The 491,744-nt window shown below is 52.2% G+C and overlaps 21 protein-coding genes and 2 long non-coding RNA genes across 42 annotated transcripts; 14 read left to right on the top strand and 9 right to left on the bottom strand.

The window, feature by feature from the left end:
- Positions 1-6,820: 6,820 nt before the first annotated feature.
- On the bottom strand, positions 6,821-164,268 carry EBF2 (EBF transcription factor 2). 2 transcript variants are annotated; one of them, XM_054089002.1, is made up of 16 exons: positions 163,680-164,268; positions 161,413-161,569; positions 159,477-159,540; positions 159,145-159,200; positions 158,707-158,780; positions 151,263-151,331; positions 53,351-53,432; positions 39,790-39,907; positions 37,818-37,948; positions 37,310-37,436; positions 26,896-26,984; positions 24,973-25,038; positions 24,690-24,867; positions 23,671-23,856; positions 22,469-22,636; positions 6,821-11,143 (listed from the first exon to the last, which is right to left on the bottom strand). In XM_054089002.1, exons 1-16 carry the CDS (start codon positions 163,808-163,810, stop codon positions 11,124-11,126), a joined length of 1,716 nt encoding a protein of 571 aa, XP_053944977.1. In that variant the 5' UTR covers positions 163,811-164,268; the 3' UTR covers positions 6,821-11,123. The 2 variants fall into 2 exon arrangements, with proteins under 2 accessions (XP_053944977.1, XP_053944976.1); XM_054089001.1 differs by having other exon boundaries at positions 6,821-11,243.
- Positions 164,269-191,513: 27,245 nt separating this feature from the next.
- On the top strand, positions 191,514-232,003 carry PPP2R2A (protein phosphatase 2 regulatory subunit Balpha). Of its 3 annotated transcripts, none has more exons than XM_054088938.1 (10): positions 191,514-191,716; positions 195,738-195,812; positions 221,238-221,335; positions 225,530-225,695; positions 226,111-226,223; positions 226,449-226,626; positions 227,044-227,208; positions 227,789-227,958; positions 228,399-228,490; positions 229,556-232,003. In XM_054088938.1, exons 1-10 carry the CDS (start codon positions 191,710-191,712, stop codon positions 229,833-229,835), a joined length of 1,344 nt encoding a protein of 447 aa, XP_053944913.1. In that variant the 5' UTR covers positions 191,514-191,709; the 3' UTR covers positions 229,836-232,003. The 3 variants fall into 3 exon arrangements, with proteins under 3 accessions (XP_053944913.1, XP_009566443.1, XP_053944912.1); XM_009568148.2 differs by lacking the exon at positions 191,514-191,716 and adding an exon at positions 195,071-195,122 and having other exon boundaries at positions 229,556-232,002; XM_054088937.1 differs by lacking the exons at positions 191,514-191,716; positions 195,738-195,812 and adding an exon at positions 218,012-218,189.
- A 4,183-nt stretch (positions 232,004-236,186) lies between these two features.
- On the bottom strand, positions 236,187-240,693 carry LOC104065647 (interleukin-36 receptor antagonist protein-like). Of its 2 annotated transcripts, none has more exons than XM_054049677.1 (5): positions 240,602-240,693; positions 240,215-240,442; positions 239,135-239,293; positions 238,942-239,066; positions 236,187-236,459 (listed from the first exon to the last, which is right to left on the bottom strand). In XM_054049677.1, exons 2-5 carry the CDS (start codon positions 240,291-240,293, stop codon positions 236,259-236,261), a joined length of 564 nt encoding a protein of 187 aa, XP_053905652.1. In that variant the 5' UTR covers positions 240,294-240,442; positions 240,602-240,693; the 3' UTR covers positions 236,187-236,258. The 2 variants fall into 2 exon arrangements, with proteins under 2 accessions (XP_053905652.1, XP_053905653.1); XM_054049678.1 differs by having other exon boundaries at positions 240,215-240,420; positions 240,602-240,655.
- Positions 240,694-243,455: 2,762 nt separating this feature from the next.
- On the bottom strand, positions 243,456-249,483 carry LOC104065648 (uncharacterized). Of its 5 annotated transcripts, XR_008447202.1 has the most exons (7): positions 248,925-249,483; positions 248,751-248,811; positions 247,343-247,431; positions 247,128-247,252; positions 244,538-244,850; positions 244,358-244,397; positions 243,458-244,317 (listed from the first exon to the last, which is right to left on the bottom strand). XR_008447202.1 is itself a non-coding variant. In XM_054049673.1 (5 exons), exons 1-5 carry the CDS (start codon positions 249,463-249,465, stop codon positions 244,644-244,646), a joined length of 1,023 nt encoding a protein of 340 aa, XP_053905648.1. In that variant the 5' UTR covers positions 249,466-249,483; the 3' UTR covers positions 243,456-244,643. The 5 variants fall into 5 exon arrangements, 1 of the variants encoding a protein (XP_053905648.1); XR_008447204.1 differs by lacking the exon at positions 244,358-244,397 and having other exon boundaries at positions 243,457-244,337; XR_008447203.1 differs by lacking the exon at positions 244,358-244,397 and having other exon boundaries at positions 243,457-244,317; positions 244,418-244,850.
- Positions 249,484-250,629: 1,146 nt separating this feature from the next.
- Positions 250,630-255,793, top strand: TMED4 (transmembrane p24 trafficking protein 4). 3 transcript variants are annotated; one of them, XM_054049675.1, is made up of 6 exons: positions 250,630-250,807; positions 251,871-251,971; positions 253,736-253,861; positions 254,786-254,932; positions 255,028-255,173; positions 255,414-255,793. In XM_054049675.1, the coding sequence occupies exons 1-6, from the start codon at positions 250,672-250,674 to the stop codon at positions 255,670-255,672; spliced, it is 915 nt and encodes a 304-aa protein (XP_053905650.1). In that variant the 5' UTR covers positions 250,630-250,671; the 3' UTR covers positions 255,673-255,793. The 3 variants fall into 3 exon arrangements, with proteins under 3 accessions (XP_053905650.1, XP_053905649.1, XP_053905651.1); XM_054049674.1 differs by having other exon boundaries at positions 250,631-250,807; positions 255,393-255,793; XM_054049676.1 differs by having other exon boundaries at positions 250,632-250,807; positions 255,028-255,535.
- A 590-nt stretch (positions 255,794-256,383) lies between these two features.
- DDX56 (DEAD-box helicase 56) lies at positions 256,384-273,796 on the top strand. Its single transcript, XM_054088902.1, has 14 exons — positions 256,384-256,530; positions 257,853-258,014; positions 260,068-260,231; positions 261,657-261,827; positions 263,422-263,512; positions 265,587-265,831; positions 267,369-267,491; positions 269,513-269,623; positions 270,702-270,796; positions 270,878-270,951; positions 271,052-271,141; positions 271,236-271,341; positions 273,254-273,366; positions 273,441-273,796. Exons 1-14 carry the CDS (start codon positions 256,486-256,488, stop codon positions 273,531-273,533), a joined length of 1,683 nt encoding a protein of 560 aa, XP_053944877.1. The 5' UTR covers positions 256,384-256,485; the 3' UTR covers positions 273,534-273,796.
- A 217-nt stretch (positions 273,797-274,013) lies between these two features.
- On the top strand, positions 274,014-308,117 carry NPC1L1 (NPC1 like intracellular cholesterol transporter 1). Its single transcript, XM_054088773.1, has 19 exons — positions 274,014-274,322; positions 280,314-281,848; positions 282,968-283,068; positions 286,529-286,701; positions 286,785-286,913; positions 288,513-288,695; positions 291,429-291,543; positions 293,066-293,193; positions 294,463-294,600; positions 295,829-295,918; positions 298,169-298,359; positions 298,438-298,565; positions 301,575-301,695; positions 301,804-301,859; positions 301,933-302,083; positions 304,917-305,148; positions 305,383-305,496; positions 306,596-306,758; positions 307,843-308,117. Exons 1-19 carry the CDS (start codon positions 274,269-274,271, stop codon positions 308,115-308,117), a joined length of 4,077 nt encoding a protein of 1,358 aa, XP_053944748.1. The 5' UTR covers positions 274,014-274,268.
- Positions 308,118-309,668: 1,551 nt separating this feature from the next.
- GPAT2 (glycerol-3-phosphate acyltransferase 2, mitochondrial) lies at positions 309,669-334,870 on the top strand. 7 transcript variants are annotated; one of them, XM_054049577.1, is made up of 21 exons: positions 309,669-309,754; positions 312,344-312,457; positions 313,264-313,337; positions 316,580-316,690; positions 316,840-316,968; positions 318,734-318,833; positions 318,913-319,049; positions 319,136-319,235; positions 321,087-321,296; positions 321,377-321,475; positions 323,457-323,530; positions 323,595-323,689; positions 324,568-324,638; positions 327,338-327,602; positions 328,891-329,042; positions 329,122-329,199; positions 330,603-330,722; positions 332,332-332,452; positions 332,600-332,653; positions 334,518-334,573; positions 334,657-334,870. In XM_054049577.1, the coding sequence occupies exons 1-21, from the start codon at positions 309,683-309,685 to the stop codon at positions 334,768-334,770; spliced, it is 2,346 nt and encodes a 781-aa protein (XP_053905552.1). In that variant the 5' UTR covers positions 309,669-309,682; the 3' UTR covers positions 334,771-334,870. The 7 variants fall into 7 exon arrangements, 5 of the variants coding, with proteins under 5 accessions (XP_053905552.1, XP_053905556.1, XP_053905553.1 ...); XR_008447182.1 differs by lacking the exon at positions 332,332-332,452 and having other exon boundaries at positions 334,657-334,740; XM_054049581.1 differs by lacking the exon at positions 332,332-332,452 and having other exon boundaries at positions 334,556-334,573; positions 334,657-334,733.
- Positions 334,789-345,457, bottom strand: FAHD2A (fumarylacetoacetate hydrolase domain containing 2A). 2 transcript variants are annotated; one of them, XM_054049583.1, is made up of 8 exons: positions 345,396-345,457; positions 343,313-343,505; positions 343,022-343,238; positions 341,544-341,603; positions 341,294-341,453; positions 339,813-339,921; positions 339,627-339,714; positions 334,789-334,939 (listed from the first exon to the last, which is right to left on the bottom strand). In XM_054049583.1, exons 2-8 carry the CDS (start codon positions 343,495-343,497, stop codon positions 334,877-334,879), a joined length of 882 nt encoding a protein of 293 aa, XP_053905558.1. In that variant the 5' UTR covers positions 343,498-343,505; positions 345,396-345,457; the 3' UTR covers positions 334,789-334,876. The 2 variants fall into 2 exon arrangements, with proteins under 2 accessions (XP_053905558.1, XP_053905559.1); XM_054049584.1 differs by having other exon boundaries at positions 334,804-334,967.
- Positions 345,458-345,811: 354 nt separating this feature from the next.
- On the top strand, positions 345,812-349,665 carry LOC128849213 (uncharacterized). Of its 2 annotated transcripts, XR_008447209.1 has the most exons (5): positions 345,819-345,936; positions 346,064-346,161; positions 348,477-348,581; positions 348,669-348,984; positions 349,119-349,665. It is a non-coding gene; the product is annotated as an uncharacterized LOC128849213 (long non-coding RNA). The 2 variants fall into 2 exon arrangements; XR_008447208.1 differs by having other exon boundaries at positions 345,812-346,161.
- KCNIP3 (potassium voltage-gated channel interacting protein 3) lies at positions 348,110-352,702 on the bottom strand. Its single transcript, XM_054049729.1, has 8 exons — positions 352,600-352,702; positions 349,883-350,007; positions 349,695-349,764; positions 349,525-349,595; positions 349,082-349,189; positions 348,860-348,964; positions 348,709-348,771; positions 348,110-348,559 (listed from the first exon to the last, which is right to left on the bottom strand). The coding sequence occupies exons 1-8, from the start codon at positions 352,700-352,702 to the stop codon at positions 348,512-348,514; spliced, it is 693 nt and encodes a 230-aa protein (XP_053905704.1). The 3' UTR covers positions 348,110-348,511.
- A 1,952-nt stretch (positions 352,703-354,654) lies between these two features.
- Positions 354,655-357,505, top strand: LOC104063197 (cytochrome c oxidase subunit 5B, mitochondrial). The gene is made up of 4 exons (XM_054088993.1): positions 354,655-354,813; positions 356,040-356,113; positions 357,120-357,219; positions 357,313-357,505. Exons 1-4 carry the CDS (start codon positions 354,729-354,731, stop codon positions 357,423-357,425), a joined length of 372 nt encoding a protein of 123 aa, XP_053944968.1. The 5' UTR covers positions 354,655-354,728; the 3' UTR covers positions 357,426-357,505.
- Positions 357,506-358,596: 1,091 nt separating this feature from the next.
- Positions 358,597-359,650, top strand: PURB (purine rich element binding protein B). Its single transcript, XM_009565352.2, has one exon. It carries the CDS (start codon positions 358,649-358,651, stop codon positions 359,648-359,650), a length of 1,002 nt encoding a protein of 333 aa, XP_009563647.2. The 5' UTR covers positions 358,597-358,648.
- A 9,778-nt stretch (positions 359,651-369,428) lies between these two features.
- On the top strand, positions 369,429-374,882 carry LOC104063195 (histone H2A.V). Its single transcript, XM_054088861.1, has 5 exons — positions 369,429-369,581; positions 373,611-373,688; positions 374,037-374,150; positions 374,249-374,378; positions 374,618-374,882. The coding sequence occupies exons 1-5, from the start codon at positions 369,444-369,446 to the stop codon at positions 374,677-374,679; spliced, it is 522 nt and encodes a 173-aa protein (XP_053944836.1). The 5' UTR covers positions 369,429-369,443; the 3' UTR covers positions 374,680-374,882.
- LOC128854658 (uncharacterized) lies at positions 374,208-376,805 on the bottom strand. The gene is made up of 2 exons (XR_008453612.1): positions 376,711-376,805; positions 374,208-374,409 (listed from the first exon to the last, which is right to left on the bottom strand). It is a non-coding gene; the product is annotated as an uncharacterized LOC128854658 (long non-coding RNA).
- A 100-nt stretch (positions 376,806-376,905) lies between these two features.
- MAT2A (methionine adenosyltransferase 2A) lies at positions 376,906-385,074 on the top strand. Its single transcript, XM_054088860.1, has 9 exons — positions 376,906-377,094; positions 379,265-379,342; positions 379,426-379,548; positions 379,643-379,755; positions 380,262-380,405; positions 380,493-380,711; positions 380,784-380,966; positions 381,685-381,818; positions 384,332-385,074. The coding sequence occupies exons 1-9, from the start codon at positions 377,004-377,006 to the stop codon at positions 384,432-384,434; spliced, it is 1,188 nt and encodes a 395-aa protein (XP_053944835.1). The 5' UTR covers positions 376,906-377,003; the 3' UTR covers positions 384,435-385,074.
- Positions 385,075-387,273: 2,199 nt separating this feature from the next.
- Positions 387,274-404,450, bottom strand: GGCX (gamma-glutamyl carboxylase; the record flags this gene model as incomplete). The annotated part of the gene is made up of 14 exons (XM_054088774.1): positions 387,274-387,491; positions 390,211-390,406; positions 391,351-391,498; positions 392,917-393,047; positions 393,741-393,910; positions 394,936-395,087; positions 395,175-395,306; positions 396,772-397,034; positions 397,735-397,898; positions 399,489-399,595; positions 399,714-399,792; positions 400,878-401,043; positions 402,596-402,754; positions 404,174-404,450. Coding segments are annotated over 14 exons (2,289 nt in total), but the record flags the coding sequence as incomplete, so codon positions are not given.
- A 2,794-nt stretch (positions 404,451-407,244) lies between these two features.
- VAMP8 (vesicle associated membrane protein 8) lies at positions 407,245-408,702 on the top strand. Its single transcript, XM_054088775.1, has 3 exons — positions 407,245-407,262; positions 407,422-407,613; positions 408,535-408,702. Exons 1-3 carry the CDS (start codon positions 407,245-407,247, stop codon positions 408,676-408,678), a joined length of 354 nt encoding a protein of 117 aa, XP_053944750.1. The 3' UTR covers positions 408,679-408,702.
- Positions 408,703-411,017: 2,315 nt separating this feature from the next.
- On the top strand, positions 411,018-413,268 carry LOC104064021 (vesicle-associated membrane protein 5-like). The gene is made up of 3 exons (XM_054089004.1): positions 411,018-411,146; positions 412,365-412,496; positions 412,728-413,268. The coding sequence occupies exons 1-3, from the start codon at positions 411,144-411,146 to the stop codon at positions 412,944-412,946; spliced, it is 354 nt and encodes a 117-aa protein (XP_053944979.1). The 5' UTR covers positions 411,018-411,143; the 3' UTR covers positions 412,947-413,268.
- An 801-nt stretch (positions 413,269-414,069) lies between these two features.
- On the bottom strand, positions 414,070-417,549 carry C26H2orf68 (chromosome 26 C2orf68 homolog). The gene is made up of 4 exons (XM_054088904.1): positions 417,405-417,549; positions 416,385-416,500; positions 415,138-415,253; positions 414,070-414,334 (listed from the first exon to the last, which is right to left on the bottom strand). The coding sequence occupies exons 1-4, from the start codon at positions 417,497-417,499 to the stop codon at positions 414,212-414,214; spliced, it is 450 nt and encodes a 149-aa protein (XP_053944879.1). The 5' UTR covers positions 417,500-417,549; the 3' UTR covers positions 414,070-414,211.
- Positions 417,550-418,340: 791 nt separating this feature from the next.
- Positions 418,341-424,811, top strand: USP39 (ubiquitin specific peptidase 39). The gene is made up of 12 exons (XM_054088903.1): positions 418,341-418,631; positions 419,952-420,021; positions 420,136-420,230; positions 421,257-421,393; positions 421,482-421,634; positions 421,726-421,951; positions 422,026-422,103; positions 422,187-422,254; positions 422,329-422,660; positions 423,464-423,599; positions 423,712-423,798; positions 423,924-424,811. Exons 1-12 carry the CDS (start codon positions 418,376-418,378, stop codon positions 423,969-423,971), a joined length of 1,686 nt encoding a protein of 561 aa, XP_053944878.1. The 5' UTR covers positions 418,341-418,375; the 3' UTR covers positions 423,972-424,811.
- Positions 424,812-425,431: 620 nt separating this feature from the next.
- Positions 425,432-433,812, bottom strand: SFTPB (surfactant protein B). The gene is made up of 8 exons (XM_054089003.1): positions 433,655-433,812; positions 432,558-432,676; positions 430,740-430,808; positions 430,520-430,645; positions 429,340-429,438; positions 427,867-428,160; positions 425,664-425,753; positions 425,432-425,569 (listed from the first exon to the last, which is right to left on the bottom strand). The coding sequence occupies exons 1-8, from the start codon at positions 433,707-433,709 to the stop codon at positions 425,534-425,536; spliced, it is 888 nt and encodes a 295-aa protein (XP_053944978.1). The 5' UTR covers positions 433,710-433,812; the 3' UTR covers positions 425,432-425,533.
- Positions 433,813-440,328: 6,516 nt separating this feature from the next.
- Positions 440,329-457,133, top strand: BNIP3L (BCL2 interacting protein 3 like). Of its 2 annotated transcripts, none has more exons than XM_054088906.1 (6): positions 440,329-440,538; positions 448,394-448,580; positions 449,689-449,761; positions 451,356-451,459; positions 452,238-452,387; positions 454,363-457,133. In XM_054088906.1, exons 1-6 carry the CDS (start codon positions 440,334-440,336, stop codon positions 454,409-454,411), a joined length of 768 nt encoding a protein of 255 aa, XP_053944881.1. In that variant the 5' UTR covers positions 440,329-440,333; the 3' UTR covers positions 454,412-457,133. The 2 variants fall into 2 exon arrangements, with proteins under 2 accessions (XP_053944881.1, XP_053944882.1); XM_054088907.1 differs by lacking the exon at positions 440,329-440,538 and adding an exon at positions 445,321-445,443.
- Positions 457,134-491,744: the final 34,611 nt, after the last annotated feature.

Below are 491,744 nucleotides of genomic sequence, written 5' to 3' on the forward strand. Positions count from 1 at the left end.
TAGCCTCCTCTGGACCCATTCCAACAGCTCCATCTCCTTCTGATGTTGAGGATTCCAGAACTGGACACCATATTCCAGGTGAGGTCTCCCAAGAGAGGAATAGAGGGGCAGAATCACCTCTCTTGATCCCCAGTCCCCAGGGAATGGACTGCGAAGCTCCCTGGTGTTGGTTTAGGGTCTGTATCATCAACATGTGCTTCCGTCACTCCCTTTAAAAATCAGAAATATTGCTGCTGAACGGAGCTTACTCGAAAAGAGAACCTCTAAATGGTATGGCCAGATATCTTGGTGGCAACGGCTGCAAAACTTGGCATATGGCTGCAAATTGTGCGGCGCCTTGTGCACGAGTTGTGTGTAAATACCAACTGCTGTTTGAACCACATTCGGTGACACCACGTGTGTCGGCATACTGACATCTGGAGATGCCAGAAAGATGGCAAGTGTGACAGGCAGTTTCATTTATTTGGTCTAGGAGGGCATCGTTTGGTTGCATGAATCTCATTTTTATCCATGTTCCTTTTATAAAGCTTTCCTTCATCAAGTAAAATGAAAGGAGGAAAAAACCCCTCATACTTACCCTTCTTTATTTATTTGCATTCCTCAATGGCAAACTAAACTGAATGTTTAAGCAACTGACATCAAAGATTTGATTTCTCTGAAGCTAAAAAGCCTATTAATCACAATTTTAAAGTGTTCTTTAATTACCCTATAATAAAATGACACGCTCAGAGCGGGACGAAAAATTGTATACTTTTAGAGTTCCTCATGCTTGTTTGTGTTTCAAATCTCACCGGAAATCCTTGTGGATCCCTCTTGCTTCTGCTGCTTAATTCTCTTCTACCACAGCTATTGTTTATCGTTTAGCTCTGTTAACCGTACGCAGTGCAATTCGGAGGCAGGGGAAAAGCGTGTTGGACGAACAGGTTTCTAAGCTGGTTTCTGGAGGATAATAGCAATGGAAACTTCATCCTCTGAGAGAATTAGGAAGGTATGGAGTACAGCGCTTGTTTAAGGGTTAAAGGCAGTGATGGTATGTCCCAGTTTAGCCCCGGTCCAACCCAATTTGGCAGCTAAAACATAAGCAGTTGTGGTCCCAGTTCCCTGTGGGTTGGAAACTAAAACAAAAACAGCTTTAATGAAATAATAATAATGTAGAAAATGCTGGTTGACGAGAAGCTCGACATGAGCCGGCAATGTGTGCTCGCAGCCCAGAAACCAACCGTGTCCTGGGCTACATCAAAAGCAGCGTGGCCAGCAGGGAGGGAGGGGATTCTGCCCCTCTGTTCCTCTCTTGGGAGACCTCACCTGGAGTCTTGTGTCCAGTTCTGGAATCTTCCACATAAGGAGATGGAGCTGTTGGAATGGGTCCAGAGGAGGCTACAAGGATGATGTGAGGGCTGGAGCACCTCCCATATGAGGACAGGCTGAGAGAGTTGGGGTTCAGCCTGGAGAAGAGAAGGCTCTGAGGAGATCTTATAGCGACCTTCCAGTACCTGAAGGGGCTACAGGAAAGCTGTGGAGGGACTGATTCCAAAGGCTTGGAGTGATAGGACGAGGGATAAAAGGTATAAGCTGGAGAGGAACAGATTTAGACTGGACATAAGGGGGGAATTTCTTCACCATGAGAGTGGTGAGGCACTGGAACAGGTTTCCCAGGGAAGCTGTGGCTGCCCCATCCCTGGAGGGGTTCAAGGCCAGGTTGGATGGGCCTTGGGCAGCCTGATCCAGTGGGAGGTGTCCCTGCCCATGGCAGAGGGGTTGGAAATGAGTGGGCTTTAAGGCCCCTTCCAACCCAAATGAATTTTTCTATCATTCAAAATACTATTAATAAGGAAATGATAAAATAGATACATACGTACTAACTTTTGCTCATCCCTTCCCCTGATGACTGTATCAACCAGCTCATGGATGGCCTTGGTTTCTATAGGAATAAGGCTAAGCAAATCCAAGTGACAACAAAATCTGAAGCCTTACAATGTTTAATAAGACTTTCCAGGCACTCAAAGCCATCTGCAAGTTTTTAATACTTGAGATTATTAGTAAAACCGGGAACATCAGTTGCCATCCTGGAAGCAGACTGCACAGATGGGAACCCTTTGTCTTTGAGATGTACCGATGACTCCTCCTCTTACAGGAAGGAGAACTGATGGGCAGCTGTAGATGGAGGATGCTCTGAGCCCAACTTCTTCGCACAGTTGATCCAGACTGGTATGTTTTAGGTTTGAATTCATTGCTAGTGCCAAACTCAGCCGAGTGGGTAATGTTTGGAGTTGATCTGTTTTCAGCCCCAGACAGTTGTTAATGAAACAGTTGCCGTTTTGTTGACAGAACATTAATTACTTGATCTTAGGACTTGGTAATTGCGCGGGCCCCCTCTGTATACATCACTAATTACATTAGCAATTATATGGCATTTTAAAGACAAAGAAATGACTATGGCAATTGCAGTGTCAGAGGGACCCTGCTGCTAAATTTCAATCAAGTTCCTGCAATCTCACTGAAGTGTTGAGGCAAATCCTTCGCCAGGCGGATCCCGCGGCAGGATCAGTCCGTTAGGGTACGTTCCTGCAGGAGCTTAAACCAAAGGCTCTTGAGAAAAGTCAGGGTGCTTGAGTTTCTCATCAAGGTTCGTTGCATTCTCAAAACTGACTTTAAGCATTCTCAAAAGACGTGCTCTTGGAAATATTTCTTTCTCTTGTCGGCTCTAGCAATCCTACAAATTTGGAACTAGGTGATCTTTAAGGTGCCTTCGAACCCAAACTATTCTATGATTCTATATAACTTAGATTGAAAATAATCGCAGTTGTAAACACACTCATTAATGACCGTCTGAAAAGCTGCTTTGTATTTTTAAGGATCTTCTTTAGCAAATTCATGCGTCACAAAGTCACTTAAGAAGCTAAAATTCCTGTGCCTCCAGAAGTTGGAGGATTGCAAAAGACCTTCAAAATTGGATTAACTGTAATCATGAGAATTGGCAATGCTTACAACCGCCTTCCAATACTTAAAGGAGCTCCAGGAAAGCTGGAGAGGGGCTCTTGATCAGGGAGGGAAGGGACAGGATGAGGGGGAAAGGTTTTGAGTTGAAAGAGGGGGAGATTGAGACGGGATCTTAGGAAGAAATATTTTGCTGTGAGGGTGGGGAGGCCCTGGCCCAGGTTGCCCAGAGCAGTGGTGGCTGCCCCATCCCTGGAGGGGTTCAAGGCCAGGATGGAGCCCCTGATCCAGTGGGAGGTGTCCCTGCCCATGGCAGGGGGTGGAACTGGATGAGTTTTAAGTTCCTTTCCAGTCCAAACTATTCTGTGGTAATACAGTGTATTTGTAAAGTCACTGTTAATAGGACAGTAGAGGCTGCTTTGTTCTGATAAAGAGCTGTAAACCCTCTTCATTTAAATAAGGGAGGGAGATTTTAAGGAAGATCCTTGAAACTATATTTCAGTAGGTCATTCATGAGTGTGTTTACAAAAGCACGTTCTTCAGTTACTGCTGCCAGTGTCTTCTCCTGTCCCACCTCCCTGCGCTTTCTGACATCCTTTACCACCAGAGCGTGTTTGTTAACTTGAAAAACGACTCTAACCTCTTTGGCTCAGAAGGTGTTTCCATTTCTTGTTTACACGTTGTCCTCTGTGGTGGGTTTGGATTTGGAAGCCTTCACACGCCATTGTGGTAAAGGCATCCAAGGGTGTTCGGCTGCTGCGTGAGGATAACGTGAACAGAAAAGAAATCCAATACTTGTATTGCTGGGGTTTTTTTTCACTTATTGTGTAGCTGCGCTGCTGGTTTGCAGGCCAGAGGGGAAAGTAATTATATGGCCAGATCTATAGATGGCATAAACTGGTACAACTCCACTGCCTTCAGTTTATGACAGCTGAGGATCCGGCCCTTGTCTTGTCAAGTTTAGAGCTTGTAAACAGAGTGAGATGGTATTATTACCTATAGACACTCTCTTGCGCTTGTGCTACTCTTTATTCCCCCGCTCCGATCTCCCCTCCCTCTTCACTCTTCCTGAAGTGCTATTGCTGTGTGCAATTTCTGACCAATTCTACCCGGAACTGCATTCATTAAACCTTGATTCAGTATTAACCAAGGTAGGTTTGAAGCTGATTTCAATGATGGCAAGATTATAGCTAACATTTTGGTGCAGGGACTGTTCTTAACTTGTATTCAAGACTGAGTAGCAATGTCCACACTGGGTTGAGCTTGAGAACCCAGAAATGAACTGGGATCCATTTCCCTGAGTACATGTGCTATAAACCTTGCAGAAGGCTAACAAGAAAGTAGGGTGCTCCATCCTTTTCCTCCTCCAGGAAAAGCAGCTGGCAATGGGCAGTTGTGTGTGTTGTCATTCCCGTGTCTTCTTCTGCTATTGCTGTAACTTTGCACAAATCCAGAGGATGCAGGACAGCAGATCTGGTCTTCCCTGCCTCACTCCTCTTTGTAGCGCTTCCCCCAACCTTCTTGTAGCGCTTCCCCCAACCTTCTTGTAGCGCTTCCCCCAACCTTCTTGTAGCGCTTCCCCCAACCTTCTTGTAGCGCTTCCCCCAACCTTCTTGTAGTGCCTTCATGGGCTGTGTTTTCGTGCCTTTTCCTTTGGCAGTGGGAAATGTTGGGTTTTCTGCTTCTCCTTCTCCACCCTAAGGTTTCCTCACCACTGTCGCTGTCATGGCCACTCTGTCTGCACCCTCTGCTATGTCCACCAGCTGTCTGTTTAATCCAGTCCTGCAAGTGGAGTTAATGAGACATTCCTACTTAAATAACCTGGTGCGATTAAAGCTTCAGATCTTTGCACCTCAACAGCTGTGTGTTGTCACCGAGATAAATATTTTAACTGGTCTGGCAATTCCCTAGCTGCACCGTGTAAGTGCTTGAATGAGTGGCTATTGTTTCACCACTTATTAAAGTGAAATTCAAGTTCTTTCGTACAAAACAACCATCAAGAAAAGACCTCTAAAGGAAAAAAAAAGGAAGGTGGGTGAGAATCTGCTTTTCTGGTTGGTCTTTCTTAGCCAGGGTACTGTGCACCTGCCAGTGTGGCCATGCTTGATGGTCATCATCTGCTCCTGAAGTGAAGAATAACTGGGCTTTCTCTGACCCCTTATAGGAGAGTGTGCATTTATAACTACTGTTCAGATACACGTTCCTTCAGGGTTCTTGATACGGTGCAAGTTAACAGCCATCCAAATATTTTGCCTTTGGAAAATGACTGCTTACCTGGAGAACTGTATTCAGTTCTGGAGTCCTTAACAGAGGAAGGACGTGGAGCTGTTGGAGTGAATTTGGAGGAGGCCACGGAGAAGATCCGAGGGCTGGAGAACATCTCATATGAGGACAGGCTGAGAGAGTTGAGGTTGTTCAGCCTGGAGAGGAGACGGCTTCAGGGAGATATTAGAGCAGCTTCCAGTACGGAAAGCTGGGGAGAGGCTCTTGATCAGGGAGTGCAGGGATAGGACGAGGGGAACAGTTTGAAGCCAAAAGAGGGGAGATTGAGATGAGATCTTGGGAAGAAATGTTTTCCTGTGAGGGTGGTGAGACCTGGGCTGAATCAGATTTTAAGTAGAATGGGCCTCTCTTCAAGAGGACATGAAGGATATTTCACTAGAACAGTGGACAACTTGGTTTTCACTGTTGGGAGGAATTTCGCCTATTGTCCCTGAATGAGTAATTGAAGCAGATGACAGAAAAAAACCTATTTTCTTAGCTTTTGTTTGACGGTGCCTGATGTTTTCAGATGCTTCCACTGATACTTGGCAGTCGGTTAAACATTGACTCATATTCTGTCTTCTCTTAGTCAAAAAATGTCAGTAAAAGTGGCTCTCATTGTCAAAGAAAATTTTGTTTTGTTTGAAACTTTCCAGTGATTTCTCACCAAGAAAACGTTCTCGGTTTAGATAGCAAATCACCATGTTCCAAAACACTTTTCAGCACTTGGGTTTATTTTTGTGTGATCACAGCCATCCAATTTACTTTTTTTGATCAATGCTCTACCAAAGGGAATGGAAATTCCCCATCTTACCAGTGCACGACCTGGGCATTGGCAGCCGGTGTACCTTACTTTGATGCTCGGACTTGACGATCTTAGAAGTCTTTTCAAACCTCACTGATTCATCTACCACTGATTGTGGTATGTGTCCCTGCCCCCGGCAGAGGGGTTGGAACTGGGGAATCTTTGAGGTCCCTTCCAACCCAGACTATTCTGTGGTTCTATTATTCTACTCTTTCTGAAGAGCAGGCAGAAGAGTGTGAGTAGAGCAACGTCTTTGCCCCTGGGCCTCATTTACAGCTCAGAGCACTAGAGCTGCAAAGTGTATTTTTGCATCCTGGTAACTAAAGCTCTGCTGCAAGAGGGAGTCGTGCATGAGCTTTTGAGGTGTGGCTGAGGGACCTGGGGTCCTTTAACCTGGAGAAGAGGTGGCTGAGCGTAGACCTCATCACTCTCTGCAACTACCTAATAGGAGGTTGTAATGAGGTGGGTGTTGGTCTCTTCTCCTACGTGACAGGCTATAAGATGAGAGGAAATGGCCTTAAGTCAAGCTAGGGGAGGTTTAGATTGGAAATTAGGAAAGATTTCTTTACTGACAGAGTGGTGAAGTGTTGGACCAAGCTTCCCAGGGCAATGATGGAGTCTCCATCCCTGGAGGGGTTCAAAATCCATGTAGACATGCCACTTCGGGACACGGTTTAGCAGGCACGGTGGGGTTGGGTTGATGGTTGGACTGGATGATCTTAGAGGTTTGTTCCAACTGTAACGATTCTATGACATTTAAATAATTCCCCTCCTTGTTTACAGTACAAAAATTTTATTTTTTTTTCGTTAGGATAATTTAAAGTTTAAAACTGAAGTAGACATATTCATTTTACAAACAAGATATTCTTCCATAAGTAGGACCATTAAAAACAGTAAACAAAAAAAAAAAAGCTATCTTTACAAAAGCTCTGTGCATAGCAACTTCATACTGTATATAACTGACAAAGCAAAGAACCAAAGAAACGACCAGCCAACCCCAAACAAACCCCAAAACTATACAGGAGGGAGAAATGAGGCTTTAATTTACAGAAGGGAGAAAAAACAGTCTTTAAAAACCATGCATATTGGAAGTGTGCAAAGAAATAGGGAGAGTAAGATGCTATACCAAGATAAATAATGAAATAAAATGTACTCTTCCAAAGTTATGATAAGATTTGTAGTTACCTAGCGCAACACTCTCATCTTTCTAGTGGCAAAAAGGAAAGCTGTTAGGGAATATTGAACAGCAATAACTAAAAGAGGACAGGTTTGCTTATTACATTGAAAAAAATCCTTACATATAAATTTTTACATCACTTTTCCTTTTCGTTGGGTGTTTTGCCGCTGCCAAAGTCCTCCTTTCGTGGTCAGGGATTTCTGATTGTATTTATTTACACACATTTTTCTTTGCAAAGCTGCCAGTAAGTTCTACGCTCAGTTTGAGTACAATGAGTTCCATGCATGAGCAAAATTCATGTTCTAAATCATTCCTATATTTCATTTTTTTTTCATTTATTTGGCTCAAATCAAACGAGAAATAAACTTATTTTCCATGTTTACATCGACACAGGCAGCTACACTTGTTTCTCATCCTAAAGTAGCTTTCTAGGGTGATTTTTCTTTTGGACTCACGGCTTTCCCACATGAGCAACTGGATGGAGCTAATAAAAATAACTGAAGTGTGAAAGGAATGTTGAGCATTTTGGAACCTTTTCTCTTTATTTTAGCCAGTAATTTTTTCCCCTGAATCTTCCCAAGACTTCAGAGATCTTTTTATGTGCCTATGCTGACTAAACAGTAATAAAAAAGAAGGGTGGGCAATTAACAGAATGGCTTTTTCCAGGAAATGCCTTAATCTTTTAAATTGGAAACCTTTCTTACTGAGAGTTTCTAATGAAAATCGTATTTGTTAGAAAATGTGAGAGGAGTTAAGCGAGAGAGCTTCTCTTCGGCACATGGTCTATAAGTTCCTATTTATCTGGAATATTTGCTGGACATGGAATTTTTAGTTGAAGCAGAGGTGATATAATTTCAAATGTAGTCTGTATAGAGAAGGGTGGAGGGGGAAAAAAATCCCACATTTTTATGATTTGAGCTGTTTGGGTTTTTTTAGTAGCTCAGAATGGGGGAATGTAGATGATAGATCAGAAAAGAGCCTGGTCCATCAAAGCATTGTTTTGAAATCTAGGACTCGATGTAGGTAGTCACTGGAATTTATGGGAATCTTAATGCCGATTCTAATAATCCTCAGTCTATTTTTTTCCCCATGCAGAATTCCAAAAGAGAATTTGGACCTCCCAAGCTTGGCCTGCTGGGATACCTGACCCAAGAGCGCATGAAATGTGTTTGTTTGGTTGTTGTCGTTCTGAATAGCAATCCTCAGCTGCCCTGCTGTGTTATTGAAGATGAGCAGTACAGTTATAGCTCCAGACTTAACACCTGTGGTTCTTTCCTATTTCAGAGAGGCTGGATGCAATCGCTGACCTCCAGTGGTTGCTCCTTCCTTGTGGCATGAAGGACGTGCAAAGAACCCGCGGTGTTGATGAACTTAGAATCATAGAATAGTTTGGGTTGGAAGAGACCTTAAAGATCATCCAGTTCCAACTCCTCTGCCACGGGTAGGGACACCTCCCACTGGATCAAGCTGCCCAAGGCCCCATCCAGCCTGGCCATCAAATTATGATTAATGGTGAGTTATTTTATTTCATCTTTTCTAGAATGTAGACACTTTCAACAGCCTGTAAGACCCTGACTAACTATATTCATGCTTCTTAAAAACATATTTTTCCTACCAAATCTTTAAAGTTGCATCCTGATCCAGTGGGAGATGTCCTTGTCCGTGGCAGGGGGTGGAACTGGATGGGCTTTGAGATCCCTTCCAACCCAAACCCTTCCATGATTCTAATTGCCGTTTTTGCTGATGTGATAAATTTTATCTTGAATTTTAGAAGACAGTAAACCCCCTCTGCTTTTTAAAAACTGAATCTGATAGCGTTGAAAAGGCACCTAATGAAGCTGCTAACCAGACCTCGCGGCATAGTCAGGAGCAGTGTAGATCTGCTTCCCAACAAGTGTGTCATCTACAGATGATGGGAGAAGCCCAACTGCATTGTCTATGGCTGCTCTGCTGTGCTGTTAAGAAACTCATCCTAAGAATCTTCATGGATATTAAACACTTTCCTCTTCTAAAATGAACCATACTCTACACTATGAAAAAGAAGCTTCAGGGAGCACCAGCTGTTCCACGCCAGCAGCAGGGTCTCGGGCAGTCACCGTTCCTGCTCTGGGCTGTTCCAGGGATTGGTTTTATGTGTTTGTGAAACGCAGTCTTACGCCAAACACCTGTCCGTTAGGCGAGGGTCTGTCCAGTCCTATCCACACACACCACCAAGCCTCTGAGTCACTAATCCCCGAACCAATGATCTAGAGAGAGGCTTTCTACTCTATTACTAATCCGAGTTTGCTCCAGGTGAGCTCCAAATTAGCTCAGCCGTGCAAGTCATCGCAGTTGTTCACCATCCTGAGTCCAGGACTGAACGTCTTCTACCATAGATAAGGATCACCAAGGACACTATTTTACTCACCCATCAACAAAACTACTGGGCACATGGACAAATACAGTTCCAGGGGCTGTAGACGAAGGGTTTATTTATTAACATAGAGATGTTATCATGGGAAAAGCTATTCATGCAGCTATGAATCGTGTGGTTTTTAGTTGGGGGTAAGTAACATAGCTGATTTTTTTTTCTCTAAAAATGCTTTTTCCAGCAATCAAATTCCTTTGAGTCTCTGATTTAGTCATAACTAGTGATTTTTTTTTATCAGACTTGTTCTCACCTTTCAGTTTCAGGAGAGAAGATGCAAAGGAGAACATTTTTTTTTTTCTTTTTACACTAAAATGCAAAAAAATTCAAAGCAATCAATTACTTCTATGAACTTCAGCAGATAAATGGTGAATACTTATCATTTTTAATGACTCAGGATAAAAGTGCATAAATTATTCAAACACATATTTACCCCTTTATAAATGCACCTTTAATATGGTGTATAACTGAACTTAAGGTGTTCTAACTACATGGAAAAGCAATATCTTAGAGAACCCTTTCCCTCCGTTGAATCTATAAAATAAAATCAGTACCGCGTGAAAAATCTGATTCATTTAAATCCCTCATTTGCCGGTCTCGTCTTTGACACTTCCCGGTTCATCTTAGTACCTGAATATTATTGATATTAATATTAATTAAATCAAAAAAAAAAAAATGGAAGGGGGAAAGATGAGGAGGATGAAAATTCATACACGAATGAGCGACCTGGAAACCACAACGTACATAAAAGCTTTTGATGTTTTCTGTTAATCAGAAAGAATCCTATACATCCTTGCACATGACTTCAGTAAGAGGGAAGAAGTGAGGAGCAATTGCAGCAGTAATAATATATCTCAAACTTATCACTACATTTTTGCATCATTTTTTTTTCATTGTACAACAGGAGGAAAAAAAAATCCAAAAAAAGGGTTTGGTTTCTACCTCTACATACAATAAGTTACAAGTTTATTTATTTAAATAATTGTAAAACATCTTACATTTTTTAAAGAGGTTAAACTATAAGCAAATACACACATACACCAAAGTTCCATCATTCATGTCAGTTTGTCCTAGAAATTCTTTCATGCTGGTACCCTGTTTTGTTGAATTTTATTTCTGCATAAACTAAATCGATATCTGAAAGGCTCCATAGAAAATAGAAACTTCAACTTTTTTTTTTTCCCCTACAAAGTAAAACAAATTGTATCCAAAATATCAAGCTTGAATCATTTTGCCAATTTCTTTCTCCTTTTTTAATATTTTACAAAGCTTAGGAAGGCTTCGTGTCTTTCAAGAAAGACTTTGCGTTTCCGATCCCGCTCTGCCAACCGTTGTTCATCCTCATTCTCGGCTGATTCTTCGTTCACAATGTTTTAGGAGTTGACATGGTTGTGTCAGAAATATGAAACAGGTAAAAGACGCAGACTTCTATCTTGTCCGATCCATAAAAAATGTTCCTTTTTTTTTTTTCCTGGGCCTGGCTTTCCCCCAAAAAAGAGCTTGTAGTGCTATTTTTTTTTCTTTTTAGTGGTCCATCACAATAAGTAGTTTTGTGCTGTAAAAGAAAAATGAAAAAAAAAGAGGAAAAAAGGGAAGAGGGAGAGGAGCAAAGCTGCCTCTTCCTTACATCGGGGGAACGACAAGACCAGTCATGGCTGTAAAAGAAAATTGACAAAGATGAAATTCTGGCAAATTCTTGTGGAACAAAAGATATTTGAGCCCTTCACCCTTCTGTGTGTGGTCAGGTATTGCAGCAAGGGCTTATTTGCCTTATTAATCTACTACTAAAAGACCTTCACTTTCTTTTAATGTTTTCACGCTTTAATGAGAACAAACAGGGTGAGGCTGACGATGACCGCGGACAATGGACAACACACTATTTATTATAAAGCTACCAAAAGTCAAGACTCTTTGTGGTTTTGAAATAGATAAAAGAGATGAAGGATTAATTCTAGTCTTAATGCATGAAGATTCTGAGTGCTGATGTCCTTGGAGATGGACATGTCTCAAAACTCTGAAAAATTCAAGCTTCTCATGCTTCCTCAAGTTGGGCATTCAAAAGCTGGACACTTTCTCTAGAGAAAAGGAGGCCTTAGCGCCATCTGCAACTGCCTGAATGGAGGGTGTAGCGAGGTGGGTGCTGGTCTCTTCCCCCAGGTAACAAGGGAGGATGAGAGGAAATGGTGTCAAGCTGCACCAGGAGAGATTTAGACTGGATGTTAGGAAAAAAGTCTTCACTGAAAGGGTTCTCAGGCACTGGAATGGGCTGCCCAGAGAGGTGGTGGAGTCAGCATCCATGCAAGGGCTGAAAAGACAGGTAGATGAGGTGCTCAGGGACATGGTTCAGTAGTGGGCAGGTACCGTTGGACCTCTAGTGGTCCACCCATTCCAGTGGTGAGGCACTAGAACAGGTTGCTGTGGCTGCCCCATCCCTGAAGGTGTTCAAGGCCAGGTAGGATGGGGCTTTGGAGCCCCCGATCCAGTGGGAGGTGTCCCTGCCCATGGCAGGGGGGTTGGAACTGGATGGGCTTTAAGGTCCCTTCCAACCCAAACTATTCGCGATCTCAAATGTCATTTCCAATGAAACGATTCTTTGATTATGTAAGAATTGTTCTCGAAAACCAGACTCAAGAAGGTTCAGCCTGCTCATTTGCTTGCAGAAAGGGTTGTGTTGAGAGTGAGGAAAGATCTGAAAGCAAGAGGGAATTGGCCATGCACTACTTAGGGGACCCAGCCAGAGAATTACAAGTCCCGATTCATTGGACAACGACCAGAGCTAAGGTTTGCTAATTTAGTTTCAGTGGAAATAATGGACCAGCCTCTCTTTCTCGCTTGGTTTACCCCATATGTCTGAATTGCTGTAGTCTTACCTGGCACATTCCCAGAATGCTGGGCTTATGTAAATTATTTATTAGTCACTCTCTCTGCCTTTAATTGCAGCTGGATCCTTCATAACTGACAACAGCAACATTTGAAGCTGCTTCGAATTGGTGCTGTTCCCAAAGGTTCCGAGGGGTAAGTGAAGTTTATATGTATTTATATAACAAATGAGTGAGTCATATTTTCACAGGGGCCTTAGAGCAGCGCAAGGCCCTAATCTTGCAAAGATTTATGTTCACTGAAATTTGTGGGATTATTCATGTGTTTAAAGCCCTGTCCCTCTGAGAATTAATTTCACCCTTACATTCATAGTGTTTAAAAAAATGCTTAGGGCAAGATCCTCAGCTAACACGACCCTTTTATTGGGGCTGTGTTGATTTTAAACAACTGTGGGTATGGCCGAGGATTTAATACAATAGGAAAATAAATACTTTCATAGTTTGTAAATGATGGGGCCTGGAAGGCGCTGCCAATTTTGGCAGAGAGCTGAAAGAGAAAGTGAAACCAAGCAGTCTTAAGTCAAATACCTATTTTATTTTTAATTGCTCAGGAATTTGCTATTATTTTTTTAAACAGGCAATTTACATAACCCTAAATAAAGTAAGTAAATATTTGTATTCCTGTTTTGGGTTTGTTTTTTTTTTTCAGTGGGGTATATGTGCATTAGAAGAGGAGATATTTTCTTCACGATGAGGGTAGGGAGGCCCTGGCCCAGGTTGCCCAGGGAAATTGTGGCTGCCCCATCCCTGGAGGTGTTCCAGGCCAGGTTGGATGGGGCTTGGAGTAACCTGATCCAGTGGGAGGTGTCCCTGCCCATGGCAGGGGGTGGAACTGGATGATGTTTAAGGTCCCTTCCAACCCAAACTATTCTATGATTTTCTGAAGGCTGCTCTTTTCCTTCTCCTCACCCCAAACCCAGACAACGATCCCAACAGCAGTGTCCCAGACGAACACTGGAGAGCTTTCTCTGTGTATGTTATCCACATGCCTGCCTTTCTGCCCTCTGGAAAAGAAAACTTGATTTCAGTCTTGGATCGATGCCCTCCTCTGGATTCTGCTGGGCTGGGAGAAGAGGTAAGCACATGCCCTCGCTGCTCGCTGCCATCCCACGTGTATCCCAGCGGAGCCGATTGTGTGAGCTCTTCCCAATCTGCTGCAGGCAAAATCAGCCAGGTTAGCTCAAAGAATTTAAATTGTTTGTCTAAGGGAACCCGGCTGGGTCTTTTGCCTGAAGCAAAGAAAGGAGCGCTCACACAGAGGGTGCCTCGCCAGTCGGTACCTGCTGTAAGCTTGGCTCTCGCTGTAGCCAGGGTCGGACGCTGTCCGGATTGTCTGGGCAGAGAGACATCCAGAGGCTGGATGGTTCAGTTTGACACACGCAGTCTGTTGCCAGGGTAGTTTACACTCTGTTCCCAAGGGCATAGGCCATAAATGCTATTTCTGATATTATTGATATCAAAAAGCAGCGTGGCCAGCAGGTTGAGGGAGGGGATTCTGCCCCTCTATTCCTCTCTTGGGAGACCTCATCTGGAGTCCCGTGTCCAGTTCTGGAATCCTCGACATAAGAAGGAGATAGAGCTGTTGGAACAGGTCCAGAGGAGGCTACAAAGATGGTCTGAGGGCTGGAGCACCTCCCATCTGAGGACAGGCTGAGAGAGTTGGGGTTGTGTTCAGCCTGGAGAAGAGAAGGTTCCGAGAAGGCCCTAGAGCGACCTTCCACTACCTGGAGGGGCTACAGGAAAGCTAAGGAGGGGCTGTTCACAAAGGCTTGTGGTGATAGGATGAGGGGCAATGGGTGTAAACTGGAGAGGGGCAGATTTAAACTGAACAGAAAGAAGAATTTCTTTATGATGAGGGTGGTGAGACACTGGCCCAGGCTGCCCAGGGAAGCTGTGGCTGCCCCATCCCTAGAGGTGTTGAAGGCCAGGTTGGATGGGGCTTGGCAAGGCTGATGTAGTGGCATGTCCCTGCCCAAGGCGGGGGGTTGGAACTGGGTTATCCTTAAGGTCCCTTCCAACCCCAACTATTCTAAGATTCTATATCAATACGATTTTCCTTTTTTTTCAATCAAGGAAATTTTCTTTCAGCAGATCAAAGCAATGACCAAGCCCGAGTTTCTTTCCTGTCTCTTCCAAAACATATTAAGAATACTTGTAGGTGCAGTATTATGGAAAGCTCTTTTAATTGAAGGGAAAGTTTATTTTTTAATTGAAGATATTGTGTTATCCAGCAGTTCAGGACTCAAATTAGCGATGGCAACAGCAACTGCTCTCTGCAGTCAGGAGGAGGATGTTATTTACCCCAGACTTCTGGGGGGTGATATACCTCTTTTTCTGCCTGAAAGTTCCTGCTCCTCTCCCCTTCTTTCACCCTCCCCAAGTCCCAGTCTGTTTTGCCATTCCAGGTTGAAAGTGCTCCGGAGCAGAGATGCTCCTCAGAAGTTACCAGGATGGAATCTGCCCATGGACCAATTCAGGTACAACTATAACCTAATACAGAAAGCACAAGCAAAGCCTCATTGTTTCACTGGCATTTCATCCTAATATTGCAAGTTACCCTCTTTCTGCAACAAAAACCAAGCAGGTAGAGGAATATTGGCTGGGATTCTCACCCATTTTCTCACCTCCCCGCTCATCCGAACGGTTTCGCTCTGTGGTTCTCTCTCTTTTTACATACCCTCATCTGCCCATTTCCACCCCACCTCCACTCCCCTGTGGGGCTGCGCTGTCAAAAGCCTATTCCCAGCCTGGATCGCTTTTTATTGAATGTTTGTGAGGTTTGGATTAAGGTCTTACACTGCTAGCAAAGCTGTAATTATTTTTGCCTGTATTACTATATATTGAATCGATGTAACTTTTCAATAAAGGTGGTTCAATGCAGGACACTCCCTGATGAGTTGGGAATATAGAAACCACAGTCATTATCCCAGAGGGTCTTTTTTTTTTTTTTCTTGGAGGGAAATGGAAAAAGAATTAGAGATGAGCCTTATTGTATTAACCTTGACAGCTTGCAATTATCAACTGAAACACTTGATTAAAATTGTCACAAGGTTGGAGAATTTTTTTATAAATAAATAATCAAACATGGGTAGTACCCAGATGCTGCGGTGATGGGCACCTTTAATGGGTGTAATTAATAATGATGATAAGCCCAGGGTACGCAAGTGGCCCCTGAAAACACTGCCTTGCTTTGTAGTGGAAAAGAATTCTACGATTCCAGCAGCCGTTTGGTAAGAGCAAGAAAAAAGGGGCTTCGTGCTGCATAAATACACGTGCGGGTACACACGCTGATCTAGTTTTCAGTATCACAGATGCTTTTGTGGTGACTAAATGACAACCTGCTTTAAAAACCGAGTTCTATAATTCAGTTTTGAGCATTTTCAATCATTGTAATGTGAAATATATTATTCTTTCAATTGGTTTTCCTCTTTTGTGTCTAAGTTTCCAGCAAATTGTATTCTGGTTATTCTACAGCTCTTTGAAGAGAGGAGTGCAGTCCTCCAGTAGAGCTACTCTAGCATCTTCATCATTCCAGTACTTAAAGGGGACTCCAGGAAAGCTGGGATGGGGCTTTTCATCAGCGAGTGCAGAGGCAGGACAAGAGGGAATGGTTTTAAGCTGAAATTGAGATGAGATCTCAGGCAGAAATGTTTTGCTGTGAGGGTGGGGAGGCCCTGGCCCAGGTTGCCCACAGCAGTGGTGGCTGCCCCATCCCTGGAGGGGCTCAAGGCCAGGTTGGATGGGATTGGAGCAGCCTGATCTAGTGAGAGGTCTCCCCACCCATGGCAGGAGGCTGGAACATGGTGATATTTAAGTTCCCTTCCAGCCCAACCCATCCTATGATTTTTATGAGATGATTCTGTAATCCTAAATGATCTCTGCAATGACAGACAAATCTCTGCGCGTTATCTGTCCTGCAGATAAGAGCACGTTTGCACGCTGTGAGCCACCGAGCTGGTGGTAGCAGAGCTATCTGCTCTATAACTTGGGTGCCACTTAAATAATATAATATTTATATATTATATAAATATTATATTATTATTATTATGCACTATAATAAAAGGTGCAACGTAAACCCGCAGGTTTCACCTTACTGATATCTCTGGCTCCCACCATGGCTAGAGCTAAAAATGCAGTTTTATTCTCCCTATTGAGACCATGGAGATGTTTGTAGACCATCACATCCCTTTATTATTTATCATTTACTATGATGTAACTAATCAACTGCAAATGATAGGGGAAAGAAAGGATCTGCAGAGGAAAACACAGCTGGCTTTCATTTAGCAGGAAACATCTCTGGTTTGGATGAAGGGCATGGTCATTCTTTATACTAGAGGATAAGTGAACCAAATTACAGCTTCCGTGGAGGATGATTCCAAGTAAGACACTAAAAAGTAACCAAAAGCTTAAAGTTTTTCCTAAAGAATTCATTTCTATTTTTCCTCCATAGGAAACGAACCTTTATTTGCCTAAATCCTTCTGTGTTTGGATGAAAGAATTTCATTCACCCATGCGTGATCATCGAGCCATGGACAGGTAAGATATTTATAAACAAGCAGTGTTTCTGTCTCTTGTAGATGATAACCAGGTTAAACTATATTTTATATAATGTTTTTAAAGATCCAAACAAAACCCTTGGTAGCTCAGAGGCGGAGACGCTAACTGCGCCTCATTTATAGAGTTACACAGATGTCACAACCATGTTAAACCATGGTGCTGAGTTTTATATTCACAAAAACCTGCCTGAACAATTATTTTGATTGAGTTCACGATAATTATGAACATCCTAAAAATTAAAATATTCCTGCAAAATCATATATGCGTTAGTTTACATTCTTAAATTCTAATAATTACAGCTACTCTACAGCTATTTTTCCAGTTATACTAGAAAAATGGAAGGTTTTTACCTGCAAAGGAGAAATCACTTTTAAATCCTACCCAGTATACTCTATTTTGGGGTGTGACACAACAGTGAATATATTCTTCCATTAAGAAAAGGCAGATTTGGGGTTTCTTCCATTAAAAACTGAGGTTTCCTGTAGCCTAAGTTTGTAATATACAATGAGCTACTAAAATTAACATCCCATCAAATGAAAGATAAGTGAGTAATAGTAACAGGAGATATTTTTAGAGACTTAAGTGTTAGCAAGAAGTTTTAAATATCTCTTAAGGTTTTCTTGATTTTGAAGCAGTCTGTGCCGTCTTTCTCTGCCAAGAAACCGGGGGCAAAAATGTGCTTGTTCCTTCTGCTGTATCAAATATAAGCCGACGATGGATACATGGGGTTTTTTTGTATAAATTGACATCGTGTATATATCATTTGCAGCCTTTTGTGTGCTTAAGTCTCTGTCTAGGCGCTGGGATCATTCTGGTTCAGGCAGAAGCATATTGCTGAACATTGATAGAATAGTTTGGGTTGGAAGGGACCTTACAGATCATTCATTTCCTTACAGATCATTCCACCTCCCACTGGATCAGGCTGCCTAAGGCCCATCCAACCTGGCCTTGGACACCTCCAGGATTCCCTGGGCAACCTGTTCCAGGGCCTCACCACTCTCATCGTGAAGAAATTCCCCCGTATGTCTAGCCTAAATCTGCCCCTCTCCAGTTTATCCCCATTCCCCCTCGTCCTATCACTACAAGTCTTGGTGAACAGCCCCTCTCCAGCTTTCTTGTAGCCCTTTCAGGTACTAGAAGGTGTCTCTAAGGTCTCCTCAGAGCCTTCTCTTCTCCAGGCTGAGCAACCCCAACTCTCTCAGCCTGTCCTATCGTGGAAATGGCCTGGTTAGTACCTCAGTTAAGAGTTATTGTGAAATGCTGTGTCTTGAGTGTTGATGGGAGCTGGGCTTCACGTGGAACAGCAGGTCAGGCACTGGGCTGGAACTACTGTGAGCCAGACACTTCCTTACAATCCCACCTCTTACAAACTTCTCAGAGCAACTATTTTTGTCTTTGCCTGTTTGCAGAGCCTTTTAATGTGAGGAGACTGGAATCCCCAGGGCTGCTGACAACCCCGACTTCATCAAGACAAGATACACATAATGAGGGTCTTCAACTCAAACATTCATCTTCCTTTAGGGAATAGTGCAGATGTCCCCTTAGCTAAACTGGGGCTGTTCCTATGAGTATCAGACTTCAATACCTTTTGGATTGGCTAGGATCCTGATGCTTAATGGAACATCTGACCTTCTGGGGCTTGCTTGCTATTCCTTGTAACTGAGCTTGCATTTTTATGTCGAGATGTGCTGAGCTGGCCAAAGGTAATCTGGGCAGTCAGCGGTCCATGCTGTTCCAGCAGTTTCCAATTTGCTTGCTTTTCCCATCAGCTGCCTTCCATCTGAGATGAGTTGATTAGGCATTTGTGTACTTATCATGCTGTGTTGCGTCACGTCACATTACATCTTCCCGGTGCCTTTTTTAAACTGCCTTGACACATGACATGAACGGAGCACGCAATTGTTCCGATCGGGATCACCTGCTCTCAATTTGGAGAGCATATAGAAATGAGTGGTATCCAGTATGGATTTGCTGCTTGTTCCATACTTATCATGTCCTGTTACCTTCTAAGAATGCATAGCAGATGGCAGGTGAAAGAGGTAAGCAAGAACACATGGCACCGGGGGTTATCTGAGGGTATTTCACATGTCTTGTCTGTGTTGTGCAGCCTACAGTTGAAAGCCAGACAATACGCGAGGGTCATGCTTATCTCCTGCTCCCGAGTCACAATATGTGTTCTACCAGACGTCCTACTGTCTCCAGCAGCTTTTAAACATTACCAAGACTTTCCCGTAATATACATTTTTGGAATAAAATGGGAATGCTAAGCTGAGGATGAGGCTTGTACAGCTCCTTCTGTTTAGACTTGGTTTAATCCAGGCTTAAAAACTGCTGTGCTTAACCTACATTTCAGCTGTATTCTAGTTTTTCAAGTAGAAGAGTGTGTCCTGCAGTGCTGGTAGTATTTCTAATATTCTCATTGCAACAGGATCATAGAATCATAGAATAGGTTGGGTTGGAAGGGACCTTAAAGATCATCTAATTCCAACCCTCCTGCAATGGGCAGGGACATCCCACTAGATCAGAGTGTTGCAAGCAGGATGGAGACTGCATCACCAGTAAATTTTTGCCTTTGAACAAAAGATGTAGCCAAAGTATAGTCCAAACTTTGTATTAAAGCTCAAAATACCTCATCGGGGAGACTCTCCCCCCACCCATATGATGGGTAGGAAAATTGAGAGGTGATATAAAAACACTTGCCAGATGTGCTTTGGGAAGGAGCCTGCGTGTATTTACTGGTTGCTCAGTGCTCTTCCATCTCTATCAATATTTATTGATGCCTAAGTTTGATAGATAAGTAAATAAATAGATAGGTGTTCAAGGCCAGGTTGGACAGGACCTAGGGCAGCCTGATCTAGTGGGATGTCCCTTCCCGTGGCAGGGGGGGTTGGAACTGGATGATCTTTAAGGTCTCTTCCAACCCAAACTATTCTATGATTATATGATAAATTGATTGCTTACCCATCTCTTATTTTATAGTACTGGCATTGACGTACCAGAGGAAATTAGTACTCTCCCACTGCTCCAGCACAGTAAGTCCATTCAGGGAGCCTCTTTGGGACCCTCCTGTTGACTTTCTGGCCACATCTGTCTGTCAACACTGAGGGAACGTTAATTTGGATATCAGACAGCGTGTAGCTGGATCCTTTCCAAAGCATGTGCTCCCCAGCTTGCATCAATTTAAACCTTTCAGTTGGAAAGACGAAGTTGCATCTAAGGGCTGAAGTAGTTACAAAGACCTGGCGTAACAACCTCAGGCAGACGTATCTGATTCTGTGAAGCAACTGCTGCCACTGCTACGAGTTTGTCGTTTCTTGTTGTTGCAGTCTGACTGATAAGTCCCATCGTACTGTAGATGTGTGCTGAAAACTTATTTCAATAACAACTGTAGCATAGGACTCTGTTGATGTATCAGCGTCTTGATGTACAAGGAGATACCACCTAACTGAGAGATTAAACCTCAGCGCCTCAGGAGTGGACTTTTGTCAGTAAAACCACGTGGATGTGAGGACTGCCTCATCCCTGGAGGTATTCAAGACCTCCCAAGGGAGCGTTGAACACCTGCTCCAGTGGGAGGTGTCCCTGCCCATGGCAGCGGGGTTGGAACTGGATGGGCTTTAAGGTCCCTTCAAGCCCAAACCATTCTGTGATTCTATGACTGGGGTTTTAGTTTTGAGATTTTATGTTATTCGTAATATTAAAGGTCCATTTTTAGGATCTCTCATTTATTACTAATATATAGATTAGATAAAATGTTGTAACTGCTAAACTGCATGAATGGTATCAAATGCTCCCTAGTCCTTCACCTGTTAACATAAGGATTAAACTCATGCTAAGCAGAGGCTTGAGCAGATGGGACAGACAGAGTAGGTTAAGGAAAAGTATTAACTTACACAAAAAATCAGGTTTTTTTTTTAAAACTCTCCTTTTTCTGTCTCTCGGAAACCACCTGAGTGGTTTTCTCACTGAACTGATTTATGGTTAGCACTACCTTAGGTGACTTCTTAATAATTAGGCCTCCTCAACACAGCAGTTTAACATTAAAGCAGACTTAAACCTATCCCGAATGCAGTGATTTGTCTTTAGATTATAACACTGTCCAAGTGGCTTAAGCTAAACAAGCAAACTCCTCCGAAGCTGATAGGCCTTCCTAGTTAAATGTTTAAATCGGTTTAAAATGGGGAATAAGTCTTATGGAGAGTGGCTGAGGGACCTGGGACTGCTTAGCCTGGAGAAGAGGAGGCTGAGGGGAGACCTCATTGCTCTCTGCAGTGAAAGGAGGTTGTGGTGAGGTGGGTGCTGGGCTCTTCTCCCAAGTAACAAGGGATGAGATGAGAGGAAATGGCCTCAAGTTGCACCAGGGGGAGGTTTAGAGTGGATATTAGGAAAAAATTCTTTACTGAAAGAGTGGTGAAGCATTGGACCAGGCTGCCCAGGGCAGTGGTGGCGTCTCCGTCCCTGGAGGGATTAAAAAAGCTTGTAGATGTGGCACTTCAGGACATGATTTAGTAGGTACAGTGGGGTTGGGCTGACAGTTGGACTCAATGAGCTTAGAGGTCTTTTCCACCTTAAAAACCCTGTGATTCTATGATCTTGGAGAAGCACAGTTCCATGTAATTGGGGCAGGGGAAGAAGCTGTTTCAAATATTTAGCAGAATTCTGTGAGTTAGCTTTTAAAAATGTAATTGTTTTTGTTCAATGCACTTAGAATTTCCTTATTGTATAAAATAATCGCAGTTTATGTAAGTCCCTGTGGTCCAGCTGAGGATTTATTACACGCCCAAATCTACAGGTGCGGTTTGTAGGGCTCATTTCAGAATTACCGCTGGCTCTTGGCATGGCTAAATTCCCAGAGTTGGGTTTTCTTTGGTATCTCTAGTGAAATCTAAAGGAGCCAGATGACTTCTCAGGCCCTATAAAGGCTTTTTTTTATGGAGACTTGGAGCATATTTATGTGCCGCGTGCCCCCCCCGCAGCCTGTTAAAAGAAAGAATTTAGTACGGCTTTCCATTCTTATCTTAATACTCACATTTGTTTTGCAGATCACCTTTAAAAAGGCTGTAAATGTACTATAGGGCTCAATTCCTGACATGAGCTTAAACCCTGCAGCAGGTTCCAAGACATGGGCTGTTACGTACAGAGCTGTGTATTAACTGCAGGGCAGACGTTTGGTTTACGAGTCCTTGAAGCCTAAAGAGAGGTTGTTCCTCACAAAAGGGCTGGTATTGAAACGCAGCATGGGTCAAATCTTTCTTGGGATAAATGAATGTGTGTCTCCTGTTTGGTTTTAAATGGACAAAGCTTGGAGCATTGCTTCAACCTGGTTGGATCAGGTCAGATTTTCACTACTGAGTCCTGTATTAATTAATGGCAGATTACTGCGTTTACCCAAAACACGATGTTCTTTACCTGTGCAAGCTGAATATTAATTATACTTCTCTTACCTCTAAACCCATTTCCATTTCCACTAGAGCAGGCAGGAGAAGGAGACCCTTGGGGTCTGATGACAGGAGCAAAGGCACTCTTCTGTTTGACAGCAGGAAAGACGGAAGAGGAGAATGGAAGGATGGAAGAAGTGCTGGAGGAACCAACTGTTGGACTTGAAGACATTACTGTAAAAGAAAAACAGTGAATCCTCATCAGAGATTTGGCAAAACTGCTTAAAATGTCTGCCTTCTGACTACTCATTTTCCTTCTTAAAGGAGATCTCATTCTCCCATTGACTTGGCTCTAAAGTAGAGAAGTAGTTACACTGAATAATTCAGAAAAGAGAGCACTTAATTCCTTTAAAATGAAGGGTGAGGAGATCAGAAAATGTTGTCCTCATGGGGGAGAGAAAGTCAATATGAATGAACAGGAGACAATAATAGCCTGTCCGCTAACAGTCTGTGCTTTAGAAATGGGGAAGGGCGATAACTCCTGTCTTCTCTCCCCACCTGTTTAAAAATGAAGATCTCCTTGCCTGGAGGTGAGGGTAGACGGTTTACTCTGTTGCTTAGATTTGAATCTAAATCAGTTTCTTTTTAAAGAAGAATCTTGCAAGAAAAGGTCCCATTTTATATATATAAATACACATATCAAAAGATGTTTCTCATGTATTTTTGATCCTTCTGCTGTTCTGGGGCCTCACCAGTGATTTCAGTAAGGAAAGCAATGGGTCTGCAACATATTGTTGTTCTGCTTTCAAACTAATCATAGAATTATGGAATAGTTTGGGTTGGAAGGGACCTTAAAGCCTACCCAGTTCCAACCCCCTGCTGTGGGCAGGGACGTCCCACTGGATCAGGCTGCCAGGCCCCATCCAACCTGGCCTTGAACACCTCCAGGGATGGGGCAGCCACCACTTCCCTGGGCAAACTGTTCCAGGGTCTCACCACTCTCATTGTGAAGAAATTCCTCCTTCTGTCTAGCCTAAATCTGCCCCTCTCCAGTTTTTTGCCCCTCATCGTATCTCTACAAGCCTTTGTAAACAGTCCCTCCCCAATGCTTTCTAGTTCATAACTAAAGAAGTACCAGGAAACTTGACAAAAATATTCTCTATATCTTAAGAACTGCTCTTGAAAGACATCACTCGCTGGATTTTCGGATGTAGTAAATTAAATGAAGCAGAAGCAAGAATCAACTAGAAAAGAAGCAAAGCACTTACATCCATAGGGGGATCCTGTTGGAGAGCCGTTGATGAATCCAGGTGAGCCTGGGACTCCCAGGTTTGACATGGGGACGTTGCTGTAGCCGTTCATACTATTGCTGGAAGTGCTGTAATTGGACTGTTGAGGGGTGGAACTGGATGAGTAACCTCGAGGTGAGATGCTGCTTGTATTGCGAATGTAACCTAAATAAAAACACATTGCAAAGCACGTCAATGGATTTGGCCTAAAACTTTCTCCTGTATATTCCCTGCTTAAATAAATTACTCATTTAAATCCAAAATATTCACTATGAGAGTGGGGAGGCCCTGGCCCAGGTTGCCCAGAGAGTGGTGGCTGCCCCATCCCTGGAGGGGTTCCAGGCCAGGTTGGATGGGTCTTGGAGCCCCTGAGCCAGTGGGAGGTGTCCCTGCCCATGGCAGGGGGTGAACTGGATGGGCTTTGAGGTCCCTCCCAACCCAACTATTCTATGATTTAATACATTTTAACAAGTACCGTAAAATCAGTGGTTTTTGTGCGTGTGCTTTCAAGTGAAGCAATATTAAGTTTTAAAACAATGTGGAAACCTATTTTTTTTTTTATGGCAACTGATGAGAAAAGTTGAAATTTGTTCTAAGACCTGGGGGAAAAAAAAAAGAAAATTCCCCACCTCTTTAACTGTAAGAGGTTTTTTTTTCCACTTGCTTTCCTTGTCTTTTATGAAAACAGAAATACAACAACAAATATCTATTTAACATACATAGCATCTACATTGAGGGGAGCAGGGAGAAAATTCTAAGTTGGTATTAAAAAAGTACTCAAAAATTCTTTCGGCCATAACTAATCTGGTGAGTGGAACGTGGTGCAGATGTAGTTTCATCTCAACTGGCAGCACACATCCAGTTCGAAAGCTGACAGCTTCACGCCATCTTTCTGTTCGTAAGCTGGGCACGTCAAGAAGTAGAGAAACTACTACTTAAGCAACAGTGATTCAGATTTTCATTGTTTAAATTAACACTTTACGACTCGCAGTGCTTACCTTGGTTGTTCCCCTGTGTTGACTCTGAAATGCTGACTCCTAACTGGCTGCCATAGGAGTTAATTCCCATCATACTGCTGTGAGCAGGAGAGCTAGAGAGGGCAGGGATCTGTGCGGGGTTTCTCGGTACGCTGTAGAGAGCTTCTGCAATGTCTGCAGCTCGTTTCAGAATGATATCCTGCAGAACAGAAGGAACAGAAGTTCAGAAACATGCACCGAACAATTTTCTAGATCTTTCTACTAAACCTGAACAGGTAACCAGGTTGAGAGCAGTCATTCTGACCTGGTTGTTATGCGGCGTTCCATACAGTGCTTCGACTAGGTCAGCAGCCCGTTTCAACAGCATTTCCTAGAGGATGAGCGGATGCATAAAATTGATATTTGAACAGAGCACAAATAAATAAAGCCATGAACTAGTGTTTTCTGCTGGTAGGTGTTTGTGTGGTCATTCTGAAAACTTAAAGAGCTTTTCTTTGCCACTTAGCTGAAAAACTGAACCAAGTTTCAGATACAGTGTCTCAACCTAGCCATGCAAAGCCATCAGTGACTTGGGAAAGCGTTGACTTGAGTGCGATAGAAACGCCCTTCGGCACCGAGTGCCGCGTGTCCATGGTTCTCCTGGAGCTCTCCATTGTCCTGAAGCAGCTCCGAGCACACCTGCTTCCAACTCAGAGGCCAAGTTCAGATATAACCATTCAAATCGAAACTCGGCCCCCTACTAAATTTCATAGAATTATAGAATCACCAGGTTGGAAAAGACCTCTTGGATCATTGAGTCCAATTATTCCTATCTGCCACTAAACCTGCCCTGAGCACCTCATCTACTCGTCTTTTAAACCCCTCCAGGGATGGGGGACTCCACCACCTCCCTGGGCAGCCTGTTCCAGTGTCTGATGACCCTGTCGGTGAAAAATTTCTTCCTGATATCCAGTCTGAACCTCCCCTGGTGCAGCCTGAAGCCATTCCCCCTTGTCCTGTTCCCTGCCACTTTGGAGAAGAGCCCAGCTCCCTCCTCTCCACAACCTCCTTTCAGGTAGTTGTAGAGAGCAATAAGGTCTCCCCTCAGCCTCCTCTTCTCCAGGCTAAACAACCCCAGGTCCCTCAGCGGCTCCTCATAACACTTGTTCTCCAGCCCCTCACCAGCTTCGTTGCTCTTCTCTGGACACACTCCAGAGCCTCAACATCCTTCTTGTAGTGAGAGGCCCAGAACTGAACCCAGGATTTGAGGTGTGGTCTCTCCAGTGCTGAGTCCAGGGTCAGAATCCCCTCCCTGGACCTGCTGATATATATTCTTTTGCATAGAAGTGTAAAAAATCTGATTAATCTCTGCATCCATTTGTATCTTCTCAGTAATGGTGACCAAAGAAAGAAAACACTTTGGCCATTTTACATTACCTCTGTTGGTAGGAAAAAAATGACACTGTCTACTCTCTGAATGCAGTAGTCTTTCGTCATGCAAAGATGATAACAAGTACTTTTAGTACTGCACTAAAATCTAAGAATCTTGTCGTTAATGGCACTCTCTTTGTATGAAGTGCCACATCAACACAGCATGCACTATTACAGACACGTAAAATTCCGAGCCATTCCAACACATGCGTAGGGCACTTGTTGCTACTGAAAAAGTTGAGCTTTCAGGTTTGTTTTTTTACTAAAAGAGACTCTTAAGATCAGACCTCTTCAACAAATCCTTGTATCTATCGTAGAATCACCAGGTTGGAAAAGACCTCTGAAATCACTGAGTCCAACCATACCTATCTGCCACTAAACCACATCCTTAGGAACCTCACCTACCTATCTCTTAAATACCTCTAGAGATGGTGACTCCACCGCCTCCCTGGGCAGTCGTTCCAGTGCCCAATGACCCTTTTGGTGAAAAATCTCTTCCTAATGTCCAACCTGAACTTGTATCACTTGGGTTCAGAGATATGCCAACATAGATAAACAAAGGACCGTGAATATGAACTGGGATGATACCCGCACTGAACTCTTATTTTAGAAGCACAAGAAGTTCACAGGCAGTGTTTGAGCTCTAACAAACAGATAAAAGTTACTGGTAGCTGTGGGTTCTATGCAATCAAATTCTTGTTTGGGCCTACAAATGATTGGTGAGCGTGTCATTTAAGATAGAATTTTGTCTCTTTTGTGAGTTAAAAGTGAAAGAACATGTTTAGTGGGCTCAATGAAATGCTTAAAAGTACTTTACCTTAGCTAGTCTTTCAGGGTCACCAGGATGCCTTGGGATGACCTTCTGCAGTCTTTGGAAACCATAATCTATGGTAGGTTCATTTAAAGCTGAAAGAAAATGAGAAAAGCTCAGTCATATCATATGAGTGTATGTCTTTACGCGACTCATTTCCTAAGAAAGAACGATTTCGGAGCTTTGCCACAAAAAAAAATCCCTCTCCTTGCCTGCGTTTCTAGACCTACATTGCCTCCTGCTCAGGTGACCCCTCATCGCTGTGTGTAGGACAGTCTGAAGAGTAAGCCAAGCTTTACAAGAACATCTGCTTGAGGAGTTCTAATCTTTTACAGGTAGAATTTACTTTACTGCTAAAAAAGCACGGACACGCAAGCTATTAATGTTGGACCATGATCTACAGACCAGACCCCTGGGTCCCAGAACCCAAACTCTACACATTTAATTCATAGAATCAGAGAATCTGGGAATGATACAACGGTTTGGGTTGGAAGGGACTTTAAAAATTATCCAGTTCCAACCCCCCTGTCATGTGCAGGGACAATTTCCACTGTGTTGGGTTGCTCAAAGCCTCGTCCAACCTGGTCTTGAACACCTCCAGGGATGGGGCATCCACTGTACGAGTGCTTCTGCCATTATCTGTGTAATGAAACACATGGTATTCATGCCTCATCATGTCCTTAAATTGTTAAATAAAGGATCAGTGATATATTTCTTCTTCCAGCTAAGCCTTGAGAGCGTTCAGTGCGTTCATGTGTAGACACGTGCCTACACACAGCCCATACCTGCTCATTCTGGTGGGCCCAGTTGATCTGAGTGTACAAGCTCATTTCATGCCAGTATTCTAGAAGATGCCTCCAGAGGTGGACACGTTGAAGGAAATGACAAAATTTACAGGAGTGCTGCTTGCTATTTGCAAAACTTTAAGCTGAAAGTACTCCGAGGGGTTACTAGTGACTCTGGTTTCCTCAACAATGGAACAAAACACAGCCTGACTTCTGCCCTTGAAAGTGCTCCAGTTTCCAATGCTGACTTCTCTCCATCTATCAAAGGCTCAGTGAATAATTAGAAAGAAACAGCAAGGAAGCATTGCCACAAAATACTCCTTTAAGGATGAATGTATTTACTCTGGACAAAAGTGATCTTGGCAGTAATATAGCAAGTTATGATAAAAACGCAAATTAGTACAGGTCTACGTTGTTCGTTATGCAGTCAGAAATCAAGAGAACCGTATTTGCTCATCCAATAAACACATTGCGCACACACCCCCCAACATTTTGCCATCACAAACTAGGCCACAGCTATTCATTAGACACATTAACTTCTCCAATTGTGCGTGGCTATTATGCATACAGAGCCACTTTGCTGTAATAATGCTAATCTCTAGTGGATAAACCAAGATATTTTGACCCAGATCCTCAGTTAGTAATAGCTGGTAGAGCCCTGCTGGCATCGCTGATGACTCCACAAAACTTCAGACACTTTAGTAGTCTCTACTATGAAATCATGGCTATAATAAGCTAATTTCTGATTATTCAAAATTAAACTCCAATTCAATGTAACACATAACCCAAAAGTCAGCTCTGTCTGCTCATTGGCTCTGACTGCCTCCAATATACTAGGATCACTAGTACTTCCTAACAGTTACAGGTATGTTTGTTTAGAATTTCCTGATGCTTCAGGGTGTGCATTACAGCTCAAAAGCAGTCACATGCTGAGAATCTTGCTAAGAATTCCACGATGTATTTAATAAGTGACATAATTCATAGACTCGTGGAATAGTTTGAGTTGGAAGGGACCTTAAAGCCCACTCAATTCCAACCCCCTGCCATGGGCAGGGACACCTCCCACTGGATCAGGCTGCCCAAGGCCCATCCAACCTGGCCTTGAACATCTCCAGGGATGGGGCAGCCACCGCTTCCCTGGGCAACCTGGGCCAGGGCCTCACCACTCTCATGCTGAAGAAGTTCCTCCTCATGTCTAGTCTGAATCTGCCCCTCTCCAGTTCATACCCACTGCCCCTCGTCCTATCACCAGAAGCCTTGGTGAACAGTCCCTCCCCACCTTTCTTGCAGCCCCTTCAGGTACTGGAAGATCTCCTCGGAGCCTTCTCTTCCCCAGGCTGAACAACCCCAACTCTCTCAGCCTGTCCTCATATGGGAGGTGCTCCAGCCCTCGCATCATCTTTGTAGCCTCCTCTGGACCCGTTCCAACAGCTCCATCTCCTTCTTATGTTGAGGATTCCAGAACTGGACACAATACTCCAGGTGAGGTCTCACAACAGAGGAACAGAGGGGCAGAATCCCCTCCCTCAGCCTGCTGGCCATGCTGCTTTGGATGCAGCCGAGGACATGGTTGGCCTTCTGGGCTGTGAGTGCACATTGCCCTCTCATGTCGAGATTGCCATCCATTAGCACTTTTATCTTCTTATATCATCCGTCGTTCCCTTGAAAACACGTTGTTTTTTAACAGCTAGTGACATCAGCATGGCTGAAGACACCTGATCGCAAGAGACACTGATGGCACTTATTGAATCTTCCAAAATATACTCAGCACCTTACAGGAAAACCATCGGCAACACCAGAAGAATGAAACTATCAAGTGAGACAGACTATTATCCTGATCCAGATCCTCTGTTTATCTGTGTCTGTCTCTGGTACAACAACATGAAGGTAAAAGGTCATATTCCCCACTGAGATACATTTTATATTTACTTTTTATTAAATAATTATGGCATGGCATGAAGTTTAAATATTACAGGAGATAATCAAGTGGGAATTGAGTAGAGAAAACCCAGACCTGAGAATTTAGTCTTGGCTATACTTAGAATGTCTTTGCTCTCCACTGGGAGCCATTCTGGTTTGCTTAAGGAGTTTAATAATACACATTTCAGCGGCCACAGAATCTACATCCCATTTGGGAAGAGGGGGGCTTTTTAGAGGGTGGGTTTTTTTGCCAATAATCCTGAGAATTATAGGCCAGTTCTCTCCAGAGCCTATACATCATTGTGTGCCATTTCAGTTCTTGATTAAGAGTCTAATCAGTTCAGTTATACATCTTAGGCTAAGCAAAAGCAATGTAAGATAGATATGACTTCAACTATGTATCTATACATAGTTCACTAAAAATAGCTAATGGGAATATACAAAATGCTAACTCAGGAAAAAGAAGTTGGCTGTCATTCAACAAACATTTTTCATTCAATCATGGAACGGTTTGGGTTGGAAGGGACCTCAAAGCCCATCCAGTTCTAACACTCTGCCATGGGTAGGGACACCTCCCACTGGATCAGGGTGCTCAAAGCTCCATCCAACCTGGCCTTGAACACCTCCAATGGATTGACATGGACGTTTTAATCCTGATAGATAAATAACTTCAACAATGTTGAATTGTTCCAAGAACTCAGCCTTTTGAATCTATGTATAATATAATATTAATAATATGTCTTTCAGCACAAAAAGTTTTCTGTACAGCTTGCAACAGAGTTATCTACTACTAGTTTTACTCACCAATGAAACAAAAATCTCTCTGTGAAATCATTGAATGACCTGAGTTGGAAGGGACCCACAAGTCCAACTCCCAACATTTGGATAAGTACTTTTTCAGCTGCAGGGCAAGGTGTAGAATCCACCAGCAAGTTTAAGTAACTTCAGCACTTCCACTGACTAAAGAGCTACTGTATTGGTGGGGATTTATCTATGTGTTACATAGAAGCACGCCCAAATTACATCCGAATATGTTGATGGATTCAGAGACCATAAAGGGATCTGAGAGAGAAGCAGCCTGCTCATTATTTCCTACAAATCATAGAATCATAGAATAGTTTGTGTTGGAAGAGTCCTCAAAGCCCATCCAGTTCCAACCCCCTGCCATGGGCAGGGACACCTCCCACTAGATCAAGCTGCCCAAGGCCCATCCAACCTCGCCTGGAACAAATCAGCTATCTGAAATGAACCCCCCAAAAAGGTGGTTCAGATACAGCAAAAATCCCTTTGGCAACGAATCCGGTGTTTCAGGCATGAGGGGGCTCTTAAATTTCCCTAAAACATGGTTTAAAAAATTGCACAAGACTTGATATAATGTATGCAAAAAAAAGAGCAACTATTTACTGAATAAACTAAATGGTTGGTTAGTCCTTAAACCTCATTCTGGCATAACTTTTAACCCCAGGATTGTCACAGACAGCAGTAGGGAGAGGTCTAAAAACCCTACAGCCCGCCTGACATCATTTACGACAAGGCTCAAACAGGGGATGGTGCGGGGCTTCCTCTTTTATATTGTTCCTTACCCTCCAAAATCCCTGCTTTCATTTGAAATACGAGTCTCCAGCTCCACTGGAATAGAAGAAAAAGGGATTCTCACACTTGAGCAACTGTTGCCGAGGCATCTGTGGGCATTCGCAAACCCTGAAACTACAGCTCAGCCCCACTCATCTCAATGGGGACTAACTCAGATATCCGACGATAACAGTGCTGACATTTAAAGTATTAATTATTTCTCCACACATCAAAGCACATTAGACCGCTGAAGGAAGATGTTGTTATGAAGATTCACCCTGAGTGACAGCTCATTAAGATATTGCCAGTGTACACATTGGGAGATGCACATTCTCCCTCTCCACCAATCAAAAGGGCCACATTCAAGGACCTTAGCAAAGTTCTGCAGCTCATCTTTGCTTTAGAATCACAGAATCATTTAGGTTGGAAAAGACCTGGAAGATCATCATGTCCAACCCTTAACCTAAGCTTGCCAAGCCCTTTACTCCACGAAGCAGACCAAAGGGCAACAAGTCCAGTGAGGCGATTGCTGGTCTCTTCTCCCGAGTAACAGGTGATAGAATGAGAGGAAATGGCCTAAAGTTGTGCCAGGAGAGGTTTAGATTGGATATTAGAAAAAAAAATCTAATTATTCTAGAGTGGTGAAGTACTGGACCAGGCTGCCCAGGACAGTGGTAAAGTCTCCATCCCTGGAGGGGTTCAAAAACCATGTAGATGTAGCACTTCAGGACGGTTGGTACTGGATAACCAGTAGGTACGGTTGGACTGGATAACCTTAGAGGTCTTTTCCAACCTTAATGATTCTATGATTCCGTAAATCTTTTTTCCAAAGTATGAATGAGAAGAAGCAAAGTATGCATACATCTAGAAATATCTGGAACACAATAACCTCAGCCAGAGGGTCTAGTTAGTATTTGGAGTGCATTGCCTAATCTTCTTAAAGAGGTTAACAGAGAGAAAAAGTCACCAGTGGCCTTAAAACTTGAATTCCAACTTTGCATTCAGGACTGCCTTCACTCAAGCCAATAGTAAAGAGATGTTTGATGTCCACCCTACAGAATAAAACCTTTCTATGTTGCTGGCTACAGAAGCTCACTTGCTATGATCATGCGAACTCAGGGCTTGGGAGGTACATACGCACTGGTCAGTCTGCTCTGAGGGGCACTTTGTGGTCCAGAGTTGGAAGGATGCTGCTAGAATAGCACTGCCGGTGGTCCTATGTTTGTGGATCGCTGCTCCAAACAACCAGCTTCCAACACAGCATCGCCTGCCGTCGCACGTCTCTCCTAGGCTATAGAATTGGCAGAAGCTGTTCTTTGCAAACACTATCACAACAGTTGTCTCCTGGCCAAGTGAACTCACTCCAATTTGTAGAGCTCCCTGCATCCTTCTAAGTGTTGTTTCCCACAAGCGGATAACGAGATCTTAAATCTACTTACAGTACCTCCTACCCTTGGTACCTGGCAGAGAGCGATCCAGCACAAACCGGCAGTCCAACATATCCACCAGATTATTTTATATTGCACTGCTCTGACAAGGTAACCCCGGGAGGATTTCTGCTCAGCAAGGAAAATGATGTTCAAAATCTCTCCGATACACACATTTCCAGGTTAGCATCTCAGTGACAAAGCAGATGCAGAGCTCTGATCAAACTTAAGATATGAAAGCCTACAAGACATATCCTCAGCTGGCATAAACTGATGTAAGCATTATTAAAGTCAAGGGAACTATAGTGGAACTACTCCCAGCGACAGAGGATTTGAATTTGTGTGGTATTAAAAGCAGAACATGAGGCTACCGCTAGATTAGCAACAGAGAACAAATGTCTGGTTATTCTAAGACCGGCTGATGAAAGAAAAAGTAATTGAGAACTTGGAGATGTATGTGGATCATCAAATGGGGACTAAATGTTTCGCTGTGGTGATTTAAAAATAGAATTTATCTCTCACTTTAAGTAGAACCTTAACGACTCAAGCACCTAAGTTGGCTCAGCAACAGCCGTTAACATACACTGAGCCGGTTCTCTAGGTCTTTGCTGCACTCTGTAGTGCACTGAGCCCATAGAATCTTGTCGGCTTCACTCTTATCAAAGTTTCCCATCTGGGAACCTGATGTAAAAGTCCACACATCACATTTTGGCGATGAGAGGAATTTGATGGCTGAGTTGCAGCACCCTGAATGATCGCACTTAAGAATGGAAACGCTGACAGAACCATAACTACAGCAATGCCAGCACAGCACACTTTGCAAAGAGCCCATTATAAATACACATTACAGGACGCATATGAGCTCCCATAACAGCTCCGCTGTGCCATTTAGATTTACCCTTGAAATTTATATCTAATTTTTATATTCATCTTTTTAACAGTTTATCATTTTCTTCTTCAAACAATCTGTCTTATTGCGACGCTTTAAAAAAAAAAAGAGAGAAAAACGCTTAAGTATAATGAGGTCAAACATTAATATTTGATTGTATATTAAATACCGAGGGCTTCAGCAGATACACACGATATTAAGATCATTGTTTTTCTGTTTCCATGTTTTAGAAGAGTGTTCTGGTGGTTAAAGGATATAAATAGAAGCCAACAGCTCTATTTCCCTCTCTACCTTCAAGCTTTCCTTTGTAACCACAAGCAAGTGGGTCATATTTCTTCACCTTTCTGTGGCATCTTCTCATGCATAACATGGAAGCCCCTGTCCTCCTGGTTGCCCAAGTCTGATGCAGGCATTAATGAACCCTCTGAGATCTGGTTTTCAGTGAATAATTATCCTTCTTGATCCTGCCCCTCTATTTGTTTCTTGTGAGACCTCATGTGGAGTATTGTGTCCAGTTCTGGAATCCTCAACATAAGGAGGAGATGGAGCTGTTGGAACGGGTCCAGAGGAGGCTACAAAGATGATCCAAGGGCTGGAGCACCTCCGATACGAGGACAGGCTGAGAGAGTTGAGGTTCAGACTGGAGAAGAGAAGGCTTTGAGAAGATCTTCTAGTGACCTTCCAGTACCTGAAGGGGCTACAAGAAAGCTGGAGAGGGACTGTTCATAAAGGTTTGGAGATGATAGGATAGGACAGGGAAGCAATGGGTATAAACTGGAGAGGGGCAGACTTAGACTAGATATAAGGAGGAATTTCTTAGCGATGAGAGTGCTGAGGCCCTGGAACAGGTTGCCCAGGGAAGTTGTGGCTGTCCCATTCCTGGAGATGCTCAAGGCCAGGTTGGATGGGCCTTGAGCAGCCTGATCCAGTGGGAGGTGTCCCTGCCCACCACCAGGTTGTTGGAACTAGATAACCTTAAAGATCCCTTCCAACCCAAACTATTCTATGATTCTATGATTCTTATACCTATGGAGTACTGATAGCCACCTACTCAGTATTTTTCATACGGCTTGACCCCTCATGCTTTTTATCTGAGGTTATATCTCAGCACTTAATAATTACGAAGGACTTAATACAACATAACTCTGACAGTATGGGAGGCTGCCAGTTGGTGCTGCTGTTATTAGTTCTGACAGAGCTACATCTTCCCATGCTTTTAGTTTGCAGGAATGCACAATTTTCTGTCTCCTGGGCTTGATGTTAAGGTCTCTGCATTTCACAGAATCGCAGAATAGTTTGGATTGGGAGGGAACTTAAAGACTATGCAGTTCCGCCCTCTGCCACGGGCAGGGACTCCTCCCAGTTAGGTTTTCACCAAAAGCAGCTGAATGGAGGGGAGGTATTGAAAGGAGAAATTCTTATTTATAAAGGCAACTACAATTCAAGAGGGAAGTGGGTTTGTTTGTGTATTCCAGGTTGCTGCATTTTCTGATACGTTATCTGTCAACTTTGAGGAATAGATTACAATATGAAATATTAAAAGTATCAGGATAACAATAAACCTCAATTACCATGAGCTGCCCGAGATGTTCAATACGATGCACTGGACAGCCTTACCGATCATAATAAAATCTATTGAACTTCAGTATTTAACATGATGTCGGCCTGGTTCACCCTGCCCAGAAATAGCTGCACTTCTGAGGTGCTACTGAGTAGTGCGATGGGTAGTGGTGTGTGGGCAGTGGTATTCAAACAACCTGGTTTCCTAAAGCTGTTTTCTCGTAGCCTCTCTGCCGCCTAACGACGTGGTTGAATTCTTCTCCCCCTCTTTCAGTGGAGGATTAATTCAGATCATAGAATCATGGAATGGTCTGGGTTGGAAGGGACCCCAAAACCCATCAAGTCCCACCCTCTGCCATGGGCAGGGACACCTCCCACTGGATCAGGGGCTCCAAACCCATCCAACCAGGCCTTGAACACCTCCAGGGATGGGGCAGCCACCACTGCTCTGGGCAACCTGGGCCAGGGCCTCCCCACCCTCACAGGAGAACATTTCTTCCTGAGATCTCATCTCAGTCTCCCCTCTTTCAGCTGAGAAATGTTCCGTCTTGTCCTGCTCCTGCACTCCCTGATCAAGAGTCCCTCCTGAGCTTTCCTGGAGCCCCTTTCAGCACTGGAAGCTGCTCTAAGTTCTCCCCACAGCCATCTCTTCTCCAGGCTGAACAACCTCAACTTTCTCAGTCTGTCATCCAGGAGGTGCTCCAGCCCTTGGATCCTCTCCGTGGCTTTCTCTGGACTCATTCCAACAGTTCCACGTGCTTCCTGTGCCGAGGACTCCAGACCTGAACTCCACCTGGACACAGGGCTCCAGGTGAGCTCTCACAAGAGAAGGGTAGAGGGGCAGACTCCTCTCCCTCATCCTGCTGACCACATCCTGGCAAGATCTCTCTCACCATTTTTCCACTTTCACCACACTATTGCTGCTATGACCTTCCTTATAAAATCTAACAGAAATTGCTCTAGGGGTTCAGAAGTTGTTGTGGAAGTTTTGAAGTAGACTTACAGGCAGAAGGACCTGGATTGTCTGAATACGCCCTGCCTAGGTTAAAAATAAATGCATTTTTTTGCAGCAGGATCACAGCAGTTTTCTGATAGCAGAGCCACGGAAAGGAAAAAAAAAACCCCACCACCGAGTTATTTTCATAGCTAAGAAAGTTGTTTTTGCTCCTATTAGCAGCAACAGCCTGGGGGAATTGATTACACAGGTAAGCCTCTACCTAATAGCCATGTTTATCATTTTGCCTGCCATGGTAGGAGAACGGCAGCTTCTTGAACAGACAGATTGAAAATTGCCTGTTCTACACCAGCTCGGCATCTTCTGTGAGGTGCTGTCTTGTAGCATATGGCAGCAAGCACCCACTCACTCCTCGGAGAACGCTAACAGATATCCCAATGCCATTAACAGCAGTAAAACAGGGGTGGTATATTTAACTTTCTTCACTTCTGGTGGCTCCTACCTATATCTCCATGTCCTTTTTTTTGTGGAAGCACACTAATTAAGGTGTCAAAGAACTGCTCTTCAGTCTGACTCACATCCCCTCTAGCTGGCACAAGTAAGTCTTGTGTTTAAACCAGCTTTACAATAATAAGACTTTTATTCAATGAGGAATCATAGAACCATTTGGGTTGGAAAGGACCAGTTCCAAAGCCCTGCCATGGGCAGAGACGCCTCCCACTGGATTAGGGGCTCCAAGCCCCATCCAGCCTGGCCTGGAACACCTCCAGGGATAGGGCAACCACAACTTCCCTAGGCAACCTGTTCCAGGGCCTCCCCAGCCTCATCGCAAAGAATTTCTTCCTAATGTCTAATCTAAATCTCCCCTTTTTAAGATTAACACCATTACCCCTCAGCTCAGGTACCAACAGTACACAGATGGTGGCCCTCAGCAACTCTTGTGCTGAAAACACCTTAAGATCGTGGCATCAAGAAGGAGAAAATGAAGAACTCTACATATAAATCTGCAATAATAACTAAAATATTATCAGAGAACAATGCTATCCTGTTCCTGGACACTCGAGAGATCTATAGGCAGATCCATATCACAACAGCATGAGGTCTAATCTGGAAAAAACATTAACATGTGCCTTAACACCTCTGCACAGCGATGAAGCAACCTCCTTACATGTCCAAGTGTCACAGCAGAGTGGCCTTCAAACAGCAAGAGACTAAATAAATAAAGAAAGAATGTGGGGAGTTGTCAGTCCTGGTTACCAAAACAAAGAGTCTCTGAGCTCGAGCTCCTCTAGCGTTGCTCACAGTCACCTACCTGTGTAAATAAACCTGCCTGGTGCGCCTTTGCAAAACTGTTTGGATTTGTACGATAATGTCACTTCAACCACTCCGGGAATGTGACGTGGAGGTGTCTGGACTCGGATGGCATGAGGCGTGATGAGCTGGGAAATTAAAGGAGAGGCACGATTATGACACATCTGCATTATTCCCCCTGCTTTCCCTTTTCACCTTCCAAACAAACTTTATGAGTAAATACATCGCTTGTCCCTGTAGAGAATACACTTCAGAGCAGGCAAGTGATACATCTGGCCTAGCTTCTTGCCTCCAGGAGAAGATGAAACCTCTTAGGACAAATTTTCATTGGGAATATTATACTCTCTGTGCCCATTGATTGATTGGTGACTTATTTCATAGGTTTATAGGACCTGCCGTACACACCACCATTTCTGTACCATTAGAATGGGAATGAACAGTTACCCTTCTCCCTTCCTCAGAAAAGAAGCTTTTCTTCCCTTTAGTGATCGTGGGGCACCTCTACCCACCTCGCTCCATACAAGCATGGTTCCAAACACAACTTGCAGCCCGTCAAAGAAGTTGTCTCCAATAATGATCACCATCGCTCCCCCTGTAGTCCACCCTTCGCTTGGGCTGATTGCTTTGATGCACGGTGTGGCTGAACAAAACAAAAAGGATGTCAAGGCATCAGGTTATGGCCTTTTTTTTGCCTCACGTAGAGCCTATTTGCAATCCTGGGTGTAAGCCCTTGCAGCAGATGGGTGCAAGGAACTTCTGTGAGCATCTGAGCAGTCTTAAGTCACGTTGATGTAAACTGTAGCTTAGATTCACCTGCCCACTCCGGGGAGCTCCTGGAGATTCATGGCTGGCAGGAATTCCCTAGGACAAGTCCCCTGCAGTCATTCACCTGTGGACAAGTCCTCTAGGACAAGTCCCCTGCAGTCATTCACCTGTGGCCAAGTCCTCTAGGACACGTCCCCTCCAGCCATTCACCCCTGAAGGCTGCTTCACCATTCCACGAAGTCAAACAAATAACAAATAAATAAATAAATAAATATAGGTGCGTTTTCTGCCTTGCTAGTGTTAATTACTCGTCTATTCATTACTGGCATTTAACATTGCGTCACTGAAGACTAATAGGCCAACTGTAGTGGGTGTAAAAGTGAAACACTTAAATGATTGTGCAGAGGCTGTTAACCCTCCCCCCACACACTTATTAGCATATGATCACACAAAAGCTAAACCTCATCGGAAGAGCAGTAGATGAAGATTTATTAAGTTTATCAATGGGTAAAAAAAGATATGGAAATATCAACTGTTTCCTCCAATTCCTATCAGTAGACAATGTCTAATAATTTTCTTGATTTTACAAAGTACATTTTTTTCCCCCTCTCTCTTCCATATGTTCAAGGCCTCTGGACTATACATCCCATCAGGAACCCAATATGGTTTCCAGGCCATAACCAAAGTCAATCCATCACTCCATTCCCAATGTTGACAGGGTCAGAGGTGAAGGGGAACTTTGGCAGCACTCCAAAAACATGAGACTCCTTTGAACAGCCAGTCAATCACATCCAATCAGTCAAGGAAAAACTGGATGGCTTCCTAGGCTAAGAATCCTGGGATTTTCCTTCTACCATTTCACTGCCCGCTGGGGGAGAATTAACACCACTCTGAATTCTTTACTGATTCAATCATTTTCTTCCAGCTCATTAATTCTTCTTTTAGGCTGATATAGGGCACAGTTAAGAAGTGGGGCAGCAAAACATTATAATGAAATAATATCCTCGCTTGTCTTTTCTACTAACATCACCAGCTCTTCTCACTTTCACTGGCTGCAGGGGAGGGAAAAGTATGCACAGATAGCATTTTCGGGTAATTTTGAGTACTGCCTGGATGAGAGAGGAGGAACACATCAGTAATGAATGGAGGGGAAAAGGGGCAGGAGGGGCTGACCGATTTGAAGCTTAGCAGATACAAGTATCTATAATTGCTTTAATACAGTCCCAAACCCATCCCGTAGACAGCCCTGAGTCTTGCTTAGCCAAACAAACTAAAATCAATTAGTGTCGGGTTCCTTCTGCGCATTGTTATGCTCGGCGCACGGTTTGTTTAAGGGAACCGGTGACACTTTTTCATACACATCTCGTGCTGCAACAGCTCTGTTTAACTAAGATGTCATGTTGCCTCGTTTGCCTGAAATCAAATCCATCGCAGCTGAATGAGAAGCCGGAAAATTCAGATAATACTTAGTGTTTCGATGTTTTTCATCTTTGCCGTACAAACTAATTAATAAATTGAGGGGGGGGGGGGGTGGAGGGGAGCCAGTCTCTTGGCTGTAAAGAGGATCATATTTTGCATGCAGTAGGCACTGTTTTCTTGCCTCTTCCTTCTCTAAACCCCCTGAGGTTCTGTAGTTCCCCCTTAGCTCTAAAAACAAACAGAAACTGAAGGATGGATAATATGCGTTCGCATTCGTTTGCGTACTGTTCTTCCTACCTTCTGAGGGGTCGAGTCTCCTCGCTCGCCGTCCATGCTTGGAGTTGTTGTGGACAAACATGTTGTCAGACACTGCCAGGACATGCCCGTCAACATTCACTGTCGTTGATAGCACAACCTAAATGTTTACAAATGGAAGGAAAAGGAGGCAGGTAAATGATTTACTTTGAAATTCAACTTGTTAAGTATTAATTATTCAGTTCCGCTAAACCCCTGTTTTGTTTCTAAAATGGCATCGTGCCCTGCAGGGTTTAATCCCTAACAAGAAGGGGAGAAAATATTTTCCGCCTTCATTCTATGTATTAATTCCATTTAACGGAGCATCCTAAGGGTCGTATAAAGTCCTTACTGTATAATGAACCTGCAGATGGCCCTAAATTTAGTCTCCGACTAGCTGATGGCAAAGAGGTCTCTATCTACCAGCCAGGAGGGCGGGCTGCAGAGCACCACAGCAATTTGCCCTCTGATACGTACATGCAGATTCCGAGCCATCTGCTGTATCGTGCACACATGCAAATGGATCTGCATCTGCTTTGAAAATACAAGTCTCCATTGACCGAGCAAAATAGAACCCCCTGCTGCATGAAAACAGTACCTAAGATCATGACTGGGTTTTGACATATGCGTGCTTAGTGCCTCTTGAAAATCGTCTGAGCCTCAGGACCCCAAATCAAGCAGCAGTTCTCAAACCTGAGCCTCCATGACTTATGTTACTGGGCTCCAAGAGCATATGAATTCTTAGAGGGAGTATAATAACTGTATATGTTAATTAATCCCACTTAGTTTTCCCCTTTACAATACAATATCTAGGCATAAAGAGGAATTTCTTCACGATGAGAGTGGTGAGGCCCTGGAACAGGTTGTCCAGGAAAGTGGTGGCTCCCCCATCCCTAGAGGTGTTCCAGGCCAGGTTGGATGGGCGTTGGAGCCCCTGATCCAGTGGGAGGTGTCCCTGCCCACGGCAGGAGTTGGAACTGGATGATCTTTAAGGTCCCTTCCAACCCAAACTATTCTATGATTCTATGAATATCCAAAGCTCTAAGTCCTATAAACCCAGAAATATCTGTGCCTTTAAACCACGAACTGCAAAAATGAACAAACTTCATTTTAACTGTGGAAAGAAGATGCTTCTTATTGAAACTCTCAGGTTTTGACCATTATTTGGTGTAAATCAACTTAACCTCATTCAGCTGCCATTCACAGCTATTGAGAATCTGACCCTGGATGCACCTGAATTTCCATAGATAGAGCTGTCTCATCCTAGGTAAGAGAACATTAAGCTCTGTTGATAAAACCTATAGCAGGAGAAACCTTGCCTTCTGACAGGATTATGCAAGCTTAACAAATTCTTTCTTGAGACAAGCTTAATTCATTCCAAAGGGCTTTTGTCATGCTATACTCTTCTACTCCTCAAGCATTCTTGTCACAAAATGTGTTGCTCATGGGCGCCAACTGATTTCATCATTGCACATCTGGGTGGAGTGAGACTCCTCTCCAACGTGAACATTTCCCGCATGACATAGTCGAACCCACTCAGATGCACTTCATTATTTTCCATTAAACAATGGAAATAAATTTTAATCTCTCACTGGCCAGCACAGAGCACACTATGGCAGCAGGGGAATAGACCTGAATTATTCCAGCGTCTGAAATATTTACGACAAGTGTTTAAATTGTAACCAAATGTAAATAAAGAGAATATCATACATATAAAGTTACGCTTTATGATATATACATATCTGACCTCACATACACAAGGTAGGTGTATGATAAACACACACCCACATGCTCTCAGTATGAGATCTTTATAATCTCTGCAGACTTCAAGTACACCCACAGCCCCTTTTTGAATGACTCCATGAGTGTAAATGTTGGGCACAATGCAAGAGCCACATTTCAGTAAGAGTTGGAGAGATCCCTGTATGCTACATAGAATGGGTCTGGTCAGAAGGACCTCAAAGCCCATGCAGTTCCACCCTCTGCCATGGGCAGGGACATCTCCCACTGGATCAGGGGCTCCAAGCCCCATCCAACCTGGCCTCAAACACCTCCAGGGTTGGGGTAGCCACAATTTCCCTGGGCAACCTGCTCACAGCAAAATATTTCTCCCCAAGATCTCATCTCAATCTCCCTCTTTCAGCAAGAGTTATTACTCAAGGAATAGCCCTCTCTTTAGAAGATAAGTCCTGAGCATCTTCTGTTCCCTGAGCCAGCAGGAATGGAAGATGCACTCTCAGACCTATCTCCACGAGCAGCTCCATTTTTAGTCACCTTTCCCATTCCTCACAAGAAGGTCAAAGCCACCTGGCATTTGACAGGCTGGGACTTAAGGTTGATAAATACACTGTTCTCAGGGATGGGACAAAATGCAAAGTTCTGATCTGGACCAGGACCTTCTCAACGAGTTGGACCTTATTTGCAGTAATCTCTAAGATCCTGCTGAAATTCAGCACAACCATTGTTGTCTTCACTAAAAAACTGCCAACAATGTGGAGTGAGATCATGTGAGATTACGGAGATACGAGTTACTGGGCTTCTTCACTTTGCTCCAGTCATTCCCTCTTGACTTGATGAAGATGACAATCCAATTGTTTTATACCAAAGATTAAAAAACAACGTTGTATGGATAAAAGGAAGAGGAATGCGCATTCCACTATGGTCTCTAACTCCCAGGCCCTTCCCTTTCACAAGCCAACTTCTTTCCCCCAGTGAGTATTTCCTGGGTCATGAAGGGTGACCCTTTCCATCTGGAATCAATCAGTCAACTCCTGACAACTTCCTGAAACACCTCACTCCATTTCCTGTTCTCTCCCCCTTCTCTCTTTCCCCCTGGTTTGCTTCACTCTTCAAAACTGCAGGCCACAGCAGCTTAATGTTAGAGGGTCAGACACAGTTAGACTCCAAAACACTACACAAGAACACCTTTGACCTTCAAAAATCTTTACATCTTAGCTAAACAAATCAAGGTCAACGTTTTTTACCATTACCTTGTTAACCATTTATATGCATTTTTGCCAATACCCTTCAGAACGAGTATTTATCAATAACACTTGTTCTCCTAACGTCGTAAACCGCGGCAGGCCTTCTTATAAAGCCTGATTTTAGTGCCGATGAAAGGTGATGCACAAACTCCTGCTGAGATTTAAATTCTCAGATTTGTCCCCAGCGCTGGCAAATTACTGGCAAATGGGTTTGGTGCAGTTTTCCTGATCTGATGGGACTTCTTGTGTACGATAATTCAGCACTTTTCCAACTAGGGGCAATAGGTATAAACTGGAGAGGGGCAAATTTAGACTAGACAGAAGGAGGAATTTCTTCACACTGAGGGGGGTGAGGCCCTGGCCCAGGTTGCCCAGAGCAGTGGTGGCTGCCCCATCCCTGGAGGTGTTCAAGGCCAAGTTGGATGGGGCTTGGAGCAACCTGATCCAATGGGAGGTGTCCCCACCCATGGCAGGGGGTGGAATTGGAAGATCCCTTCCAACTGCTCTACAATTCCACGATTCTATGCCTATTTGGCTGATGGTCTTTTACCTAAAATCAGTACTTAATAGAAAATATAATCCTAAGAGAACGATGTGTGAACATCAAAATATGTCAGGCCACGGATTCTGGCAATTGTAGCTGAGGGCCAAATTTGACACAAATGGAATAAAGACTAAAGATTCGGTGCTGCCCAACAGCTGGATCAACCCATCACCTCTATTGGAGCTTCAGAAGAAAACTGACCAAGAAAGAAATAGGTCAATGTGTTATTCCTTCATCCATCAAAAGTAGGTTCCATCTCTAGGAATGGTGGTGGGGTTACAAGCTGCCAAGTGGTGGTTTTGGTGGTTCTTAAGATTCCCCCTGCAGATCTGCAAGGGTCTCATTTCTAGCTACGAAGCCGTAAAGCAATGACTCCCCAGCAGTACTGGAGAAGTGCACGTGCCGCATCTCCACAATATTTTTCTTTCCCAGGTGAATTTCTGTAATGTAATCCCTGCTCTAAAACCACAACGAGGGTTCACCGACCAGGACATTGAGTCAAACTGTCTTTAGCACTTTAAACTCGCATTCTCCGAGCCGCACTGCCCCCATTTCCCTTCCATGCACAGCTCAAAGCATTGTATTTCTTTACAAACCTTTACCCGAGTACTACGCTCTTTCCTCCCTCATCTCTACATTATATCAGTATTTCTATACTCTAAAGTATGCTCCTCTTCAAATCGCATATAGGCAAGCGAATACACTCCATCATGTGTATAAAAGCTGTATCACTCACAGACACCTATTTAGACATATGGTACAAACATTCCAGGCATACAGGCATTTACTTACATGTAACATATCTCATCACTGTGTAAATGATCTCTCTCAAAAAAATTCCTGTTACCATTCCAAGTGTGGAAAAAATTCTTTATGACATCGTACATCTGGAAACAATATTACATTCCTGATGCACTTTCCCTTATAACTCTCTAGTCACAGCACCGTGTTATTTTAACTTTGGAGAAGAATAACTACTATGAGGGTTTAAAAAATTATCATCCTTCTTATTATTTTCCAGCTGGGTGGAAGGAAAGATGTCAGGGCTCATCCTGCTGTCTGCACTTGGACAGGGCTCCCGTTGATGTCAATAGGCGTTTCGGTTGAGAGAGTAATACAGGAGTAGATCCTAGAATATGATGTGTTTGCTTCATAGTTGGATTAGGAATAAGATAAACAACGTGAAAAATACAACCAGCCCCTCTCTCCACGCAAAACTTCCATTAGATTCTTTGGGAAAGCCTCCCCGAGGCTCTGAGCCCGCTGCAGAATCTCAGCTAACAGAAAAGATGATGCACGTGACCTTCATTGCAGAAATTATAGGATAGTAATTATAGAATGATTTGGGTTAGAAGGGACCTCAAGGATCATCCAGTTCCAACCCCCCTGCCATGGGCCTCCTAAGATCGTGGTGGACCAAGGGTAGGGGATAACACCTGGGTCACTGCTACCTCATCTCATAGAATAGTTCGGGTTGGAAAGGACCTTAAAGATCATCCAGTTCCAACCCGCAGTCTCCTGCTATTGCAGACAACCAAACCATGCAGCTGCTTTTATGAAGTTCACCCTTTTCAAGCTTTGGCCTTTGGTTCTCCTCTTGCTTTAAAGCCTACTTGTCCTGATGGTTAGAGGATTTACAGCCTAAATTTATTCCTAGTCAGTTCATACTTAAAACCAGCTCTAAAAGCGTTATTTCCCAATTGTATGTAGCTTAGGATAATTTTAGCTGTTATGTCCCTTCTCAGTGCATGCCACTAAAGAACTAGAGCCAAGCTCTCAGCTACTCCCCAGTCACCTTAGTGGCCCATTCCAACTTCATTTTCCTCTCTTTTGAAGACGTTTAAACCAGTAGATCACATTCCAAACAAGAATTCATAGGATACAATTGTACAAATGCATCCTTCTTTCTACCAGCAAAGCTTATGTGAGACATAGCCAAATCTCATCTATGGTTTGTCTTTAATAGATGATACACAACTCTGACAACTCACTCTCACTATGGCTATTTGGGCTTCACATCTCAGCACATCAAGCTCCTTGAGGGTATTTTTTTCTTCCTTTGTGGTTGCAGTCAGTCCCTCCCTTAATTATACAGAATCTAAAATAACATCCACTTTTGTTGGGTCAGTCACTATCGAATGAAGAGATCTACCACCCAGTAACAGCTCTGGACTCTGCTGATACTGATACCCCAAATCTGACCATGGGGTCTCTGGCACATCTTTCACACACTTCTTTCACCATCAGTCTGAAAAGTGTTTCGATTTAGAACCACAGAATCATTAAACGGTTTAGATTGGAAGGAACCCTAAAGCCCATCCAATTCTAAACCGGTGCCATGGGCAGGGACACCTCCCACTGGATCAGGGGCTCCAAGCGCCATCCAACCTGGCCTTGAACACCTCCACCGATGGGGCAGACACAACATCCCTGGGCAACCTGTGCCAGGGCCTCCCCACCCCCACAGGAAAATATTTCTTCCCAAGATCTCATCTCAATCGTCCCTCTTGCAGCTTAAACACATTCCCCCTCACCCTATCCCTGCACTCCCTGATCAAGACCGCCTTCCCAGGATCCCGGAGCCCCTTTCCATACTGGCTGTTAAGCTACTTCTGTTTTGTTCTTGCTCTCCCTTTTTGTTTCTTTACAGCCTACGATGTTCCTACCCCACCGTTCCGATCCATCTTTCTCTTTCCTGAATGACACAGACCCTTCAGTCCTTCGCATCAAAGCTGGCTGGGTGAATTCTCAAGTACAGCCAGCTTTGCTCACGAGCCTGATGAACACATTCAACCCGTCTGAGATCAGAAAGGAAACCTCCCCAGGGATACACCTTGTTATTCTCCCTTTCTCTTTCTCCCTAGAGCACCCTGGAGGTGGTACCTGCCAGGAAGCATTCCGTGTCATGATTTCTGCTCAAAACAGAGGGCAAATGCTGACCTTTCTCTTTATGTTTGTAAAAAAAGCGTGTTGGTTCAAGGATGACCATTGTTAGTATCAATGTTCTGTTGTCTTGTACCATTCTCTCGACCGCAGCGCTGGACGATCCGTTTAATCACTTCGTTACCGAATGAAGCAGAATTCCCAATCAACAGAAGTCTAATGCCTTAGCACCAGGTCTCAGCTGAAGCATTTTAGCTGAAGTGCCTCATCTTAATTCCACAGAATTATTGTCCCCCATTGCACACTGGTCGTTACCGTTAAGTATCACTGGGCTTCAATCAAGTTCTCTAGGAGAAGTCCTCATTAAATGGAGGGCATCATATTTTTCCTTTATTCTCTTCCTAGGAGAATCACTCGCTGAGAGCACAGCAATGACAGTAATGGCAATACCTACAAAAACTCTGATTTGCACATTACCTCAACTCAAACAGTGTTCGAATAGGTGATTATAGTGTGGTTTTTGTTCCAGTTCTCCACCACCGATCTTTATTCAGAAATATATTAATTGATAAATAATCAATATCTGCCTCAGTTAAATTCACCAGGAGCGAGTCCAGAGGGGGCCACAAAGATGACCTGAGAACTGGAGCATCTCCCCTATGAGGACAGGCTGAGAGAGTTGGGATTGTTAGGCCAGGAAAAGGCTCCATGGAGACCTTAAAGCAGCTTCCAGTGCTGAAAAGGACTCCACGAAAGCTGGGAAGGGGCTCTGGATCAGGAAGGGCAGGGATAGAGTAAGAAGGAATGATTTTCAGATGAAAGAAGGGAGACTGAGTTGAGATCTTAAGAAGAAATATTTTGCTGTGAGGGTGGGGAGGCCCTGGCCCAGGTTGCCCAGAGCAGTGGTGGCTGCCCCATCCCTGGAGGTGTTCAAGGCCAGGTTGGATGGGGCTTGGAGCAACCGGATCCAGTGGGAGGTGTCCCTGCCCATGGAAGGGGGTGGAACTGGGTGGGCTTTGAGGTCCCTTCCAACTCTAAATCACTCTATGATTCTATAATATTATTATTTCTACATATGTGTTCAGGCAGCCATCAAGTAACCATCGAAATATCCATTAGAAAGATCCTCTTTCCCTGCTTTAACCACTGACAGATATTGAAGTAGTGAGTGATTCCCCAAAAAAACCTGATATTACTGAAAACAAAAGAAAAAACGCTAAAATAAGCATCACTTATCCTTTAACTTCTGAGCTATAACATTCAACAGTAGAAAAAACTTTGTATTCGGTTTAAAAAATTGCAGAGTAAGAGGTTGTCATCGCATCCTCAAAGACTCGCTTAATATCAAAGCAAATTTCAAATAGTTAATGTGATCACAAAGCAGCTGGTGTTGCTCTCCAACTGAAGGATTATACTAAAAAAAAAATAACCCACCTTTTCAGGCATCTGGAGCTGTATTAAATTTACAATGCAGTGTTAATGTAACCTTTCCACCCCTGCTTCTCCCCACCCCCCCTTTTTTTTTTTCAATGAGAATGATATAAGTGAAATCTATCATTTAATTTAGGTTAATACGTCCTGACTGTACTGTACAAGATCTAAATCTTGTATCTAGAAGTGAGGCTGAGTTCAGGCTTCAAGACTTGATCCTAACGCCCTGGAACGTTGGTTACCAGCCAAACCAAGCCCAAACGGCTCAGCTTCACACCCATTTCTAATCAGAAGCATTAACTTGACACTTTTCCAGACATGAGTAACCATTCTTCCATGCTGGAAGAACTCAATCAGATGCACTGTACAGCACTATTTCCATGCCTTGTATTTATATTCATGTTTCAACAACAAACCCTGAGTCTGGGGCTTTCATTCAATCTCCACTAAAGAGAAAAATGCTTTTTGATGAGAGCCTTTCAGTTTCAACGATTTAAACAGAACTTTGATATAAATATAATCTCTTCTGTTTTGGTTTGTCTTTTTTTTTTTTTTCTCCTTTTAAATAACTGGAAAAAAAAGGATTTTAATGTCTCCTGGAGATCTGACAAGCATTACTCCATTGAAAATTAATGAATTTGGTTCTGCAGAAATACACAGGTACAAACTAAAAGCTGCTCAGCTGAGCATCACTGTAGAAGTCTGCTGCATCAGGAAAGGTAAATCATATAATAGTTTGGGTTGGAAGAGACTTTAAAGATCACCTAGTTCCATGGGCAGGGGCACCTCCCACTGGCTCAGGCTGCCCAAGGCCCATCTGACCTAGCCTTGAACATCCAGGGATGGGGCAGCCACAACTTCCCTGGGCAACCTGTTCCAGGGTCTCACCACTGTCACAGTGAAGAAATTCTTCCTTATGTCCAGTCTAAATCTGCCCCTCTCCAGTTTATACCCATTGCCCCTCGTTCTATCCCCACAAGCCTTTGTGAACAGTCCCTCTCCAGCTTTTTTGCAGCCCCTTCAGGTACTTGAAGGTCACTCTAAGGTCTCCTCAGAGCCTTCTCTTCTCCAGGCTGAACAACCCCAACTCTCTCAGCCTGTCCTCTTATCGGAGGTCCTCCAGCCCTTGGATCATCTTTGTAGCCTCCTCTGGACCCGTTCCAACAGCTCCATCTCCTTCTTATATTGAGGATTCCAGAACTGGACACAGCCCTCTGGATGAGGTCTCCCAAGAGAGGAACAGAGGGGCACAATTCCCTCCCTCCCTGCTGGCCACACTGCTTTGGATGCAGCCCAGGACATGGTTGGTTTCTGTGCTGTGAGAGCTTGTTGCCCACTTATGTTGAGCTTCTCATCCCCCAGCACTCCAAGTCCTTCTCCTCAGAGCAGCTCTTCATCACATCATCCTGTCCTGAAAGTGGGGATTGCCCCAGCCCAGGTGTAGGACCTTGCATTTGGCCTTGTTGACCCTCATGAGGTTCTCCAGCCCCACTTCTCCAGCCTGTCCAGGTCCCTCTGGATGACATCCCATCCTTAAATGCATGGAAATGTTTGAAAAAGGAGGGCCTGAATAACAAGGGCTGTACAAATTATTCAGAGTAACAACGAAGTTTTTAGATTTTGTAGAGTAAAACATAATGATTTAAATAATAAAATACATAAAAGTATCCTACCGCACGCTGTTATTTAACCCTGTTTTTCCTTTGCTTACATGTTCCAGCGCTGGTAGGACTACTGCCCTTTCAAGCCTAATAAACAATTCTGCTCATTAGTTACTTTGCCTGATGTAAATCTTAGTAATGAAAATGAACATATTTGGAGTGTGCAAGCACACTGGGAATGTTTTGTTTGGAGTCATCTGCCTTTTTGTCCCCACGTCTGACTTCAAGGGGAGCTGACAGTGCTCAACAAGCAGCAGGCAAAAAAGTGTTTGCCTAAATTTAAAAGAAGAAAACACAAAACAAACTAAAATCAACCAAAAAAAAAATAAAAAGAGGATGCGGAAGACAGACAGAGGATTATTCATCTTCACTTTCATTACCTTCAGGGAAGTCGTGCTTCTGCCCTTACAAATAACGAGGCAGACAGAAAACAAGCTGCCTTTGCTTATCTTTACTGTTCACCATGGTTAATTTCCTCTGGAACACAGAGCTTTTTTACTCCCAATGTGAGAAATTTTAGCTATTGAACTGCTTTTTGTGTCTTTTCTCATACATCCTGACCTCTGCAGCCCAGAACAAAGCTCACCAACCAATGCGTCCAGTTCTGAGCAAGCCTGAGTGAAGATCCTGCTCTCACTCAAAACCTCAAGCATTGAACAATTCGTCTCAAAGCGTTCGTTTTTGAAACAAAGTCTGGGCAATATTTTTGGTTTTGAGAAAAAACTAAGATAAACCTAGTGGTTTTGCCTGATCTTGATTAATTTGGAGGTTTGAACTCAAATCTCGACATGAAGCTCACATGGTATGAACTCACACGGACTCCAAGTGCAAAAAGAGTTTAAGCAAGTTCTGCAAAACGGAACCAGAGAGTTTCACTTGGCTCTTCTTTTCCAGCTTGGCATGTTGGAAGGCAGAAAACCCAGAGGAAGATCCTATCCCAGCTCATTTTCTTCTCCAATAAACCGCTGGGTTTGGTACAAAGACTAAAATCATGGCCATAGTTTTTCATATGCCAGTTTGGATGAGGCTTTGAACACCCTGATCCAGTGGGAGGTGTTCCTGCCCATGGCAGGGGTGGAACCGGATGGGCTTTAAGGTTGCTTCCAACCCAAACCATTCTATGATGGGATGAAGGGATGAAGGCATTCCTCCAGCAACCACGTGGGTGCTGTAAGACTCATCTCCGTTTCCCTGTTCAATGCTTCACTGGAAATTTGAATCCATTTAGGCTCTATAACATCACCATTTTGGGTGTGGAGCTACAGAGGTGAAACAAAGAATAAAGCTGACAGTAGAGAAAGCTTTCTGCCAAAAAAATTAGATCCTAAATCCTCCTGCAGTTCAGCACCTGATGGAAATCTAGGATTTGAGTTTCATTCGCTAGAGCGAAGGGGCAGCTGGCATGGGATTGAAATCCAATCTGGATTTCTTCTGTCTTCACGTGTGGTTGGACGCAGAGTTTATATTTTGGCTGTTACCGTTATTTGCAGTATGGCAGTGCCTCAAATCCCCAGGCGCTAATCAGGATACCCTGGTGCAAGATTCCTTACAACCTCATAACAACACGACTCTTTTTCTGTTTATGTACTTTACAATTGCATTCTAAAATCATAGAATCATAGTTTGGGTTGGAAGAGACCTTAAAGCCCATCCAGTTCCACTCCCCCTGCCATGGGCAGGGACACCTCCCACGGGATCAGGTAACTCCAAGCCCCATCCAACCTGGCCTTGAGCACCTCCAGGAATGGAGCAGCCACCGCTTCCCTGGGTGACCTGTCCCAGGGCCTCAACACTGTCATCATGAAGAAATTCCTCCTTCTGTCCAGTTTAAATCTGTCCCTCTCCAGTTTATCCCCATTGCCCCTCGTCCTATCACTCCAAGCCTTTGTGAACATTCCCTCCCCGGATTTCTTGTAGCCCCTTCAGGTACTGGAAGGTCTCTTTTCTCATATCAGGTATTCTAGCTGGCTCCAAGACCTATCAAGGTCTATTTACCATTCTACACATTGAATTTTCCTTTACTCTTGGAGTTTTTTGCATTCTTGGCAGATAATATCTAATTGGTGCTTTTCCTTTATGGGAATTGCCACTTGAAAAAAAAAAAAGAAAATCTATGTACATTTCCTAACAATCTGCACTACTTTTTTGTCATGTCTTAGCATTTTGAAAAACACAGAATGAAGTCACTGCAGTCTCTCAAAAAAAAATAAAGTTGGACAGAAATTCTTCTTTAATTTTTTTTCTGCTCTAAAATAAAAAATTTAATAACCCTTTTGTACTTTTTGTCTTCATTAATTTAAAAGTTTTGAAGCTTTTGTTTTGCAATATTTCTCTTAAAAACTGAACTTTTGGTCTCGTGGGATAAAACTATACATTGTGTGAATTGTTTCATTGCTAGTAAAAGTTAAAAATAGAAAAAAATCCACTTGTCTGTGAAAACATGTTTTGGTAGAAAGTTTTCAACCACTCTGTAAACACGTAAAGAGATATAATTGCATTTATGGATGAGGAAACTGATACAGATGCCCAAACAACGGAACATGAGTTGCCAAAACCAAGGATGTCACCTTCCCACAAGTGGGTCTACAGGAAAATCACACATCTCCCAGCAAACTAAAATCTTTATAGCAAGGATGGCACACAGTGGTAGTACAATTATAATAATAAGGATAGTCTGGATATTGATCTGCGGATCTCGAAGGCTCTGGTTGGCAAAGCACACATGCGTTTTCTTAAACACCTTCATGGATCAAGACCATAAAGTTTTATCAAGGCGAGGAAGCTCGTTTGAAGTGGAAAGATATAATGAAAGAAAGGAAGACCAGATCATGAAAGAGTCATAGAATCGTTAAATGGTTTGGGTTGGAAGGGACCTCAAAGCCCATCCAGTTCCACCCCCTGCCATGGGCAGGGACACCTCCCACTGGATCAGGGGCTCCGAGCTCCATCCAACCTGGCCTGGAACACCTCCAGGGATGGGGCAGCCACCACTGCTCTGGGAAACCTGGGCCAGGGCCTCTCCACCCTCATCGTGAATAATTTCTTCCTAACGTCTAGTCTAAATCTTCCCCCCTCCAGTTATAAGCTATCAAAAAGGTCATGGAATCACAGAATGTCCTCGGTTGGAAGGGACCCACAAGGACCAAATCTACAGTACAATCCAACCACCAGATTTTCCACCCTGTATCGCTGTCGCTGGACCACGCTGGCTCACTCAATCCCATGAGAGTCACTGTAGCATCACTCTTCTCCAGCGTTCTCTGCTGTGGCACCTTTCACACCACACAGAGAGGTGACACCGCATCCAGCACAGAAAGATTTGAGCGTTCATTTTTGTAAGGGCTAAGTGACAGGTCAAACATTTATTAAACCGAGTTGCTTAAAAGGCTGGGGGATGAAAGACGGGGGACTGCATCTGCCTTTCTCTTCGCCACTGACACACTTCACCTCCTTCTGTGTTTTTATTAGCTGGTATTCACAATACATCAGCGACAGCTATGATGAAACTGGGGGCAGATTTCACTGCAAAGCAGCTGGGTCATCGTCCCATGGGCCTTGTTGCTTTGCTGCGCGAGAGCTTAAAGTGACCATCACTATTTTGGCTTCTTTTTTTTTTTGGTAAAGAAGCTGCGAGGGAGGACATGAGAGAGTTAAAAGGCAAAAAAGATGGGAAGAGATAGGGAGCAGAGGGAAATGAGGAGACTGCTTGTGTACCACGTACAGAGCTACTTTGAAAGATTCCGAGGCATCTAAGTATCACAAACACGATCCCTGCTGTGGGCAGCTGTATGTGCGAGTGCTTTGCCCGAGGGTGTCAAATCAAATATCCACTGCTGGTTGGTACCGTACAGCACTTCCCCTTGGGGATTCAGAGTGGGAAAAGAGGAAAAAAACAGGGGGAAAAGGGTTTAAACACAACAAATAGTGAAAAACTTTAGCAATATCTGATACTGCTTATCATACACTGTCATCATATTTATTATGAACGAGGTAGGAGAGAGGAAAGAGGGAATGGAAAAGGAAAAGAAGAAAAAAGCAGACAAGTTAAAGCTCAGCCTTACCTGGAACCGCCTCATATCTCTTGGGTTTCCTGCTGTTTTCAAACAATTCTGATTGCACTTGAGAAAAAATTTGAGGAAGAATCTGGAAAGATAAAGAACCAGGTCACTTCTATGAGCCGTAACAAAACATGCGTTGTTACATTCTGTTTTAAAATACAGATCATAGTCATTGACATGACGGCGTTTCAGTGGAGCAGGACTGTAAGAATTTACTGAACCAGAAACAAAACAAACAAACCCAAACCCTAACAAATTGAAGTTTGAAAAGAATCAGGTAAATACAACCAACGTGACCGTAATCCCCTCCAAGTGGGGCTGCTAGCTGTATAGGTTAACCTAGCTACTCCTATTTCTGCCCGTTTCCTCCCCGTATGTTTGACCACACCATTTTCAGCCTCTTTCTTTATCTCCCTCTTGCACACAAGGTCTTTCTTCCGCTGTCTGAAGGGATTTGCCGTGAAACAATATAGGAGGAGAAGGTTATTGTACCAACTACCAACACTGACAGGGCAACTCTGCGGCAGATAAGCCTCAAAACTACTCAGAACATATTCAAAACCACGACTCCTGGAAGAAGCCGGTGAGATTTCATCCCGATGATGTTTTCCATGCGGAGGATTTCAGTACCTAAAGCAGAACTGCCAGGACTCGGGATTATAATCTCATACCGATTTGGAGGGAGGATAAAAACCCAACCTGAAGGAATACATGACAGCTCATGCTGTCTGAGCAGATAAACCCATTAACACGGTACAAAGTTCTCGTGCCAATTATTTTTGCCCTGTCACACATGCCTATGTCTACGCGTTATTGTTCTGTAGAGTTTAGCTTGTCACGTACACGAGTTTAACAGTCAGCTCGGTTGCCTCACCCAACTCTATCCACATTTTACAGTTCATAAATACCAGGCAGGTGGGTTGTTCTAAGCTTCTCCACAAAATATTGTGTCTAATCCAAGGAGGGAAGGATTCATCCCTTTGTTACTTGACTCGTCTGTTTAAATTCGTGACTTTCGGAGGTAAAGAAACTCCATGAAAAATCACAGTTGTTGGATTAAAAACCAAACAACGCCTTCAAAATTCAGGCAGAAGAAGCAAGAACATTTTTTGGTTTCCCTTATCACAAGTGAAAATATTTTCTGCAATTGTTTTTCTTTCCATTCGTTGGACAAAATGGGTTTAAGTGTAATAATTAGAACTAAATAAAAAAACGGGGGCTTTAGGATGGATTTAGAAGGAAAAAAAAGATGTGGATATAAAAAAAATAAAGAGTTGAAGAATTGATTTAGAATACAAAGAAGAATTTATTTATTTATTTCTCTTGCTGAGTGCTTTCCTTAAAAAAAAAAGCGGCTTTTGCAGTAAGTTAAAGTCCCAGGTGAGCCAGGCCTATTTCCCTTTCTGTTACTATGACAACGATTTTTTACCGCAGTCCCTAAGTCCCTTCAGAACTCACACATTCATGCCTTGAATTAGAACTTTAAAGGAGAAAGATGTATATTTCCCAAGGTTTACCAACAACCACCACCAAAATAGTCCTAATGCAAGACAATAAAGCAGAAATCCGCTCTCCCTCGTTATCTCCGCTCCCTTCGCATCGCCTTCGCCGTGGTGTTTCTCTTCCATCTGCCCCAAACATACAAAGAAATATCACAGGATCTGATCCATTTATGTGCGGCTCGAACAAACAAACCCCTTTGAAAACCTCATGGCAACTGAACCCACGAAAAAGAGACCCAGATAATGTCATATAAAATGACTCTCACAAAATACCTCCTTTTTTAAATGTAAATGTTCCTTTTTTCCCCCCCTTAAATCTCACACAAACAAGCGATACCTAAAATATTTATTGCCTCTGTGTGGGTTTTCATTATTATTTTGCTCTCCTTCCTTCTCATTTACGACTCGGAGAGGACGAGTTCTTCCCATTGCATAGATTCAGGGGAGAATAGAGTATCCTGCATCCCGGTTCCGCGGGAGAGATGGGTCGAGCTCGGCTGTCAAAGGGCAACTTCTGTCAGCAAAGCCCCCCCGTCACCTCCTTATACCCTCAACTAAAAATCCTCCCCAACTTCTCGCCTCAGGAGCGGCACAGAGAGAATATTTTCTATCAAATAAATCTTATTGACTCCTTACGCCAAAACCTGCGACCTCTTTATTCGAATGATTCTGGAAGCAAGATTTTATCGGTAAGAATGTTTTCAGAAGGAAAAATGCACGTTTAAAGATTCACAGGAGAGTTTGAGGCAGAGGTGTTACTCACAAACACTTCTTTTTATCCTGCCCTTCTCTTATAGAGACAAAAACTTATTTGCAGATCCATAAACTGCTGAGCTAGAGAAGGAAAAACTGCAGAACGTAAACAAACTGTGGATTGCAAACGAGGCAAACCACTTTTTAGATGAAAATCAGATTGTTTTGGAGGATAACTGCAAATAAAAAGCCACAAGAAGTTACTTTGAAGGAAAAAAAGAAAAGAGCAAATTTATCGATCTGAGCAAATTTATCAAATTCATGTATTTCATTTTTTTTAAATGCTTTGCAGCCCTGTTAATCAAGATGAGAAAAATGCTCGGCACGAACTCGCAACGAAGCAAATCAGAGCAAAGAGAGGTATCCGTTAGAGAAGTCGCTGTGTCAGCTGAGTCGACTTTGGGAAGAGCTCAGACACTGCGGTTCTGCCTTACACAAAACCCCAAAAGGCAGGTACTAAAGGTAAAAAAGGAGTATCCATGGCTTAAACGCTGCGTGGCTACAAACGAAATTCATTATTTCTGCTAAATATCTCCAGAAATTTGGGTTCAGGTCCCCAGCAGCACAAATCAGCAGCATAAATACGTGAAAATTAACTTGGATTTCAGTTTAAACTGAGTTCATCCCTACCAATGGATGTTTTGTCCATTGAAAATATATAGGAAACAAAACTCTCCTTCTCTCCTGGCCGTCTGCCTTTTACCAGAGCATTCCGAGTGTATTTTTTTATCTTTCCTTTAACTGAACCACGTCTCTCTCTCTCTCCTTTCAGATCTTCTCCGGTCAAATTTTAGCTGCAATTGGGCATCTGCATGAAGTAGTGGGTAGGTTGGTGTATATATACAATTATTTTTTAAGTCGTCACAACTGGGAAAAGTATTAATATTTATTGCAGCATTAGAATTAAAATGACTTGGGGGGTGCAAAGAGAAGGGAAGGGTTAGTACTAAGTGAAGCTGATTTAAGGGTAACAGGAGAATTGCAGAAAAGCTTTATTAAGTTTTTTAAATGAGAACCTTTAGCCATTTTTTTGCCTTAACCTACATTAAAAAAAAAGACAAAAAGAAATTGAAAAAAATATCTCATTTTCATGTTTCTTAGACGGTCTTTGTTCCTTCCTCAGGACAGCGTTAGCTGGGAGTTCAACAGATAACTCCGATTCCAGTCAAGCAGAGATAATACAGCCCAGTCATCTCGCAGATCAACATCTGAGGGCACTGAGGGAAATCCTAAATACTTTTGAATGACTACCACTAAAAATTCTGGCATTCCTAGAGAAAACCTGATTAACTTAACGCATGGACATAAAATTAAGGTGTAACTAGAGACATATCCCCTTTTCCTTATTTCTCTCATATAGCCAAGCTTTCTACCTACACTCGCAGAGGTCTCCAAAATGCTGTCTTAAATACAGCTCCCTTTTGTGGGATTTAGAGAGAGCTATTTATCCTCAACGTAAGAAGGATATGGAACTATTGGAAGGAGATGGAGCTGTTGGAACAGGTCCAGAGCAGGCTACAAAGATGATCCAAGGGCTGGAGCACCTCCCATATGAGGACAGGCTGAGAGAGTTGGGGTTGTTCAGCCTGGAGAAGAGAAGGCTCCAAGGAGACCTTATAGCGACCTTCCAGTATCTGAAGGGGCTACAAGAAAGCTGCAGAGGGGCTGTTCACAAAGGCTTGGAGTGATAGGATGAGGGGCAATGGGGATAAACTGGAGAGGGGCAGATTTAGACTGGACATAAAGAGGAATTTCTTCACGGTGAGAGTGGTGAGGGACTGGCCCAGGTTGCCCAGGGAAGCTGTGGCTGCCCCATCTCCGGAGGTGTTCAAGGCCAGGTTGGATGGGCCTTGGGCAGCCTGATCCAGTGGGAGGTGTCCCTGCCCATGGCAGGGGAGTTAGAACTGGATGATCTTTGATATCCCTTCCAACCCAAACTATTCTATGATTTTATTTCAAAAGTTACTGCTCCTTCTACTGGGAGTTACCATCATGCCAAGGAGTTGGGTCGATGAATCATTTAAGTGCCCCTTTTTCACTTCAGTACAGAGGCAGCTGGGTTATCTCAACTATTTGTCAGCAATGCTATGAGCTATCTGACTTGGTGGGAATGCAGGTTGGTTGTGCTCATACAATCCAGAAAGCGGTTGAGAGGTGGCAAAACAAATCCCCCTACAGAGACTGTCAGTGGACAGTGAAAGTTGGGCAAAGTAAGGTGTGGGGCTTGATGATCCCAAAGGTTTTTTTTCCAACCTAATGATGCTGTGAATGAAATCATGAAATCATAGAATGATTTGGGTTGGAGAGGACCTTAAAGCCCAACCAGTTCCAACCCCTCTGCCTCAGGCAGGGACACTTCCCACTGGGTCACGTTGCTCAACGCCCCATCCAACCTGTCTTGAAGCTATGAGAAACCTGATAGTGAGAAAACCCCGTCTTGATTGAGTCACTATAGAATTTGGATTCATAGCCTCAGCCACTTTTTGAGTGTGAGAACAATGCCTACCAGCTAGTACGATGGTGCTCTTCAGGAAATCTTATGATGCTACAACCTAAAAGACGTGGTAGCATTTTACTTAAACAATTCAAGTGCTTCCAAAAAGTCACAAAGTTAACAATGAAAAAGCCAGAAGCTCTTATTGTGAATATCCTTGCTCCAGCTCAACAATATAAGGATTAAATATACTATGAAGTGCAAAGCCATCATTACAGTGAAGGTCTGATTCCAGCTCCATCACAGCTAGGAAATTCTCAGCTCGGGGTCTTGACTCACCCGTGTGAGTCTTGGCATTGCAAACTCTGAGATAAGTGTGATGAGTAACCCTACCCGATGCCCCAACACAACAAAGTAGAAGGCTTCACTTGAAATTTCTTCCTTTCAAAGGGACTAGGTCAGATTCTGCACGTAAATTTGAAGGTCGGTATTTCAAATCAATTAATTGCATTTATTTGACATCATCATCTTGATTTTAATGAATTTCACAGTAGAAGACTCCTTTATAATCTGAATATTTATCTCTGGAGTAATTTCGTTCCCTTATGTTACTGTGTATTATTAGGGATGTGATTTCCTACTCTTTTCCTGCAGTTATAGTCAAAGTGGGATCAGGCTTTGCACAAAGGCATTCTAAATGAACATACACCTTATATTGTGAGAGAAAACGAATGAGGTTATTATAATAATCCAGAGTATTTATGTGATATCCACAAACAGCAGCTAATTAATCTTCCCCAAACTCCCATGCATAAAGTGCGAACCCAGTTTCACAAATGTGAAAGCCAACATGTGTAGGTCAGGAGACTTCTTTGGGTTTGTCAGAGATTTACTGTGAAATGAGGGAACAGGAGTGAAATAACACAAGGTTCCAAGCCTAGGCCAGGAGAAGAGCCAGGTTGTCCAGAGTGGTGGTGGCTGCCCCAACCCTGGAGGGGTTCAAGGCCAGGTTGGATGGGGCTTGGAGCCCCTGATCCAGTGGGAGGTATCCCTGCCCATGGCAGGGGGTTAGAACTTGGATAGGCTTTGAGGTCCCTTCCAACCCAAACCATTCTATCACTTTTCTCCAGCTCCACAACTTCAGTGTGCACAAAATGACCAGACTGGAAGAGAACTCCTCAACCTCATATGTGAGATGAGATAAATGTATGCAAACCTAAGGGAGACGGAGTAAGTGATCCTTTGAGGTCATAAATGTCTATTATGTTTACTCTTCCACCTATAGTTTCGGCCACATACAGCCCTTTACGTTGCCATTACATCCTTCTCCTCATCTCACCTGTCTCTCAGCTTTGAGGCACTGATCCTCACACTTTTTATACCAACTTTTTGCTGTGCTCTACATTTCTTTTCCAACTATGAAATAGATGCTTGCCAAGGTAAAGTCTGCTCCTGCAGAGGTATAAAGAGAATGGCTCAGGAGTAACGGCAAAAGTGATGCTGGCTTCAAGATGTGAAGCTTTTGTGGGGTTTGCATTATTAAATCGAGGTTGTTTGGACCAGAATCTACAGGACACAAAGATCCTTTGCACTGAGGAAAGTCTAGATCAGAAGTTTTCTGTTTAGGCTCATCTTTATTATTAAATTAATATTTAATCCATCAAAACCAGCATCCTTATTCCAAGATGCTCACAATGCAAAGCACATGAAGACGTGCAGATCAGATAAGTGTAATAGAGAACAGGTGGAATTAGTGCTTTTATTTTAAAAGAAAGAAAAGCTCTAAAAGGACTTTAAAATGCCACAAGGCATTGTCTCCCTCAGATAAACTGGAAACATCAGATAATTTTAAATATCAAAACAATTTTGTTTTCCAAGGTTAACAGTCCAAAGCCATTTACCAACAACTACCGTTTAACATCCTGCTTGCTCTCTCCCACACAAAGTCAATTGCTCTGATTTAGAATTCAAGTTTAAAGGTTGAGATTTGCTGTAGGACCGTTATTTCAGGTCTCTTTTTCTACTCCTATTATTCAAACCTGAAAAACCACCTGGAAACACAATTGGAAGGCAGAAGACTTAGCACTAAGTGTCTGATTTGTACCGCCTCTGGTCTCTCGCAACAGCAAGCTCAAAAAGATGATAGTAGAGATGGATGTGAAACTGGGTTAAACCAGGTTAGTGATTCCGCTAGAGGTTGGCCAACAGATCAGACTACCTTAAAAGCCAACCTTAAAATTACAGGATGGCAATAGCAAACTTAAAACTGCTTCTAATTATGATCTATACATCATGCCGAGAGGTTCTATTCACACTTGGGTATGCAACACTCCATGCAACGTGTTAAGGGAGATGGAATCTTGTGTTTCACATGCACCGAGAGTCAACATTGCACCCAACCATTCCATGATTCCAGTTCATGTCTGATACCCAGGCTCATACCTTAACTAAAGAACAATTCCTCTTCAAATATTCCATCTCTCTGCTGCCTAGAATACTGTATTTCTCTCTGCCTTTTTTTTTTTAAGATCTGTTTCCAAACTAATAGTAACTGAACGTAAACCTGCAATATGTCATCCAAACCCAAAACATGTCAAGTAAACTTGATATGTATATTCTGTACTATTTCCACTTTCTGCACCATTTTCAACCCTAAAGTAGGTTCTTTTCCCATCTTTCTCAGCAGCAGGCATACTCATCCACAACTGCTATTCACACTCATTTGGCAAACTCTCATTCTCTCTTGCAAAATGATACCATTTTCAAGAACCAAGGGATGGGGAATAGCACATTGCTGGTTACAGAGACAGTCATTTTTCAGTGCTGAATGTAGTTATTTGGCATGGCCACATTTGCTAGGAAAAAAAAATCTCCAAGGAAAACCTCCTTGTTTGTGCACTCTGATGAAAACCTGACACCATTAATGAAAATAATAATTGAACTCTATGGGTTCGAATTGAAAATGAAACACAACACTAACAACGTGTTTGTAATTGCAATTGTTCTCTAAAAAGTCTTTGGAGGACTCTTTGCAATCTGAGCCGTTTCCCTTTCCCTTTGGGTTTTCCTCCTTCCTCCCACACCAAAACTTTCCAGTAACTTAGGAGACAATGGCTAAAAGCTTATTTATACTGTAAGATCCATATTATTCATGCCATTTGGCACACGACCAAACGCCATAGCATAATCAAAAGTCAATAGGCAGGGAGGTAATAGAGTAGAGGATTGGGCTGACGGGCTGTTGAAAGGGACGTTCAGATAATATTCCCTGGTTTATTACAGTATCTACAGGCTCCAACTGCGCTGGGCATTGCACAGCCACGTCGTGAAATTGTTGTTGGAGAGAAGATACACAAAGGACAGGAGGAAAGAAAGGCTTTTATACTCATTTCACTGATGGGCAAGTCAAGGCACCTAGAAATTAAGTGACTTACCCCACAGCACAGATAAAGTTGCTCTTCCAGCCAAGAACTAGATAACATTCTGGCAAGTCCAGGTCCTTTTCAGTAGTGATGAAAGTTCATAAAGCTCATTGCCTCAGAACATAACATGCAGCAGGATCTGAAACCTTACAGCCACCTTCCAGTATGGAAAGAGGTCTGCAGGAAAGCTGGGGAGGAGCACTTGATTAGAGAATGAAGAGATCAGATGAGGAGTAATTGTTTTCAGCTGAAAGAGGGGAGATTGAGATGAGCTCTTAGGAAAAAAAATTTCCTTGTGAAGGTGGGGAGGCTCTGGCCCAGTAGTGGCTGCTCCATCCCTGGAGGTGTTCCAGGCCAGGTTGGATGGGGCTTGGAGCAACTGGATCCAGTGGGAGGTGTTCCAGGGGGTGGAACTGGATGGGCTTTATGGTCCCTTCCAACCCAAACCATTCCATAATTCTATGATTTTGAAAGCGTGGCCTAATTCTTTGTCAATACACTTGTGTCGGCCTCAGCAGTGCACGCGTGGTTTGGTGCTGGACTGAATCATACAAACACAAGCCCGATGAGGGTCTGCAACGCTGGTTCTATCTATTCATTCTTTGACGTCACTTTGCTCTTACTGCTCCATACAGGTGCAAATTTAACTCAAGTTAAACCCTACGGACCCCAGAAAAGGCTCACGTAGATGTTAAATGAGCACAGAATCTGATCCTCATTTTTTCCATCCTAGGGAAACCTTCATCTTTTGACTCTTCCATCCTCTTAACCCATCGCTCTCGGAAAACGTCTGTCTGTTGAGCCATGCTAGGCTGAACAGTGATCACCAATTACCCCGATAGCCTTTTCGCTGCTGATGGGTCTGCTGGTTTTTACTATTCCTGCCAGATGGCCGAGGCCAGCACATCAAAACTCTCTACCCTGCAGTTAACGCAGGACTTGGTAATAACTTTGCGATGACTCCAAGAGCTCAGAAAGTTGCATTGATGCGAATGTTCGAGACGGAGCCAAGGTTAGGCACCTATTTTACACCTGCCAGAGTGGATATTGCTCAGCTGAAAGCTCTCACTCATTTATGAGGCGCGAGGATTGCCTGTCCCTAAACTGGTTTTTGTAGAGAATAAACATGCATTCGCTTGCTAAAGAGGCGAATTTACATCCCAGCAACTTGGGTCCAGGCGCGTTTTTGCCTCCGCCCTTTCCTGAGGTCTGTTCAGTTGGTGGATTTGCACCTATTGTACTGCTGGGTCTACTCACAGATGACCTTGAATCGGAACATTGGTGTAACATTATATTCCTATGACAGATTTATAGATTGGCAGATAAGGGTGCATTCAGCGCATTCCTTCCCTAAGACAGGACAGCATCCAATGTTTGTTAGCATCATTAAACTAAAACTGACTTTTCACCTGCTCCCATACCATATGCAGCTGCAAATTTTTAAATTAAACTATGAAGCCATGCATAAATTTACATATATTACAGACTAGCCTCTCCATTTAACATGCAAATGTACTCCAATGTTTCAGAACACCTTCTGTCGCTAATTAATTTGCTGAATTATAATTAGACTAATCCTGCATAATTAATAAGCACAGATTTTTTTTTAATTTCTAAGCAGCTTGATGAGATCATTCACTTCCTTCTATAAACTGCTAAGTAACTGTTAAAAAAAATCTGGAAAGAACATATGTGAAAAGGTATGTTTGATGTCGCATACAAATTCAAACTAGCGGGCAAGCTTCAAGAAAGTCAAGATTAATATAGGTATATGGTTGAAGCAACGAGAGCGTCGGTGCATCATTTTCAGGGGCGAGGACCAAGATTTGCTGTGTCTATTTTATTCCTTTCGCTTTTACCCATCGGACTTTCCAAGATCACAGACTGAGACAGAAAAGGATTACAGACCCGTCTGTAGTAGTAGGAGACGTTATGATATTAACACACCGTTGTATATCAAAACACTCTCCCGGAACATGCTGAGTGTGGATAAGCTCCTTTGATGGTATTTGGAATTGTTTTCATTTCGGCTGCCAAAAACAACGGAGATCATTCTAGGGAAACAATTAAGTGCTATTAGCACTGGATTCATTCTCTAATGATTAAAATGAAGGGTCTTGCTTTCATGTTGAAGAGCTTGGGTTCAGAGAAATATGCATGCCAATAGGGTTTTAAAATGCGTGTTACGGGGAGTCTACGAAGCAACCCTTGAACCTCAACCAGCCAAGTCCTAAGAACCCATCCAGCGATTTAATCGTGCGGAGAAAGAAAGACTACCCTAAATACCATATTTTGCAAATACAATAATATGAGTGCATTATATTTATCAACATAAACACACATTACCTGTAATCTCATTTACTAATTACTGTATTTATTTGTATAGTATTTGATGTGTATTTCAGCTCTACTGCTAACAACCTGGTTTTGTCTTCACGTCAATCTTTCTCAAATCCAGCAGTCACCACCATCGATGGGGCTCTGTTTCAATTGCGAGTACGTAAAATCTGAAGCAAAACCTCACAGTTCAACGCAAACAAAGGAAGCAAGAAGAAAAAAAAAATGAATTCCTATGCTAGGAGTCTGCTGAACCACTCAAAGCCTTCAAGAGTGGCTTGTCTGCTACAAACGATACACATAAAATACTTATCAGACACTTCTGCCTGAAGACTCTGTTGGCTTTTTATTAATTTGGACAAGGTCTCTTCTTCAAATCAATATCTCTTTTAAATTGACTTGGGCTTTGCATATCCATGCAGAACGGAAAGCATAAAAGGGACCCAGTTGACACAGGGCAAGTTCTTGGCACTGGGTGCAAGCCAAGCCACATTCTACTATTTAATACTGGATTGTCAATGGGAAAAATCACTTTTTTTGTTGTATTATATAAAAGCAAAATAACTTTTTTTTTCCCAAAGGAAGACTGGAAACCATTTTGCTGTGTTTTAACTCATTGTAGATCGCCTCGAAAAACTAGGTGTCTGTTAACAGCACGTGTTTAACCAAGATCTTTCCTTAGGAGAAGAAACACTATCTTGAAATTAAAAACACAGAAGAATGACACACTTGGAATCTCAGAAACTCACGAAGCACAGCAATACCATGAGATCTATTTATTGTGGCAGATTAAGATGGGACTAAAGGACTCCAAACATGGAATAACTTCACTTATGGTTCTCTGTTACATATTTATTATTTATTATATATTTAGACTGGACATAAAGAGGAATTTCTTCACGATGAGAGTGGTGAGGGACTGGAATAGGTTGCCTGGGGAAGTGGTGGCTGCCCCATCCCTGGAGGTGTTCAAGGCCAGGTTGGATGGGCCTTGGACAGCCTGATCCAGTGGGAGGTGTCCCTGCCCATGGCAGGCGGATTGGAACTGGATGGGCTTTAAGGTCCCTTCCAACCCAAACTATTCTATGTTCATAGACAGCTCCAATGTATGTTGTTTTCCTAACACTGAACATGTCACCAGCTGACACGGGAAGCTAAAGAGAAACCAAATAAGTCATATAAGCAGAAAACATCTTTCTGCCTCTCCATCTCTTATCTTCCCCAGCAGAAAAAAAAAGAAGTAATAAGTTAAAAAAAAACACCCAACCAGGATTAAGCCTATATTTTTCACTTCTCATTTCTGCCTGCCTTTCGTTTTATTCCGTGGATGAATTGGCCCAAAGATATATAGGTCACATGGCTGAGGCAGAAATAGAATCTGTATCTCCAGAGCCACAGCACATGAGCAAGTCACTGAAATTCTTTAAAGCTACTCTTGTTAAGATACTTCGCATCACAGCATATGGCCAAAATCAAGCGTCAGCATCCGTATCTTTTAGAAGATTTCTAATATCCAGGGCTTCCTACCATTCCCCAATTTTTTGACCATGGAATTTGCCGCAGCTGATAGGCTTTTGCAGTGCGTTATTGTTTCAACTCCTGAAAAAAGGCTGTGTGTTAGTGTGTGCACGTACGTAGAGACATAATTTTGCTTTAAAGAGAAAAAAAATCTGTAATCGGAGCACCACCTTTTTCTACGGTTTAGCAGAAATCAACTAATTTTCCCAATGAAAATTTAACATCGTAGACATATGCACTGTCTTGTATTTATGAGAAATATGAACATTTGTAGTGTGCAGTAAATCAATTAAAACATTTAAAGCTATTCCACCTTTCCCTTTCATTCCTCTGTTTACTAGCCTCCAAATTTAATTAACCTTTTCAGTACCCTTTGATGTAGTACGTCTGTGCCAGAGGCCAAAAGAGAAGCACCATTTTGGGGTAAGACCTCGTATCAAATGAGAGAATATTGGTGTGAACTTGCTTAATCGGCAATGGGTGAGCCTCAAATGAGACATCAGCTTAATTTGAAGCAACATCCCACAGTCAATATGCTTTTCAAGACCTTAATTTGGGGCTTCAGGGAATGGCAGTGGTGGGTGGTGGGCAGAACAAGGGCAAAGCCACTTTCCTCCACTTGAGTTGACCTTCAATGGGACTTGGCTTTGCCCGGTTTGACAACTCACTTATTTCAGTCCAACCCTAAGAAGCTGTGAAGATTATGAAGATACACACCAAGATAAGCTATGTTTTTTGTACACCCACTCTGAGGCCCTTTGGAAACAACACTGCACTAAGTCACCTTCCCCGAAGATGCACGTATCCAGAATCCAATGGGTCAAAACCATTCCCCTGGGCGCATGATTCAAAGCCATGACTGTTCACCCGCACTCAAGCTCAAAGCACAGGTTTCGTGCAAGAAGAGCCACTTGGTGCAACTGTACACGGCGCCAAGTCTCGGTGTTCAAAAAATAGCCTGGATTTTCATGAAATACATCGCAAAAGCGATGCTCCTTTAAAGTGTCTGAGATTGAGCACCTAGAAATCAAGACAAGGTAAATTCAAACACTTGGACAAACAGGCTGCTATAAACTCATGTCTGCAGCAAGTTATTTTGCCTCTGGCGAATACTTTATGCTACAGGAGAAATTGCTTCTCTTCACTCCATCCCTCCCTCTCTCGTACACGCACCCCAAGTTGACTGTGCAGTGATGTTAACAGGAGAGGAAAATTGCTTCCTGACCTTTCCAGTGATCAATTTACACCCTGAAGCATGAGATTGGTTTCATTTTAGTCTGTATATGTAATACCTATTCCCACACCACTTTAGACAATGCAAAACTCGCCGTTCACCTGAATGGGTGCACATGTTCAGGTCTGGTTTCAGCAGTGACCTCCTTCAAGACACTTATCTGGTACGCAAACTGCTCCTTCAGCACAACGATCGGAGCTTGGTGGTGAATGACAGAGTTTTGATCACTACAGCATTTCCATGTGTATGTTCGTAAAGTTGTTGTAGAGCTTTGTGTTCAGCTACACGGTCTTGCCCTCTGGCTACAACAAAACACATTCCTGGGGTTTCTGTGAGAGATCCTAAGTTAACGCTTCATAATTCCCACTCCTGACAGCAAATGAGGCCTGTAAAATATATCAGAGAGCAAATATCTGATTACTCAGCCTCTTCACGTGGCAGATACAGACCTGGCTTTGGACTGCATGCCCTTGAGGGGACAGGAGGCTGCAGGACATGGACAGTCTGGGAATAGGTCTTGATTGACCAAGCTTATCATGGAATCACAGAATGGTTTGAGCCAGAAGGGATAGGGCAGGGACACCTTCCGCTGGATCAGGTTGCTCAAAGCCCCATCCAACCTGACCTTCAACACCTCCAGGGATTGGGCAGCCACTGCTCTGGGCAACCGCTCCCTCACAGGAAAATATTTCTTCCTAAGATCTCACCTCAATCTCCCCTCTTTCAGCTGAAAACAGTTCCCCCTTATCCTGTCCCTGCATTCCCTGATCAAGAGCCCCTCCCCAGCTTTCCTGGAGCCTCTTTCCATACTGGAAGCTGCTCTAAGGTCTCCCTGGAGCCTTCTCTTCTCCAGGCTGAACAACCCCAACTTTCTATTCCTCCCTCGCCAGCTTCTGATCACACTACAGAACCTAATACCTTGCATAACCAACAGCTCCCTATACCCGACTGGAGTGGTCATTCTCACACTCTGTTGTTTGTACTTGGTTTTAATCTCATTAAGGTAAGATTTCTGCAGCGCTCCGCTTTGTGACTGGACTAATGAGCCTGTGTGAGGGCTCCAGCTGCTTCCAACAGCAGCAGCTATGATCTGCATTCTTCATCCACTTGCGATCCTAATATTCTTCCTTGATTTCTGGAGATCATCGAGGCAGATTCAACTTGATGCTTAAGTAGGTGTTGCAAAAGCCAGAGAGGAGATTCTTTCAAGAGCCTGGCAGTGTTAAGTCTGGATACAAACCCTATACTTAACAGACTTTGAAAGATTTCACAGGGAGAAAATCCAATCCACTTTATCTCTTGGAGGTGCACGACATATTTTTATGCATACGTACTAGATGTTTGATAGACTCCAACTGCAGGCACACACACATTCATGCAGAGCAGAGATTGTAAGCCAACAACAGTTGGCTTATTGATTGGAAAATATTCATGTTTGGATGCTTTAAATAACAAGGTATCATTCCAGATGCATCATCATAATGTACTCCCAACTGAAAAAGCTCTCTCTTGGCACTTCCCAACTTCAGGACTTGCTGCCCATATCTCTGGTGCCCCGAGAAGCTGATGCATGCAGTGAATTCTGAATTTGTTCCTTCTCAAGTTCTTACCGCAGTCATAATTTCTGGCAAAAAGTTTGCGAGTGCATGCAGCATTTGCTGAATGTTTTCTTCATTTATTTAATCCAGATGTTTGCGTTTTAAATAATTGAAAAGCTGCTATGGTAAATAGACATCAAGGGAGGCTAACGGGAGCTGCACTGTCGTTAGAAAGAACTTGTACGATGAGACAGTAGACGAAGGAGTCGGTCCCTACAATGTCAGGACAAGTTATAGGAACGAAGGCATGGAGCTTGATGAAAAACACTGCACATCATTGCAAAAGCATCCACAACGCTTAAAGAAAGCTGATCACGGTTTAACCCAAACTGCACAGAACTCGTAATGAAAAGCGCATTGTGAGCTTTTCTATTATAAAAGTATATATTTCTTAGAATCAGAGAATCATAGAGTCATTTGGGTTGGAAGCTACCTGAAAGCCCATCCAGTTCCACCCCCTGCCATGGGCAGGGACACCTCCCACCGGATCAGACTGCCCAAGCCCCATCCAACCTGGCCTTGAACACCTCCAGGGATGGGGCAGCCATGTAGTTGCACACAACAATTAATTCATTAAAGGAATTATTTCCATTTCTCCGCCTTGCAGACCTGTTCACTGAGCTCATTGAACAGCAAAAGTGGTTTCTGATCCTTACAAATGAAATATTTTGGAACATCACTTAAGTAGTGCTATTTTGATATCAGATGCTGAGATCAAAAGTGCGATTTTCAGTCTGAAGGTACCTGGACTCTATTCAAAACACTCACTTTGCAGCTTGACTCTGTCCTAATTTTTATCTAAATTTTTAAGCTCTTCTGTTTTAATTTGAACCTCCCAAAAATCAGCCTTAACCTCCTTGAAATGAAGTCAGCTTAAACTGAAGTAAGACTACACGCAGGTTTGCAGTAGTTTGGTTGCACTGATTTGTAAAAATCATTTCTTCAAATGACACTGCTGGAACTGAGGAGGGTGACTAAAAGCCTTCAAAAATCATGTAAAGGTGGCACTTGGGGACGTGGTTTAGTAGGCGCAGTGGGTTGGGGTGATGGTAGAACTGGGTGAGATTACAGGTCTTTTCCAACCTTAATGATTCTCTGATACTATGACTGTATCCTCTGATCCTTAGACTAGATATAAGGAGGAACTTCACTCTGAGAACGTTGAGGCCTTGGCCGAGGTTGCCCAGAGCAGTGGTGGCTGCCCCATCCCTGGAGGGGTTCAAGGCCAGGTGGGATGGGGTTTGGAGCCCCTGATCCAGTGGGAGGTGTCCCTGCCCATGGCAGAGGGTGGAAGTGGCTGGGCTTGGAGGTCCCTTCCAACCCAAATTATTCTATGATTCTATGATCCTATGATTCCCTGACCATCCTTGTGATCACTCTAGGATTTCTTCCAGTTATTTTTCCTGCATATTTGTTTTAAATGCTTGCTGCCATATTCCAACTGGGTAAAACAACACAGAAGCCATTATGGTTATGATGATTTAGACCAAGTAAAGACTTGCTCCATGGAAGCCAGCTACTGTGTATTCCCTCTTCACTCCGTGGCACAACACTTTTTTCCCCCCAATATGCAAAAAAAGATCTTAATGGCTCCACTTCATGATGCAATCCCTTGTAAAGGCTCCTTTGGAGCTGTTAAGAAGTATCTACTGAAATATCTATGGAACAGCTATTTTACAGGAGTTATGCTCCACTGGGCCCCAAATCCATCTTTTATAAGAAGTCAGCAGGAGAGAAGAAAGTGCTCCATAAAAGACCAGGAGATTTCCAAAGATGCTTTTCTCTACCAAGAAAATTAACTCTGCGAAGTTTCTTCATGCATAGACGTATAATTACATCTCTGATGAATGCTGTGATGTTGAACAGCATCCGAGAAACCGTTCTGACTTGATTTCCGCTGTGACTGCCAGCAGATGCTTTTTAAGGGCCCTTGTTTGAAACTGTACATCATTGTTTCAATAAGACAATTACAGTAACATTCACTGTGTGAATTCTTACAGCCAAAAATTAAGTTTAATACTGAAATTTAAGGTTAAGTGTCTTTACACAGACACTAATTTCAGCAAAATGTATTTTCTTAGGGACCCAGCATCTCCTTCTAGAAGATCAGCATTGACTGTAGAGATCAGCTAGAAGACTTGCACGTCTTAATATACGTGCCACAAAGATGTGCCATGGCTTTGAAGCTCCTGGGATTTAAATTTACTCATCACACACATAAGTAATCATCAAACCAAGGAATGTCAAGGCAGAAACTCTGATCTCTGCTAGAACACTTAGAGATTTACGGAAGATCTATCAGTTTAATAATAGAATCATAGAATCATAGAATCATAGAATAGTTTGGGTTGGAAGGGATCTCAAAGATCATCCAGTTCCAACTTCCCTGTCATGGGCAGTGACAACTTCCAATGGATCAGGCTGCCCAAGGCCCATCTAACCTGGCCTTGAACACCTCCAGCGATGGGGCAGCCACAGCTTCCCTGGGCAACCTGTTCTAGGGCCTCACCACTCTCATGGTAAAGAAATTCCTCCTTCTCAATCTTCCCCTCTCCAGTTTATCCCCATTGCCCCTCGTCCTATCACAACAAGCCGTTATGAGCAGCCCCTCTCCAGCTTTCTTGTAGCCCCTTCAGGTACTGGAAGGTCACTAGAAGGTCTTGTCAGAGCCTTTTCTTCTCCAGGCTGAACAACCTCAACTCTCTCAGCCTGTCCTCGGATGGGAGGTTCTCCAGAACTCAGATCATACTTGTAGCCTCCTCTGGGCCTGCTCCAGCAGTTCCATCTCCTTCTGTTGAGGATTCCAGAACTGGACAAAGTCCTCCAGATGAGATCTCCCAAGAGAGGAACAGAGGGGCAGAATCCCCTCCCTCCCTGCTGGCGACGTTGCTTTTGATGCAGCCCAGGACACGGTTGGTTTCTGGGCTGTGAGCTCATGTTGTGGCTCATGTCGAGCTTCTCGTCAACCAGCACCCCAAGTCCTTCTCCTCAGGGCTACTCTCAATCACATCATCCCTCATCTTGCATTGAAACCACAGATTGCCCTCCCTTCTCTATTCCCTCTTTCTGTCTCTGCCTTCCAAGAAAAGAAATTTAGTCAACAGTTTCAGTCTAAATTCTATGTTTGCAATAATTCAGTGAATGCCAACATAATTTTTTGCTGCTTAATTAGACTACTAATTTGGAGGACAGCTTAGGAAAACATTCACTATAACTCTCAAAGTGAAGCATTAGAAAGCATTTAATCTGTCTTATGTAATTATTTTGTACTTGTCTATTAACGAGTGAAATATTAGGGGAAAATGATCTTTTTTACAGACAACACAGGGTTTCTTTCTAAGGAAAAAAAATCCTCATTTATAAGCTCATATTCCTGACTACCTGGGCAAAAATAATAGTGCAGCTATTATGCTTGGCAATGATTTTCCTTTAGCTTAGAAAAATGATAAAACTTTGCAAAAAGTGGAATTGTTTTTCTAAAGGGCTTTTCCACTGCATTCACAGCCGGGTTTGGTTTGGCTCGCTGTGAAGGCGAAAACCGCTGCAAGAGGCAGGACTGGCACACCAAGCTGGCAAACCGCTGGGACTCGTGAACATCCTTCCCTCTTAATGACAGTCTCCTACTAAAATAATTTCTATCCAAACCCTTTAAATAGGGATCAGGGCCCCGCAGTCCCAGCAGTTATAAAAGACAAGGAGCGAGAACAGTCTCTTTCCTGAGCCTCTAAGGATCTAACAACGAGGGGAAATGGGATCCAACACTTTGCTTAGATCCAACAATGCTTTTTGGTTTAGAAATGAACGTTCCCATCCCGGACCACATGCAGTTGTTAGAGAATAAGCTGAAATCAGAAGTGAAAAATGATGCTGACTAGAAGCCGCTATTCAAAACCATACCTGCTGCTCAATGAGCTCTTCTGGTTTCTTAGAACCAATCCTCTCAACACAGAATCATAGAATCATACAATAGTTTGGATTGGAAGGGACCTCAAAGCCCATCCAGTTCCATCCCTGACATAGGCAGGGACACCTCCCACTGGATCAGGGGCTCCAAGCTCCATCCAACCTGGCCTTGAACCCCTCCAGGGATGGGGCAGCCACCACTGCTCTGGGCAACCTGGGCCAGGACCTCCCCCAACCTCACAGCAAAACATTTCTTGCTAAGATTTCATCTTAATCCCCCTTCTTTCAGTTTAATTGTTCTTAAACATCCTAAAAATCATCACAGTGCAGTACAACACTGTGTGCACTCCCCAGACTGACACGGTCCAGCAATCCTCTACTTCCTTGGAGATAGCCAAGATATATCCAGTCATTCATCCTTCTATATGTGCTGCTATGGTCAAACAGGTCCTATCCATGAATATGCCCCAAAATTTGCCACCATTGGCTGAATTGAGCTTCTCAACAGGCAGGAAATGGCCATACGATAGGGGAAGCCTGAGACAAAACTCATCGAGAGGTGCTTGAAAAGAGAAAAGTAAGAACGATGACTTCCAGTAGAGACTGAGAATTGAAAGAGTGAACTGTTCCAGTTTGGAGAATACTCTTGATCATATAACATCAATACACGCATAAGAGCACCTATTTTTAAGTTATATGACAGAATTATAGAATCATAGAATCACCAGGTTGGAAAAGACCTCTTGGATCATCCAATCCAACCATTCCTATCTGCCACTAATCCATGTCCCTGAGCACCTCGTCTACCTGTCTTCTAAACACCTCCAGGGATGGTGACTTCACCCCTTCTCTGGGCAGTCGTTCCAGTTCCCGATGACCCTTTCAGTGATAAATTTTTTCCTGATGTCCAGCCTGACCCTCCCCTGGTTGAGCTTGAGGCCATTCCCCCTTGTCCTGTCCTCTGTCCCTTGGGAGAAGAGCCCAGCTCCCTCCTCTCCACAACCTCCTTTCAGGCAGTTGTAGAGAGAGCAATAAGGTCTCCCCTCAGCCTCCTCTTCTCAAGGCTAAACACCCCCAGAATCCTATATACACATGTGAGCAAGAATGTGGTGACTGCTCAAGCAAGCACTGAGCCACACTCCACTTCTAAATGTTTATCATGGGTGGAATGAGCTCTGAACTTCCCTCTAACCCACAGTTCAAGCTCAAGGCCTGAGGAAGTTGTGCTTCCAGGATTCCTCATCCTTGAAATCCCCAAACTAAATAACGGCAAGGATTTCTTCCAAGAAGTACTCCCACTGCCATTAACACACAGACATAAAAAAGCTGCCGGACCACTTGGCCCCAACCAACATCTCACACATCCTCCAGAGCTGAGCACGGTCTGGCCAAGGTTGGCAGAACTGCCCAGTGATTCTGTATCAGGTGCTCAGTTCAAGACATTTTCAGATGAGCCTGATTTTTTTCTGCTGATCACCAACCCTTTCCATATCTTAAATTCAATATCCAACAGTTCCAGACCATTTTACCCCATGTTTTTGCAGCTGTTAACAGGAGAGCTGATGTTATTACTCAAAGACATCGAATTTTTGCATGTATGCCGGCGCATGCGCAAAGAGAGAGGCTTAGAGGGGTAGGAGGCATAAATCACTTCGAATTGCTACTGTAATAACTGTGGACAAAAGAATAAAACTTGTCACCAGCCTAATATTACCATCTATGTTTTGTCTAGCTACATTCCTTCCAATTTAAAAACAGTTCAATACCCCTTTTACCTTCAAGTAGCAGCACTTAATAAACAGTGATGGATGCTTTTTATTCCCTTTCCCCCCTTCCTCCTGTTCCAGGCTTCCCTATTCTGTTACAAGGGGATTGTTTAGCTTGGGGGAAATGTAGATCCTCCATCTCTCTTGCATTGACATGCATCCCTCAAGGAATGACGACCATATTTAATTCATAACCCCCGTTGGCTACACAAACATACAACTTCCCATCAATTAGGCAACACAGAGATGCTGTTAAAAATCAATGAGCTTATTATTAAATATATTTTCTTTTCATGTAACAATGATAGTTATTGCTGCTCCATTGTTAGAGCTGGAACATCAACTGGTTAAGCAGCTCTGAAAAAAATAAAGGGGCTGATTGGGTTTTTTTTTGATCAGCCGGGGTGATATCAGAGGGTTTCGGCACAACATTGTCCTCGCTGCGCTGCTTGACACAGATGCCAAAGGATAAAGGTGATAAAAAGTGACCAAATAGATGCTCCTTGAATAAAATTATTCAGTATGAGCGGAACAGTGATTATTTACCTGATTTTCATTGGGATACACAGCGATTTGAAGGAGCACAAGGCACTCAACACCCATCACCCCCCATCAAAAAGCAGATCGGCTCTTATTTGTGTTCTCACTGTGGTGTGTTTATCAGGAATTATTTGGATATTTTGACACATGCCACTACTGAGGGAGCTCCCTGCCTACAACAGAGACGTAAAGTCTGTGCCAGCTCATGCAAAGGTTAACAAAAATTCCACACACACACACACACACAAACACACACAAACCCACAGCGCAGAGATTTTGGCAAGTACATCATCTGCTGTCTGGCCACAGCTGATCTGAAGCGAGTCCCCTGTAATTATGGGAGAAGGTGGAACAGGTTTCCTGCTAATTGGAAAATTCTGCAAATGGCACCACTGAAGTAAATTGACAGTCGTTAGAATATTAGCAAAATGAGGGAACTGATTAGGAAAAAGCTCAGATGTGGACTTTGGTTTTTTTAAACAGTGCCTGAATCTACCAACAAGTTGACAATAAAAGTTGAAATTAATAATAACAGCTGCTATATGTAAGTTATATATGTTCTATGTGATACATAGGTTATATAGGTTATATATGTGATATATATGTTATAGGTTATATAGGTCATATGTGTTATATAGATTATATAGGTTATATACTATATATAGGTTATATACATTATATGTTATATAGATTATATATGTGATAAATATGTTATAGGTTACATAAGTTATGTGTTATAGATCTTATATAGGTTATACAGGTTATGGGTTGTATAAGTTATATGTGTTACATAGGTTATATAGGTTACATAGGTTGTAGGGTTTATAGGTTATATATGTTATATAGGTTATAAATTAGATAGGTTATATATGTTACATAGGTTATATAGGCTATACGTTCCATGGCAGGTGACTTGGAACTAAATGGTCTTTGAGGTCCCTTCCAACCCAAACTATTCTATGATTCTTGTGTTATATTTGACCTGGATGCAAATATATTTTCGTCCACATACACACCGAGATACTATATACGTATACCCACATGCCCATTTAAATATATTAAGTGCAGAAGCAAATCCATGTACATAATAATCTCCTGCCACTCTCCTCACATTAAGAAATACTCAGAATTATGGAATGGTTTGCATTGGAAGGGACCTCGAAGCCCATCCAGTTCCACCCCTGCCATGGGCAGGGACATCTCCCACTGGATCAGGGGCTCCAAGACCCATCCAACCTGGCCTGGAACACCTCCAGGGATGGGGCAGCCACTACTGTTCTGAGCAACGTAAGCCAGGGCCTTCCCAGCCTCACAGCAAAACATTTCTCCCCAAGATCTCATCCCAATCTCCCCTATTTCAGCTTTAAACCGTTCGAATGGTTGCTGAATTTGTAGAAAATACCTATTTTCCCAAAATATTTGCATACAGTAAGAAAGAAAATCTGCATTAAACAACACCAGCAATAGGCACGTTCTAACGAAAGTGCACTCACTTTATGATTCAAACAAATCCTTCCTTATATCCTTAAACCTTCAACTGATTTATTCCTAGAGGAAGCTGGATTTCTATTGAAAGTTTGCTCGATTGACTGCTGTTGAGTATTCCAGTAGCCACTTCTCTTTGTGTTTGAGTTTAAACCCTACAGGAAGCACAAAGCGGGATTTGGCCATGACTTGGGCCGTCCATCAACACTTCGGGATTTAGATTCGTTATTTTTCTGCTACTAGGAGCAAGGCAAGAGCAGATGTGAGGGGAAAAATACGACATTCTAATTACGGCCACTCCTGTAAATACCATCAAATCACCTCTCCGTAACTTCATTATGAGCCTCTCGTCTCTTTTCCTACAATCCTCTGCTTAGTTTCAAAATAATCTCCGAGGGCCCGATCCTAGTTTATCGGGAGCTTTAACTCTCATAATGCTAACTTGTCTTGACATGGAATGATCTCCCTCTGCTCACCAAGACCTCTCATTTCCTACCAACTCCACTAGTGCTAAAAGATGCTCAGTTGGCCATTGGCTTTGGGGTGGAGGAATGTTTCTTAGTTCATTTTTTGCTTGTAAGCAAGCTTAGATATTTACTCCCTTGCTCAGATAGGCATCCAAAAGATACTAATATAATCTAGCCAAGATTCCTAACAGAAATTCCTCCAAATCGCTGTAAAATTTAGTAAAACTGAGATTCTAGCACTAGGTTATCGATATTTTATTAAACAATCCAATGGAATTATAGAATAAACATACAACTGGATATGAAATCCTATAGACAGTCCTATAAAACTTCAAGTTATTGCTTCAATAAGACCTTTCCTCCTAATAGCCCCCATAGAAAGGTTTATTACATCTAAACCAGTGCAGACTATGCAAGTTCACTGTGAATTTGAGATTACTTTACTCATCCCAGTTATACCATAAACCAAATAAAAACTCTAGACTGGATGATTATATCACACTAAAATAACTACATAGTGTTCTCCGTGCCTAACGCAGTCTAACCTCAAATTGATTTTAAGTATACTGTCTTCAAACTTAAGAGATTTCTGTGTAATGTAGCACTTGTTTCTCTTATTTGTACACTTAGGACACTTTATTTCCCTCTGTGTAATTTTTATTGTAGATTTGGAGTCTTTTTCATTGAACTTCACTATTTGGGGAGATGTTCTTATACCTCTATCTCAACCGATAACAGAAATATTTATATCTAACGTAATTTTACTTAATATAATGAACACAGATGAAACTTTAACGAAGAATGTGGGTTTATAGGCTAGGTTTTTAGTTAATTCAAATAATCACGTGTTTGTGGAGATGGGGGAACCTCAGGTGTACCTGCAGCATCAGACTTGACGGTATTCTAGAGCAACTTCAGCAGAACAATATTAGAATCATGGAATAGTTTGGGTTGGAAGGGACCTTAAAGATCATCCAGTTCTAACCCTCTGCCATGGGCAGGGACACCTCCCACTGGATCAGGGGCTCCAAGGCCCATCCAACACGGCCTTGAACACCTCCAGGGATGAGGCAGACACAACTTCCCTGGGCAACCTGTTCCAGAGTCTCACCACTCACATAGTGAAGAAATTCCTCCTAATGTCCAGTCTAAATCTTCCCCTCTCCAGTTTATACCCATTGCCCTTTGTCCTATCACCACAAACCTTTGTAAACAGTCCCTCTCCACTGTTCTTGTAGCCCCTTCAGGTATTGGAAGGTCACTAATATCCTGTTAAAATTCTACAGGACTGCTATAACATGATTTTTCCTCTATATTTGTGGTTGATCTGATCAGCAGACAGTCCCCTGTTTGCATTTCAAGTATCCACATTTATTTTCACATATTTATTTAAACAAATCAGGGATTCAAAATTATGCCAGCTCGAGTCTCTTCATAGTGGTCCCCAGATGACAAGAATACACAGCAATTCCCAGTCCTCATGCTATTTTGGCCACTTCAGCATCTAATATCCTGCCCCAAAGCCAATTCAAATCAATGGACTGATTCTCATCAGCTGCTATGGATTTGGGATCAGGACTTTTGGTGCCAAAACGCAGCTGAATATGTTCTCCAAGAACAGAGCTGCGTCCTCGCTGAGGTAGCTTGAAAAGCCACATGGAACAGGATGAAAAACAGAAGTGGAATAGAATTCCCTTTTAAATAATATTAAGAAATAAAGGTGTTATGGTTCGATACATTATTTTCCTCTTTGTAACTATAGATATTCGATGTGTCCCAGATTTCAGCCCCCTCAGGAGGAATTCTCCCCAGGTTCAAGAGATACAAATGTCTTCAAGACATTTACTGCCAGTCCTAAGAGTAGGTGGGCTTGGACAGCTTTTAGAGGAGTAACCAGACTTCACCACACACAAAACAGTTTGGTTTTTTTTTTTTCTCCCACATTTTCAGGCTTTTTTCCCCCCAAGTTTTTGCTTCATTTTTCCGTTTTTGGTGTGTTCCTCGTTTTCATTCATCCTGACAATTCTGCTTCATGAAAACAAAAGGAAGGAGGAGAGGGAGAAAGGAAAAGGAGGAGGAGAAATCCTACCCAAAATTTAGAACCAACAAACAAAAATAAGTCCAACCCAGGCAGTTTGTGCCAAATACAGTTAAGGGTGGTTACAGAGAGGGGGAGGGAAGGAAAAAAAAATCAAGTCACTTTCAATCAAGTGTCACACCTTTAAATAGTGGTTAAATCTTTGCATTATGCAGCTCATCCCTTTTACAACATGGGGTTCCCGTAGAGAATTCCCTGTTTACACTGGGAATTCCTCCAGGAGAGCATCAATAAAGCTGAACAGATGTCAGGGTGGAATGCCAGCGGCAGTGACTGTTGTCAGGGGTGGTGGGGAGAGAGTCAGGAAACAATAAGAGGCGGCATCTGCTGCACAAAGCCCTTGCGTGTGGGTCAGGTTTTGCCAGTGTGTTGAGATTCCACCCTCTCCTTTGTCTGGGCACATTGCCTCTCTTGTTCCTGGATGACAGGGGTTGACACATGTCACCCAACCCTATCAGAAAGGCTATTTGTTTGGCTCTTGCATATGCACCAGTGTTTTTGACCTCCTCTGCTTGGAATACATTGAACAACCCTTGGAAGGGGGAGGCGGGGGAATCTGGAGGGGAGGGAGAAAGGGAAACACAACAAAAAAAAACCCCAACCTCACAGGTCCTCCCCAATACACCAAATTTCATCCGGTGGCCAAAGTGAGGATGGAGGTGCCCTTCGTTTAATTAAAAGTGTGATTGACGAAACTTAATGAACAGGAAAGCACGGGATTTGAAATACTTCTCTAAGTCCGCATAAATATTTGGATCAAATTGAGTTTTACAACGAACGCGTGACACGATGAAAGTTATCAGCCTGGAAAGTAAAATAAAAAAAAAAATCAAGCTAAGCTTCAGGAGTAAAGGACAGAATTCAACTAAAGGACCTGAGCTCCAGTTTGACTGCACATTTCATCACAGCCTTAACTAAATGCTTGCAATAATACAGACTTTTGAAACTCTATGCCGAAGCTTATACAGGATTTGAACCTCGGCGAGACTTTGTCTTTGGCTCTTGTGATGGTTTGCACGATAAAAAAAAAGAGAGAATTAAACAAGAGCGCAAAGTGAAAAATATTATGTAAGTAAGGAGAGCTAAAAATAAGAAAATAGGAGGGGGTTGCATGGTAGACAAACCTTTTCCATACTGGGGTTCTGCCCCCAAAAGTGGCCAATTGAAAAATCCATATTCTACCAATTCTGTACTCACTCTGCAGAAAAAACAATAGGAGAAGAAGGACAATTTGGTTAACTTTACGCCCCTACTATGTGGCTGGACTGTCCTTCCCCCCAACTGAGGTTTAAACTGATGTTTTCCTTGAAAATAATCTCCGTTCAAAATTAAACTGATGTTTAATGTTTCGATTGCCTTCAAAACTGCAGTTTTGCTTAAAATAAACACAATTCAGAAGTAAAAAAAAATATTCTTTTTAAGAAGGGGGAAAAGTAACTCCTAAGCAGTAATACTTGGTTTTAATTGTAAATTATCAGGTTAGGAGCCGCAAACAAAGCCTGAAGGCTCAGCTGACAGAACCTACTCCGTTCCTGCTATCAAGATCTGCCACTTCTGCCCCAAAAGGGAACGCCGCAGGTTGGGAAATTGGTTGTGATGAGGTCCAGTGCGACAGCGAGTGTCGGAGAGTCAAGGTTTTAAGCTAAAATGAAGTGGTTTGAGCTGAGCTTTTCACATCTTTTGTCTCCTCCTAATATCCCAGCTGTGAAAGGGAGAATTTTTAGAGCACAGAATCTCGAGTTACAGGGAAGGAAAGCCCAATCTTTCATGCGAAGGGACTTAGAGACACATTACAGGCCGGCACTCAGCGACTGTGCAGCCAAACCTTTGAACTTTCCTCTGTCCCAATTTCTTCCTGACTTTCAGATGTCCAAAAAAAAATACACGCTCGTGGAGTTTAGAATTTCTCCGATGAAATGTTCACAAAACAAAAAGGAAAACCTACTTTTTTTTTTTATCGTTATATGCTTCAGAGGTTCAGTGGTTGGGGTGGGTTTTTTTTTTCCTTTCCCCATTTGACAATTAGAAATTATTTTTGGCTGCTATGTAGCCAGCAAAGGTTAATTGGTCTTGCTGCTGTAAAATACTGAATTCTGATCACTTGATTAATGAGGTGTCAGAAGCCACAAGTAACCAAGGCTTTTTTTGAAGGAAAAACATCGAAACAAAATGTACTTTTAAAGATTTCGTGTTTCTCCCACTCTCCTTCCCACCAGAGAAAAAGCAGCTCTTTCAAAGGCAGTTTTGGTTTTCAGCGGGGTTAGAAAAGATATAGTAGTAGAAGTAAAAATAATGATAGTAATAATGATAATAATACTGATAATAATCGTAATGATGATCATGATTGTGATGATGATGATGAGAATAAGAATAGGAAAGAGAAAAAGAATAGGAAAGAGAAAAAGAAAAAGAAAAAGAAAAAAAGAAAAAGAAAAAGAAAAAGAAAAAGAAAAAGAAAAAGAAAAAGAAAAAGAAAAAGAAAAAGAAAAGGAAAAGGAAAAGAAAAAGAAAAAGAAAAAGAAAAAGAAAAAGAAAATTATTATTATAATATATAATCACTACTCCAAATCAATTAAAGAGAATCCGCAAAATAGTTTTGTGGGTTATAACCTCTTTAGTCTGTGAGAATAGGAAATGAGAATGACTTGGGTCCAGGTCTCTGGCTGGCAGAAAAGCATAAAGCAACGCGGTCTCGCCTGGGCTGGGAGTCGGACCAGCCGAGCGTGCAGCGCACACTTCCCAAATTCCTTGCCTGCATCCTTCACTTCTATTTCCATCCTCAATAGCAGCATAGAATGCATATATCGGGATGAATCCTCCGCTAAAAAATATCTTTCTTTGGGGAATTTCGATCAACCCGTGCAATTTTAAGGAACATAAGCTTTGTGTATATTTGTCTCCTATCTGCAATGGAACAAAAAAAAGGACGTGGTAAACAGAATTACTCTCCCATTTGACTCCACTCAAGAGCAAACCGATCTTTCCCTATTTGCGGTATAGATGCACTTTGTCACAATAAACCACCGTATATTATGTTTATATATGTCCTTCAGGCATGTCACAACAGTTTGGCATTCCGAGTCGCTCTACCACTGTGTACATTAAATAGTCATGTAGTTACATTAAACAGTGGGGAGTTCACACTTCACAACCACTCAGTGTTTTAAAACAGATGTGGGCTGTCTGCTGTCAGGCTGTAATAGAAAGACTTAGGAGGATCTTGGTGGGAATTTAATCTCCAGATGATTGAACGCTCCCCAGTCTCTTTTCCCTCCCTCCTGGAACCCCGATTCGGAAGGAGGAGGATGTAAATAAATAAATAACTGGGACCTACAACTTTGGTACCACCGAGAACAGAGCTGGGAAAGGAGGAGGGAGAGGGGGCGATTCGGAATTCGGAGGACTTTGTGGCTCAGAATATTTGTGAGTGGGGTGGGCTGGAAAGAGTACCCAGGGATTTACTGACAGGAGAATTTTTGACAGTTGATGGACAGATGAATTCCATCATGGAAGCTTTAGTCGAAAGCGGCAAGGCCAGATGGAAACTCACAGCTTGTCTTTAATATTAATTTTCTCCCCCCCCTCCTTTTTTTTTTTTTTTCTTTTGCGGGAGATCAGAATTCCCTAATTCCCTAAAATGTTTCAATGCATCTTGAGGTATTATTTTTCCAATGCCTTTACCCACCTACTCTTAATAAGAAATGCTCCTTTGTGTTAATGTTATTTTTTTCGCTTTCCTCTCGGCTTATTCCCCTGCCCCTCCAGGAGTCAAAAGAAATCAAGGAGAAAGAAAAAAAAATAAATCAGTATAGCTACACAGCTGTTAAGAAGTCTGCCTGGGTTAAAATACACATAGATGAGAAATAACTTAGCCTTGTATGTATATTTTAAAGATACAGATGAATCTGGTCTACTTAGCGAGTTTTAGCTGAAAAGAATGAGAAGCAAATAAACACCTGAAAAAAAAAAAGGAACCATTGGGAAGGAAGCCCTAATGATATCACCTATTTTTTTTAATAGAGAAAGAGGGAGTGCAACTGTTTGTTGCCATCCAGAGAAGGTTTTTCAGCAGTTGCAGAGGGGTCTCTTGATTAAAAACAATTTGATATGAGAGAGAATCAAATATCAGCTAAAAGGCATGCATTGCTAGATTTTCCTTCTATATTTGTTGACAAGCTGGACTGTCAGAACGTCCCTCAAAATCAAAACTGACTCCCAATTGCCCACAGTGGCCCTTCAAAAGAAAAAAGAACAAGAAAAAAGAACCATTTAACAGCTTCATTTCCCTATTAAATCCTGGTGCGAGTGATGTACATCGACGATCGTGGTTATGCAGAAAAAATTTATACCACCATTCTCGTTTTCCAAAGTCCTATATTCAGTTGGGAATAAACCATATGGTTCTATCCTAATTTAGCCTGTAGGATCCTATGGATATTTACTCAGTAGAATTCCAAGAGGGAAACAATAAATATTTTTTCCAGCTACTCTAGTGAACTGAATCACAGAGATATGAAATGAAAAGATCTGCACACGGAAGTGCCAAAATACTTGTGGAAAAGCCTCATTTTCCAGAAAACTCACTGGACTGATCTCAAATGTTCCTAACAAAAGGATGCTCATTCCAGCTTTGCAATCTCAGCGTGCAAGTTCAGAGATATTCTCTGATAACAACGTTAAACCAACCGAGCTCCGTATTAACGGGCTTGACATAAGAAGGATACGGAACTGTTGGAATGAGTCCAGAGGAGGCTACAAGGATGATCTGAGGGCTGGAGCACCTCCCGTTACAAGGACAGGCTGAGAGAGTTGGAGTTGTTCAGCCTGGAGAAGAGAAGGCTCCGAGGAGACCTTCTAGCGACCTTCCAGTACCTGAAGGGGCTCCAAGAAAGCTGGAGAGGGGCTGTTCACAAAAGCTTGTGGGGATAGGATGAAGGGCAATGAGTATAAACTGGAGAGGGGCAGATTTAGATTAGACATAAGGATGAGATCTCATCTTCAGGATGAAAGTGTTGAGGCCCTGGAACAGGTTGCCCAGGGAAGTTGTGGTTGCCCCATCCCTGGAGGTGTTCAAGGCCAGGTTGGATGGAGCTTTGGGCAGCCTGAGCCAGTGGGAGGTGTCCCTGCCCACAGCAGGGGATGGAACTGGATGATCTTTAAGGTCCCTTCCAGCCCAAACTATTCTATGATTCTATAATTATTTCACAGCATGCAGTTCCAATCCTTATACTGTTTCAGGTTGCTCCAAGCCCCATCCAACCTGGCCTTGAACCTCCAGGGATGGGGCAGCCACCACTGCTCTGGGCAACCTGGGCCAGGGCCTCCCCACCCTCACAGCAGAACATTTGTTCTTCAGAGCTCGTCTCAATCTCGCCTCTTTCAGCTGAAAACCATTCCCCTTCATCCTATTCCTGCATTCCCTGATCCAGAGCCCCTCCTCAGCTTTCCTGGAGCCCCTTTCAGTACTGGAAGCTGCTCTAAGGTCTCCCCAGAACCTTCTCTTCTCCAGGCTGAACAACCCCAACTCTCTCAGCCTGGCCTCATATGGGAGATGCTCCAGCCCTTGGATCATCCTCATGGTCCTCATAAACATAAGCACCAAGATGAGTTAAAATTTCTTGCACGCTTGACCTATGTTTGTTTCATCATAGATGCAATATTTTTGCATTTTTGATAGAGTGAGACTCCTTCTCATCAGCAGAGTTACACTTACATTGCTTCACTCGAGAGTGATTCTGCCCTCACTTAAAACAGATTCCAAATCCAAGAGTTTTGCAAACTTTCACGCACTTATGCTGTGAATTTGAGTTTAAGGGAACAAAACAAGCTAGAAAAGAAAACACAACAATCTAAACTGGATCTGAACCAAGGAGCAGCTCAGACTAATATCACATCCCAACGCCCATGACTGTGAATCTGGAAATGCATCCAAATCTGGCGGCTCAGACACATCCTTATTTGCAGCTGCAGTTTTCACATAGTTTCGGCACAAAACCAGCCACATTAGCCACCCCCGCAGGTCAGGAAGTCCTCTCAACCTTATTAGCAAATCTAGTCCTATTTCTGAGACTGGAAACAGACTATCTTCCTTCTCCAGTCATCACCCTATCAATCTCCCCAATTTATACCAACTTAAAGAGTAAGATTGTAAGATTTTTGCATGTACCTTAATGCGAAAGTTGTGAATTTTGAGCTTTGTCCATTGTTAATAGAATAGAACTGCCAAGAACCTTAATTAGAGATGAGTCCCACTGTGTTACAACACTTATCCTGTGGGCAACAACAATCTCACAGCTGTATTTAGATCAGTAAACTGAAATATCTGCAGAAACGAGGTACCCACCCAACCAATGAATACATAGTTAAGTGGGAATCACTTCCCATAGTGTCTTTCAACAAGAGACATCTCAGACCGACAACTGCCCAAACTCAGTCCGCTCATTTTAAGCATGCAAATACCATAGACTCATAGAGTAGTTTGGGTTGGAAGGGACCTTGAAGATCACCCAGTTCCAACCCCCCTGCCATAAGCAGGGACACCTCCCACTGGATCCGGTTCCTCCAAGCCCCATCCAACATGGCCTTGAACACCTCCAGGGATGGAGCAGCCACAAGTCCCCTGGGCAACATGTTCCAGGGTCTCACCACTCTAGTAGTGAAGAAATTCTTCTTTATGCCCAGTCTAAATCTGCCCCTCTGCGATTTATTCCCATTGCCCCTCGTCCTGTCACCACAAGCCTTTGTGAACACCCCCTCCCCAACTTTCCTGTAGCCCCTTCAGGTACCAGAAGGTCACTATCAGGTCTCCCCACAGCCTTCTCTTCTCCAGGCTGAACAACCCCAACTCTCTCAGCCTGTCCTCGTAACGGGAGGTGCTCCATCCCCTTTTACATAAAGGAAAACCAAACACAAAATAAAGACAACTGCACTCCCTTCCCTCACCAAAGGCTTCAGCATCACCTTTCCTGCTCTAGGAAAAACAGCCAAACCTTGGTGCAGAGTTTTCCTTTACTCTCCCCCCTCAGTAAGGGAAGAAGGTGAAGGGTCCAGGCCTCCAGCGTGGTGATAGTGCTGTCTGTACACATATCTCACCGCCGTGCATCTGGTTGGCATTTACAGCGGGTTTGCACTGGTAGTTTTACAGCTGTTTAGGCATGTAAGTAGCATCTATACTTAAAAGACTCCATAAAGGGAAGGGTGAAGAGATGTGAAGCAGAAACAGAGAAAGAGAAAAAGGAAGGTGGCCAGATGCTGCTTTAAAAGCAGGGATAACAACCCTGTTAACGATAGGTGTCCCTTAAAAATGCATTTGATTTTGCAGGTTTGTTTCCTTATTTATTGACATCATCCACCAACCAACATCGGAAAAAGCAAGCATTCTCATATTTAGGCTACTTAATGATTTCACAAAGGAGTTTAGAGGGTTCAGCTGTGAAATCCTTTGCATTGACCATCCCTTTTTGCTTGAGCAGCAGGGTTCTAAGCTGGCCAGGTTTGGTGACTCCAGACCTTCTGAGCTGCTCAGGTACCCCGGATGGGCATTCAACTCCCCCAAGGACCAGGCATTTCGTGACCTGTGTGTTTTATTCCTTTAGAAAACCCTTTAAAACGTGGGAATAAGGGTAGAGAATACATGGTACTTCACCAGAATGGCTGTGTGCAAGGGAATCTGACTAATACAATTCCTATTCTAAATCAGGGAATTTAGAGTGTAATATTTTGCAGGTTGTAACTGTAATTATTACATATAAGAACAGGCAGAAGAGACTTTTGAATGTGTTAACACTAAGTTCACTTTGGATGATCAGAGACTGATCCTGCAAACTTAAATTAGGCAGCACTACCAAGGAAGGCTGTTGGAACAATAAATGAAATATTAGATCTCTGCACCTCAATGAGGCAAAGGCCATCGGGTTTGCACAGGAGTCTGGGGTACAAAAGTCACAAGGTAGCCTCGTGGTAAATTCCATAATATCCATTAATTCGGCATCAAAATCTCTAAATGTTAAGGGCTGAAAAGCGATTGTTATTGCAGGATGGAGAAGACTTCCCCACCTGCCAGCTCTTAGTTTTAGAGTTCTCTAGGGTTTGAGACTGATGGTTCTGGCAGAGCAGAGTGGCAAAATTCATCATAGATAATAATACAAGACAAATATTTGGATTAATTTCTTTTTAACAATACCCTGATATATAAAGGAAATGTTGTGCAACAGCTACTCATAGTTAAGAGCAAAACAACAGCTGTGGAAAAGCACTACAAATTCCTTCTAGAGCTCAAAGAACCATAAAGACTCTATGGAGTTAAGAGATTTTATATTTGAGCAAATTATTAAATGCTTAGACATCAAAATATCCCTATTTTCTTAATGGGAAAAGAGTCAGAGTCAGATTGCCAAGTCCTAAACCGCAGCAATGTGAAATAAAATAGCAAATAAACCTACAGTGATTTAGTTAATAGCTAATATTTAATTTCTTATAAGTAATCATAGAATCACAGAATAGTTTGGGTTGGAAGGCACCTTAAAGCCCATCCAGTTCCACCCCCTGCCATGGACAGGGACACCTCCCACTGGATCAGGGGCTCCAAGGCCCATCCAACCTGGCCTTGAACACCTCCAGGGATGGAGCAGCCACCACTTCACTGGGCAACCTGGGCCAGGGCCTCGCTACCCTCATCATGAAGAAATTCCTCCTTATGTTCAGTCTAAATCTGCCTCTCTCCAGTTTATCCCCATTGCCCCTCATCCTATCACTCCAAGCCTTTGTAAACAGCCCCTCCCCAGCTTTCTTGTAGCCCCTTCACGTACTGGAATATCGTCCTGATATCTCCTCGGAGCCTTCTCCTCTTCTGTCAGTATAAAGTTTTGATTTATTATTGTCACTTTAGATTGCTTAAAGTCTTACTTCCTTTAAAAACAGCCTCCTTGGTGATCTTAGAAGTCTTTTCCAACCTCAACGATTCTGTGATTACATAAGATCTAAGCTCTCTCAAAGTCTCAGCTCAAAATATCTGCTAGAATATCGCACACAAACTGATATCATGAAGCATAAAGATCCAGTAAAGAACTCAGAGACAATCAAATTGTCCATTATTTGGCTTCAGTTCACCTGATCAAAGCTTTTGAGGCTCAGAGCAGCTGCCACAGTTTTCATTAGTGTCATTAGCACAACCAAGCCATAGATAGTCAACTGCCAATCCAAAACAACCTGGAAAGGCTGGACTGATTTCCTTCTATACTAGCAAAACACCAGTTTTTTAGATCAGAAAATCATCTGGTGGTTACATAAAACCACAGGTAACCAGAAAGCACAAGGACTGGCCCACCAAATCAAATCTTACAGGGTTCCATCACAACGGTTGGTTCCCAGTGCCTCCAAAAGGAAGTAGGAAGACAGACGGTTATGGTAAAACTTGCTCAAAGAGAATTTCTGCTTATTCTGGAGGTTATTAGTAGTTAGTTTGTGCATGAACACACTTGGATTTCTTTCTCTTAAAATCTCTTCTTCTATCCTAGCTCTGACCAGTCCCCTCATCCACAGCGTTGCCAGCTTTTATCACAACATCGGGCCATTTCACCTGGTGCCTGGTCTCTGGCTTGAGCCAGCATCAGGCACCACCTCAGCCAGAAGCAAGAAAGCCAGCAGCAGACAATGAGAAGTGCATCATAAAGACATGTGGAAGTTGGCTTTAGTCCACAAATGGGACCTTCAATGCTTCTTCATTGCTTTTCTTTTAATATTCAGTATAACTGATGAGTTGCATCTTGAAGGTTGCTGGTGAAGGGCTGGTAAAGAGATTTAAATCCATAGTATCTCTCTTATTAAATCCCTAATTTGGCCATTAAACTCACTGTCACCTTTGTCGAGGTGGTTGTTCAAGCTCTCCATGTCTTGATCCCCTCATTTGCGTTGCAAGTATTGCAGTAATACACAAAGTTCAGTTTGCGAGCTTTAAACTGAACTTAAAAGTCGAATAACAAGGCCTTTGTAGGCCAAAAGCGTTGCCCACCTTTACACACACGAATGTCTAATGCATTATAGAATCATAGAATGGTTTGGGTTGGAAGAGACCTTAAAGATCATCCAGTTCCAAACCCCTGTGATGGGCAGGGACATCAGGCATGGTTCTTTGCAGCTGCCTTGGGTTAAGTCCCACCGTAGTGAAACAACTTTCCTGGACAGGGTCTTAAAAACTCAACAGGACACAGACCAGATTAAGTTAAACAATGAGGGTCTGACACCATGAATCCGTAAACCACAGTATAATTTGGTCAAACACAACTCAAAGATTGCCACTCATTTTTGTTGCTGATTTCAGAACTGTGGCCTCGTGCAGCACTGCACTTCATTTATTGAGATCAACTGTAAAGCAGACAAGCTAACCTTCCTACTTAGCAAATGACACACAGGACAGGTCAATAGAGAATCATAACCTTCAGGAACCCACCGTGACATTTATAACCTGTAATTAAATACATATATTAAAGATACAAGATATGAAATAAGAGTAATTAAGTTTGTAGAAACTCTAAGGTGAAAGATGTTACACTGCTAGGACACTTCTTAATCCCTGGACTGTTTATTCCCTAAGCTATAGCTCTGACCACAGTATTGGAAGGGCATAGTTCAATAGTTGAAGTCCTAGCCTAGAGAGAGAAGGTCCAGGTCACAGAAACATAGAATCATGGAGTGCTTTCTGTTGGAAGGAACCTCAAAGCCCATCCAGTCCTGGACATCTCCCACTGGATCAGGCTGCCCAAGGCCCATCCAACCTGGCCTTGAACACCTCCAGGGATGGAGCAGCCACAGCTTCCCTGGGCAACCTGTTCCAGGGTCTCACCACTTTCATAGTGAAGAAATTCTTCCCAATATCTAGTCTAAATTTGCCCCTCTCCATTTTATACCCGTTCCCCCTCATCCGATCACCACAAGCCTTTACGAATATCCCCTCTCCATCTTTCCTGTTGGCCCCGTGGCCTCTTCTAGACAGGCTTTAACAGCTCCATGTCCTTCCTGTGCTGAGGACTCCAGATCGGAACACAGGGCTCCAGATGCTACTCTGACGTCTGCCACAAGCTACGTGATTATTTGGCAAGGCGCTGAGACCATATTTCTTATTTTATGTTGTCAAATCAATAGGAGACAAATGGCTGAGAGCCTTCGAAGCTCACACGGTTTGGGTTTACCCAAAGTATACAATGGGACAGCAGGAATGACAGGACTTCCCTCTGTCACCGGGGTAATCTGAAGCCAGATATATAGAGAAGCACTCGGAAGCAACTGTAATGTGGACCATAAAAGGACTTTAGGGAAAGACTACAACAGCATTACTCATCAGATGAACTGCAGAAACGGAAACAAAACTGTAATTAGGCTGCCCAACTGCAGGGGAAAATGGGTTCATATTCACAACAGTTTAAGCAAATAAGCCTACTTTGTAATTAGGAGGAACATAGCCACCGCCAATTGCCACAGTGTGGGCTCGTTTAAATAATACATGATAAATTTTGATTGTGCAACCATATGCCTAGAATTAGGAGTGAATACTCCACGCTCTAAAGAGGTAGAAAGGAACAGAAACAGTTGAGAAAATGATAACGACAAAAAAAAAAAGACCCCATAAACAAGTCTTTTACATCCCAGTCTCTTTATAAGGAGCAAAAAGCCTGTAGTCCCTGAAATGACATCACCTCCGCTTCCCAAAGAGATACAGTCAGATGATAAATGAGCAAAGCCCCGGCCCCACCTCACACCTAGATGCTGGATCCTGCGTGATCCAAAAGAAAGCGAAGCCAGCACAAGTTTTATGCAAAACCACACTCCCTTGTCGAATGCAACAATTCAAACTGAGCCTAAACCTGTCGTTCTCTACAGCCTCACAGAGAAAAATGCTTTCAAAAAACCATTAAAGATGAATGCACCGACTTTCAGTATTATTTCCCCTCAATTTTTTTCTTCTTTTTTTTTCCCCCTTTCCTTTATTCCTCTCCCCCCCTTCTCCCCCCACCCCTTCCACTTTCTACATCTGTACTTTATTCAATGAACACATCTGCATTCTTTCTTTCTGTTTTTTGGCCAGAAACTCTATCCAACCTTTATCACTGACACCTCTCTGCAGTTTCAAATTCCAACCTTGTGCCAAATCCCCATTTCCTGCTGCTTAATTTCCATTCATTTACTCTTGTTTTTGCTTCTTCTGCCATTCCCAGCATGGACCAACTCCAACCCAGCTTCTTCTAATTTTTTAAGGAAGGCTCCCTATTGAGTGCTATTGGAACCTGATCCTCTGCTCCAAGCCAATGGCTGGCTATTGTTTATACTACCTAACAACAGTTGCCAATATTACTTCTTTTTTCCTTTTCTTTATTTCACTCTTTAAGTGTATATCCTAAGACCCAAGAGAACTCCTCTCCACATATGGTGACCCATTAGGTCTGGTTTTATTATTACTTCTGCAGAATCTGAAGTAGCCTCTTTATATATAGAAAAAAAAAGGTTAAAAAAGGGGGGGGAAAAAGTCAAGAAGAATGACTGTCGTGTCTTGTTTACACAGGTCTGTTGATCTGGCTCGGTTCCTGCATGTGGAATAAACTGGTATTAGGATTGCGGTCTTTAAAGAAAAATCATCCTCTTAGTGGTTCGATCAATGATCTGTTTCAGGCAGGTGAAACTCAAAATTGAGCTGCAGCAGAACTTAAGTCTTCGCCATCACTGTCAAGAGTGCAGGAACTTTCCAAGTTCTAAATTACACAGAACTGTTCTGGTGGGGTTGCAAAATGCCTCTCCCCTTTTCACACGTAAAGGAATCACTTTAATAAATGGGAACCAGAGGCTCGGTGCTCTCATTCACCCCGAGCAGATGTCGTCTACCAGTGGATAAACAGGATCAGGTAACAAACTAAGACACTGAGACAAAAGGAGCCCTAAACAAACATTGGGGTTACATGAGAAAGGATGTTTCCCTCAAGCTGCAAATTGAAAGGACCACATCTTTCCTTCATAACTACTGAGTTTTGTGCCTTTCTTCCATGCTCATTGGCTCTTCTTCTAGCTTCTCCTTTTCCTACCTCTAGGTCAGCTTGTTCCAGTAATCCCTATACATTTTCTTGGACTCCCACTTCAAAGTATCCTGTCTCATCTGCTGGGAAAATCCACGAACTTCTCCAGCTCTCCCAAAGCATTGTTTTCCCTTCCTGTAGGAGCTGACTGCTCCATAAATATTTTTATTCAAGTACTTTTAAAACGTCAATAAATATTCCTGGCATCACAAACATAGCACCCATGCCTATTCCCTCTCCAAAATAAGTCCCACAAAAAAATGAGTAACAATAGCATTGAGGACTTCTGCGCTTCCCCCTCTGGTGTAATTTACAGCCACAACTTTCCTCTTTGCTTTCAGTACCTTCACACTTCTTGGATTTGGGCCCTTCTCCTTTAACCTTAAGGATCATAGAATCACAGAATGATTTGGTCAGAAGGGATCTCAAAGCCCATCCAGTTCCAACCCCCTGCCATTAGCAGGGACATCTCCCACTGGATCAGGGGCTCCAAGCCCCATCCAACCTGGCCTGGAACCCCTCCAGGGATGGGGCAGCCACCACTGCTCTGGGCAACCTGGGCCAGGGAATCCCCACCCTCACAGCAAAAAATTATCAGCGTGTCAAAGACATTGCAACTTAGTGCCTCAAACTCTACATTCCAGACGTAGTCAGCCAAGCTCAACGAAAGGCTTCCATGACATCAGTAGCCTTTGGCCTGCGCCTTTCAAAACAGAGGTGAAGTGCCACACTTTGGAATCAAGGACTACACGGTCACAATAAACCAATGCTAAGCAGTCAACAAAGTGGAAATGATACCTCAAGATTTCATCGTCTTTCAGCTTTAACCATCTGAAGAATGTTGTATTAGAAGAAGAAAAATTGCCCACTCGGAACACAAAGGCACTAATGGAGCATACTGTGAGGTCCCAGGGTCCAGCAGGCTCAGATTAAACTGTTCCTTCTCCTGCAGATGACGGGGTTCAGCTTTCTTCTTTGGAGAAGTACCAAACCCAGCTAAGCACTTTCTTACCCCGTATTAATTAAGGCGCAGGTAGCAATCAAAAGTCAAGAACCAAGCAAAGACATCGCAGTTTTGCTATGAATGAGTTTTAGCAAGTCTAAACAAAGCTTCATCTTTCTCTAGCGTCGTATTGACCTGCTAACATGTGTGAACATTAAAACCGAGTTCTCTCTTCGCTCAGAATTTATCTTGCCACTTGAAATTCATGCATCTGTCTCCCATTTATTTTTATGAAGATATTCTTCTCAGTTGAGAACATTCCTCTTACATGAGGGATTTTCTCTAAACCCATGGTTATGATTTCTTTACGCATGCTTCATTTGTTACACAGGATGGCCTGATTCTGACCGAACCCCACCCCTGAAGCTGATGCATTTCCCCGGTGTGGACTATGCACGCTTGTGAGATGGGAACGCAAACATAAATATTGTTTTATTGCCTTCTCTCATTGACTGCCAACATTTTAATGGCACAGAAAGCAGGTAGCGCTAACGACTGCTGTCAGGCTATAACAGCAGCAAGGCGGCGACAACAAGAGTGTGCACGCGCATCCATGTGACTGAAGCTGCGATGATCTCCTAGTGATCAAGATCAGGCGTAAATTGGTGTCTACACCAACAATCAGCAACCTTACCAAAAAAAATAAGGTTATTAATCTGAACCAGTTTCATTATACCAGTATTATAACAGGTTTTCATCATCAGAGGATTCTAGCCGACGAGAAGTAGGGCTCACAATCGTGATACCTATTTATTCTCCAATATTTTGTCGTTCTAACCTTTGTTGCGGTCCAAATGGCTTAGAAAAAATTTAAAACGTCATCATAATGATGGATAGCAGCTTAACAAATACAGAAATGGATACAAAGCTTTAACGTGCAAAACAAAATGCAAAAATAGAGGTAGCCTAAAGATATTTATGATTTGTTACATTTTTCCTAGTGGTCAGAGGTATCAAATGTTCAAAAATATTTCATCATCACTTCCTTTTTTACGTAAAGGCTTTGATTTTGAAAGAGATTTCTGTTTACCAAACGAAAACTTCTAGTCTAAATCAAGAAATTTCCTATTTTTAGTTTTCCGTCTCGTTGAAAATCATTCATTTTGGATCTCTCAGCTATTTCAACCCTTAAACTGAAAAGTCAATTAACCTCACAGCTCTATTCAAAACACTTGAGCGCTGCTCAATGTAACCAGAATCAGAAAACTTCGCTGTCAGATAGGAAACAGCCTGAGAAGGACGAGAGAATCTGTAGCAGATTGAACTAATGACTCAGATCTCCCACACCCTTTTGTTGAGAGGCTTTACCCACAAAACCAGCTTCGAAACCTCCAACAGGATGACATATGAAGACCAAAACAGCAGGTATCAAGATTCTGGCATGGATTCCGCAAGTTTAATGCTTGCCAGCTCTAGAAACCGTCATTGTTGGCTACAGAGCAGCGTAATTACAAATGTAAGATTATTCACTTGGAGACAGATAGCTGAGACATCCTGAAGTTAACATCGAACCCAAATACAAGCCGGGGGACTGGTTTTTGTCCTCAACACAGAACTGCTGTAAAAGAGCCAGCGGAGCGCTTCATACCTCAGTTTCCCCATCAAAATAAAGAGCAAATACAGCCATGGAGCCATGCTATCATAACCGAGGCTGGGATTTGGGGAGTATGTTCTAATCCTAGCGCTGCCACTACCCCGCTGTGAAATCCTAAGGAAGTTGTTTCACATGCCGATGTGGTTTCGGAGCTCAACACCCTGTGTTTATCCAATCTGGTTTGAATGCAAGTTCTCTTTGGCTGGGACTGTCCTCTGCTGATGGTGATCAGTACCTCATGCAGACCTGCTCCCAGCTTACTCTGAGTGCTGTTCTGCCCCCAAATCCAGAAGTTATGTAAATGTTGATGGAAAATACATTTAAATGGAATTTTGTGGATCGTGGGGATGTGGGGGGAGAAGCGAGGACAGGCTGAGAGAGTTGGGGTTGTTCAGCCTGGAGAAGAGAAACCTACGAGGAGCTCTTATAGTAATCTTCCAGTACCTGAAGGGGCTGCAAGAAAGCTGGGGAGGGGCTGTTCACAAAGGCTTGTGGGGACAGGGCGAGGGGGAATGGGGGTAAACTGGAGAGGGGCAGATTTAGACTGAACAGAAGGAAGAATTTCTTCACTATGAGAGTGGTGATGTCTTGGAACAAGTTGCCCAGGGACGTGGTGGCTGCCCCATCCCTGGAGGGGTTCCAGGCCAGGTTGGATGGGCCTTGGAGCCCCTGATCCAGTGGGAGGTATCCCTGCCCATGGCAGAGGATTGGAACTGGATGGGCTTTACGGTCCCTTCCAACCCAAACTATTCCATGATTCTAAGGTACAATCCAAACACCGAGTATAATGGCATTAATAAACACAAATAGATGCCACATACTTTGTTGATGACTTCTGTGTCTGTACAAATCCCATTTTGCAAGAACCCTCTCACTGATGACATCGTTCTAAAAGTATTTCAGCATTTCTCCCCCCCTCCCAGACCCTACGGCAGGGCTGCTACTCTCTTGGTAGCTTCGCACCCCTGGTGGCCTGTAAATCTTGCTCAGGATAAAAAATAAGGGTGTCAGTACAAGGCATATATTCCCCCCTGTGCATTTAAGCCCTTCTTAAACCTCCGAAAGGAAACAGCTTTCAGCTCACCCCAGCGCGCGACTGCAACACAGGATATTTTTCCAGCTCACTGATATTTCATAAATACCATTTGTTGTCATGTGGTTAAATTAAAAACTCAGGATATCAAACATCAAACAGTATGTTAATGTCAAGTATGCTTGAATAAATACTAAAGAGTTCAACTGACTGAAATATGTGGACTACCAGCTAATTAAGAAAGAAGCAGGTGTGAAAAAAACCTAATTTAAGCAATTTTTTTTATATAATTAATAATGTTTACTTGTAGTTCCCCTTATAATAAGGCTCCAGTTTAACCTCCAGAGAATTCATAGCTGTAATCCAGCGTTTTAAAAATAATAATTGAACACGGAGGTTTTAAAAGGAGATCAGTTTTCAAACCTGGATAATCTGCCTGGCAGAGAGAATTTTCACTTCAAATAACGATAATGCTTTGTATCAATTGGATCAGTTACCAAATTATTCCAGCAAATTGAAAACCCAACCCAGTCCAATGTCCATCATCCTAGTATCATAGAATCATGGAATAGTTTGGGTTGGAAAGGAACTTAAAGCCCATCCAGTTCCAACCCCCTGCCATGGGCAGGGACACCTCCCACTGGATCAGGGGCTCCAAGTCCCATCCAACCTGGCCTTGAGACCACCAGCAAATTAAGGAACGGATATATTCTGTAATATCATGGAATCATGGAATGGTTTGGGTTGGAAGGGATCTCGAAGCACATCCAGTTCCACCCTCTGTCATGGGCAGGGGCAAATCCCACTGGATCAGGCTGCCCAAGGCCCATCCAACCTGGCCTTGAACCCCTCCAGGGATGGGGCAGTCACCACTGCTCTGGGCAAACTGTTCCAGGGCCTCATCACTCTTATAGTGAAGGAGTTCTTCCTTACATCCAGTCTAAATCTGCCCCTCTCCAGTTTACACCCATTGCCCCTCGTCCCATCACCACAAGCCTTTGAGAACAGTCCCTCCCCAGCTTTCTTGGAGCCCCTTCAAGCACTGGAAGGTCGCTAGAAGGTCTCCTCACTGGTGGTGAGGCACTGCAACAGGTTGCCCAGAGCAGTGGTGGCTGCCCCGTCCCTGGAGGGGTTCCAGGCCAGGTTGGATGGGGTTTGGAACCCCTGATCCAGTGAGAGACGTCCCTGCCCCTGGCAGGGGGTGGAACTGGATGGGATTTCAGGTCCCTTCCAACACAAACCATTCCATGACTCTATGATTCTAATATCTGTAGGGACTTCAGGAGCAACAAGGAGACAAATGATTGCTGCAAAAACCATCCACTAAACAAAACAAACAAAAGCCGGCAGGTAATTTGGAGGCTGAGTTTTCTGGTGGGGCTGAAAGTTCTCAGAGGAGCAGTGTCTCTATTGTAGTCTAGTTTTACATGGGCAAAAAAAAAAAATCAATAACATTAAGATTTTTATTTCAACTGTTTTCGGAGTGTAGACGCAGCCAATCAACTAATCCAACACTGTATTTAATGTAGAATTTCTGTCCAAGAAGGCAAATGGAAGTAAAGGAGGAGAAAACGGCTACAGATGTAAAAACAGACCTGGAATATTTCATTGACATGACATATCTACTGCATTTAATTAAAAGAAGAATGTATGGGAACAATGCATCCTACTCAATCCGGGTCGGGGGAACAAAATAGGACTGGATTAGATAGGACAACTCTAATCCCCAGAGAGATTCCCATATTTAATGGGAGCGCCACATGTTTGATATGTAGGGAAGCAAGTGGGTGTTCCTGGACTTGATCCACTATTCATCATAATACCCCGGCCTTGTTCATTCCCAGTGAGGAGGCTTAAAACCATGAAACCATATGTAGAATATTAAAAATCATTTAAAGTTAAAACGAACATTATGAAACCATCCACAGCAGTGGAGGCTTCACTCCAAGAGCCCTCCGAGAGCTCCCTGTTCCTGTTGATAGTGGTTAGGGGAGTAAACGAAATCACACGTACGCACACATACGCACACATACATATATATACACACATATATTTACATACATATATACACACATATATATGCGTACACCCATGTATACACACATATATACAGGTTTATATACACATACAGGTTTATATACACAAACACATACATATATATACATACATATATATATATATATACACACATACATATATATATGTGGTAGGAATTGTTGGACTGGATGATCCAAGAGGTCTTTTCCAACCCAGTGGTTCTGTGGTTCTATATATACACACACATACACATATATACACACACATAATCACCAGGTTGGAAAAGACCTCTTGGATCATCCAGTCCAATCGTTCCTGTCTGCCACTAAACCACGTCCCCGAGCACCTCGTCTACTCATCTTTTAAACACCTCCAGGGATGGGGACTCCACCCCATCCTTGGGCAGCCTCTGCAGGGCCTGATGACTCTTTCAGTGATAAATTTCTTCTTGATATCCAGTCTTGCCCTGGTGGAGCTTGAGGCCATTCCCCCTTGTCCTGTCCCCTGTCACTTGGAGAAGAGCCCAGCTCCCTCCTCTCCACAACCTCCTTTCAGGCAGTTGTAGAGAGCAATAAGGTCTCCCCTCAGCCTCCTCTTCTCCAGGCTGAACAACTGCAGGTCCCTCAGCCACTCCTCGTCAGACGTTCTCCAGCCCCTTCTCCAGCTTCGTTGCTCTTCTCTGGACACGTTCCAGAGCCTCAACATCCTTCTTGGAGTGAGGGGCCAAGAACTGAACCCAGGATTCAAGGCTTGGCTTCACCAGTGCTGAGTCCAGGGGCAGAATCCCCTCCCTGGACCTGCTGGTGACCCCATTTCTGATACAAGCCAAGATGCCGTTGGCCTTCTTGGCCCCCTGGGCACACTGCTGGCTCATGTTCAGTCACTGTCAACCAACACCCCCAGGTCCTTCTCCTCTGTGCAGCTCTCCAGCCACTCTTCCCCCAGTCTGCAGCTGCACAGGGTTGTTGTATATACATATATATACACACACACATATATACAGATATATACACACATATATCTGCATATATACAGATCTAGACACACACATGTACATATATATGGATATATACACACACAGATACACTGACACACACATATATGCATATATACACAGATATATACACACACACACAGAGATATACATATATACACATATATATATACGCACACAGAGCCCCTTCGTAGCTGCAATGATGGTTCCTCACTAATACTGTAGCCAGCTCATTATCAATAATTGATGCGCCTTTAATACCTACAGCATCAACGCTTTAATTTATAATTAAAGATCAGAAAACTTCAGTTCTGCTTTTCCACTCCTACTATCTGGTGTTTAAACTTTTTTTTTTTTCCCTGACAGTAAATTGTTTCTCAGACACAGTCAATAACTTTACTATATTCTCATTGCCTTTGAATTAATCATAGCTCTGCCTTAACCACATGGAATTTAATTTCCCATAAGAGAAATGTTTACTTTGGTTTACTTTGTTGGAACTCAGCGTACTTATACAGTCTATAAAGATTTACTGTAACATATTTTGTTAGGCAACATTAAAGCCTGTGCTGACAGATCTTGTCTTACGTTACTTCACTTATGTTCAAATCCTTAATGTGTTTGCTATACACCATCGCACCTACGAGGCATCAGGACTAGCTTAGATACTCATGTCTCAAAAGTACATGAAACGCAAGGATCTCGGGGCCGTATTCTGACTCGATTTATTTGTCACCAACTGCTCCTTACTTTGCTTTAATTTTATTCCATTCGTTATAACCATTGGGATGAATGAAGAGAAGAACAGAACTTTGCTGTTTAATTCCTCGTTACAGATTAATTGGATCTAAATTGATTGCATCTGAGAAGATAAAGGAAGTTTAAACTAAAGATAAGATAACAGCAGACAAAATAGTCCAGGGAGGGGGGGGTCAGAAGGTTTGAGAATCACAGCCTAATGGTGTGGGAAGACAGTTCATCCCTCCAAGCCTCTCTTTCCCTGTCCTCCCATTTGGCCCATTTATGCTGAAGCATCTCCTTATGTGAGTGGTCTCAAGAGGAGTTTTAGCATGGAGCTGACAGCATCCCACCATCACCAAATGCCCACCAGCACCAAATGCCCACCAGAACCAAATGCCCACCACCACCTAACGCCCACCACCACCTAACGCCCACCAGCACCAAACGCCCACCAGCACCAAACGCCAACCAACCCTGAACGATGGAAGAGCCTCATCATGGCTCACATCACACCAGCAGAGCTTAACACGGCATAAACCTGCCCTCTCACGCTCAAGGAAATCAGAGACGAGTGCCTTGGAAGAGAAAGATCTTGGAAGCAGAAAGTACCCCTAAATACCCACGCACTGGAAAGCAGAGCTACAAGTACCAACCAGGCGATCCCATCGCACAGACTGCACGCAAACATCACACTTTTGAATGTCAAGGAACAAGAATTGAAATATTTACTGTAACATTGAGCAAATTGGGTTGGGGAATTTTATTTGGTACTGACAGGCTTTGTCAAAAGCTTCAGCATCGGTGGTAACTGGGACTTGGTCATTGAGTTCATAGAATCACAGAATCATGGAATGGTTTGGGTTGGAAGGGACCTTAAAGATCAACTAGTTCCAACCCCCTGCCATGGGCAGGGGCACCTCCCACTGGATCAGGGGCTCCAAGGCCCATCCAACCTGGCCTGGAACCCCTCCAGGCATGGGGCAGCCACCATGTCCCTGGGCAACCTGTTCCAAGACATCACCACTCTCATAGTGAAGAAATTCTTCCTTCTGTTCAGTCTAAATCTGCCCCTCTCCAGTTTATCCCCGTTCCCCCTCATCCTATCCCCACAAGCCTTTATGAACAGCCCCTCTCCAGCTTTCCTGGAGCCCCTTCAGGTACTGGAAGGTCGCTAGAAGGTCTCCTCAGAGCCTTCTCTTCTCCAGGCTGAACAACCCCAACTCTCTCAGCCTGTCCTTGGATAGCAGGTTCTCCAGCCCTCGCATCATCCTTGTAGCCTCCTCTGGACTCATTCCAACAGCTCCATCTCCTTCTTATGTTGAGGATATCCTTCTTATGTTGAGATCTCGTCTTTCCCAGCTGATGGACTATCTCTGTAGGATATATTTAGTTCACATCCTCACTGTGTGATGGACTTTTAACCCAGGATCCAAAAAGGTCATAGGCAGTGGGAAAAGAAAAAAAAAAATACCAAAAAAACCCCAAAGGAACTAGTTAAAAAAAAAATGTCATGATTGTATTAAGTCCTGGTGAAATCAGAGCTATCATTGACTGCGGATGTGAATTCAGTTCACATGCATGCATGCGCGCACGCACATTATGGGGGTGGGAGTTGGCAGCTGGGTGGAGGAGAAAGGAAAAAGTGATTTTTAAATATAATTATTAAATCACTGCGGAGAACAGAGAGGAAAAGAGGAGCCTGGGGATCTGCAGCTGAGGCTCAGCTGGTGAGAAGACAAAGGGAGGCCAGAGTGTATGAGCTATAGGGATGTCATTTAAAACAAAAACAAAAAAAAAGAAGAAATGGCCCCAAATTTTCACACTCACCCAGAAGAAATAGCAACATTTGCTTTAAAGAGACAGAAGTCAGCTACACAACTTCATATCAGGACGCTGTTGTGCGAGTGTTTTGCACAAAGCTCACATTTAGTACTTCCCCACCAGTTTTTGATGGAACTACTCCCGTTAATAAGCTTTTATATTAATTAAATGTTTATCGTGGGCCACGCTAATGCGACGACTTGCTACAGATAAGGGGACTTGATCAAAGTCAGCGTGGCTTCTCCCTGGGAGCTGCTATGGCAGGTTCCCAACCCACTCACTCAAGTTAGTGGGATTGAATCATGTTTTAAAGATGATCCCAGACAAATTTCTCCTCACCTGCAGGTCCTCTGGGAAACCCAGTGGTTCTAATCCTTTTCATGACAATATTTTCCTTCCTTGTGTCAACCAAGACCCTCGGGAGAAAAACTAAAACCTTATTTCTCATCCCACCCAGGTACCGACACAAACAAGGAACAGGAAGAGCAACCCAACAGCAGTCCTTTCCTCCAGCCCTCAACGGTATTTTGGTTGAAAAAGCATGTTTTCAGGAACAGGAATTGGACTTTATAATCCTTGTGGGTCCCTTCCAACTCAGGAAAGTCTGTAATCGGATCATATTGGTGCAATACCTCATCGACACACTAGGTGGCTTTATTCATCTCTACAACTACCTAAAAGGAGGTCGCAGAGAGGTGGGTCTTGGTCTCTTCTCCCAAGTGATAGGATAAGATGGAATGGCCTCAAGCTGCACCAGGGGAGGTTTAGATTGGCCATTAGGAAAAATCTCTTCACATAAAGGGTTCTCAAGCACTCAACAGCTGCCCAGGGAGGTGGTGGAGCCTCCATCCCTGGAGGTGTTTCAAAAGCAGGTAGACGAGGTGCTTCGGCACATGATTTAGTAGTAGACAGATAAAGTTGGAGTTGATGATCTCTAAGGTCTTTCCCAATCTAATGATTCTATGATCTGCTTCAAATACTCACCAGATCTGATCCAACCCTGTTTTGGGCCTTCCTAATATTTAGTTTCTATCTCAAGAACACCAGAGCTCAAAAATTAGAGGAGTTTTGGTTCTGCCTGCCTGGAACTCTCACCAGATAAGTACAGTAAAGAGAAGTTGAGTATCAAATCCTCTGCCTCTTCCACTGCCTCCTGCATAAAGCTGACTAGAAACAAGAACCCTGCAAAAAAAAAAACCCTTTTCATCCAAAATGCAGCATTTCAGGACAATGATTAATTTTAAGGATAATATTTCAACATTCCAATTGGTCATTGCATTAATTTTATTACAGGTGGAATGTAAACATAACATGTAATCAGGCATCGTGCACAATTTATGTATTATTCAATGCTAATTATGTTGCAACACGATGGTGAAATTCGGCCAAAAGATTGGGCTGCACATAGAATAAATTCTTGTAAAACCAAAGCTGATTATTTTTTTAAACTACTTGCTTAAATAAAGAACATCCTTGATGAGAATTTTCATTAAGTGCGTTTTCTCTCACAGATTTTTCCCATGTCTGGGCAAGAGTGAGAAATTTTGTTCCTTTTTTCATTCCTTTTCCTGTCTTCTTTAACTTTTCTATCGAAAAAAAATCCAGAATAGGAAAAATAGGATGCCAAAAGTAAGGAGTATTTTAAAGAGCTGTGAATAAGCAAATTATAAACACTATATTTTGAAAAATTCTGAAGATTATTTGAAGAAAAAAAATATATATATTTGTAAACATATGCAGAACTTGCAGCTATTTAGGATTTTTCCCCCTCGAAAAGTCACCTCAATTCCATTTTCCTTACACCATTTGAATCCAAACATCCAAGGCTCACAAGCCTGGCTGAAAAAAACAAATTGCAATCTGACTCTCCTCTCGTTTCCCCCATCTGCCCCAGCCTTCTGGGAACAGGAGCCTCTCAAAGCACCACAGAAGCAGGTGTAGGCGTATTTTAAGTAACAGAAAATCAGTTTAATTAAGCTCTCCTCAGGCTTGCAAACTGAGAGAGTTGCTTTGCCTTCCCTAATAAAGCAGCCCACAACAAACAGAGCTGCTCGTGGGTCAGTTCTCCCGCAGCTTCACACCTCTGGTAGGAAGGACACCGCGCTTAAATAACGAGCGCTTTTCAAGCACTTCTATTCTTGATCGAGATCGTGGAGGGAAATTTTTTTGGCCCATCTGAGTTTGTGGCTTGAAAAAAAAAAATCCCCAGATTCCTTATCACGGGCTGGGATCCCCGTGCGCCAAGCATCCCGCAAACTCAGGAGAAAACACAGTCCCCACTGACACAAGCCTTCCAAAGAGAACTGAGCATTGCTGGTACTGCACTGCAGAGAATAGCATTAATTCTTTCCCAAAAAAATCTCATTTATCCGTTTCTTTTCAGTGTTTAACTGCAGCAGTCCTTGAATTTCTCCATTATAAGCAGAGAAGTGCTCTCATTTCTCTTATCCGTGCATGGGAAACTGAGCTGCAAAGGCGTGGCTTCTCTACCCGGCTTATTTAGATGTTTTTAACTTTCTGGACTCTACATGCATGCTTAGATATCGCAGATATCCGCAGTCACAAAAATAGCGTAGGACAAAATGCAACTGAACCCAGAATTGTTCCCTTATTTCATGCTTCCAGTATGGAAAGGGGCTCCAGGAAAGCTGGGGAGGGGCTCTTGGTCAGGGAGAGCAGGGGTGGGATGAGGGAGGACGGTTTTAAGTTGAAAGAGGGGAGATTGAGATGAGATCTTAGGAAGAAACGTTTTGCTGTGAGGGTGATGAGGCCCTGGAAGAGGTTGCCCAGAGCAGTGGTGGCTGCCCCATCCCTGGAGGTGTTCAAGGCCAGGTTGGATGGGGCTCGGAGCCCCTGATCCAGTGGGAGGTGTCCCTGCCCATGGCAGGTGGTGGAACTGGATGGGCTTTGAGGTCCCTTCCAACCCAACCCATTCCATGATTCTGTGATTACCGGTGACCTAATGGATGGCCTTCCTTTATTCAGAGAGCTGCTAATAGTTGCAGCGCGGGCATTCCATTCACCCGCAGATACTGACCTTCATCGCAAGAGCCTGCTCAAGTGGTTTAAAAACTCTTCCATGCCCACAACTGATTCAACCTATGGTACCTCTGAGGGCGAACCACTTGGATATCTTGAACAATACCTGCTAGGAAGCTCTCCTTAAACACTGCAGCCGAACTACACTCACAATGATGATCTATAAAGGTTCACAACCAGTGACTCAGTGGTCACATCCACTTGGGGTGTTCGTAAAGCAGGAAGGGCCAGAGTAGGATTGGGAAATCTCACTCACATACACACGATTACCAGGTTCCTGACAGAAAAGCTCTGGGAACTTCCAAGGGCAAGATGGGAGCAACACACAAGTTCTGGATGCTGATTTATGAACCCTAAATGATGTTGCAGGAAAGTCCAGAAGGAGCAGTCTAGAAGAAAACATATTGCAGGCAAATGCTAGTTGGCTTTTTAAATCCCTAAAATTGATGAGTTAATGTATGTCCCACTTGCTGAAGGTTCACGAACCAAAACCCTCCTCATCTTCTATTTGTTACTGCCTCTAAGCCAAGAGATCTCCACGCTCGAGGCGGTGAAGCCTGCTCTAATCTTTACAGTTTTCTGAGTCACTGACTTTAATTATACATCTGGATTTCAGAATTCTGTTTGCAAAGTCATAAACACAGGCGAGCCGTTTTCCTTCCCCAACCTCCCCTTGTTCTCTGGGGTACTCGTGGTAAAAATTCAGCATTTTTTACCTTCCCTTTGTTTCAAGAAACTGGAAAAAAATAACTTTGGTTTTTAATATTGTTTGAGCCAAGCCTTTTTTTTTTTTTTTCTTTCCAATTTTTCATAATTTTTCTGCCTCAACAAAGCCTGGAAAAAAAAAGTTAAATAAAGAAGAACGGTTTTGAATAAGGTTAAGTGCCTGGCTTAAGCCGACAGACCCCAGGAAATTGAGAGCTAAGGCTGATACACACAAATTCGGCTTCGTATGAAAAAGAAAAGGCAAAGACAACATGGTATGAGCTATAAATAACGCCTGCCAGAATATTTCATCTCGAGGATCAAGCCCACTTGTACACAGATGGAAGTGCAAGTCCATACATATAACCCTACTTATAGCATTTAAATGTTGGTTTGTGTACTTAATCCTTCGCAGCTTCATAAACCACCTCATTTACGCCAGGGACCGACCCTGTATCCAGGGTGAGCGTCTTAACTAAGCAGTTCTCCTAAGGGTTCATTATTTACCTAGAAGACCAGAAAACCACCGATGGAGATGTTTGGTCTCTCAGGTAAACAAGGATTTAGTCTGCAGGAATGAAAAATTCAAATACCTTATTTTAAGGCTCCTTTGGTAAAATACTGAATAGATCCGGTGTTGTTTTTATAATAGAACATTCAATGTCCGATTTCTCTTTATGTTAACACACTTATTACATTGTTTTGACAACACTGAAGCGGCTGAAAACCAGGAGTAGTTGTAATTTAAACTTTAAAGGAACCACGGTAAAGAAAGAAGCCCTTTGCCCTCCCTGTATACCTTGGAAAAGGTGTTTCTCCTCTCATCCTTCTGCTATTTTTATTTGCGAGTAGCAGACTTTATATAATAAGAATTGTTCCTGTCTCCAGAGTCCAACAACAGGATCGTGTGTTTACAGTGCATATTTTTTCCTAACTATATTAGTTATGTCTGTTGGTTTCTTCGGCTTAATTAAGAAATTTTTTTGCATGTCTGAGTGATGACACATCATTAAGAACAGCATCTTTAAAAAACAAACGAACAAATGAAGAAGAACATTATCCATGTTAAAAATCATTCAAATTAAAAAACTATCGCACCTCCTCTGTAAGATGCTCTGAGATCCCTTAAATCACATCACAAACTACGCAACGCTAATGATACTTTAGCACATCCACTACAATGACTACATTACGGTGCTATCTCAGCATCTATGAAGTCCTCCTTTGCCACAGCAAAACATTTAGACTTATTAAAAATCCAGCCTCGGTTCATCTGAAAAGTCTGGATTTCTTCCTTCAGGACACAGAAATCAAAGCATATGTAATGATAAAATGACTTATTGAAGACAGCCTAAGAGGAACTTTTGTTATCACCCCCTAAGTCCATACACACCATGATCGAAAACAGGAGAGAACACACATGCAAAGCACTAAAAAACTGGGGAGGAGCATTGGGAGTATGAATGGTTATTAGAAAAAAGGCATAGAATTATGGAATGGTTTGGAAGGGACCTCCAAGCCCATCCAGTTCCACCCCCTGCCATGGGCAGGGACACCTCCCACTGGATCAGGGGCTCCGAGCCCCATCCAACCTGGCCTGGAACCCCTCCAGGGATGGGGCAGCCACCACTGCTCTGGGCAACCTGGGCTTCCGCACCCTCACAGCAAAATATTTCTTCCCAAAATCTCATCTGAACCTCATGTCTTTCAGCCGAAAACCATTCCCCTTTGTCCTGTCAGAAATGCCCAAACTAAACTCCGAAGAGGCGCTCTGTATAAACCTTCAATCGAATACACCCTTCTGTCCACACAAGAGGAAGGGGGGAAAAAAAACCCACCCAAACTTGGCTCCCTACCTGAAATCTTAGCCTGTTGACTAAACTCTCTGTGAGCTGTGTGCTCACCGTACACATTTCTGGCTATTGGCAACCAATCTGGAAACGCTTATAAACCCAAAATTGCAACATCAGTCACAACCAGCGAGGCTGCAATCAGATTTGTTATTAAACAGTCTCTACTACACGGAACAATACTTGGGAATTCAGAGAAGCAAGTGTATGATCCATAACCTTCTATGCGTCCAAATGAAAAAATACTGTTGCCAAGACGACGCCCAAATATCAAAATTGAAATATAGCTCAGCCCGTAATGAGTCCAAAAGGAGCTGTAGGAAGTTTACTTAAGTTCAGCAGAGATTTTGGCTAAACGTGGGGAAGGCGTTATTAAAAGCTCCCAGCTCTGTGATGGAGGCGGAAGGAGAAACAGAATGTAATTTTGCAATGTAACTGCGTTTAAAATCCTCTATTCCATTTTTCTGCTCTCGGGACAATCGCGAACACCTTAAAAGCAATAAAACCGTGAATTACGGAAGGGATGGGGGGAAAGGGAAACATGCATTTGGGGACAAAACAAAACAAAAAGGAGGAAAACTTGTAATGTTAGCACAGCGATGCAACCTTAAAATGAAGGGAAAAAAAAAGTACAGTTTTCCAAGAACTGCATTTTTCTGACATCTTGCGCATATTGAGGTCCATGGAGACTTCCCATTTTCCACACTCAGCACTTTGAGGGTCAGAGAGGTCAAGGTACCAGGATTCCCAACGGAGGGCTGATAGTTCATCCAGAACAATCAAGCTACTGGCTGTGCCTCCCCCCTCGTTACCGAGCTGACACTGGGGTAGAGAAATCGCCACCACCGCTGCCACCAGGAATGAGAAATCCAGAGGCAAAAAGATTAATTGGAGATAGGCTGCTGCTTTGAGATTTTAGGGGGTTCATTCTTTTAAGTCATGACTCACATCTACACAAAATAACCCCATACAAATAAAGTTTCGAACAGTCTCCAGCTGAAAATTACTCCATCCCAAACTGCTCCGATGGAAGCTGAGTGTGAGAAGACTTTCTAAGTTTCTTACAGCTTTATATCATATAAAATTAGAAACTCTTGGAAGGGCTTTGGGACAGGAATCACCTTTTTTTCTGGACCGCTCAGAACAAAGCAGCTGATGTTTTGAAACTTCAGTCATAGCAAAATTAGTCTGTGATTCTAGGAAAAACGCATACCGTCAAAACCAACACCATTATTTGTGTTGAGTCTCCTCTTTCCAGCGAAAACTAACAGCGTTTGCTTGATAAATTAGGCAGAAAATTATTCACTCCAAAAGAAATAATGATTTAAGTAAATAGATATAAGAGCACTATTTCCTCCTTTTTTTTTTCCACAAGGAATTGTTTACACACTCTACCTAAGAATCCGTTCTTAGTGGAATTACTGTTTTCATTCTCTGTATTTGTGTGTTCATTCAATATATTCACTAATTAATTCATGCATTCTAAATATTCCATCCAACCCATCTCTGTCTGAAAGAACTTTAAACTCCTCACGCCAAAGAACTGAGAAGGGGCACCCAATGCACACGTGTCTTTTTATAGTCACTTAAATTGGACTTCTCAGCATTAAGAAGAACCCTGAGCACTTGCTTAGCGTCAATGTCATTTTCAAAATAAAGAATTAGGCGCCGTACAAAAATATATGTATATTATTTATATATGTATATTATTTATCCAATGCCAGAAAGTCAGGGATTTGTATTAAATAACAATGGTTCCTCACCAACGTTTCTCAGAGTTGATATTGCTACCAAAAATAAAAACTAAAATCCATAAAAGAATTGAAGCTTCTGGTTTCACTCTTTACAAGATGCTTAAATAAGTTTTAAACCACTATCCAATTAAAGAGTGGACGACGCGTATATAAAATATGTATTATGCACATATATATAAACGTACTATGAGTCGGCTCTGACCTGTTCTTTCAGATTCTAACGAATAAATTCTTTATAAGATAAATCGCATTGCTTAACATGCCGTAAAAAATGAATTAATTTTTCAAAGAGGATGTGGTTAAAATCGTTAAATCATTATTGAATATAGTTCTGAAAAAACCACAGGCAGTTTTTCCATGTTATTTCCCCGTTTCAGAATCAAAACCCCGTAGAATTTAGCCCATTTGGCAATCGCCCATCACACACCGCTATTAAACACTACGCGAGCGCTAAAGCTTTCTGACTTCCATCAAGGTTTGTAGGGCCCTGTAGGTGCCGAACGGCTGTTTGACATCTTTAGGAGCGCTCATAATATTCTGGGCAAGAGACTTAGGAAAATGACATAAAGTGGGAGTTAGCTGCAAAAATATACGGTCTGCTGCAGCTGAACAGGGCTGAGATTTGGGTACGACTGCCTGAGTTTACGTGTATTTATTAGTTATTCTTATATAGTTTCCAGTGTTCGAAATGTCCAGGTGTTGTAGATAAGAAAAAGAAAAAGTAGAGAAAGGGAGAGAAGGAAGAGAAAAAGAAGAGAAAAAGAAGAGGAGAGAAAAGGAGAAAAGGAAGAGAAAAGGAGAAAAGGAAGAGAATAGGAGAAAAGGAAGAGAATAGGAGAAAAGAAGAGGAGAGAGAAGGAAGAGAAGGAGAAAAGGAAGAGAAAAAGAGGAAGAGAAGAGGAGAGAAAAGGGAGAGGAGAGGAGAGAAAAGAGAGAGGAGAGGAGAGAAAAGGGAGAAGAGAGGGGAGAGGAGAGAAAAGGGAGAGGAGAAGAGAGAAAAGGGAGAGGAGAGAAGAGAAAAGAGAGAGGAGAGGAGAGGAGAGGAGAGGAGAGGAGAGGAGAGGAGAGGAGAGGAGAGGAGAGGAGAGGAGAGGAGAGGAGAGGAGAGGAGAGGAGAGGAGAGGACCAGAAAAAGAAGAAAGGAGGAAAAGGAGGAAAAGGAGAGAAAAAGGAGAAAAGGAAAAAGGAAAATCAAAAAATAAAAATAAAATAAAATAAAATAAAATAAAATAAAATAAAATAAAATAAAATAAAATAAAATAAAATAAAATAAAACTTTGCACCTTGGAAGTGTATTTGCTAAAAGCGTAAAGCCTGATTTTTATTCTTACAACCCCACAGTGATAAGAATCACATTTCTAAGAAGAGCGAATAAAAGGAAGGAGAAAAAAAAAAACCAAAGCCAAAGTGGCCCTTGCATCCTCTGCAGCTACTGTAAATATTTTATGAATGGCTACCTCAGAGCGAAGTATCAAGATAAAACTTCTCGATAATTATTTGTCTAACATTCTGGGTAAGGATTTGGACTTTGCCATAAGTCCTTAAACCCAAAGACCTTGTCAGCATCAGCTTGTTGAGCCATTAAGAGGATTTCTTTGGGTGCCACCTTTTAAACTCCAGTATTAAGCCACGGCTTCCAGTAAATTTACCCTGTGGTAAGCAGTTCCAGATGAGTCCTAGCGACAGGCTTCAGTCTCAAGGTACTTATTCACTGCACATTAAAATCTCATGTTCCCAGGACCGGGTTGTTTTCTGCCTGATATCCAATTAGGGAATAGAGAAGAGAGGCATTTCCATAGCTGAAACCACACAAAATAACCCAGAGCAACGACTCCGATAAACACCGGCAGCAGTTGGTATTCGCTGTTCACTAACAACGAGGTGAGCTGGAACAAGATTTGATCAAAACCAGTAGTAACGCTACTGAAATAAGTGCGTAACTGAGTAGGGTCAGGATTTCAGCCATGTAATCATCTTTAAAAGAGAAAATAGTTGTGCATACTAAATATTCAACTTTCAACCCGTTTAAGACCTCTCTTGCCAATCCCTGCATGAAATCACATAACCTCAAGTAACCGAGGAAGCTCGGGACAAAGGACAGAATTGCAAGCACGTCACTTCAGCGCTAAATTTTAACTTCAGATGATCGCTCTTCTCTTCCACGCCAGGTAAAATTATCAATCCCACCAGAACAAGTACATGGACATTGGGCATGGTTTAGCGGCAGATAGGGATGATTGGGCTCGATGATCTAAGAGGTCTTTTCCAACCTAGTGATTCTATGATAAGCATTGGCTGCTGTCAAACACTGGATTCCAATGAATTAATAGAATGATAGAATTGTTAAGGTTGGAAAAGAGCCCTAAGATCATCCAGTCCAACCATCAACACGACTTCCACTGCGCCAACAAAATACGACGCATAGATACCAGTATATCAATGCATGAGGTGCTTCCCTGTCTTCCCACCAGCATTTTTAACAGCAAAGAACTTCTCAGCTTCAGTAGATATAGCAGATTATTATTCATATAGAACAAAAGGCTGTAGATGCTCCAGTATCAACAACCGGGTAACGAGGGGCTTTGTTGTGGTGATACCCACGGTGCTTCCTTGCCACCAAATCAAACAGGAGCTACAACTGGGTAGCAAAGATCAGAGCCTGGCATCAAAAACTTAAAGATTAGCTGTCTTGCTACTAAATTTGCTGAGTATTTAGTGAATTTGCTATCAGCTCTGCTAAGGGTACAAAGGGTTTCCTAAGGAAAGGATAGGAGCGAGACATTTTAGTTCTCACCTTACTTAAAAACTGACTGCCACGTCCATTTGGGAGTTGTTGAGGACCAAACCTCAGTGAACACCTCTGCCTGAGAAACACTTGGGGCACTTCACCCCTGTGAGATCCTTGGTAGGTTCAGGGGAATGTTGGTTGGAACTAAATGATCTTTAAGGTCCCTTCCAACCCTAACTGTTCTATCATTCTGTGTTTCAGAAGAGAGCAATACTGGTAGGATGACCAGAAGAGAAGAACCAAGATTTCGTCTGCCTCTCTCCTCTCATCCTGTCCTTTTCCCGGTCACTTCAGAAACATGACTCTGACCCGTTGTCACTTCGAAGCAGTAGGTAAAGCACAACGAACCCCAGCCAGCAGAAAAGTCTGTTGTCACACGCTCATGCCCAGGTCACCCCAAAGCCATCAGAGATGTCTGTCATTGAACTCTTGTCACACCAAACCAGAACGAATACCATGCACGAACCTTCGCTCTCTGTGAAGGGAACGCTCGGTAGAGAGACAGACAACCATGCCAGAAAAACAGAGACAGGTTTGCCTGAAGCTAAACACGACTCCTGCTGCAGGAGCATGGAAATAAACCCTACAAAGCAGCGATCTTTTCCAGCAGCAGCAGCAGGCAGCTTTCCCTTTTACAACTGCTAAATGCCTGGCTTTTTCCCTAAACAATTTACAGTGCAGCCGCACGTCGCGATGGCTGGTGGGAACCAAGATGCTCCAAGTTACTCAAAATAGAACAGGGATTCTACTGGCAGATGCCAGTGGTATTTGCCTGGCTAATTTGCTTTTATTGTGGCGCACGAGGCTTCTGTTCAATGTTTGCTGTCTACTCTATGTTTATTATGATGGGAAGGTTTCTTTAGGTGCTTGTAGAACTACTTTAGCAACGGTGTGGGTTTTGTCAATGTTTGTATTTCCTTGCTTTTGTCGTGATGGGAATGTATGTCTTTAACAGTCTGCTTCACTTTAACTCTATTGGACGCTTTATTTAAGAGGTCCTAACAGCCTCCTTTTAACACATTTGTGTGAAGGCTTTTATATTCTTCTGGTTTTATTAGGTAGGATGGTTGTCGTCCTTATCTCGCTCATACTAAAAGCTTTTGACGTCCATGAAACATTCCCAACAAGATTTCAATGTAAAGCAACCCTTCACCAATACCTGCAAGAAACTGGGAGGTATTTAAGCACACTTGGCAATAGGTTGCACAAACACTGCTTGTCTGTAAGGTTTACTGTGCGACTCATAGGCTAAAATGCCGAAGAAGAAAGAATGGAGATGAAGTCAACCAGTTCAGTATCATAATGTCGCAAAAGTTATTGTGTGAAGGGTTATTTCGATAGAAAAGGCTGGGAGATCTTTTCGAAGTTGCTAAAGGTGTTTAACAACTTGGGAACAGGAAAGGAGGGGGGAAAAAACCCACACATGAAGATTGCTGGAGTGGACAGCAACAGGGAAGAGGTAAGAAATAGGTTTTGGTGGAGGAAAAGGGCATGGTGAAATGGGAAAGGAACTGCACGAGGGTCTTATAAAACCAGGAAAGGAAAGACTTTCAAAGCCAGAAGGATGCAGAGTAAAGGTCTAAAGCTGGGAATGGTTTACACTCGTGGGGAGGACAGGAAGCTGTAGTAAACCATGTGTGAAATGGCCAAGCCTCAGCCTGGAGAAGGAGGTCTGTTTTAAAGAGGGACCCACGAAGACAGAGAGACAGAAGTGGGAAAAAAAAAACCAAAGTAAAAAATGAAGAGAGATGAAAGGAGAAATGTGGAATCTGATATCAAGGGCACGGGTACAAATTATCAGGTGAAGGATGCTGCCTACAGGCATCAAAACACAAGACGTTAAGCTTGACCTTGAGCCTGTGATTCTTTAAGGTAATAGAGCTTTAAAACTTCTTGTAAAAGAATCTGACGTTGTTGTCAGAATAGAAGTCCAACAGTCAAATCCACCTTGCGAGGCTGTGAGAACGAGTGTTGACCATACAGGGAAACGGTGAGCAGAGGTAAGAGATGGGACAAAGGAGCAATGCTTGAGGAAATATAAAAAAAGGACTGGGTATGGGAATGCAAACGTTGGAATAAAGTCAAATTCTGGAGGATCAGTCCGGGAAGAGAAAATGAACTAAAAATAAAAAAGTCTGACTTACTTTGCAAAAAGCGATGAGGGTAAAGATTATACGGAAAGGAGCTGTTGGAGACATAGCATCTAACAAGCCTGAGAGCGTAGCACCTAGCATGTGGAATCAAAAAGCAACCACTCCAATCCCTCCAGTTTTAAACCCTAGTGGGAGGCAGAGAAAGTATCTTAATCCTTATTGAGCCAATGGGAATATCTAAGGCAAAGATCCAGACCTCTTTTCTTGCCCTCAGCTCCTTTCAAGTCACAAACTGAGCAGACCTCGTCTATCTACCCGATGCCCTTTTCTTCCTCTCCTTACTGGACAAGACACACCCCTCAGGGCAATGCAGGACATTGAGAGACCCCATTTCCAGTGTCCTGATCTCCCAGTTCAGCGGTAAGACCCCCATACTGGCTTACTTCCCAGGACTACTCATGAGAGCAGAGTTCAACATGCTTTAAGCACCTCTAAGATCAAGGCTAAGTTAGTAATTGCCTCTGTTTTCACAAGTATTGTTTTACGAGCCAATCAATAGGAAAAGCACGACGCATTACAGATGTTAGATTTATTACCTTCCCCCATCCAAAGTAAAAAGCCCGTAATAAGTATCAAAATCTCAATTCCCTACTGGCATTTGGAGGTATCCGACAAATCACCGCGATGCCTGCATCGCTTCGCGCTGGGAAGGAGGCTCAGCTCATCGTGCTGTGCAAAGCTTTTGACAGAGGGCTTTGCAGCGTCATTTTACATCATCTCAGAGACTTCACGGCTCATAGAGAGCAAATCTTATTCTCATTAAAGGAGGAAGTAGGTGGATGAGGCTTCTGGTGACAGATCCAGATGAGAACGTTCAAATAGGACTTTAAAGCAAGCACAGAATTCCTACCTCAAGGTAAGAAGATGTGGGAAAACGAGTGAAAGTAAACCAGTAATTAAATCAGAATGACCAGCCAGCTATATCATGGAATCATGGAAAGATCTGTGTTGGAAAAGACCTTAAAGCCCATCCAGTTCCAACCCCTTGCCATAGGAAGGGACACTTCCCACTGTATCGTTGCTCAAAGTTTCATCCAACCTGGCCTTGAATGCCTCCAGGGTGCAAAAATAAAACCAGAAAAGGGCACAACAAATCCGATTTACTTCTACAAATCTCTGTCTGAATTACTTTAAAAAGAAAATACACGCCAAAAAGAAACCCACAAACCCACATCGACAGGACCTGCCTGATGAAAACTGTGGTTAAAGTCACACTGATGAACATTTCACCTGCAAAAAAAAAAAAAAAGAAGTCGAGGGTGCATAATTTTTTGTGTGTATGATGGGAAAAAGAAAAACTACAGCGCTGAGTAATGTGCAGTCACACAGCAACCTCCTCATTTCCTCCCCTGCACTGAAATACAGACCCTCCCAGTCCCAGGAGTGCCACCCCCACGGACCACCTAAATAAAGCAGAACAAAGGAGGCTCGTTTAGATCATATTCAAGGAAAACATCTTGTTTACTGATCCTCTTTGGTTTTGGAGGAGGGCAGCAGCTGAAAAATCTGTGCGTTACTGAGTGGGAGATGTTCATTTCTGTTTTCTTGCTTTGCAGGCGAGAACGGGGCCAGGGAGAAGGAAAATTCAGACAAGTTTATCCCAGCAAACACAATCAACGGGGCTGTTCGTAACGTCGCTAAAAAGAAAAAAATATTAACATTTCACAAGTTCCCCTTGCGGCCTCCCTCGCTCCTCCTCCCCCATCAAAAATTCATAAAGGGAATCAGCATTCTTTACTGAATGGGTCCCTGTGGTGCCATATACCTTGTTGGAGAGAAAGGCTATAAATATCGAATTATACACCTCATGGGAAGAAAGGGTTGAAGATTCAGCTTCAAACCCACTGGGCTGTCCCTGGGGGAACTCACTCCAGACTCAAGGTCCGGCGTGGCAAGGAAATGGGTCAAGTGTGTCAATTTTGAGATCACCGACCTCTGACACCTTTAATGATGCTCGGAGTCCATCTCTTTGCTGTCCTCCTGCTCCCCCCTCATGTACCACAAACTTTGGACAAAGTCCCTCCAAGTGAGAAAAATAAATAACTGAGCCAAAGCAGCATTGAGAAGCTGTGCTAAAGGTGACTTCACAGATGGTTCTGCCTCATTCAGAGGGCTGGAGCACCTCACACACAAGGACAGGCTGAGAGAGTTGGGATTGTCCAGCCTGGAGAAGAGAAGGCTCCAAGGAGACCTTAGAGCAGCTTCCAGTGCCTGAAGGGGCTACAAGAAGGGACTGCCTAAAAAGGCGTGTGGTGATAGGATGAGGGGCAATGGGTATAAACTGGAGAGGGGCAGATTTAGACTAGAAATAAGAAGGAATTTCTTCATGATGAGAGTGGTGAGACCCTGGAACAGGTTGCCCAGGGAAGCTGTGGCTGCCCCATCCCTGGAAGGGTTCAAGGCCAGGTTGGATGGGCCCTGGCAGCCTGATCCAGTGGGAGGTGTCCCTGCCCATGGCAGAGGGGTTGGAATTGGGTGATCTTTAAGGTCCCATCCAACCCAAACTATTCTACGATTCTACGATACATTAAGGCAAGTGCAGTGCTGAGATTTTCAGCCCTCCTTTGCTTCTCTCCATACAACTGCCATGCGGTGGGGTTAGGGGCAACGGCATTTTTACTGTCAAGGTAAGTAGGTTTGGTCCTAACTCCACGTTATTAAACCGTACAAGGGCTCAAAACCAGCAGCTGATCTTTTTCCGTTCTTTTAAAAGTATTTCCAATTCAAGTTGTGATGAAAGATAAGAGGTGTCGAGCAGTTAAAAAGCTGAGCGAGCACCTTAAAAAAAATAAAAATCAATAAAAACCCTATCCGTAGGCACAATGCAGCAAATGTTTACTAGTGAGACAAAGGAGGTCAGAATAGCAGCCTACAGTTCAGCAATAAGCATCTCTTTATTAGAGTGCAGGGTGAGGTAAAGCTTTTAAGCTGAAAGAGGGGAGATTGAGATGAGGTTTTAGGAAGAAATGTTTTCCTGGGAGGGTGGAATTGGCCCAGGTTGCCCAGAGCAGTGGTGGCTGCCCCATCCCTGGAGGTGTTCAAGGCCAGGTTGGATGGGGCTTGGAACCCCTGATCCAGTAGGAAGTGTCCCTGCCCATGGCAGGGGTGGGACTGGATGGGTTTTGAGGTCCCTTCCAACCTAGTCTTTGCATGGCCAAGTGAATCAAACCCATAACTCTGCTACAAATCCTTAAAAGCCTAATCCTAATCACAGCTGACTTTCTCAATGCTTAAGTAACTCAAGTCATTAAGAGTAACAAGTTATATTTTTTTTGTTGTAATACATAAATATATGCATATGTATTTTTTTCAAGTGAATAAAAGCCTGTGCTCAATTTCTTTATCTTCTTCCATGATCCATCTCTCATCTGAATTGATCTGTTCATTATGCAAAGTACTTCTGTGTGTCAGGGTGGATACTCACCTTTCCACTGGGTGATGATGGGTGGTAGGATGACAGACTTGACTCTCTAAGATAGATTACAATTGTAAAGGTAAAAATAATTTTAAATCCTAAGAAATAACAGTGAGCTAGAAAGGGTTTCTTCCTCACAGCGCCCTCCATCCCCATCTTAGAATCACAGAATAGTTTGGATTGGAAGGGATCTTAGAGATCATCCAGTTCCAATCCCCTGCCATGGGCAGGGACGTCCCACTGGATCTGCCCAAGGCCCATCCAACCTGGCCTTGAACACCTCCAGGGATGGGGCAGCCACTACTTCCCTGGGCAACCTGTTCCAGGGTCTCACCACTCTCATAGTGAAGAAATTCCTCCTTATGTCCAGTCCAAATCTGCCTCTCTCCAGTTTATACCCATTCCTCCTCTTCCAATCACTCCAAGCCTTTTTGAACAGCCCCTCTCCAGCTTTCTTGTTGCCCCTTCAGGTACTGGAAGGTCCCTGACTTGGACAGACTCTCTCAATATATATATATAGAATACTCTTTACCAGCTCAGCTCATATAAAAGTATAAATCCCACGTATTCACCCTCTCAGGGGAAAGCAGATTCCTTTGGATAAGCAGAGTTAGGGATGATGGGAAGTGCGAGCCTCGCAGCACAGAAAAGATCATGCTCCAGGTCCCCACCCCTGAGCTGCAAGAAGAGAAGACCAAAAGGCTTCGCTGACTGGCCGGATTTTTCAGGGATCGTGCTCCAAACAAACCAAAAAGACTTCAGCGGGTGTACAGACACACACGCTCACTCTCGATACGGAGCTAAATGCCTGTTAACCCTCTTGCTGCCAACCTTAGCGAACAGGATTTAATGCTGAGGGAAATCAAATGATCGCTGGTCCTCGTCTGTTCCTGAGTCGGGTACAAGAGAGGCCGCAGCCAGACAAATATACTGTCTCGCATCAAGGCTACCGCTATTGACCTCGTGTCACTCTGAGACTACCAGCAATATGTTACCGAGTTCTAATGCAACTGTTACTGCATTTATGCATATCAATTAACGTTTGATATGCAGGTTCTGTGGTCTCTTACCGTTATTTCTTTGCAGGGTAAGAGGGTAGAGGAAAAGGGGAATGCGTGCAGTTGCGGGCATCGAATTATTAGCACGTCTGAGAGGGACATCAGAGGGGAAGTGCCTTCTAAGCTCATCACCATAATTTCTCCTGCCATCTTCAAGTCCGAAAGCGCTGAAATTTTCAGCCCACATCCAATACTGACTTCATAGAATCGTAGATGATCTTTAAGGTCTCTTCCAACCCGAATTCTATGATTCTATAGACATCCCAGAGATCTTCCCGTACCTGAAGAGGCTACAAGGAAGCTGGGGAGGGGCTGTTCGCAAGGGCTTGTGGGGATAGGATGAGGGGCAATGGGTATAAACTGGAGAGGGGCAGATTTAGACTGGACAGAAGGAGGAGTTTCTTGACTATGAGAGTGGTGAGGTCCTGAAAGAGGTTGCCCAGCGAAGCTGTGGCTGCCCCATCCCTGGAGGGGTTCCAGGCCAGGTTGGATGGGACAGCCTGATCTCATGTCCCTGCCCATGGCAGTGGGGGATTTGGAAGTGGATGATCTTTAAGATCCCCTCCAACTCCAACTATTCTATGATTCCATGATGTATGTAACAGGCAGTTTTGGAGCCAAAGCTTCACCTTTGGAAAACAGAGGCCGGCTGTATCAAACCAAAAGTGCAGGTAGGAGAGAAGAATAAATATTCGTCGTAGAGTATCGAACAAAATTTCAACTCCCTCATGTCAAAACAATTTCTCCCATGCTGATGTTATGTGCAGAACACAGATTTGTTGAAATTCTTACTATATGCCTTCAATTGTGCCTACCCACAGCAATTTAGAGCATTGGAACCATGTTATTTGCCTGCAATTTGGTAAGAAAAGCTCTCCGCTTTGATCGGAGAAATATTTTAAGAATATTCTTATTTATGTTAACTCTTCTTTCCATGGACAATTCATAACTGCCCTGTTTTCTCCTCTTTTGCTTATAACGCTTCCCACGTTGCGCTTCAGTGTCATTAAATGCCCTTTTATTGCTCCCTCGTTGTTAGTACCTGAGTATTAACCAGAGCTTCAAGATTTACAGCCGATTTTAAACTCAGATAATGGTGTTTAATTTGTTATTGGCTGTGTAAAGGTTAACAAAGAAATAACTCAAACTATTAGCAAAGGAATAATGCATTACGACAGGGCAATTAAGAGCTATATCTGGCACGGCATGAAAAGACTGATCTCATTTCAAAAGGAGCTCAACGATCCACATTCGCAACCCATGAAGCGCAAGGGTAGCACACAAGTTCATCCTTTATGTACTTTATTTATCTCGAGTTGGTTTTCATCACGAGTAACGTGCTGACAGACAAGCTCTCACAAATCTACCTGTGAGGTCTCAAAGACATTTCTGCCTTTAACAGTTCACACCGCCCCTTCTCTAGGGCTTACCACTCAGGGAGCAGAGTCTGTAGAATCATAGAATGGTTTGGGTTGGAAGGGACCTTAAAGATCATCCACTTCCAACCATCTGCCATGGGCAGGGTCATCTTGCACTGGATCGGGCTGCAACAAGCAGCATTAATTGCAATGTAAAAATCAGCTAAGCTCAGCTCAACCACACCTTCAGTGGTAGTGGACTCCACTGAACACATATTTTGCTGGAGACTGAGATTATGATAGAATTATAGAATGAGTTGGGTTGGAAGGGACCTCAAAGCCCATCCAGTTCCACCCCCTGCCACAATCAGGGACACCTCCCACTGGATCAGGGTCTCCAAGCCCCATCCAACCTGGCCTGGAACCCCTCCAGGGATGGGGCAGTCACCACTGCTCTGGGCAACCTGGGCCAGTTCCACCTTCCCAGGAAAACGTTTCTTCCTAAGATCCCATCTCAATCTCCCCACTTTCAGCTGAAAACCATTCCCCCTCATCCTATCCCTGCCCTCCCCGATCAAGAGTCCCTCCTCAGCTTTCTTGCAGCCCCTTTCAGTACTGGAATGCTTATTTTGTGCAAATTCATCGCACTGTTACAATTGCTCTCATGCAGATACATTACTCTCTTTTTTTCATCCTTATTCAAGCTGTTGGGCAATTGCAGGAAACACTTTTTGGAAGAGTTGGGGAGAGGTTATTGGATGAAGGCCCAATGTCTTTTGGAAAAACAGAGTAGAAAATATGCAGAATTCATGGAAGAAAGACAAGCAGATGCTGCTTGAAAAGATGGTTATATTCTTATGTCAACAAATTAGTACACAAGCAGCCAAAAAGCCCACACAGAGGTAACACAAGCAAATGTGTCCTTAAGATATCTAAGGGAAAACACAAACCCTCCCTGTAGGATCTACACTCGCGAGCCCACCGCTTCGACCCTGCTCAGCAATGCACTCGAGACCAATTCCCATAAACTTTGGATCAAGGCAGTGGAAAAGCTGGACACAAAGTAAACCCAAGCTAAGCTATATATTTTTGAACTAATCCTTGCATCGAGAAACAATTCCAAACCATCTTCCACGGGGCTGAAAAATACGGATAGGATTGAAAAAAAAAGCATGGATTCTGCAACTTTGGCTTGAACAACAGCTATTTTATTTCCTTAAACACTCACCCAACGTTGCGGCCAAACGTTAGTTCAATCTGCCTTCCCAACCACTGCTTGGAAGAGGAGCAGACCTCCAGCTGGTATGAAATAAAATGTGACTTCAACAGCTTTAAGACCATTTCCACCCAGCCCAGAGTTTTTTATTCTTTTTTAACTCATTTTTGCTACCTGCAAGCTCTGCCTCCATATCTTTTCTGACACCTCCAACCCTGATTTTACATTTCTTGGCTCTAAACTTGCAAAAACATCAGAAGTAGAAGAGGGGAGGGAGTGGAAGGGAGTACACGTTCCCTATAGAATTTTAGCATAAATTCTAAGCAGTCTTATTAAATTCTGGGGAAACTTCTCATCCTACCCTTCCCCCACCTATTTTTTTCCCCCTCTTCTAACTCTTACCACATGTTGTAAAGGCCAGACAGAGTCAGACCAAGCTTCTTAAGCAGGAGGAAGGGGCAGGGAGGCGGTAAGCAGAGCGAGGGGTCCTTATATCAGCTAAGAGAGTGGTTATTTCCCAACCTGCCCATTCCACACTCCGGAGCTACCTCCTGGCAGCAACACGGATAGACCCATTAAAAACAGAGGCTGAAAGCTGAGGGTCAACCAGAAATTCAGAAAAGCAGGAAGAAAATTGTGGATTTCGTCTTTATATTGACCAGTCAATGTCTACTGGGTCAACATGTTCTAAACGACAATCAAATGACAGTGAGGTGCATAAGTTCCTACTGCTCTCACATTAAGGCTGTAAATGGAGATTGAGGATGAAATAAAATCTTAAGGACTATCATACTCAAACAAGGGGTTGTCTTAGCTATTCTCTCCTATAGCATTTGTGCTTTATTTGTTCAACTTGGTCTTAGAATCATAGAATCATTAAGTTTGGAGAAGACCTCCAAGGTCATCCAGTCCAACCATCCTGCAATCTGTTGCCCAGAGGACTTTTCCAGCAGCTCTGCCAAATACACAGGTTGTGATCATGGGTATTGCCACATCAGCCACGACATTTGACCCACCTTTCAAACTGTGCAATGACCCCTTTCTAGCCAAATCTGCACTCCATGATTACAGAGTTATCGATGACTATCAGAACTCGTCAAACAGTTGGCTACGTCCTTCCTAAAGGAAAATTCTCTATCTCAATATCACATCCATACAGAATATTTATAAACTTGGATAATCATGAATTCTGTAATATTGATTGGGAATGAATGCCAGAGGACAACGATACTTCAAAATAATACTACTTTTCTTTCTTCGTCTACAGCCTTTCCACTTCATTGCTTAACTTACAATGAACTATCCTCTTGGTCCATGCCGCGTACTATTTTATATTCTTTCATATTACTTTTTTATCCATTTCCATTCTTACAGTGTTCCTCCAGGACAAAACTTGCAGCCCATTGTGCCGTAGAAGGGACATCTCAGCAGAAGTTTTGGGCCAGACAGAATTTTACCCAACACTGCCCTATTTCTCCCTATATTAAACTGTTCCAGCTTCCAACAACATTTTCCAGTTACATCTGCTTTTGTTGTTGTTACTTTTAAGTTATCAGCCTTTAAGTTCAACAAATTTCTAATCCATTCCCTTCAGTTCCACTGATGCAAAAGGGCAGCTTAAAGCTCGACATGAGCCGCCAATGTGTGCTCGCAGCCCGGTAGGCCAACTGTGTCCTGTTCTGCATCCAAACCAGCATGGCCAGCAGGGCAAGGGAGGGGATTCTGTCCCTCTGTTCCTCTTTTGGGAGACCTCAGAGGTCTCACAACAGGTTGTGAGAACAGGTTGCCCAGAGCAGTGGTGGCCGCCCCATCCCTGGAGGGGTTCAAGGCCAGGTTGGATGGGGCTTGGAGCCCTTAATCCAGTGGGAGGTGTCCCTGCCCATGGCAGTGGTTGGAACTGGATGGGCTTTGAGGTCCCTTCCAACCCAAACTATTCTATGATTCTATAAGTGCAAGCGATGATTTTTGGATGATAAAGTGCGGTTCAGTTGGCATTAGATATTGCAGTGGTAGGAAAATCCCCAGGGAAATAGAATCATCCAGATGGATTTCCTGCAGAGCCGGCTCAAATATCTCTGCATCGTATTTGCAAGTGCTTCTGGATCCAGGAGGACAGACAGTCACAGGCACCGAATACAGAGAACCGGCTTAGACCTGAAAGCTGCCCTGCCACCTCCACACAGCCTTACATCCAAGCCCTCCATTCCCAATCTAGAAGAGCTGGAAAATATGGTGCAGAAGTACAAGTGGCTCTGCCTGGGACTCATATAGACACCTATGAAACAAATTTAATACCCCAGCACAACACAACCCGTAGCCCAGCAGGATTTCAAAGCTCTGTGCTGATGGAATATCACAGAATCATAGAATGGTTTGGGTTGGAAGGGACCTCAAAGCCCATCCAATTCCAACCCCTGCCATGGGAAGAGACACCTCCCACTGGATCAGGTTGCTCGAAACACCATCCAATCTGGCCTTGAACCCCTCCAGGGATGGGGCAGCCACACCTCACCTGGGCAACCTGTTCCAGTATGTCACCATTCTCTTGGTGAAAAAATTCCTCCTTCTGTCCAGTCTAAATCTGCCTCTCTCCAGTTTATACCCATTGCCCCTCGTCCTATCACCACAAACCCTTATGAACAGCCCCTCTCCAGCTTTCTTTTAGCCCCTTCAGGTACTGAAAGGTCGCTATAAGGTCTCCGTGGAGCCTTCTCTTCTCCGGGATGAACAACCCCAACTCTCTCAACCTGTCCTCGTACGGGAGGTCCTCCAGCCCTCAGATCATCCTTGTAGGCTGCTCTGGACCCATTCCAACAGCTCTATCTCCTTCTCATGTTGAAGATTCCAGAACTATATATGCAACAGATTTAATACTCCAGAACAGCACAGTCCTTCACTCAGCAGGATTTCCAAGCTCTGTGCTAACAGAATAACTCACCAGTCCAGATTGTCTCACTCATAGATATAAGAACGACCCACAGACAGCGCCATATTAAAAGACGAACTTCCATTTTCTTGATTAAAGGAGATTTACAGGGATTTTGGTATCCAGCTCTGTTACCTACTGCGTTTCTCCCTGGGGCTACACAAGGGAAGAGCACATGGGAACAACGCACAAGATTTCTGCTGCTTCTAGGATATTGGTGCTAAAAAAAGAGAAATATATTGATGAACTACTTTGTCATTGTTAACAGCACTGCTGACAAACTCACAGCAGGCCCACTGAGAGGAAGACAGCGGCGTGTCTCCTCTATGCCTGTTGGAGCTGAGACATGTGCTCTGAATTAGGCAAGGTGTGTAAATTATGACAGCCGGAGCTCTTTAGAGAATGCCCGGGTCTGAAGGATTCTGGTGCACTTTTGTTTTTGCTGCTGCATTTCCCCGTAGTTCTTCTCTCAAAAGAAACCTTGCTCCTTGGAGAGAGCGTTAACAGGCTCCAGCTCCTCAAGTGTCACTTGACAGAAAGAAAATTGAAATGCTAAAAAGAATCTCCACTTTCCTTTCCTCATTGCATTCATTATTTTATTCTCTCTAGCTGTAGCTTACCCTCAGAGGAGAAAAAAACCATTACACCAGGCTGGGGGAGGAGAAAGGATGAGAAACAACCAAAAAACCCCATGGTTTTCTTTACAAAAAATAATGCATGAAACTAGCACCCTGGTAACATCTGGGAATTGAGGGATCATGGAACGGTTTGGGTCAAAAGGGATCTCAAAGCCCATCCAGTTCCAACTCGCTGCCATGGGCAGGGACACCTCCCACTGGATCAGGTTGCTTAAAGCCCCATCCAACCTGGCCTGGAACACCTCCAGAGATGGGGCATCTTGTGTCCGAACGAGACCTTGAATAGTCTCAGTTCATTCTCCTCCCTTCAGACCTGTAGTCAGAGAAGGATAATATCCAGGATTTATAATACTGGTCCATCGAGAACAGAAGCAGCAGCAGCAAAGGATGCAGCAAAGTCATGGATGCTGCATCCTTGGAGGTATTCAAGGCCAGGTTGGATGGGGCTTGGAGCCCCTGATCCAGTGGGAGGTGTCCCTGCCCATAGCAGGGAGTTGGAACTGGATAGGCTTTGAGATCCCTTTTGACCTAAACCATTCCATAATTGGACTGGATGATCTTTAAGGAACCTTCCAATCCAAAATGTTCCATGATTCTATCAAGATACGGAACTTGTAGGCTGGCGAGCGTCTGCGTACAATGAAATAGAAAGGAAGAGTTACAGCTTTCTGCTGACAATGCAGAACAGACAAACAAAGTGAATAAGTAAGCAGGCTAATTGTTATAAGAAAAGTAGTTTTTTCACCCGGTGACCCTGCAGGCATTAGTTTGTTGGCCTGGTTCAGGCCCTGGGTTTCACACATTTTCTGTCAAGATGAGAATATTGCCAGTCTAGAAAAGCAACGCAAACCAAAACACATCTGTAAAGGACCAGGATTAAAACCATACTTCCTATCAAGATGAGATTATCGACCTTGCTTGAGTGTCAACCCTGCATGCCATCTCATAGTCTACAAACACACATTCCAAACACACGATCACAGAATCATAGAATCATTTGGGTTGGAAGGGAACTTAAAGATCATCCAGTTCCAACCACCCTGCCATGGGCAGGGACACCTCCCACTGGATCAGGGGCTCCAAGCCCCATCCAACCTGGCCTTGAACACCTCCAGGGATGGGGCAGCCACAACTTCCCTGGACAACCTGGGCCAGTGTCTCCTCATGCTCATCATAAAGAAATTCCTCCTTATGTCTGGTCTAAATCTGCCCCTCTCCAGTTTATACCCATCGCCCCTCGTCCTATCACTCCAAGCCCATGTGAACAGTCCCTCCACATCTTTCTCGCAGCTCCTTCAGGTATTGGTATAAGTGAAATTCCGAATGACAGAAGAATTTTGCCACTGCGAATCCGGCCATTTCACACTTTCAAAACCAACACCCATTAACCCAATTCAAAAGTTGTAATAAAAGGGGAGGAGGTGGTCTTAATTAAGAAAGACGCCCTGAAATTAGCACACAGCCATCAAAATGGTAATGAAACAAATTAACTGAAAAGTATTTTTAATACTGCAAAAGGTACTAATTAAACTCATAGGAGAAACACTGCTAATCAATCCTACTCCTTCATGTCCTGCAATTTTTATCTTTGTTTTTGTCTCCAGATCCCCAAACCCTTTTTAAATTCTCCACCAAAAAACACTGCAACAGTCATAACCGTTATCTCCATTATTAGTTATGCTCCTTCCAGGAAATATTTTGACCTCAAGAAGTATTGCAGTGCGACTGTTCATCTTCTAAGCAATTATTGGCAAGGAAAAAATGTTGGGTTATTTCCTTCCAGTAATTGAAAATACACTTCCAAGTTTCAAGAGCTTCTTGCTAAGCGAGGAAAGAAGTCTAGAAGTCTAAAAATTAATAGTTACGAACACAAAGCACTGAGAAACTCCCAATTATTTCTGGTTACCACCATTATCAGGCACTTGAAGTGAAGTTTCCTTACACCACCCCACGTATAGAGATGCTGTATAGTGGAAAGAAAAAGGTTCACTGAAAGATTTACCCATCGCCAAACACCACTTTCTCTTTGTGTTGAACTCGACTTCATATTTTGGCTCTGAAAACGTGGTTCAGCGAAGCAGTGGGAGAGAGGACTGGGCGGTTCTGTGCTCAGTGCAATCCCAGCCATTTCAATCCCACTCCGCTGCGAAGCTCATTTTGACACAATTAGTGTTTTATTGCAGGGAAAATTAACCAAATGAAACTTTATCAGCTGTTTAATTAATACTCAGTTTGCCAGTGCTTTTTTTGCCAGAGAACACTGTGTTGGACTTGTTCATTCAACTCTTCCTACACGGAAGGGGCTCCAAATGCCAATTCACCACTGGTGCCTCCCATGAAGCACCCGTGAAGGGTGAACGCCAGCCAAGATGTCCCTTACGGAAGAGTAGAGGACACAAAACTAGAGAAGCTGTCATAATAACTGAATGATACGAATGATTTCTGGTGTGAGTTCTACAGCGTTCCAGGAGTGATGGCTACAACATCGGATACAAACCCTCATCCCCTTAGGACCTAAACAAGAGCAAATAAGAGTTCTTCCAGGACTCAAAGCTGCCCTATAGGAAAGCTGGAGAGGGGCTTTAGATAAAGGACCGCAGGGAGAGCATGAGGGGGAATGGTTTTCAGCTGAAAGAGAGGAGATAGAAATGAGATCTTAGGAAGAAATATTTTCCTGTGAGGGTGGGGAGGCCCTGGCCCAGGTTGCCAAGAGCAGTGGCTGCCCCATCCCTGGAGGTGTTCAAGGCCAGGTTGGATGGGGCTTGGAGCAACCTGATCCAGTGGGAGGTGTCTCTGCCCACGAGTTGGAACTGGATGATCTTTAAAGTCCCTTCCAATCCAAACCATTCTGTGATTCCTTGAAATAAGAAGGCAGAGGGACAAGAAGAGAAGCTGTATCTGCTCTTTGGTAAGGAACAGCCACCACTACCCTATGTTCTTAACCAGCTTCACATTGTAGTTTTTTAATTATTATTACTTTTTTAGAGTTATGGTAAAAGAAATTTAGACTTTGGTTGCCTTTAAGCCCTATTTGGAGTATTTCCCACATAGAGATATACCAGATGGACAACTTTTACGCTGAGATCCAAGCTGGTTGATTATTTTGATCAAGAAAAAATAAGATTCATATTAGGTCACTTCAGGGGTGTTCTCTGTGCAGGATTTTCCTTAGTACTCGAAGGACATGAAAAGTACCATTGAATTCCCAACACGAAAGCCTTTCGTCTAAATAGAAGTCTACCTCAACTTCCCTTCTCGGTTCTCTTTAATACTTCAGTATCTAAACATCTTCCAGACGTAAGTGAATAAGTTATTCGAGTGTAACCATTCTCCGTTTTACCCATGAGGCCCAAACCACCTAAAACAGAAAGAAAAGGTCCAGGCTTAGTGTGCAGCAGCCGGTGGAGACACAGAATCAATAGCTTCCATTGGAAAAGACCTTTAAGAACATCAGATCCAACCATTATCATAACACTGTGAAGCCCATCACTCAACCATGTCTCTAAGCACCTCATCCACATGGCTTTTAAACCCCTCCAGGGATGGTGACTTCAGGATTTCCCTGGGCTCGACAGCCTTTCTGGGGAAGGAATATTCCCTAATATCCAATCTAAACCTCCCCTGGCATAGGCTTCATTTAGGAGCTACCTAAACGAGTTGAAAGGTTCTCATCTACCACAAGTCAGTGGTTTTGAACACCACCTTAGCAACAGGGACCTGAATGACGTCTCCCAAGCTCCAGACTTGAGACTCATAACAGGATCCTCCTTCCGATGTAGGATCTTGTTATTTCCATCTATTCCAGGCCTAAACACATCAGGCGTCCCTATCTGAGAACAATAGGTAGATTGAGTCATTTCTCCTTTGGAATGGAACCGTAGAGCACCAAGGTCTGACAGCAGACACTGCTGAGGTCCGTGATCCGAGCCACCCCTGACAAACATCCCCTGCTTCCCAGTCACAGCGTAGTGTTGGGTGATGACATTTTACAGTGGGAGGTCACCGTCCATTCATATCCTTCCTTCTAAAATCACATCCTGCCTCCTCTGTCACAACAGATGGGCTGCAGCGTTCCTACCTGCTCACCAAAGCAGCCGGCGAGTCCAAAATAAGATCACGCAACGCGTTCCTACAGGTTTCCTTTACTGCACATTCCAACTTTAAGCCCTGATATTCCTGTTCTGGTTTGACAATCTGAAATGTCAGCTGACAGGCTAAGGTGGGTCTGCTCATTAGCCCCTAAATCGGGCTAAAAAGCTGAAAGTCACGTTTTTCATCAAAGTTATAATTGGAAGAGGTGGAATTATTGCAGTATTTTTCTTTCTCGATTTTCCCCCTCTTAGCTGGTTATGGGAGCAAAGGGAAGGCTTCAAATTGGAAATAGTCAAACCTGACTACTGAAACAGAAGCAAAGACCTTAAATTACTTGGTTAAGGCCAGAAAGGGAAAAAGCAGCAGATATTAAGATTACAACTCCAGACTTATTTTCCTCTGGTTATTCTAAGTCTTCTCCTGCTTTGGGGTTACCAGGACTGTCTCACCTCTTCAGAGAGCATGGCCATATCCTACAGAATGGATCTCACTACTGGAAATGATTTCACTACTGGAAATGATTTCACTACTGGATATGATTTCACTACTGGAGTGACGGCATAACATTTCCACTCAATGATCCCTATTAAATACCTCTATCTTTGCAGCCACCTTTGCTCCGGGAGCAAAAGCCAGACACTAGAAACGTCTTAAACCAGAAGAACTGGTCAAGTCAACTTGAAAGAACAGCAGCTTCACAAGGGGAATGAGGAAAGAGCTCAGCTCAGCAGTTCTTCCTGCTCACAAATCACCAAGAGGCTGCTGAAAACCCACGTGGTGTGTGATGGGGACAGAACAACTGGATGGGAGAGGAGCAGAGAGGAAGGTTGGGAAGAGAAATGCAAATGAGACAACCCCTTGGCCATCATCAGGTGTCAGTGCAAAGAAAGAGGAGGAAAGAACATCAGAGAGGACTTCTTTGAGCCCACAGCTCAGGAGGCCAACTGCATCCTGGGCTGCATCAAAAGAATCGTGGCCATCAGGGCGAGGGAGGAGATTCTGTCCCTCTAATCCTCCCTTCTGAGACCTCATCTGGAGGATTGTGTCCAGTTCTGGAATCCTCAACATAAGAAGAAGATGGAGCTGTTGGAATGGGTCCAGAGGAGGCTACAAGGATGATGCGAGGGCTGGAGCAGCTCCCGTACGAGGACAGGCTGAGAGAGTTGGGGTTGTTCATCCTGGAGAAGAGAAGGCTCTGAGGAGACCTTATAGCAACCTTCAGTACCTGAAGGGGCTCCAAGAAAGCTGGAGAGGGGCTGTTCACAAAGGCTTGTGGGGATAGGATGAGGGGGAATGGGTATAAACTGGAGAGGGGCAGATTTAGACTGGACATAAGGATGAACTTCTTCACCAAGAGAGCGGCGAGGCCCTGGCCAGAGCTGCCCAGGGAGGTGATGGCTGCCCCCCATCCCTGGAGGGGTTCCAGGCCAGGTTGGATGGGGCTTGGAGCCCCTGATCCAGTGGGAGGTGTCCCTGCCCATGGCAGAGGGGGTGGAAGTGGATGATCTTTAAAGTCCCTTCCCACTCAAACTATTCTACGATTCTTTACGAGTGTTCAAAATGTGCCCTCATTCTGAGAGACAAAGAATTCAGCAATCCTACGCAAACTCCTCATAGGAGGAGAGCGAGCACCACAGGAAGATGCTGGGCACCGCATGCAGGAATCATAACCAAACAGGAAATCTAGTTTCTGTGAAGAGCTGTGTACCATCCAACTCACAGACCATCACAGCTGCTGAAGGGAGACGCAATATTATTATTTTCTAGCTGTAACTCTCTAAGTACAGTCCGACTTGACAAATTCTTGAAGAGGAAAAAAAAAAACCCAGTGAGTGTCTGCTGTTATTGGTCTAATGAGCTAACTCTGAAATATGAGCTAAAGACAGCTCCCTAGTGGCTGCTGACTACTCCTCGAGCGGAGAGGAAACCTCTTTCAGAGCCCATCAGCGCAAACCGTTGCTGACAGCTTGGGACTACACAACACACGGATTTATTTCACAGACAGCCACAGACAGGAATTTAGCACCCTAAGCTGGCCTCCTGCTTAGCAGAGAAGGTGTTAAAATGCACCCACGCCGAGCCTTCCTCCCTCCCCGCACACATTTTCTTCCCCGACCCCTCCTTGAACAAAACACAGTAGCAACTCATCAATTCGGTCACCTGCTCTGGGAAGGAAAACACTCACCGGGTTCCCCTTTTTCCATCTCAAGCCCCTCTATATACCCCCAAAATCATGCAGCAATCACCTAATGGAGAGAATCCAACGGCTGCGCCCGGTGCCAAGAAAGTCCAGCTGCGGCACCTCAAGAATTCCCAAATATTTGACACGACCTTTCATCTTACAAATTAATTTATTTCCAAACAGCAGCCAACTCCTTTTGTACCTGACAGCTTGCAATTGCCGAACCCATCCAAAAAGATTTAAAGGAGGAGGAATTAAGAAGTTATATCTGATATTACCTAACCCAAAGGATTTCTATGTTTTTTTAAACTTTGGTTTCGACTTTTCAAATTCGATTTTTTCCCCCAAAACTGGCTTTTAAAGGTTAAAAAAAAAAAAGGTTTGCAGAGTTGTTTCGATTTAATAATGTGTTCATAAATCGGGAGTTGAAAAAAAGAGGTCAAACTGATCACTGCAGGTTCTCATACACAAATACTTACACATATATAGAGAAAAACTTCATTTCTATTAACACAACTGCAAAATCTCTGAGAGATTCGCCAAAACTAGAGGAAATTTGATACAGTTGGCAGCATAGTCAGTACTGATTAGATACACAAATCTTGCCTGCTCACACATCATGCTCCTATTTTTAGGTTTTTAGGAAACAAAGAGCCCTTATTAACAGCGATTTTCTTGTTTGGGGGAAAGGGAGGGGAAGAATTCTGTTTATATTTCTCGATCAGCCTGCTGGCTTTCACACAAAGCACTGGAGCAATTACAGAGGCTCGTACACGAGATTTAGCAAACATCATTAATATTATTATTCATTTGCTCAACTCGTTTCTTTCTTCTGCCGTTCCTCGATAGGGCACACCGAGGTTCTAATGCATCCTTCACGTTGGACACCTGCCTTCGGAGAAGCCGCGCACCAAGCCACGGCAGGGGTATAGATTAATGACATACAGCAAAAGATCCCTTAGCAGAGCCACATCGGGGAGAGCACTGCATGACCACGTCGAGATGGAAAAGGCCTAAATTTCATAAGTCTGATTCTGACAAAGCAGCCCAAAAATGAGGGATTCAAAGAGAAATATGCCGTAAGCACAATCTGGATGCTATAGGTTAAATTTTCTCTTTGGGCACTGACAAAAGGTTCTTCCAACTGACTTTATTCATAGAATCATAGAAATATAGAAACATAGAATAGTTGGGATTGGAAGGAACCTTAAAGACCTTCTAAACATCTAAAAGAAGAAGATCTAAAGATCTTCTAAACAAGATCTTCTAAAGAGAAGCCTGTTCTTCTTGGACCAGGCTGCCCAGGGAGGTGGTTGAGTCCCCATCCCTGGAGGTATTTAAAAGACAGGTAGACGAGGTGCTCAGGGACATGGTTTAGTGAAAGATAGGAATGGTTGGACTCAATGATCTAAGAGGTCTTTTCCAACCTGGTGATTCTATGATTCTATGAAACAAGATCTTCTAAACATGACCATCTAAACACGATCTTTAAGGTCCCTTCCAACCAAAACTATTCTATGATCATCCAGTTCCAACCCCCCTGCCATAGGCAGAGACATCTCCCACTACACCAAGCTGCTCGTGGCCCCATCAAACCTGGCCTTGAACACCTCCAGGCATGGAGCATCTCCCTCTTGAAAAGAGACCACTTCTGTTATGTACCGTTAGATGAGATTATTTAGAGCAGAATTCTTAAATCCAAAAGCAACAGGCTAGAAACAGAAACTTCATTTTCAGGAGTTCTTAAGAGGCAGCAATTTCTGTAACGTCAGCTGCTGCCTTTAGGTTAGTTTTTCCAAGCCAGCTATTAGCTTTGGATTAAAATTTCCATTATAAACCCTTCGGCAACACAGATCTCAGTCTAAATAGTGACAAGGGAGCTAAAGCTTAAGTTTCTAAAGCTCAAGCCTTTGGTGCCTAAGCGGGACAGATTCAGAGCAAGGTTTCATTTGCTGGTTAAAAACCAACCAGTAACGGTGAGGTTCAGCCCTTCACGCTGCTGTCACACGCAGACAGATCAAACTCTTGTCGCTAGGAACAGCTTGAGATGATCTCCATGCCATTCAATTAGAAGCCGCTAGCCTTTTAGCACTCCAAGTGATTTCTGATGCACGTTAAGAAACTCTCCTTCTGGCCCCCAGTAACCAGGCACTGGGTGAACCAGATTGCTCAGCAGTGACAAAGTGTATTTGCGTTCCAAGGTGAAATCTATTAAGAGGAAATGATGAAGTGTGAGATTTTGGTGCAGACAAGGTGATCAGATAATAACGTTATCCTACATGATATGGGATATGGCGACCATTTTCAACAGAACAATTGGTTTACTCTCTCCTCCACCCACCTACCAAGTATGGGACACTCCAGATTTTAACAGACATGAACAGGGAATTGTTAAGGTTGGAAAAGACCTCTAAGATCATCAAGTCCAACCCTCAGCCCAACCCCACTGTTCCTGCTGAACCACGTCCTGAAGTGCCACATCTACACGCTTTTTGAACACCTCCAGGGATGGAGAATCCACCACTGCCCTGGGCAACACAAGGGGTGAAGATTCACGCGGAAGATTTATCTTAGATGAGCATCCAGCTGCAGCCTGGGAGTTTGAAAAATTGGATAGGAAATCTCAATATAGACTCTTCCCTCTTTTTAAACAGGCTTAGATGAATTGTCCTCTCCCATTTCTCTGAGCACATTTACAGGTGTAGGACATGATTTATGGAGAGGCTCATCCTCACCGAGATCGCTGGCTTGAAGAACCAGGTTACCAGCTGAGACAAAGCTTGACATTCAGACACTCAGAGCCTCTGCCACCACAGCCGAGCGCTTGCTTTGCCTGCTCACAGCAGAAGACAGTAAAGTCTGCTGGGCAAAGCGCTTCACCACAATGCCTTCTGTTGCTTCCAACCTCCCCAAGGTGAATTTGAACCCCCACAAAACTCCATTCCTTTTAATTTCTACTCTCCTCCTTTGTAGCTCCAGTGGTTTGGGGAGGTAAAATCTACTCGGTCAGAGCAATAAATGGGAATACGTTACTACCTTAACTTTTGGATCGGACTCTGCTCTCACGTGTAGACCGAGAAAAGCAATGAACTAAGTCAACCGGCATCGGCTGGTTCCGTCACACCAGTAGAGGGAGTGAATTCCTGAACCTCGATGCTCTGCTTTGCCTTCCTCAAATCTAACCCTTCCCTCCCACTCCATAAACCAAACTCCCAGGATTTCCACCCCCCACACTCTCCAGCAAATCCTAACACAGACAAGGAAATGTAACCGAAGCCCACTGCAGGCTTCAGGAAAGGGGAAAGGTTCACAAGCCTGAGGCTCAGCTTTCCTCCTTCCTGTTGTCTCATGTCACCAAAGTGAAAACAAGCACCGATGCTTTGAATCCTGCACAGTTGGGATCTCTGCTCGGTCCTTCCCCCAGGGTCGGGGTGAGAACTTCAGTCGGAGAACCCTTATTTGATTGATATATTTACTCCTTCTCCCTGTATTTCAGGCCTTTCCTTCTTATCTATGGAATAGATTAATTATATATATTACATGTATATTAGATTAACAATTATATAATTATTACATATATTATTATTATTATTGTACGGAATAGATAATGATAATTTCAAATCAGGATTCCTGAGTGCAATTATTCTGACTCCTCATTGACCTCATTTTCTCACATTCTGGTTCAGAAACGTCACAGTAAACAAAAAAAACAAAGGCCGAAATTTTTGAGTTCAAATCAAGTACTACCAGGTTTAATTTTTTTTTCCTAGCAGGAGAGGTTGATTTAATCGTGTATTTTGCACACCTGTACACAACACCCAAGGAAAGCAGACACTCTTATCCTTCTTTGCAAGGGGGTGTGGAATTAAATCAAAAGCCCTTCTATATAATTTTAGAGGGGGATCAACAGCCCTATGCAAACACTCTTAGGAGTTTAATTTCTTACCAATAGGTCACAGAAACTCATTCCTAAGGCTTTGATATCATGAAAAGCCGTAAGGGATACAACTTTAAAAATAGGCTGGAGAAAACCACAAAGATTGAGATCCCACCCACACAATTGAGATTTTATGTTCAAAACTCTCGCTTGTCGGATCGCTGCCCTTGTTTTCTTACTCTGCATCTGATGGCTCCCATCAATCAATCTCATCTCCCCGAGTTCCTTTTCCATCCCCAGTCTCCTTTCCCATTCCGCTTCTCCCTCGTTGCCTCCATTACCCAAGACATTTCCACCCTGTGTTTTTCTAAGCCTGTTCTGCTTCCCAAGGAAAGCAACTGGAGATCAAAAACCAGACACAACGGGGAGAGGTGAAGCTCATTAAGCTCTTTAAAATATATAATATTCAATTGAGTAAGGCCAATTCTATGATTCTCAATCTATCGTATACTTGAAAACATTAGAACTGCTTTTAGCTCTGGTTGTACCGATACAGCACACGAGATCTGTGCTTCTCTCCAGCTTTTCCAGGTTGGGGAATTGGAGTGGGCTGATTCCTCCTTTGGGCTCCCAGTATCCCTCCCCACCAAGGTCTAGAGAGCATCGTTAAGATATATTGCAGAAAGGCTCAGAATAACAACCGAATTCAGAAGCAACACATCAGACATCAAGCGTGGTGGATATTTTTCTCTCCACCTCTTCGCTTTACCCAGCAAGTTGTGATCTTCCTACAATCACGTACTTTTCTTCCCTGCAATCTCGCCAGGGGCTATTATCGCCTCTTGATAATACAGTCTTTGTATGCACCTCTAGAATTAAGAGAGGCATAGGGGAATTGAGGGGTTGGAGAGAGATAATTTCAAACCAAGTGGAAGAAAGAAGTACCATGCAGAGCCGAGTGGAAAAAAACTGCTCTCTAATCCATCTTATAGATTTCATCTCCTGGTACCGTACTTCCCCTGTATACCTGAAAGTCTCCCTCGTGTCAGCGCTGTACACTGATGGGAGGGGGGAAAATAACACAAAAAGAAGTAAATATCTACAGTAGCAGCAAGAATTCACCTTTTTTACTGTTGGCAGTGGGGTTTGGAAGGTCCACTGAGCTACACAACCTCTATACATTGGGCGCAAGACAATGTTTGGCTCGAAGTTCTACATCTTTGTCAATCAGTTTTGGGCCACTCACTGCAAGAAGGACATTGAGGGGCTGGAGTGCATCCGGAGAAGGGAACGGAGCTGGGGAAGAGGTGGAGAACAAGTCATAAGACTGTTCTGGGATTGTTTAGCCTGGAGAAGAGGAGGCTGAGGGGAAACCTTAACACTATCTGCAACTCCCTGAAAGGAGAGGTGTGTAGAGAGGTGGGTGTTGGTCTCTTCTCCCAAGTAACAAGTGAGAGGATGAGAGGAAAAGGGCTCAAGTTGTACCAGGGAAGGTTTAGATTGGATATTGGGGAAAAAATCCTTCTCCAAAAGGGTTCTCAGACACTCAAACCGCAGCCCAGGGAGGTGGTGAGGTCTCCATCCCTGGTGTTTAGAAGACAGGTCGATGAGGTGCTCAGGGATCTGGTTTAGTAGTGGACAGATACGGTTAGACTCGTTGATCACAAAGGTGTTTTCCAACCAAACAATTGTATGATTCTCTGAAAGTCCCCACCATCCAAACCAGTCCCAGCTGAACAGCAAGACCTTCCTCCTGTGAAATTTAAATTAAAAGGTGTTGAGAGCAGTCATTTCGCTCCCATAGTCTTTATCAATTAAATGTACAACACGGCCAGGTTCCCCTCTAATTTTAATTTGTTCCCCACCCACATGTTAACACCAAAAAGTGATTTTAAAAATTAAAATCATTGTTGCAATTTGCTGAGCTTAATATAAAGCCAGAGCATCGCGTCCCCTCATGACTGCTACTGCAAGTGGCTACATAGCCTGACCCCTACTTCTAATCTCCTGTAAATTCACCCAAAAAGTCATGAACTACATAATATTAGTTCTTACAGACTGACATATTTCCCTGATCTTTCATGAGCCACATGGGGAAACAGTTTTCGCCTGATCTGAATGAAGAAGAAAAACAGTGATCCTAATCAACCGTTTACCCTTAGTGGCTTCCCTAAACAAATCTGGGAAAGAGCTTAAAGGCTTGGGAATATCCTCGACCCTGCTTGATGCACTGTAATAACCCTACCTAATTATACTGATATAAAAACTAATTGGAAAGATAGCAAATGTCAGGGTAAGATGCAAATTGTAGGGTGTTAATTGCTGAACAGGTGCTGGAATAGAATTAAATGAGCATCTTGATTAGGAGAGTGGAAAAAACAAATGTGGACCCCGAAATCAAGTTAGCCACGTGAATTATTTAGCAGCCTCCTCGTACCAGCGAAAAGTCATGTTGATGTGACCTCTGCTTTGTGATGGGTGGGCTGACAAAACAATAGTGAACTCCAGGAGAAAACACAGCTTAGGAGAGACTATAGAACATAGGAGGTTTTTAAATGGGATAAGGGAGGACCTCTTTCATACTGGTGGTCTTCCAGGTGGAGAACGTGCTAGTAGGAAGTTTTCCATATAGATCCTTGCAGGAATACAGAGGCACCAGCCCTAAAGCCAAGGGAGCTCCTCATGGTAGGAGAGCGTACAGGTAGACCTCTGGTCCTTTGCTGACCTTGCCAGCACGGAAACAAAGCCACTGCCTATTACAGCGAATATTTGGGGTTATGGATGTTGGTCCAAAGGAAAATGGACTAAAAGCCGGGTTTGGGGTTTAGCAGGTTCCATTCATTTTTCAAGTTCAGATCTACATCTGGGAGAGGAAGGGCTGCAACTCAAATCAAATTAGGGCAACAAAGCTGGGGAAGGGTCTAGAGAACAAGTCTTATGAGGAGTGGCTGAGGAACCTGGGGATGTTTAGCCTGGAGGAGGCTGAGGGGAGATCTTATCACTCTGTGCAGCTCCTCGAAAGGAGGTTGTGTTGTGTTGGTCCCTTCTCTCAAGTAACAAGTGATAGGATGAGAGGGAATGGCCTCAAGTTGCACCAGGGGAGGTTTAAACTGGATGTTAGGAAAAATTTCTTTACTGAAAGAGTGGTGAAGCATAGGACCAGGCTGCCCAGGGCAGTGGGGGAGTCACCATCCCTGGAGGGTTTCAAAGAACGTGCAGATGTGGCACTTTGGAACACGCTTTAGTGGGCACACTAGCGGGTGTTGAACTGACTGTTGGACTGGATGAGCTTATTGGTTCTACTCTTCCAACTCAGACTCCTATTCCACTATGGAATTGCTCACCAAACCTTAAAGGACGGTTCTCTTGACCAGAAGTACCATTTGCCCACATTGCAATTGAGCCAGCAAGAGAATGCTCCCAAACTACACACGATATACATCCATGAGTGTTACAGGCAAGACTTGGCTGATCTAAATCTTAGCTGCATGACCATTCCCATTAACCAGGGAATCTGAACCCCAAACCAGCTTTGTTCTGTGCAAACAGAGAGTGTTTATGTGTTGTCTACTTTCCTCTTGCTAAACGAAGTCAAGTGGAGCAAACCATCCATCCAACGTACGAGTGCAGGAAGAGACAGAACTGTACATATCAAAGACATTTACATTTATCAAAGGCAAATCTTGCCTATAAAAAGAAACCTACACAAGAAAATCGTAGATTCATAGAATAGTTTGGGTTGGAAGGGACCTTAAAGATCATCCAGTTCCAATCGCCATGTGATGGGCAGGGACACCTCCCACTGGCTCAGGCTGCCCAAGGCCCATCCAACCTGGCCTTGAACACCCCCAGGGTTGGGGCATATAAATAAATACAAAATAAAGGGGAACACGGTCACATTACCCGTCGCAAAAATGGTTAAGGTCACTGCTTCTGAAGGGCAACTGTATTTCAGGCAAGTCATCAGGCAGGGCTACTTTCCTGCTTGTGTTGCTTGGATAAATAGAAAGGAACTGACAGGGATACTTTTTGAAGGCACCAAAGTTAAGCCAGAAAATGAGAGAACCAGATGTCCCTGAAGGAATGTTGGGAAATGCTTGAGATAAAGGGGAAGGAGCGGGTAAAGAAAAAAAACCCTTTAACAAAAACATCCCAGAGGGTATTTTTTTTTTTTTGAGGTTCTATATCAACAAGCGACACCGACACTGTCTATTCCTTCTCCCCTCTTTAGCCGAGGAATTTCCACTGACCAGATATTTTGTCAACATCACGCTGAACGATTTACACTGGCACGGATTCAGCCTTAGAAGTTGGCATTATTTTTCTTCAAGGTACCGAGCATCCATGTTCCTAATGAGAGTAGGGAGCTGGAAAAAACATCGCTATTCAAGTCCTCACTCACGCTCCGAATTAGTATCTCGTATGAAGACCCACTGAAATTTCAAATTCATGGATCGTTTAAAGCTGTTCCGAATAAAAACATAAGATGGATCCCTAAGATAAATGGTAGGAATGAGGGAGAAAGACCTCTTCAGCTTTATGGATCATCCAAACCAGCACTTTTGGGTTTAGATCCATACAAACACAAGAATCCCAAGTTTCAAAGAAGGAAAGTTCAAGAACTGGAGTTTCTTACAGGAAGTTTGCAAATGTGAACCCAATTGGCAGGGCCAGATGGAAATCTTGGCAGTTTGATTTTTCTTTGCAGGACTTAGTTGCCACAAAATATTTACATACATGCTTCTTGATGATGCCAAATAAAATCAAGTGCTAATTGCTTTGCTGAATCGGGACCTGTTCGCTGAAATAGCATTTTTACCAATGTTGCGTAAGAAAACCTATCCACATCGCTTCAAAAATAATTAAATCAAATTTGTACTGGCATCAACATTCTCAGTTTCAACTCTAAATTCTTTATGTCATCAGCTAATTTCATCTGTTCAGTGCATACCGGCTTTCAACTGCTTTAAACACCTCTGTAATTACCCTCCCTATGCCACCTCTCTTCAAATCCTCGATGATCTTCCTCTAAAGGTTTAGTGCTTGGAAAAAAGGATGCGTGTGCATCTGGCCGATGCAAACGTACCTCGTGTGGTCGTGGGTTTGCAACACAGCTCTTGGCAACAGAGTCATAGAATGGGTTGGGTTGGAAGGAACCTCCAAGCCCATCCAGTTCCACCCCCTGCCATGGGCAGAGACACCTCCCACTGGATCAGGGGCTCCAAGCCCCATCCAACCTGGCCTTGAACCCCTCCAGGGATGGGGCAGCCACCACTGCTCTGGGTGATCTGTTGGATTCATGGAATCATGGAATGGTTTGGGTTGGAAGGAACCTTCAAGACAACCCAGTTCCACCTCATCCATGGGCAGGAACACCTCCCACTGGATCAGGGGCTCCAAACCCCATCCAACCTGGCCTTGAACACCTCCAGGGATGGGGCAGCCACCACTGCTCTGGGCAACCTGGGCCAGGGCCTCCCCGCCCTCACATCGTCTTCTTCCTAAGATCTCATCTCAATCTTGCAGAAGTGCAAGGCAATTATTTCTTTCCTTTCTGGTACAAGCCTCTTGCACAGAGCAGCAAAGATCAAGACAAAGACCCAATGGGAAAAGACGGCAGTGGAAAACTTTTCCCCTGGAGCAAAGGAACAGCCCTAAGTAGAGCAAGCAAAGACCTGCAATAATCAGGCTGCAAAAGCAGGTGGTGGTGCAGTCAACAGCAACAATGGGAAGCAGGAGAAGCGTGTAGAGCTGCTGGTACATCCTGTGGAGAAAGCTGACAGGTGCTTTGAGGGAAGCAATGGGAATAAAAGAGAAAGACTCTCAGAGGAGCAACTACAGAGCCCGAATCCTGAAAGGATTTGTAGTAACCGACAATGTCGTTTTAGTTTCCTTGGGATTCACATTTCCAACAAGAACAGTTACTCCACTCTTTTTTTGTCTTTAGAGGGAAGAAAAATCCACGGAGCAGAATTTTTCACCTTCGTGCCAAAAATTGAGTGGAGGGAAAAGGATTCAACATTCCACAGGCTGAAGAGCTGGAGTCGTTTCACGCACTGATCACCCCAACCACGTGGGTATGAAGTTAGGGTGCTTTAAGCTGCAAAGCTTCTCCAAACCAGGCTCTTCCACTTTCCCTGCCCATGGCAGGGCATTTGGAACTGGATGATCTTTAAGGCCCCTTCCAATCCAAACGATTCTATGATTCACTGGGCTGCTTTGTCCAAGATCAATAAATAGGTACTTAACTGTGTGTATTCAACTGACAGTATGGTGTCTAAGCACGTGAGCAAGAAAGGTCAGCCTGTGTGGACTGACTGCTCCATCTCAAGAGGCTGTCAGGATACTCCAAACATCTTCTGTTGTTGACAAACACCATCAATGTCATTCAATTGCCAACACAAGCAGTACTACAGAACCACCTAGAGCCCCTAGCCAAGATGAAACTCTGCTTCTCCTCCCGTATCCCATCTTGCTTGCCTAAGAGTCCCCATTTCAAAGGAGCTGCAAATTAATGAGGTACATCAAGGTAGGTTAAGGGAGAAGCGATTTGTCCACAGCAAAGGGCGTGTTGGAAACAGACTTCATACATCCTTATTTCAAAGAGTCACAGAATGTTTTGGGTTGGAAAGGACCTCAAAGCCCATCCAGTTCCAGCCATGGGCAGGGACACCTCCCACTGGATCAGGGGCTCCGAGCCTCATCCAACCTGGCCTGGAACCCCTCCAGGGATGGGGCAGCCACCACTGCTCTGGGCAACCTGGGCCAGGGTCTCACCACCCTCACAGCAAAACATTTCTCCCTAAGATTTCACCTCAATCTCCCCACTTTCAGCTGAAAACCGTTCCCCCCCATCCTATCCCTGCCCTCCCTAATTAAGAGCCCCTCCTCAGCTTTCTTTTTGAGGTGGATTTGCACAAGATAAATCCCCAAGCCCGTAACACACCATACAAATTAGAGCCCTGGTGGTTGCTCCCTGCTGGAACATACAAAATATGCCTTCAGCATGAGAAATGCCATCGTCTGGTGAAATAAGCTCCATGCCATCTGCTGTCAGGTGTGACAGCGCTTGGGAGTCCAGGAGAGGGCAAGCGATTAAATATCACCGTGGGGCAATCAGTTGCCATTTCATTTTACTTTATTTTCTTCAAATAGCCTTTGTAGGAATCATCCGACCCCGATTAGGGAAGAGCGACTCCTTTTGCCTAATGGGTTCGCAGTCACCGCGACTCAAACGAGCTGACGGCTTAAAACAACTCGGGAGCCACAGTAAAAGATAGAAAATTATTGCTTCCTGTCATGACCAAATATTAAACACAGCACACACCTAATGGTTCTATCACTCCCCAGGGAAGGAGCTTTATGAACAATAAAATCCCAGCAGACTCGCACTGTTTGGACTTGGAAGCCTCATTATAGGCTCAGTGATCCAATACAATTTACAAGCTCAATGGACTCCACTTGAAGGGAAAGTCACCAAATATGGGGTTATAAATGGGACGCCCATGGAGCAATAAGTGGTTATTTGTGAAGGAAATCAGCAAAGAGGAGATGGAGAGGAAAGGGGGGGAGGGAAGGAAATAAAAATAAAAGAAAGATGGATTGGATGACAGCAGCATATCAAAGATCCAGATCAGAGAGAAAGGAGGGAATATGAATTGCACTCGCAGAAAGGAAATGCTGTTCCAGGATGTGCTTACACCATCCAGCTTGGAACACATCGGATGTCTCATCCCTGGAAAGAGTCATAGAATCATAGAAGAGTTTGGGTTGGAAGGGACCTTAAAGATCATCCACTTCCACCCCCTGCCATGGGCAGGGACACCTCCCACTGGATCAGGCTGCCCATGGCCCATCCAACCTGGCCTTGAACCCCTCCAGGATGGGGCAGCCACAACTTCCCTGGACAACCTGTTCCAGGGCCTCACCACTCTCATGGTGAAGAAATTCTTCCTTACATCCAGTTTTTTTTTCAGTTAAGGTTAGGTTGGATGGGGCTCTGAGCAACCTGATCTGGTGAAAGATGCCCTGGTTCCTTCAGGGGGGTTTGACTGGATGACCTTCATGGTCCCTTCCAAACCAAACCATTCTATGACTCCATGACTTGGATTCCACTCATAGAGTCATAGAATCACTAAGTTGAAAAAGACCTCTGAGATTATTAAGTCCAACCATACTCCTCACTGTGTCACAAAGCATCTCTCCTATGTGATCTTGGGCAAACTCATAACACCTTTAGACTTATGAGCCCACCTCCAATTGACTTCAGAAATACATTATACTCTTTTGATCTCAACATTGCCTTCATTTCGCAAGGACCTGGGGTGACGTTCTGAGCAGGACAGATTGTTTCATACCCTATCAGAAAGCAGCAGACACCACACATTAATTGGGAGCCTCCTTTAGATGTGAAGCGCTTGGTTCCGAGAGGCTGGGATTTTTAAGGGTAGAAAATCCTAATCCTGAGATTTTTACACGGTAGAAAATATATGAGATCCCACCAGAAACAGATGGTGAAAGAAACACACAGGGAAGGGGTGGACATAAACAAAAAGTTCAAAAGGAAAGCAAGAGGTGGTAACAAGAGTAGATGAAGTGACAAGTCCATAAAACCAGGTCTAGACAGAGGCTGAGAGGAGGGGGAAAGTGATAAGGAAGAGGTTTTTAAGTCATAAATGCACAGAGGATATTTTCATTAGGATGCAAATAGGCAGAAATACTGGAATTGTCAATGGATGGATCCAGGTAAACACAGACCCGTCTTCAAAACATTGGGTTGGGAAGATTCCATGTCACACATGACAGCTCCACATGCCTAAAACTTTTTTTGCATAGTCAATACACCCTCAGCTTCTGTTCCCAGAGGTGCTTTAGTTCACAGGAAACTTTGATTCCATTCCCTTCTCCACTCCTACCAAACTCATTGACTCTACCGCCTCCCATCTCCCCTTCTAAGACCCCTTATTATCATCTGTCCGTGCAGCCGCTTAACCTCCTCATTTGAGAACCCAACACAAACTGGACCACATTCTTCTTATCGCAGGAACAAAACTCCAATTTGAAAAGGGACAAGGATTTTTCCACACCAAGTTTGCACTTTGCATTTCTCAGCCGGGATTGGGCCAGCCAATATCAAAGCTCTTTATCTCTGCTAAAGCACAACTAACCGAGCAAGATTGGAATCCATCCACGCTTGCTGCAAACGGCACTGTAGCATCATGGAAGCTGAACCGGCTTATACAAAACTGCTAAAATCCTTTGAGTCTTGTCTTTATTGGACTTATTTTCTTTAAGGCTTCCAGGCAGTAGTAGCAATAGGCAGATTTTAGTTCTTTAAGTGAGATAAGATGTCCTTGCTCCGACTTAACCATGTCCCCTTTGCAGTTCTGGGACCAGAACATATGCTAACTCTTCCAGTTACACACTGAGTGGAACTAAAGGAATCGACGTTGGCTAACACTCCCAAAATCATTACATTTTTCCCTCGAACACAGAGCCGTAGAATGGTTTGGGTTGGAAGGGACCTCAAAACCCATCCAGTCCCACCTCCTGCCATGGGCAGGGACACCTCCCACTGGATCAGGGGCTCCAAGCCCCATCCAACCTGGCCTGGAACCCCTCCAGGGATGGGGCAGCCACCACTGCTCTGGGAAACCTCTTCCAGGGCCTCCCCACCCTCACAGCAAAACATTTCTCCCTAAGATCTCATCACAATCTCCCCCTCTTTCAGCTTAAAACCTTTCCCCGTTGTCCTGTCCATGCACTCTCTGATCAAGAGCCCCTCCGCAGCTTTCCTGGAGCCCCTTTCCTCACTGGAAGCTGCTCCAAGGTCTCCCTGGAGCCTTCTCTTCTCCAGGCTGAACAACCTCAGTCTCTCAGCCTGTCCTCAAGCGGGAGGTTCTCCATCCCTAGGATCATCTCCATGGCCTCCTCTGGCCTCGCTCCAACAGCTCCGAGTCCTTCCTGTGCTGAGGACTCCAGAACTGGACGCAGGGCTCCAGGTAGGGTCTCATGAGAGTGGTGTAGAGGGGCAGAACCCCCTCCCTCACCCTCTGGTCCCACTGCTTTAGATGCAGCCCTGGACACCTTTGGCTTTCCAAGCTTCAGGCACACATTTCCAGCTCACGCTGAGCTTCTCATCCACCACCATCCCTAAGTCCTTTCCTCAGCGCTGCTCTCAATCCATTCTCCACCCAGCCAGAAGGCGAGAACTCCCTTTGGAGGGCTCAGGGACAGGACGGCTGCCCAGCTACCCAACAACCGCTCTTGGCCAAGAGCTCACAGGTACAAACACCTCCGGATAATGAGGTTCCCTTTGATTGGCTTACAAGTAAATCTGTGCTTGAAACCAGCAGCGATTTAAACTCATCTATTTGGTGCGTAGTTTCGGCAGCAGAAACACCCTCAGCCCAGACAGCAGCAATTAATGATCTGGGAGGGGGTGAGAATAACTTTTGAAATCACTCTGAAACAACCCATTTTCAGCACGCGTATCTTTGTGTTGTCGCTGAAAGCCAGAAAAGCACACATGTATTCTGTTTGCTCCTAAACAGAGACTGTGTGAATGGCGAGAAAAAACACAGGGATTCTGCAACAGCGGGAAAAGAGCAGAACCCAAAGCTTCCACAGCCCAAACTGATTCCTTAGCCACACATCCATCCTTCATTTTTCTAACACGCTCAAAGAGATCTTTATGCTTCTTTCCATTCACCCGCTTGCTGGAAAAATCTGTTGTCGACGTTAAAAGAAAGATTAAGTGACCCAGGTCTGCAGTTTACGCCGTTTACATGTGACTGCGTATCAGAGATTTCAAGAGGCTTTGGAGAGCAAACTAGTAAGGAAATATTCTTTTGGCCTAAAAGGGTGGAGAAGAAAGAAATAGATTATGCACCGGCAGAACCACTTGTCAAATGGCTGGGATGGTGCACTTTAAGTTACTGACTCCCCACAACCATCCAGTCTACTAAAAAATTCATAAAGAGACAGATGGCACAACAGCAGCTCTTTGCAGGAGAGCAGGGTTTAGCGGTGAACAAAGGACTTTGGCTCCCTAGGACGAGAGAAGGGATCGTTGTGGGGTTTGGGAGGCTTGGAAGGGGGGATTGGAGCACGCGGGGAGCTGAGGAGGGCTGCGGTATCCGCGGCTCCCGGTTTCACCCCACATCTCAAATAGATTTGAGACGTTTATTCTGCCTCGGCGAGCTCGCAAGGAGAGGGTGGGACGGAGTTAAACAAGAAACAATCCGACTCCACTATGTATAGATAGAAAAATGAAAAGATAAACCCCAAAACTCCTATTTGAGGATCAAAACCAACTTCCCACAGCTAGGAAATTGCTAACAGTTTGTTTTATGGGGGGGAAACTGAGGCACGGAGTTCTGTGACTTGTTTAAAGAGCCAGAGCAACTCAGTATCAGTAGGAATTTCATCCAGGGCTCTTCATTCATGCTGTTCTGCTTTCTGTTAGAAAATATCCTTATGTTACCCAGCGGTTTTGGAGATCAGCCTGAAAGGGAGATAGGAGGGATACAGTCCTTTATGGATGGCCAAGGTGACAAAAAGAAGCCCAGACCAGGCTAGCGCGAAGTCTACATTTATTTCAAGCCATATCCTTCAAGTGAAAGCTAATCTTTATGTCCTTTTGCCTCTTTTAGGGAGAGGGGCTGGTGGGAGGAGAACACAAGGAAACATAAAGCCCACGTCTATTAATGCGGACACCTCACACAGAGCATTTTAACACAGAGCGCAGACCCTACGGGGGCACCGTCAGAACGGTTCAGCCCGGCAACAGCTGTCTTTTCCCTAAAGTGAGTTTTAGGGCTTATGAAACGTGCCAGACAGGCAGCGTGGGTGAGGTCACTCGGGTGTTTATCTGTACAGCAGGTAGGGCACCAGCAGGGAAGGAAACCTCTACTCACGCTGCCCCATTTCGGCCTCGGAGGGAAGGACCCCTCTGGCACCGGGATGTAATCCAATCCCTTCTTCTTCTTTATAGAGATGCTAACAAGTGTGCCAGCTGTGTTCATGCTTTGGGATTTTTCTTTAGAAAGCAATAATACTCACGAAAACTAAATGTTTACAGCAGGTGTCGGCAGACCGAGAGCGTAGTTCGGCATCTGTAGTACCAAGCGCGCAGTTGGGGCAAGTCAACGCTGACCCCGTGTCTCCACCCACTGGTTAGTGCATGTCTCAACCCAAGGGAGTATTCCACACGCCCAACAGTTCCCTCAAATCCCATCCATCCCCTCCAGCCACTGCCCCAGGAACAATAAATAAAATGTGGTAAGAAAACCTTCTATTGGGGGTCGGAACTGGATGATCTTCAAGGTTCCTTCCAACCCAAACTATTCTGTGATTCTATGAAAACCTATCAGATTCCTTACAGGACAGTTGGGAAGAGTTTAGGTGAACAGAAGAAGGGATCAAACCCAGGATTCTCAGATCTTAAAGCATCTGAGATAAATGACCTCGTTCCATCAGCTCAAAGAGGGCAAAGGACTCAAGAGCTCCCACATAGCAAAAAAGGTTCCTTCCAACCCAAACTATTCTGTGATTCTATGAAAACCTATCAGATTCCTTACAAGACAATTGGGAAGAGTTTAGGTGAACAGAAGGAAGGATCAAACCCAGGATTCTCATAGCCTTAAAGCATCTGAGATAAATGACCTCGTTCCATCAGCTCAAAGAGGGCAAAGGACTCAAGAGCTCCCACATAGCAAAAGCATCAGGACACAAAGCACAGAGCTCACGCTCCTGTTTCGCAGCGGTGTTCCAAGTCATTTCCCCCTGTAATGACAAAAAAAAAGTCTGTCCCATCCCAGTTGCGTCGCATTGTTTAATTGAATTAAGATGTTTCATTTGATTTACATAGAAATTTCGTTCGACTGTTTATCTCTTATTAGGAAGGAGAAAAAAAAAAAGGCAAATAAACTATTCAACTGGAAAAGTCACCCAGGTCTGCTCGGTGCCCTGGAGGCTTCAGTCAGACGACAGCTTTAGTAAACTAGGTGAAGCACTAAGAGTAACCCTAAGCACACAAAATAAACAGCTCTAAACAGCTTCAAGAATTAAAAAAAAAACATAAAGAAAAAGAGAATAAAATAAAAAGATCATTCCCACTTAGTCGATGTGAAATTTATATTCAAAACTATACAACTCACCCGAAGTAAGTGAGAAAATCGGCAGTAAAAATGAAGCATGAAACTAATTTGCAGTATCCACAACCATAAGAATCTACAATCGTAAGACCGAGGTTCTTTCTATCTGCATAACCAGGGTGGGAAAGGCAGGAAACCAAGTGATTATAATATAGTCGTGACAAAATACAGTGCTCATTTGGGAAATATCCTCTTCAAAAGAGCCAAGTTCCGCGCTTCCATCTGAAAGCCACCCTAAGCCATCCACTTCATCCCTCCCTACGATATCAACCAAGAAGGAAACATCGGTATGCAAAGTTCACACTGGTTTCCAGTAACTACAGGGAACGTTAAACACCACCACTTCAGCCACGAGGAAAACAAACGAAAGCGTTTACATTCACCTATCTGAAGTCTCAAACCTACCAAGTCATAAAATCAGACTCGCCAGGTTGGAAAAGACCTCTCGGATCATCCAGTCCAACCATCCCTATCTGCCACTAAACCACGTCCCCAAACACCTCATCTACCCCTCTTTTCAACACCTCCAGGATGGGGACTCCACCACCTCCCTGGGCAGCTGTTCCAGTACAAACTTCAACAACGAAGCAGGAGGACAGGATAAATAGAACTTAAGATGACCAGGAACCCACCAGAGATGTGATCCACCACGGGAACACACACAGACCGATTTAGAGCTGACAAATTGTGATCTCGCATGCAATGCTGAAAGTGGCTCTAACATTTTGAGAAGTCAACGTGGCTTGTGCTGTCTAAAACACTCGGAGAGTGTGTTTTGCAAATGCTTCTGGACTAAACATAGAATCTTGGAATGCTTTGGGTTGGAAGGGACATGAAAGATCACCCCGTTCCAACCGCTGCCATGGGCAGGGACACCTCCCACCGCATCAGGGTCGCTCCAAGCCCCGTCTGACCTGGCCTTGAACACCAACATTGAGGGATCTGAGCCGTACGTTGGTGTCAAAAGAGAGGCAGCATTCTGAAGTCGGATCCCGATCCGAGTTACACTGGAATTCTGACTCAGGAACCTAAAACTCCTACAGGTCTCACAGATCTTTGTCTGTGGGAGAGGGTACACAGTAAATTTCAGTGAGGAAGCTCCCTTTCGTTTAGCAAAGCTCCAGTTTCCAAGAGTAAATGGAAAAATAGTCTTTCGGATCTAAATCTAGTCCCCAGAGCAAAGGTCACAGCAGAAATGTTTTATTCAGCATAAGAACTTTTGGAATTCATTCAAGGAGAAGAAAAAAACCAAGAACAACAATGTGGCTGACTCTTTTTTTTTCCCTCCCCACTGAACTATTTCTTCCTTTTCAAACAGGGATATGAGTTTCCATGATTGGGCAAACACCGATGAATTCTGCCTCCATACAGCAATGAACAGGTAAGCCAAGAAACAGCCTAAGCATTCAGCCTCTAGAAGCACAAAAGACAAGAGAGAGGAGAAACAAATAAATGGGAAAACACGGTTCTGCTGGTGGAGTTGTGCTCACCTGCGGCAGCTCAGAATGGAGTCCCTCTGCTCAGCTGAATGTGGCGTGTGCTCGGTTCAGTGTAAAGTTGGATCACAGAATCACAGCTTCATTTGGGTTGGAAAAGACCTTTACGATCACTGAGTTTGACACTTCCCACTGGCTCAGGCTGCCCAAGGCCCATCCAACCTGGCCTTGAACACCTCCAGGGATGGGGCAGCCACAACTTCCCTGGGCAACCTGTTCCAGGGCCTCAACACCCTCATGGTGAAGAAATTCTTCCTAATGTCCAGTCTAAATCTGCCCCTCTCCAGTTTATACCCATTGCCCCTCGTCCTATCCCACAGCCTTTACAAACAGCCCCTCCCCACCTTTCCTGTAGCCCCCTCAGGTACTGGAAGGTCACTATAAGATCTCCTCAGAGCCTTCTCTTCTCCAGGCTGAACAACCCCAACTCTCTCATATGAGAGGTGCTCCAACTCTCCGATCATCTTTGTAGCCTCCTCTGGACCTGTTCCAACAGCTCCATCTCCTTCTTATGTTGAGGATTCCAGAACTGGACACAGTACATGTGTTGATTAAGTAGCAAACGGGATTATCCCTCCCTCCTCAAGCCTCCTTTAACCGAGTGAAGTGGTGCAACAGAAGTAGCTGTACAGAAGAGGGAGTCATTTGCTGGATACTGCGTCCCTCATTAGTGGTAGAACAAGGAAAATGTTTGAGCTAAGATTCTATTTGCCAAAGCACAGCACCTCCAGACTGCAGAACAGATCTGGAACCATGTCTTTCGTCTTTGGCTTGAGTGACATAGTGACTGCCTTTAAATCCAAGTGGAAACAGCTTTACGGAGCTGTATCCCTTATTTCTCTTCTCTCCCTTATTTTTACCCCTACCGAACTCCAGATCTCACTTCCAATTTTGAGTCTCACGCAGAGATGAAAGGGAAGAACTGGTGCTCAAGAAAGAACTGCCAGATAGAATCGACAGGATGCTTCCACGGGCGAGGAATGCCTGCAGGGGGAATGCCCATCGCTGTTAGCAGGAGAGTTGTGAGCAGAAGTTCTAGGCTTAGGGCAAAATCATAGAATCATAGAATAGTTTGGGTTGGAAGGGACCTTAAAGCCCATCCAGTTTCACACCCCGCCATGGGCAGGAATACCTCCCACTGGATCAGGGGCTCCAAGCCCCATCCAACCTGGCCTTGAACCCTTCCAGGGATGGGGCAGCCACCACTGCTCTGGGCAACCTGGACCCACCCTCATGGTGAAGAGGTTCAGAAGGGTTAGGACTCATTGCCTACACAGATGCCTCATGACTCGTGTTTTACATGTAGTTATTGATAAGAATAGTCTTGTTCTTTCCAATAGTTTCACTTCCACCGCATTTTACATCGATAGAACTCAAATCCCCAGAGGAAGCAGCAGAATCTTCATTTTGCATGAGAATGGACAGCTTACTCGAGATGACAATTTCAGTTAGTGGTAGGAATTACCCCTTCATGGGCTTAAATCCCAGGCTAACACTCCGCTTTACATCATGCGGCTTCTCCAGCTGTAAGACGAGTTTCAGAAAACTCAGGCTTTGGACTGGAAAGTTCCCAAATGCAGATTCATACCAAACATCAGCACAGCCAAAAATAAGCCAGGCATCTCCTCGAAAAGGTCAAGATGGCAGAGCTAGGACTTCTGCTTCCAGCCAGGAAACAGCCCCGTTTACTGCAATTTCCAACGTTGCCCCCTCAACCACAACTTGTAAGTACAAAATCAAAAGGAAAAACAGTGGGGTGAAGGGAGTGGAAGAACCCCATCGCATCCTCAAAGCTCCCAAATCCTTTAGATTATCTCCGTGATGAAAAACTGAAGGAAATAATCGTAGGCCTTTATTCAAACCAACTCGACCGTTCTGGATGCCAAAACAAATTCACAAGGAATACTATGACGAATAATGCTCATTAAAACATAGATAAACCATGCCAGACATAGGCAGACGTAACAACTCAATCCACAATCAATCCACTCGAGCATCAGCTCTCCTCTGGCCCCTCGTCCCAATGGCTTCAGGGGAATAGACTCTAAATAGTATAAACAGAATAAACTCTTTAAACAGTATAAACAGAATAAGCTCTTTAAACAGTTTCCCAGTTCCAACCTGGGGGTGAGGCTTCTTTCCAGCTTTCCTTATTCACTGTTCTCCTTCAGGAGATCCTGGTTGTCCCTTTTACCCCAACAGTTCTGTCTAATCGTATTTCTCTTTGAGGAATCTCGCTCAACTCAGATCTCAGACAACACCGTGAGTCAGTGGGTTGCACAGACCGGATTTCCAAGCCTCCAAACTCACCATTTTTCACGTGCCAGCTCATGATTTAACGAACTGCCGCTCTCCCTTATTTATGTTTTTGACCAAGAAATCATCAAGCAGAGCCTAGACCTGGATCTGGAACCGAGTAACACATGAAGTTGCTGTTCTACATTAAAATTACTCATAATCCCCAAGCTATCAGTTTTAATCCTGCCTAATAAGTTGCGTTTTTGCCTTTACCCCTTCCTCCCTCTCCATATTTCTATGAAAATCTTGTTCTTTTTCTAAAGAAGAAAGGCTGCTCCAAGCTTTATCTGTCTCAATAATCCACTTGGATCATATCCCCGGTGGATGGAAAATATTCCAGATCTACACATGGACTATTTGGTCACAAAGAAAATGAGACTCAGAGAACTTAATATACAACAATATCATTAAGGTAAGCCGTGATGGAATGAAGTTGAGCAACTTTTAGGTTGGCGTTCTAAGGAGTCACGAAACGCAGACATTCCCGAACGGCAAAGACCATCCAGAAAGACCCTCAGCCACCTCCAAGCACACACGATTTCAGGTTTAACGGAAAAACAAGGCTTGGATCCTACCTGTCAATGATCACGGGGTCAGATGGGGTCTCGTTTCTGTTGCCGCAACTTTTTTTCTCACAGCACCGACTGGAGAGAAGAGGGAAAGCAAAATGAAAAAGTGACTGTGAGAGCAGGGAGGAAAGCAGCCGGCTAAAAGGCTTGTCTGCAGACCTTCAGGGGGTTGGAACGGGATGGGCTTTGAGGCCCCTTCCAACCCAAACCGGTCCGAGTCAAACTGGGAAGCAATTCCAAGCAGAGAAATTTAAAATAAATAAATAAACAAAAGGCTTAAATTCACTGAAGGCCGCACAAAATACGAAAGAGGAGCTTTTTTTTCCCTGTGAAACGCCTAATATTCAATTATAAATACCTATAATAAGCATTTAGTCAAAAAAAAAAAAAACCTCGATCAGATATTAAAATTCCAAACGCTTGCATTTTCTCCTTAAGACACAAATGCGTGCCGGGAACTTTCCGTTTGCAAGTGGAAATTGCCCAGGCAGATGAGATCCAACCAGCAAATCTATTTGAATAGCAGCTCTAACCGTTTCAACATTTCTACATTCCCTTTGCCTCAAACCTGCACTTATTCATCGATGCTGGTCCTTTTAAAATAAAAGGATACACTAAATATTTAAAAATCCCTGGGGCAGCCCCTGGAGCTGCTGTAAATTGTCATAGCTCCATCGACTTCAGTGAAGCTATGGTAATTCACACAAGCCAAGAATATCCCTCTCTCTCCTCCTCCCGACTTCGGTTCGAGCGCGTCTCTTATGCCTTTCGCTGCCTAATGAGTGTTTATAAAGAATTAGAGTTTTTGAGACTGAAAGCCAAGATGTGAGATGTTTCCTAAAGGGGAAAAAAAAACACTCAAAAAAAAGCAGAAAAACGTTCACTCAGAAGGATATAAACTTAGCGGGTACGTCTGACATAGAATCATGGAATGGGTTGGGTTGGAAGGGAGCTCCAAACCCAGCCAGTTCCCATGGGCAGGGACACCTCCCACTGGATCAGGGGCTCCAAGCCCCATCCAACCTGGCCTGGAACCCCTCCAGGGATGGGGCAGCCACCACTGCTCTGGGGAACCTCTTCCAGGGCCTCCCCACCCTCACAGCAAAACATTTCTGCCTAAGATCTCATCTCAATCTCCTCTCTTTCAGCTTAAAACCATTCCTCTCATTCTATCCCCACACTCCGTGACACTGGAATGTGATGTTGTCCAGAGCAGTGGTGGCTGCCCCATCCCTGGAGGGGTTCCAGGCCAGGTTGGATGGGGCTTGGAGCCCCTGATCCAGTGGGAGGTGTTCCTGCCCATGGATGAGGTGGAACTGGGTTGTCTTGAAGGTTCCTTCCAACCCAAACCATTCCATGATTCCATGAATCCAACAGATCACCCAGAGCAGTGGTGGCTGCCCCATCCCTGGAGGGGTTCCAGGCCAGGTTGGATGGGGCTTGGAGCCCCTGATCCAGTGGGAGGTGTCCCTGCCCATGGCACGGGGTGGGACTGGATGGGCTTCAAGGTCCTTTCCGACCCATTCCATGATTCGAGGAATATAACATCCCATATAACAATGCATTGGGAACAACACCGGGAATCGATTCCTTGCTGGTTTGTGTGTCACTATAATAAAACAACAAAAAGAACCCATTTTTAGATTATTTTATAGTGTGTTTGGTTGGGTTTTTTATGGTTCACTGAAACACCAGTCCTGGCCTCTCTTTGCTATAACACTGAGATCTCCTTTAGTCGTGTAATTTATGCAGATGGCCGTTAAAAATATTTCTGATTGCGCATCCTCATCACACTCTGGTAACAGGTTTTTCTGTTACCAGATCTTTTTTTTTCCCCCCTTTGGATATATGAATATTTGAGTCCAAATATATGTAAAAATGTCTTCCTTCGTGAGAAGTCCCTCACTTCCAACAAATGACGCGGTCACGGTGTTTTCAAAGGATATTTCATCCCGGTGTTTTTTCAAAGTACCTCTCGAATATTTAAATCTTTGTTTCCAAGTATTTTCGTGACGGTATCCAAGCGCATTTCCAGTGGGTGTGTTTGATCATTGCTGCCTTTAACAGAACTGACTTCTTCCGACTGAAGTCGGTGGCCAAACTCCCAAACTCTGATGGTCCAGGATCAAAGCCTTAAAGTACACTCTTGGCATGACTTCACCAATATTTACGTTTCTGCTACAACGTTGTGCTGGAAATCGCCCTTTAAAGATGTTCGTTTGCTTAAAACGAGAGTATCGAGGCCTAAGACTCCTATTTTCTACATCTTTTCTTATTATACTTTCCCTTCTAACCAGATCCACGCACGTTTGGGAAATAATGAGAAACTGGATCTCTATATATAGGGAAATAATGGGAAACTGGGACTATGTATGTGGGGAAATAATGGGAAATTGGATCTCTATATATAGGGAAATAATGGGAAATTGGACTATGTATGTGGGGAAATAATGGGAAACTGGATCTCTATATATAGGGAAAATAATGGGAAATTGGACTATGTATGTGGGGAAATAATGGGAAACTGGATCTCTATATATAGGGAAAATAATGGGAAATTGGACTATGTATGTGGGGAAATAATGGGAAATTGGATCTCTATATATAGGGAAATAATGGGAAATTGGACTATGTATGTGGGGAAATAATGGGAAATTGGATCAATGCATATAGGGAAAATAATGGGAAACTGGGAGTACGTACATGGGGAAACAACAGGAAACTGGGTCTATGTACATGGGAAAATAAGGGGAAACAGAGTCTACATATATAGGGAAATAATGGGAAACTGGGACTATGTAGATGGGAAAATAATGGGAAACTGGATCTCTATATATAGGGAAATAATGGGAAATTGGACTATGTATGTGGGGAAATAATGGGAAATTGGATCAATGTATATAGGGAAAACAATGGGAAACTGGGACTATGTACATGGGGAAATAATGGGAAACTGGGAGTACATAGATGGGGAAACAACGGGAAACTGGGTCTATGTACATGGGAAAATAAGGGGAAACGGAGTCTACGTATATAGGAAAAATGATGAGAAACTGGGACTACGTACATGGGGAAATAACAGAAAAACAAGTTTACATATATAGGGAAAATAATGGGAAACTGAAACTACGTGCATGGGAAAATAATGGGAAACTGGGTCTATGTACATGGGGAAAATAGGGGAAAACTGGATCTACATATATAGGAAAAATAAGGGGAAATTGGGACTACATACATGTGGAAATACCAGGAAATGAAATTTACGTATCTAGGGAAATAGTGGGAAAATGGATCTACATATGTAGGGAAAAAACGGGAAACTGTGTCTATGTATATAGGGAAAATAATGGGAAATTGGGACTATGTACATGGGGAAAATAATGGGAAATTGGGATTACAGACATGGGGGAAAGAATGGGAAACTGGATTGAGGTACAGGGGGAAAATAACGCTTTGCGTCATGAACAGTCTTGAAAAAAAAAGTCAAAAATGAACCCATAAACCCCAAAGCTGCCACAGCCCCACACCCCGAACGCCCCAGAAGGCCACCAAAGGCAACCCCACCTCCTTGCACTTGACTAAGACGGCTTTAAAATCCACCCCTCCGCTCGCCTCTCCCCACCAGAAAATTAAAAAAAAAAAAAAAAAGGGGGGTGGGGGGAGGAAAAAAAAAAAATCTGTCTCTAATTTCAAACTCAAATAAGCTCACAGCATGGTGGCCTTTGTTTTGTTTTCTTCTCCCCAACTCCTCCCTGCAATTGCATAACAAAAGTGTCTAAATTCACACCATCTGGCCGAGCAAGACGAGGGCCCCAGCGGCCGCCTGGCCCAGCTGATTAGAGCTCCTGTCTAGTCTGAGCCTTGTGGCGAAAGTCACAGCTGTGGGGCTCGCTGGCGCTCAATACAGCTCTGTTATTAGCCAGCTGTAAGCCCTGAGACTACTTCTGTTCAAATTATAATACCTTTTAACCCTCTGAGCATTGAGAGCATAGGGGGTTGGCTGGCGGCAGCGTTAACAACCGGTTCCCTCTTCGTCCGTAATTGGGAGAAAAAGAAGAGGAGGAAAAAAAGTTATTCCGGGAAAGAAGAGTGGTTTACCTTGATTTCCAACGATTTGGCGGGGGAAAAGATGTGTCATTTAGACTTGTCTAATAGGAGCGGTTCCTATCAGTTCCTATTAGAACCCAAGTGGAAGGTTTCCAATCGGAAAATAAATAGCACGAATCATAGAATCATTGAATCATAGAATCATTGACTCATTGAATAATAGAATCATTGAATCGTAGACTCATAGAATCGTAGAATCATAGATTTGTAGACTCATAGAATCATAGATTTGTAGACTCATAGAATCATAAACTCATAGGATCGTAGAATCATAGATTTGTAGAATCATAGATTCATAGAATCATCGATTCACGGAATCGTAGATTAATAGAATCATCGATTCACGGAATCGTAGATTAATAGAATCATCGATTCACGGAATCGTAGAAGCATAGATTAATAGAATCGTAGATTCATAGAATCAGAGAATTGCAGATTAGTAGAACAGTAGAATCGTAGATTAATAGAATAGTAGATCCATAGAATCATAGATTAATAGAATCATTGATTCATAGAATCGTAGAAGCGTAGATTAATAGAATCATAGAATCCGAGAATTGTAGATTAATAGAATAGTGTGATCGTAGATTAATAGAATAATGTGATCGTAGATTAATAGAATAGTAGATTCATAGAATCATAGATTAATAGTATCATTGATTCATACAATCATAGAAGCATAGATTAATAAAATCATCGATTCATAGAATCGTAGATTAAGAGAATCATAGAATCCGAGAATTGTAGATTAATAGAATAGTGTGATCGTAGATTAATAGAATAATGTGATCGTAGATTAATAGAATAGTAGATTCGTAGAATCATAGATGAATAGGATCATAGATTCATAGAATCATAGGAGCGTAGATTAATAAAATCACAGATTCATAGAATGGTTTAGGTCGGAAGGGACCTTAAAGATCATTCAGTTCCAACCCTCCTGCCACGGATAAATAAATAGAGTCTCTTGCCGCCTGTTTGCTGTAAATAGAGCCTCTTGCTGTAAGCACTAATTATTGGGAGTTGGGAGTTGAACTTTCAATTGGTACGACAGATTGGAGCAGCCGTATCAATATTTAGACAACTTTCCCACTAAGCGTGCATCTGTCACCGGCGGAGCGGAGGATGCGGAGTTTTGGACGCGCTTGTCTCTATACAGCAAGAATACGCGCGCGTGCGACTGTGCACAAAAAAAATACCTCCTTAAAAAAAGCCTACCTTCAACTTGTTGGGAGAAGAGGAGCAGAAAGACAGGCAGACCCTTCTGTTTAAACTCAATAGGCATCAATTTGGACAGCAGAGTGGGTGCAGGGCATTAAATTTTTATACGCCGTTCCTAATGCAAACTAAACTAGGGGCTTTAAAAATTGATGCCGTCACTTAAGCAGCACACAATGAGGAGGATTGGATTATTGTACTTAAAAGAAATAAAATCAAATGTCAAGTTTAACTAGAGTTGGATCCGTTCCCTCGGCGTTACTCAAAGCGATGGGTGCAGCGCCTCTCCGGCATCCTGCGCGGGGCCACTTCAGGGCAAGGCGACGTTTCAAATCAAATGTCTTGATTAGGTTACAGAGCCCTTTTGATTCCATTCACTAATCTGTGTTTTACATGGGAAGGATGTCCCCGAGTTGTAATTCATCCTCGGTTAATCTATCAAGCGGGAGAGCTCAGTGTCATCGGAATAATGGTTTACATTGGTAAAACACCACCTTAAATCAAGCACGGAGCATGTTTAGGGGCATCGGCAGAGGCAGGTATAGAAAAGTTCAATGGATACTATAAAGGCGTGGAAAGGAGTCGGGGAAAAAGCCAAATTAATTTGATTTTAAAGTATATTTGGATGGGAAGGTGCCGGTGTTAAGTATTTTAACTTCTAAACCAGCACGACGCTCTGTGGAGGAGGAGAGGAGAGCGATGAAGCACACCAAGCGCTGTTCTGTTCTCACAAACCAGGACTCAGCTGCACAGCAATTAAAAGATTTTTCTCCTCTCCTGTTCCCCCAGTTATGGTGAAGCCTTTCAACAGTGCAGGTAACACAGATATTTAATACCCAGAAACACCGAAACCTTTGCTGCTACGTCTACAAGCTCCAAAAGCCCACCCTGTGCCTCCTCCTACCCGGCACGCTCTGGGTTTACACACACGTCTGTGGACAAAAAGCGACAAAGCTCGTGGTCTTAATTATAACTACAACTTAATTACCGTTCTATATTTATAACCAATAAATATGAGGCATTTGATGGACTTTTACAATTAAAAAGCAACGCCATAGTTGACAAAGTTGTTCCATCCCGGGATTAAGACTTTCCCTCGACAAGAAGCCTGTCCAAATAAGCTGCTTTTCCTACTAAATTCACTTAAAAACCTGCTTTTAAAGTAATAACCAAGCAGCAAACTGCAACATTTAAAGCGGCAACGCTCAGTCCGACAGCTTAAAACCCCCTAATATAATAAATCACAAACTGAGTTTAATAAAGGCCAAGAGTCAGTTTGCCTTTCGTTTTAGGAAAGAACACTCTCTGCACAATTCAGCACGTTTTAATACAAGAGCACCGACTGTTCGCATCGTTATATGGACTGAAAAATACTTAATTACACAAGAACAGGGGAAGTAATAAGTTACCATGGAAGCACAATGAAGATCCGTACGGTACGAGTAACTTCAGACTCATACAGATGTTCGTAAAAACATCCTCAACTCACGTTACCCCCTCATTTAGAACTTTACATGCTAAAAATTGTGCCTTTTTTTTAATTCAAAAGTGGAAATCTAAATATTGTTTACACGGTATAAAGCAAGAATTTGTGTTTTAAGGGGTTTCTTTTTCAGTTGGGGTAGAACTATGCAAAATTAAAGAATATTACTGATGGTTTAATTAAAGAATTAAAGAAGAAAAACGACATGGAAAAAAAAATGCCTTTTAGGTTCCAGGTAAAATCTGCTCATTCTCAAAAGGTGAACAGGGATTTTGGAAGAAATAAGGATAGGAAAAAGTCTTGATTTAAACAACACACACCAAGGCCGGGTTTAAACAAAAATAGCGCAGCTCCGAATGCGGAACTGGGGCTGCAGTGAAAGAACAACATAAATCACACCAAAAGAAACCCCAAATATCTGTATTAAACCCAATCATCTGTATTAAACCCAAATATCTGTATTGAAACCAAATCAAATATTACCCACACGTAAAAAGAAAGTCTTCCTACACAAAGAATCTCTCTGACTCAACAACAAAACAAACAAATCGGACTCTTTCTGCCCAGAAATCCATCAGAAAAGGGCATTTCGGCATCTCTGCTAACGAACTTAACCGCTCCCCGTCGATCAAGTGCTCTTACCTGCACATGACTTCGTGGGTGAGCAAAACTCTGCACATTTCGGGGTTCTTGTTCTGTCCTTCGTAAGTTATGGGCTAAAAAAACGAAATGAAGAGAAGGGGTGAGCGTCAGAGGGTTAATCATTGTCACCATATTCAGCTCCTCGGTGAAGGCTTTTTGCCATCGCGCGCAAATAAACACCTTTGCCCAAAGGCTTTATGAGCAGGGAAAGGAGCTGATACATAAATATTGCTATAAAGTAGATAAAAACCCCCACGATCTGTCCATAAAAGAGAGGCTTCAGAGCGTTACTTTTTAATTGCCTTCAAAAATAAAGTTTGCGATACAGATGAACAAGAGACAAAAATGAAGCGGAGAGGAAAACCCAGTGTGATGTTAAGAAAAAAAAGGAAGGGTGAGGTGGGACGGGGTAGCACGGCAGAGACGAGCTGTGCTCACCTGCTTAGTGACTGAATCGATGAGTCGAACGTACAGATCCTGTTCAGTCCTGACACCTACAGCGAGAGCGAAGAGGAATAAATCACTCTCTTACATCCATCTCTCGGAACACCAGCACGAAACCATTCGGTTCCACCTATAATTCCACCTTATTAAACCCCCCCTGAAAAACACGTTTTGTTTCCCCGAGTCCATCCAGACCAGGGAAAGGTCGGAGCCCATCACGGACATCGTGCAAGGGGATCTCGGTGTGGTTTGGAAGTCGGAGGGACAACACCTACAACCCTTGCCCCACTCTACAACCTACGCAAGGGGACTGGAAGGAGACTCACCGTTGCTATAAAGGAGCTGGAGTTTGTAATGCGTGCCGTTATTCGTCTTTTCATTCCCTTGCTCCTGAAAGAGAGCACGAAAATATGCCTATATTCTCTCTCCCCAACTTACACTTGAAAACGCAAAAGCCGATCGTCACGACAACAAAGTCCATTAAAATTCCAAGAGGTGAATCCGCTGATTGGGAGATATTAACCTTCCAAATGACCCGGGACAAACTACAAAACACTGCTGACATCTCCTCCTGGAGGAGTTCAAGAACTTCTTTCCCTTTCTTATTTGCTATTATGCGCTGAACTTTTTCAAGGCGACCCACTGAGACGAATTTGTGCGCTCGGAGTCGGTTAATGTAAAGCAGATTAATAGCGGGAACGCTCAGTGGGTTTTGGTTTTAATGCCTTCGTTGCTTTGCAATCATGTTATTTCGAGTCATTATTGATATTTATTTCCTGGAGACTGCGTTACGAGGATGTTTCTGGCATGGCTTTTACTGTAATTTCCTAGAAGATAATTATTTACGAGCATCCTTCATAATTAAAACAATCTTGCCCACGACTGAGAAAACGATTGTAAAAATGACATGAACCGGTCAAAAAAAAAATATGGGGATTTAAAATGCAAAAGCAAATGCTTTTCAAGTCCTGCCACTGACTTCAGAGCCTCAAGAAATACAGATAATCAGGCTCAACGGATATTACGACAGATTCCACCTCTGTTGGGGCGCAAATAAAACCTGACAGATCCGGTAGGTACCATAAAAACAATTATAATAAAGCATATTTATCCTCCCCTTATTTTTTTGGTTCTGTTTTTAGTAGGTGTGTGAAATTCCCATTGTATTCCCGATAAGTAGAGGCTTGAAAGCCTTTTTATTTAACTACACCAACATGCAGAGAGCAAAAGTCTGAACCCTTGGTTGTATTTTGTGAGGGACAACAGGTACTGAAAGTTTAGCAGCTCAAAGGAAGGGGGAGGAAAAGATCGGATTTGGGGGGGAATGAACGGATTTGGGGGGGAATGAACGGATTTGGGGGGGAATGAACGGATTTGGGGGGGAAAAGAACCAATTGGGGGGAGGAAAAGAACCAATTGGGGGGGGAGAACCAATTTACGGGGGGAAAAACTCATCTAGGGATGGGGAAAGATCAAATTCGAGGAGGAAAAGAACCAATTTAGGGGAGGGGAGAACCAGTTTAGAGGGGGAGAGAACCAATTTGGGGACGAGGAAAGATCAAATTTGAGGAGGAAAACAATCAGTTCGGAGAGAGGGGGAAGAACCAATTTGGGGGAGGAAAAGAACCAATTTGGGGGAGGAAAAGAACCAATTTGGGGGAGGAAAAGAACCAATTTGGGGAGGAAAAAACCAGTTTGGGGAGAAAAAAACAGTTTGGGGAGGAAAAGAACCAATTTGGGGAGGAAAAAACCAATTTGGGGAGGAAAAAACCAATTTGGGGAGGAAAAGAACCAATTTGGGGGAGGAAAAGAACCAATTTGGGGGAGGAAAAAACCAGTTTGGGGAGGAAAAAACCAATTTGGGGAGGAAAAGAACCAATTTGGGGAGGAAAAGAACCAATTTGGGGGAGGGGGAGAGATCAAATTTGGGGACTGGGAAAGATCAAATTTGGGGAGGAAAAAAGAGCAGTTCGGGGTGTGTGGGGGGAAGAACCAATTTGAGGGACGGAAAGAACCAATTTGGGGAGGAAAAGGACTAATTGGGGGGAGGAAAAGTACCGATTTGGGGAGGAAAGGAACTAATTGGGGGGAGGAAAAGAACCAATTTCGGGAGGAAAAGAACTAATTGGGGGGAGGAAAAGAACCAATTTCGGGAGGAAAAGAAGTAATCGGGGGGAGGAAAAGAAGTAATTGGGGGTGGGAGTGAGAACCAATTTAGGGAGGGGAAAGAGGAAGGAGGGAGAGAGAGATAAGAAGCCTTACTTTATCATTTTCTACAAAGTCCACAAAAGCTGTCCTCTCTATTTCCACGGGCTGCCCCTGTCTGTCGTAGAGAGCCAGAACAAAGTGAAAGAAATTGGATTTCCTCAAGTTGGAGGGTGGCTGCTTTTCGAAGTGAGCTCTGGACAAAGCCACTCCGCTGTGGAGGAAACACACGGGATGGGGGGGAAAGGAGGGGAGAGAGACAAAGACATTACCAAGGTGGTGCAGCAGTCACAGGAAAAAAAAAATACCCCAAACAAACAGAGAAGGAGAGAAAAGTCGGGATCTGGATCCACCGGTAGCTCCATCCTCACCGCTCCCGTCTCAGAGCATCCAGAGGGATGCAGGAAAGGATGGAGCCGTGGGAGAAAAAAGGGGTGCTTGGGTTTCTGGCTGTCATTATCACGATGTTTTGCCCCATATCTTTATAATTCAGCTCCGAAAACAGCAAAACTGTTCAAATCTGAGCGTTAAAAGAGCCGTATTGCTGAACGCAGCAAGTGTTTTCCTCCCTCCTCTCCCTCTTTGCTTTCTGGAATGCACCCCGCAGGGTGGGAAATAGATATTAACACACCAGAAATAGATATTAACACACCAGAAATAGATATTAACACACCAGAAATAAAGTCTGGATGCGATGTACACCTCCCAAAACTGCTCATTTTTCCCCTCTAGGAAAAGAAAAGCCACCTCAAAGCTTTTCCCGAAAAGCCGCCTTGAGGGCGCCTCAATTTTAGGTGGAAAACAACAAGTTTGGAGCAATGCAACCGCTTTCCTTAGTATTTAATTACTTGAATCTTCATTTTTCGGGTTTGAACCGAAAGAATTAGGAGCCGAGTTAATCAGCCCTTGCTGTTACACTCTGCCTAAAGAAAATATAGTGGTGTTTCCCACGCGTTTCCCCACTTGGAATAATTGCGTATCCACAAAATCCCTAATTACAGCTGCATTTCTTGGTGGAATTGGTTGTGGCTCTTTCTCCCCGATGCCGAATTCTACCTACCGCCAGGAAAAAAAAGGTGCAGGTGAGCTCCTCCGCTTTCCTGGAGAGATTAAATCTATCCAACCTACTTAATAGAGGAGTTCGGAGGAAGAGCAGCTTCGCTTTTCTGTCCCCCCAAAAAAAAGAGCTTCGCTGCCTTGGCAAAACTGTTTTGACTTTTTGGGAGAATTATAGATGTTTCCCTCTGTTTTCACCGATTTTCTTTGCCAAATCGGTGCGGTTTGAACCTATCCCACCCGTCGGGGATAATCCTGATTTTGGGGCTCCCTCCCTGCCGGTAAGAACTGGGGTTTATTCGTTTGTTCCCCTTCTTTGATAAGAATATTGATAAGCACCACGCGGCTGCATCTGAGGAGCTTTTTCCTTTCGCTTTTCCTCGGGAATAAACCTTCCCCTCTATCTATAACCCTTAAACCCTCTATCGAGAGTGAGAAAAGCCTGATAACTCCTCCCAGGATGCTTGGAAAACCCTTGCTGTCGGCCAGGCTGGGAGTTGAGGTGAGGATGTGCTTTCTCTCACCTTTCATTTAGAATAAATAAAGCCCAAGTTATTCTCGGCACCGATTTCGCTTTTTTTTTTTTCAATTTCCTGGAATTGCTGCTTGGTTTGGGGTTATTTTTTTGGGTTTTTTTTTCTGGTTGGTTGGGGTTATCTTTTGTTTTGTTTTAAGGCATCCAGAAAGCAAGGAGAAAACTTCAATATTTCACCTAAAAGAGTTTTTTTTTCTCATGGTTTTACCCCTAAAAGTAATTAACGGGGCTGCGCCCGCAGGGCTGGGAAGAGAAAATAAAAAGGAGAAGGGAAGCTAACCCGGCTAAATAAGTGAAAATGAAGCAGAGAGACCCCAAGTTGGGTGGGTTTTAGGGCACTCGGGCAGGTGCCACCCGCGAGGTGCGAAGGCGACTGCGTGGGAACAGAGGGAAATCCACCTTTCAATTCATTCTAACTTGATCCCAACTCCTCTTGGGGTGCGGGAAGGAGCTGTTTGTGTCTCTAGGAATGAGCGATCCACTTCCCACCCCACTCTTTGGGCAGGCAAATGATCCCATCCCTCTATCATCCCATTCCCAAACGGGATTTTGGGGATTCGGGAGATTTTGGAGAGCTTTTGCTTTGATTTTTCTCTGCTTAAAGGAGAGCGGAAAGGGGACAGAAAGGGAGGAAATAAATGTAATAGCAACACGAACGATAATAGGGAGTAAAGAAGGCTCTCTTAAACACAAAAAAAAAGGGGGAAAGAGGGGGGGAAAGAGTCACGGTTACCTTTGTGCCGCTACGTTTGCATCCACAACCCCAACGTTCCTGACCCAAGACCTGACGGAATCCATTTCGGAACCTAAAGATTTGTCTTTGAGAATGGGTCCTCTTCCTAAAGTATCTTGAATCCCAAACATTTAAAAAGTCTATTCCGACTAGCAACAGTTTCCTTTAGGAAAGGGGGTGGCTTAAGGGAGGAGAAAAAAAGGGGGGGGGAAAGAAAAATAACAATAAAAAATAAAGCCGCAGCCTTTGCGATGGAGACAATCCCAGGAAAAGCGATGAAGCTCAGCTCGGGGACGAAGTTCTTCTGGATTTAAGTGCTGTGAGGTTTTAATGCCGTCGAATAAAGGGACGGAGGGGGAAGTTTTTTATCTTCTCGCAAAAGTTACGCGGATTGAGCCTCGCCGGGAATCCTCATCCTTCAGAGGGAGCCGCATCCAGGCCCTGGGCAGGGGGAATCACCTGTTTCCCGGTCTCGAGGAGGAGGAGGAGGATCGCTCGCTGCGGTGGTGGAATAAGAAGGGGAACGGCGGAGATTGGGGGGAACGGGAGGAGGAAGAGCCGGAGCGGAGCGCGCAGCGCTGAGCGGGTCCCGCGCACCATCAATGGGGTTACGGCGCCGAGCGGCACGCGCGGGGATGGGGGGGGGGGAGCGGGGGGAGCGGGGGGCGGGGCCGAGCGCCATATAAGGAAGGTCATTTGCATAACGCGCGCGGATTGGGCGCAGGAGGAGGATCCGGGGAAAGGTGCCCCCACCCCATCCCCAACACAGCGGGAAGCGGGGGGGGGGGGGGGGAAAGGGGAGACACCCCCCGAAATGAGCCCCGAAAGGACCCCGAGGAACCGGACCCGGTTCAGCCCCGCAATGAACCCGCACAACCAGACCCTGAGCAACCGGACCCGGTTCAGTCCCGCATCAGCCTCGCATCAAACAGATCCCGGCTCTGCTCTGCACCAGCCCCGCACCAACCAGACCCCAACTCAGCCCCGCATCAACCAGACCCCAGCTCAGCCCCGCACCAATCGGACCCCGTCTCAGTCCCGCATCAGCCCCGCATCAACTGAACAGCAGCTCAGCCCCGCACCAATCCAGCACCAACCAGACCCCAGCTCAACCCCGCATCAACCAGACTCCGGCTCAGTCCCGCACCAGCCCCGCATCAATCCAGCATCAATCAGACCCCAGCTCAGCCCCGCACCAGTCCAGCATCAACCAGACCCCAACTCAGCCCCGCACCAATCCAGCATCAACCAGTCCCCAGCTCAGCCCCGCACCAATCGGACCCCGTCTCAGTCCCGCATCAGCCCCGCATCAACTGAACAGCAGTTCAGCCCCGCAACAATCCAGCATCAACCAGACTCCGGCTCAGCCCCGCACCAGCCCCGCATCAATCCAGCATCAACCAGACCCCAGCTCAGTCCCGCACCAGTCCAGCATCAACCGGTCCCCAGCTCAGCCCCGCATCAATCCAGCATCAATCAGTTCCCAACTCAGCCCCGCATCAATCGGACCCCGTCTCAGTCCCGCATCAGCCCCGCATCAACTGAACAGCAGCTCAGCCCCGCACCAGTCCAGCACCAACCAGTCCCCAGCTCAGCCCCGCACCAATCCAGCACCAACCAGACCCCAGCTCAGCCCCGCACCAGTCCAGCATCAATCAGTTCCCAGCTCAGCCCCGCACCAGTCCAGCATCAATCAGTTCCCAACTCAGCCCCGCACCATCCGGACGCGGCTCGGCCCCGCGGGGCTCTGCGGGCCCCCCCAATTCCCCAACCCCATCCCCCCTCCCTCCCCCCCCGATTGTCCCCTATTTTCCTCCCAGGTGCAATATTCGAACAAAACCCGAACTGTCGGGAGGCACCGCCGGGGTCGGGGGGGGGTCAGTGCCCGAGGGGCTGCGTGTGCCCAGACCCCCCCTGGGCGAGCGAGAGGGGCTGCATCTCGCCCAGAGGAGACCCCCCAAACCCCCCCATCCCCGAGCTGTCAGCTCCAACTTTAAAACTTTGGAAAACATCCTACGCGGGGCAAGAAAAATCCCAATTTGGGGCTCAGCCCAACCCTCTATGAGCCCCACGGTGTGAGTTTGGGGCTCGTCCTGAGCAAGAAGAGTTGATGCTCCTTCTAACTCAGGAACACTCCATGATTCCATGATTTATTTCCCAAGTTTTTAACCCGCTCCGCTTCGATGCTGGATTTTTTTTTTGGAGTGTGTGTGTTTTATCTCCTTTTTGTACCCCCGAACCGGGCAAAGATTTGCCTCTGAAATCTCTGAAACACCAACGCGAAAACAGATTTCAAGACAATGAATGCAAATCTGTGCTCCGAGACCATCTGCCAGATGAGGGAATCAGATGTTCGGTAGTTAAAGGGACAGCACAAGGATTTCCTCGACTCATTATGTGCAGCTCCTCTCTTTAACCTGCTTTATTTCTTTATTTTTTTATTAACGGGACAGAAAGAGTTGCTCTTCCAGACCAAATCCCAGCTCCTTCCAGCTGCATTTTAGTCACTTTTCCATTAAATCTTAGATCTTCGGGGAGTTTCACACAGTTCCACCCATAAAAAATATCAGAAATTAAAGCCTTCCCATCAAACTTTCATTAAATTCAGGCACGATCGAAGGCAAAGCCGCGACTCCGAACCGTTCCGCCTACAGAAGTGGTATGAAATGAATTAATCCCTCTCACACAATCGTTGTTGGAGGGAATTTATCCTTAGAATTTATCTTTCTCACCCAAACCGAGAACCACGCAGAGAAGGATTCTGCCAGGTTAGGAGTGGTTTTAATGTTAATAAAAAGGAAAGGAGGCAGAAGTTGTTTGATGCTGAGATAGAGCCTTCCAAGAGAAGACCTTGGCACCTAAAAATCCAACAGAATAGGGTAAAAATCCGTAAGAAAACCAAATAAAATCGGAACCCCCCCCCCAAAAAAAAATGTAGGGGTAGATTTACAGGCGGTGGTAAAGCAGATGACGGCGATTTGTGTGGGTTTGGAGCATTTCGCAACAGGCGTGGGTCTATTTCCTCGAGTGAAAAACCTCTTTTCTTTGTACTAATGTCACTTTTGGCAGTGCCACTCTGAGCCTTCCTGCGTTTATCCTTAAACTCGGGGCAGAGGCGGAAGGAGAGGGGGTGGAATTCCCACCCGAGCGAACCTTGGCCGCTGAATCCAGCAGGAAAAAAGCGTTTCCTAAGCCCTAAAACTCCTTCGCTCCTAAGGATAAAGTCTGGAAGGCGTTAAAGGGAGCCCTCTCGCATCCCAACCTCGATGCTCACCCGCTTCCATCCCCTCGGGATCCCGGCTTTGGGATCAAAAGGGGCTCGTGTGCCTTCGCCCCGAGGGAATCGAGCTTTTAGGGATTCGGGGGGGGTGGGGTCAGAGGGCAGAGGGTCGGAGGAGATGCGCTCCCCTCATCCCCAACAGCTGCCACCGGGAATTTGGCCCTCCAGGGGCTCCGGCATCACTGGTCCAGCCGGGATCAACAGCCCTGGGGAAGGATGCAGGCGGGAGGCAGGAAAAGATGCTCCAGGAGAGCCCCGGGGGGAAGGATGCTCTGGGGGTGCCCCTGGGAAAGGATACTCGGGGGGGGACCCCAGGGAAAAGGATGCTCCGGGAAGGATGCTCTGGGGGAGCGCGGGGGAAAGGATGCTCCAGGGGTGCCCCTGGGAAAGGATACTCGAGGGGGACCCCAGGGAAAAGGATGCTCCGGGGGTGCCCCTGGGAAAGGATACTCGGGGGGACTCCAGGGGAAAGGATGCTCCAGGGGTGCCCCTGGGAAAGGATACTCGGGGGGACTCCAGGGGAAAGGATGCTCCAGGGGTGCCCCTGGGAAAGGATACTCGGGGGGACTCCAGGGGTGCCCCTGGGAAAGGATACTCGGGGGATGCTGCGGGAAGGATGCTCCGGGGAAGGGGGAAGATGGGAAAAGATGCTCCAGGAGCCCTCCCCGGGGGAAAGGATGCTCTGGGAAGGGGAGAACGGGAAAAGATGCTTCAGGAGCCCCCCCCCCCCCCGGGAAAGGATGCTTCAGAGGGGATCCTGGGGGAAAGGATGCTCCAGGAGCCCCCCCCGGGAAAGGATGCTCCAGGGGGTGGGAGGCCGGGAAAGGATGCTCCATGGGAAAGAATACTCGGGGGGGGGGAACGGGGGGGACCCAGAGGTAAGGATGCTCCTGGGGGGGGCTGATCCCCAAGGGAAAGGATGCTTTGGAAAGGATGCCCCGGGGGCGGCCCGATCCCGATCCAGCTCTCCTCCGCGGCTCCTGGAAGCGGAATCGTTCCCAGCGGGAGAATTTGCTGCCCCCGCAACTAAAGTTTTGTCTCCTTTGCAGCGTGTCCTGAAAGGACCGCAGTTCTCAGGGACTTCGGGCCTCGTCAAGTCCCGATCCGGGTTCCCTGTGTCAAAGCACTCGGATTCAATCCGGTTTGGGGGGAAAAGCCCATCGCGAGCTCCTCTGATGCGAATTCACTGTGTAAATGCAGCGGTTTGGGTTTGAGCTTGAGAGGATTGATGGGAGATGAGGGGGTGGGGGGAATGGGAGTGGGAGGATGGGGGTGAGGGGATGGGGGGAATGGGGGGATGGGGAGGAATGGGGATGGGGGGAATGGGAGTGGGAGGATGGGGATGAGGGGATGGGGATGGGGGAAATGGGGGGGATGGGGAGGAATGGGGATGGGGGGAGTGGGGGGGGATGGGGGAATGGGGGTGGGATGATGGAGATGAGGGGAATGGGATGGGGGGAATGGGGATGGGGGTGGGATGATGGAGATGAGGGGAATGGGATGGGGGGAATGGGATGGGGGGAATGGGATGGGGGAATGGGGGGAATAGGGGGGATGTGGGGTAATAGGGAGAATGGGGATGGGGGAATGGGGATGTGAGGATGGGGGAATGGGGATGGGAGGATGGGGATGAGGGGATGGGGATAGGGATGCGGGGATTCGGGGGATGGAGGGGATGAGTGGAATGGGGATATGGAGTGGGGGGATGCAGAGGATGGGGGGATGTGGGACTGGGGGTTGTGGGAAATGCAGGAAGTGCAGGAGCTGCGGGGAGCGGGGGGGGCATGCAGGGAATGGGGGGAGTGTGGGGAATGGGGAGGATGCAGGGAATGGGAGGGACAGGGACGCGATGCAGGAATGGGGGATGCGCAGCGTGGGGATGTAACGGGGTATGAGGGGATGGGGATGCAGGAATGGGAGATGTGGGGATTGGGAGCATTGGGGGGAAATGGGGATGTGGGAATGGGGAATGCAGGGAAGGGGTTGCAGAGGTTGGAGATACAGGGATGGAGGATGGGGATGCAGGGGAATGGGGAAAAGAGGGATAGAGATGTGGGGAACGGGAGGTCCCCTCCCTCCCCACCCCTCCTGAATCTCTCCAAGTGATTTTCTGCCCCACTCTAAAAATGAAGAGAAGCCGGAGCCGGAGCTGCTCCTTCCCTGCTGGAGGAAGGGCTCCCAGTGGCCGGGGAGGCCTCTTGGACGCCGACACCGAGACGCTCGACTTTGTCACCAGGTTTGGAACAACCTTTTCTAACCCCAGAGTCAACTTCCACGCTTTGACCCATCCCAGCAGGAAGAAACACGGAATATTTAAGTCCTTTAAAAGCCTAACCTGGAACCACTGCCGTTTTCGCTCACTTTTAAGGAGAAAATGTCAATGAGAAAGTTAAACACCCCTAAAGAAGCCACTTAGAAGCGAACATTTCATTCTTATTCCTTTTAATCGGGGAGAATTCACCATCCTTAAGGTGTCCCAAGGAAACGAATTGCAGGTTAAAATGAACAATGTCAGAACACAGAAAGATAACTCATTTTTCTCCTCTTTATCCAATAATCTCCCTGGAAGTTTCGTCTTTCTAGCACACCCAGACCAGAAATATAGATGTTCCCGTTTAACTTAAAGCCGTGAGTGGCTTAAAGGAACATTTAAACCACTTTCAACACAAGTGGTGCGGCTTCAAGCACACAGAAGGCACATTTTTGGCGATATAACGGTATTGGAGCAAAAAAGAACCCCACAAAAATAACTTTCAAGAGCGTGGCGGAAGGACAAAGACAGAAATGTCTTTGCACGGGGGACCGCGACAGAAATGGGGTGACAGAACCCGGTTTCTGAATTGGAGAGAGGAGAAGAGTTGGGAGCAGTCGGAGCTCTGAGTGCAGAACTGGATTATCCCCTTTAGAACTGAATTATCTCCTTTAGAACTGAATTATCCCCTTTAGAACTGAATCGGAGCTCTGCGTGTAAAACCGGATTATCTGCATACGAAAGCGGATCAGGACTCTGCGTGCAGAACACGATTGTCCGCAGGCAGAACCGGATCAGAGCTCTGCGTGCAAAACTGGACCAAATTCTGCATATGGAGCTGGATTATCTACACACAGAACTGAATCGGAGCTCTGTGTACAGTACCAGATCAGAGCTCCGCGTGCAGAACCGGATTATCTTCATACAGAACTGGATCGGAGCTCTGTGTGCAAAACTGGATCAAATCTCCACGTATAGAACTGGATTACCTTCACGTAGAAATGAATGGAGCTCTGTGTGCAGAACCAGATTATCTGTATCCAGAATCAGATCAGAGCTCTGTGTGCAGAACCGGATTATCTGTATCCAGAATCGGATCAGAGCTCTGTGTGCAGAACCGGATTATCTGTATCCAGAATCAGATCAGAGCTCTGTGTGCAGAACCGGATTATCTGTATCCAGAATCGGATCAGAGCTCTGTGTGCAGAACCGGATTATCTGTATCCACAATTGGATCAGAGCTCTGTGTGCAGAACCGGATATCTGTATCAAAGATCCAGACAATCAAAGCTTATCGTCATGTAGAATTGAATCGCAGCTCTGTGTACAGAACCGGATCAAAGCCCCATGTGCAGAACACGATTATCTGCGTGCAGATCCGGATCAGAATCCCGCGTGCAGAACTGGATCAGAACCCTGCACGCAAAACCAGATTATCTGCACGCAGAACCGGATCAGAGCTCTGAGTGCAGAGTTATTATTTAATATATCTGATTATCTGTATACAGAACTGGATGAGAGCTCTGCATATAGAATCGGATTATCTTCATACAGAATTGAGTGGAGCTCTGCATACAGAACTGAATCAGAGCTCTGAGCGCCCAACCGGATTATCTGCATACAGAACTGGAGCAAAACTCTTTGTGCAGAACTTTATTATCTGCACAGAGAACCGGACCAGAGCTTTGTGCCAGCAGATGGAAAACTGCTCCTGATTTACAAGACCCTCAGTTTAACTGAAATAAGAACGCACACAGCTCAAGAGAGCAAAAAAAAAGAAGAAGCAAAAAGGCTAAACAGATTTTTCATAGAAGAGGTTTAAAGCAGTTGAGGTGCGTGCAACTAAACCCCGACAGCAAATCGAGCCCTTAACTGTGAACGGAAAATGCAAAACAAGGACTTGAGCACCGAAGCAGTTCTATTTGTTATAAGGTTCTATACTCAGAGCTTCTCCGCAAAGAGAAGTTCCCCATTTGATTGCGACAAAAAGTTTAACCCTCAGGCACAAAACAGCTGATGCTCTCCACGCTCGCTGCCTCAGCGAAGGACCACGACCGTGAGTTTAGAGCCGCGGGATGGGCTCTACCTGGTCTCTCCCCTTCCCTTTCACACCATAAAGGCACTTTTTACCTCTCCGCGCTCATCAGCGCCCGCAAAAAGGGCGACTTTCAGGGATCCCACCGATCGCACTTACAAGCGGTGAACAAAGAAGGGCTTTCAACCTTCCACAGGCATAAGCAAACATTTAATAACTTCTTCTCCACCTCATCTTTCCCAGAAGAGAGAAAATATTGTATCCGTCCAATCCTCTTCTGAGCCTCCCATTCATTCCAACAAGGAGGTGGGTTTTTTTTCACTAGAACAGAAAAAACCCCACATCTGCTAGATTATTATATCCAACTTTTTTTCTTCTCTTTTAAAGATACTTTTACTGCCTTTTGCCTTGCGCGGTTTTTGGAACACTTTAGCAAATAATATTTTACCGTCCGGAGCGTATGTTCCGTTTTATTTTATAACGTAGGTTTGAGAAGTCGTTTGTTTTTCTGACCACATGGAGGTTCGAAGCAACAAGCAGAGGCAGGAAAAATACTTTAAGTAGGTGTATATATGTGCCGGGATCCTCTCTCTCATTTTGCAGTTGACGGAAAGCAATTGAGGTCAGCTTTTCAACGTGTCTTTGCATATAGAGAGATTTTGTCTATCTAAAATATTCACTGGGAAGAAGAGAAGTTGAGGTTATCACAGCCTTTCGAGTTCCAGGTAGATACTTCTCAAAGCCCATCATGTTCCAACACCGGAAGGGACAACTCCCACTGGATCAGGGGCTCCGAGCCCCATCCAACCTGGCCTTGAAGTCCTCCAGGGATGGGGCAGCCACCGCTGCTCTGGGCAACCTGGGCCAGGGTCTCCCCACTCTCACCGTGGAGAAATTTCTCCTCAAGTCCAGTCTAAATCTCAGCAAGAGCTACAGAAAACTATTTTATCAGCTCAGAGATGTTTCTCTTTACTTGGCGCTTCTCCCGCAGATGGAAGGATTGCCACATTAGCCGAAGATGCCTCTATTCAGGGTGGTCCTTTCGTGCCAGGCAGCGCTAACTTCACAGATTCGTTGCGTACCGGTTGACTACTCTGGGGCGGGGGATGAGGGGGACTGGAAGAAAACCAGTTCTCCACGTGCGTTTGCACTTGAGCTACTTGCTAAAGACATAAAATAAGCCTTTGCCGGTTCCGAGCCCACAGGACATCAACGACAACGAAACAGATGAGCAGGTTCAGAGGTTTCAGAACACCACCCCGAGCAGACACAGCTTTGTGGTTCCCGTGCGTTCTTTGGCTTTAGGGAAGGAAAACACCCTCTGTTGTTTTCAAGAGCATGTGTTGGGAGCATCTGAAGGCTGGAATATGTTGAAGCATATGGCGTACGATTTCCTTTCTTCCATTCATAATCTGCACCGAGTTTAGTTCCAGGAAGAACAACCTCCAGCTTTCATTTGAATATATTTCCATAGCCGTATCCTTCTAGGAAGGCGATTTAGGCATCATCTTGATGCAAGCGGAAAATCAGATGGTAAGTTACCATTGCTATGGATGGATGAAGCGGTTTGCTCATAGCAAGCAGATGCCATATGTCTTTAAGGCTTTCCATCTGCTTCCTGCCTCCGCTGGCATCTCCTGTTGGACGTACAAACACTATATGATGGTGCCACGAACTCGCTCACTTTGTGGTTGTAGAACACCCAGCGACTAAGGTCTAAACCAGATGAGAAAGTTCCTTCGCTACACTACTCACCATCCAAACACTTGGAGAAACAAAGAGGGGGAAGGGATTAAAGGGACAGTTGGGGAAGACGGGAGGAGAAAATATAGCTTCAATGCAGAAGACGCAACGCCACGCAGTAGAACTATGTTTGGGTTGGAAGGGATCTTAAAGATCATCTAGTTCCAACCTCTTGCCGTAGGGGTTGGAACAACCACAGCTTTCCAAGGCTTGCTACCTAGAATCAGAGAATCATTAAGGTTGGAAAGGACCTTAGAGATCACCCAGTTCCAACCCCCGCCATGAGCAGGGTCACCTCCCACTGGATCAGGGGCTCCAAGCCCCATCCAACCTGGTCTTGAACACCTCAACCTGTGTGCGAGTCAAGAAATAGAGTACTAAAAAGGCGTGTGTGTGCGAGTTAAAGGTCAAAGCAACAGTCCGTAGGAAAGCAGAAGTCCTTACTGAACATTCAGTTGACAGACATCAAACATAAGAGATTTGAAACCACAATTCTATGATTTAATCCAGGCTGATGAGACAGAGAAGAGAAGAGAAGAGAAGAGAAGAGAAGAGAAGAGAAGAGAAGAGAAGAGAAGAGAAGAGAAGAGAAGAGAAGAGAAGAGAAGAGAAGAGAAGAGAAGAGAAGAGAAGAGAAGAGAAGAGAAGAGAAGAGAAGAGAAGAGAAGAGAAGAGAAGAGAAGAGAAGAGAAGAGGAGGCCCTTCAAGAGGCCATGGGAAGACCTTGGAGAATGAGGACTGATGAAGGAACAGAGGAGGGGGAGGCAGGGTAGGTGAGCCAACCACCTAAAGTGATGCCACCGGCAGCACCTTCTGTGATCCGGGAGGAAGAGTGGCAGCAGCCAGGATGGCCACAGAGGCAGGAGATCCCAGTCCTGGAGCAACAGCCTCAACAGTTCCAGTAGAAAGACAAAAGCAAGATCTTTAAAATAGAATCATAGAATCACCGGGTTGGAAAGGACCCACTGGATCATGGAGTCCAACCATTCCTAACACTCCCTTAAACCACGTCCCTAAATACTACTAAGGTGGGAGTACGGAGGCTCATAGCCTTGAGCTAGTCTCAACTACAAGTCCAAAGGTCAAAGAAAAGGGCGTAGCATCAAAGATGATGCGAGGGCTGGAGCACCTTCCCTACGAGGACAGGCTGAGAGAGTTGGGGTTGTTCAGCCTGGAGAAGAGAAGGCTCCGAGGAGATCTTCGAGTTACTTTCCAATACCCAAAGGGGCTGCAAGAAAGTTGGGGAGGGGCTGTTCATAAAGGCTTGTGGGGACAGGATGAGGGGGAACGGGGATAAACTGGAGAGGGGCAGATTGAGACTGGACATAAGGAGGAATTTCTTCACCATGAGAGTGGTGAGACAGTGGCCCAGGTTGCCTGGACAAGTTGTGGCTGCCCCATCCCTGGAGGGGTTCAAGGCCAGGTTGGATGGGGCTTGGAGCCCCTGATCCAGTGGGAGGTGTCCCTGCCCATGGCAGGGGGTGGAACTGGATGATCTTTAAGGTCCCTTCCAACCCAAACTATTCTACGATTCTATGATCTCAATAGGTGCTGCCCACTGGTGAGCATCTCCATTGAGCTCCTCTCACTCAACTCAGTCGTCCAACTCGATTAACCCCAATGACACGAAAGAAGATTTGGTGCTGGGCTTCTTAAGAGGACTTTAAATCCTCAAGAAGAGGCAGATGCCATGCCTCAAAAGTCTGCACAGCAAATAGGAGGAAAAGAGGAGGTGGAATGGTACATTCCCAATTTACATATCGGAAACAGAGGTCGGTGGAAATTAAGCCACTTGCCTGAAGTCACTGGAAGCCAGGAACTCAAAGCTAGCACGAAGACAAATCTGTAGCTCACACAAACCATTCCAATCCTGTTCTTGCACATCCCGTTCGCCTGGGCAATGCCACCACCTCGTGGTCTGTGCAGTCACACCACCGCTAGAACATCGATGGCTGCGGTACCAAACAAACCTAAGGCTGTCTGGTGTTGTCTTTTGAGACATCTTTGCTTAGGCTTCACGCATGAACCACTCTGGAGCTCTGCCCGGCAGGCACTGATGGAACTTAATGATATATGGTTGTTCGGTCATGGTTTGACAAAGTAGATCATAGAATAGTTTAGGTTGGAAGGGACCTCAAAGATCATCCAGTTCCACCCTCTGCCATGGGCAGGGACACCTCCCACTGGATCAGAGGCTCCAAGCCCCATCCAACCTGGCCTGGAACCCCTCCAGGGATGGGGCAGCCACCACTGCTCTGGGCAACCAGGGTCTCACCACTCTCGTCATGAAGAAATTCCTCCTTATGTCCAGTCTAAATTTGCCCCTCTCCAGTTTATCTCCATTGCCCCTCGTCCTATCACCAGAGGCTTTTGTGAAAGCCCCTCTCTGGGTTTCTTGCAGCCCCTTCAGGTACTGGAAGGTCACTAGAAGGTCTCCTCGGAGCCTTCTCTTCTCCAGGCTGAACAACCCCAACTCTCTCAGTCTGTCCTCGTACGGGAGGTCCTCCAGCCCTCGGATCATCCTTGTAGCCTCCTCTGGACCTGTTCCAACAGCTCCATCTCCTTCTTATGGTGAGGATTCCAGAACTGGACAAGACACTCCAGATAAGGTCTCACAAGAGAAGAACAGAGGGGCAGAATCCCCTCCCTCCCTGCTGGCCACGCTGCTCTGGATGCAGCCCAGGACATGGGTGGTTTCTGGGCTGTGAGTGCGCATTCCCAGCTCATGTGGAGCTTCTCATCCATCATCACCCCAAGTCCTTCTCCTCAGGGCTGCTCTCCATCACATTATCCCCCATCCTGGACTGAAATCAGGGATTGCCCTCACCCACGTGTACGACCTTCCCTTTGGCCTTGTTGAACCTCCTGAGGTTCTCCAGCCCCACTTCTCCAGCCTGTCCGGCTCCCTCTGGATGCCATCCCGTCCTTCTGGAGTGGGAACTGCCCCACTCAGCTTGGTGCCACCTGCAAACCTGCTGAGAGTGCCCTCGATCTCACTGCCTCTATCCTTGATGAAGATATTAAACACCAATTGCTTTGGAAGGAAGAGAATTTGAGCCATCTCATGCCTCCATCAGCAAAGATCCAGTCAAAAAAGAGGCAGTTTTGTCAGCAGATCATGTTCAAATCCCGTTTTCACAGCTGCAGAAGTGAAGCAGTTTGCAAAGGTCAAGGCTGGGAAACATTCCATAGGTGGCAGCATTACTGCAGGGAGAACTACAGAGGAGCTCTGTGATGGCTTCAGCATCCCTAAAAACTTCCCTTATGGGAAAAACCTTCTAGGAACGAATTACTTTTCTCCAGTGGTGTCACCCCGTACAAGGAGCCCTACAAACCTGGAGGGTCTTTAGAAGATGGGTAGACGAGGTGCTCAGGGAGGTGGTTTGGTGGTGGATAGGAATGGTTGGACTCGATGATCCAAGAGGTCTTTTCCAACCTGGGAGTGAAAGGGCACCTTTTTGACACAAAAGTGTCATCTTTGGGGTGTCTTTGCCTTTGGAAGAACTTAATTCTCTCCCAGGGGGGCTATACAGGAGACAGTAGAGAAAGGGGCTCCAGGAAAGCTGGAGAGGGACTCTCTATCAACGATAGGATGATGGGGAATGGTTTTCAGCTGAAAGAGAGGAGATTGAGATGAGATCTTAGGGAGAAACGTTCTCCTGTGAGGGTGGGGAGGCCCTTGGACAGGTCACCCAGAGCAGTGGTGGCTGCCCCATCCCTGGAGGGGTTCAGGGCCAGGTTGGATGGGGCTTGGAGCCCCCGATCCAGTGGGAGGTGTCCCTGCCATGCTGAAGAATTTCTTCCAAATATCTAGTCTAAATCTCCCCCACCTCCAATTTAAAGCCATAAGAACAATGGCAACGTATACACCAGAACTTTTAGAGGAGGCTGAAGAGAAGATATTTCCTGCTCTACAAGCCCCGTTGGCCCGTCATTTGACAACCGAGACCTAGAATCATAGAATCATGGAATACTTAGGGTTGGAAGGGACCATGGGCAGGGACACCTCCCACTGGATCAGGGGTTCCAAGCCCCATCCAACCTGGTCTGGAACACCTCCAGGGATGGGGCAGTCACACCTTCCCTGGGCAACCTCAGCCAGGGCCTCCCCACTCTCATCCATGAAGAAATTCCTCCTCAATTCAGTCTAAATCTGCCCCTCTCCAGTTTATCCCCGTTCCCCCTCTTCCCATCCCCACGAGCCTTTGTGAACAGTCCTTCCCCAACTTTCTTGCAGCCCTTTCAGGCACTGGAAGGTCACTCTAAGGTCTCCTCGGAGCCTTCTCTTCTCCAGGCTGAACAACCCCAACTCCCTCAGCCTCATACGGGAGGTGCTCCAGACCTCAGATCGTCTTTGTAGTCTCCTCTGGACTCGTTCCAACAGCTCCACCTCCTTCTTACATTGAAGATTCCAGAACTGGACACAGCATTCCAGGTGAGGTCTCCCAAGAGAGGAATAGAGGGGCAGGAATTACAACAGGAATTCAGTGCTCGTGAAATCCCATCTCAATGCTCTCTGCTGCAAACACCGTCCACAGACCAACCGTAACCTTGGGGACATCAAGGACAAATACCCGGAGTTGCTCTGAAGAGGTTGGAAGTGTTCCTGGATGATGGTATTAACTGAAATGCCACGTACCTTTCCCAACACATACATGGAAGAGACCTGACCGAGCCTGCCCAGGGTTTATTTTTTGCAGGCACCGAAACAAAATGTCAACAAACAAACCAAAAAAACACTGACGTTTTTATTCAAAGCATTTTGAGAATTTTGTCAAGCCTCTACCTCAAAAAAAAAAAATAAACAACCCAAACTTCCCAAAAACATTAAAATAAACTAAAAGACTCCCGTAAATTCTCATTTTCACACAGAATCACAGAATCACCAGGTTGGAAAGGACCCATTGGATCATGGAGTCCAACCATTCCTAACACTCCCTAAACCATGTCCCTCAGCACTTCATCCACCCGTTCCTTAAACACCTCCAGGGAAGGCGACTCCACCCCTCCCTGGGCAGCTGTTCCAGTGCCGATGACTCCTACTGTGAAGAATCTTTTTCTGATATCCAACCTGACCCTCCCCTGGCGGAGCTTCAGGCCATTCCCCCTTGTCCTGTCCCCTGTCCCTTGGGAGAAGAGCCCAGCTCCCTCCTCTCCACAACCTCCTTTCAGGCAGTTGTAGAGAGTAATAAGGTCTCCCCTCAGCCTCCTCTTCTCCAGGCTAAACACCCCCAGCTCTCTCAGCCGCTCCTCGTCAGACGTTCTCCAGCCCCTCACCAGCTTCGTTGCTCTTCTCTGGACACACTCCAGAGCCTCAACATCCTTCTCGTGGTGAGGGGCCCAGAACTGAACACAGTATTCGAGGTGCGGTCTCCCCAGTGCCGAGTACAGAGGGAGAATCCCCTCCCTGGACCTGCTGGTGACCCCGTTTCTGATCCAAGCCAAGATGCCGTTGGCCTTCTTGGCCCCCTGGGCCACTGCTGGCTCATGGTCAGTCGCTGTCAACCATCACCCCCAGGTCCTTCTCCTCCGTGCAGCTCTCCAGCCACTCTTCCCCCAGTCTGGAGCTGCACAGGGTTGTTGTGCCCCAAGTGCAGGACCCGGCATTTGGCCTTTTTTGACAATGAATATTTTCTAGTTTTACTCTACAGATCGGAAAGTTCTGACTTCTTCAGGCATCCCTCCCGTTTCACAGCATTTTTGCAAAGAGCCCAGTAAAAAAGAGGAGGATATTTGCATTTTTCCTTTAGATAGTCCTTAAACTCGAAAGAATTATTATTTTTCATTTGTTTCATGGAATGGTTTAGGTTGGAAGTGACCTCAAAGCCCATCCAGTTCCAACCAAGTGCTGGATGATTTCTGTTTTAAGTCTTAGTCGTCAAATGATGAGCCAACACGGCTCATAGAGTAGGGAATGTCCTCTTTTCAGCCTACTTTAAATACATTGCCATTATTATGGCTTTAAATTGGCAGAGGATCTCCCACTGGATCAGGGGCTCCGAGCCCCATCCGACCTGGCCTGGAACCCCTCCAGGGATGGGGCAGCCACCACAGCTGTGGGTGACCTGGGCCAGGGTCTCACCACTCTCATCGTGAAGAACTTCCTCACTATGACAAGCAAAGTCGTCTCCCTCAAGCACAGGAGTCGCTTCCGCCCTGACCCGTTCCTACCAGAAAGGGCAGCTCATATCCATCCCATCGATCACATCAATTAAGCAAAACTCAAGGAATTACCATGAATTCATTTTTGTTTTCTTAAAACAAGTTGGGAAACGCAACGAGCCCACCGTTAATTGTCCTCTCTTAGCCCACGCGCTGGTCCTAATTAACTATTTCATTCAACAATGAGTTAATGCTGTTAGCAAAACGTGATATGGGTCACGGCATCCACGCTTCCTCTTCTTTTCCTCCCCTCCTCCACGCATCCACTGAGGTTTTATCTCCCCCAGAGAACAGAAGCCTCTCTTTGTTAGAGCTGTAACGCTGGCGTCATTCACCGAAGCTCTCAGGAGGCCAAAAATAACCCCGCAAGTGTCCATTCTGTTAGGAGCCATCAAGCATCGCGTCCTCGCGCTTGGCACATCCCTGGAAATCCTACACTTTCTTGGATGGGAATTAAAAGACAAGACCCTGAGTGCTTGTACACATTTAAAGGGACAAAGACTTTGATTTTCCATCATGTTCAACATTTCTGAAGAGCCTACAAGACCTGCACGTGGAATCATAGAATCCTTTGGGTTGGAAGGGACCTCAAAGATCATTCAGTTCCACCCTCTGCCATGGGCAGGGACACCTCCCACTGGATCAGGGGCTCCAAGAACCATCCAACCTGGCCTGGAACCCCTCCAGGGATGGGGCAGCCACCACTGCTCTGGGTGACCTGTTCCAGGGTCTCCCCACCCTCACAGCAAAACATTTCTTCCCAAGATCTCATCTCAATCTCTCCTCTTTCAGCTGGAAACCATTCCCCTCATCCTATCCCTGACCAGGAGCCCCTCTCCAGCTTTTCTGGAGCCCCTTTCCATACTGGAAGGTGCTCTAAGGTCTCCTCATAACCTTCTCTTCTCCAGACTGAACAACCCCAACTCTCTCAGCCTGTCCTCGTACAAGAGGTTCTCCAGCCCTCGGATCATCTCCGTGGCCTCCTCTGGCCTCGCTCCAACAGCTCCACGTCCTTCTCACACTGAGAAGGCATCATCGGCTTCCAACAAGTTGGGATGGACGGAGTGGCCAGGCTTTGTGGAGTTGTAAACTTGGCAACGATGGATGAAAGCAGTGCTACACCCTGGGTGACGGCAACGGTTATGCTGACGCTGACACCGCGCGGAGAAGCGAGAGGAAGAACCAACGAGCTGAGGAGGAACTTCTCTCAAGCTGCTGCAGGAAACATCTCCGCAAATTAAGAGAGCGGCTTTATTTTCCGCGGTGGCTGCTCGTAGTTCTTGCGGGAGATCCAGGCTGGTTGTCTCACACTCATTACTGTTCTCAGAGGACAAAGATCCAGTGCTTTAAGCAAACAATTACCTCCTTACGCAATGTCGCATCTCACACGAGGAACACTGAGCAAAACCACGGCCAAAAAGAAAAGGGAGAAAACCAGAAAACGAAAGCAAGTCGATGATTTAATACTCGAACTGATCTTTTTGAGCCAGAGAGGACGTAAAGGAAAGGAACAAACAATTTGTGATCTCTTCTTGCCTCTTCCATGACTTACCAAGCGATTTAAGCGACCGCAGACAGATTTCTAAGGGCTGAAAACCGGCGACTGGAGTCAGATCAAAGAAGGGTTTCACAAAGCAGACGGCACCTCACAGCTCGGTTGCCCTCAATCTGAGCTCCTGGTGATTAACCCCTCCTCAGAACACCTGCAAACCTCCTGCTCTGCAGGTGGGACACCAGAGGAGAACCTCAGAAGAAGGTTCATTGGACTCTACTAAAGGAGTCCTAAGCGGTAGTTGTCCTTCACTCTCATGTGTGGCACTCAACCACATCCCTATCACTGACCTTCACAGCCATTGACCACAGGGGAGGAGATCACCTTCCCACCCTTCCTTTAAAGGGGTCGAGGCCAATCAGAATGACCGATGTCACCTGATGAAGATTGGCCCCATGCCTTATGAGGAGCAGCTGAGGGAACCGGGATGGTTCAGAGAAGAGGAGGCTGAGGGAAGACCTCATTTCTCTTTGCAGCTCCCAGAAAGGAGGTTGTGGTGAGGCGCGTGCTGGGCTCTCTTCCCAAGTAATAAGTGATAGGATGAGAGGAGATGGTTTTAAGTTGTGTCAAGGCAGGTTTAGGTTGGATATTAGGGAAAAAATCTTCTCCACAAGGGTTGTAAAGCATTAGAAGAGTCTGCGCAGGGATATGGTGGAGTCACTGTAGAATCATAGAATAGTTTGGGTTGGAAGGAACCTCAAAACTCATCCAGTTCCAATCTCCTTCCATGGGCAGGGACACCTCCCACTGGATCAGGGGCTCCAAACCCCATCCAACCTGGCCTTGAACCCCTCCAGGGATGGAGCAGCCACCGCTGCTCGGGGCAACTTCACCCTCAATGTAAAAAATCTCTTCCCAATATCTAAATGTCTCCTCTTTTAGTTTAAAGCCATCCCCCTTTGTCCTATTAATACAAACCTGCTAAAAAGCTTTACCCCATCTCTATTAAGTATTGAAAGGCTGCAATAAGGTCTTGGAGTCTTCTCCAAGCTGAGAAGGACCCAAGTTCTGCTTCTCTGGAGGAAGAAGTGTCTGAACTCTTTGGTTTACAGCCACGGCTCACGAAGCTCGTGGTGTTTAGCAGCAAGACAGTTATCCCGGCAGGTTTATGGGAAGTTGGATAGAATGGGAACCCCCTGGAGTTGTCCAGGGAATGAATGTTCTCGGTAATTTCCTGCCTGCTCTTGGAAAGACGACTGATAAGATTGTTGGTCTCGCAGAGCCCCTGCAGAGTCCAGGGAACTTCCAGTTGGTGGGAAATATTTCTAGTTGCTGTCCAGTTTGGATTGGAACCAAGTGTTGGAAAGATGAAGCTTCTCTCAAATCAGAAAAAAGTCTTTCTTTTTAGGTAGAGGGGAACTTTCTGGCACTGATCATTTACTCTTTTGTAGCTGAGATCTGCCTGGAGAATAGCTCCGTATTTTCCAAGATGAGTTCCATAACTTCCAAGATGAGTTCCATGAGAAGTTCCATAACTTCTACAATGAAGTTATGATAAAACATGGAATGTGACAGACTGTTCCTAACCTTGTGGTCCTCCACCTCAGGGCTGTTCAGCGTTGGATTCAACGTCCCCAACAAAGGAGTCTCCACGCACAGAGCAACAGCAGCAACGGGTGTCGTCTTAAGCGAGAGAACTTGGAAAGTCTGGTCTGCAAGGTCTACAAGGTCATCCCATCCCCACAAGCCTTTGTGAACAGCCCCTCACCAGGTTTCTTGGAGCCCCTTCAGGTACTGGAAGATCGCTTTAAGGTCTCCTCAGAGCCTTCTCTTCTCGCTGGCACGTGTTCTCACACGTGTGCACCGAAGACCTGGAGCTCCCTACGGTCCCTGATCCTCAAAGCAAGGTAAGGAAATAGCTTGGGAGAAGGAACCGTGTTGATTTCAAGCCTGTGAGCCATGAGCTGGTTTTAAAGCCTGTTATAAATGTTTTAACTGAAAGACCACTCCTCTGAGCTGGTTAAGTCACCCTCAGTTTCTTTCCAATCAAACAAAAAAGTAGGAACAGAAAGCATTTGCTCCAAGTCTCCAAGGGAATCAGCAACACAGCAAGGATTAGAACTAAGGATTTCCTGTCCGATCGGCAAACCACACCTCTCTCCTGTTTACAGAGTGAACTCATTCCCCAGCAGAACAGCCATGGGAATGGAACAATTCTTTCTGCTATTTCGGCCTCCCTTCCTTCCCCTCTCAGTTCATTCCTGGCATTACCTTCAGGTCCTCCCAAACCTCCTACCAGCACCGCAAGACAAAGCAAAGCGAGCAGAGAACGTTTCGCTACGGTCTCAGATGCAATTTCTTGGATAAGAAGAAATTCTTCGCTATGAGGGTGGTGAGACACTGGCCCAGGTTGCCCAGAGCAGTGGTGGCTGCTCCATCCCTGGAGGGGTTCCAGGCCAGGTTGGATGGGGCTTGGAGCCCCTGATCCAGTGGGAGGTGTCCCTGCCATAGGTTGGAACTGGATTATCTTGAAGGTTCCTTCCAACCCAAACCATGCTATGATTCTATATTAAGCAAAATTGTCTCACAGAAGTCTCCAGGCTTCTCTTTCGCCTCGTTCGACCACCTATGGAGGTGTATTAGGAAGGAATAATGAACACTTCTGTTCCCTCAACAATCTTCCAACCCTTCCCCGAAAAGAAACGTTTCCACATACAGATCATAAGAATGTGGAGTCTTCAAACTAAAACAACCCCAATCCAGCTGACCCCAAAGCCAAACTGCTGGAGGCCCTTGGCAGGTCTACCTCTGAGCTCCTCCTCTTCCTGCAGTGTCCCTCCTAAAGGGGGTGATGCCCAAGGCTCTTTCCACCTGGGAGGTGTTCTGAGCTCCTTAGTGATGTGACGTGGTAGCAGTTAAGTTGATGCATGAAGCGTTGCTTTCTTTTTTCCCCACAGAATCACCAGGTTGGAAAGGACCCATTGGATCATCGAGTCCAACCATTCCTAACACTCCCTAAACCATGTCCCTCAGCACTTCATCCACCCGTTCCTTAAACACCTCCAGGGAAGGTGACTCCACCCCCTCCCTGGGCAGCTGTTCCAGTACCCAATGACTCCTACTGTGAAGAATTTTTTTCTGATATCCAACCTGACCCTCCCCTGGCACAGCTTGAGGCCATTCCCTCTTGTCCTGTCCTCTGTCCCTTGGGAGAAGAGCCCAGCTCCCTCCTCTCCACACCCTCCTTTCAGGCAGTTGTAGAGAGCAATAAGGTCTCCCCTCAGCCTCCTCTTCTCCAGGCTAAACAACCCCAGCTCTCTCAGCCGCTCCTCGTCAGACGTTCTCCAGCCCCTCACCAGCTTCGTTGCTCTTCTCTGGACACCAAACAGAGCCTCAACATCCTTCTCGTGGTGAGGGGCCCAGAACTGAACACAGGACTCGAGGTGCGGTCTCACCAGTGCCGAGTACAGAGGGAGAATCCCCTCCCTGGCCCTGCTGGTGACCCCATTTCTGATCCAAGCCAAGATGCCGTTGGCCTTCTTGGCCCCCTGGGCACACTGCTGGCTCATGGTCAGTCGCTGTCAACCATCACCCCCAGGTCCTTCTCCTCCGTGCAGCTCTCCAGCCACTCTTCCCCCAGTCTGGAGCTGCACAGGGTTGTGTTTTATAATCGTTGGTGTTGTTGCGTTCCTTTTGTTGATCTCTGTGTCTTCAAAGAGACCAAGGACAGTTGACTATCCCGGTTTTAAAGACTTATAGGAGAAGGGAATCTTAATACTGTTTAAATCATTCTCTGATGATGAAGTCACAGGGTTTGGTCTATGTTGATTTTTGTCCCTGGTACAAAAAATAATCTGTGCTTTGAAGCTGAAGAATGTGTTTTGTCTATAGAATGGTGAAAATCAGGACTGGAAAAGACTCTGGTGTCTCCTACCCACAGGCAGGGAGCAGCTCTACTTAGAGTATTCCCAGGAGGTGTTATCTAATCCGCTCTCAACTCTGCCTGGTAGGGATGTACTTCAGACTTTGATGATTCTGAGTAGCATAAAAACCCTTTTGAGTGCCCTTCCTCACGTTCACGGTGCCCACTTTAAGATGGATGTTCTCGTTTAGCTTCATTTCGCCTTATTTCCAACAGCAAGAAGGCTTCAGAATTCCAAATGACCCTGAGGTGGGAGATTCGATGAGCCGAGATATCACAAACAACGTGTCTTATTAATTCCAGTCGCTAAACTGCAGGAAGGGCTCCATCCACCTCTTGTGAAGCTCCTCTTTTCTCCTACGACTGGAGCTTTGGTGTCAATACACTTGTTGGCTTCCCACAACAGTCCTTTTATTTTCTGATTAAACTCTTCCTCCTGCAGAACCGCAATAAAAACGCGGTAAGAGATTTGCAAATAATACCAATATTATTTTTCTACGCGTCTCGCGTTCTCCCTCTTCTCTTAATATTTAACCCCCAAATCCTGGGACAACTCCCACCCTCCCAAAAGAGCCCTCGTAGCTGACAAATCCTTGTTTTCCTTCCTCACAGAATCACAGAATCACCAGGTTGGAAAGGACCCATTGGATCATGGAGTCCAACCATTCCTAACACTCCCTAAACCATGTCCCTCAGCACTTCATCCACCCGTTCCTTAAACACCTCCAGGGATGGTGACTCCACCCCCTCCCTGGGCAGCTGTTCCAGTGCCGATGACTCTTTCTGGGAAGAATTTTTTCCTGATATCCAACCTGAACCTCCCCTGGCGGAGCTTGAGGCCATTCCCTCTTGTCCTGTCCCCTGTCCCTTGGGAGAAGAGCCCAGCTCCCTCCTCTCCACAACCTCCTTTCAGGTAGTCGTAGAGAGTAATAAGGTCTCCCCTCAGCCTCCTCTTCTCCAGGCTAAACAACCCCAGCTCTCTCAGCCGCTCCTCGTCAGACGTTCTCCAGCCCCTCACCAGCTTCGTTGCTCTCCTCTGGACACACTCCAGAGCCTCAACATCCTTCTTGTGGTGAGGGGCCCAGAACTGAACACAGTACTCGAGGTGCGGTCTCCCCAGTGCCGAGTACAGAGGGAGAATCCCCTCCCTGGCCCTGCTGGTCACACCGTTTCTGATCCAAGCCAAGATGCCGTTGGCCTTCTTGGCCCCCTGGGCACACTGCTGGCTCATGTTCAGTCACTGTCAACCATCACCCCCAGGTCCTTCTCCTCCGTGCAGCTCTCCAGCCATTCTTCCCCCAGTCTGGAGCTGCACAGGGTTGTTGTGCCCCAAGTGCAGGACCCGGCATTTGGCCTTGTTGAACCTCATCCCATTGGTCTCGGCCCAGCGGTCCAGCCTGTTCAGATCCTAACAGGTTCCTGTTCCTCCTAACAGGTGCTTCCTTTTCCCCCTCTGAGACCTTTCTTCTTCTCTTCCCAAAGCCTTATTTTCCCTCTATCCTCGCACGCGCTTGCTTTAAAAGAGAACTCCTGCTGAACTTTGGGTGCACCGATCACATCTCACTGGGGTTTAAACAATCCATTACGCCAATATTGCGGCTTCAAACGCTGTAATTTACTCCTGCTCGAAACAAACCAACTTCGGAGCTGGTTTTAAACCTGTCTTGCGAACAACTCCTCTAATGAACATAATGAACCTCTTTCCAAGCTTAATTAGCTTTTCGGCTTGTTAAAGTTAAGGAAGCTCTAGTGATTTCCGAAAGAAGACGTTCCCTACGGAACAGCAGAGCTTTAGCCCCATGAATGTTATACTTTTGGGGTGACAGAGGCTGTTTGTGTGCCGGTTTGTGAGTTTTCTTGCGTGAGTTCCCTCTGCAATGAGTAGTTTGGGGCATTTGGTTACGGAACCATTCGATAGCTCTGAGGCATTGATTTAAAGGGCTCTCAGAAAGCGCCGGTGGCTGCAAAGTGACAGAAGAATTAGGGTTCCAAAGGGTTGTGGTGATAGAGCGGTGGGGATAAACTGGAGAGGAGCAGATTTAGACCGGACATGAGGAGGAATTTCTTCAGTGGGAGGGGAGAGGAGAGAGGAGAGGGGAGAGAAGAGGAGAGGGGAGAGAAGAGGAGAGGGGAGGGAAGAGAAGAGGGAAGAGAGGAGAGGAGAGAAGAGAGAAGAAGGAAGAGAGGAGAGGAGAGAAGAGGGAAGAAAGGAGAAGAGGGAAGAGAGGAGAGGAGAGAGGAGAGGAGGGAAGAGAGGAGAGGAGAGGGAAGAGAGGAGAGGGAAGAGAGGAGAGGGAAGAGAGGAGAGGGAAGAGAGGAGAGGGAGGAGAGGAGAGGGAAGAGAGGAGAGGAGAGGGAGGAGAGGAGAGGAGAGAAGAGGAGAGGAAGGAGAGGAGAGGAGAGGGAAGAGAGGAGAGGAGAGGGAAGAGAGGAGCGGGAGGAGAGGAGAGAAGAGGGAAGAGAGGAGAGGAGAAGAGAGAGGAGAGAAGAGAGAAGAAGGAAGAGAGGAGAGAAGAGAGAAGAGGGGAGAGAGGAGAGGAGAGAAGAGGGGAGAGGAGAGGGAAGAGAGGGAAGAGAGGAGAGGAGAGGGAAGAGAGGAGAGGAGAGGGAAGAGAGGAGCGGGAGGAGAGGAGAGGAGAGGAGAGGAGAGGAGAGGAGAGGAGAGGAGAGGAGAGGAGAGGAGAGGAGAGGAGAGGAGAGGAGAGGAGAGGAGAGGAGAGGAGAGGAGAGGAGAGGAGAGGAGAGGAGAGGAGAGGAGAGGAGAGGAGAGGAGAGGAGAGGAGAGGAGAGGGAGGAGAGGAGAGGGAAGAGAGGAGAGGGAAGAGAGGAGAGGAGGGAAGAGAAGAGCAGAATCACATCGCCCTGCTGTTAACCTGTGTGTGACCTCAGATGGCTCAGCTGTTACCAAATTCCAGTCATACTTCAAGGTGATAATTACCCCCCTTATTTCTAACCTGATTGGTGTAACTCATTACAGTCCTGTCTAATGGGTCAAATTCCTGAGAAACTAAAGCAGATCCAAAATGAGCTGCTGATAGAGTTGCTCTCCAGGGCCTCTGGGGTTTGAGTAGGGATTTGACGTTAATATATGCATTTTTATCAGCTCTCAGTCACATTGTCATCAGTCTGGGTTGGAAGGGACCTCAAAGCCCATCCAGATCCACCCCCTGCTATGGGCAGGGACACCTCCCACTGGCTCAGGGGCTCCAAACCCCATCCAACCTGGCCTGGAACACCTCCAGGGATGGGGCAGCCACCTCTGCTCTGGACAACCTCTTCCAGGGCCTCCCCACCCTCATAGCAGAACGTTTCTCCCCAAGATCTCATTTCAAACTCCTCTCTTACAGCTTAAAACCATTCCCCCTCGTCCTATCCATCCCTTCCCTGATCCAGAGTCCCTCCCCAGCTTTCCTGGAGCCCCCTTCCATGCTGGAAGCTGCTCTAAGGTCTCCCCGAAGCCTTCTCTTCTCCAGACCAAACAACCCCAACTCTCTCAGCCTGTCCTCGTCGTGGAGGTTCTCCAGCCCTCGGATTACCTTCATAGCCTCGTCTGGACCCATTCCTACAATTCCATCTCCTCCTTCTGCTGGAGATTCCAGAACTGGACAAAGGGCTCCAGGTGAGGTCTCAGAAGAGCGGAGTAGAGGAGCAGAATCCCCTCCTTGGCTCTGCTGGTCCCACTGCTTTGGATGCAGCCCAGGAAATACGCTTTTTAAGGTCATTTTTTAGTCATTCTGACTCTTGCTTTACTGCTGGGAATTGACCGCTGGCCTTTGACCAACACAACCCGAAAGGTTTTCACGTGGATCCTTTTTTTCCTCCGTGTCCTTCCCATTTCCTAGCAATATTCTTTAACCTGAGCCGAAGGAGTTTGTGGAGTAAAAATTGGTAATTAAAGCATGATTGGAAGAGATAGCTGCTCATTAAAGCTTTGTGCTGGTGGCGGTTGGCTATAAATTTAATATAACACAGCTCCCGTCTCCCCTGAGCACCTGAACAAGAGCTTAAACTCTACGGAAATCAAAGCCCGTGCTTACAAATTCCGGATCCGAGATGTGGAACGCTCTCTTGCCGGTTCACGCTCACCATTCAGACCAGTACGAAGACTCGCGTCGTCTCAATTAACCACCAAATGAACACCCGAGCAAAAAGTGTGAGTCCCAAGATGTCTTACTAATTACCCTCGCTGCGATTTAATGTTAATTATTTATTATACTTCATTATATTCCGGCGCTCGCTTCAAAACAAAACCCCTGGAATGTTGGAATTGTGATTCATCCTTCTGGCATTGTGATAGTAAATCTTTTCTAAGCGGCATTTGTTTTAATTATAAGGTACGGACTACAGCTTCATTAATTTCTATTACCGAGCTAATTGCAGGTCTCGCTTTTATTTTAGCACCAGAAGTTCTTGAAACAACGCTCGTTGTACTGTAGGGGCTGAATTTCGTAGTGATTTTACAGAAGGCAATGGATTAAGTTGAATTTACTTCCAATTTTCCTGTTAACTGATTGCCGGACAAATCTGTTTATGGTTGAAAAGGATGGTTTTAAGGAATAATCAGAAAAACAGGAACGCTGGTTTTCATTCTGAATCCGGCGTTGACTGAAATAAGCCGCAAATTTGTAGAATTGAGTGAATTTTAGCTTTAATTGAGTGAATTTGGCCTTAATCCTGCAGTGATCCACACAGAGTCCATCTTGATTGTTAATTAAAACCAAACTTGGAGTGGGTTTGGTTTTAGGTTTCAGACTGCTCTCAAAACGGACTGAGCAAAAAAAAGGGTTCAGGATATTCCCCAATGTAGGTGAAGTCTTTGGAACGCCTCATGTTTGTTGGACGCGATGATCTAAGAGGTCTTTTCCAACCTGGTGATTCTATGAGTCTACGTGAGGGGAGTGCTCTTTCAAACGTTATTGTTATCCTCAAGACCGACGTCATTTGCGTGTACGATCTTTATTAGGGACGTAGAGATCGAGAGTTGAAGTTGTTCAGCCTGGAGAAGAGAAGGCTCTGAGGAGACCTTAGAGTGACCTTCCAGTACCTGAAGGAGCTCCAAGAAAGCTGGAAAGGGGCTGTTCATAAAGGCTTGTGGGGATGGGACGAGGGGGAATGGGGATAAACTGGAGAGAGGCAGATTGAGACTGGACACAAGGAGGAATCTCTTCACAATGAGGGTGGTGAGACCCTGGCCCAGGTTGCCCAGAGCAGTGGTGGCTGCCCCATCCCTGGAGGGGTTCAAGGCCAGGTCGGATGGGGCTCGGAGCCCCTGATCCAGTGGGAGGTGTCCCTGCCCATGGCAGTGGTTTGAACTGGATGGCCTTTGAGGTCCCTTCCAACCCAACCCATTCCCTGATTCTATGAATAGACATTTGCTGGAGATCCGGAAATGCAAAACCAGAGTAGGGGAGGACTTGGGAGTCTCGTTTGAAGGCCGTCAGGGAGTCCGTGGAAGTGCCGGCTTTGCAGGATGAGCTCATGAATCCCAAAGTGAGATCTGGATTAACGAGCTCTATCCACCCCGGGAAGAAAGCAAGCGTTTGCACAAACATCTGCGAAGGGAAGCTGAGGACTCTCCCCCCAAGATCTCAGCTGGATTGTAGGGAATCCATTAGCCAAGTCATGCTCGTTAAGTCAAGCTGAGACTTCAGCCGTCGCCCACGGAGCTGAAAGGGAGCGCCCACCCTGCCCGAGCCAACGGGAGTCGTGCCAAGCCTGGGCTCGGCTGGAAGCCTTTCCGCATGGATCCCGCTGGCCAACAGCGGAAAAGGTGGAAGGGGATAAAAACGGCTCAGTGGCACAGCCGGGGGGGAACAGCCATGAGGGAGGGGAAAGGCCAAGGGGAGAGCAGACTTGCCGAGAGGGAGGAAAAGCACACAGCAAAGAAGGGATGCGGCCACGGGGAGGAAAGCGTGGAGAAAGGAAAACCATCCATGAGGGAGAGGGGGAAACGGAGGGGAGACAGAGGGAGAGGGAGGAAGAGACAGAGGGAGAGGGAGGAAGAGACAGAGGGAGAGGGAAAGGGAGGAAGGGAGAGGGAAAGGGAGGGAGGGAGGGAGGGAGGGAGAGAGGGAACGAGGGAGAGGGAAAGGGAGGAAGGAAGAGAGAGGGGAAGGGAGGAAGAGACAGGGAAAGGGAGGAAGAAAGAGATGGAGGAAAAGGGAGGAAAGGAGGAAGGAGGAGACAGAGGGATAGGGAGGGAGGAAGGAAGGAAGGGCGAGACAGAGGGAAAGGGAGGAAGGATGGGAGGAAGGAATAGACAGGGAGAGGGAGAGAGGGAGGGGAAGGGAGGAAGGGAGGAAGGAAGGAAGGGAAGGAGATGGAGCAAAGCCAAGCCTGCCTAGCTCCTGTCGAGCAGGTAGGGGCCAAGTGCCTGGGAGGAAGTGTTCCCTGCAGTGAACTGGGTTGGAAGGGGCCTCCAAGCCCATCCATTCCCACCCCCTGCCACGGGCAGGGACACCTCCCACTGGCTCAGGGGCTCCAAGCCCCATCCAACCTGGCCTTGAACCCCTCCAGGGATGGGGCAGCCACCACTGCTCTGGGTGACCTGTCCCAGGGCCTCCCACCCTCACAGGAGAACGTTTCTCCCTCAGATCTCATCTCCAGCTCCCCTCTTTCAGCTGAAAACCATTTCCTCTCACCCTCTCCCTTCCCCCTCTGCCCCAGAGCCCCTCCCTCAGCTTTCCAGAGCCCCTTTCCCTGCTGGAAGCCGCTCTGAGGCCCCTTTGGCTCCTCCTCTCCCCCCATCCCACCCCTCTCCCCTTTGGCCGATTCCGGCGCTGCGGATGACCCTCCGGGCGCTCAACCCCCCCCGCTCCCCCCATTCCCCCACAGACCCCACTACGGGTGGCAGCGAGGGCCACGCCGGATGACGTCACCGCGCCGCCGGCCGCCATTTTGGAGCGGTGCGCATGCGCACTGTGCCCCGCACGCGGAGGAAGGTGGGGGGGCTGTGTGAGGGGGGGCGGGAGCAGAGGCGGCGGCAGAAGCAGCAGAAGCGGCGGCGGCGGCGCGGTCCGATCCGGCCCCGCCGAGCAGCAGCAGCAGATCCTCCCCCTCTCCCGGCGCCATCCGCCGCCATCCGCCCCCCGGCAGCGCCCCCCCGGCCGCCCCGCCGCCCGCCGCGCCCGCCATCGCCGCCGAACATGGCAGGTAAAGGGGGGGAAAGCGGCGCCGCCCCCCGCCCCGCCTGCCCCGCGGCCTCCGGCAGCCGCTGCCCCGCGGCCCGGCCTGCCCAGCACCGCCTGGGCCCTGCCCTCCCGCACCCCCTGCCCTCCCTTCTCCCCTGCCCTCTCTTCTCCCCTGCCCTCGCCTCCCGCCCTGCCTTCTCCCCTTCCTTTTCCTCCCTTCCTTCCCTCTCTTCTTCTCCCTTTCCCTCTTTTCTTCTCCCTTTTCCTCCCTTCTTCTCATTCCTCCCTTCTTCTCTTCCCTCGCCTCCCTCCCTTCTCCGCTTCCTTTTCCTCCCTTCCTTCCCTCCCTTCTCCTCTTCCCTCACTTCTCCTCGTCTTCCCTCCCTCCCTTCTCATCCCTCCCTTCTCATCCCTCCCTTCCTCTCCCCTTCCCTCCCTCCTTCTCCTCATCCCTCCTGTCTTGTCCCCTTTCCTCCTTTCTCCCTCTCCCTCCCTCCCTTCTCCTCTTCCCTCCCTCCCTTCTCCTCATCCCTCCCTGTCTTCTCCCCTTCCTTTTCCTCCCTTCCTTCCCTCGCTTCTTCTCCGTCACTTCTTCTCCCTTCCCCTCCTCCATCCCCTTCCCCTCCTCCATCCCCTCTCCCTTCCCTCCCTCCCTGCCTTTTTCCTTTCCTTCCTCTTCTCTCTCCTCCCTCCCATCTTCTTCCCTTTCCTCCCTTGCATCCCTCTCTTCCTTCTTCTCTTCTTTCCCCCCCTTCTGGGAATTCCTGCTCTTCCCTCACTTCTTTCCTTTCCTTCCCTCACTCCCTTCTTCCTTTTCCTCTCTCCCTTCTTCTCTTTCCTTCCCTCTCTCCCTTTTTCCCTTCGCTTCCGCCCCTCCCTTCCTTCTCCCTTCCCTCCCTTCCTTCCCTCCCTTCCTTCTCCCTTCCTTCCCTCCCTTCCTTCTCCCTTCCTTCCCTCCCTTCCTTCTCCCTTCCTTCCCTCCCTTCCTTCTCCCTTCCTTCCCTCCCTTCCTTCTCCCTTCCTTCCCTCCCTTTCCTTCTTTCCCTCCGTCCCTCCTTTCCTTTCCTCCCTCCCTTTTTCTCTTCCTTCCTCTCTTCTGGGAATTCCTGCTCTCCTTCCTTCCCTCTCTGCCTTCTCCCCTTCATTTCCCTCCCCTTTACTTCCTTCCCTCCCTTTCCTCCTCTTCCACTTCCCTCCCTGCATTCTCACCCTCTCTCCTTCCTTCCCTTCATCCATCTTTCTCTTCCGTCGCCGCTCCCGGGGGTCCCTGCTCTCCTTCCTTCCCTCCCTGCCTCTTTCCTTCCCCTCCTCTCTCCTTCCTTCCTCCCCTCTCTTCTCCCTTCTTGTTTTCCATCCCTCCTTCTGGGAATTGCTGCTTTCCTCCCTTCCCTCTCTGCCTTCTCCCCTTCCCTTTGCTTCAATTCACCAATACAAATCTTCCTGTGTGTTTTTTCCCATTCCTTCCTGTGTTCGCTCCCCATTTTGCATCTCCGGGTGCTCTTGGTAGAAGGAGGTTTGGATGCAGAAGGTTTCTTTTCCTTCTCACTTCCCTTTGCCGTTTCTTAATTTGGAAACCTCTTCATCTCCCTTTCCTGCAAATTAATTCTCTTTTCAGCGCCGGGTTTTTGAGGCGGGAGAGGCTCCGTTAGGAATCGTAGAATCATGGAATGGGTTGGAAGGGTCCTCAAAGCCCATCCAGATCCACGGATAGGGACACCTCCCGTTGGATCAGGGCCTCCAAGCCCCATCCAACCTGGCCTTGAACCCCTCCAGGGATGGAGCAGCCACCGCTTCTCTGGACAACCTGAACCAGAGGCTTTTCCCTCTGCACCCGCACTCCACCCTTCTCTCTTTATCATATTCCGACGGGGAGGAGGAAAAAAAGCACCAATTTGATTCATTTCAAACGTATGAAAAATTGAATTTTAACCTTAATTAGAACAAGCGGTGATTTTTCCTACAGACCCTTTAAATGCTTGTGTGGTGCCGACAGCTAAACGGCAAACGAAAAGGCTGGAGAGAGAAAAGGGAACGGCACGGATGGGCTTTTTGGGGGAATAGTTGGAAGGGATGAGCTTTTTGGGGGGAATAGTTGGAAGGGATGAGCTTTTTGGGGGGAATAGTTGGAAGGGATGGGCTTTTGGGGGGAATAGTTGGGAGGGATGAGCTTTTTGGGGGGAATAGTTGGCAGGGATGGGCTTTTTGGGGGGGATAGTTGGCAGGGATGGGCTTTTTGGGGGGAATAGTTGGCAGGGATGGGCTTTTGGGGGGAATAGTTGGGAGGGATGGGCTTTTGGGGGGGAATAGTTGGCAGGGATGAGCTTTTTGGGGGAATAGTTGGCAGGGATGGGCTTTTTTGGGGGGATAGTTGGAAGGGATGGACTTTTTGGGGGGAATATTTGGAAAGGATGGGCTTTTTGGGGGGATAGTTGAAAGGGATGAGCTTTTTGGGGGGAATAGTTGGGAGGGATGGGCTTTTTGGGGGGAATAGTTGGAAGGGATGGGTTTTTGGGGGGAATAGTTGGAAGGGATGGGTTTTTGGGGGGAATAGTTGGAAGGGATGGGCTTTTGGGGGGAATAGTTGAAAGGGATGGGCTTTTTGGGGTGAGTAGTTGGAAGGAATGGGCTTTTGGGGGGAATAGTTGGCAGGGATGGGCTTTTTGGGGGGGATAGTTGGGAGGGATGAGCTTTTTGGGGGGAATAGTTGGAAGGGACGGGCTTTTGGGGAGAACAGTTGGAAGGGATGGGCTTTTTAGGGGGATAGTTGGCAGGGATGGGCTTTGGGGAATGGTGGAGATGTCCGTGGCAAACCTTTCCGGTGTAGTAGCAAAAACCATTTTACCGTCTCTTGCATAGATTGGGGCTTGTACTTCCCTCCACCGCGTCAGGTTATGCAGCCGGCGTGGCTGTTATCCTTCGGAAAAGGAATCAAGGCAAGCGGAAAATGCAGACTGGAAGTCTGATCGTATTCCAGCTCTTCCTTTAGAAGAAACCCATCCTCCTTTTTTTTTTTTTTTTAAGGATTATTTTGGGGCTTCTTTGATTTTTTTTTTTCCCACCCTTAGTGTAGAAGACGGAGGGGGAAAAATCCCTCCTGTATTCTTTATTTTCCGCAAAGCGATAGCCAACTCCTGGATTAACGTATAAATGCCATCTGTTGCTCAGCCGGTTCGACTTGTGCTGAAGAAAAGTTCCATTTTGATAGAGGCTTTCAGAGGAAAGGGAGAAAAAAAAAAAGAGAGGCAAACCCATTTTGGTCCCTTCCTGTATGTGCTCAGCCCCACCGTGATTTGCTCAGCAATGAAATGCAAAAGAAATGGGTGGTGATTTTTTTTCGCCTGTGTTTTGGTGCCAGAGTTCAAATGAATCACTGCCTTCCGCCGAGGCAGTAATGTTCCTCAAGTTTTCCCTCCGATCCGTTTTCTACGGTAGTAGAAACTTGTCCGATCGCTTTCTTTGCTTTTCTGTTCGGATTTGCTGCTTTTTTGTGGTTTTTGGTTTTTTTTTAGGGCTGATTATTTGCTTTTCGTTACTGCCGCGGAGAGGAATTGTGGTAAAAGTTCTTTTCTTTAGTACGTAGGTTCAGCTCAGCGTTGTCGCGAGAGAAGGAAATGGAGAGGGTGTTTGGTTTCTGGCGAGCGGAAAAAAACGGGTGTTTTCTATAAATAGCTTTTTTTGACAGTTCTGGTGTTTGTGTGCGCGTGTGCGGAGGGTTCTGGCTTGGGAAGTAGGAGGAAGCTTTGCGTGCGGGGAGATGATGCTCGTGTTTTAAAGTTAGCGCAAGCGGCGTTCCTTAATCCGTTGAGGGTTCGGTGAGGGAAGAAGGCTTTTCTCACTGCTTCTGCTTATTCCACTTCTTACCACCGCGGCTGCCAAACAGTTCATGGCACAAACAATACCAGAAAGGAAAAAGGTGGGGAGGGGCGGTTTGGAATTGTGTTGGGAAGAGGGGGGAAGTAGGCGTGCGCGGGCGCCGAGATCTTCGGTCGAGATCTATTGTGTTGCTGTAAGAGAGGCCTCACTTTTGTGATTGTGTTTTTCAGGAGCTGGAGGAGGAAATGACATTCAGTGGTGTTTTTCTCAGGTGAAAGGCGCTGTGGATGACGATGTGGCAGAAGGTAAGAGCGACGTTTTTTTTCACTGTTTTCTCTTTAAATCCCCAAATTGCATCCGTATCTCCCCAAAATACCCCAGCGTTGCTGTACGCGGCTTGAGCGAATCAAACAGACGTTTCACGTGCCTTTAGATACGCAGATTCAGGATTAAATTGTGATTTGAGAGTACCGTTCGCCCTTTGAAAGGGCTGAATTCAGGCTTTTTAAAATATTTTTTCCGCAGTTGTTGTTTTTCCTGTCGCTCAGCTCTTGATTTTGTGGTTTTTTTCCTAATCTGCGAACTGTGGTGCTGGAATTCCGCAGAGAGGTACTGTGAGAATTAATTAATGGCTGTACTCTTTGAAGATCTAAGTGCTAGATAAAGATCGAGTAATTCTCCCAATCTTTCCAGCTGCTGTTAAGCAGGAGAGGAAGAAATCCGAGTATCAGTGCTTGCCTAGTTACGAAGTAAAGCGATTTTGTGTTTGAATTAGTACTGGGAACTGCCTAAAACTTAAGCTGGTGGTGAGAAATGCCATCTTGTGCTAAGCTCGTTGCCTCTGGCAGCGCCTGCAATCGAGGTACTCGTTATTTTCTTTTCCGTGGGGTTGTTTGAGGAGTCCTTCTTTCTCCGTGCTGCGCTCGAGAGCAAAATTCCTGCTGCAATCTTTTCCGAGGGAAGTCTTATTGGCCTCGAAATGTCTCTGCCCACAAAGTCCCCTTTGCACAAGGCAAACCGTAAGATGATGAGTTAAACTTTCTCTTCTGCAAGCAGTTGACCTTCTCACTTGTGTAATTCCTAGGTGGGTTTTTTTCCCGTTTTTTAATGTATCTTTAATACACAATTGAGATTGATGTTGTATTTAGAAAAGCCGTAGCTACGATTTCCATCATTTTGCCGTTTGACGTGCGGTTCAAATTAACTTCCAAAGGCCAAAAAGATGGGTGGAAGTGCGAGTGACTTGTTTTTATTAGCAGCAGCGTGTGGCAAACGATGCGCTGTCAGAGACTCCTGTCATTTACCGGCTGAAAAATGGCTTCTGGAAACGAGAAAGCTGTAGCTGGTTTTATAAAGTTTAATTTTAACTTCTTCAGGAAAGATTATTTTAAAGCTTGAACTCAACACTACCGTTAAATGAAGTTTAATTCCTTCCCTGGCAGGCTTAAAATTTTGTAACCTCTGTTTTAATTACCTATCAAACTAAATCCTTAATTAAGTACAAATATTGAAGAAGTTGTGGTTGTGTCGGGTGCTCGCAAATAATTCTTCGTTAAAATAAACGTGTTGACGTGCACGGAATAGCAATGAACTTTCTCTGTGGGTGGTAGAGTGGCTTTTACAGGGATCTGGAAATGCAGAAGTCAGGAAGTAGTCTGTCTTTGGTTGTTGTGGGGCATCGTACTTCACGTTACGAAGGATGATTTGCCGGCCTTGTACTTCCTGACAGGTTAACGGTGTCGCTGGAGTTGGAGTGAGCAGAGTTCGGGGAAGGGAATTAACTCACCTCCGTTCCCTGAAGCCGATCAGGATGGCTTCCAAAATATTGTGAGCATGTCCGGTTTTGATTTTACACAAGGTGTAGCCTCGTGACCCAAAGAGAAGTTTGATTTCCTTGTCGGCCGTAGCTATAAACCCCAGGGCCTCTATGTACTGCAAAGCATCCTGGGCTTTAAATTCCTAGATCTCGGAGAGAGGTCTCGAGGTTGGTGTTCTTGATTGGAATGAATTTGTTGAGCTGAAATTCTCTCCTCTTCCTGTGTATTCATCTCCCGCCATTCGTGCTGGGAATAGTTGGAAGCCAGCTGCGTCATCAAAGTGCGAGTTTAGCCTCCCTGCGTTTCTTCACATTCGTTATGCCTCATACCGTCTCCCTGGGATGCTGCTGGAAGGGTTAACGCATCAAGCTGGGCACATTTTTCCTTTTATTAGCTGTATTTCTGGCTTTAAGGTTCGCTTGAGCGAAACAAGAGCCTTGTGTGGTTCTTGCAAAAGCCAAGAGAGCGGCTTTCCCTGCTCCTGGTCCCCTTGGAATACCCGAGGACGAGTTGGCAGCGGCTCACAGCGCAGTCTGCAGACCTTTCTTCCCTCCTTGCCCTTCTCTCCGCTTTCTTGTTGCGGGCACCGTGGGGAGAGCTAAAGAAAATCTCACTGCCTGAACCTTCAGGGATTGTTTCACCGCTGTGGTTGGACGTTAACAAGTGTGGGCTCTAATCAGGACTGATTTGTGCCGGGTGGTACCCAGGGCGTGAGGTTGAACAGCTTTAAAGCTTAGATTTTAAACGCTAACTTTTGTGAAACGCTGAAACTCCGCTAGAAACAAAGCAAAGACAACAAACCTGAAAGGAATGAGAGGTTTCGCTTTCTATTTTCCTCCTTTTCTGTCGCAATATTGCTCTTGGAACCCGGCTTAAACTAAAATAACAGAGGTGTTAACCCGGAAAACTGCGTCCGTGGAATTGCGTTAATCAGCAGAACGTGAAGCCGGTGGTCTCTACGCATTGCCTATAAAATAGAGCAGCGAAGAATAACGTTTCTAATAGGGTAATAGAAGCAGCAGCTTTCCAAAGGTCGCTGAGAGCGCCAGTGCGAATCTTCAGTGTATTTGAGGTCAGATCTGACCTCATAACCCTCTCGTGCTATGTATAACCTATAATTCTTCAGACACTTAGGCCGGAACAGCTGTCTATTACAAAGTCAATATTTGGTGGCTTTGATGGCTGAAAGGTGAACTCTGATACGCTCGAGGTTTAATTTTCTGGCTTTCCAAGCGCTGTGGGATAGATGGATGCGGTGGCGTTTTCCTTTGGAGCTAACGAGCGTGGAAGGGAAAGAAAGGTGAACGCTATTCCTAAGGCTGAGGAAAGAAGATGGTGGAGAGTTTATCTCCGCGGTCTGTGTTGTTGTGCTGGGGCAAAGTTTTGCTCGGATTATGGATGTGTGAGGAGCAGGACGCTGGCCTCGCCGCTCTTGGTATGTATGGAATTTATCCTAGGTTGTAAACTGTCGCCTGGCCCTGTCGGATCACACAATAAGCGCAGAAATCGAGTTGTAACTCGAAAGCGGAGTTTTGTCTCCATTATAATTGGGATCCTTAACTTTAAATGAGGGCAAAAGCTTTGCTGTTCTGTGATGTCGTGCGGAGGGACGTGGACAGGCTGGAGAAGTCGCGGTTGGGTGAAACTCATGAGGTTCAGCAAGGCCAAGGTCCTACACTTGGATCGGGGAAGTTGGTGGTTTCCATACAAGATGAGGGATGATGTGATTTGAACACGATCTGCTGATAAAACTGCCTCTTTTTTTGACTGGATCTTTGCTGATGGAGGCATGAGATGGCTCAAACTCTCTTCCTTCCAAAGCAATTGGTGTTTAATATCTTCATCAAGGATAGAGGCAGCGAGATCAAGGGCACTCTCAGCAGGTTTGCAGATGACACCAAGCTGAGTGGGGCAGTTGCCACTCCAGAAGGACGGGATGGCATCCAGAGGGAGCCGGACAGGCTGGAGAAGTGAGGCTGGAGAACCTCAGGAGGTTCAACAAGGCCAAAGGGAAAGTCGTACATGTGGGTGAGGGCAATCCCTGATTTCAGTCCAGGATGGGGGATAATGTGATGGAGAGCAGCCCTGAGGAGAAGGACTTGGGGTGATGGTGGATGAGAAGCTCCACATGAGCCGGGAATGCGCACTCGCAGCCCAGAAACCACCCGTGTCCTGGGCTGCATCCAAAGCAGCGTGGCCAGCAGGGAGGGAGGGGATTCTGCCCCTCTGTCCTCTCTTGGGAGACCTCATCTGGAAGGTTGTGTCCAGTTCTGGAGTATCTGTCCTAAAAAAGAAGGAGATGGAGGTGCTGGAGTGAGTCCAGAGGAGGCCACAGAGATGATCCGAGGGCTGGAGCACCTCTGCTATGAGGACAGGCTGAGCGAGTTGGAGTTGTTCAGCCTGGAGAAGAGATAGCTTCAGTGTTGAACAAAGCCATTATGTTGATAAGTCCAACGATCAGCTTATCAAAAGCATCTGTAGTATTTGGAATTTTTTCCCTTGTGCCATCACTGTTTCAGTGCAATTAAGATCAACTTCCCAGAAAGGCTCAGGAGCAGAAATCACTGTTTCTTCTTAGTGGAAGTTTCCTTTTCTGCAGCAGTTTCATTCGTTTAGGACTTATTTCTCCTCTTCGGCTGTTATGTTCTCCAAGATGTGGCGTAACGGCAACACCAGTTGAAAACAACTAAGAATTGTGAGTTTAAACTGTCTGAAAACTGGAACGAGTTTGTACTTCAGAACAAATTAAGTCAAATTTGTTTAATTACTTGGCAGGAGGAGAGACAAGCTGCTGTATCTAAATGTCCTTTCGAGTGTAATCCAGAGATACGTAGAAGTCTGATAGTCTGGGTCCAAGGCTGGGATCCAACAACATAAGTCCTCTGCTTAAACCCTGAGTGATTAGGGTTCATCCTAGACAAGCACTTTAACCATTTCATGCCCAAATTGCCTCGGAAAGAAATAACTGGAATATCCGCTGTGATCAGTGACGCTTTGTTTTGAAATCTGATGCTTAACCGCTCTGTGCTGCTTTCTTAATAAGCCATAACTTGTGTTTCTTCTTCTTTAGCCCAAACGTTGCCGTGGTCTCTTGAATCTGTGCAGACAAAGAGTGGGTGAAGTCGTGTGTGTGTGGTCAGAGAGATAACAAGGTTTAAGATTTGATTCTACTTTTGGTCGGGAGTGCTCTCTGTATTTGATTCTAGGTATTGTTAGATCTTTCAAGAGTAATTCCATGTTTATTTTCAGCAGTCTACAAATTGCAAAGCGATGATGGGAGCTGTTGTTGCTTCAGTGACGGTCGTTTCTCTCCAATGCCCGAAAATAGTTATTTCAGAGTAAGGAAAACCAAAGCCAGGAATGAGGACTGCTGTGAAAAGCAGTTTACCACCATCTGGAGTTCACAGTCTTCTCCTCCCTTAGCAGAAAGCTTTCTCTTCACCAAGGAACGTATCTCTAGCGGTGGATTAGAGCTGCTGAGCCTCCTTTAGAAAGCTGGTCGGCTCTGTCCTGCCGCGCTGTTATTCCTGGTGGAACACCCGGTTGTGTCGGCTTTCCAACAACTGATTAATAGGGAACTATACCTGCAGGTGGAGGGATATTGGGAAGAGAGCCTTCTGTCTCGCTGTGGTTGGGGGCAGGAGTCACAGAAGAGAAAAAAAGCGGCATCGTTCTGGAAGTCACGGGTGGGTTTTTAAGGGGCATTGATGGAATTTGAAGGGAAAATTCTCAGTGAGGAGTAGCAAAGGTGTGAGAGGTTGCAATGATAATGCTGAAAGATGGGATTTAGTTGGGGGAGGGAGATGAATTTGGGTTTTCGAAGGCTCTGGAGACATTCTGTGTGCTTATAAGGTAACGTAGGTTCAAAGGAGCGAGGACTAGAGACAGGTTTGGTTTTAAGAGGTGCTTTGAAACACACTGTAGATAAATAAGATGGCCCAGTTCTGCGTTCCTAAGCCTGCTGCCGTGTTGGAGCTCGTTTATCTTCATCCATTTGCAGAATGACTGTCTGGATCTAGAGAGAAAAGCAGGCTACTGTGTTCCGGGAGCTGCTGGTCTGCATTGACAAAACGAGCGCATTTCAAATGTGACGTCTTCCCCGAAACAAAGACCATTTAGCAAACAGGAAAATAGTGAGTGGCTGCTGTTCAGCTCCCAGAAGTGATTCAATGCTCTCTCTTGACGTGGGTCTGGTAGCTGGCGCGCTTCAGCTTGTCAGTCACGCTGACCGGTCTTGTTATGTTGCTTCTGTGCTGCTTTGGTATTCTGGGAATAATTTTTGGTTGAATTAAAAAATCAGTTGGGGAAAGGAGAAGGGTTTTTCTTGTCGTAAATACAGAGTTACGGTGTTGAAGCCATTGCGCTCCGGCGGTATGAATGGATGCAGCTTGGTTCTTGCTGTCAGTCCTGCTGGGTTACAGCTCTGGATCAGCTTCGCCAACCTTAATAGCTCTTAATTTTAAAGGTGCCACATAAACTCTTCTGGTTTGGGTACTTCTCCGCTAGAAACGGGGTTCTGTGGTAGCTGTAACTTCACAGAACGTGTTTTAGGAGGAGTAAAAGGAAGAATAAAGCTCCTTGGGGATGCAGCGCTGCAGGAAGAGTTAAGAGCTGGGTGTTCCTCGCTGTACGATCTGCCTGTTTTTTTTCCTTCTGTTCTCTTCTGACTTGCCTATTTAGGCCACGGCTACGCGTTTGGCAGCGATTCTCCTTAAAGAGGCACTCCTTCCCACTGTGCTGGCGCAAAGATTTGTGTACAACGCGGTGAGCGTGCGAGGAAGCTGATCCCGCTGAAAAATACTGAAAATCGTGGGTCTGACGGGATTATTTTTTAGCTGGAATGAGCTCTCATTTTTACATGCTCTGCGCCTGTGTGCCAGCACGGCATAGAGAGCGTTTGAGTGACTCAAAGGGACGCAAGGAACTGGGAAAGGTTGGTTTCTGTGGGACTTTATGGCCATTCGGTACAAGATGCTGATAGTTTGAGTGCTGTGCTACTGGAAAGGTTAAAATTGACCGATGAAAGGACTTCAAACCTTTGCTGCTCATCCTTAAGAGACTGAACGACACCACCGGCCAAATAAAACAGTGGGAGCTTTGCTGGGATCGTAGAATCACTAGATTGGAAAGGACCCACTGTGATGCTGTGATGAGGATCATCCCTGTGAGGTCTCATCTTTCCTTAGACCTAAAGGCTGAAGTTGGTCCAAGTCATAGAATCCCAGAATGGTTTGAGTTGGAAAGGACCCTAAAGACCATCCAGTTCCAACCCCTAAGTCTCTGCTTCTGTTGGAAACAAACGGAGCTGTGGCTTTTTCCTGGTTTACTTTACGGTGGGATTGGATCCCTGAACGTGAGTTTGTGCGGATGTGCAAACACTGGAGGTGCGGAGAAGGGGCAAACGCGTGCCGGAGGGTACGGAACCCCTCATTTGGTAGCAGCGCGGTTCTAGGTGGGTGTAAACCCATTGTCAAACTGCTGTGCAATTCACGGTTGTGCATTATTTCGAGGTTAACTATTGAGTAAACGTCTGAACAAACACAGGGACACACATTGTCATTTGTCACCGTAGCGTAAATCATCTTTTCGGGGTTTGTTTTGCAGCAAAACCAGTGCAGGTGGAAGGGGGATTCCTCCTTCGGTGTCCACACAGCAATAGGTGGAAGTGATGGTCATTCAGCGTTGTCACCAACTCTGTTAATCATAGAATGTCCTGAGTTAGAAGGGGCCCACAAAGATCATCGAGTCCAACTCCTGTCCCTGCATAGGACAACCCCAACATTCACACCACATTTCTGGAGGTGTTAAAATCACAGAGTCATCGAATCACCAGGTTGGAAAAGACCGCTTGGCTGAAAAGAGCTCTGTTAACATCTGTCCAGTTTCGTTTCTTGGAGGATGTTGTAGCAAAGAACACCGCTTAATTGGGCGATGGATTACTGACCGATGCCGTAGTGTAAAGCCCTTGAAAAAGATAATCTGGCAGACAATAATCTTCTCTTATCATGTCTTCTCGCTCTTAATATGATTTGAAAAATTGATCCCTTGTTTGGGGTTTTGATTTCACCCAAACTAATGTATTGTCACGCATTTAGATGCTGTAGAATTTGCCTTTGTTTCGATGCTCTTTAAGGGTGCGTACAATGAAATCCGCTCTGTGCTGCACCTCCTGCGGTAACAACATCAATTAGCGATGGTACCAAATTAAAGCTGCCACTTATTCTTTCCTCTTTAGGAAACACCGTGCTCCCAAAGCAATTTCATCCGCGTAAGATGCTTTTCTAACTGCCTTTAGGGTATTTTTCTGACCTTTTATTTCATATATTCAATGCTCCGCCATCTGCAGCACCGTAACAACGTCCACAATAACGTTAGGGTGGATCAAAAAGTTTTGCGGCGTTAAGTCAGCGTTCGGTAATTAAGTGAAATTGAGGTTTACCCTTCTGAATAAAATGGTGGAAGTGGAAATGATGGAAATGAATGAGAAGTCGCGGCATAGGAGGTATTCAAGACCAGCTTGGATGGAGCTTTGGATGGGCAAAACCAGATGGGCTTCGAGGTCCATTCCAACTCAAACCGTTCTATGATTCTGTACTGGAGGATGTCGCTCTGGGCAGCAGGTAGTGTCACAATGATGGCCTTACCTTGTTCTCCTCTGCGATTGGGAGGTTCTGGGTTGTTAATTTGCCTTTCTGATGAAGGCGCTGGCTAACGAGGTAGGCTGTTAATAGCTTGACTTCGTAATATTGCTGAAAATAATTATTTGAGGCTTCTACGCGCGACTGTGGCTCTGTTACAGAAAGAGAAGGGGCTGCAAGCTCTTCTCTTCTAACTTGTCATGCTTTTGTTAAGCACTGGAGGAGAAATCATTAATTTGCTCAGCCCTTCTTTATAAAAATGCATTTCCCCTCTAGCGATCCGCAAGCGATGGCACCGCGAAGAAAACCAGCGCATTTAGGTCTCCTGTTCAAACCCCGCAGGCGGTTGTGCCGGTATCTAATTTTAGAAGAAGATTTTAGGGTCAGGGGAAAAAAAAAAAAGGGTTTGAAAGAGTTGTGTTTGAAGAAAGATGGATTTCCCGGAGATATTGCATTTTTGCGTGCAAGTATTGCTCTTTGCATTTTTGATCGCTTGAATTCAGGCTCTGGGAATGATGTGATCTCCAAACACAGTGGACGCTTGGTTTTGAGAAGTTGGAAAAGGTAATTGCGGATATTCAGGAGCAGTTAAGGTAATTGAGACTCCGGACTAGATTTTATTAGATATGTTCTTGTCTGTTAAACACTGGTAGGAGCTGTTTTTTCCTTTTTTCCCTGATAAATACAAGAAGTACTCCAGGCACTGTCTTTTGATTCATAAAAGCAGTGATTTTGGCTTCAGCAAACCTTCTTCTACGTGGAAGATAAGATGATTTCTGGACGCTGTGACCTGTGCGCTCTTGGCTGTGGAGGGATTACTTTGGGACACAGACCTGAAGGAAAAATAACATCTTGAGTTTGTTGCTATCAGATTAATTTTATCCTCATCTGTCCAACAGTGTCAAACGTTTGTGGTGGAATAGGTGGTGGTGCTACAGGTCAAGAGGTGAATGATGTGATACTTTGGCGTTGTGGGCTCTTCCTCAGCCTTCTCGTGTTTGCGGTTGATCCGTCGTCCGGAAAACACTTGGAGTGAATCGAGATTCACGTTTAAGGACACCGCTTCTGAAAGGTCGATGTGAACAAACGGCGATTGAAGTTGAAGCCTGTAAAGCCTTTAATTAGATAGCGGAGCAGTGAGAAAACTTCATCGCTGTGCAGAGGGAATAGCGACTGTAGAGGTAACAGCGAAGCGTTCCGGAGCTGCTTTAGTGGAACACGGAACTGGCAGGAATAACCAAAACTTTAGGACTTTTTATATAGTCCTTTTGTCAATCAGTTCTTATCACAGCTTTGTGATTTTGGTTCGGGGTTTGGGGTTTTTTTAGCTGAATTTTACTTCTTTTCCTTTTTGTTTTCAAGCACTATCCTGGCTCTTTACCCCGGACCCTCGGGAAGCGATAACTCGCTCTTGGAAGCGGTGGGGCTGGTGACGTAGCCGTTCTGTCACTGGAGCAGAACACGTGCTGTGCTGAACCCAGCAGTTTTGTCTCTTAAATGCCTCAGAGGAAAGTGCAGGAGGGAGACGGAGAGCATTTAACCCAAAACAACCCACTCGGAGTTTCTTCATGTCACGTTGGCTCCCTGGAGCGTGCGCGTTCTTCTCCTTGACTTAACCTGGAGAAGTTCATACCGGAAGACATCAGCTTGTTGCTGGAGCATTCTCACCTTTCTGCCGTTTCCAAAAATCAGGGTCTTATGTTCTAAATCACCATCGACAGCTGCTATCAGGTCTGTTCCGGTGCTCGGTGTCGTTAAGCATCTTTGTCTTTAGGAGCAATAACGTGGCTGAGTGATCGCATCCTGTGTAGGAGCACTCCCGGCTTAATCTTTCCTTCAGGCTGGTCACTGTCATTTTAGAGTTGTCCAGAGCTGATGGCGTACGCAGCTCTCTTTGGTCTCTACTGTTGGGTTATATATTTGTTGGAATTCTTTCTCCAGAAGTTATAGTTACGTAGCATTCAACTGGAAGTTGTTTAGCACCTTCCCATTCGTGTTCTTCCCAACCAGTGTCCTCCGAGGCTCCTTCACTTCTTATCAGGTTTGAAGCTTCAATTTAAATTGAATTATCCTGCGGATTGGCAAAAAGGAACCCTGGAAATGGAAATAACTGGAAATAACCATCCAGAGCTGTTTCATCTGGAAGGTCCCCAAGTCGTTTTAACCCCTCCATGCCCTGTGTTCCCTCTCTGTAGGAGTGTTGTGTCTCTTCCCCATCATGAAGTTCCGAACCTTTGAAAAGTTACTGCTTTTATGTCTCATAAATAGAAGCATCTGCCTTCGAGTTGTCTGAACTTAACGATTCCGTTTTGCGTCGTTTAGAGAAGTGAGTGGTAACGAATTGCAACGTCCGGGCCAGAAACCAGTGGTGGCCTCTGTTTAATGATAGAGTAGTTTGGGTTGGAAGGGATCTTAAAACCCATCCAGTTCCAACCTCCTGCCGTTGGTAGGGACACCTCCCATTGGATCAGGGGCTCCAAGGTCCATCCAACTTGGCCTTGAGCCCCTCCAGGGATGGGGCAGCCACCAATTCTCTGGACAACCTGTGCCGGGGCCTCACCATTCCCATCATGGAGAAATTCCTCCTTATGTTTAGTCTAAATCTGCCCCTTTGCGGATTGATTTTAAGAAGTAGAGACATTTGTGCTCGGGCTGGAACAGAAACACGGGGAAATACTCGCCGAGTGGGGGAAAGTAAAGGAGGAAAACGGTAAAGGGAAGACTATTTAGGTGATTCCAAGTGCCGCTAAAAAATGCGTTCGATATTAGAATGAACTGATAAAGGAGTGAATGCCCGCAGTGAGTGGAGTAATGAGAAGGTTTTATTCCCCGGGCACCTGCGAGTCCGAGCTGTGCCTTCATCTCTGCTGGAAGCTCCAGTTGTGCTTGTGACCTTCACAGGCGCCGTGCGCTGGCACGCTGCCCGAAACTCAGCCCGTGACCGTGCCGCCTCCTCTGCGGTAGGGAAGAGCGATGTTTGCTTTCGCTTCTCTTCCTTAGGAAGAGGCACTTTACGCGTTGTCCGAAGCTCAACGCTCTTGTGTTCTACACGTGAAGATTAAAAGCCTCACCTTTCTGGCTTTAGCTTTTGCACCTAAAAAGAAAAGCTTTGGTCAAAGAATGTCTGAGAAGAGCCTGAAACAGCACGGTGGGTCCTGGGAGTTGTTTTTTATAGCTGCACCAGCACGAAGGCGCAGAATTCTGGCAGCTGATGGTGAAAGACATCACCGAACCGATGTTCTTTTAAAGTCCCACTACTAATTTTTTTCACTTGTGCTCTCCGTTTTGGACTGGCTGCAGCAAAAAGAGAAAAACCAGGATATTCCCGGTGCTCCTGATGCTTAGCGTTCGCAGTGACAAATTGAGGAAAGCATTGCCCGAAGGCTTCTGTTCCGTACAGGCAAAACAATAGCACAGTATGTTATTTCCAAAGATATTGTTATTTGCAAACAGAAAATGAGCCGCTGCCTCTGTGTGCTCCAACCCATTGGAATTCTGGCTGTGACTCCAGCTGAGTTCTTTCCATAAATAGCTCCGTACTCCTTGGGAACACAAACGAGCTCCTGCAAAGATCTACAGTGTGGTTTTCCGAGGGGATTATTGAGCTGATATTATTAGGGTGTGCTTTAGGGGTCGATGTGGGGAGCGCTTCTGTAGGCTGACGTGGACGGGAACGGAGAAGTAAATAGTTACGGATCCGGATTCGTTTTGAGGAGGTGTGAACCACCTGGCTTGAGCATAGAGGGGGGGAAAAAGGATAATAAAAATGAAAGTAGAATGATAGAATGCGTTGGGTTGGATGGGAACTCAAAGCCCATCCAGTTCTAACTCCCTGCTGTGGGCGGGGACGCCTCCAACTGGCTCAGGGGCTCCAAACCCCATCCAACCTGGCCTGGAACCCCTCCAGGGATGGGGCAGCCACCACTGCTCTGGGTGACCTGTTTGATTCATGGAATCATAGATTTATGGGATGGTTTGGGTTGGAAGGAACCTTCAAGACAACCTAGTTTCACCCCCTGCCATAGTTGAAAACTGGTTGGATGGCCCAGAGAGTGGTGGTCAATGGAGTTAACTCCAGCTGGAGGGCAGTCACAAGTGGGGTTCCCCAGGGCTCGGTACTGGGTCCAACCCTGTTCAATGTCTTTATCAATGACCTGGATGAAGGCATTGAGTGCACCCTCAGCAAGTTTGCAGATGACACTAAGCTAGGAGGAAGTGTGGAGCTGCCGGAGGGAAGGGAGGCTCCAAAGGGATCCGACCAGGCTGGATCGATGGGCTGAGACCAATGGGATGAGGTTCAACAAGGCCAAATGCCGGGTCCTGCACTTGGGGCACAACAACCCTGTGCAGCTCCAGACTGGGGGAAGAGTGGCTGGAGAGCTGCACGGAGGAGAAGGACCTGGGGGTGATGGTTGACAGCGACTGAACATGAGCCAGCAGTGTGCCCAGGGGGCCAAGAAGGCCAATGGCATCTTGGCTTGGATCAGAAACGGTGTGACCAGCAGGGCCAGGGAGGGGATTCTCCCTCTGTACTCGGCACTGGGGAGACCGCACCTTGAGTGCTGTGTTCAGTTCTGGGCCCCTCACCACAAGAAGGATGTTGAGGCTCTGGAGTGTGTCCAGAGGAGAGCAACGAAGCTGGTGAGGGGCTGGAGAACGTCTGACGAGGAGCGGCTGAGAGAGCTGGGGGTGTTTAGCCTGGAGAAGAGGAGGCTGAGGGGAGACCTTATTGCTCTCTACAACTGCCTGAAAGGAGGTTGTGGAGAGGAGGGAGCTGGGCTCTTCTCCCAAGTGACAGGGGACAGGACAAGGGGGAATGGCCTCAAGCTCCGCCAGGGGAGGTTCAGGTTGGATATCAGGAAAAAATTCTTCACAGAAAGAGTCATCGGCACTGGAACAGCTGCCCAGGGAGGGGGTCGAGTCATCTTCCCTGGAGGTGTTTAAGGAACGGGTGGATGAAGTGCTGAGGGATATGGTTTAGGGAGTGTTAGGAATGGTTGGACTCGATGATCCAATGGGTCCTTTCCAACCTGGTGGTGATTCTATGATTCCTGCTCGAGTTAATTTGCTTCCCCTATAATTAGATCTGTTTGCATTGTACAAAGGACAAAAAAAAAATCACAAGTAACACCGCAACGAAATTCAACACAATGCAAATATAACTTAACCCTTCATCATCTCTATCCGGGAAGACCGCTCGTAAATCAGCAGAGGTTTTGGTGGCTGAGCAGCGCTTCTGGGATGGAAACACAACTCGTGTGGCTTGTGTGGTACTGCTTAGTGCCGTTAACGTCATTAAAAGGGTTATATACGGTTGAAAGGCACAATCCTTGCGATAGCAGATGTTTGGAAGGAAAACTCCAAAAGAAGGAAGCTGTTTCTTGTGTCGTTGAGTCAAGTTATTGCTGCCTGTGGTAATAATTAAAGTGCTCCCTCTGTAGCATAAACGGTGGAAGCAAAGAACTCTGAGACTGGCAGCATCCAGCTTGGAGCAAAACGGAGGCTCCGCGTCCTCCTGGGTTTACCTTCCAGCTGAGATTTCACTTGGAGTTAAAAAAGAAGTGGTTTTTATGTAGAGTTTCATTGCTGCAGCACCAAAAAGAATGCGTTTGGTTTCCAATTTTTAGTGTATTTAAAGCAGTCCCAGAGGTTTTGGTTCTGTGAGCGTTCTGAGCTGTTACGAACTTTGTTGGTTGTCGAAGTTCTGAGACAGTTGCTGAGGTTTGGGGCGTCTTTCCTTGCATCTAAAGAGGAACAGTTTCCTTTTCCAGGATAACTGATACTGTGACGGGCGCATATCTGAGCCAGGGGTCTACAATGCCTGACGGCTTTTTATTTAGGAGGGAGTGCTTTCAAATGGAGTTACTTAGAAATGGAGTTACTTAGAAATGGAGTTACTTAGAAATGGAGTTACTCAAAAATGGAGTTACTCAAAAATGGAGTTACTTAAAAATGGAGTGACTTGACTTAGAAACGGAGTGACTTAGAAACGGAGTGACTTAGAAACGGAGTGACTTAGAAACGGAGTGACTTAGAAACGGAGTGACTTAGAAACAGAGTGACTTAGAAACGGAGTGACTTAGAAACGGAGTGACTTAGAAATGGAGTGGCTTGAAAATGGAGTGGCTTGAAAATGGAGTGGCTTAGAAACGGAGTGGCTTAGAAACGGAGTGGCTTAGAAACGGAGTGGCTTAGAAACGGAATGGCTTAGAAACGGAGTGGCTTAGAAACGGAGTGACTTAGAAACGGAGTGACTTAAAGGCTTCGTTGCGGTCGAATGCAGATCGATGGAGAACTCGGTGAGGAAGCCACCCTTCTTTTTCCTTTCCCCACCTGAAAATAGTTCCAAGTTCTCGCGCTGGGAGCTCTCGGCAGCTGAACTTTGACGTTGAGTGAGCTGAACCCCATGGTAGCTTGAAGACGGAGCAGTTGGCTGGTGTTTAAAAACGCTAAAACCTTGGAGTTGCCATTGATGCCGCTTGGTTAAAAGCAGAACAATTCTCTGGTTGGAGAGAGGGAAATTGGGAGACAGACTTGAGCTTTTTTTCTTGTGTAGTGTTGCAGTGGCTGCAAAGAATCGGCTCCAGGAGCGGCTGTGACCTTTTCCTCCTTGTTCGTAGTGATGAATAGACGTCGTGGTTCCACAGCCTGTGAGGTTTTCCACCCACCTTTCAGAGGTTATTTAAGTCGGGATCCAGGAGCGGCGCTGGATTTCTGCCACTTGTGCTCCTTGTGTTTATGATATTAATAAACTGGTGTCAAGTGTCCTGGGAACGGGCGATGGGAGTTGAAAGACCTTTGTTTCGGCCAACAATAGACCTGATTCTGTGTGAATAGGAAAAGCAAATAGGCGCTTCCTGTCGCATTTTAAGGAATACTGGAGTTTGGGGAAGCACGTGTGTAGAGATTTAAAGCAAATGCTCATCATTTGCCTTTTTTTCTTAAGCGTAATGTTCCCCGTGTGCGTTTATGTGTGTGTCTTTCTAAGCAATTCTGGCAGTACTGTGGTAAGAAAACCTATTGGTTTGAATGGATTCTTCGGGATACAAACTCTAAACCCACGTAGTGAAGATCTGGGAATTAGCTCTCTTCCTCAAGTTAAAATTTAGAGGCAATTAAAAATGCTGGGGTGATGCTTCGGGCCACCTTGAGGCTCAGTTGGTTTTCACGGTGTATTGTGGAAGTCTAAGACAGTGCTCTTTGTGATTTCAAGGCAGAGGACGCTTGTAGAGACTCCAGGGAATTCTTATCATGTATTAAATAATCCCTTATTGTTGGATTTGAGGTATTTTCAGGCTTGTGTTGAGTTGGACAATGGTTCTGCCGTGAACTGGTAATGTCCTCGCTGTGCAATTCCAGCAGATTGAATTATTTGGACAGTGATCATCTTGCAGAGGACCGTAAGAAGCTTCACGACACGCACACGGAGCTCTGGGATGACAAGAATCGTAGGACAGATCAGCTCGGGTGTACGTGGAAAACAGACCCTCGGAGGTCCTCGGAAGACGTGGGTGAAGGCATCTCCCCGAGGGTTTGGAAACGGCACTTAGAAACTACGGCTGATGTTTTATTGGTCTCAGCGCCATGTTTATAACATCAGCCGGTGCCGGAGTGAAGTTATTAGTTATTAATTAAATAGGTGGTGCCTAGGGGTGGTGTTTTGCTGTGTTTGCATCTGCAGCTGTGCTCAGTTTCCTGCTCCTCGGAAGGCGATCGGACCGACGGCTCCTTCCTCTCTTCTCCCAACAAGACGATGGTTCACTGCAGGGCGAGACGTGGTGCTGAGAACTCGGTTGGTTTGCAGCTCTTGGGAATTAAAGATGCTGCTTTGGTCGATTTATTCCCTTTTCACTCGGTGGGAGAAGGGAATTTGTCTATCGGTGTCCTATACGTCTGCTCTGAAAGGAGCAGCAGTCATGTCTTGTCTTCAGGTTTAAAAATAGAGCGTAATTAATCAGGGTGACGAGGGTTAATGATGGCTGTCCAGAAACCAAATAGTATTTGTTTGTATAGACAGAACATTCTGTTGCTGTTGTTATGAGTTTAATAGGAGGAGATTTTCCGTAGTAATTTTTAAAGCACTTTATTAATAAACTAATTTGGGGATTAAAACCAAAAACCAACCCCCAAACTCTTTAATTCTCTCATCAGATGAAATGCTTTCACGGTGCCGTTTGGAGGCTGTTTTCAGCTCACGTACAGTAACCCTATAGGATTCTTTGCTGTGGGTTTACAATGAAGTTCGGGTAAAAGGAGTTCGAGAATGCGGTGCCAGATGTGATGAGCAGAAATAAAACCTCTGCCATCGGGTTTCAATCCCTGTTGCTTCACCACTTCCATAGTGGATCTTTAAATCCATCGAAAGCGTGAAAATCTTTTCTCAAAGCTCGTACTAATTTAGAATGCTTTATTCCCTTCGCAAAGATCAAACTTGAAAGCAATTTTACGCAGTTTTACGTGGAAGCGTAGACCTTTGAGTTCACGTCAGCATGGAGCACGTCTGGCTGATTCCTGGTTGTCACCTGTTTTCTCCGCCACCGGTGTCTTGCGGTCGTGTGTCTTGGAGATTCCCGAGTTTCCGGCTGTAGCTGCAGGCAGGAAAACCTGTGGTTCGAGGTTGAAATCGGTGTCTTAAGTCCTAATGAACCGTGGGTGTAGCGAAAACCAGGCTGCTGAACACGACACGCGTTGGGGATGGGTCATAGCAGTTGGTGATCATGGAATCACCAGGTTGGGAAGAACCCACTGGATCATCGAGTCCAACCATAATGATGATGAACGTGCTGTGCTCTGTAGGCATCTCTGCTCATAGATGACACCAAACTGAGCGGGGCAGTTGCCACTCCAGAAGGACGGGATGGATCCAGAGGGACCTGGAGATGTGGGGCTGGAGAACCTCATGAGGTTCAACAATGCCAAAGGGAAGGTCCTACACGTGGGTGAGGGCAATCCCCGATTTATGATGGGAGATGATGTGACTGAGAGCAGCCCTGAGAAGGACTTGGGGTGATGGTCGATGAGAAGCTCGACGTGAGCCACAACGTGCGCTCACAGCAGAGAAACCACCCGTGTCCTGGGCTGCATCCAAAGCTGCGTGGCCAGCAGGGAGGGAGGGGATTCTGCGCCTCTGCTCCTCTCTTGGGAGACCTCATCTGGAGGATTGTGTCCAGTTCTGGAATCCTCACCGGAAGGAGGAGGTGGAAGCTGGGGAGGGACTGCTCACAAAGGTTTGTGGTGATAGGACGAGGGGCAACGGGGATAAACTGGAGAGGGGTAGGTTTAGACTGGACATAAGGAGGAATTTCTTCACGATGAGGGTGGGGAGGCCCTGGAAGAGGTTGTCCAGGGAATTAGTGGCTGTCCCATCCCTGGAGGGGTTCCAGGCCAGGTTGGATGGGGCTTGGAGCCCCTGATCCAGTGGGAGGTGTCCCTGCCCATGGCAGGGGGTGGACCTGGAGGGGCTTTGAGGTCTCTTCCAACCCAAACCATCCTGTGAGTCTATGAAACTGAGGAAGTTGACTCAGTGAACTCTCTTCTCACTCCTTAGGACAGAGTTACCGATAAGTAATCTTCTCTACATAATGAACACGATCCGTTTGAATTGGAAAATTCCAGAAATGGCATTTTGAGCCACTGGGAAGATAAAACCATAGAACCATAGAATAGTTTGGGTTGGAAGGGACCTTAAAGATCATCCAGTTCCACCCCCTGCCATGGGCAGGGACACCTCCCACTGGATCAGGGGCTCCAAGGCCCCATCCAACCTGGCCCTGAAGATGTATAAACGACGAAAAATGTACCCAAATGCTTTTTAAATACTACAATTCTTTGTTCAGTCCTTGGAAACATCGGGAGGTTGTTCCACTTGTGTCAACATTCTGATTTACCGGCGCTCCGCTTCGGCAAATCAACGCGAGGCCAAAAACTTGCACAGAAACCCTTTAGCTCCGGTGAAATAAAGACGCTCTTTGTTCGCCGCCGTGATTGACTTGCTGCTCTAGGGTAGGTGACATGTTTTGCCTACCAAGCGTGTTTACTAAGCAGAGTTTATGTAAAGTTCATGGTACATTAAAATAGATAAGCCTCTTCTGGGCTAATAAAATAGCTTTTATTCTATTATTGGAAACAAATCGAATACGGAATTGCTTTTCAGGTTCACAAGAGGCCTTCTGGAACCGAGTCGTTACATTACAGCATCTTTTGACTCGTTTGCATTGATAAAGATGTTTTGGTCCCTTATTCCGTAGACTTGTCGACAGTGGCAAAACTTCAGCGCAGCCCTTTCTCTGATAGAAAACTCCCTTCTGATAATCCCTTCGTGGTCCTTGTTCGCCAGAAAGTGTGGAAGGCCCCAAATGTGACGATGTTTGTTAATATCTGTCATTCCGGTTTTCCATATTTCAAACCTCGCTTTCCTTTCGAGGGGGAAAAGGCATTTGAGATCCGCTCAGTTCCTTTCTTTGTGTCTCTCTGAGCAGTGCAGCCTCTGTTTTCGCTTGACCTGAGCGCCTTTCCCGAGAGCGCTGCCCCAAACCATCCGATTCCTGCCCGACGCGACGGGTGAATCACTCAACGTAGCAACGGTTGTGTAAGAAATACCGATTAAAGGTTCTGAATCGGGATTGTTCTCTCCAGAAACCCACTAGGAGACAGGTGGGCTTTGTCTTGGTGGCTGTTCTCCTGCGAGATGGTTCGTCAGCGGAACTGCGTTCCTGTCGGTGGTTAAGGATTGAGTGGGAGCTTCGGGTACGTCTCCTTGCGGTGAACGTCAACACGATACTTTAAGCATTATCAGAACTTGGTTCCTTTGGTTCTTCGGGTTCCTTTCTCCATGGGAAGACCTGATTTATTTGGCTCAAGAGAAGATACGTGCCTGGACCTTGCGGTGCTTTCGGTTTCTGCTGGAGCACTGAGGTGACGGTGTCGTTGGAGCAGGATGTACAAAGCTCGGTGCAGATTGTGAATAAAGGATCACGTGCAGAAGGAAAATAAACACCCTGACAACAGGAGATGAGATTGGAGCTGTTGGATCCAGGGGAGCCCTTAGGAGGCTTTGAGAATCATAGAATCACAAGGTTGGAAAAGATCATCGAGTCCAACCATTCCATCTGCTGCTAAACCACGTCCCTGAGCACCTCGTCTACTTGCCTTTTAAATACCTCCAGGGATGAGGGACTCCACCACCTTCCTGGAGAACAGACCCTGCCCTATCGGCGTGTCCTGATGGGTCCAGGACCAGCATCTCCTCAGCTCGGTGGGGTTTGTAAGCTCCGTGGCTTGGTTTGGCTGGAGTGTTTTGCTTGTGAGGCAGGGATACAACTGTAGAGCCGTTCTGTCTCGGATGTCTTCAAAGAAGAACGTTGAGGTGCTGGAGCGTGTCCAGAGAAGGGCAATAGAGCCGGGGAAGGGGCTGGAGAACAAGCCTTGCGAGGAGCGGCTGAGGGACCTGGAGAAGAAGAGGCCCAGGAGAAACCTCACCGCTCTCTGCAGAAAGGAGATTGTAGTGAGGTGGATGGTGGTGTCTTCTCCCAAGTCACAGGCAACAAGACAGGAGGGAACAACCTCACTGAGGAGGTTTAGGTTGGATATTGGGGAAAAATGGCTTTACTGAAAGAGTACTGAAGTGGGGGAGTCTCCATCTCTGGAGGGGGTCAAAAACATGTAGACATGATACTTTGGGCACATGGTTTAGCAGGCACGGTGGGGTTGGGCTGATGGTTTGACTGGAGTTGGACTTGGAGGTCTTTCACTTGGAGGTCTTTTACTTCGAGGTCTTTCACTTGGAGGTCTTTCACTTGGAGGTCTTTCACTTGGAGGTCTTTCACTTGGAGGTCTTTTACTTGGAGGTCTTTCACTTGGAGGTCTTTCACTTGGAGGTCTTTCACTTGGAGGTCTTTTACTTGGAGGTCTTTTACTTGGAGGTCTTTCACTTGCAGGTCTTTCACTTGGAGGTCTTTCACTTGGAGGTCTTTCACTTGGAGGTTTTCACTTGGAGGTCTTTCACTTGGAGGTCTTTTACTTCGAGGTCTTTTACTTCGAGGTCTTTTACTTTGAGGTCCTTTACTTCGAGGTCCTTTACTTGGAGGTCTTTTAATTAGAGGTCTTTTAATTAGAGGTCTTCTACTTCGAGGTCTTTTACAACGCTAATGATTCTGTGACAACTGTACACATCTGTGCCACAAAGAACTCCAGGCGGCCGTAGTGACCTCTGAGCTGTCTGTCCTGAGACACTGAGCACGAGAATGTTGATCAACACTTCTATCTACCATTTTGCTTTCGTCAGAACGATGTCTTCATCTGGTGGGTTGGATGGTGCTCTGTAGTGGTTTAGTATCTCAGCACTTGAAGTGTCGCGTGAAGGTGAAGATCGTAGTGTCGAGATGTCTCGAGATCCGTGTGGGGAGGAGAGAGACCAATCTGATCTCTCGCAGATGTGGGGAACTCGGTGGAAATCTGTTAACGCGCTCTGACTGTATCCTGTGAGGGATATGGTTATCAGATAAGGCTTTGGTGGTGCTTATCTCGGACACGGGCACTCGAAGAGGCGAGCGTTGAAATGAACGCAGCAGTAAACAATAGGATCGTAGATGGTTTGGATTGGAAGGGACCTTAGATCATCCAGTCCCACCCCTGCCGAGGGCAGGGACACCTCCCACTGGATCAGGGGCTCCAAGCGCCATCCAACCTGGCCTGGAACCCCTCCAGGGATGGGGCAGCCACCGCTGCTCCAGGGCCTCCAACCCTCACAGGAGAACATTTCTCCCTCAGATCTCATCTCAATCTCCCCTCTTTCAGCTTAAAATCATTCCCCTTGCCCTATTCCCTTCCCTCCTTGATCCAGAGCCCCTCCCCAGCTTTCCTGGAACCCCTTTCCATACTGGAAGCTGCTCTAAGTTCTCCTCGAAGCCTTCTCTTCTCCAGGCTGAACCACCCAAACTCTCAGCTTGTCCTCATGTGGAAGGTGCTCCAGCCCTCAGATCATCTTCATTGATGCGCTCAATAGAACCCATCCTCTCTCTAGAAGCTACTGCTGACCACCAAGTAACGCGCGTCTTCCTCTTCCTCGCTATTCCTCCCTGGTGCACTCTCCATCCAGAAGGGATCATTGCCCGTTTTCTACATCCGGAAGGGATCATTGCCCTTTTTCTGCATCCGGAAGGGATCATTGTCTGTTTTCTGCATCCGGAAGGGATCATTGCCCATTTTCTGCATCCGGAAGGGATCATTGCCCGTTTTCTGCATCCGGAAGGGATCATTGCCCATTTTCTGCATCCGGAAGGGATCATTGTCTGTTTTCTGCATCCGGAAGGGATCATTGTCTGTTTTCTGCATCCGGAAGGGATCATTGTCCGTTTTCTGCATCCGGAAGGGATCATTGCCCGTTTTCTGCATCCAGAAGGGATCACTGCCCGTTTTCTGCATCCGGAAGGGATCATTGCCCGTTTTCTGCATCCGGAAGGGGTCATTGCCCGTTTTCTACATCCGGAAGGGATCATTGCCTGTTTTCTGCATCCGGAAGGGATCATTGCCTTTTTTCTGCATCCGGAAGGGATCACTGCCCGTTTTCTGCATCCGGAAGGGATCATTGCCCGTTTTCTGCATCCAGAAGGGATCACTGCCCGTTTTCTCCATCCAGAAGGGATCATTGCCCGTTTTCTGCATCCAGAAGGGATCATTGCCCGTTTTTCTGCATCCAGAAGGGATCATTGCCCATTTTCTGCATCCGGAAGGGATCATTGGCTATTTTGTGCATCCAGAAGGAATCATTGCCCGTTTTCTGCATCCGGAAGGGATCATTGCCCGTTTTCTGCATCCGGAAGGGATCATTGCCCGTTTTCTGCGTCCGGAAAGGATCATTGCCCACTTCTGGACAGCAGAGCAGCCGCTGTGCCTGCAAGACTCCCACCTAGAGACGATAGCAAAAATAACACCTACAGAAGGGAGGAGGCAGAGGGATGGCAGCGCCTTCTCTCGATGCGCTTTTGCCCGTTGCGGCGCCGAAGGACTAAAATAGCCGGAGCTGCCGTGGGGATTTACAGCTGCCCTTTGAAAAGAGGAGGAGAACGTTGCTTTGCTTCGGCAGCGAGGGCGTTAAAATAGATGAAAATACATCAGCGAATCAATGCGCTGCGGAAGATGAAATGCTTCCCGTGTCCTTTCGCAACCGCTATTAAATCCGCCCAGTTCACCACCAGTGCTTTGATGTCTGTCTCCCTCTTGGATCAAGGTATGGGAATGCGATATTCTTAACGGTGAGTCACGGGTGTAAACCCTGCGATCGGATGCTTTGCTTTCTACTGATTTTTTTGTATAAAAGATGACTCTCAGCCCTGTTTTAGCACCGGTTAAGCAGAAACCATTTCTCCGATTACTTTTTTAACCTCTTTGTTTTGTCCTTGGAAGGGGAACAGCCCCCGATTCCGGTGTAGGAAACCACATCAGGCGCTGCGGACGTAGCTGGAGTTTAAATATTAGTTAATAATCTTCTGTTGGGATTGCTGCGAAGGATTCTGTTTGGGTTTGCATTTAAAATTGATCCAAGTACTTGAAAATATCTTTTGCGTCGCGTTGATAGGGCACTGGAGAGTTATGAGTACCTTATCCCCACCGGCTGAGGCTTCTCCTGGAAGCTCCTTCACACGGTTGAACCTGTGGACAACCCCAAACTTGGATCAGCTTCGGGATAGAATGAGTTGGGTTGGAAGGGACCTCAAAGCCCATCCAGTTCCACCTCCTGCCATGGGCAGGGACACCTCCCGCTGGATCCGGTTGCTCCGAGCCCCATCCAACCTGGCCTGGAACCCCTCCAGGGATGGGACAGCCACCACTGCGATGTGTTTCAGGGCTTCCTGAACCTCGTAGTGGCGAATTTCTTCCTTGTGTCCAATCTAAATCTTCTCCCTTCCAATTTAAAGCTGTTCCCCCTCATCCTATTGCTCCACACCCTTGGAAAATATCCCTCCCCGGCTTTCCTGTAGGTCCCCTTCAGGATTGCCGCGGAATGGTCTTGAAAATAAATGCAAAAAGTGGTAATTTTTAACATTATAACAGAAAAGCAGTTTGCTTTCTGCTACCCGAGAGACTCGTATGATTAAATACGATATATATTACATCAGCAGACCTAAAATAGAAGGTTTATCTCCTTAATTTAAGGCTTTTCTGCCTGTTCTAATAAGGCTTCAAACCAGAGCCTTTTGACCTTGTAAAAATTCTCGCTGACTTTCACTAAATGAGTGCTCTGATGACTTTACCCCTCTGTTCTCGGATGGATATATAACATTTTGAAGGCAAATATTTCGTGCTCGTCTCCTTCCACGTGTGTGCACACGTTTAGATCTACTGACGAGTCCCTCCGTCGTCTTCTTCCTTGTAAGACCGTCTCACCCTGCGGCGCTAAACCTCTTCGTTTTTCAAACGGGTCATTATTCCATATACTTTTCGCTCTTGAGCGCTGAGTTCTCTTTGAGTTTCTTCAATTAATTAATAACTTTTAACGCCTTCTATCCGGAGATCGCAACAACGTGATTTGCAGCGTGGGCAGGAGACGAAAATCAATCGCTTGGTTTATGCCCCGTTCGCCCATCGTTGTATCGTGTCCGAAGAACGATTTAACTTACGATTCTGCTGTTTGAAATCGTGTGAAATTGTGAACTGGTGCTTGAGGTTAAGTTAATTTATCTTCTCTTTTATTTCTCCGCAGATGGGTCAGTTTGGTGCTGGACAGGACTGGGTTTTGTCTGTGTACAATGTAATTTTAACGCTCCATATGAAAAAAAAAACCCAAACGGTGGCACCGTTAAACATTTCTCATCCAGAAATAACTTTTTAGAGGCAATCTGTTGAATTTATTTCTCGGTTTCTGCAGCCGGTTTTGTTCCGCGTCCTTTTGTTCCTTAGCCACTGAGATCTGAACATCCCCACCTTAAAACGTTCGGCCTTTAAGTTGTCAAATGCGTACGGAGTCCTTAAAAAGCCAAAAAAAAAAAAACCCAAGCTTTGAGATCGTGGGGGTGATGATTGTGTCCGATTCTTCAGTGAGGAGTGGAAAAATGAAGGTACAGGTGTACCTTGAAGGCATTGAGTGCACCCTCAGCGAGTTTGCAGATGACACTGAGCTGGGAGGAAGTGTGGATCTGCTGGAGGGTAGGGAGGCTCCAAAGGGATCTGAACAGGCTGGAAAGATGGGCTGAGGCCAATGGGATGAGGTTCAACACGGCCAAATGCCGGGTCCTGCACTTGGGGCACAACAACCCTGTGCAGCTCCAGACTGGGGGAAGAGTGGCTGGAGAGCTGCACGGAGGAGAAGGACCTGGGGGTGATGGTTGACAGCGACTGACCATGAGCCAGCAGTGTGCCCAGGGGGCCAAGAAGGCCAATGGCATCTTGGCTTGGATCAGAAATGGGGTCACCAGCAGGGCCAGGGAGGGGATTCTACCTCTGTACTCAGCACTGGTGAGACCGCACCTCGAATACTGTGTTCAGTTCTGGGCCCCTCACCACAAGAAGGATGTTGAGGCTCTGGAGTGTGTCCAGAGAAGAGCAACGAAGCTGGTGAGGGGCTGGAGAACGTCTGACGAGGAGCGGCTGAGAGAGCTGGGGTTGTTTAGCCTGGAGAAGAGGAGGCTGAGGGGAGACCTTATTGCTCTCTACAACTGCCTGAAAGGAGGTTGTGGAGAGGAGGGAGCTGGGCTCTTCTCCCAAGGGACAGAGGACAGGACAAGAGGGAATGGCCTCAAACTGCACCAGGGGAGGGTCAGGTTGGATATCAGAAAAAAATTCTTCACAGAAAGAGTCATCGGCACTGGAACAGCTGCCCAGGGAGGGGGTCGAGTCACCTTCCCTGGAGGTGTTTAAGGAACGGGTGGATGAAGTGCTGAGGGACATGGTTTAGGGAGTGTTAGGAATGGTTGGACTCGATGATCCGGTGGGTCCTTTCCAACCTTGTGATTCTGTGATTCTGTGTGTATGTCCATAGTCCCTCTCTGCTGACACAGTAGACGCTGAATATCCAGTTCTGGACATACCGGAGTCGCAGAAAAACCAATATAAAACCTTTAAACACAACTCAATGTACGACACTGAACCGTTAATTCTGACGCAGGTGAACTCCAAAGCTGTAGAGCTTCGAAGAACTACTTCCGTGGTTTTGAAGAAACCCTTCCTTATGTTTTCTAAGTGCACTCAAACTACATTAAAATACGCATTTCTTTTTCTTGGCCGCTCGGGATTTAGGAGAATTATTAACCTGTGGCGTTTGGTTTTTGTTTCTTTACAGCGGATATAATTTCTACGGTAGAATTTAACCATTCTGGAGAGTTGTTGGCGACGGGAGACAAAGGAGGTAGAGTTGTCATCTTCCAACAGGAGCAGGAGGTGAGTGTTGGTTGCCTTTAGCGTATTTGGTGGTCTCCTCTGTTCCCTTTTATTCTTATTTTAAAGAAAAGGCGCATAATTCTATATAAAAACAGTACACAAAGTGCATACCTGCGTAATAAGCAATGAAAATAACGACGTTTTAGACTTAAAGGATTAATGAGCACTCAGCGACGCTGTTAGATGTTAATTTAAAGATTCTGGGCTTCGGCTGCGGTCTAAAGATGTTGAAACTGAAGCTGAAACGCAAGTAGGATGCGCAAAGACTCGAGAGAGGCTGAAATTGGTTGGGTTTGTAGTAGCTCTGCGGTTTTTAGTTTAAATTTCACTTAGTTTGGGGAAACAAAAGGTGCCCTTAAGTGGATACGGAACAGTGACCGCAGGTGGCCTTCGGAGAGCCTCAGGTAGAGGAGTTAAAGGTTCTGTCGGCGCCGATTCCTTACGAAAATGAAGGGTTTCTGCCCGCGAAAAGGTGTCGTAGAGAAGTCTCAGTGTTAGAGGGAATTCTCTTTTCAGCGCTCCCCTCATTCCGCTTTGGAAGTGGAGCTCTGTCTTTCCTCCGTCTGCAGGAATTTTGCTTGCGGTTGAGGTTAAGACTGAGTGGCTGCTCTTGGCTCCTCTCCGGAGCGGCGTTTGTTGGCGGTGTTGGTGCAGGACTGAACGTGCACCTTTGGAAAGCAGCTTCCGGTATAACGGAGGCAAAACTCATCGACATCCAAATGGTTTTCTCCACCAAAAGTGTTTTGTGTGTCCGCGTCGCTGCGCACGAGCACGAACAAAGCCAATTGCTGCACTCGGTGGGTTTATTTCATGCTGGTGGCTTTTTGTGCCCTGTGAGATCAGCTTTCTCCGCTGCATCCCACCTCTTCGTCAGGGACAGAATTCCTCCGCCGCTTGTTTCCTTGCACACGTCTTTACACGTTGATCTCTCATTTGCCTCCGGCCCTTTCGAAAGGAACATCCGCTACGATTTCGCAGCAAAAGAACGCGAAAATCTCTCTTTTGTTTGGCCCTTCGGAGAAAAAAACCACCAGGTGACGGTGTCTTTGGACCACTCTGAGACTGGAGTTGGTGTTTCTGTATGCAAATGAGCAATGGGTATTTGCATATCAGCAACGGGAAGGCAATTGCTCTGCCTGACAAACCGAAGCAAACGGCTTTTAGCCGTAACGAGGGCTAAATATTTTCTCCCGCTTTTATTTTCGTGTCACCCCTCCCAATGGAAGCTTCCGGTGAGGGTTTTTCCAGTTTTAGAAGCTGCTTCGTGCGGCGATTATGTTGGTTGACGCTAAATGGGAGGCGAAATCCACTCTGAATCCGCTCGGTTCTCTTGCGTGTGAACAAAAGACGCGCGTTCAAGGAGAAGTCAAGGTTGGATCCCTTCAATACTGTTTTAGATGTCACGTTTCAGATCGTTACAGGATACCTGGAGTGAAGCCGGAGAATGGCATCTTCCAGTTCAACGTAATTTAAAGTCACCGCTGAGAGCTTTACAAAACAACCGCAAAGAAAACGGCAAACGATTTCCCCCCAAACCAATCATGGCAACAAACTCCCTTCCCCGACGCTCCTTAGGTTACGCTGGCGGAGGTATCTTTGCGTTTTAGAGGTGTTCTTCTGGTCTTCGTCGAATTGCCGGAGGAATCTAACGCCGGGCGAGGGTTTCTCCTCCCGCGTTAAAGGTGGGAAAGCCGAGAGGGGAATGCTTGGGTTTGAACCAAGGCCGGAGTTAGAAGCTGACTTGGTTAAAATGTATTTCAGGGAGAGGATAAAAGGCACTTCTGTCACCCCACTGCCGAGAACAGTCACGCTGTTGCCTAGAATAGAATCACGGCATCGTTCCGGTTGGAAAAGACTTTTAATATCACCGAGTCCATCCCTAAACCGTGTCCTTCAGCACCGTATCCGCACGGCTTTGGGGATGGGAACTCCACCGTTTCCCTGAGCAGCCTCGTCCAGTGCTCGAGAACCCTTTGGATGAAGGAATATTTTCCTAACATCCGATTTCGACCTTTCCTGGGGAAACTTGAGACCGTTTCCTCTTGTCCTGGCACTTGTCACTTGGGAGAAGGGACCGGCGCTCACCTCGCCACGACCTCCTTTGGCGAAACTCACTTGTGCCCTTAGAGCTTCATTCCATTTCAAGTCTTAACAATCTTAACCCCGAGGATTCCACCGTTCTTCCCGCTGGTGGGTGGCTCTTCCGGTGCAGGACGAACGCCTCTGGAGCGATGCCTGTGGGCAGAGGGGGCCACCTAGTGGGGTGTTCCTGGGGGACCAGGCTCTGCTGGGCCCTTGGCCACAGTCTGAGGTGGAACCCGGTACAGATACCGCGTGGAGTAGCCGTCCTGTCGTCTTCCTGGAATTTTGCAGATGGTTTCTTGATGTTTTATTCCTTTAAGCTCCCAACTTTTAGCTTACATCCTTTAAGGAGCCTTTCATGGAGCTTCAAGCTTCAATAGGTCATTCCTCATTCTCAAGGGAATCATCTTTAATTGACATCTTTTGGTTTGGATGCGTAACCCATGGTGACATCCTTAGGATCTGTGATTCTTGGGATGGAAGGAACCGCTTGGGTTATCAGAGGAAGCCGCACAGGTTTGGTTTGGGCATTTCTGCCTTCTGAAAGAGGGGAGATTGAGATGGGAGCTCAGAAAGAAATGTTCTCCTGTGAGGGTTTGGAGGACCTGGAACAGAGCAGTGGTGGCTGCTCCATCCCTGGAGGGGTTCCAGGCCAGGTTGGATGGGGCTTGGAGCTCCTGATCCAGTGGGAGGTGTCCCTGCCCACAGCAGGGGGTGAAACTGGATGGGCTTTGAGGTCCTTTCCAACCCAACTGGATTATTCCAATCCAGTAAAGTTTTACTGGAATACAGAAGGAATCGATTTAAGACTCGATCGCTATGGGAGGTGTGGAATTGAAGGAAAGCTCTCCGAATTCTGACCAACATTCCTGATAGCACAACAGACATACTTTGGAAACGGCCTGTAGTATGCGGTGACCTTCCTTGGCTTATTAGGTCTGACGGAAACTCGGAACACGGTTCCTTCTTTTCTTGAGGGTGGGAATTCAGTGCGACTGATGGGTATGGTACAACCTTTTAGTGCCGGATGTTGTTTCTAAGTGGTTTTGTCCACTCTCCGTCCTTCCCAGTTTATTGTAAAGTGTAAGAATTCCTGACAGCTGTTGATGGAAGGGCGTGAAAGGAGAGAACGGTGCAAGGAAGGTGACAGGTGTGGGCTAGCAGTGTCCAGTTTTGGAATCCCCACCATGAAAAGGCTACGGGACTGTTAGAACGGGTCCAGAGGAACCCATGGAGTTGATCCGAGGGCTGGTGCACCTCCTGTACGAGGACAGGCTGAGAGAGTTGGGGTTGCTCAACCTGGAGAAGAGAAGGCTTCGGGGAGACCTTAGAGCAGCTTCCAGTGCTGAAAGGGGCTCCAGGAAAGCTGGGGAGGGGCTCTGGATCAGGGAGGGCAGCGATGGGACAAAGGGGAACGGTTTTAAGCTGAAAGAGAGGAGATTGAGATGAGATCTTGGGGAGAAACGTTCTCCTGTGAGGGTGGGGAGGCCCTGGAAGAGGTTGTCCAGGGAATTAGTGGCTGTCCCATCCCTGGAGGGGTTCAAGGCCAGGTTGGATGGGGCTTGGAGCCCCTGATCCGGTGGGAGATGTCCCTGCCCATAGCAGGGGGTGAATCTGGATGGGCTTTGAGGTCCCTTCCAACCCAGACTGATGACAATGTGACTGACGGTGTGTGTTAATGCATATATTAACGACAAATGCAATGTGACTGTGTTAATGCATATATTAACGACAAATCCCTACTCAAACCCCAGAGGCCCTGAAGAGCAACTCTATCAGCAGCTCATTTTGGATCTGCTTTAGTTTCTCAGGAATTTGACCCATTAGCCAAGACTCTAATGAGTTACACCAATCACTTGAAGGGGGTAATTATCACCTGAAGGGGATGGTTGGAGCTCCTGATCCAGTGGGAGGTTTCTCTGCCCGTGAGGTGGAACTGGATGGGCTTTGAGGACCCTTCCAACCCAAACCTTGCTAGGATTGTATTCCTATGCTACTCACAGTCTGCCTGCGTCTTGCGGCGTCAACGTCTTTGTTCCTGCTTCCGGCCGCAGCCTTGAAAAGCGTTGTGTACCTCACACCCACCTCATCCTTTTTCTGTTTTCTTCGCAGAACAAATCCCAGTCTCACAGTAGAGGCGAATACAATGTTTACAGTACCTTTCAAAGCCATGAACCCGAGTTTGACTACTTGAAAAGTTTAGAAATCGAAGAGAAGATCAACAAAATTAGGTGGTTACCCCAGAAAAATGCTGCTCAGTTTTTATTGTCGACAAACGGTGAGTTTTAACGTCACGGTTCATTTTCATGGAGGTGTCTCTGCCCGCGGCGGAGGTTTGGAACTGGATGGGCTTTAAAATCCCTTCCAATTCAAACCATTCCGTGATTCTGTGACTAAAAAAAATCTGTGTGAGAGCTTCAATGAGTCATTCATAACGATTTGGGATCTATTTCGAACTTGCGGTAACTCCCATGAAAAGAACAAACTGTGGAGGAGGTATTTTTAATGAGTTTTCGCTCATCCTTTTTTGGTTTTCTTTAAGCCGAGCGGTGTTTTCGCCCTTTTTTTCAGTACCACGGGGGTGGTCTGGTCTCGTTAGAAGGTTTCGCGTTAAAAGTTCGTGAAACCTAATGACTCGGGTCTTTGCTCGAGCTTTGATTCTGTTTTTTTAAACCGCAGCTGTTTTCTTTCAGATAAAACAATAAAGCTCTGGAAAATCAGTGAAAGGGACAAAAGACCCGAAGGTTATAATTTAAAGGAAGAAGATGGACGGTATAGAGATCCTACCACAGTTACAACACTACGGGTGAGTCACGGATTAGCCGCATCCGGGTGATTTCTCCTCTTCCCTCCCCTGGCCCACGGATCAACCTCTGACTCAGTAATTGCCCCATCGCATCGTTAACCCCATACTGTATCTGCGAAGCAGCACTACGTTTTCCCTTCTGATTTGGAGGTATCTTCGTCACCGTGGTGTCTTGAAAGGCTAACGAGTTTGTCTCTCCGATCTTCATAGCATCATGTTTTGCAGGTGCCGGTATTCCGGCCCATGGACCTCATGGTTGAAGCAAGTCCGCGAAGAATATTTGCCAACGCTCACACGTATCACATCAATTCCATCTCCATTAATAGCGATTATGAAACCTACTTATCCGCGGATGACTTGCGGATTAACCTCTGGCACCTAGAAATTACGGACAGAAGTTTTAGTATCCTTTTTTTTGTCCGCGTTGTTTTGGACGATGGGAACAATTCGATTATGATAAAACTCTTTGTGTTTTGTTTGGTAGAATCGTTAGGTTGGAAAAGACCTCTTAGATCATCGAGTCCAACCATTCCTTTCACGCAAAGCATTTTGGAGAGCGTATTTCTCCATTTCCTCGTAGTTTTAAGTGGTTTTACTTCTGGAGACGGGCTCGTTCTAGACAAACCGTGAGACTTAGCGTAGATTCATAGACTGGTTTGGGTTGGAAGGACCTTAAAGATCATCCAATTCCAACCCCAACTTGATTTGAATTCTAATTCACTTTGTGACTGGGCCCCACGGTGGTGAAAAAGCATCGCTGAATACATTGAAAGCTGAAAAATAGGAAAACTGGAAGCAATTCCTTAATAAAATGCCGTAGATATTGTAGATATTAAACCGGCCAACATGGAAGAGCTCACGGAGGTGATAACGGCTGCCGAGTTCCACCCAAACAGCTGTAACACGTTCGTATACAGCAGCAGTAAAGGAACGATTCGCCTCTGTGACATGAGAGCGTCGGCGCTCTGCGACAGACATTCGAAATGTAAGTTCTGTCCCGTATTGTTTAGTTTCCGTCTGCGGAATGGGATATCTCATCGTTAGAAGGGAACAAAGCACTCCGGAAGAGTATATTAAACACTAAAGTTGGGGGTATTTGTATCGTGTATTTAATAGATATCGATCTGAAAAACGGAAATGAATTTTTTTAAGTTGGATTCCTATTTTGCTGGAATAAAAGTAGCGAATAAGATTAGCGGCAGCTTAAGCCGGAGAGTCTGCCCAGACAGCAGGACCAGGCCTGGCTTTCCACGGACTTTAGGAGGTCCGAGACGTGTGGTTTGGGCTGTATTGGAGGCTAAGAAATGGCAGGTGTGTGAATCCAGACTCCAAATATTAGCGAGTAGTTCACTTAATTCAGAAATCGGCCGTGATTTGCTGCAGAAATAAAGTATTTCGGAGTACGGCGGTTGTATTTTATAAGGCCTTTTTGTCGGAAGTTGTGTAACTGAACACGAGCAGAGTTGGCCCGGTGTGGGGAGCTTAAATTAACCTAATTTGAGTGTATCTTCTATCAGAAAAGACCGAAACGTCTCTCTTGAAATGTCTGTCTTCTTTTTATGCAGTGTTTGAAGAACCGGAAGATCCCAGCAACAGATCCTTTTTCTCCGAAATCATCTCTTCTATATCTGACGTCAAATTTAGCCATAGCGGTCGCTATATGATGACTAGAGATTACCTGTCGGTGAAGATTTGGGATTTAAATATGGAAAACAGACCTGTGGAAACGTACCAGGTATTGGGTGAATTGTTAACGGGGTAGAAATTAAAACCTAAAGCCTTGCTCGTCGTCCGGGTGCGGGGGTTGCCTTTTGCCTTTGGTCTCCGTGCAAAGCATCAGTGAGGGTTGGTGGGTTCCACACGCGCGGAAGGATCGGGTTGATTGCCCAACCCAAACCCACGTTTGGAGATGGAAAAACCTTCCTCTTGCGCAGTGGAAAGGTCACAAAAGAGAGAAACCCCATCTCTCAGTCTGGTTTCAGTTGACTTCATTTCTATTCTCCTGTTCTTTCCTGCAGAAAACGGGAGGAAAATCATTCCCTCCACCGAAAATGCTTTTCAGCAGCGTTGAAAATCATTGTGGTGTATTTTGTAGAAGGAAATTAGTGATGGGATCCAAGAAGATCCCTTCGAGCGTTCAGCTCGTCAAACTGATCGGGGTTTTTTTTTTTCCAGGTACACGAATACCTCAGAAGTAAACTTTGTTCCCTGTATGAGAACGATTGCATTTTTGACAAATTCGAATGCTGCTGGAATGGATCCGACAGGTCAGTGGAATTCTTTCTACCCCCTTCAGACCTTGGCAGGTTGTTCTTACACCGTCAGGTTGGAGCAGGACCCGCAGATACCTCTTGGGTTTTATTCGTGGGCCGTTTTGGGTGACGTTTCGGTACTTCAGCAGATTTTAATAGAAGCAGCGGCGCTGGCAGCGAAGGAGGCGATTCCACCCCTCTGTTCATCTCTTGGGAGACCTCATCTGGAGGGTTGTGTCCAGTTCTGGAATCCTTAATGTAAGAAAGAGATGGAGCTGTTGGAATGGGTCCAGAGGAGGTTATAAGGATGATCTGAGGGCTGAAGGACCTCCTGTACGAGGACAGGCTGAGAGAGTTGGGGTTGTTCAGATGGAGAAGAGAAGGCTCCCAGGAGACCTTGGAGCGAACTTCCAGTGCCTGAAGGAGCTCCAGGAAAGCTGGAGAGGGGCTGTTCATAAGGGCTTGTGGGGATGGGACGAAGGGGAATGGGGATAAACTGGAGAGGGGCAGATTTAGACTGGACATAAGGAAGAATTTCTTCACTACGAGGGCGGTGAGGCCCTGGCCCAGGTTGTCCAGAACTGCTCCATCCCTGGAGGGGTTCCAGGCCAGGTTGGATGGGCCTTGGAGCCTCTGATCCAGCGGGAGGTGTCCCTGCCCGTGGCAGGGGCGTTAGAGCTGGATGATCTTTGAGGTCCCTTCCAACTCAGCCTATCCTCTGAGTGTGTGTTGGCTCTTAACCCTTGGTGGTGGTGTGGCTGAAAATCTGATGTCTTTGGCTTTCTGGAGATCAATTCCCACAAGCGCACGAGGAGCGCGTTGGAAGGGTGACGCTCAAACTGAAGCGTTCAGGTAAAGCGTGGAGGCCTCGAGGTCTACTTAAAGCAAAATACACCTTTTTCTTTAATCTAGAAGACATTCAAACGCCTTAATTTCACCTTTGATTGCAGAAAGGCCGAGGGAGACGCTTCTTTTCTGCTCGTGTGGGAAGACTCGGTCCTCGCTGAGACCTTGAGGTTGTGTAAAAGAAGCGTTTTGTCTTCAACTGACCCATTCCTTTCTTCCTTCCTCTCTCCTCAGCATCGTCATGACGGGATCTTACAACAACTTCTTCAGAATGTTTGACAGAAACACAAAGCGAGACATCACCTTAGAGGCGTCCCGAGAGAACAACAAACCCCGCACCGTTTTGAAGCCGCGCAAAGTATGCGCCAGCGGGAAGCGGAAGAAGGATGAAATCAGCGTTGACAGCTTAGATTTCAACAAGAAGATCCTCCACACCGCCTGGCACCCCAAGGAGAACATCATCGCCGTAGCCACGACGAACAACTTGTATATATTTCAAGACAAAACGAATTAGGGTTGGCATTCCGCACCGAAGAGTCCCGTTTCTTGCATAGTTCCAATAGTTGAATCTAGAGTTTGTACCTGTAAACGAAAGAGAACGAGAGGTCCATTATGGCGCTCCTTTCCGGTCTTTTCCAACGTGTGCCATATGACAACCACACTTTTATAGCTCCGTGGAGGAAGCTCTCGTTGACCCGTCACCGCGTTCTTCTCCGTCTCTGCCAACCATTTAGGTGAGGATAGGGCACTTTGTAATTTAAATGACTACTTGCACCATCTTGCCTAATGATTGGACTTCGTATCGCCATCGGTTTACTCCACTTTTTATGCCTTCCATTGTGAATGACGTCCGAAACCACAGGGAAAGCCTTCGATCACGCTATGGGATTTAATTGTGTAACCTCGTTACTGTATCATTTGTGGCCCCCCCTTGGGTTGTTTTAGTTTTGGATCCGATACAGCTCGGTCTCGCTGTGGCTTTGTAGCATTCCTCCTCCTCCTCCCGGCCTCCCCCTCGCCCTTTCGTCCCCTTCCACCGCGCCGCCGTGGCGGTCTAGAGAGGAAAAAAAAATACCCCCGACGCAAGAAAAGCACAGGAAATTGGGGCCGTTTGGGGTCGGTGGGAAAGAGGGAGAGGGCTGTGTTGCAACGAGTGTTTTAACCAACAGTTGACTGTAATCACTCCTCGCCGGGTCGGGCACCGAAAAAAAAGAGAGAAAAGGAAAAAACCAACCAACAAAACCCAACAAACTACTGAATAAAAGTGACAAAGAATGGAGAATCTGTTTTCTTTTTATTGGTTTTTTTTTTAATCTACCTCTTTATACAAATACTCTGTGTTTTACTTTAGATGCATGGAAATAAAATGATGGTTTTTTTGTAATGATTTTTAACCGGTATGAATTCTTTTTCGTGCGAATGAAGAGAGGGGAGGGATTTTGCAGCCGGTCGTGAGCGGCGAAACGTCGGCTGTGGTGCGCGTTGAGCACTTCCATGGCAAAGCCGGGAGGTTTCGCTGTGGTCCGAGCAGGTTGGTTGCTCTTCCAGTCCCTTTGGAGGCTTAAATCGGAGCGGGAAGAGGGTTTTTTAAGGCTTTAAAATCCATTTTATGGGATTAACGTCGTAAAGGTTCGTTTCCTTTTGGTTTCTTGAATGCTTTGGCTTAGGATGCGTTACCCTTAATACCTTCCCGAGAGCGTGGAGTCCCCGGTGGCTTCGGAAGAGCCGAGTTCCTCTTGGGTGATGCGTTGTGTCGTACCAAACCCAAAGCGTTTGCGTCACCGCCGCGGCCCAAAATGCTCTTTTCTATCTTTTATTGCTCTCAGAGTACCAACGTCGTCGACCGTATCGAGCGTTTCTTCTGCCTTTTGGCTTTTAGACCATCACAGAATCATTCGGTTGGAAAAGACCTTTGAGGTCATCGAGTCCAACCACCCGTGGCCACTCTGAACCACCCTTGAGCTCCTCTTCTACTCTTCGTTGGAGGGTTGGGGACTCCAATCAACGGCCGTTGACGCGTGGCTGATGGTCTTCAAGCCGACGGCCTTCAAGCCACTTGCTAAGAGTGACGGAAACTTGTTGAGGAGCATCAATCGTGATAGGAATGGTTGGACTGGATGACCCCGGAGGTCTTCTCCAACCCGGTGATTCTCTGCTCGTGTTTGAGGTGTTTGTGGGATCAGGACTGAGGTTTATCCGTCATCTCCTACTGAGGGCAACGAGGTGATGGGACACTTTGGCATCAGAGTCGATACAATTCACCTCCGTGGTGGGAAGAACGTCGCTTCAACGACTCTTTTGGGAAGCCCTGAGGGAACCCAAATGCTGCTCTTGAGTGCTTCCGGAGCTCCTGAAGGACACCACGAATTCCCCACAAGCTCTTCACCGCAGACTTAGGAAGGAGTGAGGCTGCGAGGACGGCCGCTGGAGCTCACCGGGAACGGAGCGCAGCCACCGAGCAGCACCGCCGCCGAACCAAACCCCTCTGGGACCTCAGCTGCTCCGAGGCTGAGGGACTCTGGGCCTCTCCGGCTCGGTCGGGGTTGGCCCAGAGCGGAGATCCTGGTGTGTCACCCAAGTTGGGTTTATCCTCAGCAGAAGCAGCTGCTGGTGGTGTCCTCCCCGCTCGGATCCTTCTGGAATCTGGAGGTGTCCCTTGATGCGCCGTAGATCTGTTTTATTAATAAAAGTCTGGATGGAATACATCCCATCGGTTGCTTTTTATCCTCTTTCCTGTCTCCTTTTCTCCATCTCCAGAGATCTTCGCTCTTCTCGGTCTCTTCCAACCTGGGCCGTGTCCCACCGGGTCCCTCCGTTCCAGCGCTCTTTTCCAGTGCTCCCAGGTCAAATTCCCAGTTTTCTCCTCAACACCGGATCAAACCCAGGAAGGGAGTCGCCGAGGGTCCCGTCTGGAAGGCCGTTCTCCTCCCCTCCCATTGGGTTGGTGACCTCCAAACGACGCTGAACCACCACCATCGGCGTCACTCGATGGGTTCCCCTGAGCGGTGGCGGCTGCTCCGCTCCTGGAGGTGTCCTCGGTCGGGTTGGATGGGAGCGAACGGATGGATCCGGATGGGCTTTGAGATCCCGCACATGGGAACCACCGTGGACCAATCCTGCCCTTCCATGGTCCCATCTGCCCCTCTATGGTCCCATCTGCCCTCCATGGTCCCATCTGCCCCTCATGGTCCCCTCTGCCCCTCATGGTCCCATCTGCCCCTCCATGGTCCCATCTACCCCCCATGGTCCCATCTGCCCCTCCATGGTCCCATCTGCCCCCCATGGTCCCATCTGCCCCCCCATGGTCCCATCTGCCCTCCATGGTCCCATCTGCCCCTCCATGGTCCCATCTGCCCCTCCGTGGTCCCATCTGCCCCCCATGGTCCCATCTGCCCCCCCATGGTCCCATCTGCCCTCCATGGTCCCATCTGCCCCCCATGGTCCCATCTGCCCTCCATGGTCCCATCTGCCCCTCCATGGTCCCATCTGCCCCTCCGTGGTCCCATCTGCCCCCCATGGTCCCATCTGCCCCTCCATGGTCCCATCTGCCCCCCATGGTCCCATCTGCCCCCCCATGGTCCCATCTGCCCTCCATGGTCCCATCTGCCCCTCCATGGTCCCATCTGCCCCCCATGGTCCCATCTGCCCTCCATGGTCCCATCTGCCCCCCATGGTCCCATCTGCCCCCCATGGTCCCATCTGCCCTCCATGGTCCCATCTGCCCCTCCGTGGTCCCATCTGCCCCTCATGGTCCCATCTGCCCTCCGTGGTCCCATCTGCCCCCCATGGTCCCATCTGCCCCCCATGGTCCCATCTGCCCTCCATGGTCCCATCTACCCCTCCATGGTCCCATCTGCCCCCCCATGGTCCCATCTGCCCCTCTATGGTCCCATCTGCCCCCCCATGGTCCTATCTGCCCCTCCCATGGTCCCATCTGCCCCTCCATGGTCCCCTCTGCCCCTCCATGGTCCCCTCTGCCCCTCCATGGTCCCATCTGCCCTCCATGGTCCCATCTGCCCCTCCATGGTCCCCTCTGCCCCTCCATGGTCCCATCTGCCCCTCCATGGTCCCATCTGCCCTCCATGGTCCCATCTGCCCCCTATGGTCCCCTCTGCCCCTCCATGGTCCCATCTGCCCCCCCATGGTCCCATCTGCCCCTCCATGGTCCCCTCTGCCCCTCCATGGTCCCCTCTGCCCCTCCATGGTCCCCTCTGCCCCTCCATGGTCCCATCTGCCCCCCATGGTCCCATCTGCCCCTCATGGTCCCATCTGCCCCCCATGGTCCCATCTGCCCCTCCATGGTCCCATCTGCCCTTCCATGGTCCCATCTGCCCCTCATGGTCCCATCTACCCCCCATGGTCCCATCTGCCCCTCCATGGTCCCATCTGCCCCTCATGGTCCCATCTGCCCCCCATGGTCCCATCTGCCCCTCCATGGTCCCATCTGCCCCCCATGGTCCCATCTGCCCCCCCATGGTCCCATCTGCCCCCTATGGTCCCATCTGCCCCTCATGGTCCCATCTGCCCCCCCATGGTCCCATCTGCCCCCCATGGTCCCATCTGCCCCTCCATGGTCCCATCTGCCCCTCATGGTCCCATCTGCCCCCCATGGTCCCATCTGCCCCTCCATGGTCCCATCTGCCCTCCATGGTCCCATCTGCCCCTCCATGGTCCCATCTGCCCCTCCATGGTCCCATCTGCCCTCCCATGGTCCCATCTGCCCTCCATGGTCCCATCTGCCCCTCCATGGTCCCATCTGCCCCCTATGGTCCCATCTGCCCCCCATGGTCCCATCTGCCCTCCATGGTCCCATCTGCCCCTCCATGGTCCCATCTGCCCCCCCATGGTCCCATCTGCCCCTCCATGGTCCCATCTGCCCCTCCATGGTCCCATCTGCCCTCCATGGTCCCATCTGCCCCTCCATGGTCCCATCTGCCCCCCCATGGTCCCATCTGCCCCTCCATGGTCCCATCTGCCCCTCCATGGTCCCATCTGCCCTCCATGGTCCCATCTGCCCCTCCATGGTCCCATCTGCCCCTCCATGGTCCCATCTGCCCTCCATGGTCCCATCTGCCCCTCCATGGTCCCATCTGCCCCCTATGGTCCCATCTGCCCCTCTATGGTCCCATCTGCCCCTCCATGGTCCCATCTGCCCCTCTATGGTCCCATCTGCCCCTCCATGGTCCCATCTGCCCCTCATGGTCCCATCTGCCCCCTATGGTCCCATCTGCCCCCCATGGTCCCATCTGCCCCTCCATGGTCCCATCTGCCCTCCATGGTCCCATCTGCCCCTCCATGGTCCCATCTGCCCTCCATGGTCCCATCTGCCCCCCATGGTCCCATCTGCCCCTCCATGGTCCCATCTGCCCCCTATGGTCCCATCTGCCCCCCCATGGTCCCATCTGCCCCTCCATGGTCCCATCTGCCCCCCATGGTCCCATCTGCCCCTCCATGGTCCCATCTGCCCCCCCATGGTCCCATCTGCCCCCCCATGGTCCCATCTGCCCTCCATGGTCCCATCTGCCCCCCATGGTCCCATCTGCCCTCCATGGTCCCATCTGCCCCTCCATGGTCCCATCTGCCCCCCATGGGCCCATCTGCCCCTCCATGGTCCCATCTGCCCTTCCATGGTCCCATCTGCCCCTCCATGGTCCCATCTGCCCTTCCATGGTCCCATCTGCCCCCCATGGTCCCATCTACCCCTCCATGGTCCCATCTGCCCCTCCATGGTCCCATCTGCCCCTCCATGGTCCCATCTGCCCCCCATGGTCCCATCTACCCCTCCATGGTCCCATCTACCCCTCCATGGTCCCATCTGCCCCTCCATGGTCCCATCTGCCCTTCCATGGTCCCATCTGCCCCTCCATGGTCCCATCTGCCCCTCCAAACACGACCATGAACTGAATCAAACTCCATTGCTTTATTCCATCACAGTGAGGAGAAGATCCTCCCCAGGAGACCGTCCGTCCCCCAATGGTCCCCCCCACTCATTGGTTCCCCCCACCATGGGTTCCCCCTTCACCCATTGATGCTCATCCTCCACCCATGGGTTCCTCCCCCACCATGAGTCCCATTGACCCCTGGGTCTCCCAACCATGGTTCCCCCACCCTGGGGTTCCCCACACCCATGGGTTCCTCCCCCAACCATGAGTCCCATCAACCCCTTGGTCCCCCACCCATGGGTTCCCCCAACCATGGGTTCCCCCTTCACCCATTGATGCTCATCCTCCACCCATGGGTTCCTCCTCCCAACCATGAGTCCCATCGACCCCTGGGTCCCCCAACCATGGGTTCCCCCACCCTTGGGTTCCCCCCACCCATGGGTTCCTCCTCCCAACCATGAGTCCCATTGACCTCTGGGTCCCCCAACCATGGTTCCCCCACCCATTGGTTCCTCCCCCAACCATGAGTCCCATCAACCCCTGGGTCCCCCAACCATGGGTTCCCCCAACCATGGGTTCCTCCTTCACCCATAGGTGCTCATCCTCCACCCCTGGGTTCCTCCCCCCAACCATGAGTCCCATCCACCCTTGGGTTCCCCCCACCCATGGGTTCCTCCCCAACCATGAGTCCCATTGACCCCTGGGTCCCCCAACCATGGTTCCCCCACCCATTGGTTCCTCCCCCAACCATGAGTCCCATCAACCCCTGGGTCCCCCCACCCCTGGGTTCCCCCAACCATGGGTTCCCCCAACCATGGTTCCCCCACCCATTGGTTCCTCCCCCAACCATGAGTCCCATCAACCCCTGGGTCCCCCACCCATGGGTTCCTCCTCCACTCATGGGTTCCCCCAACCATGGGTTCCCCATTACCCATTGATGCTCATCCTCCACCCATTGGTTCCTCCCCCAACCATGAGTCCCATCGACCCCTGGGTCCCCCAACCATGGGTCCCCCACCCCTGGTTCCTCCTCCTCCCCTCGCCGGGCGCTGTGGTCACTTGCGGCGCAGGTAGAAGGCGGTGGCGCCGGAGGGGCCGCTGAGGGTGAGGGGCTCCCCCGGGCCTGGGCCGGTGCTGAGGAAGCGCCCGGGGAAGGCGGCCGCCTCGAAGGTGTGCGTGGAGCCACCATAGGTCTTGTAGAAGGTGTAGGGAGTGGCCTCTGGGCCTCGCGAGTACAGCTCCAGCAGCTCCACCTTCTGCCGTGGGTGGAAGACCCTCGTTGGGACCTCACCCGTTGTGGTACCGTCCCAGGGAAGCGCTGTCTCGGGGTACCACCACCCCAAGGAACCCCCATCTCCAGGGGTACCATCACCACCACCTTTGAGTGCCCTCACTTTGTGTCCTCCCCATTGCATTGACCCCACTTTGGGTCACCACCACCTTCAGGTGCCCTCACTTTGTGTCCTCCCCATTGCATTGACCCCACTTTGGGTCACCACCACCTTCAGGAGCCCTCACTTTGTGTCCTCCCCATTGCATTGACCCCACTTTGGGTCACCACCACCTTTGAGTGCCTTCACTTTGTGTCCTCTCCATTGCATTGACCCCACTTTGGGTCACCACCACCTTCAGGTGCCCTCACTTTGTGTCCTCTCCATTGCATTGACCCCACTTTTGGATCACCACCACCTTCAGGTGCCCTCACTTTGTGTCCTCTCCATTGCATTGACCCCACTTTGGGTCACCACCACCTTTGAGTGCCCTCACTTTGTGTCCTCTCCATTGCATTGACCCCACTTTTGGATCACCACCACCTTCAGGTGCCCTCAATTTGTGTCCTCTCCATTGCGTTGACCCCACTTTGGGTCACCACCACCTTCAGGTGCCCTCACTTTGTGTCCTCTCCTTTGCATTGACCCCACTTTGGGTCACCACCACCTTCAGGTGCCCTCACTTTGTGTCCTCTCCATTGCGTTGACCCCACTTTGGATCACCACCACCTTCAGGTGCCCTCAATTTGTGTCCTCTCCTTTGCGTTGACCCCACTTTGGGTCACCACCACCTTCAGGTGCCCTCACTTTGTGTCCTCTCCATTGCATTGACCCCACTTTGGGTCACCACCACCTTCAGGTGCCCTCACTTTGTGTCCTCTCCATTGCGTTGACCCCACTTTGGGTCACCACCACCTTCAGGTGCCCTCACTTTGTGTCCTCTCCATTGCATTGACCCCACTTTGGGTCACCACCACCTTCAGGAGCCCTCACTCTGTGTCCTCTCCATTGTGTTGACCCCACTTTGGGTCACCACCACCTTCAGGAGCCCTCACTTTGTGTCCTCTCCTTTGTGTTGACCCCACTTTGGGTCACCACCACCTTTGAGTGCCCTCACTTTGTGTCCTCTCCATTGCATTGACCCCACTTTGGGTCACCACCACCTTCAGGAGCCCTCACTCTGTGTCCTCTCCATTGTGTTGACCCCACTTTGGGTCACCACCACCTTCAGGAGCCCTCACTTTGTGTCCTCTCCTTTGCGTTGACCCCACTTTGGGTCACCACCACCTTCAGGAGCCCTCACTTTGTGTCCTCTCCATTGCATTGACCCCACTTTGGGTCACCACCACCTTCAGGTGCCCTCACTTTGTGTCCTCTCCATTGCGTTGACCCCACTTTGGGTCACCACCACCTTTGAGTGCCCTCACTCTGTGTCCTCTCCATTACATTGACCCCACTTTGGGTCACCACCACCTTCAGGAGCCCTCACTCTGTGTCCTCTCCATTGCGTTGACCCCACTTTGGGTCACCACCACCTTTGAGTGCCTTCACTTTGTGTCCTCTCCATTGCGTTGACCCCACTTTGGGTCACCACCACCTTCAGGAGCCCTCACTTTGTGTCCTCTCCATTGCGTTGACCCCACTTTGGGTCACCACCACCTTCAGGAGCCCTCACTTTGTGTCCTCTCCATTGCATTGACCCCACTTTGGGTCACCACCACCTTCAGGAGCCCTCACTTTGTGTCCTCTCCATTGCGTTGACCCCACTTTGGGTCACCACCACCTTTGAGTGCCCTCACTTTGTGTCCTCTCCATTGCGTTGACCCATCTTTGAGTCACCACCACCTTCAGGTGCCCTCACTTTGTGTCCTCCCCATTGCGTTGACCCCACTTTGGGTCACCACCACCTTCAGGTGCCCTCACTTTGTGTCCTCTCCATTGCATTGACCCCACTTTTGGATCACCACCACCTTCAGGAGCCCTCACTTTGTGTCCTCTCCATTGCATTGACCCCACTTTTGGATCACCACCACCTTCAGGAGCCCTCACTTTGTGTCCTCTCCATTGCGTTGACCCCACTTTGGGTCACCACCACCTTTGAGTGCCCTCACTTTGTGTCCTCTCCATTGCGTTGACCCCACTTTGGGTCACCACCACCTTTGAGTGCCCTCACTTTGTGTCCTCTCCATTGCGTTGACCCATCTTTGAGTCACCACCACCTTCAGGTGCCCTCACTTTGTGTCCTCCCCATTGCGTTGACCCCACTTTGGGTCACCACCACCTTTGAGTGCCCTCACTTTGTGTCCTCTCCATTGCATTGACCCCACTTTGGGTCACCACCACCTTCAGGTGCCCTCACTTTGTGTCCTCTCCATTGCATTGACCCCCGTTGGGATGTCCCACCTGGGGATGTCCCACCTGGGGATGTCCCCCACCTCTGGGCCACCGTGGTGTCCCCCACGCTCACCTCTATCTTCAGCTGCGGTTCAGCCCCGGTGCCGCAGGAGAGGCCGTAGGTGCCTCCACGGATGCCCACGATGAGAGGACACCTCCGGCGCTCCAGGAAGGGGTTGGGCACCACACTGATGGGTTCTACGAGGAGATGAGAAGATCCCGAGCGCCCGCGGGTCCCCCCTCGTCCCCCCAGAGAGGACACTCACCTTCCTGGAGGTTGTTGGCCCCCTGAAGGCTGGTGGCCACCAAGCGGCCATGGTGGAGGCAAAGGCCTCTCTGCTCCGTGTCCCTCATCACGTAGTGGTACGGTTGTCCTTTGGGTTTGGATCCTTCGTGGAAGATGTGGACCTCCTCTGAGCTCTCTTCTAAGAGGAGAAGGGGAGGAGGGGGACCTCAGAGGATGTGGGGGGGGTGGAGATGGGAGAGGGACGTGGGCTTCATGGGGAGGTGAAGATGGGGGTCATGAGGACGTGGGGATGGGCATTATGGGGTGGTGGACATGGGAGAGGGACATGGGCTTCAGAAGAACATGAAGATGGGGGTCATGAGGACATGAAGGTGGACATCATGGGGTGATGGACATGGGAGGGGACATGGGCTTCATGGGGAGGTGAAGATGGAGGTCATGAGGATGTGGGAATGGGGGTGATGGAGATGGGAGAGGGACATGGGCTTCAGAGGAACCTGAAGATGGGGGTCATGAGGACGTGAAGATGGGAGTCATGGGGGGAATGGACATGAGAGAGGACACGGGCTTCATGGGGAGGTGAAGATGGGGGTCATGAGGACGTGGGGATGGGGGGATGGAGATGGGCTTCAGAAGGACATGAAGATGGAGGTCACGAGGACGTGGGGATGGGCATCATGGGGTGATGGAGATGGGAGAGGACATGGGCTTCATGGGGAGGTGAAGATGGGGGTCATGAGGACGTAGGGATGGGCATTATGGGGTGGTGGACATGGGAGAGGACATGGGCTTCAGAAGAACATGAAGATGGGGGTCATGAGGACGTGGGGATGGGGGGATGGAGATGGGAGAGGGACGTGGGCTTCAGAGGAACCTGAAGATGGGGGTCATGAGGACATGAAGATGGGCGTCATGGGGTGATGGAGATGGGAGGGGACGTGGGCCTCACGGGGAGGTGAAGATGGGGGTCATGAGGATGCGGGGATGGGGATGATGGAGATGGGAGGGGACATGGGCTTCAGAGGAACCTGAAGCTGGAGGTCCCGGCCGAGGCCACGGGACAGGTGGGACCGCGGGGTGACTCCTCCTCCCTTCGCACCTTTCCCCAGGAACTCCTCGAAGAGGGCCACCATGTCGGGGTCGAGGACGGAGCCCGCGGTGTCCCCCATCGCTGCCATAGCGCCCCACGGGACCTGCGGAGCTCCTCTGGTCCCTTCGTTCCCTCGGAGGACAGAGACGCGGCTGCGGACGGGCGTCACCCGCGGTGACGCAGCCCCGACGCCGTCCCCACCCCACAGCGCTCACCTGGAGGCGGAGTGGGACGCGTCTGGGCAGGAGGGAGAAGAAGACACCGTGACACGGAGGACGTGAGTCGGGGATCCCCCTTCCTCCCCCCTTTCCTCCAACCACAGCCCAACCGCGGTTGTCAGTAGGCTCCAGAGTGAACGGCCTCAGCCCGGTGTCATGGCGGCGTCCCCAGAGGTACCTGAGGAGCTCTCGTCTCGTGGTGTCCTCCAGGGTTGGGTCACCTCCGTTGGGTGGTGGTGGCTCTTATAGGGTGGGAAGGAACCGCCCCCGGGATTGCCGGAGCCGAAGGGACGGACCGGGCGGGAGCCGGAAGCGATGGGGAAGTGCCACCTGGGCCCGCGGTCTCCTCCCCACCACGACGGCCGTGGCCAACGCCGTTGGGGTTCTCCTCTCCACCATCTCTCTGGGTCCCCCCTCTCTTCCCCACACTGCTGTCCCTCTGCTCCCCATGAGTTCCACCTCCACAGTCTCGTGTCCTCCATCCCTATGGTCCCATCTGCCCCATCCCATGGTCCTCCACACCACGTCCCCATGGTCCCACCTGTCCTGTCCCCAAGATCTCATGTCCCCCATCCCTCTGGTGCCCACAGGTCCCATCCCCACACTGCTGTCCCTCTGCTCCCCATGAGTCCATCCCCATAGACTCGTGTCCTCCATCCCTATGGTCCCATCTGCTCCATCCCTATGTCCCCAAGGTCCCATCTGCCCCACATCCATGGTCCCACCTGTCCTGTCCCCATGGTCTCATGTCCCCCATCCCTCTGGTGCCCACAGGTCCCGTCCCCATGGTCCTGTCCATGTGGTCCCCATGAGTCCATCTCCACAGACTCGTGTCCTCCACCCCTATGGTCCCATCTGCTCCACATCCATGGTCCCACCTGTCCTGTCCCCAAGTTCTCATGTCCCTCATCTCTCTGGTCCCCACCTGTCGTGTCCCCAAGGTCCCCTGACTCCTGTCCCCATGGTCCCATGTGCCGTGTCCTCTCCATACCCATGAGCTCCACCTCCATAGACTCGTGTCCTCCACCCCTATGGTCCCATCTGCCCCACATCCATGGTCCTCCACATCCTGTCCCCATGGTCTCATGTCCCCCATCCCTCTGGTTCCCCCCTGTCCCGTCCCCACACTGCTGTCCCTCTGCTCCCCATGAGTTCCATCTCCACAGACTCGTGTCCTCCATCCCTATGGTCCCATCTGCCCCACATCCATGGTCCTCCACACCATGTCCCCATGGTCCCATGTGTCCCACCCTTGTGGTGTCCACATGCCACGTCCCCAAGGTCCCATGTGCTGTGTCCTCTCTGTACCCATGAGTCCCATCTCCACAGTCTCGTGTCCTCCATCCCTATGGTCCCATCTGCTCCATCCCATGGTCCTCCACACCATGTCCCCATGGTCCCATGTGTCCCACATCCATGGTCCTCCACGTCCTGTCCCCAAGTTCTCATGTCCCCCATCCCTCTGGTTCCCACCTGTCGTGTCCCCAAGGTCCCCTGTGCTGTGTCCTCTCCGTACCCATGAGTCCCATCTCCATAGACTCCTGTCCTCCATCCCTATGGTCCCATCTGCTCCACCCCATGGTCCCACCTGTCCTGTCCCCAAGATCTCATGTCCCCCATCTCTCTGGTTCCCCCCTGTCCCGTCCCCACACTGCTGTCCCTCTGCTCCCCATGAGTTCCACCTCCATAGACTCGTGTCCTCCATCCCTATGGTCCCATCTGCCCCATCCCATGGTCCTCCACACCATGTCCCCATGGTCCCATGTGTCCCACATCCATGGTCCTCCACGTCCTGTCCCCAAGATCTCATGTCCCCCATCCCTCTGGTGCCCACCTGTCGTGTCCCCAAGGTCCCCTGTGCTGTGTCCTCTCCATACCCATGAGTCCCATCTCCATAGACTCCTGTCCTCCATCCCTATGGTCCCATGTGTCCCACCTCCATGGTCCTCCACGTCCTGTCCCCAAGATCTCATGTCCCCCATCCCTCTGGTTCCCCCCTGTCCCGTCCCCACACTCCTGTCCCTCTGCTCCCCATGAGTCCCATCTCCACAGACTCGTGTCCTCCATCCCTATGGTCCCATCTGCCCCATATCCATGGTCCCACCTGTCCTGTCCCCAAGTTCTCATGTCCCTCATCTCTCTGGTCCCCACCTGTCGTGTCCCCAAGGTCCCATGACTCCTGTCCCCATGGTCCCATGTGCCGTGTCCTCTCCGTACCCATGAGTCCCATCTCCATAGACTCCTGTCCTCCATCCCTATGGTCCCATGTGTCCCACACTCATGGTCCTCCATGTCCTGTCCCCATGGTCTCATGTCCCCCACCTCTCTGGTTCCCCCCTGTCCCGTCCCCACACTGCTGTCCCTCTGCTCCCCATGAGTCCCATCTCCATAGTCTCGTGTCCTCCATCCCTATGGTCCCATCTGCCCCACATCCATGGTCCTCCACACCACGTCCCCATGGTCCCATGTGTCCCACCCTTGTGGTGTCCACATGCCACGTCCCCAAGGTCCCATGTGCCGTGTCCTCTCCGTACCCATGAGTCCCATCTCCACAGTCTCGTGTCCTCCATCCCTATGGTCCCATCTGCTGCACCCCATGGTCCTCCACACCATGTCCCCATGGTCCCATGTGTCCCACACTCATGGTCGTCCACGTCCTGTCCCCAAGATCTCATGTCCCCCATCTCTCTGGTTCCCACCTGTCGTGTCCCCATGGTCCCATGTGCCGTGTCCTCTCCGTACCCATGAGTTCCACCTCCACAGACTCGTGTCCTCCACCCCTATGGTCCCACCTGCCCCACCCCATGGTCCCCCATGTCCTGTCCCCACGGTCCCACGTCCCCCACCCCTTTGGTTCCCCCCTCCTGCCCTGTGGTGCCACACCAAGAGGTGCTTCTCCATGAGCTGCTGAGCAGGAGGTGTCCACCACCACCACCACCACCACCACCACCCCCAGCAGATCCAGGCAGAGGCTCCGGGAGAGCCCCGTTGGCTGCGTCACCTCCGTTGGGGACATCCCCGTTCCCGTCCCCAACGCCTCGATGGCGCAACACCGGTTACGCCACCGCGGTGACGCAGACGCCGGGGCCACCGCCGGCCCCACCGTGTCCTCCTTCCATGTTGCCACCCACACCACCAGGTGTCCCGAACGGCTTTATTCCCACGGAGAGGTCATCGTGTCCCGGATGTCACCATCCGTGGGGTGAAGATGGGACCATCCAGGGGGGGATGGGACATGGTTGGGGTGAGGATGGCACCTCCTCAAGGGTGGGGTGATGTCCTCGGTGGAGGATCTCATCATCTTAGGAGGGATCTCATCATCTCAGGAGGGTTCTCATCATCTCAGGGGGGATCTCATCATCTCAGGGGGGATCTCATCATCTCAGGAGGATCTCATCATCTCAGGAGGGTTCTCATCATCTCAGGAGGGTTCTCATCATCTCAGGGGGGATCTCATCATCTCAGGAGGGTTCTCATCATCTCAGGGGGGATCTCATCATCTCAGGAGGGTTCTCATCATCTCAGGAGGGATCTCATCATCTCAGGGGGGTTCTCATCATCTCAGGAGGGTTCTCATCATCTCAGGAGGGATCTCATCATCTCAGGGGGGATCTCATCATCTCAGGGGGGATCTCATCATCTCAGGGGGGTTCTCATCATCTCAGGGGGGATCTCATCATCTTAGGAGGGATCTCATCATCTCAGGAGGGATCTCATCATCTTAGGAGGATGTCACCCTCTCCAGGAGGACATCATCACCTCCAGGAAGATGTGATCATCTCCAGGAGGACATCCTCCAGGAGAACATTACCACCTCCAGGAGGATGTCGTCATCTCCAGGAGGACATGATCATCTCCAGGAGGACATCACCACCTCCAGGAGGACATCACCATCTCCACGAGGCTGTGATCATCTCCAGGAGAACATCACCACCTCCAGGAGGACATCACCATCTCCACGAGGCTGTGATCATCTCCAGGAGAACATCACCACCTCCAGGAGGACATCACCATCTCCACGAGGCTGTGATCACCTCCAGGAGGACATCACCACCTCCAGGAGGACATCACCACCTCCACGAGGCTGTGATCACCTCCAGGAGGACATCACCACCTCCAGGAGGACATCACCACCTCCAGGAGGACATCACCACCTCCACGAGGCTGTGATCACCTCCAGGAGGACATTCCCCCCCTCGAGGAGGACATCTCCGGGGGGTTCAGCAGAGCTGGAAGTAGAAGTCGAGGAGGTGGGTGGCGTCGTGGTGCCGGGACAGCCCCAGGGGGCGGTGTCCCCGCGCGGAGGTGCAGAGGAACCACCCGGGGTTGGCGGCCGACTCGAAGCGCCACAGCCCATCCCGGTGGGACCGGAAGAAGGTGAAGATGGCCGACTCCTCACCGCCGTGAACCTCCCGGATATCCGCGTCCTGCGGTGCAACAACCTCATCATGGCCGCCCGGAGACCAGCCAGGGCCAGGGAGGCCCTGACCCCACCATGACCCCACCATCATGGAGGCCCTGACCCCACCATCATGGTGGTCTTGACCCAATGGTGACCCCACCATCATGGTGGTCTTGACCCAATGGTGACCCCACCATCATGGTGGCCCTGACCCACAGAGACCCCACCATCATGGTGGTCCTGACTCCACAGTGACCCCACCAACATGGTGGCCCTGACCCAATGGTGACCCCACCATCATGGAGGCCATGACCCAACAGTGACCCCACCAACATGGAGGCCCTGACCCCACCAATATGGTGGCCCTGAGCCCACTGTGACCCCACCAATATGGAGGCCCTGACCCAACAGTGACCCCACGAATATGGTGGCCCTGACCCAATGGTGACCCCACCATCATGGTGGCCCTGACCCAATGGTGACCCCACCATCATGGAGGCCATGACCCAACAGTGACCCCACCAACATGGAGGCCCTGACCCCACCAATATGGTGGCCCTGAGCCCACTGTGACCCCACCAATATGGAGGCCCTGACCCAACAGTGACCCCACGAATATGGTGGCCCTGACCCAATGGTGACCCAACCATCATGGTGGCCCTGACCCAATGGTGACTCCACCATCATGGTGGCCATGACCCAACAGTGACCCCACCATCATGGTGGCCCTGACCCAATGGTGACTCCACCATCATGGTGGCCATGACCCAACAGTGACCCCACCATCATGGTGGCCCTGACCCAATGGTGACTCCACCATCATGGTGGCCATGACCCAACAGTGACCCCACCATCATGGTGGCCCTGACCCAATGGTGACTCCACCAATATGGAGGCCCTGACCCAACAGTGACCCCCACGAATATGGTGGCCCTGACCCAATGGTGACCCCACCATCATGGTGGCCCTGACCCCACAGAGACCCCACCATCACGGAGGCCATGACCCCACCGTGACCCCAAAGTCCTGGTTCCCCCGTCCCTTCGTTCCCCCATCCCTTCGTTCCCCCCATCCCTTCATTCCCCCATCCCTTTGGTTCCCCCATCCCTTCGTTCCCCCATCCCTTCGTTCCCCCATCCCTTCATTCCTCCATCCCTTCATTCCCCCATCCCTTTGGTTCCCCCATCCCTTCATTCCCCCCATCCCTTCGGTTCCCCCATCCCTTCCGTCCCCCCTTCCCTTTGGTGTCCCCTTCAGTTCCCCCATCCCTTTGGTTCCCCCATCCCTTCGTTCCCCCATCCTTTGGTTCCCCCCATCCCTTCGTTCCCCCATCCCTTCGTTCCCCCATCCCTTCGTTCCCCCCATCCCTTCATTCCCCCATCCCTTTGGTTCCCCCATCCCTTCGTTCCCCCATCCCTTCGTTCCCCCATCCCTTCATTCCCCCATCCCTTCGTTCCCCCATCCTTTGGTTCCCCCCATCCCTTCATTCCCCCATCCCTTCATTCCCCCATCCCTTCGTTCCCCCATCCCTTCATTCCCCCATCCCTTTGGTTCCCCCATCCCTTCATTCCCCCATCCCTTTGGTTCCCCCATCCCTTCATTCCCCCATCCCTTTGGTTCCCCCATCCCTTTGGTTCCCCCATCCCTTTGGTTCCCCCCATCCCTTCAATCCCCCATTCCTTCATTCCCCCATCCCTTCGGTTCCCCCATCCCTTTGGTTCCCCCATCCTTTCGTTCCCCCCATCCCTTCGGTGTCCCCTTTGGTGTCCCCTTTGGTTCCCCCAATCCCTTCGGTTCCCCCCATCCCTTCGTTCCCCCCATCCGTTTGGTGTCCCTTTTGGTGTCCCCATCCCTTCGTTCCCCCATCCCTTCATTCCCCCATGCCTTTGGTTCCCCCCATCCCTTCGTTCCCCCCATCCCTTCGTTCCCCCATCCCTTTGGTTCCCCCATCCCTTCATTCCCCCATCCCTTCGGTGTCCCCTTCGGTTCCCCCATCCCTTCGTTCCCCCCATCCCTTCGGTGTCCCCCATCCCTTTGGTTCCCCCATCCCTTTGGTTCCCCCCATCCCTTCGTTCCCCCATCCCTTTGGTGTCCCCTTTGGTTCCCCCATCCCTTCGTTCCCCCCATCCCTTCGGTGTCCCCTTTGGTTCCCCCCACCCCTGGGTGTCCCCCTGGGTGTCCCCTTCGGTGTCCCCTTTGGTGTCCCCTGGGTGTCCCCTGGGTGTCCCCTTTGGTGTCCCCCTGGGTGTCCCCTGGGTGTCCCCTGGGTGTCCCCCGGGTGTCCCCCGGGTGTCCCCCTGACCCGCAGCTCCAGGGTGGGTCTCCTGGCGGGGACGGTGGCCAAACACCGCGTTCCGTTCCGGATGCTGAGGATGACCGGGAGCCGCGCCGCCTCGAACGCTCGGTTGGGAACCCAAAACACCTTCTCTGGAAGGTGGAGAAGACGCAGACGAGGCCATCAGGACCGTGCGCCACCCCTTGGTGTCCTCCCCCAACGCCGTGTCCCCATCCTCTCACCTTCCAGGGCGGCGTTGGCCCCTTGCAGGTGGCCGGCCACCAGCTGGTCAGCGCGGAGATACAGCGACTTCTGGTTGACGTCCCAAATCCTGGTGGGAACCGTGAGACCAGCGATGCCACCGAACCCTCCTGAGATGCCACCTCAACCCCTGAACCCTCCTGAGACACCACCTCAACCCCCTGAACCCTCCTTAGATGCCACCTCAACCCCCCAAACCCTCCTGAGATGCCACCTCAACCCCCCAAACCCTCCTGAGATGCCACCTCAACACCCAGAACCCTCCTTAGAAGCCACCTCAACCCCTCAATCCCTCCTGAGATGCCGCCTCAACCCCCCAAACCCTCCTGAGATGCCACCTCAATGCCCTGAACCCTCCTGAGATGCCATCTCAATCCCCCCAACCCACCTGAGATGCCACCTCAACCCCCCAAACCCTCCTTAGATGCCACCTCAATCCCCCGAACCCTCCTTAGAAGCCACCTCAATGCCCTGAACCCTCCTGAGATGCCACCTCAACCCCCCAAACCCTCCTGAGATGCCACCTCAACCCCCCAAACCCTCCTGAGATGCCACCTCAACCCCCCGAACCCTCCTTAGATGCCGCCTCAACCCCCCAAACTCTCCTGAGATGCCACCTCAATCCCCCGAACCCTCCTGAGATGCCACCTCAACCCCCCGAACCCTCTTGAGATGCCACCTCAACCCCCCGAACCCTCCTGAGATGCCACCTCAGCCCCCTGAACCCTCCTGAGATGCCACCTCAACACCTCAAACCCTCCTTAGAAGCCACCTCAACACCTCAAACCCTCCTTAGAAGCCACCTCAACCCCCCGAACCCTCCTGAGATGCCACCTCAACACCTCAAACCCTCCTGAGATGCCACCTCAACACCCTGAACCCTCCTGAGATGCCACCTCAGCCCCTCAAACCCTCCTGAGATGCCACCTCAACACCTCAAACCCTTCTGAGATGCCACCTCAACCCCCCAAACCCTCCTGAGATGCTGCCTCAATGCCCTGAACCCTCTTGAGATGCCACCTCAACCCCCCGAACCCTCCTTAGATGCCACCTCAACCCCCCAAACCCTCCTGAGATGCCACCTCAACCCCCCAAACCCTCCTGAGATGCCGCCTCAACCCCCCGAACCCTCCTTAGAAGCCACCTCAACCCCCCAAACCCTCCTGAGATGCCACCTCAACCCCCCAAACCCTCCTGAGATGCCACCTCAATGCCCTGAACCCTCCTGAGATGCCACCTCAACCCCCCAAACCCTCCTGAGATGCCACCTCAACACCTCAAACCCTCCTTAGAAGCCACCTCAACCCCCCGAACCCTCCTTAGATGCCACCTCAACGCCCCAAACCCTCCTGAGATGCCACCTAGAGCTTCTCCCCCTCCAAAACCTACCGGTACTGGAAGACTTTGGTCTGGAGGGTGGGTCCGTGGCAGAGGGTGAAGGCTTTGTCTTCTGCGCAGAAGAAGAGGAAGATGAGGATGAAACAGAGCTGCCGCGCCATGGCCCCCCCCTCGGCGCCCCTCACCCGCGTCCCCCCTGGTCTTTATGATCGCTCCCCAACTTTCCAGCCGGCGGAGGCGGGGGGCTGCCCGTGGCGTCAGTGTCCCCGCGGTTCAGCTTCTCCAAGGGGTCTCCGGTCATCTCCTCCCCCATAGGACCTCGGTTGAGCCCCACAGCGGCGGCTGAGGAGGAGAAGGAAGGAAGGAAAGAGGTCGGCGGTGGTGTTGCCACATCGCTGGAAGGGTGTGAAGGGTTCAACCACGGAACCGGAGAATCGTTGGGTTGGAAAACACCGTTGAGATCTTCCAGGTCGACCATATATGGTCCCATCACTAAAGCATCGCTCCGAGGAGCTCTTCTGATGAGTGTCGGAGCCCCTCCGGGGATGGGGACTCCACCACCGCTCTGGGCCAGAGTTTGAGGACCCTTTTGGTTCACCCAACGCTTCCCGACGTCCAACCTAAACCTCCTCTGGTGTAACTCGAGGCCATTCCCCCTCGTCCGGAGGAGCTCCATGAACTCCTCCAGCGCCTCAATGTCCTCCTTGGAGTGAAGGACCCAATGCTGAACCCAAGGTTGTCCCATGGGGACGATCCCTGGTCCCATGGGGGATCCCAGCCGGGTGCTGGTGGCCTTCTTGGCCACGCGGAGCTCCTCTGCGTCGCATTCCACCACCGTTGACCACCACCCTCAGGGCCTTTGGCTCTCCGGATGCTCTTCTCCGAGCCCGGAGCTGCTCGGGGTCGTTGTGTCCCACCTGTGGGTCCCAACACTCGGAATTGTTGAAGGTTGGCGCCCATCGCTTCAACCTCTTCCGATGGCGCCGCAGAGCCTCCTGCCCTGAGGAGATCGTGGAATGGGGTTGGGTTGGGTGGGACCTCAAAGGCCATCCAGATCCAACTCATGGGCAGAGACACCTCCCGCTGGATCAGGGGCTCCACGTCCCGTCCAACGCGGCCTTCAACCCCTCCAGGGATGGAACCACCAACCTGGGATGGGATGGGATGGGATGGGATGGGATGGGATCGTCGCCCATCCTGTCCGGAAACCACCAACTTCTCCAACCGAGGTGTAGGACCTTATATTTGGTGGTGTTGAAGCCCACGAGGTTCTCTCAGCCCCAACTTCTCCCGCCTGTCCAGGTCCCTCGGGATGAGATCCATCCTCCACCCGGTGTCCCCCCAGGGATGGAGGACTCCATCCCTTCATCCACAGGAGCAGCTCCAGCCCTGAGGACACCTCTCGGGATGGGACACCGCTTCCCACCGCTCTTCGGGCTCAGCCTCCGGTCAGGTTTTTTTCACCCAGCGGAGTTCCCCAGTCCAAACCAGTGGCACCCAGTTCCAAACGGAATACAGGGGGAAACGGTGTCCAAAGCTTTCCTAAAGCCCAGAGACACTTCATCCACACCCAACGAAGTCCTTCAAGTGGGTGACTTTGTCATTAGAAGGAGATCACCCCAAGAAGGGGACACGGGGACACCTCAGGGATCTCCAAGCGCCTCCGAACTGGCCGAGGCGGGACTCGAACTCTCAACCCCTCAGAGTTTGGGGGGGGAGACTGGGACAACTGCGCATGCGCACTAAGGCGAGACTGGCGGGGGGAAACGCATGCGCAGTAGCCTTGTAGCGTACGCTGCCTGCGTAGCCTACTACGCAGTGTGCGTGCCCTACGCATGCGTAGTGGTCGTAGCTTAGAGGCGGCTGGCCGCGGACTGCGTAGGAGACGCAGACAGCGTAGGCGCTCCCGCACTGCGCATGCGTACCCGCGGCGGTTTGCGTGTCCTACGCATGCGTAACGGGGGGCTCGGCCATGGCGGGCGGCGCGGCGCTGAGGGCGCTGATGGCCGCCGTGGCGGTGTGGGGGGCGCACGGGCTCTATTTCCACATCGGCGAGACCGAGAAGCGCTGCTTCATCGAGGAGATCCCGGATGAGACCATGGTGATCGGTGAGGGGGGGGGAGCAGCGGGGAACGGGGCCTGGAACGGGGGGGGGGGAATGGGGGGACTGGGGGGGGGGAATGGGAGTGAATGGGGGGGACTGGGGGGTAATGGGGGGAACTGGGAGGTAATGGGAGGGAATGGGGGGTAATGGGAGGGACTGGGGGGTAATGGGGGGAACTGGGGGGGGTTAAGGGGGGAATGGGAGGGAATGGGAGGGAATGGGGGGCTGAGAGGGGTAATGGGGGGGACTGGGGGGGTAATGGGAGTGAATGGGGGGAACTGGGGGGGTAATGGGAGTGAATGGGGGGACGAGGGGGTAATGGGAGTGAATGGGGGGAACTGGGGGGGTAATGGGAGGGAATGGGGGGACTGGGGGGGTAATGGGAGGGAATGAGAGGAACTGGGGGGGTAATGGGCGGGAATGGGGGGACTGGGGGGGTAATGGGAGGGACTGGGGGGGTAATGGGAGTGAATGGGGGGAACTGGGGGGGTAATGGGAGTGAATGGGGGGACGAGGGGGTAATGGGAGTGAATGGGGGGAACTGGGGGGGTAATGGGAGGGAATGGGGGGACTGGGGGGGGAATGGGAGGGAATGGGAGGAACTGGGGGGGTAATGGGCGGGAATGGGGGGACTGGGGGGGTAATGGGAGGGACTGGGGTAGTGGGGGGGACTGGAGGAGGGAATGGGGGGGACTGGGGGTAATGGGGGGCTGAGAGGGGTAATGGGAGGGAATAAGGGGGTAATGGGAGGGACTGAGGGGTAATTGGGAGGGTTAAGGGGGGAACTGGGGGGGTAATGGGCTGAGAGGAGTAATGGGACGGACTGGGGGGCAATGGGAGGGACTGGGGGGGCAATGGGGACCAGGACCAGTAACGGAGGGACTGGGGGACAATGGGAGGGACTGGGGGGGTAATGGGGGGGACTGGAGACCAGTAGCTGCCAATGAGTGGGAACTGGGGGAGCAGTGAGGGGGACAGTGAGGAGCCCCCCCGGAATGATCAGGAAGGGGGGGTGGGGGGGTCGTTGCCGAACCCCATTGCGACCCACTTCCTCCCCCCCAATCCAGGAAACTACCGGACACAGCTGTGGGACAAACAGTCGGAGTCGTTCCTGCCCTCCACGCCGGGACTGGGAATGCACGTGGAGGTGAAGGACCCCGACGGCAAGGTGAGACGGGGCGGGGGCACCCCAAAACCCGGGGTGGGGGCACCCACAAACCGGGACAGGGACCCCCGTGGGGGGCCACAGCGTCCCCCTGGATCAGGACAGGGGGTTCTGGGGTGTGGCAGAGGGAGAAGGACAGGGATCATCCCTACTGACTTGGTGCCGGTGAGGCCACACCGCAAATCTGGGGTTCAGCGTTGGGTTCTTCACTCCAAGGAGGACGTTGAGGTGCTGGAGAACATCCGGAGAAGGGAATGGAGCTGGGAAGGGGCTGGAGAACAGCGGATCTGAGGGCTCTGGGGGGGTTTAGTCCGGAGGAGAGGCTGAGGGAGACCTCGTTGGTCTCTGTGGAGAAAGGACGTTGTGGTGAGGTGAGCGCTGAGCTCTTCTCCGGAGCGACGGGACAAGAGGAAACGGCCTCGAGTCGCATCGGAGGAGGTTTAGACCGGATATCGGGAAAGATTTCTTCATGGAAAGGGTTCTCGGGTGTTGGAACGGCTGCCGGGGAGGTGGTGGAGTCCTCATCCTTGGAGAAGGTTGAGAGATGGGTGGATGAGGTGCTCAGGGTTGGTTCCATAGTGGACAGATTGGATCACAAACCCTCAAATCTGAGGGATTATGGACTCAATGATCTCAAAGGTCTTTTCCAACCAAACCAATCTGTGATTCCATAAATCCCGGGATGGTGATCTGAGGGTTCTGAGGATGTTTAGTTGGGAGGAGAGGCTGAGGGAGACCTCGTTGGTCTCTGTAGAGGAAGGACGTTGTGGTGAGGTGAGCGACGGGACAAGAGGAAACGGCCTCGAGTCGCATCGGAGGAGGTTTAGACTGGAAATCAGGAAAGATTTCTTCATGGAAAGGGCTCTCGGGTGTTGGAACGGCTGCCGGGGAGGTGGTGGAGTCCTCATCCTTGGAGAAGGTTAAGAGATGGGCGGACGAGGTGCTCGGTGATGGTTCTTTAGTGGACAGATTGGATCACAAACCCTCAAATCTGAGGGATTATGGACTCAATGATCTCAAAGGTCTTTTCCAACCAAACAATCTGTGATTCCATAAATCCCGGGATGGTGATCTGAGGGCTCTGAGGATGTTTAGTTGGGAGGAGAGGCTGAGGGAGACCTCGTTGGTCTCTGTAGAGGAAGGACGTTGTGGTGAGGTGAGCGCTGAGCTCTTCTCCGGAGCGATCGGACGAGAGGAAACGGCCTCGAGTCGCATCGGAGGAGGTTTAGACTGGAAATCAGGAAAGATTTCTTCATGGAAAGGGTTCTCAGGTGTTGGAACGGCTGCCGGGGAGGTGGTGGAGTCCTCATCCTTGGAGAAGGTTAAGAGATGGGTGGACGAAGTGCTCAGCGGTGGTTCCTTAGTGGACAGCGATGGTTGGACACAATGATCTCAAAGGTCTTTTCCAACCAAACCAATCTGTGATTCCATAAATCCCGGGATGGTGATCTGAGGGTTCTGAGGATGTTTAGTTGGGAGGAGAGGCTGAGGGAGACCTCGTTGGTCTCTGTAGAGGAAGGACGTTGTGGTGAGGTGAGCGCTGAGCTCTTCTCCGGAGCGATCGGACGAGAGGAAACGGTCTCGAGTCGCATCGGAGGAGGTTTAGACTGAATAGTTGGGAAAACGTCTCCATGGAAAGAGTTCTCCGGCGCTGGAGGTGGTGGTGGCCCCATCTCGGGGGGGTTTAGAAGCTGAGGAGCTCAGGGGGTGGTTGGGTGGGTGGGTGGGTGGTTGGAAGATGCCGACGGTGCGGTGGCGGTGGCGCAGGTGGTGCTGTCGCGGCAGTACGGCTCCGAAGGGCGATTCACCTTCACCTCCCACACGCCCGGAGAGCACCAAATCTGCCTCCACTCCAACTCCACCCGCATGGCGCTCTTCGCCGGAGGCAAACTGGTACGGGGGGGACCCCAAAACTGGGCAAAGGGAGGGGGGAACCCCCAAATCTGGGGTGGGGTTGGGGTGGGGGAACCTCCAACCCGGGGCTGAGGGGCTCAGGGAGGGGAACTCCCAAATCTGGGGTGGGATTGAGGTGGGGAAGCCCCAAATCTGGGCTGAGATTGAGGTGGAGGAACCCCAGACCTGGGGGATTAAGGAGGGGAACCCCAAACCTGGGCTGAGATTGGGGTGGGGAACCCCCAAACCTGGCCTGGGATTGAGGTGAGGAACCCCCAAACCGGGGCTGGGATTGAGGTGGGGAACCCCCAAATCTGGGGTGGGATTGAGGTGGGGATCCCCCAAACCGGAGGTGAGGGGCTCACGGAAGGGGACCCCCAAACCTGGGCTGGGATTAAGGAGGGGACCCCCAAACCTGGGCTGGGATTAAGGAGGGGAACCCCAAACCTGGGCTGGGATCAAGGTGGGGGAACCCCCAAATCTGGGGTGGGATTGAGGTGGGGAACCCCCAAATCTGGGCTGGGATTGGGGTGGGGGAACCCCCAAATCTGGGCTGGGATTGAGATGGGGAACCCCCAAACCAGGGCTGAAGGGCTCAGGGAGGGGAACCCCTAAACCTGGGCTGGGATTGAGATGGGGAGCCCCCAAACCTGGGCTGAGGGGCTCAGGGAGGGGAACCCCCAAACCTGGGCTGAGATTGAGATGGGGAGCCCTAAACCTGGGGAATTAAGGAGGGGAACCCCCAAACCTGGGCTGGGATTAAGGTGGGGGAACCCCCAAACCTGGGCTGAAGTTCTCAGGGAGGGGAACCCCCAAACCTGGGCTGAGTGGGGGTGGGGTTTCTCAGGGAGGGGAACCCCACCGCGCTGGGGGGGGTGGTTTGTGGGGTCCCCTCTGAGCTGCGTGTCCCCCTACCCCCCCCAGCGGGTGCACCTCGACATCCAAGTGGGCGAACACACCAACAACTACCCCGAAATCGCCGCCAAGGACAAACTGACGGAGCTGCAGCTCCGCGCCCGCCAACTCCTGGACCAGGTGGAGCAGATCCAGAAGGAGCAGAACTACCAACGGGTGAGGAACGGGGGGAAACGACCCCCCCCCTCTCGTGTCCCCCCCTTTTAATCCCACCCCCAAATTCGATTGGCACCCCAACTTTCTCCTGACAGTACCGCGAGGAGCGTTTCCGCATGACGAGCGAGAGCACCAACCAGCGGGTGCTGTGGTGGTCCATCGCCCAGACCTTCATCCTCATCCTCACGGGCATTTGGCAGATGAGGCATCTCAAGAGCTTCTTTGAGGCCAAGAAGTTGGTGTAGGCCTCCCCCCCACCCCACCTCCCACAAAACTGGGGGGCTCCCAGACCTTTTGGGGGGCTCCCATGGTCCTCAGAGGAGGTCTCACAGCCTTGGGGGCTTCCCTCAGCCTCTGGAGATGTTTCCTCAGGCTGTGGAGATGTTTCCTCAGCCTCTGGAGATGTTTCCTCAGGCTGTGGAGATGTTTCCTCAGGCTGTGGAGATGTTTCCTTCCTCAGGCTCTGGAGATGTTCCCTCAGGCTCTGGAGAGTTCCCTCAGCCTCTGGAGATGTTTCCTCAGCCTCTGGAGAGTTCCCTCAGCCTCTGGAGATGTTTCTTCAACCTGTGGAGATGTTTCCTCAGCCTCTGGAGATGTTTCCTCAGCCTCTGGAGATGTTTCCTCAACCTCTGAAGAGTTCCCTCATCCTCTGGATAGTTCCCTCACCCTCTGGAGGAGTTCCCTCACCCTCTGGAGATGTTCCCTCACTCTCTGGAGGAGTTCCCTCACCCTCTGGATAGTTCCCTCACCCTCTGGAGATGTTCCCTCACCCTCTGGAGAGTTCCTTCAACCTCTGGAGATGTTCCTTCAACCTCTGGAGATGTTCCTTCAACCTCTGGAGATGTTCCCTCAACCTCTGGAGATGTTCCCTCAACCTCCGGAAAGTTCCCTCAGGCTCTGGAGATGCTCCCATGACTTTCAGGGGGGTTCCCACAACTTTTGGGGGGGGCTCCTACGACCCCTGCTGTGGTCTGGGTCAACTTTGGGGGCTCCCACAACCCCAAGAGGGGCTCCCAATAGCTCTGGGTTTCTCCCTCTAAGTTTGGGGGTTCTCCCACCCCACTGCGGAGGCTCCCACAGCTTTGGGGGGGCTCCCTTAGCCCTGGATTGGGGGGCAGGTTTTGGGGGGTCCCCCTTTTACCACCCTTTGGTGGTGTTTGGTGGCGAAATAAAGGGGTTTTGGGGTCCGAGGCAGTTGGCTCGTGGCTTTTTAGGGCGCGGGGGGGGCTCGGGTGTCCGCTTGCTCAGCATCCCCCCCTCGAGCACCCCAAAAAAAGGACCCGGGGCGCTGCTGGGTCCTCCACTTCCAGGGGGCACCGGCGCCACTCTGGGCGTCCTCTCTGTTGTGCTGTGGACGTTCTGCCCACGCGCCGTCAGTGTCTATAATACCCGCGGGAATGGGGGGAGGAAGGGAAGTGATGTGGCGCGCATGCGCGGTGGCGCCGCCGCTCTTGGCGTCCTCTCGCTGCTCCGGCGGCGCTCTGGGCGTCCTCTCGCTGCTCCGGCGCCTCTCTACTGCGTGCGAGGCGGTGGCGGAAGTGGCGGGCGGGAAGATGGCGGCGTTCGAGCACATGGGGTTGGACGGGCGGCTGCTGAGGGTGAGGGGAGAGGGGACCCCCGGGGGGGTGAGGGGGGGCAATGGGGACCCCTTGGGGATGGGGGTGCTCAGGAGGGGACCCCAGAGTGTGGGGGGGGAAAGGGGGACCCCTTGGGGATGAGGGGGGGTCGTGAGGACCCCAGAGTGTGTGGGGGGGGGCAATGCGGACTCCTTGGGGATGAGGGGGCTCAGGAGGGGACCCCAGAGTGTGGGGGAGAACATACTGGGGACCCCTTGAGATGGAAGAGGGGGTCAGGAGGGGACCCCAGGGTGTGTGGGGGGGACACAGGCGTTGGGGACCCCTTGGGATGGAAGAGGGGGGTCATGGGGGGACTCCTTGGGGTTCGGGGGGGTCATGAAGGGATCTCAGGGTCTGGAGGGGCGGGAGACACTGGGGACCCCTGGGGATGGAAGGGGGGGGTCATGAGGGGACCTCGGGGTGTCTGGGGGGGAAGGGGGACCCCTTGGGATGGAAGGGAGGGGTCATGAGGGGACCCCAAAGGTGTGGGAGGGGACACAACACACTGGGGACCCCTTGGGATGGAAGGGGCGGTCATGAGGGGACCCCAGGGTGTGTGGGGGGGATCCCTTAGGGATGAGGGGGGGTCAGGAGGGGACTTCCAGGGGGGGATGACGACACTGGGGACCCCTTGGGGATAAGGGGGGGCCATGAGGGGACCTTAGGGTGACTTGGGGGGGGGTGGGTGGACACTGGGGACCCCTTTGGGATGGAAGAGGGTGTCACGAGGGGACCTCAGGGTGGGGTTCGGGGGACACTGGGGATCCCCTTGGAAATGAGGGGGGTCATGAGGGGACCCCAGAGTGTCTGGGGGGGATCCCTTGGGGTTGAGGGGGGGTCATGAGGGGACCCCAGAGTGTCTGGGGGGGACCCCTTGGGGGTGAGGGGGGTCATGAGGGGACCCCAGGGTATCTGGGGGGGGGGGATGGATACTGGGGACCCCCTTGGGATGGAAGGGGGGGTTACGAGGGGACCTCAGGGTGGGGTTGGGGGGACCCCTTGGGGATGGGGGAGCCATGAGGGGACCCCAGGGTGTGTGTGGGGACCCCTTGGGGGTGAGGGGGGTCATGAGGGGACCCCAGTGTGTCTGGGGGGGACCCCTTTGGGGATGGGGGGTGTCATGAGGGGGGCCCGTAGCACCAATCCACCATCTTTTGTCAACAAAGAGGTGACAGCGACACCGGTGCCGCTTTATTGGGGGTGGGGAGGCCGTGAGGTGGTGGGATTTTGGGGTCCCTTTTTGAGGGGGGGGATATAGTTTAGGGGGGGCCCCAAAGGAGCCCCCTAAAGTGCCGTCGTGGCAGGCGGTGGCGGAGCTGGGCTGGGCCGCCCCCACGGCCATCCAGGCTGAGGCCATCCCGTTGGCGCTGGAGGGTCGCGACGTGCTGGCGCGAGCCCGGACCGGCTCCGGAAAAACCGGAGCCTACGGATTACCGCTCCTCCAACACATTCTACGCGTCAAGGAGGTGAGCGAGGCCGCGGCTGGGGGGCACCAGGGGGGCTCTGCCGTGGGAAGAGTGGGGTTTTGGGGCGCTATGGGGCAGAGGGGGGCTGTGGGGTGAGTTCAGGGGGGGCTGTGGGGTGAGTTCCAGGGGGTTCTGGGGCGCTATGGGGCAGGGGGACGCAGTGGGGTGAGTTCAGGGGGGGCTGTGGGGTGGGAAGAGTGGGTTTCAGGGGGTTCTGGGGCGCTATGGGGCGGGGGGATGCTGTGGGGTGAGTTCAGGGGGTGCTGTGATGTGCGGAAGAGTGGGTTTTGGGGGGTTCTGGGGCGCTATGGGGCAGAGGGGGACTGTGGAGTGAGTTCAGGGGGGCTGTGGGGTGGGCTTTGTGGGGTTCTGGGGTGCTATGGGGCAGAGAGGGGCTGTGGGGCGAGTTCGGGGGGGCTGTGGGGTGGGGAAGAGTGGGTTTTGTGGGCTTCTGGGGTGCTATGGGGCAGAGGGGGCTGTGGGGTGAGTTCCAGGTGGTTCTGGGGCGCTATGGGGCAGAGGGATGCTGTGGGGTGAGTTCAGGGGGGCTGTGGGGTGGGGAAGAGTGGGTTTTGTGGGGTTCTGGGGTGCTATGGGGCAGGGGGACGCTGTGGGGTGAGTTCAGGGGGGCTCTGGGGTGGGTTTTGGGGGGTTCCGGGGCACTATAGGGCAGGAGAACGCTGTGGGGTGAGTTCACAGGGGGCTGTGGGGTGGGTTTTGTGAGGTTCCAGGGCGCTATGGGGCAGAGAGGGGCTGTGGGGTGAGTTCAGGGGACGCTGTGGGGTGGGTTTTGTGGGGTTTTGGGGCGCTATGGGGCAGGGGGATGCTGTGGGGTGGGGAAGAGTGGGTTTTGTGGGGTTCCGGGGCGCTATGGGGCAGGGGTACGCTGTAGGGTGAGTTCAGGGGGGGCTGTGGGGCACATGGATCCTGTGGGGTGAGTTCAGTGGGGACTCTGTGGGGCACATGAGCTCCGTGGGGCACACGGTTCCTGCAGGATGAGCTCAGAGGGGTCTCCATGGGTCTCTGTGGGGCGTGTGGGTCCTTCAGGATGAGCCCAGAGGGGTCTCCATGGGGCACATGAGCTCCGTGGGGCACATGGATCCTCCAGGATGAGGCCAGAGGGGTCTCTGTGGCTCTCTGTGGGTCTCTGTGGGGTGTGTGGGTCCTCCAGGATGAGCTCAGAGGGGTCTCCATGGCTCTCTGTGGGTCTCCGTGGGGCACATGGATCCTCCAGGATGAACTCAGAGGGGTCTCTGTGGGGCACATGGATCCTCCAGGATGAGGCCAGAGGGGTCTCTGTGGGTCTCCATGGGGCACATGAGCTCCGTGGAGCGCATGGATCCTCCAGGATGAGCTCAGAGGGGTCTCCGTGGGTCTCCGTGGCTCTCTGTGGGGTGTGTGGATCCTTCAGGATGAGTCCAGAGGGGTCTCTGTGGGTCTCTGTAGGGCACATGGATCTTCCAGGATGAGCCCAGAGGGGTCTCCATGGCTCTCTGTGGGTCTCCGTGGGGTGCGTGGGTCCTTCAGGATGAGTCCAGAGGGGTTTCTGTGGGTCTCTGTGGGGCACATGAGCTCCGTGGGGCACATGGATCCTCCAGGATGAGCTCAGAGGGCTCTCTGTGGGTCTCCGTGGCTCTCTGTGGGGCACACGGATTCTCCAGGATGAGCTCAGAGGGGTCTCCATGGCTCTTTGTGGGTCTCCGTGGTTTTCCATGGCTCTCCGTGGGTGTCTGTGGGGCACATGGATCCTCCAGGATGAGCTCAGAGGGCTCTCCGTGGCTCTCCGTGGGTCTCTGTGGGTCTTTGTGGGGTGTGTGGGTCCTCCAGGATGAGCCCAGAGGGGTCTCCATGGGTCTCTGTGGGTCTCTGTGGGTCTCCGTGGGGCACATGGGTCCTCCAGGATGAGCCCAGAGGGGTCTCCATGGGCCTCTGTGGGTCTCTGTGGGTCTCCGTGGGTCTCCATGGGGCACATGGGTCCTCCAGGATGAGCTCAGGGGGTCTGTTTGTGCCGCACTCCCCACATTTGACCCCCATTTTCCCCCCCCCATTCCAGGCTCCGTCGGCGGCGGCGGCGCAGGCGGTGCGGGCGTTGGTGTTGGTGCCGTCCAAGGAGTTGGGGCTGCAGGTGGTGGGCGCTCTGCGGCGGATGGCGGCGTTCTGCGCCCGCGACGTGCGCGTGGCCGACCTCTGCGCCCACGCCGACCTCGCCGCGCAGCGGTGAGCTCCGTCCCAGCCCCGCCGCCTCCTTCCCGGCTTCCCCCCTCTGGAGATCGGGGTTGGGGGGCAGAGATTGGGGTTGGGGGGCAGAGATCGGAGTTGGGGGTTCAGAGGGGTTTGGAGAGGCAGAGATCAGGGGTTGGGGGGCAGAGATCGGGGTTGGGGGGCAGAGATTGGGGTTTGGGGTTCAGAGGGGGTTGGAGGAGCAGAGATCAGGGGTTGGGGGGCAGAGATCAGGGGTTGGGGGGCAGAGATTGGGGTTGGGGGGCAGAGATTGGGGTTTGGGGGGCAGAGAGGTTTGGAGGGGCAGAGATCAGGGGTTGGGGGGCAAAAATCGGGGTTGGGGGGCAGAGGTTGGGGTTTGGAGGGCTGGAGATAGGGGGTGGGGGGCTTGGGGGGCACTGGGGTTTTGGGGGGAACTTTGGGGTCTGGGGGCCATGGGGGGGTTTTGGGGGGTCCTTTGAGGTCTGGGGGCTGTGGGGGGGGTTTGGGGGGTCCTTTGGGGTCTGGGGGCTGTGGGGGGGATTTTGGGGGTCACTGGGGTTTTGGGAGGCACTTTAGGGTCTGGGGGCCATGGGGGGATTTTGGGGGGTTCTTTGGGGTCTGGAGGCCATGGGGGGGTTTTGGGGGTCACTGGGGTTTTGGGGGGCACTTTGGGGTCTGGAGGCCATGGGGGGGTTTTGAGGGGTCTTTTGGGGTCTGAGGGCCGTGGGGGGGTTTTGGGGGGTCCTTTGGGGGCTGTGAGGGGGATTTTGGGGGGTCCTTTGGGGCCTGGGGGCTGTGAGGGGGATTTTGGGGGGTCCTTTGGGGGCTGTGAGGTGGATTTTGGGGGGTCCTTTGGGGGCTGTGAGGTGGATTTTGGGGGGTCCTTTGGGGTCTGGTGGCCGTGGGGGTGATTTTGGGGGTCACTGGGGATTTGGGTGGGCCTTTGGGGCCTGGGGGCCATGGGGGGGGTTTTGGGGGGGTCCTTTGGGGCCTGGTGGCCGCGGGGGTGATTTTGGGGGTCACTGGGGATTTGGGAGGCACTTTAGGGTCTGGGGGCCATGGGGGGGGGTTTGGGTGGTCCTTTGGGGTTTGGAGGCCATGGGGGGGTTTTGGGTGGTCCTTTGGGGTCTGGTGGCCGCGGGGGTGATTTTGGGGGTCACTGGGGATTTGGGGGGTCCTTTGGGGGCTGGTGGCCGCGGGGGTGATTTTGGGGGGTCCTTTGGGGCCTGGTGGCCGCGGGGGTGATTTTGGGGGTCACTGGGGTTTTGGGTGGTCCTTTGGGGTCTGGTGGCCGCGGGGGTGATTTTGGGGGTCACTGGGGATTTGGGGGGTCCTTTGGGGGCTGGTGGCCGCGGGGGTGATTTTGGGGGGTCCTTTGGGGCCTGGTGGCCGCGGGGGTGATTTTGGGGGTCCCTGGGGTTTTGGGGGGCGGCGTTGCAGGCCGGTGCTGATGGAGCTGCCGGACGTGGTGGTGGGGACGCCGGGGCGAGTGCTGGCGCACGTGTTGGGGCGCTCGCTGGAGCTGTGGCGCTCGCTGGAGCTGCTCGTGCTCGACGAGGCCGACCTGCTGCTCGCCTTCGGCACAGCCGCCGACATCAAAGCGCTGCTCTGGTGCGCGGGGCAGATCGGGGGCTTGGGGGGGCACAGGGGTTTGGGGGGCACTACTGAGCTGGAGGATGTGTGGGGCAGAGGTTGGGGTTTGGGGGGGCAGAGGAGTTTGGGGGGCAGAGGGGTTTGGGGAGCAGAGGGGTTTGGGGGGGCGGAGATCAGGATTTGGGGGGCAGAGATTGGGGGTTGGGGGACAGAGATTGGGGGAGCAGAGATCGGGGTTTGGGGGGGCAGAGATCGGGGGTTGGGGGACAGATTGGGTGGGGTTGGGGGGCAGAGATTGGGGGTTGGGGGACAGAGATTGGGGTTGGGGGGTAGAGATTGGGGGTTGGGGAGCAGAGGTTGGGGTTTTTGGGGGCAGAGATCGGGGGTTGGGGGGCAGAGATCAGGGGTTGGGGCGAGATAGGGGGTTTGGGGGGGCAGAGATTGGGGGTTTGGGGGGGCACAGGGGTTTGGGGAGGCATAGGGTTTGGGGGGCACTACTGAGCTGGAGGATGTGTGGGGCAGAGGTCGGGGTTTGGGGGGGGAGAGGGGTTTGGGGGCTCACAGGGGTTTGGGGGGGGCACAGGGGTTGGGGGGGCACTACTGAGCTGGAGGATGTGTGGGGCAGAAGTTGGGGTTTGGGGGGGCACAGGGGTTTGGGGGGGCAGAGAGGTTGGGGGGCGCCACTGGGCTGGAGGATGTGTGGGGCAGAGGTTGGGGTTTCGGGGGGGCAGAGAGGTTGGGGGGCACCACTGGGCTGGAGGATGCGTGGGGCAGAGGTTGGGGTTTGGGGGGCAGAGGAGTTTGGGGGGCAGAGGGGTTTGGGGGGGTGGAGATCGGGGTTTGGGGGGCAGAGATCAGGATTTGGGGGGCTGGAGATAGGGGGGTGGGGGGCACAGGGGTTGGGGGAGCAGAGATCGGGGTTTGGGGGCGGCAGAGGGGTTTGGGGGGACAGAGATCAGGGTTGGGGGGCAGAGATCGGGGTTGGGGGGCAGAGGGTTTGGGGGGGCAGAGATCAGGGTTAGGGGTGCGGAGGGGTTGGGGGGCAGAGGGGTTGGGGGGGCAGAGATCGGGGTTTGGGGGGGCAGAGATCGGGGTTTGGGGAGCAGAGATTGGGGTTGGGGGAGCAGAGATCAGGGTTTTGGGGGCAGAGGGGTTTGGGGGGGCAGAGATTGGGATTTGGGGGGGCAGAGGGTTTGGGGGGCACTACTGAGCTGGAGGATGTGTGGGGCAGAGGGGTTTGGGGGGGCAGAGATCGGGGGTTGGGGGCAGAGGGTTTGGGGGGGCACAGGGGTTTGGGGGGCACTACTGAGCTGCAGGATGTGTGGGGCAGAGGTTGGGGTTTGGGGGGTGCAGAGGGGTTTGGGGGCAGAGTTTGGGGTTGGGGGGGCAGAGGGGTTTGGGGGGGCAGAGGGGTTGGGGGGGCAGAGGGGTTTGGGGGGGCCACGACTGGAGGCCCTGGGGGGAGGTTTTGGGGGGGTGCAGTGGGGCAGGAGAGGAAGGAGGCACTTGGGTATCGCCGTGTGTGGCGCTGAGGGTTTCATGGGGGTCCCGTCACCCCCAATCTTTTTGGGGGGCGGGTGCTGAGCCCCCCCTTTTCCCTCCCCCCCCCCAGTCACCTCCCCAAGATCTACCAAGCGCTGCTGTTCTCGGCCACCTTCAGCCCCGACGTCGAGAGCCTCCGCGAGCTCGTGCTGCACAACCCCGTGAGGGCCCGCGTTTGGGGGGGCTGGGGGGGGCTGGGGGGGGGGCTGAGGGGGGGTTTGAGGGGTCTGAGGGGGGTTTGGGGGGTCGAGAAGGACGTTTGGGGGATCTTGGGAAGGTTTGAGGGGTGCAGGAGGAGGTTTGAGGGGTTCAGGGGGAGGTTTGGGGGGTCGAGAAGGACATTTGGGGGGGTCTAAGGGGAGGTTTGGGGGATCTTGGGGAGGTTTGAGGGGTGTAAGGGGAGGTTTGAGGGGTTCAGGGGGAGATTTGGGGGGTCTAAGAGGAGGTTTGAGGGGTGCAGGAGGAGGTTTGAGGGGTTCAGGGGGAGGTTTGAGGGGTGTAAAGGGAGCTTCGAGGGGTCTGAGGGAGGTTTGGGGGGTCGAGAAGGACGTTTGGGGGTCTAAGGAGAGGTTTGAGGGGTGCAGGAGGAGGTTTGAGGGGTTCAGGGGGAGATTTGGGGGGTCTAAGGGGAGGTTTGAGGGATCTTGGGGAGGTTTGAGGGGTTCAGGGGGAGGTTTGGGGGTCTGAGGGAGGTTTGGGGGGTCAAGGAGGTTTGGGGCGTTCAGGGGGAGGTTTGGGGGGTCTAAGAGGAGGTTTGAGGGGTGCAGGAGGAGGTTTGAGGGGTCTGACGGAGGTTTGGGGGGTCGAGAAGGACGTTTGGGGGGTCTAAGGGGAGGTTTGAGGGGTTCAGGGGGAGATTTGAGGGGTCTAAGGAGAGGTTTGGGGGGTGTGAGGGAGGTTTGGGGGATGTAAGGGGAGGTTTGGGGGGATCTGAGGGGGGTTTGAGGGGTGTAAGGGGAGGTTTGAGGGGTTCAGGGGGAGATTTGGGGGGTCTAAGAGGAGGTTTGAGGGGTGCAGGAGGAGGTTTGAGGGGTTCAGGGGGAGGTTTGAGGGGTGTAAAGGGAGCTTCGAGGGGTCTGAGGGAGGTTTGGGGGGTCGAGAAGGACGTTTGGGGGATCTTGGGGAGGTTTGAGGGGTGCAGGAGGAGGTTTGAGGGTTCAGGGGGAGGTTTGGGGGGTCTAAGAGGAGGTTTAAGGGGTTCAGGGGAGGTTTGGGGGATGTAAGGGGAGGTTTTAGGGGTTTGAGGGGTGCAGGAGGAGGTTTGGGGGTGTGAGGGGGGTTTGAGGGATGTAAGGGGTTTGAGGGGTGCACGGGGAGGTTTAGGGGGTCTTAGGGAGGTTTGGGGGGTCCAAGTGGAGGTTTGGGGGTGTAAGGGGAGGATTGAGGGGTGTAGGAGGAGGTTTGAGGGATCTGAGGGGGGTTTGAGGCATTCAGGAGGAGTTTTGAGGGACGTGAGGGAGGTTTGAGGGTTTCAGGAGGAGCTTTGAGGGATCTGAGAGAGCTTTGAGGGATCTGAGAGAGCTTTGAAGGATCTGAGGGAGCTTTGAGGGATCTGAGAGAGCTTTGAGGGATCTGAGGGAGCTTTGAGAGATCTGAGGGAGCTTTGAGGGATCTGAGAGAGCTTTGAGGGATCTGAGGGAGCTTTGAGGGATCTGAGAGAGCTTTGAGGGATCTGAGGGAGCTTTGAGGGATCTGAGGAAGCTTTGAAGGATCTGAGAGAGCTTTGAAGGATCTGAGGAAGCTTTGAAGGATCTGAGGGAGCTTTGAGAGATCTGAAAGAGCTTTGAGGGATCTGAGGGAGCTTTGAAGGATCTGAGGGAGCTTTGAGGGATCTGAGGGAGCTTTGAGGGATCTGAGAGAGCTTTGAAGGATCTGAGGAAGCTTTGAGGGATCTGAGAAAGTTTTGAAGGATCTGAGGGAGCTTTGAGGGATCTGAGGGGGGTTTGAGGGGTTCAGGAGGAGCTTTGAGGGATCTGAGAGAGCTTTGAAGGATCTGAGAGAGCTTTGAGGGATCTGAGAGAGCTTTGAGGGATCTGAGAGAGCTTTGAAGGATCTCAGGAAGCTTTGAGGGATCTGAGGGGGCTTTGAGAGATCCCGAAGGACCCCTCAGCGCTCCCATCTTCCATTCCCCGGCTCCCGAGCTCCCATTCATTTCTCCTCCGCCTCCCTTTCCGCTCTCCTCCGTTCCCCCGTCGGAGGTTCTCCGTTGAAGGTCCTCTCTGGTGCCGTTGTCAGGTGACCGTGTGCCCTCCGGAGCCGCAGCTTCCCGGCTCTTCCCAACTCCAGCAGTTGGTGGTTCCGTGCGATACGGAGGAGGACAAATTCCTGGTGCTGTGCGCTCTGCTCCGGCTCCGACTGCTCCGCGGTCGTCTCCTCCTCTTCGTCGGCGCTCTCCAACGTTGTTATCGGCTCAAACTCTTCCTGGAACAGTTCGGAATCGCCGCCTGCGTCCTCAACTCCGAACTGCCCGCGCGCTCCCGGTCAGATTCAGGGGGGACTCTGCGGAAATGGGGGGCTCTGGGGTGTCCATGGAGGTCCAGGAGACCTTGGGGTGGTCTTGGGGTCCATGGGGGTCCAGGAGATCTTGGGGAGGTGTTGGAGTTCCTGGAGAAGTGGGGGGCTCTGGGGTGTCCATGGGGGTCCAGGAGACCTTGAGGTGGTCTTGGGGTCTCCAAGGAAATGGGGGGGTTGGGGGGGGCCAGAGACGTGCTCGGGGGGGTTCTAGGAGACCTTCAGGAGGTCTTGGGGTCCCCAGGGAAACAGGGGGGCTCTGGGGTGTCCATGGAGGTCCAGGAGACCTTGAGGAGGTCTTGGGGTTCCTGGAGAACTGGGGGGCTCTTGGGTGCCCATGGGGGTCCAGGAGACCTTGGGGTGGTCTTGGGGTCCATGGGGGTCCAGGAGACCTTGGGGGGGTCTTGGGGTCCCCAAGGAAATGGGGGGCTCTGGGGTGTCCATGGAGGTGCCCATGGGGGTCAAAGAGAAATGGGGGGCTCTTGGGTGCCCATAGGGGTCCAAGAGACCTTCAGGTGGTCTTGGGGTCCCCAGGGAAACAGGGGGGCTCTGGGGTGTCCATGGGGGTCCAGGAGACCTTGGGGAGGTCTTGGGGTTCCTGGAGAAATGGGGGGCTCTTGGGTGCCCATAGGGGTCCAGGAGACCTTGAGGGGGTCTTGGGGTCCCCAAGGAAATAGGGGGCTCTTGGGTGTCCATGGGGGTCCAAGAGACCTTCAGGAGGTCTTGGGGTCTATGGGGGTCCAGGAGATCTTGGGGAGGTCTTGGGGTTGCTGGAGAAATGGGGGGCTCTGGGGTGTCCATGGAGGTGCCCATGGGGGTCAAAGAGAAATGGGGGGCTCTTGGGTGCCCATAGGGGTTCAGGAGACCTTCAGGAGGTCTTGGGGTTCCTGGAGAAATGGGGGGCTCTTGGGTGCTCATGGGGGTCCAGGAGATCTTGGGGAGGTCTTGGGGTCCCCAAGGAAATGGGGGGCTCTTGGGTGCCCATGGAGGTGCTCATGGGGGTCCAGGAGAAGTGGGGGGCTCTTGGGGTCCATGGGGGTCCAGGAGACCTTGGGGTGGTCTTGGGGTCCTCAAGGAACTGAGGGGCTCTTGGGTGTCCAGGGAGGTGCCCACGGGGGTCCAGGAGAAATGGGGGGCTCTTGGGTGCCTATGGGGGTCCAGGGGATCTTGGGGAGGTCTTGGGGTCCCCAAGGAAATGGGGGGCTCTTGGGTGTCCATGGGGTCCAGGAGACCTTGGGGTGGTCTTGGGGTTCCTGGAGAAATGGGGGGCTCTGGGGTGTCCATGGAGGTGCCCATGGGGATCAAAGAGAAATGGGGGGCTCTTGGGTGCCCATGGGGGTCCAGGAGACCTTGGGGGGGTCTTGGGGTTCCTGGAGAAATGGGGGGCTCTGGGGTGTCCATGGGGGTCCAGGAGACCTTGGGGTGGTTTTGGGGTCCCCGGGGTGGGGTTGTGGGGTTCCCCGGCGGTGGCGTTTGGGGGTGCTGAGGGCCCCCCCGGGTGGGCAGGAGCCACATCCTCTCGCAGTTCAACCGCGGTGTCTACGACTGCATTGTGGCCACCGACGAGGAGACACCACCGGCGCCGGTGGGACGGCCATCGCAGCGGGGAGCGCGGCGCGGCGCCCGCGGGTGAGACGGGGGGACAGGGGGCACCAGGGCCCCAGGGGGGACACCGAGAGCTCCTTGGGGGACACCAGGACCTCATGGGTGCCACCAAGGTCCTGTGGGTGGGGTGACAGCGAGAGCTCCTTGGGGGACACCAGGACCCCAGGGGTGACAGAGAGAGCTCCTTGGGGGGCACCAGGGCCCCAGGGGGGACACCGAGAGCTCCTTGGGGGACACCAGGGCCCCAGGGGGGACACCGAGAGCTCCTTGGGGGGCACCAGGGCCCCAGGGGGGACACCGAGAGCTCCTTGGGGGGCACCAGGACCCCAGGGGTGACAGAGAGAGCTCCTTGGGGGGCACCAGGGCCCCAGGGGTGCCACCAGGACCTCATGGGTGTCACCAGGACCCTTTAGTTGCCACCAAGACCCTGTGGGTGCCACCAGTGCACCTTGGGTGCCACCAGGACCCCATGGGTGCCACCAAGAGCCTGTGGGTGCCAAAAAGACCCTGTGGGTGCCATCAGGACCCCATGGGTGTCACCAGGACCCTTTAGTTGCCACCAAGGTCCTGTGGGTGCTACCAGGACCCCATGGGTGCCACCAAGAGCCTGTGGGTGCCACCAGGACGCCATGGGTGCCACCAAGACCCTTTGGTTGCCACCAAGTCCCCATGGGTGCCACCAGGACCTCATGGGTGCCACCAAGAGCCCGTGGGTGCCGTCAGGACCCCATGGGTGTCACCAGGACCCTTTAGTTGCCACCAAGGCCCCATGGGTGCCACCAAGACCCTTTGGTTGCCACCAGCTCCCTTTGGTTGCCACCAAGGTCCTGTGGGTGCCACCAGGACCCCGTGGGTGCCACCAAGGTGCCATGAGAGCCATCAGTGCCCATTGGGTGCCACCAAGACCCTCTGGGTGCCACCAAGATGCCAGGGGAGCCACCAGTGCACCTTGGGTGCCACCAAGAGCCTGTGGGTGCCAAAAAGACCCTGTGGGTGCCACCAGGACCCCATGGGTGTCACCAGGACCCTTTAGTTGCCACCAAGAGCCCATGGGTGCCACCAGGACCCTCTGGGTGCCGCCAAGAGCCTGTGGGTGCCACCGGGATCCTCTGGGTGCCACCAGGACCTCATGGGTGCCACCAAGAGCCTGTGGGTGCCAAAAAGACCCTGTGGGTGCCATCAGGACCCCATGGGTGTCACCAGGACCCTTTAGTTGCCACCAAGACCCCATGGGTGCCACCAAGACCCCATGGGTGCCACCAAGGTGCCAGGGGAGCCACCAGTGTCCTTTGGATGCCACCAGGACCCCATGGGTGCCACCAAGAGCCTGTAGGTGCCACCAAGAGCCCATGGGTGCCACCAGGACCCTCTGGGTGCCACCAGCTCCCTTTGGTTGCCACCAAGGTCCTGTGGGTGCCACCAAGAGCCTTTGGGTGCCAAAAAGACCCTGTGGGTGCCATCAGGACCCCATGGGTGTCACCAGGACCCTTTAGTTGCCACCAAGAGCCTGTAGGTGCCACCAAGAGCCCATGGGTGCCACCAGGACCCCGTGGGTGCCACCAGTGCACCTTGGGTGCCACCAAGAGCCCGTGGGTGCCAAAAAGACCCTGTGGGTGCCATCAGGACCCCATGGGTGTCACCAGGACCCTTTAGTTGCCACCAAGGTCCTGTGGGTGCCACCAAGAGCCCATGGGTGCCACCAGGACCCCGTGGGTGCCACCAAGATGCCAGGGGAGCCACCAGTGTACCTTGGGTGCCACCAAGAGCCTATGGGTGCCAAAAAGACCCTGTGGGTGTCATCAGGACCCCATGGGTGCCACCAAGAGCCCATGGGTGCCACCAGGACCCTCTGGGTGCCACCAGGACCCCGTGGGTGCCACCAAGGTGCCATGAGAGCCACCAGCACCCCTTGGGTGCCACCAAGACCCTTTGATTGCCACCAGGTCCCTTTGGTTGCCCCTCCGGGTCCCCCAGGGGGTTCTCTGCCCCCATCGCCCCCTCTGACGCCCCCATTGTCCCCTCTGACGCCCCCATTGTCCCCTCAGCTCAGACCCCGAGTTCGGCGTCGCGCGCGGTATCGACTTCCAGAACGTGGCGGCCGTCATCAACTTCGATGTCCCTCCGACGGTCGAGTCCTACATCCACCGCGTGGGCAGGTACCGAGGGGTCACCGAGGGGTCACCGCCCCACCGCCGCCTCCTCTGAGGCACTTTGGGGGGGGACACGAGAGGGGTGGATCTATTGGGGGGTCGGGAGACCCCAAAAAGGGTCTGGAAATGATGGATCCATGAGCGGAGAGCAATGGGATGAGGGTCCACCAAAGCCAACGGCAACGTTGGGGCACAGCGGCGCTCCAGAGGTGGTTGGAAAGTGCCGGAAGGGGATGTGGAGGTGGAGACGGATCCACCGTGAGGTGGAGTTGGCCACGAAACCATCGGAGTCTCCGTTGGGATCATCACCGCCGTTGGGTTTGGGTCCTTCAGCGCCAGAAGGACGTTGAGAGGCTCCGGAGTGCGTCCGGAGGTGGAGGAGAGATCGGAGAAGGACATTGGGGGTCCTTTGGCCTTGAGGAGAGCGAGGAGAGACCCTTATGGCGCTCTCCGACCGCCGGAACCGATGGAGAGCGTTGGGTTCCTCTCCCGATGGGAGGAGGGAACGCCCTCAGGAACCACCGGAGAAGCTTCAAACCGCACCTCCGGCGGAAATTTAGCGCCGAAAGGGCCATCGGACGCCGCAACGGTGGAGGGGTTTGAGAGAATGGGTGGAGGAGGAGCTTTGGTGGTGGATGGAACCATGGGATGATCCAAAAGATCTTCTCCAACGTGGGGACACTGCTGTGAAGGCTCCTTCCGGTGCTCCCAAACCTTCCGGAGGAACCCTTTGAGATGGAGCCCAAAGCTCCTGAGGCGCCACCGGATGTCCTCACCCCCATCCCATTGTCCGCAGTACGTGGAGGAGGTGCTGAGGAGCCACCAACCCCTCCTGATCCTCCTGGAGGAGCCGTTCCCGATGTCCTCCTGGTCCTGGTGGACGTGGGAGGAGGGAACGCCCTCAGGAACCACCGGAGAAGCTTCAAAATGCACCTCCGGCGGAAATTTAGCGCCCAAAGGGCCATCGGACGCCGCAACGGTGGAGGGGTTTGAGAGACGCGTGGAGGAGGAGCTTTGGTGGTGGATGGAACCATGAGATGATCCTAAAGGTCTTCTCCAACGCAGCGGTTGTTGTCTCCCGCAGGACGGCTCGCGCCGACAACCCCGGCATGGCGCTGACCTTGGCGTCCCCGGAAGAACGTGCGGAGCTGAGGCGAATCGAAGACGCTCTCATCGCAGGTGAAGAGGTGGTTTTTGGGGGACACCTGAAGGTCGAGGAGGTGACAAAGACCACGGTGTGACCTCGCGGTGTCCCCACAGAGGACGGCGACTCCATGTTGCGCCCTTCCAAGTTCTCCATGGAGGAGATCGAAGGGTTGCGCTATCGCTGCCGGGTAAGGCGGTGGTGACGATGGCGGTGACGATGGTGACGTCGCGGTGACGTTGTGGTGGTGGCGACGTCCTAAGAGGTCCTTTTTGTGTCCCCCCTGGAAGGACGCGATGCGCTCCGTCACCAAACAGGCGGTGAAGGAAGCGCGGCTGCGGGAGATCAAAGAGGAGCTCCTCAACTCCCAGAAGCTGAAGGTGACACCGCGGCGGCCATCGGAGGAAGGGGGGGGGCGGTGATGGGACCCCAACGCGGAATGGGCGTTGGGAATTTTTTGGGGGGGTTTTCCAGGTGTATTTTGAGGATAATCCGCGGGATTTGGAGGTTCTCCGTCACGACAAAGCGCTGCACCCGGCGATCGTCAAACCCCACCTGCGCAACGTCCCCGAGTACCTGAGTGAGGGATTGGGGGGGAAAGGGGGGATTAAGGGGGGGGAAAAGGGGATTAAAATGGGATTAAGGGGGGGAAAAGGGGATTAAGGGGGGAAAAAGGGGGATTAGAGGGGAAAAAGGGGGATTAGAGGGGGAAAAAAGGGGGGATTAGAGGGGGGAAATGGGGGATTAAGGGGGGAAAGAAGGGGATTAAAGGGGGGAAAAAGGGGATTAAGGGGGGAAAAATGGGGATTAGAGGGGAAAAGGGGGGATTAGAGGGGGAAAATGAGGGATTAAGGAGGGAAAGAAGGGGATTAAAGGGGGGAAAAGGGATTAAGGGGGGAAAAAGGGGGATTAGAGGGGGAAAAGGGGGGATTAGAGGGGGAAAATGGGGGATTAAGGGGGAAAGAAGGGGATTAAAGGGGGGAAAAAGGGGATTAAGGGGGGAAGAAGGGGGATTAGAGGGGAAAAGGGGGGATTAGAGGGGATTAAAGGGGGAAAAGGGGGGAAAAATGGGGATTAAAGGGGGAAAAGGGGATTAAGGGGGGAAGAAGGGGGATTAAGGGGGAAAGAAGGGGATTAAAGGGGGAAAAGGGGATTAAGGGGGGAAGAAGGGGGATTAGAGGGGAAAAAGGGGGGATTAGAGGGGATTAAAGGGGGGAAAGGGGGGGAAAAGGGATTAGGGAGGGGAAAAAGGGGGGGAAAAGGGGATTAAAGGGGGGAAAGGGGATTAAAATGGGATTAGAGGGGGGAAAAGGGATTAGAGGGGGAAAAGGGGGGATTAGAGGGGGAAAAAGGGGGATTAGAGGGGGAAAATTGGGGAATAGAGGGGGAAAAGGGGATTAAGGGGGGAAAAGGGGATTAAGGAGGGGGAAAAGGGGGTTTAGAGGGGGAAAGGGGGGGGAAGGGATTAGAGGGGGGAAAAAGGGGGATTAGAGGGGGAAAGAAGGGGGTTAAGGGGGGGGAAAAGGGGATTAGAGGGGGGAAAAAAGGATATCAAGGGGAGAAAAGGGGATTAGAGGGGGAAAAAGAGGATTAAGGAGGGGAAAAAGGGGATTAAAGGGGGAAAAAAGGGATTAGAGGGGAAAAAGGGGATTAGAGGGGGAAAATGGGGGATTAAGGGGGGAAAGAAGGGGGTTAAGGGGGGGAAAAGGGGATTAGAGGGGGAAAAGGGATTAAGGGGGATTAGAGGGGGAAAAAAGAGGATTAAGGGGGGGAAAGGGGGATTAAACGGGGGAAAGAAGGGGATTAAGGGGGGAGAAGGGGGATTAGAGGGGGAAAAAAGGATATAAAGGGGGAAAAGGGGATTAAGGGGGGAAAAAGGGGGATTAGAGGGGGAAAAGGGGAATAGAGGGGGAAAAGGGGGATTAAGGGGGGAAAATGGGGGGATTAGAGGGGGAAAAAGGGGGATTGAGGGGGGAATCGAGGGGAAAAAAGGGAATTAGAGGGAGAAAATGGTGGATTAAAGGGGGCAAAAAGAGTTAGAGGGGGAAAAAGGGGATGAAAGGGGGGAAAAAAGGGGATGATAGGGGGAAAAAGGGGATTAAAGGGGGAAAAAGGGTCAGGATGGGGCGCTGTGGGGGTGAGAGTGGTGTAAAAGGGGATTAAAGGGGGAAAAAGGTTATTAAAGGAGGAAAAAAAGGGGACTAAAGGGGGGAAAAAGGGGATTAAAGGGGGGAAAAAGGGGATTAAAGGGGAAAATGGTGGATTAAAGGGGGAAAAGGGATTAAAGAGGGAAAAATGGGGATTGGAGGGGGAAAAAGGGATTAAGGAGGAAAAAAGGGGATTAGAGGGGGGTGAAAGGGTGAGGATGGGGCCCTTTGGGGGGTGACAGTGGTGTAAAAGGGGATTAAAGGGGGAAATACTGCTCGGGATTGTGGTTTCGGTGCCTTTTCCGGCGCCGCCGGAGCCTCCGAAGGTCTCTTTTCCCCCCTCAGTTCCTCCGACCCTCCGCGGCGTCGCCGCTCCCAACCCTCGGAAGCGCAAAACCCTCGGACGGACCCCACCGAGCGGTGCCATCGGCCGTCGCGGCACCACCACCACCACCACCGTGAGTACCACCACCGCGTAAACCCCCCCCAACCACTCCATCTCCGCCATATTTGACGCCATCTTTCTCCGTAGCGCCGCCGCCGCCGCGCCGCCACCGCCGACCCCCTGCGCACCTTCCGCTACGCCGCTCAACGCCAACGCCGCCGCTCCACCGCGTCCTCCTGAGCCGAACGCCGCCGCCACGGCCTCTCCGTTGTCCCCACGGAGCGCCGCAAAGGCCACGTCTGCGGCCATCGCCGTTGACCAATAAATCCGCCAACCCAACCAAGATGGCGTCGCGGTCTGGCGCTTGGCGGCTACGTGACGGCAGGCGGTTGGCGTCGCTTATCGCCGGCCCTCCTTATCGCGGTCAAGGCTCAACGGGCGCCATAAAGCCGGGGCGCGGCCGCTGACGGCCATGAAGGAGTCCCCGTCGTGGCGTCTTTATCGCCATCTTATCGGCGGGCCAAGGCCGACGGTTCACCGCCAACCCTTCGCGGCGCCGCCAACGCTTCGCTATCGCCGCCGTTTTCGCCGCTTTTGGGGGCCCAAAGCGCCGGAGGGGTTCCTTTTCCCCTTCGGTGCCAACGGCGCCGCGTTGAGTTGGCGTTGCGTTGCGTTGCGTTGGTGTTGCGTTGGCGCCGCGTTGAGTTGGCGTTGACTTTCCGCCCCCTCCATGATTTTTCCGATAGGGAAAGCCCCAAAATGGCCCCTTTTCTCCCCCTCCCCCCACCGCGCGGCGGTGCCGTCGCGGCCGGAATGCGCCGTTATCGATTGGGGTTAATGATCACCGGGGATTTACGGCTCGGCCGAGGGCGGATTGGCTCCGGGGCCCTCACGCCGGCGGCGCTCATCCGGAGGGCTCCGGAGGGGTTATATATAGGGCTGCGGTAGAGTCGGGGACGCAGCCTCGCGCCGACGATGCCGGGAGACGCCGCGCTGGCCGGCGCCGTGCTGGGCGCCATGCTGGTGCTGGTAGGGAACGGGGGGGACCCCAACATGGAGCCCTTGGAGGGGACTGAGCTGGTGGGACCCCAACGTGGTGTCCATTGGGTGGAATTGGGGGGGGTTGAGTTGGTGGGACCCCAATATGGTGTCCATTGGGGGCTCTTTGGGGGGATTTGGGGGGACCGAGCTGATGGGACCCCAATATGGTGTCCATTGGGGGCCCTTTGGGTGCCCTTTGGATGCCCTTTGGGTGGATTTGAGGGGAACTGAGCTGGTGGGACCCCAACATGGACCCCTTTGGGTGCATTGGAGATGGTTGAGGTGATGGGACCCCAACATGGAGTCCATTGGGGGCTCTTTGGGTGGGTTTGGGGGGACTGAGCTGATGGGACCCCAATATGGTGCTCTTTGGGTGCCCTTTGGGGGGATTGGAGATGGTTGAGTTGATGGGACCCCAATATGGTGTCCATTGGGGGCCCTTTGGATGGGTTTGGGGGGTACTGAGCTGGTGGGACCCCAATATGGTGCCCTTTGGGTGGAATTGGAGATGGTTGAGGTGATGGGACCCCAACACAGTGCTCTTTGGATGGATTTAGGGGGACTGAACTGGTGGGACCCCAACATGGTGCTCTTTGGGTGGAATTGGAGATGGTTGAGTTGGTGGGACCCCAACACGGTGTCCGTTAGGGGCCCTTTGGGTGGATTTGGGGGGCACTGAGCTGGTGGGACCCCAACATGGAGTCCATTGGGGGCCCTTTGGGTGTGTTTGGGGGGGACTGAGCTGGTGGGACCCCAACATGGAGCCCTTGGGTGGATTTGGGGGGGACTGAGCTGGTGGGACCCCAACATGGTGTCCATTGGGTGGAATTGGAGATGGTTGAGCTGGTGGGACCCCAACATGGTGTCCACTGGGGGCCCTTTGGGTGGATTTAGGGGGAACCGAACTGGTGGGACCCCAACACAGTGCTCTTTAGATGGATTTGGGGGGACTGAACGGGTGGGACCCCAATATGGTGTCCATTGGGTGCTCTTTGGGTACCCTTTGGATGCCCTTTGGGTGGGTTGGAGATGGTTGAGTTGGTGGGACCCCAACACAGTGCTCTTTGGATGGATTTGGGGGGAACCGAACTGGTTGGACCCCAACATGGTGTCCATTGGGGGCCCTTTGGGTGGGTTTGGGGGGGACTGAACTGGTGGGACCCCAATATGGTGCCCATTGGGGGCCCTTTGGGTACCCTTTGGATGTACTTTGGATGTCCTTTGGGTGGGTTGGAGATGGTTGAGTTGATGGGACCCCAACATGGAGCCCTTGGGGGGGATTTGGGGGAGACTGAGCTGGTGGGACCCCAATATGGTGCCCTTTGGGTTCCCTTTGGATGTCCTTTGGGTGGGTTGGAGATGGTTGAGGTGATGGGACCCCAATATGGTGTCCATTGAGTGCCCTTTGGGTGGATCTGGGGGGACTGAGCTGATGGGACCCCAACACAGTGCCCTTTGGGTCCCCTTTGGATTCCCTTTGGATTCCCTTTGGGTTCCCTTTGGATTCCCTTTGGATTCCCTTTGGGTTCCCTTTGGGTCCCCTTTGGATTCCCTTTGGATTCCCTTTGGATTCCCTTTGGGTTCCCTTTGGGTTCCCTTTGGATTCCCTTTGGGTTCCCTTTGGATTCCCTTTGGATTCCCTTTGGGTACCCTTTCCATTCCCTTTGGATTCCCTTTGGATTCCCTTTGGATTCCCTTTGGGTCCCCTTTGGATTCCCTTTGGATTCCCTTTGGATTCCCTTTGGATTCCCTTTGGGTTCCCTTTGGATTCCCTTTGGATTCCCTTTGGGTTCCCTTTGGATCCCCTTTGGATTCCCTTTGGGTACTCTTTGGGTACCCTTTGGACTCCCTTTGGATTCCCTTTGGATTCCCTTTGGATTCCCTTTGGACTCCCTTTGGGTTCCCTTTGGATTCCCTTTGGGTTCCCTTTGGGTTCACTTTGGGTCCCCTTTGGATTCCCTTTGGATTCCCTTTGGGTTCCCTTTGGATTCCCTTTGGGTTCCCTTTGGATTCCCTTTGGACTCCCTTTGGATTCCCTTTGGATTCCCTTTGGGTTCCCTTTGGATTCCCTTTGGATTCCCTTTGGATTCCCTTTGGACTCACTTTGGATTCCCTTTGGATTCCCTTTGGATTCTCTTTGGGTTCCCTTTGTGTACCCTTTGGATTCCCTTTGGATTCCCTTTGGGTTCCCTTTGGATTCCCTTTGGATTCCCTTTGGATTCCCTTTGGATTCTCTTTGGATTCCCTTTGGGTTCCCTTTGGGTTCCCTTTGGATTCCCTTTGGGTTCCCTTTGGACTCCCTTTGGATTCCCTTTGGATTCCCTTTGAATTCCCTTTGGGTTCCCTTTGGATTCCCTTTGGATTCCCTTTGGATTCCCTTTGGACTCCCTTTGGGTACCCTTTGGATTCCCTTTGGATTCCCTTTGGGTCCCCTTTGGACTCCCTTTGGATTCCCTTTGGGACTCCCTTTGGGTACCCTTTGGATTCCCTTTGGATTCCCTTTGGGTTCCCTTTGGGTTCCCTTTGGATTCCCTTTGGATTCCCTTTGGATTCCCTTTGGAATCCCTTTGGACTCCCTTTGGACTCCCTTTGGGTACCCTTTGGATTCCCTTTGGGTTCCCTTTGGACTCCCTTTGGATTCCCTTTGGGTTCCCTTTGGATCCCCTTTGGGTTCCCTTTGGATTCCCTTTGGATTCCCTTTGGGTCCCCTTTGGGTTCCCTTTGGACTCCCTTTGAGTCCCCTTTGGATTCCCTTTGGGTTCCCTTTGGATTCCCTTTGGATTCCCTTTGGGTTCCCTTTGAGTCCCCTTTGGATTCCCTTTGGGTTCCCTTTGGATTCCCTTTGGATTCCCTTTGGATTCCCTTTGGGTTCCCTTTGAGTCCCCTTTGGATTCCCTTTGGGTTCCCTTTGGATTCCCTTTGGATTCCCTTTGGATCCCCTTTGGGTCCCCTTTGGGTTCCCTTTGGACTCCCTTTGGGTTCCCTTTGGATTCCCTTTAGATTCCCTTTGGATTCCCTTTGGGTTCCCTTTGAGTCCCCTTTGGATTCCCTTTGGGTCCCCTTTGGATTCCCTTTGGATTCCCTTTGGGTCCCCTTTGGGTTCCCTTTGGACTCCCTTTGAGTCCCCTTTGGATTCCCTTTGGGTTCCCTTTGGATTCCCTTTGGATTCCCTTTGGATTCCCTTTGGATTCCCTTTGAGTCCCCTTTGGATTCCCTTTGGATTCCCTTTGGATTCCCTTTGGGTTCCCTTTGAGTCCCCTTTGGATTCCCTTTGGGTTCCCTTTGGGTTCCCTTTGGATCCCCTTTGGGTCCCCTTTGGGTTCCCTTTGGACTCCCTTTGGGTTCCCTTTGGATTCCCTTTAGATTCCCTTTGGATTCCCTTTGGGTTCCCTTTGGATTCCCTTTGGACTCCCTTTGGATTCCCTTTGGATTCCCTTTGGATTCCCTTTGAGTCCCCTTTGGATTCCCTTTGGATTCCCTTTGGGTTCCCTTTGAGTCCCCTTTGGATTCCCTTTGGGTTCCCTTTGGGTTCCCTTTGGGTTCCCTTTGGGTTCCCTTTGGATTCCCTTTGGGTTCCCTTTGGGTTCCCTTTGGATTCCCTTTGGGTTCCCTTTGGACTCCCTTTGGGTTCCCTTTGGGTTCCCTTTGGGTTCCCTTTGGATCCCCTTTGGGTCCCCTTTGGGTTCCCTTTGGACTCCCTTTGGGTTCCCTTTGGATTCCCTTTAGATTCCCTTTGGATTCCCTTTGGGTTCCCTTTGGATTCCCTTTGGACTCCCTTTGGATTCCCTTTGGATTCCCTTTGGGTTCCCTTTGGGTCCCCTTTGGACTCCCTTTGGGTTCCCTTTGGATTCCCTTTGGACTCCCTTTGGATTCCCTTTGGATTCCCTTTGGATTCCCTTTGGGTCCCCTTTGGACTCCCTTTGGATTCCCTTTGGATTCCCTTTGGACTCCCTTTGGATTCCCTTTGGATTCCCTTTGGATTCCCTTTGGGTCCCCTTTGGACTCCCTTTGGATTCCCTTTGGGTTCCCTTTGGATTCCCTTTGGATTCCCTTTGGGTCCTCTTTGGACTCCCTTTGGATTCCCTTTGGATTCCCTTTGGACTCCCTTTGGATTCCCTTTGGATTCCCTTTGGACTCCCTTTGGATTCCCTTTGGATTCCCTTTGGATTCCCTTTGGATTCCCTTTGGGTCCCCTTTGGACTCCCTTTGGATTCCCTTTGGATTCCCTTTGGACTCCCTTTGGATTCCCTTTGGATTCCCTTTGGATTCCCTTTGGGTCCCCTTTGGACTCCCTTTGGATTCCCTTTGGGTTCCCTTTGGATTCCCTTTGGATTCCCTTTGGGTCCCCTTTGGATTCCCTTTGGGTACCCTTTCCATTCCCTTTGGACTCCCTTTGGATTCCCTTTGGATACCCTTTGGATTCCCTTTGGATTCCCTTTGGACTCCCTTTGGGTTCCCTTTGGACTCCCTTTGGATTCCCTTTGGGTTCCCTTTGGATCCCCTTTGGGTTCCCTTTGGATTCCCTTTGGACTCCCTTTGAGTCCCCTTTGGATTCCCTTTGGGTTCCCTTTGGATTCCCTTTGGATTCCCTTTGGGTTCCCTTTGAGTCCCCTTTGGATTCCCTTTGGGTTCCCTTTGGACTCCCTTTGGGTTCCCTTTGGATCCCCTTTGGGTTCCCTTTGGATTCCCTTTGGATTCCCTTTGGGTTCCCTTTGGGTCCCCTTTGGATTCCCTTTGGATTCCCTTTGGGTCCCCTTTGGATTCCCTTTGGGTTCCCTTTGGATTCCCTTTGGGTTCCCTTTGGACTCCCTTTGGATTCCCTTTGGATCCCCTTTGGGTTCCCTTTGGATTCCCTTTGGATCCCCTTTGGGTTCCCTTTGGATTCCCTTTGGATTCCCTTTGGGTTCCCTTTGGGTTCCCTTTGGATACCCTTTGGACTCCCTTTGGATTCCCTTTGGATTCCCTTTGGATACCCTTTGGGTCCCCTTTGGACTCCCTTTGGATTCCCTTTGGGTTCCCTTTGGGTTCCCTTTGGGTCCCCTTTGGACTCCCTTTGGATTCCCTTTGGACTCCCTTTGGATTCCCTTTGGATTCCCTTTGGATACCCTTTGGGTCCCCTTTGGACTCCCTTTGGATTCCCTTTGGGTTCCCTTTGGGTTCCCTTTGGGTCCCCTTTGGACTCCCTTTGGATTCCCTTTGGGTTCCCTTTGGGTTCCCTTTGGGTCCCCTTTGGATTCCCTTTGGATTCCCTTTGGACTCCCTCTGGATTCCCTTTGGGTCCCCTTTGGGTTCCCTTTGGATTCCCTTTGGATTCCCTTTGGATTCCCTTTGGACTCCCTTTGGACTCCCTTTGGGTCCCCTTTGGATTCCCTTTGGATTCCCTTTGGATTCCCTTTGGGTCCCCTTTGGATTCCCTTTGGACTCCCTTTGGGTCCCCTTTGGATTCCCTTTGGGTTCCCTTTGGATTCCCTTTGAGTCCCCTTTGGATTCCCTTTGGATTCCCTTTGGATTCCCTTTGGGTCCCCTTTGGACTCCCTTTGGATTCCCTTTGGACTCCCTTTGGATTCCCTTTGGATTCCCTTTGGATTCCCTTTGGGTCCCCTTTGGACTCCCTTTGGATTCCCTTTGGGTCCCCTTTGGACTCCCTTTGGATTCCCTTTGGGTCCCCTTTGGATTCCCTTTGGATTCCCTTTGAGTTCCCTTTGGATTCCCTTTGGATTCCCTTTGGGTACCCTTTGGGTACCCTTTGGATTCCCTTTGGATTCCCTTTGGGTCCCCTTTGGATTCCCTTTGGATTCCCTTTGGATTCCCTTTGGGTCCCCTTTGGATTCCCTTTGGATTCCCTTTGGATTCCCTTTGGGTCCCCTTTGGATTCCCTTTGGATTCCCTTTGGGTTCCCTTTGGGTACCCTCTGTACCCCCTCTGTACCCCCTCTGTACCCCCTTTGTACCCCACTGTCTCCCCCCCGGTTCCCCTCAGGCGTCTCCGTCGTTGACCCCCATCCACCGCTCGGGTTTCTGCTCTTTCTACGGCGACTGCGGCCCCAACCCGGAGGCGGACGCCCCCCTGGCGCTCTCGCGCGTCCCGTGCCTCTCCAACACTCCGGCGCGCGCCGCTTCCGACTCCCTTTTATCCCTCCTCCGCACCGTCTGCCCCGAACTGCTCCGCGACGACAACCGCACCACCTTCGTTTGCTGCTCTTTGGCTCAACTCAACTCCCTGAAGCTCAGTTTGGACCTCTCCGGCGCCGTTCTCTCCCGGTGCCCTTCGTGCGCCCGCAATTTCGCCAACATCCACTGCCACAACATCTGCAGCCCCGACCAAAGCCTCTTCACCAACGTCACCCGCGTCGCCAACCGCACCTCCGCGGCGTCGGGAACGCTCCAACGCGCCGTGGTGGAATACCAAACCTTCTACCGGCGCCGCTTCGCCGACGCTTCCTTCTCCTCCTGCCGCCACGTCCGTTTGCCGGCGACGGGCGGTTACGCTTTGGACACCATGTGCGGCTCTTACGGCGCTCAACTCTGCACCGCACAGCGGTGGTTGAACTTCCAGGGCGATCGCAACAACGGTTTAGCGCCGTTGCAGATCGAGTTCCGCCTGGTGCCGGACGGCGATCAGCCCGGCGACGCCATCGCGCCCTTGGACGCCGCGGTGTGGCGCTGCGATCAAGCGCCGAGCGACGCCGAGCAGCCGTGTTCGTGCCAAGACTGCGCCGCCTCCTGCCCGCCGCTCCCGGCGCCGCCGCCGCCGCCGCCTCCCTTCCGTTTGGGCGACGCCGACGGCGCTTTGGTTCTTTCCATGTGGCTCTTTGGCTTTTTCGCTTTGGTTTTTCTCACCGATGTCTTCGTCCGCCGTTGCGGCTCCGGGGAAGTCAACGCCGGCAAAGCGGCGGTGGCGGATGATGGTTGCGCGGCGCGGATGGGCGCCGCCGCTCACCGCCTCTTGGCCAAAGGGTTCCGGCGCTGGGGGGCGCTGGTGGCGGCGCACCCTTGGGCGGTGGTGGCGGCGGCGGCGGTGGCGGTGGGCGGTTTGTCGGTGGGTTTGGTGAAGTTGCGCCTCACCACCGACCCCGTGGAGTTGTGGTCGGCGCCGCAGAGCCGCGCCCGGCAAGAAAAGGCCTTTTACGATCGCCATTTCGGCCCTTTCCTTCGCACCAACCAAGTGATCATCACCGCGCCGCGAAGGACCACCGCCGCCGCCTACGATTCGGTGCTGTTCGGAAGGAAGAACTTCAGCGGAATCCTCACGGAAGAGGTGTTGAGGGCGGTGTTGGAGCTTCAGGAGCGTCTGACGGCGGCGACGGCGACGGCGGCGAAGAAAGAGGTGAAACTCAACGACGTTTGTTACGCTCCTCTCAACCCCCAAAATCCGACGTTGGACGACTGTTGCGTCAACAGCGTCACTCAGTACTTCCAGAACAACGGCACTCGGATGGCCATGACGGCCGCGCAGAGCGTCGGCAAAGAGAACGGCACCGTGGATTGGCGCGACCACCTCGTCTACTGCCTCAAGTGGGGACAAGATGGCGGCGCCGCCATGGCCGACGAGGGGGGAATGGGGGGCGCGGAATGGGGGGGTTTGGGGGGGGAAAGGGTGAGGGAGCGGTGGTGGCCGTGGGGTGGTGGTGGTCTCTGTGGGGTTATGGTGGTGGCCATGGGGTCATGGTGGTGGCCACAAGGTGCCAATGGTGGCTTTGGGGTTATGGTGGCCTCTATGGGGTCATGGTGGTGGCCATGGGGTGATGGTGGTCTTCAAGGGGTTATGGTGATCTCCATGGGGTCGTGGTGGTCTCTATGGGGTCATGGTGGTCTTCATGGGGTTATGGTGGTGGCCACAAGGTGCCAGTGGTGGCCATGGGGTGATGGTGGTGGCCATGGGGTTGTGGTGGTGGTCTTCATGGGGTCATGGTGGTGGCCACAAGGTGCCAATGGTGGCTTTGGGGTTCTGGTTGTCTCTATGGGGTGATGATGGTCTCTGTGGGGTTATGGTGGTCTCCATGGGGTTGTGGTGGTCTCTATGGGGTTGTGGTGGTCTCTATGGGGTGATGGTGATCTCTATGGGGTTATGGTGGTGTCTATGGGGTTATGGTGGTCTCTATGGGGTTGTGGTGGTCTCTATGGGGTGATGGTGATCTCTATGGGGTTATGGTGGTGGCCATGGGGTTATGGTGGTCTCTATGGGGTTATGGTGGTCTCTATGGGGTTATGGTGGTCTCTATGGGGTTGTGGTGGTCTTCATGGGGTGATGGTGGTCTCTATGGGGTTGTGGTGGTGTCTATGGAGTTATGGTGGTGTCTATGGGATTATGGAGGTCTCTATGGGGTTATGGTGGTGTCTATGGGGTTATGGTGGTCTCTATGGGGTCGTGGTGGTGGCCACAAAGTGCCAATGGTGGCCATGGGGTCATGGTGGTCTTCATGGGGTTGCGGTGGTGTCTATGGGGTCATGGTGGTGGCCATGGGGTGATGGTGGTCTCTATGGGGTTATGGTGGTCTCCATGAGGTCATGCTGATACCCACAAGGTGCCAATGGTGGCCATGGGGTCATGGTGGTGGGGCGGCGGTGGGTCGGGGTCGGGGCGTGGCCGTGGGGCGGTGCCGCCATGGCTGATGGTCTCCGTGTGCGGTGCAGTTCTCCGCTGTCGTTCAAGGACATTACGGCGCTGGGGCTGAGCTGCGCCGCGCAGTACGGGGGCCCCGTCTTCCCCTACATCGCCCTCGGCGGCTACCCCGGTGAGCGGGGGCGGGGCCTCGGGACGGGGGCGGGGCCTCGGGCCGGGGGGCGGGGCCTCGGGCGGGTGGGCGGAGCCTCGGGCGGGTGGGCGGGTCATTGGATGGATCATTGAGTGGTTGGATGGGTTGTTGGGTGGTCGGATGGGTCATGTGATGGATCATTGGGTGGATGGATGGGTCATGTGATGGATCATTGGGTGGTCGGATGGGTCATGTGATGGATCATTGGGTGGTCGGATGGGTCATGTGATGGATGGTTGGGTGGGTGGATGGGTGAATGGGTGCTTGAATGGGTCATTTGATGGATCGTTGTGTGGTTGGATGGGTGGGTGGTTGGATGGGTGGGTGGTTGGATGGGTGGGTGGTTGGATGGGTGGTTCATTGAGTGGTTGGGTGGGTGGTTGGATGGTTTGATGGTTGGATGCATGGTTGGGTGGTTGGATGGGTCGGTGGATGGAATATTGGATGGTCGGGTGGTCGGATGGGTCATTTGATGGATTGTTGGGTGGTTGGATGGGTGGTTGGGTGGATCTTTGAGTGGTCGGGTGGTTGGATGGACGGTTCGATGGATGGTTGGATGGGTGGGAGGGTCATTTGATGGAATATTGGGCGGATGGATGGATGGTCGGGTGGATGGTTGGGTCGTTTGATGGATCTTTGAGTGGTCGGGTGGTTGGATGGGTGGATGGGTCATTGGATGGATCATTGAGCGCTTGGATGGGTGGTTGGATGGGTCATTGGATGAATGATTTGGTGGTTGGATGGGTCGTTTGATGGATCATTGGGTGGTTGGATGGATCTTTGAGTGGTCAGGTGTTTGGATGGATGGTTGGGAGGTTGGATGGGTCATTGGATGGATCTTTGAGTGGTCGGGTGGATGGATGGTTCGATGGATGGATGGTTGGATGGGTCATTTGATGGATGGTTGGGTGGTTGGATGGGTGGGTGGATGGATCTTTGAGTGCTCAGGTGGTTGGATGGATGGTTCGATGGATGGATGGATGGTTGGGTGGTCGGATGGGTCGTTTGATGGATCATTGAGTGGTTGGATGGATCTTTGAGTGCTCAGGTGGTTGGATGGATGGTTCGATGGATGGTTGGGTGGTTGGATGGGTGGTTTGATGGATCATTGAGTGGTTGGGTGGATGATTGGATGGTTGGATGGGTCATTTGATGGATGGTTGGGTGGTTGGGTGGTTGGAAGGATGGTTGGATGGATGGATGGATGGATGGTTGGGTGCTTGAATGGGTCGTTTGATGGATGGTTGAGTGGTTGGATGGGTGGTTGGAGGGATCTTTGAGTGGTTGGGTGGTTGGATGGATGGTTCAATGGTTGGATGGATGGTCAGGTGGTCGGATGGGTCATTTGATGGATCATTGAGCGCTTGGATGGGTGGTTGGATGGGTCATTGGATGAATGATTTGGTGGTTGGATGGGTTGTTTGATGGATCATTGGGTGGTTGGATGGATGGATGGATGGTTGGGTGGTTGGATGGGTGGTTCATTGAGTGGTTGGGTGGTTGGTTTGATGGTTGGATGCATGGTTGGGAGGTTGGATGGGTCGGTGGATGGATCTTTGAGTGGTCGGGTGGATGGATGGATGGATGGATGATTGGGTGGTCAGATGGGTCATTTGATGGATGGTTGGGTGGTTGGATGGATCATTGAGTGGTTGGGTGGATGGTCGGGTGGTTGGATGGGTGGTTCGATGGATGGTTGGATGGGTGGGAGGGTCATTTGATGGAATATTGGGCGGATGGATGGATGGTCGGGTGGATGGTTGGGTCGTTTGATGGATCTTTGAGTGGTTGGGTGGTTGGATGGGTGGTTCGATGGTTGGATGGATGGTTGGGTGGTTGGATGGATCTTTGAGTGGTCAGGTGGATGGATGGATGGATGATTGGGTGGTCGGATGGGTCATTGGATGGATGGTTGGGTGGTTGGATGGGCGGTTGGGTGGTCGGATGGGTCATTGGATGGAATATTGGGTGGGTGGATGGGTGGTTCATTGAGTGGTCAAGTGGTTGGATGGGTTATTGGATGGCTCTTTGAGTGGTTGGATGGTTGGTTGGGTCATTTGGTGGACAATTGGGTGGTTGGATGGGTTGTTTGATGGATCGTTGGATGGTTGGATGGATGGATGGTTTGGTTGGATGGTTGATGGGTTGGTCGGATGGTGGTTGGTTGGATCGTTGGTTGGTTGGATGATGGTTGGATGGATGGTGGATGGGTTGGGTGGATGGATGGTGGTTGGATGGTGGTCGGATGGTGGTTGGATGGTTGATGGGTTTGTTGGTTGGATTGATGGTGGTTGGACGGTGGTTGGTTGGTGGGTGGGTGGTTGGATGATGGATGATGGTTGGATGGTGGTTGGATGGTGGGATGGTGGTTGGATGATGGTTGGTTGGATGGATGGATGGTTGGTGGTTAGTTGGTTGATGGGTTGGATGGATGGTGGTTGGATGGGTGGTGGATGGGTTGGATGGATGGATGGTGGTTGGTTGGTTGATGGGTTTGTTGGTTGGGTGGATGGTGGTTGGATGGTGGTCAGATGGTGGTCGGATGGTTGAAGGGTTTGTTGGTTGGATGGTGGATGGATGGTGGTCGGATGATGGTTGGATGGTGGTTGGATGGTGGATGGATGATGGTCACATGGTGGTTGGATGATGGTTGGATGGATGGTGGGTTTGGTGGTTGGTGGTTGGTGGTTGGTTGGATGGATGGTGGTTGGATGATGGTTGGATGGTGGTCAGATGGTGGTTGGATGATGGTTGGATGGTGGTCAGATGGTGGTCAGATGATGGTCAGATGATGGTCAGATGGTGGTGGGATGGTGGTCAGATGGTGGTCAGATGGTGGTCGGATGGTGGTCGGATGGTGGTTGGATGATGGTCGGATGATGGTCAGATGGTGGTGGGATGGTGGTGGGATGGTGGTCAGGTGATGGTCAGATGGTGGTTGGATGATGGTCAGATGGTGGTCAGATGATGGTCAGATGGTGGTCAGATGATGGTCAGATGGTGGTCAGATGGTGGTCAGATGATGGTCAGATGGTGGTCAGATGGTGGTCAGATGGTGGTTGGATGATGGTTGGATGATGGTCAGATGGTGGTTGGATGATGGTTGGATGATGGTCAGATGGTGGTTGGATGATGGTTGGTTGGATGGATGGATGGATGGATGGATGGATGATGGTCAGATGGTGGTGGGATGGTGGTTGGATGGTGGTTGGATGGTGGTTGGATGGTGGTTGGATGGTGGTTGGATGATGGTCAGATGGTGGTTGGATGATGGTGGGATGGTGGTGGGATGGTGGTCGGATGATGGTCGGATCATGGTCGGATGGTGGTGGGATGGTGGTGGGATGATGGTCGGATGGTGGTGGGATGGTGGTGGGATGGTGGTGGGATGGTGGTGGGATGGTGGTGGGATGGTGGTGGCACGCGGTTGTCCCCGCAGGCTCCGAGTACACGGAGGCCGAGGCTCTGATCGTCACCTACTCCCTCAACAACTTCCCCCGCGAGGACCACCGCTACGAGTGGGTCCTCCGCTGGGAGCGGCGCTTCCTCGACATCGTTGGAGACTTCCGGCGCAGCCACAGCCCAAACCTCTCCGTCGTCTTCATGGCTGAGGTGAAGCCCCCAGCGGGCGGTGGGACGCGAGGGGACCACCTCCGCCCTCTCGGCCCCTCCTCATGCGGTGCCTTCTCCGGCAGCGCTCGCTGGAGGACGAGATCAACCGCACCACCGTGGAGGACATCTCCGTCTTCACCGTCAGCTACCTCGTCGTCTTCGTCTACATCGCGGTGGCCCTGGGGGAGTACACGGCGTGCCGGCGCGTCCTGGTACGCACCACACGGGGGGTCCTGCCGTGGTGGCACCACCATCGCCGGGAGGGTCTGCAGTGGTTCTGTCACCACCAGGAGGTCGTGGGGTGGTTCCACCACCATCACTGGGAGGTTCTGGAGTGGTTCTATCACCACCGGGAGGTCCGGAGTGGTTCTATCACCATCAGGAGGTTCTGGGGTGGTTCCACCACCATCATCAGGAGGTTCTGGGGTGGTTCCATCACCACCGGGAGGTTCTGGAGTGGTTCTACCACCATCATCAGGAGGTCCTGGGGTGGTTCTATCACCACTGAGAGGTTCTGGGGTGGTTTTATCACCACTGGGAGGTCCTGGAGTGGTTCTACCACCATCACCAGAAGGTTATGGAGTGGTTTTATCACCACTGGGAGGTTCTGGAGTGGTTCCACCACCATTGCCGGGAGGCTCTGCGCTGGTTCTATCACCACGAGGAGGTTCTGGAGTGGTTTTATCACCACTGGGAGGTCCTGGGGTGGTTCTACCACCATCATCAGGAGGTTCTGGAGTGGTTCTATCACCATCAGGAAGTTCTGAGGTGGTTCTATCACCACCGGGAGGTCCTGGAGTGGTTCTATCACCACCAGGAGGTCGTGGGGTGGTTCTACCACCATCACCAGGAGGTTCTGGAGTGGTTTTATCACCACTGAGAGGTTCTGGGGTGGTTTTATCACCACTGGGAGGTCCTGCGGTGTTTCCACCACCATCACCAGGAGGTTCTGAAGTGGTTCTATCACCACCGGGAGGTCCTGGAGTGGTTCTACCACCACTGGGAGGTCCTGGGGTGGTCCTACCACCATCGCCAGGAGGTTCTGGAGTGGTTTTATCACCACTGAGAGGTTCTGAAGTGGTTCTACCACCATCAGGAAGTTCTGAGGTGGTTCTATCGCCACTGGGAGGTTCTGGGGTGGTTCTATCACCACCAGGAGGTTCTGGGGTGGTTCCACCACCATCACCAGGAGGTTATGGAGTGGTTTTATCACCACTGGGAGGTCCTGGGGTGGTTCCACCACCATCGCCAGGAGGGTCTGCGGTGGTTCTATCACCACTGGGAGGTCCTGGGGTGGTTCCACCACCATGACCGGGAGGTTCTGGAGTGGTTCTACCACCATCAGGGAGTTCTGAGGTGGTTCTATCACCACTGGGAGGTCCTGGGGTGGTTCTACCACCAGTGGGAGGTTCTGGGATGGTGCCACCACCATCGCCAGGAGGTTCTGAAGTGGTTCTCTCACCAGTGGGAGGTTCTGGAGTGGGTTTATCACCAATGGGAGGTCCTGGGGTGGTTCTATCACCATCACCAGAAGGTTCTGAAGTGGTTCCACCACCACTGGGAGGAACACTGGGAGATTCTGAGGTGGTTCCACCACCACTATCAGGAGGTTCTGAAGTGGTTCCACCATCGGGAGGTTCTGGAGTGGTTCCACCACCACCACCAGAAGGTTCTGAGGTGGTTCCACCAACATTGGGAAGTTCTGAGGTGGTTCCAACACTATCACCGAGAGGTTCTGAGGTGGTTCCGCCCCCACCGGGAGGTTCCGAGGAGCTCCGTTGGGTGCTGAGAAGGCGCTTTGTCCCCTGCAGGTGGAGTCGAAGGTGACGCTGGCGCTGGGCGGCATCGCGGTGGTGTTGGGCGCCGTCCTCTCCTCCATGGGGCTCCTGGCGCTCCTGGGGTTGTCCTCGTCCCTCATCATCCTCGAGGTGGTCCCTTTCCTCGTCCTCGCGGTGGGCGCCGACAACATCTTCATCTTCGTGCGGGAGTTCCAGGTGGGGGCGCGGAGGGGACACCGGGGGGGGGACAGTGGGGGGACACCATGGGGACACCATGGGGACACCATGGGGACACTTTGGGGCACTTTGGGGACACTTTGAGGACACTTTGGGGACACTTTGGGGCACTTTGGGGACACTTTGGGGGCACTTTGAGGGCACTTTGGGGACACTTTGAGGGCACTTTGAGAACACTTTGAGGGCACTTTGAGGGCACTTTGGGGACACTTTGAGGGCACTTTGGGGACACTTTGAGGACACTTTGAGGACACTTTGAGGGCACTTTGGGGACACTTTGGGGGCACTTTGAGGACACTTTGAGGGCACTTTGGGGACACTTTGGGGACACTTTGAGGGCACTTTGAGGGCACTTTGGGGACACTTTGGGGGCACTTTGAGGACACTTTGGGGACACTTTGGGGACACTTTGAGGGCACTTTGAGAACACTTTGAGGGCACTTTGGGTACACTTTGAGGACATTTTGGGGACACTTTGAGGGCACTTTGAGGGCACTTTGGGGACACTTTGAGGGCACTTTGAGGGCACTTTGGGGACACTTTGGGGGCACTTTGGGGACACTTTGAGGGCACTTTGGGGACACTTTGAGGGCACTTTGAGGGCACTTTGGGGACACTTTGAGGGCACTTTGAGGACACTGTGAGGACACTTTGAGGGCACTTTGGGGACACTTTGGGGGCACTTTGGGGACACTTTGGGGGCACTTTGGAGCACTTTGGGGACACTTTGGGGACACTTTGAGGGCACTTTGAGGACACTTTGGGGACACTTTGAGGGCACTTTGAGGACACTTTGGGGACACTTTGAGGACACTTTGGGGACACTTTGGGGGCACTTTGGAGCACTTTGGGGACACTTTGGGGACACTTTGAGGGCACTTTGAGGGCACTTTGGGGGCACTTTGAGGACACTTTGGGGACACTTTGGGGGCACTTTGAGGACACTTTGGGGACACTTTGAGGGCACTTTGAGAACACTTTGAGGACACTTTGGGGATACTTTGGGGACACTTTGGGGACACTTTGGGGGCACTTTGAGGACACTTTGGGGACACTTTGAGGGCACTTTGAGGGCACTTTGGGGGCACTTTGAGGGCACTGTGGGGGCACTTTGGGGACACTTTGGGGGCACTTTGGGGACACTTTGAGGGCACTTTGGGGGCACTTTGGGGACACTTTGAGGGCACTTTGAGGGCACTTTGGGGACACTTTGGGGACACTTTGAGGGCACTTTGGGGGCACTTTGGGGGCACTTTGAGGACACTTTGGGGACACTTTGAGGGCACTTTGAGAACACTTTGAGGGCACTTTGAGGACACTTTGAGGACACTTTGAGGGCACTTTGACGGCACTTTGAGGGCACTTTGGGGACACTTTGGGGGCACTTTGAGGACACTTTGGGGGCACTTTGGGGACACTTTGGGGGCACTTTGACGGCACTTTGGGGACACTTTGGGGACACTTTGGGGGCACTTTGGGGACACTTTGAGGACACCTTTGGAGCACTTTGGGGACACTTTGGGGACACTTTGAGGGCACTTTTGGGGCACTTTGGGGACACTTTGAGGGCACTTTGGGGACACTTTGAGGACACCTTTGGAGCACTTTGGGGGCACTTTGGGGACACTTTGAGGGCACTTTTGGGGCACTTTGGGGACACTTTGGGGACACTTCGAGGGCACTTTGGGGACACTGTGAGGACTCTTTGGGGACACTTTGGGGACACTTTGAGGGCACTTTGGGGACACTTTGAGGACACTTTAAGGACACTTTGAGGGCACTTTGGGGACACTTTGAGGACACTTTAAGGACACTTTGGGGACACTGTGGGGACACTTTGGGGACACTTTGGGGACACTTTGCGGGTGGTGTCCCCATGAAGGTGTCCCTGTGGAGGTGTCCCCATGGAGATGTCCCCACGGTGGTGTCCCCACATTGGTGTCCCCACGTTGGTGTCCCCCACGTCGGTGTCCCCATGTTGGTGTCCCCACATCGGTGTCCCCACATTGATGTCCCCACGTCGGTGTCCCCACGTCAGTGTCCCCATGGCAGTGTCCCCACGTTGGTGTCCCTGTGTTGGTGTCCCTGTGTTGGTGTCCCCACGGCGATGTCCCCATGGCGGTGTCCCCACGTTGGTGTCCCCACGTCGGTGTCCCCACATTGGTGTCCCCCACATTGGTGTCCCCCACATTGGTGTCCCCACATCGGTGTCCCCCACATCGGTGTCCCCCACGGTGGTGTCCCCACGTCGGTGTCCCCACATTGGTGTCCCCACATTGGTGTCCCCACGTTGGTGTCCCCACGTTGGTGTCCCCACATTGGTGTCCCTCACATTGGTGTCCCCACGTTGGTGTCCCCACATTGGTGTCCCCACATTGGTGTCCCCCACATTGGTGTCCCCACGTCGGTGTCCCCACATTGGTGTCCCCACGTCGGTGTCCCCACGTCGGTGTCCCCACATTGGTGTCCCCACGTTGGTGTCCCCACGTTGGTGTCCCCACATTGGTGTCCCCCACATTGGTGTCCCTGTGTCGGTGTCCCCACGGTGGTGTCCCCATGTCGGTGTCCCCACGTTGGTGTCCCCATGGTGTCGGTGTCCCCCATGTTGGTGTCCCCGTGTCGGTGTCCCCACGGTGTCGGTGTCCCCATGGTGTCAGTGTCCCCACGGCGGTGTCCCCGTGTCGGTGTCCCCACGGTGTCGGTGTCCCGCAGGAGTGCCGGCGGCTGCCGGGGGAGCCGGGGGCGGATCACGTGGGCCGAGTGTTGGCGCAGGTGGGGCCGAGTATGGTCCTCTGCAGCGTCTCCGAGGTCATCTGCTTCCTCCTGGGTGAGGGGCGCAATAGGGGGGTCCCGGGGGGTCCCAGGGGTTCCGTGGGGTTCATGGGGTTCCGTGGGGTCCCAGGGGTCCCAGGGGTTCAATGGGGTTCCATGGGGTTCCGTGGGGTTCCGTGGGTTCTGTGGGGTTCCAGGGGTTCCATGGGGTTCCATGGGGTCCCATGGGGTTCCGTGGGGTTCCATGAGGTCCTGTGGGGTTCCATGGGTTCCGTGGGTTCCATGGGGTTCCAGGGGTCCATGGGGTTCCGTGGGGTCCCAGGGGTTCCGTGGGGTTCCATGGGGTTCCATGAGGTTCTGGGGGGTCCCAGGGGTTCCATGGGGTCCCATGGGTGTCCGTGGGGTCCGGGGGGTCCCAGGGGTTCCGTGGGGTTCCATGGGGTTCCATGGGGTTCCGTGGGGTCCCAGGGGTTCCGTGGGGTTCCATGGGGTTCCGTGGGGTTCCGGGGGGTCCCAGGGGTTCCGTGGGGTTCTGTGGGGTTCCATGGGGTTCCATGGGGTTCCGGGGGGTCCCAGGGGTTCCGTGGGGTTCCATGGGGTTCCGTGGGGTTCCGTGGGGTCCCAGGGGGTCCCTGGGGTTCCGTGGGGTTCCGTGGGGTCCATGGGGTCCCAGGGGTTCCATGGGGTTCTGTGGGGTCTCAGGGGTTCCGTGGGGTTCCATGGGTTCCATGGGTTCTGTGGGTTCCGTGGGGTCCCAGGGGTTCCGTGGGGTTCCATGGGGTTCCGTGGGGTTCTGTGGGGTCCCAGGGGTTCCATGGGGTTCCGTGGGGTTCCATGGGGTTCCGTGGGGTTCTGTGGGGTCCCAGGGGTTCCGTGGGGTTCCAGGGGGTTCCGTGGGGTCCCAGGGGTTCCGTGGGCTTCCATGGGTTCTGTGGGTTCCATGGGGTCCATGGGGTTCTGTGGGGTTCCATGGGGTTCCGTGGGGTTCCGTGGGGTCCCAGGGGGTCCCTGGGGTTCCGTGGGGTTCCGTGGGGTCCATGGGGTCCCAGGGGTTCCATGGGGTTCTGTGGGGTCCCAGGGGTCCCAGGGGTTCCGTGGGGTTCCAGGGGGTTCCGTGGGGTCCCAGGGGTTCCGTGGGGTTCTGTGGGGTTCCGTGGGGTTCCATGGGGTTCCATGGGGTTCTGTGGGGTCCCAGGGGTTCCATGGGGTTCCATGGGGTTCCGTGGGGTCCCAGGGGTTCTGTGGGGTTCCGTGGGGTTCCGTGGGGTCCCATGGGGTTCCATGGGGTTCTGTGGGGTCCCAGGGGTTCCATGGGGTTCCGTGGGGTTCCAGGGGTTCCGTGGGGTTCCATGGGGTCCCAGGGGTTCCATGGGGTTCCGTGGGGTTCCGTTGGGTTCATGGGGTTCCGTGGGGTCCCAGGGGTTCCGTGGGCTTCCATGGGTTCTGTGGGTTCCATGGGGTTCTGTGGGGTTCCATGGGGTTCCGTGGGGTTCCGTGCGTTCCATGAGGTTCCGTGGGGTTCCATGGGGTCCCGTGGGGTCCCAGGGGGTCCCATGTTCCCGTGGGGTTCTCCGCAGGGTCGCTCTCCTCCATGCCGGCCGTCCGCACCTTTGCCCTCACGGCCGCCGTCGCCATCACCTTCGATTTTCTGCTCCAGATGTCGGCGTTCGTCGCCCTCGTGGCCCTCGACGCCCGCCGGCACCGGGTGGGACACGGGGGGGCACGGGGGGACCTTGGGGTGCTCATGATTGACATGGGGTGACCTTGGGGTGCTCATGGTTGACTTGGGGTGCCCACAGTTGGCATGGGGTGACCTTGGGGTGCCCATGGCAGACATAGGTTGACCTTGGGGTGCCCACGGTTGGCATGGGGTGTCCTTGGGGTACCCATGGTGGACATGAGGTGGTGAGGGTGGCCATGGGGTGACCTTGAGGTGCCCATGGTGGACATGGGGTGATGAGGGTGGACATGGGGTGACCTTGGAGTGCCCATGGTGGGCATGGGGTGACCTTGGGGTGCCCATGGTTGACCTTGGGGTGCCCATGGTGGCCATGGGGTGACCTTCAGGTGGCCACAGTGGACATGGGGTGATGAGGGTGGACATGGGGTGACCTTGGAGTGCCCACAGTTGGCATGGGGTGACCTTGGGGTGCCCATGGTGCCCATGGGGTGACCTTGAGGTGCCCATGGTGGACATGGGATGACTTTGGGGTGCCCATGGTTGACCTTGGGGTGCCCGTGGTGGCCATGTGGTGACCTTGGGGTGCCTGTGGTTGACTTGGGGTGCCCATAGTGCCCATGGGTTGACCTTGAGGTGCCCATGGTTGACTTTGGGGTGCTCATGGTGGCCATGGGGTGACCTTAGAGTGCCCATGGCTGACATGGGGTGACCTTGAGGAGCCCATGGTGGCCATGGGATGACTTTGGGGTGCCCATGGTTGACTTGGGGTGCCCGTGGTGGACATGGGGTGACCTTGGGGTGCCTGAGGTGCCCATGGTTTGACCTTGGGGTGCCCATAGTGCCCATGGGTTGACCTTGGGGTGCCCATGGTGGCCATGGGGTGACCATGGTTGACTTGGGGTGGCCGTGGTGTGACCTTGAGGTGGCCATGGGTTGACCTTGGGGTGCCTGAGGTGCCCATGGTTGACCTTGGGGTGCCCATAGTGCCCATGGGTTGACCTTGGGGTGCCCATGGTGGCCATGGGGTGACCATGGTTGACTTGGGGTGCCCATGGTGTGACCTTGAGGTGGCCATGGGTTGATCTTGGGGTGCCTGAGGTGCCCATGGTTGACCTTGGGGTGCTCATGGTGGCCATGGGGTGACCTTGGGTTGCCTGTGGTGGCCATGGGGTGACCTTGAGGTGCCCATGGTTGCCCTTGGGGGGCTCATGGTGGCCATGGGGTGGCCGTGGTGGCCCCGTGGTGGCCGTGGTGGCCCCGTGCTGAGGGTGGGCGGTGGTGGGGTACCCCCAGGCCGCCCGTTTCGACGTCTGCTGCTGCTGCGGTTTGGGGGACGCGGGGCACGAGGGCCGCGGTGTCCGTCTGCTGCGCCCCCTGCTGCGACGCTGCTGCGCCCCCGTCCTGCGGCACCGCCTGGCGCGGCCCACCCTGGTGAGGGGTCCGGGGGAGAGGTCCGGGGGGGCTTCTGGGGGGATGGAGAGGTTCTTGGGGGGCTTCTGGGTGGATGGAGAGGTTCTTGGGGGGCTTCTGGGTGGATGGAGAGGTTCTTGGAGGGCTTCTGAGGGAATAGAGAGGTTCTTGGAGGGCTTTTGGGGGGATGGAGAGGTTCTTGGAGGGATTCTGAGGGAATAGAGAGGTTCTTGGAGGGCTTTTGGGGGGATGGAGAGGTTCTTGGGGGGCTTCTGAGGGGATGGAGAGGTTCTTGGGGGGCTTCTGGGGGGATGGAGAGGTTCTTGGAGGGCTTCTGGGGGGATGGAGAGGTTCTTGGGGGGCTTCTGAGGGGATGGAGAGGTTCTTGGAGGGCTTTTCGGGGGATAGAGAGGTTCTTGGGGGGCTTCTGGGGGGGTGGAGAGGTTCTTGGGGGGCTTCTATTGGGGGTGGAGAGGTTCTTGGAGGGCTTCTGGGGGGGATGGAGAGGTTCTTGGGGGGTTTCTGGGGGGCTGGAGAGGGCCTTGAGAGGTTCTTGGAGGGCTTCTATTGGGGGTGGAGAGGTCCTTGGAGGGCTTTTTGGGGGATAGAGAGGTTCTTGGGGGGCTTCTGATGGGCAGGAGAGGTCCTTGGGGGGCTGGAAGGGTCCTTGGAGGGCTTTTGGGGGGCAGGAGAGGTTCTTGGGGGGCTTTTGGGGGGCTGGAGAGGTTCTTGGGGCGCTGTGGGGTCTACTGGGTAGGGGGTTCCAGAAGGTTCTGGGGTCCCAGGGGGGTCGTGGTGGGCTCAGGAGGTCCTCAGTGAGGGGTTCCAGAAGGTTCTGGGGTCCCAGAGGGGTCGTGGTGGGCTCAGGAGGTCCTCAGTGAGGGGTTCCGGAAGGTTCTGGGGTCCCAGAGGGGTCGTGGTGGGCTCAGGAGGTCCTCAGTGAGGGGTTCCGGAAGGTTCTGGGGTCCCAGAGGGGTCGTGGTGGGCTCAGAAGGCCCTCAGTGAGGGGTTCCGGAAGGTTCTGGGGTCCCAGGGGGGTCGTGGTGGGCTCAGGAGGTCCTCAGTGAGGGGTTCCGGAAGGTTCTGGGGTCCCAGAGGGGTCGTGGTGGGCTCAGGAGGTCCTCAGTGAGGGGTTCCGGAAGGTTCTGGGGCCCCAGAGGGGTCGTGGTGGGCTCAGGAGGTCCTCAGTGAGGGTTCCGGAAGGTTCTGGGCTCGGTGTTGGGGTGCTGTGACGGAAGTGTCTCTGCAGGTTCTGCTCTTCCTCTTCGTGGCCTTCTTTGGGCTCTACCTCAGCCTCCAGGTGTCCGTGGGCCTCGACCAGGAGCTCGCCATGCCCGCGGTGCGCCCCGGGGACCACCACGCCAGGGGGGACCACCACTGACCCAGAGGGGACCACCACTGACCCAGAGAGGACCATCACAGACCCATAGAGGGCCACCAGACCCATAGAGGACCACCAGACCCATACAGGACCATCACAGACCCATAGAGGACCACCACAGACCCATAGAGGACCACCACTGACCCATAGAGGACCACCAGACCCATAGAGGACCATCACAGCCCCATAGAGGGGCACCACAGCCCCATAGAGGGGCACCACAGACCCATAGAGGACCATCACAGACCCATAGAGGGGCACCACAGACCCATAGAGGACCATCACAGACCCATAGAGGACCACCAGACCCATAGAGGACCATCACAGACCCATAGAGGGGCACCACAGACCCATAGAGGACCATCACAGACCCATAGAGGACCACCACTGACCCATAGAGGGGCACCACTGACCCATAGAGGACCACCAGACCCATAGAGGACCATCACAGACCCATAGAGGGGCACCACAGACCCATAGAGGACCATCACAGACCCATAGAGGACCACCACTGACCCATAGAGGGGCACCACTGACCCATAGAGGACCACCAGACCCATAGAGGACCATCACAGACCCATAGAGGACCACCACAGACCCATAGAGGACCACCACTGACCCATAGAGGACCACCAGACCCATAGAGGACCATCACAGACCCATAGAGGACCACCACTGACCCATAGAGGGGCACCAGACCCATAGAGGACCACCACTGACCCATAGAGGACCACCACTGACCCGTAGAGGACCACCAGACCCATAGAGGACCATCACAGACCCATAGAGGGCCACCACTGACCCATAGAGGACCACCAGACCCATAGAGGACCATCACAGACCCATAGAGGACCACCACTGACCCATAGAGGGGCACCACAGACCCATAGAGGGCCACCACTGACCCATAGAGGACCACCAGACCCATAGAGGACCATCACAGACCCATAGAGGGCCACCACTGACCCATAGAGGACCACCAGACCCATAGAGGACCATCACAGACCCATAGAGGACCACCACTGACCCATAGAGGGGCACCACAGACCCATAGAGGGCCACCACTGACCCATAGAGGACCACCAGACCCATAGAGCACCACCACAGACCCATAGAGGACCACCACTGACCCAGAGAGGACCATCACAGACCCATTTAGGGCCACCACAGCCCCATAGCAGACCACCACGCGGATGGGTTGACCTCATATGGGGATCCAAAGGGTGGGGTGGCCTCTGTGGGGCCTGGAGATGCCCATGAGGCCATGGGGACACCCATGGATCCTCTGGAGATGCCCATGAGGCCCATGGGGACCCCTGGAGATGCTGGTGAGTCCCATGGGGAGCCCCGGAGGTGCCGATGAGGCCCATGAGGACCCCTGGAGATGCCCATGAGGCCCATGGGGACACCCCTGGATCCCCTGGAGATGCCCATGAGGCCCATGGGGACCTCCAGAGATGCCCATGAGGCCCATGGGGACCCCTAGAGGTGCCGATGAGGCCCATGGGGACCCCTGGAGATGCCTATGAGGCCCATGGGGACACCCATGGATCCCCCGGAGATGCCCATGAGGCCCATGGGGACCCCCAGAGATGCTGATGAGGCCATGGGGACACCCATGGATCCCCTGGAGGTGCCCATGAGGGCCATGGGGACCCCCAGAGGTGCCCATGAGGCCCATGGGGACCCCTGGAGATGCCCATGAGGCCACGGGGACACCCATGGATCCCCCAGAGATGCCCATGAGGCCCATGGGGACCCCCGGAGATGCCCATGAGGCCACGGGGACCCCCAGAGATGCCCATGAGGCCCATGGGGACCCCTGGAGATGCCGATGAGGCCATGGGGACCCCCAGAGGTGCCGATGAGGCCCATGGGGACCCCCAGAGATGCCCATGAGGCCCATGGGGACCCCCAGAGATGCCCATGGGGACCCCCAGAGGTGCTGATGAGGCCCATAGGGACCCCCAGAGATGCCCATGAGGCCCATGGGGACCCCCGGAGGTGCCCATGAGGCCATGGGGACCCCCGGAGGTGCTGATGAGGTCCATGGGGACCCCTGGAGATGCCCATGAGGCCCATGGGGACACCCATGGATCACCTGGAGGTGCCGATGAGGCCCATGAGGACCTCCAGAGATGCCCATGAGGCCCCCGGTGACCCCCGGAGGTCCCCTCCAGCCCCCGGCTGATGGTTGGGTCCCCTCAGGACTCGTATCTGCTGCCCTATTTCGCCGCCCTGAAGGACTATTTGGCCGTCGGGGTCCCCACCTACTTCGTCACCACCGGCGGTTATAACTTCTCGTCCGCGGAGGGCACCAACGGCGTCTGCTCCAGCGCCGGCTGCGACGCCGCCTCCCTCACCCACACCATCCAGTACGCCACGCGCTTCCCCAACGAGTGAGTGCTCCTCAAAGGACACCGCAGCGTGGAGGACGTCAGGATGGGTTCCCACCACCTTTTTTGGGTTCTTCTCAGGTCCTATTTGGCCATCCCGGCCACCTCCTGGTTGGATGATTTCCTGGATTGGCTCAATCCCAACAGTCGGTGTTGCCGCGTTTACCGATCCGGCAATTCCAGCGGAGAGTTCTGCCCTTCCACCAGCGGTGAGCGCGCGCCGGGGGGGACATCCGGAGGAGATGGGGGGGAAAGGGAAGACCATGCGGTGGTGGTGGTGGTGGAAGGTTTCACTGTTGTGGTGATATGGAGTCTGTGTTGGGTGTCCATCGTGAGAGGTTCACCGTGGTGGTCATCAAAGGGGGATGAGGTCCACACAGTGGTGGCCACAAGAGGAAAGGGAGGTCTATGTCATGGTGGTCATTAGAGTGTACGTTGAGTGTCCACCATGAGATGTTCACCATGGTGGTCATTGAGGGGGGATGAGGTCTACACTGTGGTGGTCACTGGAGATATAAGAGATGGTCACTCTGGTGGTCATCGGGGGTAGATGAGGTCCACACAGTGGTGGCCACAAGAGGAATGGGAGGTCTACATCGTGGTGGCCATTAGAGTGTACATTGGGTGTCCACCATGAGATGTTCACCATAGTGGTCATTGAGAGTAGATGAGGTCTACAGCGTTGTGGTCACTGGAGATATAAGAGATGGTCACTCTGGTGGTCATCAAGGGGGGATGAGGTCCACACTGTGGTGGTCACAAGAGGAATGAGAGGTCTATGTCGTGGTGGTCATTAGAGTCTACGTTGGGTGTCCACCATGAGAGGTTCACCATGGTGGTCATTGAGGGGGGATGAGGTCCACACAGTGGTGGCCACAAGAGGAATGAGAGGTCTACGTTGAGTGTCCATCATGAGATGTTCACCATAGTGGTCGTTGAGAGTGGATGAGGTCCACACCGTTGTGGTCATTGGAGATATAAGAGATGGTCGTTCTGGTGGTCATCGAGGGGGGATGAGGTCCACACAGTGGTGGCCACTGGGGGAACTGGAGGTCTATGTTGTGGTGGCCATAAGAGTCTACGTTGGGTGTCCATCATGAGATGTTCACCATGGTGGTCATTGAGAGTAGATGAGGTCTACACCATGGTGGTCACTGGAGATATAAGAGATGGTCATTTTGGTGGTCGTTGAGGATGGATGAGGTCCACACAGTGGTGGCCACAAGAGGAACGAGAGGTCTATGTCATGGTGGTCATTAGAGTGTACGTTGAATGTCCATCATGAGAGGTTCACCATGGTGGTCATTGAGGGGGGGTGAGGTCCACACAGTGGTGGCCACAAGAGGAACGGGAGGTCTACGTTGAGTGCCCATCATGAGATGTTCACCATAGTGGTCATTGAGGGTGGATGAGGTCTACACCGTGGTGGTCACTGGAGATATAAGAGATGTTCACCCTGGTGGTCATTGAGGGGGGATGAGGTCCACAGTGTTGTGGTCACTGGAGATATAAGAGATGGTCATTCTGGTGGTCGTTGAGGGGGGATGAGGTCCACACAGTGGTGGCCACAAGAGGAATGAGAGGTCTACATCATGGTGGCCATGAGAGTCTATGTTGGGTGTCCACCATGAGAGGTTCACCATGGTGGTCATTGAGAGTGGATGAGGTCCACAGCGTGGTGGTCACTGGAGATATAAGAGATGGTCATCCTGGTGGTTGTTGAGGGGGGATGAGGTCCACACAGTGGTGGCCACAAGAGGAACGGGAGGTCTACGTTGAGTGTCCATCATGAGATGTTCACCATGGTGGTCATTGAGAGTAGATGAGGTCCACAGCGTTGTGGTCATTGGAGACATAAGAGATGGTCGTTCTGGTGGTCATCGAGGGGGGATGAGGTCCACACAGTGGTGGCTGTTGGGTGTCCATCATGGTGGACGCTGACAGCATATGAGGTCTACACTGTGGTGGTCACTGGAGATATAAGAGATGGTCACTCTGGTGGTCATTGAGGGTGGATGAGGTCCACACAGTGGTGGCCACTGGGGGAACGAGAGGTCTATGTTGTGGTGGCCATCAGAGTCTATGTTGGGTGTCCATCATGAGATGTTCACCGTGGTGGTCACTGAGGGGGGATGAGGTCTACACAGTGGTGGCTGTTGGGTGTCCATCATGGTGGCCACTGGGTGCCCAGAAGCTCCACACTGTGGTGGCCCAGAAGGTCCTCACCGTGATGGCCACTGGTTGACCAGAAGCTCCACATCATGGGGGCCCAGAAGGTCCTCACCATGGTGGCCAATGTGTGCCCAGATGCTCCACACCGTGGTGGCCACTGGTTGACCAGAAGGTCCCTACCATGGTGGCCACAGGTTGAATAGAAGCTCCACACCGTGGTGGCCACTGGTTGCCCAGAAGCTCCTCACCATGGTGGCCACTGGTTGATCAGAAGGTCCACACTGTGGGGGCCCAGAAGGTCCTCACCATGGTGGCCAATGTGTGCCCAGAAGCTCCACACCGTGGGGGCCCAGAAGCTCCTCCCCGCGGTGGCCACTGGTTGAATAGAAGGTCCACATTATGGTGGCCACTGGTTGATCAGAAGGTCCTCACCATGATGACCACTAATTGACCAGAAGGTCCACACCGTGGGGGCCCAGAAGCTCCTCACCATGGTGGCCACTGATTGAATAGAAGCTCCACACCGTGATGGCCACTGGTTGCCCAGAAGCTCCACATCATGGGGGCCCAGAAGGTCCTCACCATGGTGGCCAATGTGTGTCCAGATGCTCCACACCATGGTGGCCTCTGGTTGACCAGAAGGTCCACACCGTGGGGGCCCAGAAGGTCCACACCATGGTGGCCAATGTGTGTCCAGAAGCTCCTCACCATGGTGGCCACTGGTTGACCAGAAGGTCCTCACTGTGGGAGCCCAGAAGGTCCACACCATGGTGGCCACTGGTTGATCAGAAGGTCCTCACCATGGTGACCACTAATTGACCAGAAGCTCCACACTGTGGTGGCCACTGGTTGATCAGAAGGTCCACACCATGGGGACCCAGAAGCTCCACACCATGGTTGCTCCGAAGCTCCTCCCCGCGGTGGCCGCAGGGTGGACATTGGCTTCTCCCTCCCTGCTGGGTTCCCCCCGCGATGCCCTCCGGGTTCTCCTGGGAGGCCGTGGTGGCCCCGTTGGCCGCTGACCCCCCCCTGTGGTGTCCCCACAGATGACCTCAACTGCTTCGCCTCCAAATGCCTGAGGACCGCGCGGCGCCCCACGGTGGAGGAGTTTGAGCGCTTCCTCCCGTGGTTCCTCCACGACCGCCCCAACGTGCGCTGCGCCAAGGGGTGAGGGACCACCACCCCCCGCGACGTCCTTATGGAGTCCCACCAGGTTCTTCTCCCCTCTTTGGGTGTCTCCTCACCCCCCCCTCTTTGTGGGTCTTCTCCTCGCAGAGGTCTCGGCGCCTACGACACGGCGGTCAGCATGGACGCCAACGGCACCATCTTGGGTGAGCGGAGACGCCTCGGGGTGGGCCCTGGAGGACCACTCGGAGATGTCCTACTGAGCACCGCCCTCCGTAGCCACGCGGTTCATGGCCTATCAGCGCCCGCTGAGGACCTCCCAGGAGTACACGGAGGCGTTGAGGGCGGCGCGCGCCCTCGCCCAGGAGATCACCACCACCCTGCGGAGAATCCCGGGAACCGACCCCGAATTCCGGGTCTTTCCGTACACGTAAGGGGTGGGAAGGGGGAGAACGTGGTGGTCAACCTCCATACTGACGTTCCATCATGGTGTCCACCTCCATACTGACGTTCCATCATGGTGTCCACCTCCATATTGGGGTTCCAACATGGTGTCCACCTCCATATTGGGGTTCTATCATGGTGTCCACCTCCATATTGAGGTTCTATCATGGTGTCCACCTCCATTTTGAGGTTCCATCATGGTGTCCACCTCCATATTGGGGTTCCAACATGGTGTCCACCTCCATATTGAGGTTCTATCATGGTGTCCACCTCCATATTGAGGTTCTAACATGGTGTCCACCTCCATATTGAGGTTCCATCATGGTGTCCACCTCCATATTGGGGTTCCATCATGGTGTTCACCTCCATATTGAGACACCATCATGGTGTCCACCTCCATATTGAGGTTCTATCATGGTGTCCACCTCCATATTGAGGTCCATCATGGTGTCCACCTCCATATTGAGGTTCTATCATGGCGTCCACCTCCATATTGGGGTTCCATCATGGTGTCCACCTCCATATTGAGGTTCCATCATGGTGTCCACCTCCATATTGAGGTTCTATCATGGTGTCCACCTCCATATTGAGGTTCTATCATGGTGTTCATCTCCATATTGAGGTTCCATCATGGTTTCCACCTCCATATTGAGGTTCCATCATGGTGTCCACCTCCATATTGGGGTTCCATCATGGTGTCCACCTCCATATTGGGGTTCTATCATGGTGTTCATCTCCATATTGGGGTTCCAACATGGTGTTCACCTCCATATTGGGGTTCTATCATGGCGTCCACCTCCATATTGGGGTTCTATCATGGTGTCCACCTCCATACTGACGTTCCATCATGGTGTCCACCTCCATATTGAGGTTCCAGCATGGTCTCCACCTCCATATTGGGGTTCTATCATGGTGTCCACCTCCATATTGAGGTTCCACCATGGTGTCCACCTCCATATTGAGGTTCTATCATGGTGTCCACCTCCATATTGAGGTTCCATCATGGTTTCCACCTCCATATTGGGGTTCTATCATGGTGTCCACCTCCATATTGGGGTTCCATCATGGTGTCCACCTCCATATTGGGGTTCCACCATGGTGTCCACCTCCATATTGGGGTTCCATCATGGTGTCCACCTCCATATTGAGGTTCTATCATGGTGTCCACCTCCATATTGGGGTTCTATCATGGTGTCCACCTCCATACTGACGTTCCATCATGGTGTCCACCTCCATATTGGGGTTCTATCATGGTGTCCACCTCCATATTGAGGTTCCAACATGGCGTCCACCTCCATATTGAGGTTCTATCATGGTGTCCACCTCCATATTGGGGTTCCATCATGGTGTCCACCTCCATATTGAGGTTCTATCATGGCGTCCACCTCCATATTGGGGTTCCAACATGGCGTCCACCTCCATATTGAGGTTCTATCATGGCGTCCACCTCCATACTGACGTTCCATCATGGCGTCCACCTCCATATTGAGGTTCTATCATGGCGTCCACCTCCATATTGGGGTTCCAACATGGCGTCCACCTCCATATTGGGGTTCCATCATGGTGTCCACCTCCATATTGGGGTTCCAACATGGTGTCCACCTCCATATTGGGGTTCCACCATGGTGTCCACCTCCATATTGATGTTCTATCATGGTGTCCACCTCCATATTGAGGTTCTATCATGGTGTCCACCTCCATATTGGGGTTCTATCATGGTGTCCACCTCCATACTGACGTTCCATCATGGTGTCCACCTCCATATTGGGGTTCCATCATGGTGTCCACCTCCATATTGAGGTTCCATCATGGTGTCCACCTCCATATTGGGGTTCCAACATGGTGTCCACCTCCATATTGAGGTTCCATCATGGTGTCCACCTCCATATTGGGGTTCCACCATGGTGTCCACCTCCATATTGAGGTTCCATCATGGTGTCCACCTCCATATTGAGGTTCCATCATGGTGTCCACCTCCATATTGAGGTTCCATCATGGTGTCCACCTCCATATTGAGGTTCCATCATGGTGTCCACCTCCATATTGGGGTTCCAACATGGTGTCCACCTCCATATTGAGGTTCCATCATGGTGTCCACCTCCATATTGGGGTTCCACCATGGTGTCCACCTCCATATTGAGGTTCCATCATGGTGTCCACCTCCATATTGGGGTTCCATCATGGTGTCCACCTCCATATTGGGGTTCCATCATGGTGTCCACCTCCATATTGGGGTTCTATCATGGTGTCCACCCCCATATTGAGGTTCTATCATGGTGTCCACCCCCATATTGAGGTTCCACCATGGCGTCCACCTCCAAATTGAGGTTCTATCATGGTGTCCACCTCCATACTGAGGTTCCATCATGGTGTTCACCTCCATATTGGGGTTCCAACATGGTGTCCACCTCCATATTGAGGTTCCATCATGGTCTCCACCTCCATATTGAGGTTCCATCATGGTGTCCACCTCCATATTGGGGTTCCATCATGGTGTCCACCTCCATATTGGGGTTCCAACATGGTGTCCACCTCCATATTGAGGTTCTATCATGGTCTCCACCTCCATATTGAGGTTCCATCATGGTATCCATCTCCATATTGAGGTTCTATCATGGTGTCCACCTTCATATTGAGGTTCTATCATGGTGTCCACCTCCATATTGGGGTTCCATCATGGTGTTCACCTCCATATTGAGGTTCTATCATGGTGTCCACCTCCATATTGGGGTTCCACCATGGTGTCCACCCCCATATTGAGGTTCCACCATGATGTCCACCCCCCCCGAGCCCCTCCCCTGCTGTGCCCCTCCCCGCAGGTTGACCTACGTCTACTACGAGCAGTACCTGTCGGTGGTGGCCGAGGGCCTCCTCACCTTGGCCATGTGTTTGGTCCCCACCTTTGGCGTCTCCTTCGTCCTTCTGGGGATGGACCTTCGCTCCAGCGTTGCCACCGTCATCACCATCACTATGATCCTGGTGGACACCGTGGCCGCAATGACCCTCTGGAACATTCCCTACAACGCGGTGGCCCTCATCAACCTCGTGGCGGTGTGTGGAGCTCCACGGGTGGTTGAGGAGCATCTCAGGGGGGTTTGGTGGAGGGAGGACAGAGGCGGTGGGAGAAGGTCTTGAGGTGCAGGAGGTGACGTTGACCTCAAGGACACACGGAGTGACCTCAAGGACACCCGGAGTGGCCCAAAGGGAGCGGTGGAGGAGGAGGAGGTGGGATGGGGGTCCACCAGGGCTGTGGTGGCGGTGGAGGTGACGCGGTTGTCCCCGCAGGCCGTGGGCATCTCCGTGGAGTTCGTGTCCCACATCACCTTCGCCTTCGCCCACAGCACCGCAAGCGACCGCGTGGAACGCGCCGTCCACGCCGCCGTGGAGATGGGCAGCAAGGTGGGGGCGGGGGGACCTCCTGTCCTCCATGGGGACCTTCTGTCCTCCACAATGACCTCCTCTGCTCCATGGGGACCTCCTCTGCTCCACGGGGACCTTCTGTCCTCCACAATGACCTTCTGTGCTCCATGGGGACCTTCTGTCCTCCATGGGGATCTCCTGTGCTCCATGGGAACCTTCTGTCCTCCACAATGACCTTCTGTCCTCCATGGGGATCTCCTGTGCTCCATGGGGACCTTCTGTCCTCCACAATGACCTTCTGTCCTCCATGGGGACCTCCTGTCCTCCATGGGGATCTCCTGTGCTCCATGGAGAGCTCCTGTGCTCCATGGGGACCTTCTGTGCTCCATGGGGATCTCCTGTCCTCCATGGGGACCTCCTGTCCTCCACAATGACCTCCTGTCCTCCACAAGAACCTCCACGGGGACCTTCTGTCCTCCATGGAGACCTTTTGTCCTCCACAAGGACCTCCATGGGGATGTTCTGTACTCCATGGGGACCTTCTGTCCTCCATGGGGACCTCCTGTCCTCAAGGACCTCCTGTCCCCCATGAGGACCATCTGTCCTCCACAATGACCTCCTGTCCCCCATGGAGACCTCCTGTCCTCCACAATGACCTCCTGTCCTCCATGGGGACATTCTGTCCTCCACAAGGACCTCCATGGGGACCTTCTATCCTCCATGGAGACCTTTTGTCCCCCATGAGGACCTCCAGTCCTCCACGGGGACCTCCTGTCCTCCGTGGTGATCTCCTGTCCTCCATGGAGACCTTCTGTCCTCCACAATGACCTCCTGTCCTCCATGGGGATGTTCTGTCCTCCCCAATGACCTCCTGTCCTCCATGGGGACCTCCTGTTGTCCACAAGGACCTCCATGGGGATGTTCTGTCCTCCATGGGGACCTCCTGTCCTCAAGGACCTCCTGTCCTCCATGGGGACCTTCTGTCCTCCATGGGGACGTCCATGGGGACCTTCTGTCCTCCACAAGGACCTTCTGTCCTCCATGGAGACCTTTTGTCCTCCATGAGCACCTCCAGTCCCCGATGAGGAGCTCCGGTCCTCGCGGGACGGCGGTGGTGACGCGGTGCGCGGTGGCGCAGGTGGTGGCGGGGGTGGCCCTCACCAACGTGCCGGGGGTGGCGGTGTTGGCCATGGCCAAAGCGCAGCTCGTGCAGATCTTCTTCTTCCGCCTCAACCTCATCATCACCGTGGTGGGAACCGTCCACGGGGTCCTCTTCCTCCCCGTCCTCCTCAGCTACATCGGTGACCCCGGGGGGCACTCGGGGGGCGCTTGGGGGGCAGAGGGGGCTCTTGGGGGGCTCTGAGGGGCACTTGGGGGGCTCTGAGGGGCACAGAGGGGCACTTGGGGGGCACTTGGGGGGCAGAGAGGGCACTTGGGGGTCAGAGAGGGGGTCTGAGAGGCACTTGGGGGGCAGAGAGGGGGTCTGAGAGGCACTTGGGGGGCAGAGAGGGGCACTTGGGGGACTCTGAGGGGCACTTGGGGGAAAGAGGGGTCTGAGGGGCACTTGGGGGGCAGAGAGGGGGCAGTTGGGGGACAGAGAGGGGTCTGAGGGGCACTTGGGGGGCAGAGGGGGGCACTCGGGGGGCAGAGAGGGGTCTGAGGGGCACTTGGGGGGCAGAGGGGGGCACTTGGGGGGCAGAGAGGGCTCTGAGGGGCACTTGGGGGGCAGAGAGGGGCACTTGGGGGGCAGAGGGGACATTTGGGGGACACAGAGGGGCACTTGGGGGGCAGAGGGGGGCACTTGGGGGGCAGAGAGGGGTCTGAGAGGCACTTGGGGGACTGAGAGGGGTCTGAGGGGCACTTGGGGGGCTCTGAGGGGCACTTGGGGGGCAGAGAGGGCTCTGAGGGGCACTTGGGGGGCAGAGAGGGGCACTTGGGGGACTCTGAGGGGCACTTGGGGGGCAGAGGGGGCTCTGAGGGACACTTGGGGGGCAGAGAGGGCTCTTGGGGGGCAGAGAGGGCTCTTGGGGGGCAGAGAGGGGCACTTGGGGGGCTCTGAGGGGCACTTGGGGGGCACAGAGGGCTCTGAGGGGCACTTGGGGGTCTCTGAGGGGGCTCTGAGGGGCACTTGGGGGGCTCTGAGGGGCACTTGGGGGGCACAGAGGGCTCTGAGGGGCACTTGGGGGTCTCTGAGGGGGCTCTGAGGGGCACTTGGGGGGCTCTGAGGGGCACTTGGGGGGCAGAGGGGGGCACTTGGGGGGCAGAGGGGGGTCTGAGGGGCACTTGGGGGGCTCTGAGGGGCACTTGTGGGGCAGAGAGGGGTCTGAGGCTCTCTGGGGCTCTGCCCCCCCACTGACACAGAGTCCCCATTCGGTCTCCGCTCAGGTCCCGCCGCGCCCATCCCCGCGGGGGTCGCGACAGAGGTCACGACAGAGCCGACGGTTCGCGGTTCCGACGGTGCTCACATCAACCCCTGTTTTGAGGAGAAGGACGGGGAGAAACCCCCGGAGAAACCCCCGGAGAAACCCCCGGAAGAGCCCCCGGAGAAACCCCCGGAAGAGCCCCCGGAAGAGCCCCCGGAGAAACCCCCGGAAGAGCCCCCGGAAGAGCCCCCGGAAGAGCCCCCGGAAGAGCCCCCGGAAGAGCCCCCGGAGCCGTAGGGGCTCCGCGGAGGCCCTCGGGCGCAGCGCCGCCCAACGCTCCTCCATTGAAACTGTGTTTAATGGCGTCCGCGCTGCGCTCAACCGCTGCCAATGGGGAACCTTCAATGGCGCCGCGGGGACAGTGGGGACCCCCGGGGGGGGCAGTGGGGACCCCCGGGGGGGCAGTGGGGACCCCCGGGGGGGGCAGTGGGGACCTCCGGGGGGGGGCAGTGGGGACCTCCCGGGGGGGGCAGTGGGGACCTCCGGGGGGACAGTGGGGACCTCCGGGGGGGGCAGTGGGGACCTCCGGGGGGACAGTGGGGACCTCCGGGGGGGGCAGTGGGGACCTCCGGGGGGACAGTGGGGACCTCGGGGGGGCAGTGGGGACCTCGGGGGGGACAGTGGGGACCTCCGGGGGGGGCAGTGGGGACCTCCAGGGGGGGACAGTGGGGACCTCCGGGGGGGCAGTGGGGACCCCCGGGGGGGGCAGTGGGGACCTCCGGGGGGGCAGTGGAGACCTCCGGGGGGGGCAGTGGGGACCTCCGGGGGGGCAGTGGAGACCTCCGGGGGGGGCAGTGGGGACCTCCAGGGGGGGACAGTGGGGACCCCCGGGGGGGGCAGTGGGGACCCTCGGGGGGGGCAGTGGGGACCTCCGGGGCACTGCAGAGACCGCGACGGGGACAGAGCCCCCCCTGCCCCACAAGTGACCCCTCTGCCCCACAAGTGTCCCTCAGAGCCCTCTCTGCCCCACAAGTGCCCCCTCTGCCCCACAAGTGCCCCTCTCTGCCCCACAAGTGCCCTTCAGACCCCCCTCTGCCCCACAAGTGCCCCCCTCTGCCCCACAAGTGACCCCTCTGCCCCACAAGTGCTCCTCTCTGCCCCACAAGTGACCCTCTCTGCCCCACAAGTGACCCCTCAGAGCCCCCTCTGCCCCACAAGTGCCCCCTCTGCCCCACAAGTGCCCCTCTCTGCCCCACAAGTGCCCTTCAGACCCCCCTCTGCCCCACAAGTGCCCCCCTCTGCCCCACAAGTGACCCCTCTGCCCCACAAGTACTCCTCTCTGCCCCACAAGTGCCCCCCTCTGCCCCACAAGTGCCCCTCAGAGCCCTCTCTGCCCCACAAGTGCCCCCCTCTGCCCCACAAGTGCCCCTCAGAGCCCTCTCTGCCCCACAAGTGCCCCTCTCTGCCCCACAAGTGACCCCTCTGCCCCCCAGGTGCCCCCCTCTGCCCCCCAAGTGCCCCTCAGAGCCCTCTCTGCCCCCCAAGTGCCCCTCAGACCCCCCTCTGCCCCCCAAGTGCCCCTCAGAGCCCTCTCTGCCCCCCAAGTGCCCCTCAGACCCCCTCTCTGCCCCCCAAGTGCCCCTCAGAGCCCTCTCTGCCCCCCAAGTGCCCCCTCTGCCCCCCAAGTGCCCCTCAGACCCCTCTCTGCCCCCCAAGTGCCCCTTTCTGCCACACAAGTACCCCTCAAAGCCCTCTCTGCCCCCCAAGTGCCCCTCTCTGCCCCACAAGTACCCCTCAGAGCCCTCTCTGCCCCCCAAGTGCCCCCTCAGACCCCTCTCTGCCCCACAAGTGCCCCTCCCCCAATGCCCCTCCCCCCGCGGTGCATTGTGGGTCTCTCTGCGGTCCCTTCGGAGCGGGATTTGAGGCGGGAAAAGGTGAGAGACCCACAGCGGCCCTTATGGGGCACTGCCCCACACTTATGGGGCACTGCACCCCCACTTATGGGGTGGGGGGAGTGGGGAGTGAGCCCCAACTTGTGGGGACACTTATGGGGCAGCGAACCCCCACTTATGGGGCACAGACCCCTCACTTATGGGGCAGCAACTCCTCACTTATGGGGCACAAACCCCCACTTATGGGGCACCGAACCCTCACTTATGGGGCACAGAGCCTCCACTTGTGGGGCACCGACCCCTCCGCTTATGGGGCACCGACCCACCACTTATGGGGCACCGACCCCTCACTTATGGGGCACAGACCCCTCTGCTTATGGGGCACCGACCCCTCACTTATGGGGCACCGACCCCTCACTTATGGGGCACAGACCCCTCTGCTTATGGGGCACAGACCCCCCACTTATGGGGCACAGACCCCTCTGCTTATGGGGCACAGACCCCTCACTTATGGGGCACAGATCCCTCCGCTTATGGGGCACAGACTCACCACTTATGGGGCACAGACCCTCACTTATGGGGCACCGACCCCTCACTTATGGGGCACAGACCCCTCACTTATGGGGCACAGATCCCTCTGCTTATGGGGCACAGCCCCCCCCCTTATGGGGCACAGACCCCTCACTTATGGGGCACCGACTCCTCACTTATGGGGCACAGACCCCCACTTATGGGGCACAGACCCCCACTTATGGGGTCTATAGGGACTCGTGGGGCACCAACCACCCACTTATGGGGCTTATGGGCTCCAACCCCCCCCACTTATGGGGCAGCAGTCCCACACTTATGGGGCGCCGACCCCCACTTATGGGGCATATGGGGGCTGTGGGACACCAGCCCCCACTTATGGGGCACCAACCCCTCACTTGTGGGGCAGCACCCCCCACTTATGGGTCACAGACCCCCACTTATGGGGGCTGTGGGGTACCAGCCCCACACTTATGGGGCAGAAGCCTCACACTTGTGGGGCACCGACCCCCACTTATGGGGCTGTGGGGTGTGACCCCCAACTTATGGGGCATACGGGGACTGTGGGGCACCAGCCCCACACTTATGGGGCACCAACCCTCCACTTATGGGGCACAACCCCCCCACTTAGGGGGCTGTGTGGCTGCAACCCCCCACTTATGGGGCCGATGGGAGCTGTGGGGCACTGACCCCCTACTTATGGGGCTCCAGCCCCCCACTTGTGGGGCACCAACCCCCACTTATGGGGCACCAAATCCTCACTTATGGGGCACAGACCCCCACTTATGGGGCACCAACCCCCACTTATGGGGCACCAAATCCTCACTTATGGGGCACAGAACCCACTTATGGGGCCTATAGGGACTTGTGGGGCACCGACCACCCACTTATGGGGCTTGTGGGCTCCAACCCCCTCCACTTATGGGGCAGCAGCCCCACACTTATGGGGCACTGATCCCCACTTATGGGGCACCAGCCCTCCACTTATGGGGCACCAACTCCTCACTTGTGGGGCACCGACCCCCACTTATGGGGCACCAGTCCCACATTTATGGGGCCTGTGGGGCACTGACCCCCCCACTTATGGGTCCTGTGGGGCACCAACCCACACTTGTGGGGCATATGGGGCTGTGGGGCACAAGCCTCCACTTATGGGGCAGTAGCACCCCCTCACTTATGGGGCTGATAGGAGCTGTGGGGCTCCAACTTATGGGTCACCGACCCTCCACTTATGGGGCCAATGGGGCTGTGGGGTGTGACCCCCAACTTATGGGGCCCATGCGGCACCAACCCCCACTTATGGGGCACCGACTCCCACTTATGGGGCAGCAACACCACTTATGGGGCAGCAACACCACTTATGGGGCCTGTGGGGCACTGACCCCCCACTTATGGCAGATTCCCCCCATTGTGCCCCATAGCGCTGTGGGGCGCATTCCCCCCATTGTGCCCCATAGCGCTGTGGGGCGCATTCCCCCCACTGTGCCCCATAGCGGCTGTGGGGCGCATTCCCCCCACTGTGCCCCATAGCGCTGTGGGGCGCATTCCCCCCATTGTGCCCCATAGCGGCTGTGGGGCGCATTCCCCCCACTGTGCCCCATAGCGCTGTGGGGCGCATTCCCCCCATTGTGCCCCATAGCGCTGTGGGGCAGATTCCCCCCATTGTGCCCCATAGCGCTGTGGGGCGCATTCCCCCCACTGTGCCCCATAGCGCTGTGGGGCGCATTCCCCCCATTGTGCCCCATAGCGCTGTGGGGCGCATTCCCCCCACTGTGCCCCATAGCGCTGTGGGGCGCATTCCCCCCACTGTGCCCCATAGCGGATGTGGGGCGCATTCCCCCCACTGTGCCCCATAGCGGATGTGGGGCGCATTCCCCCCACTGTGCCCCATAGCGGCTGTGGGGCGCATTCCCCCCACTGTGCCCCATAGCGCTGTGGGGCGCATTCCCCCCACTGTGCCCCATAGCGCTGTGGGGCGCATTCCCCCCATTGTGCCCCATAGCGCTGTGGGGCGCATTCCCCCCACTGTGCCCCATAGCGCTGTGGGGCGCATTCCCCCCACTGTGCCCCATAGCGCTGTGGGGCGCATTCCCCCCTCCGCAGATGCTCCTTTGGGTCTCCGATTCGGGGCAGAAGATCGGAATCTTTATTCCATTCCTGAGGAAACGACGTCCGACGCTGCCGAGGAGCTGCGAGAACTGCGCCCGGAGGAGCTCCGTGAGAACCTCCGGAATGCAGGAGGGGACGGAACGGGGGATCCGGGGAGGGATCCATGGATGGAGGATCCGTGGATGGAGGGAGGAGGGTCCATGGATGGAGGGAGGAGGATCCAAGGATGGAGGGAGGAGGATCCATGGATGGATCCATGGATGGAGGATCCATGGATGGATCCATGGATGGAGGGAGGAGGATCCATGGATGGATCCATGGATGGAGGGAGGAGGATCCGTGGATGGATCCATGGATGGAGGGAGGAGGGTCCATGGATGGATCCATGGATGGAGGATCCATGGATGGTTCCATGGATGGAGGATCCGTGGAGGGTCCATGGATGGAGGGAGGAGGATCCATGGATGGAGGGAGGAGGATCCATGGATGGAGGGAGGAGGGTCCATGGATGGATCCATGGATGGAGGATCTGCAGAGGGATCCATGGATGGAGGGAGGAGGATCCGTGGATGGAGGATCCATGGATGGAGGGAGGAGGATCTGCAGAGGGATCCATGGATGGAGGGAGGAGGATCCCTGGATGGATCCATGGACGGAGGATCCATGGAGGACTCCCTGGAGGTGGTGGAGTCCCCATCTCTGCCGACGGTCAATGTTTGGGAGCTGCGGAGCTCCGGGATCGCTCCGTAGTTGTCCCATGAGTTCGGACTGCATCACCTCAAAGGTCTTTTCCAACCGATCCCGTCCGTCATTCCCTCAATTCCGGGACGCGGAGCTCAGGGCTGTTCCCATCCGGAGGTTCTCGCGGCTCCGAACCTCCTCCCCTCAGCGCTGATCCCACTTTTCCCTTCCAGGAGGACTTCTACCGCGCGGATTTGGGCTCTCTCGGCTTCCGCGACGCTCTCCGAGTGACGGAGGAGAACACCCGGTGAGGACGGAATGAGTTCGGGAGCACAAAACATTGGGATAACCCTTCTTTTTCCCACTTTTCTTCTCCGTACGGTCCCAATCCCTCCGGAAAGCCCTTCTCCCACCGCTCCCGGAGACGCTTCTCCATCAACTTTTCCTCCTTAATTATCCCAACCCGGAGTGATGGTCATTAAAATCATGGAGCGATCGTATCCGGAGGGTCAACATCGCGATGTCCGGATGGAGATCCGTGACCGGAATTGTCCCTCCAGAGCTCCATCCGGGATCCCATCCCATCCCATCCCATCCCATCCCATCCATCCCATCCCATCCCATCCCATCCCATCCCATCCATCCCATCCCATCCCATCCATCCCATCCCATCCCATCCCTCCCATCCCATCCCATCCATCCCATCCCATCCCATCCCATCCCATCCCATCCCATCCATCCCATCCCATCCCATCCATCCCATCCCATCCATCCCATCCCATCCCATCCCTCCCATCCCATCCCATCCATCCCATCCCTCCCATCCCATCCCATCCATCCCATCCCATCCCATCCCATCCATCCCATCCCATCCCATCCCATCCATCCCATCCCTCCCATCCCATCCCATCCATCCCATCCCATCCCATCCCATCCATCCCATCCCATCCCATCCCATCCCATCCATCCCATCCCATCCCATCCCTCCCATCCCATCCCATCCATCCCATCCCATCCCATCCCATCCCATCCATCCCATCCATCCCATCCCTCCCATCCCATCCATCCCATCCCATCCCATCCCATCCATCCCATCCATCCCATCCCATCCCATCCCTCCCATCCCATCCCATCCATCCCATCCCATCCATCCCATCCCATCCCATCCCATCCCATCCCATCCATCCCATCCATCCCATCCCATCCCATCCATCCCATCCCATCCCATCCATCCCATCCCATCCATCCCATCCCATCCCATCCATCCCATCCCATCCCATCCCATCCCATCCCATCCCATCCCATCCATCCCATCCCATCCATCCCATCCCATCCATCCCATCCCATCCCATCCATCCCATCCCATCCATCCCATCCCATCCCATCCCATCCCATCCATCCCATCCCATCCATCCCATCCCATCCCATCCCATCCCATCCCATCCATCCCATCCCATCCATCCCATCCATCCCATCCCATCCCATCCCATCCCATCCCATCCATCCCATCCCATCCATCCCATCCCATCCCATCCCATCCCATCCATCCCATCCCATCCATCCCATCCCATCCCATCCCATCCCATCCCATCCCATCCCATCCATCCCATCCCATCCCATCCCATCCCATCCATCCCATCCCATCCCATCCCTCCCATCCCATCCCATCCATCCCATCCCATCCCATCCCATCCCATCCATCCCATCCATCCCATCCATCCCATCCCATCCATCCCATCCCATCCCATCCCATCCCATCCCATCCATCCCATCCATCCCATCCCATCCCATCCCATCCATCCCATCCCATCCCATCCATCCCATCCCATCCCATCCCATCCCATCCATCCCATCCCATCCATCCCATCCCATCCCATCCCATCCCATCCCATCCATCCCATCCCATCCATCCCATCCCATCCATCCCATCCCATCCATCCCATCCCATCCATCCCATCCCATCCCATCCCATCCATCCCATCCCATCCATCCCATCCCATCCCATCCCATCCCATCCCATCCCATCCATCCCATCCCATCCATCCCATCCATCCCATCCCATCCCATCCCATCCCATCCATCCCATCCCATCCATCCCATCCCATCCCATCCCATCCCATCCCATCCATCCCATCCCATCCATCCCATCCATCCCATCCCATCCCATCCCATCCCATCCCATCCATCCCATCCCATCCATCCCATCCCATCCCATCCCATCCCATCCCATCCATCCCATCCCATCCCATCCCATCCCATCCATCCCATCCCATCCATCCCATCCCATCCCATCCCATCCCATCCCATCCATCCCATCCCATCCATCCCATCCATCCCATCCCATCCCATCCCATCCCATCCCATCCATCCCATCCCATCCATCCCATCCCATCCCATCCATCCCATCCCATCCATCCCATCCCATCCCATCCCATCCCATCCATCCCATCCCATCCATCCCATCCCATCCCATCCCATCCCATCCCATCCCATCCCATCCATCCCATCCCATCCCATCCCATCCCATCCCATCCATCCCATCCCATCCCATCCCTCCCATCCCATCCCATCCATCCCATCCCATCCCATCCCATCCCATCCATCCCATCCATCCCATCCATCCCATCCCATCCATCCCATCCCATCCCATCCCATCCCATCCATCCCATCCCATCCCCTCCATCCCATCCCATCCCCTCCCATCCCATCCCATCCCATCCATCCCATCCCATCCATCCCATCCCATCCATCCCATCCCATCCCATCCATCCCATCCCATCCATCCCATCCCATCCCATCCCATCCCATCCATCCCATCCCATCCATCCCATCCCATCCCATCCCATCCCATCCCATCCCATCCATCCCATCCCATCCATCCCATCCATCCCATCCCATCCCATCCCATCCCATCCCATCCCATCCCATCCATCCCATCCCATCCCATCCCATCCCATCCCATCCATCCCATCCCATCCCATCCATCCCATCCCATCCCATCCCATCCCATCCCATCCATCCCATCCCATCCATCCCATCCATCCCATCCATCCCATCCCATCCCATCCCATCCCATCCCATCCATCCCATCCCATCCATCCCATCCATCCCATCCCATCCCATCCCATCCCATCCCATCCCATCCATCCCATCCCATCCATCCCATCCCATCCCATCCATCCCATCCCATCCCATCCCATCCCATCCCATCCATCCCATCCCATCCATCCCATCCATCCCATCCCATCCCATCCCATCCCATCCCATCCCATCCATCCCATCCCATCCATCCCATCCCATCCCATCCCATCCCATCCCATCCATCCCATCCCATCCATCCCATCCATCCCATCCCATCCCATCCCATCCCATCCCATCCCATCCATCCCATCCCATCCATCCCATCCCATCCCATCCATCCCATCCCATCCCATCCCATCCCATCCCATCCCATCCCATCCATCCCATCCCATCCCATCCCATCCATCCCATCCCATCCCATCCCATCCCATCCCATCCCATCCCATCCCATCCCATCCCTTCCGGCAGATATCGCGGGTGGTTGGTCCGAAGGATTTGTGGTTTAATCGCTGTCTCCGGATGGAAAATTCCCGTTGATGTATCCCAAGATCTCCCGGAGCGGATCTGGAACAGCAGAAGGTAAATGGGAACCACCGGAGCGCATCCGGAGGATCTCCGATACCCAAATTGATCCCTTTGATCCCATCCCGGAGGAGCGGTGACGGCTCCGGTTTGAGGGCTGAGAGCTCCGATTACCCTTTGGATCCCAATTCCATCCCTTTTTCCAGGATTCGGGAGATCACTTCCGGACGATCCTTTGCTTCCGGAGGGGACAACGATTCCCAGCGGCGTTGGAAGGAGAAAGTCATGGAGCTCTTGGCTGAAATCCACTCTCCGCTCTCCTTCTTCCTCCTCAGGTTCGTGGGGAAAAACCGGGAATGGCGATGGATTCTCCTTCCCAAAGCTCTCCCACCTCCTGCGGGAGCGATCCCAGTGCCCCACTGGGAGATTCCCGATCCCATCGTTCCACGTCCCTTTGCTTTCCGGTGGGATTTGGGGCAGCGGAGAGTGCACAGAGCCCTTCGGAGAGGGCGGAGTGGGAAATGTTGGGAGAGAGGAGACACCGGAATCCCTTTGGGATGGGGGTACTCGGAATCCCTTTGGAGAGACACCGGAATCCCTTTGGAGAGACACCGGAATCTCTTTGGGATGAGGGTACCCGAATCCCTTTGGAGACACCGGAATCCCTTTGGGATGGGGGTACCCAAATCCCTCTGGAGAGACACCGGAATTCCTTTGGGATGGGGGTACCCAAATCCCTCTGGAGAGACACCGGAATTCCTCTGGAGAGACACCGGAATCCCTTTGGGATGGGGGTACCCAAATCCCTTTGGAGAGACACCGGAATTCCTTTGGGATGAGGGTACCTGGAATTCCTTTGGAGAGACACCGGAATTCCTTTGGGATGGGGGTACCCAAATCCCTCTGGAGAAACACCGGAATCCCTTTGGAGAGACACCGGAATCTCTTTGGGATGAGGGTACCCAAATCCCTTTGGAGACACCGGAATCCCTTTGGGATGGGGGTACTCGGATCCCTCTGGAGAGACACCGGAATCCCTTTGGGATGGGGGTACCCAAATCCCTTTGGAGAGACACCGGAATCCCTTTGGAGAGACACCGGAATCCCTTTGGGATGGGGGTACCCAAATCCCTTTGGAGAGACACCGGAATTCCTTTGGGATGGGGGTACCCAAATCCCTCTGGAGAAACACCGGAATCCCTTTGGAGAGACACCGGAATCTCTTTGGGATGAGGGTACCCAAATCCCTTTGGAGACACCGGAATCCCTTTGGGATGGGGGTACTCGGATCCCTCTGGAGAGACACCGGAATCCCTTTGGGATGGGGGTACCCAAATCCCTTTGGAGAGACACCGGAATCCCTTTGGAGAGACACCGGAATTCCTTTGGGATGAGGGTACCCCAATCCCTTTGGAGAGAGAGGGAGGAGACACCGGGATCGCTGTGTTCCTCTCTTGGGATGCCTCCTCCGGAGGATGGTTTCCGGCTCTGGAATTCCTCAGGAAAGAGCCGGAGCTGTTGGAAGGGCTCCAGAGGAGCACCCGGAGATGATCCGAGTGGAGCGCTTCCCGCGGGAGAACAGTCGGAGAGCGATGGGGTTGTTCCGATGGAGAAGGGAACGCTCTGATGGCTTCGATTGACCCTGAAGGGCCTCCAAGAAAGTTGGGAAGAGGCCTTTTCCGATGGTTTTTGGCGATGGAGAGGAACCGGAGAAGCGCGGATTTGGACTTCAGAGAATGAAGAATTCCATCGCCGGGAGGAGCGTTGGGGCCTGGGAAGAGCTTTTCCAGGGAATCGGTGGCTGTTCCGTCCCTGGAGGGGCTCCGGGAGACGTTGGATGGGATTCGGAGCCCCTCATCCCTCGGGAGGTGTCCCCTCGGCACACGGATCGGATCCGGATGGGCTTTGGAGACCCCAATCCCTGATTTTATGCTCTATCCCAGAATTCTCCTCACCTCTCACGGAGCTTCGCTTCGGAGCAGCGTCGGAAAGCGACTGTTGAGCCGAAGAGCCCCAATGTGGGGAAACTGAGGCCGAGACTCCATTCCCAACGGGAATTTGATCCCTGCGGAATGACTCAGTTCCCGTTTCTCTCCGTAGGTTTTGCCATTGGATTCTCCTGAAGGTCCTCAACCGCCTCCTGGTGAACCTCCAGGTGCACCGCGGGCAGACGGCGACGGCGCTGAGGGCCACCGCCACGGTACGGAACCCGGAATGCCATCCTCGGAGCCGCCGCCATTCCGTTGCCATCGGAATCATCATTTTTCCCTCTTTTCCAGTCCAATTCTCCGCTGGTTTTCCTCTCCACTCACCGATCCCAACTGGATGGACTCCTCCTCTCCTTCGTCGTCTTCTCGCAGGGAATGGGAGCGCTCCGGGTGGCGGCGGATGAGCGGCTTTGGAGCCGGAACCTACGGTAAAGGCGGGAATTCCATCCGGAATCCATTCCCAATGGATTCGCTCAACGGTTTGAGCGCTCGACGATGGCGTCTTCTTCTCCAGAGCTTTCCTCAAACGTCTCGGAGCCGTTTTCCTGCCGGCTCCGAAGGAGGAGAGGCGGAAAGAGGAGGAGGAAGCGCTCGCCGACGCCGTTGCGGCCGCGGTGAGTCCCATTCCGGCTTTTTGGTGGATGTGGGAATCTCCTGGAGGGTTGGGAGACCCCAAAAAGGGTCTGAAATGATGGATCCATGGGTGAAGAGCAACCTGATGAGGGTCCACCAAAGCCAACGGCGACGTTGGGGCACAGCGGCGCTCCAGAGGTGGTTGGAAAGTGCCGGAAGGGGATGTGGAGGTGGAGATGGATCCACCGTGAGGTGGAGTCGGCCACGAAACCATCGGAGTCTCCGTTGGGATCATCACCGCCGTCGGGTTTGGGTCCTTCAGCGCCAGAAGGACGTTGAGAGGCTCCGGAGTGCGTCCGGAGGTGGAGGAGAGATCGGAGAAGGACATTGGGGGTCCTTTGGCCTTGAGGAGAGTGAGGGGAGACCCTTATGGTGCTCTCCAACCGCCGGAACCGATGGAGAGCGTTGGGTTCCTCTCCCGATGGGAGGAGGGAACGCCCTCAGGAACCACCGGAGAAGCTTCCAAATGCACCTCCGGCGGAAATATAGCGCCGAAAGGGCCATCGGACGCCGCCCAGATGCCACCAGAGCTTCTCCAAACCCCTCCCAGATGCCACCACAGCTTCTCCAGATGGAAATACCTCTTCCAAACCCCTCCCAGATGCCACCAGAGCTTCCCCAGAGGGAAAAAGCTCTTCCAAACCCCTCCCAGATGCCACCAGAGCTTCTCCAGATGGAAAAAGCTCTTCCAAACCCCTCCCAGATGCCACCAGAGCTTCTCCAGAGGGAAATACCTCTTCCAAACCCCTCCCAGATGCCACCACAGCTTCTCCAGATGGAAAAAGCTCTTCCAAACCCCTCCCAGATGCCACCAGAGCTTCTCCAGATGGAAATACCTCTTCCAAACCCCTCCCAGATGCCACCACAGCTTCTCCAGATGGAAAAAGCTCTTCCAAACCCCTCCCAGATGCCACCACAGCTTCCCCAGATGGAAATACCTCTTCCAAACCCCTCCCAGATGCCACCACAGCTTCTCCAGATGGAAATACCTCTTCCAAACCCCTCCCAGATGCCACCACAGCTTCTCCAGATGGAAATACCTCTTCCAAACCCCTCCCAGATGCCACCAGAGCTTCTCCAGAGGGAAAAAGCTCTTCCAAACCCCTCCCAGATGCCACCACAGCTTCTCCAGAGGGAAAAAGCTCTTCCAAACCCCTCCCAGATGCCACCACAGCTTCTCCAGATGGAAATACCTCTTCCAAACCCCTCCCAGATGCCACCACAGCTTCTCCAGAGGTAAATACCTCTTCCAAACCCCTCCCAGATGCCACCAGAGCTTCTCCAGATGGAAATACCTCTTCCAAACCCCACCCAGATGCCACCAGAGCTTCTCCAGATGGAAATACCTCTTCCAAACCCCTCCCAGATGCCACCAGAGCTTCTCCAGATGGAAATACCTCTTCCAAACCCCTCCCAGATGCCACCAGAGCTTCTCCAGATGGAAATACCTCTTCCAAACCCCTCCCAGATGCCACCACAGCTTCTCCAGATGGAAATACCTCTTCCAAACCCCTCCCAGATGCCACCAGAGCTTCTCCAGATGGAAATACCTCTTCCAAACCCTTCCCAGATGCCACCAGAGCTTCTCCAGAGGGAAATACCTCTTCCAAACCCCTCCCAGATGCCACCAGAGCTTCTCCAAACCCCTCCCAGATGTCACCACAGCTTCTCCAGATGGAAAAGCTCTTCCAAACCCCTCCCAGATGCCACCAGAGCTTCTCCAGATGGAAATACCTCTTCCAAACCCCTCCCAGATGCCACCACAGCTTCTCCAGAGGGAAAAGCTCCTGAGGCGCCACCGGATGTCCTCACCCCCACCCCATTGTCCGCAGTACGTGGAGGAGGTGCTGAGGAGCCGCCAACCCCTCCTGATCCTCCTGGAGGAGCCGTCGGCCTGGCGGCGGCTCTCGGCGCGGGCGCGGCGGTGGTTGGCGATGGTCCTCGGAGCCGTACGGGACGGCGCCGTTCCCGATGTCCTTTTGGTCCCGGTGGGAATCTCCTACGACGTCGTTCCCGGTGGTTTCCGAGGAGAAGGTCTCTCGGTGAGTGCCGGGGGGGGGGTCGGGAGGGGGCGTTTTGGCGGTGCCCTTCGTTGACGCCGCGGCGGTCGTTGTCTCCGCAGCCGTTGGGCGTCGGAGGCTGCGTCGGAGCCGCCGCTCGCGCACTCCGGAGGAGGTTCGGCTGCGCCCGCGTGGACTTCGCTCAACCCTTCTCCTTAAAGGTACGGCCGCCAACGACCCTTCCGCTCCGGAGGATCCGGGGTTCCATGGAGGATCTGTTCTTCTCCTGAGGATCCGGGGTTCCATGGTGGATCCGTTCTTCTCCAGAGGATCCGTGGTTCCATGGAGGATCCGTTCTTCTCCTGAGGATCCGGGGTTCCATGGTGGATCCATTCCTCTCCAGAGGATCCGGGGTTCCATGGAGGATCCGTTCTTCTCCAGAGGATCCGGGGTTCCATGGAGGATCCCTTCTTCTCCTGAGGATCCGGGGTTCCATGGAGGATCCGTTCCTCTCCAGAGGATCCGGGGTTCCATGGAGGATCCGTTCTGCTCCGGAGGATCCGGGGTTCCATGGAGGATCCGTTCTTCTCCAGAGGATCCGGGGTTCCATGGTGGATCCGTTCCTCTCCTGAGGATCCGGGGTTCCATGGAGGATCCGTTCTTCTCCAGAGGATCCGGGGTTCCATGGAGGATCCGTTCTTCTCCAGAGGATCCGGGGTTCCATGGAGGATCCGTTCTTCTCCTGAGGATCCGGGGTTCCATGGTGGATCCGTTCCTCTCCTGAGGATCCGGGGTTCCATGGAGGATCCGTTCTTCTCCAGAGGATCCGGGGTTCCATGGAGGATCCCTTCTTCTGGAGATCCGTTCTTCTCCAGTGGATCCGCTGTTCCCTGGAGGATCCGCTCTTCTCCTGAGGATCTGATGTTCCCCAGGGGATCCGGGGCACCTGGTGTTCCATGGAGGATGTGTTCTTCTCCTGAGGATCCGCTGTTCCCTGGAGGATCCATTCTTCTTCTGGAGATCCGTTCTTCTCCAGTGGATCCGTTCCTCTCCTGAGGATTTGGTGTTCTGGTGGATCCATTCTTCCTCTGGAGATCTGATCTTCTCCTGAGGATCCGCTGTTCCCTGGTGGATCCATTCTTCTCCTGAGGATCCGTTGTTCCCTGGAGGATCCGTTCTTCTTCTGGAGATCTGATCTTCCCGAGTGGGTCCACTGTTCTCTGGTGGATCCATTCTTCTCCTGGAGATTTGGGGTTCCCTGGAGGATCCATTCTTCTCCAGAGGATCTGATGTTCTCCAGGGGATCCGGGGCACCTGGTGTTCCATGGAGGATGTGTTCTTCTCCTGAGGATCCGGTGTTCCCTGGAGGATCCATTCTTCTTCTGGAGATCTGATCTTCTCCAGAGGATCCACTGTTCCCTGATGGATCCCTTCTTCTCCTGAGGATCCACCGTTCCCTGATGGATCCCTTCTTCTCCTGAGGATCCACTGTTTCCTGATGGATCCCTTCTTCTCCAGAGGATCCACTGTTCCCTGATGGATCCCTTCTTCTCCTGAGGATCCACCGTTCCCTGATGGATCCCTTCTTCTCCAGAGGATCCATTGTTCCCTGGAGGATCCCTTCTTCTCCAGAGGATCCACTGTTCTCTGATGGATCCCTTCTTCTCTGGGAGATGCGGTGTTCCATGGAGGATCCGTTCCTCTCCTGAGGATCCACTGTTCCCTGGTGGATCCATTCTTCCTCTGGAGATCCGTTCTTCTCCTGAGGATCCACTGTTCCCTGGAGGATCCATTCTTCCTCTGGAGATCCGATCTTCTCCAGAGGATCCACTGTTCTCTGATGGATCCCTTCTTCTCCAGAGGATCCACCGTTCCCTGATGGATCCGTTTTTCTCCTGAGGATCTGCTGTTCCCTGGTGGATCCGTTCTTCTCCTGAGGATCCGGTGTTCCATGGAGGATCCATTCTTCCTCTGGAGATCCGCTCTTCTCTGGTGGATCCGTTCTTCTCCAGAGGATCGGTGTTCCCTGGAGGATCCATTCTTCCTCTGGAGATCCGTTCTTCTCCAGTGGATCCGTTCCTCTCCTGCGGATCCCATGGGACCCCGATCCCACCTTTGGGACATTCCGGTGGTTCGGAGCGACTCGGTCGGTGCTGAGGACCTCTGAGCACCTCCACCTCCATTCTCGTCCTTCCTCCCCAGGAGTTTGTGTCGCGGCTGCGGCCGTTCCCCCCGGAGCCATCGCCGGAGGAGCTGTGGTTCCCCTCCGCCCTCGGGTGAGCGACGGCGGTGGCACCGTCGGACGCTCCTTCGGCTCCGATCTCATCCGCTCCTCTCCAGCGCCGCCGCTCCCGACGGACAAACGGCTCCGGAACCGCCCCGGGCGGAACAGGAGGAGACGGAGGAGACCTCCATCGGAATCCACTGCCTCTGCGGTGACTCTGTCCCTCTGTCCCTCTGTCCTTCTGTCCCCTCTGTCCCTCTCTCCCTCTGTCCCCTCTGTCCCTCTGTCCCTCTGTCCCTCTGTCCCTCTGTCCCTCTCTCCTCTGTCCCTCTGTCCCTCTGTCCCTCTGTCCCTCTGTCCCTCTGTCCTTCTGTCCCCTCTGTCCCTCTGTCCCTCTGTCCCTCTGTCCCTCTGTCCCTCTCTCCCTCTGTCCCCTCTGTCCCTCTGTCCCTCTGTCCCTCTGTCCCCTCTGTCCCTCTGTCCCTCTCTCCCTCTGTCCCTCTGTCCCTCTGTCCCCTCTGTCCCTCTGTCCCCTCTGTCCCTCTGTCCCTCTGTTCCTCTGTCCCTCTGTCCTTCTGTCCCCTCTGTCCCTCTGTCCCCTCTCTCCCTCTGTCCCCTCTGTCCCTCTGTCCTTCTGTCCCCTCTGTCCCTCTCTCCCTCTGTCCCTCTGTCCCTCTGTCCCCTCTGTCCCTCTGTCCCTCTGTCCTTCTGTCCCCTCTCTCCCTCTGTCCCTCTGTCCTTCTGTCCCTCTGTCCCCTCTCTCCCTCTGTCCCTCTGTCCCCTCTGTCCCTCTGTCCCTCTGTCCCTCTGTCCCCTCTGTCCCTCTGTCCCTCTGTCCCTCTGTCCCTCTGTCCCTCTGTCCCCTCTCTCCCTCTCTCCCTCTGTCCCTCTGTCCCTCTGTCCCTCTGTCCCCTCTGTCCGTCTGTCCCTCTGTCCCCTCTGTCCCTCTGTCCCTCAGTCCCTCTCTCCCTCTGTCCCTCAGTCCCTCTGTCCCTCTGTCCGTCTGTCCCTCTGTCCCTCTCTCCCTCTGTCCCCTCTGTCCCTCTGTCCGTCTATCCCTCCCATGGTGTCCGTTCCGTCTCTCCACAGACGCCATTTCCTGTTCCGCCATTTCCTCCGTGGGGGTCACTGCGGCGCTGCTGCTCCACAGACACCTCCAGGTGAGGCTTTAGGGTCCCTTCCCACCCAAATCATTCCATCACTCCATGAATCCAAGAGCTCATCCGGAGCGGTGGTGGTTCTCCACCCCTGGAGGGGTTCAAAGTTGGGTTCAATGGAGCTTTGGAGCCCCTCATCCATAGAGAGGTGTCCATGGCTGAGGTGGGACTGGATGATCTCTAAGGTCCCTTCCAACCCAAATCATTCCATGACTCCATGAATCCAATGGCTCATCCAGAGCGGTGGTGGTTCTCCATCCCTGGAGGGGTTCCCGGTTGGATTTGATGGAGCTTTGGAGCCCCTGATCCAGTGGGAGACATCTCTTCCCATGGATGAGGTGGAACTGCGTTGTCTTGAAGGTCCCTTCCAACCCAAACCATTCCATGACTCCATGAATCCAAGAGCTCATCCACAGCGGTGGTGGTTCTCCACCGCTGGAGGGGTTCAAAGTTGGGTTCGATGGACCTTTGGAACCTCTCATCCAGTGGGAGATGTCCATGGATGAGAGATGTCCATGGCTGAGGTGGACCTGGATGATCTCTAAGGTCTCTTCCAACCCAAACCATTCCATGACTCCATGAATCCAATGGCTCATCCAGAGCGGTGGTTGTTCTCCATCCCTGGAGGGCTTCAAAGTTGGGTTCAATGGAGCTTTGGAGCCTCTCCTCCAGCAGAAGACATCTCTTCCCATGGATGAGGTGGAACTGGATGATCTTTAAGGTTCCTTCCCACCCAAACCATTCCATCATTCCATGAATCCAAGAGCTCATCCACAGCGGTGGTGGTTCTCCACCCCTGGAGGGATTCAAAGTTGGGTTCAATGGAGCTTTGGAACCTCTCATCCAGTGAGAGATGTCCATGGCTGAGGTGGGACTGGATGATCTCTAAGGTCTCTTCCAACCCAAACCATTCCATCACTCCATGAATCCAAGAGCTCATCCAGAGCGGTGGTGGTTCTCCACTCCTGGAGGGGTTCCAGGTTGGACTCAATAGACCTTTGGAGCCCCTCATCCATAGAGAGATGTCCATGGCTGAGGTGGAATTGGATGATCTCTAAGTCATTTTCCAACCTAAACCATTCCATCATTCCTTGAATCCAAGAGCTCATCCAGAGTGGTGGTGGTGGTTCTCCACCCCTGGAGGTTGGGTTCGATGGAACTTTGGAGCCCCTCATCCAGTGGGAGACATCTCTTCCCATGGATGAGGTGGAACTGGGTTGTCTTTAAGGTCCCTTCCAACCCAAACCATTCCATGACTCCATGAATCCAACGTCATTCCATGAATCCAAGAGCTCATCCAGAGCGGTGGTGGTTCTCCACCCCTGGAGGGGTTCAAAGTTGGGTTCAATGGAGCTTTGGAACCTCTCATCCAGTGAGAGATGTCCATGGATGAGAGATGTCCATGGCTGAGGTGGGACTGGATGATCTCTAAGGTCTCTTCCAACCCAAACCATTCCATCATTCCATGAATCCAAGAGGTTATCCACAGTGGTGGTGGTTCTCCATCCCTGGAGGGCTTCAAAGTTGGGTTCAATGGAGCTTTGGAGCCCCTCATCCATAGAGAGATGTCCATGGCTGAGGTGGGACTGGATGATCTCTAAGGTCTCTTCCAACCCAAACCATTCCATCATTCCATGAATCCAACGGCTCATCCACAGTGGTGGTGGTTCTCCATCCCTGGAGGGGTTCCAGGTTGGATTCAATGGACCTTTGGAGCCTCTTATCCAGCAGAAGACATCTCTGCCCATGGATGAGGTGCAACTGCGTTGTCTTGAAGGTCCCTTCCCACCCAAACCATTCCATGACTCCATGAATCCAAGAGGTTGCCCAGAGCGGTGGTGGTTCTTCATCCCTGGAGGGGTTCCAGCTTGGACTCAATGGAGCTTTGGAGCCCCTCATCCATAGAGAGATGTCCATGGATGAGATGGAATTGGATGATCTCTAAGTCATTTTCCAACCTAAACCATTTCATCATTCCTTGAATCCAAGAGCTCATCCAGAGCGGTGGTGGTTCTCCACCCCTGGAGGGGTTCCAGGTTGGGTTCGATGGACCTTTGGAGCCCCTCCTCCAGTGGGAGACGTCCCTTCCCATGGCTGAGGTGGAACTGGATGCTCTCCAAAGCCCCTTCCAACCCAAACCATTCCATGACTCCATGAATCCAAGAGCTCATCCAGAGCGGTGGTGGTTCTCCACCCCTGGAGAGGTTCATGACCACATTGGATGGACCTTTGGAGCCCCTCATCCAGTGGGAGACATCTCTTCCCATGGCTGAGGTGGAACTGGGTTGTCTTGAAGGTTCCTTCCCACCCAAACCATTCCATCATTCCGTGAATCCAAGAGCTCATCCAGAGCGGTGGTGGTTCTCCACCCCTGGAGGGGTTCAGAGTTGGGTTCAATGGACCTTTGGAGCCCCTCATCTGTGGGAGATGTCTCTTCCCATGGTTGAGGTGGAACTGGATGGGCTTTGAGTTCTCTTCCCACCCAAACCATTCCATGGCTCCATGAATCCAAGAGCTCATCCAGAGCGGTGGTGGTTCTCCACCCCTGGAGGGGTTCATGGCCACATTGGATGGACCTTTGGAGCCCCTCCTCCAGCGGGAGTCGTCCCTTCCGGTGGCTGAGGTGGCACTGGATGCTCTCCATGACCTTTTTCCATCCCCTCCGGTCCATCCGTTGGGTTCGTTCCCGGCTCTCCGTGCAGGGAGTGCTCTTCTCGCGGCTGATGGTGGACTTTGTGTGGCTCCTGGAGGAGATCCTCCTGCGCCAGCGCGACGTCGGCTTCTCCGGGCGGCTCCGAGCGGTGCTGGAGCACAGCCTGGGCCTCCTCGGCCCCCGCGTGGCCCTCCGGCGCCTCTCCGCCCTCGGAGACGCTCTGGTGCTCCCGGACGACTCCGTGGAGGCCGTCCGGGAACTCGGATACCACAGCGACGCCGTCGTCACCGTCTTCGGAAGCGAAGCCGTGGGAGGTGAGGACCGAAGCGGAGACGATGGCGGCGGCGGCGGAATCCGCGGTGCCGAGGGCGGAGAGGGAGAGGACGAGGGCGGAATCGGTGATTCCGGGAATGGAACGGGTGATGTTGGGGATGGAATGGGCAATTCCAGGCATGGGATGGGTGATTCCAGGGGTGGAATTGGGGATTCCGGAGATGGAATGGCTGATTCCAAGGATGGAATGGGTAATTCCAGGATTGGAATGGGCAATTCCAGGGGTGGAATTGGTGATGCCGGGGGTGGAATGGGCGATTCCAGGGATGGAATTGGCAATTCCGGAGATGGAATGGGTGATTCCAGGGAAAAAATGGGCGATTCCAGGAGTGGAATTGGTGATTCCGGGGATGGAATGGGCAATTCTGGGGATGGAATTGGTGATTCTGAGGATGGAATGGGTGATTCCGGGGATGGAATGGGTGATTCCGCGTCTGGAATGGGTGTTTCCGGGTCTGGAATGGGCGATTCCGGGTCTGGAATGGGTGATTCCGGTCTGGAATGGGCGACTCCGGGTCTGGAATGGGCGATTCCGGGTCTGGAATGGGCGACTCCGGCTCTGGAATGGGCGATTCCGGTCTGGAATGGGCGATTCCGGTCTGGAATGGGCGCTTCCGGGTCTGGAATTGGTGATTCCGGTCTGGAATGGGCGATCCGGGTCTGGAATGGGCAGATCCGGGTCTGGAATGGGCGATCCCGGTCTGGAATGGGCGATTCCGGGTCTGGAATGGGCGACTCCGGGTCTGGAATGGGCGATTCCGGTCTGGAATGGGCGTTTCCGGGGCTGGAATGGGCGATCCCGGGCTGGAATGGGCGATTCCGGGTCTGGAATGGGCGATCCCGGTCTGGAATGGGCGATTCCGGGTCTGGAATGGGCGATTCCGGTCTGGAATGGGCAATTCCGGGTCTGGAATGGGCAATTCCGGGGCTGGAATGGGCAATTCCGGGTCTGGAATGGGCCATTCCGGGGCTGGAATGGGCAATTCCGGGTCTGGAATGGGCGATTCCGGGTCTGGAATGGGCAATTCCGGTCTGGAATGGGCGTTTCCGGGGCTGGAATGGGCGATCCCGGTCTGGAATGGGCGATTCCGGTCTGGAATGGGCGATCCCGGTCTGGAATGGGTGTTTCCGGGTCTGGAATGGGCGCTTCCGGTCTGGAATGGGCGATCCCGGTCTGGAATGGGTGTTTCCGGGTCTGGAATGGGTGTTTCCGGGTCTGGAATGGGTGTTTCCGGGTCTGGAATGGGCGCTTCCGGGCTGTGCTCTCAGCCTGTGCCGTGCGTGCGGCGCTGTTGGAGCTTCTCCCGTTGGTGCCGTCCTCTCCGGACGCCGTCTCCGCCGTTATCCTGGGTGAGAAGGAGCTCCACCGGAAGATCCTGGAGCTGCTCCGGCTGCTGCCGACGCCCCTCGTGGGGCTCCAGGTAGGACACGGGGTGACTCCAGCACCGCTTCCGAAGGGTTCTCCGACTGTTCCCCAACACCGCTCCTCCTCTCCGGCAGCCGTGTCAACCGCCGGAGCTCCAGAGCCGCCACGTCCTGGAAAAGCTCCTGCTCTGCGGGATACTGGAGCCGGAAGAGGTGGGATTCCATTGGATGGGATTGGATTGGATGGATTGGATTGGATTGGATTGGATTGGATGGGATTGGGTTGGATGGGATGGATTGGATTGGATGGATTGGATTGGATTGGATGGATTGGATTGGATGGGATTGGATGGATTGGATTGGATTGGATTGGATGGATTGGATTGGATTGGATTGGATTGGATGGGATTGGATGGGATTGGATTGGATGGATTGGATTGGATTGGATTGGATGGATTGGATTGGATTGGATTGGGTTGGATTGGATGGGATTGGATTGGATTGGATGGATTGGATTGGATGGATTGGATTAGATGGGATGGGATGGATTGGATTGGATTGGATTGGATGGATTGGATTGGATTGGATTGGATGGATTGGATGGGATTGGATTGGATGGGATGGATTGGATTGGATTGGATTGGATTGGATTGGATGGATTGGATGGGATTGGATTGGATGGGATGGATTGGATTGGATTGGATTGGATGGGATGGGATGGATTGGATTGGATTGGATGGATTGGATTGGATTGGATTGGATTGGGTTGGATTGGATTGGATGGGATTGGATGGGATTGGATTGGATGGGATGGGATGGATTGGATTGGATTGGATTGGATGGATTGGATTGGATTGGATTGGGTTGGATTGGATTGGATGGGATTGGATTGGATGGGATGGGATGGATTGGATTGGATTGGATTGGATGGATTGGATTGGATTGGATTGGATTGGATGGATTGGATTGGGTTGGATGGATTGGATTGGATGGATTGGATTGGATTGGATGGATTGGATTGGATGGGATTGGATGGATTGGATTGGATTGGATTGGATTGGATGGATTGGATTGGGTTGGATGGATTGGATTGGATGGATTGGATTGGATTGGATGGATTGGATTGGATTGGATTGGATTGGATTGGATGGGATTGGATTGGATTGGATTGGATGGATTGGATTGGATTGGATTGGATGGGATGGGATTGGATGGGATGGGATTGGATGGATTGGATTGGATGGGATTGGATTGGATTGGATGGATTGGATTGGATTGGATGGATTGTATTGGATTGGATTGGATTGGATGGGATTGGATGGATTGGATTGGATGGATTGGATTGGATTGGATGGATTGGATGGATTGTATTGGATTGGATTGGATGGGATGGGATTGGATGGATTGGATTGGATGGGATTGGATTGGATTGGATTGGATGGGATGGGATTGGATGGATTGGGTTGGATGGATTGGATTGGATTGGATTGGATTGGATTGGATGGGATGGGATGGATGGGATCGGATTGGATGGATGGGATGGGACGGATTCTTCCCCACGTGGTGCCCTTGGGAGGAGGGAGGGGAGCGCTGCGTCGTCGCTCTCTTTCCCACAGACGGAACCCAAACGGCGCCGCTGCGATTTGGCGCCGTCGTTCCGAGAGAAATGGGACGGAGAGAGCGGAGAGCGCAGCGACAGCGACGGCGACGGAGGGGCCCCCGAACGCTGCTTCAGGGTAACCCCAAACCTTCGGCACATCCCCTTCCCACCCCCAAACCCCACTTCCAAACCCATTTCCGCCCCCCGAACCCCATTTCCATTCCCCCTGAACCCCATTTCCAACCCCATTTCCACTCCCTCCACCCCATTTCCACCTTCCAATTCCATTTCCAAACCCATTTCCACCCCCTGAACCCCATTTCCACCCTCCAACCCCATTTCCAACCCCTCAAACCCCATTTCCAACCCCAACTCCATTTCTGACCCCATTTCCATCCCCCCAAATCGCCATTTCCAACCCCCAACTCCACTTCCAACCACATTTCCACCCCCCCAACTCCGTTTCCAGCCCCATTTCCACCCCCTCGAACCCTTTTCCAACCCCCAACTCCATTTCCAACCCCATTTCCACCCCCCACACCCCATTTCCAACCCCTCAAAGCCACTTCCACCCACTCCAAACCCCATTTCCACCCCCAGCATCCCATTTCCAACCCCATTTCCATCCCCTGAACCCCATTTCCAACCCCATTTCCACCCCCCAACTCCGTTTCCAACCCCATTTCCACCCCATCGAACCCATTTCCATCCCCCTCAACCCCATTTCCAATCCCATTTCCACCCCCCACCCCCCATTTCCATCTCCCCAACTCCATTTCCGACCCCATTTCCACCTCCTCCACCCCATTTCCACCCCCCCAAACCCCATTTCCAATCCCCTCAACCTCATTTCCACCCCCCAACTCCATTTCCAATCCCATTTCCGACCCCCTGAACCCCATTTCCAACTCCCAACTCCATTTCCAAACCCATTTCCACCCCCTCAACCCCATTTCCACCCCCCACACCCCATTTCCACCCCCTCCAAACCCCATTTCCATCGCCCCCAACCCCATTTCCAATCCCATTTCCACCCTCCAAACCCCATTTCCACCTCCTCCACCCCATTTCCACCCCCCACACCCCATTTCCATCCCCTCACACCCCATTTCCAACCCCCAACTCCATTTCCAGCCCCATTTCCACCCCATTCACCCCATTTCCACCCCCCAAACCCCATTTCCACCCCCATTTCCACCCCCTCCACCCCATTTCCACCCCCCAAACCCCATTTCCACCCCCCCCAAACCCCATTTCCACCCCTCAACTCCATTTCCAACCCCATTTCCAACCCCTAAACCCCATTTCCGACCCCATTTCCACCCCCTCAACCCCATTTCCGACCCCATTTCCACCCCATCCACCCCATTTCCAACCCCCCAAGCCCCACTTCCATCCCCCCACACTCCATTTCCACCCCCTCAACCCCATTTCCACTCCCCCTGAACCCCATTTCCAGCCCCATTTCCACCCCTACACCCCATTTCCACCCCCTCAACTCCATTTCTGACCCCATTTCCAACCCCCAACTCCATTTCCAAACCCATTTCCACCCCCTCCACCCCATTTCCAACCCCATTTCCACCCCCACACCCCATTTCCACCCCCCCCAAACTCCATTTCCAACCCCTCACACCCCATTTCCAACCCCTAAACCCCATTTCCACCCCCATTTCCACCCCCTCCACCCCATTTCCACCCCCATTTCCACCCCCAAACCCCTATTTTGACCCCTCCCCCCTCAGCTGAGTGAACCCCAGGGGTCCCCCGGCTTTTTCCGCTTCCTGTGCCGCCTCCTGCACCCCACGCTCCGCACCTTTTCCCGCGCCGCGGCCTTCCTGGATCGCCCCACGTGGCCCCAACCCGGTACCACTTCCATCCCCCCCCCAGAACCCCCACTTTTGGGGGGAAACTGAGGCACAGCCCAAAGCTCCTTTGGTTCCAGACCCCAAACCGGAGCTGTTTTTCCCCGTGGGAGCGGGAATTGATCCCTTCCTCTTTCCCCAATCCCAGAGGAAGCGTATGTGGAAGCGCTGATGGACTTCCTGGACGAGGGGGACGGCTTTGGTGAGGATCTCCCCCCATTTCCTGACCCCCAAACCCCATTTCCACCCCCCAATCCCCATTTCCACCCCCCAAACCCCCATTTCCACCCCCCATTTCCTATTTCCACCCCCCAAACCCCCATTTCCACCCCCCAAACCCCCATTTCCCCCCCCAAACCCCCATTTCCACCCCCCAAACCCCCATTTCCCCCCCAAACCCCCATTTCCACCCCTCAATTCCCCATTTCCCCCCCCAAACCCCCATTTCCACCCCTCAATTCCCCATTTCCCGCCCCCAAACCCCCATTTCCACCCCCCAAACCCCCATTTCCACCCCCAAACCCCCATTTCTCCCCCCCCAAACCCCCATTTCCCCCCCCCAAACCCACATTTCCCCCCCCAAACCCCCATTTCCATCCCCCGAACCCCCATTTCCACCCCCCAAACCCCCATTCCCCCCCCAAAACCCCCATTTCCACCCCCCAAACCCCCCTTTTCCACCCCCAAATCCCCATTTCCACCCTCCAAACCCCCATTTCCCCCCCAAACCCCCATTTCCATCCCCCAAACCCCCATTTCCACCCCCAAAATCCCGTTTCCATCCCCCCAAACCCCCATTTCCACCCCCAAACCCCCATTTCCCCCCCCCAAAACCCCCTTTCCCCCCCACAAACCCCCCTTCCCCCCCCCAAACCCCCCTTTCCACCCCCCAATTCCCCCATTTCCCCCCTCTAAACCCCCATTTCCACCCCCCAAACCCCCCTTTCCCCCCCAACCCCCATTTCCCCCCCCAACCCCCATTTCCATCCCCCAATCCCCATTTCCCCCCAAACCCCCATTTCCCCCCCAACCCCATTTCCATCCGCCAAACCCCCATTTCCACCCCATAAACCCCCATTTCCCCCCCCCAAACCCCCATTCCCCCCTCCAACCCCCCCTTTCCACCCCCAAACCCCCATTTCCACCCCTCAATTCCCCATTCCCCCCCCAAACCCCCATTCCCCCCTCCAAACCCCCATTTCCACCCCCAAACCCCCATTTCCACCCCCCAATCCCCCATTTCCCCCTCCCAAACCCCCATTTCCCCCCCCAAACCCCCCTTTCCACCCCTCAATTCCCCATTCCCACCCTCCAAACCCCCATTCCCACCCCCCAATTTCCATTTCCACCCCCAAACCCCCATTTCCACCCCCCAAATCCCCATTCCCACCCCCAAACCCCCATTCCCACCCCCCTTTCCCCCATTTCCCACCCCCAAACCCCCATTTCCACCCCCAAACCCCCATTTCCACCCCCCAAACCCCCATTTCCCCCCCCAAACCCCCCTTTCCACCCCCCAAACCCCCATTTCCACCCCTCAATTCCCCATTTCCCCCCCAAACCCCCATTCCCCCCCCCCAAACCCCCATTCCCCCCTCCAAACCCCCATTTCCACTCCTCAAACCCCCATTTCCCCCCCCCAAACCCCCCTTTCCACCCCCCAAACCCCCATTTCCACCCCTCAATTCCCCATTTCCCCCCCAAACCCCCATTCCCCCCCCCAAACCCCCATTCCACCCCCAAACCCCCATTCCCCCCTCCAAACCCCCATTTCCCCCCCCCAAACCCCCATTTCCACCCCCCTTCCCCCATTCCCCCCCTTTCCCCCATTTCCCCCCCCCAAACCCCCATTTCCCCCCCCAAACCGCCCTTTCCACCCCCCGAACCCCCATTTCCACCCCCCGAACCCCCATTTCCCCCCCCCAAACGCCCCTTTCCCCCCCCCAAACCCCCATTTCCCCCCCCCAAACCCCCCTTCCTCCCCCCCCCTTTCCCCCCTCTTCCCCCCCAATTCCAATCGGGAGGAAGAGCCGCGGATGCTCCGATGGCGTTTTCTCTCCCTTCAGTCCTTCCCACCCGGACTTTGGCTCTCGGCTCTCTGCAGTCCTTCAAGAATTTGGGGGTAAAGGGGTCCCCCTGGAGGGGTTCCCCCCTAAAAATCACCTTTTCGGACCCCCCCCTTAAATCCCTTCCCGGTTTTTCCAGGTGTTGGAGGAGCTCCGGAGCGCCGCGGGATCGCAGCTCCGTCTCTCCGAGCTTTTCCGCTCCGATGCGAGGAGGGAGAGGTTGAGAGCCTTTATCCAACGTTTCACCGATTAAAAGAAAACTCCCGGAGAGGAAAACTTCTTCCGATGGGGATTTATTGGGATTTGGGGGATCCCAAAGTGGGATCCGAGCCGGGAAAATCGGGAGAAGGGGGGGGGGTTTACACCACGCGGTTGCAGATGGTGCCGAGGCCCTCGATCTCACACTGCACCTCATCCCCCGCCTGGCGAGACACGGACACCCCAAAATCCCTATGGAGCCCCAAAAGCCCTATGGAGACCCAAAATCCCTATGGAGACCCAAATTCCCTATGGAGACCCAAAAACTCCCAATGGGGCCCCAAAAGCCCAATGGAACCCCAAAATCCCAATGGAGACCCAAAATCCCTATGGAGACCCAAAAACTCCCAATGGGGCCCCAAAATTCCAATGGAGACCCAAAAATCCCTATGGAGCCCCAAAAATCCCAATGGAGCCCCAAAATCCCTATGGAGACCCAAAATCCCAATGGAGACCCAAAAACACCCAATGGAGACCCCAAAATCCCAATGGAGCCCCAAAAATCCCTATGGAGACCCAAAATCCCTATGGAGACCCAAAAACTCCCAATGGGGCCCCAAATTCCCAATGGAGACCCAAAAACACCCAATGGAGACCCAAAAATCCCTATGGAGCCCCAAAAGCCCTATGGAGACCCAAAAGCCCTGTGGAGCCCCAAAATCCCTATGGAGCCCCAAATTCCCAATGGAGACCCAAAAATCCCAATGGAGCCCCAAAATCCCTATGGAGACCCAAATTCCCTATGGAGACCCAAAAATCCCAATGGAGCCCCAAATTCCCAATGGAGCCCCAAAAGCCCTATGGAGCCCCCAAAAGCCCAATGGAGACCCAAATTCCCAATGGAGACCCAAAATCCCTATGGAGACCCAAAAACTCAATGGAGACCCAAAATCCCAATGGAGACTCAAAATCCCTATGGAGCCCCAAAATCCCTATGGAGACCCAAAAACTCCCTATGGAGACCCAAAATCCCAATGGAGCCCCAAAAGCCCTATGGAGACCCAAATTCCCTATGGAGACCCAAAATCCCTATGGAGACCCAAAAACTCCCAATGGGGCCCCAAAATTCCAATGGAGACCCAAAAATCCCTATGGAGCCCCAAAAATCCCAATGGAGCCCCAAAATCCCTATGGAGCCCCAAAAACAACCAATGGAGCCCCAAAATCCCTATGGAGACCCAAAACACCCAATGGAGACCCAAAATCCCAATGGAGCCCCAAAATCCCTATGGAGACCCAAAATCCCAATGGAGACCCAAAAACACCCAATGGAGCCCCAAAATCCCAATGGAGCCCCAAAAATCCCTATGGAGCCCCAAAAATTCCCAGTGGAGACCCAAAATCCCTATGGAGCCCCAAATTCCCTATGGAGACCCAAATTCCCAATGGAGACCCAAAAATTCCCAGTGGAACCCCAAAATCCCAATGGAGCCCCAAAAATTCCCAGTGGAACCCCAGAATTCCAATGGAGCCCCAAAAACCCCTTTGGAGCCCTCAAACCCCTTTGGAGCCCCAAAATCCCTTTGGAGCCCCAAAAATCCCAATGGAGACCCAAAAATCCCAATGGAGCCCCAAAAATTCCCAATGGAGCCCCAAAAACCCCCTTTGGAGCTCCAAAAACATCCACTGGAGCCCCAAAACCCTTTGGAGCCCTCAAAAACTCCCAATGGAGCCCCAAAACCCCAATGGGGCCCCAAAAACACCCAATGGAGCCCCAAAAACTCCCAATGGAGCCCCAAAAACACCCACTGGAGCCCCAAAAACCCTTTGGAGCCCCCAAAAAACACCCAATGGAGCTCCAAAAACACTCTTTGGAACCCCAAAAACACTCTTTGCAGACCCAAAACCCTTTGGAGCCCCAAAAACATCCGCTGGAGCCCCAAAAACATCCGCTGGAGCCCCAGAAACCCTTTGGAGCCCACAAACCCCCTTTGGAGCCCCCCAAAACCACCCTTTGGAGCCCCCCAATGCCTTTTGGAGCCCCCAAACGCCCTTTGGAGCCCCCAAACCCCCTTTTGGAGCCCCCCAATATTATTTGGAGCCCCCAAAGCCCTTTAGAGCCCCCAAACCCCCTTTTGGAGCCCCTCCAACCCCCTTTGGAGCCCCCCAATGCCTTTCGGAGCCCCCCAACATTATTTAGAGCCCCCAAACCTCCTTTTGGAGCCCCTCAACATCATTTGGAGCCCCCAAACCCTTTTTTTGAGCCCCCCAACGCCTTTTGGAGCCCCCCAACATCATTTGGGGCCCCCCAAACCCCCTTTTGGAGCCTCTCAACATTATTTGGAGCCCCCCCAATCCTTTTTTGGAGCCCCCCCAGCATTATTTGGAGCCCCTCAACTCCTTTTAGAGCCCCCCAACCCCCTTTTGGAGCTCCTCAACCCCTTTTGGAACCCCTAAACCCCACTTAAACCCCCCCGAACCCCCTCTCAATCCCCCTTTTCACCCCCCCGACCCTATTTCGAGCCTCTCAGCCCCATTTCAAACCTCATTTCCATCCCCCGAACCCTATTTGGAGCCCCCAAACCCCTTTCAATCCCCCTTTTTCCCCTCTCCGACCCTATTTCCATCCTCCCAACCCCATTCCAAACCCCATTTCCATCCCCTCACCCCTATTTTATGCCCCTGAACCCCATTCCAAACCCCCAAACCCCCCTTTCAATCCCCCTTTTTCACTCCTCCGACCCTATTTCCATCCTCCCAACCCCATTCCCAACCCCATTTCAATTCCTCCATCCCTATTTTGAGCCCCCAAACCCCCTTCCAACCCCCCAAACCCCATTCCGAACCCCATTTCAACGCCTCCATCCCTATTTGAATCCCCCAAACCCCCATTTCCCACCCCCAAACCCCTTTTCCAGCCCCCAAACCCCCTTTCAATCCCCTTTTTCCCCCCCGACCCTATTTTGATCCTCCCAACCCCATTCCAAACCCCATTCCAAACCCCCAAACCCCTTTCAATCCTCCTTTTTCCCCCCTCCGACCCTATTTCGTTCCTCCCAACCCCATTTCCATCCCCTCACCCCTATTTTACGCCCCCAAACCCCATTCCAAACCCCATTCCAACCCCCAAACCCCCTTTCAATCCCCCTTTTTCCCCCCTCCGACCCTATTTCATTCCTCCCAACCCCATTTCAACCCCTCCATCCCTATTTGAATCCCCCAAACCCCATTCCAAACCCCATTCCAACCCCTCAAATCCCAATTCCAACCCCCAAACCCCATTTCAATCCCCCTTTTCCCCCCTCTGACCCTATTTTACGCCCCCAAACCCCATTCCAAACCCCATTCCAACCCCCAAAACCCTCTTTCAATCCTCCTTTTTCCCCCCTCTGACCCTATTTCGATCCTCCCAACCCCACTCCCAACCCCTCCATCCCTATTTTAATCCCCCAAACCCCATTCCAAACCCCATTTCCATCCCCTCACCCCTATTTTATGCCCCTGAACCCCATTCCAAACCCCCAAACCCCATTCCAAACCCCCAAACCCCCTTTCAATCCCCCTTTTCCCCCCTCCGACCCTATTTCGTTCCTCCCAACCCCATTCCCAACCCCATTTCAATCCCTCCATCCCTATTTTGAGCCCCCAAACCCCCATTCCAAACCCCCAAACCCCATTCCAACCCCCATTCCAACCCCCAGACCCCATTCCAGCCCCCAAACCCCCTTTCAATCCCCCTTTTTCCCCTCTCCGACCCTATTTCCATCCTCCCAACCCCATTCCCAACCCCATTTCCATCCCTCCATCCCTATTTTGAGCCCCCAAACCCCATTCCAACCCCCCAAACCCCCTTTCCAAACCCCCAGACCCCATTCCAGCCTCCAAACCCCTTTTCAATCCCCCTTTTCACCCCTTGACCCTATTTCCATCCTCCCAACCCCATTCCAAACCCCATTTCCATCCCCTCACCCCCATTTTACGCCCCCAAACCCCATTCCAAACCCCCAAACCCCATTTCCCACCCCCAAATCCCTTTTCCAGCCTCCAAACCCCCTTTCAATCCCCCTTTTTCCCCTCTCCGACCCTATTTTGATCCTCCCAGCCCCATTCCAAACCCCATTTCCATCCCCTTACCCCTATTTTATGCCCCTGAACCCCATTCCAAACCCCATTCCAACCCCCAAACCCCCCTTTCAATCCCCCTTTTTCACTCCTCCATCCCTATTTCGATCCTCCCAACCCCATTCCAAACCCCATTTCAATCCCTCCATCCCTATTTTGAGCCCCCAAACCCCATTCCGAACACCCAAACCCCCTTCAATCCCCCTGTTTCCCCTCTCCGACCCTATTTCCATCCTCCCAACCCCATTCCCGACCCCATTTCCATCCCCTCACCCCTATTTTAAGCCCCCAAACCCCCTTCCAACCCCCCAAACCCCATTCCAATTCCCCAAACCCCATTCCGAACCCCATTTCAACGCCTCCATCCCTATTTGAATCCCCCAAACCCCCATTCCAACCCCCCAAACCCCTTTTCCAGCCCCCAAACCCCCCTTCAATCCCCCTTTTTCCCCTCTCCGACCCTATTTCGATCCTCCCAACCCCATTCCCAACGCCATTTCCATCCCCTCACCCCTATTTTATGCCCCTGAACCCCATTCCAAACCCCATTCCAACCCCCAAACCCCCCTTCAATCCCCCTTTTTCCCCTCTCCGACCCTATTTCCATCCTCCCAACCCCATTCCCAACCCCATTTCCATCCCCTCACCCCTATTTTACGCCCCCAAACCCCACTCCCGACCCCATTTCTATCCCTCCATCCCTATTTTACGCCCCCAAACCCCCTCCCCACCCCCTTTCCCGCCGCCCCCATTCCCATTCCGCTCTTCCCGCCCCTCCTCTCCGCTCACCTGGAGGTACACGGGGGGTTTCCTGAAGAACCCCACTCCCGCGGGCGTTCCCGTCAGCACGAGGTCCCCGGGCACGAGGGTGACGAACCTGGGGGGGGGGGACAGAGCCGGAGGAGGGGGCTCGGTAGCTCCGGTGTATCCGTAGCTCCGGGATGGCGGTGTCCGTCCGTTCCCGCTCCGCCTCACCGGGATACCCAGGAGATGATCCTGGGCAGCGGGAAGATGAGCTGCTCCGTGCTGCTCTCCTGCATCAACCGACCGTTAACGCGGCACCGGATCCGCAGGTTGTGGACGTCTGCGGAGACACCGGAATGGTGAGAAAAGGGGATGGGGGAGAGGGGGGATAAAGCCCGGGAATAACACACACATCCGTATCCCGTCGGGATAAAGATGCTTTGGGGTAAGGTCGGGGCTCAACGACTCCGGGAGGAGGCAGAGAAGAGCCCCATCACATCCCTGTTCCCATCCCTGTTCCCATATCCCTGTCCCCATCCCTGTCCCCATCCCGTCTTTGCTCCTGTCCTCATCCCATCCCATCCATCCCATCCCATCCATCCCATCCCATCCCATCCATCCCATCCCATCCCATCCCATCCCATCCCATCCCATCCCATCCATCCCATCCCATCCATCCCATCCCATCCCATCCCATCCCATCCATCCCATCCCATCCATCCCATCCATCCCATCCCATCCCATCCCATCCCATCCATCCCATCCATCCCATCCCATCCCATCCCATCCATCCCATCCCATCCCATCCCATCCCATCCATCCCATCCCATCCCATCCCATCCCATCCATCCCATCCCATCTCCATCCCCATTCCCATCCCATCCATCCCATCCCATCCCATCCCACCCATCCCATCCCATCCATCTCATCATACCCATCCCATTCCCATCCCCATTCCCATCCCATCCATCCCATCCCATCCCATCCCACCCATCCCATCCCATCCATCTCATCATACCCATCCCATCCCACCCATCCCATCCCATCCATCCCATCCATCCCATCCCATCCGTCCCATCCCATCCATCCCATCCCATCCCATCCATCCCATCCCATCCATCCCATCCATCCCATCCCATCCGTCCCATCCCATCCATCCCATCCCATCCCATCCCATCCCCTCCCATCCCATCCCATCCCATCCCATCCATCCCATCCCATCCATCCCACCCCATCCCACCCCATCCCATCCCATCCCATCCATCCCACCCCATCCCACCCCATCCCATCCCATCCCATCCCATCCCACCCCATCCCATCCATCCCATCCCATCCCATCCATCCCATCCCATCCATCCCATCCCATCCCATCCCATCCCATCCCATCCATCCCATCCCATCCCATCCCATCCATCCCATCCCATCCATCCCATCCATCCCATCCATCCCATCCCATCCCATCCATCCCATCCCATCCCATCCATCCCATCCCATCCCATCCCATCCCATCCATCCCATCCCATCCCATCCATCCCATCCCATCTCCATCCCCATTCCCATCCCATCCATCTCATCCCAACCATCCCATCCCATCCATCCCATCCCATCCCATCCCATCCCATCCCATCCCATCCCATCCCATCCCATCCATCCCATCCATCCCATCCCATCCATCCCATCCCATCCGTTCCCGTTCCCGTTCCCGTTCCCACCGGGCAGCTCCGTGGGGGTGACGATGGCGGGTCCGATGGGACAGAAGGTGTCGAAGGATTTTCCGAGCAGCCACTGGCGGCCGTTCCGCCGCTGCCAATCCCGCGCGCTCACGTCGTTCGCCACCGTGAAGCCCCCGATGTGCTCCAGCGCCGACGGCTCCTGACGGAACGCCGACGGCACCGCCTCAGCTCCGCAGCACACGGATATCCCGACGGAGCGAGGCGGGAAAAGGGGGAAAAAAGGCGGTACCGCGATGCGCCGCCCCTTCTTCCCGATGACCGCCGCCAATTCCACCTCCCAGTCCACCTCCTGCGGGAAAAGGCGGAGCTGGAGGGGAATGGGAATGGGGATCGGGATGGGGATGGGATGGGGTGGGATGGATGGGATGGAATGGGATGGGATGGGATGGGATGGAGATGGGGATGGGGATGGGGATGGGGATGGGATGGGGATGGGATGGGATGGGATGGATGGGATGGGATGGATGGGATGGAATGGGATGGGATGGGATGGGATGGGATGGGATGGGATGGAGATGGGGATGGGGATGGGGATGGGATGGGGATGGGATGGGATGGAGATGGGGATGGGGATGGGGATGGGATGGGATGGGATGGGATGGAGATGGGGATGGGATGGGGATGGGATGGGATGGGATGGGATGGATGGGATGGGATGGGATGGGATGGGATGGGATGGGATGGGATGGATGGGATGGATGGGATGGGATGGGATGGATGGGATGGGATGGGATGGGATGGGATGGATGGGATGGGATGGGATGGGATGGGATGGGATGGGATGGGATGGGATGGGATGGGATGGGATGGATGGGATGGGATGGGATGGGATGGGATGGGATGGGAATGGATGGGATGGGAATGGATGGGGTGGGAATGGAGATGGGGATGGGATGGGGTGGGATGGGATAGATGGGATGGGATGGGATGGGAATGAAGATTGGGAATGGGATGAGATGAGATGGGATGGGAATGGAGATGGGGATGGGATGGGATGGGATGGGATGGGATGGATGGGATGGGATGGGATGGGATGGGATGGGATGGGATGGGATGGATGGGATGGGATGGGATGGGATGGGATGGGATGGGATGGATGGGATGGATGGGATGGGATGGATGGGATGGGATGGGAATGGAGACTGGGAATGGGATGAGATGGGATGGGATGGGATGGGATGGATGGGATTGGATGGGAATGGAGACTGGGAATGGGATGAAATGGGATGGGAATGGAGATGGAGATAGGATGGGATTGGATGGGAATGCAGATGGGAATGGAGATGGGGATGGGGATAGGAACTGGGATGGGAATGGATGGGATGGGGACAGGAACAAGGATGAACAATAAGTGATGGAGACGGGAATGGGAATGGGGAACTGGGATGGGATGGGCTGGGATGGGATGGAGACAGGGACAGGAACTGGGATGGGAAGGGGACAGGGAAGGGATGGGATGGGGAAGAGATGGGGGCAAGAACAGGGATGGGAATGGATGGGATGGGGACAGGAATTGGGATGGGATGGGATGGGATGTATGGGATGGTATGGAGTGGGATGGGATGGGATGGAGTGGGATGGGATGGAGTGGGATGGGATGGGATGGAGTGGGATGGGATGAGATGAGATGAGATGGGATGGGATGGGACGGGACGGGACGAGATGGGTCGGGATGGGACGGGTCGGGAAGCTTTTCCGGGCACTGACGTTGCTCTCCTCGGGAAGGACGATGTCGTCGAAGGGTCCGGCGATGGCGCTGGGGAATTTGCTGAAGATGATGGGATATTCGGGAACGGCGGCTCCCTGCTCGGCGCAGTGGTCGCGGTAGTTGAGCCCCACGCAGATCACCTTCTCCGGGTCTCCGATGGGCGCCAGGAGCTGCACCGCTTCCCGCGGCACCCGGTGCCGCCCGGCCTCCAGCGCCCTGCGGAGCCAGCGCAGCTCAGCGCCGACGGACCATCCGGAATCACCGGCACCGCCGGAATCGCCGTCACTCACCTCCGGGCGATGCTCAGTCCGCTTTGGCCGCTCTCCAGGAAGGAACGCATGGAATGAGGCAACGACGGCTCCGCCGCCTTCAGATCCACCACATCCCCTCCCGGCGCCAATTCCAGCCCCAAACGGGGCTCAACAGCTCCGATCATCCGGAATCGAACCAACCGCATGGCGCCCGCCGAGAGCATCGGCGTTCCTGCGGGGAGAAAATCCTCGGGATGCGGTATGCCGGATCCTCGGCCGGATCCGGAGAGCCCTGGAGGAGGGAAGGGGCAGATCCCGCAGGAGGAATGGGATGGGATGGGATGGGATGGGATGGGATGGGATGGTTGGGTTGAGATGGATGGGATGGGATGGGATGGGATGGGATGGGATGGGATGGGATGGGATGGGATGGATGGGATGGATGGGATGGGATGGGATGGGATGGGATGGATGGGATGGGATGGATGGGATGGGATGGGATGGGATGGGATGGGATGGGATGGATGGGATGGGATGGGATGGGATGGGATGGGATGGGATGGGATGGGATGGATGGGATGGGATGGGATGGGATGGGATGGGATGGATGGGATGGGATGGGATGGGATGGGATGGGATGGGATGGATGGGATGGGATGGGATGGGATAGGATGGATGGGATGGGATGGGATGGGATGGATGGGATGGGATGGGATGGGATGGGATGGGATGGATGGGATGGATGGGATAGGATGGATGGGATGGATGGGATGGGATGGGATGGGATGGGATGGGATGGGATGGGATGGGATGGAATGGGATGGGATGGATGGGGTGGGATGGGATGGGATGGGATGGGATGGGATGGGATGGGATGGATGGGGTGGGATGGGATGGGATGGGATGGGATGGATGGGATGGGGTGGGATGGGATGGGATGGATGGGATGGGATGGATGGGATGGGATGGGATGGATGGGATGGATGGGATGGGATGGGGTGGGATGGATGGGATGGGATGGGATGGGATGGGATGGATGGGATGGATGGGATGGGATGGGATGGATGGGATGGGATGGATGGGATGGGTTGAGATGGATGGGATGGGATGGGATGGGGACAGGATTGGGGGGGGGCAGAGTGGATTCCCCCAATCCCAGAGAAACATGGAATAGTTTGTGTTGGAAGGGACCTCAAAATCCATCCAGTTGGGCCAAAGGGGGTCCCCATCTCCGAGGGTGCAAAGGATTTTGGATCCTGGGGAGGGGTTCAGGGGATCCCGGAGGTATGGGGGGGGGTCACGGATCCCGAGGGGTTTAAGGATCCCAATCCCTGAGGGATCCCTGGGGTGGGTCACAGATTCCGGATCCCAGGGGGTGCCGGGGGATCCTGGGGGGGGGGGTCAGGGGAATCCCGAATCCCGGGGGTTCGGGGGGTCTCGAGGGGTTCAGGGGGGTCCCAATCCTGGGGGGATCAGAGGGATCCCGGGGGGTTCAGGGGGGTCCCAGTCCTGAGGGGTTCAGGGGGTCCTGAGGGGTCCCGAGGGGTTCAGGGGGGTTCCAATCCTGGGGGGATCAGAGGGATCCCGGGGGATTCAGGGGGGTCCCAATCCCGAGAGGTTCAGGGGGATCCCGAGGAGTTCAGGGGGGTCTCGAGGGGTTCAGGGGGGTTCAGAGGGTCCCGATCCCGGGGGGTTCAGGGGGATCTTGAGGGGTTCAGGGGGTCCCGGGGGGTTCAGGGGGATCTCGAGGGGTTCAGTGGGTCCCGGGGGGTTCAGGGGGGTCCCGGGGGGTTCAGGGGATCCCGAGGGGTTCAGGGGGTCCCGAGGGATTCGGGGGGTTCAGGGGGTCCCGGGGGTTCAGGGGGATCTCGAGGGGTTCAGGGGATCCCGGGAGGTTCAGGGGATCTGGAGGGGTTCAGGGGGTCCCGAGAGGTTCAGGGGGATCAGGGGGTCCCGGGGGCTTCACGGAGTCTCGAGGGGTTCAGGGGATCTCGAGGGGTTCAGGGGGGTCAGAGGGTCCCGGGGGGTTCAGGGGGTTCAGGGGATTCAAGAAGGTCCCGATCCCGAGGTTGATGGGGACCCCGGCGGGGCGGGCGGGCACAGGGACCCCGCGGACACCTACGTCCCAGCCGCGACCCCTCTCTCCCGGCGCCCTTCGACCCCGCGCGGAGTCCCCGCCCCCTCCCTTCCCCCCACCCTCCGCGACCAATGGCGGCGGGGGCGGGGCCACCAATCACAGCGCGGGACGATTGCCCACGCCCCCTCCCTCCCTCCCTCCCCCAATGGCGGCGGGGGCGGAGCCACAATCACAGCGCGATGGCTTGGCCACGCCCCCTCCCTCAGTGCCGGCGGGGGCGGAGTGTCCAATCACCGCGCGCGGAGCCTGGCCACGCCCCCTCCCTCAGCCGAACAATGGCGGCGGGGGTGGGGCCACAACACAGCGCGAATGTTGATCACGCCCTCTCCCTCATCCCACCAATCACAGCGCTCGCTGCGGGGTGGCCACGCCCCCTTCCCCCTCCCCTAGCCAATGGGAAGGCGGGCCGGGGCGTTGCTAGGATACGCGCCGCCATGGCGGAGCCGCTGCGGTGGGGCCTTCGTGTCGGGACCTCAAAGCCCATCCAGTGCCGTCTTTGCCGCGGGAAGGGGACCCCTCCCGCTGGGTGAGGGCCTCCACGGCCCATCCAACCTGGCCTGGAGCCCCTCCAGCGGTGGAGCGGCCACCGCTGCTCCGGGTGACCCATTCCGGGGCCTCCAACCCTCATGGTGAGGGAATTCTTCCTTCTGAAGGATGAGGATGAGGAGGAAATGAAGGAAAAGGCACCTGAAGGCCTCCCGGTCTCTCCTCTCGTGGCGGTGGTGTCCCAAGAGGTGTCCCTGAGGCCTCGGTGAGTGCTTCCCGGGCTCTGTGTGGGAATGAGGGCGGATGGATGGGAGATGGAGCTGTTGGAATGGGTCCGGAGGAGGGGATGAGGGTTGGAGGACCTCCTGTGGGAGGACAGGAGGAGAGTTGGGGTTGGGATGGAGAAGAGAAAGCTCTGAGGGAACCTTATGGTGACAGTTCAGTGCCTGAAGGGGTAGAGGGAACCTGGAGAGGGGCTGTTCCCAAAGGCTGTGGGGATGGGGTGAGGGGGAACGGGGATGGACTGGAGAGGAGCGGAGTTACACTGAGCATGAGGAGCAATTCCATCACTCTGAGAGTGCGGAGACACCGGAACGCGTTGTCCACAGCAGTGGTTTCTGCCCCATCGCTGGAGGGGTTCATAGAATCACAGAATCACCACCAGGTTGGAAAGGACCCATTGGATCATGGAGTCCAACCATTCCTAACACTCCCTAAACCATGTCCCTCAGCACTTCATCCACCGTTCCTTAAACACCTCCAGGGAAGGCGACTCCACCCCCTCCCTGGGCAGCTGTTCCAGTGCCCAATGACTCTTTCCGTGAAGAATTTTTTTCTGATATCCAACCTGAACCTCCCCTGACGGAGCTTGAGGCCATTCCCCCTTGTCCTGTCCTCTGTCACTTGGGAGAAGAGCCCAGCTCCCTCCTCTCCACAACCTCCTTTCAGGCAGTTGTAGAGAGCAATAAGGTCTCCCCTCAGCCTCCTCTTCTCCAGGTTCCAGGCCAGGTTGGATGGATGGAGCTCCTGATCCAGCGGGAGGTGTCTCTGCCCATGGGTTGGAACTGGATGGGCTTTGAGGGCCCTTCCAACCCCAATTATTCCATGATTCTCTGCTCCCGTCACCGCGCAGGGAGTGCCGCCCCAGCCTGGGCACCGGCATCTCCGCCACGGGAGCCGGGATGTGGAATCGGTGCCACTTGGCCACCGGGAAGGCGGGGGCTGGAGAAAACGGGGTGAGAACGGAGCCGGGAGCGGCTGCCGGATGGTGCCCCACGGCTCCCGCTCGCCACGTGCCGGGGATGGTGGTGGGCAACCTGTTCCAGGGCCTTTTGAGGCTTCAGCTCCACAGGGTGATGGGACGTCTCGTTTGGGCGGTGGATCACTTGAAAGGACGGACCAGATGGACTTTGAGGTCCTTTCCAACCTGGAGTCCTACAATCCCGATCCAGGAGCTGCAGAGAGCCATGAGGTCTCCATCAGCCTCTTCTCCTCCGGGCTAAACACCCCCAGAGCCCTCAGAACCGCTGGTCTCCAGCTCCTTCCCAGCTCCGTTCCCTTCCTCCATCCATGGATCCATCCACGGATCCCTCTGCAGATCCTCCATCCATGGATCCATCCACGGATCCCTCTGCAGATCCTCCATCCACGGATCCCTCTGCACATCCTCCATCCATGGATCCATCCACGGATCCCTCTGCAGATCCTCCATCCATAGATCCATCCAGAGATCCCTCTGCACATCCTCCATCCATGGATCCATCCATATCCCTTTGCAGATCCTCCATCCACGGATCCATCCACGGATCCCTGTGCACATCCTCCATCCATGGATCCATCCACGGATCCATCCACGGATCCCTGTGCACATCCTCCATCCATGGATCCATCCACAGATCCCTCTGCAGATCCTCCATCCATAGATCCACCCACGGATCCCTCTGCATATCCTTCATCCATGGATCCATCCCCGGATCCCTCTGCAGATCCTCCATCCATGGATCCATCCCCGGATCCCTCTGCACATCCTCCATCCATGGATCCATCCATGGATCCCTCTGCACATCCTCCTGTCCTCCATCCATGGATTTCAGCCCATCCTCCGCACCCCATTCCTCTGGAACACGATGCCAAACGAACCCCAACGCCCTTCCCGCCTCATCCCGGGACAACACCACCTCTTCCGCCCCCCCGGGGGATCTCCGGGTCCCCCTTTTCCCTCCCCGGATGCCGTTTCCAACCATCTCTTCCCACTTGGCTCCCATTTCATCCTTAAATCATCAGCGCTTCTTTTATTTCGGGAATAACCCCCCATCCCCGGAGGTTGCGGAACGGCCTCTCCCATCGCCGACGTCCCTTGGGTGCTGCGGGATGGGGAGAAAGGAGACTCCGAAGGGTCCTTTCCCATCCGGATCTCCCAGAGCAGCGGGATCGTCACTGACAAAGGAATTTTCCACCCAAAACGGATCCATCCGGCGCATCCGAGTTGTCCGTGTCTCTTCTCATCCCATCAGTGGAGCGCCAGGAGATGGTTGGAGCGTCTTTTTCCTTCCCTTTCCCATCTCGTTTTGTCGGAAATAGGAGGAATTCCGTCATCCGAGGGGCGGTGCCGCATCCTAGATGGCATTCTCGAAGATCCGCATGGAGCTCATGATGTCCTTATCCTGAACGGAGCGGGAAGGAGAGGTGAGAGCCGCGATTCCGCTCTTTCCCATCATTCCCCCATCCCTTCCCAATCCATCGGTTTTGTTTAGGCTTTGCCTTCCCAACCAGGAGGATTCCGGTGCTTCCGAAGGCTCTCCGTGCCGCTCACCTGCTGACACGTCTCCAGGAACTCCTCGAAGGTCACTACGCCATCGCCGTTCCGGTCCATTTTCTGCGGGAGAACGGTGCGGACGTTCAATGCCGATACCCCGAGGGAGATCGGATAACCCTTTGGAATGATCGGAACGGGATCACCTCACCTGGAAGAAGACCTCCACGTGCTCGGCGGCTGCGTTCTCCCGCGGCGGTGGGGAAGTGCTGCGCCCCAACATGTCATAAATGGCCTTCATGATCTCCAACATCTCCTGCGAGGGCACCGGGGATGGTAAGGAGATGCCGAAGGACGACATTCCCACCCTTTTCCCGTTATTCCCATCCCTCTCCGGGTCTTCCCAACCCCGCCTCCCGCCTCCCCACGGCACCGTTTTGGTGATACGGCCGTCTTTGTTGACGTCGTAGAGGTTGAAAGCCCACGTCAGCTTCTGCCGCACCGTTCCCCGCAGCAAAACCGAGAGGCCGACGGCAAAATCCTGCCGGGAAAAAACACGGGAATAACCCACCGGAACTCCCTGAATCCCAAAGGATGGAATTTTGCGCCCCTCTCTCTCTCTCTCTCTTTTCCCGGGCTCAGCCGTTCGCCCCTCTCCACTGCGGCGCCGCCATCGATACCCGCGGGAGTTGGGTTTTCCGTATTGATCCCTTTGCTATTCCGGCTCGGAGCTATTTTTAATCACCGCGGTGAAAACGGCTCCGACCGCTGCCGCAGTGCCGGGAATTCTGCCGAATGACAGAGCCGATGACAACTGGAGGAGCGCAAGGCCGGAATGGCTTTTCCCGGTGGGAACGCGGAGCTGGAGGTGCTCACCTGGAAACAAATCGCTCCGTTGCCGTCGGCGTCGAAGGCGTCGAACAAGAAGTGAGCGTAAGCGTTGGCGTCTGCCGGAGGGAGGAAGGGGAGAAGCGGTGAATTCCCGCACCGGGCTGCGATCCGGTGCTTTCTCCGGATGCGTTTTGCCACCGGAATGCCCAACTCACCGCCTTGAGGGAAGAACTGTGAGTAGATGAGCTTGAAGGTCTCCTCGTCCACGAGGCCGCTTGGACATTCCTGGAGGAGAACGAGCGCCTCCTGAGCTCCGGATCTACCGGAATTGCTTCCGGCTCCACCGGGAATTCCGCCCCGATGCCAACGGCGCGATCCGGAGCGAGGCCTTCCGCCGACTCACGTTCTTGAAGCCGCGGTAGAGGGATTGCAGCTCCGTCTTGGAGAACTTGGTCCGCGCCAAGAGCTCTTCCAGCTCTTCCGGTTGATGTCGGATGACCGCCAGTTCCACTTCGGCATCGCCGCCGTCTGCCGGGAGACGCCGGCAAAGCCTCCATCCAACCGCTTCTCCGTATCATCCCGCTTTCTTCCCAACCTGCATCCAACCCCGCTTCGAACCCAACTCCCCAACCTGGTGGTGGACCCCGAATTCCCTCCGTGCCGGGAAGGAGCTCCGTTTTTTCCCATGGCGAAGGAGAAAGCGGTTGTGCCGGAGCCACCGGAGGCTCCGTATCCGTATCCGGGAGTGAATTCCTAAGGCGTGGAACATCCCGGAGCTGTTTCTCGCCCCAACCTCTCGCTAACGTTCCCTCCCGCCCTCGCCCGGCCTGGCGGAAGGTGATTAATAAATGATGCTTCGTTAATAATTCCAACTCGGGAATTCCCTACGGAGCCGTTCCAAGCGCCGAGACGGAGCCGTCGGCAACGCCGAGCCGGGAAGAAGCTCCGCGATGCCGCGTGGGTGGTAGGGGACACCCCGGAAAATCCCGCGGGTGCTATTAAAGGAGGGGTCACCCCCCCCTTTCCACCCCCTTCGGAATTCCGATGAGAGGGATTTGCCGGGGTGGGAGCGGTGAGGATTGGGATTTGGGGAAGGAGGGGGGGGGGCTGGAATCCCATCTGGGGGCGCTTGGGAAGGATTGGGGGGGCCCCAAAGGCTTCTTTAAGGGGATAAGGGGAAGTCCGAAGGGGGGATTTGGGGGGGCTCAAAGGCTGGGGGCTTCCCAGACCCTCCCAGATGGAATTTGGGGGGGGCCCTGTGGATTGGGGGAAGGATTTGGGGTCCCTGTGGATAGGGGGGTGGATTTGGGGTCCCTGTGGATTGGGGGGGGCTCCTTTGCTTCCTTCTAGGGAGGATTTGGGGGTCCCTGTGGATTGGGGGGAGGATTTGGGGTCCCTGTGGATTGGGGGGGGCTCCTTTGCTTCCTCCTAGGGAGAATTTGGGGTCCCTGTGGATTGGGGGGGGCTCCTTTGCTTCCTTCTAGGGAGGATTTGGGGGTCCCTGTGGATTGGGGGGAGGATTTGGGGGTCCCTGTGGATCGGGGGGGGCTCCTTTGCTTCCTCCTAGGGAGGATTTGGGGTCCCTGTGGATAGGGGGGTGGATTTGGGGTCCCTGTGGATTGGGGGGGGCTCCTTCGCTTCCTCCTAGGGAGGATTTGGGGGTCCCTGTGGATTAGGAGGGGCTCCTTTGCTTCCTTCTAAGCAGGATTTGGGGTCCCTGTGGATTGGGGGGAGGATTTGGGGTCCCTGTGGATTAGGGGGGGGATTTGGGGTGCCTGTGGATTGGGGGGGGCTCCTTTGCTTCCTTCTAGTCGGGATTTGGGGTCCCTGTGGATTGGGGGGGAAGATTTGGGGGTCCCTGTGGATTGGGGGGGGCTCCTTTGCTTCCTTCTAGGGAGGATTTGGGGGTCCCTGTGGATTGGGTGGGGGGGATTTGGGGTGCCTGTGGATTGGGGGGGGCTCCTTTGCTTCCTCCTAGTCAGGATTTGGGGGTCCCAAACACTCCCCTTTCCTTATTGGGGTGTCTTTTGTTTTGGGGGGGGAGGGGTAGAGCCATTCCAACCCCTCCGGAAGGATGGGGTGTAATCGGGCCATGACACAGCTCCCCCCCCCCCGTACCCCCAAATCCTTTCATTGCACCCCAAATCTTTACCCTTCACCCCCAATCCTTTACCCTTCACCCCTAAACCTTTACTCTTCACCCCCAAATCCTTTCATTTCACCCCCAAACCTTTACCCTTCACCCCCAAACCTTTACCCTTCAACCCCAAATCCTTTCATTTCACCCCCAAACCTTTACCCTTCACCCCCAAATCCTTTCATTGCACCCCAAACCTTTACCCTTCAGCCCCAAACCTTTACCCTTCACCCCTAAACCTTTACCCTTCACCCCCAAATCCTTTCATTTCACCCCAGATCTTTATCCTTCACCCCCAAACCTTTACCCTTCACCCCCAAACCTTTACCCTTCACCCCCAAATCCTTTCATTTCACCCCCAAACCTTTACCCTTCACCCCCAAACCCTTTCATTTCACCCCCAAATCCTTTCATTTCACCCCCAAACCTTTACCCTTCACCCCCAAACCCTTTCATTTCACCCCAAACCTTTACCCTTCACCCCCAAATCCTTTCATTTCACCCCCAAACCTTTACCCTTCACCCCCAAATCTTTTCATTTCACCCCCAAACCTTTACCCTTCACCCCAAATCCTTCCATTTCACCCCCAAACCTTTACCCTTCACCCCCAAACCCTTTCATTTCACCCCAAATCCTTTCATTTCACCCCCAAACCTTTACCCTTCACCCCCAAATCCTTTCATTTCACCCCAAATCCTTTCATTTCACCCCCAAACCTTTACCCTTCACCCCCAAACCCTTTCATTTCACCCCAAATCCTTTCATTTCACCCCCAAACCTTTACCCTTCACCCCCAAATCCTTTCATTTCACCCCAAATCCTTTACCCTTCACCCCCAGGAGGAGGTGCGCCCCCCCTAAGGGGCAATAAACTCCCCCATTTCACCCTTTCAGGGCCTTCTTTAGGTGGCAAAGGTGTGTGATTAATTAATTAAGTCATTAATTGCAGTTAATTAATGCTCATTACCGATGGGGGGGGTTACCTTCCACAGAGATGGGCTCCAGGATTCCGAACTGTTTGAGGACGGCGATGAAGAGGAGGATGACGACGGCGACGGCGCAGAGCTCCATTCCCTGGATTCCCATGGCGGGTACCGAACAGGGGGAGGGGGTCCCCCCTTCTTTTATAGGGGTGTTATGGCCCCCCCAAAATTACACACACACACACCCCCAAAAAATTCCACTGGGGGGCTGTGGGGAGGTGCCGGCCTGCGTCCGGCGCTCTGTCCGTCCGTCCGTCCGTCCTGCCCTCCTCCCTTGGCACTCGCCCTGGGTCAGCCCACACCCCTCCTTGCGTTATTAACCCCCCCCTTCCTTCATTAACCCCCCCGGGTTATAATTAACCCCCCCTTTATAATTAACACCCCCTTTTTATTAACCATTCCTTTATATTAACCCCCTCTTTTTATTATTCCCTTTTATTACCCCCCCTTTTTGTATTACCCCCCCTTTTTATTACCCCCCCTTTTTATTACCCCCCCTTTTTATTACCCCCCCTTTTTATAAACCCCCCTTTTTACCCCCCTTTTATAAACCCCCCTTTTATAACCCCCCCTCTTTATTAACCTCCCTTTTATTAACCCCCCTTTTCTTAACCCCCCCTTTTTCTTAACCCCCCTTTTTCTTAACCCCCCTTTTCTTAACCCCCCTTTTATTAACCCCCCTTTTATTAACCCCCCCTTTTCTTAACCCTCCTCTTTATTAACCCCTCTTTTTATAAATCCCCCCTTTTTATTACCCCCCCTTTATTAATCCCCCTTTTATTAACCCCCCCTTTTTATAAACCCCCTTTTATCCCCCTTTTTATTATCCCCCTTTTTTATTACCCCCCCTTTTATAACTCCCCCATTTTATTAATCCCCCCTTTTTTATTATCCCCCTTTTTATTACCCCCCTCCTTTTCTAATGAACCCCCCCTTTTCATTCCCCCTCCCCTTTCTTAATTACCCCCCCCCTGTTTTAATTACCCCCTCCCATGGATAAAAGAACCCTATGGAAGGGGGGGGTGAGGTGTGCCCCCCCCCCCTTCTCCGTGCCCACAGCACCCATGGGGGCCCTCCCATACAAAATGGGGGGCTCGAAGCAATGCAGACCTCACAATGGGGCAAAAAAAGGCGGATTTGGCCTTAAAATGGGTCGAATAAAGGTGATTTTGGGCCTTCAAAGGGGTCAAATATAAGTGGGGTTCTCCCCCCCCCCTCCCTGGGGTGGTGCCCCCCCCCTAATGGGAGGCAATTAGCGCTGAGATGGGTAACGAGGGATCGATGGGGATGAGTAAGCAGCCGCGGGCTCCTCTGGGGAAACTGAGGCACGAGGGGGCGGGGCACAAACACGCTGTCCCTGCCACCCCCCCCCTTCCCCCAAGGGGGTTCCCAAGTGTCCCAAAGTGGGGTGGGGGTGTCCCCACTACCCGCCCCCCCCGGAGGGGGGGGGGGGAACACGAAGGGGCGGGGCCACTGGTCAATGGGCGTGGTCATGCGCAAAAGGGGCGGGGTCAGAGAGTGATGGGTGTGGTCATGGGCGTGGTCATGAACCAAGGGGCGGGGTCAGTGTTGGCGCATCGTCAGGGGGCGTGGCCAGATCATGGGGTTACGTCATGGGGCGCGGCCAATGCTGGAGGGGGCGTGCCCAATACAGAAGAGGGCGTGGCTCCAGTAATGGGAGTGGCCACTGCAGCGCGTGCCAGCCCGTAAGAGGGCGTGGCCAACCCAGGGGGCGTGGTCAGCTCTGATACGGCAATATAGGGGCGTGGCAAACAGAGCGAGTGGACGCTACGGGGACTCTGCTGAAGGGGGCGTGGTCAGCAGAGGGCGTGGCCAACACGGTGATTCAGTGGAGGGGGCGTGGTCTGTGCATAGAGGGCGTGGTGAATACGGGGGGGTGCGCTGTAGGGGCCGTGGTCTGTACAGGGGCTCTATGGAGGGGCGTGGCCAACACAAAGGGGCTTCGTGTGTGGGCGTGGTTACGTCAAGGGGGCGTGGCCAGCGCCGGGGCGCTGCGCTGTGGGGGCGTGGCCAATGCGGGGCCGCGGGGGAGGGGTGGCATCGCGCCGCCGCTGCTGCCACTTCCGGTCGCTTTACCGGAAGTGCCGTTCGCCGCCATCGCCGCAGCCATGGCCTCAAGGTTACTGCGGGTGAGCGCGGCCCTGAGGCTCCTGCCCGCCGCCTCAGCGCCTGTCCGGCGCCTCGCCGTGCCCGGTGAGCGGGGGGGGAACCGGAGAGAGGGAACCCGCGGGGGAGGGGGAAACGGGGGGAGGTGGGGGAGAGAAAACGGGAGATGGGGAGAGAAAAGGGGGGAGATGGAGAGGGAAAGGGGGGAGATGGGGAGGGGAAAGGGGGTGATGGGGAGGGGAAAGGGGGGAGATGGGGAGGGGAAGGGGGAGATGAGGAGGGGAAAGGGGGGAGATGGGGAGGGGAAAGGGGGGAGATGGGGAGAGGAAAGGGGGGAGATGGGGAGGGGAAAGGGGGGAGATGGGGAGAGGAAAGGGGGGAGATGGGGAGAGGGAAAAGGGGGAAGAGGGAAAAGGGGGGAGAGGGAAAAGGGGGGAGATGGGGAGAGGGAAAGGGGGGAGATGGGGGAGAGAAAAAGGGGGGAGATGGGGGAGAGAAAAAGGGGGGAGATGGGGAGAGAAAAAGGGGGGAGATGGGGAGAGAAAAGGGGGGAGATGGGGGAGAGGAAAGGGGGGAGATGGGGGAGTGAAAAAGGGAGATGGGGAGAGAAAAAGGGGGGAGATGGGGAGAGAAAAGGGGGGGAGATGGGGAGATAAAAGGGGGGAGATGGAGAGAGAAAACGAGGGAGATGGAGAGAGAAAACGAGGGAGATGGAGAGAGAAAACGAGGGAGATGGAGAGAGAAAACGGGGGGAGATGGGGAGAGAAAACGGGGGGAGATGGGGAGAGAAAACGGGGGGAGATGGGGAGAGAAGACGAGGAGAGATGGGGGAGAGAAGACGGGGGGAGATGGGGAGAGAAGACGGGGAGATGGGAAGAGAAAACGGGGGGAGATGGGGAGGGAAAACGGGGGGAGATGGGGAGAGGAAACGGGGGGAGATGGGGAGAGGAAACGGGGGGAGATGGGGAGAGAAGATGGGGGAGAGGAAACGGGGGGAGATGGGGAGAGGAAACGGGGGGAGATGGGGAGAGAAGATGGGGGGGAGGAAACGGGGGGGAGATGGAGGGGAGGAAACGGGGGAGATGGGGGAGAGAGGAATGAGGGGGTGGGGGGAAACCAGAGGTTGAAGGGGGGAGAAATCAGAGAGGGCGGAATTGAGGGGAATAGAGGGAGAGCTTTGAGGGGGGGAACCCAAGAGGAGGGGGAAATCAGGAGAAGGAAGAGGGGGGGACTGGTAGGGGGGGTCAGGGTAATGGAAGAGGGGGGGTAGAACTAAGGGGGGGTGGAATGGGGTGTGATCGCGGCCCGCGCAGGCGGCCTGGCCACCGACGAGGAGCAGGCGACGGGGCTGGAGAGGAAGGTGTTGGAGGCCATGAACAAGGGGCTGGTGAGTGCCGGGGGGGGACTGGGGGGGCTGGAGGTGTCCTTAGAGGGGTTTGGGGGAGGGGGGCTGGAGCTGGGGGGGCCCTGGGGAGGAGGTAGGGGCCAGGGGTGTCCTTCTGGGGGGGTTATATAGGAGCTGGGGGTGTTTTGAGGGGGACAGGAGGAGTCTGAGGAGGGTGGAGCAGGATTTGGGGGTGTCCTGGGAAGGAGTTGGGGTCAGGGGTGTCCTTCTGGGGGGACCAGGTAAGATCTGGGGGTGTCCTGGGGAGGGGACAGGATCTGGGAGTGTCCTGGGAAGGAGTTAGGGGAGAGGGATGTCTTTCTGGGGGGGGTTATGTAGGATTTGGGGGTGTCCTGGGAAGGAGTTGGGGCCAGGGGTGTTCTTCTGGGGGGATTATATAGGGTTTGGGGGTGTCTTGGGGGGGACAGGAGGGGTCTGAGGAGGGTGGAGGAGGATCTAGGGGTGTCCTGGGAAGGAGTTAGGGGCCAGGGGTGTCCTTCTGGGGGGGTTATATAGAGTTTGGGGGTGTCCTGGGAGGGACAGGAGGGGTCTGAGGAGGGTGGAACAGGATCTGGGGGTGTTTTGGGGAAGGAGTTGGGGCCGGGGGTGTCCTTCTAGGGGGGTTGTATAGGGTGTGGGGGTGTCTTGGGGAAGGGACAGGATCTGGGGATGTCTTGGGGAAGGAGTTGGGGCTGGGGGTGTCCTTCTGAGGGGGTTATAAAGGGTCTGGGGGTGTCCTGGGAAGGAGTTGGGGGCCAGGGGTGTACTTCTGGGGGGGTTATATAGGGTTTGGGGGTGTCTTGGGGAAGGAGTTGGGGCTGGGGGTGTCTTTCTGGGGGTGTCCTATAAAGGGTCTGGGGGTGTCCTGGGGAGGAGTTGGGGTCAGGAGTGTCCTTTTGGGGGGCGGTAGCTACAGTCTGGGGGTGTCCTGGCAGGGGGGTGGGGGTGTGTGCAGACAAGGTTTGGGGGTCCTCCTCCCTTCTGAACCCCCCCTTTTCCCACCTTTTAGGACCCCTACAGCATGTTCCGCCCCAAGCGCTACGCGGGGACCAAAGAGGACCCCAATCTCGTTCCTTCCATTAACAACAAACGCATCGTGGGTTGCGTCTGTAAGTGCCTCTCCTCCCTTTCTCCCTCCCTCCCCTGTCTGTCCGTCTGTCCGTCCCTCTGTCCGTCCATCCCACCCTCCTCTCCCTCCACAGGTGAAGAAGACAACAGCTACGTGGTGTGGTTCTGGCTGCACCAGGGCGAGGCGCAGCGCTGCCCCTCCTGCGGCGCTCACTATAAGCTCATCCCCCACGAACTGCCCCACTGACCCCCCCCCACAGCCAAGAAAGGGGGGGGACTCCCCTAAAACCCCCCCCCCAGCACCCCACGGGGGTCACAGCCGATAAAGAGTTTGTGTGTGGAGATGTGGAGTGTGTGATGGGGGGGGGGGGGGGAATGGGGGGCACCCATGGGTGTAGGGGGGGGCCTGGGGGGGCTCGAGGTGTCCCTGTTGGGGGGGGAAAGGGGGTGTATGGGGTGGGGGGGACCCCACTGTGGCTCTCACAGTGTCTGAGGGGGGAGGGAAGGGGGGGTCCAACACCCTCCCATTAGGGGAGAGGGGGTGCACAAGGGCGGTGCAATGGGGAACGGGAGGGGGGGGGTACGGGGGGGGCGTGGCCTTATTGGCTGGTCTGTGAGGGGGCGTGGCTTCAGTGACTGGGACTAATGAGGGGGCGTGGCTTCAGTGGCTGGGATTAAAGAGGGGTGTGGCTTCGCTGGCTGGGACTAATGAGGGGGCGTGGCCTCAACGGTTGGGGCAGACTTATTGGCTGGGGGCGTGGCCTCATTGGCTGAATGGAACTAGGGGCGAGGCCTCATGGGCTGGGGCACGTGGGGGGGCGTGGCCTCGTTCCTTGGGACGCAGCTTCATGGGCTGAGCCACGTTAAGGGCCGTGGCCTTATTGGCTGGGGTGTCTGAGGGGGCGTGGCCTCCTTGACAGGGTGCACCCTCATTGGCTGTGCTGTCTGAGGGGGCGTGGCCTCCGTGGCTGGTGAGCCCTCACTGTAGCGCTGGGGGCGTGGCCTCGTTGGCTAAGGGGCGCTCATTGCCTTTGGCTCGGGAGGGGGCGTGGCCTTGCTGTGGCTGCTGAGGGGGCGTGGCCTCGTTGCCTAAGGGGCGCTCATTGGCTGTGGCTCGGGAGGGGGGCGTGGCCTCACTGACTGTGGCTGCTATGGGGGCGTGGCCTGACTGGCGGCCGCGGGGGGCGTGGCCTCGTTGCCTAAGGGGCGCTCATTGGCTGTGGCTCGGGAGGGGGGCGCGGCCTCACTGGCTGCGTCGGCTGAGGGGGCGTGGCCTGACTGGCGGGCGCGGGGGGGCGTGACCTCGTTGGCTCCGAGGCGCTGATTGGCTGCGGCTGCTGCGGGGGGGCGTGTCCTCTCCGGCGGTCCGGGGGCGCGCGGGGACGCGGGGGGCGTGTCCGAGTCGGCAGTGCGGCGGTGACGTCAGCGGTGTCGCAGCGGGGCCGGAAGCGGCGGCGGGCGCGGGCCAAGATGGCGGACGGCGACAGCGGCAGCGAACGCGGCGGGAGCGGCAGCGGCAGCGGCGGTTTCGGCCCTTCCCGAAGCGGTGGAAGCGGCGGAGCCGGAGCGGGAAGCGGCGCTGGACCCGAACAGGAAACTCAGGAATTGGCTTCGAAGCGATTGGATATCCAGAACAAACGGTTCTATCTGGACGTGAAGCAAAACGCCAAAGGCCGTTTCCTTAAGATCGCCGAGGTGGGCGCGGGGGGGTCCAAGAGTCGCCTCACCCTCTCCATGGCCGTCGCCGCCGAGTTCCGCGATTATTTAGGCGATTTCATCGAGCACTACGCTCAGCTGGGCCCGTCCAGCCCCGAGCAGTTGGCCCAGGCCGCGGCGCCGCCGGGCGAGGAGGGACCGGGGCCTCGCCGGGCCCTCAAGAGCGAATTCCTCGTGCGGGAAAACCGTAAATATTATCTGGACCTGAAAGAAAACCAACGCGGACGATTCCTTCGGATCCGTCAAACCGTCAATCGTGGACCGGGAGGAACGGGTGGTTTCGCTTCGGGACCTCCGGGACTTCAAAGCGGTCAAACCATCGCTCTTCCCGCTCAGGGCCTGATCGAATTCCGCGACGCTTTGGCCAAATTGATCGATGACTACGGGGGAGAGGAGGATGAGTTGGGAGGTCCCGGGGGCGGCGGGCCGGGCGGAGGGGGGCTCTACGGAGAGCTTCCCGAGGGTACTTCCATCACGGTGGACTCCAAGCGTTTCTTCTTCGACGTCGGCTGCAACAAATACGGCGTTTTCTTGAGGGTGAGCGAAGTGAAACCCTCGTACCGCAACGCCATCACCGTCCCCTACAAAGCTTGGGCCAAGTTCGGCGGCGCTTTCTGCCGTTACGCCGAAGAGATGCGCGATATCCAAGAAAGGCAAAGGGATAAACTCTACGATCGACGCGCCGGACCACCGGGACCCGGGAGCGGGAGCGGAGCCGGCGATGATTCCGACGGTGACGACGTGGATGACGACTGAGCTTCGACGAACCCTTCGACGTCGGCCCCTTCCGATCCCCCCCCCCCCGAAACGCCCCGAATTCCCAACCCTGGAGAGAGAAAGAGAGAGAGAGAGAAGGAATGAGAGAGGAAAAGCATCGCACCACCGTCGCCCTCCTCCCCGCGGCTCTCCGGGGAGGGTATCGATCCCGACGCGGTGCCTCCCGCCATCACCAAAACCAGCAATCCCCGCGTGCCCAAAGCGTCGCCGGCCAAACCGGGAACCGCGGCAGGAGAGAGCGACAGCGAACGGCAGCGACAGCCGGGACGAGGGGGGTGGGGAAAACTGGGGAAGGGGGGGTGGGGGGAAAAACCTTCTCTGGACCAACGTCCGCTCTCTCCGCTTTGATTTTTCCCTTTTTATTGTTTTCTTTTCTTTCCCCCTTTCCAGATTTTTGGGGTTTTCTTTTTTTTTTTTTTTGTTTTCTCGTTGGTTTTATTTGGTTTTTGGGATGCAAACGGCTCAATTCCGAGCGCCCAAACTGGAACCCATCACCAAACCGGCCGCGAGCCGGCAGGTTCTTCCGAAATAACGCAGACTTTTTGGATTCGGAGGAGGGTTTTTTGCCTCTTTCCCCTGGGATTTCGGCCTCTGCCCGCGGGGAGCGGCAGGTTCAGACAGGCACGAAGCACATGGAAAGCTCAGCGGGGCGCAGGATCTCCCCTTTCTCCCCAAATAAGGCGAAGGCCGTACGGGAAGGCTCACGGCTGCGTTTCCTTCCCCTTTTTCCCCCCCCCTCCGGCGCCGAACGGGACCCTCGGGCGCCAAAATCCTCCCCCTTCCCCCTTTGCCTCTTGGCTTTTTTTAATCCTTACTGCAATCCCAACTCGTCGCCCTCTCTCCCGACCTCGGCGCGACGGCTCGGTGCCACTCGGCACGGCCGCCGCCGCAGTCCCGCTTGGCTTTGGGGGGGATTGGGGGGCTTCCTTTCCCTTTTTTTTTCCCCGTTTTCCTCCTTTTTTCTCTATTTTTACTCTCTTCCCCCCCTTTTCACCTCTCTTCCCCCCCCTTTTCACCTCTCTTCCCCCCCTTTTCACCTCTCTTCCCCCCCTTTTCACCTCTCTTCCCCCCCTTTTCACCTCTCTTCCCCCCCTTTTCACCTCTCTTCCCCCCTTTTCTCCTCTCTTCCCCCTTTTCTCCTCTCTTCCCCCCTTTTCTCCTCTCTTCCCCCCTTTTCTCCTCTCTTCCCCCCTTTTCTCCTCTCTTCCCCCCTTTATTTCCTCTATTTCCCCTTTTCTCTTCTCTTCTCTTCCCCCTTTTTCTCTCTTCCTTTTTTCTCTCTTCCCTTTTTTCTCTCTTCCCTTTTTTCTCTCTTCCCTTTTTTCTCTCTTCCCCCCTTTTCCCCTCTTCCCCCCTTTTCCCCTCTTCCCCCCTTTTCCCCTCTTTTCCCCTCTTCCCCCTTTTTCCTTTATTCCCCCACTTTTTCCTCTTTCTCCCCTCCTTTTTTCTTCTTTCCCCCTTTTTCCTCAATTTCCCCCCCTTTCTCCTATTTACTCCCTTTTTCCTCTATTCCCCACTTTTTCCTCTATTCCCCACTTTCCTCTATTCCCCACTTTTTCCCCACTGCCCCCTTTTCCCCTATTTCCCTCCTCTATTCCCCCCCTTTTTTCCTTTATTCCCCCTTTTTCCTCTATTTTCCCCCTTTTTCCTCTATTTTCCCCCTTTTCCTCTATTTTCCCCCCTTTTTTCCTCTATTCCCCCTTTTTCCTCTCTTTCCCCCACTTTTTCTTCTCTCCCCCCTCCTTTTTCTTCTGTTCCCCCTTTCTTCTTCTCCCCTCACAGTTTTTTTCTTTCCCCCTTTTCTCCTTCTTTCCCCCTTTTCTCCTTCTTTCCCCCTTTTCTCCTTCTTTCCCTTCTTTTTTCCTTCTCTTCACCCTTTTCCCCCCTTTTTCCTTTCTTTTCCCCCCTTTTTCCCTCCTTTCCCCCCCCCCTTTCCCCCCCTTTTCCCCCCTTTTCCCCCCCTTTTTTCCCTCTTTCCCCCCCTTTTCCCCCCCTTTTCCCCCCTTTTTCCCTCCTTTCCCCTTTTCCCGCGTGGCTCTTCTCCCTCACGCAGCATTTTTCCTCCTCTCTCATTAACCACATTTTTCCCCCTCTCTCAACCACCCCTTTTTTTTTCCCCTCTCCCACTTTTCCCCCTCCAATCCGCTCAATTCTCCCCTTCCCGGTACCCTTTTAGCCACTCTCTCCCCGCACTCTTCCGCGACGGCGTTCCGCTCTTCCTCCCTCTCCATTCCACCCTTCCCACGCTCTCCTCCTCCCACACTTTTCTCCATTTTTTTTCCCCCCACTTCTTTCCCAATCCCTTTTATTTCCCCCTCTTCTCCTTTAATTTATTCGCGCCCCTCCGCCGTCTCCTTCGCTCCGGAATTTCTCGGCAAGCGGAACTCCCCCGGCGGAACCGCGCGGTGACATCGCCTCTCCATCCATCCATCCATCCGTCTGTCCGTCCGCTCGCCTTTTTCCCCGTCGCTCTTCTCCAAAGGGATTTTGGAACGCCGTTTCCTTCCGCTCATCCCGGTTTTCACCCTTCTCCGTGGCCGAGGACTCCGTTTCCCACCCTCAAACGGGAGCAATAGTCTTTTTATCCCTCCCCTCTCGACGTCCCACCGCGTCCGTACTGTATTTTCTACCCTAAGGCAGCTCTTTCCGGTGACGTCCTCTGCTGTAACCTCCGGTTTTCTCATCCCTTCGGTTCCTCGGGAATAACCACCCCCACGCCGACGGCTCCGGATCGGGAGCTCAGCTCCGCGGGGATGGACGGACGGGCGTTACGCTGCCGAGAGCCGAGACGCCGGCGGTGCCTCTCCTTTTATTTTTGAAGAGGATCACATATATATATAAAAAAAAAATATATATATATATATATTCCTTTTTTTTTTTCATTTCGGGGTTGGTTTTGATTTGGATTTTTTTTTTTTCCGGGGTGGGGAAAAAAAAATGGAAGCGTTGGATTGCGGTCATTCAGCATTTTCCGATTCCGAGTGCGGCTCTTCGGAGCCGTTTAGGGAATGGCATAAAAAGAGGAAAAGCGGTTAAAGGAAAAAAAAAAAAGTGAATAATGCCAAAAAAAAAAAAAGAGAAATAAATCAGAATTTTGGGATTCGGCGCCCGGAAAGCGTTTTCCCAGCGGAAAGGCCGCGCGCGGCGGCTGCTGATTGCCTATAGGATGAAATCGTGCAGTGAAATCACCGAATCCAAGGAAAATGAGTTAAAAGGAAGGAAAATGAGTTAAAAGGAAGAGTTTGGAACCCGCGGCGCCGTCGCGGGGAGGAAATGGGATTTGGGCTGAATTTTGGGGTTGTATTTTTTTTGTGTTTTTTTTTAAAGCGGAGAATTCCGGAAGAACGATTCCGCACGGCTCCGTTTATGCCATGAGGTTTGGGTTCTTCTCTTCCGTCTTCGCCCCCCACGAGGGGGTGTGGGGAGGGATTTTCTTTGATGGCTTTGGATTCTGTGGGGAAAAAAAAAATCAAATTTGAAATATTTTTCTTTGAAACCGGAAAAAAAAAAAAAGAGAAAATTGATCCCAAATTCTTGGAGCTTCCAAATTTTTTTTTTGGTGTTCCCGGAAGGGACCGTTGGAGAAGGTGATTATCGCTGTGTATAAATAGGAAATGGTGTAAATCTTGTATAGAGCCCCAAAATGGATGTAAATACCCAAAGTATCCGAACCGAGAGCCGTCGGCTCCGGAAAAAACTTCCGAACGCTTCGGTTTTTTCTCCTTTTAAGAGGAAAAGAGGGAAGAGAATGGGAATGATCCGACCTTGGTTCCAGCCGGCGCGGCGATTCCATGGCTACGGATGAAAAAGTCGCCCGAGCGTCGTCGGCTGCTCTTTGGGAAAAGGAAAAATGTGCGGAAAAATGGGAAAAAAAAGAGAAAAAAAGGGAAAAAAGAGAAAAAGAAGCAGTGAAGGAGCGGTGGTGGTGGGAGTGGATGGAGGTGATGGCGAATGAGGATCTCGGTGGATGTTCCCGGAGGGAATTGCGGAGGTTCCGGAGGTGTCGGAGCGGTGGTGGAGAGCCGGGATGGAGCTTGGGAGGAAGGTGGTGGTGGTGGTGACCAAGCGGCTGCTGAGGCTTCTCCCGAGTGGTGGTTTGGAGGGGATGGTGGTGCTGAGGACTCAACGGTGGTCACCGCATCGCTGACTCCAAGAGGAGGATCTTCTCCAAGACTGGATTGTCTCCAAGAGCAGGATCTGCTCCGAGCTCCAGATCCTCCTTGAGAGCCGGATTGTCTCCAAGAGGAGGATCTTCTCCGAGCTCCAGATCCTCTCCAAGACCGGATCCTCTCCAAAGCTGGATCTTCTCCGAGCTCCAGATCCTCCTCGAGAGCCGGATCGTCTCCAAGAGCTGGATCATCCCTGAGCTCCAGATCCTTCTCCAAGAGCTGAATCTTCTCCGAGCTCCAAATCTTCCTCCACGACCTGGATCTTCTCTGAGCTCCGGATCCTCCTCGAGAGCCAGATCCTCTCCGAGCTCCAGATCCTCTCCAAGACCGATCCTCTCCAAAGCTGGATCTTCTCCGAGCTCCAGATCCTCCTAGAGAGCCAGATCCTCTCCACGAGAACTGGATCTTCCCTGAGCTCCAGATCGTCCTCCACGAGCTGAATCTTCTCTGAGCTCCAAATCTTCCTCCACGACCTGGATCTTCTCTGAGCTCTGGATTCCCTCCACGAGATGAATCTTCTCTTGAGCTGCAGATCCTCCTCCACGATTTGAATCTTCTCTGAGCTCCAGATCCTCTCCAAGAACTGGATCTTCCCTGAGCTCCAGATTGTCCTCTACAAGCTGGATCTTCTCCAAGATCCAGATCCTCCTCAAGAGCCGGATCCCCTCCGCGAGAACTGGATCTTCTCTGAGCTCCAATTCCTCTACGAGCTGGATCTTTTCTGAGCTCCAGATCCTTCTCCAAGAAATGGGTCTTCCCTGAGCTCCAGATCCTCCTCTACGATTTGAATCTTCTCTGAGCTCCAGATCCTCCTCAAGAGCCGGATCCTCTCCAAGAACTGAATCTTCCCTGAGCTCCAGATCCTCCTCCACGAGTTGAATCTTTTCTTGAGCTCCAACTCCTCTACAAGCTGGATCTTCTCTGAGCTCCAGATCCTCCTCGAGAGATGGATCCTCTCCGTGAGAACTGGATCCTCCCTGAGCTCCAGATCCTCCTCCACGAGCTGGATCTTCTCTGAGCTCCAGATCGTCCTCTACGAGTTGGATCTTCTCCAAGCTCCAGATCCTCCTCCAAGAACTGGATCCTCCCTGAGCTCCAGATCCTCCTCCACGATTTGAATCTTCTCTTGAGCTCCAACTCCTCCTCTACGAGTTGGATCTTCTCTGAGCTCCAAATCCTCCTCCACGAGTTGGATCTTCTCTTGAGCTCCAATTCCTCTACGAGCTGAATCTTCTCTGAGCTCCGGATCCTCCTCCACGAGCTGGATCTTCTCTGAGCTCCAGATCGTCCTCTACAATTTGAATCTTCTCCGAGCTCCAGATCCTCTCCAAGTACTGGATCCTCCCTGAGCTCCAGATCCTCCTCCACGACCTGAATCTTCTCTGAGCTCCAGATCGTCCTCTACGAGTTGGATCTTCTCTTGAGCTCCAATTCCTCCACGAGTTGAATCTTCTCTGAGCTCCAGATCCTCCTCCACGACCTGAATCTTCTCTTGAGCTCCAGATCCTCCTCTACGAGCTGGATCTTCTCCAAGAACTTGATCATCCCTGAGCTCCAGATCCTCCTCAAGAGCCGGATCCTCTCCACGAGACCTGGATCTTCTCTACGCTCCACATCCTCCTCCACAATTTGAATCTTCTCTGAGCTCCAAATCCTCCATGAGTTGGATCTTCTCTGAGCTCCAGTTCCTCTCCAAGACCTGGATCTTCTCTACGCTCCACATCCTCCTCCACGAGCTGAATCTTCTCTGGACCTCCACCTCCTCCTTGCGTTCCCCATCACTTCTCCTGGAAGCCGAATCCTCTTTGTCCGCCGCCATCCCAAAGCCTTCGTCCCGCGGTACTTTACCGAAAAAGAAAGGAAAGGAAGGAAGGAAGGAAGGAAGGAAGGAAGGAAGGAAGGAAGGAAGGAAGGAAGGAAGGAAGGAAGGAAGGAAGGAAGGAAGGAAAAGAAAGGAAAGGAAAGGAAAGGAAGGAAGGAAGGAAAGGAAAGAAGGAAGGAAGGAAGGAAGGAAGGAAGGAAGGAAGGAAGGAAGGAAAGGAAAAAAGGAAGGAAGGAAGGAAGGAAGGAAGGAAGGAAGGAAGGAAAGGAAGGAAGGAAGGAAAGGAAGGAAAAAAGAAGAAGAAATGTTTTATTCCTCTTATTTTTTTAACGAAAAGAAAAAAAATACTGAAAACAAAGGCAACCCACGCACTTTAGGCGGCTCCGAGCGGAGCTGCCGGGGGGTCCCATCCCCTTCCCTCCCGCGGCGGCTCCGCGAGCGCCCGGCGGTGCCGACGGAGATCCCCCGGAATTTCTTTACCACTAAGGAAAAAGGAAATAAATAAATAAAGACGAGGCCCCGACGACGCGAAGGAACTCCGGCGGTTCCCGAGCGCTCCTTCCGGAAGCGGAGGGGTTTTTGCAGATGGGAGTTTTACAGCTCTATATTTAAAGAATTGTATGTTTGTAACAAATAAAAATGGGGAAAAAATACCCAAAAAAAAAAACATTAAAAAAAAAAAAAAATGGGATGCGGAAAAGTGAATGGAAAAAAAAAATACGATGAGAAAAAATTCCGTATTATGAATATATTCTGAATTATGACAAAGGGGGGGAAAAACAAAGGGGGGAAACAAAGATCATGGAGAAAAATGGGGTGTTGGGGGGCACCCAGAGCTCAAGGGGGTCCTCAAGGGGGGGGATGTGGGGTGTTGGGGGGCACTAAGAGCTCAAGGGGGTCCTCAAAGGGGGGGATGTGGGGTGCTGGGGGGCACCCAGAGCTCAAGGGGGTCCTCAAAGGGGGGGATGTGGGGTGTTGGGGGGCACCCAGAGCTCAAGGGGGTCCCCAAAGGGGGGTATGTGGGGTGTTGGGGGGCACCCAGAGCTCAAGGGGGTCCCCAAAGGGGGGGATGTGGGGTGTTGGGGGGCACCCAGAGCTCAAGGGGGTCCCCAAAGGGGGGTATGTGGGGTGTTGGGGGGCACTAAGAGCTCAAGGGGGTCCCCATAGGGGGGTATGTGGGGTGTTGGGGGGCACACAGAGCTCAAGGGGGTCCCCAAAGGGGGGGATGTGGGGTGTTGGGGGGCACCCAGAGCTCAAGGGGGTCCCCAAAGGGGGTATGGGGGGTGTTGGGGGGCACCCAGAGCTCAAGGGGGTCCTCAAAGGGGGGTATGTGGGGTGTTGGGGGGCACCCAGAGCTCAAGGGGGTCCCCAAAGGGGGGTATGTGGGGTGTTGGGGGGCACCCAGAGCTCAAGGGGGTCCCCAAAGGGGAGAATGTGGGGTGTTGGGGGGCACCCAGAGTTCAAGGGGGACCCCAAAGGGGGGTATGTGGGGTGTTGGGGGGCACCCAGAGTTCAAGGGGGTCCCCAAAGGGGAGTATGTGGGGTGTTGGGGGGCACCCAGAGCTCAAGGGGGTCCCCAAAGGGGGGTATGTGGGGTGTTGGGGGGCACCCAGAGTTCAAGGGGGTCCCCAAAGGGGAGTATGTGGGGTGTTAGGGGGCACCCAGAGCTCAAGGGGGACCCCAAAGGGGGGTATGTGGGGTGTTGGGGGGCACCCAGAGCTCAAGGGGGTCCCCAAAGGGGGGTATGTGGGGTGTTGGGGGGCACCCAGAGCTCAAGGGGGTCCCCAAAGGGGGGTATGTGGGGTGTTGGGGGGCACCCAGAGCTCAAGGGGGTCCCCAAAGGGGGGTATGTGGGGTGTTGGGGGGCACCCAGAGCTCAAGGGGGTCCCCAAAGGGGAGAATGTGGGGTGTTGGGGGGCACCCAGAGTTCAAGGGGGACCCCAAAGGGGGGTATGTGGGGTGTTGGGGGGCACCCAGAGTTCAAGGGGGTCCCCAAAGGGGAGTATGTGGGGTGTTGGGGGGCACCCAGAGCTCAAGGGGGTCCCCAAAGGGGGGTATGTGGGGTGTTGGGGGGCACCCAGAGTTCAAGGGGGTCCCCAAAGGGGAGTATGTGGGGTGTTAGGGGGCACCCAGAGCTCAAGGGGGACCCCAAAGGGGGGTATGTGGGGTGTTGGGGGGCACCCAGAGCTCAAGGGGGTCCCCAAAGGGGGGTATGTGGGGTGTTGGGGGGCACCCAGAGCTCAAGGGGGTCCCCAAAGGGGGGTATGTGGGGTGTTGGGGGGCACCCAGAGCTCAAGGGGGTCCCCAAAGAGGAATACATATGGGAAATACATGGGATTTTGGCACTGGAGGGAATGAATATGGGGAAATAAGTGGAAATTGGGAAGTGGAGGGAAGAAATATGGGGAAATATATAGGATTTTGGCAGTGGAGGGAATAAATATGGGAAAATACATGGGAATTCGGCACTGGAGGGAAGAAATATAGGGAAATACATGGGATTTTGGCACTGGGGGGAATAAATATGGGCAAATACGTGGGAATTTGTCAGCGGAGGGAAGAAGGAGCACTGGAAACGGTTCAAAGATGGAGGGAACCCCTCAGCCCGGCCCGGAGCTCTGACAGCCGCCACAGAGGGCGAAGGAGGGGCCGGAGGAGGGGCGGGGGAGGGGCGCCCCGCGCTCCCATTGGCCCTCAGAGCTGTCAATCACCCGCCAGAGCCGCCCCCGGCATTTCCATTGGGCCGCGCCCCTCAGCCCCGCCCCCAGCGAGCACCGCCTCCCATTGGCTCCCCGGGCTGTCAGTCACCGCCTCCGCCATTCCTATTGGTCACCGCTTGCGTCACTCCCGGAGGCCACGCCCCTCATACAAAGATACAGCGAGAGCGCGGCTGGACCGCTCTGCGCTCTGCGAGCTGTCAATCACCGCCCCCCGAGCCCCGGCCGCCATTCCTATTGGTCGGCCCTTGCGTCACTCCCCCAGCCCCGCCCCTCAGTGCGGTGAGAGAGCGGCTGGACCGCTCTGCGCTCCCATTGGCTCTCTGAGCTGTCAATTACCGCCCCCGAGCCTCAACCCGCTCTTCCCATTGGTCGCCTCTTGAGTCACTCCCGCTGGCCCCGCCCCTTAGTGCAAAGATACGGCGAGAGCGCGGCTGGACTGCTCTGCGCTCCCATTGGCTCCCCGGGCTGTCAGTCACCGCCCCCGAGCCGCCTCCGCCATTCCCATTGGCCGCTGCTTGCGTCACTGGCGCAGGCCCCGCCCCTCAGCGCTAAGATACAGCGAGAGCGCGCTCTGCGCTCCCATTGGCTCCCCGAGCTATCAATCACCTCGCTGGGCAGCGTCCGCCATTCCTATTGGTCGGCGCTGGCGTCACTTGCGCTGGCCCCGCCCCTCAGTGTAAACATACGGCTCGAGGGCGGCTCGAGCGCTCTGCGCTCCCATTGGCTCTCTGAGCTGTCAATCACCCCCCCGAGCCTCAACCCGCGCTTCCCATTGGTCGCCTCTTGCGTCAGTCCCCGTAGCCCCGCCCCTCAGTGCGGCGAGAGAGCGGCTGCACCGCTCTGCGCTCCCATTGGCTCCCCGAGCTGTCAATCATCTCTCTGACCTGCGTCCGCCATTCCTATTGGCCGCCGCTTGCGTCACTCGCGCAGGCCCCGCCCCTCGCTGCGTGCCGTGCGCAAAGCGCCAACGGCCGCCAGGCGGAGCCAGCGAGGCGCGAGGGGGCGGCGGGCGGGCGTGAGGGAGGGGGTGAAGAAACGGCGCCGCCATTGGTGCGAACGTTATGTTCAAACCAGTGTGGAATCTCCTGATTGGACAATCGGCGGAGCCGCGGGCCGGGCTCTCCGCTCCCGCCCAGGCGGGGCATTGTCTGGCGGCTCCAGCGCGGACTCGGGAGCGGAGCGCGGGCGGAGGCGCTATGGTGAGGGCCGCGGGTGGCGGGAGGCCTTTGGGGGGGGCGGCGGTGAGGGGCTCGGTGCGAGCGGGAAACGCGGGAACCCGCCGAGTCCTGTCCTGCAGTGGGAGCGGAGCGGGAGGGAGGGGATGGTGCCCCTCTGAGAGACCCACCGGGAGCCCCGCGTCCAAGTGCTGGAGTCTCTGTCATCCCTAAGAAGGAGGTGGAGGTGTTGGAGAGAGGTCAGGGAGATGATCCGAGGGGATTCTGCTCCTCTGTTCCTCTCTTGTGAGACCTCCTCTGGAATACGGTGTCCAGTTCTGGAGTCTCTGTCATCCCTGAAAAGGCTTTGGAGGTGTTGGAGAGGTGTCAGGGAGATGATCTGAGGGGTTGGAGAACCTCCCGTAAGAAGGAGGGGATTCTGCGCCTCTATTCCTCTCTTGAGAGACCTCCTCGGGAATACTGTGTCCAGTTCTGGAGTCTCTGTCATCCCTAAGAAGGAGATGGAGGTGTTGGAGAGGTGTCAGGGAGATGATCCGAGGGGTTGGAGAACCTCTTGTAAGAGGGAAGGGATTCTGCTCCTCTGTTCCTCTCTTGTGAGACCTCCTCTGGAATACTGTTTCCAGTTCTGGAGTCTCTGTCATCCCTAAGAAGGAGATGGAGGTGTTGGAGAGGTGTCAGGGAGATGATCCGAGGGGTTGGAGAACCTCTTGTAAGAAGGAGGGGATTCTGCGCCTCTATTCCTCTCTTGAGAGACCTCCTCTGGAATACTGTGTCCAGTTCTGGAGTCTCTGTCATCCCTAAGAAGGATATGGAGGTGTTGGAGAGGTGTCAGGGAGATGATCCGAGGGGTTGGAGAACCTCTTGTAAGAGGGAAGGGATTCTGCTCCTCTGTTCCTCTCTTGTGAGACCTCCTCTGGAATACTGTGTCCAGTTCTGGAGTCTCTGTCATCCCTAAGAAGGATATGGAGGTGTTGGAGAGAGGTCAGGGAGATGATCCGAGGGGTTGGAGAACCTCTTGTAAGAAGGAGGGGATTCTGCGCCTCTGTTCCTCTCTTGTGAGACCTGGAATGCTCAACTTAAGGAGATGGAGCTGTTGGAGTGATTCCAGAGGAGGCTCCAAGGATGATCCAAAGGCTGAAGTATAAGGACAGGCGGGGAGAGAGTTGGGGTTGTTCAGCCTGGAGAAGGTTCTGAGGAGACCTTAGAGCAGCTTCCAGCTTGGAAAAGGGCTCCAGGAAAGCTGGAGAGGGGCTTTGGATCAGGGAGTGCAGGGACAGGATGAGAGGAATGGTGTTAAACTCAAAGAGAGGAGACTGAGATGGGAACTTAGGAAGTAATGTTTTGTGGTGAGGCTGCAAGGGAGGCACTTCCAGAGCAGTGGTGGCTGCCCCATCCCTGGAGGGCTTCCAGGCCAGGTTGGATTGGGCTTGGAGAGCCCCTGATCCAGTGGGAGATGACCCTGCCCACGGCACAGGGTTGGAACCGGATGGGTTTAAGGTCTCTTCTAACCCAAACCATTCCATTCTATGATTCCTGGTGACCGAAGCAGCCCTGGAAGGGGCACTAAAAGCCACTCCAGAACCGAAGCCTCTGGCTGAGTCCGTCCCGTTTCAGGGCCCTCAGGGAGCTGTTTTGTGCCGCTTCCGTAAGGCGCGATCCCACTGATGCCATGGGGCTGTCCGTGCCCTCGCCGGCTGTGGCTTTGGAGGGAAACGGCCTCTTCGCAGCTGCCTTTCCTCCTGATGTGTTTATAAAGTTGATTGCGGAGCAAGGAAGCGTCTGTCAGGGACATAAACCACACGGCACAGGGAGCGAGTGGCCTGAAGGACGCCTGTCACGGAGCTGGGGGGCTCCGTAGAGCATTTGGTTCCCACCATGACATCCCAGCTGACATCCCTGTGCCGTGGCTCTTTCCTTGGGTGGCTTTCCAAGAGAAAAATCCTGGTTCCGTGTGGTTTAGGAGCCGGGAACTTGTGCAAGTGCCAGCTGCGGGGTCTGTAACTCAGTTAGGATACGAGGAGGCTCCAAGGGTTAACGTGGAAAGGAGATTATGCAATCCAAGGATACTCTAACTTGTAGCAAAGATAGGAAAGTCATTTTGGGGGCCTTTTAGTCCTGTTTGAAACAAGGGGATAGGGGGGAGGGAGAAAAAAAAGCTGTTTTCTGGCTGTGAGAGACCCAACGGCTTCAATCCAGCGGGAATTCGCCCCAGCGGAGCGACTTCTGTGGGGAGAAGAGAAGGAGGCATCGCATTCCCGCGCCTGTCAGCGCCGTCTCCTCCAGATAACGAAGGGAATCACTGCTGTCTCTTAACAAGAGCTGTTGGCGAGGAAAATCAGGAATTCTCCACGCTGAGTGGCGACGTTTGTCAAGGAGCCGTTGTTTCTCTGCCGGGAAGGGGAGAAGCGTCCACCGGGAGGGGGACAAACAGGCGGCGGGAACCTGTCGCGGTGTTTCCTCTGCAAACCCCGCAGAGGGTTGAGACGTTGGTGAAGGTGGAGGTTAAGACTTCCGCCGTGGAGCCGTTCCTTCCCTGTTTTCATGTGAGGAAGATGGGGCGGCAGCTGCCGCTTGGAAAAGTTGACAGAGGAGTGGAAAAGTTCGCAGCTGGCTGATAACAGCCCTTGGTGTGAACAGCCGGGGCGTTTCCCAGAGTTAGGGAATATTCCCAAATCCCCTTTTCTTGGGGGTTTGAAGTATTGAGAAGTCATTTTTTCTATGGATAAAAGTAACTCTTGGTAAAAGTAACTAAAACCGTAGTGAAAGCGGCACCGATTCAGCTCTTCAAAGCGTCTCCGGGTGCAGCTCCGAGTCATCGCTCTCCCACCAAACCCCAACCAGCTGCTTCCAACACCGCTCCTGTCCCGGATTGGCTGCCAAAACACTTATTGGCTTTGCCGGGTGTCAGCATTCCCGCAGCCGGATCAGGCCCAGCCCTCTCACCACCTTCTCCTGGCGCCGCTCCGTGTGTTTTATCACCTCCAGATTAAATATTTCCCCTTGTGACTTGGGTTGGGTTTTTTGTTCCCCCCCCCGTGGGTTGAGTTTAAACTGGGTCGGTGCCAGCGCATCAGTGTTAACTCCCACCTCGCTGGGATGGAATGCGGATCTCGGATGTTCCCATCCATCTTATTTGAAGCATTAATGCGCACGTTTAGCGTCGCCGCGGTTTCCTGGGAACGTCTGGATCCCGCGGTTCCTTCTAAATGAGCGGGAAAGGCTGGTGGCTGTTTCCATCTCCCTCACAGCGAGCCCTAATTCCCCCTTTTTTTTTTTACAAAGGGATGGAGGTTGTCGATCCAGATGTGTCAAAAACACGGATTACAAGTATCCAACGTCTTGTTTAGGGCTTTGCTTTCCCTCTGCGGAGGCTTCTTTGCTCGCCGCGGGTTGGGATAATTTGGGGATCAGAGCAGGTTTGGCTTTGGTAATGTCATCCTCATCACGGGAGGGTGTGATCTCCTCTCAGCCCCTCTCGTTAGAAGCGGCCTTCGTTAGCGGTGTCGCGGTTCCTTGGTGGTTAGAGCGTGGGAAAACCCGTTTTCGGCTTATCCTCCATTCTCTGTGGCTCACAAAATTCCTGCATTTTGGGATTTTAACTCTTATTTTCATTAAATCGATGATTTCTGGTGCTCCCTGATGGGTTTTCCGCTCTGGAGTTGGAAGGGAATCACCCTTAAATCCCAAACCACGTAGAGGAATAGCATCCGGCCCGGGTCAGCACTCACCTCCGAGGCGGAGAAAACCAATCTGAAATCAAACCGTTGCAGAAGAAAAACAGTTATTTGGGCCAATTTATCCTCCTATGGAAATTTCTGGGAAAAGAGGGGAATAGCGAGAGCAGAAAACGAAAGGGAGATGCTCAGGGCAATAAGCCAGCTGCCGCACCCCTCGAACCGCCCCGGTTTCCTCGAATTCACCCTGTTTGGAGCCGTTACGGAGGCTGAAAGGATTCTCACAGCGGCCAAGAGCGCGTTTACCCTCTGGATTTTCGTGCGGCAGGTCACTCTGGATTAATTAAGGTTAATTAACGGGCACGTTTGTCTCTTGCAGGCTGGTGGTAAAGCAGGGAAGGACAGTGGGAAGGCCAAGGCCAAGGCGGTGTCGCGCTCGCAGAGAGCTGGGCTGCAGGTGAGACGCTGCGGCTCCCGTTCCTTCCCCGATCCCGGTGGAAAAATCTGCTTCTGGAGGCAGAACGCTCGAAATCTTCTGGTTTGGGGGTGAAAACTCGATATTTGGTGATTTGTGGTGTCATTTTGAGGTGATCCCCGGTCTGGCAGGGGCTCTTCGCTCCCAGCTCTGTCCGTACTCGGGGAGGATCCCTACGGAAAGAGGACAATAGGGTGATAATTCCCACTAAATCCCACGTCCCCGCAGTTAACGGAGATACACGTTGTGGGTCAAACGCAGTGGTTTAGGGGGTCATTATGCAAATGTCGGGTGGGCTGTGGGTGTTAACGAAGGGCTGATTGTTCCCAGTTCCCGGTGGGCCGGATCCACAGGCACCTGAAGACTCGGACCACGAGTCACGGGCGAGTGGGGGCCACGGCTGCCGTCTACAGCGCCGCCATCCTAGAGTACCTCACCGCTGAGGTAGGGCCTGCGCTCGCGGTTCCTGCCCTTCCTCAGCCAAAGTCCTTTTTTTTCCCCTTCCCCTCGGGATCCTGAGCGTCTTCCCGATTTCTCGGCAGGTACTGGAGCTGGCGGGCAACGCTTCCAAGGATCTGAAAGTCAAGCGGATCACTCCCCGTCACTTGCAGCTGGCAATCCGTGGCGATGAGGAGCTGGATTCCCTGATCAAAGCGACCATCGCGGGCGGAGGTGGGTATCGTCCTTCCCTCTTTCTTCATCCCTAAACAAAAGGAGAGAAAAATATGGGAATACCCACGGGAATTTAGCCCTGGAGGCTCCCCGCTTCGCCGGAGCGCTGGGGGTTGTCAACTGTTGAGCGGGAGGAACCGTTCTCAATCGGTTCTCTAAAATTCCACTGGGAAACGAGGATTTCTGCGTGGTATTTTTTGGGAATTCTCTGTGTCTGATGGGAATCTTCCTCTCCGCAGGCGTCATCCCGCACATCCACAAGTCGCTGATCGGGAAGAAGGGACAACAAAAAACAGCGTAAAGAGGGGGAAACACCGGCCCCGCTCCCTCCCCCGTCGGCAGGCTGTACCCGGGATGAGAACGCTGGGAATAGGATACGCGTCGGGATTTTCAGGAACAGGGAGAGGATAGAACGTTGTGATAGGAAGCGTTAATACAGGATTTAGATTCTCCGTTTGGATTTTACCTTGTGGGGTGGCGGCGGCGGCGGCGGGGGGCGTGGGGAGGGGGCGGGAGCCAGGCAGCTCCCCAGGGTTTTGTATAAAAATGGAAGGGATAAACCATTTTTTTACGGAAAAACGCCTCTCCGCTGGTGTCCGGGGAGGGAGGTTGGAGGTGGGTATCCCATTATCCCATCCCGCTCCTGGGCTGAGGGATCTGGATACCGCCAGAGCGGGGAAAACCGGGACCCCATCCCCACCCTTGTGTGTGCAAAGCTAATTATATGTAGAATTATACGCTAATAAGGGGGAGGGTGCGGCCGTGGTTCCGTCCGTATCGTTTAGGGGCTGAGGACGGCGCACGGGGCCCTCGTTCAACCGGTCCCGGCACCGCCCTGGCGCTGGGAAGGCTCCGGCAACACCGGTGGCCAGTTGCATCAGCACCAGGAGGCCACGGTAGCCGTTGGCCTTGGGTGGCGTCAATGCCCGCTCTTGGGTGCCATTCCCCACCCTTCCTGGTCCTGTGGCGTTTCCGGTAGTCCCGGGGACCCGGTACCGGCCAACAGGGCCAGCGCTGAGGCTCGGTACTGTGCACCGTGAGCAACCCTGGGTACCGCATCTCCCACGCCAGGCGGCGCCGGGGATGGGGTACCGGTTGGCAGGGCGAGGCCTACGGTTTGGTACCGGCCTCGTCTCACCGCCTGGGCGGTCCTGAGGACGTGGTGCTGGGCACCAGAGCCAGGCCCAGGCTTTGGTACCAGCCCCGGGGGTTGGTACCGGCACTGTCTCGCACCTTGGGCGGCTCTGGGGCTGCGATACCGGATACCTCAGGTGGTACAGGGGACCCGGTACCGGGCAGCAGGGCTGCGTCTGGGGTTCAGTACCGACCCCAGAGCATCTCGGGTGGCCCTGGGGCCCCGGTACCGGGCAGCAGGGCTGCGTCTGGGGTTCAGTACCGACCCCAGAGCATCTCGGGCGGCCCTGGGGCCCCGGTACCGGGCAGCAGGGCTGCGTCTGGGGTTCAGTACCGACCCCAGAGCATCTCGGGCGGCCCCGGGGCCCCGGTACCGGGCAGCAGGGCTGAGTCTGGGGTTCAGTACCGACCCCAGAGCATCTCGGGCAGCCCCGGTACCGGGCAGCAGTGCCTGTCCTGGCCCCGTCTCACACCTCAGGCGGCCCCAGGGACCCGGTACCGGGTGGCAGGGCTGAGTCTGGCGTTCAGTACCGACCCTGCAGCATCTCGGGCGACCCCGGGGACCCGGTACCGGGCAGCAGGGCCTGTCCTGGCCCCGTCTCACACCTCAGGCGGCCCCAGGGACCCGGTACCGGGTGGCAGGGCTGAGTCTGGGGTTCAATACCGACCCTACAGCATCTCAGGCAGCCCCAGGGCCCCGGTACCGGGCAGCAGGGCCTGTCCTGGCCCCATCTCACACTTTGGGCGGCCCCAGGGACCCGGTACCGGGCGGCAGGGCCAGTCCCAGGGCTGCGATACCGGATCACAGGGCCTGTCCCGGCCCTGACTCACGCCCTAGGCAGCCCCGGGGCCCCGGTACCGAGCAGCGGGGCCTGTCCTGGCCCCGTCTCACACCTCAGGCGGTCACAGGGCTCGGTGCCCACCGCTGCCTCGCCCGCCGGGGCCCCGCGGCCCAAGATGGCGGCGTGAGGCGTTGAGGCGGGGCGGGGGGGAGCCGGGTCCGGCCGCACAATGGCGGGGCCGGGAGGCCGCAAGATGGCGGCGGCGGCGGGGAGGGCAGGGGGAGCGCACGCTGTGCGCGCGCCGCGCGCGGGAGGATCGATTCGGCCGAGCCGGGGAGGGGGGGAGCGGCGAGAGGTGCCGGTGTCCTCCCGCCCCGCCGCGCGCCGAGAAGGAGAGAATACAGCCCCGCCGCTACCTTCTTCCCGCTTGTCGCCTTGTTGTCCCCGTAGAGCTGCGTGGCGGAGGGAAGGCGGGGAACGACTCTCGGCGTTACGTAACCCGCCCCCCCCGCTGCTCCGCAGTGGTTCCGCCCCGCCGGGCTGGCGGCGCGATGGGCTCTGACCATTGGCCGAGCGCGGCGGGGAGGGCGTGGCCAGGAGTGTATAAATAGAAGCGGCGCGGTCAGGGGCGCGCTCAGTCCGCCGCGGCCGCGCTATAGTTCAGTGCCTCTCGCTCCGCCCGCGCTCCTTTCGCCGCGCCACCGCCGCCATGAACGGGCAGCTCAACGGTTTCCACGACGTCTTCATCGATGAGGGCACTTTCCTCTTCACCTCCGAGTCTGTGGGCGAGGGGCACCCAGGTGCGGGCGAGGAAGGGGGGGGGGTGGAAGGGGGGGATGATGATGGTGATGATGATGGTGATGGTGACGAAGGTGGAGGAGGAGGAGGGGGGGTCGTACCGGGCAGGTTGGGGAGGAAGGGGGTGGAGGGGTGGGCGGTGCCGCCGCCGCCGGGCGCGCGCGCAGTGCGGGGAGGCGCGCGCCGCATTGCGGGACCCGGTGCGCACGTGGTGCCCGTGGGGGGGGGGAGGGGAGGGGGAGGGGGGGGGGAAAAAACGGGGAGGGGGAACCGGGGGTGTATGTGGGGGGGGCGAGAGTCGTGACTCAGCCGTGACTCAGCAACTCCTGCCGCGCCCCCCCCCCTTCGCTTGGCAGCCACACAAAAGGGGGGGGCACAAAAAGGGGGGGACACAAAGCATCCACCTTCGTCTTTGAGCTCCCCCGGGATATGGGGTCCCGGAGCTGCCCCCGGGATATGGGGTCCCGGAGCTGCCCCCCGGGATATGGGGTCCCGGAGCTGCCCCCCGGGATATGGGGTCCCGGAGCTGCCCCCCGGGATATGGGGTCCCCGAGCTGCCCCCCGGGATATGGGGTCCCCGAGCTTCGTGTCACGGTGCGCCGGGCTCCCATCCTGGTGCCACAGCTTACCAGGATCCCATCCCGGTGCCACAGTGTCCCAGAATCCCTGTTGTTTTCATGCCACGGTGTGCCAGGATCCCATCCTGATGCCACAGTGTGCCAGGATCCTATCCCAGTGCCAGAGTGTGCCACAATTCCTTCTCGGTGCCAGACTCCCATCCTGATGCCACAGCATCCCAGGATCCCTCTTTTCATGCCACAGCATGCCAGGCTCCCATCCTGGGTGCCAGGGTGTGCCAGGCTCCCATCCTGGGTGCCAGGGTGTGCCAGGCTCCCATCCTGATGCCACAGTGTCCCAGAATCCCTGTTTTCGTGCCAGGCTTCCATCCTGCGTGCCACGATGTGCCAGACTCACATCTTGATGCCACGGCGTGCCAGGCTTCTTCCTTCTTGGTGCCACAGCGTGCCGGGTTCCATCCTGATGCCACAGTGTCCCAGAATCCCTGTGTTCGTGCCACGGCGTGCCAGGCTCCATCCTGATGCCGCAGTGTCCTAGAATCCCTGTTTTTTGTGCCAGGCTGTGCCAGGCTCCTATCCTGGGTGCCAGGGTGTGCCAGGCTCTTTTCCCAGTGCTGTGGTGCCCAGAATCCCTGCCTTCCCAGTGCCACGGTGTGCCAGGCTCCTTGCCTCTGTGCCAAGGTCCATCCCGATGCCACGGCATGCCAGGCTCCTTGCCTCCATGCCAGGGTCCATCCCGGTGCCACGGTGTGCCACTCCATGCCAAGGTCCATCCCGGTGCCAACGGCGTGCCAGGGTCCATCCCAGTGCCATGGTGTGCCACTCGATGCCAAGGTCCATCCTGGTGCCACAGTCCCCAAGTGGTCCACCCGAGTGCCGCCCCCCAATTCTCAGCCCCCCATTTTGCCCCCGTGGATGCGGTTTCCCATCGCCCTACGGCACCGCTGGCGTAACCGAAGCCGGGACGCCCTTGGAGCTCTCGGGAATCACGCGCTGCCGCGAAGGGTGAGGCTTCGCGCCTCCGAGCGCGGGTGTAAGGTCCGATCCTTCGCTCTTTCACCCCAAGAAGCGGCCAAGGAGCCCCTCCCTGCGCCCCGAAACGGCGTCACCGCCTCCTCCTCTCCCAAATCCGGCCCGAAAGGTCGCTGCCAAGGACGGCCGCGCGGTGAGGGAAGTCGCTTCTTCACCGCCAGCGGATCTTGGGAAGCTCCGGGGGCTGTGGCTCTCCGTTTCCCGGTATAAACCACCGTGGGCACTGGTTATCCGGTGGGATCCGGCTGGGTGCAATCCGGGAGCTGCGGGAGGGCAGTGGCTCCCACTTGGGAATGGAGGAAATCGGTGCCAGTGCCCTTTGGCGGTGCCGGAGGTGGCAGAACCCGAGCCAGGAGCTGACTGTAAGCTGAGCTTAACTGGTAAATGCTTGGAATTCCAAGCTAATAACCCAACGCAGGGACAAGGAAAGGGCTGGATGTGTGTGCCGGGGAAGGCTTAGGCGCAGCCGAAGCTCCCAGCTTAGCGCCGGCACAGCGGCTCAGGAAGGAAGGGCTGTGCCGCGCTGACAGCCCCACACTCCCTATCCCTTTCCTCCCCGCAGATAAAATCTGTGACCAGATCAGCGACGCCGTCCTGGACGCCCACCTCAAACAGGACCCCGACGCCAAAGTAGCGTGCGGTGAGTGCTTCCTGGGAATTCCCTCCTTCCGCCGGTGCAGGAGGGGCCGTACCGGCGCTAATCCTCTCCGTCCGTCCTTCCAGAAACGGTGGCAAAGACGGGGATGATCCTCTTGGCGGGAGAGATCACCTCCCGCGCCAGCGTGGACTACCAGAAGGTGGTCCGGGACACCATTAAGCACATCGGATACGATGACTCTTCCAAAGGTGAGTGCCGGAGGGGGTCTCCAGGTCGCTGCCGGTGCGGGATTTGGTGGGGATTTGGCGTTCCGGGCTCACTGCAACCTCTGCTTTGGTTTAGGCTTCGACTACAAGACCTGCAACGTGCTGGTGGCCCTGGAGCAGCAGTCGCCCGACATCGCGCAGAGCGTTCACCTGGACCGCAGCGAGGAGGATATCGGCGCTGGCGACCAGGTGAGTCTCGTGCCGGTGATTCAGCGGGATGAGAAGGATGTGGAGGCTCTGGAGAAGAGCAATGAAGCTGGTGAGGGGCTGGAGAACGTCTGATGAGGAGCGGCTGAGGGACCTGGGGATGTTTAGCCTTGAGAAGAGGAGGCTGAGGGGAGACCTTATTGCTCTCTACAACTGCCTGAAAGGAGGTTGTGGAGAGGAGGGAGCTGAGCTCTTCTCCCAAGGGACAGGGACAGGACAAGGGGGAATGGCCTCAAGCTGTGCCAGGGGAGGGTCAGGCTGGATATCAGGAAAAAATTCTTCATGGAAAGAGTCATGGGGCACTGGAACAGCTGCCCAGGGAGGGGGTGGAGTCGCCTTCCCTGGAGGTGTTTAAGGAACGGGTGGATGAAGTGCTGAGGGGCATGGTTTAGGGAGTGTTAGGAATGGTTGGACTCGATGATCCGGTGCGTCCTTTCCAACCTGGTGGTGATTCTGTGATGATTCACCGTCCGCTCCCGCTGCCGCAGGGCCTGATGTTCGGCTACGCCACGGATGAGACGGAGGAGTGCATGCCCCTCACCATCGTCCTGGCCCACAAGCTGAACGCCAAACTGGCCGAGCTGCGGCGCAACGGCACTCTGCCCTGGCTACGCCCCGACTCCAAGACGCAGGTGAGGAGCTTTGCTGCTTGAGGGATCCCCAAAAAAACCGCATCCCAAAAAACCCCGGCTTTGACCTCTGGGTGTCCCCTTCGGCAGGTGACGGTGCAGTACATGCAGGACCGCGGCGCCGTCATCCCCATCCGCGTGCACACCATCGTCATCTCGGTGCAGCACGACGAGGAGGTGTGCCTGGATGAAATGCGGGATGCGCTGAAGGAAAAGGTGATCAAAGCGGTGGTGCCGGCAAAATACCTGGATGACGACACCATCTATCACCTCCAGCCCAGCGGCCGCTTCGTTATCGGTGGCCCACAGGTACGGCAGCTTTCCCGGTGGAGCCGTGCCGGCGCGGTGACGGCCTAGCGGTGACGGTGTCGTGCCTCGTAGGGTGATGCGGGGCTGACGGGCCGGAAGATCATCGTGGATACCTACGGAGGTTGGGGGGCACACGGTGGCGGTGCCTTTTCCGGGAAGGATTACACCAAGGTGGATCGCTCGGCTGCCTACGCCGCGCGCTGGGTGGCCAAGTCGCTTATCAAGGCCGGGCTGTGCCGCAGAGTGCTGGTCCAGGTGGGCCCCGGCGCCTTCCCTTCCCCCTCCCTTCCCCCTTCTCTTCTCTTTCCTTCCCCCCTTCTCTTCTCTTTCCTTCCCCCCTTCTCTTCTCTTTCCTTCCCCCCTTCTCTTCTCTTTCCTTCCCCCCTTCTCTTCTCTTTCCTTCCCCCTCCCCTTTCCTTCCCCCTCCCCTTTCCTTCCCCCTCCCCTTTCCTTCCCCCTCCCCTTTCCTTCCCCCTCCCCTTTCCTTCCCCCTCCCCTTTCCTTCCCCCTCCCCTTTCCTTCCCCCTCCCCTTTCCTTCCCCCTCCCCTTTCCTTCCCCCTCCCCTTTCCTTCCCCCTCCCCTTTCCTTCCCCCTCCCCTTTCCTTCCCCCTCCCCTTTCCTTCCCCCTCCCCTTTCCTTCCCCCTCCCCTTTCCTTCCCCCTCCCCTTTCCTTCCCCCTCCCCTTTCCTTCCCCCTCCCCTTTCCTTCCCCCTCCCCTTTCCTTCCCCCTCCCCTTTCCTTCCCCCTCCTCTCTCCCCTTTTTCTCTTCTTTTTCCCCCTCCTTCCCTCTCCCGTCCCTCCTTCCCTCTCCCGTCCCTCCTTCCCTCTCCCTTCCCTCCTTCCCTCTCCCTTCCCTCCTTCCCTCTCCCTTCCCTCCTTCCCTCTCCCTTCCCTCCTTCCCTCTCCCTTCCCTCCTTCCCTCTCCCTCCCCTCTCCGCAGCTCCTCGGAGTTCATCCGTGCCCTCTCCGTAGGTCTCTTACGCCATCGGGGTGTCCCACCCGTTGTCCATCTCCATCTTCCACTACGGCACTTCCCCGAAGAGCGAGCGGGAGCTGTTGGAGATCGTCAAGAAGAACTTTGACCTCCGCCCTGGGGTGATCGTCAGGTAACGGGCGCCGCGCCGGAGCCAGGAGGGCGGAAAACACCGGAAAAGGAAGGGATTGGGAAGGGGGGGACACGGGGGTGGTGGGAGTGCCCTCTCCAAAAGCAGCTGTGGTCGCCACCGGGTGCAGCCGGAGCCGGCAAGGAGAGCCGCTGCTGCCGGAAGAGAAAGCACTTCCGGGCGCACACGGGGGGTAAGTATGTGCTGAGAGCCGAGCGCTTGGAGCGTCTCCGGCTTCTTGGGAATTGCAGCAGCTGGAGAAGCTCCAGGGAGGAGATGGAGCTGCTGCTGCAGAACTCTGAGGGGGTACTTGGAGCCTCTTGGGAATTGCAGCCATCGGAGAAGCTCCAACCATTCCGATGAAGCTCAGGGATGGGGAGGAGACAGATGGGCCACCACAGGATCCCCTGTCCGGGCAGGAAAGGGGCGTCTGGAGCTTCTCCGGCTTCATTGTGGCACCCAGGGAAGCTCCAGTCATCCCTTGGGATGAGCTCCGGCTTCATTGTGGCACCCAGGGAAGCTCCAGCCATCCCTTGGGATGAGCTCCGGCTTCATTGTGGCACCCAGGGAAGCTCCAACCATCCCTTGGGATGAGGAGGAGATGGTGGCCCTGCTGGAGAACCCCCTATGCCGTCAGGAAAGGGACGTCTGGAGCTTCTCCGGCTTCATTGTGGCACCCAGGGAAGCTCCAACCATCCCTTGGGATGAGGAGGAGACGGTGGCGCTTCTGGAGAACCCTATCCAGGCAGGAAAGGGACGTTTGGAGCTTCTCCGGCTTCATTGTGGCACCTAGGGAAGCTCCAACCATCCCTTGGGATGAGCTCCGGCTTCATTGTGGCACCCAGGGGAGCTCCAGTCATCCCTTGGGATGAGGAGGAGATGGCGGCGCTGCTGGAGAACCCCCTCTCCAGACAGGAAGGGGACATTTGGAGCTTCTCCGGCTTCATTGTGGCACCCAGGGAAGCTCCAACCACCCCATGGAAGCTCCAACCATCCCTTGGGATGAGGAGGAGACGGCGGCGCTGCTGGAGAACCTCCTGTCCAGGCAGGAAAGGGACACTTGGAGCATCTCCGGCTTCATTGTGGCACCCAGGGAAGTTCCAACCATCCCTTGGGATGAGCTCTGGCTTCATTGTGGCACCCAGGGAAGCTCCGACCATCCCACTGAAGCTCCAAACATCCTTTGGGATGAGTAGGAGACGGTGGTGCTGCTGGAGAACCTCTTGTCCACGCAGGAAAGGGATGTTTGGAGCTTTTCCAGCTTCATTGTGGCACCCAGGGAAGCTCCAACCATCCCTTGGGATGAGCTCTGGCTTCATTGTGGCACCCAGAGAAGCTCTGACCATCCCCTGGGATGAGGAGGAGACGATGGTGCTGCTGGAGAACCCCCTCTCCAGGCAGGAAAGGGACATTTGCAGCTTCTCCGGCTTCATTGTGGCACCCAGGGAAGCTCCAACCACCCCAGGGAAGCTCCAACCATCCCTTGGGATGAGCTCCGGCTTCACTGTGGCACCCATGGAAGCTCCAGCCATCCCTTGGGATGAGCTCCGGCTTCACTGTGGCACCCATGGAAGCTCCGACCATCCCTTGGGATGAGCTCCGGCTTCACTGTGGCACCCATGGAAGCTCCGACCATCCCTTGGGATGAGCTCCGGCTTCATTGTGGCACCCATGGAAGCTCCGACCATCCCTTGGGATGAGCTCCGGCTTCACTGTGGCACCCATGGAAGCTCCAGCCATCTCTTGGGATGAGCTCCGGCTTCACTGTGGCACCCATGGAAGCTCCAGCCATCTCTTGGGATGAGCTCCGGCTTCACTGTGGCACCCATGGAAGCTCCAGCCATCTCTTGGGATGAGCTCCGGCTTCAATGTGGCACCCAGGGAAGCTCCAACCACCCAAGGGAAGCTCCAACCATCCTTTGGGATGAGCTCCGGCTTCACTGTGGCACCCAGGGAAGCTCCAACCATCCCTTGGGATGAGGAGGAGACGATGGCGCTGCTGGAGAACCCCCTATCCCGTCAGGAAAGGGACGTTTGGAGCTTCTCCTGCTTCATTGTGGCACCCAGGGAAGTTCCAACCATCCCTTGGGATGAACTCCGGCTTCATTGTGGCACCCATGGAAGCTCCAACCATCCTTTGGGATGAGCTCCGGCTTCATTGTGGCACCCAGGGAAGCTCCAACCATCCCTTGGGATGAGGAGGAGATGGTGGCGTTGCTGGAGAACCCCGTATCCCATCAGGAAAGGGACACTTAGAGCTTCTCCGGCTTCATTGTGGCACCTGGGGAAGCTCCAACCACCCCATGGAAGCTCCAACCATCCCTTGGGATGGGGAGGAGACGGCGGCGCTGCTGGAGAACCCCCTATCCCATCAGGAAAGGGACGTTTGGAGCTCCTCTTGGCATCCAGGGAAGGACTGGGGCGGCGTTGGAGGTGCCAGGACGCGCGGGGAAAGGGGGGCGAACGCGCATCCCATCCTATCCGTCGTTACTGACTCCCTAACTTGTGTATTCCAGGGATCTGGATCTGAAGAAGCCCCTCTATCAGAGGACCGCAGCCTATGGCCACTTTGGTAGGGACAGTTTCCCTTGGGAAGTGCCCAAAAAGCTCAAATACTGAGCCCGGGGGTGGTCTTTGTCGCGGCTTTTCTCTCCCCCCCTTTCCCGCGAGCGTAGACTACAGAGAAGCTCACGGGAGGGGAGCGAAGAGCCCCTCACCCCGGCTCCGGGCCTCGCCTTCCCATCTTTCCCTCTCTTTCCCTCTTTTCCGCCGTCGTTTTGGTTGCGTGGGGACCACGCGCGGCTTCGTGCCTCTCTCCCGGCTCTGATCCCCATATTCCCAATCCCTTTCCGGCTGCTTTCGGAACAACTCTCGCGACGTCTGAACTCTCTATTGGAGACAAAAGCCCTGAGCGCTTCCCTTCCTTTTATCCGGCTGGAAAAGAGGGATCAATTCCATCCTCTTTATCCCACCCGGACCTCGCCTGGTGCTGATTTTTTCCTCTTTTTAACCCTCATTTTAAACCTCTCCGACGATGCACATTTTTTTTTTAAGAGGAGGGAGAATTTGGCGTTTTATCCCAATTTTTTTAACCCCTCCTCGCGTGGAAAAAAAATCATTTCAAATCCATATTTGTTTTTTCTTTATAAGAAAGCGGAGGTGACCCCAAAACTGCACAACACCCCCATATTTTTACTCCTTTTTTTTTCCCCCCCCCCCCGGGGCTGAGCTTTATCTCTTTTATTTTTTTTTGGGGGGGGGGAAAACAGGGAAAAATTTGGCCCCTTTTTCATACTTGAAAGCGTTTTCTTCGCGATGTATTTATTGCGTGCCGAGGCGCGGGGTGTGAGTACAGAGAAACCCCGACGGCACCGCCGGAATTTCTTGAATTTCCCCCTTTTTTTTGCAATCCCACCTTTCAAATTGGGGTAAAAAAAGAGGGAATTTGGGTGTTTTTATAGGCAAGTTTTTGGGGCTGAGCGGCGCCGGGAACGCGGCGAATTTGGTCGGTGTGGTACAGAGAAGCCGACTTGTTTACCTGCCCGCCCCGAGCGCCGCGGCCCCCAAGAAGTGCCTTTTTTTTGGGGTGAAAAAGGGGTGGTTTTTGGTTTTTTTTTTTTTTAATTTTGAAATTTTAATTTTTTTTTTTTTTTTTTCCCCCCTTTTCCTGGAGGTTTTATTCCATTTGTTTCGATTTTACCGATTCCAAACCACAAATCTTCAAGGAAAAAAAAAAGCTCAATAAAAAATTTGCTGGGTTTGAAGCGCTTTGCGGAGAGGAAGGGTGGGAAAGGGGGGAAACTGAGGCACGGGGGGGGGGAAATTGGGGGCTTCTGGGGGAGGGAAAGTGGTGGAGGGGATAAAAAAGAAGGGGTTTGGGGGCTTTGGAAGGGGAAACTGAGGCACTGAGGGGAAATTTTAGGGCTTTATGGTGGGGAAAAGGTGATTTAGAGGGGTCATGGGGGGAAACTGAGGCACTGGGGGGGATTTGGGGGGAAAAAGAAGTGATTTGGGGGCTTTGGAAGGGGAAACTGAGGCATTGGGGGGGATTTGGGGGCTTTATGGTGGGGGAAAGGTCATTTAGAGGCTTCATAGGGGGAAACTGAGGCACTGGGGGGATTTGGGGGCAAAAAAAGGGATTTGGGGGCTTTGTAAAGGGAAACTGAGGCAACAAGGGGAAATTTTAGGGCTTTAGGGTGGGGAAAAGGTGATTTAGAGGCTTCGTGGGGGGAAACTGAGGCATTGGGGGGGGGGATTTGGGAGCAAAAAGAAGGGATTTGGGGGCTTTGTAAGGGGAAACTGAGGCACTGAGGGGTAATATTAGGGCTTTATGGTGGGGGAAAGGTGATTTAGAGGGTTCATGGGGGGAAACTGAGGCACCAGGGGGGATTTGGGGGCTTCTTGGGGAGAAAATGTGATGGGGGGGCAAAAAAGAAGGGGTTTGGGGGCTTTGTAAGGGGAAACTGAGGCATTGGGGGGGAATTTGAGGGGTTTATGGTGGGGAAAAGGTGATTTAGAGGGTTCATGGGGGGGAAACTGAGGCACCAGGGGGGATTTGGGGGCTTCTTGGGGAGAAAAAGTGATGGGGGGCAAAAAAGAAGGGGTTTGGGGGCTTTGGAAGGGGAAACTGAGGCATTGGGGGGGAATTTGAGGGGTTTGTGGGGAGAAAAAGGGATTCGGGGGCTTTGGAAGGGGAAACTGAGGCACCGGGGGGAATGTGGGTCTTTGTAAGGGGAAACTGAGGCACTGAGGGGTAATTTTAGGGCTTTATGGTGGGGCAAAGGTGATTTAGAGGCTTCATAGGGGGAAACTGAGGCACTGGAGGGGGACTTGGGGGGAAAAAGAAGTGATTTGGGGGCTTTGTAAGGGGAAACTGAGGCACTGAAGGGAATTTTTAGGGCTTTAGAGTGGGGAAAAGGTGATTTAGAGGGGTCATGGGGGGGAAACTGAGGCACTGGGGGGGATTTGGGGGCTTTAAGGTGGGGAAAAGATGATTTAGAGGCTTCATGGGGGAAACTGAGGCACCAAGTGGGAGAATTTGAGAGTTTCTTTGGGGGATGAAAGTGATTTGGGGGCAAAAAGAAGGGATTTGGGGGCTTTGTAAGGGGAAACTGAGGCACTGAGGGGAAATTTTAGGGCTTTAGGGTGGGGAAAAGGTGATTTAGAGGCTTCATAGGGGGAAACTGAGGCACTGTGGGGGGAATTTTGGGGCTTTGTAAGGGAAACTGAGGCACTGAGGGGTAATTTTAGGGCTTTATGATGGGGAAAAGGTGATTTAGAGGCTTCATGGGGGAAACTGAGGCACTGGGGGGGGATTTGAGGGCTTTATGGTGGAGAAAAGGTGATTTAGAGGCTTCATGGGGGGGAAACTGAGGCACTGGAGGGGAAAAGGTGATTTAGAGTGATTTTGTGGGGGAGAAAAAGGCACTTTTTGGGTTTTGTAGATGGAGTGGGGGAGAAACTGAGGCCGTGGGGGGGATGAGATTAAAAAAGGTGAATTTATTGGGGGGGGAGATGAAAACATGGAGGTGTTATTGGGGGTGTTCGGAGCCGCCCTCGGGCCGCGCCTCCTCTTCCTCACCGCGCCAGTTGGCGAAGGTCACCTCCTGCGCCAACTGCTCGAGGGACGGGCGGCCCAGCGCCAGGTTCCGCAGCGAGATGGACGCCATCAGCGCGCTGGGGGGGAAAAGGGGGGAAAAGGGTGGAAGAAGGGCCTCGAGAGGAGGGCAAAACCGCCATTTTGAGGCTTCGCGGCGGGAAAAGGGGATTTTGGGGCTCCATAAGGGGGAAAAAAGGTGATTTATGAGGGGGGAAAGGTGATTATTGAGGCCTTATGGGTGGGGGAAAGGAGATTTTTGGGGGAAAAAAGAGTGATTTGGGGGATTTATGAGGGGGAAAGGAGATTTTTGAGGCCTTATGGGTGGGTGAAAGGAGATATTTTGGGGAAAAAAGGGTGATTTGGGGGATTTATGAGGGGAAAAGGTGATTTTTGAGGCTTGAGGGGTGGGGAAAAGGAGATTTGGGGGAAAAAAGGAGATTTGGGGGGAAAAAGGGAGATTTGGGGGGAAAAAGGGAGAGTTGGGGGATTTATGAGGGGAAAAGGTGATTTTTGAGGCTTTATGGGTGGGGAAAATGAAATTTGGGGGATTTATGAGGCAAAAAAGGGACTTTGGGGACTCGAGAGGAGGGAAAAACTGCCATTTTGAGGCTTCGGGGTGGGAAAAGGAGATTTTGGGGCTCCATAGGGGGGAAAAAAGGGTGATTTATGAGGGGGGAAAGGTGGTTATTGAGGCCTTATGGGTGGGGGAAAGGAGATTTAGGGGGAAAAAAGGTGATTTATGAGGGGGGAAAGGTGGTTATTGAGGCCTTATGGGTGGGGGAAAGGAGATTTGGGGGGAAAAAAGGGAGATTTCGGGGGAAAAAGGGTGATTTGGGAGATTTATGAGGGGAAGGTGATTTTTGAGGCTTGAGGGGTGGGGAAAAGGAGATTTGGGGGGAAAAAAGGAGATTTGGGGGGAAAAAGGGAGATTTGGGGGGAAAAAAGGGAGATTTGGGGGAAAAAAGGGAGATTTGGGGGATTTATGAGGGGAAAAGGTGATTTTTGAGGGTTCGTGGTTGGGGAAAAGGGGATTTTGGGGACTTCATGGGGTGAAAAAAGGTGGGGTTGGGGTGAAAAAAGGGTGATTTGAGGGATTTATTGGAGGGGAAGGTGATTTTTGAGGCTTTGTGGGTGGGGAAAAGGAGATTTGGGGGATTTATGAGGGGGAAAAGGAGATTTTTGAGGCTTTATGGGTGGGGGAAAGGAGACTTGGGGGGAAAAAAAGGGAGATTTCGGGGGAAAAAGGGTGATTTGGGAGATTTATGAGGGGAAAAGGTGATTTTTGAGGGTTCGTGGGTGGGGAAAAGGGGATTTTTGGGGAAAAAAGGGAGATTTGGGGGGAAAAAAGGGAGATTTGGGGGGAAAAAAGGGAGATTTGGGGGGAAAAAAGGGAGATTTGGGGGGAAAAAAGGGAGATTTGGGGGGAAAAAAGGGAGATTTGGGGGATTTATGAGGGGAAAAGGTGATTTTTGAGGCTTTATGGGTGGGGAAAATGAGATTTGGGGGATTTATGAGGGGGAAAAGGGGGAAAAAGGGACTTTGGGGACTCGAGATGAGGGAAAAACCGCCATTTTGAGGCTTCGGGGCGGGAAAAGGAGATTTTGGGGCTCCATAGGGGGGAAAAAGGTGATTTATGAGGGGGGAAAGGTGGTTATTGAGGCCTTATGGGTGGCGGAAAGGAGATTTTTTGGGGAAAAAAGGGTTATTTGGGGGATTTATGAGGGGAAAAGGTGATTTTTGAGGGTTCGTGGGGGGCAAAAAAGGTGATTTGAGGGATTTATTGGAGGGGAAGGTGATTTTTGAGGCTTTGTGGGTGGGGAAAAGGTTTGGTGGGGAAAAAAGGAGATTTTGTGGGGAAAAAGGAGATTTGGGGGATGTATGAGAGGGAAAGGTGATTTTTGAGGCTTTGTGGGTGGGGAAAAGTAGATTTGGGGGATTTATGAGGGGAAAAAGGGACTTTGGGGACTCGAGAGGAGGGAAAAACCGCCATTTTGAGGCTTCGCGGCGGGAAAAGGGGATTTTGGGGCTCCATAGGGGGAAAAAAGGTGATTTATGAGGGGGGAAAGGTGGTTATTGAGGCTTTATGGATGGCGGAAAGGAGATTTTGGGGGGAAAAAAGGGTGATTTGGGGGATTTATGAGGGGAAAGGGGGATTTTGGGGACTTCATGGGGTGAAAAAAGGTGGGGTTGGGGTGAAAAAAGGGTGATTTGAGGGATTTATTGGAGGGAAAGGTGATTTTTGAGGCTTTGTGGGTGGGGAAAGGAGATTGCGTGGGGAAAAAGGAGATTTGGGAGGAAAAAAAAGGAGAGTTGGGGGATTTATGAGAGGGAAAGGTGATTTTTGAGGCTTTACGGGTGGGGAAAATGAGATTTGGGGGATTTATGAGGGGAAAAAGGAGGAAAAAGGGACTTTGGGGACTCGAGAGGAGGGAAGAACCGCCATTTTGAGGCTTCGGGGCGGGAAAAGGAGATTTTGGGGCTCCAATGGGGGAAAAAAGGTGATTTATGAGAGGGGAAAGGTGATTATTGAGGCCTTATGGGTGGGGGAAAGGAGATTTATTGGGGAAAAAGGGTGATTTGGGGGATTTATGAGAGGAAAAGGTGATTTTTGAGGCTTTATGAGTGGGGAAATGGAGATTTTGGGGCTTCATGGGGGTGAAGAAAGGTGATTTGGGGGCTTCAGAGGAGGAAAAAAAGACAATTTGGGGACTTTTTGTGGGAGGGAAAAAGCAATTTGGGGGCTTTTTTTGGGGAAAAGGCAATTCTAGAGGAAAAGATGATGATTTTGGGTCTCACCTGCGCCGGAAGAGGTAGAATTTCTTGCGGAGGAAGCGGAGGAAGCGTTGGGCCAGGCTGGTCTCCTGCCTTCGGCTCCGCTCCTCCATCCGCCGCTGCCGCCGCAGGAACGCGGCCACCACCGGATCGGCCACCGCGCCGGCCGCCAGCGGCTCCCCAAGGATGGGCCGCAGCTCGGGGGGCAGCGGCTCCGTCTCTGGGGGAAAAAGGGGGAGCGGGGATGGAACCCCGGCTTGTGAGGGGGGGACAGGAGGCATAGGGCAGAAAAGGAAGGTTTGGGGCCAAAAAAGGAAGGTTCGGAGGGGGAAAAGGAAGGTTCGGAGGGGGAAAAGGAAGGTTTGGGGCCAAAAAAGGAAGGTTCGGAGGGGGAAAAGGAAGGTTCGGAGGGGGAAAACGGAGGGTTTGGGGGCGGGAAGGAGGGTTTGGGGGGGAAAAAGGAAGGTTTTTTTGGGGAAAAGGAAGGTTTGGGGGGGAAAAAAGTTTAGGGGGAGAAAGGGAAGGTTTGCAGGGGAAAAGGAAGGATTTTGGGGAAAAAGGAGGGTTTGAGGGGGAAAGGAAGGTTTGGGTGGTGAAAAAGGACGGTTTGGGGGGGAAAAGGGAAGGTTTGGGGGGAAAGGGGAAGGTTTGGGGGGGAAAAGGGAAGGTTGGGGGGGAAAAGGGAAGGTTTGGGGGGGAAAAGGGAAGGTTTGGGGGGGAAAAGGGAAGGTTAGGGGGGAAAAAGGGAAGGTTAGGGGGGGAAAAGGGAAGGTTAGGGGGGGAAAAGGGAAGGTTAGGGGGGGAAAAGGGAAGGTTAGGGGGGGAAAGGGAAGGTTGGGGGAGGAAAAAAGGGAGGTTTGTGGCTGGAAATAATGGATTTTGTGGAATAAAGGGGAGATTTTGGGGCTGAACCCCCAGGTTTTGAGAACTGGGGATTGGGGGGGTCCCCAGAACCCCTCCCGTGCCTGGTGCTGAGCAGAGGGGATTGGGGGGTCCCCAGGGTGCTCCCCAAAGCCCAGGGGTGAACCAGGAGGGACTTGGGGAGGTCCCAGGGACCCTCCTCAACCTCAGAAGCGAGACGGGGGAATCGAGAGGCTCCTCTGGTGGGATTCGGGGGGTTCTCCAGGGCCCTCTGTGAGTTGGGGGGCGCTGGGGGTCCCTCACCGGTGCCGTTGCGTACGCGGTCCCGCAGCTCCTGCAGCCGCGTCAGGTTCTTCTCCAGCGCCAACGCCGTTGTGTTGACGAAGACGTAAGAGTAGCACGAGGGCTCCGGGGACACCGTGTGCACCTTGTGGTACTGCCCCGGCGGCAGCTGCGCGGGGGGTCAGCACCCCAGGGACCCCCAAAACCCCCCAGATCCACCAGGGAACCCCCAAACCTCACCAAGGAGCCCCCAAATCCCCATCACACCCCACCAGGGACCCCCAAACCAACCATGGAATGCCAAAATCCCACCAAGGAGCCCTCAAATCCCCATCACACCCCACCATGGATCCCCAAAACCACCATGGAACCCCCAAACCCCATCAGGGATCCCCAAACCAACCATGGAACCCCAAACCCCACCAAGGAGCCCCCAAATCCCCATCACACCCCACCAGGGACCCCCAAACCAACCATGGAACCCCACAAATCCACCAGGGAACCCCCAAACTCCACCAAGGAGCCCCCAAATCCCCATCACAGCCCACCAGGGATCCCCAAACCAACCATGGAACCCCCAAACCCACCACAGAAACCCCAAACCCCATCAAGGAGCCCCCAAATCCCCATCACACCCCATCAGGGACCCCAAAATCCACCAGGGAACCCCCAAACCCCATCAAGGAGCCCCCAAATCCCCATCACAGCCCATCAGGGATCCCCAAACCAACCATGGAACCCCAAACCCCACCAAGGAGCCCCCAAATCCCCATCACAGCCCATCAGGGATCCCCAAACCCACCATGGTACCCCAAAATCCACCAGGGAACCCCCAAACCCCACCAAGGAGCCCCCAGATCCCCATCACAGCCCACCAGGGATCCCCAAACTCACCATGGAACCCCCAAACCCCACCAAGGAGCCCCCAAATCCCCATCACAGCCCACCAGGGACCCTCCAAACCCACCAGGGAACCCCCAAACCCCACCAAGGAGCCCCCAAATCCCCATCACAGCCCACCAGGGATCCCCAAACCAACCATGGAACCCCAAACCCCACCAAGGAGCCCCCAAATCCCCATCACACCCCACCAGGGACCCTCCAAATCCACCAGGGAACCCCCCAAGCCCCTATAAGGAGCCCCCAAATCCTTGTCACACCCCACCAGGGACCCTCCAAATCTCCCCAAACCCCATCAGGAGCCCCCAAACCCCACCAAGGAGCCCCCAAACCCCCATCACACCCCACCAGGGATCCCCAAACCCACCATAGAATCCCCAAACCCTACCAAGGAGCCCCCAAATCCCCATCATGCCCCACCAGGGTTCCCAAAACCAACCAGGGAACCCCCAAACCCCACCCAAGGAGCCCCCAAAGCTCCCCAAACCCCATCAGGAGCCCCCAAAGCCCACCAGGGATCCCACAAACTCCACTACAACCCCATTGGGATCCCCCCCAAGAAGTCCTCAATCCCACCAGGAGCCCTCAAAGCCCCCAAGGACCCCTCAAAGCCCACCAGGGAGCCCTCAAAGCCCACCAGGGAGCCCTCAAAGCCCACCAGGGTCCCCCCCAAATGCCACCACTGACCTGCATCCCCTCGCCCTCCCGCAGGGAGAGGTTCCGGTGCTGCTCCACCAGCTCCACCAGCACCTCTCCCCGCAGCACCTGTAGGCTGGTGTTGCCCAGGTCCTCGCTGACAAAGTTCTCCAGGTGAAGGCCTGGAGAAAGGGAAGAATCATGGAACACTTGAATAGTTTGGGTTAGAAGGGACCTTAAACCTATCCAGTTCCATCTCATCCATGGGCAGGGACACCTCCCGCTGGATCAGGGGCTCCAAGCGCCATCCAACCTGGCCTGGAACCCCTCCAGGGATGGAGCAGCCATCACTACTCTGGGTGATCTGTTGGATTCATGGAATCATGGAATGGTTTGGGTTGGAAAGAACCATCAAGACAACCCAGTTCCACCTCATCCATGGGCAGGAACACCTCCCGCTGGCTCAAGGGCTCCAAGCACCATCCAACGTGGCCTTGAACCCCTCCAGAGATGGAGCAGCTCTGGGCAATCTGGACCAGAGCCTCCAACCCTCATTATGAAGAACATCTTCCTACCATCTCATCTCAATCTCCCCTTTTGCAGCTGAAAACCGTTCCTCCTCATCCTCTCCCCAATCCAGAGCTCCTCCTCCAGCTTTCCTGGAGCTCTTTTCCACGCTGGAAGCTGCTCTAAGGTTCTCCTTGGAGTCTTCTCCAGACTGAACAACCCCAACTCTCTCAGCCTGTCCTCCAGGAGGTTCTCCAGCTCTTGGATCATCTCCATGGCCTCCTCTTGGCCGCCCTCCACCAACTCCGTGTCCTCCCTGTGCTGAGGACTCCAGTTTGGGGGTCTCAGCAGCCCCCCCAACTCCGTACCAGGGAAATCGGCGATGAAGACGATGTCCGTGTGTCCGTCCAGGCGGCTCTCCAACTCCTGCAGCCGCTGGCGCCAGGGCGAGAGCTCCAGGAGCAGAGGCAGCACCCACGGCGTAGGCGTCCACGGCGACCACGGCGCCCGCACCAGGTCCACGCGCGGGTCCACCAGCCTGCGGCGACGGGAACGGCCCCTCAGCACCCCCAAAATCCCCCCCAAAACAACCCCTCTGCTCCCTCAAAATCCCCTCATCGCCCCATGAACCCCTTGGTGACCCCCAAAGTGAGCCCTCTACACTCACCAAAATCCCCTCATCGCCCCCCAGAACCCCTTGGTGACCCCCAAAATGAGCCCTCTACACCCACCAAAATCCCCTCATCGCCCCCAGAACCCCTTGGTGACCCCCCAAAATGAGCCCTCTACACCCACCAAAATCCCCTCATCGCCCCCAGAACCCCTTGGTGACCCCCAAAATGAGCCCTCTACACCCACCAAAATCCCCTCATCGCCCCCAAAACCCCTCTGTCACCTCCAAAACCCCATCCATGATACAAAACAACCCCTGTGTCCCAAAAAAACCCTCTGTGTCCCCCAAAAACCCTCTGTGACCCACAAAACAACCCCTCATCGCCCCAAAAACCCCTCTGCGCTCCCCAAACCCCTTGGTGACCCCCAAAACAATCCCTCTGTGCCCACCAAAATCCCCTCATTGCCCCCAAAACCCCTCTGTCACCCCCAAAATCCCATCTGTGCTGCAAAACAACCCCTCTGTGCTCCCAAAACCCCTCTCTGAGCCCCCAACGACCCCTCTGCACCCCCCAAACCCCTCTGTGAGCCCCAAAACGAGCCCTCTGCGCCCACCAAAATCCCCTCATCGCCCCCAAAACCCCTGTCACCCCCAAAACAACCCCTCTGTACCCCCTAAAACCCCTCTGTATCCCCCAAAACACCTCTGCGCCCCCCAAAACAAGCCCTCTGCACCCACCAAAATCCCCTTATCACCCCCAAACCCCTCTGTCACCCCCAAAATATCACCTGTGCTGCAAAACAACCCCTCTGCGCCCACCAAAATCCCCTCATCGCCCCCAGAACTCCTCTGTCACCCCCAAAACTCCATCTGTGCTGCAAAACAACCCCTCATCGCCCCCAAACCCCCTCTGTGAGCCCCAAAACAAAGCCTCCGCGCCCCCCAAACACCTCTGCTGGAAGCGGTCGTTAATGGAGACCCAGATGTCGAAGTAGATCTGGGGTTGGGAGACGTTATAGCGAGGCAGGAGCTCGCTCAGGCACGTCGAGTATTGCTTCAACATATCCGCGTGATCCTTCCAGCGACGGCTTTGCGTGAAAACCTGCGCGGGAGAAGACATCGGATGGGTTTGGGGGGGCCATAACGACGTCCCCGCGTGCCCCCCTGCCCGCTCCGGGTCCTCGCTCACCCCAGGTTTGAGGTAGCCCACGTCGCCGGTGACTCCGTCGCGATAGGTGATCTTGACGTGTTGGTGGAAGCGGGAGTGGACCATCATGTCCCACGAGTAGCCGTAGAGGCCGTTGGTCCAGTTGTTGTAGCCCTGAGGGGGATTTTAGGGGGGGGGCGAGGGGGTGGCACCGTGTCCCCACACCCCTGCGACACCTTTGGGGCCCTTTGTCCCCAGTTCCCTCTGTCCCCATCCTTATGGGCCCCAATGTCTCCCCAACATTGACCCCATGTCCCCCCTTCCCCTGTGACCCCCCCCCTCCCTGCACCCCTCTGTCCCCATACCCCTGTGACCCCCCCAGCCCTGTCCCCATGTCCCCCTCTCCCCATACCCCTGTGACCCCCCCTCCCTGCGCCCCTCTGTCCCCATACCCCTGTGACCCCCCCAGCCCTGTCCCCATGTCCCCCTCTCCCCTGCGACCCCTCCGTGTCCCCCTCTCCCCATACCCCTGTGACCCCCCTCGCGCCCCTCTGTCCCCATCCCCCTGTGACCCCCCCAGCACTGTCCCCATGTCCCCCCTCCCCTGTGACCTCCCCATGTCCCCGTCCCCATACCCTTGTGACCCCCCTGTGTCCCCATGTCCCCCTCTCCCCTGTGACCCCCCCTGCATCCCCATGTTCCCCCTCCCCTGTGACCCCCCCATGTCCCCATCCCCATAACCCTGTGACACCCCCCCAGCCCTGTCCCCATGTCCCCATCCCCCTGTGACCCCCCCCAGCCCTGTCCCCATGTCCTTCCCTCCCCTGTGACCCCCCCCCCAGCCCTGTCCCCATGTCCCTATACCCCTGTGACCCCCCCGTGTCCCCCAAATAACTCATGTGCCAGAAATACCCCCCTCGTGTCCCCCAAAATAGCCCCATTCCCCCCAAAATAGCCCCCAAGACCTCCAAAATAGCGCACATGTCCCCCAAAATACCCCCCTAATGTCCCCCAAAATACCCCCCTAATGTCCCCCAAAATAGTCCCCATCCCCCCAAAATAGCCCTTATATCCCCCAAAATAGCCCCCAAGACCCCCAAAATACCCCAACGTCCCCCAAAATAGCCCCCAAGACCCCCAAAATAGCCCCAAGTCCCCCAAAATACCCCCATGTCCCCCAAAATAGCCCCCAAGACCCCCAAAATAAACCCATCCTGAGAAATAGCCCCCGTATCACCCCCAAATTCCCCCATTCCCCCCACATACCCCCTCATGTCCCCCAAAATAGCCCCCATGTCCCCCAAATAGCCCCCATGTCCCCCAAAATACCCCCCCAAATCACCCCAAAATAGCCCCCATGTCCCCCAAATAGCCCCCATCCCCCAAAATACCCCCCTCATGTTCCCCAAAATAGCCTCCAAGTCCCCCAAAATAGCTCCCATCCCCCCAAAAATACCCATGTCCCCCAAAATAGGCCCCCATCCCCAGAAATAGCCCTCCCCATGTCCACAAAAAAGCCCCCACATCCCCCAAAATGAACTTTATCTTCCCCTCAAAATGCCCTCAGGTCCCCCAAAATGCCCTCAGGTCCCCCAAAATAGCCCCCCATCCCCCAAAAAAAATTCCCCCCCCCTCCCACCTGGGTGATGAAGTGGGAATACGGCAGGAAGAGCTGCTCGAGGATGTAGAGGAGGGTGAAGGCGGCGGCGAAATGCTGACGCTTTCGTAGCCCCCCCCGGGGTCCCCCCCGTCCCCCATAAATGCAATCGGGGCTCGGTCGGGGGGGGCGGGTGCTGGGAAGGACCCCCCTAAACCAAGAGGGGCAGCGGGCGCAGAGGCGACGCGGCCAACTCGGGTGACAGAACAGCCCGCTGGCCACCAGCATGGTGTAGGGGAACATCCCTGGAAAGGGGGGGGCACAGCCTTAGGGACCCCCCCAATGCACCCCCTCATCCCCCCTCCCAGGCAGGGGGAGCTGGAGGGGGGGCACCTCAAAATAGGGGAGCTCTAAGGCCAAGGTAAGGGGGATTTAGGGGGTGGGAGGGTCCCAGGATGGGGGTGTCTGGGTGCCCCCTCCCAGGTTGGGGGGCTCTGGGGGTGTCCCTGTTAAAGGTATAAGGGATTTTAGGGGTGTCTGAGTGCCCCTCCCTCCATTCTGGGGGGTTTAGGGGTGCCCCTGCCCAGGGTAAGGGGGATTTGGGGGGTGGGAGGGTCCCAGGATGAGGGTGTCTGGGTGCGCCCCCCGCCCCCAAAAGTTGGATGGTTCTGGGGGTGCCCCTGCTGAGGGTATAAGGGATTTTGGGGGTGTCTGGGTGCCCCTACCCTCAAGACAGGGGGGATTTTAGGGGTGTCTGAGTGCCCCCTCAGGATAGGGGGCTTCTGGGGGTGCCCTTCCCAAAACTGAGGGGCTTTGAGGGGTGTCTGGGAGCCCCCACTCTGCCTTGGGGTGTTTTTTGGGGTGTCTGAGCACCCCCTTAGGATACGGGGGGGGGCTCTGGGGGTACCCCTAAGCAGGGTATGAGGGATTTTTTGGGGGGGTGTGTGGGTTTCTATCCCCCACACACAGGACAGGGATTTATTTTGGGGTGCTGCCCCCCCTCACCGATGCTGAAGAGCTGTGAGTTCATGCAGTGAAAGTAGGTGACGAGGATGAGGCCGAAGGGCCGAGAGGCGTCGAAGAAGAGGAGGAACCCGGCGGAGAGGTCGAGCAGCAGTCCCCCCCCGTGCACCACCAGCAGGTTCGTCAGCTCCTCCGACAGCAGCAGCCTGCGGGCACCGCCCTCACCTTCCTCACCCCAACACCACCCTCCTCCTCCTCAGCCCCCTTGTCTTCATCCTCCTCCTCCCCACCGTCCTCATCTTCGCCCTCCTCCTCCTCATGCTTCACCGTTCTCGTCTTCACTCTCTTCCTCCTCACCATCCTCGTCTTCGCCCTCCTCACCCTCCTCATCTTCACCCTCACCATCCTCATCTTCATCCTCCTCCTCCTCACACTTGACCGTCCTCATCTTCTTCCTCCTCACTGTCCTCATCTTCGCCCTCCTCCTCCTCATGCTTCACCGTTCTCATCTCCATCCTCCTCCTCCTCACCATCCTCATCTTCACTCTCCTCACCGTTCTCATCTTCACCATCTTCGTCTTCACCCTCCTCACCGTCCTCATTGTCGCCCTCCTCCTCCTCGCACTTCACTGTCCTCATCTTCTCCCTCCTCACCATCCTCATCTTCACCCTCCTCCTCCTCATGCTTCACCGTTCTCTTCATCCTCCTCCTCACCATCCTCATCTTCACCGTTCTCATCATCACCCTCCTCACCGTCCTCGTCTTCGCCCTCCTCCTCCTCACGCTTCACCGTTCTCATCTTCATCCTCCTCCTCCTCACCATCTTTGTCTTCGCCCTCCTCCTCCTCACTGTCCTCATCTTCGCCCTCCTCCTCCTCATGCTTCACCGTTCTCATCTTCATCCTCCTTCTCCTCACCGTCCTCATCTTCACCCCCCTCCTCCTCACACTTCACTGTCCTCATCTTCACCCTCCTCACCGTCCTCATCTTTTCCTCCTCACCGTCCTCATCTTCGCCCTCCTCCTCCTCACGCTTCACTGTCCTCATCTTCACCCCCCTCCTCCTCACACTTCACTGTCCTCATCTTCACCCTCCTCACCGTCCTCATCTTTTCCTCCTCACCGTCCTCATCTTCACCCCCCTCCTCCTCACACTTCACTGTCCTCATCTTCACCCTCCTCACCGTCCTCATCTTTTCCTCCTCACCGTCCTCATCTTCGCCCTCCTCCTCCTCACGCTTCACCGTCCTCATCTTCACCCTCCTCACCATCCTCATCTTCACTGTCCTCATCTTCATCCTCCTCACCATCCTCATCTTCCCCCTCATCATCCTCATCTTCTCCCTCCTCACCGTCCTCATCTTTCCTCACTTTCTCACCTTCATCCTCCACCTCCTCATCCTCCTCCACCTCCACCTCCTCACCTTCATCCTCCACTTCCTCACCTCAACAGCCTCACCTTCACCTTCCTCCTTCTCAGCTCAACACCCTCACCTTCACCTCCCTCATCCTCACCCTCCTCATCTTCATCCTCCACCTCCTCACCCTCATCTTCATCCTCCTCCCCTTCCTCCTCTTCACCCACCACTTTCTCACCATCACCCTCCTCATCCTCCACCTCCTCACTTTCACCCTCCACTCCCTCACCTCAACATCCTCAATCTTCACCTTCCTCCTCCTCAGCTCAACACCCTCACCTTCACCTCCCTCATCCTCACCCTGACCTTCCTCATCCTCTCCCCATCCATAACACCTCCTCATCCTCCCCCCATCCCCTTCCTCCTCCTCCTCCTCACTTGAAGGGCGCGAAGAGCCAGTGCCGGGCGAGGGAGCCCATGGAGTAACCGCACACCCAGTCAGCGTCCAACTTCTTCAGCCCCGCGATGAAGTAGACGATGAAGATCTGGAGGTGGGAAGAAGTGATGGATGAGGGATGAAGGGTGGTCCTGGTAGGGGGAGGGACAGGGGGGACGGGGACATCCTGTGCTTGGGGACAGGGGACGAGGGGTGGGGACACCCACCTGGGCACGCAGCAGGGTGTAATTCCAGAGCGGGATGTGGGCGTTCCTCTTCTGGGGACGGAGCAGCCCGTCCACTGAGCTGGGGGACACGGGGGGACACGGGCGATGGCACCCCTCTGCCACCGCGGGGGGGACACAGGCGATGGCACCCCTCTGCCACCGCGGGGGGGGACACGGGCCACCACCCCCCAGAACCCCAGACACGGCACAAGGGGACACGGGGGACCCCGGGGTCAGTGTCACCCCCTGGAACTCAGCCCCAATGTGACCCCAGACCCCCTTCTACCCCACCGTGACCCCAGATCCTCTTCCACCCCAAACTCAGCCCCACAGTGACCCCAGACCTCATCCCACCCCACAAACTCAGCCCCACGGTGACCCCAGACCCCCTTCCACCCCACGAACTCAGCCCCACCGTGACCCCAGACCCCCCTTCCACCCCACAAACTCAGCCTCACGGTAATCTCAGGCCCCCCTCCTACCCCACAGTGACCCCAAATCCTTTCCCACCCCACAAACCCAGCCCCACAGTGACCCCAGACCTCATCCCACCCCACAAACTCAGCCCCACGGTGACCCCAGACCCCCCTCTACCCCACAGTGACCCCAGATCCTCTTCTACCCCACAAACTCAGCCCCACGGTGACCCCAAACCGCCTTCTACCCCACAAACTCAGCCCCACGGTAATCTCAGGCCCCCACTCCTACCCCACAGTGACCCCAAATCCTCTTCCACCCCACAAACCCAGCCCCACAGTGACCCCAGACCTCATCCCACCCCACAAACTCAGCACCACGGTAATCTCAGGCCCCTCCTTCTACCCCACAGTGACCCCAGACCCCGTCCCACCCCACAAACTCAGCCCCACGGTGACCCCAGACCCCGTCCCACCCCACAAACTCAGCCCCACGGTGACCCCAGACCCCTTCCACCCCACTAACTCAGCCCCACGGTGACCCCAGACCCCGTCCCACCCCACAAACTCAGCCCCACGGTGATCCCAGACCCAATCCCACCCCACAAACTCAGCCCCATGGTGACCCCAGACCCCGTCCCACCCCACAAACTCAGCCCCACGGTGACCCCAGACCCCGTCCCACCCCACAAACCCAGCCCCACGGTGACCCCACGGCACCCATCACCCCCCGCCCCCCGGTGCCCACCCGTAGCGGTCGGCGCCCAGCAGCGCCAGCTGGAAGGCCAGCAGCCCGTAGAGGTACGAGTGGTTGTTCCAGGAGGTCTTGTCCAGCAGCAGGAGGTACCAGTAGGGCCCCAGGAAGGCGGCGCAGCTCAGCCGGTAGCAGCACCCCACCATGATGCCCAGCGCTCCTGCCACGCCACAGCCATCGTCACCGTCTCTGTCCCCTCTCCCGGTCACGGTGTCCCTCCTCGGAGCCCTCCCAGAGCCTCCTGGTACTCGGGTCCCGGTCCCAGTGTCCATCCCAGTGCCCACCCACCCTTTGCCATCCTGGTGCCCATTCCAGGGACAGTTTCAGTGCCACCCCCAGCCCGGCCCTCTCCTGATCCCTGTCCTTGTGCCCATCCCAGTGCTCACCCGTATCCCAGTGCCCATTCCAGTGCTCACCCATATCCCAGTGCCCATCCCAGTCCTTGTCCCAGTCCCCATCCCCGTCCCAGCGTCCATCCTGTCTCCATGTCCATCCCTTGTCCCCATGCCCATCCCAGAACCCATCTCCATCCTCATCCCCATGCTTGTCCCCATGCCCAATCCCAGAGCCTGTCCCTGTCCCCATGCCCATCCCAGTGCTCGCCCTTGTCCCCATTCCAGTCCCTGTCCCCATCCCAGTGTTCATCCCTGTCTCTATGCCCATCCCAGTGCCTGTCCCTGTCCCCATGTCCATCCCTTGTCCCAGTGCTCATCCATCCCCATGTCCAATCCCAGTGCCCATTCCCATCCCCCATGCCAGTCCCTGTCCCCATCTCAGTCCCCATGTCAGTCCCCATCCCAGTCCCAGCGCCCATCCCTGTCCCCGTTCCCATCCCAGTGCCCATCCCTGTCCCCATCCCAGTGCCCATTCCTGTCCCCATCCCAGTCCCAGCACCCATCCCACTGCCTCCCCCTGTCCCCATCCCAGTGCCCATCCCTGTCCCCATCCCAGTCCCCGTCCCCATCCCTGTCCCCATCCCAGTCCCAGTGCCCATTCCTGTCCCCATCCCAGTCCCAGCGCCCATCCCACTGCCTCCCCCTGTCCCCATCCCCATCCCAGTCCCTGTCCCCATTCCGGTGCCCATCCGTGTCCCCGTCCCCATCTCCGTCCCTGTTCCTATCCCAGTGCCCATCCGTGTCCCCATCCCAGTCCTTGTCCCCATCTCAGTGCCCATCCCTGTCCCCGTCCCTGTCCCCGTTCCTGTTCCTATCCCAGTGCCCATCCGTGCCCCCATCCCAGTCCCCGTCCCCATCCCAGTGCCCATCCCTGTCCCCATCCCTGTCCCAGCGCCCATCTCAGTGCCCATCTGTGTCCCCATCCCGGTCCCAGTACCCATCCCAGTCCCCATCCCCGTCCCAGTCCCCGTCCCCGTCCCCGTCCCAGTGCCCGTCCCAGTGCCCATTCCTGTCCCCATCCCAGTCCCAGTGCCCATCCGTGTCCCCATCTCCGTCCCTGTTCCTATGCCAGTGCCCATCCGTGCCCCCATCCCTGTCCCTATCCCCATCCGTGTCCCCATCCGTGTCCCCATCTCCGTCCCTATCCCCATCCCAGTGCCCATCCCTGTCCCTGTCCCCATCTCCGTCCCTGTTCCTATCTCAGTGCCCATCCGTGCCCCCATCCCAGTCCCTGTTCCTATCCCAGTGCCCATCCCTGCCCCTATCCCCATCCCCGTGCCCCCCCGTGCCCCGGTCCCGCTCCCGGCGGGCGGTTACCCAGGAACATGACGGTGTAGAGCAGGTACATCCAGTCGAGGGGCAGCGGGCGCAGGAAGGGCAGCAGCGGGAAGCGACAAACCTCCAGCCCGTCCAGGAACCGCTGGTCCAGGTGTCCGAGCCCGCGCTCCTGGGGCACATCCAGCGCCATCAGCAGCCCTGCGGCACACGGTCACTGCCGGGGGGGCACCGCCCCAGCGGCCACTGACCCCCAAACCCGGCCAACGCGCCGTTGCTGACGTGTCACCGCCACGCGACGCCGACCCTCGGACCCCCCGAGTGCCTCAGTTTCCCCACAGATACCTCAGTCCCCCCTGTAACCCCCGAGTGCCCCTCAAATGCCTCAGTCCCTCCTCAAACCCCTCAGAGCCCCCAAACCCCTCAGTGCCCCCCGAAAGCCTCAGTCCTCCCTCAAAGCCCTGAGTGCCCCCAAACCCCTCAGTGCCCCCAAATACCTCAGTCCCCCCTCAAAGCCCTCAGTGCCCCCAAACCCCTCAGTGCCCCCAAATACCTCAGTGCCCTTCAATCCCCTCAGTGCCCCCTCAAACCCCTGAGTGGCCCCAAATGCCTCAGCCCCCGCTCAAACCCCTCAGTTCCCCCTCAAACCCCTTGGGGCCCCTAAAAGCCTCAGTCCCCCCTCAAATCCCTGAGAGGCCTCAAAAGCCTCAGTCCCCTCTCAAACCCCTCAGTGCCCCCTCAAACCCCTCAGTGCCCCTTCAAACCCCTCAGTGCCCCCTCAAACCCCTCAGAGCCCCCTCAAACCCCTCAGAGCCCCCTCAAACCCCGGAGTGCCCCCAAACCCCTCAGTCCCCCCTCAAACCCCTCAGTCCCCCCTCAAACTCCTCAGTGCCCCCAAACCCCTCAGTCTCCCCTCAAACCCCTGAGTGCCCCCAAACACCTCAGTCCCCCACAAGCCCCTCAGTGCCCCCCCAAACCCCTCAGTGCCCCCCCAAACCCCTCAGTCTCCCCTCAAACCCTTCAGTCTCCCTTCAAACCCCTCAGTGCCCCCTCAAACCCCTGAGTGCCCCCTCCAAACCCTTCAGTCCCCCTTCAAACCCCTCAGTGCCCCCTCAAACCCCTCAGTGCCCCCTCAAACCCCTCAGTGCCCCCAAATCCCTCAGTTCCCCCTCAAACCCCTCAGTGCCCCCAAACCCCTCAGTCTCCCCTCAAACCCCTGAGTGCCCCCAAACACCTCAGTCCCCCACAAGCCCCTCAGTGCCCCCCCAAACCCCTCAGTGCCCCCCCAAACCCCTCAGTCTCCCCTCAAACCCTTCAGTCTCCCTTCAAACCCCTCAGTGCCCCCTCAAACCCCTGAGTGCCCCCTCCAAACCCTTCAGTCCCCCTTCAAACCCCTCAGTGCCCCCTCAAACCCCTCAGTGCCCCCTCAAACCCCTCAGTGCCCCCAAATCCCTCAGTGCCCTCTCAAACCCCTCAGTGCCCCCTCAAATCCTTGTTACCGAAGCCTCCCCGGTCCCCCCACTCCCCACCCCCGCCATAACCGAGGCCGCCCCGGTCCCCCTACCCCCCACCCCCCCTCCCCCCCCTCTCGTTACCGATTCTCGCCCCCCCACCCCTCACCGAAAGCCCCCCGGAAGGCTCCGAGCGCGGCGGGGTCCGTGGGCCGGTGCAGCAAGCGGACGAAGCGGTGCCACCGCGTCAGGTCCCGCAGCTCGAAGCCCAGCAGGCGCTCAGCCCGCCCGGTCCCGGTGCTCTTACCGGCGGGGCGGGAGGCAGGGACTCTTCCCCCCACCGCCGCCGCCTCCTCCCCCCGCTCCGGCCGCCTCCGCCGAGCGGACCCTACTGGGGAGAAGGCGGGAGAACACGTCAGGGGGTTCCAAAGCACCGGGAACTCCCGTTATTCCCCCCCGGCCCCGCACCTTCCCGTACCCTCCGCCACCGCCATCGCCGCGGCCGCGCCCCCAAGTGACGTCAAGGGCAGAGTCACGCCCCCTTACACGTGTAGATCCACTAACCACGCCCCCTAACGGTGACGTCACCGAGGCACCAGCCAGTCAGTGCCGCCCAGGGAGGGGCGCGAGCCTCCCTGCCTCTCTGCATCGCTGTGGACACGCCCCTAAGTGACGTCACCGATGACAAGAGCCAATCAGACAACGCTATGACAGCGGGGGCGGGGCACGCACCTCCCGCCTCCCGCCCCGAACCCTCCGCCGTGGCCACGCCCCTTAAGTGACATCACGGCGCACAGGAGCCAATCAACGAGCCCCGCTCTTTGCCTCCGCCCCCTTGGCCACGCCCTCATAACCACGCCCGTGTCGGCCACGCCCACTTACCTGGGCACGCCCCTACCCGGAAAGCCCCCGGGGGCGGGGCCAGGGTGGGGTCAGGGGGCTCCGAGAGCGGCGGGAGCGCAGCCGGACATGGTGGGGTCGGGGGCTATAGGGGCTATGGGGGCTATAGGGGGCACTGGGTGCTCATAGGGCGCCCATAGAGCGCCCATAAGGCGCTTGAGGAAGTGCCTATAGGGCGCTGAGGGGGTATGGGGCGCCTGTGGGGGTCTATAGGCGGTCTGTAGGGCTCCTCTGGGGTGCTACGGGGGTCTATGGGGTACATAGGGGGTGACTACGGGGTCTGAGGTGCCTATGGGGTACATATGGGGCACTAACGGGTTCCCATGGTGCTTGAGGAAGTGCATATAGGGCGCCTATATGACGCTAGGGGGGATATGAGGCACCTATGGGGGTCTGTAGGGGGCTATAGGGCTCCTGTGGGGTGCCACGGGGGTCTATGGGGCACATAAGGGGTGACTCTGGGGTCTGGGGTGCCTATAGGTTACATATGGTGCGCTAACGGGTGCCCAGGGTGCTTGAGGAAGTGCATATAGGGCACCTACAGGACTCCAGGGGGGATATGAGGCGCCTATGGGGGTCTATAGGGGGTCTATGGGGCGCCTATGGGAGTCTATAGGGGGTCTATGGGGTGCCTATGGGGTCTATGGGGTGCCTATGGGGTCTGGGGTGCCTATAGGTTACATATGGTGCGCTAACGGGTGCCCAGGGTGCTTGAGGAAGTGCCTATAGGGCACTAGGGGGGATATGAGGTGCCAATGGGGGTCTATAGGGGGTCTATAGGGTGCCCGTGGGGTGTCTAAAGGGTACAGAGGGGGTGCCTATGGGGTCTGGGGTGCCTATGGGGTACATATGGGGCACTAACGGGTGCCCAGGGTGCTTGAGGAAGTGCCTGTAGGGCGCCTACAGGGTACTGGGGGGGATATGGGGTGCCTATGGGGGCCTATAGGGGGTCTATAAGGTGCCTATGTGGTCTATGGGACACATAGGGGGTGCCTATGGGGTCTGGGGTGCCTATAGGTTACATATGGTGCGCTAACGGGTGCCCAAGGTGCTTGAGGAAGTGCATATAGGGCGCCTATAGGACGCTAGGGGGGATATGAGGCACCTATGGGGGTCTATAGGGGGCTATACGGCTCCTGTGGGGTGCCACGGGGGTCTATGGGGCACATAAGGGGTGACTCTGGGGTCTGGGGTGCCTATAGGTTACATATGGTGCCCAGGGTGCTTGAGGAAGTGCCTATAGGGCACTAGGGGGGATATGAGGTGCCAGTGGGGGTCTATAGGGGGTCTATAGGGTGCCCGTGGGGTGTCTAAAGGGTACAGAGGGGGTGCCTATGGGGTCTGGGGTGCCTATGGGGTACATATGGGGCACTAACGGGTGCCCAGGGTGCTTGAGGAAGTGCCTATAGGGCGCCTACAGGACTCCAGGGGGGATATGAGGCGCCTATGGGGGTCTATAGGGGGTCTATGGGGTGCCTATGGGGTCTATGGGACACATAGGGGGTGCCTATGGGGTATATAGGAGGTCCCTATGGGGTCTGGGGGTGCCAGGGCATGGACAGGGTTCCCTATGGGTACTGGGGGGTCCCTATGGATACTGGGGGTCCCTATGGGTTCTGTGGGGCCAGGGCATGGATGGGGGGGCATCCCTATGGGTGCTGGGGGGGCAGGGCATGGATGGGAGGTCCCTATGGGTGCTGGGGGGTCCCTATGGGTGCTGGGGAACCAGGCCATGGATGGGGGGTCCCTATGGGTGCTAGAGGGTCCCTATGGGTGCTGGGATCTCTATGGGTGCTGGGGGTCCCTATTGGGTCTGGGGAACCAAGGCATGGATGGGGGGTCCCTATGGGTGCTGGGGGGGGGGTCCCTATGGGTGCTGGGAGTCCCTATGGGGTCTGGGGGTTCCAGGGCATGGATGGGGATCCCTATGGGTCCTGGGGGTCCCTATGGAGTCTGGGGATGCCAGGGCATGGATGGGGGGTGTCCCTATGGGTGCTGGGCAGTCCCTATGGGTGCTGAGGGTCCCTATGGGTGCTGGGGGGCCCCTATGGGTGCTGAGGGTCCCTATGGGTGCTGGGGCGTCCCTATGGGTGCTGAGGGTCCCTATGGGATCTGGGGGGCCCCTATGGGTGCTCAGGGTTCCTATGGGATCTGGAGGGCCAGGGCATGGATAGGGGGTCCCTATGGGTGCTAGAGGGTCCCTATGGGTGCTGAGGGTCCCTATGGGATCTGGGGGGCCAGGGCATGGATGGGGAGTCCCTATAGGTGCTGGGGGTCCCTATGGGTGCTGGGGAACCAGGGCATGGATGGGGGGGTCCCTATAGGTGCTAGAGGGTCCCTATGGGTGCTGGGTTCTCTGTGGGTGCTGAGGGGTCCCTATGGGATCTGGGGGTCCCTATAGGATCTGGGGGGCCAGGGCATGGATAGGGGGTCCCTATGGGTGTTGGGGGGTCCCTATGGGTGCTGGGGGTCCCCCTGGGTGCCGGTGGTCCGCTGAGCGCTGGGCCGTGGTTGCAGGCGGGCGTGCCGGGCAGCGAGCCGGCGGGCAGCGAGGCGGCGGGCGAGGCAGCGGGCAGCGAACGCGTACGGGCGCTGCAGCAGGAGGTGGAGGGCGTCAAATCCATCATGACCCGAAACGTGGAGCGCATCCTGGCCCGCGGCGAGAACCTCGAGCAGCTCCACAGCAAGAGCCAAGACCTGGAGGCCACGGTGCGGCACGGGGACAACCGGGGCGGGCACGGGGTCCCCGAGGTGGGCACAGGGTCCTTGAGGTGGCACGGGTTCCTCAAGGTGGACATGGTGTCCTTGAGGTGGCACCGGTTCCTCAAGGTGGACACGGTGTCCCCAAGGTGGCACAGGGTCCTCAAGGTGGACATGGTGTCCTTGAGGTGAACACAGAGTCCTAGAGGTGACACGGTGTCCCCAAGGTGGACATGATGTCCTTGAGGTGGCACAGGTTCCTCATGGTGGGCACGGTGTCCTTGAGGTGGCACAGGGTCCTCAAGGTGGACATGGTGTCCTTGAGGTGAACACAAAGTCCTAGAGGTGACACGGCGTCCCCAAGGTGGGATATAGGGTTCCTGAGGTGGCACAGGTTCCTCATGGTGGGCACGATGTCCTTGAGGTGGCACAGGGTCCATGAGGTAGCACGGGTTCCTCCAGATGGGCACAGGTTCCTCAAGGTGGACATAGGTGACCTTGAGGTGAACACAGAGTCCTTGAGGTGGCACAGTGTCCCCAAGGTGGTCACAAGTTCCTCAAGGTGGACACGATGTCCTTTAGGTGGCACAGGTTCCTCATGGTGGACATGTCCTTGAGGTGGCACAGGTTCCTCAAGGTGGGCACCATGTCCTTGAGGTGGCACAGATTCCTCATGATGGACACCATGTCCTTGAGGTGGCACAGGTTCCTCAAGGTGGACATGATGCCCTTGAGGTGGCAGAGGTTCCTCATGGTGGACACCATGTCCTTGAGGTGGCACAGGTTCCTCATGATGGACACCATGTCCTTGAGGTGGCACAGGTTCCTCAAGGTGGACACCATGTCCTTGAGGTGGCAGAGGGTCCCCAAGATGGGGTGCCTGGGGTGGCCGGGGGTGTCCCCGCGCCCCCCTGAGCGCTGTCCCCGCAGTCGGAGCACTTCAAGACAACGTCGCAGAAGGTGGCCCGCCGGCACTGGTGGAAGAACGTGAAGCTGCTCTTCATCCTCGGCGTGGTGGGCGCCATCATCCTCATCCTCATCATCCTCCTGGCCACCGGCACCATCCCCACCTGAACCCCAATACAGAGCTGACCCAGAGCGTGGGGCTGTGTCTGGGGGGACACGGGGGGGGACACGAGGGGGGGACATGGAGGGGACACCGGGGAGAAGATGGGGGGACATGGGGGTGTGGGGAGGGGACACGGGGGACACAGGAGAGAGTATGAGGGGGACACTGGGGGGGACATGGAGGGGACATGGGGGTACGGGGAGAGGACACAAAGGGACATGGGGGACACAAGGGGACAACAAAGGGGGACACAGGGAGGACATAGAGGGGACACTGGGGAGAAGATGGGGGGACGTGGGGAAGACATGGGGGACAACACAGGGGGACATGGAGGGGACATGGGGGTGTGGGGAGAGGACACAAAGGGACATGGAGGGGACATGGAGGACACAAGGGGACAACACAGAGAGGACATGGGGGACAACAAAGGGGGACGTGGGGGGACACAAGGGGACAACACAAGGAGGACATGGGGGGACACGGGTGTGGGGAGAGGACACAGAGGAGGACATGGGGACACAAGGGGACAACAAAGGGGGACACAGGGAGGACATGGGGGTGTGGGGAGGGGACACAGGAGAGGGTATGGGGGGACACTGGGGGGGACATGGAGGGACATGGGGGTACGGGGAGGGTATGAGGGGGACATGGAGGAGGACATGGGGGGACACAAGGGGACAACACAGAGAGGACATGGGGGGACAGGGGAAGATATGGGGGACAACAAAGGGGGACACGGGGAGGACATGGAGGGGACATGGGGGTATGGGGAGAGGACACAAAGGGACGTGGGGGACACAAGGGGACAACACGAGGAGGACATGGGGGGACACGGGAGAAGATGGGGGACAACATGGGGACATGGAGGGGACACAAAGGGACACGGAGGAGGACATGGGGGGACACAAGGGGACAACACGAGGACACAGGGAGGACATGGGGGGACACGGGGGTGTGGGGAGGGGACACAGGAGAGGGTATGAGGGGGACAACATGAGGGGACACTGGGGAGGACATGGGGGGACACAAGGGGATGACACAGGGAGGACATGGGGGGTATGGGGGACAACACAAGGGGACACGGGGGGACACGGGGGGCAGAGGGAGAGGACACGGGGAGGGGACGGGGGGGACATGGAGGGGACATGGGGAACAGGGGGTACAGGAAGGGGGACAGAGGGGACATGAGGGGACAGGAAAGGGGATGGGGGGGACACGATGGGGAACACTGGGAGGACTGGGGACACGGGGTGGGGGGGACAAGGGGGGGCAGGTGGCACCGGGCGGGGGGGGGGGCGGTGGTGCCAGGCGGGTGACAGCACCCGAGACAAAGGGCACAGTGTGGGGACACTGCCACCCCGGGGGGGGACATGGGGGGAGCAGGGGGGGTTCCAAGGACATTGGGGGGTCCCAGGGAAGCAAAATGGAGGACATGGGGGTCCCCGGGGATCTGAGGGGGGGACACATGGGGGTCCCTGGGGATCTGGGGGAGTGTCAAAGGACATGGGGGGTCCCAAGGAAGAAAGATGGGGGGACATGGGGGTCCATGAGGATCTGGGGGGGATCCAAGGACATGGCGGGGGGGTCTCGGGGAAGCAAGATGGAGGACGTGGGGGTCCATGGGATCTGGGGGAGCGTCGAAGGATATGGGGGGTCCCAAGGAAGCAAGATGGAGGACGTGGGGTTCCCTGGGGATCTGGGGGGGATCCAAGGACATAGGGGTCCCCGGGGATCTGAGGGGGGGACATGGGGGGTCCCTGAGGATCTGGGGGGGGTGTCGAAGGACATGGGGGGGTCCCAGCGAAGCAAGATGGAGGACGTGGGGGTCCCTGGGAATCGGGGGGAGTGTCAAAGGACATGGGGGGTCCCAAGGAAGCAAAATGGAGGACATGGGGGTCCCAGAAGATCTGGGGGGGTGTCCAGGACATGGGGGGGGTCCCAGGGAAGCAAGAGGGGGGACATGGGGGTCCCTGGGGGGGGGCGAACATCCCCGCATGGGGGAGGGGCTGTGGGGACACGGGGGTCCCGGGGGTTCCTTGTGTCACCGTGAAGGGGGATTCGGGTGTCCCAGTGTCACCGTGAGGAGGGATTTCGGGGGGGTCCCCTTTGTCCCCACTCCCTGGGGGGAGTTTGGGGGGGTCCCTGTGTCACCAGTCCCTGGTGGGGAGGGGAGGTTCGGGGGTTCCCCGTGTCCCCAGGAGGAAGGGGGGATTCGGTGGGTCACTTTGTCCCTGGGGGGGTCGGGGGGGTCCCGGTGTCACCGGGAGGGGGGGTTCCGGGGGTCCCCTTTGTCCCTGGGGGGGGGGTTCGGGGGGGGTCCCGGTGTCCCGAGGGGGGCGGGGACGGTCCCTCCCGCCGGGGCGGGGACGGGACGGGACCGGACGGGAGCGGAGGGACCCACCGAGACCCACCGGGATCGGGGACCCACCGGGACGAGTCCCGGGGACCCCCCGACCCCCCCTCATCCGCCATGGTGAGAAACGGGGGCGCCGCTTTCGCTTTCACTTTCGCTTCCCGGGACAGCGGGGAGGGGCCGCGGGGGGGGGGGACGACGACGACACGGACGTGTCCCCATGTCCCCTGTCCCCAAGATCCCGGTGTACCCTAATGTCTCTCTCACATCCTCATGGTCCCCATGGTCCCTCCATGTCCCAATGTCCCCCTCATGTCCCCATGTCCCCATCATCCCTTTATGTCCCCATAGTCCCTCCATGTCCCAATGTCCCCCTCACGTCCCCATGGTCTCCATATCCCTATCGTCCCTCTATGTCCCCATAATCCCTCCACATCCCAATGTCCCCCTCATGTCCCTATGTCCCTCTATGTCCCCATAGTCCCCATGTCCCTATTGTTCCTCTATGTCCCCATGGTCCCTCCATGTCCTAATGTCCCCCTCATGTCCCCATTGTCCCTCTATGTCCCCATGGTCCCTCCACATCCCAATGTCCCCCTCATGTCCCCGCAGTCCCCATGTCCCTATTGTCCCTCTATGTTCTCATGATCTCTCCATGTCCCCATGGTCCCTCCACGTCCCAATGTCCCCCCCATGTCCCTATTGTCCCTCTATGTCCCCATGTCCGTATTGTCCCTCTATGTTCCCATAGTCCCAATATCCCCCTCATGTCCCCATGGTCTCTCCATGTCCCAATGTCCCCCTCATGTCCTCATGGTCCCCCATGTCCCTATCGTCCCTCTGTGTCCCCATGGTCCCTCCATGTCCCAATGTCCCTCTCATGTCCCCATGTCCCTATCGTCCCTCTATGTCCCCATGGTCCCTCCACATCCCAATGTCTCCCTCATGTCCCCATAGTCCCAATGTCCCTCTCATGTCCCCACAGTCCCCGTGTCCCTATTGTCCCTCCACATCCTAATGTCCCCCTCATATCCCCATGGCCCCCCTACATCCTCCTATGTCCCCCATGTCCTCCTATGTCTCCTTGATCCCTGTGTCCCTATTGTCCCCACAGCCTCTTTGTCCCCCTATATCCTCCCATGTCCCCATGCTCTCTGTGCCCCCATTGTCCCCCCATGGTCCCTGCGTCCTCCTCCATCCTCCTTTGTCCCTCAAGGTCTCCTTGCGTCCCCCTTGTCCCCACGCTCCCTATTTCCTCGTGATCCCTACGTCCCCACAAACGGCGTTGCGTTCTCGCCGTGCCGCCGCCGTCCCTGACCCGTGTCCCCGTGTCCCCAGGCGGGGCTGGCGCGGTGCCAGCGCGAGGCCGAGGAGGTGACGGAGCTGATGAAGCAGAACTTTGCCCGAGCGCTGGAGAGGGATGGGCGCCTCCAAGACCTCGACAACCGAGCCCAGGAGCTGCGCACCATGGTGGGCACCCAGAGGGACGTACGGCCCCCGGGGGGGAAGACAAAGAGCTCTGGGGACACTCTGGGGACACAACAACCGTGAGGGACACCCTACAGGGGACACACAACCCCATGGGGGGGACACTATGGGGACACACAACCCCATTGGGGGGACATTATGGGGGCCCATAACCCCATGGGGTGGTGGGGACGTGCTATGGGGACCCTACAGACACCGTGGTGTCCCCAACAGGGCGAGGTCTTCACCCGCAGCACCCGGGCGGTGGCACGGCAGGAACGCAGGGGACACCGGCGCTGGCGCCTGGTGCTGGCGGCCATCGGCCTCGCTGCTGTCCTCCTCCTCCTCCTCGCCCTCGGCCTGGCGTTGGGGCTGCCGCGGCCACCACCCGCCAACGTCATCGTCATTGTCACCGTCCCTGTGCCCCCCGCCAGCCCCACCGGCAGGGACTGAGCCCCCGGCACCCAGGGGAGACGGTGAGGATGCTGGGAGACCATTCCATAACAACCCATCAGGATCTGCTCTGGGAGACCTCACCGTCACAACCCATCAGGATGAGTTTTGGTGAGATCCGACCATAACCATCCATTGGGATCAGCTCTGGGGAGACCCCACCATAACCATCCATCGGGATCGGCCTTAGGGACACCCCACCATAACCATCCATTGGGATCGGCCTTAGGGACACCCCACCATAACCATCCATTGGGATCGGCCTTAGGGAGACCCCACCATAACCATCCATCGGGATCTACTCTGGGGAGACCCAACCATAACCATCCATTGGGATCGGCTTTAGGGACACCCAACCATAACCATCCATCAGGATCTACTCTGGGGAGACCCCACCATAACCATCCACTGGGATTGGCTTTAGGGACACCCAACCATAACCATCCATCAGGATCTACTCTGGGGAGACCCCACCATAACCACTCACCAGGATCTAATCTATGGAGACTCCACCATAACTATTCATTAGGATTGGCTTTGGGAAGACCCAACCATAACCACTCTTTGGGATCTACTCCGGGGAGACTCAACCATAACCACCCATTGAGATCTACTCTTGGGACACCCCACCATAACCACTCATTGGGATCTGCTCTGGGGAGACCCCACCATAACCACCCATCAGGACCAGCTTTGAGGAAACCCAACCATAACTACCCATCGGGATCTACCCCATCAGGTCATCAGGACCTACTTTGTGGAGACCTGACCATAACCATCCATCAGGATCTACCCCAGGCAGACCCAACCATAACCACCCATCAGGACCCACTTTGTGGAGACCCAACCATAACCATCCATCAGGATCTACTGTAGGGAGACCCAACCACAACCACTCCTCAAGACCTACTTTGTGGAGACCTGACCATAACCATCCATTGGGATCTACTCCAGGGAGACCCAACCATAACTACTCATCAGGACCTACTTTGTAGACACCGAACCATAACCATCCATCGGGATCGGCTCTGGGGAGACCCTCCAATAAGGCCAACAAAGGTCTACCTCTATTTGGTAGACCCCACCCCACCAAACCAGTAGAATGATCTCCAAGGAGACCCTCAACCAAATAAGCACCAGACTTTGTTTTGGGGAGACCCTACAATAACAAACCAACGCAAAGACCTTTGTGGAGATGCTGGAGGTGACAGTTCCACCCCCGAGAAGGTGGGGTGGCCGTGTCCCTGGGGGTGATGGTGGCCGTGTCACCCCGTGCCCTGGCGCTTGTGGAGCTCCTCCTGCACGCGCTGGCAGAGGGCCCCGCGCAGGGCGGGTTCCAGCGGCGTCCGGGCGCACACGCGCTGCGTCACCTCCTCGGCGCTGTCGCCCTGTGACACCCACCGTGTCCCCAAGTTGTCGTCGCCCCCCCCCAAAAAATTCCTGGACACACCCCCTCCCACCACCACCACCCATGGGTGCCTGAACCCCCCCAACCTGTACACAGCGTCCCCTCCACCCGTGTGTGTCCACACCCCCACCCAGGGGTGCCCAGAGCCCCTCTCACCTCCCAGTGTACCCCCCACCCACCCAATGGGTGCCTGGACCTCCCCAGCACCCATAGGTGCCCCCCCATATCCCCCCCTGCACCCATGGGTGCCCAGAACCCCCACTCCAAGTGCCTGCCCTGCACCCATGGGTGCCTGGAGCCCCCCCCAGTGCCCCCCCTGCACCCATGGGTACCCAAAACCCCCTTTCCCCCAGCATCCTCCCCCACCCATGGGTGCCCAGAACCCCCCCCAGTGTTCTCCCCTCCCCCCCATGGGTACCTAAACACCCTCCTCAACACCCCCTCTGCACCCACGGGACCCCTCCCCCAGTGCCCCCCCCCCTCCATGGGTGCCCAGAACCGCCCCCCCCAGCGTTCTCCCCCCACCATGGGTACCTAAACACCCTCCTCAACACCCCCTCTGCACCCACGGGTGCCCATACCCCTCCCCCAGTGCCCCCCCCACCCATGTGTGCTGTCCCCCCACCCATGGGTGCCCAAATCCCCCCCCCAGTGCTCTCCCCCCCACTCTATGGGTGCCGAAACACCCTCTTCAACACCCCCTCTGCACCCATGGGTGCCCATACCCCTTCCCCAGTGCCCCCCCCGCCTCCATGGGTGCCCCCCCCACCCATGGGTGCCCACCTTGTGCACGATGACGGCGGTGACGCTCCCGTCGTCGGCCTCGTACTCGAGGCAGAAGAGCTGAACCCCTCGGGCTTTGGCCGGGGGGAGCCCCGACCCCGCGTCCCCATCCCCCCCTGCGGCACCCGCACCCTCAGAGGGCACCCAGGACCCCCCCCATTCCCCCACCCACCCATGGGTGTCCCCCCCCCCCCCCTTCCCCAGCTCACCCTTGGGTGCCCCCATCACGGGCATCTCCCACCTGTGGGTCTTCCTTGGGTCCCTCCCCATGTCCCCCCCCACCCTGGAGGGGTCCCCCCGTCACCCATGGGTGCCCCCAGAGTGATCCTGCCCACCCTTGGGTGCCCCCCCAAACCCAACCCACCCTGGGGGTCCCTCCATTCTCCCCCCCCACCCCAAGAGGTGTCCCCTCCCACCACCCTTAGGTGCTCCCACACCCCCTTTTCCTCCCTACACCCCCCTATGGGTGTCCCCCACCCTCCTCTTGGGTGCCCCCCACCCTCCTTTTCCCCTGAGTGTCCCCCACCCTCCTTTTCCCCTGACCCATGGGTGCCCCCACACCTGTGGGTGCCCCCCCTTCACTCCTAGGTGCCCCCCCCTTAAATGCCCATCCCATGGGTGCCCCCCCCCTTCTCCTCCATGGGTCCCCCCACATTGGTGCCCCCCTTCACTCCTAGGTGCCCCCCCCGTGGGTGCCCCCCTTCACTCTTAGGTGCCCCCCCCACCTAAGGTGCCCCCCTCTCTTCCTTTCCATGGGTCTCCCCCATGGGTGCCCCCTTTCACTCCTAGATGTGTTCCCCCCCCCTTAAACACCCTCCCCATGGGTGCCCCCCCTTTTTCCCCTCCATGGGCCCCCCCCCATGGCTCCCCCCGCAATGGGTGCCCCCTCCACTTCCCCTCCATGGGTCGCCCCCCCCCCCACCATGGGTGCCCCCCTTCACTCCTAGATGCCCCCCCTTAGATGCCCCCCCCCATGGGTCCTACCCCTCTTCCTTCCCATGGGTGCCCCCCCCCTTTCCTCCTAGCTGCCCCCCCCCTCCTTAGACACCCTCCCCATGGGTGCCCCCCCCCTTCTCCTCCATGGGTCGCCCCCCCACCATGGGTGCCCCCCTTCACTCTTAGGTGCGACTCCCCTTAGATGCTCTCCCCATAGGTGTCCCCCCCACCTTAGATGCTCTCCCCATGGGTTTCCCCCCCCCGCTATGGGTGCCCCCCCCTCATGGGTGCCCCCCCCCCCCGGTGCTCACCGTGCCGCCGGGGTTGGTACCTCTGCTGGTCGGGGCGCCGTGGCCGTGGGGGGGTCACCGTCAGCCGCCCGCGCCCTCGCCCCCGCGCCTGCCGCACCGCCTGCTCGTAGGCGTCCCTGCACGGGGTGGGGGGGTGGATTTCACAGGGGACACCCCCCCACACCTTTGGGTACCCCCCCAGCACCCATGGGTGCCCCCCTCACCCTTTATGCCCCCTCCCCCCCACATACATCCTCTTCCCTATGTCCCACTTTGGGTGCCCCCCATGTCCTGTCCCCCACCTTTAGGTGCCCCCCTCCTCACCCTTAGGTACTCCCCTTTTCACCTTTAGGTGCCCCCCCTTTACCCTTAGGTGCCCCCTCCTGACCTTTAGGTGCCCCCTCCTGACCCTTAGGTACCCCCTCCTCACCTTTAGGTGCCCCCCCCCTTAGGTGCCCCCTCCTCACTCCTAGAGCCCCCCCCCCATTCACCCTTAGGTGCCCCCTCCTCACTCCTAGAGCCCCCCCCCCATTCACCCTTAGGTGCCCCCCCTCACCCTCAGGGGCCCCTCCTCACCCCTAAGGCCCCCCCCCCCTCACCTCTAGGGCCCCCCCCCCCAGCATCCCCTCCTCCTCCTCCTCTTGCCCCTCCTCCTCCCCCCATGGGTGCCCCCCAATGCTCTCTCCTTATCCTTAGGTGCCCCCCACGGCCTCCCCTCACCCTTGGGTACCCCCCCATCCCTCCTTGTCCCTCTCCCCCCTCCCCAATGGGTGCTCCCCATCCCCCCCCTCTTACCCTTAGGAACCCTTCAATGCCCCCTTCTCACCTTTGGGTGCCCCCCCCCAGCACCGCCTTTTTCCCCCCATAGGTGCCCCCCCCCTTGGGCGCCCCCCAATGCCACAGCACCCCCTCTTTTCCCCATCCTCCCTCCTTGTCTCTCCTCCCCACCCCCCCAGTGGGTGCCCCCCAACCCCTGAGTGAACCCCCAACGCCCCCTCCGTTATCCTTAGGTGCCCCCTTAGTGCCCCCCCCCCCCCCCACCTGGCGATCTGGTTGCGGCGGATGTGCCGCACGAAGCCGTGGCTCATGTCGAGCCTCCCCCCGGGGCGGCAGCGCCAGCCCGAGCCCGGCTCCATCCCCGGGGGGGCCGCGGCGCCTTTAAGAGACACCGGGAAGGGGGGGTGGGAGGGGGAATGTATGTGGCGGGGGGCACCGCCCGGCGGAGCCCGCTCGGGGCGCACAGCGCATGCGCAGCGTCGCGCCGGGCGTCAAGTGCGTAAAGAACACTCTGCGCATGCGCACTGTGTGCCAAGAGCGTCTTCACCCCAATACGCATGCGCGTCGTACTAATGTACGTGCACACTACTCCAAATGCGGACCGTACATAATGAGCCCAGTGTACGCTCGCTGTGCGCCAACTACGTAACTAGCCCTGCGCCTGCGCACTGTGCGTCAGGAACACAACGAGTTCAATAATTCGTGCTAATTATGTGCTGAGCCCAATACATACGCCTACCGTAGGCTAAGTACGTACCTACCCCTGCGCCTGCACACCTTGGGCCCAGTGCGTCCTGAAGTCAGTACGTACGCACACCGTGCGCCAAGTGCGTAACTAGTCCTGCGTTTGCGCAACGTACGCTAAGCACGTAGTGAACCCAATACGTATGTGCACCTTGCGCTAAATCCATACGGAGCTTCCCCGCGTATTCGCACTGAGGGTCAGGTCCGTGCCCAGCCCCCTACAAATGCGCACCATACGCTAAGTACGTAGCGAACACAATATGTATGTGCACCTTACGGCAAGTCCATACTGATCTCCCGCGCATGCGCACTGAGCTCCACAGACCCCCCCCCGCGCCTCTACGCATGCGCACTGAGGTCTACGTCACCCCCGCGCCCCTACGCATGTGCACCGCGCGCTTATTCCGTCCCGAGCCCAATACGCACGCGTACCTTACGCTAAGTTCGTCCCGCCCCTCCCGCGCGTGCGCACTGAGCGCGCCCCGCCCGCCATGTCGAGCCGCGGGAAGCGGGACCGGGAGCCGCGCGTTTCCTCCTCCTCCTCATCATCGTCGTCGCTGTCCTCGTCGCGGAGCCGCCGGACGGGGGAGGCGGAGCGGGCGCGGGGTCGCCGGGAGGCGGAGCGGGTGCGGAGGGAGGCGGAGCTGCCCTCGCGCACCGGGAGGGACACGAGCGGCCCCGCGGGCTCCGGGCGGGGGAAGCGGCAGCGCGACAGTGAGGGGGAGTCCGAGCCTGAGCCCGAACCCGGTGAGGGGGGAGCTGGGGGGACTGGGGGGAACTGGGAGAATGGGGGGGAACTGGGAGGACTGGGGAGAGTGAGGGCACTGGGGGGAACTGGGACAGCTGGGAGGAATGGAGGCACTGGGGGGAAACTGGGAGAACTGGGGAGAGTGGGGACATTGGGGGGAACCTGGAGAATGGGGGGGCGAAGGGGGTACTGGGGAGACTGGAAGGATTGGGGAGAGCAAGGAGGGAACTGGGAGGACTGGACGGATTGGGGGGAATTGGGGGTGTGAGGGGGAACTGGGAGGACTGGGGAGAGTGGGGGCACTGGGGGGAACTGGGACAGCTGAGGAGAATGGAGGCACTGGGGGAAACTGGGAGAACGGGGGAGAGTGGGGGCATTGGGGGGAACTGGGAGAATGGGGGGGCGAATGGGGTAGTGGGGGGAACTGGGGAGAGGGGGTACGGGGGGAACTGGGAGAATGGGGGGGAACTGGGAGGACTGGGGAGAATGGAGGGACTGGGGGGAACTGGGAGAATGGGGGGCGAAGGGGGGACTGGGGAGAATTGGGGAGAATGGAGGGATTGAGGGAGTAAGGAAGGAACTGGAGAGACTGGAGGGATTGGGGGAAACGGGGTACGAGGGGGAACTGGGAGAACTGGGGAGAGTGGGGGTGCAGGGGGGACTGGGATAGTGGGGGGGAGTGGGGGGAACTGGGAGAGTGGGGCGAAGGGGGTACTGGGGAGAATGGGGGCACGGGGGGGAGTGAGAGAACTGAGGAGAATGGAGGGACTGGGAGGAATTGGGAGTGTGGGGGGGAACTGGGAGAACTGGGGAGAGTGAGGGCATTGGGGGGGAACTGGGAGAACTGGGAGAATGGGGGGCCAAAGGGGGTACTGGGGAGAATGGGAGCACAGGGGGGAACTGGGATAACTGGGGAGAGAATGGAGGAACTGGGAGTACAGGGGGGAACTGGGGAGAGTGGGGGCATGGGGAAGAACTGGGACAGCTGGGAAGAATGGAGGGACTGGGGGGAATTAGGAGTGTGGCGGTGAATTGGGAGAATAGGGAGAATGGAGGGACTGGGGAGAACTGGGAGTGTGGGGGGGAACTGGGAGAACTGGGGAGAATGGAGGGAATGGGGGGAACTGGGGCAGCTGGGGAGAATGGAGGAATTGGAGGAAACTGGGAGTGCAGGGGGGGGCATTGGAGGTGTTGGGGGGGAACTGGGTGAACTGGGGAGAGTGGGGGCACGGGGGGGTTTCTGGTAAGGCTGAACTGGGGGACACACACATCGTTTTGCCGTTAATTACCGCCATTCGGTAACGAGCCTTTTGCCACAGTGCGTTATGGGCGCTTCGATCCCGAGGACCAGCGCAGCCGCCACTGCCCCTACCTGGACACCATCAACAAGTGAGGGGGGAAGGGGGCGAGGGGGGCATTTTGGTGTGCTTTGGGGACTTCCCCCCACCCTGGGGATCCCCATGGGTGCCCCCCCAGCCCCCCCCAGCTCTGCTCTCCCCGCAGGAGTGTCCTGGACTTTGATTTCGAGAAGCTCTGCTCCATCTCACTGTCCCACATCAACGTCTACGCCTGTCTCGTCTGCGGGAAATACTTCCAGGGTGAGCGGGTGACATCCTGCTTGGGGGGGACAGGGGACACCCCGGGGTTGGGGAGGGGACAGGGGGCACACTGGGGCTGGGGACACACACCAGGGCGGGGGGGGACGGGACGGACACAGGGGGACACCCTGGGGCTGGGGGGGGACAGGGGACACCCCGGGGCTGGGGAGGGGACAGGGGACACCCCGGGGCTGGGGGGGGACAGGGGACACCCCGCGGCTGGGGGGGGGAAAGGGGACACCCTGGGTCTGGGGAGGGGACAGGGGACACCCCAGGGGCTTGGGGGGGGACAGGGGACACAGGGAACACTCTGGGGACGGGGGTTGTGCTACGGGGGGGGAGGATATAGGGACACTTGGGGTGTTGCTGGGGGAATGCGGGGACACCGTAGGGACCGAGGTGGTGCTGGGAACGGGACACGGGGGACACCCAGGGGCTGGGGTGCTGCTGGAGGGGACATGGGGACGTGGGGCACCACCAGGGCTGGCGGGGGACACTTTAGGGACCAGGGTCGTGTTAGGGGGCACATGGGGACACTTGGGGTGCTGTTGGGGGGGACACAGGAGACACCCAGGGCTGACGAGGGACACCTTGGGGACCAGGGTTGTGTTAGGGGACGCTTGGGGTGCTGCTGGGGGGGGCCACAGGGGACCACCAGGGCTGGCAGGGGACACCTTAGGGACCAGGGTCATGTTAGGGGGCACATGGGGACACTTGGGGTGCTGCTGGGGGGGCACGGGGGACACCCAGGGCTGGCGGGGGACACCTTAGGGACCAGGGTCGTGTTAGGGGGCACATGGGGACACTTGGGGTGTTGCTGGGGGGACACGGGGGACGTGATTGGGCCAGAGTGCTGCTGGGGGGTCACAGGTACCCTCAGGGTGGGCAGAAGCACCCCCAGATGATCTCTCCATCCCATTTCTCTTTTCTGGGCACCCGAGCCCTCCCCGTGACACCCCCCAATCCTTCTTGAGTCCCCTCCATGTCCCCCACCCCACCGTGACCCCATCCTGTCCCCCTCCCCAGGCCGCGGGCTGAAGTCTCACGCCTACATCCACAGCGTCCAGTTCAGCCACCACGTGTTCCTCAACCTCCACACCCTCAAGTTTTATTGTCTCCCCGATAACTACGAGATCATCGATTCCTCTCTGGAGGACATCACGGTGCGACGAAGGGTTTGGGTCACTCCAGAAGACCTTCAGTTCTACGTCTTTCCACCATTTTTTTTGTTGATCTCATTTTTTCCCACAGTACGTGTTGAAGCCCACCTTCACCGCCCAACAGATCGCCAACTTGGACAAGCAAGCCAAGCTCTCTCGCGCCTACGATGGCACCACGTACCTTCCCGGCATCGTGGGACTCAACAACATCAAAGCCAACGACTACGCCAACGCCGTCCTCCAGGTATGGCCATGAGAGGTTTCCGAGTATCGTTTTTGGGGTGAAACCACACCTATGAAGCTGGTGGGAAGGTTTGTTGTCTTCTCTTCCGTAGGCTTTATCCAACGTGCCGCCGTTGAGGAATTACTTTTTGGAAGAGGAGAACTACAAAGGCATCCAGCGTCCGCCTGGGGACATCATGTTCCTCTTGGTGCAGCGCTTTGGGGAGCTGATGAGGAAGCTCTGGAATCCTCGGAACTTCAAAGCTCACGTCTCGCCTCATGAGATGCTGCAAGCCGTGGTCCTCTGCAGCAAGAAGAACTTCCAGATCACCAAACAAGGTGTGGAGCGGGATGGGGTTGGAGAAGATGTTGGATTTGGTGCTCCTGGTTCTGATTTACTCTTTGGTTTGTAGGAGATGGGGTGGATTTCCTCTCCTGGTTCCTCAACGCGTTGCACTCGGCGCTGGGCGGCACGAAGAAGAAAAAGAAGAGTGAGTAGAGAACGATGAACGCCACCCGTGACGGCAATGTTGGTCACGCTTAGTCCCTCACCAACATCTTTTTGTCCTCATAGCCATCATCACCGACGTCTTCCAGGGCTCCATGCGCATCTTCACCAAAAAGCTGCCTCACCCAGACCTGGTGAGTACGTGGAAAGGCGAAGGAGGAAGTTTCTCCTCTCCGATCCGCTCCGTTCTGAGCCCCGTGTCCCGCAGCCGGCCGAGGAGAAGGCGCAGCTCCTGCAGAACGCCGAGTACCAGGAGACGATGGTGGAATCCACCTTCATGTACCTGACTCTGGACCTTCCCACCGCTCCGCTCTACAAGGACGAGAAGGAGCAGCTCATCATCCCCCAGGTGCCCCTCTTCAGCATCTTGGCCAAATTCAACGGCGCCACCGAGAAGGAGTACAAGACCTACAAGGAGAACTTTCTCAAGCGCTTCCAGCTCACCAAACTGCCGCCCTACCTCATCTTCTGCATCAAGCGTTTCACCAAGAACAACTTCTTCGTGGAGAAGAACCCCACCATTGTCAACTTCCCCATCACGTGAGTAGTGAAGGCCCAGGGGTAGGTGCTTGGGGTCCCTTGTTCTCCCTATCCTTGTGCCCCGTTGTGGGGTTTGGAGGCATCTAGGAGGGGTTTGGAGGCACTTAGGAGACCTTTGGAAGGATGCATGAGGGGTTTGGAGGTGCCTGGGAGGGGTTTGGAAGGATCCAGGAAGGGTTTAGAGGTACCCGGGAAGGGTGTGGAGGCACTGGGGAGGGGTTTGGAGGCATCTGGGAGGGGTTTGGAGGCATCTGGGAGGGGTTTGGAGGCATCTGGGAGGGGTTTGGAGGCATCTGGGAGGGGTTTGGAGGCATCTGGGAGGGGTTTGGAGGCATCTAAGAAGCGTTTGGAGGCATCTCGGAGGGGTTTGGAGGCGTCTCAGAGGGGTTTGGAAGTATCTAAGAGGAGTTTGGAAGGATGCATGAGGGCTTTGGAAGGATCTAGAAAGGGTTTGGAGGCACTGGGGAGGGGGTTGGAGGCATCTGGGAGGGGTTTGGAGGCATCTAAAAGGGGTTTGGAGGCATCTAAGAGGCGCTTGGAGGCGTCTCGGAGGGGTTTGGAGGCGTCTGAGAGGGGTTTGGAGGCGTCTGAGAGGGGTTTGGAGGCGTCTGAGAGGGGTTTGGAGGCGTCTGAGAGGGGTTTGGAGGCGTCTGAGAGGGGTTTGGAGGCGTCTGAGGGGGGTTTGGAGGCGTCTGAGAGGGGTTTGGAGGCGTCTGAGGGGGGTTTGGAGAAGTCTAAGAGGGGTTTGGAAGGATCTAGGAGGGGTTTTGAGGGACGCCGGGTGCTCCGACGTTGTCCCCAAGGAACGTGGACCTGCGGGAGTACCTGTCGGAAGAGGTACAGGCGGCGCACGCCAACACCACCTACGACCTCATCGCCAACATCGTGCACGACGGGAAGCCCTCGGAGGGCTCGTACCGCATCCACGTCTTACACCACGTGAGTGTCCCTGCCTGGGGGCCGGGGGGGGGACACAGACACAGGGTAGGGTGACACCACCCCTGGGATGTCCCTTCTGGTGTCACCTTTGTCCCCTCCGGTGTCCTCACAGGGCACAGGAAAGTGGTACGAGCTGCAGGACCTGCAGGTGACGGACATCCTGCCCCAGATGATCACCCTCTCTGAGGCCTACATCCAGGTGAGGGGGGGGATTTGGGGACAGTGAGGGGGGGATTTGGGGACAGTGAGGGGGGGAGGGATCTGGGGACATTTGTCACCCCCTTAGGATTGTCCCTTGACACCCCCCCTGTCACCTTCACGCAGATCTGGAAGCGACGTGAGGAGGATGAGACGAACCAGCAAGGTGCCTGAGCTCCTCGGAGAAACCCGGGGGGCACCCAGAGCCCCCCCGGAGCGCCCAGTGTTCTCCCAGGGGTGCCCAGAGCCCCCCCAGGGCACCCAGTGGCCCCCCAGGAGCACCCAGGGCACCCAATGGTCCCCCGGGGGCACCCAGAGCCTCCCCAGGAGAACCCAGGGCACCCAATGGTCCCCCAGGGGCACCCAGAGCCACCCCAGGAGCACCCAGGGCACCCAATGGTCCCCCGGGGGCACCCAGAGCCACCCCAGGAGCACCCAGGGCACCCAATGGCACCCCTGGAGCACCCAGAGCCCCCCCAGGAGCACCCAGGGCACCAAATGGTCCCCCAGGGGCACCCAGAGCCCCCCCAGGAGCATCCAGGTCACCCAATGGTCCCCCAGGGGCACCCAGAGCCACACCAGGAGCACCCGATGGCCCCCCAAGAGTGCCCAGAGCCCCCCCAGGAGCACCCAATGGCCCCCCAGGGGTGCCCAGAGCCCCCCCAGGAGCACCCAATGGCCCCCTAGGGGTGCCCAGAGCCCCCCCTGGAACATCTAATTGCCCCCCAGGAGCACCTAGAGCACCCCCAGGAGCATCCAGGTCACCTAATGGTCCCCTGGGGCACCCAGAGCCACCCCAGGAGCACCCGATGGCCCCCCAGGAGTGCCCAGAGCCCCCCCTGAGCACCCAATGGTCCTCCAGGAGCACCCAGGGCACCCAATGGTCCTCCAGGGGTGCCCAGAGCCCCCCCAGAATACCCAGAGCCCCCCCAGGAGCACCCAATGTTCTCCCAGGGGTGCCAAGAGTCCCCCAGGAGCACCCGATGGCCCCCGAGGAGTGCCCAGAGCCCCCCCTGGAACACCCAATGGCCCCCCAGGAGCACCCAGTGGTCCCCCAGGAGTGCCCAGAGCCCCCCCAGGGCACCCAATAGTCCCCCAGGAGCATCCAGAGCCCCCCCTGAGTACCCAGTGCCCCCCAGGAGCGCCCAAAGCCCCCCCCCGAGCACCCAATGGCCCCCCAGGAGCACCTAGAGCTCCCCCCCGGGCACCCAATGGCCCCCCAGGAACACCCAATGGCCCCCCCGAGGTGCCCAGAGCCCCCCCAGGAGCACCCAATGCCCCCCAGGGTTGCCCAGAGCCCCCCCAGGAGCACCCAATGGCCCCCATGGGTGTCTTTCTTTCCAGGGGCACCCAACACTTCTCTGGGTGTCTGTTGTGTCCCCCCCAGTGTCACCCAGGACCCTCTAGGGGTGTCTGCGCCCCCCCCCAGGGCACCCCCAGGGACCCCTGTACCCCCCCCCCAAATTAAAGCCCCCCATTTCTATTTTTTTAACCCTTTTTTGGCTTCTTCTCTTTTTGGGGTGACACGAGGCGGGGGGGGGGGGGGGGGGTTGGAACGGGCACTTTTTTCACAGCTTCAGGAAGATGCAAAAACCACAACTGCTCTCTGAGAAAAGTAAGCGCACCCCCCCAAAAAAAAACCACCCCCAAAACTGAGGGAAACTGAGGCAGAGCAGAATCCAAGCTTTATCTTTAGGGGATAAAGGTTGCGGGGGGGGGGTGTCTTTGTGCCCCCCCTAATTCCAGACGTGGTCGCGGCAGTGCTGCAGGGCCTGGGGGAGAGCGAAAAGGGGAGTTGGGGGGGCCAGGACCCCCCCTTTTTTTTTGTGTGTGTGTCCCCCCCCTCCAGTATTGTCCCCAACTTACCCGGCAGCGGCGAGCGGCGGCGGGGCTGGAGCACCAGTAGAGCGGCCCCAGGGCACAGGGAGTGGCGTTTGGGGACAGCAAGGGGACATCCTGGTGGGAGGGGGGGACACACAGGGGTCAGGGGGTTCCCCTGGTGACCCCCCCAAAGTGAGGACACCCCCCCTTTTTTTGGGTCCTCAGGGTGGCGCTGTGGGCAGTGGCGTCCCCCTGGGTGGGTGACATCTATGAGGGGTCCTGGATGTGGTGGCACCTGGACTGTGTCCCCCCCCCCCTTTGTGAGGATGTGACATCCATGGGGACATCGGTGTGTCTTTTGGGGGGGGAGATACCTTTTGGGGACCTTATGGTGTCCCCAAGTATTGTGACACCCCATGGAATTGTGGGACTGGGACACTCTTTGGGAGCCCAGTGTGTTCCTCAGGGCTGTGACACCTTGGGGACACGTCCCTTTGGGGCAGTGACACTGTTTGGGACCACAGGACGTGTCCATTTGGGGCTGTGACACCTTTGGGGACATCAGTGTGTCCCCAGGAGCTGTGACACCCCAGGACGTGTCCTTTGGGGCTGTGACACCTTGGAATGTGTCCCTTGGGGGCTGTGACACCCTTTGGATATCCACTCTGTCCCTTGGGGCTGTGACACCTTTTGGGACATCAGTGTGTCCCCAGGAGCTGTGACACCCCAAGACGTGTCCTTTGGGGCTGTGACACTTTGGAATGTGTCCTTTGGTGCTGTGACACCCTGGATGTGTCCCTTGGGGCTGTGACACCTCAGAATGTGTCCCTTGAGGCTGTGACACCCCGGAATGTGTCCCTTGGGGCTGTGACACCTCAGACACGTCCCTTAAGGCTGTGACACTTTGGAATGTGTCCCTTGGGGCTGTGACACCTCAGAATGTGTCCCTTGAGGCTGTGACACCCTTTGGATCTCCGGTCTGTCCCTTGGGGCTGTGACACCTTTTGGGACATCAGTGTGTCCCCAGGAGCTGTGACACCCCAGGACGTGTCCCTTGGTGTTGTGACACTTTGGAATGTGTCCCTTGGGACTGTGACACCCTTTGGATATCCAGTCTGTCCCTTGGGGCTGTGACACCTTTTGGGACACCTTTTGGGACATCAGTGTGTCCCTTGGGGCTGTGACACCTCGGAATGTGTCCCTTGGGGCTGTGACACTTTGGAATGTGTCCCTTGGGGGCTGTGGCACCCTTTGGATCTCCGGTCTGTCCCTTGGGGCTGTGACACCTTTTGGGACATCAGTGTGTCCTCAGGAGCTGTGACACCCCAGGACGTGTCCCTTGAGGCTGTGACACTTTGGAATGTGTCCCTTGGGGCTGTGACACCCCAGGATGTGTCCTTTGGGGCTGTGACACCTCAGATGCGTCCCTTGAGGCTGTGACACCTCGGAATGTGTCCCTTGGGGCTGTGACACCCCAGGATGTGTCCCTTGGGGCTGTGACACCTCAGATGCGTCCCTTAAGGCTGTGACACTTTGGAATGTGTCCCTTGGGGTTGTGACATCTCAGAATGTGTCCCTTGGGGCTGTGACACCCTTTGGATCTCCAGTCTATCCCTTGGGGCTGTGACACCTTTTGGGACATCAGTGTGTCCCCAGGAGCTGTGACACCCCAGGACATGTCCCTTGGGGCTGTAACACCTCAGAACGCGTCCCTTGGGACTGTGACACCCCAGGACGCGTCCTTTGGGGCTGTGACACCCCAGGATGTGTCCCTTGAGGCTGTGACACCCTGGAATGTGTCCCTTGGGGCCATGACACCCCAGGATGCCCCTTGGAGCTGTGACACTTTGGAATGTGTCCCTTGGGACTGTGACACCCCAGGATGTGTCCTTTGGTGCTGTGACACCCTGGGACGCGTCCCTTGGGGCTGTGACACTTTGGAATGTGTCCTTTGGGGCTGTGACACCCCAGGACGTGTCCGTCGGGGCTGTGACACTTTGGAATGTGCCCCTTGGGGCTGTGACACTTTGGAATGTGTCCTTTGGGGCTGTGACACCCCGGACGCGTCCGTTGGGACTGTGACCCCCACCACATCCCGCAGGGGACACATTGGTCTCCCAACAGCTGTCACAACCCCTCCTGAGGTCACATCCCTCGGGGCTGTGCCACCCTCGGCTGCCCCCCATCCCCTCCTTGGGGACCGCGTCCCCGCTGTCCCCCCCCCCCCTATCCTTTGCCCCCCTCTCACCTCTGTGCCCTCAGCCGTGACGTCCCCGAGCGCGTCCCCTTGGCGACAGGACAAGAGGAGGTGACAGAGCAGGCGGGGGCCGAGGCGGCCCAGCAGCCCCTCGAGCGCCAGCGTGGCGTAGCGCTGCGCCAGGCACTGGCACGCGCCCGCCACCACCGCCGGCAGCAGCCGGCACAGCTCCGCCGCCGCCGTCGCCACCGTCGCTTTGGGAACGGCGGCTTCGAGGCGCGCCAAGAAGGTGCGGCACAACCAGCAGCGCGGCAGCGGCACCGGGAGGGTCTTGTTGGCGGCCACCTGGGGAGGGCAAGGACACGTTGGAGGGGCTGCGGAGGGCGTCTGCCCAACGAGGAGACCATGGAGGGCCTCCAAAGATGGCCGTGTTTGTGGCCAAGGAGGCGGCTATAGAGGGGTCTGTGGGAATAGCACTAAAGGGAAGCCCATGGAGATGCCTACAGAGCCACCCAGAGATGTCCGTGCCTGCTGGACCACCCATGGAGATGTCCGTGTCCATTCTCATGCCCACAAGGCCACCCATGGAGATGTCCATGTTCATGACCACTGAACCACCATGGAGATGTCTGTGTCCACGTTCGTGCCCACTGAGCCACCCATGGAGATGTCCATGCTTGGCTGAGCCACCATAGAGATGCCTTGTGTCCATGTCTATGTTCCCTGAGCCACCCATGGAGATGTCCATGTTTGTGCCCACTGAGGCACCTATGGAGGTGTCCATGTCCATTCTCATGCCCACAAAGCCACCCATGGAGATGTCCATGTCCATGTTTGTGTCCACTGAGCCACCCATGGAGATGTCCACATCCATTCTCGTGCCTACAGAGCCACCCATGGAGATGTCCGTGTCCATGTCTATGTTCCCTGAGCCACCCATGGAGATGTCCATGTCCATGTTTGCGCACACAGAGCCACCCATGGAGATGTCCGTGTCCATGTCTATGTTCCCTGAGCCACCCATGGAGATGTCCATGTCCATGTTTGTGCCCACTGAGCCACCCATGGAGATGTCCATGTCCATGTTCGTGTCCACTGAGCCACCCATGGAGATGTCCATGTCCATGTTCGTGCCCACAAAGCCACTCATGGAGATGTCCATGTCCATGTTTGTGTCCACTGAGGCACCTATGGAGGTGTCTATGTCCATTCTCGTGCCCACAGAGCCACCCATGGAGATGTCCATGTCCATGCTTAGCTGAGGCACCCATGGAGACGTCCATCCCCATATCCATGGCCACCAACCCACTGTTGGAGATGTCCATCCCCACATCCATGGCCATTGACCCACTCATGGAGACGTCCGTCCCCATCTCCATGACCATTGACCCACCCATGGAGATGTCCATACCCATATCCATGACCATTGACCACCCATGGAGATGTCCATCCCCATCTCCATGCCCACTGACCACCCATGGAGATGCCCCCGGGCACCCCCCACGCCAGCGCTGAGCTCCGTACCTGCAGGTGGGCCCCGAGTGCCGTGAGCGGGGACAGAGCCGGGTCCCCCCCGGGCTTCCTCGGGCACAGCTCCAGGTGGGCACAGATGGCCGAGGGCTTCTGGGGGGACAGGGAGGACACCCCGAGGTGGCGTGGGGTCCCCAGGCACCCAGAGGTGTCCCCAGATGGACAGTGAACCCAACACCTTGAGATGTTCCCAGATGGGCAGTGACCTCAATGTCCCCAACACCCCAAGGTGTCCCCAACACCCTGAGGTGTCCCCACATGGGCGGTGACCCCAGTGTCCCCAACACCTCAAGGTGTCCCCAGATGGGCGATGACCCCAATGTCCCCCAACATCCCGAGGTGTCCCCAGATGAGTGATGACCCCAGTCCCCCAACACCCCAAGGTGTCCCCAGATGGGCAATGACCCCAGTGTCCCCAACACCCTAAGGTGTCCCCAGAAGGGCGATGACCCCAGTGTCCCCAACACCCCAAGGTGTCCCCAACACCCCAAGATGTCCCCAGATGGGTGATGACCCCAGACCTCCCGGCACCCTGAGGTGTCCCCAGATGGGCAATGACCCCAGTGTCCCCAACACCCTAAGGTGTCCCCAGAAGGGTGATGACCCCAGTGTCCCCAACACCCCAAGGTGTCCCCAACACCCCAAGGTGTCCCCAGATGGGTGATGACCCCAGACCTCCCGGCACCCTGAGGTGTCCCCAGATGGGCGGTGACCCCAGTGTCCCCAACACCCCAATGTCCCCCAACACCCCAAGGTGTCCCCAGATGGGTGGTGACCCCAGTGTCCCCAACACCTCAAGGTGTCCCCAACACCTCAAGGTGTCCCCAACACCCCAAGGTGTCCCCAGATGGGCAGTGACCCCAGTGTTCCCAACACCCCTAGGTGTCCCCAACACCTCAAGGTGTCCCCAGATGGGCAGTGACCCCAGTGTCCCCAACACCCCGAGGTGTCCCCAACACCTCAAGGTGTTCCCAGATGGGTGATGTCCCCAGACCTCCTGGCCCCTCGAAGTGTCCCCAGATAGGTGGTGTCCCCAGACCTCCTGGCACCCTGAGGTGTCCCCAGATGGGTGGTGTCCCCAGACCTCCCAGCACCCTGAGGTGTCCCCCGGCACCCCAAGGTGTCCCCCGGTGTCCCTGTCCCTCAGCCGCAGCACCCATGGGTGCCCACTCACGAGGTGTCCCTCAAGGTCGGCGAGGAGGAGGTTGAAGTACTCGTGCACGAGGTTCTGGCAGGGTTTCACCAAGGTGGGCACCGACAGCTCCTCACACTCGTGCCGCAGGAAGCCCTCCACGGCCACCTGTGCCCACGGCCACCATGGCACCCGCGCCGGCACCAACGGTGGCCACCCCACGCCCACCCCACGCCCACCCCATCATCCCCTCGGTGGGCACCTTGGTGGCCGACGCGTTGACCATGTGGGTGAGGAGGGTGATGATCTGTTGGCAGTCGGAGCACATGTCCTGCAGGAGGGGACACGGGGACGTTGGGAGATGGGGACACGGATGGGTGGTTTGGAGAAGCGGGGACATGGGGACACGGGGGAACGTGGACATGGATATGGGAGAATGGGGACGTGGGACGTGGTGGACGAGGGACGTATAGGAGAATGGGGACATAGTGGATGTGGGACATGGTGGATGTGGGACATGGTGGACATGGGACGTATAGAATGGGGACATGGGGGACATGGGATGTATAGGAGAATGGGGACATAGTGGACGTGGGACATGGTGGTCATGGGACGTATAGAATCGGGACATGGGGGACGTGGGACATGGAGGAGAATGGGGACGTGAGGGACGTGGGACATGGAGGACATGGGACGTATAGGAGAATGGGGACATGGGGGATGTGGGATGTGTAGAATGGGAACATGGGGGACATGGGACATGGCGGAGAATGGGGACATTGGGGATGTGGGACATGGAGGACGTGGGACGTATAGAATGGGGACATGGGGGATGTGGGACATGGAGGACGTGGGACATGGGGGACAGGGGACATGGAGGAGAATGGGGACATGGAGGACATGGGACGTATAGAATGGGGATATGGGGGACGTGGGACATGGAGGAGAATGGGGACATAGTGGACGTGGGACATGGAGGACGTGGGATGTATAGAATGGGGACATGGGGGATGTGGGACATGGAGGACATGGGACATGGGGGACAGGGGACATGGAGGAGAATGGGGACATGGAGGACGTGGGACGTATAGAATGGGGACATGGGGGATGTGGGACATGGAGGAGAATGGGGACGTGGGGGATGTGGGACATGGGGGACGTGGGACAAGGTGGACATGGGATGTATAGAATGAGAACATGGTGGACGTGGGACATGGAGGAGAATGGGGACATGGGGGACATGGGATGTATAGGAGAATGGGGACATAGTGGACGTGGGCCATGGGGGACGTGGGCCATGGGGGACGTGGGACATATAGAATGGGGACATGGGGGACGTGGGACATGGAGGAGAATGGGGACATTGGGGATGTGGGACATGGGGGACGTGGGACGTATAAGAGAATGGGGACATGGGGAATGTGGGACATGGGGCACAGGTGTGGGGCCATGTTGGTGTGGGGCCATGGGAGGGACAGGACTGGAGGGGACACAGGTGTGTGGGGACAAAGGGAGGCGCTATAGGGACATGGGGGGAGGGGATGAGTGGGGGCTGTGGGGACATTGGGGACATCGGAGTGCTGTGGGGACAAAGAGGAGCTTGGGGAGATGGGGGCACGGGGACACGGGGGGGCTGTGGGGACACGGGGGTCTATGGGGACATTGGGGGGACTGTGGGGACTTTGGGGGGCATGGGGACACGGTGTGGCTATGGGGACTTTGGGGGGGCTGTGGGGACATTGGGGGGTATGGGGACATTGGGGGGCTGTGGGGACATTGGGGGGGCTGTGAGGACATTGGGGGTATGGGGACACAGTGTGGCTATGGGGACTTTGGGGGGGCTGTGGGGACATAGGATGGGGTAGGGGGACATTGGGGGGCTGTGGGGACATTGGGGGGCACGGGGACACGGGGGGGCTATGGGGACATTGGGGGGGCTATGAGGACATTGGGGGGGCTGTGGGGACTTTGGGGGTTATGGGGAATTTGGGGGGGCTGTGGGGACTTTGGGGGGGCTGTGGGGACATTGGGGGGGTTATGGGGGGGGGTTTGGGGGTGTGTTTGGGGTCGGGGCTCTCACCGTGGCCGGGGGGGCCGTGGCGGGGGGGGCGCAGAGACCCCCACACTGCAGCGCCGTCTCCCAACTCCGGCAAAGGACGTCGGGGGGACCCTCACAGCCCCCCCTGGGGACCCCCAACCCTGCGGGGCCATCAGCACCCAGTGCCCACCCCCAACCCCCCCCCCACCCCGGCATATGGGACCCCATATGGGGGGGGACACACCCCCCAGGGCCCCCCCCCACCCCATGGTGCCCCCCCCCTTATCCCTCTTGGGGGGTACCCAGGATTCAGGGACCCCCCCAATCCCCCCCCCAGCCCCCCCCATGGTGCCCCCCCCCCTTATCCCTCTTGGGGGGTACCCAGGATTCAGGGACCCCCCACAATCCCCCCCATCCCACCCTTATCACTCTTGGGGGGTACCCAGGATTCAGGGACCCCCCCCAATCCCCCCCTTATCACTCTTGGGGGGTACCCAGGATTCAGGGACACCCCCCCCTCCCAATCCCCCCAGCCAGATTTGGGGGGGCACCCAGCCCTAGGAGGGGGCACCCAGATTTGGGGGACCACTTCGCTTGAGGGATGCACCAAGATTTTGGGGGAGCACGCAGATTTGGGGGTGCACGTAACGATGGGGGGGCACCCAAGTTTGAGGGTGCACCCAGATTTGGGTGATATACCCATCTCTGGGGGGGTACGTAGCCCTGAGGGGTCACCCAGATTTGGGGGTGCTCCCAGCTCTGCAGGGGGGGTCACCCAGATTTGGAGGTGCACATAGATTTGGGTGATGCACCCATCCCTGGGGGTCTACCTAACCCTGGGGGGGTCCCCCAGATTTGGGGGTGCTCCCAGCTCTGTGGGAGGATCACCCAGATTTGGGGGTGCTCCCAGCTCTGCAGGGAGGGTCACCCAGATTTGGGGGTCTACCTAGCCCTGGGGGGGTCACCCAGATTTGGGGGTGCTCCCAGCTCTGTGCAGGGGGGGTCACCCAGATTGGGGGTGCACCTGGCTTTGGGCGTCCCCGCTGGGGTAGCCAGCTTTGGGGTGAGGGTCGCAGCTTTGGGGGTGCTCCCAGCCCTGGGGGGGACAGCCGTGGGGGTTTTGGGGTGCGGGGCCGTACCTGGGGCGCAGAGCAGGGCGAGCAGCAGCGGGGCGATGGCGGGGGACGCGGCCATGGCGGGGGACGATGGTGGCACCGCCGGACCTCGTGGGCTCTTATGGCCCCGCGGGTGCGGCCGTGGCACTCGGCCAGAGCCAGGGGACACGTGTGACACGGACACGGGGACACCGCCCTCACCCAACACCCCAACACCCCCCGGCACCGTGTCCCCATCCCGTACCCCCACCAGTGTCCCCATGTCACCCTGTGTCACTGTGTCCCCCTTGGCCGGGTCCCCACTAATGTCCCCAAGTCCTCATCCTGTACCCCAACCGCTGTCCCTGTGTCCCCACCACTGTCCCCATGTCACCCTGTGTCACTGTGTCCCCCTTGGCCGGGTCCCCACTAGTGTCCCCATGTCCCCATCCCGTACCCCTATCACTGTCCCTGTGTCCCCACCACTGTCCCCATCCTGTACCCCTATCACTGTCCCTGTGTCCCCACCAGTGTCCCCATGTCCCCATCCTGTACCCCCATCACTGTCCCTGTGTCCCCACCAGTGTCCCCATGTCACCCTGTGTCACTGTGTCCCCCTTGGCCAAGTCCCCACTAGTGTCCCCGAGTCCCCACTAGTGTCCCCATGTCCCCATCCCGTACCCCCACCACTGTCCCTGTGTCCTGTACCCCCACCAGTGTCCCCATGTCACCCTGTGTCGCTGTGTCCCCCTTGGCCGGGTCCCCACTAATGTCCCCACGTCCCCATCCCGTACCCCCACCACTGTCCCTGTGTCCCCACCACTGTCCCCATGTCCCCATCCCGTACCCCAACCACTGTCCCTGTTTCACCACCACTGTCCCCATGTCCCCATCCCGTACCCCCACCACTGTCCCTGTGTCCCCACCACTGTCCCCATGTCCCCATCCCGTACCCCAACCACTGTCCCTGTGTCCCCACCACTGTCCCCATGTCACCCTGTGTCACTGTGTCCCCCTTGGCCGGGTCCCCACTAATGTCCCCACGTCCCCATCCCGTACCCCCACCACTGTCCCTGTGTCCCCACCACTGTCCCCATGTCCCCATGTCAATCTGTGTCACTGTGTCCCCCTTGGCCGGGTCCCCACTAATGTCCCCATGTCCCCATCCTGTACCCCCATCACTGTCCCTGTGTCCCCACCACTGTCCCCATCCGTACTCCCATCACTGTCCCTGTGTCCCCACCAGTGTCCCCATGTCCCCATGTCACCCTGTGTCACTGTGTCCCCCTTGGCCGAGTCCCCACTAGTGTCCCCGAAGCCCCACTAGTGTCCCCACGTCCCCATCCCGTACCCCCACCACTGTCCCTGTGTCCCCACCACTGTCCCCATGTCCCCACCCCACATCCCCCATGGTTGGGTCCCACTGGGGTCCCCCCCCAGTGTCCCCATGTCCCCATCCCACCCTGTGTCCCTGTCCCATCCTTTGTCCCCATGGCTGGGTCCTCGCTGTGGCATCTGCAGTCACCGTGTCCCCATGTCCCTGTTTCCCCCATGTCCCCCTCGTCCCACGTTCCCATTCCTTTGTCCCCCCATCCCCTATGTCCCCCCAATGTCCCCATGCCTCTGTCCTCCCCCCTACATCCCGTGTCCCCATGTCCTGTGTCCCCAAGACCCCATTTCCCGTGTCCCCCCTTATCCCATGTCCCCATTTCCTCCATGTCTCCCCTTGTCCCATGTCCCCATTCCTCTGTCCCCCCTCCTACATCCCGTGTCCCCATTTCCCCTGTGTCCCCCTCTCATCCCATGTTCCCATTCCTCTGTCACCCCCGTGTCCCCATGTCCCCTGTGTCCCCCCTTGTCCCATGTTCCCATTGCTCTGTACCCCCATCCCCTATGTCCCCATGTCTCCCCTTGTCTCATGTCCCCATTCCTCTGTCCCCCCCATGTCCCATGTCCCCCACGTCCCCCCTTGCCCCATGTCCCCATGTCCCCATTTCCCCCATGTCCCCAAGTCCCCCACGTCCCCCCTTGTCCCATGTCCCTATGTCCCCATTTCCCCCATGTCCCCCCTTTTCCCATGTCCCCATTCCTCTGCCCCCCCCACATCCCCATTTCCCCCATGTCCCCCCACCCCCATGTCCCCATTTCCCCCCTCCCCAGCCCCCCCTGTCCCCCCACCCCTGCTGCCCCCCCATTCCCCCCCCCCCGGCAGCACCCATGGGTGCGCCCCCCCCTCCCTTTCCCGTCAGGGCTCTGAGGAGCCGCTCCCCCTCCTCCAGTCGAGAGCCCTTCAGGGGTGGGAGCGGCCGGGGGGGGGGGGGGGGTGTGCAGGGCTTGGGGGGGTGAAAGGGGGATTGGGGGGGAGCAGGGGCTGGGGGGGGCAGAAATGGGGGGAGAGGGGCTCAGAGGGGGTGAAAAGGGGCTTAGGGGAAAGGGCTGGGGGGGCAGAAATGAGGGGAGAGGGGCTTGGGGGGTGAAAAGGGGCTTGGGGGGGGCAGAAATGGGGGGAGAGGGGCTTGGGGGGTGAAAAGGGTCTTGGAGGGGGGTAGAAATGGGGGGAGAGGGGCTTGGGGGGGTGAGAAGGGGCTTGGGGGGGCAGAAATGGGGGAGAGGGGCTTGGGGGGTGAAAAGGGTCTTGGAGGGGGGCAGAAATGGGGGGAGAGGGGCTCGGGGAGGGGAAGGGGCTTAGGCAAATGGGCTGGGGGGGCAGAAATGGGGGGACAGGGGCTCGGGGGGGGTGAAAAGGGTCTCGGGGAGGGGGGCAGGAGCTGAAAAGGGATCAGAGGCCGAACTGGGGGTCCCCCCTGGGTCGGGGGTGGGGGCAGAGGGTCACCTGAAGGGGGAGCAGGGGCTCAGGCTGGGGGTGAAAAGGGGTTCGGGGGGTGGGGGGCAGCAGGGTCTCCCCTGGGGTCCCCCTTGGTCAGGGCGGGGGGTCTCCCCTGGGTGGGGGGCAGCGTCACCCGTGTCCTCCATGTCCCCATGTCCCCCTCCTTGTCCCCCATGTCCCCATTCTCATCCTTCATGTCCCCATCCCTGTCCCCTGGAACCCCAATGCCCCCCATTGCACCCCACTGCACCCACTGCAAGATAAAAACCCAGCCAAAAGCCCCCCCAAAACGAAACTCAGGGGACACAGAAGCCATAAGGCCCCCCCAGACCCTCACTCAGGGGGTTCTGAAGCCAAAAGTCCCCCCCAGATCCTCACTCAGGGGGTTCTGAAGCCAAAAGGCCCCCCCAGATCCTCACCCAGGGGACCCTGAAGCCAAAGGCCCCCCCAGATCCTCACTCAGGGGACCCTGAAGCCAAAGGCCCCCCCAGATCCTCACTCAGGGGGTTCTGAAGCCAAAAGGCCCCCCCAGATCCTCACTCAGGGGACCCTGAAGCCAAAAGGACCCCCCAGATCCTCACTCAGGGGACTCTGAAGCCAAAGCCCCCCCCAGATCCTCACTGAAGGGGCTCTGAAGCCAAAAGGACCCCCAGATCCTCACTCAGGGGACCATGAAGCCAAAAGCCCCCCCCAGAGCCTCACTCAGGGGACCCTGAAGCCATAAGGCCCCCCCAGATCCTCACTCAGGGGACCTTGAGGCCAAAAGGCCCCGCCAGATCCTCACTGGGGGGACCCTGAAGCCAAAAGGCCCCCCCAGATCCTCACTCAGGGGACCCTGAAGCCATAAGGCCCCCCCAGATCCTCACTCAGGGGACCCTGAAGCCAAAAGGCCCCCCCAGATCCTCACTCAGGGGACCCTGAAGCCATAAGGCCCCCCCAGATCCTCACTCAGGGGACCCTGAAGCCAAAAGGCCCCCCCAGATCCTCACTCAGGGGACCCTGAAGCCATAAGGCCCCCCCAGATCCTCACTCAAGGGGGCCCTGAAGCCAAAAGGCCCCCCCAGATCCTCACTCAGGGGACCCTGAAGCCATAAGGCCCCCCCAGATCCTCACTCAGGGGGCTCTGAAGCCATAAGACCCCCCCAGATCCTCACTCAGGGGACTCTGAAGCCAAAAGGACCCCCAAACCCTCGCCCAGGGGGCTCTGAAGCCAAAAGGCCATAGAACCATAGGAGAGTTTGGGTTGGAAGGGACCTTATAGATCATCCAGTTCCACCCCCTGCCATGGGCAGGGACACCTCCCGCTGGATCTGCCCAAGGCCCATCCAACCCAGCCTTGGACACTTCAAGGATGGGGCAGCCACCACTTCCTTGGACAACCTCTTCCAGGGCCTCACCGCTCTCATGGTGAAGAAATTCCTCCTTTTGTCCAGTCTAAATCTGCCCCTCTGCAGTTTATCCCCATTGCCCCTCATCCTATCACCATAAACCTTTGGAAACAGCCCCTTCCCAACTTTCCTGGAGCTCCTTCAGGCACTGGAAGGTCACTATAAGGTCTCCTCGGAGCCTTCTCTTCTCCAGGCTGAACAACCCCAACTCTCTCAGCCTCTCCTCGTACAGGAGGTCCTCCAGCCCTCGGATCATCTTCGTAGCCACCTCTGGACCCATTCCAACAGTTCTATGTCCTTCTTCTGTTGAGGATTCCATAACTGGACACAACCCTCCAGAGGAGGTCTCCCAAGAGAGGAACAGAGGGGCGGAATCCCCTCTTTCCCTGCTGCCCACGCTGCTTTGGACACAGTCCCTTCCAACCTAAACCTTTTGGTGACTCCTGGAGGGGTTCCAGGCCAGGTTGGATGGTTCTTGGAGCCCCTGATCCAGTGGGAGGTGTCCCTGCCCATGGCAAGAAGGTGGAACTGGATGGGCTTTGAGGTCCCTTCCAATCCAAACCATTTGATGACTCCTGGAGGGGTTCAAGGCCAGGTTGGATGGTTCTTGGAGCCCCTGATCCAGTGGGAGGTGTCCCTGCCCATGGCAAAGAGGTGGAACTGGATGGGCTTTGAGGTCCCTTCCAACCCAAACCATTCTATGACTCTAATCTGGGCTTTTCTGTCCCTCCAACCTCGCTGTTGTCACAGCATTTCCCATCCAAGGGCTCCAATTACTTTACAATCGTTCATTACATCGCTCGGCGGAGCACCCGCGCTGCGGTCAGGGCGCGGGGCTGACAACCCCGGAGCCACCGACGCCGTTTCTGCCTCCGCGCTGACTCACGCTATAATCTCCATCAATTAATTTTTGACTCAAGCTTTAATTGCCTCACTCAACTGATAACTATTCACGCCACGAGGCAAACGCTTCCTGCGTGGCCGGGATGGCAAACGCTCTGCCGGCCCGCGAGCATCAGGGTTGCGAGGCGGGATGGGTTCCCTTGGAAGGGTTTCGGTTTGGAATGAGAGGATGGTTTGGGTTGGAAGGGACCTCAAAACCCATCCGTTTCCACCCCCCTGCCACGGGCAGGGACACCTCCCACTGGATCAGGGGCTCCAAAGCCCCATCCAACCTGGAATTGAACCCCTCCAGGGATGGGGCAGCCACTAATTCCCTGGACAACCTCTTCCAGGGTCTCCCAACCCTCACAGGGAAGAATTTCTTCCTAATATCTCACCTCAATCCCCCCCTTTTCAGCTAAAAAACCACCCCCCCTCATGCAATCCCCGCCCTCCCTGAACAAGAGCCCCTCCCCAGCTCTCCTGCAGCCCTACACAGCTATAGGGAGGCCATTATGGGTGCATTTCACCAGGCCACGCCCCCTCCATGAGGCCACGCCCACGCCAAGCCACGCCCACCCGGTCAAGCCCCAGACACGCCCCTCAGACACAGACACAGCACCACACAGGCCACGCCCATCAGCTTTAACCATGGCAACACACAGCCCATTCCCCCCGACCACGCCCTCAGACACAGCCATGGCAAAGCACAGACCACGCCACGCCCTCCCACTCAGACCACGCCCATCAGCTGTAACCATGGCAACACAGGCCACGCCCCCTCCCACAGGCCACGCCCTCAGACACAGCCAGAGCAAAAGAACAGACCATGCCCTCTCCCTCAGACCATGCCCCCTTCCCTAAGGCCACGCCCCCAAGACATAACCCAAACACATAAGCAACGCCCCCAGGTGTTAACAATGCAACATATAGGCCACGCCTCTCAGATGCAGCCTACCATCATCAGGCCACGCCCCCTTCTCCGACCACGCCCAGACAGTGCCACCAACCCCCAGACCACGCCCCCCACAGATCACGCCCCATCTCACAAAGCACCGCGTCATCAGGACACGCCCCCTCAGGACACGCCCATCACAGACTCATCAGTCCATAGGCCACGCCCCCGAGCACGCCCCGTATCTCAGCCCCGCCCACTCCCACGCCCCAATCCCTATAAAAGCCTCCACCCAGTTTCCTCAAGCCACGCCCACCATAAAGCCCCGCCCCTCCCGCGCATTGAGCCACGCCCAGTCATGCCACGCCCCCATCAGACCACGCCCCTATCCCTTTACAACTCGCCGATTCCCTCACAGGGCTCCCCCGCCCCCACACGAGGCCCCGCCCCTCCATTAGACCACGCCCCATCCCATTATGCCCCGCCTTTCCCTCTCAGCGCGGCCCCGCCCCCTCAGCGCGGCCCCGCCCCCTCCGCAAGACCACTCCCACCCCTTCCAGCCAGCCTCTACCCGTCGCCCCCTCCCATCTCCCTCTGCGCATGCGCAGCGGGAGCGGCTCGATCGCGGCGAGGCGCCGTGGCGCGCGGCACGCGCGGTGGGCGGGGCGATGTCGGGCCGAGACGCGCGCATGCGCAGCGCCGGCGTGGGCGTGACCGGAAAGGCCTTCGCGCATGCGCAGAGGCGGAAGGGGCGTGGCGGGAACGGAGCGGAGCCCGCGTTTGTTGTTGTTGTCTTCGTCGTCGCAGCTTCGGCGGCGCCGCGTTCGTCGCCTCCGCTCCGCCATGTCGAACCCTGCGGAGCTGCCGCAGCACCATAACAACAACAACAACCCCTCCCCGCCCGCGGAGGCCACGCAGGCAGAGCCGGGCCTCAACAGTGAGTGCGGGGAGAGGGGGCGGTGGGGGCCGTGGCCCCTTCTCCGCCATTGACGGGGCCAATCAGCGGCTCCGGGGGCGCTGTTTGGGGGGTGCTGAGCGGAAAGGGCGAGGGGCGAGGCTGGGGGGGGCAGAGCTTTAGCAGGAGTTGCTGGGGGGGTAGTTTGAGGGGGAAGCAGAGCTTTATTAGAGGCTGTTTGGGGGGGGCTGTGAGGAAGAGGAGGGGGGAGAAGGCAGCGTTTGAGTAGGGGGCGCCTGACGGGGGGACGCGGCGATTCAGTGGGGGCTGAGGTGGGGAGAACTTCAGCTTGGGGGCAGCTTGAGGGGAGCCTTGGGGAGCTGGGGGGTGTACCTGGGGTTGGTGAGAGCAAGAACTTCATTGGGGGCTGCCTTAGGAGGAGGGGGTGCTGGGGTGGGGGGCGCTGCCTGAGGAAGAGGAGGGGGGGCCTGAGGAAGGGGTGTTGTATGGCGGGGGGACTGCTTGGTGGGGGTGCCTGAGGAGGAGGGGGGACCTGCTTGGGGTCTGCTTGAGGAGAATGGGAGGTGCTGCATGGTGGAAGGCTGCTTGGGGGGGTAGGCTGCCTGAGGAGGGTTGGGGGGGGCTGCTTGGGGGGTGCCTGAGGAGAAGAGAGGTTACTGCTTGAGGAGGAACAGGGGGGGCTGCTTGAGGATGGGGGGGCTGCTTGGGGGGTGCCTGAGGAGAAGAGAAGTTACTGCTTGAGGAGGAACGGGGGGGGGGGCTGCTTGAGGAGGAACGGGGGGGGGGCTGCTTGAGGAGGAACGGGGGGGGCTGCTTGAGGAGGAACGGGGGGGGGCTGCTTGAGGAGGAACAGGGGGGGGCTGCTTAAGGAACAGGGGGGGCTGCTTAAGGAACGGGGGGGCTGCTTGAAGAGGAGGAGGGGGGCCGCTTGAAGAAGAGGGGGGCTGCTTGAAGAGCAGGGGTGGGCTGCCTGAAGAGGAGGGGGGCTGCTTGAGGAAGGGGTTGCTGCTTGAGGAGGACCGAGGAGCGGTTGCAGGAGGGGGTGCCGCCTGCGGAAGGGGGTGTGTGTGTGTACCTTCTTGAGGGGCTGTTTAACGAGGGGGGGGGGGGCAGAGCAGGAGCCTCTGCTCGCCGTCTGAACCGAGGTGCCCGTGCAGGGATCCCGCAGGGCAGGGGGAGGAGCTGGGCAGGAGTTTATCCGGGGCTGAGTCAATAGCACTGACGTGAGCTGTTTGCCTCTTGGATCCGGCACCGGTGTCAGCGCTCTGCTGCATCCTTTTGTTCCTCGGACAGCCGGGGGGGGGGTTTGTGTAGGCTCTCGCTTGGCAGGCGCTTTCCCCCCCCATTTTAAACGCTTCAATGTCTCCTTTGATTTGTCGTTATTAAGGTGAAGATGTGATTAAATTGCGTTAATGATTGCCTGTTAAGCTCCGTGGTTTGCAGTGAAGTTATGCTGACACCAAACTACATACTACTATATAGTGGCTTTAAATTGGAGGGGGGAGAAGATTTAGATGAGACACGAGGAAGGAATTCTTCATAGTTGGGGTGAGGAGGCCCTGGAACAGGTTGCCCAGTGGCTGCCCCATCCCTGGAGGGGTTCCAGGCCAGGTTGGATGGGGCTTGGAGCCCCTGATCCAGTGGGAGGTGTCCCTGCCCATGGCAGAGGGTGGAACTGGATGGGCTTTGAGGTCCCTTCTAACCCAAACCATTCCATGATTCTATATTGGTTGATTGATCTCCCGTAACTCGCTGTGTTTTGTGTTAAAGAAGAACAAACTCTGCCCGTTTCATAGCACAATGGTGACTTTGCATCTCGTGACGGCCCGGCAGTTTACAGCAATGTTCTCTGAGCCAATTTAACAACTTATTCAGGGCTGTTAGCATAATTAAATAACAATTACCCGGTATTAAAGCTGTGACACGCCTAGCGCCTCACCCCAAAAAAATCACGGTCTGATTCTTCTGAGAGTTTAAGATGTCGTTTTTGTTTTCTGTTAGTGCGTTAACTCGCTCAGCGGGACGCGTTCGTCTGCTGTAGGGTAGGAGCAACGAGAGCTGAGCGCTGGATCTGCCCACGTAGGTCTTATTGCTGGATCAGCACGGAAAGGTTTAGCGGAATCAATGTGATTACGGAAGGCGGTGAGCACAAGGTATGAGAGGAAATGTTTTATGCTCTGTGCTCCGTGAACAAAACAAACGCATCCAAGCAGCTCCGTGTAGGCTTTAGCGCTGCTTTTGGATGTTCAGCCGCTCCACGGTGGTGGTAGAGGTAGTTTTTGTGCTATTATTGAAGCTTTTTCAGGCTCAGACGCTTGTTCGTTTTGTGTTTCATTTTTTTTTTGGTGCGTTTGGAGCCTTCAAAGGTCCCTTAGTGCTTGAAGGGAAGGTTGGAAGAGCTGGAAATAAAATTGGGAACTGAACCTGTGCTTTGTTGAGTTCACACGCCAGAAAAAAAGGTCCGCTTGCTCTGGGAATTTTAGGCGCTTCCTATATTTTAATTATTGTAAAGCTCTGTTACATATTGACAAAAAGAAGAAATCCCATCTCAGGCAGGAACCCTTCCAGCTCTGGCATGGAAAATCTGCTTAATAATTACCATTATGGGAGTCCAGACATCTTTCTTTTCATCCCTTCCTTTTGATATTAACGGTGTACTTCATTGTAAAAGTGATATTATGGTTTATTCAAGTTGACCATGGTTCTGACTTCCTGCGAGCTCCTAATTTGGATCATTTTTTCATATATATAATGTATTTATGTATATAGTTTATTCATTGTCCTTGATTTCTCCCCCTCCAAGAGCGAAAAAACCAAAACGAGACTCCTCTTCCCCCACGCGTTTTGGTGCTGTTGTTTGAACAGTCCAGTGGTTATGGAAAACATGTAATTAAAGTCAGTGTATATCAATTAATAGTGAAATAATTGGCCTTAGAGCATGGCCAGAATTCAAACAACTTTGGAACAAGATACCATTTATATAAACATTGTGTGTTTGGGTTTTTTTCACCCAAACTCTGTGTTGTGTGAAGGGAGGAGAACTTTATGGTATTCCTTAATTCTTCCTCGTTACCTGTTTTTCTGGAAATACGGTGAAATTAAGAGTTCTCACGTGGAGGAATAATATTACATCTGTTCTTGTGAAGAAAGCTTGGGGCAAAAAGCACTCTCTGTTCCTCAGTGGTTTATTTATTATTTATTATCGGTTATTTTATATATATATATCCTCAAATATATTCCTGAGCACCTTTCTAAAGCAACAGGGAGTTACGTCTCTCTGATCGGAGTCTCCCTATCCCAAACAGGTTGGTTGGAGCACGTAGCGTGTTTAACCTGGTGGCGGATTACTCTTCCCTGAGTGTATTTTGACTCATGACAAGTGAGGTCAGATGGAGAACGTGCCGCTTGCCATGTAAACTGCTGCTCGGCTTGTTGGGACTCCTCGCTCGCAGTTTAATCGGAGTGTGCTTCCTACGACAGCCACAGCGCCGTTTAAGTGAAGTGGTGTGAGTCTGGGAGAAACCTTAATGAAGGTTTTGTTTGTGGAAACCTGCGGAGCTGCGTTTGGCAACTGCGAGCAGACGGTTCCGATCCTTTTCCGCTGAGCTCTGGCAGCTGCGTTTGAGCAGCCGGTTCAGATCCTTTTCCGCTGGGCTCTGGCAGCTGCGTTTGAGCAGCCGGTTCCGATCCTTTTCCGCTGGGCTCTGGCAGCTGCGTTTGAGCAGCCGGTTCCGATCCTTTTCCGCTGGGCTCTGGCAGCTGCGTTTGAGCAGCCGGTTCGGATCCTTTTCCGCTGGGCTCTGGCAGCTGCGTTTGAGCAGCCGGTTCCGATCCTTTTCCGCTGGGCTCTGGCAGCTGCGTTTGAGCAGCCGGTTCCGATCCTTTTCCGCTGGGCTCTGGCAGCTGTGCTTGAGCAGCCGGTTGGGATCCTTTTCCGCTGGGCTCTGGCAGCTGCGTTTGAGCAGCCGGTTCCGATCCTTTTCCCCTGGGCTCTGGCAGCTGCGTTTGAGCAGCCGGTTCCGATCCTTTTCCCCTGGGCTCTGGCAGCTGCGTTTGAGCAGCCGGTTCCGATCCTTTTCCACTGAGCTCTGGCAGCTGTGCTTGAACAGCCGGTTCGGATCCTTTTCCACTCGTCTCTGGCAGCTGCGCTTGAGCAGACGGTTCGGATCCTTTTCCGCTGGGCTCTGGCAGCTGTGCTTGAACAGCCGGTTCCGATCCTTTTCCACTCGTCTCTGGCAGCTGCGCTTGAGCAGACGGTTCGGATCCTTTTCCGCTCGTCTCTGGCAGCTGTGCTTGAGCAGCCGGTTCCGATCCTTTTCCTCTGGGCTCTGGCAGCTGCGTTTGAGCAGCCGGTTCCGATCCTTTTCCACTGGGCTCTGGCAGCTGTGCTTGAGCAGCCGGTTCCGATCCTTTTCCACTGGGCTTTTCTCTCCTGTGCTGAGTGTTGGAGAAAGGCGTCTCCTTGCACCTTTGCCCTTGGTTCTTGTCATGGTGTTTGTCACTCACTGCTGAGTTTGTAGTAACGGATGTCTCTGCAGATCCTGAGCGTTGTAATTCTCCCAGTGGATGCTCTTTGCTCCAGAACGGTTGTTGGAGCACATAGAGCTTCCTGGCCTGACTCCCAACTGCAGTTGCTGTGTGCTCGTCTGCAGCCATGGCCTTGTGCTGTAAGGAGGTTGCTACGAGGCAAATCCGCCTTCCTCATATCGTTCTTACGATGTGGCCTTTTTATTTTGGAGTTTAGACGCTGACAGTCGCCGTAAAGCTGAGATTACACGATCTCACGCTGACTAAGCTGAGCAAAGTGGGGGGAACAAGCCTCGTACGAGGTGGCTGAGGGACCAGAGGCTGTTTAGGCTGGAGAAGAAGAGGCTGTGGGGAGACCTCGTTGCGCTCTGCAGCTCCCGGAAAGGAGATTATGGTGAGGTGAGTGCTGTCCGTCAACTTCTCCCAAATGACGGACAATAAAGTGAGAAGAAATGATCCCAATTGCACCAGGGCAGGTTTAGATTGAGTTTTAGAATCATAGTATGGTTTGGGTTGGAAGGAACCTTAAGGATCATCTTGTTCCAACCCCTTGTGATGGGCAGGGACATCTCCCACTAGACCAACCCGCTCAACACCAAAGGGAAGGAAACCCATTTTCCAGCCATTTCTCCTCCAAACTTCACAGCCTTCCCTGCAGGGAGCTGTTGGTACAACCCCAAACAACCATATGCGCGTGGAGTTCAACAGCTTGGCACATCTACCAGGAGGAGAGAAAGCAGCGGGTGGTTAAACACAGCCTTTGGATTCTTCACAACCTGGTGCAGCAACAAGCTCTGAACAGTCACTAGGGCTGCATCGCGGACACCAAACCAGAATAACCAGAAGCCCGCTGGGGCTTCAGGTCTCAACAAGGCTAAGAAAACAAGTCTTTATCTTTTAAATCAGATCTAGCATAGCTAAATGATTCTAGAAGCCCAAACTCTCACAGTGAAATGCATCTATAAATGTCTGTTCACCTTAAAACCTCCTGCGGGAAAAGAGTTTAGCCCCACGACAGCCTCAGTCCAAGCTGAGCAGCTCCCTTCCTCTCCTCCCAGCCTGATCTCCATCCCACCGCTCACCATTCTCTGTAGCACGACGTGGTTTCAGGGCTCATTAGAAACTTTTGCACATGTTTGCAAACTCCAGAAGCTTTGCTGAGTCTGCCCCAGCTCGAACCAAACCTGCCAGGCACAAGATCTGCTGTATTTTCCGCTTCCCAGTGCTTGCAAAGAAAAATTCCTTCACTGAAAGGGTTCTCAGGCATTGGAACGACTGCCCAGGGAGGTGGTGGAGTCCCCATCCCTGGAGGGGTTTAGAAGGTGGGCAGATGAGGTCCTCAGGGATGGTTTAGTAGTGGACAGGTGCGGTTGGACTGGATGATCTCAAAGCTCTTTTCCAACTAAACCATTCTAGGGTTCTCTGAAGCTGCTCCTGGTTCCCGCTCCATTATCCCAGTATGCCATGCAGGGTTGGTGTGCGCCACGTGACGCTGCGTAAGGGCTCTGCGCACACCCTGAATTCCTCAGTTGTGAATACTGCCCAGGGAAACGAGACTAAACCGCCAGGGCTCTAACGAGTACCACGCTTCTGGTGTCACTTGTCTAATGACGTACTTAATTAGTGGCACTAAGGATAAACTCTATTTCAGCTTTGGAAAATCCAAGGTGGATTTGTTGTCACATCCATCCTTTCCAGTGTCACTGATAGTGTTCCCAGAGCTGGAGCTTTGTGACGGAAACACATGTGGACACTAAAGAGCATTGTGGAAATCAGGACAGAATTTACACAGTCCTGCTCAAATAATGTTTAAAAAGTAGTTTCAATTCTTGAGTTCATATCCTTAGGCTTTCTTGGTTTTCTCGACTGTTTTTAACTCAGCGATGAAGATGTTGTAACTTATAAAGATAAAAATTTAACCAGACACCAAAACACCTGAAAAATCCTTGCTTTCAGGTGGCATAAATGGAATTACCTGCGATAATGAGTTGTGATAATGTAATTACGTGTGAAATCATTATCTGACCGGTAACACGAAACAAAGTTGTGTTGAAAACAGTTTGCTTTGGAGATATTGGAGCTCTTTCCCTCCATAATCATAGAATCACAGAATGGTTTGGGTTGGAAGGGACCTTAAAGATCATCCAGTTCCATCCCTGCCATGGGCAAGGACACCTCCCACTGGATCAGGGGCTCCAAACCCCATCCAACCTGGCCTGGAACCCCTCCAGGGATGGGGCAGCCACCGCTTCCCTGGATGCGGCTAAAGAAGTGGCCGAGTTGTCAAATGATTTTGTTTTATATCTTAATGCGAAGGTTCGAATCACAGTTGAGTAGGGAATGTATTTAAGTATTTAGAGCAGATCAAGCCGTACAAACCTATCCGATCTTTCCCCCTCCGGACATTAATTAGTATGCTTAAGAATTAAGGATATTTCCAAACCCTCTGAATTGAAACACGTCACTAAAGAACATCCCTGTAAACGTTGTTTTGCCTTTAACCTTTTAAATAAAACAGAGAGGCTGAAGTGATTTCATTGAAATTATTTACTGTTATTTGATGTGGGATCTGGATCCATCCATGACCTCTGGATTTCTCACGCTGCTCAGTATTTTATTTTGACTTCTTAGCAGTGCAATCTCTTAATCTAACTGTGATGAAACACGTTAGCTTGGTACTTCGGTTGTGTGAGGAAACAGAATGAAAGGAAAAAAGGAAATGTTATGTTTCCTGAAAGGAAGCAGAACACCCATGTCGAGCTTCGGAGGGTTTGAAGTGGGGTGTGAGCTGTTCCGGTTGCGGTGGGATAGGAGAGGTGGTGTTGGGTGGGAGCTCTTGGAGTGGGATGAGGCTGAGCGTGGCAGCCTGCGTTATGTGTGTGAAAAACAGGATGGGATTCAGGGCCCTTGGAATTAAGAGAGAAGGAGAACGTGAAATTCTGGATGAGGCAATTGTATAAAAAAGGATTAGGGGATGGAAGTTTGTTTCCCAAAGGAATGTAGAACAGGAAGCGGGGCAACATGATTGATAGATTATTGAGTGATACACAGATAATCGAGGCTTCAAACTGCTGAGAGAGGCATAGCTGTAAAGTATTGATAGTTGAGAGAGGGGACTTTTTATTCGGGTAGCGACAAAACATAACTTTATAGGAGTGCTTTTGTTGATGAAAGAGGAGGAAATGTGTCGCTCTTGTCTTCAGGGTGTGTTTGTGAGCTTTTTCCCGGCAGCAACGTGTGTTATCTGAATTCACCACATTCGTGTTTTCTTCTGGGTGTAATTGATAAACCTCAGATGGGGTTTTACTTCCACTGCTCTTAATGAAGTGACGTCTGCTTGGCCCAACAGGTTCCTGGGTGGAGTTACAGATGAATGGCAATGGCAATAGCAACGATAATGGCAATGGGAAAAATGGGGGCTTGGAACACGTCCCTTCATCATCCTCCATCCACAATGGAGACATGGAAAAAATTCTCCTGGATGCCCAACATGAATCAGGACAGAGCAGCTCAAGGGGTAGTTCCCACTGCGACAGGTAAGGAAATGTTTGCTGTCCTGCATGCTGTTTATCACCGTTTTTATCCTGTAAGTGTTAGCAGGGGTGTAAAGCTTTTTCTCAGGCTTCAGTTTGTCCCGTGCCAGTTCTTGGGGTGCTTCCTGGCTCAGGAGAACTGCCTGTCAAGTGGGACACCTGACTTGAAATGTCATAGAATCACAGAATCGTTAAGGTTGGAAATGACCTCTAGGCTCATCCAGTCCAACCGTCAGCCCAACCCCACCGTGCCTGCTAAGCCATGTCCCAAAGTGCCACAACTACATGTTTTTTGAACCCCTCCAGGGATGAGGACTCCCCCGCTGCCCTGGGCAGCCTGGTCCAGGGCTTCACCACTCTTTCAGTAAAGAAATTTTTCCTGGTATCCAATCTAAACCTCCCCTGGTGCAACTTGAGGCCATTTCCTTTCATTCTATTGCTTTTTGGCTTGGGAGCAGAGCCGAGCTCCCACCTCACTACAACCTCCTTTCCAGGAGCTTCAGAGAGAGATAAGGTTTCCCCTTGGCCTCCTCCAGGCTAAACAATCCCAGAACTGCTCCCAGAACCCCCCTGGGCTTCAGACCCTTCCCAGCTCCATTCCCCTTCCATGGATGAGCTTCAGCCCCTCAGTGTCTTTAACACATCATTGCTACAGAAAGCGAAGGAATCCAGGAATGGGAAAGTCACATAAACACCAAACTTTGAATATTCAAAGTGAGGCGAACAAGGGGAGTGCGTCTTCTTGCCAAGCATTAAGTGATCTGCAAGGTTTCTGCCCGTGGTGATACAAAAAGGGGTGCGATTCACAATACCGGCAGTGTTACCTAAAAGAAGGAAGGGATCCGCGTCTGCCGTGTAGCAGTTGAAGTTTTGAGCGAGGTTTTCTTTGAGAAAAAGTAGGGTTATGAAAGTTAAAAATGAAAAGCTGAGGGGTTTGGAAGACTCTCGTCCTGACGTTTGTAGTCTGAAGGGCGGCTTAGTCTGTAACTCACCCCAACAGTATGCAGAAGTGCACGTGGAAGTGATTCAACTGAGATGCTATTTACACTGATGATTCTTCAGGTGACACTGTCGTGTGACAAATGACATCATGAAATCCATGTTTTTTTAGCCCTTCACCTCAAGATGACGGACAGATAACTTTTGATGTGGAAATGCACACGAGTAAAGACAGCAGTTCTCAGGTATTGTCTTCGTTAACCTTTAAATTGCATTAACCTTTACAAAATAGATATTTAAACTTGTGGATATTGTGTATCGAACGTCTATTTTATATAGATCGGTATCGGGAGTACTCGAGGGAGAGAGCAAGGCGCTCTGTCTTGTCAACAGATCTAAAATGTGTGTCAAAAATGCATTAAACTATGACTTCCGAGCAATTTTTTCCATTCTGAGACCCTAAACTTGGCGGTTTGCATGAGGAAATGGATTATATAAACCTTATTTATTCAAAATTCAGAGGTGGCCCTTTCTCCTTTGGGTAAGGCTGCTCTTGTGCTTCGTTCCTGCAGGTTTTTACTCCAACTCTTTTATTAGAACTTTATGTAGCACCTCCTTGTGAGGAGGTAAATAGTTTTTGTGCACTCAACGTTGTGTCAGTTTAACTAAATTCTCTTTTCTTTTAGGAGGTTGCTTTCAGAAGAAAGTTCTATTAAATAAAAGCTTATGTTTGATGTTAATTTGACCTGTAGGGGTTGATAGCTGTGGAGCGAGGGCAAGAATGAGGCTCTGTCTCTAAAGCTGAGAAATCATAGAATAATGGGATGGTTTGGGGCGAAAGGGACTTTAAGGATCATCCAGTTAACTCCGCTCGCGCCAAACCCGCTCTGGTTTAGAGGCGTTGATATTTTGCACGAGGTTTCAGGGTGTTCCCGTGCAGCGAGTCACCTCCGGCTGAAGGGAGGCTGACCCCGAGCTCTGAGTTTGATTGTTTGATAGAATCTGCTGTCTTCGGCAGTATAATTATAAAGTATTCATGGAAGAACGAACCCTCACATTTCGTGTTGTCAGTTCTGTCCTGTAGAGCCGGAGCCATCTGGATGAGGTTTTTGGGTAGGTCTTCGCCTCGCCGCTGTGACATGCGATTACTTCTGGCTTCGGTACGGTTCCCCTTTCCATGTTCTGAGTGATTTTATCTTATTTTACTCAGGAAATGGTTTTAATACTGAGAAGGGATCTGTACCAAAGTCAGCGGTGTTCTCCAGTCTACTTAATCGACTTTTTTTCCTCTATGATAACGTTTGCATCTGTTGATGCGACGTTAAATCTTTGGATCAAGGCTATTGCAGCGAGCGCTTGCCTTTCCCTGCCGCATCCGGGGTGCACCCAGCAAAACCTGCTAGTTTGCAAGTAATATAAGTTATAAACGACCAAAATACCTTCAAAAAAGTCAAAATACTGTTTTTTAAACCTATTTAATTGGATGCTTTTGTTCTGTAGGCTTTAGAATGCCATCAACTTAAAGCTTTTGCCCTTTGTAAAAGCTTTAACATTAATATTTTTTGCACAATGCAAAATGATGACAATAAATCATTGTTTTGTTAAAAAAACCCCAACCAAAGAAGTTGTAATGATGTGGAAGCCCTGGATCTAAGCATAAAATTTGTGCTCCTGCGGAGCCTCTTCTTAGCGCAACGAAATCTCTTCTAAATAATCACTAGTCGGAGAAAACTTGCTCGTTTATCAGCTGCCGCCGTTTGGCGCTTATCATTTTTCTCTCAATGTAACACCCGGAGGAGGAGCTGAGTGTTGTAAGCCTTGTCCTGTGTCTGTTTTCAGTCTGAAGAAGAAGCAGTAGAAGGAGAGAAAGAGTTGGAAGTTTTGAAGAAGAGCGCTGACTGGGTGTCAGACTGGTCAAGTAGGCCTGAAAACATCCCTCCAAAGTGAGTTCATCTCTGTTTTCTAATGAATATCCTTTTTATAGGAAGGAGGCGAGAATTTTAAGGCACGATTGCGTGGGATTACGGTGGCTCTCCACACAAAATCATCTTAAAACCGGGCAGATTTCTCTTTGGGGAGGCTGCGAAAAGTCAGGACTATGAAGTATGAAAATCTTGATAGCAACGGAATGATGATTTATTGAAGAGAACATCGGACCACGGCTGATTACGGAATGATAATTACTGGGAGAGCTGGGTACTTGGAGCTGGGATTCATGGGATTTAGTTTTGGCTTATGGGATATAACAGCGCTGAGCACATCTCCTAAATCCTCTGTACCTTTTTCTCTTTCTATGTAAAGTATGTAATGTTCAGCCACGGAAGGGGAAACGTTGAGATCCTTGAATGCAAAGCATTTTTATTAAAGTAGAGGATGCTCTACTAAATCTGGCAGACTTCTCTATCTCTGTTTGGAACAAAAAATGAGGCTCTTGCTAACAAATCACATCCTGAAATTCCCTCTCTGGACCTACCTCTCTCTTCAGCCACTGCTCCCTTTGTCTGTATCCTGTCTGTGTAAGTGGTCTCTCCACAATCCCTCCTATTATTCTCCTGGATTCCTTACTCAGTAAGGGATCCTTGACTTTGATCTCTAGCTCTTTGTACTTTAACAAAGGTTCCTACAGAGATCTGTGTGTTTGTGTGCAAAAAAAAAAACCAGGGGAAGAAATAAAACAATCTGGTTGAATTTTTTTTTCCCCCCCTCCCCCTTTTCTTCCAGGGAATTCCATTTCAGACATCCTAAACGTTCAGTGTCTTTAAGTATGAGGAAAAGCGGAGCAATGAAAAAAGGTGGCATTTTCTCTGCAGAATTCCTTAAGGTTTTCATTCCATCTCTGTTCATATCTCACGTTTTGGCTTTGGGACTAGGGTAAGTATTGACCTAATTCTTCACTTCCTTCTTGCTTTGCTTTTCCACTTTGCTTGTGTGTCAGGTGCCTCCTGGAAAGGGTTTTATCCAGGGTAGCTATTGTGGCACCTGGCTCAAGAGAGACGTTTTGAAATGCAGGATGATTTTTGCGGCTACTTATTTTATTTCTGGAATAAATCGTGTTTCTTAATATTGACAAGTGACAAGTGGTGTCCCTCAGGGGTCCGTACTTGGACCGGCGCTGTTCAATATCTTTATCAGTGATATTGACAGCGAGATTGAGTGCACCCTCAGCAAGTTTGCAGATGACACAAAGCTGAGTGGAGCACCTTCCCTATGAGGACAGGCTGAGAGAATTGGGGTTCTTCAGCCTGGAGAAGAGAAGGCTCCGAGGAGAACTTACAGCGACCTTCCAGTACCTGAAGGGGCTCCGAGAAAGCTGGAGAGGGAGTGTTCACGAAGGCTTGTGGGGATGGGACGAGTGGGAACGGCTATAAACTGGAGAGGGGCAGATTTAGACTGGACATTAGGAAGAATTTCTTCACCGTGAGAGCGGTGAGGCCCTGGAACAGGTTTCCCATTGAAGTTGTGGCTGCCCCATCCCTGGAGGTGTTGAAGGCCAAGTTGGATGGGCCTTGGGCAGCCTGAGCCAGTGGGATGTCCCTGCCCATGGCAGAGGGATTGGAACTACATCTTTCAAGGTCCCTTCCAACCCAAACTATACTATGATACTATGAAAATGCATGAATTTGCAACTACAAACGTCCAGGCCTTCCACTGAAATGCTGCAGGTTATAATTTGGGGAAAATCAGAACGGAATAGGTGGAAAGCTGCTGTGATTCTTAACTTTTATAAAAACACACTGTCCAAATAACCGAGTCTCCGTGTGTACGGCGCAGTTTTCACTCCCTGATGCTGCGGTTGTGTGACGGTGCTGAAAGTCAAGGTTTGAATGGTTAAAGACGCGTGAAACGCTGGCGGTGTCCTGCAGACCAGCTGTGGCTCTGCCTCGCGATGCTTTCATTGCCTGTGTAATCCAACATAATCTCTGAGCTCGCTTAAGTCCTTACGTTGTGTTTATCCACCTCATGTTCTTTGTGAGGGGAGCACAGATGGGTACTGAAAATATCCTTTTATTTAGCTTCATATTTATTTCTGGAGGTGTAGTCTTTAAATTCTTGTGCTCCTACTTGATTTGATAGCTTGCAGGATATATGAGAGCATCTTGTGAGCTATTTGTGCTGCAGCAGAACTGTGAATTTCTGCAGCGCATTAAATCTTGCCCGGATTTATTTGTTAGAGGTCAGCGTTTGCGTAGATTCTCAACACGCAGCGTTTTAGAGCTCGACCCCTCCCTTTCTAGGCAGCGCTGTACTCGTTTTACCGTAACGGTCTGGGAATGCTGCTCAGGAGCTCCACAAAAGCTTTCAGACTGGGATTTTCAGCGTAGGACTGGAAGAACCCCCTTTTACTGTACTTGTTTTACCGTAACGGTCTGGGAATGCTGCTCAGGAGCTCCACAAAAGCTTTCAGACTGGGATTTTCAGCGTAGGACTGGAAGAACCCCCTTTTACTGTACTTGTTTTACCGTAACGGTCTGGGAATGCTGCTCAGGAGCTCCACAAAAGCTTTCAGACTGGGATTTTCAGCGTAGGACTGGAAGAACCCACTTTTACTGTACTTGTTTTACCGTAACGGTCTGGGAATGCTGCTCAGGAGCTCCACAAAAGCTTTCAGACTGGGATTTTCAGTGTAGGACTGGAAGAACCCCCTTTTACTGAGCGTTGCTATCGCTGGTCCTTCCAGACTCAAATGGAAATCCCCCCTCTGGAAGTAATTTTATAGAAGAGAAGTCTTTGGAAGAATCCAATCAGATTTAGTTGAGAGTCGAATCAGAATAGCTGAGCGCGCGAAGAGTGTTTGGGAAACAGTCGTTCCGTGAAATACAATGTGCTTTGTGCTTTCCGTTTGCAGCATCTACATTGGGAAACGACTGACTACGCCTTCGGCCAGCACTTACTGAGAGATGGAGCGCAAAACCTGGGAATCCGTGTGACCTGTGAAGGTGTTCCTGTCCCATTTAGTAAATTTGACTTGAGACCATTTTAAGCATGACCCTGACTTTCACCCTTTCCTTACATATCCAGGTTTTTGCTAACTCTGGAATTCAGTATTGTGTTGGAACTCTGTTGAGGTGTTTCGCTATCCACATTCTTTCTTCTCTCTCCTCCCATTCCCCTGCCTCTTGGCCTGCAAGACACGTCAGAGTTGCTGAACGGAGTTTACAATTGTCTCGATGTTGCAAGGGCTTCTCTCGATGCAAAATGCCACCAGCAAGTTTTAATTTTATCAGTTTGCCTCCTTAGCGCAACCTGACTCGCAGTGCGTGGTCGAAATGTTGAACGGTGATAAAATTAACAGTCTCTGCGGGTGGAAAAACTATTGATTGGCGTGAAAAATGCATTTTTCTTATGAAAAACAAGCTGGTTGTGAAATAAACCAAGAAAGCGCTGGCAATAAAACCAGTTTAAATCAGCGTTTGGGGGAATCGACGTGGCCCCTTGTATTGGCAACCACCGTTTGATTTGCAGGAGGTAAAGACTGCGTAAATTTTAAAGCAGGATAATGAAATCCATCAGCGTATTTTAATATTAGGTAATTGTTGTAGTCTCGTCTTTTCTATGAATCCAGCTCCTTATTCCTTGTAGGAAAAAAAAAACCCCTTTCCGATGCCTAGAAAACATTAGGAGAAATCGCATTGTTTGCATGTGACGAAGCTTTTTCTTTTCCTGACCTGTTTTCTTAAGGGGAAATTTTAAACGTGAGCTTTTCCTTTTACCGGTAGTTTTAAATTAAGGAGAACCCCAACAGCCGTAGGTGTAGTTAGGCTTGGTGTAAACGGACGTGATTCTCTTTGTTGTGGAACCATTTACAGCCGTTTCGGAAAGGAAAGCGTTTGACTTATCGATACGGAGGGGACAATCTCGCAGGTGCGTAAAGGCCTCAGAAGTTTTAAAAGCTCCGAAATGTCTTCTGCAAATGAGTTTTCGATATTCCTCTCTCTCATTGTTTACTGTAAAGTCCCCTTTGGGGATCTACGGAACCGGAAAGTCGCTCGTGCTGTCTCGTTTTAGATAGACTCCTCTCACTGACGTCGTTGAGCTTTTATCCTAGGGAACATTCGAGCCTTGTCCTCCGCCGGTGACACTTCTCTTTGCAAAATGTGAAGCTTTAGTACCAAATTGTTACAAAGCATTGGGACAGTCGTGTCCTTAAAATAGATTTTATTGGGTTTCAGAACATGTAGCATGACTCTGAAGGATAGAATACTCTTTTTTTTATATATATATGAATATATTAAAAAAAATATGATATAGACTTTAATACTAAGTATTTAGGGAACCAATGCTGATTTTAAGACTAGCAAAAATCTCATTTAAATAAGGATTTTAGTAGGCTGACGTGTAGAAAATGATAAGAAGCTATCGTCAGCCAGTTTGGAGAGAAGAGCTACCTAGAACTGCTTGCATCGAACGCTGTCAAGCTGATTATTTCCTATAGCAGCGATTGCTTGGAACAGTTGATGCATAGAAGCTAAATCCCAGTTAAGGGTTGGTTTAAAAGAACAGAACTCCCGGGAGGTCAAAAAGTGAAGCGTTTAAACCCACTGCTAAGCTATATTTATTTCCCTTCCCTCCTTCCGACTGCCGTTCAGGGTGGAAGGGACGCAAAATTGTGGCAGAGATCTGCTTTTCCTCTTCGAGTTGTGGCACTACAACCGCGCCTTTCTTTCGAGTTGGGGGGATGTGGGGCTTCACCCAGAGGTGGTTGAAACGGTGAAGGGTCGTTGAGATGGTACCGAGTACATCGTTTTACTGCCCTAAAACTGGAGGGTCAGGGGAAGGCTGGGACGCCTTCAGTTCTAATCACAGCACCTTGTTTCGTATGGAGATGGCACTAGTGGAAAACCAGATTTTTCCTCGGTGGGGAGTACTTTATTCCCCGCAAAATATTACCCCTTTCTTAATTAAAAGGTGATTCTTCTTCAGGATATCTGATATATAATATAGCAAGCTTGTGGCTAGAGAATCAACACAGCTTAGAGCGTTTGAAGGCGCCGTGAAGTGAAAATTGGGGAGAACTACGGATGAGGAACGGATGTGCGATTGCTGTGACCTTGCTGTGATAACAGAGCAGTGTTTATCGATACCCTGCTATGGAATTTTTTGGGATGAAAGCCTACGACTTCTCATTTTACCACGAACAGAAGCAGGTTGTCGTATAAAACGGGGGTTTCAACTGTTGATAGTTGAAGTTTTGTTAAGATAAATGTTGTTACAAAAAAAAAACAAAAAAAAGCTTTATACCTGTTTACAGTTTTGGAAACAAAAAAAAAATACCCGCAGGCTTCGTTTTTTTCTTACATTCAGTGAAAACTGGCCTGGAATATTTGTAAATAGGATGAAAAACCATGCATAAACTCGCACATGAAAAACGCAGCAGGCCGACATCGCTGCAGCAGATGCGTATTTACGTACTGTTTTAAAACCCTGAAAGCTGAAGGTTGTTAGAAATTCCGATTTTTTTTTTTTAATTGACACTTGTTGAAATCTCGGAGTTAACTGAGCCAAAGTGATTATACGTTCTTCATCGATTAGTTAGCACTTTGTAACACTCTCTACAGTTTACAGTACCTGTATAAGTTGTAGCTTATAAACATTTGTGCCATTAAAGCTCTCACAAAACTTCGTGTCTGCTTACTTCGTGCTGTGCCTTTCTTGGCTTTTTCTTCTGGTTTTGTGTAATGGTTTACGGAACCGTTGCCTTCTGGGCCGTGCGAACGGCGAAGCTGCTGCTCGTGGACCAGAATGGGTTTCTGAAAGATCGTTTGGGGTTTCTTTAGCGATTGGGTTCGTCTGCTTCTTTTCTCGAAGCGCTTCATGCCGGCGGTGGGAATATTATTGCCGTGTGGGAATGGTTTGGGTTGGAAAGGACCTCAAAGTCCACCCGGTTGCACCCCTTCCATGGGCAGGGACACCTCCCGCTGGGTCAGGTTGCTCCATGCCCCATCCAACCTGGCCTGGAACCCCTCCAAGGATGGGGAGATCCATTCCAACCCAACCCATTCCATGATTCTATACTTCCCTGAGAGCAGCGTGGGGGTATTGTTCCAACTAAAAGCACCGTAGGGGAGTTGTGTAGCGTCGCGCTTTCTTGTGCCATCAGCACCCAGACGTGTGTTTTGTCTTACATTCTGGGAACATTATTTTCTACCTTAAATTAGCCAAATTCCCTCTTCCCGTGAGAGCGTGAGACTGATTGAAGACGTTGAGTCCTACTTACGCTCTGGTTCCAAACTTCACTGTGTATATGAAAAGAGTAGAATTTCCTTTGAATCGTTTTTTTAATGGAAAAAAATCTATCTAAAAATGTTATTTACGCATCTGTGTGTCTGCACAGATGTGAAAATCCTATCAAAACCTGCAATCCTGATTCCAAGCAGGCGTTCTTTGCCTTGTGCTTGGTTACGCGTGGAGCCTCCTTGGGGTTTTGGGTCTTGAAAACCAAACGGAACGCTGCGACTCTTGAACCGCGCTGTGTCGTTTGCTCTCGCTTTCAAACCAAAGCTAAAGGTGCTCCTGGAAGAACCTTGCGCTGCCTCCAACCTCCGCCTGGAGAAAGGAAAAGCGAAAGGAATTTCCATCTCGTGAAGTCGCTGTGCGCCAGCTCGGCCGAGCGCAGCGGACTCGCCCAGATTCCGTCGGTCCTGACGTTAGGGGGAGAGCGAGCGGTGTTTTTCCGTCAGGAGAGCGACGGGGACTTAACCTTTTGAGCTGACGCCAGAAAATTGAGCGTATGGAACCGAGCGATTTCTGCTTCGCGCCGTTTCCTAACGCCTTCCCGGTAAGTTTAGAAGAGAGGGTGTTGATTTTTTTCCTATTCGTAGAGTTTGTTTCGCTTGGAGCTTGTTGCGTAAAGACAAATATTAATGAGTTTTAAGGACAGAAAATGCCTATTGTGTCCGATGTGTGTAATGAAAGGGGAGAACAATGAGTCCTACAACTTTGTGACCTCTTAAGGTGGGTGACTTAAGGCAGAGAAGGACCCATTGGACCTCCCACCCGATTTGGCTGTTGCAGCCTTTAACGAGTATCCGGCTTTGGAGTTCAGGTTCAGCCCCTGGATCCGGGAATGCCTTTCTGTGGCAGACAGAGGAGCCTTTGCTCGCAGGGGAGTTCTCCTGAATCCATGGCTTAATGAAAAGCTCTGTGTTTTAAGACAAATCTTCTCTGGGAACTTTCATAGCCATTTGCTGTGGCCGTGTAACGTGTCTAAATACGTAGTGGGGAGACGGCCGCGTATCTGTGACCGACAGAAATGCTGTGTGTGCAAATTCTTCAGTCAAAGACGCTTCTCAACCTTCCTTTCGTGATGAAAATCTCCTCGTTTAATGCTACATGAGCTTTTGACCAAACGATACAAAAGGTGCATGTGTGGCATTTCGAATGGAAGCTGCGCTCATCCTTTTTCCAGGTGTTTGTGAATCGCGGGGAGCAGTTTGCTTATCCTTCAGGAGCTCCTGGTGGATCTGCAGCTGGAACAAGGTGCTTCTTCTGCAGCTTGCTGGTGGTGGGATCTTCTTGCTTCTGCTTCTCCGTTATCCGCTGTAAAGTTCATGCCTTGGATGCTGCTGTTCTTGCCTTGCTTCGCTGCACTCCCTTTTCCCATGGTCTGTCCCGTCTTCTCCGTTGAATGCTCCGTTTCCTTCGTTTGCTCGTGTTTTCATGCCATTCTCGTGTCTGTTCCAATAACACGGTCTCTTTGAGGACCCACCTCCTTGATGAAGAGTTTCACCTACTGAGACCAATCACCTGGTTTTGTTGGGTATGTCCTGGTTCCATCGGATCTACGGTGTTTTCAGGTAGGTGCGTGGTCGCTTCCACCCACCTTCCACTTGGTGAACCTGTGGTGGATCCGAGTGATGGATCTGGTGGAGCCCGGGTGGGGCTGTGTTCAGGAGTCACCGTTCTGCTTTCACCTTGGAGGAAGTTGGGGATGAAGAAATCTGTCGTGCTTCCAGGTAAGAGTGACGCACGCTTAATACGTAAACTTAATTAGGATTCAGCCTCAAACTTGGAATAATCTTCTGGACTTCTCTGTCTGAGAAGTCCTCCTGAAGGCCTGGAGGATATTTTGTTACTGTTCATAGAATCCTGGAGTGGTTTGAGTTGGAAGGGACCTCAAAGCCCATCCAGTTCCACCCATGCCATGGGCAGGGACACCTCCCGCTGGATCGGGGGCTCCAAACCCCATCCAACCTGGCCTGGAACCCCTCCAGGGATGACCACAGTCTGGTTCAGCTGGGCGGCGCTCCGTAATAATCCTTACTTATACCTTCCGGTGTAGCAGAGCCGCTGAGGTCCACAGGGGCTGCAAAAACTGGGACAAGCGTGGGACGAGGTTTTGTGCTGCCCTGGAGAGCACAGAGCGTTCCTGTCCCCGGGCTTATCCGGCAGCTCCAGTTGCAGATTTCTGCTTTGAAAAATACCGATATTTTAGTAAATACTGATAAGAGCGGAATGAATGTTTGTATCGGAGTCAGTAAGAGCGAGAGGGATCCCGGAGGTGGATTTTTCAGCCTGCTCTGTGCCAATTTGGATGTAAAACCTCGCAGGACGATGCTGCTCTGTGGGATTGAAGCCGCTCCATCCCTGGAGGTATTCAAGACCGGGTTGGATGAGGCTTTGAGCACCTGATCTGGAGGAAGGTGTTCCCACACTCGCTTATCCGATGTACCCGTCGTCATTTTATATCGCGACTGGTAATTCCAGCTCCCTCTCTCTGAGAGGTAGAAGGGATCGCTGGGGTTCCAACCAGTTCTTTTAATGGTTTGTTTCGTCCCGTGATGACATTCCGTGCCCGTTTTCCTATTGCTCCTCCCAGACGGCGGCCGCAGGGGAATATCCGCCTCTGCAGCTCTCCCTGATGCAACGTTGGGCTTTGCTTCTGGGTGCTAAGAGTTAAGTCTTTAATTAACAGAGGCAGCTGAGGAAAGTCAGAACGCAGCTCTGGCTTTAGAATTCGTTGGGATATTGGTTGGACAGAATATATTTAAACCTCCGGAAGGCTTTTCTGCACCACTAAAGATCATCTTTTGACTTGAAGAGAAATGAGGTTTGATTAATGCTCGGCTGTACTATGGTGGTTCCTTCCTAACTGTGATTATATTCCATCATCAGCTGCTTCTGCCTTTCCTGAAGTAGTTTTCTGTGGTTTTTTTTGGTCAAGCCTCTGAAAGCTGCTTAGATAGATGGAGTCATGGGATGGTTTGGGTTGAAGATACCTCAAAGCCCATCCAGTTCCACCCCTTGCCATGGGCAGGGACGCCTCCCACTGGATCAGGGGCTCCAAGCCCCATCCAACCTGGCCTTGAACCCCTCCAGGGATGGGGCAGCCACCACTGCTCTGGCAGTTAGGAATGGTTGGACTCAATGATCTAAGAGGTCTTTTCCAACCCAGTGATTCCAGGGAGGTATTGGAGGAGAGAAGGGTGTAACATAGGCTCCAGATTGTTCGGGGCAGCCTCCTTAAGCCTTCCCTGTATGCCGTGGGAAGAGAACAGTCATAGAACCATGGAATGTTTTGGGTTGGAAGGGACCTCAAAGCCCATCCAGTCCCACCCCACTGCCATGGGCAGGGACACCTCCCACTGGATCAGGGGCTCCATCCAACCTGGCTTTGAACCCCTCCAGGGATGGGGCAGCCATCACTACTGTGGGTGATCTGTTGGATTCATGGAATCATGGAATGGTTTGGGTTGGAAGGAACCTTCAAGACAACCCAGTTCCACCTCATCCATGGGCAGGAACACTCCCACTGGATCAGGGGCTCCAAGCCCCATCCAACCTGGCCTGGAACCCCTCCAGGGATGGGGCACCACCACTGCTCTGGACAACCTCTTCCCCACCCTCACAGGAGAGCATTTCTCCCTAAGATCTCATCTCAATCTCCTCTCTTTCATCTCAAAACCGTTCCCCCTCATCCTATTCCTTCACTCCCTGATCCGGAGCCCCTCCGCAGCGCTCCCGCAGCCCCTCTATAAAGACCTTCCCGTACTACATTTGGGAGACGCCTACAAAGACTGTCGGCTGCGCGTCGTAACAATGAGTTAAATTCATCAGGAGGAGGAGGGGAAGCTTCTTTCTCCCTCGGAAATCGCTGAACAAAAATAGGGCTCTCCAGGAGCAGCAGGAGGTTCATCCACGGATCCCTGCCAGGAGCCTGACGCCCCAGCAGGGATTTTGCTGCTCGTGGTTGCTTTGCTACCGCGTTTTCTCTCTGTGTGTGTGTGTGTGCGCCGGAGTGGGAAACGGGAAAGAAAGGAGGTGTGGCGAGATAAACATCGGCAATGAAAGAATGAGTCCCTTCCCAGTGCTGTGGTGTTTTCTGATAGGCTTCCCGGCTAGGTGAGGGATAACGCCTGGCTGGGAGCCCTCCGCAATTGGCTGGCGGGGCGGTGGTACGATGCGTGATGTCACGGCGGCAGCTTATTCGCCGTGCTCTGTTCTGGCACTTTTCAGGCTTAGGCTTTTATTTCTCTGCAGAAATCATAGAATCACCACCAGGTTGGAAAGGACCCACCGGATCATGGAGTCCAACCATTCCTAACACTCCCTAAACCATGTCCCTCAGCACTTCATCCACCCGTTCCTTAAACACCTCCAGGGAAGGCGACTCCACCCCCTCCCTGGGCAGCTGTTCCAGTGCCCAATGACTCTTTCTGGGAAGAATTTTTTTCCTGATATCCAGTCTGACCCTCCCCTGGTGGAGCTTGAGGCCATTCCCCCTTGTCCTGTCCCCTGTCACTTGGGAGAAGAGCCCAGCTCCCTCCTCTCCACAACCTCCTTTCAGGCAGTTGTAGAGAGCAATAAGGTCTCCCCTCAGCCTCCTCTTCTCCAGGCTAAACACCCCCAGCTCTCTCAGCCGCTCCTCGTCAGACGTTCTCCAGCCCCTCACCAGCTTCGTTGCTCTTCTCTGGACACACTCCAGAGCCTCAACATCCTTCTTGTGGTGAGGGGCCCAGAACTGAACACAGTATTCGAGGTGCGGTCTCACCAGTGCCGAGTACAGAGGGAGAATCCCCTCCCTGGACCTGCTGGTGACCCCATTTCTGATCCAAGCCAAGATGCCATTGGCCTTCTTGGCCCCCTGGGCACACTGCTGGCTCATGTTCAGTCGCTGTCAACCATCACCCCCAGGTCCTTCTCCTCCGTGCAGCTCTCCAGCCACTCTTCCCCCAGTCTGGAGCTGCACAGGGTTGTTGTGCCCCAAGTGCAGGACCCGGCATTTGGCCTTGCTGAACCTCATGCCATTGGCCTCGGCCCATCTTTCCAGCCTGTTCCGATCCCTTTGGAGCCTCCCTACCCTCCAGCAGATCCACACTTCCTCCCATGTTTGTAAGAGAGAGAGAGAGAGAGGGAAGTGCCGAAAGGTGCTGCGTTTCCTTCTGCGGAGTCGCTCGTAAATCATTGCTGTGCTGCGTCGGAGCCGAGAGAACGTAAAAGTAGTCGGAGGTGGGAATTAGGTTTTAGTGCTTCGTAGAATCATGGAAGGGATTGGGTTGGAAGAGACCTCAAAGCACATCCAGTCCCGCATTGGGAGCAGAATCGGCTTCGGTTTATGAACACAGAGCTGTTACACCGGAGACCTCCTTGTCCTGCTCTGCACCCAAGCAGAGGACAACAAATCATAGAGCTGCGCTTCCACACCAAAGGAGCCAAAATGAAACCTCAGATCTTTGAGAATGAGGGGTTTGCCATTGCTTTTCCCAACTGAGCTTCCAGGGTTTGGTGTGGGTTGGGTTTATTTATTAAACAAATAATCTTCGTATCAGGGCTGTGGGTACTGTGGTAGATTTTAGGTACCATTTTTGCATACAAACACTGAATCCAGAAGAGAATCGTGGAACCAGAGAGTCATGGAATGGTTTGGGTTGGAAGGGACCTCAAAGCCCATCCAGATCCACCCCGTGCCGTGGGCAGGGACACCTCCCACTGGATCAGGGGCTCTCCTCTGGAGAGCGATGGAAACCTCACCGGGAAGCCTGAAATGCTTTTATCGCACGCAGTGGGGCAGCGAGCCAGAAACTTAATGATCATCTCTAGAGGTTCGGCAGAAGCATTGGAAGATTGGTTGGACAGAATAATTTAAACCTCCGGAAGGCTTTTCTGCACCACTAAAGATGGTGCAGAAATGAGAGAAATGAGGTTTGATTAATGCTCGGCTGTACTACGCAGGTTCCCTCCTAACCGTGATTATATTCCATCATCAGCTGCTTCTGCCTTTCCTGAAGTAGTTTTCTGTGTCTTTTCAGTCAAGCCTCTGAAAGCTGCTTAGATAGATGGAGTCATGGGATGGTTTGGGTTGAAGGGACCTCAAAGCCCATCCATTCCCACCCCTGCCACGGGCAGGGACACCTCCCACTGGATCAGGTGCTCCAAGCCCCATCCAACCTGGCCTGGAACCCCTCCAGGAATGGGGCAGCCACCGCTGCTCTGGGCAACCTGGGCCAGGGCCTCCAACCCTCACAGGAAAACATTTCTTCCTAAGATCTCATCCCAAACTCCCCTCTTTCAGCTTAAAACCATTCCCCCTCACCCTTTCCCTGCCCTCCCTGATCCAGACCCCTCCTCATCTTTCCTGGAGCCCCTTTCAGCACTGGAAGCTGCTCTAAGGTCTCCATGGAGCCTTCTCTTCTCCAGGCTGAACAACCCCAACTCTCTCAGCCTGTCCTCCAGCACTCGGATCATCTCCGTGGCCTCCTCTGGACTCGCTCCAACAGCTCCATGTCCTTCCTGTGCCGAGCACTCCAGAACTGGACGTGGGGCTCCAGGTGGGTCTCTGAGAGCGGAGCAGAGGGGCAGAACCCCCTCCCTCACCCTCTGGTCCCACTGCAGGACGAGGACACGGTTGCTTTCTGGGCTGCGAGCGCACGTTTCCAGCTCATGTTGAGCTTCTCCTCCACCAGCACCCCAAGCCCTTCTCTTTGGAGCTGCTCTCATGCCATTCTCCACTCCGCTTGAGCAAAGCCTTTTCTGATATTTGACTTTATCACCTCCGCTTGAAATCGCTCCGAGTGAAACACCACCTTCCAGGTGGGTGAAGTGTCCCATGCGGGACTCTACTCTCTGGAGTCGCTGGGCTGTCGGAGGTCTCTGTGTGACGGACCTGGGTCAAAGCCATGGCCAAGAGGGTGGGGAAATTTCCTACAAGGTCCTGGAAGAGCGATGGATACGCTCTTGCGTCTGTCGGAAGAGAACTGCTCTAACGTGCAAGGAAGAGCGGCTCCAAGGCAAACTGGGACAGGGTTAGGGTTTATAACCCGAGTTTACGCTACTCTTCATCCTTCCCCAAGAGTTACAGGCTCCAAGAGGATCAAGCAAAGAAGAATGTATGAAATACGAGCAGCTCCGATTCATCCGCTGCGCCGATAAGAGATTTGAGTCGGGTTCTTCGCACACAGACCTTCTTTTGTGCGACGTAAGCGCTGCCCAGGCTGCGCGCCAGCTCTCTGCTCAGAAATGAACCTCACCCAGAGCTCAGGTGAAGCCAACGCGGAGCTCTTCTCCAGTGTTGTGACCTCCGGAGCAATTCTAGGTTGCCATGGCCACGCGGCGTATTAGCGGCGGAGAGACGGGTTCGGAGCCAGGGTGAGTCCTCCTGCCTTCCACAGGTTTCAGAGGGAGGGGCAGAGTATGGGAGGCTCGATGGACAGATATTTCTTCTGTCTTCTTGTTAAAGCAATCCACGTTCCTCATCCAAAAGCTGAGATTTAGGAGCGGTCTCAGTTACCACACTGTTTTCTCTGAGCTCTGACATTGATGCTCTCCGTGCAGCACTCAAACACGCGGAGCTGCGACTATTCCAGCAGGTGCCCAGCGCTGCAGGGGGTGGTGGGATGGAGAGCGGCCCTCAGGAGGACGACTTGGGGTGCTGGGGATGAGGACCTCGACATAAGCCAACAATGTGCGCTCACAGCACAGTTCCACCCCTGCCATGGGAAAGGACACCTCCCACTGGATCAGGGGCTCCAAGCCCCATCCAACCTGGCCTGGAACCCCTCCAGGGATGGGGCACCACCACTGCTCTGGCAGATAGGAATGTTTGGACTCGATGATCTAAGAGGTCTTTTCCAACCCAGTGATTCCAGGAAGATATTGGAGGAGAGAAGGGTGTTACGTAGGCTCCAGATTGTTCGGGGCAGCCTCCTTAAGCCTTCCCTGAATGCCATGGGAAGAGAACAGTCACAGAATCATGGAATGATTTGGGTTGGAAGGGACCTCAAAGCCCATCCCGTTCCACCCCTGCCATGGGCAGGGACACCTCCCACTGGATCAGGGGCTCCAAGCGCCATCCAACCTGGCCTGGAACCCCTCCAGGGATGGAAAAGCCACCACTGCTCTGGACAACCTCTTCCCCACCCTCACAGGAGAGCATTTCTGCCTAAGAGCTCATCTCAATCTCCCCTGGCCCAACTTGAACTGCTCTGGGCAACCTGTTCCAGGGCATCACCACTCTCCTGGTGAAGAAATTCCTCCTTATGTCCAGTCTAAATCTGCCCCTCTCCAGTTTATCCCCATTCCCCCTCGTCCCATCCCCACAAGCCTTTATGAACAGCCCCTCTCCAGCTTTCTTGGAGCCCCTTCAGGTACTGGAAGGTCACTCTGAGGTCTCTGTGGAGCCTTCTCTTCTCCAGGCTGAACAACCCCAACTCTCTCAGCCTGTCCTCCAACGGGAGGTTCTCCAGCCCTCGCATCATTCTTGTAGCCTCCTCTGGACTCATTCCAACAGTTCCATCTCCTTCTTACATTGAGGATTCCATAAGTGGACACAACCCTCCAGATGAGGTCTCCCAAGAGAGGAGCAGAGGGGCAGAATCCCCTCCCTCCCTGCTCTGGACGCAGCCCAGGACACGGTTGGGCATATTTCAGGGGTTCTGCTGCCAGGGTGGACACCCGGCCGGTGGGTTTCTATTCTGCACCCCACCTCTGAACATCAGGAGCTTCCAAAGAGCTGTTCATGAGGATGGTGTTTGGCTGTTCCAGGCTCTTATTTCTCGGCGCAGGTTTCCTGACTCAGGAATCACAACCACCGTGGCAGGAAGGGGCTGCCAGAGCTGATATTTCCCAAAGGTCACAGAAGGTCCATCCGTTCTGGTGGGTGCTTCTGCCCCTGTGCACTCACCTGCTCTGCTCAGAGCTCCTGGGTCAGACTCATGCCCGGTGCCGCGCTCCGGTACGGATCTATTTGTGCTTCGTTGTTAATTCGGGGTGAAGGATTTCTTTTGTTCAGCTCTACGCAGATAAGGATTTAGGAGGAAATGTTTTCCTGTGAGGATACGTGGACACGCTGAGAGGGTTGAGGTTGTACAGCCGGGAGAAGAGAAGGCTCCACGGAGACCTTAGAGCAGCTTCCAGTATGGAAAGGGGCTCTGGATTAGGGATAGGATGAGGGGGAAGAGTTTTCAGCTGGAAGAGGGGAGATTGAGATGAGATCTTAAGGAGAAATGTTCTCCTGTGAGGGTGGGGAGGCCCTGGAACAGGTTGCCCAGAGCAGTGGTGGCTGCCCCATCCCTGGAGGTGTTCAAGGCCAGGTTGGATGGGGCTTGGAGCAACCTGATCCAGTGGGAGGTGTCCCTGCCCATGGCAGGGGTGGAACTGGATGGGCTTTGAGATCCCTTCCAACCTAAATCATTCCATGATTCTATGACTGTTCTCTTCCCATGGCATACAGGGAAGGCTTAAGGAGGCTGCCCCGAACAATCTGGAGCCTACGTAACACCCTTCTCTCCTCCAATATTTTCCTGGAATCACTGGGTTGGAAAAGACCTCTTAGATCATCGAGTCCAACCATTCCTATCTGCCAGAGCAGTGGTGGCTGCCCCATCCCTGGAGGGGTTCCAGGCCAGGTTGGATGGGGCTTGGAGCCCCTGATCCAGTGGGAGGTGTCCCTGCCCATGGCAGAGGGTGGAATTGGGTTGTCTTGAAGGTTCCTTCCAACCCAAACCAATCTATCATTCCATGAATCAAACAGCGGTGGTGGCTGCCCCATCCCTGGAGGTGTCCAAGGCCAGGTTGGATGGGGCTTGGAGCCCCTGATCCACTGGAAGGAGGTGGAACTGCGTGGGTTTTGAGATCCTTTCCAACCCAACCCATTCCATCATTCTATGAATTATTAAGATCTTCAGGTTTCAATGCCTCCCGTCTCAAATGCCGGAGATGAACCGACAGAAGGACTCTTCCAGCTGATAGCATCGCCTCTGCCCGTGTCTGAGCGCACGGAGGGAAGGAGGTCACCGCAGAATGAGCCATCAACGGGATGAATGGTTCTGGCAGGGCCTGACCGCGGTTTATTCAGAGGTATCCAGGCATGGCTGAATGGAATGTAATGGCCTCAAGATCTGTGATGATCTTTGCTTAAATCAGGGTGGGTTTTTGTTTTTCAGTGGCAGTCCAATATTTAAGTCCCTTCTGGTTTTTTTACTCTCTCCAAGACTTCGTCCCCTTCCGCCACCGTGAGTGTGAGGGGTGGATGGCCATGCACATCCTGCAAAAAAACCGATACCGGCACGTTTGCTACATCCGAAAAGATTCTCAGCAGATTGGATGTCCCCTGGAGTTCAGTGGAGGACACCAACCCCCAAGGTGAGGTTCAACCAGGCCAAGCGCAAGGTCCTGCACCCCACGGGTCAATCCCAACCACAAATGTGGGCTGTGGGGATGAATGTATTGAGAGTAGCCCTGAGAAGAAGGACTCAACGCGAGCCGCAAGGTGAGCTCACAGCCCAGAAACCAACCGTCTCCTGGGCTGCATCCAAAGCAGTGTAACCAGCAGGGTGAAAGAGGAGATTCTACCTCTCTGTTCCGCTCTGGTGAGACCCACCTGGAGCCCTGCGTTCTGGAGTTCAGCGCAAGAAGAACATGGAGCTGGTGGAGCAAGTCCAGAGGAGGCCACGGAGATGATCAGAGGGCTGGAGAACCTCCCATAAAAGGATAGGCTAAGAGAGCCGTCCTTCTTGGCCAACTGGGCATATGTTCAACCTCTTGACCAGCATCTCCAGGAGGTCTTTCCAGGAGTTCTGCCCTCAATCACAGCGTGGATGTAGAACTGCCGTGGTCCCAGCTGGAAATTCCGAGCAGCAGCGCCTGCTTAGGACCATCACGGCACGGGACAACCGGCAGCGTGGTCAAGCGTTTGCCCACGAGCAGGACCGAAGAGTGGCCGGCAGCCACGTCTGCAGCTCTCTGAGGGAAGAGACGTCCCGGATTGTCTCATCCAAAAGGGATGAGGAGAGTGGGGAAAGGACTCTGTGTGATGAGTGCGTAAGAACGATCGAAAGATGTGCCTTTTTGGATAATTGATTAATTACTCTCATTTCATTAAGCAGTTTGTTAAGTAGGGTTCACTGCGCTAAAACCTCATTAAGAAGGGCAGTCGGGGACAAGCGCCAACGAGCACACGCGATCTGATTTTCACGAGGGTTGCAAAGACCCTCACGTACGCACAAACCCCCGTTGAAGTCCCGACTCTTCACAACCTGCGACCTTGGAGTAGAACCACCTGATGTGTTGGAACGGGAGGTGGATCTCAGGTCCTCTCGGCAAATCCTTGGATCTCAGGTCCAAGGAGCTGGATCTCAGGTCCTCTCGGCAAATCCTTGGATCTCAGGTCCAAGGAGCCGGATCTCAGGTCCTCAGGCAAATCCTTGGATCTCAGGTCCAAGGAGCCGGATCTCAGGTCCTCTCAGCAAATCCTTGGATCTCAGGTCCAAGGAGCCGGATCTCAGGTCCTCTCAGCAAATCCTTGGATCTCAGGTCCAAGGAGCCAGATCTCAGGTCCTCCAGCAAATCCTTGGATCTCAGGTCCAAGGAGCCGGATCTCAGGTCCTCTTGGCAAATCCTTGGATCTCAGGTCCAAGGAGCCGGATCTCAGGTCCTCAGGCAAATCCTTGGATCTCAGGTCCAAGGAGCCGGATCTCAGGTCCTCTCAGCAAATCCTTGGATCTCAGGTCCAAGGAGCCGGATCTCAGGTCCTCTCAGCAAATCCTTGGATCTCAGGTCCAAGGAGCCGGATCTCAGGTCCTCTTGGCAAATCCTTGGATCTCAGGTCCAAGGAGCCGGATCTCAGGACCTCTTGGCAAATCCTTGGATCTCAGGTCCAAGGAGCCGGATCTCAGGTCCTCAGGCAAATCCTTGGATCTCAGGTCCAAGGAGCCGGATCTCAGGTCCTCTTGGCAAATCCTTGGATCTCAGGTCCAAGGAGCCGGATCTCAGGTACTCAGGCAAATCCTTGGATCTCAGGTCCAAGGAGCCGGATCTCAGGTCCTCTTGGCAAATCCTTGGATCTCAGGTCCAAGGAGCCGGATCTCAGGTACTCAGGCAAATCCTTGGATCTCAGGTCCAAGGAGCCGGATCTCAGGTCCTTAGGCAAATCCTTGGATCTCAGGTCCAAGGAGCCGGATCTCAGGTCCTTAGGCAAATCCTTGGATCTCAGGTCCAAGGAGCCGGATCTCAGGTCCTCTCGGCAAATCCTTGGATCTCAGGTCCAAGGAGCCGGATCTCAGGTCCTCAGGCAAATCCTTGGATCTCAGGTCCAAGGAGCCGGATCTCAGGTCCTCAGGCAAATCCTTGGATCTCAGGTCCAAGGAGCCGGATCTCAGGTCCTCTTGGCAAATCCTTGGATCTCAGGTCCAAGGAGCCGGATCTCAGGTCCTCAGGCAAATCCTTGGATCTCAGGTCCAAGGAGCCGGATCTCAGGTCCTCTTGGCAAATCCTTGGATCTCAGGTCCAAGGAGCCGGATCTCAGGTCCTCTCAGCAAATCCTTGGATCTCAGGTCCAAGGAGCCGGATCTCAGGTCCTCAGGCAAATCCTTGGATCTCAGGTCCAAGGAGCCGGATCTCAGGTCCTCTCGGCAAATCCTTGGATCTCAGGTCCAAGGAGCCGGATCTCAGGTCCTCTCGGCAAATCCTTGGATCTCAGGTCCAAGGAGCCGGATCTCAGGTACTCAGGCAAATCCTTGGATCTCAGGTCCAAGGAGCCGGATCTCTGGTCCTCAGGCAAATCCTTGGATCTCAGGTCCAAGGAGCCGGATCTCAGGTCCTCAGGCAAATCCTTGGATCTCAGGTCCAAGGAGCCGGATCTCAGGTCCTCAGGCAAATCCTTGGATCTCAGGTCCAAGGAGCCGGATCTCAGGTCCTCAGGCAAATCCTTGGATCTCAGGTCCAAGGAGCCGGATCTCAGGTCCTCAAGCAAATCCTTGGATCTCAGGTCCAAGGAGCCGGATCTCAGGTCCTCTCAGCAAATCCTTGGATCTCAGGTCCAAGGAGCCGGATCTCAGGTCCTCAGGCAAATCCTTGGATCTCAGGTCCAAGGAGCCGGATCTCAGGTCCTCTCGGCAAATCCTTGGATCTCAGGTCCAAGGAGCCGGATCTCAGGTCCTCAGGCAAATCCTTGGATCTCAGGTCCAAGGAGCCGGATCTCAGGTCCTCAGGCAAATCCTTGGATCTCAGGTCCAAGGAGCCGGATCTCAGGTCCTCTTGGCAAATCCTTGGATCTCAGGTCCAAGGAGCCGGATCTCAGGTACTCAGGCAAATCCTTGGATCTCAGGTCCAAGGAGCCGGATCTCAGGTCCTCTTGGCAAATCCTTGGATCTCAGGTCCAAGGAGCCGGATCTCAGGTACTCAGGCAAATCCTTGGATCTCAGGTCCAAGGAGCCGGATCTCAGGTCCTTAGGCAAATCCTTGGATCTCAGGTCCAAGGAGCCGGATCTCAGGTCCTTAGGCAAATCCTTGGATCTCAGGTCCAAGGAGCCGGATCTCAGGTCCTCTCGGCAAATCCTTGGATCTCAGGTCCAAGGAGCCGGATCTCAGGTCCTCAGGCAAATCCTTGGATCTCAGGTCCAAGGAGCCGGATCTCAGGTCCTCTTGGCAAATCCTTGGATCTCAGGTCCAAGGAGCCGGATCTCAGGTCCTCAGGCAAATCCTTGGATCTCAGGTCCAAGGAGCCGGATCTCAGGTCCTCTTGGCAAATCCTTGGATCTCAGGTCCAAGGAGCCGGATCTCAGGTCCTCTCAGCAAATCCTTGGATCTCAGGTCCAAGGAGCCGGATCTCAGGTCCTCAGGCAAATCCTTGGATCTCAGGTCCAAGGAGCCGGATCTCAGGTCCTCTCGGCAAATCCTTGGATCTCAGGTCCAAGGAGCCGGATCTCAGGTCCTCTCGGCAAATCCTTGGATCTCAGGTCCAAGGAGCCGGATCTCAGGTCCTCAGGCAAATCCTTGGATCTCAGGTCCAAGGAGCCGGATCTCAGGTCCTCAGGCAAATCCTTGGATCTCAGGTCCAAGGAGCCGGATCTCAGGTCCTCAGGCAAATCCTTGGATCTCAGGTCCAAGGAGCCGGATCTCAGGTCCTCTCGGCAAATCCTTGGATCTCAGGTCCAAGGAGCCGGATCTCAGGTCCTCAGGCAAATCCTTGGATCTCAGGTCCAAGGAGCCGGATCTCAGGTCCTTAGGCAAATCCTTGGATCTCAGGTCCAAGGAGCCGGATCTCAGGTCCTCTCGGCAAATCCTTGGATCTCAGGTCCAAGGAGCCGGATCTGAGGTCCTCTCAGCAAATCCTTGGATCTCAGGTCCAAGGAGCCGGATCTCAGGTCCTCTTGGCAAATCCTTGGATCTCAGGTCCAAGGAGCCGGATCTCAGGTCCTCAGGCAAATCCTTGGATCTCAGGTCCAAGGAGCCGGATCTCAGGTCCTCTCTGCAAATCCTTGGATCTCAGGTCCAAGGAGCCGGATCTCAGGTCCTCTTGGCAAATCCTTGGATCTCAGGTCCAAGGAGCCGGATCTCAGGTCCTCAGGCAAATCCTTGGATCTCAGGTCCAAGGAGCCGGATCTCAGGTCCTCAGGCAAATCCTTGGATCTCAGGTCCAAGGAGCCGGATCTCAGGTCCTCTCAGCAAATCCTTGGATCTCAGGTCCAAGGAGCCGGATCTCAGGTCCTCTCGACAAATCCTTGGATCTCAGGTCCAAGGAGCCGGATCTCAGGTCCTCAGGCAAATCCTTGGATCTCAGGTCCAAGGAGCCGGATCTCAGGTCCTTAGGCAAATCCTTGGATCTCAGGTCCAAGGAGCCGGATCTCAGGTCCTCTCGGCAAATCCTTGGATCTCAGGTCCAAGGAGCCGGATCTCAGGTCCTCTCAGCAAATCCTTGGATCTCAGGTCCAAGGAGCCGGATCTCAGGTCCTCTCGGCAAATCCTTGGATCTCAGGTCCTCAGGCAAATCCTTGGATCTCAGGTCCTCTCGGCAAATCCTTGGATCTCAGGTCCAAGGAGCCGGATCTCAGGTCCTCAGGCAAATCCTTGGATCTCAGGTCCAAGGAGCCACACCTCAGGTCCTCAGGCAAATCCTTGGATCTCAGGTCCAAGGAGCCGGATCTGAGGTCCTCTCGGCAAATCCTTGGATCTCAGGTCCAAGGAGCCGGATCTCAGGTCCTCAGGCAAATCCTTGGATCTCAGGTCCAAGGAGCCGGATCTCAGGTCCTCTTGGCAAATCCTTGGATCTCAGGTCCAAGGAGCCGGATCTCAGGTCCTCTCGGCAAATCCTTGGCTGTGTTGTCAGTAATTGGGTTTGGGGTCTGTTGTTAATCCGGAATATTTTGGGATTGCTTTTGTTGTCATAGTGGACCTTGTGATGAGACTGCAGTGGGTTTCAGTGTGCGGTGTGGCTCGCTGGACCGTTCCATCGTGGCCTTGTGGACGATGGTCTTTTGGAGCTGCAGAACCGTTGACTTCAAGTGTGTCCAGAGGAGGACAATGAGGCTGAGGAAGGGTCTGGACAACAAATCTTATTGGGAGTGGCTGAGGGAATTGGAGTTACTTAAGTTAAGCTGAGGGAAAACCTCATGGCTCTCTGCAGCTCATGGAAAGGAGCTTGTGGTGAGGTGGGTGTTGGTGTCTTCTCCCAAAAAACGTGTGGTAGGGTGAGAAATGGCCTCAAGTTGGGCCAGGGGAGGTTTAGATTGGTTATCAGGAAGACTTTCTTTCCTGAGAGAGTGGCAAAGCATTGGACCAGGCTGCCAAGAGCAGTGGTGGAGTCTCCATCCCTGGAGGTGCTCAAAGAACATGGAGAAGTGGCAGTTTGGGATATGGCTTAGTGGGGTACGGTGGTGTTGGGCTGATGGTTGGATTGGTTGAGCTGAGAGGGCTTTTCCAACCCTAACGATTCTACCATTCCAATGCAGTGCTGAAAGGTGATTTTGCTGTGACGGCGATGGATGCAGCACAGTAACGAGAGTAGAAAACGGCGTCTATTTATAGCCCTCTCGTCGGGGTATATGAACTATAGGATGAAACGTCGCGTGAGAACTGCTGACAGCTCAGGCCGTGGTGAGGGACGGAGAAGGTGGAGAGATGGATACAGCAATTACGATGAAGGCAAAGTCACCTTTTGTGCCTCCGGTTAGGAGTGACAAATGGTTTAATTTCTATGGCTTCCTTACATCAAACTACCCGGAGATAAACACAGCCTATGGATCTTGCAGGATGCTATTTATTGCGACGCGTTCTCTTTTTAGAGGTCCGTAGCGCGTTTTGCCTTCGGTTGTAGTCTCCCAAGTCCTGGAAATGCGAGGAACCGTGGCTGAAAGGATTACAGTGCAATTAAAATTCCTTCTCCTTTTTCCTCCTGTGTAGGAGGGGATTGTTTCTTGTCTGGAAGATCTAATTAAGCCTGCGACGCTGAAAGGTGAGGAAGAGAAGCCTGGAGAAAAGCGGACGTTGGCCTTTTCAATTCCATGTAGGTGGAACACGAGAACTATAGACTCATAGAATCACCTCTTGGATCGTCGAGTCCAACCGTATCTTAATTATTTCATAATTTCCACTTGATGTGACCGTTCGAAACACCGTAAACGTGGATAGGAATGATTGTTCCGTGGAGTCACATGGATTTACAGTGTTCAGAACGTGCCCCGTGCTTTCTAAAAACGGGATTAAGCCAATCTAACTTTCTCTCTATGCTGAAGAATGCCGAGACCTTTCTCAGTATGCGTTAACGTTTTAGTGGGCTCGGAATCAATTCTCTCAGACACTGTTAATAATTAAAACTAGATGTTATTTATAACATATAAGGTCATTTATAACCGTTTAAGAGTAGAGACAGAACACAGCTGTCCTCTAGAAGAGCAACAGTGAGCGTTGTTTCCATCGGATTTGGCTCTGCTTTTGTCCGTAGGTTTATCCGTTGACACGTCAAAGCTTTTCTCGATGTATCTGTTTATCGAAAGCAGCTGCTCATTAATCCCTCTGTGGACGGTTCGGTCGGGGCTGTGTTGATGAGTGTTGAGCACTCTTAATCCAAGTGGTTTGAGGCGCACACGCCAAAGACCCCCCCGACTCTGTGGTTGGAAGTTGAGCGTAGGCTTCAGATCCAACGTAGGTGCTTTTTTCAGTAGGTTGAATTAATCACAGAATCATTTCAGGTTGGAAAAGACCTCTAAGCTCATCCAGTCCAACTCAAAGTGCCATGTCTACATGTTCTTTGGATACCTCTATGGATGGAGACTCCCCCACTGCCCGGGGCAGTCTGGTCCGGTGCGTCGCCACTCTCTCAGGGAAGAAATTCTTCCTAATATCCAACCTAAACCACCCCTGGTGCAACTTCAGGCCATTCCCTCTCATCCTGCCACTTATTACTTGAGCGAAGAGATCAGCACCCACCTCACCACAACCTCCTTTCCGGGAGGTGCTCTGGACCAGGTTCCCCAGGGCAGTGGTGGAGTCTCCATCCCTGGAGGCGTTGAAGATGTGCATAGATACGGCAATTTGGGATGTGGTTCAGCCGGCACGGTGGGGTTGGGCTGATGGTTGGACTGGACAAGCCTAGAGGTCTTTTCCAACCTTAATGATTCTATGATCTACGACTCTACGTGACGTCTGCAGCCTCGTGGCTTCCTGCCTTCGTCCTTCTCTTCGCAGACCTGCGGTGCTCTTCAGCAAAACCCATCTCAGCTTCCATCCTTCCTCTTTAAAATGGGTATAATGGGATTTTTTTCCTCCCTTGCTCTCACCGGATGAGGAGGATTTGGGCTTTGGGTGTCGGCCGGAGGCACACGGGCACCAGGGATGCCCCAGTTTCGGTTCTGTCTCACCACGCCGCTAATTGCCAGCAGGGTGAGTGCCAGCTCCTCGGGATGGACGCTGAGCTTAATCTTCTGGTCTGGTCTTTGTGGCTGAACTTATACAACAACGCTGCTGGTTTCGCTCTTTCTCCCTGACCGTGTGATTTATGCAAGAGCTCATGAACGATGCGCGTCCTCGGGTTTTTAATGTATTTAATATATTTAATGTATTTAATGTATTTAATATATTTAATGTATGTAATGTATTTAATATATTTAATGTATGTAATGTATTTAATATATTTAATTTATTCCTTTAAGTCCAGCTTCATCCTGAGAGCGGGAATCTCACAGTAGTACAAACCCAAGGCGAAGGTAGATCTCAACAGAGCTCGCCAAGGCTTGATGATCGGTAACCATGGCAACGAGGCTTCTCCTGAAATAAGTGCTGCAAACTCCTGTTTTTTTTCTTGCGGAGAACTGCTCAGCATTAAAAATTAGAGAAGACAAAAGTCCGGTCTATCAGGCAAATAAGCCGTCAGACGGGGAATCGGGAGCGGCTCCCATCTGACGTTAAAGGACGCGGGGATGAAAGTTGGCTGCTGGCTTCGTCGCTGCGTCACGGATGGTTAACGAGGCTGCGACTGCTGGTCAAGACATGAAGATACAGGTGGCAGGGACAAGTTTTTAGGGAAAAGTGGCTGCAGTTCGCTGTTTTTCGGCAGAGCCCAGGCTGCAACCGCCGCGATAGAGCGGGCAAACGCAGCCCAAAGCCTTCGCCGAATGGGAAAATACCTCCAGGTCTGATTTTAAGCGCTCGATTTGTCATGGGGATAAATGAGAGGGAGACACGAGGGTCCGTTTTAAGCCTCTTTTTGTGCTCCCATCATCTGTTAAAAGACCCAGGGCTTAACAGGTATCCTCTCTGCTTTAATTTGCATCCATAATATAACGTTTTTCAGCTGACAGTCTCTTTCTTTTCACTTAATAGCCCTTCAAAATGCGCCGCATCTCTCCCGGTCAATAATTAAGTTGTGATTTTAGTCCTTTAGAAACGTCTCTGCGGCGTAGGGGGAGGATCTGGGGCGGTTGCGCCCACCCAGCCCTCTGCGGTGCCGTTGGGTGCAGTCGCAGCGAGCTGAGCTTTTGCCCCTCATGGAATCGCCAAGTTGGAAAAGACCTTTTGGATCATCAGTCAATCCTTGTGGTCCCGTTCTCTTCCCCGGGGCTTTCCCACATTTGCGTTTGGACAATTGGATGTGTTAAAGAGCTGAGCTTGGTTTTGCCTCGGAGCACGTGGAGATTTTAATCCTCAAAGCTGAACGATTCATATTGTATTCCTTTCAGATGAGCCCCATCCAGGACTCGTGCGCTGCCCGAGCGTCAGTCGTGTCCGATCCCGTCGTAGGGATGAAGGCAGGCGCTGAGCCCGGCTCCGCAGGGAACCCAGCGGCATGGCTTGAACTCAGTCCTCGACATCTGAGCTGTGGAATCCCTTACGATGCCCTTATGACCCTGACAGACAGTGTCATCGTGGCCATCCACACCCAAAACTTGACAGTAGGGTGAGGGAGGGGGTTCTGCCCCTCTGCTCCGCTCTGGTGAGACCCCACCTGGAACTCTGCGTCCAGTTCTGGAGTCCTCAGCACAAGAAGGACATGGAGCTGTTGGAGTGAGTCCAGAGGAGGCCACGGGGATGATCCAAGGGCTGGAGAACCACCTGTATGAGGACAGGCTGAGAGAGTTGGGGTTGTTCAGCCTGGAGAAGAGAAGGCTCCACGGAGACCTTAGAGCAGCTTCCCGAGCTGGAAGGGGCTCCAGGAAAGCTGGGGAGGGACATGAAGGGGAACGGTTTTGAGTTGAAAGAGGGGAGATTGAGATGAGATCTTAGGAAGAAATGTTTTGCTTTTGGGAGGCCCTGGAAGAGGTTGTCCAGAGCAGTGGTGGCTACCCCATCCCTGGAGGTGTTGAAACCAGGTTGGATGGGGCTTGGAGCCCCTGATCCAGTGGGAGGTGTCCTTTCCCATGGCAGGGGATGGAACCGGATGGGCTTTGAGGTCCCTTCCAACCCAAACCATTCCATGATTCTATGGGCTGAGCTGCTCCGAATCTGAACGCTGTGATAAACTGAACAAAGACATCAGGGGAGGGGTTTGTAACCACCGATGATTTTTGCTGCCCAGTGCTGTTGGTCTATAACGCGAGCCGGGCTTTATATTGTGCAGCCGTGGGTTATTTTTTGGCCTCTTCTTTCCCGGGAGGGTAAGTGGGTGCACGGCCGCCTTTTGTCCTCCGCCGATCTTCATTCCAGTGCCACTGAAGCTCAAATTCAGCGATCTACGATAAACGTTGTGTGGTGAGAGGGCTGTGTGGGTGAACGGGAGCTGATCCGTTGGCAGGAGACGGGGGAAACAGACCCCTGCAATTCTTTAGGAGCCTTCCCTGCCCTCTGAAGAGCCCCCACTGCATTCTACTCCCATTGCTATAGTAACTTTCTGCCTCCTAATTTTCTTATGAATGGCGATGGGGGAAAAGCCTCCGCGGCGGCTCCAGCTGATGCCCTGCTGTTCCAAACATCCTCGAGCCTCGCTTTCCTTTTTAACCCGTGAACGGACGGTGCTTTTTAGCTGGAAGGTTCCTTTGTGAGCCTGGGATTTCTTCCTTTTGTCTCTGCGCGTTCAACGACGGCGCCGTACGCCCGTTGCGTACTAAAAAGGAGAGATTAGGAGCTTTTCTGCAGGGAAAGGGCTGGATTTGGGCATTTTTGGGGAGGTGGCGGTTTATATGGCGATGGTTTTGTAAGATGAAGCGAGCCGGTGGGGGTTCGGTCGCTACCAACGCTGAGCTGTGAAGGCTCACTTTGTCTTCCTTTATCACCATCCAAGCGTTCCCTCTCCAGGCACAATGCGGCTCTTTGCCTTCTGCCAGCACGCTCGCCCTTTGGGACTTGCGGCTGCCGTGGAAAGCAGCAGGCAGCGCGGGTGAATCTATTCTTTAACCAGTTGTGAGCAGCAGGTCAGCATTATCGCTGCCATTTAACAACGCCGATGGATCCGGCGGAAGGGAAGCCGCTTGCTTGGGTCAAAAGAGCGGACCTCGGAACAGGGGAAGGAGCTCAAGGATTAGGGGATGTTGGCATATTAGCAGGTTTTGTTTAGGACAGGACCAAAATGATGTGACTTTGGAGATGTCCCCGTGCTAGAATCAGAGCATTAGGATCATGGAATGGTTTGGATTGGAAGGGACATGAAAGCCCATCCAGTTCCAACTTTAGGACAGCCTTTCCCTAAAGAAAGGGGCTGCAGGAAAGCTGGGGAGGGGCTCTGGATCAGGGAGGGCAGGGGTAGGGTGAGGGGGAATGGTTTTATGCTGAAAAAGGGGAGATTGAGATGAAATCTTAGGGAGAAATGTTTTGCTGTGAGGGTTGGAGGCCCTGGAACAGGTCACCCAGAGCAGTGGTGGCTGCCCCATCCCTGGAGGTAGAATCATAGTTTGTTTTGGAAGAGACCTTAAAGCCCATCCAGACCCACCCCTGCCATGGGCAGGGACACCTCCCACTGGCTCAGGGGCTCCAAGGCCCATCCAACCTGGCCTGGAACACCTCCAGGGATGGGGCAGCCACCACTTCCCTGGGCAACCTGTGCCAGGGCCTCATCACCTTCATGGTGAAGAAATTCCTCCTAATGTCCAGTCTAACTCTGCCCCTCTCCAGTTTATACCTGTTCCCTCTCATCCTATCACCACAAGCTTTTTTAGAACAGTCCCTCTCCAGCTTTCTTTTAGGCCCTTCAGGTACTGGAAAGTCCCTCTAAGGTCTCCTCAGATCCTTCTCCAGGCTGAACAACCCCAACTCTCTCAGCCTGTCCTCGTACAGGAGGTCTTCCATCTCTCAGATCACCTTTGTAGCCTCCTCTGGACCCGTTCCAACAGCTCCAACTCCTGTTGAGGATTCCAGAAGTGGACACAGTCTTCCAGATGAGGTCTCCAATTTATTCCACCGCACACCTACCCAGAGCCTCCTCGTAGTCTACAGAGTCCTTCTTCATTTGCACACATTAGCAAAGCACACAGCAACTTGTAGAGCAGCCAATGCATCCTTCCTACTCTCATGCTAATTTGTTGCCTTCTGTTTGGGAAAGAAAATGAGGAGTAATTTGAAAGAGATTGTTTGTTTTCCCTCTATGAGATTGAGAAAACCGATCCAGATTAAAAACTAATCGGGCATTATTAAGCCTGGGGAGAATTCTGCCGTACTCTGGGGCTCAGACTACAAAGTGTGAAGCGCTGCGTTCTGCAAAACACCTGAATCACAGAATCACAGAATCATAGAATCATAGAATCACCAGGCTGGAAAGGACGCACCGGATCATTGAGTCCAACCATTCCTAACACTCCCTAAACCATGTCCCTCAGCACTTCATCCACCCGTTCCTTAAACACCTCCAGGGAAGGCGACTCCACCCCTCCCTGGGCAGCTGTTCCAGTGCCGATGACTCTTTCCGTGAAGAATTATTTTCTGATATCCAACCTGACCCTCCCCTGACGGAGCTTGAGGCCATTCCCCCTTGTCCTCTCCTCTGTCCCTTGGGAGAAGAGCCCAGCTCCCTCCTCTCCACAACCTCCTTTCAGGCAGTTGTAGAGAGCAATAAGGTCTCCCCTCAGCCTCCTCTTCTCCAGGCTAAACAACCCCAGCTCTCTCAGCCGCTCCTCGTCAGACGTTCTCCAGCCCCTCACCAGCTTCGTTGCTCTTCTCTGGACACGCTCCAGAGCCTCAACATCCTTCTTGTGGTGAGGGGCCCAGAACTGAACACAGGACTCAAGGTGTGGTCACACCAGTGCCGAGTCCAGAGGGAGAATCCCCTCCCTGGCCCTGCTGGTCACACCGTTTCTGATCCAAGCCAAGATGCCGTTGGCCTTCTTGGCCCCCTGGGCACACTGCTGGCTCATGTTCAGTCGCTGTCAACCATCACCCCCAGGTCCTTCTCCTCCGTGCAGCTCTCCAGCCACTCTTCCCCCAGTCTGGAGCTGCACAGGGTTGTTGTGCCCCAAGTGCAGGACCCGGCATTTGGCCTTGTTGAACCTCATCCCATTGGTCTCGGCCCATCTTTCCAGCCTGTTCGGATCCCTAAGGAGGACGAGGGCTCTCCATGTGCTGGGGACACCTCACTGTTCCTTTCACAAGCAGCAGCTGGCAGCCCTCGGATTAGCGCGCTACAGATGGCAGCAAGATGCAAAGTGCCTCTCCCGTCCCCTCGCCGGAGCAGCTCCGTCTCTTATCCCAGGGAAGCTGGTGGTGCTTGCTGGGGTTCCTCATCCTGGCAGTCGCAGCTGCAAAGCAGTGAGCTGGGACGAGGACTTTGGGCTGTAACGTGTGCCAAGGGCTCTGAGCCTCTTCTGGTCTTTGGGAGTGATGCAACCAGCAGGGATAATGGTTTTGTTGGGAGCGCCTTCTTTGTTGGGAGGGATGGAGCACCTCCCATACGAGGACAGGCGGAGAGAGTTGGGGTTGTTCAGCCTGGAGAAAAAAAGGCTCTGAGGAGACCTTGGAGCAGCTTCCAGTGCCTGAAGGGGCTCCAGGAAAGCTGGAGAGGGGCTGTTCATAAAGGCTTGTGGGGATGGGATGAGGGGGAACGGGGATAAACTGGAGAGGGGCAGATTTAGACTGGACATTAGGAGGAATTTCTTCACTATGAGAGTGGTGAGGCCCTGGAACAGGTTTTCCAGGGAAGTTGTGGCTGCTCCATCCCTGGAGGTGTTCCAGGCCAGGTTGGATGGGCCTTGGAGCCCCTGATCCAGAGGGAGGTGTCCCTGCCCATGGCAGAGGGGTTGGAACTGGATGATCTTTAAGGTCCCTTCCAACCCAAACTATTCTGTGATTCCGTAATTCTGCCAGACTATGGGGAGGAACAGCGCAGCCCATTGAGGAGTTAATTCTCCGAGTGATCCGGGCGGCACACAGATGTATGAAATAAAACCTTGTAATGCAGTTTAATAAGATTAGATTTATTTAATAAGTGCAACACGAGGACGTCGGTTCATGTTCGCAGCGGCCGCACCGAGTGCCCCCGGACTTAATGGGTTCTACAGCGAAGCACAAGGAAGTCTGGTTTTTACATTGCTTCATTCTTCCCGTTATTGTTATTCCCAGCTTTCTCCTGCTCCTGCTTGGAATGAAGGGCTGGAAACTATGAAGGCAGAGGCAGCAGAGCAGCGGTGTTTGCCAGGAGGGTCCCCAAACAGGGTTGGCTACAGCCAAACAAGCGCCTGGACGTGGATCATGCTCTTACTCTGTGTCACAGGCTCCTTCCGTGGTGTTACGTGGGTCATTTGAATTTCTATGCCTCATTTCCCACGTGTACAGTGAGGCTATAATAACGCTGCCTTTGTCCGTCCCCTCTATTTAAAGTGTAATGAGATGAGATCTTTTCCCAAAATGACAAATGATTTTCGGTGCCCGCTCCGAGCGCTCGGCCGGAGGCGGCATCGGAGGGGCTGAACCCTCTCCCGCTGGGCAGGGTGGACCCTGGTGAGGTTTTGGTTTCGAGCTGTGTCAGCAAAATGAAGAAAACTCAGCAGTTCAGAGACAGCCGCGTGCAGGTTTCTGCTTGAAACCTTCTTAGCTTCGCTGTTAAACCCAGCAACGCCGACGCGGTTTAATAGCGGTTCTCGCAGAGGTCCCACTCAGAGATGTTTATAAAAAGGAAAGAAAGTAAAGGTCGTCTTTTTTCTTGCTTTCCAAATGGTGGGGTTTGATGATTTGATTCTTGCTTTGCAATTTCCAGCATGAATTTTTGGGGTTTAACTCTTTGTTCTTCTTTCTGCCACCGAACCAAATCTCAGCTCAACGTATCCCTTGACACGGTCCTCCCCAACATCCTTCTCTCTAAGTTGGAGAGGGATGGATTCGATGGGTGGGCGATAAGGTGGATAAGAAACTGGTTGGATGGTCGTAATCAAAGAGTAGTGGTCAATGGCTCAAAGTCCAGATGGAGATCTGTGATGAGTGGTGTCCCTCAGGGGTCCGAACTGGGAGCGGTGCTGTTCAATGTCTTCATCAATGACACAGACAGTGAGATCGAGGGCACCCTCAACAAGTTTGTGGATGACACCAAGCTGAGTGGGGCAGTTGCCACACCAGAAGGACAGGATGGCATCCAGAGGGACCTGGACAGGCCGGAGAAGTGGGGCTGTGAGAACCTCATGAGGTTCAACAAGGCCAAGGGCAAGGTCCTACATGTGGGTTGAGGCAATACCCATTTTCAGTCCAGGATGGGGGATGATGTGATGGAGAGCAGCCCTGAGGAGAAGGACTTGGGGTGCTGTGGGATGAGAAGCTCCACATGAGCCGGGAATGTGTGCTCACAGCCCAGAAACGAACCGTGTCCTGGGCTGCATCCAAAGCAGCGTGGCCAGCAGGGAGGGAGGGGATTCTGCCCCTCTGTTCCTCTCTTGGGAGACCTCATCTGGAGGATTGTGTCCAGTTCTGGAATCCTCAACATAAGAAGGATATGGAGCTGTTGGAACGGGTCCAGAGGAGGGTGATCCGAGGGCTGGAGCACCTCCCATATGAGGACAGGCTGAGAGAGTTGGGGTTGCTCAGCCTGGAGAAGTCTAAGGAGATCTTCTAGCGACCTTCCAGTACCTGAAGGGGTGCAAGAAACCTGGGGAGGGGCTGTTCACAAAGGCTTGTGGGGATGGGATGAGGGGGAATGAGTGTAAACTGGAGAGGAGCAGAGTTAGACTGGACATAAGAAGGAATTTTTTCACTCTGAGAGTGGTGAGACCCTGGAACAGGTTGTTCAGGGAAGTTGTGGCTGCCCCATCCCTGGAGGTGTTCAAGGCCAGGTTGGATGGACGTTGGGCAGCCTGAGCCAGTGGGAGGTGTCCCTGCCCATGGCAGGGGGTGGGATGGAGCTTTAAGGTCCGTTCCAACCCAAACTATTCCATGATTCTATGATTCTAACTCTACAGAATATCCTGGGACATCATCTGTTGCATCCTTAACATCTGATGGTGGGCCATAACACAGGATGATGAGCTCAGGGAAGGCTTCCTTGGACACCGAAACCACTTCTCTGCACTTATCTTCCCTATCTCTCACCAGAGACTCAGGACTTCTCACTGCAGGGATCAGGAGAAGGAGGGCTTGTCCAGGTAAAGACGGGATCCTTTGTGAAGATGCCCGGATGAGTTCCAAAGGTGATGTTACTCCTGCTGGTGGCTGTTTATCAACACCCCTGGCTCATAGCTCCAAAGCATCTTACCCTTAAGCTGCATTAAGCAGCTTCACCTCGTGGGTTCTGGGTACGGTGGTGGCTTTAGAGCCTATTTTAAACATCACAGCAGTCTGCCCAGGTGGGAGTTTAGATCACAGCTCAGAATACACCGTTAATCATGTTTACACGCACGCAATGACTGACTCGGGGAACTCGAGGAGAGAGAAAGTCCATTGATAAAGGTGAATAGGTTGTCATGCTTTATCCTGCAACACAAAAGCCGAGCAGAGACAATAATATGGGAGACAGAATCACTGCGCTGTCAACCTCTGCCATGGGCAGGGACACCTCCCACTGGATCAGGGGCTCCAAGAACCATCCAACCTGACCTGGAACCCCTCCAGGGATGGGGCAGCCACCACTGCTTTGGGCAACCTCAACCAGGGCCTCCCCGCTCTCATGGTGAAGAAATTCCTCCTTATGTCTGGACTAAATAGCTCAATCCTCAGCCGTAATCAATCCTATTGCAAGGCTTCAAAACATGACGGTGTTTACAGACCTTCACGAAACCCAATGGAAGTTTTGTCTTAAATACTGAACGCCACGGAGTGATTCCTATTCCTTCCACCCATGGTTACCAGAGATCTCATTGGTCTCTGCAGCTCCCAGAAAGGAGGTTGTGGTGAAGCGGGTGCTGGTCTCTTCTCCCAAGGAACAAGGGATAGGATGAAGGAAACGGCATCACGTTGCACCAGAGGAGGTTTAGATTGGATAGAAGGAAAAACTTATTTACTGAGAGAGTGGTGAAACCTTGGACCAGGCTGCCCAGAGAACTGGTGGAGTCATCATGTGTGGAGGTGTTCAAAGAACACGTAAATGCAGTGCTTCGGGATGTCGTTTAGTAGGCGTGTTGGTATTATATTGATGGTTGGACTGGGTTATCTTAGAGGTCTTTTCCAACCTTAACTGCTCATTGATTCTACGCCCACTCTGGGAACAGCTGAAAAATGCCTGAGCGGGCCGATACCTTTCATAGGCATTTATTTTATACGGGGACTGAGTTGGGAAGGAGAGATTTTGAAGGTGCTCCACTCCTTCTGGAAGTCAACGGGAATCGTGTGCCTCATTTCCATTTGGGCCTTTGGAAACTCCCCTTCTAATTGACTAAATATTTGTACCATTGGCTGTGGGCACGGTGGCACAATGTGGCTTTCAAACCATCTGTTTTCATAGACTAAAACCCATTGGCAACAAACCTTGATTGGCAGAAGGGCACCGGGGCCGGTTTGCATTAGCTGAGGTTGCTGAGGACAAAACCATAAAGGAAAGGAGAGGCGTAGGAGAAACAGACATAAAAAGGACCGTAGAAATAAATGAGCTTTGTTTCAGGGTTTGAATGGACTTTCCTCATTTATCAAAAGACTTTCTTCTGGTCTTTAATGTTTCTGGAATAATGCGTCTCGTCTTTTGAGAGCTCAACGCCAAGAAAAGCTGTCAACCACTCCAGCAATTATCATCTCCCAAAGGGACGCTGGTTAATGATTTCACTGTAGACAACTTGGTCTTTCAGTTTTTGTGCTATGCCAGAACAATTCCAAGCCAGTGAAGCATTTTAGGATATGGTTTGATATTTAAATGCTGAAGGAATATTCTGGAAGTGCAGTTATTCACTGCCACCTCCTGATTCCAAGCCTGCACCTTAGGAAATGAAAATCACCGGACCAAAGGGAGGGATCAGCAATAGGTGAGGCAGCAACCAGAGAGAAGAAAGGCTATTGCAGTGGCACGGGCAACAGGTCGGTGTCGTTAAGGACTATGTGGTTTTGGAAGCCCTGATGGTGGCAGAGGTCAGCACAGGTTGCCCCAAGCCTTTGCTCCGAGCAACCGTGAACTTTGGTTGTGGATTTATATTCATGCTTTGTTCGGCTCCTCCTTGAAAATCACTTGCTCGCAGAGGTAGGAGTGGTTCTTGGATCTCTGCTTTTAGCCCCGTGTTCCCACGCATCACCATTTTCCTCGACAAGGAGTAAAAGCAATGGGCCAACTTCACCACGGAGTCTCCTCTCAGTGGACCCAGCTAAAAAACACGGTAACGACTTGATTTAATTCTGAGGACAAAACCGTATTCTTAAATTGTGACGCGATGAATCTTAATTGAAGGATTGTCATTAAAAATGTCTCGTATAGAGTCACGGAATGTTTGAGTTGGGAGGGACCCATAAGGACCATCGAGTCCAACTCCTGTCCCTGCACAGGACACCCCAACATTCACACCGTGGGGCTGAGGGTGTTGGCCGAATGCTTCTGGAATATTGTCAGCCTTGGGGCCGCGACTGCTTCCCTGGGAGATGCTCCAGTGCTCCACCACCCTCTGGGGAAGGACCTTTTCCTCGTGTCCAACCCAACCCTCCCCTTGCGCATCTTCCTGCCCTTCCCTCGGGTCCTGTCATTGGTTGCCAGAGAGAAGGTATTTATGTACATCCAGGGTTGCCATCTCCCAGGTCCAAGTTCTGCCACTTGTCTTTGTTCAAATTCATGTGGTTGGTGATCGCTCACCTCTCCAGTTTGTCCACAGCTCTCCGCAGTGCCTCTCTGCCCTCGAGAACGTCAGCAGCGCCTCCCAACTTCATTTCATCCACAAACTTACTCAGTAAATCTTCAGGTCTAGCATCCAGGTCATTTATCAAGGTGCTAAAGAGCATTGGCCCTAAGGTGGATCCCTGTAGAACCCTCATAGCGGCTGCTCACCAGCCCGGTGTGACCCCAGTCACAGTGACCCTTTGAGCCTGATCCATCACCCATTGCATTCACCCGCAGGATTTCACCTGAACGTGCTCATGAGTGAGAATTTCCGCTGTCCCTCCTGTAGCATAAGGTCGTGTTTCGGCACCTTCGTTTGCCTCATTTGCACGCATAGCTGCAGCTCTCTCTGGTGAGGTTTTGACCTGCGCTCCCTGGGGCCGTTGTTCAGACATCGGAGGCACTGAATCGTAGAATCGTAGAGTGGTTTGGGTTGGATAGGGCGTTAAAGCTTATCCTGTTCCACCCTGGCCATGGGCAGGGACACCTCCCACTGGATCAGGGGCTCCAAACCCCATCCAACCTGGCCTGGAACCCCTCCAGGGATGGAGAAGCCACCACTGCTCTGGGCAACCTGTTCCAGGGCATCAAACCCTCACAGCAAAACATTTCTTCCCAAGATCTCATCTCAACCTCCCCTCTTTCAGCTCAAAACCTTTCTCCTTCATCCTCTCCCTGCCCTCTCTGATCCAGAGCCCCTCCCCAGCTTTCCTACAGCCCCTTTCAGCACTGGAAGCTGCTCTAAGGTCTCTGTGGAGCCTTCTCTTCTCCAGGCTGACCAACCCCAACTCTTCCAGCCGGTCCTCATCCGGGAGGTGCTCGCATTGAGCCCCGTGCTTTGCAGCCAGGGACAGGTCGTTCTCCCCATGCAGAATGCCTCCATTGTTACCTTTGTGATTATTCCCTACATTTCTCCACTCATATCTGATTGCCATGAGTTCCCCGGCCCTGTCTGGATCCTTGGGGTCTTGTCCTACTGGTCCAGGCTGGAGATCTGTAAGCCATGCCTTAAAATGGTTTAGTGGCTCATACCAATCTCTTTCTTTCCTCATTTCCACCGGAGAATGGAGGTTTTGTGGAGTTTTGCAGGATTTCAATGGGATCCTGCCCTTCGTGATTGATTTTGCACCCACTAGAAGTATTAATAATTAATTATCTGCAAGAGGAAGAGCTCCAGATTTGGAAGTAGTTGCTGTCATTCGTTTGAATAATAGCAATTTAATGGCAGACTATAGAGCTGTAATTTCTTGCTGGGTTCTTCAGCTTTAAACAAGGAAGGGAATTGTGGATTTGCAGCGATTGTCTCGCCTAAGGCCGGCAGGCAAATAAAGCAATATATAGAGATAAAATATAAAAAAATCATGAAATAAGCAATAAAATAAAGCAATAATAAAATAAAATAAGCAATGCAGAGCTTATACTGCATTGTTCTTCTGCACGGAAGAGAAGGACCTGGGGGTGATGGTTGACAGCGACTGAACATGAGCCAGCAGTGTGCCCAGGGGGCCAAGAAGACCAACGGCATCTTGGCTTGGATCAGAAATGGTGTGACCAGCAGGGCCAGGGAGGGGATTCTCCCTCTGTACTCAGCACTGGTGAGACCGCACCTTGAGTACTGTGTTCAGTTCTGGGCCCCTCACCACAAGAAGGATGTTGAGGCTCTGGAGTGTGTCCAGAGAAGAGCAATGAAGCTGGTGAGGGGCTGGAGAACGTCTGACGAGGAGCGGCTGAGGGCCCTGGGGTTGTTTAGCCTGGAGAAGAGGAGGCTGAGGGGAGACCTTATTGCTCTCTACAACTGCCTGAAAGGAGGTTGTGGAGAGGAGGGAGCTGGGCTCTTCTCCCAAGGGACAGAGGACAGGACAAGGGGGAATGGCCTGAAGCTCCGCCAGGGGAGGTTCAGGTTGGATATCAGAAAAAAATTCTTCACAGAAAGAGTCATTGGGCACTGGAACAGCTGCCCAGGGAGGGGGTGGAGTCGCCTTCCCTGGAGGTGTTTAAGGAACGGGTGGATGAAGTGCTGAGGGACATGGTTTAGGGAGTGTTAGGAATGGTTGGACTCCATGATCCAATGGGTCCTTTCCAACCTTGTGATTCTGTGATTCTGTGATTCTGTTCCTACTTCAAATCAAATTTGATCATAGAATCGTTTGGTTGGAAAAGACCTTTGAGGTCTTTGAGCCCAACCGTACCTGTCCACTACTAAACCATCCCTCGTCTCCCTGTCTTTTAAACCCCTCCAGAGACGGTGACACCACCACCTCCCTGGGCAGCCGTTCCAGTGCCCGAGAACCCTTTTCAGTGAAGAATTTTTTCCTGATATCTAATCTGAACCCGCCCGGGCTCAGCCTTCACCTGCACGTGCGCATAACAGCGGCAACAAGATGTCATAGAGCATCATCCGTCGTTTTATGCGTGAGAGGCACATCTCGGCCAGACGGAACAGGAGATCAGAAATCACGGAGTCACTGATGCGACGCAGGTCAGTGAAGCAGTCCCGGCATCCTGAGTTTTTCTAGGCACGGTAGCACAGAGGGAGTAAGTCGAGAGACCTCATTTTCCCCTTCTTTGACAACGAGCCGGCGTACTTCATACCTTTGTGCCCACATTTTCCTGCCGCTATCATAGTAAAACTCCTTTCGGTTGGATCCTTGTGAAACCCTCGTGCTGTTCATGCGGTCCTTTCTCTTGTCTTTGCCAGGGCAAATCCCCAGGCGGGGATTGTCTTTTGTCGTGTGGCGCTGCAGCGAGTACTCATGTCACTTAGGACTTTTGTGCACCGGCATAAAAGAATCTTAAATTAAGCCACTTCTGCCACCACTCTCCTCTGCAGGGTCAGGCGGGCTTTGCAAGCGCCCTATTCATCGCTTCCCTTTATTGCCGTGTTGAGATACTACTGCTGGAAGTCACTTGCTGGAAGTATCCAGAGTGTTATGATGTTAAGCCAACCTGATGCTGTGATTCCACTCAGTTTCCTTCTTTTTATCCTTTTATTATATGGTGTGTGGGGAATATTAACTGGGAAAATAACTACTATAGCGCATGGATTGCTAATTAGGTTGTCTGCAAATAAGCGTTTGGGTTATCCCACCATGCGTGCGTGCGTGCAAGAACTGTTTCATGATCCTTACAGGGACGGAATACCATAGAATCATGGAATAGTTTGGGTTGGACCTCAAAGGTCATCCAGTCCCACCCCCTGCCATGGGCAGGGTCACCTCCCACTGGATCAGGGGCTCCAAGCCCCATCCAACCTGGCCTGGAACACCTCCAGGGATGGGGCAACCACAGCTTCCCTGGACATCCTGTTCCAGGGCCTCCCCACTCTCATGGTGAAGAAATTCCTCCTAATGTCCAGTCTAAATCTGCCCCTCTCCAGTTTATCCCCGTTCCTCCTCGTCCTATCCCCACGAGCCTTTGTGAACAGCCCCTCTCCAGCTTTCTTGGAGCCCCTTCAGGTACTTCAGGAAGGTCACTTCTCCAGGCTGAACAACCCCAACTCTCTCATCCTGTCCTCGTATGGGAGGTTCTCCATCCCTCGGATCATTGTAGCCTCCTCTGGACCCATTCCAACAGCTCCATATCAATATCACAGAATATGGATCTATTACAGAATTATCTCCAAGACCATCAAGAATCATTGAATCATAGAATCATTAAGGTTGGAAAAGACCTCTAAGACCATCAATACCACCCCACCGTGTCCCACGTGCTACTTCTACATGGTTTTTTTGAACCCCTCCAGGGAAGGAGACTCCACGCTGGGCAGCCTCTTCCAAGGCTTCAATGCTCTTTTGGTAAAGAACTCTTTCCTAACATCCTATCCAAACCTCCCCTGGTGCAACTTGAGTCTGCTTCCTCCCATCCTATTGCTACGCTTTCAGGTAGTTGTAGAGAGTGATGAGGTCTCCTCTCAGCCTCTTCTCCAAAGTGTACAACCCCATGTCCCTCAGCCTCTCCTGGAACCCCTGTTCTCCAGACCCCTCCCCAGCTCCGTTCCCTTCTCCAGACGTGCTCCAGCCCCTCAATGTCCTTTTTGGAGTGAGGGGCCCAAAACTGAATGCAGTATTCAAGGTGCGGCCTCACCGGCGCTGAGTCCAGGGGGACAATCCCTGTCCTGCTGGGCCACCCCATCCATGGCTGATTCAAGCCAGGTGCTGTTGGCCTTCTTGGCCACCTGTGCAAAATATCTTAGGAATGAAGCTGTTAAGATGTGTAGGCACATCAAAATGTTTCAGTTCAAGTATAAGAAATAGAATGAGTAGAGTTTGCTACAAGAGTTTCTCAAGATCTGACGCTTGAGTTTCTCGGAGGAGAATTAGAAGTTTTGAAATGACCCCCATTTAATTTTCAATTTCCATCAAAGGACCATAAAGACACAGAACTTTGTGAAATATCAAACCCAAGAGGATGCCTTTCTCGTACTTCAGTGATTCTTTTGGAGTGCCTGAGCTTCCTTGTAGGTGGTGTTGAATCATCTTTGGTTTGATATGAGAGGCCAGCGAGAGATTCAACTGGTCAAGTGTCTTTGATAGACTTCTATGAGCACAACTGGAAATACGAACACAAAATAACCGAGGACACTGCCGAGTCTGTCCTCAGGTGCCTGGGGAAAGGGGAAAAACCTGGAGATGGCTGCTCAGCATGTGACGATTGCCCATATTTTGATGGTTCCTTGGAAAAGAGAGTCAGATCTGTGTGTTGGAAACCTCCACGCTTTGCGGATTGACCTTTACCACGCCCGAAGCATTTGATGTTGCGGGATTTCATTGTTATCTCAGTGACTTCTCAGCCTCTAGGCTGGTCTGCTGGCAGATCCTTCTCTTTCCATCCCTCTGCGTCTGGGGCCATCTGAGCATCTTCCAAGGCTGTGCCAAGGGATGAATGAGCTTTATTTAAGGCTCTCCCCGAAAGCCACTGCATTCATTCCAGCGTGCTGCAGAACGTGTCAACACAATCGCTTGGAGGCTTTCAGCTCGCCGGAGCCTCAGTCAGTGCTCTCTGCAGCTTCTGTGGGCTGCCTGATCAGCGAGGCTGCCACCATTAATATTTATCAACCTTAAATAATAGAGGATTTCAGCGTACCTGAGAGACCATATGCTGAGCCTCCAATCGCCAGCAAAGCACCTGAGATCAGTGTGGCCACAACCCCGCCTGATCCGCTGCTTCGGTCCCAGAAGGGGAAGGAGGTGGAGCTTTTCCCCTGGAGAGCCTCTGGCTTTGGGTTTTTCCCTCCTTCATTAGTCACCAGAGCACATCATCTTCATCCTTCAGGGCCAAGCTGCAGGCTTAGTTCTTTCCTTGTAGTCTGGCGTCTTTTATCCCCGCGCTGTGCATTTATTACAGGGTTTCACTCAGTGGTGACCTTGGCTTTGGGCTTTTTTCCACCTTTTGCT

The sequence above is a fragment of the Cuculus canorus genome, chromosome 26, assembly GCF_017976375.1.
Source record: "Cuculus canorus isolate bCucCan1 chromosome 26, bCucCan1.pri, whole genome shotgun sequence".
In the NCBI taxonomy this organism is placed as follows: Eukaryota; Metazoa; Chordata; class Aves; order Cuculiformes; family Cuculidae; genus Cuculus; species Cuculus canorus.

Bases quoted from the DNA above. Each gene is read 5' to 3' on its own strand.
- EBF2 (XM_054089001.1), bottom strand. From the start codon at position 163,810: ATGTTTGGGATTCAAGATACTTTAGGAAGAGGACCCATTCTCAAAGAC. The intron at 158,781-159,144 runs GTGAGCACAGCT...TCGTTTTTTTAG, and splicing joins TCGATTCAGTCACTAAGCAG to CCCATAACTTACGAAGGACA. The intron at 11,244-22,468 runs GTAAGAGAAGTA...TTTCTTTTACAG, and splicing joins AAATGGAAATGGGTTTAGAG to CCATGACTGGTCTTGTCGTT.
- PPP2R2A (XM_054088937.1), top strand. From the start codon at position 218,063: ATGAAAATACATCAGCGAATCAATGCGCTGCGGAAGATGAAATGCTTC. The intron at 227,209-227,788 runs GTAAGTTCTGTC...CTTTTTATGCAG, and splicing joins CTGCGACAGACATTCGAAAT to TGTTTGAAGAACCGGAAGAT. The intron at 227,959-228,398 runs GTATTGGGTGAA...TTTTTTTTCCAG, and splicing joins GACCTGTGGAAACGTACCAG to GTACACGAATACCTCAGAAG.
- LOC104065647 (XM_054049677.1), bottom strand. From the start codon at position 240,293: ATGGCAGCGATGGGGGACACCGCGGGCTCCGTCCTCGACCCCGACATG. The intron at 239,294-240,214 runs GTGCGAAGGGAG...TTCTCCTCTTAG, and splicing joins CGAGGAGTTCCTGGGGAAAG to AAGAGAGCTCAGAGGAGGTC. The intron at 236,460-238,941 runs GTGAGCGTGGGG...CACCCACGGCAG, and splicing joins AACCGCAGCTGAAGATAGAG to AAGGTGGAGCTGCTGGAGCT.
- LOC104065648 (XM_054049673.1), bottom strand. From the start codon at position 249,465: ATGGGACCAGGGATCGTCCCCATGGGACAACCTTGGGTTCAGCATTGG. The intron at 248,812-248,924 runs GAAAGTTGGGGA...TCTTCTGCGCAG, and splicing joins CCCCCCGCCTCCGCCGGCTG to AAGACAAAGCCTTCACCCTC. The intron at 247,432-248,750 runs GTAGGTTTTGGA...GGTTCCCACCAG, and splicing joins ACCAAAGTCTTCCAGTACCG to GATTTGGGACGTCAACCAGA.
- TMED4 (XM_054049674.1), top strand. From the start codon at position 250,672: ATGGCGGGCGGCGCGGCGCTGAGGGCGCTGATGGCCGCCGTGGCGGTG. The intron at 250,808-251,870 runs GTGAGGGGGGGG...CCCCCAATCCAG, and splicing joins GGATGAGACCATGGTGATCG to GAAACTACCGGACACAGCTG. The intron at 255,174-255,392 runs GTAGGCCTCCCC...TTCCTTCCTCAG, and splicing joins TTTGAGGCCAAGAAGTTGGT to GCTCTGGAGATGTTCCCTCA.
- DDX56 (XM_054088902.1), top strand. From the start codon at position 256,486: ATGGCGGCGTTCGAGCACATGGGGTTGGACGGGCGGCTGCTGAGG. The intron at 269,624-270,701 runs GTACCGAGGGGT...TGTCTCCCGCAG, and splicing joins TACATCCACCGCGTGGGCAG to GACGGCTCGCGCCGACAACC. The intron at 273,367-273,440 runs GTGAGTACCACC...CTTTCTCCGTAG, and splicing joins GCACCACCACCACCACCACC to CGCCGCCGCCGCCGCGCCGC.
- NPC1L1 (XM_054088773.1), top strand. From the start codon at position 274,269: ATGCCGGGAGACGCCGCGCTGGCCGGCGCCGTGCTGGGCGCCATGCTG. The intron at 286,702-286,784 runs GTGAAGCCCCCA...CTTCTCCGGCAG, and splicing joins CCGTCGTCTTCATGGCTGAG to CGCTCGCTGGAGGACGAGAT. The intron at 293,194-294,462 runs GTGGGACACGGG...GGGTACCCCCAG, and splicing joins TCGACGCCCGCCGGCACCGG to GCCGCCCGTTTCGACGTCTG.
- GPAT2 (XM_054049577.1), top strand. From the start codon at position 309,683: ATGCCCCTCCCCCCGCGGTGCATTGTGGGTCTCTCTGCGGTCCCTTCG. The intron at 324,639-327,337 runs GTGAGGCTTTAG...CTCTCCGTGCAG, and splicing joins TGCTCCACAGACACCTCCAG to GGAGTGCTCTTCTCGCGGCT. The intron at 334,574-334,656 runs GTAAAGGGGTCC...CGGTTTTTCCAG, and splicing joins AGTCCTTCAAGAATTTGGGG to GTGTTGGAGGAGCTCCGGAG.
- FAHD2A (XM_054049583.1), bottom strand. From the start codon at position 343,497: ATGCTCTCGGCGGGCGCCATGCGGTTGGTTCGATTCCGGATGATCGGA. The intron at 341,454-341,543 runs GTACCGCCTTTT...GCGTTCCGTCAG, and splicing joins AGAAGGGGCGGCGCATCGCG to GAGCCGTCGGCGCTGGAGCA. The intron at 334,940-339,626 runs GTGAGCGGAGAG...GTGTCTCGCCAG, and splicing joins AACCCCCCGTGTACCTCCAG to GCGGGGGATGAGGTGCAGTG.
- KCNIP3 (XM_054049729.1), bottom strand. From the start codon at position 352,702: ATGGGAATCCAGGGAATGGAGCTCTGCGCCGTCGCCGTCGTCATCCTC. The intron at 349,190-349,524 runs GTGAGCACCTCC...TTTTCCCGGCAG, and splicing joins ACGGAGCGATTTGTTTCCAG to GATTTTGCCGTCGGCCTCTC. The intron at 348,772-348,859 runs GTGAGGTGATCC...GTTCTCCCGCAG, and splicing joins ACGTGGAGGTCTTCTTCCAG to AAAATGGACCGGAACGGCGA.
- LOC104063197 (XM_054088993.1), top strand. From the start codon at position 354,729: ATGGCCTCAAGGTTACTGCGGGTGAGCGCGGCCCTGAGGCTCCTGCCC. The intron at 354,814-356,039 runs GTGAGCGGGGGG...CGGCCCGCGCAG, and splicing joins CCGGCGCCTCGCCGTGCCCG to GCGGCCTGGCCACCGACGAG. The intron at 356,114-357,119 runs GTGAGTGCCGGG...CCCACCTTTTAG, and splicing joins AGGCCATGAACAAGGGGCTG to GACCCCTACAGCATGTTCCG.
- PURB (XM_009565352.2), top strand. From the start codon at position 358,649: ATGGCGGACGGCGACAGCGGCAGCGAACGCGGCGGGAGCGGCAGCGGC.
- LOC104063195 (XM_054088861.1), top strand. From the start codon at position 369,444: ATGTTCAAACCAGTGTGGAATCTCCTGATTGGACAATCGGCGGAGCCG. The intron at 369,582-373,610 runs GTGAGGGCCGCG...TGTCTCTTGCAG, and splicing joins GCGCGGGCGGAGGCGCTATG to GCTGGTGGTAAAGCAGGGAA. The intron at 374,379-374,617 runs GTGGGTATCGTC...TCCTCTCCGCAG, and splicing joins AGCGACCATCGCGGGCGGAG to GCGTCATCCCGCACATCCAC.
- MAT2A (XM_054088860.1), top strand. From the start codon at position 377,004: ATGAACGGGCAGCTCAACGGTTTCCACGACGTCTTCATCGATGAGGGC. The intron at 379,343-379,425 runs GTGAGTGCTTCC...CCGTCCTTCCAG, and splicing joins CGACGCCAAAGTAGCGTGCG to AAACGGTGGCAAAGACGGGG. The intron at 380,967-381,684 runs GTGGGCCCCGGC...CCCTCTCCGTAG, and splicing joins GCCGCAGAGTGCTGGTCCAG to GTCTCTTACGCCATCGGGGT.
- VAMP8 (XM_054088775.1), top strand. The intron at 407,614-408,534 runs GTGCGGCACGGG...CTGTCCCCGCAG, and splicing joins GCCAAGACCTGGAGGCCACG to TCGGAGCACTTCAAGACAAC.
- LOC104064021 (XM_054089004.1), top strand. The intron at 412,497-412,727 runs GTGGGCACCCAG...TGTCCCCAACAG, and splicing joins CCCAGGAGCTGCGCACCATG to GGCGAGGTCTTCACCCGCAG.
- C26H2orf68 (XM_054088904.1), bottom strand. From the start codon at position 417,499: ATGGAGCCGGGCTCGGGCTGGCGCTGCCGCCCCGGGGGGAGGCTCGAC. The intron at 415,254-416,384 runs GTGAGCACCGGG...CGGGTGCCGCAG, and splicing joins GTACCAACCCCGGCGGCACG to GGGGGGATGGGGACGCGGGG. The intron at 414,335-415,137 runs GTGGGCACCCAT...TGGGTGTCACAG, and splicing joins CCGCCGTCATCGTGCACAAG to GGCGACAGCGCCGAGGAGGT.
- USP39 (XM_054088903.1), top strand. From the start codon at position 418,376: ATGTCGAGCCGCGGGAAGCGGGACCGGGAGCCGCGCGTTTCCTCCTCC. The intron at 418,632-419,951 runs GTGAGGGGGGAG...CTTTTGCCACAG, and splicing joins CGAGCCTGAGCCCGAACCCG to TGCGTTATGGGCGCTTCGAT. The intron at 420,231-421,256 runs GTGAGCGGGTGA...CCCCCTCCCCAG, and splicing joins CTGCGGGAAATACTTCCAGG to GCCGCGGGCTGAAGTCTCAC.
- SFTPB (XM_054089003.1), bottom strand. From the start codon at position 433,709: ATGGCCGCGTCCCCCGCCATCGCCCCGCTGCTGCTCGCCCTGCTCTGC. The intron at 428,161-429,339 runs GTACGGAGCTCA...TGCCCTCCCCAG, and splicing joins CACTCGGGGCCCACCTGCAG to GTGGCCGCCAACAAGACCCT. The intron at 425,570-425,663 runs GTAAGTTGGGGA...GCTCTCCCCCAG, and splicing joins CCGCCGCTCGCCGCTGCCGG to GCCCTGCAGCACTGCCGCGA.
- BNIP3L (XM_054088906.1), top strand. From the start codon at position 440,334: ATGCGCAGAGGCGGAAGGGGCGTGGCGGGAACGGAGCGGAGCCCGCGT. The intron at 448,581-449,688 runs GTAAGGAAATGT...ATGTTTTTTTAG, and splicing joins GGTAGTTCCCACTGCGACAG to CCCTTCACCTCAAGATGACG. The intron at 452,388-454,362 runs GTAAGTATTGAC...TTCCGTTTGCAG, and splicing joins GTTTTGGCTTTGGGACTAGG to CATCTACATTGGGAAACGAC.